Below are 568,410 nucleotides of genomic sequence, written 5' to 3'. Positions count from 1 at the left end.
CACCTAAGTATCATTCTTGCATTTTTGCTCATGTATTTTTTAATGGTGGCTTATTTTGATACCAGAAATCAGAAAAACTGTATTTTTCTCATCCTTATTAAGTTTCCTTATTAACCAGATCATGTGGCTGATTGTCTGCTTATGCAGCACACAAAGAAACTGAGTGTGACTTGGTGTTAATTGATATTGGTGCTACATGAATGACATGCAGCGTTGCTTGACTATGAAATAGGTTGTGAGGGTGTGGACAAAGTGACTAATGTGAGCTCTTGCTGTGAACATGATCAATATTCAGTTATCAGTATTAAGCATGTGAAGACATTGTTGTTGTGGGATAAACACAATTTAAGCTGCCTTCCTTCGTAGTATACAGATTTGTTTACTTGCTGGTTTAGCAGTTTAGAGCGATATAACCAGACTGTGGAGTGAAAATGTGCTCAAATAGGAAGTAAATAGTAAGTGATGAACATGTGCTAACTCTTGTATAACACTTCATTAGGCTGTATCACAATAAACACAAGTCGAACTGTTTGCAGTTTGTAGCTTAATTTTATCTGATAAAGCTGAATTGATCACAAGACCTTTTTCTTCCAAAACGATACGAACCAAGACATGGACGTAAACATCTGCATTGCACCACAGTGGTGCACATGCAGATGTGTGCGTTGGGTTGTCAGTGTCAAAACAGCGAAATATGATAGCCATCAGTTGATCCACTCCGAATCCATTAATACTCCCCAGTTGATCCTGGGTGAAGGGGAAGTTCTCCAATTCGGGCTCTGGTTTTGTCCGGAGTGATACCAGGCTCCACTGCTCCTCTCTAAAGCCACATCTGCTGCACCTTCCTCCTGACTCCTCATGCCAGCCCTCACCTGTCTGTGAGTAGGTATCACACAGAGGGATCTGTGTTGTGGAGCAGATGCCCAAAGTTTTTCTCAGCTATGTTCATTTTCTGCCTTAAAGAGCATTGTTGGCGTCTTTTTAACTTATGGTTGGTCTGTCTCAGGCTTTCAACTCATGAAGGGTGAAAAAGAGTATACTTCATGTTTTACATCACTTTATCTTTGGCTGAGCCCTTTTGGTATAAAATAATGCTCCTGAGTTCTGAAAAAAATGGCAAATTGGACGTTTCTTCATTAGCACTCCCAGAAATAAGGACTATTTACTTGTTCTTTATTAGCTAAAGGCTTTTATTTCAAGTGTGTTGAAGCCACTGCACTTAAATTCTCCAACGCAGCATAATTTGTATAACAATTATTAACTTCTTCACAAAAGCGGAGTAGTGTATTTTTTTTTTTTTTTTTTTTGCTGGAGTGATAACTGATTTGCTAGTGCAACAGAGCACATTGCTTGAGGGAGCAGGGAGATTAGATGTGAGAGAATTGTAGATTCACTGCATGTCTGTCAGACCTATGGGATCACTGTTTAAGCTCACAGAGAGCTGGAAACACCTTTTTTTAACAGACACTCATGTGCACATCACAGCAGCGCGGCCTTAGAGGTTCACTTCTTGGTAAGCTGTCATTCACATTCCACTCCAACCTGTTGCATTACTAATACGTTGGTGGAGCATTGCATTCATTACAACCAGTAGTTCAGTAATCAGCTAGATGAGTCATAGAAGCAGCAGTGAGGAGGTGTGGAAGGTGTGGTTGGGATGAGGAGGACTGCACTGACTGGACGTCCCGGGTCTCACATTTTTCTGTTACTACTAAGTCATCGAAATATACTGGAGATATGCGAAGTAAAACAGGACCGCTCACTACTTGCAGATGGTTTCCCCTTAAGGGAAGTGACAGAATTGGAGCAGCGATTGCTGATGTGCTTGGTCAGTGACAGATAGCAGTTTGTGCCGAGAAACACCACTCATCCAATAGGAGATGAAGAGTACGCTTCTTCTGCCTGTGTTTTCATTTGTGACCTCAACATTATACATCTTGTAAGTTCTTTTTATTGAATGATGAGATTAATGGAGAGACAGCCCATGGTAGAAGTAAAATAACCTACATTGATTAGAGATGAGAGCCATAAATCCTCCTTTGACTGTGCCATTGAAACCATTTTTCCTTCTCTCTACAAGAGAATTTGTCATTCATGGTATATTCTTATTGGCTTGCTGAGGTCAGCTTCTGTTTGTTGAAAATAAAAGAAAAAGTTGTATTCCCATGCTCTGTCAGCACTGACTTTATTAGAAATATGTGTTGGTCATGCTAAAAAATTGTTAGCACTGAATTTCTAATTAATTCCCTGCTAATAGTATGTGGGAGTTAAACTTTTCTTTTTCTTGGAAAATTGTCTACCAGGTGTGAATTAGACAACACTTAGTTTGCTGTTTGTAAAAAAAGAAAATTGTGACCACCACCATCTCAATCCTTTAAAGGAAGAACCAACATTGTTTTGAGCAGATGTTTGAGGACGCTGTTTTGCTAAGCAGGGTTTCATGAATTGCTGGAATCATAAATGTGCTGCAAAAGAATATTTTTATGAATTATAAATCATGATTCGGAATAGTGCAGTTTGTACCCAAGTTCTTTTTTGGGGAAGTAATTTGAAGATGTAACAGCTGCTTTGTCTCTTCTTCCATTTCCATGTCCCTCAGTTGCTCAGTCTGCTTCTCTTATGTGTGTGTGCAGCATGTGGGTGTGGGGTTTATGCACATGTAGATATGTTCACACACAGCTTGAGGATGACACTGGAGAGAAAGAAAAGCTGTGGTGAATCCCAGCTGAGAGCTACATGCCGGATGTAAAGTTTAGTGTTTCTCACCCCTCACTGTGCCACTGCTCCCAGTGGGCACCCAAGGGTGCGGTCTCCATGGAAGGGCGGGCAGCTGAGGCGCACAGCAGGTGGCATTGCTCACACAGACAGACCCAGCCCTTGTCCCACATCAACACCATATAACCCTACTACCCTTGTAGAACTTTAGATATATGATGGGTCTTGAACAGGTGAAATGAATATGGAGGAAACTCCCAACGAGCCAATCAGAGTGTGACACGGAGTGAGCTGGGGGCCGTAATGCTTGCACACAGCCAATCCTACTCGAGCGGGTCGAGTGCTAGGGATCGAGGCTCTTGAAGAGGCTCTGTGACATTGGCTTAGAGCCTCGAGCTGGGAATGCTGTTTGTCTGAAGCTTTACCCAGGTCAAATGGTCTTCTTAATCTCTTCTATCGGACCTTTTCCCCTCGGAAATTTCTCAGTCTCTTACCTCGATTTAAAAAGGCAGAGGCGTGGCCAGACGAGTAGCCATGGGTGTCACAGGCCCTTGCTCCAATCTGATTGGCCCCTTTGATGCCCTGACTACCAGAGTCAGAGGTAGTTGACTTATTAGTGTCATAGATGGATTGGTGGACAGGCCTACTGGGTTCAGGTCCAGGACATCCTGGACCGAACCTCTGTATGAAGTGACTCTTAACATTTCTTGTTGGAAAGTCAATCAAATGACCAAAAAAAAAAAAGACACAGAACAACCACAAAAAGATGCAAAATGACCACAAAGAGACAAAAAAACACAACAAAGAAGAAAAAAAAAGGACCACAAAGAAGTCACAAAAAAAGAGGCACAAAATGACTACAAACAAACGAGGTGCATTACTCCTGTGCAGGAGGGGTGGGGGGCCTTTTACATGTCTGTGTCTCATAATCTGTCAGTGCCTGTATGCAGTTTGGTGTTACAGAAAGCAGCTATTTAATAATATGAATTCATATTTGAATATTTTTTATTTAGAATTAATTTAGTACAATGAATAAACAAAGTAACTATTAATAATGTACCATTTATTACAGCCAAATACCAAGGATTTAAATGTGAGTCTTAACAGATTTTTACTCATTTTACAAATGTGCCCCCCTTCTTTGAAACTGTGCCCCAGTCTGGCCCCCATTCAAAAGTTCCTAAACCCACCCCTGTTTTCAGGAACATCCAGATAAATAAAGAAATATGCAACTGTTTTTATACAACACTTCTCCCAAGTAGCTGCAGGAATGTTTTTTTTTTAAATCTTTCTGTGAAGCAGCAGATGTCAAAAGATACAGTGTAGTGACATTTACAGCATCTTACGTGGGAGCAGAACTATGCCATTGTGCTCGTGAATGTGTGTGTCCATGCGTGTTTACAGGTCGCACTGTATTCAATTCTAATGGCTCCAGGTTAGGGTCTCCACGTTGCCATGGGAACCAGTTTTGAGTGTTTTGCTTAGTTATAGGAGTAGAGCTCAAATGATGAAGGCTTTCAGAAAATGAACCCAAAGTCCTCCAGCGTACAGAACACCACGCAAGCTAAAAAACCCCAAAACAATCAAGGTTGAGTATGGTGCATGCGACACCCTAAGATTCACCCCACAAGTAATCATTATAATACCTTTTGATATCAATGTCAGAATCCTATGATTGGAGCTTAAGTTTGTATGAGCTGCTGTCAGTGGGGGGACCTTGTAATTTCCATCCATTCCCAGGAGAGTGGAAACTGCTTACCGGTCATAGCTGCAAGCCCCACACTCTAGTCCAGCCGTGTGATGGCCGCTCATGCTATGCGTGGAGCAGTGGTCAGAGTCCTGATTTTATATGACAGTGAATACATAACCTAGTAAGGTGCCTCGATAAAAATGCCTGTGTGAAGCTATCGCTGCATTGAAATGTTCAAGTGCTCATTTTCTTTCCACAAGTGCAGCCGGGAAAACTGCGGAGTGGGCTGTCCATCTATGTCACAGTCGCAGCCCTTTTGTGACCTTTCTTATTCATAAACCCACTCGGAGTCATCATTTCCATCCTCTTCCATATGTATGCAACTGAAGCTGCAACAGAACAAGTAATCTACAGTAAGATCCTCGCACAGCTGAGCCTCCGACACAACCTGGAGCACAGTCTGACCATTGTGCTTCCTCTGTTTCACACTGTCTCTGACGGAAGAGGAAGACACGGAGAGGACTTCCGAATCAAAAACATGTACATGTCCCGTGCATGCTTATTGTTTCCTCTGAGTGTGTGTGCGTGTACGGGCTCCCGTGTGCCTCTGCTCCTGTGTGGGGAGAAATGAGCACTGCTGATAGAGGGCAGCATTTCTTCCCCCTCTCACTGAGGTTCGCTAACAGGATGTGAGAGGTTGCTGGTGGCTTTAAGTGCTTTACCCCTCTCTCAGCAGACTGTGACGGCCTTGCTCACAAACGGGAGGGGAGTTCTGGTTGCAGAAACGGAAATCTTGTATATTCTCATATCAACCCTTTATCCTACCTTCTGTTGACTTAACATCTGAATTTATTTCCTCACTGGGATCTTTCATCCTGACTTACAGTATGTTTAACCTCTCAACTGGTAGTTTGATATTAAAATATAACTTCTAACAGGGGGTTGGGGACACTTAAGTACTCAGTGGGGGAAAAAAAGCATTTTTTTAACAATAAATTTAAACTATATTCACAGTAAAGCTGAAAAATGTGCCTTTCCTTTATATCTCATCATACTGCTCTTACAGGTTAGTAAGATAATGCCTGTTGAGATTATACTCCTGGAAAAAGAAACTTTTTTTTTGCAGAAGAAAGCACATTCACATGAAACACCCTCACTTGTGACTGTCTGTCCTCCTGTTCAGCTTTTCTTTCAGTTCTGAAAAAGACATTTTTGATGTTAGGTGTCTTATGAAATGGTCTTGTGGGCGGGATCTGGGCCCGGGCTGGTTGTCTGGGAGCCCTGATCTAAAGCATGTGCATGATAAGTTACTTAAAGGGGCAATATGTAAGTATTTTAGTTTAGAACATTCAAAAATTAACGGAGATTATCACCAGAATGTGAACAAATAATAGTTTTGACATTATATCAAAGACATATATGTATTTTGTTGCAGAGCTATCTACTGAAGTTAGCATGCTAACCACATAGTCCCGTTCTGTCCTGTCTTGTAATACCACTTTGTACCTCAAGAGGCAATAGTGAATCACTGTAATGTCCAGTCTGCCCTATGTCCGAACACGAGAAGAAGCAGAAGTAATTCTTGCACGTTGCCCCATGAAAGGAATAGTTAAGAATTATGGGAAACATGCTTATTTGCTATCTTGCCGAAAGTTAGATGAGAAGACCAATACAACTCTCATATCTGTACAATAAATATGAATATATGCCATAAATATATGTCATTTTTAAAATTTGTTGATTAGATGTTCATCTGTTAGTCCACAAGATTATTGTTTAACCTTGTGCTTTACAGAACTGAGCTGTGTCAGTGTTTGCAGGCTGTCCTACAGTTTCAGCAGAAGTGTTTAGTATTTGGCAATAGTGATATGCCATAAAGCCTGCTGTTTTACACAGCTGTGCTTGATCCTGACTATGATTTGCTGAGCCCATAGATGAGTCGAGTAATGTGGGCCAGGCAGGTGCTAGAGAATAGGACAGCTCCATCTGCCTCTCTGCCAAGTGACCCACCACATGCCAATACCCAGTCAGTCGCAGTGTGAGAGACAGACAGAGCATGTATGTGAAAGAGAGAGAGAGAGAGAGAGAGAGCAACGGAAAGAAAGAGAATGAGAAGAACAGAAAGTGGCAGGGGCAAAGGGGGACCCTACGGGAGTCCTTTTGGTTTTATCACACCGCACGTCAGGGTGTCGTGAGAGATGCAGAGTATTTTCCTACGGCCGCTGCAGAGCTGTACACGTACAGCCATGAGCCGAAGGTGAAAAAAGCTGTTTGTAAATAGTTGTTGTCTTGCTGCCGCTTGGCTAATATTTCCCTGGAGGAGCAGAATATTTTATTGTGAAGTGTTCAATCTGTGCATGTTTCACTAAACAGTCTATAATCAGGGTTTTCCCATGGGTGCAGTAGCTGCTGTGGTGGCCGTGCACTATTGTGCATGAGGTGTACTATGTCAATTCTGAGATTTTTAAGCTATTATGCTCTTGTTTTTGAATATCTTCTATTTATGAATAAAACAGCACATATAAAGCGGCCAAAATGTATGTTGCAAGTTGCTAGGATACCAGCCGATTGTTTGATTGGGTGTGTGTGTTTAGCATGGAGTTCTTTATATTTCTTTTTGCCATCCATCTTCAGCAGTTGCCAACACGCTGGTTGCCCAGCCAGCAATGCCGCACCTCTGTCTCATGCATGCAAACAACATTATGACACTGACTGATGAATTGCCTGTCCCTGTCAAGTCAAATGATGCACACACCGACACATTTCCAATTAAAATTGAAGCGTGTGCCAATAGCAGATAGCATGATCTTGTTAAAAAAACCTAAAGGCAAAAAAAACATGGATCATGACATCTTCAGCTCACCAGGTTAGTAAATATTTGATGCTGAAGCAGCCGTGCAAGTGCTCTTTGTTGGAGGTTTGCAAAAGTTAATGGGGTCTGTGCCTGTTAAGCCAAGTAAGACCAAAGCTGGTCTTTTTTTTTTTTTTTTTCAACATTTTCTGAACATCAGCACACTCGCTGTCTGCACGTTCCGGTGATTTTCATTTTTACTAATGGTGAATTCCACGAGATGCAGCTTCAGTTCACCTCCTCGCTCCAGGGAAATTCACACTCTCTTTCCACTGCAGCAATTGCTGCTTGTCTCCCCTCCTTCCTTCCATCCATCTCCTCCTCCTCCTCCTCCTCCTCTCATGTGCATGCGTTGTGTCAGCATACCATGTCCTGTGTACCACCTAGATTGCGTGCATTGTCTCTCGCTGCCTCCCTGCAGCTCATGATGTCACTGCTCCCTTGGCTCAGTGTGGCGGTGCAGAATGAAGCCGGCTATGTGTTAGCAGGAATGGGTGTAAAGAGCGTACAACTGTATGTTATGTACTGTAAGCTGAATGTGAGCCACCCTATCAGATAGTGTAAGAGAGACAGGCATTTTATTCTAAGTAGAGTTGTGGTTACCGCTATTGGAATTCTTCGACAACAGAGGACCTCTGTGTGAGCATGTGTCCATATCATTGCATGTGTGTGTGTGTGTGTGTGTGTGTGTGTGTACAGTGCTTCTGTCTGCCTGCCATTCCCCAAGTGAGAGGCAACAGTTCATTTCGGAGATGGTTGCTACGATGGTTTTGTTTTAAGTGGTGTGAGAAGTGACTCCAGGCAGCCCGGTTTCCGATCGCTTGACGTTGCGGGAGAATAAATTACAGAGATATAGAATGACAAGCTTCAAAGGCAAGTTTGATGTCAAAGAGAGTGGCGTAGATGTGGAGCCGCTGATGATGATGAATCAAATTTGCTGCAGTTGAAGAAAGGTATAATTTAACAGGACCAGTGTGTGTTATTCCTTTAGTCGAGTGTAATTGTTGCACCCTTTGATGGATACATGGCCACCTCAGGCATTCATAGAGCATTTACAGTATTGCTGCTTCCTCCCCAGTACTGCCTATCACCAAAACTAGCGTATCACGGCGCATGATTCACATCCTAGGTCCACATGCACACACACACACATGCAGACGCACACACACACACACACACACACACACACACACACACACACACACACACAGATGGGCCCTCATTTGATCAAACGTCAGTGAAAATAACAGAAATGCCACCAGACTCCGTGCAACTCTGATTTGCTTTTCCTGACACTGGCTAGTTTTTGCTTGTATAAATAAAATGCAATCCGCCACTACAGATGTTAACCTTTTCCACACTGAGGTCTGATCATGATGAATAATATTACCGTTTTGTGTGCGCCACATGCTCAAATCTGCCAGGCCGTCACACTGACTCAGTGCTTTTCAGAGCAGTTGTTGTGGCTGTCTTAAAGAATGAGGGTTAGGTTTTTAGATCAACCCTCATTCCTAATAACCGCTTCAACTTAGACAGGGTGTTTGTTAAAGAGGGGAACCAGCCTTGTGTGTTTTCTGCCAGGAATGATGAAAGCAGCCGGCCTGTAAATGCTTGCAGATTTGTTTTGGTGTTTCTGTGTGGAGGAGAGTCGTAAGGTTGAGTCGGTTGGAAATAGTTGTTAAATTAGTGGACTGCACCCATGAATATCATGTCTTACAAAACAGAGACCATGTCTCATTGGTATTAATCTTTTGATATCTTCTGTTTCTCCTTCAGCAAAATTACAAAATAGATTTGGAAGAAGTTTAGTTCATAGATTTTGGTGGGGATAAGGATTTGAGATTTCCACCCTGACATGTTTTTTTTTTTTAAAGCCAACTACTGTGTTTGTTGGCTGTTGCATTCACATCCTGCAGCATTTTGTCAGAAAATCAAATGTGGAGGACAAACAATAAACAAACATAAAGGCTTCAGCTTTTGCGAGTGTAGGAATCGCTCCAGCTTGGCAGACGTTTGGGCTCTACTGAGTGCCTTCTAGTCACATATATAAGAGGCATCAACAACAAACCTTTCCCTCAGGCTTTTCCACAATCACCAATAATTCTCTCTCGCCTTCTCTGTCTCACTTTAAATGCTGCCCACACAACAGGCATTTTCCACCCTCTCCCCTCTGCTGTGGAGCTCCGGCTCCCTAACTTGAGATATCGACGTCAACTCAGGATATTTACTAAAGTATTTATCGCATATTGATCGGGGCTGACATCCCTGTGAACGTCCCCGATAATTGAATTAGTTTGCACGTTACATTCTCAAACAGCATACAGGCATCCTCCAATCTAATGCTACCGCTTTCCTTATCCACAGTTTCCCACTCCCAGCGCCCTCCTCCCAATGAAACACACACACACACACACACACACACACACACACACACACACACACACACATAGCTCAAGCACATACGCACAGCTCTGAACCATAACCATCTCCAGTCCACTTCCTCTCAAGCCCCCCTGCTTCATTTCGCAGAGTAGGGCGGGATTTGGAGCTGTTTTAGCCACAGGATTAAAGTCTGACAGGGATTATACCACTTCAGCCACTTGTGGGTCATGTGACACGAGATGATCTAAGGTTTTGGGAAGAGCGCTGTAATATAATTAATGTATTGGAGGCTCATTTCCATTTGACTCCACCCATTGTAGAGCTGGACACCCAAAACCATTAAAAACTGCACTTTGCCAGGCGACAGTAAAGAAAACAGTGATGCTGATTAGTTGTTTGCTACCCACACTTTTTTGCCCCTCTATGCTCATCCCCTGCGGACAGTAGATAGAATCCAGTCTTTCTTTTGCTCAGACCTGCCTGTTGGATGTAATTTTAACCTTAAACCCGTTTGAACTGTCCCCCCAACCCCATATAGTCCTTTATAGATAATCCCACCGCCTTGTTAATCTCTTGATGGGTTACTGCACTTCGTTTACTTCCCTCACTTGTAGTAAAATTTAAATCTCTTTATCTGTTCTTATCTCTCGCTGATTCTTCCTTCACTTGTATTATTTTTTAGAAGAGTTTATTATTTGTGATGCTTAAATCATTTTATGTGAAGTGTCTAAGTGCAATCAAAATGTTATGCTTACAACTAAATAAATAATCGATGATTTGTGGTTGATTTATATTGTTTTCCACATTAATTACTATCGACCACACATCATTCAAAAGTGCTGAGATATTTAAATAAATTGTTACAGGGCTGCAACTCGCAATTATTTTCATTATCAGTTTATCAGCTCATTAATTCATAATTTGGTGTATAAAATGTTAGAAAACACTGAAAAATACTCATCTCAATTTCCCAGAGCCCACGGTGATGTCTTCAGATGGTTTATTTTGTTTGACCAACAGCAGAATCCCCAAAATATTCAATTTACAAATACATACTACAAAAAACACTGCAAACCTTCACATTATTAGAACCATAACCAGACAATTCTTTGCTTGAAAAATGACTTAAAGAATTTATCGATTATCAGAATTGTTGGCAATTAATTTTCAGATAATTTGTTTCATCTCTAAAATACTTTATAATTGTAATAATTACATAATGGTTATTATTTATACTCGTGCCTTTTGAACTAATACTTCAATAAATATTTGTTGAAAATTCAGGCAAAGCTACCTTATTTTTCATTCATTTAATTTTTCTTTTATTTAATCAGGTAAAAGTCATGTCATTTTCAAGAAAGACATGATCAAGAGTGCAGCATTAAAACATTGTCTCAACAGTAAATACAAACAAGGCAATCAGGCTAAGACAACTGTCACACATTACAAAAGAATACAGACAAAATCCAGTTAAGATGTATGAACAGGTAGGATTTACCAAAACTATCTAAAATAAAGTAAAAACTACATTTCAAAGCAAACACATTAACCTAGACTGCTATTTTTCAGACCCTTTAAAACTGACTTGAACTCACCAGCAGCCATTTTAAGAGGCACCATAATTAAAGGCAAACACACAGCTTTAATTAAACTTTTTCTTAACCGCATGCATGTGTCAGGCAGAGTCTCCCGGCCTGGCACCGGTTCTCGACCCTGTGTTTGAGAAACGTAGTGTGTGTTTTACTGTTTCCAAAAGCTTTCTTCTGCCGCTGTTTGGAGAGCGAGGGCTCCTCAGTGACAGCAGCTGTGACTGGCAGGGGTGTTTTGAAATATGCTGCTTATTGACCGGGCTTGCCAGTGTCCCTCTTTCTCGGAGGATGAATCCTCACTCACCTCCTGCTAGTTTCTGTACGTGTTTTCTCTCTCTGGTCGGAACTTCCCTGCAGACAGGGGGAGGGGAAAGAGAAGAGGTAGTGCGTTCATGTGTGTGTGAACAAGTAAAGCTCGCTCTCCAGAGGGAGCTGGAGGGAGAAGTGAGACTGGCAGAGAGAGGGGCGATGAGAGACAGACAGCAGAGGAGCAGGAGACACATAGAGAGGGAAGCAGGCAGGCAAACAGTCAGCGGGTTTGCGTAATGTTGAGTGATGTGTGTGCGGCATTGATCCAGGTTAACCCTGCCAGGACCTACCCCCATGGCAGGTGGGCTCAGCCTTCTAGCCTCAGTATAATACCTTATGGTTGGCAGATTTAAGGATGAGACCTAAGGAACAAGATGCACAACTCAACGTAAAGCAACAGAAGCAGCCATGAGGAGCAGCGAACAGCGGACCCACACTGCAACACCGCAATATGAGCTGGTATCCACTTGGCAGTAGCTCGTAGCACTGAGGTGTGTGAGAGCAAGAAAGAGAGAAACCATATCAGTGTGATTGTGTAGAGAAGAGTAGGCACACCAGTTGGCTATACATTAGTGTGTCTGTACATGTGTGTGTGTGTGTGTGTGTGTGTGTGTGTGTGTGTGTGTGTGTGTGTGTGTGTGTGTGTGTGTGTGTGTGTGTGTGTGTGTGTGTGTGTGTGTGTGTGTGTGTGTGTGTGATTGCGTGTCAGTTGTGTCCCTGTAGGCCCGCTGCGTGCCTGTCAGTGACAGTGCTGACTATGTGCTTTGTGACGGGGACTCAGAGGAGTCCTCAGTAGCACCGTGGAGGAGCAAGCAGGCGTTTGATGTGCACACGACAGGACAGAACAGCATAGCACATGACTCTGCAAGTCCTCTTGAGTCATCTTTCTGTTTATTTTTTATTTTTTATTTCTTTGTTTTTGTTTTGTTTTTGTTTTTGTTTTTTTCGTGTAATGGTTGTGGCCTAGTGTATTAAAATGAAAATGCTTTCATTGCACCTGATTGAATGTTGCAGAAATTTCTTTTGCACAGGATTGTACATAATGCTCCCTGCCCACACTACAAAAGATTAATTAGTCTAATAAAGTTTATTTATTCGGTTTTAGCTGCTGGGTAAATGCTACTTGTGTTTGAGGCTGTTGGCAGGTCTTATAGACCCCATCCACTCAAATGTCTTTCGCTCATTGTTAATTCACTTGGATGTCTGTGCAGAATGATGTATGTGAAGTTTGAAACTTTTCACATTCATCTGGTGAAGCCGGAAAGCACGTTTCTCTGTGCTCACCTTAAACCTCAGTTGAACATGTGTAACTAACTATCAGCATGATTTATGACGTCACACCTAGTTTAGGGGGCCAGTAGGGATCCAATTCGCAATTTACACCTGTGGTGTGGAAATGTGAAAAATCCAGTGCACATACACAAAGAATGGACTTTCCTGTAAAGTCATGTTGTTTTTCAGCATTTGCATATTCATAGATTCTGGATTTTTCAGAAGGAGTAGATTTAATTTTAAGAATTTTTCAACTTTTTAACTTTTTAGTGGAAAAACAATATCATGCACATATCATTATACAAAGCAGGGTATTTTTACATGACTTAAAAATGTCTGAAGGGGATCTTTAAATCTTTAGCACTGGACAAATATCCGCAGTAGATTGAAATGTTGTCTATTTAAATAAATATGTGGTTTGGTGTCCGTGTGCAGGGGTTACTCTTTTCATCGACGGGTCTTTGGAGGCTCTCTGTTAAGATGTTTCAGTGAAGTTTCAGTGACATTTAATACTGAAAGAACCTTCTTCCCGTTGTAAACAGCCATGCTTCATTGTTGTGGCCGTAGTATCAGATTAGCGTACTTATTTCTCCCAGTGCAGTTCTGACTTGAGGTTTCCACTTATGAGCTCCCTGCATCATAATCAACTGTTTCCTGCTGCTGTGGTCACCAACTACACTGGCTGGAAGAAGGTTTAGCAAAACATGCATTTAGATAGATGTGGGGCACGAAAACGTAAATGTCTGGATTTGGTTTGAAATATGTGATTGCATGTTTAGCATCACACCGAGGGGCTCAGTCACTGTGTTATCACTGTGTTAGAGATCCATTATACCGCAGTGATGGGAAAATGGAACATTTTAAAATACTCATTTCACTGGCTTAGTGGGCATGACGGGAGAAAATTTGTCTTGTGTCAGCCGGGCACCCTGTGGCATTTTAGCACTAACTGAAAATTAAATTGATGATTACACCTGAAAACAGAATTCATTTTATATTCACAACAGTTGTCAAATAGCTTTGGACATGCGAGGGGAGCTGCATGTGTCTTATCTCACTGTTTATAGTAATGAATGTTTTGGTGTAATTTTTTAATTTCTTGGTGGTGTTACTGTATGCAAAGCTTTGAGCTGAGACGGAGTGAAAATAATAACACCCTCTATAAATGCTTCCGTGGATGCAGTTGATCTTGACAGAGGGCCGTCTGAATAATTAAGCCTATTATGTGTTACTGAATCATGATATTAATCTGATTTAAATTTCTCTGTGTACCAATAGACCTCTTCAATGAACTTTGTACTACACGTAATGGATGAAGAAACAACTTGCACTGTTTCCTCATTTACATCTTTCTGTTAACCAGCTGAGTGAGTGTTGACAGTGAGGAGCAGACAAACGTCAACAGGAAGGCTGTGGCTTCCATTAGAGCTGCGTGTGTCTCCCTGCCTCGGTGCCACATTGAAAACCAATGCGTGAAGAGAAACAGGCAGGCAGGTAAGCCTGCTGAATTCTGATGAGTTCTCCCCCGCGGAGTGCTGGGAGGGAAAACTGAAGCAGGCACCTGAGCCCTACACACCGAGATGAGATGGTTAGTAGCACCATGGAGCCGCAGCTTTGTTCACTCTGCAGTATTGGTGTAAAAAATATGTGGTTAGGGAGCAATGGAGCACAGCAGATACAATGCCTGTTTTCTTACTCAGGATGATGGGGATTAGATTTTTGATGAATGCAAATTAATGCCCAGAGGAATAAAAGGATTTAATGAAACTGAAAGTGAAGGAAACTGTAGCTAGTACCAATTACTAACCATGGAAATCTCAGTACTTTCATTTAGATAGACGTGTCTCAGAGGTATCTGCTTTGCTTTTTTTTTTTTTACAACTTAAGGAGGAGAAGTTTCCCACATTGTCTCTGAAGGTTCTCCCTCGCCATAAAAATAAAAAAAAACAAAACAAAAATTGATAATGTGTTTAGATTGTTACACCCATCGGTGTAGGGAGAATAGTAGTTCATTAAATAAAAGCTGCCATATTTGATAATATTACATTAACAATGGAACAAATAACTACGCAGAATTTGAAAGGGGTCTCTCATAGAGACAAACCGAATGAGATTTATCCTCCTAATCTGCAGGTCCCCTCAGCTATACATAGCATTTTTAGCATTTTAGCATTTTTCAGCTCATTGTTTTGGTTTAATAGCCCACAACTTCTCTGCTTTAGCCGCTAAAAAGCCAGATATTTCCTTCAGGAGTTGGTAGAGACCTAAAACAGAGCTAAAAGAGAGAGAACATGGGATTTACATTCACCATGTGGCAAACACACAACTCCAAATAAATGATAATGTTGCTCCATGTCTGCAGGATGTGACAATAAGCAACTGTTTGCTAACATGTTAGCCACATCAACTTAAAAGGTGATAATAAGACAGTTTTGTGTCTATAGCTTGTTTCCGTTGCCCCCAAGTGGCCAAAAATCAGTCAGTGCAGGTTGAATTAAAGAGGAAAAATTGATAAATTGAGAGGATAGATTCATTAATTGCATTTCCAACAGGAAACAATCAACAACTTTGTCACTGAGAAGTCTTTTGTCCAGCTTCAGAAACTTCCATCTCAAAAAGGCACCCTTAATGTCCACCTCGTTATTCTGTCTTCACTGGTTGTGTTTCTTTTTTTTATGTGTTTCTTTTTTTCCCTAAAATAAACCTCCCAGTCAGACTGTGTATTGCCCACAACGATTTCTCTATCATGCTTCCTGATGCTAATGTTGAATAAAGTAAGCTGCAGAACAGTTTGAGTCTCAGACGCTGAGATTGTTTTGTCTGTTTCCAAGCTTGAAGGTGAACTTTCCATCTCAATTTTCATTTTTTTCCATTTTTTCTAGCTTCTGTGGGCATACATTATTTGAAACATATTTAATAAACCATCTATATCCATCGACATAACACTTTATTTTCAGGTTCATTTACTTGTGAATAACCCCTTATAATTTCCAAGACATTTCCTGGAAAGATTTAGATAATTTGCTATTACTTAGAAGAAAAAGAGGAATTTTCTTGAAAGAAAAGCTCCATTTAAACCCAAGTAACTGTTATTATCCAATTATTATTTGAAATTTTGCTCTTCATATACATTGAATTGTTTGCTTGCCTAAGAGCAAATTTCCCCTTTTTGTATGCAGACCTGCTGTAACTGAACTGACTAAAAAACAATCAAAATTAGACTAGCAACTAATGTGAATCAATTAATCAGAAGTGTACAAATTGAACACCATCTCTTTTCCCCTCGCATTAGTACAAATTTACATACTTCTTTGCGGGAAACTCTGTGGAAAATAATGATTTGAAATGATCCGGAAATGTCAGACAAGTATAATAAAGCATTACCATAATCTATAATACAATCATAAATATGTTTTTTGGCTTGGTTGAGCCATTGTCTACACTAGATTGCATTTCTCCTGTGCTCTCAGATGTATTCTGCTCACAGCCCAGTTCACAATCACATTTTCACACATGTAGTGGAAAAAAGTTAAATTAAGTCTAACACGATGTTGCGGGTTGCAGTATATATTATATATGAGGAACTGCTTCAGGGTTTGTTTGTCCTTCTGGAGCAAAAACAGCAACAAATCTCAGTGGCTGAAGGACAATAACAATGCATACTCACTTCTGTCATACAAATCTATTTATCTCTGCTCCACAACAATTGGATGGGTCTTAGAGAAGTGCTTAGGAGCACCACACAGAAATGGTCTGAGCTCCGTCTTAATCCAGCAACAGAGAGTGGGACACAGTGGGAGCACCGCCAGAGATTGAAAAGAAGAGCAGGTGGACATCTTGCACACAGTCGGGTCCACTGAATATTGTTGACTTGTTGCTTCCTCTCTGAGATTGCAGGGCATTTAGGCGCTTAAGAGCTTAAGGGTCAAAGCTAGAAACTGGGTTAATTCAGATTAGACAAGTTTGTGTTTTGTGTATAAGGACCACCAGCCTATTTGACCAACCCACCCAGACTGACCCATACAGTTTAATAAAGTACTGTTTCACTTCTACACTGGATGTAAATTGGAGGTTTGTCTTTGTTAGTTTCAGCTGGTATAAAGCAATAAAAAAAGTGTGGAAATGGTGTTAGTTTGGAGCTTTGCAGTCCATACTGATGACGTTTGTTCCATAGGACCTCACATGCATGCACACGTAGCTGTAAATGTAGCTGATCGTCAGATGATCACATTATACTCCACTCAGCACTGAAGCGTCAGACTACTACTACACATAAAAGTAGCAGAGGCATTAGTGCTGCTTAGGCAGTCTGTATCACTGGATTTGTAATATGATCACGTAATAGGTGCATAATCACACGTCTCCAGTATGATTTATGACCGCAGTGGTTTTCATTTCCTATTTTATCTGCATGGTATGGCTGGGTTGAAGGCCAGAGCACCTTTCATTTTGAAAGTCATCAATTATATGCTAAGCAAGGAAGTCCTTCGTTGGACTGTTTCTGTACTAAAGTGGACTTCCCTTCCTGTGTCTGTTGTGTCATTAAGCGCGGCCTTCAGCGGAAACAAAGCGCTTTGTCAGGCAGATACACAGACAGGGGATGGAGGGGTGACAAAAAAAGATTTCTGTTTTTTTGACATAAGACTGATTCAATGATATTGCTGACATCACAGGGAATGAATAATATATTCTAGCATTATATTGTATGTGCCAATATTGGTGTGACACAAAGGTGAGGTGGTTATAATTGGAGAGTTTTGCAATGAGAATGAGTCTGCGTAAGTGTTGACAGCTCAATCGGCACAGAAGAGAGGGGAATGGCAGTAAAATGGAGAAAGGAGAACTTAATCAGTCAAGAGAATTTTGCAAACAATTAAGTGTGAGGTCTCTAGAAGAGGGGTAACTGTGTGTACAGAAGGGTTTGTGGGAGTTATGTGAGGCAAAGGGCCTCGGACAGGCCCGGTGGGCTGAAAGGCTATTTGGGATGTCTTTTTATTCGTGCAGAGAGAGCCTCCCCGCTGGGCACAGCTCATAGCCTTGTGAGTGGTCGCTGACAGCACGGGTATCCGCACAGAACAGGGAAAGAAAGGTAAACAAGGCTTTTAAAGGCCTCATTAGACAGAATCCTTGAGCGTAGAAGGAAACATTTAATCATTCACAACTGTGAGTTTCTGTAAAAAAAAAAAAAGAAAAGAAAAGAAAAAAAAAGGTTAGTCTAGGAAGTCTAGAAGATGCCTGTACAAAAATACTCTGACTTTTTTTGTGTTATAGTGTGATACTTTGATTTTTGTGGGGGTGTTTTAAGAACAAAGTACACAAAGTTTATGACAAATCAAATAACCGTTATGCCCTGTTCAGAATGACTGAATAGTGCAAGAGATATTCGGTATTGTAGATCGAAAGGTAAAACATAGGTTTCATAGGTTCATCTTTAGGAACACCACAAACTAATGGCAAGGGGTGAATACCCTCTTTCTCACCCCTCTGCCCTCTCAGAGGTTAAAATTCCTTCGACTGCTCTGCGTGCATGACCGTATTAGTATGCACGCGTGTGCACAGACACGGTTTCTTACCTCGTGCAGGTGGGTGCAGTAAATATTAGCTTTTCAAATTAACATGGCCACCCTCAGATATTTAAAGGCCGAAATTGAGAGGTTTTCTTTTTTCTCTTGGCAGGTCGCTCCAAACCAACAGCAGACAGCTTGGTTACATTCAACAAACATTAAGTAACCATTGATTTGAGTCAGTATCTTCTACTGTAGTCCCTTTTGGACTTTGGGAAAGGAGGAGCTGAGAAAGGGCGTTGAGTTCACCTTGAATGCAAACAAACAGGAGATATTAGCAGAGGCTTGCTGCTTCATATAATACCACTGGGTTACTCCCTGGTTATAAAACAACACATATAACCTGAGGATTTACAGCTGATGTCTGCAGCTAGACCTAAACATTGTAGACAGAACAATGGAATATGTTGCAGGGTGGCATGTGTATTGTGGGCCTCTCCCTGCACTGGACACAGACAGACAGACAGAGAGCAGTGATCTTATGGTCAGCTAGCGGCCACAGGCATGCTGAAAATGAGACCTTGAAAACTGTCGGGAGGCAGGATCACTTTTTCCAAGAGATGTCCATCCAGGAAGCTTCCTTTGCATATTTCACAGTGACAGACAAGCAAGTGGCCTTTAGAACGTGTGCAAGCTTCAGAGAGGAAAACAAAGAAATAGAAGTGAATGTGTAGCTTGAATAGGAAGAATGTGTTGAATTGATGTAGTCTCATTCAGACACCATCCTCTAGGAGTCTGCCTCACCTGACGGTGGATCTGCTAAGGTGCCTATTGACATTTAAGAGTACAGAGGACGGCAGTACTGTGCTGCAGTTCAGCGTCATGTGGTCTAACATTACATCAAGGTTACAGTTGGCAAATCAATTAACAGAAACACAATAGAGAACTGGGCCCCCAGAACTCATGGGTTATTTAAGCAGAAGACGCTGAATGAAAGGAGCTTTTAGTTTCCATATTCAGCAGCTCATGGATGCCAGCATTTGGGGCTGTTTTGAGGCTTTGAGTTGGCCTTAAACGCATTTCAGCTACTAGCTGCTTTTGGGTTGCAGGAGGTTGTTTACGACATTGAAAAAGGTGATGTGTTTGAGTGGCACAGGCACATTTTTATCGGTTTACCCTTGTTTGGATACCAGATGCCAAGAGAGAGATGTTTCATCGAGCCACTCGCTTTAAACCACCATCAGTGACAGAAAGCTCGTAGGCCACCATGTGGTAAGACACACTGGGAATCATCAGTTTTTTGATTTTTTTTTTCTTTTTTTTCTGGGCTTTTGTGTCCGCTGTTTGTTTCTGTTGGAGGATGCACATGGCAGAGGATAAACCAGACTTCACTCATTTTTCGTGTTATTCTATTTATGAAAGTGCCTTTTAAGCTGATGTTGTCACTGACATTGTGTCTTGTTGCTATTTTGTGATTGCTTGCCTCATAACCAATATTAGTAGTCTGTTTATTTACTCCTTTAACAATACTGCTTAAAGTACAGATAGATGGATGAATGAGAAGAGGAGAGTCATCCCAAATCCATGTGACGCAGTGTTTCTCCTCTCTGAGTTTTTTTTCCTTGTGCGGCACAATCAGAAAGAGTCATTCATTCATGTCCAGCTGCCAGCTCGGTCCTCTCATCCTCTCCTCACTGCTGATAGGAAATTCTGACCTGCAGTCTTTTTCACCCAGACTTGTTTGGAGAAAAAGATGCAAAACCTAGATGGAGAAATGTGTGTTAGTGTGTGAGCACATCTACGTATGTAGGAAAATAGTTTCGTGTGTGTTTGTTTGTGTTTCCTGTGGAGAGTCCTCCTGAACTGAGATCCACCTCTCATTATAGGTTATTACTGTTCCTCCTCCACTTCATCTACAGTCAAGTACATAAGTGTTTGGACAGTGACACCGAATTTTTCCTCTGTAGCCACCACAAGGGGTTTGAAACAAACCCATCAAGATGTGATTTGAAGTACAGACTTTCAGCTTTAATTCAAGGGGGATTAACAAAAATATCACGTTAACCGTTTAGGAATTACAGCCATTTTTATACATAGTCCCTCATTTTCAGAGGCATAAAAGTAATTGGACAAACCAACACAATTATAAATATAAGGATTAGTTTTAATACTCGGATGAAAATCCTTTGCAGTCGATGACTGCCTGAAGTCTGGAACCCATAGACATCACCAAATGCTGAGTTTCCTGCCTTGAGACGCTTTGCCAGGACTTTACTGCAGCTGCCTTCAGTTGCTGCTTGTTTTTGGGTCTTTCTGCCCTCAGTTTTGTCGTCTGTAAGTTAAAAGCAGAGGTCAGGTGACTGACTGGGCCATTGAAAAATATTCAATTTGTTTGCCTTGAATAGCTCTTGGGTTCCTTTTGCAGTATGTTTTGGGTCATTATTCACCTGTACTGTGAAGCGCCGTCCTATCAGTTTTGCAACGTTTGGCTGATACATCTAACTCCTCCACAGTGCTCTTGACTTGACTAGATGTTGTGAAGTGTTTTTCTTCACCAAGGAAAAAATTCTGCGATCATCCTCTTTAGTTTTCTTCCATTGTCTTCCAGGCCATTTGGTGTTGCTGACTTCGCCAGTGCATTCCTTCTTTTTAGGAATGCACCAAATTGTTGATTTGGCCACTTTTAAAGTTTTCTGCTATCTGTCTGAAAGGTTTGTTTTGTTTTTTCAGCCTAATGATGGCTGATGAATATTGAGAGTTCCCATGAACAGCTGCCAAATGCAAATTCAACTCCAGATCGTTTGCCTGCTTAATTTTTCATGAAATAATGAGGGATGTAAACGACTGTCAGTCAATTGTCCAGTTATTTTTGAGCCTCTGAATATGATGGACTATGTATAAAAATGGCTGTAATTCCTTAACGGTTTGTGTGATATTTTTTCAAAAACCCCTTGAATTAAAGCTGAAAGTCTAAACTTCTGTCACATTTTGATGGCTTGGTTTCCAACCCATTGTGGTGGTTTACAGAGGCAAAATTATGAAAACTGTGTCACTGTCTAAATACTTATGTATCTGACTGTATCTACCTCAATCCCTCAGTCACGCTCTTGTAATGCCTCCTAATTGTGCACTGAAATGCTTCTGAAATGGTTTTTTGGGATATGGTAGCTCAGCTGTGTGGCTTTTTCTCCACCAGCCTCTCTGCTTTTTAAATCAGCAGCTCTCATTGCGGAGCTGGACTCTCTCACGTTAATGTAGTTGTTAACAGCTTGTGGTCACCAGGCGGTTTGTGTGGCTTTGCTGTTTAAGCTGACACGCTCACTGGAGGCAGAGAGAGGCTGTGTGGAAGCTCTGGATCCCAAAACAACCAGGCACAGAGGGGCACTGTCCCATTTGTCTATCTCTGTCTTACAGACTGACATATTTTGATTAAAAAGCTAAAAGCTTGTTCAGATCTTTATGATTTTGACAACTCAGGTTTTGAACATCTTTGTTGTTGTCCACAAATCAAATAAACAAAGGTGCAAACAGCTGCGAAGCTGCCAAGCGGAAAAAAAAAGGACAACATTGAAATGCATATGAATTAGAAACAACACTGATAAATTGTCAAGGGATATATGAATAATTTTTTTTTTTGTGTTCTCTTATCTAAAATCCAAACCAAAAACACACCTTCTGAGGCTCACATTGCTTCCTTCAGGATGAAGGAAGCCCGTCTTTGTAGTCAGAGAAACGTCTTTGGTTTTCCCAGACGATGTTTCATCACCCTACTACGGCCATTTTTTAAATTAAAATCTCTGTTTTCCTGTCGTTTGCATCACTTTCTCACAACTCGTAGTGAGAGTAACAGCGAGAGTAAGAATAACACTCGTAGGAGGGTGTTACTGAGAGTCAGTAGCTGCTGTCTAATAAATGTCCTTACCTACACACCTAGATCTCCTTCTGCGCTTCTGTGACAGTTCTCTGATTGGCGATACTGTCTCATGAACTGTGGGTGTTGAAAGTAAGATTACATTGAGTGTTGAATTACATACAGTGTAATACAGCTCTGACTCTACCCTTCTGCCCGCATCGCAGAAATAGCTGCTGATAGTTGCCGATATGGCGAATGTGAATGGATATGAGTGAAGATTGGCTTTGCTGTAAACACAACAGATGACTGTAACTATAAGTGTGTGTGTGTTTGTGTCTGAGTGAGTTTGCGGTTCAGGTCTGTTAAATCCACCTTCTCTGTGTGTCTCGTCTCTGCAGGAGTCGGAAGATCCAGATCCGGAACATTCCCCCTCATCTACAGTGGGAGGTCAGTTGTTTGTCTGTGAATGTGTGTGTGTGTGTGTGTGTGTGTGTGTGTGTGTGTGTGTGTGTGTGTGTGTGTGTGTGTGTGTGTGTGTGTGACAGTGAGGCCCAGCTGAATAGCACCAGGTAGCACATAAACCAGTTTCCCGGACAATGAGTCACCAGCCTTTATACTGTATTTCTCAGTAGACTGAAATGTGTGTGTGTGTGTGAGTGTTTATGTCTGCATCTGTGCATATATTTACGTCTACGTGGTTGTTACCGTGTGTCAACATAACCTTGCTGGGGTCCAAGGTGTTTATCTATCTGTCTTCATGTCTGCCAACTCTCTCATTTCTTTGTGGGTTGCTACCGTTCCCGTGGGTCATCTCCACGCTACACTTGCTTTTTCTTTCCCTCATAAAACTCACAAAACTTCAGAGACCATTAAATGAATTAGAAATATCAACCACAGGACAAATCAGTCTCATGCAAAGTTGATTTCTGATACTTACCAAACCAAATCATTTGCTGGTTTCACCTGTGGTCGTGGTGGTCATGTTCTTGCTGTCCATTTTGTCACCTACCCACATTGACAATTCTTTATTAGTCAGGAGTCTTTATTCTATATCATCGTTTGTAGTTTAACAGAACAACAAAACTGGTGGATGGGGAATTAATTTGTATAAACCTAAACCTAAATATTTTTTGATACAGTACAGTTACTAATTGAACAGTTTGATTTATATTAAAAAAAAATCAACATTTTGTGTGTTTCGAAACTGTGTGCCAATTTTACAGCTGTGCTTACTAACATCCCTGATGTACACAGCCCTTTAGCAGCATTAGAAAACATTAATAATTTAGGTATAGAGTTAAAGCATCTGTCAGTCATTTTGGGAATATTGTTAGTTAGGTTCCAATTTAGTGCTTTGACCTTTACATTTGGATTGTGCCTTTAAAACCATTTACAAGAACTGGGTTGCTGATATCCCAAAACCCATTAGTTTACTTGGGTGTAAAGTCCTTTATAAGCTTTTATTAAGTCTTGGCTTGTTTCAGACCAGTGATGTACTCAGTCACGTTGCACCTTTAAAACTTAAGGAATGTTTCAATAAGTAAAAACTTTATTAATGTGTAAATTAGTTGCTAGAAAACATGAAGTCATCAACTATGTCAACAGGAAATCTTTGCAGAGGCCAAGCGATACCTTGCCCGACAGTCCTTTGCAGACATAGGTAATAGTTTGTTTTATTTAATAATGCAAATATAGAAAAATATTTATGTTTCATAATCAGTAGATTGAGAGAGAAGTGTATGATCATACATTTCTGTTTGTGTATGGGCGAAAAAAAAGAAATACAGCATGTTAATAAAAGAGCTGTACGGGTGCTGGTAGGTGTATTTTTTCACTTTAGACAGAGCCAAGCCAGCTGTTTCCCCCTGCATCCAGTCTTGAAGCTAAAATAAGCCAAACACCTCGCAAATCCAGTTCCATATTTAACACACAGGCATGAGAAACAAGCAAATAAGTGCATTTCTCAAAATTCTGAACTGTTCTTTTAAATTATCCAAATCAAGGCAGCAACAAGCCAGATATTAATACTGATAATGATATAAAAAACAAAAACAAAATCAAGCCTAATTTCAGAACTGACAGATTCCTGCATACTTTTATCTTCTATTTGATAGATTTCCATCTCAGTCAGGCATAAAAACCTTTTCTGTAATATTTTGGCTTTTTTTTCTTTTTAATGGCCATATTAAAAATGTGCATAAAAACAGGTGAATTGAAATGCACTTACTGGCATCTTCTGTCAAGCTGGTGATGTTTACCCTGAAGGGTCTCCTGCTGAATGGTTTATTAAATGACCAATTATTTCACTTTTTTTTTTTCTTTTTAAACTTTTCTACCTCTGTCCAAGCAAATCAAGTAAATCACACAATATACTGTTTGGCAAGGTTATGTTCCAGGGCTGGATCTCTAATAATTTGCTTTTAAAGGTCAATGGGATTTTGAACGAGGTTCTGAAGTTGTGGTTTCACTCTGGCTCTCTGTTATGCTTCCACATGCTACATTGTTACTTGAACACTAGCCCACATAACCTCTAGTGGTATCGGACCTGTGTGTGTGTGTGTGTGTGTGTGTGTGTGTGTGTGTGTGTGTGTGTGTGTGTGTGTGTGTGTGTGTGTGTGTGTCAAAGTGCCTGTGTGTTTTTGCATCAGTGGCTGTACTTGTGTCTCTAACTCCCACACTCTTGTTTCTCCCCCTCAGGTTTTGGATGGCCTTCTAGCTCAGTATGGTACTGTAGAAAACGTGGAACAAGGTACAGAACTCTTTGCCCTGTTTGCTGCTCATCTCATCATCATCTGGCTCCAACTGTTCAATGCACACGTGTCTGTTTAGCAACACACACATGTACACACACACACACACACACACACACACACACACACACACACACACACACACACACACACACACACACACACACACACACACACACACTCAGACCTCCCAGTGAGTCAAGTCTCCCTGTGTGACTTAACTTCCTCGTTACCATCATCCCACACACCCATTATCTAAACATAACCCATCTCTGCATATAAATCTGCCTTTATCATCTTGTCTGTCTGCGTGCGTGTGTGTCTTATAAGTCAGACCCAGGGAGAGGAGCGTTTGAATTACATGCAGCCCCTATAATAAGCACTGTGTATTGCCACGGGTCCCTTTGGCCTCAGCATATGGATTGAAGTGGGCAGACATGGCAGATTTCCATTACTAATGTGTCCGTGTGTGTGTGTGTGTGTGCATGTGTATGCCTGTACGTGTTTGCGTGTCATCTGTTTTGGGGAGGTGCATCGTGGTAATGGGTGAAGAAACTGAAGGCGCCTGTGGTAAAGCTTTTGCACTGTCTGAAGTAGTGTGTGTGTTTGTGTCTGTGTGTGTGTGTGTGTGTGTGTGTGTGTTTATGCGTGTGTGTCTGTGCAGAGTAGTCAGCAGTAGAGCTATCCCTGAGAACTTTTCGCTGTTTACACACACACACACACACACACACACACACACACACGCATGAATAGTAGACGCGTATGGGGAGAAACAAACACCCACAAACACACACATACACAAATACTCACACACACACATGCACTCAGTTTCTCTAAAAACCACCGTCAAACCAGCCAAGACCAACTACCACCCACTGCAGTCATGACAGGTGCTAAAAGAGAACCCAGCAGAGAAATTACTCCACTCAGAGTTTCCCAGATGCTGCCTCAAAACAGCCTACTTCATCTGTACCGTCCCAGACAGCAGCGCAGCATTACCTCTTCTTCTTCTTCCTTCTTTATCCATCAGTGTAGCTATCCAAAACTTCCAGAGAGCCATTTCGCTTGTGTGTCTGTCCCCGTCTTTTAGTTGCTGTCTCAACTTCCCTCTGCCCACCTCCTGTCGTGCCACATTTCTCTGCTTTGCATCCGTGTGCTCCGGTTATGGTGGTGGTGGTGGGGGGGGGTTTGGAGGAGTCCCATGTTCTTGTGTGGCATGGTGAAGGCTGCCGGTGGTGGGGCAGGGTGAGCTGGGGCGGGGCAGAGCTGGCTGTGAGCGCTGGGGCCTGGCACCGTGCCAGGCTCTGCCCACTCACCCTCTATGAGCCAGCTGCGCGCTCTCACTAGTTTTAACCCTTCTAAACCTGATGTCCACTGTGCACCAGCAGGTTTGGAAGTTTTTGTTTTAGCTGACAGAAAGAGACGCTCGGATGGCGATTTTTACTTGATTTAAAAAACAGACAAACAAAAAAGCTCCCAGGGAGAAAAGTCCAACACTTTTTCACTCTTTAGATGACATTGGCAATGTACCTCACATCTCCCTATTTTGGTGATCATCTCTTTTTTGTTCTTGTGGGTAACTTGCCAAACATTGCACATTCTTTAAGTTCTCTCAAGCATGTACAGTATCAAAACTACTTCGGAAGACCGTTTAATATGATAGACAGCTGATATCATTTTTCATTGTTCTCACTGACAACAGGAGGAAAGAAAAGTTTTTGCAGTTCAGCCTCAGTACTCAGGGTCCAGTAGTAAGGATTTTTTATGCAACTTGTTCGTCACTTTAGGGGTGCAACTAACAATTATTTTCATTATTGATTAATCCGCTATTTGCTTGAGCTCAAGCTGATATCGAGTATCTAACGAGTAACTAAAACTAGGAAATGTTTAGCATTTTTTGCTTGAAAAATGATCAACCCATTGTCCAAATAGTTGCCAATTTATTTTCTGTTGATCGACTAATCGTGAGTTTGTCTCGTCATTGCATGTGCCGCACATTGGACACTTCAATCAAAGTCACCTTACAGTTCAATGTTTTAAAGCATGTGTGGTCCCAGTGGGAGTCAAACCCCTGACTGTGGCAGAGTTAGTGCTGTTCTCTCCTCACTGAACGGTACAGGAGCACAAGTCGTCCCAAGGTGTGTCTCTGTTGCGTATTTCATTTCACTTTCACTATCACAGATTACTTGCTGTGTTTAAGGCTGCCATGAGAAACTTATATCTGTTATTGTGCAAGTGGCAAAGAGTCTATTGTGTTAAGCAGTTCCTTACTGTAGAGGCAGCAGCACGGTCTGGAGGGAAGCCAGTGTGGTGATCACTGTAATGGTTTAACACAGACAAGTGGCTCTCTGGGTCACCATGGGAACCTGGACGCGTATCTGACTCACCTACAGAAACAACAAGGACCTGCTTCTATGTACATGTGTAAATGTGGCCTTATCTCATGTTTTTGCCTTTTCCTCTCTCTCTCTCTCTGTCTCTTGTTTCACAGTGAACACTGACACAGAAACAGCAGTGGTAAATGTTACGTACGCAACCAAGGAGGAAGCTAAAGTGTAAGCAGCACAAATAATGACTCTGATTCAGCCAAGGTGCAAGTGTAAGGCTTGAGATATACTTGCTTTTTTACCAGCGTGTATGCACAGACAAGCAGCTGCAACATGAGCGGCATAGTTCGCATACTTGTCCGCGTACTTAGTGTGTACCTGGAGGATTAAAAACTATATCCACTAAGGTCAGAGCAGGGCCAAACCGACCCTGGGCAAAACTGGAACAGAACTTTCGATTTTGTGTATGTAATTAAACATAGTGACACCCAAGGAGGGTGCTATATTGTTAACGTGATGATGGTGGCAGAAAAAAAAGCAGCAGCGGCAACAGCTTCAGTTACAGTACATCCACATGAAGCTGGCTAAATTTAAAAATGCATCCTTTTCTTTCCATTTCAGCCCATCTGTCCGCCTTTGCCGGCATTTTTTTTTTTTTTTCTTACCCAGACACCGAGCCTTTTAAAAAATGGTCTCAAATGGGTTTTTTAGTGTCTACAGGGAAAATTGAGCTTTTGGAAAATGATGATGTAAATCTGCCCAGCCCCTGTTGCTGAGTGTGAAGCAGCAGAGTGAAGAAGACACCCTCTAACTTTCTCTGTGATCTCTCATTGTAAATGTTAGTACTTCCAATCACATAACACAGGGGTTGAATTAAAATATATAAATGGGAAAAAAAACTAGATTGTTTCTTGAATTTTTGTTTCCACTCTTTACCAGATGTTAGGTGGGATGTGCAGTTTTGATGTTGAAAAAGAGATTCAGCATTCCAGTGTGGACAGAAATCTTTCCAAAAATGACCTTGAAACGCTGGTGTTTTTTTTAAAAATGAGTAGGCCTAGTGTGGACAGTCTTAGTTTTCTCTTTAAAAATTTGTTTTTGTTTGTTCAGTGTGCTGCTAACCTAACTTCATATCCTTAAACACTGCATCCCCTGTTCATTTGCTTAGATGCATCTATCAGAAATTTAGTCTTTATTTCTTAGGACATACACACGTGAGGTAGCGTCATGTGCACACACACACACATAGTTAAAAGCAAGTATATCAGAGTCTTAAAAAGTCAGTTTCTTGAAGAAGGTTGAAGTCATAGCAGTTTGAAGATTCTCAAATTGAACCTTAAACCTCTGTAGTGATATGCCACTGCTTCCTAGTATTCATGTATTTTGGCAAAAAAATCTTATTATTTCTGTACCTTATACTACTTATTCATCTTTTCCTCTCCTCTTCCTCTTCCTTTTTATATCTCCCTTCTATTCTTCTTCCTTTTTTCTCTCCTCCTGTCACCACCTGCTCCCCCCTTTCCTCTCCAGAGCCATTGAGAAGTTGACAGGACAAAAGTTCGACGACTGCTCTTTTAAGGTGTCATATATTATGGACATGGATGCTGCTCCGCCTGTCCAGGCTACCCGCACGCGACGCGGAGGCCGATCGTCCCGGGACCAGGGCGCCTCTCAGCCCGGGCCCTCGGGAGGCTTCGGCACTCCACGCCCCCGGTCACACGATTTCCCCCTGCGCATGCTCGTGCCTACTCAGTTTGTGGGAGCCATCATCGGCAAGGAGGGCCTCACCATCAAGAATGTCACCAAACAGACACAGTCCAAGTAAGCTACTCCGATGAAGATGATGACTCTTGCAATCAGTCTCCGCCTGGTTCCTGCTGGTTTTTGTCCTGACATTTTTATTAACTGGTTTTATGAACTTCTCAGATTTTGTTGTTGAATTAATTAAGCATTCTGGCGCCGTATGCAGGTTTGCATTTTTCAGACCAACTGTCCGAGATATAATGCAAAATAGCTTATAATAAAAGCTTTAGGTTGTCAAATTATTGGAAATGAGTATCCAGGTCATTCATGCGTAGAGGATGGCACGTTTACCGTTAACGAATATTTTTTTCTTCTCTTTTTAATTCCTTATTTTTGTCTTTGTTATATTCAGTATCATATTTTTCTGTCTTTATGCTCCTTCAGCACTTGGAAAAACTCAATTTTCCAATAATTAATTTGATTTTGTCTCTCTCTCTCTCTCTGTCTCTCTGGCTCTTCCTCCTTTAGGGTGGACATTCATCGGAAGGAAAATGCAGGGGCAGCAGAGAAGCCCATCACCATCCACTCAACACCCGAGGGCTGCTCCTCCGCCTGTCGCATGATCCTGGACATCATGCAGAAGGAGGCCAACGAGACCAAGACGTGAGTCTGCACTTCAACAGACACAAACATTCAAAAGCGTGCACATAAATACACTCAGATGTGCTTATGCAGAGTATGTCTACACTCCAACAGGGAGATTAGCCATAGTGTCTGCAGGGCTATAATCTCATCCTTTAACCTGCCTGCACACCTTTTAATCTCACTGTGCATTCTCTCACTTGGACCACTAACACAGTGAAAACAGTGCACACGACACTCATAGGCTAACACGTGATCGCAGATTAGCAATAAAGAAATGAGGCCAACGTGTCAAATTAGGCTTGCAACTTTTAACAAGACACTGCAGCTTTTTAACTGTTCAAACTTCTTCTATTCGATCTGAGGGGGAGGAAGAGGGGGTCTTAAAACGTATATGCCACATCTGAGTGGTCATCTTCGTTCGTTTGCTGGGAGGACATACAAGCAAAGACGGGAAAAATCGGGGAAACAGTAAATGTTGATATTCTAATGAACCCATTTAGAGAAATGTAAACCAGATAGCAGAAAGTCGGCTGTAGCTCTTAAAAACACAAGAAGTCATTTGGCTGGTCTTATCCACCTCAGTCTGTCAAATCATTAATCCTACTCTCAAAAGTCACAGAAACACCACACCTCTGATGTGTGTCGAATAAATCACTAAATTTATAATAAACCCTGCCAGGGCGCCACGCCCGCAGAAATGAACCTGTTGCCCTGCACCCTGTAATTTCACACAGTCTGAGGAGGCCCAGCACCCAGCGAAACTTGAAACACTAAACTTGGCCTTTAAACTCACAACACCATGATCTCACCTTACTTGCCCCACAGCTAAACCCAAACTAATTTCCCCCTACAGCACAGATCTATACATCCATAGCATGCCCTGACCTGTCAACCCCTCCCCTACACAAAAAACACCAAGTCTGTGACCCAGACCCAGCCCCCCCCCCAAGCATCTGGTTACCCTCCACCACACCCCACCATAAACACTTGCACCCCACAATTGTCCTGCAGAGCGGGAATATAGATTTTACATAAATTATACTCCTCCTATTTAAATGACCTATTACCACCCCATCTACACATGTTCATACATACACCTGGGGCTTGTTGTTTTTGTGTAATTTGCCACTAATTTTAGGGAAAATAAGGACAAAGTTTGATAACTATTTGAGTTACTTTAGTCAGTTGCACTGAGCATAAAATTATTGATTTCCTGGAAAATGCCTTCGAAAAAGGGAATTAAATAATTATCATTACAGTATTATTACTGAATAGATGAATAGAGACATTAGTTAAATGGTTCGTCTTGCCTCCTTTCCCAGGCTTCTGGCAAAGCTAGAGACTTAAACATCAAAATTAAACAGCCATTCCAATTTTTGCCCATCTGTACGCCAGAATATGTCTGGGTTTTGTGAAGCCATTTCATGGAAAATTAACCCTCTTAAATCATCAGAATTTTGTACAGTACAACACTTCACGCAAACTACACAGCTTTCACGGTCTTTTTTCCCTCTTCAGTATTTTTAAATATGCCAACATCAACAGCCAGAGAAGAACAGTTGTCAATTGTCTAACTGAAGATCTCTGGCGTCCAGATAAATGAGATGCAACATGTGATTAAGGGTCATGTTTGATATGTATATATGTCCCTAATTTTGGCTTTAACAAGAGACATTATTATTAGAAACTGTATTCTTCATATATGTTAGATATTATGCTAGTTTTACAATTAATCAGAATCAATTCATCAGAAGTTTACCAATTGAACAGTGTCTCCATTTTACCTATAATTACTGCCAAATGACATGGTTCTTTCCAGGAAACATAAACAGGAAATTATGAGGAATTAAACTTAAATGTATCACCTTTTATTTTAAGTATGAAAAAACAGATAAAAATATGTTTAAAAAAAAACAAAAAACAGAATAATGCAAAAATCCAGAAGAAAATCTATAGTTTCACTGTTGTCGCTTGCTTAGAGGGACAGTGTTGCTTGTTGCAAGAGCAGCGAGTTTATTGCAAAGGGCTGTGATCAGTGTGTTCTGTGAAATCTGTAAAAACAAGAAAGGATGAATGTTACACTGTGGTTAGGCTCGTGTCTTAACATGGTTGCATTGTGCCTACAGCAGCACTTCCAGCTGGGCAGCTATCCACATTCCTGTTCATCCCCATCACAGCATCACATTCCTCACACCACATCAGTGACACTCAGCAGAACTTATCCTCTATCATCTCGCCTAACCTGTGTGTGTGTGTGTGTGTGTGTGTGTGTGTGTGTGTGTGTGTGTGTGTGTGTGTGTGTGTGTGTGTGTGTGTGTGTTTTTATACGTGTATAGGACGGAGGACATCCCTCTGAAAATCCTAGCCCACAACAGCCTGGTCGGTCGGCTGATTGGGAAGGAGGGCCGTAACCTGAAGAAAATCGAAGAGGAGACAGGGACCAAGATAACCATCTCCTCGTAAGTCGCCTGTCCCGCTGCCTCCGCCTTCCTCTTTCACACACGCCCACAGGGCTCTGCGGCCACACTCCTAGCCGCACTGGCACCCTCAGGAAAACAAACACACTCACTGGAGTATTTGAACACTTTGACGTGAGTGCTTTTGGAGTAGCAGCAGTGACACTCAAAACGATTTCAAAGACAAAGTTTTGACTATTACCTTTTTAACCAGTGCACAAATAACATGCAGTGATTTCAGCCTCTTGTTGCCCCACCTTTCTCCCTCTGTGCTCATTATCCCTTTAGCATGTGGTTTCACTCAACTCCGTTGTTACAGAACAAATCTGAAGAGTTGATTACAGCTCCTTCACTCCAGAACATGGTATTAGAGAGTTGGCGATTACACGTCACTTAACGGACTGTGCTCATCAAACTTCATGTTCATTTAGGGCTAATGAATTGCTGCGTCTCCGTGAGCTCTGAGGGCGTAATGAGCCTTGAGAAGGAGACAGAGAGGAGTAGAGAGACAAAGAGAGAAGGAGAGGGTCCTTTGATAAGAAGCAAACAGTACATTGAATATCGACGGTTCTGTGGAATCCTTTCAGAGTGTCCTCCATATCCTCCGACACCGAGGATAGAAGAAATTGGTTTTGCTTCAAAGGCCCACAAGTATCATTTTTGCATTGTCCAAGCTAACTGCTTTATGGAGCGAATGCTTTTTTACATTCATGTAAAAGACTGAAATATTTTTCAGACCCGTTAAAAAAGTTTTAGTTTCAGTATGACTACTGTGCTGTTTTCTCAGTAACACTGGGGTCTAGATGTTGTTACAAGATCCAGGAAAGCATCATAGTTGCTGAGCTGCAAAATCTGTGTTTTGCAAAACATCAGCTTTCGAGGCACAGGATTTTGATTTTTTCACTCAAACGTTTTTTCACCTAAAAGAGGTTAACATTGGTTATATTCAGAAACATTGAGTCATGATTTTCCTGTTGCACAAAATAAAACGATCAAACAAAACGCGTTTTTACACTATTTGTTTTTGTGCTATGTTTTTTTTCTCTTTGTGTAATAATAACAAGGATGGATTATTCAATTTAAACTGTATATGGATGTAACTGTGCTGATATTCAAATCCTGACCTCATGAAAGACAACACAGTTGATCAAAGCGGCAATCCAAATACTCTTCATGAAGAGCACTGAGCCCGTTAAGAGAGCTGTTTTACGTCTTTTGTGTCTCTGTAGGAGCTTTGAAAAGAAAATTACCTCGAAGATGTCATCAGAGTTATCTTAGTTTGGGCTAGGAGACTGCATATTTATAATTCAAAATCTAAGTTGCAAACTTGGGATGTGGAATTTCAAAGATGTGGCAGGAAGGGTCTACATTTTATATGGGAGTTTCTGAGCGTTTACAAATTAAGTATAACGGACTTGGAGTTTAATAACACGGAATTGCTTTGAAAACCAATCAAATATGTATGTCAGCCACACTTTATTGTTTGGTGCAATTAAACCAATTTTCAGTAGATACACTCTTATGTTTTTAACGCGAACAACCAGCTCTGCCATCATCTCGAACTGTCCGATGATAATGCTCAAAAGTCATTAACATGGGAATTTTTTACCAATCTACCATCCATCCCATATGACGTGAGTGCATCGTGTTGCATGATGGGAAGTATAGGATCCAGTGTTTTGGGAGCTTGACCCAAACTAGGGAACTTAAAATCATAGTATCTCGGCATCTACTGCTTTAGTTTTGACCAATCCTTTTTTTAAAATGTGCGTTTGTGAGTCCTCCAACAACTAAATTGCTTGTTTGCTAAGCGAGAAATTTTGATTCCAGTTTGGATGTGGATGATATAGCCTTCAGGAACGTTTAAGTTAGATAAACACACAGATAGGAAATCCAATTCAAAAACAGCTCAGTCTCCTCCACCTTCTGAAAAAATATGTGAGCAGAATATGAGCGTGTCTGTTCTCTTAATTTGTATTTACATATGCATGTACTCATTTGTGTGTGTGTGTGTGTGTGTGTTTTTGGTGTGTGCATATGTGTGTGTGTGTGTGTGTGTGTGTGTGTGTGTGTGTGTGTGTGTGTGTGTGTGTGTGTGTGTGTGTGTGATCTCCCTTGCAGATTACAAGACTTAACCATTTACAACCCTGAGAGGACCATCACGGTGAAGGGCAGCCTGGAGGCGTGTTGTAAAGCCGAGGTGGAGATCATGAAGAAACTAAGGGAAGCCTACGAGAATGACATTGCTGCTATAAACGTAAGCTCATCCCCAGTGTGTGTGTGTTTGTGTCTCGTGATCTCAGGTTGACTCATATAGACTAAACAGGTGAACAACGGAGAGGACTGGTACACCAGGATAACCCCCCCCCTACATGTTACCGCACAGATTGTGTTGCGCTTGGTAAATAGTTAAGCGTAAACGATCATCAGAGCTCCTCATTGACTCGAGTGTTTGTCTGTGGCCATGTGCTATGTGTGTGTGTGTGTGTGTGTGTGTTCTTGAGTGTGTCTGTTCCACGCAGCCTCTGACTCACGCTCAATTCCCCGCTGTGTGTGTCTGTGTTCCTGCTGCAACACACTGCGTTTCCCAGCATCCAACACTGTCTGTAGGCCGCTCTCTCGCACTGCTCCTCTTTCACACTGCCCTGATGACATCACCAGTGCTGCAGCCAGAGAGGTCAGCCACAGAGGAAGAGAGATAGTGATGCTATCACACACTGCATTCACAACACAGAGATGAAAGCTGGCAATGTGATTGTATTAACAGTCATGATGCTGTTTATGATGGGTGGCAGGGACTTGTGGAGAGACTCAGAATTTGTATCCCAGTATTGTGCTTCATTTTTATTGTCCAAATATTGGCTCAGAAATAATCATCAAGAAGTAACACGCAGCATGCGGTTAAATTGTTCTGGCTGGTGTGAGCAGTTGTAGCACCTGCCAGGCTGAGCGGCCGCTACAGTAAGCGGTGAGGGCCATCTAGCGTGACACTGCGGGCATTACACAAAGCTCTCTGGGAACAAGGAAGTGAAAGGAGACCGCGTGTCTTGTCACGGCCATGAAACCAGAATAGCTGACTTGACTTTGAGGGAAGCATATTTTTGTCATGCCGTTACAACAGCAAACTGTCGGGTGAAAAACATCTACCTCCAAAACATCAACTTTTCATGAGCTAAGAAAAACAGTCGGGTTTTCAGTACTATGACTATGCATTTTTCAGTTAGTCCAGTGGGGTTTTGAATTGTTTATTTAGATTAACAAGTAGAAGGTTTTTTTTCTATCCGAAACATTCAAAATCACCAAAATAGAAATACAAATAAAGGTAACCCTTTTATGTGATGGAGTTAGTGGTAGTGAAGGAACACTTCAAACAACAAAGGCTCCAACTACTATTTTCAATCTGCCAATAATTTCTCACTAAATGGACTATAACTTGGCAAAAGATACAGCGGAAAATGCATGTTAAAATTTTCCAGAACAGAAGTTGACATATTCAGATTCCAAAACCTAAATATATTCAATTTAGTATAACAGAAAACCGGTAGAAGGAGCAGATACGTATATTTGAGAAAGTGTATCCAGAAATTGTTCGGCATTTTTGCAGGATAAATGGTCATCCAAACTGTTGCTGACTACTTCCCTCTGCTCTAGCCCTCGCATTTGTCAGGTCATATTTAACTCTCGTACCTTCAGGGTGATGTAAGGGGAGAACATTAAAGACAACATTTTGGTTCTTTTCTGTGACCCCAGATTAAATATAGGGCTTAAAAACAATTTGGGAAATTATTGGTGTTTATCGTTTTTTATTTTTTTTAAAAAGGTTTAAAAAAAATTACTTACTTAGAAGGACCCATTTGGGTTTTCTCCTTCTTGTTAGCTGCACATTTCCTAAATGGTGTTTTTTTTTTTTGCTTTCTATACTGGTCAGTGTCCTCTTGCAGCAGGAAACCTTTCGACGTCTAGGCGTGTAAAATCCATTGTAACATCTGTTTAAACGGATCTGCTCCTTTAAAAAAAAAAAGTAAAAAACAACAAAAGAAAAACGAGGAGCCTTGATTGAATCCTAATGTATCATCATCTTTCATATAACTCGTGACTAGAATCCGCCTCTGCCTTACTTTTTTTCTCTGAACAGCAACAGGCCAACCTGATCCCAGGCTTGAACCTGAACGCTCTGGGCATCTTCTCCTCTGGTCTCCCGGTGCTGCCCCCTGCTGCCGGACCACGCGGTGCAGTGCCCCCTGTGGCACCAGCAGGATACAACCCATTCTTAGTGAGTATGCCCTTTTTCTACACACAACAATAAAAGTTGGAGCAAAAAAAAACAATGCTTCTTTTAGAATGACTTGGTTTTTCCCGCCCATCGAAAAGATGCACAGCTCCTGTAGGGATTAGCTTTGACTTGATAAAGCAATTTTTTTCCAACACATGGTAAACCAGGTTCCCCCTGAAGTGTTTTTAAAAAAAACAATTCCGTGTTGACTCAGGTCCTCCTGCATGATTTTGTACACAGTTTGAAACAACCAGAATTCCCCCATCTTCTCCAGAGATGAGTCAGTTTGTCTGTAAAACAAAGTCTCCACTCATTGCCTGATGAGGGCGAGCCAAAGTGGTGTGAGACAGTGTGTGAGAATGCTTCATAGTCAAGAAAGTTGGTGTGTGATTCACTGTGAGTTCACGCCCTGAAATTCCCCCTAGTGAGAGCCTGAGTTGTCCACATGCATGTGTCTTTTACCGTCTGCGTTTGCGTGTGTTAATTTGCCATCTGATCGGTCTGCTTGTCACTTCACTTTCAGAGTCACTCTTCACATCTCAGTGGCCTGTACGGGGTTCCTCCAGCAAGTGCCATCCCCCACCAGCACTCAGTATGTTCCCTAAAAATCTGCACCACAGTCAGTGTTGGCTAGGTGATCAGAGACTTTCCAGTCATTTCTTGTTTTTTTGTGCTACTAGATAATTATTTTAATAGCTGATGGCAGTTTAAAACCATGTTATTTTACACACAAGAAGCTTTAGAAAAGCCTCACGCTTAGGATGTAAGTTTTTTTCTCTTGTGTCGAGAAAAAAAGTTTCATTCTGCAAGTGACTTAGGCAGAAATCCACCCACTTCCTTTAAACCCGCTACAGAATAGATAAATAAAGGAAGATATAAGACTAATCGAGAGGGAGACATAAATAACAGACTATTACAACCTCTCAGTCAGTGTCTGTGTTGGACAGTGGGTCTGGCATTCCTGCGTACCAGTCACCCAAACACCATAAATATTTCTAGAAGGGGACTTTTCAGCTCAGAGTTGTGGCTCGTAAAAATTCACTTTATAAACCTCAAGTACATGAGTGCTACCATGCTAAGAAAAACAAAAACATAGGGCAACCATCTGCCCTAATAGGAAATATTCCATTCAGACTGGGCCAGAGCGGGATGTTTACCCAGAGAGAAAACCCTCATAGAGAGCTCAATTTAGCTTTCCTAGCATGAGGTGTCATCGTTTTCAGCTGCTCTTCAAGTATCTGACTAGTTAAAGCAAACTTTTTGTAACTCCTTAAAGTAGTTTTAAATGTTTTTCTCTGCCGCCATCAGCTGGAGAGCTTAGTAAAAAGTGTACCAAAATATTTTTTTTCTGTGTTCCCCCTTTTTTTGTTTTGTTTTCCAGCAACAGGCTCCAGAACAGGAGGTTGTCTACCTCTTTATTCCAACTCAGGCAGTCGGGGCCCTGATCGGCAAGAAGGGCCAGCACATCAAACAACTCGCCCACTTCGCTGGAGCCTCCATCAAGGTGGGTTTGTCAGTGTCAGCAGAGTCCTGCCTTCAAGGAGAAGGTCAGACCATCTCTTGTCAACATGACAATGTTGAGCTGGGTCCACAAGCAAAGGTTAAACGTGCGTCACATTTTTCACAGCTTCACGTCGAGCATTAAGGTTAGTAAGCAGGAAGTGAGTTCTGGCTTAGTCAGCAGTGCTTCATGGACCACAGCTGAGGATGTTAGTTAATAATGGTCAAAAACAGAGACAAGAAGGGGATGACTAGTGGACTGAGCAATTCAGAAAGCCCCTCAAGCCGCATCTGGAGAGGTGGGACAGCTGGTCAGTGAACCCTCATAACGTAATCACAGGCAAAATCTTTTTTTTTTTTTTTTTGAGGAATTTGTCGGCTTCTCAAATGATTCAGTGGCTTGCATTGAACGACCACAGAGCAAGAGCACCAGCTTTTAGCCATGTTTTCTCCTTATTTGTCTCTATAACTCGTCTCTGTGTGTATGTCAGATTGCCCCAGCTGAGAGCCCAGATGTTACTGAGAGGATGGTTATCATTACTGGAACACCAGAGGCTCAGTTTAAGGTAAAAACACTATTAGTGTGTGCAGGAATATTCATAAAAAATTGGAATTGTTTAATTCTGAAATTTTGGATGAGACTGCTACTTAAAGTTCACAAAAACATTTTTCAAAAATCATTCATTTGTCCTGTGCAGTATTATAGTAAACAGCAGTGGATCACTGTGTGTCCCCATTTTCCCCAGTCTCTCCTTGCCTCATACCCTCCTCTGTATTCCAGGCCCAAGGTCGGATATTTGGGAAGCTGAAAGAGGAGAACTTCTTCTCAGCAAAGGAGGAGGTCAAACTGGAGACGCACATCAAGGTTCCCTCAACTGCAGCTGGCAGGGTCATCGGTAAAGGAGGAAAGACGGTGAGTTGATGCCTGATTTGAACTACATTATGTGCAAGGTGGGAAAAAAATGTTGCATTAATTTAACTGTGTAAATTATATACTGCACTTGGTCTTTTTTTGGGTACGTCCGTTATTTTACAATTAGCAAAGAAGAGAAAGCTGTTCTTTATTTTTCATGTCCAGTTCCCATGTACACAACTGTAGTTTAAACTCTGCCTGGGAAAAGAAATCAACTTTAACAACAATCTCTTTACTCAAAAGTCACTCAACAACTTTTTATAGAAATGAGCTACTATTTTGTATTTACATAAGAACAAGTGCATTTACTTAAATAAAGTAACAGCAAGGGTGCTCCAGACCAATGATTACAGTATATAAAGTACCGCGTGTGCTTGGTTTCATCAAAGATTGTTACAGTTTACCATAATTTGACACCTTGTCTCTCAGTGAGTGATGCCAGTGTGTTTTGTAAGTGAGGCTGCAGGTGACGTTCAGAGTAAGATGATGCCCTCTGAGGTCTGTGTCCTTGTTTCAGGTAAACGAACTACAAAACCTTACAAGTGCAGAGGTCATCGTACCGCGGGACCAAACTCCAGATGAGAACGATGAGGTCTTTGTGAAAATCAGTGGGCATTTCTTTGCCAGCCAGGTACCAAAAAAAAAAAGGTTATAGCCCTGAAAAGTGTTGTCAGTTATTTGGGCTGATTAGTTTGTTGATGTCAAATACATGTACTAAAAGAATGGCTGCACTTGTGGCAAATGGGTGTGCAAAAGGCAGTGGTGGAGAATCACATGTATATACTAATAAAACTTAGGATATGGTCATTATGATTATTGCTCAAGAACCTGAGGTTAGCTTGAATTTTTCACAACAAACCCCATTTGAGCAGTCATGTGTTGTATAACCACAAAAATGCCGAAGTAAGTTTTCTCCGTGGAACCATCTTTGTCCTCACCTGTCGTTGTTCCGCATCATTTTTTTGTTTTGTTTCAGTGGTCAGCTTTGCGGCCCAGGTGAATTATCATTAGTAATTATCAAGTACAGTTGACACTGTAACTTGTTTCACTGTACACCACTTGGAATTAAAAGTTTTCCAACAGTCGGGACCAGAGAAGAGGTCTTATCATCCAAAAACTCAGAGCACCCAGAACGTGTGTAGGGAGTCTAATATTTGTAACGTAAAACCACATCTAACTTTGCGTAACTATGTAACTCTAAGTGCGACAATAATCAACTGAAATGGAAATAAAGAAGTAGAACAAACAAGAAAAGAACAAAATAAGTAAACTAAGTAAAACTATAATGTCTTACATGTAATTGTTTGAGTTCACTGTGTTAAAATCGCTTCACACACTTTACAGGTGTTTTCAGTTAATCTGGCTAATTAGACCTCTGCTAAGGTTGAAGGTGGGTGGATCTATGTTGGAAACGACTGTACACTGCGGCACCGCACTTCGAGTACCTAAAACAGTGAAAAGGGTGTAAAATTGTCCACCCTGAAAAAGCTGCAACAAAGCTAACAGGAGCGTGAGTGAGCTATCTGTCAGTCTGCACACACACACACACACATATGCAAACACACACACACACACACACACACACACACACACACACACACACACACACACACACACACACACACACACACACACACACACACAAAGACACACACACAGTCATGAGAGGAGCTCTAATCAAAACACTCGTGTGGATGTACCTTCTGTCTTTATGAAAAACGAAATCATGATACAAAGGTTTTCTATTCGTGTTGAGTATTTACTACTGCACTGGCTGGTATGTTGTCACGTTAACAAAGATGGAGGCTAACAACAGATATTTTCTGACAATCCCAACTCAAGAACGCTTACTAACTTTTTCCAGAGTTGAAGACCATATCACATGGTCTTCATCTGCAGATGGAGGCTGCTCAGTTGTCATGGAGATGGATCTGTGCGGGAAATCATCCCGGCTACTCAACTTTCAGAGCTGTCTCCATGGCAACTGGGAACCCTCTATCTACTGATGAAGACGGTGTTGTACGGTTGAACATTCCAGAGACTGTAAGTAAGCGGACCTTGAGTTTGGATTGTTTTGTGAAACTACTATTTCAAGAATGAAGAATGAAGTTATTCTGTTAGCAGACAACAATTACAAATCCCAGTAATCTTACACTTACAGAAGGTGCATTGTCAAAATCTTAAAAAAAACAAAAAACAGATTAGATTTAAATTTTTTTTAACTTGTGACCAGAATCTTTTTTACAAAAATTTTCACTCTGTTCACGCAGAACAGCAAAAGCATATATTAATAAAACATGTGAAAAGGAAAGAAAAAACAAACATACAGTTCGTCTACACACACACACACACACACACACACACACACACACATACACACACACACTCCAACCCATCCCTCTTGCTACTTTGCAGTTCATAGAAACTTGACAATTATCTATACATCAGAAGTTACGGTCTATCTTTCAGATACTTTTTACATATAGGGTCAACTAAATGGATTTACACATTGGATTTAATTAATCAGGCTTTTTTATTTTTCATATTTTTTTGAAATTGTGGTGGTTCTTCTCTTTACATTGTCTATTATTTTCATATGGACACCTTGCAATGTATCATCCCGCAATTAACACCTCGTCCTACATGTGATGTCTTTGCAACAGACTGCACAGAGGAAGATCCGGGAGATCATACAGCAGGTCAAACAGCAGGAACAGAAACACCAGCAGGGCGGCGCTGTGTCACCGCACCACTCCAAGTGACCAGCAGGGCGGCTTCAGCGGTCGCCAGCCAATGAATGTAGCCCTCCCAAATGGACAGAGACCTACCCAGACAAAGGCCAAGGCCAAGGGGGACATGCAGGGCAGACCAGCAGCACCGGGATCAAAACCAAAGAACTATACTAGGGGGGAAACAAGTGAGAGCCAAAGGCTGAGGGCATTGTGTGCACTGCCAGCCCTTTGAGAGCAGATAGAGTGGGAGAAACCGTACTGATATAACACGATAAAAAAGACCAAAAAAATCTACAAGAAAGATGGAAATGGCAGAGAATTGGGAACTGTTGTCTTTACAGTCAAAAAAGGTTAACAGGATATAGTATGTCGCCCTGCATAACGTTATCTCTTTAGTTGGACTAACATAGGCCTAACAAACGGTTAAAGCAACTGTATTAACACGAGCATATATGAGGCATTGTGATTGATATTTTGGGTGGAAATGTGAGCACGCGACAATGGACCTTCTCTTACAAGAGTTTGAGATATTCAGATTACAAGATTAAATATCCTTAGCAGTATTAATACAGAGTAGAAAAGTATATTGATACACACTGAGAGTATGCACTGTTGTTTTTCTACCAAAATGACAGTACAACTCGGCGTACTTTTTAATATTTTGCTTGTTCCAGATATTGATTGGGTTGTGGCAGCCACAAAAAAGCAGTTTCCCTTGTTTCTTCACACTTTAGGCCACCGAAATAAGAAAGAAAACACCTATAAGTAAATATAGTGAATGGTTCTGAGTCTTTGTAACAAGCCTGTGTGTGTGCCAACGCAAAAGATAGCGTCCCTTTGAAATGTCTCTCACCATTCATATCTGATGCTACACTTATCTCCTTTTATTTCTTGCTTTTCTGCTAATTTCTGCTTCACTTTCTCATCACTCTCTCTCATCTGGCATCATGTTTTGTTTTTAATAGGATAAAAATATTTGTTGTCAAGAAACACTTTTTTTCCGTAGCCTTTTGATAACATTGAACTGACTGCCACTTTCGCTCAACAGAGGTTAAATGCCACCAAGGGATTTCTTTTAACCAGTAAACTGGTATCACTCTCCCATACTGTACAGTCGTAGACTATATCTATATTCATGCTTGTTGTCCAGATATATATATATAAAAAAAAAAAAAATCAAAAGGATGTCTCTAAAGGCATTCTCCTTGACGATCAGAGCAAAAATTGACGTCTTAAAAAAAAAAAAGGTGCACCTTTGCTTGTTAACAGGCAACCAGTTGTTTTGAATGTGCACTGCCACACGCTTGGCCTTATGAGGACGTCACAAGGGCCAGCACAAAATGTGAGCTGAGGGCCCAGAAGGGGGATGAGGGTTAAAGGAGGAGGGGTGGGGTGGGGTGGGGTGGGGGGGTGCAGACTTGTGGTGTGTGGAGTGGCAGTGAGGAAAAGTTTTGGGTTTAGAGGGCGTGGGGTGGGGGGATGTGGGGTGGGGGGTTATAGGGAGGCACTGTATGAACTGTGGTACACACACAACCGCAAACGTGACCGCAGCCGCGTTTGGCTTTAACCCTCTCTAGTCAGGGAGCTTTCTAAAACGGCATGACAGCTGTGAATGTACAATATGCAGCCTTTTTAGAAAATATCACCCCTGCCGTGTCCAGCAGGCCAGGCCAGAGGCACAGACACACAGATTGTCACTCTCACTCTCGCTCTTTTCTTTTAACTTCACTTTTGTTGTTTTATTTTGGCGAGCTGGCCGACTGCTCTGCGAGCATGCTGGACACGCAGGTCCTGGTGTCCCTTTGTGCTTTACGTTGGAGACCATGGAAGCTTGTTGCCTTATTTTGTCACCTTTCAGACATCGCCCATCAGCTTCATCTTCCAGACACAAGGTTATCGCCAATACGCACAGCTTCCTCCGTGTGTGTGTATGTGTGTGTGCGTGTGCGCATGTGTGTGTGTATATATATATAAAAAGAGAGAGTAATATTTATGAATCTATTTTTTTCCTATTTTGTGATGAGAGCTATTGATAAGAAACAAAAAGAAAACAAAGTCCTTTTCTTTTTTTCCTCAGTGGGACACTGCCATATTATTTTGAAGGGAAGTGTTTATTTTCTTGAAAACTAGACTATGAATAATAATATAAATAAAAACCTGAAAAAATAGGAGAACAGTAAAGTGACCGACCGTGCTAACTTTGGTCAGGATGTGAACAGTGCGCATGTCAGTATTGTGATCTACCTCAGGCTTCAGGGTACCTCAGTCCAATCTTTCATTTCCCCTTTTTCCACATTTTATATGCCTTGTTAACCTTGTTAATCATTTTGAGCGTTTTTAATTTTCTTTTTTAATGAAAAACAAAAAGATCAAGAGAAAAGATCTACAGTAATCTCTAAGCTCTTCAGGTCCAGCTGACTAGTGAAACTTTGTAAACTGTAGTCAACTCTGTTGGACTGTCTTTGCCTGGACGCCAAACAACCTCTTAATGATACACGTCAAAGGATTTCCAAGTCGATTTTTGCTAGAAAGGAATGAAGAGCAGGATCTAAGGGGTACATACCTGCCCGAAGTGGTTCTGAATGTGGATGTTGTGTACTGATTTCACCATCAAAGAAAGAAAAAAAAAAAAAAACATACAAATTGGTTGATAGAAACAGAAACTAACCAACTGTACCTCCTGTTTTTCCCAACTTTACCTCCAGGTTTTTTGAGACTTAAAAAAAAACAATGAAGTTTATTCAATTGTGAAAAAAAAAAAAAGGAATTTTATAACAACCCAAACCGATCTTACCAGCTCTATTTGATAACAGCATACTCTGGGGTTGATTTGAGAAAACACGAAGCTGCAAAAATACACTGACAGGACTCTTGAACATGGTGTAAAACCCTAGTCTTCTGTGTAGAATGTAGAACAACTCTAGTCGTGAAATGTCACTGTGTACGACAAGATAACTGTATATCTGTAAACATGTACAATAGAGTCACACATAAATGCATCGTTTTCTGTCTCTCTATAACACATACCAGTCTGCACCTGCATTATGAGAGATGGTGGGAGAAGTTTAGAGCGTCACAGCTTCCCTCAAAACTGACCTCTAAATGGTTTTCTCATCAATCTACCGATATTATTATTATTATTTTTTTTTTTTGTGCTGTACATTTCAGAATTACCTCTCAGAATCCAAGGCTGACTTTACTTACTAAAACCGATGTAGGGCAAAAGAATTAAATAAATGAATGATATAGTGAAAGTTAGTGTTTGTCTTTGGAGTTCTTTTAACTGTTGAGAACTGATTTTTACTTTCAGTGGGCAGACTTTTGTCATCAGATAAGGATAAGGTGGATCCTTTTTGTCCCAGTGAACACGGACTAGCAGTGCTAAAATAAAACATAAAGGTCTATCAAACTCACACAATGCCTGAGGCTGTTTCAGCAAGCCTCCCCACAGCCGGTACAGTACCTCATACTGATGACGATAGCTCACCAGACCTGATTGAAATACCCTGACCTTACCCACACGAATGCAGTACAGTGCTTCTACTCGAACGCATGACTCCTGTGGTGGTCTGCGTCACCGTAGTAGGGCATGTTGAGGAGAAAGCGGCTTTTCACAGTAGCACTGGAAATTGTAGTTTGTCAGTCACGGCTTGTTTGACCGTCAGGAGTAGCTCTTTTTAGTGCAGTTTTGAAGTTGAGGCTCTTTTCTTGCGTTGCGGAGGGCTCTTCAGACCTCTGTCTCTCTTGTGTTTCTTGGCTCTTTATAAGCACAGGTTTCCCTCTAGCTGGTTCAGTTCCGCAGTGGTGTTGTGAGCATCCTGGTTGTTGAGACATCTGTGAGGCAACCACACTCTGAGGCGAAACTTGTCGAGATGGTAGTAAACTTGTTTTTTTGTTTGTTTAACTTCCAAGGATAGTTGTTTCTAGGTTTTGTGAGGTGTTGCTAGGCATTAATATTCAGTACCAGAAAACCATAATTACTCACATCACTGAGGATGTACAGTGTTGTTTGTCATATCACATGGTGGTTGGATAGTTTAGGCTTTATTTTGTTTTCTGTTGACATGGTTTTCTCGTCATTTACACTGATTTAATAATGCAGTATGTCTGGAGCAGTAGTTGGGATTCTGTGCTTTAATATTCATTCCTGTTAGATCACTACCAGTAATACTTAGCTGTTAAAACGTGGTTGAAAAATATCCTCGCTAGGGTTTTCAACATATTTGGGAAAGAGAATGATAAAAAAAATTGCAAGTAGATATGACTGACAAGCAGGAGGGTGGACAGAGTATCCAGGTCTGAAAATAAAAAGTTGATTAAACTTGTTCTGCCTTTGGGACTGAACAATAAACAGGGCATATAGCAGCCATCCAAACAAATATGGATTAGCTGAGGAAGGATTTAGTAAAGTCTGGTCAGATGTTAGCAGAACCACAGCAGTGTTTTTTTTTTTTTGTCCCATCTTCGTGTTCAATGAGAAAACACAAAGCATTGCATGAGACTGTTGTAGGCGATCCAGTATGTACTACACTTCATATAGCACTAGACTTTCAGTAGTGGTTTTACATGGATCCATTTCTTAACTACATTTCACCATTTGGGAGATTCCTTTTGTTTCCTCAGTAGGTCAAAACCCTCAAGTCCTACATTTCCCACGGGCCAAAAGGTCCCAAACACCTCAAGGTAATTTGTGACTGTGCGCTGGACAGACATATGATCCATTTTTAATACATCTCATGGATCCATGCCTTTCTGGTAACAGTCATGCTGTTGTTTTGAGTTGTGAGTGAACTGTATTGCTGAGCAACCTGGATCTGAGCAATAAAGAATATCTGAAAGAAAGTGTTTTTCCACATTTACTGTTGTATTATTTCAAAGTTTTTTTTCACCTCTGAAATAAATGTGTCCCAATATGTGTGATCTGATATTCCATAAATGTCACAGCAAAACTGAATTATATTATTTTTTAAAATAATGTACATCTCTGATGAAACAACATTGCAGACACAACATTTTACACCTTAACCTAAATGATGAGAGTTTTAAAATAACCCTAAGCAGCACAGACGCTGTAGGAGCAGGATACTGTTCAAAAGACACATGGACATAAGAGACAGCAATGAAGGATTTTGAAGCAATATTAAGGCTTGATTTAACAGAGGTCTCACTGCCTGAATTAACTGCGCATTCACTTTCAAATAAGAATCCAGCTGATTAATATCAAGACACATTAAATCAGGGCTGTACATTTAGTTGCAAAAATAAACATGTACTTCAAATAGTTCCTCAAAATGACTCATGAAAATGGCACTCTGGTCTTTCTGAGGCCAAATTCTGGTCTCTACATTGAACTGTACAATCTGAAAAACTTTCACTTCAGAATTGAAAAATAATAAAAGTTGCCCTCTATACTTTATCACAATTCATACTGAAATTGCAAAATGTGATTGTCGAACAAGTAAAATACAACCTCAAGTTGTATAGTATACTGCATGCTGCAAACGTAATCAGTATTTCAGTTACAAAGAAAATAACTTACATAAACCCAACAAAACAATCATATGAACAATCTAGCCTCTACAAACATGGGTCGGCCTTTGACATTACATTATTTCTTTCCACTTGCCCATGCTGGAGGTAGCAGTTTGAGTCCATAATTGCATGACAGGCACTTTGAACACTAGCTGTTTCAACTGAAGCAGTAGTCACACTGTACAACAAGAGTGTAAGAGCAAAATTCCCTTAAAATCCTTCTCTCTCTCCATATGATTACTGTACATTAATACAACTATATACATATGCTGTGTATGCTGTTCCCACAGAAGTTGTGGTAGAGAATCAACAACATTCGGTAACATAGCATACTAGGCTTCAAATCCCAATGTGACAGTCTCATCATTTTTTAAAAGTTACAATCCCTTTTCCACGTCCAGGCAGCTCCAGAGAAATAAAGCACTCCAGATATAAGAGGCTGTCACAAGCGTGTGTCTCCACTTTAAAAACATTCACTCTTGATGGCAGAACGCATCAAAAGACCAAGGAATAAACTGATTTCCAGATCAAATCACTGGACCTTCTTTTCTGTGAAGAGTCCGTTCTGTGACTGGACATCCAGTTTGAGACGCTTCTGACTGTAGCGGTGGATGAGAGCACCGGGCAGCAGAGCCATGCAGGCGATGGCCAGCAGCTGCAGCAGCCGCTCCCAGGAGAACAAGTCATCCAGTGACAATACTTCAGACAGCATGACGCCCGTCTGGACACAGATGAAGTTGTATGGCAGGAGACCTGTGAATGCAGATCAAAACCAAACTGCAGTGAGACATGATATGAAAGTGTATTTACAGCACTGAGAGAAATACCTTGCTATTCCTGTTTGAATTGATGCACTCCTGACTGACTCTTTAAGATAAACTAAACTGAATAAATAAATAAACTAAACTATGAATAAAAAAATTGACATCAGATCTTGTGGGAGGAATCACACTGCTACAAAGCGACTCTGTATTTGGTTGTATTTGCATTTGTCAGCTATATAAGAGGTCTGGCAATCAGCACTTTGATATGCCAGTTTCAAAGCAACAGGTAACAACTAACAAAGCTGCAGAGTCCATACAATCTTTGCCCAAATTTCAGGTGTTCTTTTCAAAAAACACTAAATTACTTTGAATGACAAGAAGTTAAAAATCCCGTTAAAAATTGCCAAACCAATCAACAAATGTCAGGCACATGATGAAAATAGCAGGAATATGATAGATGCAGTTAGTTACTTCAAATGTGAAGTGCTTTTTCTTTTTTTTTGTCTGACGGGGAAGCAAAGCCTGAAAAACAGTCTTATTTTGATTTATGAATACATAAGAGAGCACATTAATATTGTGGAGAAATGTGTCATCGCATCATTTACTGACAGTTTTAACAAGCCCTCAATTAGGTGATCCATGTGTGCTTACCAATGAAGACTGAGCAGAAGAAGAAGGTGATGGGAATGTTTACAATTGGAGCAGACATGTTCAGAAACCAGTTGGGTGTCATGGGAAAGAATCTCAGGAAGAGCAGAAAGAAGAACAGACAGTCCTGGTTCTCCTCAACCTGGGAGAATGACACTAGGTGTTAAACAAGAATCTATGAAGGGACGGCAGAAGCATTATTTCTTTTTTGTAATTCTTCTTTTGGCTTTTAATGTTATGTCAGATTGTTTCTGATACAGTAAACACTATAACAAGCCGTGCAGCTTATCAAAAGGAACGTGAAAAGAATCATCATTTGACTGCTCTAGAGTGGAATCATATCCATTTTGGTGAATAACAACAACAACAAAAAAAATCTGTTGTCAGTTGTTGCATAACTTTGCATATTTACTTAGACATAATAAGTACATGTGTATTTAGAGCTCTCAGGTCAGGAAAATAGAACTCAATGTACTGAGTGGAAGCATATAGCATAAACTCTGATTTATAGTACGGAGCATCACCTCCTGTTGACAGAGGCGTCCTAATTTCTACAAAATCATGAGATATTTATTAGTACATAACACATCCTCGGGGGGTTGATAAAAACCTGTGAAGGCTTATGCCCATATCCTGAGAGATTTTACAGAAAGAATGGCAACAGTAGGTTTTCACTGAGACCCTTACAAATGAGAGTTGAAAATTCCATAAACATTACACATGCAATCATTTTGTATGTGACCTATAATTGTGGCTGTTGACACAGGGGATTTTCTTTAGATATATTGTCTCTATGTTCTGTTCTGTAACTGGATGTATTTTACAGTGTTGTGGATCAGGTTCAATTTGTTTTGTTGACATGTACAGGCAAGTGAGGTGAATCTGAGATCAGTATGTTCTATGTCTCACTGATGATGGCTGTCACATTTGTGTTTTCACTCTTTTACTTGAGCAATTGTTTCACATTGTAAGCATCATTTGTGAGTAAAGTGAAGACATGTAGGCGTCTTGGCAGTGCATATAAATGCACTGCCAGCAATGTGCAGATTTTTTTCTCTCTATGTAGAACATCAACACACCTGGAAGAACAGTTAATTGTTGAGATTTAAAATTGGTGCATCAGTGCTTTACAAGTTTGCATGTTGTCAAAACAATTCTACACTAACAGTTTCAATATTTGTAGCCTTGAATTAGTTCTTTACACGTTGTTATAGATATACCTTCCTCTGTAGCATGGAGACTTTATCAGGGAAAAGATTCACAATGTAGCGTTTTCCGAAGGCTTGAGACAGGAGGTAGCACATGGTGGAGCCGACAGTGGTGAGCACACAGGCTAGAAACAGCCCTTGATATGATCCAAATATAGCTCCTGCAAGAATGTTCTGCACAAAGACAAGTGGAGACCAAAATCCTGTGTTACTACACACCATCAATATGTGTGTGATGATCAGCTCTGACACACTTTGTGATCTAATAGTTGTTTGAAGTGTAAGACACTAGGTGAGGGACACTTTAACCTGCATCTGGTTTGTGGTTTTGGCCTTTTCTCTCTCAGCAAATCTGACATCCCTTTGTTGTTTGCACTAGATTAGTATTTTTATCCTCTGCAGTGTGTCTTCTTTAAAGAAGAAACCCAAGCCACACACCAGACGCAGGTTAAGTGCCTTTTCAGTTTTCCTTTAAGTACGTCTCTCATGTAAGCCTAAATTCTTTTACACCTACGAAATATGACAGTATTTGGCAAATTTCAATCCATGTTTCATATTTTTCTGTCAAACATATTCAATATTCTTGTCATCCAGCATCAGTACAAAGAACATCTGAGAATATTTTTACCTTACCAGGAACGAGGATCCAGGAATGGCAAAGGACTGCTTGTACAGATATGCACTACAGAACAGTAGCAGGACATATCCAGTGTGCTCTTTCTTGTAAAACTGCAGGAGCTCAGCCAGTTCCCTCAGCTCCTCCAAGTCTGAAGGAAACTTCAACCTGCAGGAACATGAACACTGAAGTTAGTCACATCATCCAGCCATCCATGTGAAGAAAGGTTTGGAAAATATAGACAAAAGATTTTATTGTAATCAAAAACATCTCAATATTTGACAGAGTATATCTCCTAACAAATACAAAATCATGTATTACAGTAAATAGTCAGCATTTTAAATTGCACTGGAAATTAAAGGAAGATCATAATTGGAGTTCCAAAGTACTTTTGCCATATTTCTTTAGATCTAATTGTTTATTAGACATAACAATTAGTTGTTTAATCAATCAGTCAATCAACAGAAAATGAATCTGCAGTTTATCAGTAATTTAATTAATTAATCATTTACATACATTGTTAAAGTAAAATACAAATAATTCCCTAGTTCCATGTGACTGTAAACTGTTTAACTTTATGTTCTGGAAAAAACAACCAAATTGTAGGCTTTATGAAATTTTGATGGGCATTTTTCACCATTTTCTGTCAGTTTATTGAATTAATGCTTAGTTAACAATTTAAAGTAATGGTAGATTAAGCCCTAATGTAATTGTTAGTGGCAGCCCTATCTTCTTCTATATAATACATGTTACTTGTGGTTAATTCTGACCAGTAAAACAATTGGTAAATTCACAAAAAACGAAAAGAATTGACTACCCTTTTTGTTGAGCAATGATTTCGTATCTGAAAGGGCTCATTGTACCCTATTACCCCAGTAGAACACTGCACTCCCGGAACACCGGCTTGCCTGTGGAAGGATCTGGGAGGAAGACAACCTCTCCACATTTCAGAGTTGGCTTAAAACCTTCCTTTTTGATAAAGCTTATAGTTAGGGGTAGCTCAAGCTTGTCTTGAACTATCCCCTGCTTATGCTGCTATGGGCCTCGACTGCCAGGTGACTTCCCATGATGCACCAAGCTCCTCTCCCCTCCATCTACAGGCATTCATATGGCACCAATGCTCGTTACTAACTTGACTTCTTCTCTCTCCCGCCGTTTTGTGCTTTCTCGTCTCCCTCCTCTCTCCTCCTGTTGCTTTCTGCAGGTATTTCTGCCCCTGGTGCTAGAGAGTCTGAATCTGTGACTGCAAACCACCTTCTGCCCCCATGATCCCGCTCAACACCAACTGCCTCAAATATTATGATTATCATCTATTATTATATTTAGTTTTATTAGTACTATTATTCACCTTATTATTATTAGTTTTATGATTAGTCTCATTATTGTTACACATCTTTATGTTATACGTCTACTGTGCTATGCTCTTAAAAAAAAGAATTGTTTTTTTTTTTTAATTGACAGAAGCTAAAAAAATCGTGTAGCATAAAGTACAGAATACATGGGAATATTTAACTACATCATGACATGCTGAATTATTGCCCGGTTGGCCTATCACTATACCTGGTGTTTGTGAGAGAGGGGGTGGGGTGGGAGCATGCTAACGTTAGCTAGCTAGTGACAGTAACGTTATATACTGTAGCTAGAAACACTTATATGTATCAAGCCCAGAGAAATACTCCATCCTCTCCTGCTAACGGCTAACGGCTAACGGCAGTCACCTGCTGGCTTCCTCGGCGCTGTCAGGGGCTCGCTCGGACTCTGCTGCGTCCACGTGCTCTCTTTTGGTAGCTGAATGAAGACGTCGTCGGGGTCCCGCGGGCAGGTACAGGGACAGTGAATACAGGTAGAAGCTGGCTGCGGCAACTACAGCGACTAGTCCGACGAGTGAGCGCATATTTCCTCACTTCGCTAGCCGGCAAAACGGCCGCCTGCTTCAGCTCCCGGCTGTCAGCGAGAGCAGCGGAAACAAACAACAGCCGCAGTGACGTCAGATCCCCGTATCAACGGACTTCAAGTTATTGTAATATTTGAGTTCAAATATAGCACATTATTGATCGGTAATTACACGCTACATTAAGATAAGTCTTCTTAACAGCATATTAACATAAGAAGGGGAAAACAAATAGTCAGAATGGATTTTTCTGATTGGTTCCAGGCCAGGTGGGGGCGGTAGTGCTCTGAGATGCTGCCATCAACCGTCGTTCGAAAACAAAACAAAACAGAAGACTAGAAGACGAAGAAGAAGAGCGTCTGCAAACGTGTATGGCTACGCGGAGTAGAAGTGTGTTAAAGGTGATGTCGCCCTGCCGGCAGGAGTGAAGTTACAAAGTTCAGCCTGCATACCAAAAAGCAGCGCGACAACTCGCAGTGTCTGATCGACATCATGGCTCAATATAGTCGTGTTTCTGGGGCCATCGGCTTGATTACTCTCCAAAATCCGCCTGTCAACGCGCTCAGGTGAGCTGAAGTCACAAACAAGGCTGCAGAGCGTCTTTAATACAAGATGCCAGTCTTGTGGGAAGACAGTTTTTACTGCAACGTCATATGTTGTCGGTGCTTTTTCTTGTGGGGAAGCATTAGAGGTACAGTAGCCTTACCCGCACAGGCGAAGGTGGACACAAGATGACTTTGAGCGCAAAAGAGAGTAACGATTTGTGAGCTCAAGTTTAAAAAAAAAAAAAAAAAAAGTGTGGCGGGTAAGAGGAAAGGCTTTTATTAGATAAATCCGTTTTAGAATGTAACTAATTACATTTACCCAAATACTGTACTAAAGTATACTTTGTACTTGAGTATTTGCATGTTATGCTACTTTATACTTACTGTATATGTATACTTATACTTTTCCGATGCGAACACTTTCTACTCTACTTTGCACATATACAGCTCTGGAAAAAATTAAGAGACCACTGCAAAATTTTGATGATGATTTTACTATTTATAGTTGTGTTTGAGTGAAATGAACATTTGTTTTATTCTATAAACCACTGACATTTCTCCCAGATTCCACATAAAAATATTGTCCCTTAGAGCATTTATTTGCAGAAAATGACAAATGGTCAAAATAAACAGATGCAGTGTTTTCAGACCTCAAATAATACAAAGTAAACAAGTTCATATTCATTTTTAAACAACAGAATACTAATGTTTTAACTAAGGAAGAGTTCAGAAATCAATATTTGGTGAATTAATCCTGAGTTTCAATCACAACTTTCATGCGTCTCCACCAGTCTGTCACATTGCTGCTGGGTGACTTTATGCCACTCCGGGCGCAAAAATTCAAGCAGCTCAGCTTTGTTTGATGGCTTGTGACCATCCATCTTCCTCTTGATCACATTCCAGAGGTTTTCAATGGGGTTCAGGTCTGGAGATTGGGCTGGCCATGACAGGGTCTCGATCTGGTGGTCCTTCATCCACACCTTGATTGACCTAGCTGTGTGGCATGGAGCATTGTCCTGCTGGAAAAACCAGCAGAGCAGAAGCAAGCAAGTTTTCTTCCAGGATAACCTTGTACGTGGCTTGATTCATGCACCCTTCGCAGAGATGCGTCTGCCCGATTCCAGCCTTGCTGAAGCACCCCCAGATCATCACTGATCGTCCATCAAATGTAACAGTGGGTGCGAGACACTGTGGCTTGTAGGCCTCTCCAGGTCTCCGTCTAACCATTAGATGACCAGGTGTTGGGCAAAGCTGAAAATTAGACTCCTCAGAGAAGATGACCTTACTCCAGTCCTCTATTGGCCAATCCTTGGCCAATCCATGGTCTTTTACCAACCTCAGCCTGGCCCTTTGCTTCTCATTGATTAAAGGCTTTTTTCTAGCTTTACACGACTTGAGCCCTGCCCCTAGGGGTCTGATTCGAACCGTTCTCGTTGTGCACTTCACCCCAGCTGCCCTTTGCCATTCTTTTTGTAGGTCACTTGATGTCATCCTACTGTTGCTAAATGATATTCAAATGAGTTCACGGTCATCCCGGTTAGTTTTGTGATTCCATTTACTTTTGAGGTACTACTAGCACTGTTTTTGCCATCCAGCTGGTCCTATTTCAAGAGGCTAGTGATGACCACAGCAGTGGTTTTTATACTTTTCCTCGTTAAATAAGATTTGGTTCAGGTGATCCCCTTATCAGTACCTCATCAAGTAGAATGAGGTGTGCTTGTGTTGGAATTCAACAGACACTGGTATGGAATGGCTGTCATACATGTAGAGATGCTGATTTCAGAAAAATTTGCAGTGGTCTCTTAATTTTTTCCATATATATATATGTGTGTATATATATATCTATATATAGGTATAAAGATATATATATATATATCTATATATCTATATATAGATATATATCTATATATCTATATATAGAGAAATGAGATATATACATACATACATATACATACACCAATATTGTTAACCCAGTATCATGTAAAACCGTGTCTTATTTTTTACAGTGCAGCGGTGAGGCAGGGCATCGTTGACACGGTGAAGAGAGCACTCAGTGACCCAAAGGTGAATTCAGTGGTTATCTGTGGCCAGAATGGAATATTCTGTGGGGGTATGGATGTTTTTTGTTTCATCTTTAAAAATGGTAGCACTAATGTACAATAGAGTCCCTCTGGTCCTCAACAAGGGAACAATGGCAACTGCAGCTGTATTCAAATAGTGTTCACAAGCAATAAAAGAAATGAGTGCTATACCAGTTGAAAATCAGATTGTACTTGATGTCAGTGTTGAGTACATTTGAAGTACGTCATTATTTTTGGGTTTTAATTTCGCTATTTTCAATTATTATATACAAAACTTTCCCTAATTAAAAGAATAAAAATGCTTTAGGACATTTCCCTTTGACTAAAATTGGCCCACAGTGACAGATTGTGAATGAAAGCAGATTTCATAAATTTTTAAATTTATAATTTGTAATCACGATGTGGTGTTTTGTGGGATATGCTTATTGCAGAAAGCAGTCATGGAGGGAGGAAATAGGTAAGAAAAAGAGATGATATTACAATTATATTACAGCATCCACAAGAACACCTTCACTGGTGCTGATGGAAACATATGACGACGGAACCAAAAGTGAATAATTGCACTAGGAGGCTCAGATAAATGTTCCAGAATAGGCCTTGTTTATTAGTTAAGTGTAAGTGTTATTAACGAAACGTAAACTGTGGAAGAATATTTAAAAGTGAATCCGCACCAGTGCTGCAACTAACGGTTATTTTCATCATAGATTAATCTGCAGATTATTTTCTTGATTCGTTGATGAATCTTTCAAAACATGTATTTTGAAAAAATGTTTGCTACAGTTTCCCGAAGCCCAAGGTGATATCTTCAAATGTCTCGTTTTGTCCAACAGCTTTGAAACTAAAGATATTTATCACATAAGACAAAGAAAAGTAGAAAATATTCACTCTCGAGAAGCTGACATCAGTGAATGTTTGCTATTTTTTCAAGGAAAAACAATTGACATGACCAACTGATTTATCAAAATAGTTGGCGATTAATTTTGTTCAGTAAATTGTTTTGGCTCTAATCAGCTGTGTGTGAATTTTAAAACCAAAACTGGGTATGTTGTGTGATCTCCATTCAAAGACGACATCTAGAAGGATGTGGAACCAGATGCACCTTACAACACCACTGATAAAACATCATCAGTTTCATTTGCATAACAGGGGCGGACATCAAAGAGTTTGGGAAGAACATGTCCGGTCCTCCGCTGGTACCGATGATCCATGCCATTGAGGCTGCAAACAAACCGGTGGTGGCAGCCATAGAGGGGAGCGCTTTAGGCGGAGGCCTTGAGTTGGCACTTGGCTGTCATTATCGAATCGCACACTCCAAAGTTAGTTCATGCTTCAGATCTCTCTGTGTCTCTGTCTGTCAGTGTCTCTCCATTGTCGGTGCCGAGCTGCATCAGTGTCTGACTGACAGTGTTGAATTACATGTTACAGAGTGACTTGTCATTGAATTGTTATTGAATTGCCTTGTCTCCAGAGGCATTAAAAGTACGACTGGTTCATTTTTGTTTGGTCAGTTTAGAAAAAAAGAAAAGGTAATTCATACTAAATAACCAGTACTTTTCCGGAGGTAAGAAAGAATGTCATATTCTTGAGATGATCTAATTCTTTGATTTAAAACAAGATATTTATTTCTACCCTTCTAAGCCATGAAATCAGTGTAATGTATTTACTTGCCAGAGACAGCTGTGTCTGTGATTGTCATGCAGACCCACTGTTCAGTACCCTCCATTCATCATACTTTGTGCCTTTGTGTCCTTTCAGGCCAGACTGGGACTTCCGGAGGTGAGTCTGGGTCTGCTGCCAGCTGCAGGGGGAACCCAGCGTCTGCCAAGGCTCATCGGGGTCCCAGCTGCCTTAGAGCTCATCACCACAGGTAGCAAAGGCAGCTTAACCTTGCTTCATTTTTATAGCGTTATTGTTACAAGTTTAGGGAGTTTTTAGAGTACTAAACCAAGAATAGGAATGCGTCAATAAATATGAAGAAATCAAGATACACAATAGTCTATTTTTCTTACAGTGTTCTGTTTGTCCACCCACTCTTTGTGCATTTTACTTGGGGTTCAAATTGAGTGCAACATGCAAATGCTCCTGCATATTATAGTTATGAGAGTCAGTTATTAACATTGGCTTGGCAGAGCTGTAGATAAACCCCATACAGAAGAGTACAGCTGCTGTTAACGCTAGGTTGGTAGTTTACTCTGATGACCAGCAGATGTCACCATGTGTTTGGTTTTCTCATCATCACTACCAGTGAAACCTGTCATTATCTGAAACTTTCTTAACAAATCACTTTAGGCAAACTGTAATTCTTTATTTTTTTCGTCTTTAAGACTAATTTTGTGGCATTTTGCCTTTATTTGATAAAAGCCAGAATCAAACAAGGAGATGCAGTTATAAGGTGCATGTCTTGATCACAAGGCCACCAGGACGCTCTTATATTATTGCTTATCTTATAATTTGAAATGTCACATGTCACATATAGACCCTTGATGACTGTCATGTCTCCCACAGGCCGCCATGTCACTGCTGCCGAGGCACTGCAACTTGGAGTAGTGGATATGGTTACTGATCACAGCACTGTGGATGCAGCTATAAAGTTTGCCCTGAATGTTGCAGGTGAGACACAGGAAAAAAAACAACCTAAGAGCACAAGTTACCTACTAGTATGAAATCCCCCCGCTCTTCACTGGTTTTAAAATTAACTCAGTAGAAGGAACAGAAATTCCTCCTAGAGCAGTTATTTTTGGGCAAGTCTGACCTCAAGAAGTGTCGACATGTAGATTGTGGAAGTCAAAGGAAGCAGAGAACACGTCAGGCAGATCCTCCACCACAGAAGTCATGAATGTTTCATGGCTCTGTCAGATGTGCTCTGATGTCTTCACTGCTTTTGCTGTATTATTCAGAGGAGCGAAAAGGAACAAACTTTCGTAGAATATTAAAAATGGGCCCTCACCACTCATTTAGGAGGATGAGGATTGCCCTGCGCTTGTGAATCAGACTCATTTACCCACTGAATGGATTGCTAAAGTGTGCCACATCCCTGCAGTTCAAGAGGAATGATTTCTCAGTCTGTGTAGAGGATAACCCACTGAGATTCGCTACATGGTGATAATACTGACAGATCCACACTAGTAGGCTCAGATTGAAAAATAAATGAGAAATAAAAGAATATTTAAGACTGATTTTATTGTGCCCTTAAAAAAAACCTTGATCCTTTTTGACATGTTTGTTTTTCCACTACTCCTCTTTTGCAGAGGATGATCGTATTTTTCAAAACAAATCAACAGCAGCTATATTAATATGCATTTTATTGTTATTTTGAAGTAGTACTTAATATGCTTATTTACTTTTCTTGCTTACAGTTAGATAAGTTAGGTCATATTTAATATGCAGACATGAAAGCGGTATCTATCTTCTCATCTGAGTCTCAGCAAGAAAGAGAATAATCGTTTTTCCCAAAATTTCAAACTAATTCTTTAAGCATTTAAGAATGTTATATCTCCTTTGGTATTGTGAACCAGTACACAAACCAACAACTCTGGTGTGTACTTGTACTTGAGGGGAGGATGTATTTTGTTCAGGTTTGCCTCAGCGGAGCCCTAGTTGTACAAGAGCCTTTGATTCTCCTGCATGAAATGAAGATGAGACGATGTTTTCATGATTGTAGGTAGTGAGTTACTTGCTTCGGAGATGTCATCTTAAACAGCTCATTTCTAAGACATTGAAGTTAACATGAAACTTGTGAGTTTGTACTTAATACTGTGCCTTTAGCAAACAATCTCGCTACATCTGACATCTGTGCAAAATGTCAACAGCAAGTCTCGAGGATTGAATGTAAAAAAAAAAAAAAAAAAATTACAATCAAAGGATGAGTGCAGTCTTTGTAGAAATGCTTTTTTTTCCCCCACACAACACTGCCAAAATGACTTTGAGTGGGTGAGAAAGTGAGTGTTGTTAGTAAAGCTGAGGCTCTGACTGAGTCAGACAGAAAAGCCAACAGCACACAAGATAGGAGATTTGGGGAGATAAAGCAAAATCTGTGAAGATTTTGACGGCTACGCCAGTCTCGAGTTGATTAGCAGGGGTGTTAAATGGGGACAGGAAATGTGTGTCTAAATTTACAAATCAGCTGTAAGTGTTTGTGACATGGAGATGCACGGTTGGTGAGTCAACCAGCACAGAACAGATTTAGTCTTTCACATCCATAAACGCAAACAGAAGACACTACAGTTCTGTAAAGCTGGCACATAGATATTTATTTATGCAAAAAGCAGTTTGTGCACTGAAATTGATGCATGTGTGGGCTCAAGCACACACGCATACATTCCCCGCATGCACAGATTCGAGTCTCTCGCTGGTGACAAGATTAACTTTTTTTTTTTACCCCAGTAGTTGCAACATCTGCCCGCTACATCTGTCAGGACTACCAGGCTTCCCACTCGCTGCACAACAAATCCACAGCTCAACCATTTACAGATTAACTGCTGCAATAATGCCCTCCTAAAGTACATTGGATTCACATTGCACCGCCACACAGCATCTCATTGACATTTCACTGTGGACAGAGTGTCCATTTAACTAGCCTGAAATGACCTTCAGCCTTCATTCCTCATCTCTGATATATTGATACTGACAGTTGTATCAGACAAAATTATTTGTTAGTAGACAAAGTGGATACCATAAATCAGATGCGGCTGCTGTCTCTTTAAGCTTTGCCATGGTGACCCAGTTTCTGGCCCAGACCCACAGCTGAGTGTAATTCAGTGGAGCTGTGAAGGATTCTGACTACTGTCTCATGTAATCATGTCAGAGGAGACGGGAATGGGAATTAAGATGCTTTTAAAAAGGTTTTAGCAGAGTGGCTTTCCTCTTCGCTCTCATTGTTCTCAGGCTTAAATGACCGAAGACAGGAAGTCTTGTGTTGTAAAGTTTTTAAGCTCTAATATTAAATCTCCTCATGTGGTTTCACCTGGAGAATTGCTCTGGTATTGTTCCATTGGTCACAGACCAACTTTTGAGACCTCCCCTTTGCTCTCAGATCTGGGAATTTGTCAACTATTTCACCCAGAACCTAATTGTTGCTTTCCGTTTAGTTTCAGATCGGTCTTATTCAAGGTGAACTGTAACAGTGCACTGGCAGAGTCCCTCCGATTATCTTGGAAATGGTCTGTTAAATCACTCCGCTCCTGGAAGCTGCTGGGGCGTCTAGTGATTGAGTGGATGAATGTGCCTTAAAGTAATTATACCCAGACTGAGTGCTGTCTGACAAACTGGAGAAAGTGGAAACAATCAGTACCAATGAAAAACTAGGAGGCATTTTACAGTTTATAAAATAAAATTATGCAGGTGTACATTTTGATTTGCTTCAGACTTTTAACTGGCAGCAAAAGTCACAGAACTACAAGTAAAAAAAACAATTCCTCCGGAGTCTCTTTTATTCCATGTTTCTGTTTTAGGAAAACCACTGGATGGCCGTCGTATAAGCACCTATCCGTGTCCACGGCAATCTGATTTGGATTCTCTGTTTGAGGAGGTGATGCAGAAAGTGCGAAAAAGTGCCCGAGGAGCCATAGCACCAGTTGCGTGCGTCCAGGCAGTCCGGGCAGCTGCCACCCAGCCCTACCTTCAGGGCATGGAGCGAGAGAAAGAGCTGATGGCCACTCTCTTCACCTCAGGCCAGGCCCGCGCCCTGCAGTACTGTTTCTTTGCTCAGAGAGCCGTCGGCAGGTGGAGCATGCCCAGTGGAGCCCGCTGGGACACAAGCAAGGCTAGGCCTGTACATAAAGCAGCTGTCATCGGTAAGAGCTTTGGGCTTTTAATTTCTATTTGTCTGCGCTTTCAATGAGCACAACCACACTGACTCATCGAGCTATCTGTGTGGCATCCCCAAATTCACGTTGCCTATGGAAACTAAGCCCTCATTTACAGTTCAGCAGAGTTAAAATGGATGAACTCGCTCTTCCCTGCAGGGAGGATTGGATGTATGACAATTTGGATATGTGAAGCTCAGCAGCTTGTGCATAAAAATTGCAAGCTTTGGAAAAACTTTATGCTGCCAGGCCAAAACTATTTAAAGTCTAGGATTTTTAATTTTTTCTGTAGTCACCATGTGATTTTGTCATCTAAGGTCTTGGCACCATGGGGAGAGGCATAACAGTGGCCCTGGCTCAAACGGGGTTGTCTGTGGTGGCCGTGGAGACCCAAGAGAAGCAGTTTATGGAGGCAAAGCAGGCAGTGTCAGGCATGTTGGAGCGAGGGGCTAAGAGACGTGGCGTGGCCCCCGCACTTGATAAGATCAGTTACAGCCGTGACATCCAGGCTGTAGCAGACGTTGACCTGGTCATTGAAGCTGTGTTTGAGGACATGGCTCTGAAGAAGACAGTCTTTCAGCAGCTGTCTGCTGTCTGTAAACCAGGCACTTTCCTGTGCACCAACACGTCTGGGCTAGATGTGGACCACCTGGCCTCACAAACCCGCAACCCGGAATTGGTGGTCGGGATGCACTTCTTTGCCCCAGCCCATGTCATGAAGCTGTTAGAGGTGGTGTATGGACCACAGTCCTCTCCTCAAGCTGTGGCCACTGCCATGCAACTTGGAAAGAAAATGGGCAAAGTCAGTGTGGCTGTTGGAAACTGCCAGGGCTTTGTGGGGAACCGCATGCTGAAGCCATACCTTGAGCAAGCCCTCTTCCTGTTAGAAGAGGGAGCCACGCCTGAGTTGGTAGATCGAGCACTGGAGGAGTTTGGGTTTCCCATGGGTGTGTTCAGAATGTCAGACCTCTCTGGGCTCGACGTGGGCTGGAGGGTCAGGAAGGGGGATGGGCTGGTGGAGCCTGGATCAGGGCAGCCAGCTAGAATCCGAAAAGGCCGCCGGTACAGCCCCCTGGGAGACCTGCTCTGTGAGCAGGGACGGTTTGGTCAGAAAACAGGCCGGGGATGGTACCAGTACGACAAACCTGGCAGTCGGGTAGCCAAGTCTGATCCTTGGCTTCACAACTTTCTGGAGGAGTACCGGGCCCGGCACGGCCTGGTAGCACACCGCATAGACCACCAGGAGGTGCTGGAGCGCTGCCTCTATGCCCTGATCAACGAGGGATTCCGCATCCTGGAGGATGGAATAGCTGCAGGACCTGAAGACATAGATATCATCTATGTCTTTGGCTACGGCTGGCCCAGGCACCGCGGAGGCCCCATGTTCTACGCCGGCATGGTGGGGCTGGCGAAGGTCCTGGAGAGGCTGGAGCACTACCACCACGCTCACCCTGATGTACCCTACCTGCAGCCCTGCAGCCTGCTCAGGAGGCTGGTGGCCAGTGGCAGCCCACCTGTCCACAGTTGGAGGGAAGTCATCAAGAAACTCCACAGCCAGCTTTAAACACTACATTTCAGCTTTAACATCTTAGTACGCTTGGATAAAGATGATCTCACATTGTGATAAACACTATGGACTGCACTTACATTCTTTCTACGTAATACTAATAACGCAGATTGATTTCTTATATATTATGGTTACGAGTGATATTATAGGAGGCACCTGTGCTTTCTGTGATTAAAAATCTTAATATCTCTGACTGGCCAGTAACCTTGTGAGTCTACACTGAGTTACCAGTATATTCGGTTCACCTGTTCAATCTAACGTACAACCTAAAACCTACCAAAATCCTATCTTTGTGAAGCTTATAGAGTTTCTGTTGACGCTGTATCAGAGATGTCTTTTCAACTTGCAATAAATTGATTGTATTATTGTTCCTAATATTTTGTCTACCTCATGTATGGAAACAGGGGTGGACAAAAGACTATAAACAGTTTTCCATTCACTGCAACTGCTGCAAAAGTTATACTAGAGCTGAATGGAACACCTCTCCAACAGTGTCAACAGAACTGAACAGAAGTTGTATGATTGGAGGTATTGGGGGGCTGGTGTATTAATAAACTGGTAATTCACTGTATAGTGGAATTTGAAAAAAATTACTGAGATACAATGATGTAAATAACTTATTTAACTCTGATCTTTAATGACAGATTTCTATTAGGATCTCAATCTGCATTTAAATTAAAAAAAAAATGTTTGGTTATGAATTAATCATGTATAATACATTTGGGTACACTTTTTACTGTATGTACAATATGTAATATTACGAATCACTTCTGCATCTATCATCTGATGCCTCAATAAAGAAATGTCACATACTCATCTATTAGTTTTGAGTGAAGCATTATGTACAGTATTAATGTATTCATTTTAGCTATTGTTTGGGATTTTATTGCCTCTGTTATTCAGAAGCCAGATCCAGGTAACTGCTAGTTTAATCAGGCAAAGATTCATTTCCGGAGGAGAAAAGTGAAAATGTTGTTCTTCTTGTGGTGTGTGTGTGTGTGTGTGTGTGTGTGTGTGTGTGTGTGTGTGTGTGTGTGTGTGTGTGTGTGTGTGTGTGTGTGTGTGTGTGTGTGTGTCTATGTCTGTCTGTCTGTTTGAGGTTTCTGTTTTCTGCTGACTCAGCTCCGGCGGTGACAGAGGAGAGCTGAGGCACACGATTCTCAACTGCTTTTTATATAAATCAGTGGCTCGTTCCCGAGTAGGTCTCACGTCCAGCAGTGAGCAGATGTCAGGGACGCCACCTAGGGGCTGAAGGCTCCAGTCTGAGCAGCTGGATTACACTGGAATATAGCCGTGCTTCATTTTTTTTCCCCTGTAAACTAGATTTCTTAAACCTCTCACTGAAAGGCTAATGCATGACCAAAATTAGGATTTAAGAATCTTTATGGCTGTAAATTATTCCCAAGATGTTACAAGTTTCCACATAATCCGAAAATACTAGCCCATGAGCGAATACGTGCGGGTCAGTCGGAGGATGCATTCATTTTGGATCCAGACCCTGGTGTTTTGAAATTCGTAGAGGGACAGATGAAAGCCTGGGTGTGTGTTTGAAGTGCGCAGAGCAGCTGGCTTTGTGTTAGCGGACTCCTCCCGTTGTGTGATGAAGTTCAGATGCGCGCCGTTGTTCCGTACGCGCGTCACCGGCGCACAGAGGAGCTTCCCCGACGCGAGCGGAGGATGGAGAGATGTGTGGATCACGACCACGGGAGGCTCTGAATATGACACTGCACCTCGCTTTCTTCGTATGAGCACTAACCCAGCTGCTCTGGATTCAGAGATCCGGCACCGTCTTTCGCGTCCCCCTGTTCGCTTCCTGGGTTGCGTGGACCGTTAAACGTCGGCTCGGTCCCTCACGGTTATGTTGTAGTTTACCGGGACGAGGCTGCGTGAGTTTTGTGCTTCTTGTGCGGTTTTTCCTTTTTTTTTTTTTTTCTTTTTCTTTTTCTTTTTTATTCTTTTGATCCGGGAAATGTTGGCATGGCCGCCTCGGGAGCACAGAAGTGTCCGAAGAGTGAGAAGTTGGACGAGGCGCAGGCTTTGGCCAAGAGCTGCGCAGGGAGACCAGACTTCCTGCCTTGTGATGGACTCTCCATCTGCGCTACGCACAGCCACGGGAAGTGCTTCAAGCTGCACTGGTGCTGCCACTTGGGCTGGTGTCACTGTAAGTTTGTTTTACATGGTTTAATGGCTCTCTTGTTTAACCAGAAATCTAAATCACTGTCACTGTAATGGCCAAACATGCTGTGTATTTGGTACTCTAGTTCATGTTAGGAATGTAAAAGCATCAGTTCACTATAAGACCATACTGATACTGCTCATCGACTACAAAAAAGGAAAAATGTTGCAGATATTGATAAGCTATTGAAAAAGGTATAATGTGAGTCATTATGATAGGTTATGTAAAGGCTGGCTATCTCCTCAGAGGGAACATCTGCTGCCCCAGTGGTGTTACTTCGTTTTCCCCTAAAACTTCAAAATACATTTTACAGTCTTGTTTGTCTTCATTGCAATGATATCGAGGTCAAACTTCACAGTAAGATATATTCTTAATCAGAATCAACCCTTCAAATAAGACGCCCTTATATGAATAGTTTATGTGGTCTAAACAATGGAGGCTGAAAAATTCATGAGCAGGGATATGAATGTTTCAGATCATGGTTCGTGGATTTGGCACAATTTATCTGGTTTTGTTTTTACTTGTTTTGTAGACTGTGCTAAATGTTGATATGCAGCCCAGACCATCAGTATATACTGTACATTAACTTTAGGGCAGGTCTCGAAAATTTGAATCAATACAGTGCTCCAATATTCATATTGTGCATTTTTCGGTGTCAGTCTTAATGATGTGTTAAAAGTAAAAAGCAGAAATAATTGTAATTATATTGATTTTAAAATATTTTTTCTGTAAATCCACACATTTAAATTACTACTTAATATTTAAAGGCATTTAAGAGTGGAAAACATAAAAATAACACACTTAATCTTTATTTTTGATGTTCCCGTGTCTCCAGGTAGGAATGGGACTTATAGCCTATATGCATTCCTGGTTATAATCTGTCTGCTTTACATTATCAAGACTGTGTCCTTCAAAAGATAGTCTACACACATCGTGCCCATCCTAAATATGAGAGCACAGGTTCATATTTTCCAAAACATCAAAAAAAGTGCGCGCGCACACACATACACACACGCACAGACACACACGCACAGACACACACACACACACACACACACACACACACACACACACACACACACACACACACAAAAAAACACTGACTGAATCCACCATCACTCTTCCTTTACGTCACTGTTATTGGAAATACTTCATGACGTGTGTGTTGCCATCACACACTTAAATCATCATTTTCATTTCTGCTTTTAAAGTCTTGTGATGTTCTCTATTTTTCTTACTGTCACCATATCCCATAAAAAGACAAAAAAAAAACAGTGATGAACTGATACTGCTAACAAGTAAAGCATTGTCCATGTAGCTAAACCCTGATGTAGCTTATTCCTCTGTGCGGCAGCCCTTCATTGTTCAAAAACTATAAAAAACACATCATTCCTTCTTTACGATGAGCACGGGCACTCTTGTTTATTTTGACTCAATCCCACAGACATCGTCCTGGGTGCTGTAAACACTCTCTTGGGCAGTAATTGTGTACCAATCCACAACCGAAAATAGTTCCCAAAAGTGCGCTATTTATTCCTTAATGAGTAACATTTACCGAAAAAATACAGTGCCCAGCTGTTTTAGGAAATTACTGAGCCTTTTTCTAAAAATGAAACTATACATCTGTGACCCAAATTTAAAGGCTTACTTCCTCAGTTTTGGTCTTTTCATGGGATTTGTTGACATTAAGAAAAATGTAGAACAATGCCAGCATTGTCATCTAACGTATGTTTTCTACTTTTGGCCACAATAACAAAACATGTTTGGATGATGTCAAGTAGCCAGACAAAATTCGCTGCTATGCTTCGGTCACAGGCCTAATTTTTGGAGATATAAACTGAACTCTATTGCGTTATGGAGTAATATAATTTGTACTGACTGTTAAGTTGACTGCGTTGGTAGAGCACAGGGCTGCAGCTCCGCTGAAACGTGGACAATTTTCTTATCACTTTGAGAAGTGTCAGGGGAATTTTCAACCCCCGTGTACCTCAGACATTTTCTCTCCATTTGAACATTCTCAACCTGACACTTTGACACCACCACAGAATCCCAATAGCTGTGCTTGAACCTGACAGGATCTCCATCTCTTTGTGTTGCCCTAAGTTACCGCCATCGCTGGCTACCCTGGAAATCCTGAGATAAGTGTAAAACACAATCACCACCCACTCCGCACCAGTCAGTAGGGGCTTATAGTGTGCAACTGCAGAAGTCACATGGTAATCTTTGCCATGTAATCATTGGATTTAGATGGCTGCCTCCGTTCAGAGTGAGCCAAGTGATTTGAAATATCTGATGTGGCAGAGAAATGATGAATTCCGTCCAGTGTTTGTTATGAGCCACATCCGGGATTTGTGATTCTGGGCAAAGTCTGCTCAGTGTTACATCATTTGTAAACATTTAGACTCGCTCCTCCTTTCTGCTTTGAGATATTCATCACTCTTACTTAAAAGGTGCTGTGCAATGGACATGGAGTCCTTTGTACCCATGTTATTTAATTAAGGCTTTTTATCCTACAGAAGAAAGCCACGTCACAATGGAGCTTCGCACCTTCACATCTCTTTCCAGTGTAATTCACAGGTTCCTCTTGCACGCACCACAGTGGGAGTAAACCAGCCTAGACTGCTGAATCCGGCAGAACCAGGACACCCAGTGAGAAAAGTATAGCAGCGTGCTTCTGCATGCAATGTCCGCCTGCTCTCTTCGGCTCACACCTTTCTTTCTAGAGATGCATAATAACGCTGGATTCAAAACACTGACATGTTGTTACGCCCCTATCTCGTCCAGTTTTCATTTTGAACGTGCTTATGACAGTCGCCTGGAGTATAAACATGTTCCGAAGCTGATAATTGTGCATTCACCACAGGGAACCTTGCTAGACTGCCTTTTTAATTACATTTTTAATAGGTTTCCAGGGAAACAAACACAAAAGGTGACTTGGTTCAGCATATAAATTCTCAAACACAAATTATTTCTCTTTCCTTACCTTTAGAGCAGTATGGGGTAATTTACCTGCGACTTAATTCCTGGCTTCTAATGTTTCCTACATGCCGTTGCAAAATGAACAGCTTCAGGATGCTGGCTTCTGTACTCAGAGGTCACAAATCATCTTTGCCGGCTAAAGAATGGAGATTATGTTGCTTTGATGGCCTACCAGTAATTTTTACTATAGCTGTAACTTTGTTGATACCTTTGGCAGAGAAAATGGGGAAAAACTGGAATTGAATGTAGGCGGAGGCAGTGATCCCAGCTGGTGACAACATCAGTCCAAGCCTCTCATTAGTGGTAATTAGCTGTGTTTAGTGTCACCGCCAATATGTCATGTCTGACGAGAGTTTTTGCTCACAGCAGCAATGGAACCACCTGGTTGGAATGTTTTTTCTGTCTCCTTTGCCTCTACTTACTGATTACAGCTACCAGGCAGAGTGGTGAATTACTCGTTTACAAAATCTAACAAAGTCTAATGACTGCTGAACATTCTTGTCAGTCTGTTTGTACTCTTGTCAGCTCTAATTTTGTACGTTGGAACTTGTACTTCTGTCATTGACACAAGAAAGTGAGATCTGTCTGTCAGAGTTCGTCTGCAGTCTCGTTTGTCACACCGCGCAGCTGTAGTTTGCAGATCTTTTTAAAGGGAAATATGTTGGCTTATTGGATAAAGCTCTGACCTTTATTGATTGATTCACCTATTATTAAAGGATCGATATAGTGTTGGCACAGGCCTGAGGGGATGTTTTTTGATCGATCCTTTATGTTTGGGAACCGCAGCGCTTCGACCAGTTTAACTGCTGGTCTCTCAAAAATGGAAGCAGACTAACACCAAAACAAAAGTTCAACAAGTTTGCTCTTATATTTTAAAGGATATGTTTGGATTTTCTCAAGTCTCCCCTATTGCAATATCAGATTCCCTGTTTTTGTTACTATCCTCCCCTCATCGCAGCTCACGAAGTGGATGAGGAATTTGGTATTAAAAAGACTGTACCCTTGTAATATGCTCACTTGGTTTTGCTTCCTCAGACAGCTGAAGCCACATATAAACTCTCGGCTGAATTTTACAACGCATATTTGCACAGAGAAAGGTCACCTTCTCAAAGAAAGGGAGTTTAAATGAATGACAACTATCATGTAGTAAGTTCAAATGAAACCCACGTAGCCTAATTGTTATTTCGTTCACCCATGACAAGCTAGCAGGCGAGTTGCTCTGGTCATGCACTTTGAAAAGGTAGCATCACCCTCAGCTTTTATCCACTATTTTTCAGTGTATGGTGTTGAATCCAAATTTCACTTCTCAGATGGCTTGTTGTCATAATTACATGTTCAGAGCAGCTCGCTAGCTTCTTATGCATTAACAGAGACCAACAATTTTCACAGAACACATTTTGACATGTCACAGTGTAAATGAAAAAATTAACGATGGCTGAAATCCATTTAGCTGCTTCAGTTTCAGGGTCCTGGTATTCTTTATGCTCCCTCACTGGGAACACTTGAACAGAACAGAGCCGTTGTTAGTGTTATTAGTAACCCCTGTGCTTTTCTTACTATGACAAGTCAAAATGTCTGTTGTGAAAAAGACCCCATTAGCTAGTTAACTGATACTGTAGGTCGTGAAAGCACTGGAGTACGCGGCACAGCCTGTTATGCTTGTACAGTGAATTTTGAATTTGGTATGATAGTTACAGAATGAAATTTAAGGGTTTTTTTTCTACTGTCAAACAGTTAATTGAGGCCTGTGGATTTTGTCCCCCATCTCCAAGAAGGTAGTTGCATTAGGAAGGGATCACTTCACAGCCAGTATTGGTAGGGGGGATGATTACAGTGATAAGTAACAGTTTAAAAGTATACATGGTCATGTTAGTGTTGTGTTAGGATACACTCGAAGAAATCTGATCCTTTTCCTTTAAGGCCTTTACGGGAGTTTAAGTTTAATGTTTGCAATGGAAAATCTGTCCAGAGGCTTGCATTTTTTCACTACGACGGCAGACTAAACACTGGATTTCAAACTGGCTGTAAGTCAGGAGCAGCCTGTGCCTCTGGAGGCATGAAGCAGGAAACAGGAAAGGAGTTTCACATGATGCTGGGTCAGACCGTCCCCTTCGCTGAAACCTGAAACTTATGTTGTTGCCCCAGCTGCAGCCCCTTTGTTGGACAGATTTAAACACAAAGGGCAGCGGATGTGTGACCAGACAGTATCCTCCAGCCAAATGGGTACAGCAGCTGTTATGAAGAATGATAACAATCTGCTAAGATCATTTATTTTGTTCACCCAGTTTTGCCAACATGCTGCTGTGAACTGATATGTTGCATTTAGAGTACCGTCTGCACATAAAAACTGCTGGTTTTTGAGTTTTATCTCTTCTATGCAAAACCAGTCATTGGTAATTCCTTCATTATCATCCTTAGAAGAAATTATTACCAAAAATTGCAATAGTAATGGTTTGAATTCATTAATATACAATTGGCTTGCATCTCGGTCTAATGAAACCTCAGTATCCAAACTTGATGCAAGGGTGGCAGATTTAAAAGAGGACAATTCAAATAATAATTGGAACATAGCCTGTGAGGAGGCTCAGACACAAACAGCAAGCACAAATTTAAAGCCACTGCAATATAATTGGTTGATGCTGACTTAAAGTATGTAACCCCTGTCAAATTGAATGAATTTAATGTAATGTAATGAGTCTCAAGAATGAGTCACACATTGTATTTGGGCGAGTGTCAAAATGAAGAAATTCCAGAGGTAGGTGATCAGTCATGATCATTTTGTCCGTGAATATTTCAATAGACTCCAAGATGATGTTGCTACACTTGTATCCAACAGATTTCAATTTGACAACCAAAAGGTAAAAATGTATTGATTATGTATAAAATATGTTTCAGGCAAAAGGAATGATATCTTTTAACTGTAACAAAACTGTAGCACCAACAATTGGTGCTTGGATCAAGAATGTGGCGCAATGTATGTCAATGGAGAGAATAACATATACCTTGAAAAACCCCTTGAGGGACGTTGTGTTTGCTGAAGTAAAGACTTGCAGTGTAATATATTGCATAACAATGCTGATGTCTGAAAAGTCAATAAAGACATTGTTAAAGAGGGAAAAAAAGACTGCTGGTTTTGGCTCAAACATAGAAAATCAAACTGAGCAGGTTGTTAATGACTCAGTCTGTAGTGAGGCTTTGATATAAGCCGATATTAAAATAACATAATCCGTGAGAGCCGTGGTGCTCGTTCATCTTGACTACACGTTAAGCTTGTCAACAACGAACCTCTGTCTCCGAGTGTTTTCCTTCCAGTTGCAGTCTGAACGGTGAGAAGCCGAGCTGAAATTTGAACAGAGGGATGTTGAAACTCTCTGAGAGAGAGTGAAAGACTGATGGTCTACATCCTGCATTATTCAGAGAGACTATCCCCAGTATTAAACCAGACTGTGCAGTTGCTGGCCCGCCACAGGCCCAGGAGAGAGCAGAGGAGACCTGCAAGATGGAGAGGGGTTTTAGCAGAGGAGCCGGGGCTCCTCATTCCTCCTCCAGAGAGCAATCTGTAACTTCCTAGGAATGAGTTGGCTGTTCTCCCGCTTTCTCATTAACCTCTTGCACTCTTGATTTTCACAATAAATGTCTTAAAAACATCTTTTGACTGTATATAACATTCTCTATCTCTATATCCCAACTCTTTGATGAAGGCCCATGATTCTTACACTGCCTAAAATAATTAATCCCAAGTCTCCCTTATATATATTGTAGATATTTTGCGATGTTCTCTTATCTCTAGGCACCCTTCTTTGCATTTCCACGAGCAGAGTTCGTTTCCCTAACTGTAAAGTAGCGGAGAGAGTCACCTTCACGGCTTTTAACTGCAGAAAACACGCATTCATAATTACATTTTTGTTGTGAAGAGCTGTTATTTCCTTTTTGAAGTATCCAACAGCCTCATTTACATTGCCTTTAGTTAGTGATCTCCCACACGTCTCCGTGAACTTGTTACTTTAGTAGCATTTAATGGTAACATAATGAAAGCCTTTCCAGTGAAGAAAAAAGTAGGAGTCATTCTCCTTAGTCAAAGTGCAACATGTCCTGTGGCTGTTATTGTTCTGGTCTATTGAGGCTGCAGTCATTTGAAAACATTGTGTCTGTGTTTCCTGTGCTGTTGATTTGTCTCTGAATGATTATAGGTGTAAAGTGGTAGGTCTACAGAGGAGCTCCTAGTGTGCGATTCTGTAGCACTGACTTACATTTACTGTTGCTGCTTCAGACGGCTAAGTGTTATTCCATCAATTATCATTGTGACAGGGCTAGAAATGTCTTGTGACATCTTGCTGCCAGTTATCTCGAGGAACAAGAAATACAATGCAAAACAACAAAAAGGAAGAGAAATGTCAGATACATCACCAGTAGCTGTTATTTTACCATTTTAAGGTGGATTTGTTTTTTTTAACCCTCACTATTAAGGGATAATCTGGTGATACTCATTTTTTCTTATTGTCAACAAATCCTTCAGGAAGACCAAAAACCCACAACCAACTTTTGTCTGTGTGGACATTTCCTGATAAAGATTACTCTGTTGTTTAATGTTGTCCAAAAACCATTAAGTATAGCAATGAGCCCCACTGTTTGGACTGGGTGACATGTCATGCTTCTCATACCATGAACACACACACTATAGTTTATGTAGATACAATCCCCCCACACACACACACACACACACACACACACACACACACACACACACACACACACACACACCTTCCTTGTGCTGTAAACCTGGTTTTTCAGTTAGAAATAATGGGCTAGGGTCTGAGTGGTACAGACGGGACCACGCCCTTTCTGGGATATGTTGACAAAAAGAAAAATATAGAATTTTTTCAGCATTGTCCTTCAATGGAAATCTTCCTAACCCTAGACGAAGAACTGAGAATTGGCTAAATGTCTTTAGCATGGTGAATTTTTCTATTTTTTTCTTTCTTTGTCTGGGCCTTGTTAGTATAGAAATACAAACACACATACCCAGCTCACACACAGGGCAGAGGGCGAGCGACCAACGACCGCCTTACAACTGACATTGTCATGCGACGGCTTCAGCACTGGGCAACGCAGAAGGGTAGAGTACAACTGAATATCAATAAAGCTGCGCAGACAGTGTTCACTGGCTGTCAGTTGCTGTTGGTTTCAGTGCTTGGTGAACAACCTGAACAGTATAGTATTCAGTTCTCCGTCGTGCTCTGTTGAGATTTTTGTCATGTCATTCACTGAGTCCATTTAAGTTGTACATTGTTAGTCCTGGCTGATATATATATCTATATATATATGCAGTATGAGACATTTGCAGAAGCCAACATTTTGATACAAGAATTTTAAATTAAAAGTCCCCTGTAGAGTTTTATGTAAACAAACAAATGTTATGTGTGAATTCAGTGATACTCACCAAAACCCATTGTCCGTCCTTGAGGTCTAAACATTGAACGTATTTCCCTTGTCATAAAACATTTGCAAAGACAATTTTTAATGTATTTTAAATCCTGCATCCTTTATCTCCATGTTTACTGGCTTGCAGTCTCCCTCTCTGTCTTTCTTGGTGCATTGCTACAGTTCTCTGACGTTACCGCTCCCAGCTGTTGATAGAGGAGAGAATGTAAATGGTGTCACCTGCATGCTTGTGCATGAGCAAGGTACAAACCAAACAGGGACCCAGTTGTGAAAACGTAGCACCATAGCTCCACTAGTGGTCAAAACCTCCACAGGTAACCTTTAAAGGATCATAGTCAAAGTATGTGAAATATTATGTAAGTATATAGTATGCAGTAATACTACTATTTGTAACAGAGCTGCATTTGTAACCTTAATAATAAATGGAGAAATCAATGTCTGTCTGTCTGTCCTTCGATTTTCTCCACTCCTCCGATCAACTCCAAACCTCACGTGTATTTTTGAGGACCCAAGGAAGTGCGGTGTCGACTGTGAAGTTTTTTGAATTAGCAGTTCTCAGGAAACATAAAAAGAGGAACATTAAACAACAGTCGGTAAGGGCTGGGGTGACTCATTCATGCAGCCAACGTCATCGATTAGCTACGCCCGGTCAAAGCATGGATTCCCTGGAAAACAAACTGTGGCTACAAAACCTCACATGGGATCATCTATAGTGTGGGACTATTTTAGACAGAGACCCAAGCTCTGCAAATTGGAAATGGCTTATCACAGCAGTACAACTGCTATGCACCTTCACTTGAAGCAAAAGCATCCCAGGGGGCTTTGTTTAAGATGCAGCAACAGCAAGACGGCGCCATTTTGTTTACTTTTAACTTTTATCCCCCCCCAAACATGATGTATTAAAATTATTAACAGATGGCATGACAATTTATGAACTGCTTCTGTTATGGTAACGTAATGTTACACCATGTGTTGTCTAACGTTATTCGGCCGTATTTTCTGTTTCCTTTAACAGCCATGTATTAGTGAGAAAATGGCTTAAACCAATGTAAAACTGTTTCAAATATTTTACTTGCTGAGGCAAAAATGCATTTGCCAGTGATTTTACTTACTCCAATGTTGAAATAAATACATTTTACAGTCATTTAAAGTTTTAAGTCAGGTTCTTCAGTAAAAGCACTGATTCTCAGGTTCAGGAAGCAGGTTGCTATGACACAAATTGATTAAATTAATCTACACTCACTTGCCAGTTTATTAAGTACACCTAGATAAAGCTAATGCAGTATAATACAACAGGCCTGCAATACATCTTCCCTTCATGAGGATTATAATGTATTAACATTTTTTTTACTGAATCTGAGGTGTTGATTTATTTTAATGGTCGTTTTGGAGGCTGTGATTTGTGGTGCTGTTGAACTGTTCTGGGTTATACTGAGAGGTGTTCCTAATATTTCGTTAACCGTAATTCATATAAATGGAATGCCCAGAGGGACGGAGTATCTTAGAGCATCCAGTCCAGGTATTAGAAAACAGAAAGTTGTGTTTTGCTTCACATGAAGATTCTCATCTCTTCCTTTTGCCAGCCTGAGTGAGATTAATCTCACACATAACGCACTATCCTCTGGGGCTCAGAGAAACAGTGATATTTCGTACTGAGCGCAAACTAATTCTACATTCTGCAGATACCTTTTAAATCTACAGAGAGTCTCTGCAAGGCTGTTGAGGACAACCGGTGTTAGTATGTTGTTAGCGCCATATGCCTGCCTGTCTTGTTGCCTGTCTATGCATCTGTCTGAGCCCTAGTATTGTTCTTGGTATTTGAAACTCCAGATGGATGAATGCACTTTGATGTAATACTAAAAACTAAATGTCAACACATTGCCCTTTACAGCTTTAGATCTCATCTGTTGCCACTATCTCGTCTGCCTGAATAGGCTCGTCTCAGTCTGAACATGGACCATTGAGTTTCTCTCATCAAACAGAGAATGGCTGCTATTCCCCCTTTTGTCTGTCCCAACATTAGCTCCTGTTTTTTGTGTTAACAATGTTTACAAGGTATACGGAAATCAAGCTTCAGTCACAGCCTCTTTTGATCTCTTCACACTGGGGGATAATAATTTTTGTGGATTCAATAATGAAGTAGTCGCAGTGGATTTTGTTAAAACTATTCCAGCACTGTGTCACTGAATAAGTTCAAATAGATGTCTTTTGTGTGCTGAAAAAAAAAATCTCATCAGCATTACAAACTCTCTTTGTCCATTCAGCAATGTACAACAGAGCCACTTCCCTACTTTGAAGTACTTTGATTTTTTTCACTGGAACCTGGGAAAAGAGTTTGATTGAATGGGTCCCCCAGCCAGTGAAACAAAAGACAAGGACACAGAGTGAGAGGAAGCGATGCATAGGACTGTCATTTTCTTTAGTTTCTCCCTCTCCAGGGAGCCAGTTAAACACACATCTGAGCTACACTATTCAGACAGCGCAGCTTGGAGTTGGAGGCAGTGGGCTGCAAACAATGAGTAACATTTGGGAGCAGTCATTTTGCACACCATCAGTACATCGGTCGCCAAAATGGGAGACATAACTCACATGGAAGGCGCTGCAAATTTTTATTTGAATACAGGCTTTCTTCACAACAAATGTATTTATTTGAGGTTTAATGTGACACTAAACAGTACATCATTCTAATCCACTGTGTTATTAATCCAGATGTAAATCAGCACCACAGAATGATTTCTGAGCTGTAAACGTTGTTGTATGGCCCTACTTCCATATGCCACGTCATCCTTTTTGAATGGAGTCTTGCATCAGTTTTTAAGGGTCAAAAATGATTGATGGACTGCTCCGGGTGTCCTGGAAATTATGTTTCACTCTGGTAGCAGCGCCACCTCAGATGGCAGTGGCAAGAGAGGTACTTTTGCCTTTTGCAGCACAAAACGCTCTGTGATTTTTCATCAAATACACTACAGGAGAAGAAAAGGGAGGGATTTTGATATGTAAATGCTCAAAGAAAAACACACAACACTGAAATTTTGTCACCTTTTAAGTTAATATGGTGAACATATTTGCAAACACTGGAGTAAATGGGGGGCAGTGTTAACATTCATTAAGAATCGTGTTTCTCTCCACCTGATGAATGCAATAAGTCTAATATTCTCTCTCCTTTTAACCCTGTGTTGTTCTCCACCAACTCCTGAGGGTAATATGCGGCTCTTTCCATTGGCAATATAACAATATTGAGTACAGCAGCTTTCAAATCAAAAACTATGATCTGTGATTGTCTACAGCCTAGTGTTTTGTCATGAAGTAAAATCCAAACGATGAAAAGTATTTTCTGTTTTTTTTCTCCCCCCCCCTCCTTTAGGCAAATACGTGTACCAACCCATGACCAATGTGTGCCACCTGCCTAGCACAACCGTGCCACCTGTCGGCTCAGAGTACAGTAACACCATTGACCTGTCCGTCTCTCTGGCTGAGCGTTTCCTGAAGCTTGCCCCCTGCTTCCAGTCCCCGCCTCACTTGGAGTCGCCCAAATACTGCGTCATCGCGGACCTGTTTGTGGACGACTACATTGTCAAACGCATCAGTGGGAAGATGTGCTACGTGCAGCGCCCCCCCCCTCCCTTACCAGAACCGCCTCATCCTCCCACCCCTCCTCCACCTGCTCCAGCTACACCTCAGATGCCCCAAAATCCTGCTCAGCCTCGGCAACCAGTCAAGCCCACGCTGCCCACCCAACACACAGCTGCACCTGCGCCTGTGCAGCTAGTCCAGCAGGTGTACAGTGAACACAAACACCCCTCCCCTTTGGATAAGATAAAAGGCCCCAAAATGGACCACTGCTCCTCTCCATCCAGCTCCGAGGACTCCGGCATCAACGCGCTGGGCCTGCACTACCTGGAGTCCTGCGAGGAGGAGAGCGAGGAAGAGGAGGACGACGAGTTGAGCACAGATGGAAACTCCAGCCCCGGCAGCCTCTGGGATCAAGACGACTGTTCTGTGCTCTCTCCCTCCAAGTCTATGATAGAGATCATTGAAAAGATCGAAACAACTGTGTAAGTGACATGGCATCGACCTGGACACCAGCTGAGAGGGAGCGACGCGTTTAATGAGAATAACACTCAAGGATTTATTTTACGTGGACCAGTAGAAAACAAATCCCCCTCTCCAAGGCTTCAGCAGGGCTTCCGGGTTGCTCTGAGTTGAATTTATTTTTCCTGCAGGTGGCCGAGGACTGCACGTCTGCATTCACACATAGCCTCTGCTCTGACCACTTCCCCTGCATGGAATGAATTCCTAGAACTTATTACAGTAAAGAAGAAAAGGAAGCACAAGAGTATCAAGCACATGCATGGTGGACCTGGTAATCATACAGTGAGAAATCTGAAAATACAAAAGAATATATGGTAGTTGTGCTTCCTTCTGAGGAAAGTAGAAAAAGTGAGACATTTTTCTGAAATTTCTTTTTAGGCATGTATTACTGGAGCTAAATTATGTATAAACATAGGTGGTATAAGTAGGTTATATGATGATGATAATAAGCAGTGAAGTAATTCTTAGTGTTCTGGCAGTCGGATTTTATTCTAATTCAGCATTTAAGTGGCAGATAAGCGTGCCATTTCTTGTTCTGTGTGTTCTTGTTCAGTGGCCCCACCCACACGTTAGTAATTCTGACTCTTCAGCGTAATAACCAGGAGGCCGGCTACCTCTCGTGGGCCTAAAGCACATCAGCCTTTTAACCCGTTAATTACTAAGCTCCGAGCTGCGGGCGGGGACGACCCTGATTTTATCACGTTAATTAAAAAATGAAGAATCAAAAAATTGCCAGCCCACAGTTTGTCTGCACTTTACTGACACCAACACAAGCAGTAGTTAGGTAGGTCAGTGTTCGACAATCAAAGATTACACACAAGCACATTCCTATAATGTACCTGCCAGTGAGGACCAAGGATACTCTTGTACCTCTTAAAACCATTTAGTTCACACATTGTTCTGACCACCTTTTTTCTGGTCAAGCTGACTTGAACTGTAGCGCTGTTCAAGGTTGAATGGGGCGATAAGCAAAACATGACTTGTACTGACCTCTATTAGCAGCCAAGAAATTAAATAGCATGGACGTGTCTCTGGCACAGCTACAGTGACAACAGAAGGAGTCACATTGTCACAGCAGAGACTAGTAGGACACCGAGTGAAGAGGGATTTTATCTAATATATACATATAAACTTATACAATAATAAACTGCATTTTTATTTGCTTCCTGGGCTTGAGAGTGAAATGTCTTGTGATGCTGGCTGAAAAGGGGATTCTGGGAAAGGTGTTCAGACTAGGTTAGAGCTTATGTCACCGTTATTTCTTGCTACGGGGAAGGAAAATTCATGAACCTCTAAAAGAAGATTACAGTAGGTATCGAATAGGATGCTGAATCGTTTTTTTGATGTTGTGATGGACATAATACTATAAGTAATACACTCAAATATGAAATTAGAGAGATAGCCCATCATCAGTCAGTTAGTAAAATGAAGCTGGGCTGGGTCCTTTTTTTTTTTTTGCTTTTCTTTCAATGTTTAAAGAGTTATTTCCCAGAGGGTTATCAGCAAAAGTCACTAAAATGTTCACAGATATGTATTGCTGCAATGCTACAAACACTAGATGTGAAAAAAAAAAAGAAGAAATTTTGCATGACTGCGTTCATTTTCAGAAGTTTCTCATGTCAAAAATCAATTTAACAAATTTGTGATTCAGAGTGTTCAAAGAGCACAAATCCTGTATTTGTTCAAATTCAAATAACAGCCCTTGCCATTACCCTGAACACAGACCCTCCCCAAATGCAGTTTAAAACATGTCTTATGTTCTTATTGTTATATTATTTTCATTTGAATAAATCTTAATGAAACTCTCTTTTCCTCCCTTTGTTTGAAATGTGTTAACATTTTCTGCAAAAGAAAGTTCAGATCTTCTTTGAAATGTATTCAAATTTTCCTCCACCTGAAAGAGATGACTAATACTCTCCAGAGATTTGGTGGAAGAGCAAAGAAAAGTGAGAGCTGCACTAAAATTGTGTCATTACTTTAGCTGTGGTTGTTTGTCTCCCCCCTGAAATGTCTTGAGGAATGTTCCTTGTTTTTGCTTCTTACATGCCCTCCTTTGTAACCGTTACTCACTAGCATAGAGAAATTACTTCAAAGAGAAAACCAAAACCAAAAAAGTGGGCAGCTTGCATTGGAAGAGTTAGGATTGGAGTCCATTAAAAGATGACCCGTGCCTCAATATTAGTATTGCATACAATACTAAAAAAAGAAATAAAATAAGAAGTAAAATATCGGCTGGAGTTACACTTCTCCATCTTTTTACACTCGTGTTTCCTCTTATTGATCCACACCAATGACAGTGGGAGAGACCTGTCATGTCTTCTGGGCCTTTTGTCCCAGACAGTCTTCACCACATTTTGTCTGGTAGCTTATGTTATACGAGACCATGCAAGCGCCACTCTCACCTTGACTTGGAGCCCAGATTGATTTCTCAACGCTTCTCTTTCCCCCCTGCATTGTGTCTATCGATTCTTTGTACTCCGCTAGTGCAAAGAGAAAAGCAAGGCCGGGGATGAAATGCTAATCAGTTTATATAAACGTACATCACCTACTCTGGTTAGCAATGAAGAGGAGGAGTGTGCAGCTGACTGCTGGAGAGCCTGGATGACAGCACGGAGTGGGAGAAGAGAAGAGAAGAGAGGAGAGGAGAGGAGAAAAAATGGGAGAGAGTGCACTGAGGGAGTGCAGCGACAGGAACAGGAAAGGAAGCTCAATTGGATGGAAGGATGATGATGATGCAAGCACATGTAAAGTCTGAGGATGGACAATCTGTGTGTGTGTGTGTGTGTGTGTGTGTGTGTGTGTGTGTGTGTGTGTGTGTGTGTGTGTGTGTGTGTGTGTGTGTGTGTGTGAGAGTGTGTTTGTGTGTGTGTGTGTGTGTGTGTGTGTGTGTGTGTGTGTGTGAGTGAGTGTAGGCAGGCACACATGGTTGCGCCTACTTTGACATTTTGAAAGAATTTCCATTTTTTCAGAAGCTACAGACAGATTTCATGAAGAGATAAATCGCTATTACTGTTAACACCTCGCAGCAAAGTCATTCAGTTGGCAGGCACCTTGAGCAATGTAGAGCTCACAAACGCACACAGGCGACCAGACACACGCACCGAATCAAAAAACGCCCTTGTTCAAGGACTGCTTCACAAGCGGGGCTGGCAAAGCGCGAGTCACACAAGCTGCAGAGAGATGTTGTCCGTTCCACTTTTTTTTTCCCTTTAATGTGCGTACAAACATGCTACCCATCAAAGGAGGTTTCCTTTTAATTTCATACAAATACCTTTTCTCTCCAGAGGCCAGTTATTTGACGACCAACCCAAAAACTCATAGGAGATTTTAAGAGGCAAACTGAAAGCGTGGAGCGCCAGCACTGCTTCACCTGAGTAAGGGGAGAAGCATTAGGAGGATTTGGGATTAGTGTCTTTCGCAGACTTGTCTCCCAAATATATGTCCTCAACCTTAACCTTAACACCTACACTTTGGGTCTTTAGAGACCATATTTCACCTTGTCTGATTCAATAATTTATTCAATAAAGTACCTAAGCACTTTCCATTCTTCAAACTTTTTGTTTTTAACAGTTTTATTGAGTCAAAAGGATTAATACTAATAATTAATTTTCTAAGGATTTTCTTAAAAGCTTTTTGGGTTTTTAGAGACCAGAGTATGTAACAGTATGGTACAGTGTTGTATGCGGGTAGCAAGTAATGTTGTGTTTTCCTGTTTCGGCTCATTTGGCCAAGTGGTGCACACAACCATGCCGCAAATACCTCGAGCCAGTGACAGTGATTTGTGACTACCGTGCTGAGTAATTGTGTTATGGGTAAGCGCCATTTATTAGGCAGTTAGATTAGCCTGTGTGTAAAGCAGTGCAATTTGAGAAAAAAAAAATTAAAATATCATAGCCTGTATTAAAAGTGATTTGTATGTTTTTAAATACATTTGTGCATCTGTAAGTGCCAAAAATAACACATAAATGGAAAAAAATACATGCTTTTTGTTATCAGAAAATTTTAAAGATACAAGAAACTGGTTTCAAATATATACACAAAGTGTGATTCTTTTAGATGGACTGGAATGAGTTGTTTCTTTGGTTGTTTGTTTGTTTGTTTGTTTTTACTTAAAGCCACTTGTGGGAAAATGTATGGAGAAAACATGGAGGTTAAGGAGTTAATGTAATTTATAATTTGACAGTCCACATCATAGAAATCCACATCAACTCCCTACAGGGGACCAGCGCCATATTGCAGGTATACAGCTTCCTCTTATGGCCCGTCTCTAATCCGGTACGTTTAGAGCCAGTTTTCAAAAGCAGCACTGCATTTCAACAGGGGCATTCAAAATGTCCAATTTACAGCATAATGCCCCTGTAATTGGCCTGATGCAGGTGCTGTGCAGGTAACAGGGAAGCCCACCAGCAGGCTGCTGATAAACAATCAGACTCATGGCTTTCCCTTGGCCGTCCTTGATGGCTGATAGGTTTCCTGATAAACTCTATAAACGCGAGAGTGTCACCTGGAGTGCAGCTCCACACTCCCTGCCTGTAAAATATTCATTACTTTTTTTCCGTCACTGTCTGCCCTCGTCTTTGAAATGGATTTAGAGCACTTTTTCCTTTCAGACAGAGCGTGACTTTCTCCCTGCACACTCCAGACAACAGCTTCAAGCTTTAGTGTCGATAGGAGGGGCTGTGTTTGAAAGTATTCCCCTTCTGTTGCCTAAAGCTAAGTGGTGATTCATCATTTCACTACTTCTGGTGAAAAGCTTTTGAGTGCCTCTGTCTGCAATGGCAGAATGACTCACAGTTGTATATCTTAATATGATTACTTGGCTTTGTTGCTTTGGATTAGTCTGTATTAGTGGATGATTCTCTAGTTGGAGAAAGTATGGGATTAATGATCACGATTTGCACATGAAATTTTCAAAACCTTCTGAATGTTTAAAATATCCTACTTTCCACTTCTCACTCTTGGAAGGTTTCTGATGAAAAAGATCGTTCACAATGATCCTGAACTACATTAGGTAACATGTTCACAATATTTCTCGGCTGAAACAAATCTATTGTCTTTTCACTTCTCTGCCATTTTCAGGGTTTCGATGGTAGCCATTAGCAGAACAACTGGGTGGTTTTTAGCACTTAGTGAAAGTCTGAATCCGTCTTAATCACATCAAAGAGACAGAGGATGAGGGGGATGCTCACTCTGTCTTTCAACTTTGAAAGCCAATGAAGTCATTATGTTTGCCTTCTCCAGTGTCTGCTTGTCTGTTTGTTAAATCTTCTCTCCCATAAATTAGATTTTCTTTTCCCCCCTCCCTTTTGATTTTTAGAAACAGGACAAAGGGAACATTAATTACTTTCATTAGGAGTGGGCAGATGTACAGTATCTACTTTTGGAGGTTTGGGCAAAAAACAGAATAAATGTTGTAGTTCTCTCATACCTAAATCTTTTTTGGAAGGCATGATTTATTTGGAAAGGAGTGAGTAGTGGAAATCTAGTTTGATATCAAAGGGATATGTTCTTGTGTTGCCACTTTAAATACTGAACGTTTTAATTGGAATATTAAATATGATGAAAAGGGAGTCATTTTTGTTCTTTTCATCCACACATGTCACTGAAAAAGCCACAAAGCACCTATCGAGAGACCGTTTCCCTGCTTTAAAGGTTCGTCCAGTGAAAACCACTTGAGGAATTAATCAAGAGCTGGTGGCCAAAGGGTCCAGTGGGGGTTTACAATCACTTGAACTCTGGTGACTCACAGGCTGCAGTTTAAATCATGCCAATTCAAGTACCCAGCTCTCATGATGGACAATAATGGAATTACAGAGAAATTACAGATGTGACATTAAGAGGCTGGAACATCATAAAACTGTTTTTCCTCTCTGCCTGAAGCGGTTGAGGGCTGATTAGTATCACAAACTACATTCACATGATTGATGTCGCTCCAGCCCTCTCCCTGATCACTTTGGACAGATGTGGCTGTCATCTGCGAGAGTATTTCATAATGCTGCCACTCTAAAATTGCATTGTTCTCCTCTGTTTAATACCTTCTACAGGGTTGCCCAAAATAGAGGGGCAGAACTAGGCCAGCGCTGGACCCAGATTGCTTCTGGCAGATATGACTGAAAAAATATGGGACGTAAGCTCTCTCAATCTAAATGCCTGCTCCCTGTCAACCATTAAAAAAAAAAAAAACTGGCTTAGGGGGAATTATTGCATTATGAGATCTTAGCCATGATGGCGCCCCAGGAAGAGCTTTGTGGATCCATTAATGGGTGTGGAGATCTTGAAGGAAAATGTTGTCCTTAAAAACCCATCAGGCTTTGATTCAATTATGAAAAGCAATAATAAAAGTTTTAGAAACTTGTACAGGCTCTTTGTACTTTCCTTATGCCAAGTTTCTAAAATGTCACTGTGTTTAGCATTCCACCTAACTGCACACAATAATTGGTTGTTTCACAGCTAATTGGAGCTGTTATTTCAATCATGGCTCTTTGAGGCTTTTCTTGGGCTTTTCGTTTTTTTGGATGGCTAAAGTTACACCCACATCGACCTTTGAACTCTATCTAAATAGAGGACATTACACCTACACCAAACAGTGAGAGTGTGGAAGAGAAAGGAAGGTTGCTTATGTTCTAGCCTTGAATTCTGCTCTCAGTAACACGTGTTAACAAGTACATTATGATCTGCAAAATACAATACAAAATCTCAGTATTTCAACTCATAACACACAGATGTCCACAAACAACAGCTGCAGCTCAACCTAATGCCAACAATGAAAACAAACAAACCAAAACTCTAAACGATGAGACATTAAATGTCGACCAAAACCAGGTGCACAAGATCACCAGCTCAGCTGTAGGAAATCAGACAGAATAATTTGTGTTTGAAAGGAGGCCTGGCAGTGTGTGGGTGTGTGTGTGTGTGTGTGTGTGTGTGTGTGTGTGTGTGTGTGTGTGTGTGTGTGTGTGTGTGTGTGTGTGTGATAAATGTAGGAGGAGCGCCCAACAGACACGTCTGATTAAGCAGTGTGTAAATGGACCTGCTGGCTGGACCAGATGAGGACCAACTGATGGTTTTCCACACCGCAGCGTTGTGTGTGCTGCGCTGTGCCACGCCATGCCCCCCCCCAGAAAAAAACTCCTCAACCGGCAACACAGCATGGCCCCCTGCCCCGGCCCCATTCTCATCGCCTCCACTAACACTATTAGCATGTAAATGACAGCTGAGCCCCTTCGCCTTTGGATGCCGATTGGCTGCAGCAGACCTCCAGCTTCTCGGTGCATTGATATAATTTTCTTCATTGTTGTGGGATTATGTGGGGGTGGGTGCTGAATGTGGAGAGGTCAGCTTGGCTTGAGTCATGGTATGAATATCAAAGGTCCTTATGTTGTAGAGATTTACACCACTTCTAGTGGAGACAGAGGCAGTGGTGAATGAGGAGCTGCTGCCTCAAGGACAGAATTTTTGGTTTGTTCCTGCGACAGATGATTACACGGGAGAGATAACATAGAGACATAAGAGTTTCTGTTTGCTCTATTGTTTCATTTTTTTTCCTCCACACTTATTCAATGTCAAGCAGGAGTTTATACAATAATGCATTCTACATAAATAAACAAAACCCTGAACCAAGCTAGGACAGGCACATTAATCAACATGCACCACTATGTTGCAGCTGAGTCCATTTGCTTTTTGATACAAATCAGTAAAGGGACCTCAGATTTTAATAGATTCTTCCACTTGTTTTACATAAACACCTTATACATACAATATTTCAGCCAGGTTAAGGAGTAGGTTTATGCTGTGAGCACATTTCATATCAGTCTCCAGTCATAAATCTTCACCTGCAAACAACAGCATCATATTGTTCTGCATGCAGCTGTTGTTGAGTCCACCGCCTCTCGACGCTGCTAGTTTGTCTTTATTTCCCACTCCATTTCTTGGCTCTTGGCCCTTTCGTGCAGCACACTGACGCTTGTGTGCACAATTACATGGAATTCGATTAATTGCTGAATATTAAGCTGGAATTTTCAGCCAAATGCTGCAATGCTCTCTTAACCAAAACAACAGGCATATTGCTACTGAGTCATAAACAAATACATAAACAAGCATAAAGAAAAACCTAATGGATGTGACATCCTGCACCCACCGGCCCCCACGCTGCACTATATGAAACTGCAGGCACAGATATGAAGTTACCTGGGTAAAGTAAGGTATATCTCACCTGAGAGAACCTTCACTGTACTTTCATTTGGTATGATGTCTGCAACTTTGAAAGTAGTTTCTTCAGCACACACACACAAACACCTCTTCCTTGCAATAACTACACAGGACACTGGAGAGAGACAGAAGGTCAGTGAGTTTAGATAGCTGGTAGATACAGTGCCTTAAGTCTTGCTCAGTAAGTGCCTCTGTCCTTTACTGCTCTGAGCTTTCTGTGGCTGCACTAAATTATTTAAGAGACAGCAGTTATCTCTGAGGAAACCCAACAGATTCTCTTCTGTGTCCCATGAGCGCAAGGGGAGGCATAGAAATCTGCCTTTAGTAGCTTTAGTGCAAGGCTGGTATCTGGCTCAAAGACCTCTGCTGCAAATGAACCAGGGGAAAGCAGAAGAGTCGAGTCAAGGTTTCCAAGCAGGTGTGCTGCTGCCAAGCAGGAACAAAGGCCTCTTCTCTGGGATGGCGCAGGATCACAGCTTAGCGGACAGCTGTGTATCTAAAGAGCGTTCCAGAATGGTGGAAGCGGCCAGGTCCAAACCAAAGAGGCTCAGTCTTCGTCTCAACCTCTGTTGCCTTTTGGGTCGCTGCCGACCCCCCCCCTCCGCACATGCCTCTCCTCTGTGGAAAGTGACAGTTCATCTTTTTTCTCATCCTCAGACATGACCAATTAACCGTGAGTGATGGATGACTACTGAGTCCTCTTACTCCTGCTCCCAGCACCTCACCATTTCAATCTTTTGCTATCCACCGGTCACCCTGCAAATCCATGTGTGTAGAACTGCTTTTTCCTCCGGCACCTACCTGAGGAAATACCGCAACGCATATATTTGCACTTAAAATTGCTCAACGCACGCCCCCACACACAAACAGACAAGTGGCAAAGTTATGCTTCTGCAGGGTGATCAATAGATTCAGAGAAATGCTCGCTTAGTAAAAAAAAAACTGCATTTCGACCTGGGTGCTGTTCATTTTCTAATTCACAAAACTGCAATTTCTAACTAAAGTGCAACAAGGTCTAGAGGAAGCTCTTACCTCTACTTTGCTTTAGCCACCAGACAAAACAGGTACACAAACTGCTTGGTGGTCTGTCAAAGTTTAATAAAAACTTCAGCCTTCAGAGGTGTGTCTGGGCTTGCATGCCCAACTGTGTCTGAGGCAAAGGCAGACAAGCACCCATGAATTATTTGGTGTAATTAGATTCAAATGCAGAACAACGGGACACCAAGTTTGACGGGACACGTGGAGTCACACCTCCACGTGCACACATACAGACAAAGTGTTGGTAGTGTGTCATTTCAAACTGAGAGAATTCCAAGTCAAGAGATGTCTGGTGACCGTCTGGGGCCTGCTGTCATCCTTCTTAATCCATATAATCATCACCCATCCTCTCCCTCTCGGTTCGGATCCATCCTGTCAAATCTCCCCCGTCTGCACTCACCACAACAGGCTGAATCAACGTATCTCGCAAAGGTTCCTGTGGCACAGTAATGTTAAGCAGTGGATATTGACTCTGAATTGCCTCTGGCAGAAAAATCACACACTTAACGAAGACTAAACTGTTTCAGTCTGTCTCTCTCGGATGTCTCCATAATGCAGAGGATGTTTTTTCATCCCTCTCTGCTTCCTCACATGGCCCAAGACACAGCTGCATCGGGAAGGAAACCTGTCAGGCGCTTTCATTTCCCTCCTTTAATTACAACCACAGTGGGCCATTATGTACATGCTGGTGTATTGTGTAATTTCTTGAATAAGTCCTGGAGAGTTGCTCCAAGTGGGGATAGGGATAGCAGTGAGGCTATTTTTTCTATTGAGATATCAGGCTGATTTTGTTCTGTGGATAAGATCGTGCATTGCCTGCGCTCATTGTGGAGAACAGACACATGGGACCATTGTTAGTGGCTGTCTAAATTTGTCTCTGAAATCATTAAAAGGCAGGCTGGAGCTGCAAATGCACAACTAAATAAAAACAGTCAGGGCTAGGGAGCCATACAGAAGTGTTAAGTGTACAAAGCCTGGAACTCTTCACACCTAGTCGAAACAGGTGCTGAATAGACCTTATTTCTAGTGGAAAAATAAAAGGCCTCTTTTATCTTTTTTGACAAGTGAGGCATCTATTTCCAAGGCAGTTGAAGGAAGTAGTTAACACAAAATTTCAAACCAGACAAAGCAGTGCAAATGAAATCCTTTAACCCCATGCCCTGCCTTGTAATCAAAAGACAAGGCAGGAGACTCACAGGAACATTTCAGCCTCACAGCAGGACTTCTGTAGTTGCTGTCAATAGTTCTGCCTGCATGGTGAAATCAGACGCAAACTTTCCCCCAGTTTATCCCCACACTCCATTACCCAATTTAATTTCCCACTGTCTTTATCTGGATGTCTCTTTGATTTACTCTCCATTCCGCACCATCATGCATCATTACAGATGTTGTAATATACCTCCCCGCATCTCTCTGACTTACTCACCCATGGCTTGTAAAAATAGGAGTTTTTCTATGTTGTGCTGCTGACATTTTGGGCAAAACCAGGCGTATGAGTTTTTAAAAAAAAAAGATTAGGCTCCAGCTGTTTTTTTCCCCTTTCCCCTGCCACCCACAACCGTTTTAGGTGCACACTAATGAAAGAAAGAAAAGAATCAGAAATTCAGTAAATGAGGAGAGATTCTCAAAGAAATGAGTCCCTGGGCTACTGTACATTACAATTAAACCTCTGTAATCTTGACATCTGTACATGTGTGGGTGTGTCTTTATATACTCTATATTTATACATTAACGTTAGGTTTATCACTCTGCTGTACATCATGCCATAATAAAACAAAAAAAAAACAAAAAAAAATTGCCTGTGATCCTGTAATTCTTTATTTTAGGATAATTGCTAAAGTATAATTGTTTTTTTTTTTTTTCATAGTTTCGGCCATTGTTTCTATCTGTTATGATAATACTGTTCTCACCAAGATAATTGCTGAGATCTGGAAATGCTGCCACGTCACTACAATTAAAGTTAATGGGGCAAGAAGCATGAGCAGTCATCTGATCAGACAACCTCTAAACTAGCCAACACTTTATCCAGATTATCAGATTATCAGATTATCTAAACCACTGTATTTGGAAGTAAAATGGAAAGTGACCAGACCCGTAACGTCGCTAATAATCCCTAATCGCACGGGGAAACTATGCCATTGCACAAATATGGTAAGTATAGTAGGTCAAAGATGAGAAAGGAGGTCAATCTATAAAATGTGATGGATGTTAGCAAATATCTTTTATAAGAAACGTAATGCCTCCTAGATTGAGTTTTTCTTATCAACACAATGACGAAATGTGAATTAACATATCTGCCGAGTTACAAAACGTTGATACTGATTATATCCCAAAATGTTCCCTGACAACATTTTTAATTTCTCCAGTATCATCATTTAGTTTCCACCTATGGAAACTAAATGATGTTTAACATTTTTATGGTTATGTTTAGTCACTGAAAGCTCTTGATTAATGTGAGGAAAAGAATGTGGTCTTTGTTCAATATTTTAAAAGTCAACAGGATGTGTTCACCTTTTTAACATTTAACTGAAGCCACCATCTTTCCATATCTAAATCTAACCACAAGTGGATCTCCGCTGTCAGTCCTGACTTAAGTGCAGTACTAACACGTAGCACTTGAAGAGAAAAAATGTTACCATTGCACATGATCTTGAGATCAATTACTTTTCCCTTTCAAACTTGGCAAAACAAATTATATGTAGTAAAAGAATGTTATTTCTGGGAAATATGCTTGCTTCTGAATATGATTCTCTAACCTGGGGAGTTTGTTTAAGACCAGTATGATTGTATGACTATAAATCTTGCCTTTTCTGCCGTCTTTTTAGCAATGTTGGCATGAACCCAAATCAAGATAATCGCTATTATTTAGGCAGATTATATATTATTATTAGTAATAGAAAAAAATAAATAAATTACAACAAATAACAAACAATGAAGACGGGTAACCTGTCATATCCAAAATGTATGAATAACTGTTAAGAGGAAGAGTCCCCACCAATTCAATATCTGGGGTCGCAAATTCTTAAAAGTAATAACCTTAACACCCAGGTTCAGGTACGAACTGTGTCTTTCTTTGTTCCTAGCAAGCAAGGCATTCAGTTTATGTTACACCCTGTTAGTAGCTGGTACAGGCTCAGTGGTAATGAAATCCTATAGACGTAAGAACAAATCATTTTATTAGTACTGCCTGAGCTGTGACAATGTCAGCATGTACAGCCTGTTAAAACAGTGAATGGGTAGATGACTCTGGACTCCAAATAGTAAGGTTTTTTGTACTGTTAACATTTTTCAGCGTTTGATCCTTGTTTAAAGTTGCTGGTGTAAAGTTCCTGAGCACTGTCACGGCTACAGTTTTCATGCTGTAACCTTCCTAATTCCTCTCTTGGGGAGCTGTAAATCAGCATGTCATTACAGCTTGGGTGTCAGGACAGGAGTTCCTCTATCTTGCTATAGGGGATTCAGGTGCAAAAGGCTACATACAAAGACAGACTGAGCTGTCCTTGGGCAGTGGAATGACACATTTTTATTGCTGAAGCTCTGCACTCTGCTACTTTTAAAGTTGTAGGTGACTAATCTTCACCTGTCAAACAGATAGCTTGTCTTTTTTTTTAAATTTTTTTTTTTAAAGTGACACTTTGAAGGTTTTAGCTTATTCCTCTGACTTTTTTTTTTCCTGCAGAGCTCAGATGTTGCTGATTTATCATGTCCCCTGTGGAGAAAATAACTATAGTATGACACTCGAACTTGCAAAGCAGGGCAAGGAACAGAGTCTCTGAGTCATGGCTTAGTAAAAGTCTTGGAAGGCTGTGATTAGCTGCTGCTGCAAATGCCATGCCAATGAAAATGAAAATAGACATTATAAGAAAAAACAGGAGAAGTAGTTGTACCAGTATTATGTGCTGTGTTCAGGGTATGCACTGTAAATACTAAGAGTATGCAGGACCACACGTTGTTGCAAAATAATGAAAGCTTTATCAGTTACTCACGTACTCTCGGTACAAAAGTCATGCGATCAGATTTACCCCGCTAACCTTTTCGCCCTCACACCTTTCCTTCATTAAATCACCGAGCAGTACAAACACAAGGCTGACTCTTAGGGGTGAAAGAGGAAGGAGTGGAGAGAAGAACTGAAGAATGCAGATGAATTGGCAGCAGAACTAAAGGCACAGAGGAACAGCAGGTCCCACACGCCCCAGCCCCCTCAGCTGGCTTTGTTCCTGCATCTTCTTTGCAACAATTCAAAAGCAGCTTGCACAAATTAGACCCATGGGGAGAGAGAACAGACCAACGTGCAGCAAACTACTGTCACTCACAACGCCTTCTGCTGAAGAGAGGGAGGAAGGGGACACTGAATACGCAAGGTGCTCAAGCAGACGAATTGGCCACGAGGGACCAGATGTTCCTCTACTGTGTAGCCTCTTCTCGCTAATAATTGCATTGCAGCATAAACCTACATTCTCTTGTGTTTGCTTGCATTTTTATCAATTTCAGAGCAAAGGAACTATTTATACGGGTATTGTACCGATGCATTGTTTTCTGTTATTTGCAGCCACTAAACACAAGTGATAGAGTTGCTCTCAGTGTCACACTTTGCACACATACCTGGTGCATATGGTGATGAGAGGTGTCAAAGAAAAAGAGACAACAAGAAAGAGGGAAAGACAGACGAGAGAGAAACACGGGAGGAACTTGGCAGCTTCCTCAAGTATGTAGATCGCAGGTGTTGTGTTCACGATCGTGATCGAGCTAGGAATGCCACACATCAGTGCAGGCTGGCAGGATGAGCTGGCAGGTGTTGCCTATTGGGAGATGCAGTGGCAAGCATGAGGTGTCATATGTGGAGTGGATCGGAGAAAATGAACAAACCCTTATTCCGTCAAAGCCCGGCTTGTGATATTCATCGTTGTTAGATCTACAATACTGAACTGAAAATATGCAGACAAAGCTATACAGAGCACCAGAGGACTGTGTGTGTACTTTGGTATGTAGCTGAGTAGTGTGGCACTTCAGCATGTCACTGCTGAAACTGGATTTTCCACACTTATTAGTTACACATTGTATTTATCCAATAGAGGGAATTAAACAGACTTGAACAGTAATGCCCGACATTATGAAGGGACCTGAAAGTACACGAATCATCAACATAAAAAACAGCCTTTAAAAGGAACAAAAAGGTTTATGAACCATTTGGTAGGCGACATTTTTACCCAACAATTAAGTGCAAATAAAACCGCTTTACAGAACAGCAGATAAAGGTAATTAGACACTAACAGAAATGTTGCATTTGAACAACAAACTGAGGGCAATGCCCGAACAGAAACATTCATAGTTCTTATTTAAACAACAGTGAACTTGTTTTCAAAAGATGATAGTGGGAACATGTTTCTTTTCTTTCTTTTCACAGCCATTGTCAGGGATGGCGTACAGTTTGTAATGGCAACCAATTACAAAGGCTTTTCATCCAGGAGGCAGCATCAACGGTTCGACTGTCAGCGTTTGTTGCCGGAGGCAGACAGGCGGACCAGCCTGGGGACAGACTGGTTTGCACAGCGCCCTTTTCTATGTGATAAACGGCCTTCAGAGTGACCAGTCAAAAACACCGCTGCAATAGTGATCTACTTCAGGTGAAAAAGCATTAGAACCAATAGGCATATGTGACTATTGATTCAAGAGGTTCTTGCTTAACCTTACCTATTCGTCAGGCTGCTGTATGATCCTGTTGCCACCTGAAAGGACTTTCCTGAGCACTGTAGCTGTCCTCCCCCAGGGATTTGATAGATAAAACAGATGCAGCATCAGAGCAATGAAAAAGCCCTCAACTCACACACACACACACACACACACACACACACACACACACACACACACACACACACACACACAAACATACATGTACACAATGTATGCATACACACACAAACACAGAACGCAGACATAAAGTCAGCAAGGGACAAACAGTTCCTGCCTGGGAGGGGGTATATTTAGAGTCTTGCGTAATGTGCTTTTAACAGAACATAGAGTGGATGAATTTTTAATGCCAGGCAAAAGAGAGGGCGGGAGAAAGAAAAAAATGAACAAAGTTAAGTATTTAATCTGTGCTGTTGCTTAGGGGAGAGACAGAGATCTGGAAGCCGCCTATGAGCATCAGGCATGGCGCACAGGATAGCCACCGATGTACTAGCCATGGATGAATGGGTCTGCAAGAGAGGGAATGGAAAGAAGGAGAGAGAGCAAGTTATGGAGGCAGAGAGAGGAGTAGTGGGAGATATGAAAGGCATGAGAGTGAGGAGGAGAGAGTCTGCATGAATGAGCGAGCAGGAATAACTACGAGCCATGTCAACACTGCTGGGGAACCCGGGGGAAACAAAGAAGCGCACAGTTTCTCTGGCAAAGCCCTCACACTCTGATGTGAATGTTCACAATGGAAAGACATGTACATACATGTCTACGACACTGTTTGGGTGCGAGGAATGTGACTCGGCATAATCAAATATGACAAATTCATTAGCAAATAAAATTGCATTTCCTCAGCTCCTTTCTCCTTTAATGTCACATTCATGAAGCTCTTTTAAATGTGGAGAAAAACAAGAAATCTGCATGAGATAATTGAAAAAAGTGTATTAGAAACAGCTACAGATAGTGGTAGTGATCACCTTTTCCAATATTACAAAAAGGCATTAGAACAAGATACTGGAGGTGACATTTTTGGGACCGTATGCTTAAAGGGCAGTGATAAGGTGGAGTGCAATGAAGTTCACTTCTTCACTGAGAGAAGGTTTCACATACTGACTGCAAAATAATTAAAATGAGATTTATTGTTTTGTGGATTTTAGGTTCATACTCAGTTGTATTCACTCCGAGGGGTGTTTCCTTACCATAGTTTTATTCAAAGTAAACACAATACTCAGAAGGCACAAGACCAGGGCACAAATCTATTTGATTAACCACTAAACATATACAGAATACTACACACCTGTTCAGTCATGCTCATGTGTTTTACAAATACAGAATCATTTTCAGTGTGGAACCGAGTTTGTTTTGATGTCAGGCAGACAGCGAATTTTTCAGAAAGGCTTCCTTTCATTAGGTTTTCCTAAAGTAAAGGCTGGTGTTGTTCTGTGTTTTTCTTATTGTCAACAAATCCCATGAAAACACCAAAACCAGCAATGCATTAGTCCGTCTTTCAATACATTCTGACTTTTCCCTGTTTGTGGCACTCATCCCCAAGCCCATTCACTCCTGCTGAAGATGTGGAAATTTAAACATGGCTTACAAATATATAGCTTCATATTTAAAAAAAGGCTCAGTTATTTACTAACAACTGTAGGTTTATAGTAAAATTAATCGTAGATGAATACACACTTGGTGTGTGCAACTTGTGCATTGTTGGTTGATCAATTCATCGTTGGTTTTGGTGCTTTCAGATTAATCTTTTAAAAGCTGAAGTGTGTAGGAGTTTTCTCTCAATATTCAAGATTAGTTGTTGCTGAATGCCAACAACACAATCTGTCCTTTTCTTTAAAATGTTTTTGTTGAAAGCTTTACTGTCTAGTACAGCGGTTGATGCACATTTATCTTGTGAAGATGGACAGAAATCTCCGGTAAATGCATTCACCTTTGGGATCAATGAAATAAACAGATTCAAAAATTGAATCCCTCTATGTATAAATACATTAAAATTGAAAACTCATGGAACACATGTGATTGTGCTCCGAGCTCCAGGGACAGAGTGCGCAATCACATGATGGCGTGCCAGCAAAAGCGTAGGCAACAACACCCCATCAGGGTTAGACTGCATGACCAACTTGCAGACTCACTGACATACAGTACAAGTACTTCATACTCTGAAACTTGTGCAAAGACCAAAATAGACAAATGTGTGAATTAGCAACACACTTCCCTGCTGCTAGCTTGACAACAAAAACAAAAACAAAAAAGGGAATAAAGCGTGCATAGAACATCTCGAGATGATAGAAACACCTGCCTATAAAACGGGCAGGCTGGGCGAATCCCACCGGGAGCTTTATCGCCTACTGTATGACTCACTACATGGTTTTCCTCTCAGCCCTACTGCTTTCTTCACCAGAGTAATACCCGAGGGAGAACAGGATGACAGAAAACATACCACAAAGGCTGTTTGGCCTTATCCTACTGTTTGCCTGAAAACATTATGACCGTCAATGTCACTGAAATTCATTTGATACAATGTCCATAGTCATAGTTAGCCCAGAGTTATTGGTGCTGAGGGAACCTGGAAATGACAGATGGATGACCAGGAGCTGACCATCTATCTTCTCACATGGATTTACTGTACATGGGAAACTTTAGGATCAGAGGATTTGAAAAATGATCAGGATCGCTGATCAGCAGATGCTAAAGGCTCACTGCTGCTAATCCTACCCTTATGCTCAAATCTCCCAAAAGAGGGACAACAGTGACATGACAGCGAGTGAGAGTCAGACTGCATCAGTTGTGGGTGACATGGAAATAACTTCAGCAGAGGCAGCAGCAGTGAAAGGGGAGAAGTCAAATGAGGTGCCGCACATTCAATAGTAGTCACTCTGACAACTCTGAAAGCACTTTATGACCCTTTATTCACTGTCTGTTTGTAAGGTGAAGGAATGTCATCTCTTCCATCCAATTTCTCTCTCAATAACAGTATTTACCTGCAACTCAACAGCTTAAAAACATCCTTTTAAACAGCTTTCACCCAGTGGAAAAATAATGGTCTTCATTTATTGATCATATCATAGAAAATCAGACAGCGGGTCTTTTGGTGCCGAATTGATACTTAGCTTGTCGTCCTAAGTAGTATTTTAGTCAACATTCAATTGTGCCTGACACCGAACTCTTGAAATCAGGTTTTTTCTGGATGTGTAGTCCTTAAAGTGCTAAAAAAAACAAAAAAAAACAAAAAAACATCTACAATTCCACAATACTGGGCAAACTTCAATTGCCAGTGAAGATCATGTGATATGATCAAAAGAACCAGAACAGCTTCTCAATGGACCTTATGGTGACATTGTTTCTGAGCTGCTGTTTCTAAGGTCAAGAATTACCTTGGAGTTTTAAAGGGACAATAAATCTTTTAAGTGCTCAAAAAAATAAAGGGAAATTTGAACATCTGCAATTCATTGATAAATAGGAAAACCCCCATGTGCTGATGAAGACCATGTGATATGATCAAAAGCTCAAGAACAGCTACTAAATTGACCTGAGACTGTGTTTGGGGTTTATGAAATTAGAGAAAATAGTGAAAAAGAGCCCAAGGACTCTCCAAATGTTGTGTTTTGTTCAACCAACAAAAACATTAAATATATTGTGACTGAAACCAGATAAATAATTGAAATAACGATCAATTATCAAAATTGTCAATGATTTATTTCATGTTGATTAGCTATTATAACTCCACTTTTTAGTAAATGGAAAAAGGAGCTTAATAAAATATTTGTACCCTACTTTCCTGTATTGTTTTGTTTATTTCTATCATCCTTTTTTTTTTTTTTTTTTTTGCTCTTTCTTTTCATCTGAAGAGTGGCAGCAGTATCCTGGGGCATCAAACATGTTTGTATAAACACTCAGGGAGCATCTCTTCATGCTGACTTTGCTGGTAGCAGAAATAAATTCAGAGGCCCATCAGTCAGAGAGGTAGGAGTGATCTTTCTTCCTCCACAGTTTCACGCTGAGACTATACTGAAAAACTGATCTCTGCCACAAGATGAACAAAGCAGACTTACCAGACAGTACGCATCCAGCTGCAGCCTACAGGAGCAACATTACTGCCAGAGTCGAGCTTTCTTTTTGGATATTATACTGTCTGTACTTGAAGCTGAGGCACCAGATGTGCTGGTTGTGAGGTGGCGAAACAGAGAAGAAAAGGGTTTGCCATATTCGTGTGGAGAGAACCAGGATTTGATATTTGAGAAGAAGCTCACATCTCACAACACAGCATCAGCACATACAGTAGTTAACTCTTGCCATACAACAAATTTAGAGCTGTATTTTTCTGTCACACACACAGATTGACCTACCATGTTGTTAAGTAGAAAAATCAAAGTCATCGTCAAACGCCGGCAGCTCCTTCACCTTCTCTTTCTTACAGATAAGCTGTGACTGATGGAACCCAGAGGTGTGTGAGCTGCCATCCAAGGCTCATCTGGCCCATGACGGCCCTGAGGCGGTGGCTGTCACCAGCAGAGCAGACCTCCTGCTCCCGCCTGTTGTTTCCATTGGGCCGAGGCCAGCTAATGAGGACATTATCAGATCAGTGTCTTCAGCCTGACACAAGCCTAGCCGCCAGCACATCTGATTTGACCTCTTTCCACCTGCTCTCAAGATGAACGACCAGGAGCTTCACACAATATAGTCACAGGAGAAAGGAGGACTTGGATATTGTATATTATTTCCAGGAAGTGAATAACTTCAAGGTGAATAAGGGAAGGGAATGTGATTTATGTGACACAATTTAATTTCAAAAGTACGTGGGTTATACGGTACGGACGTCGGTTTTAGTTGACTTATTGCTGACTTTTGTACGGCGGAGCTCACTGGATTATATCAATCATTTAAATGAAGAACTCCGCTTTTGTTATTATATCATTATTTTCATATTATATGTAGATGTAGTATTTATTTTAACAGCAATTCACAGATTGATATTTGGGAAATTGGCTTTCTGGCAAAAATTTGACCTGATGATGGCGCTAGAGGAAAAGTTAAAGGGCCACCAAGGTGAATACACTTCATCCTGAGGGGGACATGAATGTGTTTACCAGTGTCCATGAAAATCCACCCAGCAGTGGTAGAGAGATTTCACTAAGACAACAAATGTCAACCTGCATGTGTCACTGGAGGAAAAGTCAGGTGATCAACAAAGTCAGTAAGATTCTTCCTTAGGGACGCATGGATGTCAGAATTTCATGGTAATACATCTCACAGTTTGTGTGATATTTACATCTGGACCAAAGTGGTGGACCACCGACCATTCCCTAAACCCAAGTCATGTGAGCGTCTGCAGCTTGTGATGAAGGTTTTGTCAGCTTTGATTATTAATGAGCTCTTTCTTTGATTAAAAAGTGCTACTATGACACCAAGTGTGAAGCGCTGCTGTTATTTAAAAGAAAAAGTGTTCAATCAGTGACAGAGCCACTTAGGTAGTGCCCTCAGCGCGCTTTCGTGGTGATGGGTAATTGGCGTTTTTGTATGTGCTAGGCTCCATCACAACGCTGAATGGTGTAATTAGCAAAACCATGCACCAGCTACAGAGAAAACAGCAGCCAGCTATCACAGTGTCACACACTCATCTTCACACAACAGTTTAAAAGCTAAAAAACAGTGATGGTGTTGCCTTTAGAATTCTTCAACGGGGCAGAAGCCAAGTGTGAAAGCCAACTTTGCATGCACTGCTGAACATTTGCTTGACAGGGTAACGTTGCAACAGATGAGGACGGAGAAACAGCGGAAAGTCAGTTTTACCTTTACTCCTGAGACAACAGTAAACATCTCAGCGCCACTCACTGTGACTCAGATTATGAGGAGCTTAATAGTAGCATTTCTTCTGCTGTTTCAGAGCGAAAACTTTTGCAGTAAAACATGAACATCCATCGCGATCTCTGCAGCAAGAAAAGCATCATTTTCCGACACCGGAGAGACCCAAGAGCAAATTAGCTTTGTTTGCTGTTTTGCACTAATATATCAACATAATTATCACCATTATGATTGAAGAGAGGTGTCTATAAGCTGAAACCAATTTGAACTTTCAATTGTCATCTCCAAAACAGAGCCATTCTATTTTGAAAGCCTTATGTGGGCCATTAGTATGCACAATGAGGTGCACTTCATCTTTGCACACAGGGAGCAAATTAACTTCAAGCACTGCCACAGTAGTGGTGTTGTGTAATGATGGACTCTGAGGGTAGGTGTTGTTTTTTGCAGTTGGTTGCACACTCAGATAGGCACAGTAGGGCTGTAAACATCAGGTGACATTTTATTTATGTATTTACCCTTCTATCCAGTCTGGGCAGAGAGGCACCATACTATCCTTTACACATCCATTTCCAAAATGCCATCTTAGGCCACAGCATTCACAGAGCATCTATATGCTGGAAACATGTATGAGAGGAACCTCAGAAGATGACAGCTTAATGTCCTTGGTGACAGCTAATTTGGCTGTGTGGGAGTGAGAGGGAGCCGCCAGAGTGTTTATTTCCCTCAGAAAAATCAACATATCTGATCTTGGGTGGGAGGGAGAGTCATTTTCCAGAGTGTATTTTTTTCCTCCCTGAGAGTAACGGCTGTTAGAGGCTGCACAAGATCAGTGCCTCCTATTTTCTGAGGATGCATCTCTAAATTGAGATTAGTCACATAGGTTGTGCTGTTACCTAATACATGCATTCAGCAGCGTTTTGCAGGAACCTTAATGAACCTTGCATCCTCGTATGAATATGTATGCAAGAACAAAAACAAAGCAAGAAATAATCAAAAAGATAGAGAGAAAGTCCAACGTCATTAAAGTTGGTAGCCTCGCCAGTATGGTCTATCCTTTATCTTAGGTACCAGTGCTATTTCCAGTATACCAGATGTTATATATGTTTTTCTACAGTCCAGGGAAGTTGTTTAAGAAAATGTGACATTTATGGGCTTGAGTTTAAAAGCGCTCTAAGATTGTTAAATTACTTAAATTTTTCTTAATAGCTTTAGTTGAGAGAATCAACAAGCAAATGCCAAAGCTGTATATCAACACATTCTCGTCTCTTTATAACATTTTTGATAATTACCAAGCAATTCGATAAGACACGCTTCCCTTTAATTCAGTCCAGTTATTCAGTCTAAATGAACTGTGTTAAGATTGGTTTCCTTTATTAGAGAAAATGTGAGAGCTTGCTGCTCCAATACAAGTACTTCCATTGGCAAATCTTTTCATGCTGGTTAATGTAAGGCTGTGATAACAGTTCCTGTCAGAGTTGTGGATATCTCATGTCCCTTTATCTTATGCTGTGACAACAAAAATGTACCGTATATACTGTGAGGGATTTTAAATTGTTCTTTAACTAGTTAAAGCGCTGTGAGATGGTTTTAAATAAGGAAGGCTGTTTTCATTGTCTTTCGTATCAAGTGCAGCATTGATGTACGAGAAATGGAAAGCTTATTATTAACAGAACATACAGTACAATGCTTTCTGAGGCTGATGCCCAAAAAATTAAGAAACATAGACTCACCTCAAATTATCCCTGTTATTTCTATATATAATGAACATCTCCTGTGTGTGTGACAAGCTGAGATGTTTAACAGGTTTCAAATGCATTATGATCCAGTATCATTAATGTAATATTAATCGCAGTAACCTTCAACATGAGCCTGTCCCTGCGCCCAGAGGTAATATATAAGTTAACTGCCACATTATTGTACTTGCTTGAATCACACAGTGTCCCCTGACCGTTTGAGTGGCTGTCGCATTTATCAACACTTCACACAAAGCCAAGTGTCGCTGTTTTTTCCTCAGGGGAAAGTAACTGGCCGTATGAAAAGCAGTGAAAGCCTTGGGGCCGATCTGAAAGGGGGAACAAGTCGAAGATGGCCAACAGAGCCGAGAAAACACATTTCTTTGACCATGGAAACAAGTTTCACATTCAAGTGTAATTTACAGTGTTCTGTGACATATGTACGGTCTCAGTAAAGGGACTAAAGCCAAGAATGTAATTACTCAATTCTTTTGGTAGGTGCAAGAAGGCATGAATTTGAGACTGAAAGACTTAAAGCTGCATTAATCAAAATTTGGATATGAACCATAGGTGAAACCATTGCATGTAATGTGAAAGGGGTCGCTCGTAGTGATTCTGACTCTGCGGCTCCAATCAGCTGTTTAGAGTCTTTCAGCTCATTTTTTTTTGTTTTTCGACCACTTAGTAGTTAGTTGGTGAGCATAGTGGAGCATTCATCAGCTAAGGGGACAGATATTTCCTCCAAGAATTTGTGGAGACCAAAACTGAGAAGAGACTCCAATTGAATGCTATTGCACCCAAAAAAAAATCAATTAAAACAGGTTTAAAGAAATAGTAATTATATAATTACAAATACGTATAGAGAGTGTTTTCAGAGTTCATTGCAGTTGAAAAAAAACAGTTCAGCTCAACCTGTCTTTCACAGCACGTTCAATTTAACAATCAATGACCAAAACTGATGAAGTCAAAGATAATCGGCTCCGCAGCAGCTCTGACTGTCACAGTTTTCACACCACTGGTTCAAACCTCTCCAGCTTCAGGAAGAGGCTAAGGACAGTGTGAAGGTGATGAGAGGAGAGCGCCTGATTCACCATGCAGCCTTTCCCTCTGTCTCCGTGAACAGATGGTGAGTTGGATCAATGCCTTCAGATTGGCTGCTATCTTTTCATCTGTGGCCTGTCTCTGCCCATCAACAGTTGCCTCTCAGGGAGTAAACGTACTGATTACAGGTGGCATCTCTGAACAGGTAAGCTCTGGCATCTGGGGCTCAGTGGGAGGAAGCAAGAAAACAAGAGGAAGCACAGTGAAATTCTTCAAGTAGCAGTGTGGAACAATAACGTCCAGATTTATCACAAGTGATTCTTTAACAGCGCTGAGGAAGCTAATGACAGTCAAACCTTCAGCTTCTGCCGTTGCCTTTACTGTAGCAAAGGTGTGAAGATGATGTCAGTGCTGCAAGGCTTGCTAAATACAGCATATTAATTGGCCCGGAAACCAGGCCCAACCATCCTTAGCTATACGGCTTTTCCTTTGAGGGTTGTGGGGTGCTGGAGCCAATCCCAGCTGACGTATAGAGACGAACAATCGTCACGCTCACATTCACGCCTACGGGCAATTTAGAGTCGCCAATCAACCTGACCTGCATGTCTTTGGACTGCGGGAGGAAGCCAGAGTACCCACGCAGGCACAGGGGGAACATGGAAACTCTACAGAGACGCTCGGGCCGAACCAGGGTTCGAATCCAGAACCTTCTCGCTGTGAGGCAACCACTGCAGCCCTCTGCCGCCCTGGTACCCAGGTAACAAGTTTAATTAATGTCAGACATGCACACACCCACACACACGCACACAATTAGTGACAGTGTACTTCCTGATGAATAAATACTGTACGGTGGGGTTCATGGTGGTCAACTCTATAGGAGTGACTGAATCCACAGGTGCTCTCTTTCCAATCCTACACTGTGTGGGAAACTGTCTGCTTGAACCCTCATTACAACCCTGGGTGGCCTCATTACTACACCTATCACAGTGCCTGCATGGATTTACATTATCTTTCATATTCTGATGAATAATTAACAGTTGTGTGGTTCATAGTGCTCATTTTTTCCCTCTGGATCAAACTTACATCTGGAAAATGCCCGAGGCTGCCAAAATAATATACATACACAGAACATACAAACATCACATATATACAGTATTTGACTTACAAAATATATAGAACTGCACCAAAGATATAGATAAGTGCATTGTGAAGAACCTTTTGTCAGCAATGTACAATATCTTACAGTTTCAAAATATTTATGATATCGTTGAATTGTTAGATGTTTTCATGTCAGAGTCAGTTCAATTATTCATATGAAGGCAATGGGGAGTTGTGAGGGATGCACCGTTCCAACTTTCACAGTACTACTTCCAATACCTGAACTCAGGGTACTGTATGTACTGACACTGAGTACCAATCTGAAATTTGGGATTAGAAATTGTGGCACTAAATAATTATGAATGCCCTGATTGAATGAATGTAACTATTAGCAGAAAGAGCAGATACCAGATTTGGTGATCTCTAGAAAATATCATGCTCTTTCAGCAAACATATATCAGATAACAGATCTCTCTAGACTGGTCTTAAATAATTATAGGAAATGCGCCTATTCGTTTTCTTGCCCAGAGTTAGATGAGAAGATCAATACTACTCTCTGAATAGTAAATATGAAGCTACAGACAGCAATCTGGAAAAGGCAACCAAAAAGGTGTCCAAAGGAAACAAAATCTGCCTTCCAGCACCTCTCACTAATTAACATGTTATATCTTCCTTGATTAATCCATACTAACACCAAAGTGTGAAGACATTGCGTTGTGGTTTTAAGGGAAGCGGGTTATGTGTTGGGCTATTTCTAGCCTGGTTGCAATGACTTTCCAGGGGTCTAGGCTGGTTGCCTTGCAACAACAACGCCCAAGGATCTCAGTGCTCCTGCCAAAGAAATAGCCACCATAAAATCACAACTTGTCATTTTTTACACTTTTGTATGGCTTAAACACACAAGATAGAATGTGTTAATTAGTGAGCTATACAGAGGCTTTTTAACCTTATACATAACAAGACTACCTGTTTCCCCCTTTTTCCAGGCTGCTGGTGTAGCTTTATATTGAACTGACAGACATGAGAGCTCCTCCTCTAACTTTTGGCAAGAAAGCAAAAAAGGATATTTTCCAAAATCTTGGTCTATTCCTTTAAGAAATTGACAATCTAAAGCCCCCAGAGTGTTAAGAGATGGTAACTGGAAATTACTGCAGGTTTTGGTTAATATTCTGGAATAACAACACCTACACTTCCCACCTTGAGAAATGTGGCCTCAGAGTGTTTGCATTTTCCGTGACTATGCTGGTATATTAATGACAAAATCCAGGATTAGAACACATAGACCAGTGGGGCCTTGTCCCTGGACAACACGGCCAACATGTTTTGTATACTATAGTCACTCTCATGTGAGGTTCACTGTGTGCAAGCCAGCATGTAAACACACTGTACCCTGGAGCTAAAGAGAACAAAGGAGCTATAGACAACAAGGCTACTCCTAATAAGAATGACGTTTAGCTTTCAAAATGTCACAGCGTACACCAAGGTAAAATGTATCCAGACCCCTCCCTCTAAAATAGGCCTATTTACCCAGGCCCATAGAGGAGTGCTTAAGAACATTGGAAGGTATTTCTCCAAGGCTGAAATAATAAGGTTAGGGCCTGGTGGAGCAGTTTTTAATTACTTAGTCATGGCCAGAGTCCTGCAAGAAGTGTTTTACCTCGCTCTCAACCTTCCCAGCAGAGGCAGCAAGGTCAAACACTTAAAGAAATTAACAGACTTAAAAAACCAAAATCAAAGCGTCCCCACAGGTACTTTCTTTTAATTAGTAAACTTTCACCTAATGTGTTCCACTTTGAAGCAGTTAGGGAGGATGCAGAGCAGGGGTAAATATGAATATCTAAATGAGAATAACACTGTGTAATCCTGCACAGCACATTAAACTCATTTAAACGGCGTGTTACAGCATCCTTATGAGCCTGATATTGTTGCTAAATGTCATGGTAACTGCCTTGCCAAGCAGGGTGCAGTCTCCCTCTGACACAGCCTCCTCCCTGACTTTCATCATTAAACTGCACACATGGGCAAGAGGCTTTGAAAAGGCTGCCACTATTGAGCGCTTTTGAAAGGAAGGCTCTTTTCGTTTAGTGATCTACTGAAGATGATTAGCATTCAGGGTTTCTACTTGTGCTGTGTGATGTTCAACAGGCTAAGCTGCTCGAGAGAGCTTGCTCTTCTCATCTGCATTACTGATTGATGGCGGCTGATTTTCCCTTGAACTGCCAGGGCTGTAGAGTTCAAAACGCTACGGGGTGATGTGCTGTTTTGGGGGCTCAAGGACGACAAGCTCTTTAGTCAGTCCATATTCATAGATAATCAGACAATCAGCCAGAGATGCCCCTTGAAAAGGCTTGATTGGAGATCTCTGTGATAGCAGTCATCCAGCAGTCTTCAACATAGGACCTTTAGCTGTCACTCCACAAACACAAAACAGATAAATTATCATTAAATTCACAGTGAAACAGCACTTTGAGAGTGTCTTGCATAACTTGTCCTATGATTTGTTGAACCGAGATGTGTAGTAAGACACACTCTTACATGCGGGAAATTGTTCAGGGGACAAAGGGGAGCAATTTTATAAAGCGTGGCAACCCTGTGTATAAAATGACCTTTATACACTAATTTGCAACAGCAAATATGCTTCATAAGAAACGTAATTCCACACAAAATATGTTTTTAAGGAAATGCCGTTAAAGCTACCCTGTGGAGTTCTGCTCACTAGTGGTGCGATGGAGAAGTGTTAATAAATGTTTGTCCCCTGTGCACATTTACGCGCACAAGCACACTGCGGTACTCATTCCTACCAATGGTTTCATGCTATACAGCTGACAGACAGTTGGTGGTGGTGGTGGTACTATGATTTGTAAAGAAACGTAGCAGAGCCCCAAGAGACACTACAGGACACCTTTGGTTAACATACTGTATGTGTCAAACTGCTAACACTGAACACATCTGCAAAATGTTCACTGACAAAGTATTTAATTTGCTTTCCTACATTATCCACTTGTAGAAACTGAAGAATTATTGTTTGGTTGGTTTACACATTCACAGCACTTGGTTGAGGTTAGGAAAAAGTGTGCCCTTTAATATTGAGCAAGAGAGAGGGCGTTTACTCTATGAACATCTTAATGAAAACCATGATCTTTGCCAAATTATAAGCAAAGTGCTCTTTGTTTCCTAAACTTAATCTGGGGTACATGAATAGCACCTGCTACCCTAGAAAAATGTTGCCAGGGAACATAATCAAGGCAGCAATCACAATCCCTCACCAAATGTAACTGTCTAAGCAAATTAGTAATATGTAAACATTTCTCAGAGGCAGGAGGGACCTATTGACAGAACAACAGACAAACCTGTGAAACATGATGTGGTTCAAACAGTCCTGCAATATTCTTCGGTTCTGATGCTTTCAAAGTTAAACACTTGTTGTTACTGTCATAGGGAGGTGTTGGTACAGCTGGTGTTGTCTCTCTCTCAACTAAGCCTACTCGTTTGTCCTTGAGCTTTTGACCATATCGCATGGTCTTCATCAGTGGATGATGTACAGAGCTTAGCTGTAGAGTGGTTGTGGAACTGTTGAACCTTTCCATGATACAGGTTAGATCATTTTCGATCAGATTAGTTTAGAAATCACTGTTTTTTTCACAAACATACATTTTATATAAAAGGGAACAAATATTTTAATACATTTAAAAACAACGACAATATTCTTCAGTGATATTATAAAGTTCCTCAGCGTTTGATTTTAATTGTTTTAGCATTTGGCATAAAGCTTCTTCTGTTCACTGGAGTACTAAACCAGTAAACCATCTCTAAATCTGTTTTAACATTATGTTCTATTTCCTGGCCTTCTGTGAGCCCATTGTCTTGTTTGACAGTTTAATGGATTGAAGAATGAATGAGCTCTGCAACATGTTCAGTCCTAGACTGTCTATTAGACAGCGATGAGACTGATAATATCTAAATAAACATGCAAAGAATCCAATCATCTTTTTTTTTTTATGTGCAGCTTGACGTAATGTTTAGTTTTTATATACTTGCTCCTGTACAAAACCTTAAAGCTGCTCCAGTCAATATTTGTATATGTGAACGGTTTCACTAGTAGTGATGAACCCACAGAGAAATATCACATATTTCTGCAGTTCCCCTCAGCTCTATAGAACACAGAGTTTTACAGCCTACAACTTTACTGTTTTGCCTCATTCTCACAGTACTAACCAACCTCATCTCCAGCCGCAGCAGGTAGTTGTATGAACAAGAAAGCTTTGAGAAACCTGATGTACGCTACCTACTAATATTTAAATACTGTTGAAAGGATTACATTTTACTAAAGACTGCAACTTTTCAACCAACTGTAGCCCAGTTTTAACTTGGATGTCTAGACATCTTATAACATGCAAATTGCCAGTCAGCGGTTACTGCTAGTGATTATTCACTGTCTCTCCCAATCTGGCTGTGGTGTTTCCTCTCTCCGACAGCACAATATGAAACAACACACAGAGATATGCTGGCAGGCACGCCAAACATTTTGTATTTACGATGAGCAGCACCTGTCAGGCAGCTTGTTTACCTAAAGCATTCATGGCTTTAGAGAAGCATCTAGCTTTATGAGTCTCTTCAGGCAGAGTCTGCCATTAGATTCTATCTGACATGGGGAGGGACCTCAATAACCCTGTCATTAAACTTTTTTTGTTGTGTACAATTTTGGAATTTCACACTATTTGCATTACAAGTAAACCACTACTGTTGGCTGAAGAAATCTGACAGACTATTTCTTGTATCTAAAACAATATAAGAGCCTCTCCTCTATAATTTCTAAGTCAGTTGGTTTTATCATGAAATATAGCCATACGGTAATCCTTTCTCAGTGTAGGGGCCAGAACAAGATGGCTTTCTACCATTATCTTACATTCAGGATGTAATGAAGACCGAAAAACTTTGACAGAAAGAATTATCTACAATGTTGTAAAACCTCATGGTGAAAGCTTCTCACCTCAGATTCAGTATGTTGCAAAAAAAAAAGGGTTGAAATATGATGATTTCATATTGTGCAGATTATTTAAAATGTGTTGTAAACATTCATTTCTGATTGTCCCAAAACTACTACAGATGCATGTTCTAATTCTTGTATGTGTACAGGCGTGACAATGGATGTATTAAATTGAGGATGAATATGTACGTAGCCCAGATTTTTGTGCTACGCCACTGATTTGGGGCTCGTTGTAGCCAGATACAAAAACAGGAATCATGGGGCCATTCAGCCATAGCTTATCCACCAAGCCAGTTCCTCCACTTCCAGATGTCACAATTTAAACGATTACACATTGTGAGTGCAGTACCATGGCGTGGAGGACAACTTTCAGTGCTGAAGCGCAGAAGATTAGCTCAGCCTTCAGGCGCTTGGTGTGCAACTAACACTACTTGATAATAAATGCACACCCGCCAGAATGAAAGTGTATGTGACAATCACTTCCAATTCACTTTACAGACAAGGCTAATTCAATTAACCTTCATTTTCCACATATACACCCTAAATAGTAGCGGACATCTACTGCAAAGAGAGAGAGAATAGATCCTCTCTGTTGTAAACTTTAAAAAAAAAACCAAGCTACATTGCTATTCTACTATCTATGGCAAGAAATCATAGCTTCACAAAGATTGTTTGGCTGCATGTTTGTTTGGCTGAAAGGTTTCTGTTGATATCTTTTTAGGAAATACCCTTTTACAGGTGCTTTTGGGATTTAGTTGGACAAATAATACTAATGCCTTATATGAAAGCTTCCTTTTCGTGGACTAGGGAGGGCATCTGAGCAGTATTGAGGGAAACATCTGACTATGAGGGCTCACGGTGGAAGTCCATCCTCCAGTGTGAGTCAGGCACATCATCTTTACTGCATTCAGTCTTTGAATAATGCATGCCAGCTAGCCGCATGCATCAGCAGTGGATGCACAAGCCTCTATGGCATTTCTTCTCCTCACAGCCAGACTGCAGGCACCCCATCTGCACCCATTGACACTTTAAAAAAAAAAAATCAGCCACGAGGAGCAGTTTTTTCTACAGCATCCCAAAAAAGTTGAGCCTTGAATAGCCCACTTGCAGAAAGCGAACACTACCTTCCAAACACTCCGGTTTTGGAGGATTTTGTCAGCAACAGATGTCATGGCAAGATAGCTGCTATACACTACTCCCCCACTGTTATAGCATAAGCAGCCAACAGATATGTGAAAATATGAGAGATGAAAGACAGAGGCAGAGCTGGTAGCTGAGCACCTCGGCTCTCTCTGCATTTGGATGCCACAGATCACAGCTCCACGCTCCATTTTCATAGCTCATTTTGTGCCATCTGCAGTATTCTCAGGATACAGAGCTCATGTGATGTGCCTTACTATGAGGTTACATGACCTCAGAGAAATCCCTCTGCGCGTCTTCAACTGCATGGCGTCAGTCATTACCGAAAGGATTACGGAGCTGTGGTTTCCTTTGGTTTGACAATGTAAGACACAGGCACAGAACTTCTCACAATCTCCACAGATGTTCTGTTTGTTTCAAAACTCACAATTGCTGAGTTGTTGTTGAGAAAGATTTCAGGATTATGAGCTTTGAGTTTTAGACAGAGGCATTTTGCATCTTTTATTCTTTTGCACCGGTTTTGGCCAAATAGGTCCGGCGGTTGTATATCAACTGCTGCCACGCAGAACCTGTATGCCAACAATCTGAGGACTTGGCAGCCACATTAGAGTCTGGAGTCTCTGTTCTCTGTATGAACGTACACAGTTCTTTTTCAAACACTGTAGCTGCATCAAGACAACTCTCAAACAACAGACAGAACAACTGAAAGAAATGTAAGTATTCATCAACCTCCAAATTTCACAAAAAGCCCTCAAGAAATAGATTGGAGGGACCACAGTGTTTGCTTGTTTTGCTTCATGACTCACAGTGGCCTGAAACAGATTGCTTTTGTCAAATATATAAGAGCTCCGCGACTGTAAGAAGTCTGCAGAACAATAAAAAATGCAAATGCGTACAATCATACAAATAAAATCTTAAAATCAGAATAAAACATATTATTGCCACAACATTGAGTGCTATTCTCACAAGACTTGCAGGCAAAGACAAATTAAATCAGCAGAAAACTGGCCGGGGAATTACATCTGAGAGAACTGAAAGCTTCAGTAGAAGCAGTCTATTATCTATAATCATTTGGGAGGCTATCCGAAACAAGACCTTTAAGCCACAACCCAACCCTCTGAGGACTGTCTACCCACTAATAAACTGGATTTTCAATTAGCACCTATCTGACCCTACAAAGATAACACAAAACCAATTACACGCTGTTCTGCAGATAACTCGTAATCCACTTAATAGGTCTGATTTGACTTCTTTTTTTCTTCCCCCCTTTCACCACTGCTGCCCTGGGGCTTTTTGTTCTCCAACTAGAACAAGGTATCACTTTGAATTATCAGTATCGAAGGCACGTGATGGCAGGCCAACCAGTCTCTTGGAGGTCCCGATGGTGGTCTTTTATGTCTGTGTAGGGAGTGTTGATGACAGCTTTGGAGGTGAGGTGAGCAAAGCTAAGTTTTCATCTGTGGCCTCAGATTCTAACACATTAATTAATTGTTCAGCATCACGCCTTCAATACGCTTAGATAATGTTGTTAATTAGCTCTAACCTCAACCCCAAGTGTACAGGAACAATTTTTCTGTGTCTTATCTTTGTATATTTTACAAAGGATATATTGATTTTTAAATCCTCTGTTTGAGATTGCAAATGACAGTAATTTTCAGTCTTTAAAACAGCTGAAAACAGTGAAAAATGCCCATGACAATTTTCCAGACCCCAAGGCAAAGTTATAAAATTTCTTGTTTTGCCTGAGCAGCTGTCCAAAACCCAAAAATATTCAGTTTACTATAATGTAAAACAAAGGAAAACAAGGTTAGATCCATCAACTGTTTGGCATTTTTGCCTGGAAATGGCTTAAGCCATTTCCAAAACATCTGTCGATTAATTTTTCTCTAATCAGCCAATTAATTTCTTGAGTAATCGTTTCAGTTCTAATTTTGTTACTGTTTTATCTTATAAAACACTTTGTCACAGTGTTTTTGAAAAGTGCTACAAAATAAAAAATTATTATTAATAATTTGAAAACATCAGAAATTGTGAGGTATACAGAGAGGTAAAAGCTTTTCAGTCTAACCAAACACGGTATGCTGGAGAATGAGAGGAAGTGAGCTTCAGTGCTGGGAAATGAGGCTTTCTTGAAGCAGCAGAGCTGAATAAGTAGACTGAGTGCCTGCAGCTATTAACCTGGAGCTGCTTCAGCTTTGACAGATAACAGAGACCTGCCTCTAATGATGCCATAGAGTAACAGTAACAATTTCGCACTTTAACTGAGAGAAGAAAATCAAAAATTAGCTGCCTTGTTTAAAGAAGACCGATATTCAAACTGCAATGTGGAGCAATCAGCTACAACTTTGCATCCATGCAAAAATAAATTTCCAAATTTCAATTAAAACAGGTCTTTAAAGCCCCGAGTGATGTTCTTTCATTGTACACCTAATGTGAGGCAATTCATCTCTTACATCGTACAATGCACAAATCATTCATAATTTGCATCAAAATGATATTTCAATGGAATCTATTCTCACGTCTCACTGCATGTTCTCCCTGTTTAGGAAAGCAAACAAAAGCCAAGCCATTTTTGCTTCAGGCTGATTTGTACGAATGGGTGGAAAAAAAAAAAAAGGGATGGTAGATGCATTTATCAAATATGGCAATTTGCTTAATGGACTCTGACAGAGCCATTGGCGGTCTTTATTTAGATGCAGATGACTTCCTCCGTGCTGGCTTCCTCTGTCGCTCTTACAGGCGCCTGTCAGGGAAAAGAGAAGAAAGCTCTCTCCTCTTTCGACAGACTGACAATCACTACTGCTATCTGTCTGTATAAGAGACCGACTGCCTGCCTGTCTCCAGTCCCTCTCAACCCCCCTTGGCTCACACTGTTTCCCCTTCACTCTGTATAAATTCTCCATTAATGCAGCAAAAAGAGAACAAACCATCTCTCAGCTGGATTGCTCCATGTGTATAAAGGCACACGGTCATGGTTGTCATGATGTCTTAGATAAAGGAGAGACAGTTGACACATCAAAAAATGTGTCTACAGTATGTTTCTGGGGCCATTTCATTCAAAAGAATAGCTGCCACACCTAAACACAGCCTGGTGAAATACTGAGATGAAATAGTGTTTGTCCTCGACATTATACACCATGGCTTTAAACAAATATACCAGCAGAAATTAAGCTATTCTGTATTCAACTGCTGTATTGCTTATGGGATAAGTTTTATGCCTGGAAAAGCTGATAAGCATGCAACCAGCATTATGAAAGCACAGGGGTTTCCTGATATTAAAAAAGTCACAGAGCATGTGTGTGTGTGTGTGTGTGTGTGTGTGTGTGTGTGTGTGTGTGTGTGTATTTGTGTTTGTGGTGGTGGTGGGGGGGGGTTAATGTTGAGGCAACAGTGCCCTCTTGGAAAAAAAAGCATCTGCCTCTGTTAGTGGATATTATCTGACTTATGACACAATTTTGTGGTTTGATGCACCAAAGATCTTTAATACACAATTTGGGCATAAAAATATCAAATGTGTCGAGTATAAAATATTTCATCTCACTGGTGTCACAAGTGAAATTAAATATATGTATGAAAACTTTTATCACAAATATGGACAATCTGACATTTTCTTCTTCAACTCCTCTTGTTGCATTCAAACATCTTATGAGATTTATGCACTTGTGTACTTCCATTTCACTTCCTTTAGCTTTTACACATTTAGACATCTGCATTTTGAACCTGTCTGTTTTCATTTTGCTTTACACTGCAGCAACCTAGAGCAGCAACGATTAGTCGATTCACAGAAAAATGATATGAAACTATTTTGATATTCTGAATATCCTGGACCTTTATCAAACAAAACAAGACGTCTGAAGATGTCGCCTTTGGTACTGAGATAGGTATTTTTTCACAAATTTTTATGTTTCAAAGAGTAAAAGATTAATGTATAATGAAAATGAGCCCTACAGCACTCTTAGTTGACTGTAAAAATGAATTACAAAAAAAAAAATCAGACAATGAGAAGAAAACAAACTGATATTTTCTTTGTTTTGAACAATTCCTCAAAGGCACAATGCTACAGATCAATTGGGATTTCTTCACCGTTTGTTTCTGAATAATTAGACTGAAGTCCTTTGGGCCTTAGCTTTGAGGATGGTAGGATAACGTCTTTTGCAAGAATAAACATGACAAATGGAGTTGTTCTTTAATGAGGCTTAAATATGACTTCTGTGCTTAAGATGTGCTAACAGAAATTAATCTGCAGCACTGTCACAGCTTCAAATCCTCTGTGTCTCTCGTTGCGGAGGGGAGATTAACAGCAATCCACTAGGGAAGATGATAAGTGGTTCTGCAAGTCTACATTGGGACTGAAGGCCTGCTGAGAGATTAGGAAATTACCTACTGTACCACAGAAACCTCTAACATTAGTGTGGTAACCAAACCCCTATAACCATCCAGGGGGACGAAATATAGATGGTGGACTCGCACAGGTTCCTGAGAGTGCATATAAACAGTAAACTGGACTGGACAGACAACACCAAGGCCCTCTATAGAAAAGGACAGAATAGGCTGTTCTTTCTTAGGAGTCTCAGGTCCTTTGATGTGTGCGTCAGACTACTACAAATGTTCTACCGGTCTTTGGTAGCCAACGATCTAGTCTTTGCCGTGGTGTGCTGGGGAAGCAGCGTCAAGGCCCAGCGAGATGGCCAGCTCAGTTGTTGGTATAAAACTGGACAGTCTGGAAGCAGTGGTGGAGAGGAAGATGAGGGATGAAATAAGGACCATACTGGGCAGCCCCTTCCATTCCGTCTATGATGAGCTTTGGCAGATGGAGAGCATCTTCAGCGACAGGCTCATCTTTCCCAAGTGCAAGACAGAGCAATTAAGGCGCTCCTTTGTGTTGAAACCATCAGGCTGTACAACAGTGCCTGAGACCTCAGTCAATGTTTTTTTCCCTGGTTGTCAGTTGGTGTGTATTTGGATACTGTTAAAATCATATCTTTCTGGCACTACGTGTACTATTGTTTCCACATTGGTCATTCTATACAGTTGTTTGCCCATTTGCTGTTCTTATTGTATCGTATACTTATTGCATTTGTATCTATGCTTCTTCAACTTTCTTTTTATGCTGCTGTTAACGCCCAGATTTCCCCACCTGGGGATCAATAAAGTATAATCTTATCTTAACTAACCATCTTTAAGCAAAGACCTTCAAACTCTGTTGATCAAATGGCCCGTTTCAGAGACTCTCACATCCTGAGTTTCTCTAAATTCAGTTGAGGCTCAGCGGTGAAATACTGATGGATCTACACGTCTTTTATTTTAATTTTTTTCGGTTGGATGGTTATGAAACACAATGTTTCAAGGCCAAAATATTAAAAAAAAAAACCCAAAAAAACCATAATATTGAGACATCATTTAAGCAGACAAATACACTAGTTACTGACAAGTTTGTCAGTAACTGCATGAGGAACATAAATGAGTATGACGTAATTTTAAAAGCACCTGCCTTCTTCATTTTGTTGATGCATCCAGATTTTGAGAATATTTGTAACATAAATGAGAACTCTGAGGATATGATTTCTCACCACTTATCTAGATATAGACAGTACAACATGTTAATTTAAAGTGTTTACATCCATTCCTTGTCTGATTTATGAGATCAATTCAGCTTCATGGGCTTGAATGAGATAGTAACATCTCATCTAAATACCTCCAAACAATCTTCTCTCAGTTCGTTCCCCTGGGACAAAACAATCACATTTCAGTTCACAGGAGTATATCTGTTCAGCGTAAAGTCAGCTACAGGCAGGCAGCAGCAGTCATTACTGATGACATTTGATGACACAAAGGCCAATATTTGAACTGGGCATATCTGACAAAAGCATCACATCAATGTTTCCCATTGAATTAATAGAACAAAATCAATTACTTCCATGCCTCTCACTAATGAAAAGTAGCACAAAAACACAAATTCCCACAGTATGAATCTTATTTCTGTGGGCAAGGGTTGTGTCAGGACCTTGTCACGGCAGCCATGACAGAGGGGAAGCGATGGTTGTTCCCATCTGGCTGCATAATGAGCTTGAAGCGAGACACAGGGTTACTAATAGATACATGTCATACGGTACATACAGCACAGTGGGATCAAAACAAACTGTGCGGCTGCTGTCTATAAAGAACCCTGCCATTTCTTTTTGAGTGTCTCATTTTATAATTCTCTTTCTCACTCACTGTCACAGTGCACTGTGATTTGTCCTTTTACAAAATTGCTCTAATTGTGCGACTTGTTTGTCTAGGCCCACTTTTTGACGGAGGGTGCTGTGGAGCTGAACCACTTATGTGCAGCGGTTCATTGATATTCATGTGGGAAGGGCATGCAAAAGTGGTCTGATCTCTTTAGAGGGCCTATTTCACTATTAAATGAAATGTTACAGTTGGAAGGAAGCCTCTTCGAGGTCTCAGCATAGCGTCGAGTAAGTAAACCATGAGATACAACACCAGAGAGAAGACATAGGCCACTATCTATAGGAAACACCCGATTCAATACACTACAGCTGCATTTCTAGCAACACAAACTACCACACATCACACACACATTAGTATTTTCTTTAGTAGGTAAAGAGGCGCGAGATTATAATGGCAACTGACTCTGTTGCTTTGTTCTTTCACTCCTCACAAACACATAAGAACTGGGCGGAGATTAGGGCGTCAGTCACAGCAAAGACTGTAAAAATTAGCTCATATTTTGGATTAAAGCCTACTGTACAATTACAGGGACATTTTGTTGTACATAAGGAGTAAGAATAAAATACTATTATCGACAACTACAAAAGTGTAAGTACAAGGAAGTAGCCAAGGCTCTGTCTTTGTAGGGGTTTCAAAAGCTCATTTAATATCTGTATTATTTCAGTTGTATATTGAACAAACAGTGAACATTACTAAATAAAATTGTGTTTAAAGGGCTACTCCTGTGATTTAGTGTTGCACTTCCATAAAGTTTTAGGTGTTTGTGCGAGACAGATTAAAAAGGAATGGACAAAATGAATACAGCAGAGTATGATATATCCTGACTTTTAGTCCCGAGGGTCCAACTCCAAAAACACTAGCTCCTACACTTCCCATAATGCAATTTTGTAGGATCTTTTACTTGTGCCTCCCGCCTGGTAAAGGCCCACGTCTTTCCAATTCCCCACCCCCATTTTGCAATGCAGCATTTCTGGTCCGAATTTGTAATCAGGGTTATTTTATCAATTAAAGGGTTTCAACTAATGATTATTTTCATTTTATATTAATCTGTACAATCGCATCGGTAAAATCACATCTAAAACAGAGTGGGATGAAGGGGGAGTCTCTTACATATTTTTCGTCCAGTGCCTTGATCCTCTCCGCATTACAGGAGGAAGTTTTTTGTTTTGTTTTTTTTTCTCCACAAGCTGTATCTGCGGGGTCAAGGTCATCTTAATCCTCCACATGCTGCAGTAAAATCCTCTGGCTGTTGAATACACACTTGATTCATGAAGGATAGCCGCACTCAGTGGTGGACGAAGCAATCCAATCATTCACTTCCAGGCACTGCAAATATATTTTCAGCTTCCTACTCTGAGCCATTTGGTCCTACTCACGTTCTGTCACGTAGAACAGAAAGGTTATTTCTGTGTTTGCTGTTTTGACTGAGCTCATCTCACTGGTTTGATTTTGGCAGGGCTTACTTAGAAAATGGTGATCAGATCTGAATCAGAATCCAATGACTGTTGTAGTTTGTCTGCTTATGTTGCCAGGCCAATGTCAAACCAAACCTACACAGAGCTCTTCTGTGTTAAACTCTTAATTAATAATAACTAAAGATGTTTTCTATGAACTTTAACTTTTAATTGTCCTTTAATTACTCTCTGATATTTAATGTTATAAATATTTTGAATATTTTCAGTAAAAGCATAAATACCACAATAAAAAAAATACTGTACTCCCTTACAAGTAAGTCCAACATTTAAAATTTTATTGAAGGAAAAGTACAGAATAATTATCTGTAATGTAATCTACTTTAAGTATCAAAAGTAAAAGTAGTTATTATACAGAATGGCCCCTGACAGCCTTAAATTATAATATTATTGAACCATTTCTATTGATTCATTAACATGTAAGCATCCCTTTAATGTTGTAGTTGATTGACATGGAGCTATTTGTAACTGCTTCACACTGTTGGTTAGTTTATTCTATAACAATGCATTTTATTTCATAAACTGATTTATGTAAAATCGTAATCTGAAATATCACTAGTAACTATAGCTATTAAATAAACATGCAGTTATACAATACAAAAAGTAAAATACATTCCTCTTGTACATAGTGGATTAAAAGTAAAATCTATTGGAAACACTCAAAGTCAGTTATGGAGGCTTGTAAGGGACTAAATTAAAATGATAATGTAAACTTGAAAATGAAAGTGCAGTTCCATAATAGCATCATCATTTTCCAAATATGCCTGTGTTGAGTATAAATTAAAATGAAAATCCAATAACACAACTTAGATTTTCATTTTCACATACTCATATAAGCGCGATCAAATTAAAATTAAAATCGGAAAGCAGTTTGACATTTAATTTTTAAAGTCGTACCCCACTGTACAGTGGACAATATTCAAATGTTAATTCAAATTTGGCAGATGCTTTGATCCAAAGCTACTTACAAGTGAGGGACAACACTAAAGCTTCAGTCCTTGAAGTAAGTTCTAAATACTAAATCTGTTCAATTAGACACAGTGGAAGGAGATCAGGTAAATAAGTGCCCCGAAAGTGCACAATAAGTGTTGGTTAGGCATGTTAGGGTGTTAGAGGTGTCAGGAGAGGAGTTACTCTCGGAAGAGATGAGTCAAGAAATTCTTGAAGAGAGAGAGAGATGACCCTGCTCTGATAACATTGGGTATCTTGTTCCACAATCAGGGAACCACAAATGAGAAAAGTCTGGACTGTGATTGCCTTCTGCCCTTGTCCCTTTATGCTATAAGGGAAAACACAAAATTCAGTTACCAGGTGATTCAGGATTCATTTTGTTTTTAAACAAAGTAACTGCAATTGAAAATTACTTTTTTATTCCGAGTTTGATCTACTATGGACATGTATGCCCTTTTCTATTTATACCATCCCCAGGCCTTTTTAAAATGTCAAGCCGTTTCCATGACCATGGGAATCCTGACTATAGTGTATGAACTCTTACCATTTTGTCTTCCTCTGCTTCTTTCCCTCTCTGCTTCAGTGACTTGTACTTTCTGCATGAAATTCACATTTTTGCAAGATTTAAACGCCATTATTCATATGGTAATTTTATTCCTGAGTAACTACTAACCATAGTAACCTATGCACAAATCAAATGAGAGAGAGAGAATTCTGTTAATAGTTTCATTCGCTTCAATTGCACTATCCCTGCCTCCTATGGTATCCTGAAGGAAGGAATTATGAATTTCCAAGCAAATAACTACAATTAGATCTCTATCGATTTATCACTTTTGGTCAGACTAATCTGAATAAACGCATTCCATAGCTGCAGGCCTAACTCACAAACTTTCCCTTACTGCCTAAAAACGTTATCTAATCTCAGATTGCACCAAAATGCCTCATGTTAATGTTGGAAAACATCTATTATTTAACACTGTCGTATGAATATAAAATGTAAGTAAAATCCCAGTTGATGAAATTCAAATGTCCCACGCTGTCAACAAATCGCATGCTGTTCCTTTAAGTGTCTTTGGACAGCTGCTGCATCTTATGCTAGATTAGCTTGTCTGCTGCTATCATAGCTAGCTAGCGAGCTCTTATGGGCGGAAAACACTACATTCGACTAATTAGCATATTAGCAAACGACACTTCTAGAAGTAAACTCGAAAAAACACCGCCTAGTGGCTCACAATAATTGATAAAAAAAAACCACTGACGAAAGACTCAGTGGTTGTCAAAGGTTTGCTAGTAAAAAAAAAAGGCCCAGTGTTGAGGAAAAAAGACCAGCCACTATCTGAGGCATTATGGCATTTTTCAGAATAAAAGTCCTCTGCTTCTTTCATGTAAATACATACATAAATAAATGCAAGAATACCAGTCTGAGTCGAACAGGTGCAGGTAACTCACAGGTAAAGTTTTGTTTCCTGTACAGATGTTGCAGTAGGGATCCATGGGGGGCAGCTGACAGAGAGAGTAGAAAAAGAGTTGTGTGGCGCCCGGTCTTAGCTAATTACCTCCGTCAACGACGTTATGTCTACGTTTGTTTGTCAGCAGGATTGCGCAAAAAGTACTGTACCGATTTGCCCCAAACTTGGTGGAGGGATGGGGCATGGGCCAGGGAAGAGCCCATTACATTTTAGATGGCGTCACCCGTCACCATCATATAAACTCATGCCGGAATGGCTCCAGAAAGCGGAAGGCGCCGTTGCTTCGCAACCAGGGGGCCAAACAAGCGCAGGCAGCATCTGAGGGGTTCTGTAACGTAACATATTAGCAACTCGGAATATTAGCATTTCAGCTAATTAAATTTATACATACGTACATCGCTTGATAGCCCTTGTAGATATACGGCATCTGTTTAATTTGACAAACTAATCAAATGGCAAGCAAGAAGAAAGAAGCGAGTCTGCAGGTTTGGACAGCACACGCAGCATGGTTTCTGCACTGTTGACAACAGTCTTCCACTGCCCGTATGCTTTAAGCTGCCTTTCCGAAGCCCTAAATTAACATATATTCGGATTTTTTTGTCCAGGCGTCTGTCGCAAACCAAGAACAGTGGGAGGAGATGCTTGCAATCAAAGGTTTAACAGGTAAGATCTCCAGCAGTAAAAGAGTTCTTGTTATGGCCTATTAAAAGTGAATACTTAGCATCACAACAATAAGCACCTGTCCTGTACTGTTGTAACAGTTGAATTGTCTCTGTGTATGTGCGCTGACATTGTGATTGTAATTTATTGTATGCTGCTGCCCCATTGTGTTCACTGGGATAACTGCAGATTGAATGCTTGTACCAGCCCTCCATTCTTCCTCTCTCTTCCTTTCTCTTCTCTCTCTCACACACACACACACACACACACACACACACACACACACACACACACACACACACACTCTGTCTCTCTCATTCTAGTTGTAGATGTAAACCAGCAATGGTGTGGTCCCTGTCGAGCTGTGGTTAGTCTTCTACGGAAAATAAAGAACGAGTTGGGTGATGACCTATTACATTTCGCCACAGTAAGCCCCCAGTGAATTTAAACTCGAATAACTTAAATTGAAACCCAAATTTTTGAGGAAGCATCCCTAAACTCTTATGTGTGTGTTCGTGTGTGGCGCAGGCTGAGGCAGACAGCATCGATGCTTTGGAGAAGTATCGAGGGAAATGTGAGCCCACCTTCCTCTTCTATGGGGTGAGTGTGTGCGTAAATGCTGTATGGGCATGCGTGTTTGTACAGTAAATGTGCGGTCAAGGTCCAGCATATATGAGCCATCAGCTCTTTGTTTTGCCTTTTTGTCCTTTGTACACAAATTCTGTCTTAAACATTTCCTTCTCTAGTTATTTCTACTGTTTCAGTAACACTTTATGATACAGCCCACAATGAACTGTGTAATTTTGTTGTATGAATCAGGTACCAATGAAATACTTTCTGGCTCCTACTAACAACTGGGCATTTCAGAGAGAAGTATTTTTTGTAAATACTGCGTACCTATGGGGTACAGTACTGGGAAACAGAACTCAAGTCAGGAAAAAATGGTGTTATAACACATTATATTAGAGCCCACATACCTTATTCTTACCATGTAATGTAAAATACATGTTGTATCAGTCATTAACAAACATTGTTGTGGTGCAATATTCTGCACATTATTTTATTTTTATTATTAAATCTAATAGAAGAATTGTGCTTATTCCTGAGCCTGTACTCATATCTTTGTTGTTGGTGACTTGTTGGGTTTTCTGTCTGGGTAGATTGCTTAATTGCGCCTCTGTAGTCAAAGCATCTCCGTATCTCACTGCTTGTGAAATAAAATTGAATTACAAAATGGTTACAGAAACATAAGAAGGTCTTGGTGTTGAATGAACAGGGTGGGGAGCTGGTGGCTGTGCTGCGAGGGGCCAACGCTCCTCTGCTTCAGAAGATGATTGTTGAGGAACTGGCCAAGGAGAAGTTGGTCCTGGAACAAGATGTTGAACGCAAAGTGGTGGGCACGAAGGCACACACACATTCACATATAGTTATCCACTCACACATATGTCCATTGCAGAGATGAAACAATAGACTGTTTTAACTCAGCATATATTTTGCCTTGTCATAGTACTGTAAGAAAAGCACAGCTGTTAATGATAACATTAACATAACTCTGTTCTATTCAAGTATCCCAGTAAACCATGACAGTGTGACAGTGAACCAGTAAACACAATACCAGGACCCTGAAACTGAAGTAGCTACATGTAAATCAGCATCATTATTTTCATTATTAAGACCTGTGGTTTTTCTACTGTGACATGTCAAAATATCTTGTCCTGTGAAAAGGGCCCTATTAGTCAATTAATCAGTTAGCTAACTGACCAAAAATGAATGACTAACTATTGTTCAAGTATTTTTTTATTTTATTTTATTTTGAACTTTTACAACAAATGTAATATAAGACACCTCAACACAGCTCAGAAACCCCCCATCCCGAGACACCTGCTGACATACAATGAGACAAAGAAAAAGGAAAAATAAAAGGTTGTCGAAGCAGCGAATAGTTGTCCATGTGTCCATATGTCTGAAATTTTCCAATGAGTATAATTTTTTAAAAATTACATAACTTATGTAGTTTAAATAAACTAGACAGACAGCCAAACTCAGGGGGGAACATAAATCAGTCAACTCCACTAAGCTCCAGCAGAATCCGTTCGCTTTCTGATATAATAAATAAAGTAAAGGGACCCCATATTTAAGTAATTTTTCAATCAAAAAACGCCAGACGTCTCTGGTTCCAGCTACTCAAATGTGCAAACATTTGCTGCTTTTCTTTGCACGTACGTGATGGTAAACTGAATATCACATCAATATGGATTTTGGATTGTTGGTCGGACAAAAGATGCAATTTGTAGGTGTCACCTTGAGATGCCGGGATGACCATTTTTCACATTTTTCGGGTTGTTTTTACACCAAAAAATGACAGATCAATCATGAAAATAATCAGCTGATTAGTTGATATTAAAAATGATCAGTAGCTGTAGCTGTAGTCCATTCATACAAGAGAGTATTTATGCAAGTGTTTAGCCATGTTTAGAGATTGAGGGTTTTTATTTGGTTTTGTTGTGTCTGTCAGGTTAAAGACAATGGTCTAGTAAATGATGAGAAGAAAGAAGAGGAGGAGGCACCTCAGCAGTCAGAAAAGGAAGAGAGCATAATTGGTACTATGGAAACAATATAATCATATTTGCAGTGAATTTTTTTTATTTTCATTGGCGTTATTATGGTTGTTACTACGATTACCATTGTTTACTGGTGATTCTGTGTACCATTTTGAATTTTATCAGCATCCCTGATCATCGCTCAAGCTGCTCTCTTTTCCTGTAGTTCCTGCTAGTAAATCCTACACAGTTGCCATCATCAAACCCGATGCTGTCGCTCACAGCAAGGCAAATGAGATCATTATGAAGGTACACAGAGACTAATACTGCTCACATTCTGAGAGGACAAGATTGTCTCAAGCCTTCCTGCTGACAGTATTTCATTATGCTGACATTACTCCCCTGGCCAGATTCAAGATGCTGGGTTTGAGATCCTGGCGCATGAGGAACGCACGCTGACCGAGGTTGAGGCTCAAGATTTTTACCAGCACAAAGCCGCAGAGGTATAGTATAGTGAGTTGAATGAAACAGAAAGGAATATTAAAGAATAATAGCAAAAGGCACATATAGCACTGATATATGTGATATATCTGCACTAATATATATATAATTTAGATATGTCAAGACAGCATATCTGACAGATACAGACACTTGTGGTTGTAGCTCATTGCAGAGATCGACATACCAGTCTTACTGCTGAGGGGTTCAGTGTATGTTTGTGAAGTCAGTCTGGGTAATTTGAATTCTGAGTCAACATCCTAATGGGAGAGCCGTCATGACCAGTGCAAAAATCATTTCATTTAGTTTGCAATACATCACGCTTCCATCTGCATCTCTGTACAGGCTTCAAATTAAAGCTTGTGTAAGCATTTTTTTTTTTTTTTTGCTTATTGCGCTGTTTGTGATGAGACTACATGATTAGGGATTCTGGAATACAAAATATGTGTGGCTAGGTAAAACAGTTATGTTCATGAAATTAAAAAAATGTATATGGCTTGTACTTTAGAATATTTGTTGTATCTGCCTTTTACAAAATAATTAATACTCATTTTCTTATCTCTTTCTCACTTTGTAAATGTACAGCATCAACCAAGGTTTACTGAATTATCTGCATAACTTTACTGAGTAAAACCCAGAACTCAAATCAAAGCACTGACTGACATAAAAGGACCTGTTCCAAGTTCTGTGTCTTCCTTACATTAACATTCTGTATCTGTCTGCTCTTGTCTCTGTATGTGTGTTATGTGATGGTGGTTCGTAGGCTTGCTTTAAGGACTTGGTGCAGTTTATGTCCAGTGGTCCCTCCCACATTCTGGTACTGTCTCAGGTAGAGGGCTCTGCCAATGTTGTACCAGCATGGCGTGAGTTCATTGGCCCAGCAGACATAGTGGAAGCGAGGAGAGAAAAGCCAGAAAGGTTAGTGACGGGAGATTTTACATATGCTCCATTTCGAAAAAGAGTTGAGAAAAGATCTAAATCATTATAAACTGTAAGATGTGGTATTATCATTCCTGTGTTTTTGTGAAAACAAACTTTTTTTGCATAGATGTATTCGTTCACCGTTGATTGCATTGAAACAATCTCAGTCTAAAGTCTGGAAAAGAGAAAGAATAGCACATTCTCGCCTGCTCCATCAGACACACCCAAACATTATGCTTCTGTCTGGTTGAGCACCAGCAGCGCAACCATCTGCTCTCCTCTCCTTTCTCCCCCCTGGCTTCCTGCAGTTTGCGGGCACAATACGGCACACAGACACTGTTCAACGCAGTGCACGGTAGTGAGGACAGCGACCAGGCCAGCAGGGAGCTCGCCTTCTTCTTCCCCAACTTTAGGACGGCCTCCGTAACCGAGCAGGATGGGGAGGAAGAGCATGTGGAGAGGACACTGGCTCTTATCCGGCCTGACGTTGCCAGAGAGAACAGAGGTGGGGCCTGTGCCAGACACACAAGCACAAGTGCATATGTGTGCGAGTACAGCTACACACTAAGGTGGTTCATATTACCATAGAGGGCTGCTCCTTGATTCCTTCAGCAAAGGTGTTGAACGACAGGTGCAGTTGCATATTTGTTAACGAATCACTGCAAAAAACACTGCATCGCACTTTTATAACAGAATATGGCAACTATCTATATTAATACTGTAAATTACATAGTTCATATCTGTGGTTCTGCAGAAGACATCCTGGCCCAAATCCACCGGTCAGGTTTCACAGTGGCCCTCCAAAGAGAGGTGATGTTGACGGAGGAGCAGGTCAGACAGTTTTACTTCCAGCATGCTGAGGAGGACTACTTCCCTGCAATGCTAAGAAGCATGACCAGGTCAATTACACATGCTCTAAAAAAAATCTAAAGAGTAGCATGCTACTGCAAAAGTTTATTCAACATGTGTGTGTGTTTACAGCGGGCCAGTGCTGGCTTTGGCTCTAGCCAGAACAGCAGCTGTCCAACATTGGAAGAACATCCTCGGTCCTTCTGATGTTAATAAAGCCAAAGAGGAGAGTCCTGACTGGTGAGTGATGTGTGGTTCTATTCATTCGCACGCTGAAATGAGTCCAGAGAAGTCATTGTGGTGTAGTTACCGATAGAAAAGCATGAAAGTTTTCACTGCTAATCCATCTCACAGCTTTTTAGAAAGAACTGTCATACTCCTCTTTTGAGCTTTTTTTAATCATTTTTTTATTATTAGATCCCTTCTAATACTGGATACTGTCCGATGCCGATACCGATTGTAGTGATTAAAAACATTTTTATATATATATATATACACACACACACACACACACACACACACACACACACATATAGTGAGACAGAGAGAGAAAGAGATAGGTTTTGCTATGTGTTTTATTGTTTCTTTTCATCTGCCCAGGGATGAAAATGAGCTAGTAGCTGCAAAGTTGAATTTTTATTGTAGTGTCTCTCCACCTTCAATGCACCATGTTCACTCTAGTGTCTGGGGTTTATCTTAAAAATGTGAAAACCGTAATCATACCCGTATTTCTGGCTTCTCTAACCCTCATTACTCAGTTTAAGGGCCCAGTTTGCTGTGGAGAATGAGCCCATCAACCAGCTACATGGCAGTGCAACACATGAAGAGGCAGAACGAGAGATCAACTTCTTCTTCCCTAAACAGCGGACGCTGGCTGTGATCAAACCTGATGCCATGGGGCAACACAGAGGTCCTTTCTGGTCATTTAGAACAATATGGAAATGTTCAAATGTACTTTTGTCGGTATAGATGCACAGAAAAAGATATTATCTTATAACATTTCTTCTATTCCCACTATCAGAGAAGATTTTAGAGGAAATCCACGCCAGCGGTTTCTCTGTAACACGGCTGAAGGAGACGGTACTGTCGAGGGAAATGGCGGAGGAGTTTTACAAAGAGCACAGGGAGAAGCCTTTCTTCAGCCAGCTGGTGGAATTCATGTGTCGGTTAGTCTGTCCCCGCACACAGCCACAGGAGTAGGGTAAAGTGATCACAGCAGACCAGCCCCTCATCCCTGTTTCCGCTGCACTTTTAACGGTAATATTGGCATCTCAGAATCAAGGCAGCCTTAGGCATGTGTCTGGGAAGTCCATCTCAGTTTTATTCTTTGTTCCACTGCACATGTAGATTTTAGAGTCATCTTCCGCTCCGATTAGCCCCTTCACTTGGTGGTTGCATAACTGCTCGGACACAGTGTGTAGAAAGATGAGTGCAGCTGGACACTTCAGTCTGGGAAACTACCTTTACTGTCACTATGTCTCAATGTCAGCTCAGATGTAGACTCAATTGAACTTTTGGATTATTTTTTAAGTATTTTTTGGTCATTTTCTGCCTGTGTCAGAGAGTAAGAGACGACAGGAAATGAGAGGAGAGAGACGGGGAGTGACATGCAACAAAGGTCCCCAGCCAGATGCAGACCACGGACATTGCAGTTAGTGGTTGACCTTAACTGCTGGGTAGTTGTATATCCTGACCATTGTAGAATATTTTTTAAGTTTGTTTTCTTAACTAAGGACACACTTTATCTCACAATGTATTTAAAGCAAAAATTAATGCTTACTGGGTATGTGTAGTCAAAAGCTGCTTATTATAATAATAAAAGGTGTACCGTTGTGGCTATGGACAATTTAACTGCATTATTCTGTGGGTTAATGGTCTTTTATCCTGTTTGGTATTATGTTGCTAAATTTATATCCATAGCAACAAAGGAGGCCACACTGTAGTGCATGGCTGAACTTCAGTAGGTTTAGTCAATATTGCAGGTAAACAAAAAGAATAAGGAGGTTGGCAGGTGCATCAGTCTTTCACTCTGTGTCGGAAAGTTATCAAAGGCACTGAGAGTGAAAGGGTAAGGTTCATCAGCCACATGTGGCGGGCAATCATTGGTCATACAGGCAAACACATATCAGTCATCTCATAATCCAACAAGATATCTTGACAGTAGCACACTCCTCTGACTGCATGTCAGGCTTTACCAGAAATTGGCTAAAGTGACATTCCTATTACTCAAAATTCTGTCTGTTATATGAACGTGCCGTCATTGTTTGTTTCAGGGGGCCCTGTTTGATGATTGTCCTGACTAAGGAAAATGCAGTGGAGGAGTGGAGGGCCATGATGGGTCCCACAGACCCTGACCGAGCTAAGGTGACATCCCCAAAGTCTCTGAGGGCCCGCTTTGCCTCCGACATCCTTAAAAACTCGGTCCACGGTGCCTCAAATGAGCAGCACGCAGAGGAGAAGATCCGTTTTATCTTCGGTGACATCTGCTCAGATGCAGAGACAGACAGGACCATTGCAGGTAATCGTATGATGTGTGTGACATTCATTTCCATCTGTCACACCATCTGGTTTCATATAAATAATAATTTCATTCTGATCTTTTTTTTATGTTTTTGTCGGTTTTTATAGCCGTAAAAAGAAAGTGTTTCACTGATGTATTAGCTGTCCAAATTAAGGGCCACGATCCTTCAAAGTCTGCATTTCAAGACTGATATAGTCAGGTTCCTATTCGATGATGCATGAAGACTTACACAACCAATATATGCCTTTGCCCCCCCCCGCTATCCCACAATCCATTGTGAACCAGTCAGTTTTAACACAGGCAATCCTCATTAGGTTTGTAAGGTACTCATCACTAGTAAATATATCACATTAATATGACCCAAAAAAAAGCCTCTGCAAGTTGAGAGTAATGGAAACCAGGCATAAATTCTGCCACTGGATATGTTGTTAATCACAGGACATTACAGAATAAGAAAAGTTAACTATATGGATATCTTCACCGTTAATCTGGTCCTGTTTGCCATTTTTCCCTCTGTGTTTAAGTTAAATGTCAGAAATCTTACCGAATCTTGTCCCAGGCTACCACTGATACTTAAACAGCTGTTTGGGGATGTTGTTCTACTTTTGATGGGGAACGCCTAAAAACACCACTACTTTTAGTCTTTAGCACACTAAATTTTGTTTGGTGAGGAGACGCGGGTTTGGCCAGACCTTCTCTGTGTGGGCTGCATCTTTCAGGGGATTCATCAGCTGAACAAGGATAGAGCAATTACTGCTTTATGTCCTGGGAATTGAGAGTAGCTAGCAAGTAGATACGTCTCTTAATACAATTCGGCCTCAATGAGCAAGAAGAGTAGTCTCTCCTGACTCAGAGAAAACTGGTGTCACTTATCTTCATAATGTCACCAACAGCAGCTGGAATGGAAATGTAACCTGCTCCTACAGCCTCATGGTCTAGAGTGGAGTATATCTTGAACAGCTGCACTGTGGCTGTGGTGGACAAATTCAATGCAAACGTGCAATTACTTCTCCTGATCCCATTTGGTGAAGTATAAATAGGTTTGGGAGACAAAAGGCTGCACCTGTGCAAGTTATTTGGCTGATGAATTTCACCCGTTCAACAAAAGTAATACGTCTATTGGTAGCAGGATCTGTGGGAGCTGTCTTTGTTGTCATTCAGAAGAGTTGATCTAATCATCCCCCTTTATTTTGCAGGTGACCCACATATTTTGAGTCCTTGCAGCCCACAGGCAGGAGAGAGTGATGATCCTGAGAACTCAAACTGAATCAGCACACCTTGTATCTTCTCTTTTATTATTAGCTTTTCGTGCAACCTTACGGGTACAAAACAATGTAATTCTATGCATCGTGAAATAAGACTATCTGACATTTCCACCTTTTATTGGTGGTATTTTGAGACCATATAATCCTCAGCCAGTGAAAAGGTGTACCTGTAGACGGGGGGTTGAGTTCTCTTAATACTGCTGACGGTAGTTAATGCTATAAAGGCTTTGCTCGACTCGCAACAGCAGGTGCAGGGTACATGACTAAGAACGGGATCATACAGTCACCACAAAACAGCTGATAATTTCTGTGTTCAGAGAAGACTTTGCTGAAACCAGAGACCAAAGTGTCACTGTGTTTTCAGTCTATCTTGGCATGCCTACAATAAATTGTTGATATCAAATTTAACTACTACCATGTTGTGACAATGTGTGTGTGTGTAAGAGCGGTTACGCTCAAGTATTCTTGGATATTTTCCCTGTTAGCATAATAATGACAGTGTGTCTGTCTGAGAATGCTTATAAGAAAGCTTATAAAAGCTTCACCACAATGTTCTTGGCATTATTAGCTGGCTCCTGGGGGATCAATTTAACAGGGATTTATGAATTAAACTAAGAAACTGTTTTCTTTTTGTCTTTTTACAGGTAAAACCGGGGTAACGGATTTAGCAAACTTGAAAAATGACATCCAGTCATCACAGTGAGCAGTCAGGTTCAAGTTTCAGAAGGATTCTTAAAAACAGCCTTGAGTCACATTTATTTATTTTCCCCTATTAGCAAAAAAACTCAAACATTTAAAGCATTTGTCAATCTTTAAAAAACAGAACAAGTTCACATCAGTCATGATAGGCTGAAAAGTTTGAAATAGGATTTCTTCCAATAAGAAAAACAAAATGATGTTAAAATAATTTGCCAAAGTAAAATTTTCCAAGTCATCTGCTGAAATAGTCTTTGATGCTCTTTCTGCTGGGGCTCCGTCCGACCATGCCGTGGTGCTGACCAGAACTGTTTTCAGGTGGAGTGTCCTCCCAGTCGTTTGCGGCCTCCAGTAATATGGCTTCATCTATGTTGTCATCCGCTGTGAAAGATCTCTGGAACATCTCCATGATGCTCCTCTGGTTAGGGTCCTGAACAAATCCAAATAATCAGCTTAAGACTGAATCTGCAGACATACGTTTGGTTGAGCTATGTAAACTCTGTTGTCCTGGGTAGTCTCATGTAAATGTATTTCTTCCATGTACATGTGTAAACGCTATTTAACAGCATTATATATCATTTATTTATGTACATATGCATAATGTACCTTAGAGTGGAAGCTGGCATTCACTGCATTGTCTGAGAGGTTTGACTCAGACAGACCCACTTGTTCCAAGACATTCATTTTATCCTGGATCATTGGCCTGGATCAATACATAAATCAATTATTATAAGACAGCAGACACAATTTAATTAGTGAATTACATTGCGTCAGCCCAAATTAACTTGACCCCCTTCTTTTTCAGTTTTGGCTCAGTGGCCAGCAATAGCGGAAGATTGATGAATATGGGAGGAAACAGTTTGAATACTCCCTGTGATAATCCCTGTATCTGGGTCATGTCGGGATTGAGACATACCACAGGTGATCATCAGCTGTTCCCCTGGCAACCAGGTAGTGAATGTTAACATTGCTGGTTTGTCCAATACGGTGCACCCTATCCTCTGCCTGAATGAGAACCTGCAGGGGAAAAAAAAAAATCGTTAAAGCAATGCAAAAAATGAACATTTGAGGTTTTTTGTTATCACCAAATGTTACCTGCCTTCATTCAGCTGCAGTGACCCCCTAAAGGTCGACGACTGCTCGAGAAAAATGTCAATAAAATTAAAAGTCATTATTCAGGCTTATAATTCAGGTGCTGACAGTTGAAATTAACACACCATTAAGATTCTTCTTAACTTCTGAATATGTCCCCTATTACTCCTCAGTTTTAGAACGCCCAGGTTGCCTGTATTTTGATACATGCCACAACTGCATATCAATACTGACTCCACTTTTGGCCTGGAGAGAGCGTAGAGGTGTGGACAACCTCCCCTGACAGACAGATGTGGACTTATTTTCCCATGTGAAATGGCTGTTTCTGGGTGATGTTGTGGGGAGAGTCCCTATAATGCTTAAAAGGAAAATGGCCGCCGAAAACAGTGAAATTCTGTTCCATTTTACAGTACGTACTGAATATGACATAAGGATGGTACTATCCTCCTTGGTTCCCTCTCTTTCTCCCTTCTAGCAGGAATACAGAGTTTCCCACATTTTACTGCCAAACAATGTCACACAGGACAGAAGCTGCAGATACGCAGCCTCTGTGTTGATTTTTAAAGCCTTAAGATGGCAGAAAAACATCAAAATAAATGGAAAGATACAATAATACATCATATTACTGGGTTTTAAAGATATAATGGCTAACATGCTGGCAAAACATTACTAACTTGTGTAACCAGAAGACACAGAACAACAGTAGAATTCATCTGGAATTACGTTTGGGGCCACCTGAAGAACATAAGTCCTCTTCACTTTTATTTAAGTTTAGTTTATGTCTCATTCAACTCCAGAGAAAAGTACTTGTGTCTTTAGCTGCTAAATGTTTTACTTTCCTCACCAGCCACTCTGTAATGTTCTCTGTCTGTCATTTGACAGTGGCTGGTAGCTTAAAACATGTTTACCAGAGCTTCCTACGAGGTTCAAATGAAGAGTGTCTGACTCGACCTTATTTTAAATATATAGACCTTAAAACCAAAAGGGGCTAAAAGAGATGGGTTGGGCTGGATTCCAAACTGAGTCCTAAATAGTAATAAATTGTGTTCCTAATGAAATGGTTACAATGAACATGCAGTATTTTGTCATGATATCTTGTCATTGCTTACGCCGGGGTTCCAGAACAGCTCAGCAAAGATCACCAGGTCTGCAGAGTGCAGGGTCAGACCCATGTTAGCTGCAGTGATGGACAGTACAGCCACACAGGTCTTGGTCGAGTACTGAAACTTCTCACACAGCTGCTGTCGCTCAGCTGATGGGGTGGTCCCGTCAATACGGATGAAACAGACATTCTGTTGAGGAAATGAAGGGACAATTTAATTTCTTCAGCCATTTCCAACACAACTAGCCAAAAAATATCCCTTAAAATACCTACCCAGCCGAACGGTTTTAAGCGGTGGCCAGTGCAAATCAACAAACTAATTTAACAACCCTACCCTCACAAAACTTAGAATAATGGTTAATCGTATTACTGCTACTCAAATGTGCTCAGACTTGCACACACTTGTTCCCATCAGCTACTGATGGAGCTGACTTCGCACAAAAGATCTCATCTGAGTTACAGGCAAATGTTGATATGAACTGTTTTGTGTCAGAATTGTATTCCTTTGCATATGTAGTCATTTGTAAAGTGTAACATCTGTATGTCTTACTCACCTTTTTCCCCAGTTCGGTGGTGATATGATCCAGAACTAGCTTATGATGGGCGAACACTAGAAACTTCTCCCTCCCACACTCCAGCATGTCTGTGATGTACTCACTGGCAGTGACAGAAACAATCCAGCTCTACACTATTTCATAGTAGCACATTACAATTTTCAGTCTTTACGTGAACTCTTCACATTATCTCGATTCCAATTCAATGAAAATGGCCTGACAAAAGATTCTGAGTCATATTACATTTTAATCTCACTACTCACCAAATCTAAGATGCTTCGACTTAACTGATCCCCACCATTAAGGGGTCTGTACTTACGTGATAGCTTGTAGCTTGGCCTCAGCTGTGTGGTTATAAAAGATGAGGAGGGCTTCCTTCTCTTCTGTTTTCTGAAAAGAGATAAGGAATGACATAAGATCTGACAGAGACTGACAGGAGATCTGTTTGATGATTTGATAAGACTGCCATTACTCTGAGGAGCAGCGTGATTATGCACATTCAAGCTCAGCAACTCATTCCCATCGGAGTGTATAAACATAAATCACAATAAGGCGCACTGGAGTATTCTTGGTCAGTGTTAAAGCACTTTAGTGAGTTTGAAGCCTGAAAGGAGTCTCTTGAAAAAGGACTGAACCAATACATCTGACCTCCTTCGGCTCAACAAGGGTTCCTCAACCTTTTCTTAACTGTGATGCCTTTTTAATCACAAAGACTCTATTTGAAGTAGAAAATACTATTGTATTTTATTTGCAGGAAATAGGAGAACTTATGTAATGTTGAGGGATATATACTTAGATTAAGTGATACACCTGAAAGCTATTGAATTCATTTAAAACACTATATCAGTATGATAGTATTTTGCATACATGTAATTGATCTGAAATATCAATGCATGAGTCTTTGAAATCTTCTGTGATTTCACATAGAGATCCCCTCTCACTAGGTATCTACGTACTATGGCCTATAATGTACTATGAACAGGTACTATGTTGCTGTGTTTTTATGGACCAAGTCTGATTTGTTAGTCATCTCAAGTTTGTCTTTTGAATACATTTTATCAGTAAGTTTGGGTGTTAAATAACTCAAAAGTAAGAATGTGCCATTTTGAGCCAATTCTGGTGTTTAACAATTATTTGGTAGAGATGGCTTATAAAAAAACATTTATGACATCTCTCAGTGAAACAGGATCTTACTGTTTTCTCTAACTATTGCAACAGAATTGAAATTAGCTTTTCTGAAAAACTTTGATGCAATCGGCTGCATCTTTTATCTATTTTACTTCTTCAAATGTGCGATTTCTTCAAATTTCACCATTTTATGGTGAAATATTTAGAAAAACTAGGACTTTTTTTTACATCAGTTCCTACAACTGCAACATTGTAAATACCCACAGAGAGTGGGTCTGTTTAGGTTTTTGTGAATATTCATTTTTCAAAAACTTCATTTCACGAATGTTTCCAGTTTTTCTTACATTGCGGTGTCCCTTGGCCAACTTCTTGGCAGCAGCTGACAGAGCGGCTTTTGTGCGGGTGTTGATTCCATCTATAGTCACCGTGACAACCTTCCGCTGTTTAGCAGGAAGCTGGGACAAGACGTCAGACTTGAGACGGCGCAACATTAGACATTCCTCCAGCAACAGCTTCAACTCCCCAAGATTAGAAGAGCCTGAGTAGTCCCAGCCCCAAGTCATCTAGAGGAGATTGGAAGGAGAAAGATGCAGAAGAAAGGTATTAAGAAAATAACTGATAACAGTGGGAATGCGTAATGGAGAGACCGGAGGTAAAGTTGACATGGCAGGTAGCTAGGCCACTGAAGCTGGAAGTGTTATATTTAGTAAAAGTTTAATATACATGAAGGTTCTTTTTATCTTATACTGGATTTTGTTTTCATAAAAGACCCACTAGAGACTAGGGATAGAGACTGAGAAGCCCAGATTTTAGACACAGAAATTAAACACGTTCTGTGATAAGATTTTTTACAGAGCAATGCAAAATCTCCACAATCTTCAAAATTACTCATCATGGCCAAATTTAGGACGTAACTGACCTATAAATCATGTAGCATGTTCACTGTTGAGCTCGCTAAAATCAATTAAAAGGTACCATGTGTAAGAATGTGAAGCAATTTACATGTATTAATAGCCTTTTTATTGCCAATGTGTGAACAGATTGTAAAGCAACTTAAACAATTAGACCTTCCCCAACTTTCTCTGTCGCTTATAACAGCCTGTTGACTGATTTCTATGTAAAATGACTCGGGAAGAATTTTCCAAAAAAATCCAAAGGATGCGACATTTATGCTCGCTCCTCTCTTCCAAACCCTACGGCGCGCAGCAATAGCAAACGTTAACTTGGAATGGCGTTCGCTGATGTCAATCTCGTGTAAATCATGTCACTGTTTTGGCCGATGCCCAGGATGCTTGCTCGTGCCTACCTATGGGGGTGCGAGCGCGACCAACAGGATTCTGACTGCAGCTCACTTACCGGCTACCTGTGTGATTAATAATGAAGGTTTTCTGAATGTTACATACAGTATAATACCTTTAATAAGATGTAAGTGGCAACTGTGGAGAATGAAGGAATGAATGAATAAATAAATAAGAGGATAAATTTATCCAGTATTATTGTGACACCTAAAAACCCAGTTTAAAATGAGTTTTAATGTATTCAATGTTCACTGACATACACCGGCTTTAAAGTTCACTAATTTACCTTTATAATCCTATTGTTCTGTACTTGTCAGCAGACGTCAATTTTTTTCCCAACCTGGTGCACCCGGTGCACATATTACCTTCAAGGAAATGCAGACTATACAATGTAAGCAAGGCACGTAAATAAATATTTGCTAATCCCTCATCTGAAGTCTTCTCTGTTCTCGGAGGTGTCCTGGAATTACAGCCAATTACAGCTCAACGGCATTAAGCGTCATACTTGGAACAAGTGAGTACTCTTCAGACTTAAGGTACCTGTTTGGCATCGCAGTACCGGATCCCGAACTCGTGGAAGCGAGGGAAGAGTGCAGGTCTGACGGCCAGAATCTGGGTGTAGAGCTCAGAGGGTCTAGACATGGCAGGGGTTCCAGACAGAAGAATAACTCTCTTTGCTGCCTGAGGATGGAAAAACAACTCTGATCAGACCACTGCTGAGAGAGTCTAGCTGACAGAGCAAGAAACTAAACCGAACCCAGAGAAATTAAACCAAACCATGACTAAATGCCGCAATGTTTTGGCTTCTGGCTTGTTTGTGGTGCTGTACCCAGCCAGTATTCAAATACACAACATATACAAAACGATGTTTTTCTTGATACAGCGACACAGAGATAACTGTGCAATAGTACAGTGATCGGCATCCCATCTGCATCTGTGGCGGGCCTACAAATTTCAGAAAGATCTGCTGGAAATAAAATGGTATTAATACATCTCTAGAAAAATGTATAATGCAACAACTGTCTTACAGGATTTTAAATGTTTGAATTCAAATTCTAAACACTTCAGAGTGCACCCCCTGTGCCTCTGCCAACACTGAACTATTCTAACTCTTCTACCACAATACAGTACTCCAGGCCTGTCACTCATAGGCCCAAATTTATTTAAATCTGGAGCTTGTTATGAAAAGTTTAATGAATTATCTGAATAATTTTGCTTGCAAGAACTGAAACACCCTGATATCTGATTTGTGACATAATGTAAAGGAAATTTTTCCAGGCAACTTTTCCTTATCAAAGTTACACCTCAATACCAAATGAATCTGTTTCTGTGAACTTATTCACCTAGGTATTCTGTGATTTACCTCTTGGTTATTTTTTAGATATCCTGCTGGGAGTCAGTTAATGCCATTTACAAGTATAAATATTACTTATTTGGGTAAGGCTGTAAAATTATGAATCCAAATAAAAATTTAGATGGAAGGGAAGAGAAAGAAAAGCACCTTCAGCAGGGGCAATGCTGCTTTACAACGAGCAGTCTTTATGTTCTTCAGAAAATGGGACTCATCCTGCACAGAATGACAAAAACACACTTTTTAGAACATAATTGCTTCAAAGGGCAAAATTATTTCTAATATCAACCATTTAGTCAACTGAATGAAGAGAATAAGAATTCAGGAAACATTTCTAAATAGTACACAGTCCAACCACACAGCTGACCATGATGAGAACACTGAAAGGGTTTCCTGGCTGCTGTTTGTCCATCCTGCTGAGCAGGTCGTAGCTGATGATGTTGACCAAACCAGACCGCAGATTGTCCTTGGCCTTCACCACCACATTGATCCTGTCAGGACTCAGCGAGGGGAGCCAGCGTCTGAAGGCCTACATACATAGATGATACCAATGTCAGAGATGCAGAGTGAAACAGAACTCCCCAGACTAATCTCTGAAACTTGTAATGAACATAACAGAGAATTATTTTATGACTGACAGCTGGTTTGACTGTCACTTGTCACTAATAATTCATCCTAACTACTACCACAGTGTTTCTATTTACAGTGGCATGGAAAATTTTGGGCACCCCTGCTCAAAATTTCTGTTACTGTGAATAGCCCAGCAAGTAAAAGATGACCTGATTTCCAAAATGTATTAAGTTAAAGGTATGGTATTAAGTTAAAGGTATGGTATATTACTTAACAAAAATCAAAAGTTTGGGCACCCAGCATGGTCAGTACTTAGGGACACATCCTTTGGCAAGTATCACAGCTTGTAAACACTTTTTGTAGGAGCTAAGAGTCTTTCAGTTCCTGTTTGGGGGATTTTCGCCCATTTTTCCTTGCAAAGGTCTTCCAGATCTGTGAGATTCTTTGGCTGTCTTGCATGCACTGCTCTATTGATATCTATCCACAGAAAATTTCAATGATGTTTAGTTTGGGTGACTGTGAGGGTCATGGCAAAACCTTTAGCTTGTGCCTCTTGAGGTAGTCTATTGTGGATTTTGAGGTGTTTTTGGGATTATTATCCTGTTGTAGAAGCCATCATCTTTTCAACCTCAGCTTTTTTACAGACAGTATGATGTTTGCTCCCAGAATATGCGGGTATTAAAGCAAATCCGTTCTTCCCTCTACCAGTGAAATGTTCCCTGTGCCACTGACTGCAACAAAAGCCCAAAGCATGATCAAGCCACCCCATGTTGGAGACAGTTGGAGAGGTGCTCTTTTCATGAAATTCCGCACCATTTTTTCTCCAAACTACCTTTGCTTACTGCAACCAAAAAGTTCTATTTTAAAGTCATGAGTCCACAGGAATTTTTTCCAAAAGGCATCAGGCTTGTTTAAATGCTCCTTTGCAAACTTCAGATGCTGAATTTTCTCTTCCATTAAGGTCATATTTGTGCAGGTGTTGCTGCCCAGTAGAACAATGCACCACCACTCAAGAGTCTGCTAAATATACTTTTGCAGCCAAATGTGGGTTTTGATTTTTCTTTCTAGTAATCCTATGAGCAGTTCTCTCTGATAGTTTGGTCTTCCAGACCTCAACTTGACCTCCACCTATTAACTGCCGTTTCTTAATTACATTACGAACTGAGGAAATGGCTACCTAAAAAAACGCTTTACTATCTTCTTATAGCCTTCTCCTGTTTTGTGGGCGTCAATTATTTTTTTTACTGATTGTTGGGACAAGGTTTGAGGAGTCGAGTATTTTATAAAGCTTTGAAATTCGCATCACTTGGCCTGTCCTAACGATAATATGAACAAGCCATAGCCCTTACAAGCTAAATAAGATCTTAGACCTTGGTAAAAGTTATTTGAGAGCTCAAATCTCTTGGGGTACCCAAACTTTTGAATGGTCCTCCTTGCTGTTGTTCACCCTAAAATTGTACAAAACAAAAATAATGCACTTTTCTTGCTTAAAATGTTGGAAAGAATATTTCATCTTTATTCCTTTTGGAGATCTATTCATCTTTTACTGGCTTAACGGCAACAGACATTTTGACCAGGGGTGCCCAAACTTTTTCATGCCACTGTATAAACAAGCAATCATGTGGTTTGGGAAAATTTTCCAATGTTGGCCAAATGTTTCTTACAATTGAAATACTTGCTTTCCATTTGCCTGTCAATCTGGCTTAAACTCATTAAGTTATAGCTCCCATGCTTTGCAGTCGACTTGGCCAAATGCTCAAGACTAACAGACAATAGCCAAGCCAGACAGGGCAAGTTTCCTTTCATGGGACAACAGCCTTTGACTAAACTCTACTCTGTGATTGCAACTCCCGATTGGGGGAGTATATTTGATCCAAGATATCTATTTAGAGAACAGACTGTCTGGTCTTGTCAATAGACAGAAGGCCAAGCAAAGCTCCTCTGAAAATACGCTGTTAGTGCAGTCTATTAATGCTGCTGCTGAGAATAGTTGCTACAGCATATGAGACACACTCTACAAAACCTGAGATGGACTCTGAAATTAGATGTATTGAAATTGTAGAAGGAAAAAAGGGACAAGGATGCACTAACATTTCAATGATCCCAAGAGTGGGTGCGCTACAGTGGCTTTGCAGTACAAGACAAACCTGTCTGCTTTCAAATAAAACCACAGAAAAGGTCTAAAAAAGTGATGCAACATGTAAACAATCGAGCTGAATAAACAGGGTGATAAATCTTTTAGTCAACTGACAAAAAATTAACCAGCAGCTATTTTGATAATTGATTTATCATGTCAGTTTTCAAGTAAACATGCCAAACATTTCCTTATTCTCCTTTTTCAAATATGATGATTTCCTGTTTTGTTTTTTTTTTGTCATACATGATAGTAAACTGAAAATTTTAAGTGGTGTGGACTACTGATAGGATTGAACGAGCACTCTCAATACAGCACCTTTGGTTCTCACCTTGCTCTTATAACGGGCATTTTTAATGCTGTGACATTTTTACAGACAAAACAGTTAAGAGATTTATTGAGAAAATAATCAGCAGATTAGTCATAATGAAAACAGTTGTTATTTGCAACAATAGTAAACAATATATTTCAAGCTTTATCATCAGGAAAAGCAGATATCAGTGAGAGAGAAAAGTCAACAAAGTCGCCTAATAAATAAGCTGTATTAACACCTCCATCATAAATCAGTGCTTCACAGTTCAAGTTATACGTCTGCACCTAGGAAACTGAGCAATGGAAGCAAGAAATTCAATGCTACCATCTTCCCTACTGAAGATAAAGCACCTAACAGAGTTCAAGTAGTCCTTGGGGAACAGTATTAACATTCCTCAAATGCAGAGAGCTTTAAACAGAAGCCAGCATTATAATGTGTAGGGACGAGCTTTTGTCAAAGGACACTGGAGGGATATCTTTAAGAGGGTGCCTGCTGACTTAATGCAGACTGATGACACCATTAAATGGAAACAAAGTGATAAACTCCAAGACCTACTAAGTAATGAGCTATTTTTCTTCTAGGCACAAAACTTGGAGTAACAGAGACAGTGTTGATTGTTATTACCTCAGCCCAGGTGAATCGCACAGAGGAGGGAGCCACCACCAGTAAGGGCCATTCATTCCTGTAGTAGGCTGCTATGCAAATGGCCTGAACTGTCTTTCCCAGGCCCATATCATCAGCCAGGAGAAGGCGGCCTTGTTTAAACACTGCAAAACTACAGGTACACAAACAATTGCAGAAATTAAAAGCTACAGCAGGACAATAAGTGGTAGTCACGCCAATCAAACCCTTTCAATTGGTGGATTTGATATCACACAGGAATGGCAAAAAAATATCATTATTACCTATTATGATAAGCATCTCTTCATTTGCACAAGACCGTGCAAATTATGGATAAATAGCTGTCTCCTACTATTGAGTTACTGGCTACACCATGCAGAAAGAGCACTAATGACACCTACTTGACTCCCTCCTTCTGGAAGGGCATAAGGCTGCGGGTGAGCGAGGGGTCGATGCTGGAAAGGTCTGCTTCAGGGACGTCTACAGACCTGGCTTCAGTCCCGTCAAACCTGGCAGAGAAAGCCTGGATTACTGCCCTGGGCAGAGGCTCCACCTCCACTGCTGCTATCCCACTGAGGAGATCCACTGGGTATGGAACACAGCACGGTCAGACAAGATGGCAAACATAACAGAGACAAACACAGAGATAAACCTGCTAAAAAAAAGCAAATGTTGTTACTCACTGAGTCTCTTGTAATCCTCTAGTGAAAAGCTCCACTTTCTTGTTTTCATGTCTGTCACACAAACAAAAAATAACAAAAAATTAAACATCGGAAGCCATACAATGTAAATACAACATGATAAAATATTGTCAAAGAGACAGAAAAAGGATATCAATCACATGAAATCACTGTTACCATAGTTCTTTGTTGGCATTTGCTTGAATGCTGCAATGACAGCGATATTATAACCAATGTCAACCTCGAACTTTGTCCGAGACACCAGGATGCATTGGCCCTGCAGACTGGCTCCAGGTTTCTGCCAGCCATTACACAGCTTCAGCAGCGCCCCAAGCGCTGCACCGTCACGAGCTCGGCTGGTGGCTGCTGCAACGTCCACTGCTTCCATTCCCTCCAGTGGCCTCAAAGACACAGAGGTTATAGATGCTGCCTCCTCCACTGAAACACAGGGTCAAGACAGGGGAGATCTAGCAGCAACCCAGACAAGATGAATACCATCATGCCTTTAAATTGAGGCTACTACTGAGAAAAATTAGTGCAGGTTTCCACGAATATTTCCCTAATGTACCCACTTAGCTGTTGATAGTCCTCCAGGCTGAAGTTCCACATCTTTGTGGCAGGGTCTAAAATAGAGAAGAATACTTTATAAACTTTATTTCCCCAGAAGGCAGTACAGAGATTGAGATGGACTTACAAAACCAGACATATGGTGCAGAATAACTACATTCTGGAATCTGGTATTCCTGTTTAGTAATAATACTTACACTGCTAAGGGTGAAGATCGGAGTTTATATAGCTTTGCAATAGTGTGTTGAGTAATTCAGTAATTGTTTGGCCTTGCAGGTTATCCTGATTATGTGTACAGAAGCACTGTGGCACTAAGACCTGGTATTATTTGGAAATTACAATACAAGCTGCTACGAAAAATAATAGAGTAAGTCGGTACTCAAAAACTATTGAGGTTTGATACAGACCTATGTGGCACGTAGTGCTGCAGAACCTCCTTGAGCTATTGACTCTTTTGTTAATTTGGTCTGAGCTGGAATTGTGAGTTAACCCGACTAGTTTTGACAGTTTTCGTTGCCTTGTCTGTCTTGAATATCGTGTTTCAATAGCAATGCAGTTTTAAATGTGTGATGCTGCCCAAGTACTTTTTTTGTGGCTGCAAAAAGCACTGACCATCAGGAGCCAGATGCAAGCAAACATAGTTACATTGGAAAATACTTACCATAGGTCTTGGAGGGGATAGATTTGAAAACAGCAATAAGCTCTGCATGGTAGCCCACTTCTACTCTGAAGCGGTCCTCTGTGTGAGGTAAACATTTTCCTCTCACAGAGATGGCAGGCTTTTTTGCAGGTACAGCACTCAAAGTTGAGGAGTTTGAGGGAAGCTGTGCCACAGGACTTCTGGCAGGTTTACTAGTCGCTTGCGTGTAGAATGAGCCAACTGCACCACCAGAGCTGCTGGAGGTGAGGTTAGGTTTGGGCTGAGCTGGGTTCACACCAACGCCTCCTCCACTAGACAAGATTGGGCTGCTCGCATGTTGACTTCTTGTCTGAGGAAGTGGGTCAATAACTTGTGTCTACAAGAAAAGATAGTAAAAGGCATTAGGAAAAACAATAAGCTGTATTTCAAACAAAGAATAAATGATTGAAAATTAAATCCCACCTGTCTTGAAGAAGCAGGGTTACAAAGCGGACTCTGGTTGATTTGGTTGCCACTATCTGATAACTGCTGATGCTTTGGAGCACCTTGTGTTTGGTTGTTGAAGCTCTGTGACTCTTTTCTGGGCAATGGAACAAACCGTTGTGGTGCAGAAGCTGGGCTAGATGTGTCTCTGTGATGGGCGAGGGCAGCAGGATCCGGAGCAACGCTCTGTTTAGAGGGCTGTATCTGTACTGAAGTACTGTTGAATCCTGCTGAGGTCTGCTTGACAGCCTGCCCAAGTCTTTGGGCTCGTCTTTCTAAAGCCCTGCGCCTGTTCTCCTCAATCTTTCGCTGCTGCTCTGCAGTCAACCGATTAGACATGTTGAGGGACTTTGCTGCCGTTTAACAGCTAAAGCTAACTAGCGCGAATTCAGATGACTACCAGTCACACGTCGAGCTAGCCAATACGTCTGGTTACCTGCAAACAAGTGACCCACGTAGACCCATGAGTGCTTTCAGAACAACTACGACGCTGACACTTTGCAAACGCAGCAGCTAAGTGCGCGGCTTCCTCCGCTGTTAATGGTAGCAGCTAACGAGGCAAGCCTGGTCATCAACGGTCGAACTTATCGACAAAACATATCGGCAGCGTCACATTGGTGGGCAGCCATTCGTGGAAGAGCAGATGGCCAGCAGTGTGATCTACAGACGGCAAATATTGTAGCGCTTGTACGAAGTAAACATCTAGCTGGTCCTAGTTTCCAACCTGCCGCCGTATTCTGTAGCTGCCGCGCAGGAAGTGACGTAGAAAAACAAGCAGGCACGTGGAGGTGGAAGTTGCCTGGTGATGCAGAGAGATGGTCAAAGAAGATAGACTAACCGTCCTTATGAGCAATAAATATTGAGAGATAAACCCATTTAATTTAAAACTTTAAATTCTACCGTGTTGCATTGGGAAATCTTTGGCGGATAAATCTGATGTGTTAGCTTGAAAGAAAGAGGAGGCAAACTAAAAGAAGGTAAGGTAACCGTATAGTTGGCTGGATTTAACCTAATGTCAAACATTTCCGGTAAAAGTGTAGGGTAGGTACTCTAAAGCCGCTAACCGTGGCTGAAAACGGACTATTCTTAGATTTTGCTCAACAGGATACACTGTTTGCAGTGGTGGGATGCAACAAATCTATATCTAACCCTTCTGAGGCAGGTAATGTACATTTGTGAAATGTAAGGTAAACTTTTAGGTAACCTAAGTGTTTCCATTTTTGCTACTTCATATCTCTACCCTACTACATTTTATAAGGAAATGTTGTACTTTTTACTCCACTACATTTATCTGACAGCTATACAGTTGTATGCAAAAGTTTGGCCACATATTTTGTTGTTATGTGAAGTTGAAAGAAGTAAATACAACCCCTGCAATAAACAGACGTTAAAAATGAACCCTTCTTCAAATGTTAATGTACTGTTTCCTTTTAATTCATGAACTTAAAAAAATAAAATAATTGTGGCTTGTACAGAAGTTTGGGTGACCTACTAAGACAGTACATTTAAAGGCCTATTTGAAGTGTCATATTGATTGATTGACCGTGCTTGTGGGCACGGTCTATTTATTATTATATATACCATTTTATGCCTTTACTCAATTTGCTGTGACCTGGAACAAATTAGAGATGTGAAACTTGGCACCATAACTAGAAATTTTGTGCAAATGGGTCACAAAAAATATAATAACAGCCAAAAAAGTAAAAACTTTGAAAGGCTGCCCCCCCCCACATCCTGAATACATATGGTTTGAAATTTGGCACAGATATGTACATCTCAATGTCTTCTACACAGAAGCCTCTTGGGCAATAAACGTATCATGATTGATTTTTTGTTAATTTGCAAAATGTGAAAAAAGTAATATGACATAGACTTTTTGGATTTCGAGTCTATCGGCACCAAATTTGGGATATAGTCTTGCGGGACTGAGATACAAAATTAAAAAAACATGGCCACCATTAATCAAAAAACTCCGCAAACGGTTAACAGGAAATTGGCCATAACTCAAGTTGTTTTAGAGCCATTCTGATTAAACTCAGTGGGGACAACATACACACCAATACGCTTAATACTTAAGTTCTACACTTGTAATAATAACAATAAATCCAACATATCAAACATAATGGATCAATTGTAGCTGAAACAGGGCAAAAAAACGGCTTAGTATTATAATGGCACCTTCCACTTCATTACCCTTTTTCTCTTTTCATAAGCCTGTCATTAAGTACTTACTTTTGCTGATTCTTTTTGGAGGAAAATATTAATAAATAGCACTGAAGTAGATTTTTTTCATCATTGAGCTCCACAATGTATTTGCTATATGTTAGACAAGATAAAATGTCATTTACTACATGGACACATTAACAATTTAGACAATTTAGAATTTTTCTCCATACATTGTGAGGATGAAACAAGTGTTTGACTGGTCCCGCTCCTTCTTTAAACAGAATTAAACTAATCCGCTCGTTGCTGCTCACAGCTTTAATTTGTGGCAATTGAGCTGCTTCCCTCTGTATAGCACAAAAAGTTTGCACCCGCAAATAGCTGCTTGCAGCTATATATTTTCAGTGGCTATTTAATCAGTCACTGCTTTACACCTGAGAGGGTATAAAAAAGCAATCACTGCCAGAACAGAAAACCAGCAGAAGTGAGAGCTACAAATTTAATCTGTCAGTTCACCATTGGCAGTCCATTAAATGCACACCCCATTGCCACTAGACTGACCAAAGTCTTATATAAATTCTGATTTAAAAAAAAAAGAAAAATATTTCTGCTGGCTGAGACAGTCCAGCCACAGGTTTGTTCATTTCAATCATTGAGTTAAGCTACACACAGCTGCCGTAACTAGCCTGTAAAGTGCTCTCTTCTTACTTTTCTTCTTATGTGCCACTTTATACTTTTACTCCACCACATTTCAGAGAGAAATATCTTCCTTTTTACTTCACTGCATTTATCTGAGAGCTATCTTTACTAATTCCTTTTCTCCATATTCAGGTTTTAAACATATGATCAGTTTATATAATATGATTTGTTGTTAATACTAAAACACTGCTTACATCTTAACAATAATAATTATAATAATAATACAATAAAATGATATAGCCTATATAGTGCTAAAGCACTCGGAAAGGGGTCATATTGCATTATGAGTACCTGTACTTTTGATACTTTAAGTACATATTCAAGTATTTGCTGGCGTTGGTAGTCTTTTATGTTATTAAACCCAGTAAACAAGCAATGTGAATCAGCCAACATGGGCTTTGGGAAGCCCTGCCACTTTTACTTACGGAATAAAAGAGTCTCAGTACTTCTTCACACACTAGGTTTGAACCCTGTTTTAATTTCATGTTCTTTTTGATGTTGACAAAAATGTGTTGAATTAAGTGATTTTGGTGGCTGCCTTATTTGAGTCTAGCCTGCATTTCCTCCTTTTACTTCTTCAGACGTGATCATTTTTAAGGTTTCAGCGGTCACCCTAACCGATATTTGTGTTGAGTAAAATGACACCATTTGGCTGAGCTGTTATGAATAATTTGTGTTTGCCTTGTGTTGCCTGATAGTTCAACTGTTTAATTATTGACAATTAATACAGTTAAATTTTCTGCCATCAGTTTGCATGATGAAAGGCAGTAAACATCTCCTCCTTTGGAAAAAAAAAGGGGGGAAAAACATTCATGTCACCTTTAACTTAATGTGTCCTTCTATAATGATGGATGTCTGACCTACAACAAGTAATTAACCGTCTTCCTTTGCATTAGTCTTAGTCCACAGTTGTAGTAATGAGTCGGCTGCTTGCATCACTGTGCGGTGATGACGTGTGGCGTCTGGGAGCTGTCCCAGGAATCATGGTGCTGAAGCTGCAGCACCAATTCGGCAGCCAATGATCGCAGGAGAATCCGGGGCTACGGATGCTTTCGTCCAGAGCAGGACAGTCCGACAATCGTGTTGGATTTTAACCGAGGGATGTAAACCCATCGGCTTGTTCCTCGGACATGGGAATTCCATAATTGGGGGATGTAAGCTTCACACAGACTTACCAGCGACCTGCAGTCTGGCTAGAGATCTATGAAAAAAAAAAAAAAAAAAAAAAAAAAAAATCCTGAAACTGAGTCGTATAGAAAACGGTGTAGCTCGCCAGGTAAGGCAGATTTCGCTTCCTAACATGGCACGCCATAGGCTGACTTGATTTGCTTTGAGAGCCTTACAAGACGTCGACAGTAATCTGAGCTCTGCTTATTTAAAATGTGGCTTTCGTTGTTGTTGGAAGATTTGAATTTTAAGATTGCGCGCTGACATTTTGTTTTGTAGTCTATTTCAATCGATTGTACCAAAGGCAGATTTGATTCCTGGTTTTTGCACTCGTGAATCTGGAGGGAGACGCTTGTCTAGATAGTTTATGTTGTAGAGAGCAGGCAGACTATTAAGGCCATGAAATGACAGTGGACACCGAGTGAACGGGCCATAGCCTTATTACTCGAATGCATATTCCTATCAATCTAACATTTGACTTTCCTCTTTTAGCTTTTCCATTTATTGAACTTAATGGCTTCAGACACTTGTTTGCATCGATGGGATTTATTTGCCTTTTGGATTTACATCCTCGTAGGAAGACAATAAAAGACATTCAATTAGAACATATGAAAACTAAAAGGGCGCTTTAAACCCCAACAAACGCCGGAAAACGCACCCCGCATCCACTATCCGATTCCCACAACATATGAAGAAGTGTTTGCTTATGACGGGGACACATACAGTACATACTGTCTTCTTCCAGCACCTTTGCATGGTGCTGTGAGTTTCTGGCCGGAGACAGCCTGATGCTGCGCAGCCAGGGCATGCTGAAAAGCCGCTGTTGCGTCCTGCTCGGTGACCTGAGGGTGCTCCTGCTCGGGCCACCGGCACCGCCGACACCGCTGCCACCGCTGACCTCCATGAGCGGCCAAGCTACGGAAAGCCATGAGACAGGCGTCACCGTCCCCGACAACAACAACACGCTAACGCGGAGCCACCAGCATGCAGAGGACCGGACCGCCTTACCTGCGGCGGGAGCCAATGGGCCACCGGGCGGAGAGCGACCGGTGGCGGGCTGGGTTGATGCTGCAGAGCTGTCGGCGGCCCTGCGCGGCTGCAGCAGCTCCTCTGATGAGTGCTCAAAGGGCAAACTGGAGGAGAGGTTCTCCCTGACCAGCTACACGGAAAGTGGCTTTAGGACGCCTGTGTGCAGGATCTGCTTCCAGGGACCAGAACATGTAAGTCAAGCTATGTTAAAATAAGATATTTATGTCATGTAGGAAGTAACCATTCCGACCCATTGATCAGTCACTGATCCAGGCTTTGTCTCTTAAGGTTAGAAAATGTGTGAAATCTGTTGGTGTTTAGTTTGGTTGGAATTAACTATCCCACCTATTTGCTCCCACAAAGACCATAGGTTAACTAAGAACCAGGTGATGGTAATGTTGCACATTTGAATCTAGTAATCATCCCTTCCCGCTAGAGCCTCTCTTATATGCAGGCTCTCTGTTATGAAGATTTACTGCTCAAGCTTATATTCCACTGAGAACATTCACTCCCAGTTTCTTGTTAAGGCGGCCACACAGCTGGAGAACTCTCTGAGCAGGGTTGCCACTGCATCCTGCACTCATCCCTTTGCATTGCTTGAAAAGACAGCCATAGCTAACAGCGGGAGGATAATGAAAGACCTTGTCCCCATGGTTGACAAGTGTGGAGGATAAACAGCGATGCAGTAACAACTCGTTATAGCCAAACACTATGAATTCATATTGAATCATTACATGCATGAAAAAAATCACATAATACCTCTCACTCTGCTGCTCACATGCAGCACCCGGAAAAAGCGAAAAAATAATAATTATGTGCAGAGAACAGAAGGGAAGAGTCTTCAAGTTAATCACACTACGTGCCTGTGGCTTTTGGGCCATATTGGTGATAATGTCACACTACATCAGTCAAGAGAGGAAAAATGTGAACAAGCATGACTAAGGTGCGCCAAAATAAATAATATTAAATTATAACAGAGAAGTGGGCACTTAACATTTGCAGACATTAGTTACACTGTTTGACAGATCCTTTAAGACCACATTGACAAATATGTCACGCCTCTCCAATTGTAATGGAGGTGGGGAGGTTATAAAAAAATGTGGAACTGAGTTGTAGAAACATAACTTTATATCCAGCAGTCTGTACTCACAGTTGCCTTTCCTTTACCCAAGCAGCAGATTTAGTGTATCATTTCATGGTCAATGCACTGTGTAAGGCCTATAATCTCTCTATGTTTCGTCAACTAATTACTCCATCAGCAATTCTGTGCATCATTCCACCTCTGAGCTCAGACTTTGTAATTATTACTGACATGGGGTCTAGTTATGAGATTGGAAGACATGCCCCATCCTTTTTTTTCAAAAAACCCCACAGATAGTCAGCACACTCTACAGTGCATACAAAGCACTGCTTTCAGAATTTGCAGTATTTCCCATGGTGTCCCTCCAGCTCATCTCATCAGGGCTTCCTGGAGACATTGCCACTAGTCAATAGCATGTGATTTCATGCCATCCTATCATTATGCAAGTTCTTATCTATCACTGGACTTCCTTTTCCTGTCGTCTCTTCTGTTGGTTTGGGTGAAGTCCAGATATGGATCTGCTGAGGTGTGTAAATGGGTACAACGAGAATGAGGCTCCATTTGAAAAGAGACATGAGTGGACTGTCTGTGTGTCACTGTGTGATACAGGCAGTGGGGACATTAGTTATCCTCTATACTCCCTTAGCCTACAGAATGTCATATAGACCAAGGTAGCCAGTATCTGATCTTACAATCCACCTTCAAAACACTTCCATCCCCAAGCCTTAAATACTCAAGACAGAGTACAGAAGGGAGCAAGAGACATAGCTTTCCTCAAGCATACCACTAGAAAAGGGCCTTGAATGTCTGACAAAGTCAACCATTTGGAAAACGATTGTACTCTGATTTAATATGACACCACACAATGTAATAAGTCTGTCTAATCAAATTCATGTCAGTGTTTTTGGCGCGATTTTCTTTGAGGTTCCCTTAGTGATTCATAACCGAAGTCCTGCTCTTTTTAAGGATAGGTTCACACATTTCTTTATTTCCAGATCTGTCTCAGTATAATACTCATATGCTCAAATGTACATTTTAAGAGTTATTGGTCGCTGTAACTATTCCGCTTCTCCTTACTTCCCATGAACCGATCTCTTCAGCAGTCTGTGTGCCATATCAAGTGGATGTCTTCTAAAGTTATTTTCTTTTTAGTGTGAAATTCCCTCTTACTGATACTATCCCTTCTCCACAACTCAACAAGTAGACACTGTACAAGGAAACACACATAGGGAATTTCATGCTAAAAAGATTGTAACTTTGGATAACACGTTTGATTGCACAAGATTGCACATCAAGAACTGTGGATTTTTCTCTCAATCTCATACATTAGAATCATATAGAAATAGATCTCTCCATGGCCAGTATGGACAGGATAATGATTACATTAACCAATAACTCTTTCAATTTATGTATGGGTATATGTATTTATGTTTTTACTGCGATAGACTTGAAAAAAAATCTTGACTAACCCTTTAACCCAGACTACTGTTGGAGTTAATTTACATCCCCAGACACATACAGTGTGAAGTAAAATGAACAACAGAGCCAATATCAGACGAAATATCATAAATTTGTGTCTTTTACCTCAAAACCTCAGGTTATTCATTATATTATTTTATATACAGCTAACTTGAGACATATTTCAATCAAAATATCAGTTCTATTTAGGTAAAGGTCAGCGAGAAGCTTTACAGAGGAGTGTGGCTTGCTTGCATGAGGCGTTTGCTTTATTCAAGCTCGCACTTTCAGACTGGATCTTAACCTTGGCGATCTTAACCTTGAAAAATAAGCAATTTCTCTGCTATATTTCAGATCAAAGAGATTTTCAGGAAATAGTCGTCTACTGCAAAAATTTATAAAAGAGATATTTAAAAAGTAATACACAAAGAAAAGTCAAGGAATATTTCTGCGTGTGAGGGATCTTTTCCTGAAGTGTCATGCACTATTACACTGAGGTGGCCTTTGGGGCTAATGCTGCTACTGCCCTGTCCTCACTTCAGCTGCACATTGAGAATATGGAAGTCCCTGCTGCGTAGAAAAAAAGTCGGCTTTCCCTCCCAAATCATAACACAGATAATGCACTTGCAGTGTATTTGTCTGTGGCACAATGAGAAGCCCCGAGGGGTCAAGTTGGCATCATTCTTTCGATATGGTTGCACAGTGGCGAGGCACTGTGCTTTCTGTATTCCATCATATGCAGGATGGCTCCTTCACCATTTGTTGGGAATTGAATATAAACAAGTTATATAAGCACATCAAACTTTTTGCCTTTGCGCAAGTCTGTGGACGAGCTGTGATTTCATAAACATAAATTATAAACTTAAGTTCTAAACCCTGGTTGGTCTTTATTCAGTTACTTTATAAGGTCCATTACCTGTGACTGTAGGTCCAACGGTTCCCCTAAAATAAGCAATAAGTGGAACGTCCCCCAACATATCGTTTATGAGCAGTCATTATACGTAAATAAATTTGAAATTATATGACCTTCAATTTCATTTTGTCAGTGATTTGACTTCTTTTCCGTCTAACTTGTTGAATATAGTTACATTTCTATATGAAGCTGTTATGAAGTATTGCAGATTCTCATTAAAGAAATGGTTGTGGTCTGAATGCCATTGGCTATTGTAAACATCACTTTCACTCAGTTTCTGTGGGAGCTAGTTTATTATCCCCCCATTTCCCTTTTCCTAGAGATAATGAAGTTCACTTGCATTGATTCCAGACCCTTAACAAATGTGAATAGCCATCTCTAATTTAGCATTATGTCCTTAGGGGAACCAGTTCCCCTAAGGACTTTTATAAGGAGAAAATTGGATGCACTGAGGTGTTTTTTTTTTTTAGGATAATTCAGCACAGAGATATGGAATAAAACAATCAAACCTATCAGATTTATAATCTTTTTAATACATATTATGTCAATGTGTTTGTGTTGTTTTTTTGTTTTTTTTTCAATAATCATAGCTGTTTGATCAACAAAAGGACATTTATTTATCACTTTCTCTATGAGTGGGCTGTAATGCCATGAATGTTATCAGTTTCTCTTGCTCCCTCTCCAGCCTCAGTTGTACTGGAGTGATCTAGGTTTCAGCTCTTGGCTACGACCAGGCCAGTCACAGTGAGAGGTCTGAGTCCCACTGGACACGGCAGAAGTGTTCTGGTGCTCCTGCCAATACACTCCCACCCTGGCCATCTGTAGACGGGCCTTTTCTCCTCTATCTCCCAGCATTTTTCTCGCTCGTCCATGATCAGGGTACTGCTCCGTCTGTCAGAGATGTCAGTAAAGTGACGGTGTGGAGAAATAATATGGAAAACTCACTACGTTTTGCGTTTCTTGCTACAGTCTCTTTGCCATGTTCATGGTAGACAGGGACAGGGAATACTGCATACTAAATTAACAATACATTGACTTAAAAATAGAATGCCTTAGCTCAGAGAGGTGGAGAGCTTTCTTGCAGCAGAAGGAATTGGCTAATTTATTTTTCCATTCACTACATGATTTTGTTCAGTCCCATTAAGATTGAAACATCTATACAATTTTATAGATCCAAGTTTAATAAACTGCAGATCAGGACCTAAAAAGGGTGGCAAGCCTACATCTTTTGTGTCATCATCTATATTCAATATGACAAGACTAATATATTTTAATGAGCTTGGGGCTCAGGGTGAGAGATTATAAATCTCTCATTCATACCTCAGGCTGAATGCAGTTAAAGAATAATGGCTGGTCATGAATATCACTGAGCACGTAATTACTGCTAAGTTAAAATCTTACGATGCCACATGTAGTGAATTTTGTATTTTCACTTTGGCTGATGGGTTTCAGAGTCTTTTGTAGGCTGAAAACATCCACTGATTTACATGGATCCCTGTCAAACCCTGCTGCATAAATTGAAAACAGATGTTGGTCAAGTTAAAAAATAAGGCTGTTAAATCTCAGCTCTTTTACCTATATATGTATATATGATAGCTCCATTCAGTGTAAGAGCTGCAGTAACAGTGCACTTCTAGTGCATTATTTTACATTTTTGTTGGGGTTTGCTCTTGGACAGAAGCTTCAGTGAATCATTTTTCACTTTTCAACTGTACTAGTAATCAAGTATTTTATCTGTCAAAGAGGTATAATGCAAAGCTTTCATTTCACACCTGAACTGTAGTTCTGCTATAATATGACGTGCAGTGGTATGTATAGTGTTACCTACAGTATATGCATTTGAAATGGTTATCTGTAGGGGGTAAATAATATAAGAAACCCAAGGTTTGTCAGACAGTATCCTGCTCTCAGGCTCATGATCAGGATTATAAAGCAGCACATTATAGCGATTTTTTTTTCTTTTTCTTTTTCTTTTCTTTTTTTTGTAGACTGCAGTATTTCGTTGAATTTTGTGTGCTTCTACTGAAAATGTAACTCAGGCTACATGAGTGCAGGACTTTATTTTTCTTTATATTTAGAGCAAAGCTCAACTCAGGTAGCAAGGTACATTCCTGTTTCACCAGCAGCAGCACGGAGCACTATCCACTGACAGTAAACACCTGAAAGACATAACATATTTATACGTTTAAATGAACTTAATTGTTTCAAATGCTTGTCCTGGATTGCTAGCACTGACTGACTCTGCATCTTTCCTGCAGGGGGAGCTCCTGAGTCCATGCCGGTGCAGTGGGTCAGTACGCTGCACCCACCAGCCCTGCCTCATCAAATGGATCAGTGAGAGAGGGTCCTGGGCCTGTGAGCTCTGTTACTACAAATATCAGGTCATTGCCATCAGCACCAAGAACCCACTACAGGTGAGCTCTGGATGTAAAGAACAGCACTGTAGAAATTGAAAAAGCAAAAGACCTAGATGAGAATTCAAGATTTTATCCCCATGTGTGAAAATATTTACAAGTTGGATTATAACCAAGTTATTGTACCTTCTTGAAACTAGGAGAAAGGGGCAAGTTAACAGTCAGATGAAAAACTCTGAGTACCGATTTGTATGTTATACATTTCTCATTTTCAATTAAACAGTTTTTTCCCTCTGGTCTCTATAACAGAAAGATTATAGAAGCAACTCTCTCAGTTTTAGACTTTGGTGATATGATAAGGTCTTTTGTGAGTGGACACATTACTCTGAGGTTCTCCCATTCAATACTGATGTGTGTGATGAGTGAAAGATTTTTAGCTTTTGATTTTGTGCTTAATATACTGTATCTATAGTCAGCTGTAGCCTTCCCTGAAATTGGATGCTTTCATTTTGGTGGAATAGTTCGGAAGTCTGAGCATCAGCCTGATTAACTTATAATTGCATGTCTTAATTAATTTGTTTAATTAGTGACTGTATTCAATGATTGTGTGTTGTTGGTTCCCATCTTTATCTTTATGTGTACTTCTAGCCCCTGCCCAAAAAGTGTTTTCCAAGTATTGAGTAAAGTTAAAAGTGAAATAAGGGTGAAATACAAAGAACTACGCATTACTGTGGTCTGTGTGTTCTTGCAGTGGCAGGCCATCTCCCTGACAGTAATAGAGAAAGTGCAGATAGCAGCAGCCATCTTAGGCTCCCTGTTCCTGATGGCAAGTATCTCCTGGCTGGTGTGGTCGTCTTTCAGCCCGTCAGCTCGCTGGCAGCGACAAGATCTGCTTTTCCAGATATGCTACGGCATGTACGGCTTCATGGATGTCGTCTGCATCGGTGAGGTTATACATTTAACACTGGTTTATTACTCTTTAATTTAATTTAAAGTTTATACTTCTCGGAATGAGTTTGTGCATTTTACCATTGAGAATGATATTGAGTGTGTCAACTCTGGTCACGTTATTCTGGGTACATTATGCATTCAACCGGTAAAAGCAAACAAAATGTTATAGCTGTTAAGTAAAGTCAATAATTATACCCATCTGCAAATCTTACAAATTATTGTAAATGCCATGAACACTTTACACTATTGACAATCAATACAATTAATCTATACCACATTGTCAACAACTTCAAATCAGTATTGAGTGTGTGGACACTTATATATCAGATCATTATTGATAATGCATGCATGATTGTTTGGCCAATTAAAATTTTTGTAATATTACAGTTACTATATTAAAGTTGATGAAATGCTGCGTCAAAGCTTACAGTATGTAATTAAAATTAAATATGAATGCTGAATGTTCAAAACTTTTGAAGTTTTGCAGCAACTGAAGTGTTTTTCACCACACACATTAAAATGCATTTCACTCTATAACTAGAAAATGTGCTCAGCAGAGCGCAGACCTCCACCAAGGCCAATTACAAACAACATACAACAGACTTCAGAGGAAAACATTCATATTCATAGTAAGTGATCCAGATCTGCCCCAAATTGTAACGGGTTCTTCCCTGGTCCATGCCCCATCCCTCCACCAAGTTCGGTACAAATTGGTTCAGTAGCTTTTGCGTAATCCTGCTGACAAAAAAGCAAACAAACAAACAGACATGGGTGATCACATAATCTCCTTGGCAGAGGAAACAAAAGCTGCAGCACCAAAGTCAGAAGAACTTTGACAACCACTGTGCACTGATAAGACACGAGGAAAAAAAAGTGCATTGAAGCGTTTTTAACCATCTTCTGAATTTGTATGGGTGTCCAAATTGAAATTTGTAGCATCCACTCCAGCGTCCTCCCCTGGAGCCTGAGGGCCCTCTGTGTAATGGCATCTCACATTAAGAAAACTAACTGCCTCTGCAGTAGACAGTAGGATGAGAGGAAGAGCAGATTGTTTGTCTCCAGGTTGGTGGATTGACCATGGAGTCATTAACTCTGCACTTTAAAGAGATTAACTTGTCACCTGGCGGATTTTAAGAGCAAAGGCCTGACTTTCACTTATCCACAAAGTTAAAGTGGAAGAGAAACAGAGCTAAGGAGGAGAGACAGGATTTTATCACTGTAGTTGTTGCAATATGTAAGCCTTATGTAAACTCTTATATCAGAGGACAATGTTATGCTATAACTGAAATGAAATACTTTATTAATTGTAATTTCTTGAATGTATACAGCTTCTATATACAGTGGTCAAACCTACTTTAACCCAATCTATTTAGCATTTATTGGAGTATATTTATTGCAGTATTTAAACATATCCTGAATTATTTATAAAATAGTTGTAAGCAGATATAGGGACATTAAGTGTGTATTAATGCACAGTGTTTTCAACGACTATAACTTCTCTTATGAGGACATATTTTATGCAATTACAACTTTTTTTTTTCCCAATATTGTCATTCATTTTCTGTTTGTATATAAACATCCAGTTATGGATGCATCACAGGATGATTTAAAGTTGTTGACAAATACATAGATAAAGAGTATGTATTATATGTTTGTGTACTACTTAAAGACGAAAAATTGGGGGGGTTAAAAAAAAGTTCTACAGATTATAAAATACAATATAAACCACACATTCTGTATTTCCCTCTACATGACTTTAATGTGAAAAAAAATACACAGTAAAATCTTGGGGTCCAAGCATCTATTGTTACAGATTGATTTCAATTTTTCTTATACACAGTTCAGTGAACACAAATCAATAAGTAATTTTAAACTGTGATAAAATATTATCGTACAAACCCAGAGAACAGATTCATCACTTTTGCAAACCTAAATCCAAAAATGGTGTCATATGTCATAAATTATGCCATATCTACAGTATAAGAAATAAAGATCTTGGGTTATGGTGCAATAATTATATATCTATACACTTATACATACATGTGTGTGTATAAACACACACACACACACACACAGACACACACACACACACACACACACACACACACACACACACACACACATATAAGAGTCCTGCCAGCAAGTGACATTGTCTGTTTGGTGCTCTTATCTCCACAGCACTAATTGTCCATGAGGGACCTTCTGTGTTTCGTATTTTCCACCGCTGGCAGGCCGTGAACCAGCAGTGGAAGGTCCTGAACTATGATAAGTCTATGGACAGCGATGACCTGAAGGATGCCACTGTGGACAGGACTCTGTCTCAACCCAGCCAGGGCTATCAGACTGGGGTAGGAGTGTCCACCTCCACCTCCTCGCTGGTGGTGGTAGCCTCCACAGCTGCCGGCTCCACTTCTACAACTGTGGTCATGGCCACAGGAGGACTGGGATCACATGTGGACCCCAACAGCGGCAGCGCAGTGCCAGACCAACACTGTCCCTACAACATCCTCCACCTCCTCAGCCACCTGAGGCAGCCAGAGACACGCAGCCAACCCAGCAATAGCACACGAGAGCTGGTCATGCGAGTCACTACGGTCTGAGGAGTAAGTTGAGGCCTTATCTCACATGTAGGGGAAACATTTATGAACCAGCTGACAGTTGAAAAAAAGTCTTATCTTAACTGCACTGGATTAATACCATGCTCTTGTTTGTTTTAAAATGCATCTCTGATGTCTATACATGGATTGAATAAAAATAAAAGTTGTTTGATTTTCAGAATTGGTTGGGAAATAGTTATTTTAAGTATACAGTAGTTTCTATGGTATGTGCATGGATGTTAGTTTTTGTTTCAACTTTTTACTGATATGATGTACAATGCACAGTCAATAGTCAGTACCTTTCCACAGTCAATAGTAGAAAGGTACATAACATCAGGGAATTTGAAGAATGATAAACAGAACAGAACAAACGGACCATAAAAGCACTATAAAACTGGTCAATCGCCAATATATATCTACAACAGTGAAAAATTCCAAAAGTCTAGGTTACAGACAAGTTCTGAAAATATGTCAAAAAACGGTTGACACCTCTTTTTCTCCAACTGGAAGAAGAACATGGTGTCACTAAGCCACGTAGAGTGTAGAAGGGGTGTGGGAGATTTCCAGGGTAAGAGTATCCTTTTTCTGGCCTGGAGCATTAGGAAAGCAATCATATCAGACACAGCAGCGCTACAGGGAAGTGGGACTCTAGACACATTGAAAATTGCTAGCAAAAGGCAATCATCAGTTCAAAAAATTAACCCCTCTGAGATAGTTCTAAAAAATATAGCTGACTAAAACCTTGTAAAAATTTGAGCCAGACAAGAACACATGCAAAAGGGTTGCAGAGCCAGTAGAGCAGTAGTTGTGCGCAAGAGGAAGAGTAATTGATGTACAACATGGGACCACCAATCATCATTCAGCTCCAGTCTGAGTTCTGACTCCCATTTAAACTTGTTCTTGGACACAGAATCCCTACCCACAGACATAACGTTAGTGCAGATGTTAGAGATTCATTTTTGAGAGGTGTGTGACAGTTTAAGGACACCTTTGCATACCGATTCAAGGGGACATCGTGGAAAGGAAGCAACCTGAGACATTAAAAAGTGACGAATCTGAAAGAAGCAGAAAAGGTCAGAGCAGCATAGGCAATATTTAGAACTTAGCTGGGAGAAACTACAGAGTGCTCCATCTTCAAAAATATCTTTAGAGGTATTGATTCCTAGCCTGCCCCACTTACCAAAAGTTGAGTCTGGTAAGGAAAGAGAAAACATAGGGTTGTTTCTTATGGGCCTTAGTAAGGAGTCTGAACAGAGATTGGTCAAACCTAAAGAGGTAGATTGGCTTCGTACATGGAGACCATTGAGCAAGTGACAAAAATACTGAGATATTTAATGCCAGGGGGGCTTAATTGAAAGGGGGCTTCTGATTGATTTATCTGAGAGGCTTGCTTGTTAATAAGAAGACATTCGCTTTTCAGGAAGTTCAGTTTATAGCCCAAGAATGAGCCGATACGACCCACAAAGTGTCCTTGTCTTTTTTCAAAGGAAGAGAGATGGTGGCCTGGGTACATGAGGGTGGAAGAGAACCTTGTCTAATGTATTCGGTAAACATGTTAAGAAGAAGGGGCGCTAATTTATTCACTTGTTTTTTTCTAAAGTTCTATACCCTAAACATCAGGGCCCAGAGTCTAACTGCTTTTCATAGAACTAATAATGGCTGTTATTTCTTCTAACGTAATTGACTTTTCTAGGTCTGTGGCAGTCTCCAAGTGCAAGAGAGGAAAATTTAGTTTGTATAAAAAGCGATGCATATTACTGTGATCAGTTGGGGCCTCCAAAGTAAACAAAGAAGATTAAAGGGTTATAAAGACTTTATTACTGTCCCTAGGATCTGAGACAAGATTATTGGAGCTGTCTTTGATCTGAGGGATCAGTCTAGAGGCTTCATGATGCTTTAATTGATGCACGAGCAGGCAGCTACATTTATCACCATGTTCATAGAAAAGGCTGCGGGTTTTAAGGAGCAAGTCTTCAGCCTTTTTGTAGAGAATAGATTAATTTTGGATTGTAAATTGAGTATTTTTTTTTTTTTTACAAAGCTCTGGGGAGGGATTTGAGGCTAACTGTTTATCTGTTTCCTTAATCAATTCTGTGAGGGTCTGTAATCTCGCCCACATGGTTTTGTTGTAGTGTAAGGTAAATGAGATAATTTCATCCCGAAGGAAAGTCTTTAAGGTCTCCCATGGCAATGAATCAAAAGTTAACTTGGTTTTGTAAGTGCTGAGAAATAAGTCGCTAAAATTTGATATTCTTTTGCAAAAGTCCTCGTCTGCAAACAGTGGGGCGTTGAACTACCAATGGGGGCTGACTTTGGAATATATGGATGTTCATTATTGATTTTTTGGGAACAGTATACAGTATGGTGAAGACAATATTACTCATAGGTCAATTTACTAATAATGTAATGCTTTTAACTGCATAATTAGTAAGTGGATCTTTGAGCATGCTGTAGATTCTCTTCATTCTTCTTGATAAATTGTTAAAAATTTTACCTGGACATCTTGCTGAAATAGAACTCCGAGAGCGCATACCAAAGTGTCACAATCCTCTAAATTTGATTTTACAATAGAATATGCATTCAACCCAGATTTAAATCAAAGTAATAATAAACAAATATGGGATACATTCAGATTTTTTACATTTAAGTAAGTGAAGTAATTAATAAGAAAAATGTGGGTAAAATGCCCTATCTATTAATGTTGTGATTATGTACTGCGTGTTTTTCTCCACTTGCTTAGGTGCATTATAGTGTTAAGACTGCATGTGCAGCAATGCAGTAATCAAAACTTCAAATGCATTTCTGGTTCTGTTTACACAGTTCTTTTTACGTAGAGCAGAGGCGGAGCAGAGGTACAGTAGTAGGAATTGCAGTTGTTGTATGTATGGTGAGGGAATTTATAATGGGGCAACAGTTGTTCAGCTTCATCATATTAGACGGTCTGAGGCTCCAACACACATAGGACAGCAGTTTAGGTGATACTCTAATTCCAAGCAAGAACTCAGAATACATTCAACCGGATTGATGCACTGTTTTTAAAAAGTAGGTTGTTTTTCTTCTGTTTTTCTTTTTCTCTCTTTGATGAGCACTTTTTTCAGACACCACTATGAGATTTTGTTGATTGTATGAAGAGTTTTGAGCATTATGAGAATGCATTTGCTCTTTTGGAACACTGTTTCTCTAAAAGAGGCTTTTTACAGTATTTCTAGCGATGCATCTTAACAATGGAGAAAAAAAAAATAATGACAGTCATCAGCCAAGCTTAATTGCTTCTAATAGTGTCTCCACACATGAAAACATCACTTGCGGTCCATTAGGCACATATTCCTGTTCACATTTGGCTCACAAAGCCAGTGATTTTCCCATCTTTTGGCTCTAAGATTCAGATATGCTCTTTGATATTTCTTCACAGCTCTTTTTTCACGTCCATGAAAGATCCTTTTTATCCCAGGGGAAACCAGATTTCTAAAGCATGTTGTGGGAGGGATGAAACACTGACCAAAAAAGCCCATAGCTGGGCAGGAAAGGGGGGAGGGGGGTTATTGATGTTGCCCTTTTTTTTTTCTCCATAATTTCAAAAGACTGACACTGTGATGCTGTGCAATGAGGACACTATGCATTATTCTACAGTTTCTCATTTGGACGCAATCTCCTGAAAAATATTTGAGATACTTTATTATCTTCCTATTGTTATCTTACTGCTAATATTACTACAAGCCAAAGCTGAACATAGCGGGAAATATTTTTCAGAAACTCTGCCTCAGATGCCTTTGAGCCTTTCCCAACAAGCCTTACATTAAACACATCATTAGTTTAAAAATGCATATGATATTAAAGATCTGCATTCGTTGAAGTGATGCTGGTGTGTAATGTCAAGGTTTATTCATTCCTGTAGGTTGTTGCAATGCAGCTTGTCTTATCAGTATAGCTCTGATGAGGAAATTTAATTGCTGTATTGAAGCATGACAAAGTATACCACATGTAGCAATTCAACTGTCAAAAAGCATAATCATGAAGTACAGTACCTGCTTTCTGTTTAGCCTTTGATAGCCTTTCTAATTAATCACCTCATTTACAGGTGGATGTGCTGCTTTGCCAACCCTTCTATTCCTCATCATGACCAAATGCCAGGAGTACAGTATCTGCAGAGATTAGGTAGCGCCATGATTTTCTGCTGAATTATTTAAGCCATGAAGTGCTGATATCAATGGGTGGGAGTTGCTGTATAGAACCGACTTGCAAAGAGCTGGGAGGTTGCAGAGAGTTCACCGTGAATCTGCTTGCCTCAGTTCTCTTCACACCTTCACTCTCTGAGTATGCCGGCACACACACCTAGCTCTGACAAAACTTAACTCGAAAAAACAACCAAATGGATAGGAATTTATTACCTGAATTTCCAATTTCAGGATTAATATGAGTCACAAGTCTCCAGCAGTTTAAACATTGAACAGTGTAGGACACATAATGCATGTTCACAGTCACTTCCCGCAGATGTTGCTGGCATAGGGAGCATGAGGTCTAGCAGTACTTTTGATGCAGTATTATGCATTTAAAGTTATCGTCTGTTCTCAAGATCATCTTTTAAAACAACGCACCAACCCCTACCAGGTGGGTTTTGACAGTCATTTCAATTCATTTATCATGTTTTCAAGGTTTAATTTCGTCTTTGAATAACCTCAACACTATTCTCCCATCAGAAATAATTATGTTTTTAGTATAAAGTGAGTCAATATTTAAACTAAAGCAGCGTTCGCTGTGGCAAATTTTGCACATTTTAGCTTGAAGGAATCATGAAAAAAAAAGAACCCTTTCAGGAAACTCATCAATATGATTTTCTATCCAATTTTAAAGCTTTTAGTATTTCTAATATTTCTGCTAAAGCAAATGAAATGAGGCACTTTGCAAAGCATAAATGTGTGAAATCCATATCAACTAGTGATTTCAGAAGGGTTGTCTTTCTACTAGTCTGTGTTCCGTGTAATAGAACCATTGTACACATTGCTTTCATCTGCAGAAAATTGACCCAAAAAGGATTTTTGCAGACTTTATAGAATCCTGAACCTTTGAAACTGAGTAAATTGCACGCAGGTAATATGCTTTTAAAGCAGGTCATCTGAAGTATGAATTACACTGGCAGAACACACCATATTCACTCCCTGCAACTTCTGCTAACCCTGAAAATGAAAAGGAGCATTTTGAAGAGCTGCTCTCTTTCTTTTTTTTTTTTAGGGGAGATGAAATTACAGCTATTATAGAGAAGCTAGAAGCATGGATGGTTGGTGAAAATGCTGGGAGAAATTGCAGGAGAGGTAGCCCTAACACCTTTGGGCAGATTCTCCTTTTTGAATGCAGTTCAGGGTCAAAGGCTGCTGAAGCCTGATGCTGCACTCAATGGATGATTCAATATAGAGAAAAACAGACATATAGGCAATTTAGAGGTTCCAGTTTAACCAATCAGCATGTTTTTGGACTGTGGGAGGAACCCCAAAACACACAGACACACACAGCAAGACACTCCAAACAGGAAATCTGGAGCTGAGATTCGCACCCAGGACCTTCTTGCTGTGGGATGACAGGATTAACTACTGAGCCGTCACCATGCCTCCATTTAGGGACTTGCACTCTCTGCAAAAAACACTCAGATCATTACTTTATCTGGGATCTTTCATTATGCTTAAATAGACTTTTACAAGAGTGGAACCAATTGAAAAGATGAAAGACATTATGTACTTCAATTGTCAAGCATGACCATCAATAATAGAAACGAATCTCACTGACATGGTTTTGCAGTTTGTGTTCTCCCCCTGCTGGCTCATTCATGTACTGCCCTTGAGGACTTGCTAAACGGTGGCTACACTGAGCAGAACTAGCTTGACCTTAAAGTGGCCACATTTGAGACATCGGCAGCAATTTAAAAGTCTGAAACCAGGCAACTGTGTATGCACTTTCAACAGTCGCTTTGATGCAGTTACAACTGTAAGTAAGCGTTTCGTGTCTTTCTCAAGGTTATTTCCGCATGACATATGACAGTTACAAGGATGAAACCTACCTTTCACCAGCAGGCATGGGAACGACTGCGCCTCTGTAAACAGTTAAGATGACTGCCAACTGTAATAGATTTTGCCTGTCTGTGTGAAACCATGGTAATACACAGTACGTGAAATCACTAAAGGTGGAGAGTAACTCAGCACATTTATGCAACCATTTTAACTTTAAAGGTGCTATATGTAAGTTTTTGCTATTACTACATGGCAAAAATTTGCTGTAACAGCTGTTTACTTAACAGTCTAGAGGCAAGGTTATGAGTTCAGTATCACACTTCATTTATTTCCTCGCCGAGAGCTGTCTCCGGCGGTGGAAAGCAACGCCAGTGTAAAGGCTTGTTTAGCTTGTATTCCTATCACTTCTTTTCCTCTACTGAAGTTAGCATGCTAACCAGCTGGCCCCCCGACTCATCTCCTAATACCACTTTCAGATAGTGTGTCATTGTAGCGTCCAGTCCGCCCTCAGTCCAACATGAGAGGATGAAGAAGGAGTGCTGCCAAAAGGACGAATTCTGATCTCTTGTCTTGTAAACACAATGATGGCTGAAGGTCTTGGCCAGCAACCATTATCACCACCACCACCTCCTCCCAGACAGAAACCACATTCGGCAACAACATTCAGTGAACTATCAGTCTATCAATTCATCTACCCAACAGTATATAAACTAGTTCCAATACAACCAGCTGTAGCATGAGGCAAATCTGCATATCTTCAGTACATTTTTGTGCTAATATCAAAGTATTTCTACTTAAAGCCTTTGTACTGTCTGAAGGATTTAAAAATTTTCTACTGTGGTGACACCCAGTAGTACGAATACACTTATTCCATCTGTATAATTTGAAAAAGAAAAACTCTTATATAGGCTCATAATGTGTGAATGTGAAACTGCAAAGTAACTAGTAAAACTGTTATCTTATATTATAAAAATCCAGGGACAGGGACTTTGTCAGGGATGGAACGATAAAAGTCCTGGACTCCACTGTTGTCTCTACTGGTGGTCTTGTTGCTTTTACTGAAGTAAAAAATCTGAACTGTGGTACATACTGTAGATGAGCTCTCTTAGTATATAGTATTAAACAATGGACTGGATGTTACCAAATGTACTGGTGATGACAACTGTTATCAACATACATATCCAAACACATAACAGTGTCATAAATAACGTAATTAATTTTTCATTGTACCTAATCTTGTAAACTTGTTCCTGGCCTCGTGATGCACAGCTTCCCTGCTGATGTTCATCTGGATGCAGCAGACGTCTAAAAAGAATGTTCCCAGATTGCCTGCCTCTCTCTTACTGGCTCACTTGCTCACTCAGCAGCTTTTCAGAAATGCACCTCCCCCCTTCACAACAACACACACACACACACACACACACACTTGGGTGCTCTATAAGCAGTGGCAGCACTTTGTGAGCAGGTCAATGGATGTATTGCTGCACTTTTTTAATTGAGCCCCTGATGAGGGACTCCCTGAGCTTGCTGCCTTTGAACGCAGATAAACAGCAGGCCGCATACACTAAAGCATTCCTGCTGATAGTCGCATAGTGTCAAAGACCACTACAATCTGTGTGACCTGATTAAAAGGCATCTCTCAAATTAGGGTACATGCCACTAAAAGTCCAATCCCAAAATATTCCCACATTTCCCCCTGTTGAACATCACTTCCTTGTTTTGTTTGCACTGTTGATGACTGGGAGCAGTTCAAAACGCCATAGCTTTACGTTATCTGGACAATTTTATCGAGTAAAATCTGGCTCAGATATACCATTATATCCTATCCAGATTTGACGGGGTCTAGCCTGTAATCCTGCGTGCTGAAAAATGTCTGTTTGCACAGCTTCTTTAAGTTTGTCAGGATATTTTTTCTAGAGTTTCTTTGTTTGCTTACGTGTTTGTTTCCTCTCTCCTGATTTCCACTGTATAAATTTTTATTTATTTATTTATTTTTGCCTTAATTGTATAAATTGCTGAGAATAAACTTAAAATATGTTTTTTCTTTACCTAATTCCTCACCAGGTTAGAGAACATGAACATACGTCTACAGTAGGTGGTGGTTACTCAAATATTGATTATAAACCTCTTCAGGAAAGTATTGCGTGACAAAAAGGCCTGGATAATTACAGTGACAAGCTGTGCCGCATACTAATGCATCCCAGTGTGAGAGCATAACTGATGCATCTTAATGGTGGGAGTCCTTGATCAGCTGTAGGAAAACTTACAGTGTAGTTATACACTCCACAGTCTGTAGGTGCCTCTCACAACGTTTTCACCAAAGCATGTCTGTACCTGCTTATAAATACTAAAGTTAAATGAAGCATAAATATCCCTTCATCGGGGCCACAGGGTGACCTCGGCAAAGCTACGGCAGAGAGGACACGTGTCTGCCCTTCGTTCGTTAAAAACTGAATAAAATCATAGAGGCATGAAAAGACAGGCAGGTCATCTGTAATAATTTACAGTGTCTGAAAGGGAAAATGTCCTTCAGGAGACGATGAAAAAAAATGGATTGACTGCGAGAACTAAGCTCGTGCTGCAGCATCTGTAGTGCCATCAATTGCAGAGGGCCTCTATGTGCTTTTTTCCCCTAAAAAATATTCCTTTGTAAGAAAGAAAGAAAATGAAGTTCAATTTAAATAAATGTGGGTTAACAAGTTCAATGCAAAAATGTAAAAATTATAGTGGTATCTGGAAGTTATAGGGTATCGCATGAGCCTCTCCAGGAGTTACAGGTTGAAAATAGTTGGGTCTTTTATGTAAAGGTAGTACTACAGAGCAGCCTCCTTAAGACTGTGCCCCGTTCTGTAAGTTCTCATGCACGACCACCCCGGTGACAAGATAAACATTATTCTGATATTCCAGCAGAGACAGTGATGAAGAAGACTGCAAGCATGGGAACATGGATGTAAAGAATGTAGGTTTAAAAGTTTTAAGAAAAACAAAAACAAAACTACCTTGCAGTTGTTGAATGAGCAAGGAAATGAATCTAACGTGTCTGTTAGACGTCAAAGATACACACATAGCACTCAGGTGAGAAACAATGACTGAAAACCGCACCTTTGTTCACAAAGTAAAAGCATTTAACATCTTTGTAAGTAAAACACAGAAGCATTAACAGCAAAATGTAGTAAAGGTGCTCATAACGCAAAGCATGGCCCCTGTGTGTGTTTTATCATATCATATGACTACATATTGATTTGGTTGAAATACTGATGCACGGATGTGTTGCATCCTACTGTTTCAGCCGGTCAAAGTTAGGTTACCTTCTTCTAGCCACTGCTGATGCCATCAAATACAGTGTGAAAATGCGCTGCAAAACATTTTTAAAAGGCCATCATAGGCTTTTTGTAAAATCTGGATCTTTGAAGTTACACAAAATGCCATTCCTCAAGATGTATAGTAGGAGTACAGTACTTTTAACCAACGTACTTGTCCTTGTGCATATACCGTCTACAAGCGCACACGCTCGCACACGCACGCACACATCTATACCACACATGCTCGAATCCGAGAAACTGGAGGCGGCAGATGTTTGGGATTTTTGCCTTTAAAAACTGACTAAGCTGATATATCATTTATCAAAATAGCAGCAGGCTAGTTTTTCTGACAAACGGCCAGTCCACTGTTTCGTTAGTCGCGTTACAGTCTAAACGCTGGACGGCTGCGGCGGTTAAATTCCAACGTGACATCTCGCCCGCTGCATGGCCCTGGAACGTAAACAGGCCGCTCGTGGGCGCAGCTCTCTCCATGTAAGGATGTGGAGCAGCGGGACTGATGGCGTCCGTGGAGCCGCTCGCGGGAGAGAAGCAGTCCGCCCCCCCCCTCGCGTTTGTTCTGTCAGATCAGGCGGATAAGCAGGCCGCCGCGGCGCGTCGTGCCTGTACAGAGCCACCACGGTGTCCAGAATCACGCCCTCGTTTGGGAGACGGTGCTTGTCCGGCCCCGTCCTGAGTCCAGCCGCGCGCGCTCGGACGCGCACGCACGCGCGCGCACGCGGACGCGCTCGCGCTCCGTCTGAGAATAAAACGGGCTGCCCCCTCGAACGCGAGCTGACCCCGACTGAGCGCGCTGATACGGGAGCTTCGTGACTGAGATGCTTCACGGGAATCTACGGTCTGCGGCGATTGCTTGAGTTTCCCGACAGCCTCACGTCGCGGCCCGCATTGTTCCACTCCCAGAGCCGTCGCCTCGGTGAGGACACTTTGTTTAAACTCGTACAAAAGCTTGGTGCAGTGTAGTGTGCAGCTTGAAATGCCAAAATCTCTCCTCGTGGCTTTAAAAGCTCATGTAGTTTCACCTGTAACAATGCATCATTTTTATAGGATGAGGCTCATAATGTGTGGATGTGAAACTGCAAAGTAACTAGTAAGACTGTTATCTGTTAAATAAAGTGGAGGGGAGGAAAAAGTACAACATTTCTCTCTGAAATGCAGTAGAGGGGACGTATGAAGTAACATAAAATGGAAATACTCAAGTAAAGTACAAGTACCTCAAAATATTACTTAAGTATAGAACTTGCCGACCACTGTACAACAGCACACTGGTACAAACCTAATGCATCTGTTGTCTTCTTTATGTTTTGATGTTCTTGACAGGAAATAGTTTGAGGTGTCGCTAAACAATCAGTTTAACTGTGTTTTATCCATCTGTTGTTTGCAGATGATGAGTTACGGGAATATTGTGCACTTCTAGTAGAAGTACTCCTCGCCTACAGCACCACGCCACTGCCCTGTCAGCTCACACCAAACGTGTGGGATGTAACTACCACATTTTTAGTTCAGCTACAATATAAATATTGACCTCTTTTCTCACGCAGTAGATGCCTCCTGTGAAGACTCACTTGTTTGACAGCTATTTCCTGCATTAAAAGAGAGCTTTGGGCTTAAAAACCTTCAAAACCTGTCCCAACCCCCCTCTGTCTTATTTTTTAGGGCTTGTAGGAAAAATGGGGATGATTTCAGGGTTCATTTTTCTGTGCATGCTCCAAGCTGCGATCCCTCAAGATCTGACCCCTCGTGGACCCAGGCCAATTCCTGGGCGAGGTGACAGTCCAGAACCGACTCAGCCTCCGCTCCCAATCGAGCCCACGACAAGACCCAAAGGTTGTGTGAGTGAGTTCCATTTATTACGTTAAAGCTCAATAAAATATAATTCTAATCTTATTATTGGTTTTGCCTCATAAGAACTGAGGCCTTTTTGTGTACTCAGTGGTGGTAGAAGTATTCCAATCCTTTGCTTAAGTAAAAGTAGAATTACCACATAGTAAAAATACTCCATTATAAGTAAAAGTCCGGTATTCAAATTATAACTTGTTTAAAAGTACAGAAGTATTCGTAACAAAGTGAACTTAAGTACCAAAAGTAAAAATACTCATTATGCAGAATGGTCCCAGTTAGTGTTACATTATCATATTATTGGATTATTATTACTGATGCATTAACACTAGCAGCACTTTAATAGTTGGTCAAGGTGGATCTTATTTTGATGGCTTTATATACTTTTTGGTTTTAATCTCTAAGAATGTATAAATAATGTATGAACTGATCATATGTTTTGTATGAAAAATATTAATCTGATGAGTAGTGAGTAACTAAAGCTTTGAGAAAAAAATGTAGTGAAGTAAAAAGTACAATATTTCCCTATGAAATGTAGTGGAGTTGAAGTGAACTGAATCAAGTAAATTAAAAGTATGTCAAAGCCATACATAAGTACCGGTGGTGGAAAAAGTATTTAGATCCTTTACAAAGTACAAACACCACATAGTAAAAATACTCAATTACAAACACTAAAAATGCAAAAAAGTATGTAAATGTAATCAAGAAAATGTATTTAAAGTATCAAAAGCAAAGTACTGTTATACTATTACATAGAATATAACTATCATTATAACTCGTGCATTATGTGGAAGCAATTTTAACTACTTTATATAGAGCTGCAACACCTTCACATTGCTTGCTTTATCCAACCAATACTCCAATCCTCGGATTTATTACAAGTAAAATTTAAATTACAAATCATAATATTTATTAAATCTATTAAAAATAATTAAAAGGATAAGCAGCAAAACTTCGGTTTTAAAGTTTGAACCATGAAAAGTTTGGCATTTTTGCTTGGAAAATGACAAGGAAACGTTCTGTCCATCATTTTAACAACTAAAAAGTTCAGCCCTACTTGTAAATGCTGTTGGGTAGTTTAATTTATAACAAAGCATAATATTTTATAAGCTCTTCATGTGTTTTGTATGCAAAAATCTTAATTTGTAAAGTAACAAAAAGCTATATAATAGTTGTGTTAGAATTAATAGTATAATATTTCCCTCTGAAATATAGTGAGTGGAAGTATAAAGTGGCATGAGAAGAATATACTCAAGTAAAGTGAGAGTACCTCAAATTTGTACTTAAGTACAGTCATTGAGTAAAACTACTTAGTTACATTGCACCTATGCATGCAATAGATTTGTAATTTGCGTCAAAGGCAACAAATTGTGCAGTAAAGATGTTTACACATGAATCACTCCTTTCTGCAGCCTGGAAAACCGAATGTCCCATCAAGCTGTATTTCACCATCGACACCTCAGAGACGGTCGCCTTACAGGAGTCCCCGTCTGGTGCCCTGGTGGACAGCGTCATAGAGTTTGCCAAGATCTTCGCCCAGAAGCTGGTTGATGAGGAGTACAAAGGCCAGATCCAGATCACCTGGTCCATAGGAGGCCTGCATTTCTCCCAGGATTATTTCGTGTTCAGCAACTTAACGACCAGGGAGAACTTCATCAAGAACCTCCAGAAAATCACATACATGGGCAAAGGCACCTACATCGACTGCGCCCTGGGAAACATGACCAAGCAAGTGACCACCCAATCCTCGGGGACGAAGGCAGTCCTCTTCTCTGTGGTCATCACTGATGGCCACGAGACAGGACATCCATGTGGAGGGATCAAAATGATGGCAGAGAGGGCCCGGGAGAAAGGGATCCACATTTTCTCAGTGGCAGCGTCTGCTTTGCTTGATGAATTAGTGATGACAGAGATAGCCGACTCGCCCTCTGAACTTTACCGTGACAACTACACAGCTGTGGACATCGTTCACGGGCGACCGGAAATAAATTCTAAATCTATCGATCGTATCATAAAAGCCATGGTGATCTAAATTTTTTTTCCCTTCTTGCCTCGAACGCTTATATTTTGATACTGATCTAATTACAGTATCACTATCAGGTGCTTTTCACTTACTGCTGTCTTTTCTTTGCAGAAATACCAAGCTTATTTGCAGGTAAGAAAGATTATGCATGTGCTATTAACAAGACTAGTATTTAAAAAAGGGTTTTGGATACATTTCTGCTGTTAGGATGCACCACATCTCTCGTTTCCTTTGTCTTCACGTATTACCACATTTAACATTGTTTTATTTTTCCATCCTTGACCTTGTAGTGTTACGACCATGACTGCACGACCATTCCTGGAATGCCTGGACCAAAAGGGTTTAAAGGTCCAAAAGTGAGTAATGAAAAACAAAATCAAAAGTATATAAATGATGTGTGTATATTTCTACTTGTACCAAAAATTGTTTTCTTAAAATGTCAATATTTCCTCTTATTTATAGGGTATAAAAGGAAACTCAGGTCATGCTGGGTCAAAAGGTGAAAAGGGTAAACAGGTAGGTAAAAATTATGTCTACGGGAACTTAATAAACAATGAATCATTATAACACTTAAAATTCTATTTAAAAATACTGTTTCGTCATTTTAATGCTGAATATAATTTACTATATTTCAGGGTGATCCTGGCATTGAAGGTCCAATCGGACAACCTGGTCAAAAGGTTTGCTCAGGCTGGAGATTTTTTGTGCTACTTTGTTATCTAATGCGTAATTTAAAAAAAAAAAAAATCTCAATAACATGTCCTGTGCTTTTGTATAGGGAGAGACTGGTTTGAAAGGTGACAAGGTGAGAGCTAAATATTTATATTCCTGCTTTTCTGTTCATCTGTCAAATTGAAAGAAGTTTTATTTGGACTAATGGGCCTGTTTTACCTCACCAGGGTACAGTCGGAGAATTTGGAGCAAAGGTAAGTAACATTTTTAACGTTAGACGTGTTTTCTTTTTACTTCCTACTACACCCAACAGCATCAGCTATAGTTAATTTTCTGTCTTCACTGACGTCCAAACGCTCAGGGTGCAGCAGGTGTACCTGGCAGGAATGGAACTGATGGCCAAAAGGTGAGTCTTCATATGACAAAGCAAAACATACATTACACTATGACTCTGATAATAATACTGATAATAAATGATTGTCTCTGTGAAATCTTCAGGGTAAATTTGGCCGAATTGGAGCTCCTGGTTGCAAGGGGGATCCAGGTGATAAGGTGAGTCGACTAGTTATACAAAATTATTTTTCGCATTACTTTCAAGGTGCTAGTATTCACTTACATGCAGAACAGCTGCTACAAATGTTAAATGTGGTATATTTTGGTCGAGGTGGGAAAGTTTATCTTTGGTAAGATAATTAACAGGTCCAATTCTGTTGTAAGCATTGTATTTAAAGAAATGCATTGTATTTAAATGAAAAAATGCATGTGGCTGGTTAATTTTACAATCCATCTGCCAGAGACCCGTAAAGATTAGTTTACTGGTTTACTGAACTACTGAATGATTTTGTTTTTGACTCTTAAAGGGACCAGATGGCTACAATGGAGAAGTTGGTGACAGCGGGCCACGTGGTGACCACGGAGAAAAGGTCTGTATTAAATTAAAACTAAGATCTTTTCGCTCTCTGAAGCAATCGAAAAAATAAAACATTCGGGCTCTAGAGTTGGCACACAGCTAATGGTGTTTTAGGGGGTTCGTCAGTTCGTCGGTCAGTCAGTCCAAAACTTTGGCCCAGAGGAAATATTGACAGTAATTGGATGGATTCCCGTGAAATTCAGTGGAAACAGTCATAGGGCTTTAGTTTTCCCAACGCATCCAAATCATGACTGGATACCACTGCATTAAAAAAGGCAACATTTTTGAAGGAAAATTTTAAGTGTGCTCATTTTAACTGATAGATAACATATCATAGGACCTTGAAGCTGAACAGCTGTTAGGAAAAAGTGCCAGGAACAGTTTTTCTGTGGACAGACCTCGGAATTGCCGCCCATCTCTAATGTTTTAAGCAATTCAAAAAAGTCTGTTTTCATGGTTGGAAAAGAACCACAAACCAAACCTTTTGAGGCAAAACTGGGAAATTATTTTCGTGTGTTAGAACCAGAAAAAAAAAAAAAAAAAAGTTTCTAGGCTCCAGTATGTTGGACTAGTTGAGATTAAGTGAGATTACCATGCTAACATTAACAATAGCTCAAATGCTGAAATCATGCATTCGTAAACAAGAAAAACTTCCCTCTATTCCAACGAGGCTATGTTCTGGCATTATTTCAAAATGTCATCCCCTGATAACTTGCTAAGTTACCTCTTTATTGTTTAAAAGGTAACTACAAACGGCGTATACCTACTTTTTACTCAGCTAAATTGGCAATTTGGGTTAATATTGGATGTTATTTGGATTAAAAATGTGAGCAAAGGAGGCTTTCTGGTCATTTACCCACTTATTAGAGGTCACTCTTCAGTAGCCCATATAATAAATCATAGATCTCACTTTGGACACCAAGTGGGAGATGTAGCTGTCAGACATTCCCATATCTCCGACCTGGAATTACAAACAGGAGGCTGACGTGAATGCTCTTTCCCACTCAACTGCCCATGATTACAACCTGAATGGTGTGACATGAATGTGGCCAAAGCAGCAGAGGCTGATAAATACAGCCTAGATTAACTCTGAGTGAACTCTGGCAAGATGAGGCTGGGGCCACTGAGGATAAGGAGATCTTATAGATACAGTGTTCCACAATGGTACCCAATTCATTTCAATCAGTTTTTCTTATCCAGGGTTTTTTAGTCTTTCAGATTCTTGGCATACACCCACATGTGCATTGAAGCCTGGTTGACTGCCCACACAGAATAACACAAAGTTTATATTTTGCTATGACTCCTTGCTGGCTTTTAAGTGTATATTCAACCATATGGGTCAAATTCAATTTCTAAAGAAATTATTTTGAAGAGATCCTTTTGATTTTTGACTTTTTGTCCACTAGTGGCAAAATTATAAGAATAGCAAAGTTTCTCTTTGCAATAGCGAAGTTTCTCTTTCCATCCATTGGGGCAGAAGACTTTTAGACTTAGATTTTAACTAATTGTACATTAGTTAATTTCTTCAGTAAAGTGATTTCATTTGTTGTTTAGGGTGACCATGGCCCCCCTGGGAAGCCGGGCCCCTCTGGTCCTGACGGTAAACGAGGACCAAAGGTAACCTTTAGATTAAAACATGACAGAAAACATCATCCAAAAATTAAACTTTTTCTTTACTTTAAGAGAGTTACTGACCTAAATCTTTGTTCTGTAGGGAGAAAGTGGAAATCCTGGAAATCCAGGGCTACCGGGAGAAAAGGGACCAAAGGTACAGAAGTTGTTTTGTTTTCATTATAATTACCTCTGCCAATGAGGTTATGTTTTCACCTGTGTTTGTTTGTTGGTTTGTCAGCAGGATTATGCAAAAAGTACTGAACCAATTTACACCAAACCTGTTGGAGGGATGGGGGATGGGCCAGGGAAGAACACTTTAAACTTTGGGGCAGATGTGCCTCATTTACTATGAATTTGAATTTTTTTTCCTCTGAATTCTGGTGTATTTTGTTTGACATTGGCCTTGGCGGTGGTATGCGCCTTACTGCTGGCCCTTCTGGTTACTTCTGTTTTACTATAAGTTGTAGTTACAAAGCTGGCTCTAAAATAAAACTATTAACTCTTGCAGGGGCATATAGGCTTACGTGGACCAAAGGGTGAAGAGGTATTTCAAACACTTATATTTTATGAAATAAAATATTCTCTGGTTGAGAATTTGCCAAAATTTGTTGTCAATTATTTGTAAATAAATGTTAACAGGGAAGGAGAGGAGACCCTGGAACAAAGGGAGCGGCAGGTTCTGATGGGCCAAAAGGAGACAAGGTAAGTTCAGCGCTGAGAGAAAGGTACATATATATATATATGTTTTGATTAATGTAATTTATATACATAATAATTATATTTCGAGTTATTTTTTTAGAGCAGGTTTTGTGGTATTGCAAATAGTTTCCTCACAAAGACCACCCTGGCAAATTTGCAGACAACACTACAGGGGCGTGTGGGAAGGAGAGCTGGTGCTGGTGGTCTGAAAGCCGAGTAACAACTTTTTTTGAAACTCTGAAAATCAGTGGATTCTGATTACTTTTACCAGAGATGTCATCAGAGTGAAAAAAAATCCTATGAGTTCCAGATCTCTCAAGAGAGTACTGCTCTTCCAGAGAAAGATAAAAATACATTTCCCAACCAGATTCTCAGGAAAATTGTCCTGACACAGAATTAATACCTCTCAGTTCCTGTTGTGTTTTGTATAGATTGCCTGAGGATAAATGTTTTGGTTCAACTCCTGACACATTCCTTTATTTTCAAGGGAGAACGAGGGCCACATGGACCCAGAGGTCAGCCTGGAGAAGATGGATTCAAGGGTTCAAAGGTGAGGGGGTTGTGCTGTGGGTGGATTTTGGCAGAGCGATGACTCAGGTTCCTAAGAAGTCTTCTTAGACCTCAAATACTGGTGTACTGCCTTCATGTACCGGTTATCCTGCCAAAAGCTGAGTCTGTTATCATTTAAACGCTTTAATCAAGGAAATTGTTCTACAAATATTTTTTCCAAAGCTATGCACTGCAAAGTTCACATAGCATGGGTAATTTTATGTGTAATGTCGTGATATAGAAATGTTTTGGTACCCTCTCTCTTCCAGGGAGACCAAGGACTACCAGGACCAAGGGGTCAGCCAGGAGAACCAGGGGGCCCTGGACCAAATGTTTGTTGTTTATCATATGTCATAATCATCAACACTAACTGACCATTGTTGGAGCTTATGTTTTGAGTGGATTATTAACAAAGTTTTTGTGTGAAATACACTCTGGATGATATACTTTTCATTGAATGTCATCTTCTGTGGTTGCAGGGCACCAAGGGAAATCCAGGAGATCCTGGACCAAGAGGAGACTCTGGATCCCCTGGACCAAAGGTGGGCAAAGAGTTCAACTTTTCTGATCATCAAATTCAGGAAAGAAATTGCAGCATTTGAACATCATTATTTTCTTTTTCCTCTAAAGGGAGACAAAGGAAGACCAGGATTTAGCTATACTGGACCGAGAGGACCCACTGTACGGCTTTCTGTTTACTTCATGAAATTCCTGCATGCCTTAAATGTCTTTATTTGAGTCTAAAGTAACTCTGTTCCAGGGAGACAGAGGTAATCCAGGCAGGAGAGGACCCAGAGGCGGCAGAGGTGAATGTGGTGCCAAAGGAGATCCTGGCAACAAAGGAAAACCAGGAGAGCCTGTAAGATTGATAAATCAACCAAACAAAAGTACAAGTAGATTAATAAAACCACTACAGAAGTTCATGTAGTGTTGGTGCAAAAGGGAATACCTCCTGACATGCAACCCTTAAATTGTGTGCCGTGCATACTTGTCAGCCTCAAAGATTTTAAATGGCAGATTCACCCAAATTATGAAAAACAGTATCACTGAAAGGTATCTACCTTGAGATATCTATCTGAAATTTCTGCCACCAATCCAATACAATCCATTTGAAAGGAATTTGGTGCTCACAGCACTGAATAATTCATTTTGAACGCACAACAGTACTGTGTCTTTTCAAAAACAGTGTCCGGGTACTCAGGATAAAGCACAGACCTCACTGTGACCACTTTTCCTCCGGAATCTTTCTTCAGTAGAAAGTAGTTCCAAAAAAAACCTCTTCAAGAGCTGGTATGTAGATTTTCCTGAGAAATATGGTCGTATTTTCTGGAAAGAGATGTTCCTGTTAAAGTTTTAGTCACCTATCACGTTTTGTATGAGGCAAAAAAATATCAAAACCTTAGCTGAAAAAGTGAAAATTTCTGCATGGCTATCACAAAAAACAGCATAACAGTCGCAAGAGATCATGTGACAAGAGCTGAACTGGTGGGGTGTGATGTGTCTTGCTGTCATATGTAACCCATCATCGACACTGAACTACTTAATTGCACAGTATAAGATGTTTTAGCTCATTCATAAAAGACAAAGTGAAAGAAATTAAAAATGTAGTTTGGCATGTTCTACTAAAGTATTCTGGAGAATAAGTGACATTTATGTAGTTTTGTGGTTAACCAGAGGCAGAAATCATAAAATCATAAAAACATGACTTTCAAAGAAATGCAATAATATGCAGCAAATTTAGTCACTTCCAGTGAAAAAAGGTTTTCTTTTTAGGGGGAATCAGGTCAGCCAGGTGAGCCAGGAGAGAGAGGACCCAGAGGACAACCTGGAATTGATGTAAGCAACAGCAGGATCACTTAAATTATGACTTGACTATGTGTGCAAATTTGAGACCAAACTGCATTGCTTTCTCTTGGTGTGCGCGCGCAGGGGGAACCTGGACCAACGGGCGATCCTGGGCTTACTGTGAGTAAACATTGCATTTTTTATGATTACTACATTATCTAAATTTCCTTGGTAGTATTAAATCTAACCTGTTTACCTCTCATTGCAGGAGTGTGATGTCATGACTTACGTCAGGGAGACGTGCGGTTGTTGTGGTAAGCAAATTTCATCACCATCATACAGACATGCAGGGTGAGTGCTAAGTTAATGAATGAATCATGGCTTTACTGTCAGTATGTTTCAACGTGGTGAATCCCGTTTGTGTCTTTTGTCTCAGACTGTGAGAAACACTGTGGAGCTCTGGACATTGTATTTATAATTGACAGCTCAGAGAGTGTTGGGCTGACAAACTTCACGCTGGAAAAGAACTTTGTTATCAACACGATCAACAGGCTGGGCTCTATGGCCAAAGACCCTGCGTCACCAACCGGTACAGTTGAGCAAAAAAACAGGGTCAGAAATGTCCCTGTAACTTCTTTTGCAGTCATAGTTTCAAGTGACAAGGAGTAGAGATTGACGTAACAGATAAACCATTTCCAGAGACTGAATCACTTAATCCACCACATAATATACAGCCAAAAATATTTGGAAAGGCCCCTGTGTTGGCCAAGTGCTCTTCATTAACGCTGACTGCACAGTAATGACAAAGTACAGATTGTCAGTGTGGCACATTTTCAGCCATCAAGTGTTACCAGTTAATATTTCAACTTCATACTGTAGACACTGTAAATTTACACTCAGACATATGTGAACACAAAGCCAAGACATCAAAAATTTTCTCCTAAAATTCATCTCTACCTGAACATTTCCACTAACGCAGCTTTGGTTTTGTTCTTTTTTTAGAATTTTTTGACAATCGGAAAAATTTAGGTGTATTCTTTTAAAACTGAACTCACCGATTTGGAAATGCGCTGCTTGACATGTCTGCCTCTTCTAGGTACAAGACTCGGAGTTGTACAGTACAGTCACAAAGGGACCTTTGAGGCCATTCATCTTGATGACCCGAACATAAACTCCATATCTGCCTTTACAACAGCAGTGAAGAATCTACAGTGGATTGCTGGGGGCACCTTCACACCATCGGCTCTCAAGTTTGCCTACGACACCCTCATCAGGGACAGAAAGCGAGCCAAAGCCAGAGTATCTGTGGTGGTGATCACAGATGGCCGCTTTGACCCAAATGATGAGGAGGATCTGCTCACGTACCTTTGTAACCGCGACAATGTGGTGGTGAATGCCATCGGGGTTAGCGATATGTTTAAAAGCGATCAAGATGATAACATCCTGGTGTCAATAGCATGCAACAAGACTGCTGTCGAAAAGCTGAAGCGTTACACTGACTTGGTGGCTGAGGACTTCATACAAAAAATGGAGACTAACCTCTGTCCGGGTAAGTACCAAAACACTCAACAGAATGACACTACTGGTCCTTCTGACCATTTTTTTATCATATGTCCATGCGATTTCCCTTCCAGAGCCAGTGATTGTGTGCCCTGATCTACCCTGCAAAAGTGGTAGGTATTAGTCATGACTACAATATATGTTCAGTTTCAATGGAGTGCAGCTCATTTAGTGATTTCTCTCTTTCCTTGCAGAACCTGATGTAGCTCCATGTGTCCAGCGACCAGTGGACCTGTTTTTTCTACTAGATGGCTCAGAGCGCCTTGGGAGAAAGAACTTCGTGTATGCCCTTGAATTTTTGCGTAAGGTGGCACACACGCTTGAACTGGCTCACCACAAAAATGATCATATGCGAGCCCGCATAGCACTAATGGAGTTCGGCAAGGAGAACGAGCATCACGTAGCCTTCAATCTCACACATGACCATACCCTCATCACCGAAGGCATAGAACACATGCATTATCTGGATTCTTCCTCAAGCGTGGGGCCTGCCATCATCCACACCATTGACAATATCTTGTTCAAAGGAAACGTTCGCACTACGAGACGCAACGCAGAGGTTTCATTTGTTATAATCACAGATGGCATCACCGACAGCAAAAACCTGGAGGCGGCAGTTAATGAGATGCGTGGGGCACAGGTTGTCTCCACAGTGATAGCCACCAGAAGTGACATTGACCAAGAAGTCCTATTGAAGCTGGCTATGGGTGACGAAAATGCCATCTTTAAAGCAAGCGACTTCTCTAACCTGTCCCATTCCAGTTTGTTTAACCGTTTCATCCAGTGGGTATGTTAAAGGGAGATCGTACTCATGTGGACGTGAATGTTTTATTGATGCTGCTGATGTTAATCTAGCATTTTAAGCATGAGATACTGGTTTACTATGATTCTACTATGCGCTGTACAGTTTTCCAATTATATCACTGCAACTGTATTCATCCTCGGTATTTTGTTATACAAAAACATAGTAGAAGTTGAGCATTTTTCAAACATTAAGCTTTACTGATCAAAGATAATAAATTTGCAGTTTGTTGGACGCTGATTTGCTTCCCAAAGGTTCCTAGTGCACATAAACCTTGACATTTAAAGTACTCACTGTATCCAACATTACAGCATATTACCATGAAATTGTAACGAGACATTCATAAAATTTACATTAAATTTGAGATTGACATTTCTCATTAACCACATCTAAAGCCATCAACATAGTTTTAGTAGATTCTAAAGACAAGAGTAGTCTTCTTATACAGTACTGGTGTAAATCAAACTGTTTTGTGCAGTACAGCATGCAGTTACTCATTGCCACCAGTTACAAAGTATAAGGGGTCACCAAGTGAGAGGCAGAACAATGGACGGCTGAATTGGTTTGGTCCGGTCGGGCTGAATGATTGCATTCTTATTTCTCTGCATGTCCACTGCAGACAATCCCATGGCATCCCCTCTTACATCATGTCCAGCTGCATAGGAAGAGGGGAAAAAATAGACTGGAGGGTTCATATAAGGTCTCAATAGGCCAGGCACATTATCAGACACACACTGCAAATAAACAGGAAATGGTTCAAACATGAGTTTGGGGCACATCAGTTAAATATTTAAGACCTGAAAAGGGCTGTCACAGGAACACTTACCAAGTCATCAACATCTCCTGTATCTTCAGTGTGTGTTGCAGCCGCTTCTTCTTCCTTCTCCTCAGCAACCAGAAACTTAGGACAAAGTAGGCTCCAGTCAGTAATATGGACAGACTCAGGATCACAGTAATTTAAAATATTCAGTCACTCGCTCCTCAATAATTCACACTGGTTAAAACAGGAGTTTTCCTTTAAGTTACCTGATTAGCTTCATTTTTTGGCACAGTGCTTCCGTCAACCTCGTCTTTGCTGATCAGAGTTATTGCATCTGTCAAACAGCAATAATTAAGTTGACAATCCTTTAGGATACTTGTGATTCAGGTCGCAGGGCATTTTTAACCATCAGTCAGCTCCTATTTTTGTGTTATTTACTTATTTTGCACTCAAACTATGTGAAAATTTCATCTCATCTCAAGGGAGGAATCATTTGAGAGAAATCCTATAGCCTCAAGTAAAGAGGCTTATCATACCTTGAACAAGCAGATCCCAGAAGACCTCTAGCCCTCTTTTTGGGATGCTCCTTTTCAGGGACTGGAGGTAGCTATTGTACAGATCAGCATTTCCCCGCTGAATTAGGAAAGAGATGAAACACTCAAAATCTGTTTATGAGTCTCCTAAAACCTCACATCTACTTGCAGACATAACCATAAGCCCAGTTGCACAAGAACTGGCCTTAAGTCAAATGAAATGAAACATACTCATTTTAATCTCAAAATTACTCAATCTCCATGCAGACTGATATTTTAAGATTATTACCCACAGACTCTTATAACAGAAACCCCACATCATCATGCATTTCCCAAATGGAAGATGGTGAATGTTTATTTACCTTAACAGACTGCTCTCTAAAAGCCTGGATACAGGTGATGCTTTTCATGTAGTAGTGTGTGTTCTTGTTGCTAAGCAATTGCTCTATCCTGTGAGTCAGTTGCTGACAGACTGGGAAGGACACAGGGGTCACAACAACCAAACAAAGAGATAAACAAAATTACAAGGGCTTAACATGAGTCCTGATGGTTTACAATAGAAATAGAAAAAAATGTAAACAGTCCAGCTCGCTGGAAAAAAGGACAGAAGACCTGGACCTCACTTTCTCCGAAAGGAAGACTCTTCAGCTTGATCAGAGTGCGGAAATCTCGGGCTGGATCCACGCTTCCCACCTGGTGGTAAGTGTTTAATATTAGTCAGGGCTGAAGTGAAAAGGACATTTTAAAGTATGCCTGTTCAAGCAAGTTGTGAAATACTTTATTTGAAATAGCTGATGTTTATAGGAGGTGGTTATCTCTCCCCTGATTCTCACCGAAGTAACAGAGCCTTCAGCAATGTCAGCAAGGTTATACTCCTCCTCCTCTTCGTTGTCATCTCCTTTTGCCTTCTTGGTATCTGGTTCCTCAGAGCTGTAAACCACAAGGGGTCAGTTAAAATCCTGGAAATGGTTTTTAAAAAAAAAAACCACCTTTTTTGTAATCAGTTAAACCACAGCCCCACACAATCATCTTTACGGTAACAATGACACACATGACAAACAGCCTTGTCCATGATGTTTAAAGACTCCCTCACCATAAATCAAACTTACTCTTTGCCAAATATCTGAGCACTAGTCTTTAGCTTCTTTTTCTTCCACGCTTCTGTGAGAGGAAACTTCCTCTTCAGCTCCTCTAGTGGAGCTTGGCAACGTTCACTAATGACCTCAGGGCTCTCAAGAGCAGCCTTCAGCCACGGTTCCATGGGGGGAAGAGGGGTACCAGGGCTTACTGCTCGATGATGCAGACACTGGGAGAAAGGAGGTGAGACAGACGGTGACTGAAAAAGAAGAAATTCTGGTTGCGTATCAACAGCTGCTAGCTGGTGAAGCTCTAGTCAGGCAGATGAAAGCTTTTTCCATCTGTCTGACTTTTGCCATCTGCCCCTACTCAGAATAGGAGGTTTTTATGTCAAAATACAAATACAAACTGTACTGCAGTACCTGGAAGTGCCTCTGGAAGGCAGGGTTGGGAATGTTGTGGACTTTGAACATGTCCTTTTGTTCTCCATTCTCATCTTCCTCTACCAACATCATGGAGTCAATGAGAGAGTCCACAGCGGACAGCTGAGTGTCTGAAGAAATCACATGTCACTCAACAGTCCATTCAAGTCTTTTGCCCCATCTCTCAGTGAAATCTTCTGGCTTATGTATCTCTTAACACAGATACGCACTCAGTGATGAATACCACCAAAAAGCCCATCAAATATTATCACTTTTCAGAGTTGCAGAGCCAGCCAGCAGTGGTGGTACAGTAAGTAGAATTCTGAGGTACTTTTACTTTACTTAGTATTTGCATTTTATTGCTATTTATGCTTCTACTCCACCACATTTCTGTGGGAAATACTATGCTTTTAACTCCACAACATTTATCCAACAACTATCATTACAAGTTACTTTTCATTTCAAGATTTTATATAGCAAACATGATCACTCTACAAAATATTATTATACTGTTATAGATTAAACAACCCAAAAGAATGTAAAATTAGCTCTACCTTCATCACATTACATGTACAAGTCAGTGAATCAGTACTATTCCAATACTATACATTCACATATGATCAATATAACACTCTGAATGGAGCCATTTTGCATATCTAGTACTTTAACTTTTGATACTTAACGTACATTTTCCTGCCAATACTTCTGTACTTTACTAGTAATGGACAATTTGTTTAATTGTGGTATTGGTACTTTTACTTAAGTAAAATATCTCATTAACTTCTTCCACCAGTGCCAACCAGTATCAGTCCTGCAGTTCTGAATGTGTGCCAGATGTGGACAAGCAAAGTAACAGCAGCTGCATGTCGACATGCCGATGTGTGCCATCTACAGGTACCAAAAGTGGTACAGTGTTAAAACTGCAGCAGCTTTTACTTTCTGTGCCTGTAGGAGGTAACGCGGACATGTCTACATCAGCAGGTCTTAACAGCTGTTGTGGAGGATTGGTCCGAGGGTGAAAAGATCCCTGTCGCGGAGAATTTGCTGCCTGTTGAACACGAATGTGCGAGTTTGTGAGTGAAATAACAAGCCATGAGGTGCCTCATATTTAGAAAGAGCTCACATAACATTACCTCCTGCGAGGATGACCAGGGGCTTCTACCATACATTAATGAAATTCTTTAAGTCCTCCATCAAGTGTAATTCTATCAGTGCTTTTGAAGCAACAAGAGTTACTACTTTGAATAAACATGACATGCAGAAACAGTACCTGATGCAGTGAACTTTTTGTTGTTTTCAAGAGAAGGAAACGTAAACTGTCGGAGGTCTTCTGTGAAGGGCAGCTGGATGTACATCAGACACTATGGAGGGCGAAAAGATGGATTGTTACCTCTGATATTTGACACATCTTGACTGAATTAACTTGAAAACAGCATGTTTAGGACTCTTTCAATCTCACCTCATATTCCGGCTTGATACAGGGGAAAGCTGCTCCTACTTGAGGGTTGCTGCTTCGGCCATAGGCGTAGCGCACAATGGCCACCATTTTGAGTTCATCCAGCGCCCGGATGACGGCCGACAACGCCACTCCTGCATGCTGCTCAGACACAGTGTAGAAATAGACACGAACAAGTCAGTGTCAACATGTAGACACAAGCAGTGTATCCAGTTTTCTCTATTCTCACCTCATCATCCTTGGGAGCAAACACCTTGATGACCTGATTTCCCATGAAGTGATGACGATGTACCTGCAAGCAGATGGCAAAAAGGACTGCATGTAAATAAAGTAACCGGCTCAATCACAAAGTTTTAGCTTTGAATTAGATTTGTTTTACTTGAGTTCTTTTTAGATGCCACATTCAATCACAATGTCATAAAAAGAACAATACCATGTTCTGTTTGGTAAAGCCTAGAACAGCAAAGCACTTCCCATCGTGCTTGTATTTCATTTGCTCTTGATCCACTTTGGAAAAGGGAACAATGTCACTTCCGTAACGGAAACCTGTGAACAGAAAAGAAGTGAACTTAAAAGATGAATGAATTCAGTGTGTGATTTCACTGGGTGTTGATGTGTAATAGGAACACTCAGCACTCTGATTTCAAACAACTTCCTCACCTTGAATGGTATCATCCTCTTGCACCTCTGTCTCGTTGTCATCGTTCAGACAGTAGACAGTCTCTCTCTTCACATCCTCTGGCTTGGTGGTTTGAGCATCAACTGTGATCCACATCTTCTTCAGCCTCTCTTCTGTCACCTGTTGGAAAGGATGGGAAGTATTTGTGGATGAGAAAAACTTTGGCTTCACTAGCAAGGCTATGTGACTACTACTGATGAGCAATCATCTGTATGTTTATAATGAACAGTAAGGTGAACTTTGAAAGTTCTTCCCTAAAAATGTCCGGCACAATTTGTAGTGATGGAGCAGCCTTTTTGCCACAAGGTGTCACTAACTGATCTGATTTTAAAGAAAAAACTATTAACCAGACTAGTGTTATGATCACTTGCGGATATGCAGTCCAATTTTCAGACACGACAGAACTTAACACTTGCTCACCAGGCAAAGAGAACTGAGCATTCAATAAAGCTATGTAATAAGCACGTGGTATATATTCATCCAGTGCCCTTCACAATCAACTCACTGCTTTGTAACCAACAATACGGATGGACAGGGAGCTGCCGATGGTCAGCTGACAGGGCCAAGCCATGGGTCTCTTCTCGATACGCTTGAACATGCACAACTGCTCGATTGCTTTCCTACAGCAGGAGAGAAGCACACAGAAAGCTAAGTCACATGACATCCTACAAAAAGAGCATTACCTACTTTTAATTGTAGATAAAACTGTGATTCGGAGAGAAACAACAAAAAAAAGTGGAAGACACGAAAATAATCATCCATTGTTTACTAAGAGTCCTCATACTTGAATGTATAAATTTCATCCAGGCCGTCTTCCTCATCCAGACTTAGCATGATGTGCTTCACCATGTCCAGGCTATTCTTCTGTTCCCTGGACAGACCTTTGCCCGTGCCCAGGTGACCAGGGCCTCTTCTGTCTGCATCTCCTGCGCCCTCCTCGTCGTCGTCCTCCGCAGGGAAAGGCAAACTGGCAATGCAAATGTTCATAGTCAAAGCCAGAGCAAATACAGCAGACGGCATAAGGGACCATAAAAGGGACCAAATGTCAGGAAACTAGCCTGAATGAACTAAAGAGATCAGTTTGACATCAAAAAAGCTTTGATGATAAACCAAATTTTATCCACCGTGACTTTTGATAACTGCACAATAAGTGTTAGCTGTATCAAGACAAGGGTGCCTATGTTTGAAGTAATGCAGAATAAAATGATATAATGTGTGCAGTATGCCATCTTAAAACACTTAACCAGTATATGTCAAAATATCAACTATAAGCAGAATGAAGTATCTCTCTCAAATAGCCTGATTTTGTTGCTGTATCACATATAGCAGTTAATATTAGTTTTGAAATTACACCTGGGTAATAAGTTTGAACCTTACAAGAACTGCAAGGTGATGCCAGCTTGTTTCAGGTTGTCGATAATAACATCCAGGTGGTCTGCACTAGCCTGGGTGTTGAGGTCAGTCAGGAGGGCAACGTTGAGACGATCGAACTTCTTCCCTTTCCCTCTGAAAAGAAATCCCAAACACAGTCTCAGTCACACTACTGGACAACTAGTAATTCATTCAGCACAGTGACGTCAGTTATGAGATACAGACAGCATCTTACTTAGTTTCTTTCTGAAGGTGATCCATGCAGACAACAAGAGCATCCAGCCCTGTTGAACAGTAGTTAAGGAGCTAACATTTTCTCACATATCTTCTGGGAACATGAGGGCTTAAAGTTATTTCACAGTACCAACTCTGAATATTGGATCTAAAGCAAACTTTTTTGGGGGGGTTCATCCACAAACAACATAGATCACATGTATTAAGACTCTCAGTTAAAAACGGCTGTCACAAATGCACTTCACATTTGTTGTGCGGTCAAATGTTTTTACGTTTGTTACGCAAAGCCCACTTTTTTAGGTATTCTCGGAGCTTTCAGCTGACATGACCCAAGTCCAGTACTTAGGTAAAATATAGTACTGACGCTCGAGCAAGGTGTATTTGCTGAGTAAGGCCGTGGGACAACTGGAAAAGCGGACCTTACATGTGAAATATTTACCACAGATATGTATAAATCCCCATTTTCAAGTTGTTTTTGATTGATGAATTCATAAGACATTAGAGCCCATGCACAGACTTGCTGTACCCACACAAACAATATGTTCCTGAGCATTAAAATTGTTATTTGTACCTTAATACCTATGTACCTGCGTTAACAATTCTTCCACGGCAACATCAGAAGTACCATTAGATGTCGACTTAATACCTATATACCTTAAAAATTAACAAAAAACCGGATTAAAATAAAAAAAAATAAAAAACAACAACACATAAAGCATAAGGATTCAATCCGCCTGCTGACTCTCTGGATGGATCTGATTCTCAATTTCCTCCAGAAGCTCAAAATCAGGCATCATGAGGTGGCGGTGGATGGTGACGTTCTGGTACTGGCCTTCACGGTACAGAGGGTTTCTGGTGGAATCTGTGCCAAACAGAACTAAAGCCAGTTCATCCTTAGACTCAGCAAAAACCTGTCAGGAGACATGAGACACGTCCAGTGCGTGCAAGAGATGCCAGAGACCTCTCATGATAGTAGTCTTGATTTGTTCCTTGTTTAATAAATGTGTAAATATACCTGGCGCTGGACAAACTTCTGGATGATTTTTTTGGCGAGTTCAAAGGGAGGCTCTTCACCGGGGGCTGAGTTGGCCATGGAGAACCCCACATCCATGCAGAGCACCAGTGCTGACTACGGAGAACAAACCAGTACATCAATACACTTCAGGTGTTATTTCAAGGGGACTTGTTTGGTTCAGCACACTAGAGGTGACGCAGACAAGATAACTTTTTTTAATTTTTTATTTTAAAGCCATTTGTTGTCACGTTGTTAACACTCGCACTAGCGTGAGTTAGTGTACACTCAAGACGGGGCGTGCCAGCGTTTGCCTCAGCTTCAACATGTCTCAACGTGACGCTTACTCGTCTGAAACTCAGTGGAGCTGCTTCTATCGACTGCAAACCGCCTATTAAACAAACGTTACTTCACAACGCTGTTTAAGGTGATAGGTCTCTCGATTTCTTTAACAAAAGTAAGAGAAAGTAACTCACTTTGGTCCCTGCCATCTTCTTCTTTCCCTCTCCCGAAGACTATGTGTCACTCTGTTATGGCTCCGGAGGGAAACTGTGGACGGCCCAAACGAGGTTCGCGTTCACAGCGAGATTTTTTTTTTCCGCAGTCGTCTCGGCGCGCTTCACGCGGATCCATACGGTCGGTTGCCCGCCGTAACTTACGCCATGCCCCGCCCAGCAAAACACGGTGGACCCGGGGCACGCTCTGATAATGTCACTCGCGGTGTTCGTGAGCTCCCGATATGCCATATTAAGATGTAGGTCAAACGCCCTCCAGCGTTTCCTACGGCACCGTGCACGGAGAGAAATTGGACACGGCGCAAATCGACTGGCCGCTCATTTCTCGGCCGCAGCAGGGATTTCAGAAATATTGAGGTCAAATAAAAATACAGATAAATAAATGAATGAAACTACAAAAATAAATGCGTAATAATAATGACATATTTTCAATAATATACATTGAAGAAAAGTAATAAATAAATGTATAAAAAATACTAAATATATAAAAAAGTAATAAAAATTAATGAAAAAATATATAAATAAACGTAGATTAGTGAATATACAAAATATTCAAAGCATACCTGACATACTCCCCCCAAAATGCAAAAATGTTGAATTAAATGGATTTCTCATTTATATGTATTAATTTTAATTCTATTTTCTTTAGGTTTTCTTTTCCTACATAAAAATAGGAAAATAAGGTATGTACATAAACATTCTTAATACTGCTAGGAATAAAAATATTTTGGAAAAAATACTGAAACCCTCAAAAACCCTCATAAATGGTATGAGGACATGGACCGGACCTCACTGTCCTCAATTACATAGTAGCCGTGGCCCTAGCTCATTTGTCCAGTTGTAACCCTCGGGCTATGTTCCTGCGTTTTAACTTCAAGGTGTTTTAAAGTTAGTTTAACAAAATGGGAGAGTAAACAGGACAGTACAAGCTGGTAAGCATGTATTCACCCTGGCAGTGCTTTTCTCTAACATACTGTATTTGGCACACTGCTGAGCTTGCATTGGGACATATGGATTTTCTTCAGTAAGCACCCCAATGTAACACCAGGGTGCCAGTAATCAGATCTCAAATCCCACCAAACTATGCATCTGTGTGCACCATGCAGGGATGTATGCGGACTTGTAAACAAGATGTTGTTTTCCACAATTTAAATTTTAAAGTTACCACATAATTGCAATGTAATGATACAACACTTTATTGAATTTGTGTGATTCTTCACTTTGCATATTGTGGATTCTCAACATGTAGCCTAATGTGGAATACAGATTCAATCCACAACCACTGATTCATGTCTTTGCCTGTAAGAAAGTAAAGTTAAATTAAGTCTAATTATAAACATTTGAATCAACAAATATTTAAACCGTCTGATCTATTTAAACCAACCCCCATGTGTGTGTGGGTATGTAGTGTTTCAATCTATGTTGAAACACTACATATGTGTTTCAATCAGTTCATGGTAGCAGTTTGCAATACATTTATGTCAAATTGCCAGAGTATAAAACACCTTGCTACAGGAATTTCAGAAAGTGTACTAGACTTCAATATTTAAAATAAATTAAAGCAACATCTAAAAGATGAATGTGTTGATATGTAACAGGAATTCTCAGATAGAAAATTACAGAGAACTTCATTTTACTCATGTGTGGACCAAACCTGTGAAGACAGCACAAGTAGTTTAAGATCACAAACATCTGTTTGATGGTGTCTTGAACGTATGAAAACATGACATTGAAAAAAACAAAAAACAAACACAAATTCACCATAGAAATACTTGATTTGTCAGCTTGCCCTGACTATGGCTTCAAATCATGGCTGAGTTAACTCCCTAGAGGGCCCTGTGGCAAAAATATCTCCTACTTCTCTTCCTCCTACTCTCTGTGCATTGTTTATGTACTCAGTAGACTCCAAGCACACTACACATGGCAGCTTAATTATAATTAGTTTAGAGGCCCAGAAACCAACAAGTACTAACATGTTAGGATACTTTCTACCCACAAGTTTTAATGTGTTTCAGAATGTTTGAGATGATTGGATGAAACACAAATCTGTTAATATGCACCGTTAGCATAATATCATAGGGAATAATACACGTTTTAAAGGATAGGGCTTGGAATAATCTATATTTTTTTCTTATTGTCAATAAATCCTATGAAAAGACTGATGTTGCTAATTCCTCTGTGTCATAGACTGTCATTGTTCTCCAAATTTTTATAAAACACAACAATGAGCCACACTGGTGCACTGGGTTCCTTCATTACCCTAAACACGCACTCTGTAGATTATTTTGAGATCTACATTCGTGGGTTTGGTTGACAGCAAGAAAAATACAGAGTAACAACAGCCTTGTCCTTTAAAAACTCGATGCTGACACAGAATCCCTCAACAAGGCATTTGACCATGTTCAGATGCTTATTGTTTTAATCAGTGTTGTGCTCAGTGGTGCATATTCCCAATTAAATTAGTAATTAATCAAATTCCCAAAGAAACTGACACACATTAAACCCGGATCTGTGGCACTGGAGCAGTTGCCCAATAATGTCCAATTTTCCAAGTTGGTACTCCAGCCTTGTTTCAAGTACAACTTCACATACAAAACGGAGTTTCCTTTGAAATGCATGCTGTTTTTGATGTCAGTGCACGGCACAGTGATCACATACATTTAATTACAGATATTTACAGATGAAGTGAAACTTGATTTAACTTGGAGGCCTCCAATAAAGCGTCTATCAGTGTCCACAGCCAGTTTATGAAAACTGTAGGATTCAAGGTCTATACTGAATGTATAAGAAGATCTTTGAGTCGCAGTGCTTTTCTATAATTACTGGAGGCAATTTAATGCTCTGATGGGAGCTGTGATGACCATAACAACCTGTAAGTAAAAAATTACCCATAATATCCACTCCCTGGCTCAGAGTTCAGTGCTTTACAACTTTGTAACAATAGTTCAGCCCCTTAGGACAGTTCAGGCAGTGTTTAATAAGTTATCCTTTACAGAAAAGCATAGTTGAGTAGTTTAAAAATACTTCTCTCTTATTTTGACAATAAATTCTTATCGAACGTTCCTTAGAATTTGTTTCTTCTGGAACTTTCAGCAAAATCTCAAGGCCTTCATCAGCAGATGGAGTTTGCTCAATTAGTCAAGTAAGTGGACCCTTCAATTAGTCGAGTAAGTGGCTTCTGTGGCCCAGCCAAAGAAGCCTTTCTCCAGGTCTCGCACTGCCTGCCACCACTCGCTGAAGGCCCAGGACACCTGCACCACAGCAGAGTAGATGGAGTTTTCATCAAACTATTTCCAAGGTCAGAAATGAACCTTTAAGCTCAGTTTTCTGTGATTAAATTGAACTTTCTGGCACTTGTTTGTCTTTTATGATGGACCCAAACTCGTGATGAATATCAATCAAATTATTAAAAGCACTTGCAACTTTGACGCCATCATCAATATGTGCCTTGGACCTCAGCGTCACCCTGTTTCACACTGATGATGTCTGGGCGAGTTCACTGGGCGCCTTGCTCTGCAGAGTGCCAGAAACAGTGTCAGAGTCGAGCAGCTCCACTATGCTGTAGGGGGAACAGTCCTCCAGTCCCAGCTTCCCACAGGCCCAGCCACAGAAGCCTTTCTCCAGGTCTCGCACTGCCTGCCACCACTCGCTGAAGGCCCAGGACACCTGCACCACAGCAGAGTAGAGAGCCAGAGACAGCGCCATGGGCATGATGAGCATGGGGTAGAAGATGATGAGGAAGGGGCATATTGTAATCTTGTGCCAGAATGTCCGCTCCTCATTGTACACCAGGAAGACATTGTACCAGGTGAGAGTGCCGTAGTAGAAGGAGGTGATGAAGGAGAGGAGGAAAATCACAGGGGCGCAGGAGATGCTCCACAGGACAACATGGGGTCCCTGGCACACACCTAAGCTGCAGGTGCCCTTAGAGCCTTCCCCCGCCTCACACTCTGCATCAAGACGTTCCTTTGACTTGGCCAGATCCCTGATTTCCTTCTCTGTCAAAGTGACATGTATGTCCACCACCTGACCCTTCTTCTTGCCCCGGGTGATGGTGCCTGTCAGGGTCACGTAACGGCTGTCTGGAGGAAGGCTCCAGCCTCCACCTGTTAAGAGATAATATGATATAAGACTTTTACCCATCTGACAGATAACACAAAATAAGGTTCCCTTCATTTGTGTGTCCTATTTATTGGGAACTAAACTAAGATAAACCAAAGTAGGACCATGGAGACTTATGTGTAGCAGAGTGAAACACTCTAAAAAGTCTATTTACTGTACCTTAACGTAGACATGCGGTTGACTGAGATTAATTCATGTTTTTTCTTTTCTAAATTTAGAAGTATTTAATGTGATGCCATCCCATCATTGTCATAGACTCACTTTAAGTACATCATTTCACAATAAACCTTCCTTAGTTTTTTTTACATATACCTGATTTGCAAGGTAAAAATTGCTTGGTACACTGTATGTCAAACACCAATGAATTGTTCAAATGAGAGATCCCTTCCTCCAGGAATAATAGGCTGGCACGTGGCTTCATGATGTTAACAGAATATTTCACCCCTCTCACCCTCGCCTGTAGGCGTGCAGAGGAATTTAGCTCCCTCCTCAGTGCTCCTCTCTGCTCCTTCCTCACCACCTTGGTCCTCTCCAGGTGCCTTCTCCATTTCAGAGCGGTAAACGATGATGGACTCTGGACGCAGGTCTTTCTTCTTCCTCCGCTTCCGCCTTAGAGAGGGTCCCACTTCTCCATCGTCCACATGGTTCCCTGAAATGTCTGATCTTAAGGAGATCATCTGGGGGCTGCCCTCTCCTTGGGTTTGAGGCTCCTCTACCTGTGCCATGCTCTCACCTGATCCAGCAAACTCTTTGACTCTTTTATATATGGTTATATATGGAGACTAGTGAAGTCTGGAGCAGCACAATGTCCACCCATTGTGTTTAAGTTTTCAGTCTAATGAATATTTCCAGCTGAATGCAAATTGATAAAAGCGCATACACGTAAACGAGAGAGAGAGAGAGAGAGAGAGAATGCAATTAAAAGCCGGTTTGATTTTTTTACAGTCACAATAACCCTGTATGTACAGTGATCCTGGTCTAGATCCTGCACAGTCGCCTATTCTATGATCATGACTAATAACATCTATCAAATGTCACTTGAGTATTGATCTAATGGCATCAAAGTACCTGAACAGAGAGAGACCAAATCGCACTAGAGAGATGACAAACAAAGCATGATGGATTTGCTCAAAACAGGGGGGGGGTTGTCCCTCTTTTGCATGACAGTGCACAGATACTCTCAGTGGAAATGCCCGGAGCTCGGTCTATGACCATCATCCTATCCTGCTCTTTACAAACATAATGACAGAAAAAAACTACACCATTCACAAACGGATTGCGGCACCCCCCCCCCCCCTCCAAAAGAATGCATAATATGATACCATAAGGGGGGGGTGATATCGACAAAAACAACCCATTCTTCATACAGCTGATCCCCTCCCATTTAAATCCCACCCATGTCCGCTCTTTGTCTGCAGACGCCAGCCGGCGAACAACATGTACGGTGACTAGAATTGCAACTAAAGAGTAACCTTACCCTGCACAGACTGGACGGGCATCGGGTGGATAAACAGCGCCGTGCGAGGAGAAATCGCCGAGTCTGTCTCGACGCTTGGCAGGAGCCCGTGCATCACAGCAATGTCTCTTCGCCGACACAGATGCGCTACGCAAAAAGTGATTTCGAGAATGGCACTAAGCCCGCCTCTCTAACCTCTGCCACACCAGTCGCGTGACCAAGCCCCACCGTCCGTGACCCCACCGCTGTCATGTGAACGTGCTGATAGGATTGTCTCAAGGAAAATGCCGACCACAGCAAACCATTCTTAAATTAAGAGCATAAATAAATGACAATCATATACGCAAAGATGAAGCGAGGCTACCGCATGAGCAGCAATTCCCTCAGTTGAATAGCCAATATGACAACTTCAAAACCCCTGAAATTTTATTTTAAGTAAGTTGTATCAACATCTATATGGGCTAGAAGCGCCACATGGTTTGAACACAGTTAAGTAAGTAAATAAACAAATACATAATTAGGCAATGTATAAAAAAATCAGTACAGGTTAAATATGTACAAGTATGAGAGGTCACTAGCTTTCATGTAAGACCAAATTATTAATCATTCAGTTCTTTCTTAATAAAGTCAGGGTCACTTTTATATGACCATCGACTATTCAGAATAGCTGACTGATTATAAAACGTCTGCCCAAATGTACAAATGGTTAGTTAAACCAAAAGTCAGTTTCAGTTGAAGTGAAAGATCCTCAAGTGAACCCTTACGGCATATCACGCCGACTTGAGACGAGGTTACTGATATAACACTAGTGGCTAATATCAGCATGGCACTTAAAAGCTCATGGTAAAACTTATATCGTGGTTCTCGTGATTGAAATAGGTCGCGACGTGAATTCCCTGGCCGGACTCATGAAAGTCATTTTTGCGTCAAAACTGCTTCTCCTAACGTCTGACACAGTTGACCCCAACGGCCTCCCGCTTGGCAGCTGAGACGGGGATCAGCTAACGTCGCTAACGCCGGTGTGAAAATGAACGACCAGTATTCACTTCGTAATGTCGACACCCTCCTCTTTCATATCGGTGTGTTCGGCTTTTGCGTTTATCGTATGTGAATGTTGTTCTTCTGTTGTAACTTGAGCTTTGTAAAGGTTTAACGTCAGCTAACGTTAGCTGCTTGGCTAAGGGGGGAGTAACTGACAGCCTAAGCTAATTCAAGTGAGCAACTTCATAAGATAATAGCACTTTAAAGATATAAGATAACTGTCATTTGTATTTTGTAGCTCTTCAAACTCGAGAGCTTTCTCAAAAGAAGAAAGAAATCACCCAACAAACTATAGGTATGCCAATAAAAAATTAAACGCCTGTATGAAAGACTGGCTATAACAAACTAGCCCAAAGGCACACATCATGGTTTGTTTTTTTTTGGTTTTTTTTAATGTCATAGCATTTTGTGCTGTGTTTATATATTTGTCAACAGTGTTCAGAGCTGACATTGCTGAGAGAAGGTCTTACATTGAAACAATTCACAGAAATATCAGGCAACTTGAGGAAGAAATCAGGGTGAAGCAGAGCTCTGTGATACATAATAAAGCAAATGCAAAAAGGTATGATGACTAGGCCAAGCCATTATGGATCAAGGTGACGCATAATCAAATGTACATTTTACTTAACATAAACAGTGCCGTATAGTATAGATATTCATATATTACCGCTTGTCATCTGTGTAACATCAGCATGAAGGCGACTAACAGCCTGCTTCTTCAGTATGAGCAGAGGCTGAAAGCAGACCTTGAGAGCAGAAAATCCAGCTACAACCATGACATGTGGGTTCACTTAGCTATGGTGTTGAATTATGTCTAATGCATCTTTTGTGTGCCCTTATTGACAAAGCTGAATTGCTCTTTATTTGTAACCCAACAAGGGAAGTCTACGAAGAGAGGATTGCAAGCTACAGAAAGATATTCCAGTCACATCAAGAATATTATTGCCAACATCCTCTGGCTCAGAAACTCCTCAAGCTGCAGGCTGAAAAAGATGAAGTTGAGTGTAGGATCAAGGCCTGTGATGAACAAATCACAATGAAACAGACAGAGCTGGACCATTTCACTGGTAATAAACTTCTTATCACATCACATCTTGCTCTGGTAGAGCTGAAATATTTACAGCTCTTAATGCAGTTGATCTTTTTTCTGTCTGACCAGGCCCAGCAGTCAATTCTACTTCCACTGAGAAATTATCAGAGAGGTATCTTTCTGTGAATCTTATAGATAATAAAGAATAATGCCACATAGCCTCTTGCAAAGCTTAGTTTTTCCTCCCATTGACTCAGTTTTTCTTTCTAGTGTCTCTGGCCAACTGCCCATAAAAGAACCAGAGAAACAATCAGATCCTCAGACAGAGGAGGAGAGTTATTCTGCTATTGACATCTCCTCTCTTCATCTCAACCAGACAAAGGTATTTGGATGTCATAAGTCAAAATTGATGACATTTTAAACCTGTCCAAATTCTAGAAAACGTGAAATACTTTTAAAATGCAGTTATAAGCCAATTGTAAACACTATTTATGCAAAATCTAAACTAAGTCAAAGCTGTTTGTTCTAAAAGAGCATCATATTATAAGTAGCCAAACTGTTAAACATGAACAGATGTCGCAGAATCGTCATAAAGTATCCGTAGAGGAAAATGCTGGAGATATTCACGAGGAACACAAGGTCCTGGATTCTACCGCCTGCAGCCCTTACCCAGAAGACGCGAGCAGTGAGCTGTGGTCATATAAACAGTTGGATGGTAAGTAGAGAAAAGTCTGATATGCATTTCAGTGAATGCCAACACCTTTACAGACGATGTTCTTTATTTTTTGGTGTTTATGTTACATAAAACCTCATCAGTAAAATACATATTTCTTCAGAGCAAAGTTGGCCAGATGAGATGCACATGGATAAGCAGGAAAAGGAAACCAGTATACAGGACCAAGTCTTGGTAAGACTGACCTTAAAATGGCTACTTTTCCCACTTTACCAAAAACATTTTCCCTCTTACTGCTGGTATCTTGCCTAAACTATCTTTAAGGTACTGGTTTTGATATCTAATATATTGAACTGTACTGTATCCACCGTGAAATAGTGGAGGTGATAGAACCTTTATTTACAGAGACACTCCACTTTTACATGTTACAATCAACTTAAAGTCAGTGTACTCATCACGAGGAGTACTACTCAGCCTGTGAAAACTTTTGTAATGTCATCTGTGGCTCTGGAGGGAGCTTTCTGTAGTCTGAGGAAGTAACCCTGATGACATCATCAGGGGTAATTTCGGCTCAGGTTTGTAGATAACCAATTTTTAACAAAAAAAAAACTGCATGACAAGCTATTTTTCAAGGTGTTTTCTGCACAGGAACAACAATCTACTGTGTCAGAGGTAGAGGAGGCAGTGGAGGACAAGATAGAGGAAAGAGTAGGTGCAGATGAAGATCAGACACCAAGCAAAAAGGACAATGAGGGACTCACTGCTGTTTCTCAGTCATCATCTCATGAAACTATTCCTCAGTCCTCACCATCAAAAAGGAGAGCTGCATCTTCCACCACAACATTCCCATTTCAGTAAGGTTTTGTCTAAGTTGTCCAGCACTTTAAATCGCTGCCAAGACAGCTATCGAGAGCTATGTGTCATGTGTTTACTTCAGCTTTAGCCCTGCCAGTTCCCCAAACCAAGGGGCCTCTGATACCAGATCTCCAACTTTCCTGTTCTCTCTGAACTCTGATCCCAGCACCCCAGGCTTCTCTGGATTTGGATTTGATGTGGGCACATCACAGGATGAGGTGAGGGGCGCGCGAAAGGAGTAAGCGATATGACAGAAATCAATGTTTCTTAGTTTTGGAATTACCTGCAGGTTTCTTTGCAGGACACATCTTTTGCTTTTACTGGCTCCTTTTTCAATGATAAGGTACTGCATTTTTTACTGGGACCCTTTTCATACAGTACTGCTAGAACAAAAATACCAAACACAGTTCATCTCTTTTCAGAAAACCACAGAATCAAGGTTTTCAACCTGTAAGTATCAAATCAAATCTCTTTTTTGTGATTTGTGTTACCTGCATTGAACTACACGTGTTTAAATGATTTTTCAGGCCCTGACTTCCTGTTTGACCAATCAGAGCAAAATGAAGAGTTTAAGTTTGCCTTCACCTTCGAGAGCCCTCAGCCAACAGACAAAGATAACACCAGGGATGCTTTTCCATTTTCATTCAACCTTTGAGTTATATGAAAAATATCTAAAATGGTTCATTTATTTGGTTCTAGGACCAGTTCCTGGCTTATTATCCTCAGTAATGTTCTCATTTAGTGGGCAATGAAAAATATTCAAGGTAAGAGCTCATGGTTTAACAGCATTATAAAATTTACAAGAGTTCAACAGCTAAAAATCTAAGTGATATTTTCCAGATGTGACTTTTCTAAGAGCATTTTTCATTTTTTATTCCGGTAAATGGTTGCTATTTGTCTGTTTTACTTAATAGCTTATTTGAAAAAACTATTCACATTACATTGAACAAATACGACATAGTTGAGTAATATTTTATTGAAGATAGAGATCTAGCGCTAGTAGCAAAATAATACACAAGTTCATATGTCTTTACAGATTTTCCTATTCAAGTACAGTAGTTGTAAAGTTTATTTCTACACACTATAATGAACAGCTTATTGATATTTTGTGATTTGCTGTTCAGTTGCATTAATGAATGACAGAAGCAGTGTTTCAGTCCTACACAGTGTGTAAATAACATGAAATGAACACATCGCTGGTCCCATGACTCACACAGTCACGCTGACATAAGTGGCTCAGTATTTTTTGTCAGTAAAGTTGGAATTTCTTTTGTATGTGATTTTGAAAGCAAAGCACATCACATACAATCTGCTTTATATAACATATTTAGGAGTAAATTAATAAAATTTTAGCTTGATGGCACACTTGGTTGTCTTTTTAATGGCAGTGATTTGACTATACAAAGGTCCGCTTGGCACAAGGAATAGCAAAATGTTATGTATTGAAATCCTCATTCAATAAATCAACTCTGTAAGTACACTTATATATTATTTACAATAATGTAGCTACTACGACATTGACAACAGCCTGAGAACAGTGCTGGCTTTGTAAGTCCTGCAAATGCACATTAGCAGATTGAAAATCATTCTTAAATTCTCTAATCTGTGTAGAAACAAAGGCTGGACAAATATGGGTTAAAAAAGTGCAGAGGGGATACTATAGTTTCAGTGAGCCTAGAACCCAGAATCAATGCTGATGGAGTGTCGAGTCACATGTTCAATCTCTCCTGGGACATATTCACAGAAGCTGGTTTGGTACTTGGCTAACATTTTTAGCATCGGCCGCAGATTAAACCACCACTGGACCTTGGGCATCCGGTGCCTGAAAACCAGTGAAAAACAGTATTCCACATATTAGTGAGACTAATTAATAATCAACACTTGTTATGTGACAAAAACACTGAATTTGCTTACTCAAAATCAGTCACCGCCTTCAGTTCAGTGACGGGGATGAATGAGATGACCTTCCTGTTGAGGCCAAGCACGCATGCTGTATCCGGTGAGTTAGCAAACACACGGCCTGGTGGGGGAATTGGTGGAATCATTACATCACTGCAGTTTGACTTTGGGTTTTCTGACAATTTATTAATAAACAAATGTGACTTTATACAGTGACTCCACCTTGTCGGAAGTTTCCTGTCATCCTGTCTGAAATCCACTGGATAGCCCTTACACCCAACTTCGTACCAAAATTTCTATCAAAGGGAGAAGGTGCCCCTCCCTAGAGCACAAAGACACAAAATGAGTACAAATATGTTGCAAGACTCAAGTCTCTTCACAGTATATGAGAGTCACTTATATTGTTACTGTAATTGATATAATTTGTAAGTTGCTAAACTGTGTTTTGCCAAAGTGGATGAATCTCATACGATGTCGCCACACCTGCTGAAGGTGTCCTAACACATTGACTCTGCAGTCAAAGATGCCCTTTCCCTCTGACGAATACAGCCTATGGATGAAATCTGTGGTGTAATTTTCATGGCATTTTTCATTCCTGTTAGAACAGAGAAAAGGATCAACAAAGCAAAAACTAAGTCTGACAACGTTTCATATATAAAGTGTGATTTTTTTTTTATTCCTAAAGATAGCAATGTCCTTCGGTCAGTCTCTCTGCCACTTTGCTCCGGACTGAAATATCTCAACGTTTTGATGCATGGCCATGAAATTTTGTAGAAGCAATCGTGCTCCAGATGATAAATCCTCCGGACTTTGGTGATCCTCAGAATTAACATAAACTAGCCAAAATGTAAAGTTTGTCCAAAAACTATGATTTATGACCAAATACCTGCAAACTAAAGTAATTCTCATCAGCCTCAGCTGTTCTTTGTATTTAGCAAAAGTTCACATGCTAACATGCTAAGCTAAGTTGGTGACCCTGATAAATATTACCCGTATAACATCAGAATGTTAGCATGGTCACTGTGGCCATGTTAACGTGCTGATGTTAGCATTTAACTTAAAACCCCTAACCTGAAGTACAGCCAACAGAGCTAGTCTCTTGTTTCAAAGATGGAGATATATGTACACACTTACACACCATTCAGTATGTCTACAGTATGTAACATGACAGCAAAAACACAGATGGAACAGAGATTAAAAGATGCAAAGACACTTTTTTTCATTAGCTTCAGCTACCAGCATTACATGAGAATCTGAATGGCTGACAGAGCATTATGTACCTCAGTATTAGACCACGCTGGATGTCCTTCTTCATCTTTTCAGTTAAATGCTCCACATTGGTCTGTCAAAAGGCCAGATAATTGAAGAAACAGAAAGCTTTGAACATTATAGATGAAAGAAACAGGACATGTTTTTCTTTTGGTCGTACCTTTAGGTCATGGATGTTGAAAGGTTCTTCAAAGATGTAGGCTGCATCAGCGCCCACAGCTATACCAGTTGAGGTTGCCAGATAGCCACAGTATCCACCCATAGTCTCCACCACAAACACTCTTCTTTTGGTCCCAGTGGCAGACTGCTTGATCTTGTCGCAACCCTGATGAGGAAATTGAAATGGCAATGTGAAAAGGAGACAATTGAAGGCACGGTCAAAGTGTGGGTGTGGAAGTCAAGGAAGAGTTAGCTTTAACTTACTCCTGATGAACCCTCAACTATACTGTGTATGTCAGTTTTGTAGACCACTATACAGCTTCTACATAAAGTAAAAGACCAGAATGGAGCAGCTTGAAGAGACATACGCTGTTCCTCACAGGAAGGTTTTTTTATTTTGGTTTATTTTTGGAGAAAGCACTACTGGTTACTTATTTATTCTCCTTTTCCAGGTGTGGCACTTAATATAGAATTACAGGGGTTAACCAGAGAACTGCTTGTCTCAGTCTCCTTCTTCTCAAAGTTTAAATTTAAAAACAAAATCTCTAAATGCTCCCCGTCACCTCTGTTTTGACACTGTATGAGGAGTTCAAAGTCTAGCTTAGTAATACAGCAGCTCATATTTGACATGATGTTTCCTGGCATGGTTCAGCCCCCATTTAATCCTGAAACATCAAAGTCACACAGTTAATGTGCCATCTGCTCAGTGTTACCTCCATGGCAGCATTGACAGCAGTGTCTGCTCCCAGGCTGAAGTCAGTTCCAGGGACGTTGTTGCTGATGGTGGCAGGAATTACACACATGGGGATGCAGAGCTCATCATAATGACTCCGGGCCTCAAACAGCTGCAGCACACCTTCATACCCCTTTGAACATCATCAAGGCGTATATTGAAAATCACTCTGATGTAACACTGACACTATGAATTAATACACTACCTATATATGACCAACACTCTACCTCAAACCCTCCAATTACAAGCAGAGCTGAGATGTTGAACTTTGCAATGGTTTCCACAATCTTCTCCATGTGTTTGTTTGGAAGAGTCCTGAAGAAGGACATGAAACAGACTTTAAAAATCACCTGCAGGGGCACTCCACCAATTTTACATGTCCAATGCAATTTGCTAGTCACAGAGTACTACACAGCCAGTGAAAACGGTTGTATAATTTCTCCTGTAGCTCTGGAGGATGCTTTATCAAGTCTAAGAAAATTACTCACCCTGGTGTCTTAGGTTTGGCCCGGAGACCAAATATTTTTACCAGAGAATCTGCATTACAAACTGGGGTCATTGCATTTGAAAGATGTAATTGGTCTAAGGTCTAACAAATAACAGCATTGAGTTGCTTTAGGGGAAGTGTGGTATCCAGTGATTTCGGAGAATGACATACAAGGGAATAAAGTCAGGATATTTCAGGCTTTGCTAGGTCTGGGCAATGTGGATAAAATCTCCTATTGCAGTATAGGTAATTGAGTAACTAAAAAGGTAGGTATTCTAAAATATCAACATATATTGTGAGGAACTCACAACAGTAAATGGATATTTTTAGCTAACCTAGCAAATTAAATACCTGACAAATCAAGTGACTCACTGACATGCCACATTGCCCACAATGGCCAATACACTCGGAGATATGACAGGGATCCTTCCGAGTGATACAGTATTGTTGGTATATGGCATCACCATATGCTCATAATGCATCTTTATGGAAGTACAGTACTAAACACTTGGAGTACTCTTAAGGAGTAGTTAAATCCATTAATTTTACTGAAATCAAAGGGTTCTGTTGCTCACCGCTTTGTCCCCAGCAGTGAGCCCCCTTGGCCCGTCCATCCCGCCACACTGTTCCAATCCATCTCAGAAACCTGCCGACAGACAGCTGTCAGTTTCCCCTCAGTCTCATACACTGCTAAAACCTACTGCAGGGTGGTAAAGATGCAGAGAGAGAAGGACTTACCGCTCCATTGGCAAGTCCTTGATATCCATCTTGGACAGCGTAGACCTTGTGTCCGTGAGCAAGTGCTAATCTTACAGCTGACCTCACAGCCGCATTCATCCCTGCAGCCGGAGCTCCCACATTCAGAATAGCCAAAGAAAAATTGCTCTGTGGGAACATGGGTCCGACATTATTAATAAGCACATTTTAGTTTCACATTTGTCATTCTTTTTCATGTGTAAAAGCTAATACCATACAGTAAGCATGTGTTGCACATGAGTGTCTAGTTAGTGAGAGACTTACCTCAGACTGGGCAGGTTTCTGGAAGGCAAGAACCTTGTAGATGTTCCAGTTGTTCTCAAAACTCCTGCGAGAACATCAATAGTTTTAGCTTTGTCTTGTTTTTATTTGCACAAAAAAAACAAAATAAAAATCGCTGGCTTGATTAAATGAATCTTAATGGACATTACAACAGACTTCGAAAAATTAGTTGACATTAATCAAGGCAGTTTTGGAAAATTAGATATGAATGATATAACTATTCAATATACATGAATAAATCTCAGCTCTCACCCTCCACGCAGTTTGACAGCCTCATCAAACCTCTTCTCATTCATGGCCTTCTGCACCAACTTAGTCTGCAAATGATGGTACAAAGTTGAAAAATACAGCAACCTCCCACTGTTTATGTTCATGTCCATTAAATATCAATTAGAGAAGAGAGGAGAGAGACTCACCATCTCCACACACTCCATCAGAGGAAGACGAACAGCATGGTTACCTGACAGGCCGATGACACAGGCTGGGGTGTCAGGAGACGCCTCCAACAGGGCAACCACTGCCTCCACACCCAACTTGCTGCTCTGAAAAAACAAGTGTGCACATGCGTGTCCACTTAAATACATAAGCTATGTATGTTGGAGATTATCACCCCCTACTTATGAGTAATGTTTTGTGCTGGTTATGTGGATAATGTGTCTAAATACACAAGCAGATTTGATCATGTTAAGTTTAGTTGCACATGAAACTGGGCAGTGTAAAATACATCATCAGTCACTTAACACTGTAATCGTATATATATATTTTGTTTTTTCAAGATTGGGATTCGTGACATGCAATGTTGTTTTCTCAATTAACACTACAAAGTCAGATATATCCCAGATAAACAGATAAACATCGGCTGAGTTTATAATGTCCTATAACAGGACATCCCATTGTGTATTACAGGACTAATACGCTGGCCACTTACCGAGAGCAAAAGGAGAAACTGCATAAAAACTGATGTGCACTTTTTGTAGTAAGGTTTTTGTCAGGTCCGATCCACCAGAGTTTGAGGTCAATATCAAGCAGAAGTATTGTTGCAATGATTACCAGCAGTTAACCTTGCACACTGATTTTGACCAGTGGTTAAACTGTTAACCAGATCTTTGTTTGTGGTGTCTTATTAAAACATCAATTTCAATGGAAACCTGGCAGCCAGTCAGAAACAAATATTTTTCATGGCAGCGGTAAAATGGTTATGTAAAGGCTATGTAAGGTATGTTCTGCTTTTTGGCTTTTCAGATCTGCAGGTCATGCAATTAACATTACCAGGGTTGTTAAAATGAACCATTTATAATCACCTCAACAATTTGTTCAGGCGTCAAAAATAACAAAATATAAAATATGTTGTTCAACTCACCAGTATTCTGTCAAACGCAGAGGGAGTTCCTCCGCGCTGAACATGGCCGAGTACTGTCACTCGGGTGTCATAACCCAGCCGCTTTACCACCAGCTTCAAACAGACATGGGAGCATGTCAGTGTATTATGGTTTTGTCATTCACTAGACAAACACGACAGACAGGCTGTGAGAGAAAAGTCCTTAACAAACATTTGAGAGGAAACTCTTGTAAAGCAGTTTGCAAGTCAAGTTTCAGGCTTGCCGTCCAACAAACAACAACCTGTCCTTGATATGCACCTTTTATGGATGGAACTAATAATCAACAAAGCATTATATTATATATCCTGGTATTACATTATCAATAAACTGGCACAAATATCACACATACATTCTATAATTTGCCTGTTAAACATCTGAATTATAATTAAACATCAAACTACCTCTTGGTTGGTGAGCAGTTTAGTATAGTCCTTAAATCTTTAAACTTACATCTTTTACATAAACCGAGGAGATGGGCTTGCCATTTATGTCGATGGCTCCTTCTGCAACGATTATAATGTTGAGTCTTGACCCTGTTATGCGGCTCTGGAGGTGAACAGACACACATGCCTTAGCCATTAATTCATTAAGCACAATCCTGCTTCTAAGTACTGTATTTTATCTCTAGACCTAACTTATATTGTCGTATAGTTTTTGTGTCTTACCCCCTCTAGACGGGCACACATTAGGTCCTCCCAGCCCTCCTGAGGAGGATCCTCTGGGATAAAGAGCCAGTCTGCCCCAGATGCCAGTGCTGACACCAAGGCCAGATACCTAGAGTAATAGCACAATACTTGAGGCTTTCTTCAGTGGTAGCATATAAAGCAAAAAGGGTCAAAGTGTTACTCACCCACAGTGTCGCCCCATGACTTCCAAAACAAAGGTGCGCTGGTGGCTGTAGGAGGTACACAACGGTTATATCGAAGCTATAGCAGCTACAGTATGTGAGCATACAAATAAGGGAGCAAGTCTGGCCGAGTTCATAGTACTTCTGTCAAAAAGGCTTGAATGGGGGGGGGCGTTGGTTAGTACAAAACTTGGCTTAAATCATTGCATTCCATTAACAACTAGAAAATGTGCTAAAATGATCTGGATCTGCCTCAGACTTTAATGGGTTCTTCCCATGCCCCATCCCTTCACTAAGTTCGGTGCAAATCGGTTCAGTAGATTTCTGTAATCCTGCTGACAAATAAACCAACAAACAGACCCCGGGTGATCACATGACGTCATTGGTGGAGGTCATGAATCATTACATTATGGCAGCATGAATAAACATTAAGCTGAGCCTGATATAGAGCTGCAAATAACGATCATTTTCATTATCAGTTTATCTGCGGATCATTTTTATGAATTGTTAATAAATCATTTAATGATAAAATTGTGAAATATTCCCACCGTCATCTTTCTGAGCCCAAGGTGACATCCTCAAATGTCATGTTTTGGCCAAAACAACAGTCCCAAACCCGAAAATACAGTTTACTATTATATATCAGCAAATCCTCACATTTAAGAGGCTGGAACCAGAGCGTTTAGCATTTTTTGATTACCAAAACAGCCCTTTAATTTTCTGTTTGATGATTGACTCATCAATTAATTGTTTCAGCTGAAGTCTGAGACCAGTATATCTATTACTGCTTTAAATATATCTATTTACATTTCATTTCCTCCATTAAATTTCCACTGTGTTCTTGTTATATGTTCATATTCTGTGACTAATTTAATAAGGATTACTGAACAAATGAATGATTACTTCCATCAGTGACCTAATGATAATCACTTTGATGACACAGCGGCTGCTTCAGTGCTGTCACTGTTCAACATCACCCAGTGTCTGACCTCTGCGCAGTGGTCATGATAGCATCAATTATCTCCATGATGCGCTGCAGCGCAGAGTCGGCTCCGATGGTCATGTCGGTGCCACAGAAGTCGTTGTCTATTGAGCCCACAAGCCCCACGATGTTCAGGTGATCATGCTGCTTGGCCAGAGTGTCTGTGATCCGTCCTGAAGTAGCACGCACGCACGCACGCACGCACGCCCACACACACAATGTTAGAAATGTCGTATTAGGGGCATACTATTATATAGACCGAAACAAAAGAATATAGTTATCATCATATTACTACAGAAAAGGCTAGAGAATGATTCATGAATATAAATGGTGGCTGGGTAGATGATACAGCTCTTTAACTGTGTAGAGTACCAATGCTGACATGGATGGAAGATGATTCCACAAGAAAGGACTATTTCACCATAGAATGCAAATTTATTTACCCTATGTTTCCAGTATGCAATATTAGCCCAAAATAACGGCTAACTGTTTTTTTTAAAGGTTTTGAAGAGTTGACAATAGTTTCTTAAGAGCACTTTACCTTTCTCTGCAAGCTCCGCCAGCAAACTGCTCCACTCGCTGCGGAAGATGTTGGCCCCGGTGAGGCTGCCGTCTCCACCACACACACACAGGTTGGTGATGCCTTTCTTCACCAGGTTGAAGGCGGCGGCAAGTCTGCCCTCGCGAGTTGTGAAGGCCTTGCATCGGGCACTGCCAATCACGGTCCCACCCTGCAGCAGAGACGAGTCACAATCCAGTTGAGCTAACGCAGACAGGACATCGTAATCTGTCATTGACAAACGTCATGCTAAAAGAAAGGAACATTTCTTTTTGCTCTGGCTCCTGTAGGGATTTTTACTGACCAGGTCACAAGCGGCCAATTGAGACACTTTTGTGATGCGCAGTAAGATGATGTGAGTCAAAACACAACAATACAAACACAACCATTACATTGGCTTTAGAAAGGGCAGCACATGCCTTTTGGCACAATAGCTACACAACTCCGAGACAACTCCTACTATTAGGCAGTTCAGAAAGTCTAGTGGGATTCCTTATAACTGTCTCTTGAATGGTGCAGCTTGATGCTTCTCCAGCTGATAAAGCTTAAACCACATGCAGCAAGACCCCTTACCAGGTTATTACCGGTATTAGACAGGCGGGGAGAGAACAGATGAGAGGAGCTGGACGAAATAATAAAATTCCTAATAAAACCATGAAAAGAGAAATCGAGAGAGATTTAAGACAGAAACAACGTGAATCCTAAATTATAATGCAATTACAGCACAAAAGGCTTTTTTTACAGAAGAGATGATGACATTTGACAGTAGGAAAAGTATAGGTATAAACAATAAAATTAATGATGGTCCTAATGTGCCTATAGCATAGCTTGTTACTGGGACACCTGAATATTAAAGAGTCATCACTAATGCTATAATAGCACCTGAGTTTTTTCTAATATGATGAGTCAAAACTGTGAAAAAGGCCCATCATAGCTTCCTTTACCACTGCTGTCAACAGTGACTAAAGATGATATTTTAACCTACCAGTTGGATGATGTTGGTCACACTGTGCCAGTGTGCCAGTTTGATGTTGTCTCCCCCATCCACCAGGCCTTGGTATCCCTGAAGAGCAAAAGTATGTAGGTCTAATCCCAGTCAACCAAGAATGATATTCAATAGGGTCGCAAACAGGATGAAACAGCTTGTTTACCTCATGAATAAGATAGACCTTGGCCCCCACATAAATGCCCATTCGGGTCACGGCTCGGACGGCAGCATTCATCCCTGGGTCAGGGACAGTTGCACAAAAATATTAGGATTCAACTCTGCCTCTTCAGTCATTACACACACGCGGTTGCAACATGGCTCTGATTGAAGAAGTCAAACACCGCGGTGGATATGACTTCATCATCATCAGTTATTGGGCAAAAGGTGCCATCCGCTCTGTGGAGACTTGACAGGTTTTACTTGAACAATTCCTGACACGTAGGCCACAAGCCTGTACGAGTTACCAGTGGTGGAAGAAGTGCTTGTATCTTACTGCGCTTATTTTAAAAAGGTACTCACAGTCTAAAAATACTCTGTTACAAGTAAAAGTCATGCATTCGAAATTTTACTTAAACTAAAGCATCAATTTAAAGTACCAAAAGTGAAACTACTCACAATGCACAACGGTTCATTTCAGAAAACTGTGTTGCTGGATTCTAATTATTGGTGCATTAATATGTGCATCACTATAATGCGGCGGCTGGCGAAGGTGGGGGTAACTATAATTACTTTATAGGCTGCTGGGTAGGGGAACTCTTTGGGTAGGGAAAGGTCTTATCTCTTCTTAGCCCACAGTGATACATCGTCATTTATTTGTTGATTATATTCCACATTCTGAATCCGAATAGTAAGTGTAGTACCGAAAGTTATTAAATAAATTTAGTGGAGTAAAAAGTGCAATTATTTGCCCCCGATTTGCGGTGGAGTAGAAGTAGAAAGTAACAGACAACGAAAATACCCACGTAAAGTACACGTAATACCTCAAATTGTACTTGAGTACAGAACTTGGGTGAATGTAGTTACTTTTCACCATTGTGAGTTAGATACTGTACAATAGCGGTAATGAGCGTTTGCGGCCAAACATGACCTTTGACCCATGAGCAGCCGGCCTGCAGTCAGCTCTCTCAAATCGGAAGGTTCGACAGCTGCGCCACGGCGTGTCGGGCCAGACTGTCAGCTCGCGTCCCCTCAACCGGACGGTCGTTTTCCTTCTCACGTTGAGCGTGCGCGGCAGTAAAACCCGCCTGGTGTCTGGACATGTACTCACAGGCCACAAAGTGTGTTATCAGGACAACTTGGCTGAGTTTTCGGGTCACCTTGTGCATCTCCGCCGCTGGTCAGCACTGCTATGGCCCGGCCGGCTCCCGTCATCTTCAGCTTCTCCAGGTCCATCGAGGACATTTTGACCTGTTCAACCTAAAACGGACAAACTGTACGAAATTTCTTTTTTAAAAAAAAAAAAAAAAAAAAAAAAACCCCGAAAAAAAAAGGTCCGTTAAAAGGCAAAAATAAAGAAGTGGCTGGTTCGGTCGCTTCCTCGTTGGCGGTAGGTTAACCCTCGGTACAAAAAAAAAAAAAAAAAAAACCCCAACGCAACGCAGGGGCACTTCTCCAGGGTTTGACTCCGCCCTGTCCAAATGAGAGCTCCCCCGAGGACGCTGTGCATTTATTTTATAACCCGGCACCGTCCGGCGGAAGGGCCCTTTTCCGCTACGAGTTCGTCCTTTCTCACTCCACCCCACTAGCCGAGGGCTGCGGGTTGGGGCAGGAGGAAGGCTCCGCAGCACGTAGCACTCGAACTTACTTCGGCAGTATTGACTGCGCCTGTCGTCCTGCCAGGGCCAAAAGCCCCACCCACGGGTGTCGACGCTTATTTAGATACACTTGGTGGAGCAGTGACGGTGAATAACTCAGTGCGTCTGTGCACTGGACTTCAGGGGTTTCCAGTTGGTGCCACTGTACACGTCTGCTCCACCACAACCGAGGGACGGATTTGACTCCACTGCATGTATTTGAAAGCTTCAGAAAGAATTAAAACAATATAGGATAAACAATAAAATGATGTACTGTAACCACAGATTTAGTTACCCAGCATTAGTTAGGATTAGCCCCACCTTTACCATAATATATATTATAATCCAGTCAAGTGAGAAAAAAATTTCTGAAATGATCCATTATCTTTATTCTTTATTTTGAATGGTTAATAATTAATACTTAATAATTATTATTCAATATGAATTTCTTTGAGTTTTGCTATTGTTTTTTTTCTCATTTACTACGACTGTTATCATTAATACACTTTATTTTGCTACTATATTATTGTAACTCATATCATTATTTCCTTTAAGTTTTTCTTATTTAGCAAAATGTAAAACTCAATAAAGATAAAGATCAATATTCTAAAATCCAACATTCTGCATAATGAGAAATTTTACTTGGGTATTTTGAGTATATTTTGTTGCTAATACTTGTGTACTTTTACTCAACTAAAATTCTGAATGAATGATTTTTACTTGTAATATATTATTTCTACATGGTGATATTCCTCCTTTTACTGAAGTAGAAGATCTGAGTACTTCTTTCACCGCTGTACTACAGCTATAGAAACATGTATCTGAAACGAGAAGAACTGTGCAGAACTTCAGAACTATAGCTAAGGATGTAAAAATAAGTTTATTACATTTTAGTTTAATACATTTTGCCTTAGCCTTAGGAATGTACGTGACAGCTGGTAGTTAATATTTGGGTATTCTCATTTCTTTATTTGGTTTACATTTGTCTTAATAATTATAATTAGGCCAGTGAAGTGACTATATTTGAGCTTATTGTAAGATGAGATAAGGTAGAACTTTACTCATCCCAAAGGTTGTTTTTGTACAAAAGATACTCAGTATACACAGTAAAATAAATGTATACATAAACTGGTAATATAAATTAATAGATTTTTTCACATATACATTAACAGCCTTGTAACTCAGAGTTTTCATGTCTAATTCTGATATTTTTAGAGAGAATATGTTAAAATGTGTCTGTTGTTGAAATGAAGGGTTTTTAGAGTTTCTCCACCAAATTCCTGACATTAAGAGCAGACAGATGTAGGCAGTTAACATTTGCTGAAAATATCACTGGACAGTTGAATGAATAAATATAATGTGGAAAAAAATTAGAGGTGTTTTTTTGTGTCTACTCATCCATCAATTAATATAAATTATGAGAAAAGCTGATAAAAACCAGCAATAATCTTCTTGGTCACAGAAGAGTGAGGCCACACTGCTTTTGGGTACAGTACATCAGCATTTATTCCATGCAGTTGTTTGCTCTGATTTTATTCTCCCAGATACCCACTGCACTGTACACTGGATAATACAGGAAAACTGACAGAATTGGTTGATCGTAATGCCATTCAACAGGAAAGGGAGTTGGAAATGAGAGTAACAAAGAAGCAAATGTTTGATACATGGGATGAGGCGACATGATGTCCACAGTTAGAGACGATTTCACTGAAATTCAGATGTAAGTAACTGGTATTGTGATTAAAAATGAGAGGAAGGGATCACTGCAGATGTACAGAAATCGGCATCACAACTGCCTCCAGGCTTAAAGTCTTAATTACCCTGTTGTGACAGTCACTTGACTGGCTTTTGGTTGGAAACAGGAGTGATTCCTTATAACCTATGTCGAGAAAAAAAAAAAAAAAAAAAAAAAAAAAGATTCAGGAACACTTGTTTCCAATTACTGATGCAAAGTCTGCAAAATCAATACTTCATCTGTAGTGATGATCTAAATGATGAATGGTCCCCTGCAGAGTCAATGATATGACAATGCTTTTGTTCTCACACACAAATACTGTCCTCTTCCCATACCATTTCATTGTGCTTCCTTCAAATAATACTTTTCAGGAGAAATCATAGGTAACAACATTTCTAAAGCTGCCTGAAATTAAAAAGAACACTGCACCTTACCAGTTATTCGTAATAAATTAATTCAGTAATCATGTAGGCCAGCTACAAAGAAAAAAAGAAAAAAAAGAATCACAATTAAATTAAACCTTTACAACAATCATACTTCACAGGATATATGCCAGAAAGACAATGTTATTAACAGCTTGATCGGATTACCCAGTCATGACAACACACTAGTTATTTCACACAAACGTAAACAGAGTGAAGAAGGTTGTAGTAGGAGGCTCGGGGAAAGGCAGCAGCCGTTTTTCAGTACCAGATTTGAGCCTTTCCAAAGCTTTCAAGCAAAAAAGGTAAATTATCCATCAATACACTTTTAGATTCACCTTGTGCTACTCGGTTTGCATGACTCACATCCTCCTGCAGTGTTCAATACTGATGTGATACAGATTAAAGAATTTCCTGCTCATTTTCAACCCCTTGGCTGGTCGTCAGTGACAGAGGCTCAAGGCTCTGTCAGAGCTGTGCGAGACGTTAAAGACAGAGGACAAAAACAGGTCACATTACATTTACAGATGTTTATATACAGGAGTAACTAACACTGAGATGAGGTTGTTGAAAACCAAGAGCAGCTTAATTGCTCTGTGGCCTTGTCTCTGGCTTGTATTCCTTATGTAGAATCTCAGCCGTCTGCATACACTTGAGCTGACATCTTGACATCATTATCGTTAAAATTCAACCCTGGCTGGCTATTTTTCAACCGCAAAAATAATTGACAAACACTCAAACATGGATAAAAATGAAGCCCCCACAGATGCAGTATCCCTTTTCAAAGATGACAGGACAAAAAAGTAATATTGCTGGCATTCTGGGATTTGGATGGTCACAGGAAACATGGGATAAATGACCTTGGGTAGACAAAAGGAATGGAGTCAGGACATTTACATAAGACAAGGCAAAGTAAGTCACTGTAAGTGTCGCCATCTAGTGGCTGTTGATGCATCACTCCTGCTCTCAATCACCGACATAAAACCTGAGCGCCGAGCCCTGGAAAGGCGAATTCACAAAAATGGGACAATTTAAAAATATAGCATCTATAATAAGCTGTTTGACACTTAATGCTCCCTTCTAGCCACCAGTCACTGTGTTGTGTCTAGCCAGCTAGACGCCCCAGATCCTGAGCAAGCAACTTCTTTCTCACCTGAGTGCCAACCTATGTTATTGCTGTTTTATTCACTACAGCACAAAAAATAATTAGAATTTTTGGACATTACATTTCAGACAGTATAAATTACCCTGCTAGAAAATGGTACATGGGAGATGCTGCACCTAGTGATTTCAAGAAATGGGATACTGCACCTGGATTGCAACTAAAACTCCCTACGTGTCTATATAACATTAATGTCCAGCAATAAAGGGTTGAACATCAAGGCTATCTGTAAGACCTTTTTAAATATTCCCGCATGGTCCATAACATGTGCCGCTCAAAGAACATTCCTACATACAATAATTGGTCACAGTCCTCAAACAATCCTGAGATGAGACTTGAAACTGTAATGTCTCATGGAGAGGAAAGGGCTTTGTGTTCACACACATACACACACTGATAACTCCCTCAGTTACTCTGGTCATGACATCTGATTGATGATGGCGATGACGTTGGCGTGTCTTAGAGAGAAGTACGAGCAGGGTCAGAGAGGAAGAGCCTCTTGTTTTGTTTTTTTTTTAAGTTTTCGTCAGCTGTCAGGTGAGTCTTCGTCTCTGTTGCTCTGCTAGCTTGTCCACCTCATGCAGTCTTCCGGCAGCTTTGGCATTTCGCGAGCTGCACAGACATGCTCGGACAGTTCGGTGGGGGAGGGGTCCCGATGACTAGACACGTGTGGTTTTAGGGAATGAGAAAGTCCGGTTGCGAGGCAGGTTGTTTCATGCTGGTGTTCACACTGTTTCCGTGAGCTCCCTGTTCCCCGTTGGGGGTGGGATGGAAGTGGAGGAGGCTGGGTACTGGGGCTCTGCACTGTAAATTCACGATAAAGCAGGTTGGTCCAACTGTAGTAAGAGAGAGAGGGCTTGTAGGTTTGGGTTTTGGGTCTAAAACAGTAAGATGCTGAGAGCGATTTCAGCCAGATCAAAAGGCTCGTAGTGACTCTCCTTGTCTGCATCAGTCACCTGAGAGACCAACTTCCCGCAGCTGTCAGCCCCAGATAGATCAGCACTTCAGCGCGGGATCCTTCTCATCATCATCATCATCGTCTGCATCTTCATCCAGTCACAGTCTCTCCCTAACACACAGTTAGCCCATGCTCAGTTTCAAAATGTCAGTTTTTTTCTCTGCTCGGATCAGAGAACATACAGAGGTCCTGAATTTTCCTTCAAAACTCAGACAAAAATAAATTATGAGTGTTACACTATCTACTGTACATTATCATTCAAAAGGGAATCCCTGCCATGGTTGCCTGGGTGCTGTGCTAGAAATGAGGGGGAGTGGGACTCATGAAGGGGAGGGTTGGGGGAGGCTCTGGGAGAGATTGCATGGGGCTTTGCTATAGGGAGCTATGTTTACAATGTTGTCCTCTTATTGCTGTATTTTCTGCAGGGCAGAGTGGGACGCAATGGCCTCCAGGCAAAAACAGAACTGAGCCCTGGGGCGGGCGGGATTTCACCACGATGAAGGTGCCCCGACTTTGTTGTTTCTAATGGTGGCATCGGAGCACTCTGCTTCTGACGATTCACAGTCCGAGTCTCCAAACTGTAGTGGATTCTGAGAGAAAAATGAGACACAAAAGACAGAGAAACACCATCACACATTGGCTTTAAAAGCTTGTTTTTATTTTTTGATCACAGACTTCCTGGATGTAAAATGAATCCCCTCACATCCACCCTACTGACCTCATAGCTGTGTTCATCGGAGCACAGTTTCCCCAAGGAGATCTGGGTCTTGACCCTGCGGACAGCGCACTCCTTGTCAGAGAGGCCGTCTGACTGGGTGGAGATGTCGATGGGGATGTCTGGTGTGTGCGACAGCAGCTCGTCCAGGTGCTCCTCCTGACTGGCGCTCAGCCTCTCCAGGGGTCCGCTGTGGGAATGGTCGCTGGTGTTTCCCTCCTCTCCGTCGGACACCGACAGGTTCTCTGAGCTGAAGGTGGAGTAGGACTGGAAGCTGCTCATACAGCGATGAGGTCTGTGAGGAAGCAAGGGAAGACAGTTTTGCTGTTTTCATTCAGCAGTTGCCTTTGAACCTGGTTCATACCTTGCTCAGTGTTTTTGGAACATCAAAAAACTATAATGATTATTTTTGTTATGTTGGAGTATATGGTCTGCAATTTGTTTGTTGTTGCACCACATGATGTAACAGTGTTACAACACAGTGAAGGTTAAGTTTGCAAACTAAATAACCAACTGCATTTTACCTCTGTCTCCTTGGAAACTCCACTTCACTATCCACTTCTCCCTCTTCTTCTTCAGATGACTCATCTCCACCCTGTAAGAGAAGCAATTAAACATCTTCTTTCACAGTTTCCTTTCTTCATCACAGATCCCTGATGTGCTTACCTTCCTGAGTGGTCTGATAGTGTGGGGCAGTGCAGTGGGCAGGGTGCGTGTGTGCTGGGATGCCTCCTGCTCCTGTGGCTCCGCCTTCTTTGTGGACTCTCCATCCGAGGTTGAATCTTTGCTGGACACCCCTAAAGAAGACTGGATCCCTTCTTGGGTACTGAGCAGCGAGTAGTGGGGTAGCTCTGGTTGGCTGGACGCAGGCAGGGTGTCTTGACAGTGTAGGCAACCAGGGAACGGGTGTGCCTGGCAGCAGGGGCACAAAGGACCAGCGGCAGCACCCGGGACAGGATTGGAGCTGGTGGATGAAGTCCGCTGTCGGGTGTCTGCATCCACTGCAGTGGAAATGAGGTCGGGGCTGGAGCCGGAAACGTGGCGCTGAAGGTGGTCTGTCTGAGGGCTACGGAGGGCAGCGGCGGGGCCAAAGTAGCGCAGGTTGTTGGCACAGTTGACAACGGCCTCCTCACGGCCCTTCAAGGGGAGAAAGGGCCCCTCATTTGGTAGGCGGTGGTGGTGGTGATGGTGATGGTGGTGGCTGTGGTGGAACGGCTGCTCCTGGAGAGACTGGGTGTCTTCTGGAGCCCCAGCAACAGGCTTCAGCACACCAGGGAACTCGCTGTGGCTTCCTTTGCTGTTTGCGCGGCGGTGACGAGGCTTGCTTCGGTAGCGGGCTTTACCAGGAGGCGTGGAGACCTTCGGGCTGGCAGATAGTGGTGAGGGGGAGAGGAGAGGGTCAACACTCGGGATGCCATCAGAGCGAAGCAAGTCTGGCCTGTAAGAAATGCATTCAGCAACATTAACATAATGTATTTAAGTGAATTTTATGCTCCACAACATATTTTCTGACATTTTTTACATACTTTTAGTTTTACCAGAACATATAGTAATTAATCTTACTTTACTGAGAACTGCCACAACAACATGCAAATGTTAATGGTTGTATAGCAGCCAAAACAGAATTATTGTCGTCTCTCTTACTATTGACGGTTCAATTAGCTATAGTTCAGACCTTTTGGTTTGGGGCATCCCAGGTTTGTGGGAAATGCTTCCTTTCTTCTTGATGAGCTTCTCTACAGCGTTGGACCTGACGATGGGTCGGACCAGGTGCCGCTTGTAGGTCCCAGGATATTTCTTTTCCACTGCCTGCTCTCTCCTGCAGGGATGGCAGAATTTCTTTGGAGTTGTATGACTGTGAACAGCATTAACATTCACTTCTAGACAGAGTTTTACTTTCATTACTCTAAAGTCAAGAAGGCAGAAATCAAGTAAGCTGTACAAATCTATATACAAGTCTTTAAAAACCAATCCAGATTATCTTACTCTTAATACAATGACCACACTTGTCTTTATTTTTGGGAAACACAGATGAGTACATACACGGCATTTATTCAGAGGAGGAAGGAAATATCGATAGGTGGGAAAAAAAAAAAAAAAGTTCAAGGAATTGGTAACAAGTCAAGGGAATCAAGAAACTCTCTGGGACTTTTACTTATTTGAGTGACACTCTAGTAAAAACAAAAAAGCCTAAGAAGCTGAGGCTGTAATTTGAAAAGATGTCTGAAAAAATTTAGTTCTTTTTACCTCTGACTAGCTGTACATACTTTCACTTGTCTTGCCAGGTCATTGCAATCATTTCAAATATTTGTCAATGGAAATGCCTTTGAGAGATGGGAAATGGTGGTATAATGACCAGTAAGGCCCGATAATGAGGAAATGAGCAGGACAGTGGTGAAGCTAACTGATGACTACAGTGATATAGGGTTTATTTACATACTTCATTAGTTCCTTCTCCCGGACCTCTAGCTGCAGCATGATGGCACTGAGCTCCATGTAGAGATTGTTGGCTCTCTCCAATTTCCTCTCATAGTGCTCCCGGATGTCCAGTGCATGCCTGAGGGAGTACAGGAAATGCAGCAAAATATTCATTTCCAACAACTTCTGCTTCAATTTCAAAACTACACAATTCACACTAAGTATTAAATCCCTGCAAAAGTAATTTAATTGCCATTAAAACAGACAAGTACTAAGGATAGTCTGTAGTCTGTCTTTTGGGTATTTCAGATGCATTTTACGGGAATGGAGGTGCGACAACGTTTGTTTACGTGTTACAGAATCCATGCTATCAACAGCTAACGTGTTTATTATCGCCTTATTTATCCCTGAACGCGGTCATCTCTCTCCCTAGCTCTCATTTTATAGACACCTGAGTTCATCTCTCCTGCGTCGGATCAGCTCCTCGTCCAGCCTGTGGATGCAGGTGCCTTCACTTTTGATCTTTTCAAAATGTTTCTTCACTTCCTCCCTCCATTCTGCCTGTAATATGAACGGACATAGTCAAAATGCTGTCAATCAACAATGCTATCAATGCTATGGCAGAGAAAATAATGTTTTCTTGGGTAAATAAATATCTAGGGCTTGCATAGAGTCCATACCAAATGTATCTTAAGAAGTCTATAAAATCCTGTGACCAATACAAAGTGAATGTAATAACATTTGTGTTTTTCAGCTGTAGTGCAGACCTGAGACTTGAAATAGGTCTCCTGAGGAGCTCCAAGGACATCTGCAGAGGCAATGTCAAGATGTAGGAGAATCTGACGAAACGAAGGCCTATTCCTGGGCTTGCCTTGCCTGGAATCAACAAAAAACAGGGAGAGGTGATGTGATTAAATGATGATCTGTACTTTTTAGCAGTTCTGTGTGGTGCATCATTTACGTGTTAATGCAGCCCTCAACTATTTTAACAGTACCATTTGGGGAGTGGATCAGAAGTGGTCGAAAAAAGATGCTACTGCACTTGATATATGGTCGATACTCACCAAGTTTGTTTCATGAGGATTTTGAAGCCATCTGGGCAGGTGGAGGGGACAGGAAGGTGAAGACTGTTGCTGCCCACACCCCAAATGATGGCTGAGGAGTCTACATCTTTGTAGGGAATCTCTCCAGTCAGTAGTTCCCACAACACAACTCCAAATGACCTGCAACACACAAGCAAAGACAGACAGTTTTCACCACAGCAACATCAACAGAATGGCAAATAACAATGGAATAATGCCCTAACTTCTCTCAAGCGTAATTAAGCATACAAGTCTCAAATTTAAACTGTATCAAGCTTCAGTGGTACGTATCCTGAATTTATACTTTACAATATTTCTTAAAATAATATATTAATTTAACCTTGGGGCATTTTGGTACTTACCAGATGTCTACCTTCTCAGACACAGGCTCATTTCTTATCACTTCTGGTGCCATCCAGGCCACCGTACCCGCAAATGACATCTTTGTACTTTTGTCACTGAGCTCTTTGGACGTTCCAAAGTCAGAGATTTTCACGGTGTCGTTGTGGGTGACCAAGACACTAAAACACACACAAACAGAAAGCACAAACATTTAGCAAAGGTCAGATTGTTTGATTAAAATAAACAAAAATAACCATCTTAATAAAAGTTTTCAGTGTTCACCCTTTCATGTTAAAGTAAGGCAGTTTCAGGCCAACATTAATCCAGGTCAGATGACCTAGGTTAAACCATTCAGAGTGACACAAAGTTTCCCCTATGACATTCCACTGGTTTTAAAGAGGTGTGAGTTTCTTCTGGTAGCATGAAAAAATCAATCAAAACAGAAGCACATTTCTGCATCCGATTCACCCCATTTAGCCAAATGACACTGACCTTTCCAGCACATTCAGCCTACAATCATTCTGCTGACTAATACAGTCTTCGGCACTGCTGCAGCATGATGATATTGATTACGGAAAAAGGGCTACAGTGCGCAGAGGACGAGACAGGAGGAGCAGGATGAGACAGGACACTGTGTCTTACTCTTACATTAAGGCGACCTGCTTTTATGAATTCTGAGATTGGCATTTGAGCTAATGTCTGACTGTTTGGAGCTGAAAGGCTGAATTGCTGTTGCTGCTTTGAGCTAAGAAATCTTAATCGAGACTGCTGGGCTGTTTTCCTGAGCTTTACAGATCAGTTTTAAGAATGTGTCCACAGCACCCACGGGCTGCTGTGTAATATCAAAAAACCAAGAAAAACCTACTGTACTTCCCTGTAGATCAGGAATAAACAACAACTTTTCTGCTTCACATACAGAAGCACTGTCATTGTAACTCATCACAATTGTAAGCAAGCCTCCTGCTTCAACTGTGTTTTGAGGTGAAACGAAGGTTCATCATTTTCATAGTAGCAGAGTACACAGGAGTGAGAATTAAAAAGAAATGAAGAAAGTCAATTATATTCTCATCTGACAACACATGCAAAACAAGAAACTCACTTGGGAGACTTAAGATCTCTGTGGATGATCTTGTGCAGGTGTAGGTAGTTCATGCCGCTGGCGATGCCTGAGGCCCAGTCCACCAGCAGCCTGGGGGTCACTTTCCTCCCCGCCCTCAGCACCTCGTACAGCTGGCCTTGGGCACAGTACTCCATGATGATGCAGTAGCACGGCGCCTGAGTGCACACGCCCCTAGGTTGGATAAAAACACCGGAAACACATTTATAGACCAATGGACAAACCCAATCACTAGGACTCGTTCAGAGCTGCAAACAACAGGACAGCAGCTAACAAACAAGGTCAAGTGTTGGTAGACTTACTTAAAGCTGATGATGTTGGGATGCTTTAGTTTTCGCAGGTGTTTAATGTCGGTCTCCTTCTGCTCGCGCACCTTCTTGATGGCCACCTCCTCGGAACGGAATTTGCCCAAGAACACAGCTCCCTGTGCACCGCTGCCCAGCCACTGAAGCTCCGAAATCTCCTCAAACGGAACCTCCCACATGTCTGGAAACAGGTATATTATATTTTGTCAATACGACAGCCACATAACGTTACTTTCTTAAGTGTATATGATTGTCTATGATTGTCTAATTGTCATTGTGTTTGTCTACTCTTCGTGCTGTCACATTTGCTCTTTAAAGGAATAGTTTAACATTTTGGGGAATAAGTGTATTCGCTTTCTTGATGAGCAGAAGATGTGTACCTTCATATCGTTCTCAAGCCTGTATGATAAATATATGAAGCTAAATATATGAAACTACAGCCAGTAGCTGTTTAGCTTACCTTAGCATAAAGACTGGAAAAAAGGGGAAACAGTTAGTCCGGCTCTGTCTGAAAGTAACAAAATCCACCTACAAACCCCCTTTTAAAGCTCATTCATTAACAGGTTTTATCTTGTTTGTTTGTTTAATCCAAAAACTGATGTATAAAAACAAAAAGTTGTCATTTCCCCTGAGGTGAAAAGGAAAATGTAAAAATATCAAACTATTCTTTAAGAAGTGAAATTCTTACTTGAGGAATAAAACCGTTACAAACCATAATACATTGAAACATTCAAAATAAATGTCATGTAGTTTAAGTCTCCTATTACCTTTCTCGTTGGAACATAGTAACTCAGAGGTGCGGCCCATCTCAGAGGTACTAATACAGTATGTGGCAAAACCAAAAAAACACAAACATAGTAAGCACTAGTTATTGTATTACTTAGTCATACTGAACAAAAATAAGCCTAAAGCCCTGTGCAAAATGCTGTAAATGTCTTATATATTCAAACAGTGAGCAATATACTGTTCCATCCTCGTTATGTGGTTTTGGAAACAGCATAGAGGAGAAGCTTTTTTGCCAAAATCTCTTGCTACATTTGAACATTAGCTGACCAACCACAAGGCCAAGCCCAGTTCTGTCTGACCTTGACTCATATTCCGTAGCCTGTGTGTCCAGCCTGTTCAGGCAGTCCTGCGGCAAGGTGAGTCTACCTTTACCATGACCTCAGATTTAAACTGACGGCTGTACAGCTTCACCACAAAAGCAATCACTCAAGCTATGGGGTGGCTACTGAGATGCGGTTTCAGACTACATTGGGAGAAACAAAAGGGAATCTGAAGTTTGTTTCTCAGAAGTTTTAAAGAGACAGGGACATTTGAATTAAACACAGAGCATTTAGTTTCCTAAACTGATGCCGTGCAGAAAAACAAAACCCAAGGGCTAACCTTGCTGTTGTAGCTTGTATTCTGTCGAGTATGTCTTCCCGATGATGTTCCAGACTGGCCGAAGACAGCCAAACAGCCCTTCTAAGAAGCCCCCCGACCCAGGCCCTGCTCTCTGGAAGTGCAGCTTGATGTCGTCAGGGTGATGTGGGTGGCTCTGTCTCCCCTCTCCACCATGGTCCATGGGACACTCCCCTTCTCCCATCTGCTCCTCCATTCCACTGCCACACCCGCCGTGCTCACAGGACGCCGGCGACCCAGCTTCTTCATGGTCCTGCTCCTGCAGCTGGAGCACGCTGTTGTCAAAGTGCCCACCCTCACTCCGCATCGAGTCCACGCTCAAGGCCGTGTTTGGGGGGCTTATACCCCCCAGCACTGAGTCCTCATCCTGGCCGGGTGTTTGCAGCGTCTGCAGGGGAACAGGCAAGTGTGTTGGCGGGGCCAGGTCTGTGATAATCTGAGGAGTTAAATTAGAAGGAGGAGCCTGAGGAGGCTGGGGTTGGGAGCTGGGTGAGTTTGATTTCTTCATTGCGTCCCCAACCACCGTGAGTTTGAGCTCCTCCTTCAGCTTGCCCACCAGCAGACTGGGGCAGGAAGTCCACGACAGCACTTCGGGGGAGCTACCCATGGTGTCGTGCATGTGCATGGGCCGCTCAGTGATGATGAGTGGAGTGTGTCCTAAGACACTGGTTTGTCTGAATGCTTAAAGTCACCTGCAGTGGAGAGACAAACAATGGGAAAGAGAGACAGGTTAACTAAATTATAAAATACATAGAATATAAAATGCAGATTAAAATAAAAGCTAAATTGAATTCATTTGGATGATTGTGGACACCTGACAACTGATACAACATAAACACGATTATAACTGTTGCCATCATATTTCTTCCACAAAGAGAAATGCAATCCTCTCACTTCCTCTCATTGATCTGGGATTGAGAGAGCTAACATAAATGACTGTTATTTTAACTGTGGAATGCAAACAATGCAGAGTGGAGCAAGTCAGATAAGCTTTAAATCAGTGCATAAGAGACAGAGTTGCTAAATGAAAGATATTGCAGAATAGATATAATCAATGCATTTCTGGCAAACTTCTGGGAAACAGTTGGACGAACAGATCACTCACAGAACTGCAGCTTTACTATGATCTCTATCTAGTGGGGATTAAAAGATCTCGTTATGTATAAAGGAATACTAAGAGCAAAAATCTGGCACACAGCCCATCCTCACCTATTAACCAGCTGGACAAACAGGTAATGGTTCTGCCACAGACCCTGCTGCACAGCAAACAGACTAGTTTTTCTTTACATTTACTATATTTACATTTTATTATTTGGCAGATTTACAAGTGTCCTGCCCAAGGACACTTCGTCACACGGCACACGAGGGGCTGGGGATTGAATCGCCAACCCCACAATGAGTAAACAACCCGCACTACCACCTTAGCCAAAGCCTTCCCAATCACAACACCCAATTTAGTCACTCAACCAGAGAATCTATACCATCTCAATCTGTCTGTTAGTGTTACATAGGACACCGCTGAAATAGGGTCAAAGAAGGGACACATGTTTCTAAAAGGGACTAGTCTAATCATAGAGGTCATGGAAAAACCTCTATCTGATATTAATATATATTGTGATACAGTAAAGTTTCTGGAAAACGAATCAAGAAACTATTTATGGATTTAATAACCAGACAGGAGTGTCTGTGTTTGGATAATCCACCAAATTAAAGAAAAACTGAACCAAGACACCATCAAAACAAATCATCACACAAATAAAAAAATCGGACCTCAATTGCCCACAATGGCCAAAAACACCCAAAGATATTAAGGGATAGCTTCAGTGGTATGGCAAAATCTTTAATAAATTTAATTTAAGTTCATATCGTCATATTATGCAAACCTAGTTGTCACCACTGTCTACCAAAGTGTGAGGCAAAAAAACACTGATTTCTCAAACATGGCAAATGTGCAAAACATTCACTGCTGTAAAAAATCCAACAGTTTAAAGGATAATGGGGTGTGACAAATTACTCAACTCATGGTCCACTAACAAGCTTTTTCTGAGCTATCAATCACATCTCACAGTCTTCATCATTGTCATCACGTGACCTAAGTGTGGTAATATGATTAACAAGTGGTCCACCTGCAGCTGTTAACAAAAAAACCATACAAAGTGGTTAACAGCTCAGAAAAATTTAGGACTTGAGCTAAGATCATTCTGTCATGCATACTGATCCCAAAGTCAAGCATGAACTTCCATAACACTGTCAGTAATGTAGTAAGAAGTCTCACTTTTTGGCTATACCTGTTAAAAATCATCACCAATTTGCAGTGCATGAACAACAGAGTAAGAGACATGAAGAAGTTAAGAACTGAAAAACAACACAACACAACAATATATCAACATTCAAAGGGATAAGGTTAGGACTATTCTGTATTTGCCTTACAAATCTAATTAAAAAGACCAAAACTAACAACACATTTGGTACAAATTTGTATGCACTGCAGGTTTTAACAGGTTTCAGACATTAATTAATACAAATTTGGTGCTATAGTGAGTATTTACAGCAGCAGGATGTTGTATGTGGGACTGAGTCAAAATAAACTACAGTGGCTTGTTTGTCATATAAAAGAAACACGTTTATCCCCGTTTGTTCTGCGAATCGGATGGCTGGATTAACCTCTTTTTGAAAAACAATTGTTGTTTGGCTGATATGAACCCCCACATTCATTATTTCCACAGGCACAAACCAGTGTTCTTGATTAATCAATTAGCTGACTGACAAAAAGTAACGGGCAAAAATTTTGATTTGAAGTCTTTTTTTTTTTAAAAATTTTTATAGCAAAAAATGCCAAACAAAAATTACTCACACCAGATTCTTAAACGTGAATATTTCCTAGTTTCCTAGTTTTTCTATGATAGCAAATGCAACATCTCTGGGTTTTTGACTGCTGGTCAGACAAAAAAAAAAAAAAGCTATTTGAATGTGCAACCTTTTACTTGTCGATATACTGAACTCCAATAATAATTAAGAGGCACTCATTTAGTATTTTCTTGCACGAATATAACATCTTACATCATTTTTTTGTGGCAGCATAAGTACATTACTAAAGTAGACAATCTGTAGTAAATTATCAGAGGCTGCAGTTTAGCATACATCCACAGTCTGACTGTGCTCCTTTACCAATTTTGGTAAAAAAGCAGCACAAAGTAGTGAATTAATCGCTGTGTAAATGACATTTGAGTTTTTTCCCCCTTTAAACCCATGAGGATATGGCCTCAGAAATCCAATTAAATTTTAAGGAGCAGTAGAAAATAAAGAGTGCAGGACACAGTGAGAGGGAGATAGTGAGAGGCTGTACAGTGTGTTCAGTCGAGAACAGGAGATCAAAGTCCAGGAGGGAGGAGACAGAGACGCAGAGCAGTGAGTTGGCTCTGTGTTACGTGGAAGTTTCCTGACGGGGAGAGGATAGTCATGAAGTCCAGTCAAAGCACACTTCGTTTAGGTTGCCCTCTGCAGGGAGTGCTGGCATGAATGCACAGCTCTTCCACTTGGCACAGGTCAAAGTACATTCAAGCCCTGATCTCTCTGACGCAGATAAATTTGCTGCTGATATTCTGCAAAGCTACGACACTTGAACAGGGTTTCAGACCCCAAAATGTGTTTTTAATTATGCATTTGTTATTCGGCATTTTGCTTTTTTTCCGACTTGACAACAGAGTGAAGAACATAAAAAGAGGGGGAAAGAGAGAGGCAGATAACGTTCATTAAAGATTCCTGATGAGACTCAAATTGGAGATGTTCACAGTTTCATGTTCACAGTTACATGCGTCCAAGTCTGCTGGCCCACACAAATGCTGCTTCCATGTTTGTGCGAAATGCATGTACTGTTTCTGTGTGTATCTACTGGGGGTAACCTGAGTGCTATGAGAGTGTGGTGGCTGCCAGGAGCTCATCTATAATGCATGCCTGTCTCTAAGCAGGTTGCTGAGAGTGCAGGGGAAGGAGAGAATGCTCTCTCAGGTATCCAATAAATCCTTCCTTCCACAGCTGAGACAATCGAGCTGTGTGAGTATGGCCCGCGCTGTAATTCCACCCCCTGGACGATTCTCAGAGCTCGGCTTCTGACGTGGATCGCAGTGGGCGGATGTGGTCGGCTGGATAGAAAAACACACATGAAGACATAAACCTGCATGCACAGTAACTTCTATAAACCAACTAAAATGCCGTAATTATCTTGCCTGAATAATGGCCACAGAGCATAGCGTGACAGAAAATCTGATGCCTTTCAACCTTGTATAATTTTTACCTGTTTGTAATCTCTCTGCCCACTGTCTTTCCTAACAGGCAGAATCTGGAATGTGTCTATGCATCTACATCTGACACCAAACATGGGAAACAGACCTCTCGCTCTCTCCCATCAATCTCTAATGCAAGATCTCTATGTGCATAGAATCCCATGAATAATGTCTGCGCCTGATCAAGAAGGGTTAAAGGTTTCATTTATGCAATCATTTTTTTTACAGGACTTTCCAAAAGTAACCATGACTGGGCAAAAGCATGCATTGCACCGATCTGATTTTAACAAGACTAGGTCAACACCTAGTATATGGCTAGAGTGTGTATGGTCAATGTGAAAAACTGAGGACGAGTTGAAAACTGTTGTGGAACCGCTGTAAACAACTACTTTTAAATGGGAAGTAACTAAAGCCTCCTCGAAAAGACAGTAAATGTCATTAGATGAAGTAATATGCAAATTAGCACATTCATGACGTCATTGCACATCGTATTTGCATTCTGCCTTGTGTCAGGTGGTTTCAGCCCTTTATCAGTTTGCTTCCTTCCTACTCTCTGTGCTCACATATACAGAAATTTAATACAGCCGAATTCCCAATAAAGCTCTTCTCATTTACACGTTTTTATGTTGCAGATGTCAGACAATGGAACAAGTATGAAATAGTGACTGAAACGTGGCCCATTACGACGACATGTTAACCAAAAATCGCTTACGAGCCATTTCCAAGCTGCTGCTCTGCACTGCTAAAATTCTGATTTTATAACCGTGATTTCATCTGACAAAATCACCATACACATTACATAGAGAACATAGATTTGTCATTAGGTGCTTTTTTAACAGCCACTAAAGGGATCAGAAAAAGCCGGTAAATCTAGCAACAAAGGCGCTAAGTTGGCCACACTGCCTGTAAACGACCCCCTGACGATGCAATAGAAACTCTTGGCACCAATTCATTTTGAAAGAGCAATGGCCTATGGAGAAACTCCAACACTCGGCCAACCGAGCAGTGATGTAACTTCATCATGCAGTCTTTCAGTCAGTGATGGACAGTCGTGTTTATAGGGTGGTCCTGCTGTTGCAGTCCAGCCAAAAAAAACACTGTTACGTTATTGTATAACGTAGATATCTTTTCAGAGAAGGACACAATGCAGATATTTAGCAGAATGGATAAATTGAGGAAAGAAAATGAAGAAAGAGGGGGAGAGAGACAGAGAGAGAGAAAGAGAGAGAGAGAGAGAGAGAGAAAGAGACAAATTATCAGGGGCTGATCCTTTAATCCCTCTACAGGGCTCTAGAGACAAGCTTGTACAAACACAGACCCTATTCAGCCATCCCCCTCCATATATCCTCTACACACTTCTTTCCATTTCTTGCCACTCTAAAGGCGATCTCATTTCAATGGACAATGGCACAATGCATTTTGGTAAGTACATTTATAGTATATGAACACACTTACGTGCAGGGTAGGATTGTCAGAGGAAGACCTGACTGGTATTGTTACTGTATCAGTCTGTATGTGTGTGTGTGTGTACATGGCAGCTGGTGGTGCAGGGGGATCAGATTCAGAGAACACACGTGTTTGAATGCACGCACACACACACGCACGCACACACGCGCGCATGCACACACACACACACACACACACACACACACACACACACACACACACACACACACACACACACACACGTGCGCCTGGGGCGTGTCTGGCAGGATCCAATAATCCCACTACTCCCAGGAATCCACTGGGGAAGGCAGTTTTTCTGGCACTCAGCAAACGCCAATATGGTTTTTTAGATTGTGTTTTTCAATATACTGTACCTTCATAAAAGGAGGTGGACCTTCTGCAGTGTATTAAGGTAGCAACAGACAGACCTTCAACATATACAGACGTGCACATTGAATTCATGCTCGCACTCACAAACACAGCACCACCAGCGGCATCTGTGTCTCCATCACTCTGCTCCTCATTAAGGGAAGCCCTGCTGGGCCCCATAGGGGGAGCCTCCCTTTAGGTGACAGCTGCACCACCATCAAAGAACCAATTTAGCCCCTATCCCACCTCATCATTCACACGTTACCATGTCAACACAGCATCCATTCTGACCTTCTGCTACCAGTCACACTCACTCTCATCCAACACTCAGGTTTGGAGAGGCCAAAAGCCCACAGGCTCGCTGTTGTATCCACCAAGCCTGTCACACAGGGACAGCAGAATAACATGGTGGCTTAAATGACAGCAACAGAGTGGTCTTCACTATTTTTAAAATGAAGAGTGAGTAAGCCAGCCACAATAGTAAAATATATTTTCCTTTTTTGGCCAAAGTGCATGTTATAGCTCTTAACCTACCTATGAGATGGGTACAAATCTCAGCCTCGTGAGCTACCAGATACTCAACACCTGTCGGCCACTTGAAGAAAAAAATCTTTCATATCCTCAGATGGCTAAGGCACGTAGAGATACATGACTCCCGCACAGTAAGCCACAGTGAAACCTTTTCACAATTACTGTCTAGATCCATTAGAATAGTCTACTCCATCACTTTATCCTGCAGAGCTCATTGCTGGGTGGGAAGATAAATACCTGTTCCAGACCATTTACCTCTCTCCTGACCTCCTTTCTCAAAACAAACGGAGCAAAAAAATGAATGATGAGAGCAGCGCTTGTCACCGCTGAGCACCTCAAAGAAGCAATAAAGGAAGTTTAGAGTATCAAATCCAAATAGCCTAGATGAAAACAAGGGCCTCTTGTCATCAGTAGCTCAGGAGTCTCTGTGGTCTGAATTACAAATGTGACCGTCTGTTATTCTGGGTCACAGCTGAACAGTTGCACTCTGATATCTGTACTTGTTTCCCCAGTCAGTGCAGACTATGGACTTTCATGCCCAGTGTTCACTGTGTGAGTAAACATTGTTATGAAACAGAAATCTGGAAACACACTGCTCGTATATTTCTTTCTGGTCATTGAAGCAGATAAACTTATGACGTATTTAGCAATATGAACATCAAATACAGAGACCTCGGAAATATGACTCTGCCAACAGAGCCGCCCAGTCCTGATTTGATTGTCGGGATGTGGGCCGATGTCTAAATCAGCTTTCCCTTGCTACCATGGCCGTGAGTCCTGCCAGAGGGGATTGGACAGCCTGCTGTAGGTGGGTGAAAGTAATAATCTGCTGGTGCGAGCACAGCGGTGGAGGGGAAAATAAACAAATTCTGGCACAGCGTTCAGGCATCTGCCGTCACATGGCTGACATTTTGTTATAATCCTTCTTTCTTCATATTCTGACTCCCTCTGGTGACTCACCTGGCCTGACTTAAATACCTGGTGGTGGTTAGAGGGAAAAGCAGGCCACAGAAAAATAATCCCTGCCTACCTACCTGCCTTCTCGGGGTTTAACTGGTGTTGCTGGGCAAATAGGTACAAGGTCACAGCTGCTGCTGAAGCCAAAGGGAAAATGCCAGGTGGGATGATGTGGAATATGAATGGTTTGTTGTGAAGCTTGGATTTCACAGGGGGAAGAGGAGTGTGGTCAGGTGGATGAACTAAGCTGCCAGAGAGAGCTGACTGATAGGAGGATGAAAGGGTGCCTTAAAACAAAAAACAGCTATGCCACGGCTTCCTTTTCTTCTGAAGTCCAAAACAGCAATGGCTGACTGTGTGGTTTCCTAGTTTGTCAGTGAGTTCATCAAACCAAATTCATACCAGCGGATTACAGCTGACCAACACATTCTTTAAGAACACATTCAAATTCAGATATATGGTTGACATGGCTGACAGTCATTAGCACTCCAACCACACACACATAACTTGCGCCTCAAATAGCCTCAGCCGGTACTAGCCAGAACTGGAGAAAATAAATAACTGAAGAAAAGAGTGTGCGCCATCGACACGTCATACACTCTCCCTCCAGCTTCAGTCTCCGAGCCTCTCAGTGAGCCTGGAGCCAGCACTGCAGCCAGGACACACAGCCTCCTAAAATCTGCAACTATCACCCCCCCCCCCACACACATACACACACCCCACCCCCCCCCACCCCCCCTTCCGAGAGCTCAAAAAGTTTTCATATTGGCCTTTTTCAGTCAAGCAGACTCTTTACCCCCAGTAATACTTGACGATAAAGCTTTACAGAGCTCTATTTATAAATACTAACCAGATCCATAGATGATGAATGTAAAACAGTCAGAAAGGGATGTAGAGGCCAAGGAGACAGTGGAGGGAACGAATGGCTCAAAGAAAAGTAGAGGAAGAAAAGCAGATTAGGGAGTCAGAAAGGGGACATGGAGGGGTGTGAATGAGGGGAGATATGGAGGAAAATTTGTAGCAGAGAAAAATGAATCAGACACATACAAAAAAGAGAAAGAGAAGCTGCGATTCTGCTGCTGCGGCGGCTGCTTGCGGCATGATACTGTACCCACCACGCTCCAATGGGAAAGACTCCCAGAGCGACAACAAAGGACACAAGAGGAGCCGGCTCCATGTGAACTGGGCTTGAGACAGCAGCACACACACACACACACACACACACACACACACACACACACACACACACACACACACACACACACACACACACACACACACACACACACACACACACTAAACATTGCACACCAGAGCAGCTGCTGCCACAACAATCCCCCTTGTGCTCTTTTAATAGGGACGGCCTGCTTGGTCTGCCAACAACAAGGACTGAGGAGAGAGACAGATACACAAGAAGTGACAACAGACAAACATGCATATGTCAGGAGACTGGCTGTGACTGACACCATTTTAACGGCTGCGATATGAAAGTGCACAAATCTACAGAGCAAAGAAAATGTGCATGAGCATGTGAGAGGAAGTGGGTGTTATACTACATTTCTTCTGCCTGAAGATAAGACTCTGAGTAAATCAATACACATTAGTGTTCCTATTAGCTCCTAGGTTCATACTAACCCTGCTTGCTCTTAAAATAACCACAACACGCACCTCATGTACATCTAAATTATTGTGTTATTAAATCTTGTACCGCAAGCAGCTGAAGTCAGACACTCTAGAGGAAACTCAACTGGCAAACTCTTCTTGGAGATGAATATACAGCCATTATTTTAAACACTCTGTGGAATAAGGATGGATGGAGCTCTCCCCTCCTCCCCCTCCTCTCCTATAAAGCCGGGCTGCCGTCTACTCATCCTGTGTAGTTACATAAACATGCTTAGTAGCAGAGGACAGAGGTGGGCACACACAGCTCTTTCCTGCTGCCAAGCTGAGTAAATAAAGAGATGGATGAGGATGCAAAGTGGGGGAGCAAAGTCAAAGATGGTGAGGGAATATGGAAAATGAGAGAGGCAGAGTTAAGTAAGAGAAAATGAGAGACTGTGAAAGGAAAGTGAATGTGATTTGTGTTTGTGCACATACAGAACTGCCCGTGACTGTGCTCAACACACGTGTGCCCCAGAAAGTCTGTCATCTCTGACCACCAGCATTGTAATGCCTCAGAGGTTGTATTTACTTCATTTTGTTGCAAAATGATGAAGTGGAGGGTGGGTTCTACTAGTCTATATCTTCTCCTACATATCAACCTGTCCTTCAGAGGGCACAGAGAAGTACTGCATCAGAAAGCAGCAGCAGCATCACCGCTGAGCCTAAAATAGCTCCTGCACGCACCGACGCACGACCTCTCAACACAATCCTGCAGCACTGCTACTGAACAAACACTGACAGCTGATCCACATGCAAATAGCACACACATACAGATAGGTGAATGTCCCCTTGCAGACATATACACAGGTACAATAAACGAAAAAGCCAGAGAGAAATATACACACAAACAGGAGAAGGAGGAGTACCTCCACATCACACTGCTTCCACTCAAATATACAACTAAGACACAGCATCAGCAGATTACTCACAGCAGACAGAGCTCAGATTCATGGTTCTCTCTCAGCCCTAAGGGAAGGATGGGGGAAGAAGAAGAAGAAAAAAAAAAGCCAGTGGAGAAAGACTGAACTGACGGTCGGGATTCAAGAAAAAAAACAGCAAGAAAACCATGAAGAGAGGGAGAGAGAGGCTGGAGACTGACAGACATTCCTCTAACACCCGCAGCACCTGTAAAGTGAATGGGTGGGCGGCAGCGTCACTGGGTCGCTGAAAACCTGCTCACGTCACACTTTTCATGAATGGAACTGTCTGACGCAGAGAGGACACGACTCAAAGAGCGGAGGAGGGGAGGGAAGGTGGGAGGGGGTGGAGCTTTCTGCACAGACTCAGAGAGGAGGAGCAAAGAGAGATGAAGAGGAGAGGGGAGAAGAGAAGAGAAGAAGAAGAGGGTTGGGAGGGGGGGTTTCAAAGCAAAACCAGCTGGGAACAGCAGGTTAGGCTGCAGTGGCGTCTCTGTAAGTAGGACAGTCGGTTTCTGCACAAGAGAAAATCCCTTTGTTCCAAATCAGTGATCAGTTCTCTCTATGCCGATTGTATCAGTATCCCTCATGTAACTGCCCACTGTATCCTGTATCCTTGCATGGGTTTTCTGATTTGTGACAAAACATTTCATATTTGCATGTGGACTATGTTACACTGTTAGTCTCTGCTTTCTTTAAAACACTTTACCAAACATATTAGAAAAATGTCTTGCTTTATAGTCTTGTGTAGTGGCAACACAAGAAAAAAATGCATCCTTTGTAGTCCAATGAATATATGATGCTAAAGAATTACTTATACCACAATAAGACACTGATACTGTTTATAGGTTGTAACTAATGGCTTTATTAATGGTTAATAGATTATTTACTATCGCTTGATAGATAACCTATAAGCCAATATAGTGACAAAGAAGTGTTTCCTCCTTCATCCTCCTGAGGATATTTTTGGCAACAAAAAACGGTTCTTATTAATTAATGACTGAAAACTGATCTAAAAAGCATTAGTAAATAATTTATTAACTGAATTGAATTAAATCATTATTTGCAATTAATAAATCCAATATATAAATTGTGTCTTATTAGAAAGTCAAAAACCAAAATGAATAACTTTTCAGAAGGTAAAATCTTTCCGATTAAATTAATGATTGATGTTTCCACTCTGCGCAAGTGTTTTATTAGGCATGCCAACTGTTTAGCAAATTATAGATTCATCTGAGGTGAGTGACATAAAAACAATGTAACCCAAAACCTTCTTTGTGATTTTTTTTCCTGTAAATTATTTTTTTTTAAATCTTGAGTTAATTGATGTTATATCCTGATCCAAATACACACATACATTGCATGGCCACACTACATACATATACAGGTACTCCCACAGTTCAGACCTGCTCCTGTAGTTAAATACACTAAGGACATGTGAGTATAGTCTTCAATTTATTATAATTGACCTACATTTTCACCACAGGGTGTAAATGGTTTGCACTCACAGTGTTCAGCCTCTAGTGTTTCTGCAGCGCATGAAAACCGCATTTGAGCATACGTATTCTCCATGTTTGTGTGTAACTTTGTCATCAGCTGAATTGGAAAATTAGCTAATTTTCTCTTTATGCCCCACTCTCAGATCTCAAATCAAACCACCGGACAGGAATCCATACTCAGGGGGACCAAGAAAGTTCAAGCTCCAGGGCTGAAGAGCTAGGACATGTCAGAGAAAAATTGAAAAGTCGGCGCAAGAATGTCTCGTGACGCGTTCTTTTCTCTCCCCAATAGGTCAATTAATTTCTCTCACAATATCTCACATTTGCACTCGATATGCTGAAGTATCACCTCTTCATTCAGCCATTCAACTCCTCAGCACCTTTGTGTTTGTTTGCGTGCTATTGTGTGCATGTACTGACCTGTCAGGTTGTTTCTGAGCATCTCATTAGCTTGCTGAGTGCGATGTGGGCTCAGGTTTGGCTTTGTCTTGCTTTTAACCTGCACACACACACAAAAACAGAGTAGGGAAAGGAGTTCATAATGGGTAAATGACATGTTAAACATTGCACAGATTGAAGACTTACATGAATGAAGATGATGCATTATAACCGTAATGCACAACTGGAGCACTAGCAAAGGTACTGCCGTCTGCAACATTTCCAGGGTGACATTAAAAAATTGACTGAATGGTCAAAAGACAATCAAAAAACCTATGAGGAAAGGGGGTGCAACACGGATGGATGGAGGCAGTGGTGGTTGATCTGTTTGTAGTCTATGGTATACAGTATGTGTGTGTGCATGAGTGGTAAAGGCAGAGATTGAGACTGATTACGACCAGAGGGGGTATCAAAAAAGACTGATTGAAAGGGAGGGTGAAAGGAAAGGCTTGGAGAACAGATGCTCCACCCCGTCCCCTCGTTTCAGGCCCAAACCTCTGGGGAAAATGATGGGAGGGGGGCAGTGGGAGTAGTAGGAATGTAATGATGCATGGAGAGTAAGGGGGTTGGGATATTGGAGCAGCATTGTCCAATCTCTGTCCTCAAGCCGCACCCCAGCAAGGGACACTGCCAGAGGAAGAGGTCTGGCATCCCGGGGCGCGGCTGAGGCGGAGGTGTCCAAACACTGCCTATAAATGGCATGAAATGACAGTCAAATGAGTCACGGTGCAGATGGCCGGGGACGCAGGCTCTAATGGGATTGACAGTAGGGAATGGCGAGTGTGCTGGCTGATTGTTGGATCTGTTAAAACTACACTTTTGTTATGCAAAGTCCCAAATTAACACAATGTCAAGCATTCTTTTGGACCTGAAGAGAACAAGAGTGGGTGTAAAGTTGTTATTCTTGCCATGTTTCTGAAGACACACTCCTGTAAAAAAGTTCACTTTATACACAAAAACACAGCAAGGGAATTCCCCAAAACAGAGCTCTGGTTAAATATTGACAAAGACAGAGAGAGAGATATTAGATATCCATAGGAGCAGGGAATTCAAATTCCTGACATGTTTGCTTAGCAAGAACATCAAGCTCTGCTCTATGGCCCAAATTCCAAAGGTCAGCAGATCACTAGTCTGTGTGCTCATGTGGAAACTAGCACAGCCACATTGCACTACGAAAACAAACCAGAAACATCTCCGACCAAGTTTTCTTAAATAGAAAAAAAAAGAAACTCACATGTGGTGGTACAGTTTAAGGATTTCATAAGACACGGCAAAAGGACACCTCTGCAAACCCCCTGTCACCTCAAACATCACACAAGTTTAAAAAAAATAAAAGCACAAGACATATTATAAAGATGTTTTTAAACAGGCAGCTTTTACTTTATTAAGATCTCTCCAGCAGTTAATCGTTTTCTACAGATAATTTTCATCCAAATAATAGGTACATTGTCTAAGGCACATAAATGCCCCACTCGCTAAATTTGGAGCTTTTACTTCCCATTAATAAATACTGATTGCATTTGTACTTTAAACTCATTAAAGCAGTATTGATTTGTGAGGACTATAATTAAATGCGTTAATAAAATAAGCTTCTATAAAACAGAATTTTCATTAACAAAAAACACTTAAAACACTTCAGATATAGTGAGCTAGATCAAACCTGACCTTTTAATTTAAAATTTGATGCAATTTTCTCATTGTATTTTCTCCATCTTCCAGGTTTGATGAGAATAATTTAATTCATTTAACTTTAATTAAAAGTTTCAAATAACTTTGGAGAGTGACAAGCAGAGCAGCTGAAATCTGAGCTTATTTGTTTCTACTTTGATCACAGCTTCCTCAGGTAGAAACTGCCTTCCAGTACAGCATGTCTGCTGATAAGTGATGGTCATACTGGAGTCTTCACATGAAATTAATTGAGGGAAAAAAAGAGACAATTTTCTTTGCATCACAGCACGAGTAACAAAATAAAAACAAGGTTCATCATCACTGAACATTTATTTTGTGACTGTGAGAAAACGAACAGAAATCACTCAGGGCATCTCAGGCCCTCCAATAAACCTCTGCAGAGCCAACCATCTGCCATGTATACTTTCCTGGAATTACATGGACAAGCCACATGGCCGCCTGCTTGAAGTGATGCTGGGCTGTACCTCAGTTTCCTCCAAATTGTGTCAGTTTTGCAGTGTAAATGCCATAGCTTGTCATGCCACAGAGATGCTGAAAGTCTTGAAAGTGATCAACAATCACTAGCCAATAACAATTTTGTCAAGCTATAACATAAAATGATGTTATCATAACTCTGTCTGCACCATACACTAAGCTGTTAAGGTGTTATTCTTACTAGAAAGTGTATGAAACTGAAATAATAAATTGCATCTGTCATCCAAGCATAGGGAGAAGACTTTTCTGTCAAATAAATCAAAATCATTAGGTGAAGTTGTCTAGTAGCTTTGATGGTCCACACGTCAGGAAAGGCCAACAATAACTTCAAAATATGAAACCAAAACTCATGTCCATGCAAGGACTGTATATAACAATCATTTACATACTCGATTAATCTGACAATTATTTTCTTGAAAGGTGCTAAAGGTACTATTTGTAAGTTTTCTCTGCCACCTAACATGGTTTCTTGCCAGTTCCTTGCTTGATGAAGGTCACTATCCAAAAGTTTGAGCCATCATTGCATTTACAATACCAGAGGTTAGAATACACCCTCTGAGCAGTGCTACTTCTTCAGGGTAACATGGACGCTACAGTAACTCACTATCAGAAAGTCACAAGATGGGCCGGCTAGGGTTAGCTGATTAGCATGCTAACTTCAATAGAAGCAAAGAAGTGATACAAATAGAAGCAAAACAAGAGTTAACATTGACGTTGCTTTCCACCGCTGGAGACAGCTCTTGGTGAGTAAAGGAATGAAGGTTGATGCTGAACTCACAACGTTACAGACTGGTAAGTAAACAGCTGTTAATGCTAACATTGGCTGTGTAGCGATAGCAAAACTTACAAATAGCTCGCAATGTCTTTGAGGTCGGTGTCAAGTCCATGGTCATTCTCAAAATATTCCTATATTATGAGTTTTAAGTTGATCCAAAAGTTTCAATTTCTCACATGCACTACTTTTCCATGAATAAGAGTCTCAAAGTTTTGAATTCAGACGAATAGTTTAGACATGTACCTTTTTCAAGCCCCCAAACTGACGGTCTGTTCATTAGCCATTAAGAAACATGATAATAAACTCTTTCACATCCTTTCTTTCTTATTTTCAGAGGGTTTAGATGACTTGCGCGGTCAAATAAATTCCAGACATTTCCAAACAAAAGATATAAAAAGAGTCTGACCTCAGTACCTCAATTAGTTTTATTCCAGCGGTGGTCAAAGCCTCCTGTTCTGTCTCCATTACTGGCACACAGACCAGATGTACAGCCAGTCAGTGCTCCATGTGCCCTGGCTTCACCTCCAAGTGCAACACAGCCGTAAACCACACTGGCTCAGCTCTGTTATACACACTCATTACTATTTCACCAGCAGCGGAACAGCAGCACTGACAGCTCCTGTGTTACAGTGGTTTACCTTTCCAATCTGCCATTGCATGCAGCGGCTATGGACGGAGAAGCCGGCCCACACACACAGCTATGATTACTGACAAAAAAATAAGACTTCCATGGAGGCCTGCTCAGTCCTCCAGTATGCTGACTTCACATATGTGACTATCATACAAAGCCCTATGAATGATGATACAGTCACTGCAATGCCACTACAAAAACCTCTACCATACAAGATCCAAATATGACTTCAAAAAAAAGGATCTGCCATAAAATCAGTATCAAAGATAAATTTACAGTGAAGAAATATATAGTTCACTTTCACTGTCGGATGAAATCCTTTTACTTCAAATTTGGAGGATTTTCATGCTTTCAGGTCAGATGAAGGATTAAACGCTTTTTGTTTTTGGACACATAATAGGTTGGTTTTTTTTTTAAATCTTGTATATGTATGTCCAATTTGGGGGATTTTTATGCTTTAATTTGAAATGAAGATTGGAAAATTTGCTAAAACTTTTAAGATATTGTCTAAAATGCATTTCGTTATTGACTTGAAACCAAGGCTGTTTTTTTCAATAGTTTCTGAAAAAGATACAGCTATATATTATGAGTTACCAGCTGTAACGTTTCCTTCGCTTATCAAAATCTGTTAAGTGCAGAAAGTTGGCACTTTCTGTATGCCTGGTCAGATATTGGCAATACTTGAATCAGTGTAGTTAGTTACAATATACTGATTAGGCATGTGTATCTTGTGTGACTGCAGTCTACACAGGGCAGAGAGAGCCTGAACTAGCAACTTATAACAATCAATGTGATAAACTTGAAGATAGTGTGCTAAGCCACCAAACTGTCAATAAAAAGCCTTTCTCAGCCACTGTGATTGGTTCAAGGTCTATTGTTGGCACTGCAACAGTCTGTTTTGCTCTACAGAGCAGATGCTACCAGAAGAGATTTCACTTTAAAAAAATAAGAAAAGAAAAAAAAGTTAACTTTAATGCAGTTGGGCATGGCTGTTCACATTTATGTGAGTGAGCATATAATGAAGATATTACCATTATAATATGTTCAGTATACTGCAGACTTCGCCTCACGATAGGTTACATATTTGGTAAAAATTGAGTTAAGACTAGAACCTAACGTTTAACATTTATTATACTATATAAAAAAAATATTATGTAAAAGAAATGTAGAATTTCAAAGAAAAAGGCGAAAAAACAAACAAACAAACCAAACAGTCATCTAGACAGCTAATGCTTAAGTAAGAGAGAGGGAAAAAGGTAAACAAACTGCCGAGATAGCCACAGCAATGCTAAAATTTTTTGTACCAGTTTTAAAGAACTAACATCTTGGTATGGTAGTTTGTTAGCCCAAATAAATAAGAGCTAACTGCAATTACAGAAATGAGTGATGCCAGCTAAATTAGTCCTGCTAAACGGTAGCTAACCTAGCATTGGCTTAGTAGAGTAACAGTACTGTAACTGCCATCTCAGGCCCTTTTAGGCTATAACTGATTCGATGTGGATTTTTTTTTTTTAAATAACATATTTAAATGGATTAAATTGTATATTAATTTATTATATCAGTTTCAAAGCAATTATTAAGAAATGGCGGATAGAAAGCAGCGAAAACACCTTGTTTGTCAGTACTTTTTTCCTCTCAATAGGGTGCCAATTTAGATATTATATGCACTAGGAGTGAAATACAGTAATCAGCCTAAAAGTCCATTAAGATGTACGGTTACATCTTATATATCTGTTATACAGTTTGCTGGTCAGCTGCTGAACTTTAAATCCTCTCTTTTTGTCAACTTGATCTTTTCTGCAGTTACCGCTCTCTGTAGGGCAGTATAGCTGAGCTTTATTTGTTTGTTCTTGGGGGCAAGTGTTCCCTACATGATGCCTCCTTTACTTGACAAAACTTGAAATTGCTTACAATTTTTTATTTTTATTCCACAAACATAATTGTGATTAGGTGGTGTTGTGACGGTGTGTTGTAAGCACCATTTCAAGACTTTCACCAAATGCTTTTTTGGCATCACCTGCAATCCTATAAATCATACAGCCCAGAGTTGGCCTGCCAGCATTTAGATAAAATGGTGCAATTGGGAGGAGGAAGTCAGATGAGTCAGGGAAATACCTAAACTAATGAGAAAGGACTGGTCCTGAGTATGTTGATTTCATGCACAAAGACAAACCTGTTTGGCTAAGCTGGATGACAGAAACAGGCTGGCCTGGCTGATTGGTTGGTTTTACAAAAGGCAGGCATGGATGAGTGAGCCCTGAACACAACAACCACTGATTCTGAGAGATAGATAATGCTTGTGAGATTACCATGCTGAGCCCACCAACAACCAACAGCCTGACCAATCCACGCTGAGAGGAAATTACATAACAATGACTGTTCAACGCTCCCGGAGGATTCTGCCCGCACCACAACAACAAACCATCCATCCCAATTCCCTCTCTATCGTGAGTTCAGAGGCGACTGCAGGAGCAAACAGATGATGAGCAGCAGACAGAGAGCCAGGCTGTGCTGTCCTCCCTCCTAACTGTATGCACCTGGTAATCCCAAGTGTGATTTATGGGATTGCGTGCAGAGCTATAATTTAGAACACAGGAGCCAGTCTTAGATAACATAAAATATTAGGACGGCTCTCCAGCCTTCTTGTTTCTAATTATTTCACTAAATAGAATTACAGAGGTGGGAGGAAATGAATACATGCTGGGATGTCAAGTTCACATACACTCCACATCTTCCTTCTACATCCCTAGAAGAAGGATATAAGAAAGTGTGTGGGGCTGCAGTGGGTGGTGGAAGTGGTGGTCTGCCTGAGATTACAGCTGTGTAGCTGGGGTGTATGGTGCTGTTGCTGCTGCCTGCTGCCTGCTGCCTGCTGGGGGGGTGAAAGGTCAGATGAATACGTGAGGTCACAGCTGTACAAAGACAAGAGGAGACTGCAGCGCAGAGCACACACTGTACATATGCGCTGTATACAGCTGCATTATTGCATTATTGTTTGGTTCGACCAGTTGAATTTAAAAAAAAAATCTGTATCAGTCGGACTACAGTCTTTATACAGTGTGTCTCTTATTTAAGCTCGCTGCTCCAGTTTAACATTTGTTTTGCACAAGTGGTGCACGCTGCATGCTCACACCTTGTGATTGATTTAGGGAAATTAACCCCATGGCATTAGACAAACATTACTCATGGATACATAAAAACACATTATGCCATGATCTACGATTAACAATGCATCACTGTTATTTGTATAATATTCTACAGATTGCACACATCAGAGGTCGAAGATAATGCAAACACACTCAAGCAAGTATAGCCACACACACACACACACACACACACACACACACACACACACACACACACACACACACACACACACACACACACACACACACACACACACACACACACACACACACACAGTCTCTATATGACTTTTGCATGTGCTCTGGTTCTTGCTCCTCCACTCGTGTGTGTTAATATGCTCCCCATGAGGCGCTGCAGGCTGTGGTAATTATAGAAGCTCGGCTAGCAGACACATCACACGAGAGAAGTACATTAAAAGCCATGTGCAATTGCGTAAATACAGTACATGCATACATGCACACAAACCAAAGTGCACACACTACCAAAACACCGCAGATAGTTGTATTGAAAATAAGCATCCATTTAAAATGCATTTCGATCAAACTTTCTCATGTAAATGGGTTTCCTATGAGGGTTATTCATGGTGTGTGGCTTAAAAGCTTAAATAGTGCAGATAAATTTATCATTTTTCTAAATATGAATGTCGACTTAAAATAACCAGCAGATGCCAACTGCTCTGCCAGTTCACCCACCATTGCGTCAAGGAAGTAAAGCCTGCATAATATTAGCAACAAAGCCCAGGCACACTTAGGGTTCAACAATGCTGGCTTAATCTAACCCCTTCGCAGTCACAACGGTAATACCCCTGCCCAAATATAAAGAGATGTGGGGCTTAACCCACTTCTCAACAGAATCCCAAACCTCAAACAGGCTGACCGTCAGAGTGTCTGCAAGTGTCCAATAAACCCTTTGGCAAGCGACAACTCTATCTGTATGGGGAGCCAAAAGAACACAGGAGACCGCAAGATGGAGGACGCTTACTTTCTTAACCAAGCTGACTTGTCATAATTGGCATTTAGTGGTCTGATATAGATGTGAGGTGTGCCGGGCGGGCTCTCTGTGTGACAAGCTGACCCTGCGTGTTGCGCACAGCAAGCTAAGGATGAGATGGAGCCAGGGCCTGTGGAGCTCAGACAGTGATAAGTCATAAGGAAGAAAAGGAGGAGAAGGCCCGAGGGAGGAAAGGGCAGGAGAAGAAGAGGGAGGGCGCGCAAGAAAGAGGATACAGACAGAGAGGGAGAGGGGAGAGAGAAGGAGGGGGGCAACACTTTCATGTTCCCATCCCTCCTTTAGCCAAACATTTGTTGTTTGGCTTTTTCCACTTAACTGCCCTTCAATGGTTGCGCTGTACGCAGCGTCAGCATTCAGCACATAAACCTATGGGATGTCTATTTCTAGACACTAGCTGGTAGGCATTCATTAATGTCAACTAAGCACACCCAAAAAACAAAAGACACATATATATTTGATTTTTTTCCCTCGCTTAAGCCGAGGGAGACGTGTCTTTTTTCAAAAACCTCTTTTGGGGCATGTTATGCCTTTGTTAGGCAACGCCAGTAGAACAGTGACAGGAACTGAGGGGACAGAGTTGGGACTCTGGTACACAGTCAGTGCTTTAACCCCTAGACCACCAGGACAACCCAAGACTTGATTTTTTTCGACCCAGACATTTTAATAATATGCTTTTTAAGGTACAAATAGCTTTCAGTTATGGTCCATGAGAGGTTGCAACTGTATGTTGGGTGTAGTGCTGCAACTAACAATTAATCTGATGATTTTTTTTTTCAATTAACCATTTGTTTTGATAATGACAAGTCAAATAAGAATGTGAAAAATCTATACTGTCAAATCACTTTTTTTTGTCCAACCAACAGTTTAAAACCCAAAGCTATCCAATTTAAGGAGAAGAAACATATTGTCACATTTAAGAAGCTGAAACCAGAGAATGATTACCATTTTTGCTTGATAACTGACTTCAACAACCACCGATTATCAAAATTGTTGAGAATGACTAAAATGAAAACAATTGTCTCTAGATAGACAAATCAAATTAAGAGCTGCAACTGACAATTATTTTCATTACCAATTAATCTCCTGATTAGTTTCTCTATCAATCATTGGGTCTACAAAATGTCAGAAAATAGTGAAAGATCCTCTTCATAATTTCCCAGACCCAAAACTGACATCTTCCAATTGTATATATAACTATAACTATCATAGAAAACTAAGAAGAGCATAAAATGCAGACAGTTGTGGAGCTGGAACAAGTGAATTGTTTTCATTTTAGTTTAAAACATAACTAATATGTTTGATCAATTATCAGGATTGTTCCTGAACATTTTGTCCATTGACAGTCATGTATCTCTTCTCTAACTTCCTGTAATGGATCTTCATCAGTGGCAGCATACCAATTAGGACACATGGAAATTTTACTTTTCATCTTATGAAACACAGCAACAAGCTTATTCATTAAGCCTGATAGGACAGGACACTGACTGTAGCCACCACTATATAAATGTAACCCTAAACAAACAAGCTGAGTCCCCAGGGCTGGGATTAGAGAGATCAGACCAGCTGCAAGGCTACACTGCTGCTGTTGTTTTACACATGTCAATTATATAAATACGGTTTCCTGTCTCTACCCCATCATCAGGACCACCAGCCCTCCCTATGCCTTTGCTGACGCTCTACTCAACCCGAAAGCCCAGATGTGCAGGTGCTCTTGACACCTGTACAAACACCAGGTTGCCATGCAACAGCAACACCAGAGTGACCCACTTTTTCAAGAGGATGGGATTTGAAGGTTGAACTACTGAAAGGATAAGCTGCTGTTACTCTTTATTTTTCTTTTGTCAACAAATCCCAAAGGCCAAAAAGGCCAAAACTAACAATGTTTTAGTCCATCTTTCAATATTTTCCAATATCCCTACCATGTGTGTGGCACTCAGCCCCATGCCCATTTATTTCAACTGAAGACGTAAATATTTGGATCAAAAATTTAGTCATTTTTTAAACCACCGTGGATGAAAAGTCTCTTAAAGGGCTCAAAAACTGTTACTTGAACGTCATGACGGTTGGGCAAAGTTCATCTGCTGATGCAGGTCGAGTGATATGATTGAAAGCCCCAGAATAACTACTAAGTGCACTTTGTGGTGAAATTGTATTTTCTACTGATGTTTCCAAAGTCAAGAATGAGCTTTCAATCTCAACAAAAACAGATTTTTTATTTTTTAAAAAGGTTTAGTAATTTCCTAAAACAGCTGGGCGCTGTGGTTTTTAGCGAACGTTCATCAAGCAACAGAAAATAGCGGATTTGTAGGGGCCTACTTTCAGCTGTGGAAGAATGAACATATGGTTCTCTAGTGAGTGTTTACTGCTCTAGGATTGTGTATGTGGGGACTCAGCCAAAATAAACAGAGCCCATGTTTGTGGTTATGAAGGAACATATCACCCAGTGCAAGAGTGTGGCTCATTGGAGTGTTTTTAATAGTGTTTGGACAACAATAAAGCTCTGTGGCACAGAGGGATATGCTTTATAATATACTGTTCTGTAATGTTGGTTTTGGTGTTTTTGTGGGATTTGTTGACAATAAGAAAAATACCAAATGAATGCTGCAACGAACGATCATCTTCAGTATCAAATTGCGCTTGATGTAGACCCGGTGTTAGGTGTCTTTGTGCTGTAGTTAAGAACACCGAAAACACCGGAGAGGTGCAGCCTTCAACAGCGTTAGTGGGGGGGGACTACATTTGGCTGATTGGTGCCGAGTGTGACCTGTAACTGCACCACAACTGCACACAGGCAAAGCCATTAGTGACACATGTGGACACTTACTGGAAATGTCCCACTCAGCACAATGAGAGTGGAACACAATGCTGCTGCCATGACAGCACACAGCATCCACCAATCACACGTGTGACGCTTTCCACCCGTGGCTGACTGTCAAAGTAAGTGGGACAGAAATGAAAAGCAACCCAACCAGAAAACTGTTGTGACATCAAGTCTTCATGAGAGACGGATGAATGATCGCCTCTGATTTGTGTCGGATGGCCACTGCTGCACTGCTCACTGAGCGCACGCAGGGTGAAATGTTACCAGTCCCACATCTGACAGAGGACGCTGGGACTGGTCACCGCTGCACGTCACCTCCGACCCTAAACACACAGCCACACACCGGATGTTTATTTATTAGGTACACCTAGCTAAAACGAATGCAGTCTAATTCAACAGTTCTGCAAAAAATGACGCTTTCATGACGGTTTTATTGTTCGGCTTTTGCTGAAACTGTTTAAGGGATGTGTTGATTCGATTTACGGTCATTTTGGAGGCTTTTGTCTGTGACAGAGGTGTCACTAACTGCAGCCTCCGACGAGTCATGAACGTTAGCGTGTTTTTCTTGGCAAGGTTGGATAACCCCCCCTAGCCAAAAGAATAAATTTGTGTAATAAGGTGTGCAGCAAATCAACCTTCCATTTTTATTACACACATATTGTGTGAGTTGAAGGGTAAGGTTCATTTGGCGAGTATCACATTTGGATGTAAAGACGATGCCGTGCTGTATTGCATTTATTTGAAAGTAATAATAATATTACATTATATTACAATACAGTTTCTCAGTTTAAACATTTTTATAGTATTAAAAAAATTTTTTTACAGCGTGCATAATGACTTGTTTAGGACTCGGATTAAGATACGACTCAGGACTTCATTAGGACTTCAACTAACTTTCATTTTCACTGATTAATCTTCTCGATTAATCAATCCATTGTTTTCTCTATAAATTGTCAGACAATATGAAAAACTCTATTTAATTTCCCACAGTCAAAGGTGACGTGTTTACATACTTTTTTAACCGACCAGCAGTCAGTTTACCATCATGTACAACAAAGACCATAAATTTTCTGTCCATCAACTAATTGTTGCAGCTTTAGACTTCATAAAGCCTCGCTTGACTTACTTGTGTCTTTGTCTCAATTCTAGTGTACATCTGTTGAATGGTGTTGCACTGTACCGAGAGGAGTTTCTGATATTTAGTGTGCCCTTACTGAGATCAATGGGGCAGGGAAAACATTAGAGACACCTCACAGTATAATGGAACTGAATCCAACAGCACCACAAACTACAGCCAAAAAAAAAAAAAAAAAAGACCATAATGTTGAATCAACACATCTCTTAAATAAAACTTAACACTGTAACCTTCATGGAGATATGATTGATCGCAGGACGGTTGTATTAGACTGCATTAGTTTAAAAAACGGAGTGTGTACACCATACAGTATCCTCAATACAAAAAGAAACGGCACCACGGAATATTAAATCAGAGCCAACCTGTCCCAGCCACGTAGTCAAATACGAAACAAAAAGTACATTCTGAGTATCTACCTCAAAAACAAAAACAATTCCTCACCACCCACTATAATTTAGCCTCCTCTCCTGCAGCAGCACGGAGCAGTCTATAATTTTCTCCCTCCCCTGGTCAAACACACGAGACAAGAGTCTTTTCTCTGGATCCCAACGGTCCAGTGTTCAACGGGACTGTCCCCCTTCAGTTACATAAGAACACATAACCTCCCGATACTCTGTGTCTGCCGGCTGAAGCCGGTGGTTGCGGGCTTGTCGAGGCTGACTCCGGCTGAGAGTCGGTGTTGACTCGTGGCGGAGAACTCACTCGCGGACGGTGTTAACGGTCGGTGTAACAGTCCGTCGTCGTGCTAACGCCGACGGACCGCGGTACTCACTGACAGCTGCCCCGGGCCGGCACGTTCAGCCTCGTCCCACCGGCGAACCAGGTCGCTCCTCGTCAAAACTATGCAAACTTGGGGGTATAAATGTCATTACACACGCTGCGCCTTTCGATAAAGGTCGCGCAGGGCGGAGAATATTACCGTCTAGCTCGGTCGAGTCCCCCAGAGATGTCCGGCTGCTTTCTCCTGCTTTCTCCTGCTTTCTCCTTCTCCTTCTCTCTCTCTCTCTCTCTCTCTCGCTCTCTCGCTCTCTCTCTCCCTCTCTCGGCGTATCTATTTACTGTCCGGTGTAATGGCTTAGTCTTGTGAGCGTCACGCGTCACTTCCGGGCACCCCGGCCCGTTCACCTGTAAACCTTTGGCGTCCTCAGAGATCGTCTACGGCGGCGACGACGACCGCGACAGCTGCTGGAAAAGCGGCCCCGCTTTCCGTCCGGGAAAAAAAAGTGGCTGCAGGGCGGAAGTACCGCTCTAAGCAGGTAGCTAGTGTGTGTTCGATCAGGCTGAAAATATAACTAAAACACAATATAGCTAAGTACATTTACTCAAGCACTGCCCTTAAGTACAACATGTATACTACTTTACTCGAGTATTTCCATTTTGCTTCCACTTTATATTTCTACTCCATTACATTGCAGAGGGAAATATTGTACTTTTTACTCCACAACATTTTTTACAACAATAAATTACTACTTTTCAGATTAAGATTTTACTTAAAAAAAACAACAACAGATGATCAGTTTAAAACATATATTGCATTCTCATTAATTAAACTACATAACTGCATATTAAGTTGTTAAAATTAGCTCTTGCTTAAAAGTATTAAAAAGCTTCTAACATGTAAATGCATCAATAATATAGCAATATATTGTAATGTGCATACTTTTTAGGCACTTCAGCTGTTTAGATTCTTATCCATGATGCAATACCATCAGGGAGGCACCTGATCTAAGCCAAATTCACTCTGTAGCATGACAATGACCCCAACACAAGGCCAGAGTCATAAAGCACTGTCTTCGGCAACAAGAAGAACAAGGAGTCCTGCAGCAGACAGTCTGGCCCCCACAGAGTCCTGATCCTCAGCATCACCTGGTCAGTCTGGGATCACATGAGGAGTCAGAAGACACTGAGACAGACTGAATCCACAGAAGAACTGAGGCAAGTTCTCCGCGACGCTTGGAACAGCCTCCCTGCCGAGTAGCCTGAAAAGCTGTGTTCACGTGTACCAAAGAGAACTGGTGCTGTTTTAAAGGCAAAGGGAGGTCACACAAAATACTGATTGCACTTCTGTTTACTGAACACTTTATGAAGTGAGATGTGTTTCAACCTCCCATGAGGTTTTGACTTTGCATCCAAGATTCATGGGAGCTGCAGTATCTTAACCCATAGGGAATGACAGTTGGAGCTCCTACTACACGGCTGCAGCGTCCACGGTTCAACTCCTGGCCCGGGGACCTGTGTTGCGTGTCTCGCCCCTCTCTTTCCCCATGTCTCCTGTCCGTCACTACACTGACCATTAAACAAAGTTAAAAATGCCAAAAAAATCTTTCAAAGGAGAAAAAAAGTCAGAGGAAATGACTGGCCTTCATGCAGGTTGAATGCTCTCTCAGCACCTTATCATGGTAGAATGAATCTTTTAGGTGGCCCCAGGCCTCTAAAACTCTTACTTTTGTTTGAATTTTTGTTTTTTTGTTTGTTTGTTTGTTAATTTGTTTCTTTTTGTGCTGTTTTTTGTTTGTTCGGTTTTTTAGTTTTCGCTGTATGCCATACAGGTTTTTATAGACCTCTGAGACAAATTCTGGGTCACTCACTGTATAGAAATTTTACTTTGCCAATGCGTGTTTGATTTCCCTACTGCATTACACTTAGACTATCAATGGCCGCTACTGTCCATGTGTTGCACCAACTGGCAGTTGAAATCCACGTGTCCAAACTGATGCAGGGGCCATAGTTGCTTCTCTGGTCTCACCACATTTTCCTGAGCATGTAATGTGTTCACAGTGGAGAACTGAACAAAACACTATGTATTCTAATAAATGCCAGCATGCATACTAAAGCCACTTAATTATTCGTAGACAGTACAACGATCCGAAGCACAACACGAATGGAGAAGTTGCTTACAGCACTTAAATAAATAAAAAATAATATCAAGTATGAATGGGTGGTGTGACAGCTCCAGGGACCACTCAACTGACAACCGGACAAACAACAAATACATCGAAAGCAGCGTACCACTGTTGTTTATTGGTCAGCTTCGCTTTGTAATATCATGAAATAGGAGCAGAGTGGGAGCTCTTCCTTTAGCTCCTCTCTGACGCTGTGGTTAAAAATAGTATCTCTTCAATGGCGCTGCGAGCCGGGGATTTACAGGACTAATAATAATAATAATAATAATAATAATAATAATAATAATGGTGATATTGATAATGATGATGATGATGATGATAATAATAATAGTAACGAAAGAGACATCATGAAAATTCTCTGCGCACAGAGAATACTGAGTTTAAACTCCGACATTAAACGTCTTCATTCAACAGACTACACGAACTCTGCAGTCAGTTCATCAAAGTCGCCGCTTTTCTGGCGTAGGAACGATTGATTCGTCTGAAGGAAGCGAAGACGGGCGGGGAGTGAGGAGGGTGTGAAACCGATACTGCGCTGTGTTGGCCGCCGCTGCCTGAACCACGGCGCGCTACGGCGAGGCTGCGTGCTCGGCGCGTGGAGAACGCCCCCGTCGAAAAAGGAGACCAGGAAACAGGCCCACGAATGAGTCCACTGCGCGGAGATAAATCCCAAAGTGCCCAGCCCGAGTCCAATTCCTCCGCAGAACAGGGCGAGGGAACGCAGGCGGTGAAGAGAGTTAAATGTGGAGTAGGTAACTCTTTAATAATTATAAAGGCCAAGGGTGCTCGGTAATGCAAAGGTCACACCTGACATAAACTGCAGCTTGCACCAATACATGGAGGGAAGAGCAAGTAAAGTGCAGCAGTACCACAAGTTAAAAATATTCTATTACAAGGTAAATTCCTGCATTCAAACTTTTACTCAAGTAAAAGTATACAAGTATGAGCAGAGCAGAAAAATATATCAAAAATAAATGCTCATTGTGCAGTATGGTCCTTTTCAGACCTGCAAGTCATATTATTTCATTATTATCATTGATACATCACCTTGTAAGTAGCATTTTAATATTGCAGCTGCTCCAGCTGTAGCTTTTTAACTACTTTATATGGTGTTTTCGTCTGTAACGATACATAATTCTATACAAGATAATGATTTTCATTTGCATGTTTTGTTATTAATTCACTGAGTGAGCATGTAATGGCACATTTCACTATCTGTATCGATAATGGATAATGATTTGCATTTGTTTTGTACGTGAATATGGTTAAGTCAAATTACAATATTCCCTCTGAAATGTAGAAGTAGCACAAAATGAAACTACTCAAGTGAAGTGCAACTACTAGAAAATTATACTGAAGTACAATTTGAACTATTCATTCTCATTGTACACATGTGAATTCTTACACGTGTATTAAGTGAACAACACAGTGTGTAGGCTAAACATTCAGTTTGCTGTCCTATGACGTTTGTGCAAAATGTTGAAAAATCACCCACAGCCTCACAGATTATTTACAGTGACTTGTCTTTTTTCACAAGTGCTTTCAGTGCAACTAAATTCATCTATGTCAACTTTTTTTTTAAAGAAAAAAAAAGGCCACATTTAACAGGCAGAAGAAAACATCAGGGTGAAGAGGCACATTTACAGCTGAAGCAGCGTGAAAATCAGAACTTCCTGTTGTGCAGCTCAGCAACCTGCCGCAGAGAGTCTCTTTGGTTTGAGCTAAGTCTTGTTTTGCCGCTCACCTCCTGCCACTGAAGAGCACTGTGGCTGCTCACCACCTGAGAAGAAGGAGATGATCAAAGAACAATAATAAATGAACATATATTTACTGTGGGGAGAATCATGACCTGAATTTTGTCCCTAAATATCAAACAAATGCAGAGGAAACTAATTGTGCATTTTAAAAACAATAAAATAATAATGTTCTCACCATATTATTGATATCTACCATCACCTGGCTTGTTCTGTCCAGGTGAATGTTTAGGACAGTGGTTTCCACCCAGGCATTATCTGTGTTCCTGCAGTCATCCACATAGCCCTCAAAGACCTGAAACAGAGTAACACAGCAACTGCAAGTCCGAATAAACAAGTTCATCAATTTCGGTGTCAAGCTAAGTATTTTCAAATTAATGATTATTCATCTCATTCATATAATTCTTAAACATTAATCAAATAAAGTATGGTGGATCACAATTTTGAGTCAACACCTCTCTTAAAATGGTTTCAGCAAAAACTGAACATTCTAACCTTCATGAAGGGAGGATTTATTGCAGGGCTGTTGTATTAGAGTGCATTAGTTGTAGCTAGGTGTGCCTAATAAACTGACATCTGAGTTTAAATTCCCTGGCTACAAGCTCAAAGTTGGTTTCTTTAAACCTAGTGGACAATTTCAATTCCTGATCCCATATAGTAATTCCACAAGATTTCAGATCATCAGGAAGGGCTCCTGTAAACTTGTCCCTTCTAGTTTTACTATTAAAAGGGAAACCAAAGTGCTGAAAAGACCCACCTTTGTTCCCTCTGATACTTTTGCATTTAGTTTTTCATACAGCGTCTTTCCCATGGTTCTCTTAAGCGTCACTGGCAGGTCATTGGCGGATTGCGCAGATCCCTGAGGGTTTAATTTGGAATCTTTTTTATTCAACTTTTCCAACATACACATTTACTTGTCACAACATGACACGAATCACAACAATTAACATCACAGCTCAACCAAATACATTAGGCCCAATACGTAAGTAGACGTTCATACCCACACAAGAACAGAACAAAACAACAGGAAAAAAGACAAGAAAAAAGAACCGGCAAACACTCTGAGGGTGGGGGTATAGGTTCAGGGAATCTAAACTTAATGTTTAGATACAAAATTTTGTTCAACGTAGGAGAGGAAAGGCTTCCTTACTTTAAAAAAAATCCTTACCGAACCCCTTGCGGAGTGTTTAAGTTATTTAAGCTTGAGATGTGCCGTAACACTTTCCACCCATTTACAGTGTAACGGTGGCTTGGCAGATTTCCAGTGACTCAACACTAACCATCGTACGACATGTGCCAATAATGAGGGAAAGGCTGTAAGTGCAAACATACTCAAAATAATGCGAATCCTGGGTTTGGTGGTATCTCCCTACTACAGATATTAGAGAATGTTTCAATGTGTCAAACACAATGGGGTTTGTCAGGTTTTTCTTGCTGAGAGTTAGTGGTGCACAGAGCATAGACATTAAAGACACCGGATTTCACAAAGCCTGCCAACTCAGCCCATACTGGTCCATTATTGCGGTAAAATTGTGATACTCAGTAAACCACCTTGTTAATACTGGAAGCTCAATAATAGTGAAAAAAGCCTGGCAATACCAAACCCCCTCTGCCTTCTTGTTTCTCCAGATATGATTTCCCAACCCTTCGGATGGATTTGTTCCAGATAAAACATGAGTTGCTTTTTTCCAGTTCTGACCAGCTTCAGAGATAGGGAGAGATGACCATCGTTTTGGATCCTGTTTGGCTGTCTCCAACGCCTGTTTCAGATTGTATTTAAATGAATCTTTAAATTTGGGTGTTACTGAGACCCCCAGGTACGTAAAGCTGTCATGGGTTTTTTAAATGGAAACCTGTCAAGGTCAATGCAGCGTTCCCTGAGGGTTTAAAATCACAATATGTATATATATATATATATATATATATATATCTGAAGTGAACAAACAGCAGGACTCACCGCAGGTAAAGTCAAGATTCCTTGGCGCTCATCCCAAACCGCCAGGTACTCCAAAACAGATCTCTCGCTGTCTCGCCAGCTAAAAATCAATTTTCAAAATCAATGCCATGCAACACAGTGGATGGGAAACAACCATTTTTAAAAGCACTGTAAGGATATGGGATGACCTACCGTGTGACGACAAGATCTACGTTCAGATTTGGACCCAGTTGGCTGAGTGTACCTCGTCCCCTGATGCCAGTCCTCCCTCCTGGGTTTCTAATGACAGAGAAGATACATATCAGACATCAAAACATGCTTGATAGGTTGCTGTAAGTGCCATTTGATCCCTTGTGTATATTATCTCTTATCATACCTGTAATTATCTAAGGCCTCTGATTCTGATCTGTGGTGAGAAAAAGGAAATTAAATTTAAGAGATAAGGAGATGGGAGGAGGCCGCCTTGTAATTAGAGAGTGGACGTTAGTGGACGTTAGGTCAGAAAGCTTAGTTACTGTAGTTATTCAAGATATTTAACTATAAATCCTAAAGCAGGTATTCATGGGTCATTGGGGAGCATGCATTATCTGCCATTTGATTTGAGATTGGTTGAATAAATCATTATTTTGATAGAAAAATCTTTGTTTTTCATGATAAAAACACTAATTATGAACCGGCTTAGCTGCAAATATCTCCCCACACCTAGCCGTATAGGAACAAAACATTAGGTGTCGTCATCTCATAGTCAGTGCATACCCATCCACGTGGTCCCCACTGTCTTCAGAGGCATAATAAGTCGGCATGTATGAGCTGAAGCTCACCTGAAAACAAAAGAGGACATGAAAAACAAACTGGATCCAATAAACCCAAACCACCTTTTCATGCAGCTGGTGATTTCGTGGTGGAAATATATGTGAAATACCTCCCATGGCACTTTCTCCTCGGGCACAGGGAAGCGTGTGAGCTTGCTGTTCGGATAGTGAAACTGACGGGCGTTCACATGGAACCCGTCCTCGTTCTCTGACATGTTTCTCGAAGTGTCAGGGGTCTCGTCTGATGTAGTTGATGCTGCAGGGTAGAATTAAAATAGAGTGCAAACAAGAGGAGATTTGACACATAATACATGACACATATTTGCAAAATAAAGGCAACAATATGTAAGTTGACAGTAATAGTGAATGTGGAATTTGGTTCCCTACTCTGTGATTGTGCTTCTTTTGTGGCAAGACCCTGAGATTTCAGGTTTTCCATAATCCACTGCAGGGCTCTGTTTGAATGGACGACCTGATGAAACAAAATAAAAGTGGGTCAAATACTTTTGATATCTGCTTATATAATTTTGAAGATGACGGATTTTTCACAGGGGACATCTGGATATAATATTCTTCTCTGCAGCGTGTTTTGTTCCAACGGCATAATGTAAAATCTTACAGACACAGGTGCGACATAAGTGATAACAAAAACACAACCTGCTCCTCTAGTCGGGCCAGTCTTTTCACCATGGCGACAGAGCTCGACTCCTCTTCCCTCACCAACCGATCAGTTATGGTAGTAACCCTCAGGAAACAAACAATAATAGTATTTGTCTGAATATCAATCCCAGACTGTTTGATGTTATATACTCGCTATGTTTAGTCAAAGTAGAATATGAACCTCATCAAACCTTAAAAACATAGACTATGTTGCTGCATTAAAGGAATAGTTTAGATAAGAATATTGATACCACTCTCATGTCCGCCCATCCACAGCTTAGTTTAGGGGGAAACAGCTAGCTTGGCTCTGTGAAAAGGTAACAAAATCCCTGGTTTGATGCTAAAATAATCTCGTCTCCTAGCTCTAGGTTCATATTTAACGGACAGACACGAAAGTGACATCAATCTTCGCACCTAACTCTTGGCAAGTAGGCGAATAAGTGTATTTCTCAAAATGACAAGCTATACCTTTAAAACTGAACTGATTGATTTTTGTGACCACCAGCAGGTATGCCAACAAGCTGTAAACACAACATTGACATATTATCACATTTTAAGTGGATATGGTGAACTTGTTAGCTAACAGATGGCTATTTCCTCATCCAGCAGAGAGCAACACTATAATTTAAGTCCAGCATCCTCTCTCCTTTTAGCTCTGTTTTGGTCCCCACACACTCCTGAAGGAAATAACCTTAAATACCTGCCTGCTGCTCCTGGTAGCAATGCTAACAAGAGCGATAAGAGTGAACCAAAAAAGTAAAGTTTCAGGCCTAAAAACTAAAACAATGAGCTGCAATCTTTTAACATTACACATAGTCATTTGACCCATTATTAATACAAAAATATTGATTAGGGGTTTGGCTGGAAATAAACCATAACGTTTTAAAGTTTATTTTCAACCAAACTTCATAGAGCTGTGGGATCAGTCCCCCCAAGAAGGGATGTAAGACACAGTCCGTGGCATAACATGATATATATATATGTTATATGTGCTATAAAATTTATCTTTTTTTGTTGCAAAATACTGGATAGTTTTGTCCCTACCAGACTCTAAAAGTTCAAATGAAACAATTGAGAAGGTAAAATCACACTTTGTTTAAACAGTTTGCAACTGCTCAAAGACATTTCAAAGGTGTGATGAGGGGTCTCACATAGACAGCAGTACCCTAGAGGATTGTTATGCAGCTACACTACACTACATTCCTGTGGGATTTTACTTTTGGGCTGTGTCCAGGATGCGTCGCTCCATGCTCTGGCTCTGCTCCTGCTGTGTGGACAGCAGGTATTTGTCCTTCATCAATGCCTCCCAGGACAACAGCTCATCTTCCTCTATCTGAGGAAGCTCATTTTCTGGAAAAACAGTGTCACATGCTTAGCGTCACTTCCTTACCTAATACTGTACATATACATATACACATAGACACAGAGACTTCCATTTCAGACAAACTACGATTTAGTTAAACCAGAAAGGGGATATTTCAACATTTTAAATTCTCTACTGGTACACCCTGAAGAAAACTGGAGTGGTATATGAACACAAAAAAATGTCTTTGAACTTCAGACTAAAAACTGTTCATAGCATTGACTGTGAAGGCGTCAAAGGTGATCGACCGGGTATCAGTGGACGGCCGGAGAATCATCAAGAAGAACATTAACATCCAACATATGAACTTTTCAGGTTCAGAAAATGACTTGACTATAATAACAATACTTTGGCTCATGAATGCACCATTGTTGTCTAAAATCAGTAAGAATGACAATGTATGAAAAGTAAAATTTTTGACGGGGTGATAAAGCTAAAATGAGAGGAAGTCAAGAATATCATCATGAAAAGTCAACTTTCAGCAAAGGCAGAAATAAATAATGCAGTACTTACTGAACTCCTTGCTTATGATGGGTGGCTTGCACAGCAACATTTTCCTGATGAAGAGGTAAAGATGGCTGAGGATGATAAAAGGAGGAGGGGCAACTGGGCGGCTGTGGTACTCCCTGATTAGCTCATATCTTTGAAACTTCCATATTCTGTCTGTGTTGTCCTGCACTTCCTGGAACGTAAAGCTGTGGAAGAAAGCAGAGGGACACAGAGGATAAAGTGGGGACAACGGCAAAACGTCGTCATCTAAGCTGCTTTTAGGACTTGCAGTGAAAAGCTCACACAGCTCTAAAATGACTGAATCAAAACACAGAGGTTGTTGAGAAGAACTCACTTGAAGATAGCTATGAGCAGGTTGAGCAGCAGTATGTTGGCAAAGAGCAAGTAAACACAAAGCATGATGATGGTAAGCCACTCAGGGAAGGCTGGTGTTTGGTTTTCATTCAGCACAGGACACTTGGGCTTCAGAGGATCGGTGCCATTCATGGTGCAGGAGTTTATGTCAAATGCAGTATCTGCAGAAGGCAAAGAGATTGTTTTCTTAGTGGTAATATCCTAAATAAATATCTTCAATGGTAAAAGGGTGAAGAGTGTATCTCCGGCAAACTGAAACTAAAACATTTTTTCTGTAAAACTAGACCCACATACACAGAAATCATTAAAACTACACAATGCTTCAACGACAAAGAAAGCAATACTGGTGTCCATCTCCACTCACTATCAATATTTTTGGGGAAATCCCCAAATATGATGAGGTACGGCTCGTAAACTGCCCCGCGGACAATCCAGTCCAGCCGACTGTCATTGTGGATGAGAATGCCCTGTTTGGCCACACCGTACGCCACCACCCAGATACTGAGCAGGAACATGAAGAAGAACATATCCATCATCTGGAGGACAAACGGACAACAGTCACAAGCTAGAAACTCTGAAGAAACAGACACATCTGAATACTGTGAACGGGGACATGTCAAGCAGTGACAAGTAGTGACTTTAATGTCTGGTGGGTGACATTTACTGAGCCTCAAACTTTTTTATGTAAAACTTCGGAAAATTGTTTTTGTCAGTCTGCGTGGTGCCAAAAGCAACAGCTCTATGACAGATTATACACTTTTCAGTGATTTATTTAACACAAAGAGCACATCTCATCTCCAGACACCAGATGGAGATAAAAGGTATTTGTATTAGATAAAAGGTGCTTTGGAACATTGCATTTTGTGTCCAGCAGTCACTCTCGCATTGCATCAGGTCGGAATTCATTATCTTCTCAGGTAACCCTCTCACCATCCTCCTGACGATGATGATTTTGGGTCCCAGAGTTCGACTGATAGTGAAGATGGCCATGAGACGGAGGCAGAAGACCACGAAATCGACGCAGAGGAGGATTTTACCCGGATAGAACAGCTCAGATGTCAGCCTGAAATAGAAAACCTTGGTAATTCACAGATAACCCACTGGTGGAGAGTGCTTCCATGGCCTAAAGTGTTTGTCTGGGAGGAAGGACGCTTACCTAAATACAAGGCCGATAATAAACAGGAGGATGGACAGAACATCTAAAATATTCCACAGGTCGTGGATGTACATCCTGGCTTTCTTACGAAACCCAAAGCCATCAGGATCGTGAAACAGCTGAGACGAGAGAGAAGAGAACTTATTATTAGGAAGATTAGGATTTCAGTAACGTAGAGACATACAGGCTGTATTTTTTAGAATAAGGCCTACTCTGGACGACAATAACCTAGGTGGCCTTACGGTTAAGATGCATATCACATAACCGCAGCGTCCACAGTTCAACTCCCGGCTGGGGGACCCTTGCATGTAACATCCCTCTCTCTGTGCCCTCATCTCCTGTCTCTCTCTAGACTGTCAACTGTGAATTAAAGGCAGAATGCCAAATAGATAAATAAAAATAAACAAAGATTGCCATCATGCACTCCAAAACAGTGGATCTTTCCATCCAATCATTTCCATCCCCAGAGCAGATCTGCTTCTTAGACATATTAGTTACATTTGTTAGTTAATCATATTTATCTTTTCAAATTTGCTTGAGACTGTCAATAAACCATGGTGTTATTTTGCTGTGATAAAAGAACCAATACAGTAAATTGACACTAGATCATATACAAGACAAAAAACTGTCCTGGACTGTTACTTCAAATTTTGAAAAGGAGTTTCACTCCTGGCCACACCACAATCAGTGTAGGTGTTCAACCCACAGACAAAGACACTGCGACAGTTTCAGACCAACGCGTGATGATTTATCTTTTAACATTTGAACACGCGTGTTGTCCCACTTGCAGTCTCTCACCTGTCTGACCTCCTCACACACCAGAGAGAGCAGCCAGATGTAGAGCAGCGTCTCCCCCGCAGAGGGCGCAGCCTGGAAGTCCATCATCAGCACCACAGCAAACAGGAAGAGGAAGGCGAAGTAAGACACAATATTCAAGTAAAACTTGACCTGCGGAGAGCTGTACAGGCAGACTAGTTTGGACCAGCTGCCCAGAGGCTTCGGGTGCTGTAGGCTGGGGGGGTCACTGTGGACAGAAAGGTCAGAATGTTTTCATGTTAAATTTTTTTTTTTTTTTTTTCTTTTATACCCACGTGACATTTCTTGCTTGCCCCTAACTGACCTGCTAGTGAAGCCTGAACTGAAACCCCTACTCTGAGAATGACCAAAATGTAAAATATTAAGGTGTCAATAAACTCTTATACAGTCTCATGTGAGAAGTGATCACACAGAAACAATCCAGGTTTTTCATTTTTTTTTTTTTTTTTTTTTAAATCAGTGTGTGAGATGACTACTTACAGGCCAGGTGTATTTGTTCTAAGTGTACTTCCTGTCACAGTCTCTACCGTCTTGATCTCTTCGCTCCTCTCAGTTTCTCTCTGGATGACTTCGTCACGTCTGGGGAGAATAATAACAACACTGCTGACCATCACTACAGAAGTAGTACAAGCAGATACGTTCAGACAGAAAACACTTCAAATTCAAATCACTTTCAGCTTTGATAAATGAATTACAAACTTGAATTAGTTGTGGTTGGCAAAGGGGACAGTGAAAGAGGTCTTGCTGGCACCAGGTGGTGTGTGCAAATCAAATACATTTTTATTTTTTTTAATTATTTAAACCTCCTTGACATGCTACCATATATAAGCCCAAAACAGCACAGTGAAGTAAAAGATTTGCAGACTGTTCCTTAAGAGGGGACGCCAATGCACAGGGTTTTCGTCCCTGTTCATTGGTTTATCAACTTTATTGGTTCAGTTTAACAGGTGAAGTTTTTCTTGTGTTTGGAATTTATTGTAAAGACTTGTTCTCTTGCAGTTTTCTCGCAGTTTTTTGTGTCTTTCAGACAAAAAAATATATGGCTCTTATGGAACTCTATATGCGGTCTCAATTGTCTTTGGAAACCCATCAAGTGTGTGTTTGTCTGACCTCTTTTAAAGCTTCCAAATTGGCATTGAACTTCATATGATTAAGCTCTGAATAAGACTGACCTGAACACCAGAAAGCCAGTGTAGATAAGAGGGAAAAAGACCATGCAGATCATCACCCTCCACACAGGGTTGTCCACTGCAAGCTCACCACACCAGATCTGAGTCAGAAGAGCCTGGAAGACAAAGTGTATCTGCAGCAATTAATGTTGCTTAGGTTAAATATCCACTGGCACAAAATATCAGTTTTATCAATCTAAATAAACCCCTGGAGATTGCTCTACCTGAACACCTGACTGAGCTACGAAGCTTTTATCATCAGCCTCCAGTGCCAGCCTCAGGCATGTCGTCCTCCCCCAAAACGGTGACACACGAACCAACAGCTTCTCAGCCCGCTCTTCATCACTGTTGTGGCACTTGCTGAACACACCTGACACACACACACACACACAAACACTCGATGAAGATGCTAACCTTGTAAAATTACTGTATTTTACATCAGTAAAGCCACTCATTATGTGTGTGTGGTATTGTACCAATGGCATGTTTCTCATAGTGATTGGCAAGGTCTTGCATGACCTCTGCCTCATCTGCATCACTTCCTTCCTCTGCCATTTTCTTCAGGATCTTACTGGCGGCAAGAGCAGCAGAAATGCAGTCTCTACACTGTACAGACACAGGTACAGATGCAGATGCAGAGAGAAACGAATATTTTCAAACTATGTCTGTAAAAGTGTAGAGAGTTTTCATCACCTGCTCCCAGGCAATTTCCGCCAGCTCCTTATTGTTCTGGACGACAGCCCAAAGGAAAAGGTCTTTGCTTGGGTCCCTCTGTGCTTCAGCATTGTCCTCCCTGATTGGAGCTTGGGATCCTGCCTGACTTTTTGACAGCTAGAGGAGAAGTGAAGGAATGGGTTGCATTAATTGTATGGTTGACTGTAGCCAGGGTTTCAGAAATACTGATGGCATCCGTCCAAATCATACAAAGGCATGCCCCACCCAATTTGGACCCATTTTTTTTAGCCAACTGTTCAGTTCTACATCCTGTAAATTATATTTCCCATCGTGAAGGTATAAATACCTTCTCCGTACTGCGAGGAATAAAATTCTGGTGGGAAGATACTGAATCTTTTACCTGTATATTTATTTGTAGGACAAAAAGGTGTCAAAATATTGGATTAAACCCAACATCTTAAATGCCATAACCCTGATTTGATGAGAAAGTACAGTATGTATAGTATGAAGAATTTTTTAGTTTTGGCTGTCAAACTACATTCATTCAATCATAGTGTTTTTTGTGTTTTTTTCCACAGAATGGTGGCCAGATTGATTGTTTTAAGTAAAGCCTAATAGGTGATGGGTAAACATACTCACTGATAAAGATGTATCCTCTATAGTCATGTTAAATTGGTATGTCATGGTGGAGGGAGGGTAGAGGGGCTTGGTGAAACTGCCCAGCAGGTGGCGCACCTCATCACATACATGAGCCATGGAGATCATTTCGCCTTGCCTTGAGTGAGCTCGAGCCCTGAACGCTTGCCTCCTGCTGGGGCGAGAACTGTGGACCCGCTTGGCCAGCTTGCGGAGGAAGAGGCAGCTGGGAAGCTGTTTGTAGAGATTGCACAGAGTTTCCTCGTCGTGCAGGAAATCCCTGAGACTCACACCGTTTTCCAACAGCAGACTCACAAACTGAGGCTTGTTACCAACCAGAGCTGAGAACATGGCCCAATGGAGGTCACTGGACTAAAGCACGATAACAAGGCAGGAGGACAAGACACAGTCAGCATCCCAGCACTCTTTTTGACTGTTTCTTGTAATTCACTGTTTTTGTCATGCAAGACCTTTGATGTGATGGCTTGTTTTTCATAAATGAAGCGACTCATTTATGTTAGGCTGACCAACATAGCAGTGTAGGGAGAGAAGATTTTACCCTTTATGATATAATTTATAATATTTTATTTTAAAGTTGTTCTCTGCTCCTTGTATCATAAAGCCTTTATGATATGAGGTATTATCGTTTAAAAGCCTATGGTGATATGCTGGTGGTTGAAAATTTTAATGGAGAAATACACAACATTTTAATATGAAAATAGATACAAATTCTGTCATTGTTTTGCTTGTATTGTTAAACCTCCATTTGGTATGAAAAAGTAAATGTTTTAACAAAGTGAGAAGTTACATTTTCCTTTTGACCCAGTCCCCACTTTCTCTCACAGCCACGTAAAAAATAAACATATTCATGTATTGTATCTGCTGTAAACCTACTCAGCAGACTGCTACCGCTTTCATTTTCGCTGCTGCTGTGTAATTGTGTAACATTTGGAGAAATTGAGTTTTGAGCTAGGCAAATCCAATCTACGGCTAAAAATAAAATGAACGGCTATGTTGATTAATGTGGAGATTAAAATATGTCGGTTGTTGTTTGCCACGTATCCTCGATGATCTGTCATGTTAGCCCAGCACCTGAGACGGTCACTTTCCATGTTTCCCCAGTCAGTCTATAGTTGTCTATCTTATCTTAATAACGATGAGAAGGATTGCAACACAGGGCCAAGTTCAGAGGATGGCCATGTCTGGTGTTGCTTTTATGTTGTGTAATCAGCAGACCCACCTTCCACTGGCTCTCCTCAGTGAAAATCTCAGTCTCAGCTATATCCACTCGGTTCCAGGCTATTGCCAGCTCCAGCTGCCTCTTCCAGCACTCGATTCCCAGTGACTCGCTGGCCCTCGAAGCTGAGCAGAGAATAAATCGTGACACCATTTTAGCTGTACAGTGACAAATTCTATTTACATTCAGTCAAAAGACTGACTGACTGCTAAAGGGCTCAAACCTGTCTGTTAGACAGTCTCTCTACACAGCTCAATCAAGGCATTTTTTTTAGTATATACTGATGCAACTAGCAGCTATTATCATTTTCCACTTTTCTGATCATTGTTATTTATTGACTGATAAGTCATTTACTCATAAAATTCAGTTCAAAACCCAGAGATATTCAATTTGAAGTGATGTAAAATGGAGAAAAGCAGCAATTCCTCACATCTGAGAAAATTGCGGCTTGTGTTTGATAATTGACTAAAATAATTATTCAGCTTTAAAATTTGCTGATTAATTTTCTCTCAAATGACAAATCGATTAATTGACTAGTGATCTATACTATAAGATGCTATCTGCTACACAGCTACACAGCATGGTCAGTCAGCAAGGAGCAAGGCTTTACTCAGACTACCACAGTGACTATGAACTTTTACAGAGGGGAAAGGACTGTGGATGTCCTAAAGTAGCTGAGTTAGCAGGACCACTGCCTAGAAACACATTTTAAAATACCAATGGAGCTCAGTGATGGTTTTAGCTAGAATAATGACTCGTCTTGATCAATATCTTGAGTAGTGGGCTCAGTTCTTCCTTTTAGTACACTTTGGCTCAGTTTTCTTTAATAACAACATCCATTAAGCTTGGTCTAATGGGTTTCATAAATCTTGAGGCGGAATAAATTTGCGAGTGACACTGAATCTTTCTAAGTAGATCAAGTGTGGCCGTCAATGTCTCTCTGTAAAGTAAAGCAAAGCTGAAAGTATCTGCAAGAATATCTGTGTTGGTTTTCGGTCTTTTCGGTTCTCTTTGTGAAAACCATATTCCTACCTTTGAGTAGTGCTTGAAGAATAGCCACATCCACATCCCCGTGACTGTCCTCGCTTACTCTGAATACTGTCAGCAAGTGTGGTATCCTGATGATGTCCTGGATCTGTAACAGAAAAACAAACAGGGTCTGGGCATGGGTTCACATCAAACTTTGTGCCAAGTAGCAATTACAGAGATTCAGTAATAACTTTATTTGTATAGCACTTTTTCATTAAGAAGAAATATGTCTTAAAACGGGACTTGAGGGTTGACACAAAATTAGCAACCCTAATTTACTCCGGAAAAGAATTACAAAGCAGGCTCTGTCACCTCTAGTTACAAACCTTGACTTAGAACCAGCCAGGGGACCCTAAGGCTGTCATTCAGTACATATGGGTTCAGGAGTTCACAGATGTATTTGGTAGCTAAACCTAATTTAGCCTTGAATGTAAGTTTTTGAATTTTGAGTTTTGAAATCAATTCTGAAATCAACTGGCAGCCTGTAAAGTAAGACTAAGATAGGGGTGATATGATTGCGCCTCCTTGAACTAGTTAACATCCTCGCTGCCGCATTTTGGACTAATGGCAATTAAGAAAGAAAGCTTTGACTTAAAATAAAGGTTTGAGATTTTGAGAAATATGCTTATTCACTTTCGGGATGAGAGTTAGATGAGAAGATCGACAGTTTAGCAGAAAGACTGGAAATGGGGAAACAGCGAGCATGGCTTTGTCCAAAGGGAACAAAATCTAGCTATCAGCATCTCAAAAGCTTACTCATTAACACACTGTATCTTTTGTTTAATCCATTCAAAAAATGGAGTATGAAAATGGCAATTTGCCTTTTCTTTTTTTTTGGCAGACTTTGTTACCCTTGGACATAACCAGAATACGCTGTTTCCAGTATTTATGCTAAGCTAAGCTAACTAGCTTCTGGCCATAGCTTCATATTTTTAGCTGCAGGACATTGTTGGACATCCAGCAATTAATGTCTGTAATTCAGTTATTGAGTATAACAAGATTGCTATTACCACCATGTGTTGTTGGTACATACAGCTTAATGTTGTCAGCACAAAAATGAAAATGTATATACTTTACAATAATGTCTCCAAGAGGAAGCACACAAGCAGAAAACATTAGTGGACCTAAAACTGAGCCTTGGGGCACAGCAGTAGTGAGATGGGCAGTAGAGGACCTCTACTGCGGTGGTCCACTCTATCAAATGTAGCCCTAAGATCAAGTAATGCCCACATCAGATACAACCAGGAGACTCTCGTAACCCTCAGGAGGTTAGTTTCTGTGCTATGATCAGTTCTAAATCCAGTTTGAAATTTATCAAAAAATGTTATTGAATTCATTGATGATATTAACTGAGATTATAGCATTTTTTGTAAGACTATGGAAATTAACAGTAGTTTGGAAATAGGTCTCTAATTGTTTAGGTCATCCATCTGTTCACATACCATCTTGGTCCATTTTATGATCTTGAGTCCAGAAAAGGTTTCATACTCTTGGCCAAAAAACTTCTTCATCAACTGGTGAATGAGGGCAATAGTGACCCGGGTCACTGGCAGTCCTGCGACGTGGGCAATCACATCTGCTATTCTCCCAGAGCCCTCCAAGACCACGCACGGTGTACCATTCAGCATGGCATTATAGATGGTCTGAGAGGAGACACACATAAGAGTCAGACAAGACAGATGTGATTTGTCACAAAAAGAAGGGAAGAGGCTTAAAACTGATGACTCACATTCAGAGTGCCTGGACCTCCATCCAAAACCACACACACCACAGGGATGGTCACACCGCTCTCTGGTGGTTGCACAATAAAAAATCAATATCAAAACTAGGGCAGATAGGTAGAAACAGATTTGAGGTGTTATCTGTAATGGCTTGCTGCATTTGTAAACACTGCATCAGTTGTTTTCAACCTTTGTTTCCAAGAAGCTTTCCAGAGATGCATTTCTCCAGGCGGCTACGCAGTTCAATCTCCGCGCCGTAGTTTCCGTGGGTCCCATCGTCCACCAGCAGAAAGTGGGTGTGGTTGTTATCGAGGCAGGACAGCCGGCCCTGGCCCTTGATGTCCATCAAATAATGGGCTGGGAAACAACCCTGCAGAGAAGGAGGTGGCGGAAGAAGAGTGAAAGGAGATCACAAGAAAACTCTGTGCTTTCCAGATGATGAATTTTGCCACAAGAAAGAGACAAGCCATGTGTAAATGTGTTCACCGTACCTCGGAATACACTAAAGCATCCCTGTTGTGTATTATTCCCCATGTTGCCAGTCCGATAGCCACGATCTGACCCTGTATGGAGCTGCTGCTTAGGGCGTAGTCCCTCACAGCCTGGCCTACATGCCTCATCACACCTGTGTGGGTACCGCCGGTGATGATCCACGCACCTGTGTGCACCAAAGCATGTGTACAAATATGAAACTACTAGCAGCAGCCGTTTAGATTAGCTTAGCGCAAAGACTATTAAAAAAATCTGAAATCTATAAAGATAAATTATGATTTCATGGGGGGAAATGTGTCAGACCATTTTTTTGGCGGTGTGCAGTGACTTCCTGAGTTTCCGGTCTTTTTGCTAAGTCTACCACCTTTTCATCTAACTCTCGGCACTCGTGATAAGCCTTCCCACCAATTCACCCCAAAGGTGTCGGTTGGGGCTGAATACGAGGTTCTTCCACACCAAACTGGTCAAACAGTTACTTCAGGGACCCTGCTGTGTGAATGAGGGCTCTGTCATGTTGGAACAGGAGATGGCACCCACGCTCAATAACTACACATGCACTCATAAAACACATGCCTTCCCAGACTGCCTGGTTAATCCTTGGTACACCTTGACACTTCACACACACACACACACACACACACACATTTCTGTCTCTTGCTCTCTCTGGCTGGCTGACCTGTTGTCTGTGCCACTTTGATCAGACCTCTGTGGAACATGTTCTTGAGATGACCCTTCAGATAGAAGTTCTTGGCTCCTCCGGTCACTGAGATCAGCAGGTTGGGAGTGGAAAGTTTCCACTGTTCAGTCAGCAAGTGGTACAGGACTTCAGGGCTGGTGTCTGCGGACACTCGCACATACTGAGAGTGGATAAATGTAGAAAGACGGGTGCAGATTTTAGGGATAAAGACATGCAGGCATACATTGAAAGCACATGCACTCAACTTACGTTGTTATAGTGGAGAGAAAAGATTGGTTCACCTTGCCTGTCTTTTGTCCCAAACCACCAAAGCTGATGTCTCCAAAAGCATCCGTGGGCACTTCGCGAACATGTCTGTGTCTGTCCCATGACTCCCCAGTGAAGTCGTCTGGCTTAATGGCTTCATCCACATGATCAGTTTTTGGGTAACCGCACTTACATACATCCTCTCTGGTGGGGAAACAGAGGCTTATACCTGTAATGTTTCCATGTCCCGAAGTGGCACATACCATACACATAACAGGCAGTATTACTATGTATATACTGTACATGATTCCTCAGCAGAAAGACAACTACTGGAAACAACTAATATATTCATTCATTATGTAACTGTCCTCACAGCAGTTTGAGGCAATGTCTCCTCTTGCATCAACACAGCAGTATCTCTGTGTTATTGTGCAGCAACAGCAGCCACAAGGTCGCTTCAGAGACTTTCATCATCAAACCAAAACGGTACAGAGCAGCTCGGCCTACCTGGTATCTTTTTCAAAGAAGCAACATTCCTTCTTGCGGATGTTCTCCCTGATCCAAGAGCCAAACGCCCAACGCTGGAAAGAAGGAGAGAGAGAAAGGTGCTTAGAGGGTCTCGCTGTGCTGATTGCCAGAGTGTGAACCATCTGGGAGTCCACCTCAGCTTCCCACATCCTGGAAGCAACATGGGAGAGGGGAGGTTACGCTGCACCGATCTGCCCGAGGCTGAGAGCTGACAGCATGGCAGGAGAGAGGAGCCTCTGCAGTCGGTGCTGTGGGTGGTGGCTTGCGCTCAGCACTGCATCAGTGATGTCAGAGCAGAGCTACAGCAGCAGGAAACCTGACCGAACCTCCTCCTTATGGGGCAGAAAAGTAGGCACCAATTCTGGATCTTTAGATTACTGCATTACAGAGAGTGGGATTACCTAAACGCCACAGCCGTATGAAACATCCAACTTTTTTGTTCTTTTAAAAGAGAATACACAGCTGATAGTTTGCAGTTTGCAAATGACTGACCACGTAAAATCAAAACAATTTTTTTTTACTTTAAGGGATATAGTACAAGTTTTTCACAAAATGACAAATGTTATCAGTGGTGAAAAGGAGCTACATACAACAAGTATGTTCTGCACCTAAGTGCAGTTTTGAGGTGCTTTAATTGAGTATCTCTATTTTATACTGGTACTTTATGCTTCTACTCCACTACATTTATTTCAGGGTGGTTGTTACTTTGCAGAATAATATTTCAAATACAAAACATATGGTCAGTTTATAAAATACCAACCAGTATATGAAGTAGTTAATATTAGCTCCACTTTCACCAACTACAACATTAAAATACTGCTTTACGTATTAATACATCAGTAATTAAAATACAGTGATATAATAATATGAGACTCACAGTGGCCATTTTTCATTACGAGTGCTTTTACTTTTGATTCATGAAGGAAATTTTGTTGCTAGTTCAGTACTTTCGCTTGAGTAAACTTGTGAATGCAGGACTTTTGCTTGTAATGGCGTGGCATCACTTATTTTATTTGAGTAAATTATTTCAATATGAGTAGAAGCATCAGACACTAGATGCAAGATTTCTTCATGCAAAATGAAATGCTGGTCACATCTTTCCCACAAAATGGTTTTATTACATTTTCCGAGGTGCGTCTGCAGCTGTTATATTCTCCAAAGGTACTTAGAAATAAACCACACCTTTGTCTTTGGTTCGTCCATATCACATCATTATCAGGCAGGTGAATACTTATTTTCTGTATCTACAGTGACCATTGGAATATAGTTTGTAGTTGTTAGTAGTACAACTGATGAAATGTTGAGCCCTCTCAATTCTCACACCGGTAATCCTTTAATAATAATCACTGTTTGATGACAAGTTAAAAAAAGAAAATGGAACGGGCAACCACTAACCTTTTTAAAACAAGAAGCCACTCGATCTAGTCCAAGTTTGTTCTGCTGCAGCTGCTCGATCATTTCATGCGGGTGAACCTTATTCTCACACTGAGGCAGCATTTCTGAGAAAGAAAAAAAAGAGTCTAATATCGGTTGCAAGCCCCTGCTCTGAACAAGTACTCTGAGATTATTTCTTGTGAAGGAAGGGGCCGGGTGTGCATCTTGTCAGTTATGGACTCCTAATCTATAATACTTGCAAAACCTGTGATTGAAGTATTCTGACATATGCCATTATGTTGCTGACACGTGACCACTACTGCATTATCTCCAGTTCCTCAACTGAGGTCCCTGGAAGAGCAAGAAACTCACACCTCCAACAAATTGATTTTTCTACAGTAGCTAGAAGTCAACACTGACCCACTGGTTCAGGCATCGTGTCCTGCTTTGGCAGCAGATCCTTCGTGATTACCCAGCTGGACAGTGAGGCTGTAATTTCCCTGTTATGATGCACATTTAAATGGCTCCACCCTCGCTAAACAGTGTTAACCTTCTTCCTGTGAAACTCTCGGCCAGAATATATCATGTGCCCTCCGCCTGGCCTCACATTACCACCAAACCAAAAAGACTGAGATGCATTTTTACAAATGTTATCTTAATGCATGCAAGAGGGTGACTCAGCAAAACATACTTTTAATCCTTTTATGTCCAGTTTTTTTTTTTGATTTCCAGGTGGAAGACTAGAAAGCTCACTTATTTTGCGCACGGTAGTTAAAAAGAAGAGAGGCAACATTTAAGATACACAACATTAACATTTTTACCGTCCGTAGATCCTCCTTTCACTCGGATAAGCGACAGCAACAACATGAAGCCGTTTCTGGTGTCTGGCGTGAACAACACATACTTTCAGGTGTGTGGACGTTACAACACTTGTTGCCAGGTGACACCTCCAGAGTATTCAACTAGAGGGATCTAGTTAAATGAATGGAGCACTGGTTGCCTTTCAGGAGCTGATATAATGTTATGAAAAACATTTTTGTCAATCAAACTGTCAGAGTTTTTGTATTGAATCTATCTATCCATCTATCTATCAATCTATCTACCTATCTCTAATGCAACAATTCCTTTCATTTCCTTTAGGTTCAACTGCTTTTCTAACAAGTAAAACTCATTAAAAGTAATATAAAGAAAAAGAAAGAAAAAAGAATGAACTTTGAATGTCATCTTTTAAGCCAACATGAATGAGAAGTCCTAAAAGAGCTCACAGAAAAAATGGGAATTTGAACATTATGATAAGTGGGCGACTCAATCTGTGGATGAAGATGGTTTGATACAATCAAAAGCTGCTAAATGGACCTTGCGATGGGAAAGTCAACTATTATTAAGATGCAATTTTAGAGATACCAGCAACATTTCTGAAAAACCTCTCCCAGAAATTTATGCCGAAGTTTCCTTTAGCCCCCCCAGTCTATGAACATTTTTTATACAAACATTCATGGTTCCCCAGAGGTTGTATCCTACTACTCTGGTGATCCCCTGACTCTTCATCTAGCGCCACCATAAGGCTCACATTTGTGGTTTTGAGTGAAATGTCTCAACAACTATTGGACGGATTCCCATTAAATTTGGATCAGTCATTAATTTTCCCTTCAGGATGAATTATAATAACTTTGGTGATCCCCTGACTTTCAATCCAGCCCCACTATCAGGTCAAGCTTTTGATTTGTAATGTTAGCATGCTAGCACACTACATTAAGATGGTGAACATGGTACACTGTACAATCCCAACTGCACTGCACTAATTAAATTAGTCTACATTTGAATTTGTAGTTAAAGGGGTCAGTATCCGGGGCCCACCATGCTGTGGAGGTCAGAGGTGTAGGAGGGGAGTTTGCTCAGGGGAAACTGGAGGCAAAGTTCAGCGTTCAAGTTTTTGAGCTCATATCTATGTGGCAAAGGACAAATCAAGCGATGTAATGGAAAGGAAATTCCAATATCAGTTCCTGCAATCATGGAAATGATTCAAATACATGACTTTTTTTCTGTCAGAAACCAACTTTTAGTGGAGTGCAGTAAAATCAGATCGCTAATGAAGAACTGAATTACAGTAGAGATATGTATAGAATATGATTTGTTGTTGGTATGGAGCAGAAGTGTACGTCATGTTCAGGTGTAATCTGGTGAGTTGTTCTGTTGTACACCACCACCAGATGTCAGCGCACCACCACTGATCAAAGCCTGGAGCTAGCTGTATGGGTATTTGTGCAATGAAGTATTTCAGTTGGTCCTGCTCAGATTTGACATCTTATTACGAGATAATGTTTAAACCTGTTGCTCAAATATTACGGTGAACATTTTGATGTCATTTGATGTCAAGTATCATGTGATGTATGATGCTTATTATACTCACTAATGATCCCAGTAAGCAATACTATTACTACAAACTATCTGCACCAAACTAAAAAGTCGTGGACCGTTAGTTTGTTCAACTAACGGTCCAAAACCCAAAGATATTTAGTTTACCGTCAAAGCTTAGAAACAAATCATCATAGTGGACAAGATGGAACCAGACAATGTTTGGCATTGCAATCTGTTATTCAAATCTAAAAAAATTTAGCTGTTGTTGGTTCTAATCATAACATCAGAAGTAAAAAAAAACAAACAAAAAAAACACAACCCTAGTGAAATCATAATGCCTTGTAAGTATTCAGTAACCGTATCATGTCAGTCAACATTTATTGTATTATCAGCCAGTGTATGGTCTTTTCGGAGAAGCTTTATGAAATTGTACAGGAGAAATCTACTGTTAGAAAAAAAATTGTAGTAAAACTAAACTGTGCAGTGGATATTGGTATATATGATATTAAACTTAAACTTAGAGCAGTATCATACTGAACCACTTCCACACACAAAGAAGACAGACGCTCAGATCCCTTACGGCACAATATTTATTCAACAATATACAGATTAATTTCTCTCTACATATCAGAATGATCTTCAGTTTTTTTATATTTATCTTGCTCTCACCTTTGTACATTTGTTATTTACAAGATTTAAAATAAGTCTTTCTCTCCATTTATACAACATCAATAATACAGTGTTATCACATCTTACAGCAGCTTCCCTCGAAGCATCTATATTAGATCCATCACTGATAATCTTCTTAATATTTCATACACCAGCTGACGTCTTTGAGCCACAGAGCAGCAAACTGACAGAAGGGCTCAACATGCACCAAAAGTCCAGTTGTGGCTTTCTCTCTGTGAGGGTGGTCAGATGACAAATGGATGGTCCTCTTATTTCACCCACATGAGAGAGGCCTCTCACTCTGTAGCACCACAACAGGGTGTATAAACAGAATAGTTGAAGGGGCATACTGTTGAGGACTCTCACCTTAAAAAAAAATAATAAAACAAAATCAGCTTAAATACATCTGCCCCATCCCACCCGACAAGGATCAATGAAAGCCCGTATACCAAAAAAAAAAAAAAAAAAAAAAAAAAGGATAAAAGGAGATCAAAGATAAGAGGAGAAAAAAAAAATGTTGCATAGAATCAATTCTGACCTCAAGAACAGAAATTTTGGTGCTGCCATTTTTAAAATGTGGCATTTTGATAAACTCCTGAGACCTTCCAGACCCCGTAACTTCTTTTTTTTTTTGGTTTTGAAAAGAAAAAAATAAATAGCTGTACCCTAAGACTAACAAAAATAGCATTGTGTTGGGTGTGACATCACGAAGAAGTACTATTTTAAAGAGACTAAAACCCTGCATTGAGTGTATACACATTTGCACATCTATATATATATCATTTCAATAGCTATCTTGAGGAGAGAGGTGGATGGCTTAAAGTGCATTATACTGTATGAAAACAAAGCCCACAGTTATCACATGCAGGACAGGAAATGAACTTTGTCCACCAGCACCAGTGGCTGACCAAGTACAAATTTAACGAGACATTTTCACCGCCTAAAGGAGATTTGGTGTTTTTTTGAAATGTAGCTGGACCTTGTGAGGATTTCTGAGCCTATAAATCTGCCAAAAATAAATGGAAGATAAAATAATCAGCCACAGCCAAGTTTGATTGACATTTGCTGGCTGGTGTTCATTTCCTGCCCTGATCACATGCAAGTAACACCAGACACTGAGGGATTACTCTAAGTCAACATACAGTACCAACATGGCTGCTGGTAATCTCTGTCAGGGGCACTCATATTAATGACATAAACACGTCACCAGTTTTAAAACAGCAAAGGGTGCCACTCAACTCACAGCAAAATACAGCTAATGGGAACACGGCTCGTTGAGAGACACACAGCACGAGGATGACAGCAGACAGACCAGGTGAGAGTGTGAACTGTAGCTACGCTCCTCTCTTCTACTTCTTCTTCCACAGCCCGGTCCAGCAGGAGGAAGAAGAGGAGGAGGAGCATCTTGAGGCCAAACAACCGGCAAACGAGGCCTTTTGGCCTGAAATGTTTTAAGGCTAAAGCGCACACAGGACTCAGTCGGGACCAAGAGCAGCAGCTGTGAAGGTTTCCAGCGCAGCGGGAGCGTGAGCGGGTGAGATTTTCACTGCAGACTGACCTAACTTTTATATACATGAATCATTCATCCTTGTTTACAACAAGCACGTGAGCAAGACCTGGGCAATGCAATACAAGAGCTGACATCTACAGCACACAGACGCATAATATACTACAGCAAAGCTTAGTAATGATTGTGAAAGTACAGTGTGTTGCATACACCTGTGATGAATGAAAAGAAAATTCGTGGCAGAAAAGGTGAAGCTGCATCTAAGGGCACACTGAGCCATACGTCCAAAAATCCCTTTTATTGTGCCTTAACTTTAAAATAAGACAAGTAAACTGAAAAAAGAGGCATTTTAACTTAAGACACCCAAGCAGAAAAAAAATTATTTTCTTTAAGGAGAGGATGTGTATTGGCACATCTGGCAAATACGAGACTTGGGTTTGGCTTGTTGGCTGTTTCACGCATCTGAAACAGCAGTGCTTTGCAGGGCACTAAACATGCAGACAAGCACGCCATGTTAAAATCAGTCAGTCTGGGCAGGGACCACTACAGAAGGCTAGCTAGCACTGTGTGCAGATGCAGGCATTTAACAGCAGAGAAGATCCAACTCCATGCACGTTACGATAAAGAAAATTGCACTTTGAAAATCATTACATAAAAACAAAAACAAAAACAAAAGATGAGCAGGATATTTCTAGGGAACTAAAAGAATCAGGTTAATCCCAGTGTGGTTGTTTGATATATGACAGAAAATATGAAAACCTGAAGACAGTCGTGTTCTTGTTTTGCAGCTAGATTTTGTGCATGATGTGACTGAGCTGAAATGCAAGGCCCAGATATTCAGTCACAACTCCTCACTTGAATGCACACAGACTTTACAGTGTCATTAAAGTTGCAGTGTGAAACCATTTTGGTGCCCACTATATAATCCCCCGACTGCTCGAGCCCTCGAGTTTCAAACCTAATCGGGTCTTTTAAATCCTGCATCTGATTGGGAGACAGGTGTCTGAGTAGCAGGTGAACACACAATGAGGTAGAACTAAATGTTTCATGAGCATCCAAGCAGAGCACAAAACATGAGACGACCATCATGGTGACTGCTGACACGCAGTGACTAGCACAAGCCTCCAGGAAGCAGAAATTCCCCGGCTCAGAAATGACACCACACACAGGACTCAACACAGACTGACAAACACCAACGAGTGCTTTCAGATGGAGGACCCATTACATGGTTTAAACCAGAATAACAATCCAGTATAAAAGACGGTCATTGCCTTTAGCTTCAGAGACAAACCTGCACTGTCTGAAATGTTTTAATCCAGTTCTTCCACAAGATTCAGCTCCAGATTTTAAATCAAGTCACAAGACGAATTCTTGTAGCTGTAATGTAGTGATTTCTTCAGATTTGTCTGGGTAAAAGCCTGAGGCAAGATAAACCCTTACCACATTCCAGTTTGGTGTTACAACAATCTTAAAAATGGGATTTTACAGATTAAATCAGATTATTATCATTCTTACAGAATGAAATGAAGGTCATGGGCTGAAAACTAGAGAATTACTTGGGTTTGACTGATTTCTACAAAATCATTATCAAAGTGAAGAAAAACAAAACAAATGCTACCTTCTTTGGATTGTGATAAAAACAAAAAAATGAAAGATTTTTTTTTTCATAAAACCATTTCTGCCTAATTAAAAAACAGCAATTAACAAGGAAGATAATCAGCAAGAACGATTGCACGAGCCCGGGAATGACAGGGAAGGAATGAAGAGAAAGAGCAAGAATCCCCTCTCTTCTCCACATGAGCGGCAGTAAGTGTTATTGCTGATTCATGTTGACTGATTCAGTCAGGAACTCAAATAAATCTGAAATGTCATATATCCTCTACAGCCTGCGAGGCATCCTTACGACTTTTCTCGTGACGTTTCCTCCTTTTGAGGAGAGTTTCTGTGTGGAATGCTCAGACGGGAGGATGCAGTGACGTGCTGGACTCGTTTACACTCGACTGTAGTTACTCTACTGGGCAGTCATGATTTACTACTTTTCTCTTTTTGCATTCTTAGTAACTGCAGTTCATGATTGTAATTTTAATGGATGTTGAAAGGGTGGAGACACAACTCTTGAGATCTGAAAATGTGTTCCTACACACCCACACACACGCACAAACACACACCAACAAAGACAGGTAGACAGTAGTTGTCGTAGTAGGGCTGTAAAGAGTCGCAGAGAAAAACTGCATGAAGATGTGTGTTATGAGCAAGTATTTTGTGTGTGTGTGTGTGTGTGTGTGTGTGTCTACCATGCCCTGCACTGCATGTTAGACCTGTGATATGATCTGCATGTTGAAGCTCGGGGAGCGGGACTGCTTGGTGAGGGGAGCCCCAGGAGACAGGAGGTCCTGGGCATCCTCTGGCCTGATGAGGTGCTCCTCCTGCAGACTAATGGTGGAGTGGCGGTGGGAGCCGCCAGCTGGAAGCCCCCCTTCCCTTTCGGAGCCTCCCGATGCCTCCTCTCGATCGTCCTTGCCTCCGTTCAGGTTGAAATTCATGCAGTCAAAGGACTTGCTGGAGGAGGTGCTGCCAGTCCGCACCAGCGTGGGCCCCACAGGGAAGCTCAGGTGCTTCTTTATGGGGCTCAGCTGGATGGCATCCAAGGTGACGCTGGCTGGAGGCGACTGCTGCCTCTGGTGATGCCTCCTCACAGCAGCCTGGTGATCCGCGGACAATTCTGCCTGTTTTTCCAGCACCCTCTCCCGCTCCCTCTCCCTCTCCCGTTCTCTCTCCCTCTCCTTGTCCCGAGAGAGCCGGGCCGTGATGGCTTTCTTGATGCTGCTGCTGCTGCTGTTCAGGCTGCCGCCCCTCGGCCCCACGCTGCTGCCCATCTTGGTGCCGCTGGGCTGGCTGCTGTTGGACGCCCCGGAGGAGAAACCCTCGTCTGGATCGTTGACGTTGAAGGAATCCTCCCCGCCACTCATACCATCAGCATCTGAACATGAACATGCACAGACGTACAGAGAAAGGAAGCATGATAGACAAACAGTAAAGTGAGCGAGGCAGACAACTGAGGTTACGATGACAAATATAAGTCTAATCTGACTGTGATGGAAATTTAACGCAATTGCTACAATTCCTGTATAGCATCTTCAGGTTTTTTTTTTTTTTTTTTTTTAAGAAAACAACTTCTAAAGTACTTATAGGCCAACTGCTATTAAAAGTAAAGTAACAACATTCAGAATCTTGACAACATTTCACCATAATCCAGAGAACGGGCAAAACCTTTGCTACTGTCTCTTGTTAACAGTGATGGCAACTGGCCTGCAAAATACTCAGATTAATCACTAAGAATAATAACATTTGGAGTGTTTAAAAATAATGCAGAAGAGGAGGCTAAATTACTAGCCTTCTAGCAGGCCAGCACTAACACTCACACTCGACAAAGCGTGCTGCTTCATTAGCGCTCTCATTATGCACCAGTCAGGGGAACAATTCAATACAGTACACATTGACCTTGAGCTCTGATGATCTGATGTCAGATTGACTAAAATCTGACTAGCTGGTTGGTTAGGGAAAGTGTGAGTTCAATAACCTGCCTGATATGAGAACAGAGCATTATTAGCAAAGTTGCTGTATCCAATATATACAGTATTAAACAAAAACAGCTAATATCTGGTGATAACTTAGTAGAATTTCTACAGGCACAAAAAGGGCATGAAGAAATCTAATCAATAAAACATTTTTAGTCAATTTATGACTTCACTGTTGGAAAACTGGAAGGCAAAAAGATGATAAATTGAGTTAGGGAAAAAAGCATGTTATTGACATACAGTATGCAGGGTAAGGCCTGTTAAAAGAAGAGACAGAGAATAAACTGTCTGTCTCTGTCATGCATTGTTGGGACAAGCAGAATTGGACAACAGGGAACCACAGGCAGCAGCAGAAAAAAAAAAAAAAGAGAAATTGAGAAGAAAAGGTCTGGACTGACATGCACATAACATAAAGAGAAGACACATGCTCTCCTTCCACATCCCTCGTTTCTCCTGCAACACTGGACCAGTGGTCACATGGTTGGCCAGCTGAGACGAGCATGCCAATCTGTGTAGACCACTAAGGCGAGTCCGTACACCTCATCAGATCAATAGCTCTCCAGTTAGAGCTGACAGCCCCACAAGGCATTTGGGGCCAGTCTGCAAGCCTTCACAGGCCAACCTAATCCCACATGAAGAGCTAAAAGCTCTGAAGTCGAAAAGTTACAACCATAGCTGCAATTAAAGGACTGTACCAGTGTTTTTGCATGTTTTAGGCTTTTGACTACAGTTTGCTTACGTAATGCATTTATATATGCTTTCTATTGGCTTCTAGTCAGTTCAGTATTCTATGAAAAAAAATCAGCCTGCATAGGTCAGTCAACATTTCTTTGAAGTATTTTTGTAATCTTTTTTTACGCAGCTGTCAAGCAGTGACCATTTTAAAAACCTCTTCCTTAATGGTGCATTCACGGAAACCCTGACAGGAAAAATCTTAGTTGAAAATCACTTAATATATGAGATAATGTTTCAAGGAAAAAAAATGCTGAATACATACATATGGACTTTGTGTAAAGATAAGGTGAGTTTTGTACTAAAAAAACAAGGGAGGAAGTAGTACTTGGTTCCGGCAGCAATGTAACACAAGGTGCTCCTGATGTACGGGGTACGTAAACAGTGTCCTCCCTGAAAACCCAAGGCACACGATCTTGTTAAAATATGATTATGAAAGATTAAAAGACTTTATTACTGCGGCAACGTTATTAAAAACAAGACCAATGTGTACTGATCACACACCATTCTTCTCCAGGTTAAAAAAAAGTTTCTAAGCATCCTTAAACAGACCAACAGTGAGAGGTTTTAAAACTAGCCCTCTTCTTGACAGCTGAACAAAAATAATATTTAATAATATTCACTACTAGAGTAGCTAAGTCAAGGAATCTGCATGTTTATGAAAGTAAATCAACTGCTTCCTACAAGTAAGGAAAAAAAAAATCATTAAAAAACACATATGGTATATTTTGAAAATGGTTGTGAAACAAAGTAAATTCTATCTATGTTTAACAGGATTAAACATGCAAAACCACCAGTATTTTAATTTCTAATATCACTGCAATGAAGCTCCAAACTAAAGGACATCACAGTCATTCTTTCTGCAACAAAATGTCCAGTGACTGTACACAGAAACTGATTGATCCGTCTTCTCTAAAATAATCACGGTTCTCCCTTAACTGGGTGGCAGATTTCTATCAATGAAACAATTTTAAGGATTCTTACTCCTCAGCTGCACTGAGTTTAATGAAAGACCATGGGAAGAAGACGGGATGGCACTTAGACAAACACTGACCGTAAAGCCAGGCAGTGTGCTGATCTTCAGTCATTTCAAAGCATCTGAATGATGTTTCAAGACCACACATGGAAATGGACACACGCTCAACAGGAAAAAATGGGCCATGTGATAGGTCCTGGCAGTGGAATAGCTTTTGTTGTACCAACAATCTGGTTTTGTTAACTATTACAATATTCAGTCTGTCCATTTGGCCTTGACATTTGAAATGTTAGTATTCCAGGGTTTCCATGTTCTAGCAGAAATGATTGAAGCTTGCTGTAAAGTGCGCATGCATGATGGAGGGCTCGTTCCCACTCACTGAGCTCAGGACAAAGAAACGTACTATGGCAAAACACAAAATTAGTACACAATAAAACTGCTGGAATAAATAAGAAAATGGAAGGCCTCTTTGTGCAGAATGGTGGCAGAAGATGGGTGCTGCTCGCCTGAGTGACCCAAAACTTATGGTGCTGTCAAACACCGCAAGGGGCAGTATGAGATCAAGATGTTGGGTACTCTGTGCCAGCTCTGTAAAACGGATGTATTTTTCTTCACAACACTATGGAAAAAATAAATCCATAAAACCAATTATCAGACGTGGAGGGTTGAGAAAGCCCAGAGTAAAAGGTCAAGCTGGGCTTTGAACATGCTCAGTGAGTGACAAGGGCAGCAGTCTAAAGTAGGCTGGAGTAGGCATGATGAGGATAAAGAGAGGATATGACATGATGACAGGCCCATGCAAAATGGCCTCGAGCCACACTTCCTTCAAACCCAGAATAGGCGACTCTTCCACTCTTCTGTGAGATGAAAAATAGCAGTGGTCTGGTAGTAGACGGGTTGTTGGCTGAGGTTCTTATAGATTGGGTGAGTTAGTATACTCTGGGGAAGTGAAGAGGAAGCCAAAATGAGAACGGCAGAATTAAGCCCCTCAAGTTGAGGAGGGGTAGGAGGAGGAGGAGGAGGAGGGTTGGGAGGACACAGATCGAAGGGGCGCCTCCTCCTGAGACCCTCCCTGCTCTGAGTGTCCGCCCCTGTCCCCTACCCTCAAGTGTGATGGGGGGAATGATGCTGCTGCTGCTGCTGCTGTGGGTGCTGTGAGCCCGCCCTCCTCTCTCCTCCTTGGCTGCCGCATCCCAGGGAGTTTGGTGGTGGTGGTGGTGCTGGGCGAGGCTAGGAGGATTGACGGTGAGGCTCAACTCTGCATCGGTTGAGTAGTCAAAACAATCTGGGAGTCAACAACACAGATGGGGAAATGTGTTTCTTTAGTGGCAGCAAGCCTCAACTGATTCGGGTCTCATCATGGGCACAGCAGGCCTAACAGTGGTCTGTAAATTCATGTGCAGATTATAAAATATCGAAAAAACGAATACCGTGATATTTGAAAAATTAACAGCCCCATTAATCGCCCATCTACTGGGGAAAATGGAGTCAGTATCATCTACAGGCACCGTTTTGTTGCGAGCTTCTCTTAAACCACAAACCTTCATTTTAACTGGTGACACAAAGCACAGCACACACTTAATAGACAAAACAAGCAACAAAAGAGCAGTAAAGAGCAGTGAGTGGCACAGGCACTGCAACACAGAGGCTATATGACCACAATTACATACAATAACTGACATGAAACACCATTTGAATGATGCTAATGGTGTGACTGGGTTACACAGGAAACAGTTTTCCTTCTCACTGCTAAGGACAAACAGCAGAAAAGTCATTTTCTCACCATATAGATCCCTCTTGTGGCCTTTCACAGAGCGAAAAAAACAAAAAGTAACAGCTCGTAAGGTTAACTGAACAACGGTCCCTTTCCTTTCATAACTTTCTTTTTCCAACCTACCCTGGAGTGCTCAATTAATAAAGAGGACGACAAAAAAATAAAGTATTGTAAAGTATCTACTGTGCCGTCACATTGACTGAGATCTCTCCTGCACTGAGGCCTGGTTCACTTCGCTGTGTGTTGTAGCCAAGTGCTGCTCCAAGGGCTTCGGTCTTACCCTCTCTCTTCCAGCGGTGGCGCCGTATGGAGGCGGTGGTGATGGCTGAGATGGAGATGCGGCTAATGGTGGGTGTCACCTCCACCTGGAGCACCTTGCGCCCCCGCGGGTCATCGGGAGCACTTTCTGGCAGCGAGTTCTTCATGGCGTTCCCGAGCTGGAGGTGACACATGCACAGATGCAGATCAATATGCAGTTAAATGACTAAAGTGGGAAGGTATCACAATATTTTAAAATCTGATGACTGATTGTTTCAACACTAAAAACATGGCAGATCATTATTTTTACTCAGTATTTTTATTTGACTCAGGCTCCACAGTTACTGTGCTGCGTGTAAAGGCATGCACGCAATGCTGCTGGTCTTACCAGGAGAGGCTGGGAGTAAAGCTCCAGCTGAGCTCTGTACAGAATGTCCTCCAGAGCTTCCCGCCCCATCTCCCACTCTCCATTGTATCTATGTATCACAACACCAAACACAAATGCACACACATCGGCATTTAACGACATCTTGTTGTGAGCTAATCAAGTAAACAGGAGCGTCTGAAAAGATGCCTTGATGTCTGAGTCACATCCCCCTGAACTATTAGTTATTTAGTAATGAGGGAGGGAAGGAGAAGTTGGGCAGCGTTTTGAAATACATTAGAAAAAACTTTTTGTCACACCCTGCATATTTGTGGGCTGTGTAATTAATGATGTACAGAAGCACACAAGTTTTTGTTTTCACAGTTAATGATGAAAAAAATATTGACATATTGGCACTAACTGAACTAGAAAGATCTAATTTGTATAAAGCAAGTGCATTCAAGTAATATGCAAAAGGAAATTAAATAAGATCAATTATTCAAGACTAAGATTAATTAAGACTAATAAAAATCTAAAGACAATTTAAAACACTGCTAAAGGATGCAAGTGGTCCTTAGCTTTGCATAAGATGATGATGCCACATCCCCACATTAAGTCAAGAGGGATGAAATAAACAGCAACAATAAATAAACAGATTACATTAAAAAAAAAAAAAAAAGGACTGTGCGGGTGAACTCTCTTTGATCCCGTCCTGCGCATGCATCAATCACACAGCCAAAGACAAATGCCTGGGCTTCCTTTTAGACTCTAGATGAAAAGAATGGGATGAAAGGGCAGGTAAACACAGACTCTCTGATGCTGTGAAGGCTGAAAATAAAATACACAAATAAAAATCGCTCTAGAACACATTTCAAACCTGATACAGACTAAAAAATCCCAAATTGGGCGTGTCTCTCTCTACAGTACTTGTTCTGATATGCTGCTTGTCTCTCCCTCTCTGTCTTCATGTGGCACTACAGCGCTGTAGCATTAGCTAACATATTAACCTAAATCCCAGGGTGTCCTCTGTGCCGAGGTCCCTCTGCATGTGTGGAGCTGTGGATTCAAGTTTATCTGCCCTGCACGTGTGCTTGCTCGAGCCAAGGGTGAATATGAGAGCTCCGGTTGGCACTGAGGCGACCTATGGTAGGGATTACTAAAAAGGCTATAATACTCTCACTCACGCGCAAACGCACGCACAGTCTGGGTTTTTTTTCCAGTGGCACTGACTGGTACAATATCCTGATTGCTGCTGTGTACCCTCGTGGGGGCGATGAGGCAGAATGCATACTCATTCTCTCCCACTCTCCATGCTACACCATCCTTAACGGTGGTGATTCCAGTCACTACCATATCAGGGGATCCATCTCTGAGGACGAGCCGTCATCCAGGAGCCATAATCAGCTTTGCTACGACTGTCCTCATGGGGGATGAAATCACCTGCTCCCACAATGCACTGCTGATGTAATCGGTCTGTACAGTGGGGAGCCTCTGTCCTTGGTAGAGTGCTAACATATGCTGTTAGGAGATTTTCTGCAGTAGATCACAGCTAACGAGAATTGAGACTGCCATCATTGAAGATGTTCCGCAGAGGCAAACAACATGAATGTGGGATGTTGTGTTATCTAGCTCATAAAGGAACTTATATCTGTTAAGGAGAGTAACAAACATGAGACCACCTTCCTCCCAATTACCTGATATGTTTTGCACAATGTCACTCTCCTAAATGATGAGTGTTTTAAAGAGTGGTAATGTGAAATGACATGGAAATCGCTTAAAGTGGTTATAATTGATATATTTATAACAATGTAGAAAATGTGAAATGCGAAGAGTGTCACTTGTACTGATGGACCTACAGATATTTATCGCCTGAGTCTGCAGCTCCAATCCGCGTTATAGCGAGTTTCAGCTCTGTCCGGCACATAACTTTACCGTTTTGTTTCACACTCACCACTCTTATAGTGTTGTTTTCCAGCTGCAGCAGGCAGCAATTCTAAAAACCCACTGTCCACTACCTACTTAGCGCCGAGCTTGGCACGTAAAATTAGCGACTAGCTGGTGAACATTGAGCATTCAGCTACTAAAAAGCCACATATTTCACGCAGGAGTTGGTAGAAGACAAATACATAGCTAAAAAAGAGTGAATATTGGACTTTCGCCAAGTGGCCAGAAACATGACTCCAAAACAATGGTAATGTTGCTGCGTAAGTGCCGGATCTGTAAATAAGCTAAAGTTAAAAAGTTCATGATATCAACTTAAAAGGCATATATCAGCTTGTCATTTCGGCTTTAAAGATACATACATGGCGTGATAAACAGCAGTCAGCATTTGCACCATGAACTCAGGGTCCAGCAGCACGCGGTTGCACGGTTCCCTCCAAAGCTTCTGCTGCTGCCGGGGGAAACCACATACACACAACCTGAGGAGGGAAAACACACACACACACACACAGGCAATGAGTGAGGTGAGTAAAGTCATCCTGAATCAGGGACCAACAAAGGGAGGTGGTTTAGGAGGAATAAAAAGACAAAGGTTTAGAGATACTTTGCTGTTTAAATTGCAAATGCCCTCTAACCACTGCAGGAAGTAGCAGAGATCTGACAAGCCTAGATGAAGTAAAGGGAAGGTCAGTTGCTACCTGAGTAAACTAAACATAGAGGAAACAAATTAAACAGTGAGCAAGGGGAGCCAAATTTTAGGAGGTTGGGCAAGGTTAGACGACGAGGTGTTCAAGGTCTACGCTGTGAGGCTGAGCTCAAAGAGGGAGCATTGTTCTCGTACTCTGAAATCTTCACAGTCAATTTGCCGTCTGTCTAGACTGAGCTTGCTTCAGGCGTTGTCTGCTCGCTCGCAGTAGGGAAGTCTTCATATCCTGAGCCGTCTGCCTGCTGCAGTGAAATCACTGGGCGGCTGATCCAGTACAGAGCCCCATATTGTGAATTCCACATTGATCTTTTCTCCTAACTCCAGGGCATCTCAGAGGTTCCAAGACAGACAGACTCAGACAGGTATCCAGCAGTGATTCTTTCATTTTGCCAATCACAGACAACTGAGCTTTAATGAAATCGCACTTATCAAATCCTCCTGCAAAGGAGGACAGTCAGTATCAAGGTTCGCGTATGGCAACAGGGTAGAGGAGATGATTTAATTCTTGTTAAAGGAGAGCAAGTGGAAGAGGGGAGAGGAAGGTCACTAATTGGGCACAGAAAGGACAAAACTGTGGGCGAAAAAAATAAAAAGACAAACTTAAAAAAAACCATATGCTTTACACATGTTTTCTCACCGTGAGCTCATTCTGCAGACTGACTGATAGGAAGAAAGGGGCATGTAGACAACGGCAGAGTTGTAGCAGAGCATGAGGAAACACAGCACTTCAAACCTGCAACCACAAAAGACAGTGAGAAACAAGCACAGTAATACAGACTCTTATTAGGGTTTAAATAACTTGGTTAAGAAAAAGGAGTTGAAGAAGTCAAGACAATATCAGTTTTATTCTGATATCAGTTCAACCTCAGCTTGTCTATTAAGCATTTTCTTTGTGACACCTTTATTGTAAACAATTATGTAGAGGTGCTAAAGCAATTTATCAACGTTATGAACTGTTAAATAGTCTACCAAGCAAACTGCTTACCTAGGCTTTGTTCATTGTGAGCTACTGTACCGTACGTAGATGCACAGCCTAATATACTGCAGTAATCATCTTCACACTCTCCACACACACCTCGGTGCTGTACAATCACCTCAGTACAGAAGGTGTGAGACTAAAGATTCAAGTCTGACAGCTGAAACTGTACTTGGTACAAGGGCTTAACAATGTATTTGTTAATTTGTTTGACATTGTACAGGTACAATATTTTGAAATCTTTTTTTAAAACAAATACAAGATATTAATATATATATTAATATATACGCACACACGCACACACACATATATAATATATACAACTGGGGTGCCCTTGTGGCCTATGTCTGGAATTATGTTGAATTTTGTTTGGAGTGCGTGTGCTGGCTCCTCTGTGAACCTCTGTGACCTATGGTTACGCATAACACCATTCTCTGCCTAGGTTCGCAGAGACTTTTACATGTATCTTTGGTTTTGGTTGGAGTCCAGTCAGGGACCTTTGTTCACAAAATGCCTAAAGTGTCTACCAAATGAATTTAATGTAACGTAATGAATTGACATCAGAATTACTGTATGATTTACTTACAGTATTACGCCAATTTATGTGTATGATTCACCTGTTAATTAAAGTGCAAAAGTGTGCCTTTTTTAAAAATCATCATAATAGGCCATTTCTGTTTAAATGTGACAGTTACTGGCGGACTTGTCATTTTCACTTGAAGCAGAAATGTCACAGTGATATCATTTATAACACTGGTGAAAATGCTGAAAAGACAATTGTGGAGATGAGATGAAATGAGGGGGAAAAAAAACAACAAAACTATCCATTTGAAGTGATCGGTTTTCAGATGTCAGTACAAGCTCAATATTGTTCATCTCTCTTTGGAGCATGTGTGTTTTGGGAGTGTGTGTGTATGTGTGTGTGTGTGTGTGTGTGTGTGTGTGCGCTGATGGAGGACAATCAGCAGGAGGACCTTGAGTTTAAGGGCCATAATTGACTCTGCGCAGGAAGAGGTAAATGTCTGGCCAGGCCTGGCTGTAAGTCTGAGAGAGCCGGCACCTTTGAGGAGCTTTGGGCTTTGTTCTCATAAGCACAATCTCTGGCCCAGCCACACATCTGGATTTCCAGATAAACTATGAGGCCTGGCCCTACAGAAATCCATTCAATATATTTATTACGCTCTATGTTCATCGTAGTTGAGGGGCTTCACTGCTCCGGACATCACACAGGATGACCAATGTTATCTGTGCTGTCCTTACGTTATCAGCTCTGATAGTTCAGATGTGTGTCTGTGTCTGCATATGCGTCATTGCAAAAAAAATAAAGTACAAAGTGCAACTGTGCTCATTTTAGTGCAACAGAAAAAAAAAAAAAAAAAAAAACACTTTCTGGCAGGATTCCAGCATGCTTCATTACTAAGCTGAGACAGTCATTCATCCACGGCAGCAGAGAAGATGTGAGAGCCAAAAAAGCTTTCAGGCCTGCTGAGTTTGGCCAGAGGGGGCAGAATGAGAGTCGATGGTTTTGCTCTTTTCATCTTAAAAGGTCTTTTTAATCTTACAGGCAGGGTTTGGATGTAAGGTAAAAAAACAATAAGAGAGAACGATGACATGTGCGAGGCAAAAGTTGGATTCAGTCTGTTGATGCCACACGTGTTTACTGAAGTTGAATGGCCTACAGCGCCTTCTGTGTCCAAAAAGCAAGCAAGGTTTCACTTGCTGCTAACTCATTCAGTATGCTGGAGTTAGCAAATGTCTCTAAACTGCTGCAATTTTATCTCCGCTGTGACACTGGTACCAAGTCTCAAATTATTCCCTCTCTGTTGATTCAGAGTCGTACCTGTTCTGAGCTGTGAAGGTCTCTCTCTGAGGGTGGAGGCCACTGTACACCACTCTGATCAGGTCATGTTGACAGAGAGCCCCCTCTGTCAATGCTATGGAACCCAGACTAGAAGGCTACATGCACGCACGCACAGGCACAGACACACACAGACACAGACACAGACACAGAAACACACACAAAAGAAAAAGAGTTAATTAAACACTTGCTCACCATGTTGGCCTTTACAACATCTCAGTAAATTGGCAGTGAAGATATATTACCAGGTGCAAACAAGCTGATGTGCCCTCCAAATTGTTAACTGACAAACAGGTGCCTTTGCTGTGCGCAGATGGAAAACTGCTGTGATTAGTGTTTAATTTTTATTGCATTGGAATTAGATTACTGCTGGACATCTGCTCAACTCTCACCTTTGACTGGGTAACTGTTGCTGGCAGCACTTTACTTCTTTCTGTTAGGCTCATTTATCCATTTCCAAACTTGGGAACAGACACATATTAGTTGATAGGTTGCTGACTGTACAACTTTTCCACTAAAATCTACATGTTGCAATTTTCCCTGTATCTTCTACAAATTCCTTTCATGTAACATCAAGATCAGAATTTATGCACTACTCTCTTTCAACTACTTGATCCATGTTTCTATTTGAGTCTCTCCACTTTCTTAATAGGCTCCTGCACATCTTTACTGACAGACCAGGGATTCCTGTTGTGTTTTATAGTGGAAGTGGGCCACCTTGCCTGCATAAAGATCCCCTCCACTAACATTATAAAAAGTAATACACTTTTATGAACTAAAACATTAATTTTTGGGGAAAAAGTCAAGGTGTTATTTTACACAACAAACGACATTATGTAGGCCATCATCCACGACCTAAACTGATCATGACACGAGATGCATAATGATTTGGCCTACCACTTCTGCTAAACAGTTTTCTGAGGGAAATTCATAGATGCCTTACCCACCGCCCGGATTACAAAAAAATTTATTTGTCAGTCATTTGGACTTCATCATAGTAATATACACACAATATCTGATCTTGTTAATCAGTGCTTCATTTGAATTCTTTTGCTAATTGTTTTTTATTACAAAACTTCATATTGCAATAAGCAAATTTCTTTCGTTCCTGAGTAAAATAGAAAGAGGAAGAGGAACAGGTAATTTCTGAGCGGAATCTAAATTTAACTCCATGTGAGAATATGTCACAAGGCCACTTCATTCTGATGATTCTGAAATTGAATTGATATTCTGTCCTAAGTATCTTGGGCCGCTCTGAGCAGAGAAGGAGGGGAGCATGGATTAATTCGAAAAGAGAGACTGGAGTGTATGCTAATGCTGGAGGCCTGGGGATAAGGCCATGTGATGTGCAGAGCCGTACTACAGCCTGGGAAGCTTGTTGTGATTCATGCGCACGCACGCGCACACACACACACGCACACGCAAGCACACACACACACACACACACACACACACACACACACACACACACACACACACACACACACACACACACACACACACACGCACACACACAAACACACACAGGTACACGTACGCACATGCACGCACACGAACACACGCCCCCATGCTTTCTTCATTCTCTCAGCATGAAGGGAAGAGTCTCTCAAGCTTGTAATTACAGTGATAAATCGCCCACAGCACACGCCACACATTGTAGTCTCATCAACACTCACCGACACACACACACACACACACACACACACACACACACACACACACACACACACACACACACACACACACACACACACACACACACACACACACACACACAGAGGCACACTCTTTGCTCTACTTTGGGTAGCCAGATTGAAAAAAAAAAAGAAAAAAACAAACCCTATAAAAATAGCTTACAAGAATGGTCCTAGGGCAGCATTCCCCGTTAAACACCCTTAATGAATTCCAGCTGAACACAATAGTCAATACGCTGTCCTGTTTTAGCAAACCCGGGTGGGGGGGGGGGGGTGAACTCAGTGACTAAAACAGAATGAAAAAAGGAGTGAACACCAAAGTTAAGCGTTACATGTGGAAAACACAGAATAAGAAAAATGGACCTGGCAGTGAGACACTTAAGGCGCTAGTATAATCAAAAGAAAATGGCAACAGTCAAAGGTGGGGTGAAAAGCTGGCCATCATAGAGGGGTGTGCAAACTTTCCTCAAAGACATCCATAGTGTAGCTTTTTGGTTGTACACCCCCCATCCCCTCCCCCGGTTCCAACGTTGGAAGCATATTGACACCTTAACACTCTGGAGGTGGGATTAACAAAATTAGACCTCCCAAACTGTTGGACCCTGAGGAGATGTCATCCTCCAGGCAGACACTTAAATACCTCTCTACTCTCCCAAAGTCAGAAGAGAGGAGGCATAGAAAGAGATGAGGAGACAGAAGCAGCAAAAGAGATAAAAAAAAGGCAGGAAGAAGAAATAGTAGAGTACAAGGAGGAGAGACGTGATGTGAAGACATTGATCGCTAGGAAAGACAGGTGTCCTACCTCATGATATATTGATGGTTTGGATAGGGATGGGATTGTGAAGGACAGGAGCTTGCTGTTGCCGTCTTTGTCCACGATCTCCTGCAAAACCAAAGAGGGAGGACGAGACAGAAAAGCTGTCACTGAGGGAATGGAAAAGAGCCTGCTACACAATGCTCATTTATACTAGGAGTTAGTAAATGTCTAATTTGAATTAAGATTTCTACCTGAACCCTGTTCAGCTCTTTTCTGGGGACTAGGTGAAAACCTTTAGAAGCATACAGGTAACAAGTGCTGTACAATCTGCTGTGCCTCTCACTGCTGGTACATGTCACTGCCAGCTCCTTCACCACTCAATTCCAATTTCACACTGCGATACATAACGAAGATGCATGCTCCCCTGAAAACGATGCCATTTCTAAAAGTAATGCCTGATTATCTCCACCAGTCACAATTGCAGTCAAAATGATAATCAAGTGCTTTCACAGAGATATACAGCTCAGCATTTTTCATTTGGCAGAAGGCACTTGTTATTCCTACTTTGCTTTGTAAACCAATTATTTGCAGCTGAGTCAAAGCAATTGCTCGTACTACATGTGAGGATGGCAGACATTGTTAACTGACTGAGAGACACAGAAATAATCATGTTTTCTCTGAGTGTATAACATTCTTCAGTTTTATCTCTATAACTTATGGCACATGTAGAAGGTGGGGGAGTTTTTGTTATATCATTAAATAGAGATAAATACTTTTGTTTTTTGTTTTTTTCAAATGTGCAGGGGTCACAGCAAGTAAATGAATGCAAAAAATCAGTTTATCCATTCCCCGTTCCTGGCATCCATAATGTTGGTCTTGAAATGTGGTATCAAAAAGGCTTTTATCCCTTTTATCTCCCATTCTCCCTGACATTCAGCGTCCTGTTGGTTCAGGCCTTGTCCCGCCCTTCAGTGGCTAGCAGTATATCTCTGAATATCTGATGGGACTGCTAAGAGCAAAGCTGTTTATCAGAGTTCAGTTGGCAATGACCAACGACATGAGAGGGCTATGAGCATGTATTGTGTGTGTGTGTGTGTGTGTGTGTGGGGGGGGGAGTGGTATAGACATAGAAAATTATGCATGGATATACCTTTAGCTGCGCCAGCTGACATGGAGCTCTTTCTATTGATATCTCTAGCTCTTAGCCCATTTCCCCAAGGGTGTTTCCTGGTGATGCAGTCTATCCTGGATCTATCCATTAACTGGGCTTTTCCCAGCAGATTGTCTTTCTTGTAAATAGACAAGCAGCCTCACTAATGCTCCACCTGTGTTAGCTCTAAAGATATAACCAATGATTTGCATATCAACGTTCTGGTCTATTCCGAATTAACAGTTTAAAACTGGAAGAGCCACTCATAGCCATGTTCATGGTTGTAAAAACAAATGCCATCAGGTATGTTCCTAAGAAAAGTACTGCTTTCACTCTTAAAACATAATATCTACCTATATTCATTCATACTGACCAATAACCAATTACATCATGTAAACTTTTAAACAATTCTTAATCTATGATATCAATGCACCTAATGAATAGTAGAAGCGGAATGAGTCGGGGACAGTCGAGCATTTGGACAAAAAGAGGCTTTCTTTGTCAACTGACAGCAATTAAACAGCCACACCATCCCAGTTAGCCGATAGTCGGATCATGTGTTTTAAGAGTTAAGCTCAGCTGCAGGAATGTTGACACTGTTCACCCCTGCTTCTCATTTATGACCTTTATGATAGTAGCAACAGCAGCAGCATTGCTCAAGCTGTAGATATACGAGTTTCTCTAAAGGACACCGAATGATGCTCCTAATCATTGTTTCTCTGTAGGACAACTGTCCATTAGAATAGGGGAGACAAAACTAATTTCCTTATTGTTTACTATTCCTTTGCTCTGTTTTATTACACAGCTCCTTTACTGCAGCCCCTTTGCGGTTGCTATTTTGCCTCCCTATTGGTAACCACATGGATACCTTAAAATAGGGATGCAAATTGGCACACAAAAATATATCTCATAGCTAGTATATTTAGAATTCACAGGGCGAAACCTATCTCTTCTAAAAGTTGACACCCACCAGGTTATAGATGCCCAAGAGGAGCGCCTCAATGCAGCCATTGCTCTGGCGATCCCTGCTGGCCGTGATACGCAGATATACCCACACCAGCTCAGGCAGGAACTGCAGGGTGAAACGTCGCAGGCGGTCTTCAGAGCTCCGGTACAGCTCGAACAGCTGGTGGCACACAGGCTCCAGCAACTGGATTGGAGGAGGAAATGAGTAAATGCAAGTTTGACACCTTATTAGAATATGCACCATGGCTGTTAGGTTGTTCAAATAAGGTTATAATCAAAACTTGATATGGAATTTGAAAGATAATTTCTCTATATTCAATGTTAAAATGGTCTTAGTCATTCATATTGTCATTTTACGAGGCTAATTTGGACCTACGTCACTAAAAACTGCCATCTGCGCCTAATTTAAAAAAAAATCTCAGATATCACCTTAAGTGGAGTGAGCTGCTTTATTTCAAATTCATCAGATGAACATGAATATATGACTATGGTGATGAAAAAAAATCCAAAACCACAAAGTACAGGATGAGAAGATATGATACTTATAAAATCCTGTTTTCTCTCATATGCAAAATTCTCAGTCTCAGCAGCAACCTTTCATCAGGAGGACATTAAGATAGTATCTCTGCTTCACAGTTCTTCTTTCAAAACATGAAAGGATGTCATCTTGACTATAATAGGAAGGAATGGACAGCTGGAAGGAAAGGTTTGCTGCCGGGGAGGACTGGGAGGTGCACAGGAGCAGAAGGGATAAATCACTACAATGAAAGTCTGGTCAGATGTAGTCTCAGGGGAGCCGGCTGAACCAATGTGTTTATACTGTTCAGGAGTCAGTGAAGTGAGTGCCCGCACAGCACTACTCTTACGAGTGTGTTGTACTGTGGCTGACACTGAAATAAGCGGCAACACATAAATGAACTTGGAAAGTGATTTGGCACTCTATGTCATTGGCAAAAAAAACAAAACAACACACACACACACACACACACACACACAAAAAAAAAAAACAACAACACCCTAACATGCAACAGTCAACTATGCCTTAAAATCTCTCTCTCTCTCCCTCCCTCCCTCTCAATCACTCACACAGACACACACGTGCACGCCCATGCGCACGCACCCCTCTCCTGGATCACTTGTTCAGTCATTAATGGGATTGTATAGCCAGATTGACAACACTAATGGAATTTAGATCTCTGGTTGCTTCACACCCAAATTTGACCATGAAAGAGCGAGAAAAAGAGGGGGAAAGAGAATTGGAGCCACCAACTGTATCATTAGAGTGAAATTAAAGTCCCGTCTCATTGAGCACCTCAGGCCTTTGCTCAAAAATTGTGTCATTAGGTCCTTTAAAGGGAAAATACTGGTTTAGTGCTGCTGGTATTGTGGTGCTTGTGTGTTGCAGTACGCCTAATAATAACCTGAATTTGTGACCAAGTCTGTGTATATATACAGTACAGTACAGTATCTGTGTTTGAATCTCTGACTATGCGCCGAGCTTTACCTGTGTGGGAAGCAGATGTTCCAGTCTATCAGAGTGCTGTGTGTGTGTGTGTATGTGTGTGTGTGTGTGTGAGTATAAGGAAAACTGTTTGCTAGCCCACACGTAATGTGGCTGCCACTGCCACTGTGCCAGTCCATCCAACTCTCCCAGAGCACTACATGCTTGTGTTTTTGTGTGCACATGTACCTTGCAGGCAGAGCTGTGTGGCGGTTTCTTGCTTGTTGCCAACTGAGATTACATCATGTGAGTCACAAGCAAAACATTTCTTCAAGCTAAAAACAGCCATGCCTGGGACTCTCTGTATGTGTGTGCGCCCTCTGAGTATCACCTCATTGTTGGGGTCCTGGATGACTCTGTAGAGTGCTGGAACCAGGGACTTCTTTAGATGAAGGCTGCCGGCATAGCTGGGGATGTGGGTTTCTGGTAAGGACTGGAGCAAGGAGAAAGAAAGGTTGGCTGAGAAGTTTGACACGAGGTCTATGCATCATTTTCTCCTTGCATCCCTCCAAATAGTAACGGGAAAACTAAGACTGGCTCTGTTCTATTCAAGTATCCCATTAGCCACGACAGTGTGACAGTGAACCAGCGTGAACAATTGCAGGATCCTGGAGCTGAAGCAACGAAATGGAATTCTGCCATCATTAATTTTATTATTTATACCTGTGCTTTTCCTACTGTGACAAGCCAAACTACCAGTAAAAAGGCCTCTTCTCTTGAGCAGAGTCAAAAGCATTCTGGGAAATGTGGAGAAATCACTGATTGGGAAAGTCAGTAAGGCGGGTTATGTGAAAGTGGATACACATAAAAAAAAGAATCACAAAATAACTTTTTGAAGGCACTGAACATCACAGAGTGATGAGCTCTAACTGTCTCAAATATCATGGGGTGAAATTCTTTCAATGGTAAAAACTGTGTGTTTGTCTGAAAATGATATATACTCTCAGCACAGCCTCTTTATGGTCATTTTGAGAACAGAACACACTGTGCCTGGTCTGCACCACTCACACTATGAGTCATACCAATTTATTTCCCTCACTATTCATCATACTCCCTCCTTTCTCTCTTTCACAATGTTGTGCTATCCACTACCACCCATCCTTACGCACTACGGACTTATTTCCTCTCTTTGGCTTGTCTTGTCTTACTTACTTACTTTATGTACAGTGGAAATTTCCGGACATCTCAGACACTAGGCTCACATCAGCTTCCATTAGTCTGACCTGTATGTTGTCATGTTTACCCCTGATGTCCACTGGATGCAGATGCTTTAGGTCCGGTGTCCAGTGTCCGCATTTCAGAAAAGGAGCATCTTCAAGCAGCCACATTTCCAATATTTCTCAAAGCTTTTTGTGTTTTCAAAGCAGGCTGTATACACTTTTGCACCTGACTTATGATTGGTAAGGTAACAGATGGTTTGTTTGTACTTCTCCTACAATTAATGTACAGAGCACACTACCTAAAGGAAAACAATAGTATTCCTACTCTTCCTTCACAGTATTAGAGGGAAAAGTGACATAAACAATAATAACTAGCTAAGTACTGAAAAAGTGAGTCAAAAACAAATGAAAAAATATATCACTGAATATTAACTTTGTGTCAGTTTACAAGAAACATCATTTATTTACACTCACAGGTGAATTTTATGTTTCAGAGATGCTGTGTCAGTCACCTGGAATTACCGCCTCAAAGTTGCAGTTTAAATCCATGTCTGTCCATCCTCATAATATATTCAGTGAATACTTTGAAGGATTTTATTAAAAGGCATTAAGTGTATTTTATCATAATTAGTGTATGAATTCTTAATTGATGGCCAAATACATGTTTTGTGAGGTCACAGTGAACTTGACCTTTGACCACCAAAACCTAATCAGGTCATCTTACGGATGGACGGACGACCTGTAAACATGAAGTAAAGACTTTGAAGGAATATTATAAAAGGTATTGAGTGTATTTTGTCATAATTAGTGTAAAGAAAAAGTGTTTTCTGAGGTCACAGTGACTGTGACCTTTGACCTCCAAACTCTAATCAGTTCATCCTAGACTCCAAGTGAACGTTTGTGCCAAATTTGAAGAAATTCCTTAGAGGCATTGCTGTGATATTGCATTCAAGAGAATGGGACAGACAGACTGACGGACAACATAATGCCTCTGGCCATAGTTGTTATAGGTATAAAAACAGACCCAGTGCGTAAAGATTGTGCAGCGGAAAAAAGAGCTGTAAACACATTCATTGGACATTGGAGGTAAGGCCAGTCAGTGCGGTACTTCCAGATGTTCGGATAAACTTGTCAGGTTTGCCTGTACTTTAGCATAAGTGAAATGTATGGAAGGGCATTAAACAAGATTGTGTCTTTGAATTACATCTTAAATAAATGTACCAGAATTAGGAACAAACTGCTGTTACTACTGTTTATTTTGTTGATTTAAGTTTTTGTGACGAGGAACTGTCAATATTTGTAATATTAATGTCTATCATAATGCATTTAAGAGGAAAACTCAGCAAAACTCATAACTCAACTTTCAGATTCAACCTACATTTCCTGGACATTATTGTGCGTTTCATGTCTTTATACAGAGCTCGGGTAACTCACTTAAGGCTTTGAGTTATGAAAACGTGCATCTTAATCAAAAGAGTACGTCAGTAGACTGTTAAAATTAGCATGCTGCCACTAATAGCAGTTACTTGGAAGTGCAGCTGGCCTTGAATCTGTGTTGGAATTCATAAATCAGCCTTGCATAATTCATTTAGGATTTATTTCACATTCAGACACTGTACTCAGTAAACCAAAACAAAACCAAATAGGAAAACAGTCATCATTTCACCATGTCTCAGTTTCAGTAATGAGTAAGTGACATTGACTTAACATTACTTTTTTTTTTTTTTTTCACTTTCATCAGTGATTAGCGCTTGAGAATTAGACGGCAGTAATGAATTTAGTAGCATGACTTCCACAGTGTTTAACTAAGGGATTACTTCAATTGGAATACCTGCCTCTGTGTAAAGCCTGTTCATACTTTACCTGCCTGCAAGCAAAAACAAGTTTCAGTTAAAGCACGATGGAGTTTGATACTGATGATTGTAAGACGTGTTTCACAGATAAAATCAAAGTGTATCTGCTTGTGAGACGGAAGACAAAAAAAATGCTTTAGCCTGAGCTTGAAGAGGACAAATTACAAACAACTTACACTGATGAAAGCAGAGCTGACCCCGATTCTTAACTGTCCTAAAATGGCCACAGTTCTTGCTTGCATTCACTAAATCTAATTATGATTTACAAAGGACTGAAATATTAAAGAGTTGACATGCACAAACTGGCACGCTCCACACTCTTTTTCATCACAGTTGTTAAACCCACAGGGTGTGGTTTCTCTGGAAAAATGCCTCATAAGATGACCTCTAGGAGCACATTTCACTGAAAAGTGTCATGATGGAGAACAGAGGAGAGCCTTTACCTTGAATTCTGAGAGCCATTCTTCAACAACACCACGCTCTGAGCCCAGCATCTTCCTCAGAGACCCCCCACCTCGGCTGCCTGGTGAACAAGGAGAGTCGGAAGACAGAGGGAGAGCGGAGATGGAGATGTAGTGAAAGAAGAAATGGGAGCCATGAGAACTTGCAATGACATGATGAAGAACTATACTAGTGATTTTCCATGTTTGAGCCTATTTACTTCACAGCACATGAAAGTCACTTAACATTACTACCAACCATATTCCAAAAATGCTTGTGTGTGTGTTTTGTTTTTTTAAACTTCATAATGAATTTTCCCAACTAAAAAGTCAACCCTTTTTTCTCTTCAGTTCATCGTGGTATGCAAATCAACTTGCAGGGTCTTGAAACTTGCTTGAAATGGCTAATACATCACAGTGAACAGTCAGTTCACTTTTTAAATGTATGTTATCACTGATAATGCAGGTCAAACCGCAGTCTGAGATCCACAACTGTGCTGCAAGACTAAAGCCAAACGTGTAACAACTGATAATAGAGACGGCAGAGATGGCCCTCCACAACATCCACGTTTCATGTCATGTGTCTTTCAGGCTTGAATTTTTGACAACATGAACACAATTCTGTTCGGCAGGTAACTATCAGTCTGACAAGGTTACAACTGCCACCGAGCACATGAACACACCACCCCAGAAAAACCTATTATAGACAATAATGTTAATTGTACACAATTTGCAGTAAATGAGATGCAACATGCAGCAACACCAGTATGGTCCTTTAATGCCTTCGAGTGTGGAAGCCAGCCACAATGTTGCATGACAGTTCACCTCAGTGACCGTACCACCTATCACCGCGGAGAAGATGAACCACCACAGGCATTCATTTTGGCTTTCGCTTGACAATTCAAATCTTAGATGGCAAAATGAAATCACACACAAAACCACATAAGGCAGCTAAACATCGATCTTACGAGAGACGATGTTAAAAACTAAACCTTACAAAAACCCAATAAATACCCTCATTAAATTAAAAATGAACTTGAGAATGAGTGTTCTTATATTTTTTTTATGCTTTGCAATGATAGAAAGCTCAGATCTGAATTACCTAAGTTTAAATACACAGTTTTCATATTCATAATATATTAAGAGAGATGAGATATGAGATATAAAAAGACAGTCTTTAGTTTGTTCAAACATATTCTGAACTCGGGCTCCGGGCACACTGTTATCCCTGGTCCTGTTCTCTGTATCCAGCAGCTAAAATTAACTTAAACTGCCCAAAATAACAAGTCATTTCTCCTCATCCCACGGAAAATATAGTCTCATTAATTATCCCATGGAAGGTTTGCTATGAACAAGACATGTGTCTCAGTATGAAAGAGCAAGTGTGTGTGTGTGTGTGTGTGTGTGTGTGTTTCGTTTGATGGAGCGAGAGCAGTCACAGGCTCCAGTGACAGTTTGGATACAGACTGTAGGTGATATTATGAGAGAGCGAGTGTGCCAAGTTGCCAAAATGAGAGAGACAAACAATTCTTATGTAATGGCAGATGTATGCTATAACTCACCATAGCAGACCATGCTTTCTCACTATTTGACACTGACACCCTTCACCAAAGACTATCATGAGCTACTATTATTAACCTTTAGGAAAAACGAAAGGAGAGGATGAAAGCGACAACCAGCTCCATGCAGGCCACGGTGCTGAGTAAAATCTGTAATCATCCACTCTGACTCTATGAAAAACTTCAACATGAAAAAAAAATATGGAATGGCAAGGCAACCAACCCCAGGCTAGAATTTACAACCTGAAAGCTGCTATTGACTTCTTTAATAGCAACTACACACAACTGGTTTATACATCCTTTCAGATGAACAGAATCCCTGTGTCAAACCTCAGTTCAACACCATGTGGTGAATGAGTCGTGGTCACAATGGAGTCTTTCTGACAGCAAAAGCCAATAATTAACATAACATCCATCCCCAACATGTTCCATGTCTTATCTAAGGAAATGCTTGAAGTTTGCGTCACTGCCAATGACGTTCTCATTCAAAGGACATTGTGCCATTGTAAAAACACTTTGAAAGTGTGTTTGTCAGACATGAGTTTGGTGTCTTATTTCAATCACCTGTGTTCAAAAACAGCAGCACTGGGGCCTTTGGCTTAGGAAAAAAAAAAAAGTGTGGCTCATACGATTGTTGTGGTTTTGATTTAATGGGATTATGGATTAGGACTAACTCAATATACTCAAAGTGGGAAGATCCCACTTAACATTTCAGGCTACAGCCTCTGCTGCCTGATTGTAAGGTATTCTCCTGCAGCCAGTACACTGATTCTGTTATCCGCATGCTTAAACACATTGAATCAAATATTGTGGATGTGACGGCGATGTTCAATTGTCGTAAATGAAGGGACTATTAGATATATTACATACTTGCTGGTGTACCAGTATGCCATGATAGTTAATCATGATAACACATATTGTTAATAATATATTTTTTAATTAGATGCAACATCAGGTGCCACAGTTAAGACAAACAATATCTAAAGAGCTGTTTGCGGTGAGCTATTTCATCACCGTATGCCCTCACACTGTAATTATAAAGGAGTCATCATGTTTATGTCACAATCCAAGATCAGACCAATTCACTCCTCACCCTGTCTTGTGTTCCTCTCCTTGGCACAAAAATATACTCCCACAGCACGCGATGCGACAGAGTGTTGTAAATAAACTCATTGAAGCTGTATCTGGGTCAGTGTCCTGGGTTAACTTTCTGACACATGCAAGTTAACGGATTCAAAAGTAAAAAGCTGTGTGTGTGCAAAATTGGGAACATGCACACACAGACTGTGTCAGATTTAGCAACCACTGCTTATAAGATGTTCGCACACTGTTCCTTTTTGTAAGCCCCAAACAGTGTCAAACTGTTTGCATGTGCACAATCCAAATGCTCTCTCCCACAGTAAGTGATAATGTTGTCACGCCCCTATTTAATCTTATTAGGTACACCCACATTGCAGGCCAGGAAATTAGCACAAGCACTAGGGCCTTTCTGGATTAACATGTCTGTTTTTTAATCTTTCTCACAGTTAACATAAAATGCAACACTGAAGTGTAAAAAAATAAATAAATGACTGGTAGAAAAAGATGCAAATCACACATAAAGCCATAATGAAAACTGTATTTAAGGCCTGAACATAAATTTCATATGTACTTAGAAGACAGGTCCATTAAAAAAAACAATTTAAATTCTCTGACATTAACCTTTTATATATTCTTACTTATGCTATATATAAAAAAACAGCTTTTCATATCTCAACTGCTATAGTGACAGGCAAAATTATTCATCTGACTTCTGTTTTGAAATTTAAAAGTGGAAAATTTAAGCACTGATAACTAGTAAATCTGAATGGCCTTTCCTCAACCTACTTTCTATACAAATTTAGATTAGTAAGTAAGCTTTGAATTTTACATTATTAAATCGTACTTAACTGCTTTTTAGCCTCTCAGTCTCGTCTTTGACCTTTCTTCTAAAAATCAAGGTAAGACTAAATGTAAACACAACACATCTACTTCATTCAGAGACAAAATTTATACTTGGACTCCCTACTGTACCCTGCAGCAGTTCAGAGGCACTCCAGTATTTCCCACCAGTATTTAGAGGTTACCATCAGACACAAATCCAAAATAAAACGATGCATGACTCCCTGAATGGTGCAGATAAGCCTCAAAATGTTATAAAACAGGCTTAGAGGAGCAAGATATCCGATATGCTGTTGGGTAAGAGGAGGCAGAGATCATATTCATTGCTCAGAGCAGATGATGATCTGAACGAGTGAAATCTTCTTGTGTGAGCACACTCTTTCAATCTGTGTGACTGAAAAAGTAAGCTTGTTCAGCTCTTCAAGAAAGGCTGACTCATTCATTTCCTCTGGCTTGCCAAACTGTCAAAGACTCACTGAAGTCAAATGCACCGTCGGCAGGGCAGGCTTATCAGTTACTATGGGAACTGTAGTCAAGTGACTCTCAGGCAATAGCAAATATTCACAAACAAGGTGGGTCTGTTTTGTATAAACAATTTGCATTATATTACTCTCAGAAAAGATGTTAAAATTGATTGTTATCCTCTATTAGTCAATAGTACCATAGCACTTTATGGGAGAGCTCATGTGTTTTGTTTTGGTTGCTTTTTTGGATTAATTGCATAAATTAGATATATAAAAGTGAAAAAATAAAACCGGAGGAAAAAACATAACCAATGGGAGCTGGATGAGACAAACCCTTAAAAGCGCTTAACCTTAATAAAAAAAAAAACAAAAAAAAAACATCTGTAATTGCAACATTGAAGAAAAAAATAAACCATCAATAAGAACATTAGGGAAAGAATTGTCAAGAATTGTCAACAGCTCACATTTAAATTCCATGTGCAATTTCTGGCATTAAAGTCAAGTTAATAAATGGAAATTTCCAGAATAATATTTTGCAGTTAGGTACATAAGTATTTGGACAGTGACACAATTTTCGGAAATTTGCCCCTGAAAATGAGGGACTATGTTTAAAAATGGCTGTAATTCCTAAACGGGTAATACAACATTTTTGTTGAACCCCTTGAATTAAAGCTTAAAGTCTACACTTCAATTAAATCTTGATGCCTTCACTTCAAATCCATTGTGATGGTGTACAGAGGCAAAATTATGAAAATTGTGTCACTGTCACATACTTATGGACCTAACTGTATACTGAAATAATTTGCACCAGTAAGACTTCCACATAAAGAAGACTTATTAGTCCATTAGTATAAATGTTCCGAACATTTTGACAAACATGTAGGTAAAAGAATCAGAAATCAGTGGTATTTGCCTCACTAGTTCATATGTATGTCACTGAAAATGTGCTGTATACTTTCTTCCCCAATATGTCTTGTAGTGATAGTGTAAAGTCCATGTCTGACTCAACTTTCCAGCGTCCACCTTTGTGATACCAACCTGAACTGAACTGAAAAAAGGCATAAATACAACTTTCTTGCTGTTCAGTGTTGATAAAGAGAACAAAAAAGAAATGAATGACAGAATCTAAGTAAAGTATATTCTCATATAAAAGCTGCTATTCAATAATGGCAAATAATAATAGCAAATTAAGGCTTGTTGCTAAGAAAGGCTGGGTATAAACAAGGCTGGGTGAAATTCCCTGTATTCTGCTTGAGCAGCTCACATAGTGAATTTAGTATAATGTACATTTCCACCACACTAATTCCATCGGTACAAGAACAGAGTTGTGTTATGCTCACAACTCTGCTGCTCCTTTTAACAGATATAATATTTTCATACTCTTAATTAATTCCAGTCATTTCTTCTTCAGTGTACTCCCGTATGATGCTAAGTTGCTGTCAACAAAACTCAACACTTGTTTTTTTGACATTAAAAACCTACCTGTAAAAGGAAAGCTCTATGACTTTTAATGTGAAAATTCCGGAGGAACTGTTGAGTTTCCTTCAAGGTAACTTAACATCATTTGACGAAAAAGGCAAAGTGGAACACTTAATATGTACTGTTGCTGTACTGATGGAATTAGGGCTGTAGAAATGGACACGACAGAGACTTTATCAAGGACAAAAACGTAAACATGGAGGAGGTTTTGAGCGTGCATTAACTGGGGAACAGGGGAAATTTGAAATAAAAGCCTGTCTCTATGTAAACTATTTCAGAATTTTAAGGTAGGAAGAACAATATGTTTGAAACTATAAGAAATTGATTTCTTTGTAGGCAAAACATAAGAAACATAAAATGAGAACTTCACAATGCAGCTGTTCATGGGTACCAATAAAATACAAAATATGAGGCAGTTTGAGAGGGACGTTGTTAACCCTCTGTACTTACCTCAGTGTCCCAGAACTCAGATCTCCACTGGGAGAGGCAAATGGTTCTCCGCAGGGTCGCACATCTGTCACTCACTGGAGGGTCACCTGCAAGAACAGGGAAAAAAATGATCGATCAATCAGATCATCATGGGAAGAACTGTCATAAGAAAAATGTTTTAAAATTCCAGTCCATGAAGTAAGCATTTACCAGGTTTGTGTTTAATTTCTGACCAGGTAAACATCTATAGTTATCCACCATGCAGTCAGACAAACCAGTATGACCACGAGAGACAAAACTCACATCAGTCTTGGGGCGAGGCTTATTTCAAACAAGAATTTTAAAGTGACTTTGTATAACGAATTGATGTAATAAGGGATATAACTAAATTTGCCAGTAGGCTTTTAACAAGAAAAGACTTCTGACACTTCAGTTATATCACTTCTGTCTGTTAGTAATGGACACCTGTGGATGATGTCACACACGAGTCCATTAATAACAGACCAAAGTGATATAACTGAAGTGCCAGAATCATTTTAAAGAGAAAATATCCTGATGTGTTGTGATGCAAGATAGATTAGATTACATTAAGTGGCATTATCATGTGTAATATCATAAATTAGTAGACAAAATATTTTGCCTAAAATATGTTTTTTTCCCCAGAGTGAATCAAAATGATACATGTCTTTAAAATGAATTACAAATATACTTAAAATTCGGGATGCATCAAACAATAACTTTCATCACTGACTAATCTGCCAGTTTCTTCTTGATTAATCCTTTGGTCTATAAAGCATAATCACTGAAAATCACTGAAAAATAGCCATCACAATGTCCTAGAGCACAAGGAGATGTTATTAAATGTCTTGCTTTGTCCACAAACACAACCATTCACAACCCAAAGTATTCCAATTTACTATTATGTAAAACCAAGGAAAAAAGAAAATTTTCACATTTTAAAATCTGGAACCATCAAATATTTGGCTTTTTTTTCTTAAAAGTGACTTAAATGATGAATTGATTATCAAAATAGTTGCCGATTAATTTTCTTTTGATCGGCTAATTGATTAATCGACTAACTGTCGCAGGTCTGAAGATAGATGACTTTGAAAAGAATCACAAATAACTCCAAACAGTGTTTCAAAGAATGGTTTTGAATCAATCTTATTTTGTTGAGAAAGGAAATTCTTCTGGACGGAAAAACAACATACATAACAAATAATCAGTCAAGACAATGAACAAAGCAGCTGACAACATGGAAACTCAGAAACCAACAGACAGTTGCTCCAAGAGCATGACCCTCCACTAAAGGTGCACAGTTTCAGCATTAAAAAACATTGCTATGATGTAGAGAAACCTTACCGATAGGCATACAACACACAAACAACTAACTTCCAGTGTTTTGAATCATAATGGAAACTGCTTTTTTTTTTTTTTTAAATTGGCACAAGGAGTACATTTTCAAGTTCCCTGGTGTTGCATAGCAACAGTCAGCTGACCAACTTGTTGTCCTCGCCTGCTAAAAATGCATCTTGAGGATCCACACCCAAAGTATTTCCTGTATTTGGCAGAATGAATCAAGGCCTCAGTGACACAGAAGACGACGCTGTGGAGAGGCCGCTCTGCACTGCTGTGTGTCCCTAAGAAGCAGACAGTGCCACATCACTGAGCACTGCATCTGATGTTAAGTATTCCCTACACAGTCTTGTGTTTATCTGAAGGACCCTTACATTAGCAATTCATCACAAGGAGTCAAGGAAATTACCATGCAGGAGTCCCATCTGCCTAGAATGATGTGTGTACCCTCTCTATCTATTGAAAGCTGTGAAGAAGCTATTTATTTTCCTTTGCCAGATAAAGCGTACGCATTGTGTGACTCAAAGCCGAGGGTAACAGTGGCTCCAGGGTGAGCGAAAACAGCAAGGGGAGGGACAAGGAATAAGTAAACACAACACAAACAAAATCTGCAACATGAATAAATTGCATGCAGATGACAGAGTCATGTAAGATAAAAATTAGGTGTGAAAGGGAAATATTTGGAATTCTTTAGAACAATATAGTACGACGAGCCCCAATGAGATTTGATCAACCTCATTTCAGTATCCACTGTATCTCATTCACTCTACATGGTAGAAATTTTAATATATCTCAAGAGGGGGGTGGGCCCATGATACATACAGTTAGGCAATATAAATGGGGATATTTTTCCATGCAGTTTATACCTTTGGTAGCTCTCCCTTTAATGTCTCTGGGTACACTAGGCCATTGTGGGCAACGCTGCATGTCAATGAGCAGGGCTGTCTCATGGCAAAATTGGATTTTCATATGATTTTTGCATCATTGTATTGAAGTACTGTTGGATTAGCCGAAAACAGACATTCCATTTGGTTATTTTATTATTAACACTACATTAACAATTCCTCAATTGATTTCCCAGAAAATCTATTATATTGTGATATATCGATATTGCGATATACAGTTACACATTTGGGATAGAGGATGAACTCCATAACGACGACACTAGCACAAGCAATTTTACTGAAGTGATTTTCTAAATCAGGTTTTGTTTTCAACAGATGTATTTTCTAAAGTACTGTGGTCTGTTTCACAGATCTAAACTTTCAACTTTTTCCCATGTCCATGAAATGTGTATTAGACTACCAATTTACAATATCAAACTACTGCAAGAACAAGACATTAAACATCTAACTACGGTCAGTCAACAGGTATACAAATGGAATAACAGAAATGACAATCCAGTGGGATTACAACAATGCATAATTAGCTGGAACTGTACTTCAGGACCACAGTTTAGTTCCTCCCCACTCTGCACCCATTTCATCCCAGTCGGTAGTAACAACAGTGCTCTCCAGTCAGCCGTCACTATTATATATGTCACACACCTAATGAGGCCTGGCGAATGACAATAAGCAAAGTTTCCTTCAAGGCCCGCTCTTCCTCTATGCAGGACCTACTCATTGTCCTGTGGCATGGCTCACAAGGGAATAGAAGAGTGCCAACCCATCCTGTTTACGGCACTTCAAACCCCAAATCACAATGACATTGGTAGACACCCTGCTAAACGGTGCACTAGGCTGAAACAACAAGTTTATTTGTGTATTGACCTTTCATGAATGTAAGATGACTTGTGGGACTGCCGGATTAAGACTTTGTTAGTTTTAGCTAGGCACACCTAATAAACTGGTAACTGAGTGTATTTGTGTTTTATAACAGAGCCAGATAGTGTGCCACTTGTCTTGACGTTTTTCTGTACAACAAATATCGCAGTATTGTCTTACTGTTTATCCAATCTACATCCTGGACTGAGCAAAGGACAGTGAAACAAGACTGCAGCCATGCTTGCGGCCCTGTGAGGCTTTACTTAGATACAGCACTGCTTTGAGCTAAATGTTAACGTCAGCATGCTAACATGAGTCAACTGAGTCAGAGGGAAAGTCAGGGGATTGCAAAAACTATTAGGATTTATCCTTTGGGCAACATGGATATTAAAATTCAAGTATCAAATTGCATGTAAATCCATTCCATAGTTGTTAAAATATTTCACTAAAACATGTCAACTTCATGGTGACACTAGAGGAAAAGTCAGGGGATCACTAAAGTCATTAGGACTGACGTAGTGGACCGACCGATTGACAGACTGACCGATCAGCCGACATTGCCATTCCTTGAGCCATGCCTATAGCGTGGCTAGAAAAACAATCTAGCTCATCAAACAATCACATCAAGGTGGTTAATATCTACAGTTATAAACTACTGTAGTAGTTCTTCTTTTATTTTAATCTGTGTTCAATTTGATTTGAAAATTTTAACAAACAGGGCAAGGAAAAAAAAGAAGTAAATACTCAATCCATGAGGTTGTAAACATTTTCCTTTCTCAGTCTCTTTCTTCATATGTTGATCTTGTCGTGCTAAAAGAGTGGAGCCTTTCACACCATCACTGATTAATACATAACTGAGAAAAGGGCCAGTGAACCACACAGTCATGCAGATGCTGAGTGCTTAATGTTGTTCTGACTTCACTTAAGAGGGAGGGGAAGAAACTGCTCACTATCCACACTCTGACTGACTGTTTTCATATTGGAGCCTGGAACCTCAGCAGTCTCATGACTCATAAAGTACTGTATTTGTTAGCTAAGTTGGTCACTGAGAAATCCCTTCATTCAATCAGTCAAGTCAGAGCTAAAATCCAAAACAACAACATAAGATTAACATCTCGAATGCCGGGGTAAGACCGCTGTGTGTGCTGGTGGCTGTGTGTGCCATTACTCCACTCTCACCCACAGACAGGCAGCCATAGCCGGTCCTCTCCTCTGCTAACAGCTGCCAGGACATACAAGGCCAACAACAGCTGCAGCATGCTAATCGTCATGCTGTGCATCTCTTCAAACAAACACTACAAGCATGCTAATTAAGTCAGTTCTACCATGCTAATCCCACACTGTTCTTCTGTGTACTGTATGGGTGTTTACCTTACTGTCAGCGTAAACTAGCCTCTTAAAGTGGGGCTTGGCTGTAGATTACATTAGGTGGCAAGGAGCAGTACAACTGATGATTATGCCATTTTTAAAAAGTATTTCCACCAGGTGACACATTATTAGCAACGATGCTCGACATAAAACCAAGAAATTAAAACCTACAATCTATCCCCTTTATCCCTTCTAGCTGCAGTCTTATTTCTACTGAGTACTGAATGGAGGGCTCCCCCTAACAATACTCATCTTTCAGGCAGATGAATCATTTGAGTTTCTGTGACTAAGTGACTCATTAAACCACTGTAAACAAACACAAGGTTAAAGCCCTGGAAAGTACAGAGAACCACTCTTAACCACTGCTACACCCAGAGCAAGGGAGAGGTGATAGCCCTTTAGACTTAAATAGTTAATCTGTTCCTGTTATTAGTTAATCTGTTCCTGTCATTAGCTACAGTAGAAACCACCCTTACTTGTGTTAGCCAAGACAAACCAATAAACACTGAGCTTATATTAGTTCTTTTTTGGGACTCAATTTCACAATTCCCCTGCCAGTGTGGGCAGTTTCATTGTTTTGGCTTCTGAATGAATCACTGTTGAGTAGCAGCCATGAACTGCCTTAAACCCCATGGAAATATCCCACACAATCAACACTTGTTATCATTTGGACATCACACACACCGACAGTCTCTCTCATCAGCACCACTGCTGAAATGTCACTTTATATTTTCATTTTGTTTAAGTTCAAATCCAAATGGCAACTCCACATGAACCAGCAGTTGCGATCAAAACTGATAACTACACACAGTGATTTGCGAGTGAAATTATCAGACTGAATTTTGGAAAACTGTCAAGACTTGAGGTTAGTGACAGGTTTTGGCAGCGTAGGAGTGAGGGGAGTCAAAACAAATCCGATTTCATTCCTAGTTACTTCAGCAAAGCATGGGGGGGCTTGCCTGTGCTGCCTTACAAAGGCAGACAGTTGTGAAGTTGAGAAAAACGGGTTTAAATTTTGAAAGCTACTTCGCTTTTATCTTAGGTGTGTATCAGCTAAACAAAAGGTCCGTCTGAAAACTATTTGCAATATTAAGGACTTTTAGCAGAGCTTCTAGCAGGGCGAGATCATCTGGTGTCACTTTTTTCTCCATTATGATTAGATCTAGCCTCTGAATTTTGTGGTATGCCGAAAACAATACAGGAAAACTGTCAAACAATAAAAAACATTACTCAAGATAGTCGGTGGGTATATGTTAGGTTTTTGGTAGTTGTTTCACCAGCTGATATAGATGTCTCTTTTTTTTTTATGCTTACAGCTGTAAATCACAGTAGTGGAACAATTTTTTCTTACACATGTAAACTCAAACAGAGTAAAACTACCAAATATAATTGAAGTCAAAGAAAAAGCACAAGTGAACTACAGCGATGAAATACAAAGTTAATGCTCTTTGTGATATTGACAAATGCCAAAGAGGGCATAATACTTTGTTACCTTGCATCAAGGAATGAAAGATATAAAGTAAAAAGGAACCAAAAGGCAGAGTGCACATGGACTGTATATGTGTGTTTGTGTCTGTTTGTCTCAACTTCTCCTCTCTGCCCTAAACGAGCAGTGCCAGGTTTCAACAGTCCAACACTGGGGATTTTTCAAGGTCAGCTTAGCTCACTCAGCCATGAATAATTGAGCTTTAGCGAGTTCTGTCCCTATTCTGTTTGCGCCACTTCTGATGCTGTCCTTCTTCCTTCAAGTTCGGTTGCTGTGGACAAACTGAATATCCAGCGATAATGGCGTGACAATTTATTGTTTAATTTATTTGCTTTTAACCTCGTCAAACAGGAAGGTCAGAGCACATGGTCAAATACAGACCAGGTGGGATTCAGTGTTTTGCTCAAAGACACACAACAAACACAATTATTGTGCAATTTAAATACGCTGTACTTTCTTAATTGGCGCCGTTTAAGTTAAGACTATATGATTGAACAAAGATTTTACACCAGTTTGCCGCAGGTTCAATACCATTTTGAGGTTTGTTTCAGTCTGCTGATTTCCACATAAAAACGTAGCAAAGCCCAAGTGCATGCAAGTAAGCAAAAAACACCACATGTGCGGGCGTTAATTTCGTTTCCTAGCTGCCCAAGTATTCCTCTAACTCATTTGACAAAGTCATGAAGGAAAGTTCATTCATCCTCTTAGTATATGTGTGTTTGCAGGTGGCCACTCTTCATGGAACATACACACAATCATGACAGACACATACACATACACACTTTATCCCGACACTTTCCCTTGGTAGAAGGATTAACTCTAATACCTGATCACAGTGAAGCAGTCTGCTGTAATCTCCATCCCTGTGCCTTTCTCAATTGTAAAACGAACCAGCCACTCACCAGTGGAGTAGGCAGTCTGCACAGGAATAGAGGCTTTCTACACAAAAAAACACGCATTTACACACTTACAGGTCTAGAGACAGAAAGGCAGACAGGTACACAGACACACCTCAGCGAGACGCCAACTGACAGCGAGGACTTGGGTGAGTAAAGGTCACAAACAGGCAGGCAACGGTGACTGAAGTCAATATGTTCCTGTGTGAATCAATAGTACCCGTAGGACACGTGGACAGAAACACACACACAAAAAAAAAAAAAAACACTCCGGTCACACAAAAATGTATACTACATGTAATAATACAGAAAGAAAGAAAGGGATATAGGTGCACAGAATGGAAGAGAGAAAGAGAGTGAAAAATTGGCTTCTCTCTCTCTCTCCCTCATCCTCTCCTCATCTCTCACAAGCCAGGCTAGGGGAACTGAGGCGTACGCACATCCTGGGCTAAAATTAGCTCGGCTGCAGCTGCAGGGCCAGACGTGTTGGGATGGGCCCGTGTTGCAACTAAGTACTGCACGCGCACACACACGCACACACACACTCACAGAGTGAGCCACAACAAACAACAGCACAGGTGAATGCCAACAGCACCGCGCCTCCTTCCTTTCTGCTCTTCAAACTGAGGCATGCAGATGCTATCAATGCAAATGTAGTGTGTACTCAAATCCATGTACAGGATGAGCACACACATGCTGTCTGTATTGAGTCCCTCCAGAAAGCCCGACAGTAACCTCACCTAGACATATTAGCATCGGGATCAAGGACGAACAACTTGACTTACAAATGCTAATGGAATTTCAAGCATTTGGTTTGTGATCTTATCAACAATGACTTACGGTGAATTTTTGTGTACAATGCCCTATCATTTTCAGACAAGTATCATAAGCACACACTTGTATAGACTTTTTTTTTTTTTTTTTGGGGGGGGTCTAAACATTTCTCATTCTAGAGAAATGGAGGTAAATGCTGTACTGCCATATACTCCAATCAGCAATCTTCTAACAATGGGCAACCTTGGATCAGCGAAGGGAAAAAAAAAAAAAAAAAAAAAAAGAGGAGATGGGGTGCATTACTACACATCCACCTTAGTTGCTGAGGGGCCTGCAAAACTGCTGAAAACCAAGAATATCAAGCCATAGAGCCTGGTCTCTAAACTTCCTCCCAAAGAGACACATAATAATTATTAAATAAAATTGTTTCCCACAACATAGAAAAGAACAATAATGTGGGCTACATTGTAGCTCAATCCATCGCACTGCAGCAGACGCAAAGACATTACACTAGGTGGACAATGACAGAGTTCTGATAGCAGCGGTAGCCAAGTTAATAAGCATTAGCTATGGAGCCCTGGCCAGACTTTCCGATGCCTATGAAACACTCAGTCACGCTAAGTAATTTTAGCGATAGACACCTAATAAATTTAATTATGCAATGCAAACTGTTCCTTTTAGGCTTTTTACTGGATTTTATGTCTATATTTGATTGGCTAGGTTGCATTTTTAAAAAGAAAAATCCTCCTTCCTCTTGTTCCCAAACAATGCTCAGAACACAGCATTAGCAACTGGGCCTCAATAAATGTAAGGGAACATGTTTTGTTAACAGGAGCCTCACTCTCCAGTGAACATTTCTCACAGCTTGCTCCAGCCAAACCCTCCACTTTCCTTCCCTGTATTTTCTACCATATCACAACAACAAATATCTGGCAATAAGTTAAAGACTCCTGTAATCAACAAGGCTTTGACATCTGTTCAACTTAAGACAAGCGCTGAGTCGTGACCAGCTAGCTGAGCAGGAGAGCAGAGAGCTGACTGACGGGAAGGTAAAGCAGAGAACAGGGGCTGTGAAAGGATGATGAGCTAATATCTTGACTTTAACACACTGACCATTCTGCTATATTAATGATACAGAGCTTATGTTTCCCTCCAAACATACATACACTCTCACGCCCAGTTCAAGTCCAGGTGCCTTTCAGTCTAATGTAAACTGTGTTGAGGTCAACAGCAGGATGTGTCATTTCCTTCTGTGTGTTACAGTTGCAGCGTGTCATATGAGCCTATCTTGTCAAACTTCTCAACGCAGCTGAGTTTTTATAGGGAACAGTCTTAAATAACAACATAACTGGTATTAGACTTTAAAAGCATACTTTATGTGGTGCAAACAGAAAGATGACTATTAATTCTTTGTAGAAGTTATTGTTTAAAAAAAAAAAAAAAAAAAAAAAGATCACTGTGTGAACCTACATATATTTCTGTTCAACTATCATAGCCATCTAGACCTCTGGGCCTACTAGTACAAAACAGTGGGGTTGGTCATTTATTAAGCAAAAATGTCAAACATTTGCAGGCTTCAGCCTCTCAAGTGAGGATTTGCTGCTTGAATACTTTGGGTTTTTGTACTTGTGATCAGAAATATGGCTGGAACATATATCAAATGAATTGAATTCATCTGATTTTCTGTTTTTGCACCATGTACTAAATGTCTACATTGTGAATATGGATTTATTAAAAGATGCACAAAAAGATTACTTTTAGTCAGAAAGTATTGTTGATGATAGCTGGCAAAATCAGCGAGACTGTTGTGACTCCAGGTGGCTTTCCGGCTCTGACTATCTCAAAACAAAAATTTATCTCTATGTCGCATTTGAATAAGGACACTGATTTGAGCTCTTGATTTTTGTTTGTCGACTAAGTATTATCAGGTTGTGAGAGGTGAACCCACTGGAGACGACTGAAAAGTGTGCACATTGTACCTTATTCAGTCTCTCCCTGCCTGATGGGTAACTAATTCTAGCTAGCTGTCTGCAGATATCACATTAATGTCTTCTCAAGAAACAGTAAGAGAAGAAGATGAATTAGTGGGAAAAGTTTTTTTCTTAATCCCTGCTGACACTGATTATTACACTGCTATACCTAGTTAAAGCATCTACTGATTGTCTGTAGCTGTATATATTTTTAAATATACGTAATTATGAGACTGTGCATCATGATATGTTCATTTCTGTAGTATGTATAATATCAATTTAATTACTTTCAACAAAAGAAAAATGATAGCCTCAAGTATATATTTATGGCTTTCTTTCTTATCTCCGTTTATTATCAAAAATGTATTGGACAGGTTTAAATTTGGCTTAAATACCTGCAATAAGTTGTCTACTCACTTTGTCCAGTGCAGAAAGGAGGATTAAAGGTTAACTACTTGATCTGCCAACACAGCACTGTATCAATAGTGGAGGGTGGCAAACAGAGCACTCTCTGAAATGAAGTGAAGGAGGTGAAAGTCTGTGGCACACTGAAATCAACCAGTCATACTCTACAGCAGAACAAAGACAAAGCATTTCACCACTTCCATGGGAACAAGCCATTTCCCCGTAGGGATAATACAGTTAATCTAACCTAATCAAAACATTCACACACATCCAGCAAACCAACACTCTGATGATGGCAGCAGAGTTCAGCAGCAAAGGCCAATTCCCAAATATGATCTGAGATTGTTTTCAAAGCTAACATTGCAAGCACATGTAATCGACATGTGAAATGTCAACCACTGTCAAACCAAAACAACAAAAAAAAAAGTTTGAATTATGAATTTGATAAATAACTGGTATAGTAATGCACTGTGATAGGCCCTCCACTGTTACTGATACGCTGGCCTTTTACTAAATAGAAATAATGGACTTAATTATTTGTTTTGTTTTTTTAAACTTCAGTGGTCTGTCAGTTCTGCCTTATACCAATTTAAATTTGTGTTACATTTGAATAATATGATATGATAGTGCACATGCATATGTTGCTGTATGTTTTTTAAAGGCTAACGCCATGCAGTTTGTTACACACTTATACACACTTTTCTAAAATTCTGAGTGTAGTACAATTGGCTGCTACTTTTTCTAAACAGGTATCCTATAACTTAAATAACACACCTAGAGCTTTTTTTTTTTTTTTTTCTCATTTTCCAGGCAAACAACACCAAACATTTGCTGGTTCCATCTTCTCAAATCTGAGGTTGTGATACATGTCTTCATCATATGTGATGTAAACTGATTATATTTGGGTTTTGTACATTTGGTCGTACCAAACACGCAATTTGAATACATCACTTTTGGAAGTGGGGAGTTATTTCACTATTTCCTATTTTATAGACAAATCGATTAATTGAGAAAACAATCTGTAGATTAAACAATAAAGAACATAGCTGCCACCCTAAACAAGACTATAGTTATGAAACCTCATCTACCCTCCTGCCTCGCATTGCATGTTGCAGAATTTCCTGTATTTGAATACCATCTTCAGCTTGGGAAACATAACATGTGATTCCCAAACCTTTTTGCAATCAGTTTTGAAAGCACTGATTCATTTACAAACAAGAGAGTACACGCATCATGCTGCTCCACCTCTTTGGAGCCCCCAGAGGAACAGTATGAACTCTTGTTTGGCTGACAAAGAGACAAGGCACTCAGCGTGTGGGGGGTAGAGAGACGTACTGTACATCATGGAGACTGCCAACACACAGAAAGACGTCATACCTGGCAGTGCAGTGAGTCAGCAGCACCACAGCTCTCTCTACATGCCAACCACATATCCAGCTGACTCTCAAGACTGTCTGCACGCAACAGGACTAAAATGACTCCACTTGTGGTGGCTTTTAAGTACATCAAGAAACCAATTTGGATGCTGGATGATAACAAAGCAAAATACCATAATCAGTTTCAGAGATGCTGTGTGTCCAAACCCTCCTGGCAGAATTTTGAGGTTTCTCATTTGGTTGACCTGGAGGGGACAACAACAAACATGGCAATTCGGATTTTTCTATTGGAAGAAGAGGAAGGGGAGGGGGCTGGCTGCTTGTGTGATCCTCTGGCTCTGTGGGAGCGAGTACAGTGGAAAATAGTCCCTACTGCTAATCCATGGCAGGCTAATTAAAGCTTTGATCCCCTTGGCTTGTGCATCACCATAGGTGGGAGGGAGGCAACAAACTCTCGGGCTCAATACAGTTATGGTTAGATTTGTTTTGGTTTAAAGCTGCCTTACTAAGCTCACAGCTGCTGCAGATGTGTGACCAACTAATGACAATATTGTACCTTATTAGTTGGCTCAGATACTGGCACAAAGCTTACAAGAGTTAACCTCTGCTTCTAGTGAAACCCCTTTAAAACCATTAGGCAAAGCTAAAGAGTTGTTTTTGTTTTTTTTCCGCCCATACTTCCTTAACTACATTATACTGCTTGAAAAGCGATTACACCAACTCAACAAAATAACCTGATAGATTTCAGGGCCTTCTACTCATCAAAGAAGTTGGGCTGGATAAGCTATCGTTTCTTACACAATTGAAGAAACTCAACTCCTTTAGACAGAGGCATAGATTAAGTGGGTAAATGGAGTTTCTGTCTAAAATAGACCACAGCTCTGATGATAGCTTAGTCCCAAAACACACAGTGGCAGAGATAGAGCAAGGGAGGAGGAGAGGGGAGGAATGACGATTGAGGATGAGCAGCAGATGGCATGGAATTATCTGGATCTTCAGCACTACATCTTTGACCATGACGCCAGTATACGAGGGGTGGTTTACTTATCATGACCAATATCAATCCACACAGCATTCTTTTAATTTACTGATGTCAGTTTTATAAACTGCAGAATATCTTTGGATTTTTAGACTATTGGTCAGACAAAACAAGACAACTGAAGATGCCATGTTGGGCTTTTGGGAAATGTGATTGTGAGAATTTGGAATTTTTGCCTTCAGCCAAACGGTGCAGGTATAGGCACTTTGCTTGAACAGCTACCCAGATGTAATGTTTCTCGGTGAAAAGCTTAAGCAACACCGGGCTCCTGACTGGATGCTTCTAAGCTGACCATGCATCCTTCTTTACTGAGACAACTGAGAGCTGGATTAACAGAGTATAGCACAAGTTATATGTTCGTAAGTAACACAACTTGGCCACTGACACATGCACATACTTATATGCATGCCCATACATATGTGGTGGTTATTTAAATCACTATGGTACAGCTGCAAACGTACAGACATGATGGTGTGATAACTACTTACTAACCAGCTAGAAAAACAAAACCAAACATACAAGCCACTGACTGGCCACCCAGGCTAGCTGACAATATAGCAAAGGCTATTCAGAAACATCAGCTCATCTGCTGTACATGACACACATTTACTCTACAGCAACTCCTTATACAAAACTAATGTTACTTTACAGAATTAGAACCAATCCTTAAACTTTACTTTGTACTACATGAACATTAGTTTTGCTTTTGGCACAAAAAAAGTTATATATCAAGCCTGCAAGGGTACAAAATTTAAACTTCCGCTCTTAATTTTCAAAATAAAACAATTTTTAAACAAACAAGCTGCAGCGTTTTTGGTGTTCAACTATAAAGTGTCACAGTGCAAATACTGTCTATGTTGGATATGGACGAAATGTGTAGATGTTGAGGTTGAGTGACATCAACACTGCTGTTTTATCTTAAACACGGAAACTAGCTAACGTGTTATGTGGATGTTTCTACGCAGCCCTGTTAGCCAGTTAGTTAACCGTTAGCTAACGTCTGTAAAAATACTGCCACGAAAGCTGAACCTGGACGTCAACGTTAGCTACCTTAGCTCGGCTTGCATGCCGTTTGCGTGTCTGCTCTAGTCAGCAGCTGGTGGACATCCTCATCCTCCTCATTTTTCACCAGTCGTGACTAGGCCGAAACGACTGACTACTGGCTGCTTGGCTTCATCGAAGCCGAAGCATCAACTGTGTGGTCCCCTGTGTTAAGACACTTGTGTCGGCACTGGCCAGCCCGCTAATGCTGAAGCCTCCTCGCCGCGGGTTTACATCCACATCAACACAACAGTGCTGATGATGTTCCAACTCACCAGCCCTTGACTGCGACCACCTGGAAAATCCTGAATGTTTTGCCAGCTGCCAGGTAAAGATATACTCACCCAGACCGAAGCCGGTGATGGCAATGTCACCCGGTGACTATTTCGGGGAAGCAGGGGTGGCGTTTGTCCAGAGCGGTCGCCCAGGTCGAGTCTCTTTCCTCCTAATGCTCACTCTTTTAGCGAGCGGCACCTCCGTACGTTCGCTCCACACTGCAATGGTGCTGCTGAACCACAGCGCGACGCGATTGGCCAGGCTGAGCGGAACTCAGTGTGATTTGGTAAGCAAAGCGCATCAGAGACCTGCAGGGGTCTCTGAGCGGTGATACCTTCAGGACTACCGGAAAACTCAGAATCATGGCGTGAGCGCACCGGTACGTTAACCTACAGCTACCCATGCTAGTAAAGAAAGCTCATCAAATCCACTTTCCCTGTGCATGTGTACGATGCGTCAGTTCACAGCAGTATACTATCCTGAAGCAAGTCAGATTCATTAGAAAATATGAAAAAAGGGCCAATTGTATGATAAATTAACGCAGTCTAGCATTACCTGAGGCAAAATAGTCATCTTTTATTTTCATATAGCCTGTTGTTATGTTGTCTTGGTGTTGAAAAGATATAGAACAAAAAGTAGACCTAACATTACCTTATGATGCTACAATATTTGCACAGTGAATAACTCATATTTCCCCCTCTCCCATGTAGCCGCCAAACATAATTTGATGACAGAGCGCATTTTGATTGGTTAATAAAGACTAAAACGAATGTCAAACATGAACCCAGTTTACTCCAGTGTGTTTAAATATGATTCATTTTCATGTTAATAATTCCTGTTGCATTTTATATTTTGTTCATGGGCTAATGATTTTCAATGTTGATCAATCTGTCGATTATTTTCTTCATGAAACAGTGCAAAATGTAATGAGCAATTAAAGTTGCTCAGAGCCCAAAGTGATGTCTTCAGTTTGCTTTTTTTGACCGACCAACAGTAAGAAACCCAAAGGGACTCAATTTACCTTAATACGATAAAAGAAAAGCAGCACATCCTCACATTTAAGACGCTGAAGCCAGACTTTTATTTATTTATTTAGGCTTTTTTTTTTGTTTGAAAAAAATACCTGAAACGATTAATCCATTCTCAAAATGGAAGGGGCTCGTTGTAAATAATGCCTTTATTTATTGTTTAAATGCATCAAGTCGGCAGTTGCAAGTGTTAATAAGTAGTCCTCACGGAGTTTGATCCAGATCACGTACTGCCACGGATTGTATCTTTAAGTTCTTCGTGCTAATAGCGCCTGCCGCCCTTTTGCTTTCGCTTTCGCTTAAGTTTTTTCGCAGCCCGTTGTTTTATAAAACTAAGAGGAGTTCGGATACTGCCACGCGCTCGCGCCACAAAGAAGAGTCCTGCTTGACGACTTCTTCTCCGGAACCTCGGCGGGCAGGGGAAAAGGGCTTGTTTCAGTCTACATGAAAGAGCTACTTCCCCAAAAGCCTTTTTTTTTTTTTAGTCGTGCGTCATCCGAGTCTGCTTTCTTCCCACTTCGGGCCGACTCTCCGTCGCTTTACAACGCTCTACGGTAAGTTGTTTCTGTAATTCTGTCACCGACTACAAACGTCGTGTTTTCATGCTGGTTTAAGGGTACGGTCCCGATGGGCAAATTGCTAGCTTCGTCGACCATCAAATGGCGGGTCTCCATTGCCGTGAAACACTGTCACCTTCCGTGTCGCTCCTCTCCCACCAGAGGCCATGGCGCTCGCCGACCAACATGAGCTTCAGGCAATTAATCATGTAGCGGAGGCTCTCAGCAGCAATGAGCGCAGGAGCCTCCTCTACCTGTGTGAAAGCTCGGACGCGGACGACAGCATGGCTTTTGCGAAGGAGACGCTGAAATCCAAAGTGATGTGCCAGGAGAGGGGCTACCTGTTTCTGGGAGAGCTCTTGATACAGTTGAGACGTTTCGACATCCTGAGGAAGGTGTGTGGAACCAGCAGAGATGAGTTGGAGAGGGCGCTTAAATACCGGAAGGTTCTGCCAAGATTCAGGTAAGATGTGTTTTATGATCTCTAATGCGTCATAATCGTTTTAACAATCCAAGTTCACACACTGGTCCTTTGAGTAACCGTGGTTTCCTTTTTTGCAGAGTATTGGTGGTTAATGTAAGTGAGGATATGGCCTATGAAGATCTGAACAGTTTGAAATTCTTGTTAAGCAGCACTTTACCTCGTGAAACGATGGAAAAAGCAAAGGTGAAAGGAATGAATGTTCTCACGTACTGAATTCCTGTTCGTGCGTGCGTGGGAGGGGAGTTTTTTTTTTTTTTTTTTGCATACCGGAACATTTTTAACTTCCACTCTGAAGAAAAAAAAACAACTGACCCCTCTCTCCTCTCTGACAGAATTTCCTGGATCTGATCATTGAACTTGAGAAAGTGGATTTAGTTTCACCTGAAAGAGTGGACTTAGTAGAGGAATGTTTCATAAACATTGGCAGGGTTGACCTGGCCAAAAAAGTGGCTGCTTTCAAGATGTCAGGTGAGACTGTTTTTTATGTACAACTTTTAACACTTTGAGCTGTAACATTTATCCTGAACGTACAGTGCATGTGACGTGTGAAATGTTTAAATACGTGAAATGCCGAAAACAGTAACTGAAACTGAATGAAGTCATATTTTTTTTTTGTGTCACACCACTGAAGTGGTCAATGATGCGTAGTAATACCACATATCCACACGTAGACTTCTGGCAGTTTCAATTTCCAAAGAAACACATCATCGCTGCATCAATACCTCAGTCTGCTCATACAAACTGCCCGGTTTTCTTCACAAGGTTCCCAGCCCATGTCTCCTGTCACAGCTGTTTGCTCTGAGCAAATTGGTTTAATCCCAGAAAATACTCCCATTGCGTTATTTTGGACCCGTGCATATCCCTTATAAGCTTTAAAGCCCCATACCCCAGCAGCGTAGCCCAATGAAGGGCTGACACAGGCTTGATATAGATTAGTGTAAGTTGAGAAACCAACATCTGTACATTTATTTAGATGTTGAAAAAAAAAAATACAGTAGTGTAATTTAGAATACAATGCCACAATGGCAAAGGAAACACAGGATTAGGTATTGACCAAGTAACGTGACATGTACAGTACAAAACTTAATTTATTTTTGATAAATAAGAGTAGAAAAGTAATTACAAAGTACTGTTAATTATACCTCATTTAATCATATTTACTTAAATTTCTGTCTGTGTACACCTTTTACAGTTGCCACCCCTGAACAGCATCCATCTCAACAGCAAAGATGGAGAGCCCCTGTGAGTATGGAACTGTGCAAAAGTTAACATTTATTATTCTTCTCCTCTCTCACAAAACTAATACTTCTGAAAAACAACTTCTCTTTAGGTCCCACCCCCCACTCCTAATAGTTCCCATTCTCTACAGCGAAGAAGACGAGGACAGTCCCTCCATATCGGTAAGACGGGCCTCATCCTAGCAAATTATAGCAATTTCACAGATATGTATTCCCCAGAGACAGTCAGTCAAAACAGCCCTTTAAACCAGTGGAACGCGTACTGACAAACATAATTTCACATGGGGCTTACCAGAGCTACCCAGTAAAAACAGATGGAAAACACCTGGTCACTCAATGTATTTCACTTTGATATTCATATTACCGTATAATCTTTGTCATCAGCCACAGAGAACATATCAGTGCCAGTACACACAGAGCAGAACTGTCAGGTAAGGTTTGCACTCATTATTGGAGCTTGTATTTTTCAGGTTGTTTAATTAGAAAAAGTGTATTTATGAAAATGTTTTGCTTGCTCCTTTGCATTTCAGCTTCCCCTCGATACGTACAAATTTAACAGTAATCCCAGAGGAATTTGTGTTATCATAGACTGCGTGGGTAATGACGGAGGTGAGATACTAAACACTTTGTACCTACAGTCTAGTGGTGGAAGAAGTATTCAGAGTAGAAGTACCAGTACCACAATGTGAAAATACTCCATTAAAAGTCCTGCATTTAAAATCCTACTTTAGTAAAAGTACAAAAGAATCATCAGTAAAAGGCACTTAATTAAAAATGGGCCTTGACTGGCATATTATTATATCTGATGTTATTAGATTGTTAATACTAATGCCTCAATGTGTAAGCCACATTTTACTGTTGTAGCTGGTTGAGGTGGAAACTACCTAGCTTCAACTACTTTTATATAGTTAGGTACTTTAGTCTAGTGGTTTTCAACCTAGGGGCCAGTCCCCTCCAAAGGGTTACAAGATAAATCTGAGAGGTTGTGAGATGATTCATGGGAAAAGACCGAATAAAAAACAAAGTTTTGCCACCAAAATGAATTGTTTGAATAATAGATAAATCTACTTAATTTGGCCTCACACAGTTATTTAAATGTAACCATGAGAGAAGTTTAGAGGGGAATTGTCTTTTTGGTAGAACTAACAACTCACAGACATCTGAAACATGGCAAAGGGCCCAAACTAGACACTGATTTTTTTGTAAGAGGTAGTGCCAAAAATGTTGGCAACCACTTGTTCAATCTTTAATGTTGCATTGTATTTTATAAGCATCTCAACTGTACTGTACTGAACTATAGCCATCAAAGAAATGTAGTTTAGTAACGGGTACAATATTCCCTCTGAAATGAAACAGAAGTTCCAAGTGGCAGAAAATGGAAATACTCAAGTAAGGTACAAGTCAAAATTGCACCTAGTACTATAGTATATGTATTTAGTAGCATGTACGACTGAAATATAATGTTTGATTGAATTATAGCTGAAATAATTAGTAAATTAAGCGACTAGTCCATCAATAGAAAATTAATCTACAATTACTTTGATAGTTAATTCATTGATAATTGTTTTATTGGTAAAACTTAAAATCTGGTTTAATCTTTCCTTACTCCCTCAGACATGTTGGAACAAACATTTAAGGCTCTTCACTTCAATGTGGCCCTCTACAAGTGGCTGAGTGTGGATGAAAGTCTCTCAGTTCTCAGAGGGATATTCAAACAGAGACAGAACCTCAAAGGTGATGGCTTTGTCTGTTGCATCATTAGCCGTGGTATGGCAAATCACCTCCTGGGTACAGACACGTACAGCCTAGGTCTACATCTGGACAGAGTCAGACGTCTTTTCACCGCTGATGCATGCCCCATGATGGCCAGCAAGCCCAAACTGTTCTTCATCCAGAGCTACAGTGTCCCTGAGTTCCAGCCCTGTGCCAGGATGAACAATCGGGATGAGGATCTGGAGACAGACGGGTGTGATGGGCTGTCCAGATATGATTACATCCCTACTGATGCAGATGTGTTCTGGAGTCACTGCTCGACGGATGAATGTCAGCTAGAGCAAGGACATCATCGCTCCATTTACTTGAAGGCTCTGACAGATGCCTTACTCAAAGGCCAAAAGAGGTACATGCAAACGCTCAACAGCAAATTCAGCTTTTGTTTGGCACCGGGCAGTTTCCATATAAGCTATAGATTATAGCTGCTATACTAACAGTTGTCTTGTTTGTGTTCTGACAGGAAAACTAACCTTGTTGATATTCATACCGAGGTGAATGGGGCCATCTTTGAACATAACAGGAGGAATCCTGGAGTAAGCTACCACATTGATCTGAAACATACTCTGAGGAAAGATCTTTACTTACAATAGATGATTTTGTATAATCACGTTGACTGAACCCTCAATAACGTAAGATACATTACCAACATGATATACTCCCTGCCTTACTAGAAGCTTTTTTTTTTACTGTGTATACAGAGACACCTACTGGTTGTATTTATTCAAAACAAATACTTTTACACATGACAGGAAAACTTATTTAACTGGTTGTTTTAATGTGTATTTATTTAATATTTGAAAAATATTCAATGTTTTTAGTACATATATATATGAATAATTTCCCAATGGACAAATGTACTCACAGGACAAAAGACTAATGATGACAATAAGACGCCCTACACTCAACCCCGACCCCCATTACCAAATGTCAATTCACGCCAGACAAAAAAACATTTGAGTTATATAAAGCACAATAACGACTCAGTATACTTAAATCCTACACAACATACTGACACATAATCACAGCAAGTCTTTTGTAACATTTTCTTTGAGGCATTAATGTGAATTGCTTTTTCTTGCCTTCTATAGTGCAGCTAAACAAGATACGCAGACATACAAAGTTGAATGGTTCTACACTCAACCTGCACAGAAATGTGAAAATAATTTCTATCTATCTGTCTATCTATATATCTATGTCTGTCTGTCTGTTATATTGCATTTGTACTTTTATTATTTGTATGTGATTTATTAATTTTCAAGGTTTTGCCTTGTTATGTAAAGTAAATTCTGTATTGTAACTTGTTTTGTAATAAGTGCCATATGAATTAAAGTACTCTAATATTATCATATATGAGATGTTAGTTTTGAAATTCTGAACACAGTCTAGGCACTAATAAATTAATTTCTTTTTTAGGCTGAGAAAATGATCTATTTAAGAAAGATAAGCTATCTTTCGATATTACAAAAAACTCAACAATATATTCGGTGCTATTTGTAGCTCAGTTAATCCAAAAACAATGGAATGTATGCATGCATTTATTACCTTCAATATGTATGATAACCCTTCTGTTTGACCAGGCTTTGTCTCTTTCCCTTTAAATATTTCTATCAAATACTGATAATTATATTTGCTACATTACAATAAAGTTAAAGCAAAACAATTTAAATATAATGACCAATTTGTTGATGTGGATCACGATGTCCAGTGTCCGCAGCATTGCGTTCAGGAGGCAGGGCCACATCTGACAACAGGGCGCTGACCCCTCACAGCCCGGGGTCATGACTTTGACAGGATCTGTTCCCACTGATAAGTCCATGTTAGTTTTCAGGTGGGGTATCAACCCAGACCCCAGCCAAACTACTGCTGACAGTGATGAACGATATCTGTCCTGCGTACCCACCAACCCATGTCATGCAACCATTTTTGAGTTCAAATTTCAAACATTTGAAGACCTAATCATTATGTTGATTGAATATTTACATGCAAGTTTGTTGCATTTAATAGCAACTTTACGTATAATTCTAATAATTTATTTCACATCAAGCACTTTGACATTGTCACTTTAAAATATGTAAATAATTTGGTAATGTGTCTAGTTTGAGTTCCTTTTAAAGTAAAATTGTATGTCAAGCACTTTGAGAATGCCTCAGTATGAATTGTGCGATAATCTTGCCTTGCTTTACGCTGACCTTATACACTCATATACAGTGATTACACTTCAGCTGACATTGTCTTTCGGTTGATGCGTTGGAACCGGCACTTATTTCTGTCAGGACCTCCACTTCAACTGACACTTACAACTCATTTTATCACCTACACTTGGTCTGACATTTCAACCTCTGTCAGCACGTGAATTTAAACTTAATTCTCAACTCCTTTCAGTCCTTTGATTTCAGTTGATATTAATATTACATTTCAGCTTCATTCAGTAATCACACTTAGATTTACACTTCAGTAGGGCTGAAACAATTAGTCGATTAATTGACAGAAAAAAAAATTGCAGCTATTTTGATAATTGATGGAGTGAAAATAATTAAACATTTACTAGTTCCACCCTCTCAAATGGGAGAATTTTATGCATTTCTTTGTCACACATCATGGTAAACTGAATATGTTTGGGTTTTTAGACCGTTGGTCAGACATTTACCTGGTCACTTTGGTCTCTACGATGGGCACCCCCCCTATTTTTGACATTTAATAGAATAACGAATAACTAATCAGCAGATTAACTGACAATGACAATAACCGTTAGTCGCAGCCTTACACTTCAACTTCGCTCAGTGCTCACACTTAAACTGAAACTTCAACTCCTTTCAGCACCTCTTTTTTAACCGCTATTTCAACTTCTTCCAGTATTCCTCTTGTAACTATTTCAAATGTTTCAAATTAAAAATTTCATTTCATTTAACGTCTTCAAAAAAAAAATGGCCTTTGTCTGATTTTTTTTTTTTTTTTAAAGACAGGAGCTTTACAGGGAGTTTTGGATACGATCTGGTACACTACCTGGCCACGCTGCTTTTGGAGTGCCATTAGCCAGCCGATGACGTAATTATATCCATACATTTATTTACAGTTCTCCGTAGATCTATTTTGAGATCACAATGACTTACAGTGAACCATGAAACAGTTATTAATAATTTTTTTTTAATTTTTTTTTTGGTGTGACATCCACGAAACACCAAAAATCTTCAATAGTACGTTAGTGTCCCCCCCGGGTCGCTGCATGTGCCCCTGCGCCAAGCAGCAGCAGCAGCAGCAGCAGCACTGTAACTGTGACAGTAGGAGGCAGGCGCGTTGTGTGTGGGGCAGCAGGAGGCAGCGCGCACCGCTCAAGCGCTCACACGAACACACGAGTGGGCCTCGCGAGCGCGCACGGCGGGGGCTGCTGTTGCTATGATGCAATGGCGACTGCGCCGTGGGAAGCGAGCGAGGAGTTGAATGAGTTCTCGCCACAGTTGAGGGGAAGCAGCCGCCGACGGTCAGGACGCCGACAGTGCCGAGGGACGGACGGCAGGCACGGACACACAGGCAGGGCCCTGTCCTACCAAACTACATGGAAACGCGCAGTCAGGTGTGTCCGCTAGCCTCGCAGCTAGCCGTGTCATGACGGTTGGAGAGATTTATCACACATCTGTACGACGTTGCAGTGAGACGGGAGACGCACCAACACCCTATTTGCCCTCTTTAGCCGAAACCAAGTGAAGAGGGGTTGTTGTTTTTCATCCCCCCTCTGGTGGCATTGTCCTCCTCACCGGTGACTCAGTGGACCTATTCTCGCTTCGTGCTGGACCACCATGGCAGAGAGAACCTCAACCGGGTTGCTAACGATGATGTTGGAGCCCACGCCGGCTGTCGCTATGACTCTGCCGGCGGAGGTCCGGGAGAAGCTGGCGGAGCTGGAACTGGAGCTGTCTGAAGGTAAGTTGACAACAACATGTACACAAACTACCGCACCGTGAGGCCAAAGCATGGTGTCTCTTCGGTTTGTGGCGCTTTAAACAGTGTTCATGTGTGTGACAGCTATCAGAACCACCGCCCTTTATCTTGCCATGTTTGAAAACATGCCAGCATCATCGAAGCCCCTCTGCTACTACTAGAGAGTCCTTCCCAAAGCTGAACTTCTGCTGTAGTTTTCTCCCCATGTCTCTAAACTACTGCAGCACAGGCACTTACTAAACTAAACTAAACTAAACTAGACTGGTTAATAGGTTGCACTGATTTATTCCATGTCTAATGAAGGCAAGCTGTTCCCATTGGCCTGAAGTTTTAAATACCACACGTACAGACTCCAAATACCATACTTAATCAGATGGCTATCTGCCCTAACGTTAACAGCTGAGCTGACACACCCATACTGCTGTTATGTGGCTTTGTTTTTCACATAACCAGAGTGTCTGTGCTTTTTGAAGTTTATGAAAAGGGAAACTAAAGGACTAATACCTATCTACATTTTTTCCCCCACATAAACTGATTTTTTTTGCTATAAGACTATTAATACAAATGTCCATTCTTATCTTGTCTGACCAGAGGCCAGTTATAAAATAGAATATGACTGCAAAACTTTTCACTTTAATAAAGCCTGTTGTAACTGGTGGCCACTCCAGAAGCCATAACTTATGATTCAGAGGCTATCAGATGGATATCTTATTATTTCATGGAATTGTAAGGTCATGAGAAAAAGTTGAAATGGTGAAGAATGTCTCCACATTGCCTAACAAAGGCAACATAATCATTGTTTTAAAGTTAACCAATACCATTAGGATACATTATAAAGTATGTTTTACAGATGCACAATTAGGCTGATAATGCTAATCTGTACACTTGTGCAGGCATGTGTGTAGGTGCAAAGGTGTCTAACTTCGTGTACACCTTGCTTGTATCCTCTATTTGACCTTCCACATGTACTTTGATGAACTTCAGTGCAAAAAGGCAAAGAGAGGCTTTTGATTATGGATATCTTGCATCTCCAGGTCTATATAATCTATTAAAATTAAAATTTCTAAACATAAGGCTATAAATTAAGTCACTACATTATCTTAAATATTTTTTTAATTATATTATCCTTTAGGTTTTATTTTTCAGAATCAAACATTTACATCAGATTTTATGTATTTTCTCCTTTTTCAGACTGAGGTGTTTTGATGGTTTATGAAACCCAAAGCCAAACTACTGCGTACTTCTGTGATGATCAAAATATACAGTATTTATGTTATACTTGCCACACTTATTTATGTAAGAGAAGGTCGATTCTATATAAAATAATCCCTTATCACACTTACCTGCTGACAGAAACTCAAAGACATCATAGCATGTACCTGTACAAAGTCCTGTGCGATGAGAAAGCAACATTTATTGATTTATCAAGCTACCTTATCACGCTCCTTGAAACGTGTTCTGAAGGACAAATGTCAGTAAGTTTCACTAATATTGTGACGTAACATTTAGAGCTTGATATCCAAAAAAGTTATCTGAATATGTAAGCCTAGTTTTGCCTCCATGGAGCCCCATTTAAGAATCAGTAATTGAATTGCCCCTAATATGTGCTACCTGTCAACTGAAACCTGCATGATTTGTCCTAAAAAAAAGTCTTACATTTTTTTCATACTTGGTGCTCGGACTTTACATTGAACTGTGGTAAATCAGCACTACACAGAGTAAATAAAGCTTTGTTCATCCTCCGGTTGAGTAGACATCCTTAAATGCAGAGTTACAGTGCACTGTAAATAATGAAGAAGATGCATATTAAAAAAAACCCACACATTTATTTAGTTTTTTGTTTTTGTTTAGTGAGACTCATTGTTCACCTATGCTCCTATATTTGAGTGGTTCTCATGTGGTAAAATTATTCTAATAAAAATGAATGACCCACATTAGGCCTGATTAGATTTGGGATTTGACCCCAGGGTGTGATCCTATTTCTTGCCAACTCAAGACTAGAAAATGTCAACTATACAAGTGTAGTTCTAGAACTTGAAGTAATAGAAAACCCTCTGACACATAGTTAAATTCTGCACAGACTCTCTTCTTTCTCCATGTTAGCTTCCTGTGGTAGAACCGTAGCAGGGTTAGGAATAGACCAAAGGTGCACGCTTTGATAAGCACATTAACTGCAACTGAGGCCCCTAATGGGATAGACATGTTTTCAGGAGCAGCTACCAAACCAATCTATATCTGTCCGGTTTCCTCTTCCTGCTCTCCACATGTCACATCCTGCCATGTTGGAGCTCTGATAGCTGCAACTCCCTGACTCCATTGCCTTCTACTTCTCTTTCTGGCTTTTCTTCCACTGATATACTCTGCTGTCTATTTCCCACTGTCTCTCTTTTTCCATGCCCCTCTCCAGGCCTCCCCACCTCCATATTCCTCTATTTTCTTTCTAATCAAAGAAGATATTGCCATTCTCTTTTGGGTGAAAAAGATATCAACATCTTTTTTTCACCCTGAAATCCCATTCCTGTATGCTGCCATGAACTCTTCACCTCATGCTGATGCCCTTTGGTTGCTTCCCCACTGCATCCTGTCTCTGGATAGAATAGACAACTCATTTTATTGGAATGAGATGAGAGCCTGAGAATCCTGCAGGTTTTGTACCCTTCTCAATGAGCTCCTCGCACAGGGATTTAATGTTGAGCATGTCTGTGTCCCACAGAGACATATCTCGATTTTTAGTGTGCACGAGTGTGCCAGTAGGTGTTTGTGCGCTTGCGCTTGAGTGAACGTTGTATTATTCATGAAGTTGAATAGCTGTGTCATGTATGTTTTCTTAAGCCGTTTAGCCACACCAGCCATTGGAGGAATAACATGAGTTTGAGACAGTCCAGCAACTCAGCTAGATAATGTTCCAGCATCAGCATTTAGACCTGCTGATGTATGAAATAAACAATCTGTTCACTCTTATTGTGGTTATAATAAATCGTTTCCTCAAGAGATACATTTATTTTCAATTTCTCTTTATTTCTTAGTGACTATGTGTCCTAAAATGTTTCATTTACTTCACCCTGCTGTCCACGGATGAGTTTTCCCAACCACCCAGTCATTATTTATAACCTGTAAATGTAGGCCAAGTAATTCTTCCTATGTCACTTTGACTGTGCATTTTTTATTTTTGTTAACAATTTGGCTGTTCTTTTATTTAATGGGTCTATGGAGTTAAAACATTTGAAACCACATTCCTGTCTTGTGAAGGAGGATTACTAAATAATCTGGATACCTTTGCTGAGTAAAACCTGGAATTGCTTTAAATGTGGAAAATGGATATAAAGTAAGTGAAAGACCTGTTTCAGGTTTTAAAGCCCCCTAAAATCCGCTTTAAATCTTTGGTATTCCTTCATAACATTAAATATTCATGATAAATAAGTAACAATTAAATAAAGAAAAAAAACATCTTTAGGAATTATTTATTAAAGGACTGGTTTGAAATTATGAGTAAAACGCTAACTCAGTTTCTTCTGTTTACAGTACGGATTAAACAAGCGAAATATAAAATGTCAATATATGAGCTTTAAGGGTAGTCTTGTAGTCTGATTTTAATACTTTTTAGACAGAACCAAGCTAGCTGTGTCCCCTGTTTCCAGTCTTTGTGCTAAGCTAAGCTACATTTACCATATAAACATGAGAGTGGTATCGATGTTCTCGTCAAACTCTCTGCAAAAAAGCGAATAAACACATTTCCCAAAACATCAAACCAGTCCGACGGTCAAAAACTCTCCAGCGTCAGAAACGTGTGGGTATGGTTTGATTAGATTTGATTAACAATGACTGAAAAACCGAGTTTGAATCAAAATTTGGTGAATCCTGATGGGTGCATGGAAATATGTGACATCACCTTTTTTCAGCTGAGCCCCACCCATTCCAAACCAGGGAGAAGAGCTCAGAAAAGACACAAACACAAAAATCTAACATTTGAAGTAACCACAACTGTTCCAACTTTGGCATAAAATACTCTATACAAGTAGGACCCATCACTCAAAGTAAGAAGCTGACTGAGAATAGGTTTTAGGGCCTTTAATCAGTGCAATTGTCCAGCTAGCCTGGTAATACTGCCTTGTGAGACATGCTGCTATGGCTTTTCCCAACAATGCTTAGAGACTGAAATGTCCTCCTACCAAATTCTACGCATCATAGCTACTGGGAAGGCCCAGTGTTATTTCTTAGCTGACCTGGATGCAGATGAGTGGTCAAAAGATGGGGCGTAAAGGAGGGCAAGAAGATGGATGACCCCCATTATCTCCTGCAAAGAGGACAGAAGGGGAGACTTGTCTGCTGAGTAATTCATAGGCTCACTCTATCATTCCCTGGATTTCTTCCCTCCTTGTCTCTTTGCTCTCTAAACCCTCTGATTACAAAGTAATTTTTAGTCCAGTGCTGGTGTTTACTGGGAAACTGCCAAACCCCCGGTTGTTCAGTGAGCTTGTTTTGCCTGCTCCCATTCAGCAAACATTTACAGAGAAGCAAGGCAGGATTTTGGTAGTTTAAGTGCCGTCTCGCTTGTTTCTGGTTATTTGGATTCATTGAGAAAACGATTGTAGCAGGTTTGAGGTGTGTGTAAGGTGTTCGAAAGAAGAGCCAGCAGCAAAAATGTGGCTATGTTTTTTTTTATAAGCTCTGCAAATGCCTAGAGACAGTTGTTCTGTATGATAATTCAGAACATCCAGTCAGTTTATTGAGGCACTGTTTTCTTTTGTTCTTATTCTTATCTATGTCCTAGTATCTGCTGCTGCAGTGACCCAATTTCCCCAAGGAGATCATTGAAGTTTCACCTTATCTAAGTGATTAGATGAGGTGACACTTTACTCACTGTAGAACCTGTAGGTAAAGAGGCGACCAGGCAGCATGCTGGCAAGTGGTAACTGTGGTAATGAGATGGTGATCATTAAACTTACACATGCTTGTCAACCTCTGGCACTGATGGAGGCTTGATGATGTAATGATCAGTGGTGTGTATCTTATTGCTGTTAATGGGTGTAACCCCACTGTAATGCCAAATGTTTTTAAACTATGGCTGCACAATTAAAAATTATAGAATCACAATTTCAATGTCTGGCTCTATAAAATTTCTTACCTGATGATTCTGCAACAATCAGACCTTTTTCAATTTAACAGATGATGATAACATTCCAAAACACATATATTAACCCTGAATACCATTAATTCCTACTTTCCTGACACTCATTTTATAGATCAATTCCCAAAATGCATGTGTGCTAAAGAAATATTTTCCTCAGATATTTTTTGAGAGGTGTGACTTTTCATCCAACAGTAGCACCACTCAATAACGTGTTTTATAGGCCTATGATACGAGTAAGCCTTTATCATGGTGATGAGCCTGCATACTAGGTGGGATTAGTGGATAGCTTTGATGGCCAGTACTTTCATAAAACGTCTTTTTGGAAAGTATGAGTGTACAGGAAACCCCGGTCCTGGTCCTTACTCATTCCTCCCTGTGGTCACTTACTCCCACCACAAACCCATGAAGAAAGAACTTCCAGTGGGTTCATCCAGTGAGTTCAGCCTATTGTTGAGCAAAACCAAACATCTGATGAATGTAGAATAACATTCTGCATTAAAAGCTTTGAGAACATGTAGGATTTAGGGCGATTACTGCGGGGGACTTTGTACATGACTGCTAGTTAGCTCTGTAATAGGATCCAAAAGGGAAGAATGTTGAGCCTTGGAGTGAGCTAACTGGCCACTGTATTTGCTGTAAAGTCCAGTTCAGAGATAAAGAGGCAGCTATGCTATGCCCCTACCATAGTAGGGGATACAACGTGGAGGGTCATAAATATTTCAAGGGTGTGCCTCAGAGCAGAGGAGAGCCTCAGATTCTCGTGCTGCTCCTAATATGCTTCTGCCTGTATATGTGAGTCTGTACACATGTAAGTGTGTGCATGATTGATTGGCATTCCATTTACTTTTTGGTTGTGTCTCTGGGTGCTTTGTTGAGGTGCTCCTTTCCATTTTGTAAAGTACAAACCACAGAACTGTTTTTCATTTTAGTGACACTAATATCGAGAGTGCCTGTTATTGTCCTGGCGATCCACTCTGTCGCTCTGTACTGTAGGTTCTGGCTGTTTGTTTCCTTTATAGCACTCTTCAACATCCTGTCTCTGTTTTTATAGGAGCCATGAATTTTTAATGGATTGCAGTTTGGGAATGTAGTATCTAAAAAAATGTCTTTTCTTCCTTTGTTTATTCAAATGTGAATGAGTCTACACAGTAACATTTTCACCGATACGGTACTTTTGGTGTTCCTTTTTTTTCTGTGTTAGAATTGCTTATGTTTTCAGTATTGGTAGTCATTGTGACTGCAACTAATGATCATATCATTATTAATGGATCTATTTTTTTTAACTCATTAACTAATTAATAGATCTAGTGCAGTCTTTAAAATGGAAAAAACAATGATTCATGCAACAGTTGCATCTCATTTTAAAAGTTATTGGGTATGTTTTTATTTGACAAGTGACATCCAGGATCAGATGGTTATCGAAATAATAATTGATTAAGTTGTTTTCTATCCACTAATTGTTTAATCAGCCTATTTTTTTGCTATAGTAACATTTTTACAGAGGGATTTTCAAGATTGTTCTGAAACTTGAGATACACAGAGTTTTTTTCCCCTCTCTGCATGCATGCCACAAATATGCTAGCAAGACATTCACTCTCTTTCAATGGATTCAACCAAGTGATACTGACTTACTGGTGCTATTTCAGCAATGTTTTATCACATTGCTGTGGCTGTGGTTATGGCTGGGGTTACAACTGATGGCAGAAATTGTTGTTCATTTTGATTATACTGCCACACTCCTATAGTTCACATCTTGTGACAGACATCACTATTTTCCGATATACCTGGTAAGAGAGAAGAAAAGCTTAAAGTACCATTAAGTGAATATCTTACTCTTTGTAACAGTGAAGCCTGATTGACATGTACTACATTTCATTACTCTGGTCAGATGTGGACCCTTGTTAACCGTCCAAGACAGGTAGCTATAAAATTAATTTATTTTGAAACAAACACAGCCAAAGGTAAATCAACTCCACATCATTTGCTCCAATGTTTTTGCAATGTTAGATAAATGCAAGGCTGTAATTTTTCAGGGCATTAACCACTGAAAATTTCAACTAGTCCGTTAACGTGTTACTATCCTCGTTTATTTTGGGTATTGTCAATTAAATATTACTGCTGGCTAAATTAAATCAATGCGTCTGTCAGTTTCTTATGTGGGTAATAAATGTATTAAAGTCCCAGATCATGAACAAGGCCTTTGCATGGGCCTATGCTCAATCCTTTTAAAGTTTTCAGAAACGTTTGGAAAATGTTTCTTTCGTAACACATTTTGCTATAACTTTAGCTGAACTGGAATCTTAAACAGAGGACTGTGGATTCTGTTTCCTTACACTGAGAACTACTGGCAGCAAAATTGGCTTCTACTGTATATACCATATGTCTTTCTGCATTGTCCTGTTGTTCTGAAACTCCTGCAGTTGAGGTCCCTTATCTTTTTAAATCAAATTACTGTACGCATCCTGGAAGTTTGGCTTTTTTTCAAGTCCACCAGTGACTTGAATATCTGCTTAGATAACATTGGAAAGATGGATGATGGCCGAACTTCCAGCCTGGCCATCATCCTGACACATCCTGTCCATCGTGACACCGAGCTCTTTGGTTGGTCAGAAGCTTTGTTTGGTGGCACTTAACCAGTGGAATTTTTTAAGATGTGTGCACCACTTTGCACAAATTTTCAGTGTCTTAATTTTCACAGGTGCCAGGTCCTGTGACTTTTGTGCTAGTGGTTACACTGTTTGCGTCCTTGCTGCGACAGAGATGTCATGTGCAGTGGGGAGCAGGGCAGTGCAGCGGGCACTGGTGCCAGGGAGATCTGCTGACCAAACAAGCCACAAGCCCCTGTTCAAGGACACATTGCAGAGTTGACTCTGCTCTGTGCACCACATTCTTCTGCCCAGCAAGGCTTTTGTTCTGCCTCAATCAGCTTTCTGCTGTTAATTCTCTACTGCCCATTCACCTACCTGTATGTGTATCTTTGATTGCTCACCCTGTCTGTGCCCATCTGGTGGAGTCTAGGCACAGCATGAGAGTTGGATGGCAGCAAAGGACCCCATCCCCCCTCTCTCTGGTCCAATCACTGGAACAGTGGAAAAATCACACAGAGGGCTCTTTAGATAGCAGATTTCACTCAAATACGGGGAATTACAATTCCAGTAGATAAAGAATTTGATCTAAGAGCATGTTTTCTATTATTCATGTTTCCTGCTTAAGTACAGTATGCTCACAACATTTGTTGTGCAGTGTTTTCAAGGTACAGAGTGAATTTCTTACAGAGGATGGGAGGGGGTTGCAGGGCTGAGGTCACTGAGCTGTGCAGGGATCCGTTATACACAAAGTTTTTTAGAGCCCAAGGTAAAAATTCATCATTAGTCTTTTATAACATTTCTTTTAATCTTAATTCCTCTTGCTTAATATTTGACTTCTGCGTTTATAACTGAAACATAATACACACTTCCAGACAGCAGAGCTATACTAACAACTTACCCATTTACCCTTTCACACATTCATTTTGTAAGAATGTATGCAAGAAATTCGACACACCACCACCAGTACTGCATCTCAATAACTTACTCATCATCTCCTGAACACTTGATTAACATACAAGCAAAAGAATGTTATATCCGATCTAGTGTTATGCATGCCTATAGTGTTTTTGTGATATTTTTATTCACATAATCAAAAACAGTAGAACTTCAGAATTAATAATACAGCATTTTGAACCATCAAGCTGCTTTAACTGTTTTTACTGCCTTTGGTGTTTTGGCTCCCTATTCACATATCAGCCCCTAAGTGCTAAAAGCTGTCAGGTTGATGAGAAAGGCTGGAAATGTGGATACACATCAGTAGGTATCACAGAAGCTCCTGACTGTCTATCAAATCATCTGCTGGATCTTGTCAGAGAGTGTTGATTATAGTGCTGTTTGGAAGCCCAGTGAAGCAGCCAATGACAATTGTTGGCAGTGGCAAGTGTTTAATTAAAATGTGTGATGATAATTCATTCCAGAGAGGTGGTATAATGATGTACTGGTCAGTTCCATCAACACCTATTAGCTTCTCTTGACCTCCCCTCTAGCTGGGAGCTTGCAGAGGTCAGCCTGCACAGCATGACAGGACAGTGTAGTCTGCTAAACTTAGCTCTAACAGCAGCTGGCCATCATGCAGCCCTCAGTGAAAGTATGGAGGAAGCACTAACAGGGCAACTTTTTAAGAAACCCATATGGTTAATGGTGTTGAAAAAGCTAATATAGCAATACCTGCTTTGCTTAAAGTAGATAGGGTGGGCCAGAAAATGTATAGTTTTCATTGTGTCTCTTTGTTGCCAAGAGTCATGTCCAATTACCGTGCTGTGACTATAGTGTAACGTCACTAGAAAAAGCTTGGACTTTTTGAAACTTAAAAGTTAGAAAACAGACAGCAATGAGACCGAAGAGATGTGTGAGAAGACCAAAAACAAGTTTTGAATTTTTTGTTCATTCAGTCAATGTCTAGGCCGACACAGGTGTGATGTGCAGATCAAAGACAAACGTGGTGCTTTGTAGCAGCAGCAGGCTGCATTGTGAGCCTTCCTGGTGGAAAACAAACAGATAGGTCACGGCACATTCCAGACATTTTCTATCAACTTAACCGTGAGGAGAGGGGTTTCTAAATCCCCTCCACACTGCTGGAGGGCACGACTACATACAACAAACACGCAGATAGCATAGCAGGTTGTCTCAGCCTTTTAAGAGAACAAGGCCAAGTTGCCCCCCTCCCCTTTACCTCATTCCCTTAGGTGTCCCAATAGAATATTGGAGGGAAAGAACAGAGCAGAACTGAAACTTTGTTTGTTTGTTTTTTGTTTTGTTTTTTGTTTTGTTTTAATGTGGGGCTAAAGCCAGGCCTTTTGTAGATATAAAACCTAACTTGGCAGACTTGGCTCACATGCCAAAAAATTTGTTTTCAGCCCGTGTGCTCTGAGCAAGCAGACAGTTTTTTAAGTCAGCTCTGCTACTGTTGCTGTTGAGACTTTTCCCAGTGTGTTATTCAGCAGGTACTTGTATAGCCAGAAAGGAAAGAAAGGAGCGACACAAACCAAGGGCAAGTTAGGACTGAATTTAAAGCTCCCAAGGCATAACTGACAAATTGTGGAGACTCTTTCAGCATTTAACAATTACGAGCTAATGTCTGTAAGAGAAAAGTTGTAAATCATCTCAATGAAACATCCAAAATTATGAGACTGTTTTTATGAGACTGTTTGTTTTCTAAGTCAGTGCTTGGTGATGTATTTAAGGCAGTGCATATACACTGGAAACACCTTGGGTGAAAGACATACCATGGGTTCTAAAAAAATCCACCTCTTCCAACAAAGCCGGGTCAGCACCATACAAGTAGGAGATAAAGGTACAACTGAAGTGACTAGTAATTAATGTCACCAAAGCAGTTAAATGATAATTTTGCTCTGGTACAACTTAGGTCTAATTTTTGCTTTTTTGGCCATCTATTGATAAAAGAGACTTTGAACTCACTAATTTAATTGCTGAGACGTGAAAATGCAGTGAAATCACTGAAATGAAGTCGACTGTTGCAGGAAATACAAGCAGACAGATTATAATACAGGTTCAAAAAAACCCTGGTTTGAACAAGTTAATTTTGGAAGAGAAAGCGAAAATTATCACCCAAACCCTCATCGCAACTCAATGAATATCTGATTTAACTGTTTGCTTGTTTACGACCTGCCTGATCATCTGACTGCTCATGCACTATCATTACTAATAGAAATAATTGCCTCAGGTACTAACATGAGACCCAAGTTGTAATAAACTGAAAATATCCGTTAATGCTGAAGTTAGCTGATAGCAATCTAGATATTTTTCTGTCAGCTCAAAACAGGAGAAATCCTTACTGCTCCTTCTTCTTCTAACACAACCATCGATCGTTAACCATTCACATTCGAGAGAGAGCCTGACAAAGAGAGAGTTGTAACTGAACTGCCTGTCCGAGGTTATATTTGATAAATTGTGATTGAGAATCATTGAATATAGGCTTCCTTTGTTAAAATCACAGAGCTCCTCAGCCATGAAATAAAAACACAATAACAGATACAGTGGTCAATGAGAGATGGTTTCTTGATCAAAAGTTACACAGTTACAGGTTTTTACTGAGCAAATGAATGTTATTCCACCTGGCCTTACTTTCACTTATATTCTCTGTATTCCTCTGTAGCTATGAAAAGATAACTAAAACCACGTCTAATTTTTTGTAAATTTGCCATGCTTTCAGTGGCTTTTTATAGCAAGGTAGGAGTTACTATCTAAGGAGATTGCATCCATTCTCCATTCCTGAGTAATGATGTATGAATGTAGTTTCTCATACTATGTGAGTTCAAAGTCTAAAGTAACCACTGTAATGTTGTCTCTGGCACTACCACTAACACAGATGTTTTTACTGATAGGGAGTTCAGATTGGAGTGTGTGGTGTTGAAGTCTTTTACTCTGGAATGTAGCTGTAGAACTTTTCTGAACCAAGCCTCTTAGTTTAAATTGCATTTAACTGAACTTTTGAAGTAGCCCGGAGATGACAGCAACCAGTTTTTATACTCACAAATGATCTCCTCTAAAAGCAACACACTGGTAACCCTGATAATCTGCACTGATCTGTGTACAGTATGTGGCTTCTGAAAGCTTTGATGAAATACACCCCTTTCTCACTGCATTAAGCACAGTTTTGCCGCATGTCAGCACAGAGATTTTCAATAACCTTTCTACACAGTGTTACTTGTGGAATCCCAGGCACTTGGGGATGAACAATGACACAGATACGACCTTAGGATGACCTGTAATCTAATATAAAACACACACATGCACACGTCATGTCTCTGTGCTCCTGCTCACGACATTCTTGACATAGAGGTCCCAGGCCTCCACAGCTTGTGGTTGGTGGTGGTGTGGTCAACTCGCCCCATGATGACAGTTGTAGCTCAGTTGTCGAATCTCAGAGGTCTGTTCTCCATTCCTCACATCCCCTCTGTTTGTCTTTGCCCAAGTAACTCATTAGACAACCAATTATAAGAGCCCTACCTTTCACAAACTCATCAATTTGTACTTTACATGAAGAATTTCACATTTCAGGGAATTAAACAACATTTGTGTTTATGTGTGGATGTATTGGTCTGTGTGTGTGTGTTTCTCTAATGGTCATTGTGTGTGAGTCTGAATATGCAGACTTGTGTGCATTGTCTGTGTGATCTTCAGGAGTGGGTTTCTGGGTGGTGATTTTCACATCATCACATCAATACCAATATAATAGATTTACCATATTTCCACAAATAGTGACCTGGGCCTTTATTTAGCTCAACTGCAAAAGGTAACAGGCCTTTATTTGAAGAAGGCTTGTATTAGAGGCAGGCATTTATTTCTAATTCCCTCCATTTGATAAGTATAATTGGTCATATTTTATTACGAAACTTTGCTTCAATACTGCATTACGCTGTTAATAACAACTCAACACTTCCTGTAACCGTTTAAAATTAAAAGCCTTGTAGCATTTCAGTTTACAGACACCCTTAATTTCTTTACAGGGCTTTTATTGTGAAACATTGTACATTGTACGTTACTACAAACAACAGTTGGCTGAGATATTAACACACATGCACCCACAGTGACTGAAGTAGGACAATGATACTTTAGATTAGTAATCCAGAAAACAACTAATTGTTGAAAATAGCATGATTATATTGTTGAATTTTTTAAAATTAAGGCGGTAGAAATGTACATTATGCTTAACTGGTGTGCACATTATCTGACAGGCACCAGGAGTTTATCCACCCTTGCTTTTTTCCCGGCCTGTATTTAGGGGTCGGCTTTTATTAGTTTGTGTCGATCACGTCCCCAGCCATCATCGAATACCTGGCTTTTAATTGACTACCGATTTTTATTTGAGGAAATACAGTATACTTTTATTGTAGATTCTCTAACTATCTTGCTCTTTTTCATCCCTAGCATAACACAAGTTGGACAGTGTGAATGTTGTTACTTTGTCCTACAAGGAAGCATTCCCACATTTTGAAGTCCAGGTCTTTGTTTTAAAGTTGCTTGAGGGCTTGTCTTGCTAAACTTCTTTATCTCTCATCCATAATCAACAAAGCAAGATTGGGGGTATGTTCATGATTAAACACTGTCAATAATTGCAGTGAAGCCAAATATACTGTGCATGTTGACTGCACCCCGTCTGTCATTAGGAGTTAGAAGCAGTCAAGTCTGAAATGCCAACAAGTGGCAGATAAATGCTGGCAGGCTCTTCTAGTGTGTCATGCCCCTGATGACACACACACTTGAGTGCAGACTTTCTCATGAGGCTTACTACTGCAGCCTCCGGTTCTTATCCTAATTGGGAATTGTGTGTGTGTGTGTGTGTGTGTGTGTGTGTGTGTGTGTGTGTGTGTGTGTGTGTGTGTGTGTGTGTGTGAGCGAGTAAGCCATATGACCTGAAAATCAGAAAGCTAACCCATGACAGAGTTGCTGCTTCCTTGCCCCGTCCTTGTTATCTAATTTGATGAGTCAAACTGAATTTAATTTTACTGTTGTCATAGTCAAGCCAGGCCTATATTTAGCTATCAGGACATTAAATCACAGTACTCGGATGACCAGGTGGCACTACTTAATGCAGAAAGAGGAGAGTAGTAAGACGAAGATCATCTCCTGCACAACTGCCATGTTCAGTGAAGATCGGTAGGACTAAAATGGGAAGGATTTACGCAACACAGTCTTGCTTTCAATGCAGAGAACACAACACCCATATTACAACTGGATCCTGCAATCCATGCTTGTTTTCAACATGTACACATCCTTTTGTGCTACTCTTTTGACTGCTGAGCATTGTGCATTCTGAAACATATCATTTTTCTATATTTGCATTTTTGTGAATATTTGAATGAATGTAATGTTGATCATGACAATCAAGCAGTTGAACTGAAAAATGTACTGAAAAACAAAAAATGAAAGTTTTCAGAAATAACATGCTTTTCACGTCAACTCCAGGCTTGCAGTTTCGTCTGGTTTTCTGAGGTTAAAGCCAGTCATTCCAAGTCAGATCTATAAAGAGTTTTATTTTCATGTCTGTGTCCAAAGGGTCAACTGAAGGAGAAGAAAAATGGGTGGAGGAAGAAAGGAGGACTGGGAGGCCTGGATTTAGATGTTCCCTTACATAGAAACAGCTGTTGTATGTCAGACTTTGGGGAAATCAGCATTTGCCAATTATTCATATTGCTTGCTTTTAACCTGCTTGTACCAGATTTATATGCTTTATATGATTTGAATGCTTTGCCAAACAGCCACAGGGAATACAAGCCACAATCACAGGAAACTTTTTCAAGACTTTCTTTTTTTGGGATGCCTTATTCCTGATTATAGTTATCCTGATGCAGTAAATACTTAACAATGTTGAAGCAAATGCTAAGAATTAAGGCTGTGTATTCACAAACATTAGATCCGTAAATGGCGCATTCATCCATGTAAAACAGTCACCGTGTCTGCATCAAGATATGTGTATATCAGTCTATGTAGCATTTTTGAAAAGCAGTTTGCAATACTGTGTTTTTTGTAGTTGCATATTGATCTAGCCTTGCAGAGTAGTAGAAATGCATTATTTCTGGGTCATCATGGCAAGAGTAGAGCTGACAGACCTTATTCCATTTGACTACTGGAAATATTATGCTTTATTAAAAGCACGTGCTAGGTAGTGGCTTTTTTTGGCAGTGGATGCAACACTAAAAATAAAAGGCGTGTTTTACAGATTATATTGATTTGATCTTTTTGTTTTTATTCACTCCTAATGGAATTTGCAAAGAGCTATGCTAATAAAATTCATTAATAATAACTCCAACATCTGAATTGATTCCACGCATTGTCACTTTTGTCCTCTTGAAGAGTTGTGAAGATGAACTGTCTAAAGGCCTCAGCAGGGCCATCCTCAAGGCCTTGACCTCTGACTCACTGTTACTATTGCCGCATAATAATGAGTGCTGTATCCCCTGCAGGTCACAGGAGACAAATGATAGGCTAACGCAGGGCTTCAACAGGGCTGCCATCAATCTGCACTTTTTCTATAGGGCAAAAGGAATTAGCCGCTGGCTTGAGACCAAATGCTACTGCCTCTATCTGCCTATAGACGATCACCTGGGACCCCTGACTCTGCTCTGTATTTTTTGCCATCGGCAGGATTTATACATGTATGTGTATGCACATAAATACACACACAGATACTCCTTCCCCCCTTTCCTCGTGTCACAGCCTGTTTATTGAGTTAGGCTGTGGGTTTGGCCCCTGGCTTACATGTGTGTGAAGATAAGTGCAAAAGCAGACCCTGTGTGTCTCTTTCTGGAACTGACCATTTATTCTTGTTAACAGTCTTTTTTCTGTAAGCAGTGGTGGATGGTCTAGAGCACTGAATGCCTTGCTGAGTAAAAAATGCTATTTCAAGACTTAGCCAGGACGAGTGTTTGTTTTTGTCTTGGAATCAGCTCCACTTGTTTTTGAAGTATCAGCTCCCAAGTTAAACCCCACTCTTAGCAATCCAACACTGTTTCCATAAATAAGGGATATTTTGTCTGTTTTAATGGACTGGTATGTATTAATTGCATTTTTGTAGATGTTTATTTTAAAACAATATGTTACAGAGGTTCATGCATTCCTGTCCAGTGACTTCATGACAAACCTTTGGCAGGTTCCTCAAGAATGACTTTTCAGGTTTGAATTTAACCTATTTAGTTCACCACTTGCATTTTGTTTACTGCATGAGAAAAGTTCAGACAGTGTCAGTGTGTCAGTGACACTATAGTGTTACTTAATTGACTTTGAAATAGCCTATTTTCTGGCACTCATTAAGTTACTTATACAGAATGAGCTTTATCCATCTCTTGCTCCAAGCAGGTTGAAACTAATGCTAAGAATAATTTGCAAATATTTTACTCAGGTATGTTTATATGCAACTTTAATACTGAAATCCCAAGGGACCTGCTTGAAACTCTTTAATTTACCTAGCATGGCAGAAGCTTCACCACATTCGCTAATAGAAGCCGATTGGCCTGCAGTGTTTTTCGGCAGACAGTATCAGCTGGCTAGTATTACTGAGCAAAAGCCCTGTCAACAGTATCACCACAGCTGACTCCCTCTGTCTTATGTTCCACATGTCCAGGACGAACAGTGAACAGCCCTGCCGCTGCCTGGTCCGAGGGCTGCCTGACTTTGAATTGTGGGCTTATGTGGAATGTGGGGCTGGAAACAGGCCTGGGAGGGTTTTGAGAAATTTTAGAACAACCATATTGTTCAGTTGTTTTCCCCATGTATGGGGAAGCAGTGAGAGCTGGCAGAGTACCCCAGGAAGCTGGTGAAACGGACCCCAGGCTGTTGTCTGACAGACGTGAACAAACAATCCCCAGTGGTTACCACTGTTCTGTTTGTTTGTTTGTTTGGATTACATAGCACCCATCATCTATCATAGATCAGTGTGATTTTTCACCTGCAAAATGTAAATGCTGATTTATTTCTCTGAAGGTACACCCCAAGACTTTGAAGTAGCATGTTTGTCAGAATAAAGGTTTACGTACAGTTAAGCTTCAGGACATGTTTGGTTTCTCTGAGACACATTACTGCATGTTATTGCAGCAAAGATGTTCTGGTGCAGTCTGCATTGATCCCTTTCTTTCTCTCTGCACTCAAACTCATACTTAAAAGAGCGTGAGGCTAACCTCACATCACCTTAGGCTGGAATCTACCATATCTTTTCTGGGTTTGTTTCTTTTTGTCTGCCTGTCAGATTCCTCACTGAGAGGCTCACTCAGGGGTTTGACCACTTACAATAATGCTTGAGGTTTCAGTGGGGAGAATATGGATTGAGGAGCTGGAGGATGGAGAAGCAAATCGAGAGACCGAATGAGGGAGCCTGTGAAAAAGGGGGTAATGGCAGGCAGGAAGATAACTCCTGAGTGACAGAGTGATAAAGTACATACAGAACAAAGGATGAGAATGTGAAGGTTGGAATAATAAGAGAATATCTCTTCAGCTTGGTATGAAAAAAGCATGCTTCAAGAGGTTTACTATGACTATACAGAGAGACAATATAATTTTTTTCTCCAGAAAATTTTATATACCATGTTATACATCATTGTTGCAATATGAAATTTATATGCACTGATAAAGGATTTTATCCATGTTACTCATTCCTATGCTGCAGCTTCCACTGTAGCCTGTACTGTAAGCTCAGCCATTATGTTTGATCAAGCTGAATATTGTACTTTCAAAAGTGATAGGGTTTTATTGACAGGAAAACAATACCAAAATGTCTGTATAAAATCCATATAACACAAATCACTATATTACTAAACAAACCACTAAAACCTCACATGCCTGTCTTTGGCTATTAAAATCCTACTCCGGTGTAGCTCTCATTGGGTCACTGATGCTAAGTAGCAAGAGGGGTTATCATTGAATGACCATTCATGACTGACTAAACAAAAATTGCGACTGAAAGACTATGATGTCTTTGGCTCCCTGATTCATTATGCTGGCAGATAAAAACTAAACAAACAACAACTTATGTTTGAATCACTTACTGTGAATTTCATGATTTAAAATATGATTCATAGGTTCACATGCCCTAGAACCCTTTAAATCTGTATCTAAAATCTGGAAAAAGTTAATTGAACTGAAGGTTTCTACACACAATAGCGCAATACCTTATGGTGTCTCACAAGACTGGAAGACTTGTGAGAAAAAGGGTTGAATTCATTGTGTAAATGCCTTTGTAGTTCATCAATTACTGCTGTATATTGTGAATCACCTTATAGTAGATAGAGAGGTTTATGTTTTACAGACTAGGCCTTCAGGCCATGTCAGCTATTGGATAGGCCTTTCAGTCTCACTTTCATCTCATTAAAAAAAAAAAAAAAAAATCTCTCAGCTGGATGGTTAAGTTACCTCAGCCAGCAGGTGTTTGTGATAGTGTTAGTATGCACATGGTCACAGACGAGAAGATCCAATAAGGTTTTTTGACGCCGACATTATTAGGAGACTCAGATGTTAAACTGATACTTTGCCCTTGAAGCTTAAATTCAGTTAGTTAGATAGAGGGTTAAACTCTAACAGGGTTTCCTGGAGCATTTTATTTCAGAGGCGCCCCGTCTTGCCTGAAATAAATACCGTCTACACTAACGTCAGAAGAAGTTTCTACATTTTTAACAAACAAACATTATATTAGGCCTGTTAAAACAAGCGTGTAGTGATACATTATACAGAAAAAGCCACATATGTAATGAGCGTATGGATTGTTTAAATCACCATCTGGTAACTACATCAATAACAAGATGAGATGGGCCAGGATCTGTCTGATTCAGCTCAGCAGGTGAGTGATTCATCAATCACATCATTTTCTCACTTCTCAGTAATTAATCAGAGCCGCATGTTGCAATTTTAAGAAAAAATAAAGCCTTCTGAGTTTATTTGCAAATTGGGAAACGTAGAGACAAATAGCTTAATCAGTCATAATTAGAGAAAAAAAAAAAGTCACTACACTGTATGTCAGACTCCAGGTTGAATTTTGTTTGATAATCAGCAGTTGGAAACCGGAGTCTGCATTGAGTTGAAGTCAGTTTATAGTTTGTCTTGATCATCTGGACTTGTATAATCAATGATTTTGATCAACGGGGTTTCGGGGAGTGCTTACCAGCTCTGCTGACCGTTTCCAGGGAGAAATCCTGTCTGAATTGCTTGTCGGTTTGATTTTTACTGTAAAAGGTTCTCTATTTGTATGTATCAGCTGTGTAATAAGACTGTGGATAGTGGTCTAGGGTATAGACTTTGGGATTTTGGCCCTTTGGCTTTTCGCTCAATGCATTCTGGGATAGATTCCTGCCACCCATTACCCTGTGCTGGACAAATGGTTTACATAATGGATGGATGGATGGATGGATGGATGGAGTGTGTTGTGGTGTATTTACACAACATCTGACATGAACCCACCATCACAGAAAAGTGTGGTAAAAGTAAAATTTAAATTACAACGGGCCTCATGCAGCACCAGTCTCTTAAATTTCTCTTATATTTACTCTTAGTCCTTTTTTTTCTATGCAGAGAGAATTAAGTCAAAACCTAGTATGTGGCTGGACCACCCTTTATGTTTGCTTCTCTCCTGACGGACTCTGTGTTCACATATACAGTATTTTAAAACAGCCAAATTCCCAATAAAGCTGTTCTCAGTGTGAACGCGATGTCGTCTGACAAAATCACCATACACATAAGTTACAGACAACAGCTGTGCTGTGATTTTGGCTATATTTACTTGTAAAATGACCACTCACAAAAAAAGTTAGAATCTCATTCAGTCTAAGCAAGTTGCCGTGCAGTCAACTGAACATGAGGCATAAAGAGGTGTGCCTGTGGAGGGATAACCTGACCCCACGCTCATGGGCCATTACTAGCGACTCTTCTACGGAAAGTAGCTAAGGTTTATCCAAGAAGTTGCTAGATTTGTCGCTAGGTACTTTTGTGAGGAAAAGTTGCTAGAAGGGTGTGAAAAGTTGGTAAATCAAGTGACAAAGGCGCCAAGTTCGCAACACGGCCTGTAAACGCCTTCCTGATGACGCAATAGAAACTGTTTTTGCCAATTCATTTTGAAAGAGCAAAGGCCAATGTATGTGGCTGAAACTCCAACACTTGGCTTGCTGACCAATGTAACCTGTAACCTATAACCTCAGCACTTAGAAACGCAACATTCGGCTGACAAATGGTGTAACATTGTCAGTCAGTCAATCACAGACATTCAAGTCTGTGACTTATTGGCATGACTGCTGTTATGGTCCAGCCAATAAGAAGAGTCAACTCCAGACGCACCAAACATTCTTAACAATCCAAATCTGCTCTTACCCTTGTGTGCTCATGATGAATTCCACTTGATCTAAATGTGAGGCGTGTGGCTGATTGTTTTTTTTTTTATCAGCTTATGTAACGCTCCCTAACAGTATATAAGGGCAGGTGTTGTGCCGTGTGCAGAAACTCTGGCACATGCCCAAGAATTGGATAGATGCCACAAAAAAAAGGGTGTAAGAAGAGGAAGAACTTCAGCAGTAGTGAAATCAAAGTACTGCTAAATAAACTTGAACAAAATAAAAATGATTTTCCAGAGCATCAGTACTGGTGTTACAGGAAAATCAAAAACCCAGCAATGACAAAACATCTTTGATGCTGTAAATGCTGTGTCAGCAGAGGTATGCACAGTAACTGAAATTAAAAGAAAGTGGTGAAATTATGAAAATGGAAGAGAGGAGCAAATGTAAGAAAACATTGGTGATTCCCAGAAACAACAACAAATTGTGGGTACAAACAAAATAAGAGGAAATTTGTTCATGTACTGCTTCCTACATGAGGCCCAATGTGTGCAAAATTGTAAAGCCAAATACAGCTAGGTCCCATTGCACAGCACTTTAGTCACACAGTACTTGTTGACCACTAAATGTAACGAGCCGCCAGGTCACAGGGGACTACTGAAACTCTCCACTTTCACTGTTATTCTCTGGCCATTCAAGCAATTTGTGTGTTTCCTGTCTCCAGATAAGGCCCTCATAAATGGCTTTATCTCAGGGCTGGGATGTGTGACTGAGCAGCCAAGCATCCCTATCCTGGAACAAGCATTTTTCTTGTAAGAAGCAGTTCTTCTTCCCCTGCTTACCTCAGCCATGCTGCTAGTGAGTTACCACTCATAGAAAGTATTATCGTCCTATTTCATTAACTGTGGGTGTATGTGTGTATCCACTTTGCTTTCCATTAATCCCGTCTGGCTGTTGTTGCATATGGTATGCCTGCAAATGTTCCACAATAAAGCCCCCTTAAGAAATGAAGGATTTCTGTCCACTAAAACGCTAGAGGGCTTTTAATTTGAAATACTTACAGTAAGCATTGAGTTTGTATGAACAGTGTAATGCAGTAACTTTAACAGGGCAAACGGGAGTGGATCAAAACAAAGCTTCATAGAAATATGACCAATTGTACTTGTCAAACAGAAATTAGATTACAATTAGAAATAAAGGCGTGTTACATTCTGCAGTTGAGGTAAATAAAGGCTACGGTCACTGTTTGAGGAAATAGTAGGGTAGTAGGGTTGCAGTGAATAAACTTCCATTTATAAATATGCATGCATATTTGAGAGTTCAGCGGTGAAAAAACCATAGGCACTGGTCTACAGTGATGGGGGAAAAAAAGGGATATGGTCAGATGAGTTATCCTTTACCATATCCTCCACAAGTGGGTGAGTGCATGGTTGGCGTAAACCAATGCTTGAGGGGAGCCGGTGGCACTGTTATGCTTTGGGGGACATTTTGCTGGCATGGTTTTGGTCCAATTGTCCCTTTAGAGGGTTCTGAGTGATTACCTTTATCCTAGGATAACATTTCTATCCTGATGGGAATGGTCTCTTCCAGGATGAAAACGCCCCCATCCATAGGGCACAAGGTGTCACTGAATGGTTTGATAAGTATAAAATCATGTTAATCATATGCTATGGACTTTGCAGTCACCATATTTCAACCCAATTGAACACTTATGGAAGATTTGGAACTGGCCTGTTAGACAGCGGTCTCCACCTTCGCATGAAAAATCATCCAAACACCAAATGAGTGAATATCTTTTGGAAGAATGGTGTTCATCCCTCCAGTAGAGTTCAGAGACTGGTCGAATCAAGGCCAAGGCACATTGAAGCTGTTTTGGTGGCCCAACACATTACTAAGACACTCTATGTTAGCTTTTTCTTTAATGTTTCACCTGTCTGCATATGTGCCTGCTCAGGCACATGTTAAAGTGGATGATGTGTGTCCTGTGATTTCAGATTGGAATGTGTGGTGCGTTTGCATCTGCAAGCAAAGCACAGTCATGGGTGAGCATGTGCCTCAGTCAGTCACACATTTCCTTCATCCTTTTCCTTCTCTCACTCTCCAGGAACTGGGCAGCTTGCCTGCAGAGGGGAGTGGTACGGTTAACACCATCCTCCAAAGAACCATTGTACTCCTGTCCTTTAAGTTCTTCAATGTGTACCCTTCTGATTAGCTAATGAGTCAGTGTGTGGATGTCTCTTTTATAATGATTGTATGGTTTTGTCCTTATAATTGAATAGTCCAGCAAAAGTTGAGGCATTTAAAAGGTCTTTCCCCCCCTGGTTGACGGAAAGATTTTTTTCCCTTCTGGCACTGGATCTCTCTGAATCCTCCAAGCCCACCTCTAGGGAAGTTGAAATGTAAGAGTCCATGTTAGGTTACAACAAATAACAGTTGTTCTCCAAAGACAGCTGAGATATACAGAAGTGGTCGTAAGCTCTGCGTGAAGTTAAAATGTGATCACAGCTACAAGCAGCCAGAAAGATACTTCTTTGCACCGTGTCTAATCATAAGGCCTGTGGCAGGGTGAGACACTCAGTGATATGTACCACAGAAGATGTGTACCACACATTTGTAAAAGTTAATGTAAGTCAGACTATCAAACTGTTCGCTCATAGATGAATAGATGAGGTTCATTCCTAAAATAATAACATCAAGATTTGTACATTGAAGCTGTAACAATGATGTCTGGCTTTATGGACTTTGTGGTATTAACTGGCACTTTTATACCAATAAAAAATTGGTTTGATGGTATTGCAAGCGGTTCACCTCTTTCACAGTTATGTGTTGTAAGGGTACTCATCTGTGACAGCACAAGACCCTGGTTGTCATATAGTGTTTAGTTAACCAAAGGAGCAGTCCTGAGGCCCAAACAAAACACACAAGTTTCATTCCCAAATGAAATTGCACCTCTTGAAATTCTTGTTGTCTGTGGGTATGTGAGTAAAGCACATTATTAAACCCTTTGAACTGAGAAATTCAATGCCACTCTCCTTTGAGGTATTGTGGTGAAACCACAGGGCTTTGCTGCGACTGAATCTTTCTTAGGATATATTCAGCCCGCGCCTGTTGGGATGGTTGGAACTGCAGGAAAGTCTTTTTGGTTGAGGGGTTTACTGTGAGGTAACCAGTGTAAACAGTATTATCAGGCAGACTGCAGGAGGAAGTGTCCATCATCAGCTGAGCGATCAAACCTCAGCTCTCCGTCACGCTGGTATTTCCCCACTGCTGAATGCTGGACCATGTTGCCTTTTGTGAAATAAAAGGCAACATGGCCGGATATTAAGGAGGTCATGCACTGATGAGCATGTGTATTTGTACACGCACATTTAAATAATTTAATTGCTTTTAATGCCCAACTGACAAATAAAAACCCCATACTACCGCAGTTTACTTTTTGAGTTTTTTTAAATTTATTTTCAGTTTTAAATTGATTTTAAAAAATCTATTCTGTGTGGTTAAAAGGCATTTTGTTGGTGCTTTTCTCATTTTTCTGTAAAAAATGTATTAAATTGTAATGCCAAAGCAGTGCATCAAATCAAACTCAAATTAATTTTGTAATTCATTATACCCCCAGTCACTTATAAGCGCTTGCAGCCACTTGTTACTTAACCTTTGACCTTTTGAGTCAACTGGCTATGTTGAACTCAGATGTTTACTTTGTAGTCGGCTGGCTCTGTCCACGTTAAGGTCATACGTGACACATGTATGGGTTGCTGTAGGGCTTTTTATCCTAAGTCGGGGGGCCTTCAGCTTCAAAAGAGCATGTGGTCTGATGTTGCTTTTATGTCCTGCATACACAATTGTACCTCCAAGCTGGGAGCTGCATTAGTGTGTCTCTCTTCATAGGTGGAAAGGTAAAGGCCATCATAATCAAAGATGAGAAGTGGGAGCTTTGCAGTGCCAACAAATTATCCAAAGGTTAATGAGGTCACACTTGGCAGGCAGCCTAGCTTCATGACATCAGTTTTGTAGTGTATCAGTCTGTGCATGAAGCTGAAACAGAGAGAAACTGCTAGGGATTAAAGAATAATTCCGGTTTATATCAACCTGGTGTATTTCCCATAAATTTGGCAATTGGGGTTCTATGGGTCGCGCTAACTTTGCACTCGCAACCTTGTTGAACTGAAAGATGAGACAAAGCTATGAAACTTGCTTCAGGACACCATGAAACCTCATTTTCTAGAGCTCATCTGAGAAAGAATCAAAGCATAGACATGAAGACAGATGGAAAGAAGAAATACAAGAAGACAGGCAGAGTGGGAAACAGGGAGAAAGACAAGAAATAAAGATTGCTGTTCCTCCTCTATTGTTTGAAGCTATACATAGTGGATCTCCAGGCTGCTTTTACCCTGATGTCATCTGACATATCTCTGACCTCAGCCGGTATCGTGCTTAGCAGCATAGCACCAAATGGTATGGCAACCAGATGACTGATTTGCAAAACTATCCAGTGATGTAGTGGTTTTTTTTTTTTTGTGTGTGGAACCTTTCTCACCATACATGGTCACAGTAAATTATTTATGGCCTACAGATAATGAAGGAAAGAAGGAACAGAAAATCGTTGTGTGTGTAGTTTATTCCAGGCCCGCTGAGGTCAGAAAATATGATTCAATTTTTCATCCTGGGGGAAATTGAATTTACAAGGACATCTTAAAACAGCAGTGCACCTCATGTGCAAATGTGGGTAATGTTATGCACTTACAACGGTTAGCAACTTTCCACTCAATAGCATTTAGTTCAGTGGTATGACCTTAAAAACAAAGGAGTTGACAGTATATAGTGTAATACCAAGCACACAGATTGAACAAAAGTGTTTGATCTAATGCAACAAAGGATTTAGTGGATTGAAGCTGAGCCTGTGACAGCCAGACAAACCTCAATGTACATTTGAGAGAAAAGTCCACCACCAGGTACATTTAATAGCTGTTCTTGAGCTTTCACACGATCCTCAGATGCAGTTTACCCACATGTCCTGGAGTTGTATATGTTTAAAATTACATTTTTTCGGAGCACTTCATAGACTTGTCGTCTATGTCTGCTTAACATATATGATGATATTTGGTATCCTAGAAACAGCAATAAAATCCTTCTGCTGACGAAGATCATGTGATATGATCAAAAGCTCCAGCACAGCGACAAAATTGACCTTTTGGACCTTTGTACTGAGAGTTGAGTAAATGGCTGCAAATGCTGTTTTTGCCCCACTTATGTTTCTGGTCATACACTTTTACTCTGAAATCCTAATGTCTGTTGGTGAACAGAAACACCACAGCACTGTGTCTGTGTTTTGTGTTGTAAACAAGAGTGTGGTTAGTGGCAGTTACTTTATTTTGTGTCTGTGTCTCGTATGCACGTGCAGTAAAGTGTCTTTTCTGCCAGACTTTTGTCTTTGTATCTGAGTGTTTTGAATGGGGGCAGGCAGGCTGTTGGTGTGAGTTGTTTGAACTGATAGTGGTAGACTGACCATGACTTGTGTCCCTTGTTTCCTGTTGGAGGCCCACACACAAAACATACACATTCATGCACACACTTATCCTTTGCTATGTCTCCCGTCAGTGTGTGTTTATCTAGTGTAGCTGTTCTCTTGTTCTTTATGTCATTCTTTTTTCTCTCATCTCCCGCCTTTCCACATCTATCTCACAACCCTGTATTTTCCTTTTTCCTTTTCAGTGTTCCTTTTTTGTGTCCACACTTACCTCTCCTGTGTCTCTTCCTTCCGCCCTTTAACACACCCCTCAGTCTTCCTGCCTCCCGTCTATCCTGCTTTCTGTCCAGTCCTATTCAAGTCAAACTTCCCATTGTACTCGATGAAAAGCACCACAGTTTTTCTGTACCTACAGCAGACTGACTGTATCGCTGCATCACCAGCCCCTTGGTCCTTATAAGGAAATGATCCAAAGAGCTTTGGCTACCTCAGGGAGATGTTTAGCTGATGATTTATTATAATGCCTCCTCCTCTGTCTCATCTCTGGGCTTTGATTTGGCCAGAACATAGCACACCTTCATGATCTGAGTCAGCATCTTAGTTTATAAACTGTTATAGAGCTGTGCTAAAGAACCAGGGACAGGCTTACTATTATGCACTTATCAAACAATGGAGATCTTTGTAGAAAACTGGGAAATGTAGTTCCTCCTTTAAAAACCAAACAAAAGCCAAACAAGCAAACAAACAAAAACAAACAACAATAACATGGCTTTGTTAAAAAACCCAGACAGTCACAGTTTGGTAAAGACAGATGAAATAATTAAGTCTGTCAGTAAAGCTGCTAGACCGTGTCCTGAGTCAGAGGGTACATGTTTACATTAGTAATCCTTCTAGCACAATGGATCATGTCACTCATTAGACCTGGACAGTGTGCTGGAGAGGAGATAATACCAGCTGAGTGGCAACAACTCAGGTTTTAATAGGGACCTACACGAGGTAAGCTGCGCACTATTTAGGTTACGTCTGCATATCATGGGAATCTGGGTGGATTAGGATTTAGGATTAAACTATTGTATGTCAAATTAATCTTTATACAGTGGGTCTGTGCACTCATGTCTGTGTTATGGTATTTATTGAGTACATGGTGTGAGAGCAGGAGAATGACTCTGTGTGTGCTCATGTTTGTTCATGTATCAGCATGTGTCTACACTGTATGGATCTGTTGCTTTGCATGTGGAGCAGTTTATGTTCGCATGTATGTGTTTTAATTTCTTTGCCTACCAGCACATAAAACAATGATGACGTGACATCTGTTGGAAGCCTTGTAGCGAAGCGAGCAGTGAGCATTTATTCAACAGCAGATGGCTGTAAACTCAGTTAGGTAGTTTCCCTCTGTGCTAGGAGTGGAGATATGAGGACTTCAGGACAAACACCAAGCCAGGTTCACAGGGTCACAACCCACACTGATATCTGGAGTCAACGGATGGCAGTTAGGTGGGGGTTTATAAAAAGGCAGACAGCTCTCAAGTACACAGTACACAAAAACACACACATATATATATATAGATGTACTGTATGTGCACTTACAGAAAAAGGGGAAATGGTTTGTGAGTCTTAGGTCTACTTTAGGTTGAGTTCAGTATGGAAAGGAATCCAAGCTTGAAACAATGCATTAGGGCCGTGTGTGTGTGTGTGTGTGTGTGTGTGTGTGTGTGTGTGTGTGTGTGTGTGTGTGTGTGTGTGTGTGTCATTTTCTCTTCTGAAAGTATTAGCTTTATCATCATATCTATTTATCATCATATCTATTTTTCATGTTAAGTAGTATTTATATATTTATATATATAAATACTTGTGAACTGTATGAGATCCGGGTCTGTATACTGATCTGTATAATTACAGTTGCTTGTATGTCTGTGCAATGTGTGTGTGTGGTCCTGCTGTGCCTGAGCCATGAGTGTCAATGTTTCTCTGTAATGCTTGCCTCACATTCTACCTCTTTTTCTCCCTGTTAAATTAAGGTGTCGCTTAGTAAACAGCATGTGCAAACAGGCAGGTGGATTTACCTGTGTGTACATGTGTATTAACTGGTTTGTTTGCGTTTCCCACCGTGTGCTTAGTATGCCAGCATGCAGGTTGTCATATGGGAAGACATTTGCGAAGGCATTCTCTGCAACGTGTATGTGTGTTCGTGTGAGACATAGCCCGTGTGGCAGATGTCAGGTGGAAAGACGGTTAGCAGCTGGGAAATTTGAGGATTTCCTCTTTTAAGCAATGGCTGATTAACTCCCACTCCTCGCACTGTCCGTCCACACAAACTGTAGATTTCAAAACAGGGCTGGACAGTTACATTTGTTATGCTTTGAATTTACTGACTACAGTTAAAAATTATAAAGCAATTGGATCTCGTCAAGTTCAGAAGTTTTAAAGTCATTCATTTTGCTGGAACAACAATTAGAAAAACTCAGAAGTACTCAATTTAAAATTGTATGAAATGGAGAAAAGTAAGTTAAGGCCCACGTTTGATAGGCGGTAACCACAAATACGTAATCTAAAGGATTAATACGTGATCAACTTTGTCAGAAAATATTAATTTTCTGTTCATTCTATAATTGAATAAATGAAACATTAGTGCTGTTTGTTTCAGCACTAATTGCTATGTAGACTGGAAAGAAATTGAACTAAACAGGCAAAAGTAGTCTATAACAACAGACAACAAGTAAAAAATTTGACTACCTACAGTATATCCTTTCTGTGTGTCAGCATTTAGAGACAGAGGTCAAGTGACTAGAAGTGGAAGAAAAAAAAACACAATGAAGTAGAGGTGGAAGAAAGGTAATTAACGGTTAAAAATAAGCTTACAGAGAGAAGGAGGGAGGGGGCAAAGGCAATAGAGTTGTTTGTTTTGTCAGAGGGGATTGCCCCCGTGGGAAAAAGACTCCCATATCATCAAAGATCAGACAGGTACTGTACAACTACCACTGTGTCTCTGTTGTGTTATATCTCCACCTCTCCTATCCCCCTCTTTTTTTTTTTCTTTTTTCTTTTTTTTTTGCTCTTTTTTTTCTAAACTAATTCAGATGGTTGTCTGTCATTGTCAATAGTGTGTTGCTGCAGGGGTTAGCAATTCAGTTGCTCTTTTGATCTGATTCAGTTACAGATCAATTTCATCTCCTGGTGTGCTATTTGTAGAAAAAGCTTACCATTATTCTGTTCATCTTTCGGTGGTGTTTTTCAGGTCACATACACACAGGCTCTCTCCCTTTATTCTCTTCTTGTGTTTACCCTGAGTCAAACAGGGTCACCTGACCTCCCATCACCCCCTGAGATTAGTTGCCATTATTATCGCACTCCATTAAACTTCCATGAACAGTTGAGATGGCCAAGAAGTCAGGGGCCCAGCTGTCTCTTCTGTAGTATAATCTACAGATCCTCATCATTCTAGTGCTCGACCTCAGTTCACAATATGGGCACATACGCTAACCTGAATACACACACACACACGTATAGAAAGACAACACTCACAAGGTCATCTCGCTTCCAGCTCGGTGTTTGTTCTTGAAAGTAATACACACTTAGACACAATCTAGGCCTACTTGTGTGTAAAACTACAGGAGTGCACACTTTAACACAGAGCTGGACACAATGGGGATAAGTGTGCTTGAAGTGACTACAGTACTATCAGTGGATGGTTCATCTTGTTTGTTTTGCTTATTAATTTGCGCTGAGGGAGGACATGACCTGGCTACATGCGTGGTCACAACGTCAGGATTTGGGGTGGGAATGGACTGATGGGTGGTGGTCTGCTCAGTTGTAATTAGTTTGCATTAGGGTAGTTCATTGGGGCTGAGGCACATGTCACTGAAGTGTGGTGCTGGTTTGAGCTTCGAGTTTGATTTGTTCGATAATGGAGAAGATGCCCAATGATAACCTTGATGTTATTTTATTACAGAACCCAGTATTTGCTTGGGCTTGAGGAAACAGACAGAAAAATAGAGGAACCCGACAGAGAAGCCCCCTCTGGTCTAAAACTTGATTGGGTTCTCCCTCTGCATCCATCATTATTCTTATAGCTTCTCAGAGACTTGACAGATCTTCAAACCAGTGACATCTGACAGTACAACATACCAGCACCGGTTTACTCTCACTGCCTCTGACTTCCTCCTTTCTTTTTTATTTCTTTTTATTTCTTTCCTCAGAGAATTCACAATGCCGACAAACACACACCCTTACCCCGCTCTGCCAGCCTTGTGAAACAAGGGTCAGATTGGATGATGCTGGGCTGTCGTTACTCTGCTCTCCTTAAATCAATCTTTCCGACAGCTGCTTCTGCGCCTCCTTGCTCCTTTCCCACACCGTCTTCCTATCTCTCCTTTCCTTTCTTCTCTAACCTGTCTGTCCAGTGGAACTAGTTTCTCTGGGTTTTTGAAAGCAGCATGTTGATCTCTCTCTCTCTCTCTCTCTCTCTCTCTCTCTCTCTCTCTCTCTCTCTCTCTCTCTCTCTCTCTCTCTCTCTCTCTCTCTCTCTCTCTCTCTCTCTCTCTATGTAGAAAAAAAGGACCGTAGAGATTATGTCAGAAAACTTCAGTGCAAATTTGAATGTGACTCCTCAATGCAGAACTAAAACCAAAACTGCAACAGACATCTAAGGTGCACTCCTTGCAGTTGAGTGCAAAACATATCCCTAATAATTAAAATGAAAGTGGGTCATTGCAGTGAAGAAAAGGATGAACAAGAATACAGTTAATTCACTCCAGTTGTGGGGTGAATGTAACAGTAGAGCATAAATAAAATAATAGAGCAAATGAAGCGTTTAGTAAATGAAGGTATGATATATTTGCCTTGCAGCCTGTTGGGCTGAACAAGTGCTCACTTTGCTTATTGTTGACAGATTTACAGATAGACAAATTTACGAATCAGCACAACAGTGCCAGTGTAAAACTGAAATTACACTGAAATTGAACACATTCTTTGAACACAACGCTGTAGATTTCAGACTTCGAACTGTGTTTTGTGTTACCCATTTAAAACATTCTTTAAATGTGATGTGACAAAGAAATTTGAAAACCTGTGACTAATGTGGTGCATATGCAACAGACTGTTGAGTGAAACCTTGCGTGCTAACCCGATCTACTGGCAACCTTGCTTAGCCTCAGTGAAGAAAATAGTAGGTTTCTTCTTTGAGCTGAGCTTTATAGTGTGTTGTTACTGTGTTGTAATAACACAATGAAAGATTGGGGGCCTTATACTTAGCTTTTAATCTTTTTGATGGAGTGTTGTGATAAATTCCCTTTCTTCTCAGCTATCAGCCATGCAGAGTAGATTAAGTGGAGGATGGATGGGATATTTTGAGCCAAAAAGAGCTCCACATTTCCAGAGGCTATTGTGTAGCCGTGAATCAATAAAGAGTGGTAAATAGAGTTGGCTGACGTGACATATGTTGTAGCTGAGGGCCTGCCATTGATGATTTATTCTGCTCCCTGATGAGTCATGAAACTGATCAATTAATCAGCAAGGATCAGGTGTCTAATGAGATGAGATTTAATGTTTTGCATGTGGCTGTCTGCATGTGTGCCTGCATTTAAATGTCTGTATGTTAAGTATCTGATACTGTCCCATCTGTGCATCCACCAAATCACACCTCTTCCTGTTTGCATGCTACATGTTCTCTTTCTGTTTCGAGCACACCCCTACACTCTCCTGTTGTGTGTGTTTCCAAGTCCAAAGGTCTCCACCAGGAGCCCCTTCCTGGTTACTTGAGAACACAGCATGTGTTGTCCCTCCCTCCCAGTATCTACACACATTCATCTTTTCACTTTGCTCAACACCAACAGGAAGGAGAAAGGAAACAAAGAGCCCACTTCCTGTACTTACAGCCAACATTTTACACAATGGAACAGGAAGTGCCTGGCAACTATAAGGGAGGCCGTGGAGTGTGAAGGAAAGATAAAGCAGTCTCTCCGTCCTATAAACTGCTCTTTCTTTCCCTGCTCCTTCTCTCGTGTCTGTCATTTTCCATGACCTTATCTGTCAGGGCTTGACCTGCGTAATTTTCTCGATAAACCACATCCTATTTCTCTTATAGTCCGATTTCTCATGTTTCTAAGAGAAAGGAGAAGAGAGGTCTAGTTTTCTTTTTTCTTTTGGACAAATTACTTTGTTTTGGAGTTCAGTGATGCAGAGTGGAGTAAATTTATAGTGTGCAAAGGAGAAACTGTGTTTCTTTGGTCTGGTTTCTCTTAATTTGGTGTTATTCTGTCAGTGAAAGTTGAACTATCAATGTTTTTCAGTACATTCTCTCCCTGTGTCAGATGACCCTGGAGAGCCCTGCTGCTGTCACCATGGTGACCTTTGCTTGGGACAGACAATGGTGGATACCGGGAGATTCTAGACTAGTGCTGCAGATGCTGGAAGCCTTGCTTTAAATCACCAGTGCTGGACTGGCTGAATCAGACTAAGAGACTCACACGCTGCCAAAATCTTTAAAGATAAAAAAAAAAAAAAAAAAAAGCTGAGAGAAAGCAGCCTTAATGCAGATAGTCAAGCAACGGAATGGCTGTAAATACATCAAAGAGTGAGTGTGTTCAGGTTTTTTCTGTCCCTGCTCCCCTGTTTCATGTCATTTGATAGATAAAACACATAGCACAGAGACAAACAAAAAGATGGAGGTCAACTGTAGCTCTTATCCAGCCCATCATGATTCATCACCTTTCCCTTTCTTCCAACCATCCACTCTTTACAATTGCAGGCTCCAACCCTCCCCTGGTGGTACTCCAGAGAGGCAGGTCTTTGCTTGGCTTCAAAGTACATGCCCCCACCTCTTTTTCTCATCTACCCACTCAATCCCCATCTTCCTTTATTTGTATTCTCTCTCTCTCTCTTCTTTCCATTGTTCAATCAATATCTTTCCCCCTTTCTGCTCTTTTTCTATCTTTGTTTTCCACCATCTCTCAGCGCCTCTTCCTTTTCCTGCTCCCTTCCTCCTTTTTTTATCTCACCCTCATCTCTCTTCGAATCCCAACAGTCCAAAGACATCAAAGGCATGTCTCCCCCTCTTGTAGCAGTCATTTTCCCAACCGGGCGGGCAGGCAGGTTTCATGCCAAGGCCAGGTACCCTCAGGGGAGAGTAGCAGCGCGGAGAGACACTGCACCTTATCTGGTTAAGGGAGTGTGGAAACAGTAAAGGCCCATATAAGGAATTATGTCATACTTGGTGGAATGTATAGACAAATGGTGGTGAAATATGAGGCATTGTTTGGCTTCACTTTGCGAGCAATGAGAGAGTGAGAGGATGAAGAAAAGCTCTGCCTGAGAACTAGGCTTAAATCTAGAATGACAAACCTTACTTTTTTCTTTTTTCAACTATTTTTAGAGGAGCTTCCTATTTTCCAGGAAACAGCATAAAGCCTGTTGTCAAAGCACAAAATATAGTATTGCAACTATTTTAATAGCCACCAAACTTTGTACCACATAATATCTCCCTTCAGTTGGGATTGTATAGCAGGCTTAACCATGGGTCTTTACACTGACATGCCTCTATTATCAAATTTCCTGTCATGCTACTCTCTCCTCTATGGCATGCCTCACATGAGTGTAAGCAAGGGACAGTTTTGAAGTTTAAATAGCCTCCTTTTACAAATGTACACTTTTGAATTCAATATCTTTGAAGTACAGCATAAATTAGAGTGCAGCCTGTAACTGGCTAATCTGTTCTACTTGTTCTTTCATAGTAGTAGCATACTGTTTCATTTAAGATAATACCAGTGATGGGGGCAACTGCTCCTGAGAGGTCAGAGCTGCACACTTCTCTCTGCTGTATATAAAGAAAATATAGTCTTATTTATATATATCTATATCTATAGATATAGATATAGATATATATAGATATGTGTGTATATGTAGATATGTGTATGTATGTGTGTGTACGTATGCATGTGTATGTACGTACGTAGGTATGTATGCATGTGTATGTACGTATGTGTATGTATATATGTATATATGTGTATGCATGTATGTACGTATGTATACATACATATATATGCATATATACATGCTCCTTAACAGAGGTTGGCCTGCACTCACACACTCCTGCACTTTTGTCCCTGATCAGTCAGTGATGGCCTTCAGAGGGTGGTTGTCGCCCTCCCCGCATTGGCCCACATCTGCATTCTCAGCACTCTATTTGAGCATAAAGGGACATGGCTTATATCTAGGGAGGTGCTTTACTGCCTTTGAGATCAGTAGCTGCAGCAGATTACCCATAGATTAATAGATTATATCTCTTAAAATAATACATTATCATTTCAGCAGTCATAGTGCAGCCCCGCTGTAAACACGCTGGTGAAACCATAATCCCATATGGGAAGATGATGGCTACTACTTGCCTGGGCGGGTCAAGAGTCTGTTATTTTGTTTAAGCATAGCTCTTTGCTTGTGTTGCTAAAGTAAAGTGATTGCCTTTTTATAGCTTGGCCTTTGCTGAAGAGAGCTGATCACACAGAGCTCAGCCTCATTAAGAGCACACTCATTGGAAAACACGCAGCTACTGTGATAGATGGGCACAGGTTAAGTGCTGCCACTTCTCATGCATACACATTGTGAAGCCAGGGTTTACTTACACGCTGTGAACATAGCTCAGTCTGTCAATCCATGTATGACTGTATCTGGTTTTGTCTTCAAGCTGCTGGTCCTCAGGTAAAGTATGTCTCACAAACTTGTTACAGAGCCCAGAGCTGCCCCAGGTCACAGTGGAATTATGCTGTTAATAGTCCGAAATAGTGGTGTAATGAATTGTTATCCATAAGAGTTTTCATGGCTAAACTGCAGTTATTGAAAAATGATTCTTATTTTTAATACAAATAACTGGACTTAGATTTTTGCAAGACCAACTTCAGGATGAAGCAGGGAAAAGAGAAGGAGAGAAGAAGAGGAGGACAAGGATACCAGACAAGATGAGATGAAGGATAGGAGGAGATGGTCAGAGAAGTGATATGTGGGAGCCTTTAGGCTACATATCTCTCTAGCACCCTCTTTTGGACAGATTATACAAAAGCCCACCACTATTAAACTAGCAGTGTGGGACTGACGGGATGGGTGAGATGCTGTCGTGTAACACGATAAGCTTGTGTGACAGCAGCGCTATTACCTCTGTTATCCAGTTGTGTGGAGTATCAGTTTATCACAGTAAAATGAATTAGTTATGTTGACTCTAGCTGAAGGGGTAGAGGACGCCTTATTTTGTTAATAACATGTGAAACATGAATATATTTAAAAGTGTGTGTGCTTTTGCACATATATGTTTCTGTGTATGTTTGTGTGTCTGCCTGTGTGTGTGTGTGGTAGCAGTTACAGCTGCTGGGACACTGACTAATGGACTCATTAGAACAGGAGCTCTGCACATGTGTTCCAGCTGGACTGTCTCCTTGTGCTACCTTTGCTCTCATTAATGTACTGTGCACTTTGTGTGTCTGTGTTTGTGTGTATTTGTGTATGTTTCTGTATGTGCATGTGCATGTGTCTGCATGTACGTGTGAAGGTGAGTGGGTATCTGTCTGTATATAAAGTATGTAAGTCTAAATGTTTGTTTGGTTGATTGATGTGTGTGGCACATGTACGTGTGTGTGTGTGTGTGTGTGTGTGTGTGTGTGTGTGTGTGTGTGTGTGTGTGTGTGTGTGTGTGTGTGTGTGCGTGTGTGTCTTTGAGTTTAAGTGTTTGTCCTGTTAGCGGGTTTATCACAGCAGGAAAACCAGTCTAGTAATGTGTGTGTGGTGAGGGGGGGATCTCAGATGAGACTGACTTTAATGAGCTTTCTCTTTCTCACACACACACATAAAGTGCACGTGCAAACACACACTTTCCTTCCTTTCTAAGTTGTCCAATTGAAAAACCAAAAAACTTAGTAAGCCATTTCAGTCTGATCAAGGATGTTTGCACAAAAGTACAATGTCAAATTGGTAGAAAACACTACAAGAACCAAAATGACCTGTATATCTACTGGTGTTATTAAACTCAACTCTGCTGGCTGACAGTGTATGTACAGCATGTTTTGTTCTTCTCTTCGCCTCAAGTAATAAATATTTTGTCTGAGGGCAACCAGATGTTTCAGACAGCCCTGGACTTGTTAACAGGGACTGGGGCAGTGTTGAGCTGTGGTGTTAAAATTTAAAAGGCTTAAGTCTGGCCTTGAGAGTGCTATCACTGCTCCACTGAATTACTTGGGTGCAGCCAGAGGAGCACAGTTCAGGCACTTGTCTGGCACAGACAGTGAAAGTGCCATGCTACTGAATTATAGATGAACAATTACATGCACACATGAGCTAGAAAGTGTGTAAGTATGTGCCTATGCTTGTATGCACGCAGGCACACACATACACACACACTCATGCAAACAGGATCATATTTAGTGACAAAAGTTTTTACGGCGGTCACTACTGGTTTGGGTTGATAAAGAGGATGAAGAATGAAATTAAGCAGAACCAGAAGATAAGGACGAGGGCAGTAGGGAAGAAGGGGAAACAGTGAGAGGTGAGAGAAAAAAAGGAGTAGAAAAAGTAACCAGAAAAGATAGAGAGAAGTAAAAACAAAGCTTTGTTAAGTTTTTTTTACAATATAGATGTATTTGTGTAGACACAGATGTCATGGTAGTTTGAAAAAAATGTTTAAAAAAAAGTTTGGAGCAAGGTTGATGATGTTTGATTCCCAATGACAAAACTTTCAATGTAGTTCTAGAGATCCATAGTTCACATTTGTAGTGACTCACCAGGTTAGCAGTAATTTAAACCAGGACAAGTCTTGCAATTGTGCTTTCTGTCTGTCGCAGTGGGCTCAGCAGCTCCTGTGTGACCTCACTGAACTACTTCTCTCTCCACAGAAACCGTATTGTCTTTGCAAGCAAAGTTGAAAACACTCAGAAATTTGCAGGGAAATAGCTGCAAGTCTGCAAGCTCGAATATAAAAGCAAACATAGTGTGAAATGTGAATAGCAGATGATGCCTGCAGAACAGGAAAAGGGGTGTTAGTATCACATTTGTGTTTGTGTCACCTTGGCCATATATTTTTGGGTTTTGGAATGGTGGATTTATGATGAAGAGAGGACGGGAAAATGAAAGAGAGGAACAGATGGTGTTTGAGAGGAGGTGAGGCTTGTGGTCATCGTGTCCAACGCCTGGTGAGATCAGCCTGTTGTTCTGTTTGTGTATGTTGGAAAGAGAGAGAATGGTAGTTAACCAGTGACTGACTGCATAGTAGTATTTGAACATATTTGTTCTACATTGTGTGTCCACCTGCTTGATTTGTTGACCTGCACTGATGCTGTGTTGATCCTGTTTCACCTGGATAGCCCTGCTCTGCTTTCTGTAAAGAGCTGTGTATATTTGGAAACATACAATTCACATCAGCATTGATGACAAGAATTAATGGGCGTATGGTATGTTTTTGTGTTGAAAAGGCTAAACACAAACTCACACAAGCTTTCACACACTGATACTGGGCTCCGCTCCCAGACCTGGTCATGAATCACAGGCGAAGAACAAAAGACTTTGCCATACAGCTTGTTAGACATGGAGCAGCGCTAGTTAGCCCTGGCCCCCGACATATAGATATGGATACACAAACACACTCTCACAAACGCACAGTTGGGGGCAATAGCCTGCATCTCTAATACTACTAAGTGCATATGTATGTGCAACCTTTAATTGGATTGTCACACTGGCCATGTGTAGATGTTTAGCTGTTTTTTCGTGCCCATGCAAACCCCCCCAGCTCTCTCCAACCCCGCTATCCCTTACCATAGCAAAGGTGTGTGTGTGTGTGTGTGTGTGTGTGTGTGTGTGTGTGCGTGTGTGTGTGTGTGTGCGTGTGTGTGTGTGTGTGTGTGTGTGTGTGTGCGTGTGTGTGTGTGTGCGTGTGTGTGTGCGCGTGTGTGCGCGTGTGCGTGCAAGGAGCTTAATGGTTAAGCCTGTGTCAGGCTGGTGAAAACATGGTCATTCATATGGTAATAGGCAGGCAAAGAAGACAATAAATCTCTCTAGATCTTATGAGACCGTACAGAGAACTGAGTAGGATCCTCAGAGCTGGGAGCTTCAGATGGGACACCATCCAACTCGTATCTCAAACACTAGGGATGCAAAGTTTCTCTCCACAAAGGTAGATGCTGGAAGAGATGTCAGCTGCTTCTGCCAAATACATGGCAGCCTTAATCAGTCGCATTACCTCTTCATTGGGCAGTAGGTTTAAGTTATATTTGAAATTGTTGTCAATGTGTCTTTGTGGTTCACTTTGGAGGGCAAAAAGAAGCAAATGATCTGGCAGGTTTTTGGCTCGTATTTATCTTATGTAAATCACAGTGCAATTTATAATAAACTAAATTTTGCAAATAAGTGCAATTTTTCATCTTTATACTAATAAGAGCATTGGTCTGTAAAAACATTATTTTCTTGCTCAGGTGATTTATCAGGTCCCCTGAGGAATATAAAGTAATCAGACCGCATAGAGCATGTGTGGCTGAACACATTGAATAGCATCAGGACGGTGGCAGCAGATTTCCCATCAGGGTTGGCCGTTCTGTGTTTTAGACTTTTTTGAATTGAGACAAGTTAGATTGTTGAATTTGAGAATAGAGCTGTGATGCCCTGAATAGAGGGCATCATTGATACTGGCTTTGACTTTGATTGACTCGATTTCTTCCTTCTAAAAACTGCTCCTAATGAGGAACATCACAGCCTAGTACATGGTCTCATTTCAGTCACCTAATCATCCCTTTGCGGTAACAGTGGGGGTCGATCCGTGTGTGAAGGGCACTTCCAGCTGGATATTTCAGTCATTTTCTGTGAGCCCAGAACTGAACACAGACACACACAAGAGGCATTTTTTCCATGAGGACAAGTTGGATGAAGCTCCAATCTTAGATTTAGCTATTCATTAGCAGCTAGTTAGACACTGTTTATACTTTTTTTGCTGATCACTGCAGCTCTGCTCGCTCAGTAACTACACCATCAGCTTGGATATATAGCACACATGGTTTTCTGTAGCTCAAGAGAGATGTTGAAGCTGTCACCACCAGCAGCGTTGATTTATCTGCATGCCATCAAATAACTGAACCAGCAGGGAGCACAGTAAAGTTGGCACTCCTAAGTTAAACATGTAAAGTACGGTACTTAGTCCTTCAAATGTGGCCGGAGGTGGAGGGGGGCTTGTTGGCTGTGAACAGATCCTTGTGTTTGATGGCAGAGTCTTTACTCTGAGGGTCCCACACTGGTCACGCCTGTCACACAGATGTCTCGCTCCACAAATCACACACATAGAGACACACACACACTGGCAACATGAAAGCACGTAGACAATGAGAGAACGCAGTCTGAAATACAATTAATTTTTATTTTATCTTACAACACAGTTCTTGCATTTCTTTACTTTTTGCTCAAGCAGATCTAAACAGTAAAACAAATGTCAATGTGCAAGAGACAGTACCAAACTACACCCACTAACAGGAGGCCGTTTATATGATGAGGTCAACAGGATTAAAGAATAGGCATATTCTTTCCTAACCTTGGGCTCTTCATTGTCATTGCTCTATGTGGTTCTACTGAGGCATATGTAAAGCTGCACTGAGTGATGTTGGATAGGACAGTTTCTGCTGGTGTCCATGTGGATGGAGATGCATGTTTAGACATCATGAAACTCTGGCTGAGAGCCAGAATAGCAGCACATCGCTCAGTTACTGTGCAACTCAGCCCAGCCTGCATATCATATGTCTGAATGGACTGAGATGTTTGGACTGGAGCCAGGTCAGTCTCTCCCTTGCTCCCTCTCTTAGTCTCACACAAACACACGTGTTTGCATTTAGATACTTGTGAGGACACTCATTGACACAATGCGTTCCCTGGCCCATTATCCTAACCTTAACCATCATAATTAACAGCTCCAAATCCTGAGCTTGACCTAAACCCAGCCCATCCGAAAACCAAGCCCTAACCCTCAAACAGCCCTTTGATGAATCGAGGACTGCCTAGAACGGCCCCAGTTTTCAAAAATGTCATCATTCTAGGTCTAAAACTCAAACTGGACCTCACAGTGATAGACATACATGCCATGCACGCAGTACACACAGGTGACACTCTTAGGGCTCCACACTTTCACATTTCACACAACCAATGACTACAGTGTGTGCGGTTTGTACGTTTATGTTTGTGTGTGTTTGTGTGTTTGTGTGTGCAATGGCATGATCCATGATATAAGCTCTCTGCATTAGTATCTGTGCTTAAGTTGATCCGGATCTGTCTCTTTGTGAGAACTGGTGCAACCATTGCATGTGCGTGTGTATCCCTTTGATGTGTGTGCATAGGGTAGTTTTGTTTATTTGTGACTGTTAATTAAGGCCCCCCTCTTGTCTGCTCTCCAAATCAGTGCACAGCTGCAGGGCTCCCTGTGTAAGGCTGCACTGCATCTAATGTCTTATTATTCACACTGTCTCTGTCTACTCACCAGACACACAGAGATTGGGGGATGGAGGCGGATTTTGGACTCTCTGTGTGTGTGTGTGTGTGTGTGTGTGTGTGTGTGTATGCGTGTGTGTGCGCATGTGTGTGCGCATATGTGATGAGGGGGTTATGTATTAGCAAAGTGGTAATGGAGCATTCGTTCAGTATCCTAATTCGTTGGCCCTACTTAATTAAAAGTGATGCGGCAGTGTGATTGGAGCTGTTGATAGATTGAGAATGAGAGACGCCCAGGCGCTTTAGGATCAGGGATATCACTGTGTGTGTGTCAGCATGTGTCTGTGTGTCTAGTGAAAGGAAGAGGAAGTCATTACCTTTTAATCATATCCTCCTTTATTCCTTCTCCCTTTTTCCTCCTCTTTTTTTCTCTCCTCATTCCCCCCTTCTGTCTCTAAATTCTCCCTAAAGCCTCCTCCATTCGAGTCTGCCTCGACCCCCTCCGTTTCACCAGCTGGCTCTCAGTGTCAAGCTCCTTGTCATCTTCAATCAACCCTTCTTTTCTGCAACACTTACCCTTTTTCCTCCCCTCACTGACTGTCCTTAAACTACACTGTGCATTTATGTCATTCAGCATGACTCAAGCTGTATAAATCTTGAATCTTGAATAAATTTCTGTATATATTTGTTATAGCCTTGAGGTTACTCAACATCTTCTGGCTTTATTGAAAAGCACTGTACTGCTGTGTTCAGCTTGGAGCCTGGAAGCCTGGAATCAAATCGCAATGGAAAGAGGTCCAGGACTGCTATCATGCCATCTACTCTTTCACAAAACTATTTTCTTAAAACACACTGTATTCAAGAAAACATTTGCCACATTATTAATCGTTTGAAATTTTTTTTGAGGGACTAGGAAAAAAGGAAACCTTGATGGCCATGTGATTCAGAGAATGCTAGCGTTCACCTTCATAAGCTAAACACCTTTTGTAAAACTTAGATTTCAGTTTTTGTGTCATTTAACTAAATTGGGGGTGCCCAGGGACAAAATATGCCATCAATATAATGCAGTATTGCAGTCCAATACAACATCAAACTGCAGCCTCTAACATTAGGCACATTTATGGCACATTTTTTACACAGTTGCAGTTCAGAGTGCTTTACAAGTTGCATTATAAATTAAATAAGACAGGGAATAAAAAAACAACATTAATAGTAGATGATCAGTTAAGAGCCAAATTGCAAAAACCAAAACACAGGGTTAGGTCAAAAAATCATTTTAAATCATCATTACAATTGTTATAAGTAGGGATCCAACCAATGATTATTTTAATTTTTGATTATTTTCTTCATTAATCATACTATTGGAAAACAATAGTAAAAACAGTCCAAGATACAAAGATATTTAATACAATACAGTGACAAGAAAAAACACTGAATCCTCACCTTTGAGAAGCTGAAACACACAAATATTGAAAAATGAATGAAAAAATTAATACATTATCAAACTAGTTGCCAGTTAATTTTTTGTCCCCCGACTAATCCATTAATTGACTACTTGTTTCAGCCCTAATTATACTTAATACAGGGCTTTTCTATCAGATCACCTTGCATTGTACAGGAGTTTCTTTTTTCATTTATATATCTGGTGTTTAAAATGTAAAAACCTCTAATCATGTGAGTTTAAAACAACATGCAGAAGGTAACTGACCCGCTAGTCAAAGGTGACATGTAGTTCATGTCAGTCTATAGAAACAAAGGAGATGATGTATTGTGTGTGGGCGTTTTGCTGGAGTGTTTGTGCAGGTCCATTATCCATGTGCAGGTCCATGTGTGTGTTATTAAGGAATAATTGAGCCTAATTATATGCAGCTAATCATTGAAACTTACTGCCATAGGGTAAATAGGTCTCTAATTTCTAAAATGAAATACTAATGCACACACACACACACACACACACACACACACACACACACACACACACACACACACACACACACACACACACACACACACACACACACACACACACACACACACACACACACACACACACACACACACACGGTGATCAGCCTGCTGGGACTTCTGTAGTACTCCATCTCCAACCAGTCTAAACACAGGGCACATCAAAGGGATCCTCATCCCAATAAACCCAGTCTTACCCCCTCATAGTTTCTGCTTCATTCTAAAGTATAGCCTAAATTTTTCATTGAGGCGATTTCGAGCTGGAAATTACAGTAGAATACAACCATTAGAGACAGCGTACAGGTATATTTTAAGGTTTGATCTGGCTGTCCAGGTTGTTTTGTGGATACATGTACAATCAAGCCATATTATAAAAATGACCTTGTCTCTTTATTTCTCAGCCCTGGACTTTACTGTTGTAGCAACCATTAACTCTAATGGTGGGGTTGCCTGCATCAGTGTAGAAGCTTCTTCTTGACAGTGAAATAATGTGTGCATGTTCTGTAACTTGACCTGTATAAACGTGTTGTAACAGGCTAAGCCTCTTCTATAGTTCTTGTACAGTGTGTGTGTGGTGTGTGAGATCGGTATGTAGGAAGGTGGGGGGCAGGGGTCTGCTTTGACACCCTAATCCTGCAGCCTAGCCTGGCTTTGTGTGGAGACCTTAGCAGAGAGGAAGGGAGGGATGGAAAGAGTGAGAGAGGACAAATTGGAGAAGGGGGGGGGGGTCCAGAGTGCGGGGTTTGAGAGAGGGCGAGAGGGAGGGGAGTGATGGGAAGGCAGAATGAGGGAGATGGGGTTCATTCATTCTATTGGTGTCACTATGAAAGGAAACAAAGGATGCTGAAGAGCCTGACTTATGACAGCAGGATTTTGTAGGAGATTGCCCGTTAGCCTGTTAGCTGGTTAGCCTCTGCTGACCTGACTGCCTGAATTCTGCCACTGGCCTCTTCTTCTGCTGTCCCTCCCTCCATCCCTCTGTTCATCCCTCTCTCTCTGTCTGTGCTGAAGGGATCTCAGCGCTACTCTGCTTGCTCCTCTAGCTTCTGCACGTGAGTGATTCTGCATGTTTCTATGTGTGTTAAAACAGTTTAATAGGGGTCGGCTGTCGTCATTGCACATTATACTTTTACTATACTTTCCTGCAGCTTGCAGCCTCCTTACTGTTTTTTGTCAATTAGATAGACTAATAAGCTAGACATGTAGTTGCATCTGTGGTGTGGATCTGCTCTTTCTCCATCTAGCCCTTATTCTTTGCCCCTTTTTCATATCTCTGCTCCTTGTCATTTTCTCCATCGATCCGACACAAGCGAAGGGGAAGCTGTCATAAGCACAGGTATATGCCAATTTCCTATGGGCCAGACTTTGGGAATGAAAGGGGTAATGCTCAGAGCCCACTGTGCACACCTGGAATATTACACTTCTGGTCCTCAAATAAACTGTCCACTGTAAATATGCACTGGAAAAATTACAGGATTTCAGCGCCTGTCTAGATTAAAGTTTAATGCAAATGTGTAAAATCAACATTTGTATGCTGGAGAGCTAATGCTAAATGACAGCTGGCTATATCTGCCTTTGTTGGAATAAATACTCAAGCCTAGAGAGCAAATGCTTCCCAGCCTCAATATTTAGCTGTGGTTTTCTGTGATTGAAGGGCAGACGGCTTGGTTGCTGGCTTTGCAGCAGTGTTGGCACATTGTGGGTCAGCCTGGCACAGGAACTGACATTAAGGGTGGATGGGGGCCGCCTCTCTGGCTGTCTGTCACTTGGGAAGAGAGGGTGGCACTGTGGCACAGACTTGGGGGTTTTAGTTCAGGATAAAGAAGAATTTGGGACTATTGAGAGTTAGACAACATAGACAAAATTAGTATTACAATGATCATCCCAGCACTATCTCAACATGTTAATATTTTGATTCATGTCTTAAATGTACATATTGAAATTTCTGTTTAGAATCAGATCTGTAAGAGATTTTGGTAAACTTGAATTTGTTATCATTCATTTTCAAGCTGTAACGAATAGCTGATCGACAGAAAATAAATCGGCAACAATTTTGACATTCACTTAATTATTGAATTCATTTCCAAGCATAAATGCCTGAAATTTCCTCATTTTACCCTCTCAAATCTTAAGACTTGCTGGTTTTCTTTGTCTTCCATGATTCTAAGTTGAATATCTTTGAGTTTTACACTGTTCGTCAGACAAAACAAGCAATGTTATGATAAAACTTAAATGATAAAGATTTATGGGATAATGATGGGCATTTTATACAATTTTCTCTCATTTTATAGACGAAACAATTATTTGAGTAAATAAGTGGCAGATTAACTGATAATGAAAATATTTAATTAGTCGCCTCCTTTATGCTTGTAGAAATAACTGGGAAACATGATATCTCAATATGGGAATTTGAAACAATACAATTATATAAAGGGGCAATACATTATAACACAAAATTATCAGTGAGCCTTAGTGTTGATTATTGTAATAGACAGCCTGCCCTCATAACTCCACACAAATATTCACACACACGGATCTTGGTGTGTGTTTTGTTTTTTTAATTGGCAGCCAACAGCAGAGGAAAACACACATGAATGTGTTTTCTTCCATTTTCAAGACCTTACTGTTGCTGCTTCTGCTACTAGAGTGTGTGTGTCTGAGTGTGAGTATGCGTGATACCAAGGGAGATAGTTGAGAGCAAGAGTTGACATCCCTTGGCTTTCTGCATCTAAAAGAAGAGAGAAAATATGTGTGACCATGTGTGAGACAGTTGATGCATAAATATTTTCCTGTTACTAATTCACTTTACTTGTCTTATGAAGGCAAGCCTCACCTCTAGAGTAAAGCCAATCTTGCCATGTTCATTCAGAGCTTCATTATGAATCCTTATTGTGTTTGTGCAGGCTTGTAGAGGAATGTGCTGTTTCAGTATTTCCCTCCTTGTTGAAGAGCTCTGTCTGGGCAGATGCAAGGTAATTCGCTAATGGAGCCTCATTGGAGGAACAGCTCCAGTCGTTAGCCATCAGTCAATTATAGTCAATAAGGCAAAGCAGAAGACAGCGGGCTCTCTTGCTGTCACAGTTCAGAGTGTTACAAGATTGACCGTCTCTTTTTCTAAATTGGATTCAGGACCGTGTGAGAGGAATGTTTACGGTAACAGCATTCAGTGATGTGCCAGATCAAAAATATACTTCTGGTCTGTGGTAAATAACATTTTGTCACTTCAGACTAATGGAAACTAGTTTAACAGGACTGGCACTTAACAGCCCAAAAAATAAGGACGTTGGGCGTGTTTTTCTTCTATTCTTTTTATTTCTTTCCTCAGCAAGAATTAATGCAGGTAATTAAAAAGAGAGAGTGTTTGGAAGTCATAAGATGACAGGAATGCTTAGTATGTGTGGATAGGCATCCCTCAAGGGCTGGGATGAAGGTGAGGAGATCAGACTGGAGGGATGGCAGGAACAAAGGAGCTGGGTTTTGATGAAGGTGGATGCCGGCTGAGGAAAGAAAAACAATCTTCCAGCTGAGCCCCTGAGTTTCTCTAACCAGCACGACCTGAGAAATGCTTCCCCTCTCTCTCCCACCCCTCCCTCTTGTGCTTTCGTTTATATCCCTCTTTGACACATTTGTTCTCAGTTTTAATTTACCCTACCCACCTAATCACTCTCCTCCCAGGTGCTTGTTTGGAGATGTACCCTTTTCTTTACACCTCAGTTACATGGCAAAGCCTCTAGTCAGTGCGGCGGGTCGAAGGGGGTCAAATGAAGTGTTTCCCATTCTGCTGTAAATATACTGTAAGCTTCAATTCATCCCTTGTGTTGGTGTAATTTGGTATAGGTGCTAAGTCATTGCTTTCATCCTTCCATCCCTGCATCCCACTACCCTCTCCCCCCTCTGTTATTCCCCAGGGGGCAGGCCACATATTGACCTTTGAATCCTCCCATTTTTCTCTTATGGAGGCACTCTAAGCTCAGACACAGAAGGGAAATGGAGTGTTTGTCCAGAAATACATAAAAATGCATACACACACACATGCAGAAATATATGTGCAAGCATATACATACACACTCGTACATGCACACTTACAGTGGAAATATTGTGATGCTTTGTTGCCTCAGAATTTTTTGTTTTGCTGTTTAAGAGTCGGGGTGAGGGTCATTGTTTATCATTGATTGCTTGAGTCCATTCCTCCATATTTAATGACTAAGCTGTTTGTTCTCAGATCAAAAGATTAGCTTCAGTTAGACATAACTTGATGGATCAGTGTGTGCTAGGGGCTGCTCGGCCACAGAGGCTGCTAGTCAGAATTCGGAGCTGCCGTAAAGAATAGCCCTCTATTGTGTTGTTGTCAGGCTGATTGTCTGCTGTGGTGAACACACTCAGACACACTGGCATGCACGCAGACATATACTGATGTGTACACACACACACACACACACAGAAACACACACACACACACACACACACACACACACACACACACACACACACACACACACACACACACACACACACAGAAACACACACACACACACACAAACAGAGACACTTATCACCAGAAAGAGTCAGTGTCAGGTCAGCCGGCTTGGCCCGTGGACAGCGCTGTATTGTCGCTAGCCTCCAGCTCTCCTGGACATTTAACAGTGCAGGCATTCAGCTGTTACTGGTGACTCAGGACTAGCGAACGCACACCAACCAGTGTGACCACCAACACCTGCTTTCACACCAAATACTGTTGTCTTTAAGTGGCTTGAAGAGCAGAGAACCAGCAAAGATAAACATGAATATTTTGGAAGAACTTTCATAATCAGCAACCAAGTACTGTAACTAAAATTTTAAAAATCTATCAGTATGAAGGGCCATAAAATGGCCTCTATGACTGGGTGAAGGTAAATAGAGTGTTGAATACAAGACTGTGTGTGCATATTAAACCTTTCGTGAGCTAATATAGGTTAAAAACTTCAGTAAGGAGCAAGTAAAATAAAGTATTCCCCAAGGTAGGATGAAGAAATGGGATCACATAGGGAGGAATTTAATGAGGTTGTCTCATTCAGAGAGACCCACTGAACTCTTGCTTTTTCAGTTGACCTCCACCCTAATGACCCCCACTGAGAGCCTATACAGATTAATATAAAGAACACAGTGTGATCTCTATTGATTGTACTCAAGTGTCAACACCAGTGGAAAATCTGACCACTCAGTTCTTGCGTTGACTTCTGTGAACATTTCTAGCTTCCTGCCAAATCAATGTATATGTCACGTCGAGTGGCTCTTTCACTTTCACACCTCTAACAACCCAGCGGTTTGACTGGCATATTTTCCACAAGGCCCTTGTCTTCCACAGCTTTGTTGCCGGCTCCTAAATGGGATACTACTTGTTAGAAAGATCATATTTAGGAGCAAAGTTGTGTGCATACTCATGGTTTGTGTATCAGAGGTGCCGTTAGTCGGCCCTATGTGAGTGAATCAGTACGCCTTTTTGTTGACAAAAGAGTGAGCCTCCACCCCATCAGCCTGGCCCACAGCAGTATCTGATGTGCAGAAAAACAGTGACATTTTACAATCCCAAAATCATCCACGAGCAGCCAAAACACTCCAAACTCAGTGACCTAGTTCTCTGTCTTTTGAACAGGTCCCATGTGGTTGTGGTTGCGTTTTAATGTTCCTGGCATTTTGGTGACAGTTTCATTAGGGAAGAGTTCAGTTGTAATAAGCTTTTATATAACACTGCAAAGACACTGTATTTTGTTGGTTTCTCTCTTCTTGGAAGAAGACAATAAAGGCCATTAAACACTTTGTGTAGTTGGTGAAGCATTCCACCATGTGACAGCTGAAAATAAAGTGCAATGTACTATATTTCTGGCTTCTTCAAAATGATAAACAGGGTCAGATGGGATTGGGGATGAACACCAAAAAAGCACTGCCAAATGTGATGTACCTAACTAAATTTCTTTGCTACGATTTTGATGAAAATGACGTATTTTATGAATGTGTCATACATACAACTATGCCCAGTGTGCATAATAATGTAAACCAGATGACATTTTGCTGATTCTTTCTTGTCTTATTGTTTTGATATGGACATAACAGTGTGACTTCTTATATCACCAACAATGCAGGCAACCATTACAGAAGCAGTGCTGGGGTCCTGTTTTTTTTTTTTTTGTGTTGTTTTTTTGACTTATTGTCTTTGTTAGTTTAGGGAACTTTTGCTTATCCTTTTAATCATCATTTTAACCCACATGGTTATCCTTGCTAAATCTACTATACACCATGCCAAGTCTAGACAATTGGTGGACCTAAGCCATTGCTGAATCTACAGTGCGGTAATATTACTTAGCCTTAGACCTCCAGTCTGTCTCTCTGTGCATCTGTCTGCATCCGTACCTCTCTATCTTCCTTTGCCTTTGTTTTTCACTTCCATCATTTATTGTAGGTAAATTCCAGCCTTGGAAAAACTTGTACAATGATATTCCTTTCAAATAAGGCTATTAAAATAACATGTAGCCGGATCTTATTTAACATACCGACTTTTAATTATGTGTGGGGAGACAACTGAGGTGGATTCAGTTCATGCTGACATCAGCAGTAATTTTACTTCTCGTAAAAATACTGAGAGGGAAAAATGTTCCAGGCGCACCAGACAAACGATCTTTTAAATGCCCCTTGCCTAGCTGATGTTATCATTCAAGTATTCTGTGGAAATTCTCCACAATATCATATCTTTCACGTGTGATTTTTGTGCTAGTGTGGATGAACATTTGCAATGTCACTTCCTGTGTGTGTCTTTTGAGTGAGACATCCAGTTGGTAAGTGCTGGTCATCTGCTGCCACAGCCCTCCTCTGGTGCCCTGTGGTGCCAGTGTCATCCTAAGGCACTTGTGCACGCACACACACACACACACACACACACACACACACACACACAGACGACCAGGGCACGGCTGAGCTAATGACTCATCTCTCTGCCCCCCCCCCCCCCCTTCTCTCTCTGTCTGTCTGTTCCTCTGTATTTCTCTGTCTCTGTCTGTACAGGGGACATCACTCAGAAGGGCTATGAGAAGAAAAGAGGCAAGCTGTTGGCACCGTACATCCCACAGATACAAGGTAAGGCACAAAGGCCTGCAGGAAATTAACTGTCCAGGACAGGTTTTATCTTGGCTCTGTTAGCATTGCATTTAGCATAGTGTCCTTGCAAGAGCAAACAGAATAAGAAAAAGTATTTTATAATGTTAGTAATGATCATAGGAGTATCTTTATTTGCATATAGCATATTTTTCATTATATAATAAAACAAACCTTATTACAGCTTGGAGAGACAAGTAATAATAATAAAAAAAATCGTACAAGAACAGAAGGAAGAGAAATCAAAAATAAAATCACTGAACAAACAAATTGTAACAAAACAAAGCCAAAACAAGAATTTGCCTGCAGAAGCTGCATATTTTACATGGAGTAAATTGAGTATTCGGTGATGTAAAAAATACAAAATTGAACATCACATAGTCATAAAGTTGTCATGAGGGATACTGCAGAGGATTTTGACACATCTGTTTTTTTACTCACCTGGATAAAGATGTCCCTGCTGCTCTGTCCTTGATTCCTTGTGTCAGGACTGTGGTCCTGTCACCCTTGGATCTGTTATTAATGCCATAGCCCTTCATCAGCCATATATCATAACTTATGTAGTGATAATGAAAATAGGTGCTAACCAACCAAGGGAAGGAAGACATAATGGAGACTGTAAATATTAGGTGTCTCTGCTGGAATGATAACTGGTCTAGATTTGGACCATGCTAATTTCTTGATACTAAGTGATTATGCTTTCTAAGTAAATTACCTATTCTTACAGAATGCTAATTTTTTTGAGGAATGTTTTGTTTTGTTTTTTTAATTCCCATTGTGTGCGTATTTGTGCCTGCCATCCTGTGTTAGGTTGTGGGTGTTTTGAGAAGATAGGAATTAACTCGAAGAACAGGGAGGCGTGAAGTTTCCCAGTTGTATGTTACTACTTATTATCTGTCTATGGCCTTTGACTGTTTAGGGAACAACATGCATTTATATATCAATTCAGTATTTTTAGCCTCAGTCGCGCAGACAGTCTGTCCTACCCTTCTCAAGCAGACTATAAGGTCGAGGTGGTTTGTGGTGAATCCCAGAGAGGAGTTGCTGTCTGTATGCTTAATGCTTCTCCGTCCTTTATCCAGGGTCCATGGCAGTCTTTGGTTTGGCCTGCTCTCAGAACATCAAGCCTCAGTGGAAACCAGAGTCTGGTGTGGGCCGCTTGGTCAGGGCTTTCCACTGGAGTTAGCAGGCCTGTTATTTAGCTTGGGTGAATCAGCTCCTTCGTTCTTTGTCTTTCTCTTGCTCCTTCTCTCTCTTGTTATCATGGATTCATGTGTTTTCTTTCTGTCATTCATTTAAGCGATTCAGTCTGGATCCTAACACATAAAGAAGGGCATTGACAGGTATGGAGCATAAATGGACAGGCTTTGGAGTGGGTGAGATTCTTCATATACAACACATGCTTCCTGCAGGATGAATGGATGTGTTGGTGTTTAATGACACATCCATCCAGCACGATGAATCACTGGGTTAGGGTTTAACAGCTGCATGGTTAAAATAGGAGTCCAATAGACTGTAGGCTTCTGAGCTCCATACAGAATTCCATAAGCTGTTTTACTGACTTATATTTCACTGGTGTCATACGACTGTACATGTGCCAAGTGCAATAAAGTAATTATATAAAGCCAGATTGTAACATCTATGAGAGAGTAGATATATTTCCTTTATTTATATTTAGTGTTTGGGCACCATTTTGAACTTTGAGAATAAGTAATTGCATGGGGTGTTGACTATATTAGGAAGTTAAACATTTAGGAAAAGTCAAATTAAGCTTCTTGGAGTAATTTTTATACCTCTTTGGTGAAAAAGAGGTATTGTGCCCAATCTTATCTTACGTGATGGTTCCTTTTTAGACTTCTAGTTTTCATTTTTTGACTGTGAATGCATTCCCAGCTCTTTCAAAATGAATATGAAAGAAATTTTTATTAGGCACATATGTAATTTTTATCAACTGAATATACAACTGTGAACTTGATGCAAGTCATTAGCCCTGCGTATATGCTATCTGGGACTAAGACACAGCACACGTGTTATCAGCCGCCACACCGGTAAGTGTTGGCATAAGACAGGTGCTAAAAATTCATCAGGGTTTGCTGTTAACCAATAACAACATCTGCTGTGACAGAGCATGCCTCTCATTGGCTCAGAGTGGTGTGTCTCTGAAGTGTGTTCTGCCCAGCAACCGGGTCTGGTGTCCTGGCTTGTTTTATAGACCTGTTTCCTGCGGGAGCTGGGAAAAGGCCGTTGTGTGACAGGGCTGTCAGAGCAGTATAAGGGACCAGCATATATCGATGTGTCTATCCATTCACAGGGGATGCGATGTATGTGTGAGCATGTGTGTCAGACTCGAAGCATTATGTGTCCTTAAATATCCTTAGGCAATATTGGCTATATCGTTTAATATTTGAAACTCATGTTATTATATAGATTAAGTTAAAGTGTGTCTGAATGTTGCTCAGCATTGCAGTGTGTTGTGTGCTAGTGCTGTATGAGAGTTGCTGACAGTGTGGAGTTCACTGATCCCCTCTAAGCTGCCGCTGAAAAGCCGGGTGGGCTGATGGCTGGCTGGCAGGGGTATCTCACTGGCCCTCCAGCAAAGTGGTGAATCTAACTGGCTGAATGTGACGTTGGTAGAACTCTGTCCTCAAAAGGCTGTTTTCTAATGGTTATACCAGCAAGGGCAGGTCACCCTGTGTGGTTCACAGGTCAGCAAAGGTTGCAATACCCAAACAAAACTTCAAAACTGTCCAGTCTTTTAATTTTGTTTTTAGCTGCACTGTTGATTTTTGATTCCCATTTTTTGATATTTCGACCTTCTCTTAAGCCAAAATGTGACTACAGAGAGTTTCAGTTGCATTTTACTTTCACATATTACAACCGTTGAGCCGATCATTAATATGATTTGGGCATAAAAGCCGACACTGATGACGTGACTTGTGGTGGAAACAAACTTTGTGTGTGGTTTGTCCAGCATATGTAAATTCAGGTTTGTCCCAAACTTTAGTCCCTGTTCATCTTAGGCCACTTAGTTTGTATAAATTATTCATCTTGGTAGCCATCTAAATAAAAATGATGATTCCAACAATACCAGTGGCTTGATTTTGTGGCTCCAGTGACCACATTTGGCGGTTTGCACAAGTTGAAAGTTGGTGAGTGGTAATGTCTTTCTCACTGACTCTTACTGGTTGGTCAGAGAAAGGCCGAAGTTATGATTTAGTGGCTGTTAGTACTTATGTTAACAACGTTCTCTGAAACAAAATTATAGTTATTATATAAATGCTTTCACTTTTTTTGACTGACTACATTAATACTGCACCAGTGGTGATGAATTTCTCCAGGAATTAGAAGGATATGGACAAAAAGACAGAGTTCATTTGTTGACATTAATCAATGAAAATATCTTTCTGTTTTGCTTAGTTGTGTTTTCTGAGGAAAATCGGCAAGAGGAAGCGGAAAAACGGGCCTAGTTGGTATCGTTTATTGAAACAGAGCTACAGAACTACATGGGCATCCTTTTTAACTATAGTGTCCTCTTTACCCCCCTGCCAGGAAAATACAACTTATAAAACTGTCAGATATATTGCTAAGTTATAGTTTAGATGCTGTTGCTTTGATGGCTTTCTGTTCCATTGTGTCTGATGTTGTAATTCAAGTCTGCCTAAAATAACTGCCAAGGCCTTTTATGACTCAACAAAGAAATATAGGCAAGTTGTGGGAAGCATGAGGGGAAGAAGCAAGGCCAATAGCAGATGATTCTTAATAGAGCCCATACCATGACCTTCCTTCAAGTGGTAGTCTCAGGTTTCCCCTCTGATGCTAAGCACTAGTTCCTTAATTAAGCTCAAGTGAGAATTGCATAAGTGAAAGGATGTATCACTGCCTGCGTCATGTAGAGCACAGTGAGGCTGACAAGTTTGAGAGTTTGATCATTTTAGAATGCTCCACTTAGAAGATGTTGTCTTTTTGACATTCAGGGTGTTTAATCACCTCCTTTCTGTTATGGCTGTGTAATTTGCATTTGCTTCACTTGCAAAGCTTGGAGGCAGCTGGAAAGCTGCGAGACTGGCTGGATTAATTAAAGTGAATACTTTCCTAACTCCAAACTACTGTATTAGAAGAAAGCAGTCTAAATGGGGATTACCATTAAGCTTGTGGATACTTGATCTGGTCAAGCAATATTCATCAGCGTTGCACTATGTCCACAACACATTCTGCAAAGTTTGTGTTCATTCATACCTCTGCTATTAATATTTTTGCTTATGAGCAGTAGAGGAAGTTACACCTTTTGTTTCTGTCCTGTTATAAACTGTCCTCTCCCTGCTTTGGTCTTGTCTATCTGCAGGTGTAGATCCATCTTTGCAAATCGACAACAGGATCCAGGCCTCCTCCCAAGCTGTTCTTCCAGGTTCCAAACACAACAAGACCAGGGCTGCCAACACCCGGGATGAACGCTTCAGATCTGGTAATGGTGTGTCCATACTGACAAAAAGTTTTAAATGCCTGGTGCTCTTCTATAATGATGGATCTAAACTGTGTTGATTTGTTCTCTTAGATTTGCACACAGAAGCCGTCCAAGCAGCTCTGGCAAAGTACAAAGAGAGGAAGATGCCCATGCCCTCTAAGAGACGATCTGTGCTAGTTCAGTCATCTGTTGAGGCATGCACCCCGCCAGGTGAGACCTCTGTTCCTGAAGATCCGCTAGACTCTCTTCCCTGGACGGACAGCGGATGCACACACAGCCTAGGTTTACGTTCACACTGGGTGGTTTGCATGTGCTCCCATGATCAATTAGAGTACAGGATGCTGACACTCTGTTGTGTTCAGTGAAAAAAAAATAATGTTGCCATGCATTTGCTCCAGGAATGAAATGTGCAGTTTAATGAATGTGTTCATTCTTTGTGACTATAAAAGACTCAGTTCTCACCGTTGCGTTCCCAGGCATACCTTCCCACGTGAGTTGCATAATGGATGCATAATTAGATTTTTAGCATAGTCTCAAAATGTTGACCTTTCGCCTGCTTTTATAACAGTTTTTATTGTGAGCCAGTTCATTTGACTTTTTGTCATATTACTGCATTCTGTAGCTTTGTTTTGCGAGATGTCCAAGGCCCAAAAAACCCTTTTGTGTTGTCAGTTTTGCCAAAATGTTCCCAAAGAAATTATTTCATTTTTCAGTCATTCAGTAAGATATCTGTGTAATATTTGATGATAGAAAACTTTCCAGTCTCTCAAAACGCTGCAGTGGCTTTATCTGTGGTATATAAGAGTTAATTGTTGGGTGGCCTTAGAGCCTCATGTCTTGGGTAAAGAGAGGACACAGCGGTGGAGCAAGTAACCGGATTAAGAGCTCAGACATCAGGGTCTGGACAGGAGAAGGAGGGGGCCTTTTCATGGTTGTTTTGAGTCACTTTTAGTGATCTACTGTAATCTATTGGGATAAGGTGCACAGGTTTGGCTTCACAGACCAACAAAATCCTATACAGTACATACAAGATTATCATATCTTATCACATACAAGATGTTTTCTGGGGCTTTGTTACTTTTTCAGGCTAATGGCAGCCACAGGTGTCAGGATGTACACAGTGGCAACAGTTATGTTAGTTTTTTAACATTATGCCTGAGATTTGTAAATGGCTGACTAAACTTAAAGGTAAAGAGTTTATAGCCACTAATGGGGCTGTAGAGGGAAGAACCAGTAGTAATGAGAGCAAAATCTGATTTATATACTTGCAGACCTATCATTCAATACAGCATGGCATGATTGGATCATAAATGCTTTAATCAAACAACGGAAATGTTGCCAATATACAGACCAACAAATACAATATACACAACTATTGTAACGAATACATGGAAAACATGCAAAGACAACGCTAATCAATTCCTGATATTAAAGTTCCTCTCCAGTGTATTTTTAGCTGCGGTAGCAGCATGGCTCTAAGGATGTCAGTGTTGGTCTTTCAATCAGAAGGTCAATTTGTCAGTCCACCAGATTAATGTCTTTCAAATCTGGTACACCTATTCATTCCCCCTAAGATGAATTGGAGTAACTTTGGTGATCCCCTAAATTTTCCTCTAGCTCCACCATCAGGTCAACATTTCTATTTTTCCATTACTGTGGTTTCTGAACAAATACCTGCAAAACTAAAGACATTCCTATGAGCCTCAGCTATATTTTGTTATTAATGCAAATTAGCAAATGTTAGCATGCTATCACTCTAACGGGATTCAGTCAATGTTAAACTGCTCGGCTGAAAATTTATTAGTATATCTTTCTTTGTTTGCTACACCGTAATATTTCATTGATGCACAAGAATAACTTAGATCTCAGAATATCTGCTTCTGTATCTGCTTATGATTTCTTTCTTTTATATCCCTCTCTACCTTCAAATCCTCAATCACTTCCGGTTTTTCTCTGACTCAGTCTTCACTGTCTATTCCTGTTTTTGTCTATATAACTTTGACTAATAACCCCTTTTTCTCTCTTAGTTTATTTCCCATTCTTTCCACCTCTCTACTTCTACTTTGCTTTTGCTCTCTGACCCTTTCTTTCCCTCTTTCTCTGTGTTACCGTGTCAGGGTTACTGAGAGAGATGGGAAGGAGGCAGAGGAATATCAAACAGAATCATAAATGCGAGATAACCCCAATGAGTCCGCTTGTTGTAGAGACATTAAATTTTAGCTTGTTATAATCAAACCTCCTCTCGCTTTCCTCTGACAGCCTCTGCAGGGGCATGAGGAAGCTTGAGGAATAACAGGGATTTCAGGAGTCTCTCAATGGGTAGACTTTAGTTGTAACTTCATACTGCGAGTGATTAGTAGGCAGATTAATCACGTAAAGGCTCATTAGTTTAGAGAACATTTATCAGGCATGTGCTGATCACACACACAGGCTTAATCTCTTTTTTCTAAAAGTCTCCCTCTCAGTGGACTATGGATAGGTTTCAACATTACTAAAGCTTTTTTTTGGACAGTATGCTCAAAGACTGTAGTGTAATATTTTGAGATGTGTGAATGAGTTTTGTACTTTTCTCAGGGGCTGCAGAGCAAGCACTGCTGTTTACTTTGTTAATAATGAATATTGGGAGAAGTGTGACCTTTCTTGGTTATTTTGAAAACAGTTGTTTGTAACTGGAGAACTACATTTTCTCAAGTGGGGATATCTAAGCCCTTTTATCCATTTCATTGCACTCCCTGCAGAATGCAAATCTCTGGCCTGCTCTTGTGCAACTTAAATGATGCTGTTGAAAGAACTAACATTTTGGGGAGCTTGGCAGATGAAGTGGAATGAGTTCCTTTTGAAAGATCTTTACCTTACTTTAAGTTGCTGATGTTTGGGCTATTTTAGCTTAGACCAGCTACCAAGTTGCCTCAATGGAAAAACAGTAAAATCATCAGTGACTGTGGTTCTGTCCAAGTCATAATAACTTAAGCATACACTATTGTTAGCAAAGTTTTCTTTTACATCAACACTGGATATTTCTGTTTGTATTGTATGCAATTACTGTATTTATGTCTTGTTGCAATTTCTTTGAAGCAGCTCTGTTAAGCACAAATGCCAGTATCAGTTAGGTAATATGTAAATGCTCTGACATACTAAAATGAAAACTCAAATCTTTTTTTGTCTTGAAAATCTGTATTTTTTACGACTGTTATTCAACATACCTATGACATAAATTCTTATAGCTGCGTAGATTTTTATCAGTTCCTAAGACAGACATGTAACTTTGTATCATTTGTAACATAAATATTGAAAAAATAAGATATTTTTCTTGAAAAGCTGACTTTTAGTTGTATTCCCCAGACTTAATTAACTGTGGACTTTAAGCGTATAAAAACACAAACTCCAACCTCTTGTTTTCCCACAGCATCTAATTTGCTCTCACTTTTCTTGCCCTTTACTAATATTAATCACTCTGTTCTGTTTGTCGGAAAAATATATTACATTTTTAATTTATATGCAGTACACCTATAACTGCAGTGGGCCTGTGTGTTAGTGTGGCAGTTTTTACACGCAGTCAAATATCAAAGACATGCTCTACCAGTGAAGACATAAGACAAACATAAAGCAAGCATCCTTCAGCTTATCAACTTCCATCTCCATTGAAATCATCTGGCCATCCCACTGGCTTATATATACTTTGTCCTGTATGTATAAGTAGACTAGTGTATCATCAGCATATCATCTAAATCCTGCTGAAGAGTTCCATTGCCAGGTTTTTCAATTTTTTTTTTTTTTTTTTTTCATGGAGATACCCCCCTGTCCTTGTCCACTGTTGTGACACTGCCCTGTCTTAACCTGTCAAACACAGACACCTCCTCAGCGTCGGAAGACGAGGGTTCGCTGCGCCGGCAGGGACGTCTGGCCACCTCCACGCCCTACCAGGGCCACGGCCACCCAGCCGTTGAACACTGGTTTAACCGTGTCATCCAGGGTTCGTCCACCTCATCCTCCGCGTCATCCACCTCCTCCCACCCGGGAGGGAGATCCGTCACCACCACCAACACCGCTGCCCACGCAGCCCTCAACGCCAACGCCGCAGCTACTGCACTGGCCGACCTTATGGCACATACCCAGCTAGGTCAGTGGCACACGCAGTCTCACAAGCCATCACTTATCGACCGGCCCATCTGTATGTTCTTTCCCTTTTTAATTAATGCAGGGCTCTCAACCAGTTAGCAGACGTAAATATGTTTTGTTCAACGTTTATCAAATTCTTTTTCCCCCCTCATGCTATTTGCAAAACTGTAAAAATATGTGGTTGTGAGCTGAAGTAGGAAGGTATTTTAGAACTAGAATGAAATAATATGTCCATGTCAAGCATGAAAACACTATCAAGTGTTTTAAATGATTTCCCACATATAATATCCTCACTGTTCAAGTCTGCTGGTGAAAGAGTGATGATTTCACTTTCATTGGGGTAACCTTCACAGTAAAATTACATTCTAATACAGTCCTTAAACAAGCCTGCAGACCCCCATGCTTAGCTGTATGGTTTTAAATCCTTCCATCTATGTATATAAATGAATCAGAGGGCCTGCAGTCAGATTTTTATACTTTTCCAATGTCTCACATTTGCTGATTTCAGCACCTGAACCTGTACTATATTGCTCAGGCTGCTTCTGTATAACTTCAGCTTAATTGCAGACAGACAGTGGTGTCCTACACATCTGCTACAGCAGAGGCTCTATCTCCCTCCAGCTACACAAAAGCACTCAATGAGGCAAGACAAAGGGAACAAGCAACAGTTTTAATTTACGTCTGTCTAATTAGTCGTCTCGTCTGCCATCTCAATGTCATTCAGTCATGTGAAAGGGCTCACAGCCACTTCCCCGTCAAAGCTACTCGTTCCTCATTGCCATGCGAGTGTTGCAAGCTAGTTAATGAGAGTCAGTAGGTTTATCTCCATCCGTATCTCAGCAGCAGCAAATTGAGATGGTGTCTTGCTCGCCTGTGTGTGTGTGTGTGTGTGTGTGTGTGTGTGTGTGTGTGTGTGTGTGTGTGTGTGTGTGTGTGTGTGTGTGTGTCCGTACGTGTTACTAGCAGAACGATATCCTATTAGGATGGAGCTGTCTGATTTCTGTCCAGCTCGTCTCCCCTCAAGGTTGCTGTCATAAAGTAGCAGCAATGATTGCTGCTGAATAGAGCTGTAAATAAATCTCCCATATCACCCTCTTCCTCGGTCCCTCAAACTCTTGATTCTGGCTGTCATTCACTTCAACAACAGAACAATGACTTGTAGGCCATCATACGTGAGAAACATCTTGGGGTAATATGGATGGTAGTGACCAATCAAACATTACCTTTGGTTTTAAAATCACACATTTGTGTTGTGTGCATGTTATATCCAGTTAAAAGTGTGCATGTACTGGACATGTACAGAACCTTAGTTCTCAGGGTGCAATTCTCCATAACCATGATTTAAAGCAGTAGTTTTTGGTTCAAAAATCTAATGCAATCCAATACAACAGCTAAAAAATTAAACCATTACAAAGATAATAATGTTTTTGAGTTGTTAATTTAAATATATGTCATTATTAAGGTTGTAGTTGGCAGTGGTGTTGAACTGGAATGCATTATATCAAGAGGTCTTTCTAATGTTTTGCTGACCCCACACATCCATATAAGAAACATATTTGAAAATGATGCTGTCCAGTGCTCCACCTCCATTAACTCCTCTCTGACAGTGTAAACAAAAACTGGACATTATAATCTTTATAAATCTAGAAATTGTTACAGATATGTTGCACTGAGTTGCTTTCAGTTGTACAACTAGACTTGATAAAGTAGCCATAGTGTGTACGTAGTGCTAACACTTGCATTATGCAAAACTGTTTGATTTGATAATCTTAGTTACCTCAAAATATTACAAAACATTTATTTGCCTATGTAGCATTGCCAGGTGTTATTGTGAGACATCCTTTTTAGAGATGAACACACAAAGAGAGTACAAGTGGAAGCCATCACATTGTCTTCAGACTTGCCTGTTAATCATATTACACAGACATCTTGCTATCCGTGAAAACAGTACTCACTGAGGGGAATATATCTGCTGAAAGGAACCTTCATTCATTATCCTGGCAGGTAGTTAAACTGTAGGTAAAATTAGAATTGCTCGCTAAAATATCTTCTTCTGCAGTGAAAGACTTTTCACTTAAGGATGACAAAAACACTCCTAGCCTTTCAATCAAATTCTTAAACTGTCAGATCAGTCTGTCTGCTTACTTATGAAATACATTTTCATATAGTTGCAATGGCCCAAAGTAGGCCTGACGTTTGACCTTTTAACCCCCAACACCCCACTCATCACAGATAACCACTCAGCACCCCCCGATGTGACAGGGCTGTCGGAGCGCTCCTCGCTTCATGCGGAGCGGCCCCAGGTAGCCTCGGTGCGAGGCGGTTCCCGCGGCTGCAACCACCACACCAACGTCATGGAGACCGCAGATGGTGAGTTTCCTACTTACCAACACATTCAGAGACAAAGTCACTCCCTTTCCCTTTCTCCCCTGCTGTCTGTCCCTCTGTCTTAGTCGGACTGACACAAGCTGCTGACTGACCCTCTTATGTTGCCATGGTAACAGTGCACCTCTACTACCCCCTAAAAATCCACTATGTTTCCACCTCAATATTTTATCTCCTTAACTAATAAAAACGCAGATCATTATGATGATGAAACAGGAATATTTTTTCACTTGAGTCCTAAAACTGAAAAGTAAAATCTTTGAGACGTGGTTTTGTAAACCAAATTACTACAGGTGAGTCTAGTGTTGAGTTCAGTCCATATCAGTCCATAAAATTAACAGTCTGTCAACATCATTCATCATTCACCCAGCGTCTAGTCTAATATTCATGACAATGAATTCAATGACAAAGGATGCTGTGCACTGTAGATGGGTAACCAGTGAATTCCAACCAAGAGGATGGTATCATTACAGCGCATTAAATAACAATTTAACTGGTACTTTTTTCCTAATATTGGTCAACGTGTTTAAGGATTTCAATATCGCTAAACATTAATGATGTGTTAAGAAAGATGTTTTTACCTTAACTGCACCAAGTTTATTGTCGACAGAGAGTTGCCATAGATGACAATCAGGTTGACCAATCCATTAAAAGCATCACCGATGTATTTCTGTCACTCATCCATCTTCATTCATTCAACATCAGAGCTGAAATGCTTTGAATTATTGTGCAATGTCCACTGCTGCAGCAGAGCTATTACCTTCCTGACATTAATCCTCAGTCATTAAGAATATGTGTGCGCTGTCTGGGCTTTCACTGCTAACGAATGCTAAACCAGTCACCTGGCTGACACACAGAGGGGATGGAAGTTGTTAAATCTACGGATTTTTAAAGAAAGATGTAAACAGTATCATTTTTATCCCTTCTATTTTGCTGTGTGATATTCAAGATGTTTCAAACCCACATCTCCTATATATATACGTTTTCCCAGATGGGTTATTCAAAAAATTACAAAAATAACAAAAATAGTCTTATCGTTGTTGTTGTGATACAACAGCAACAGTTTGAACTCTTCATAAGCCCACTCTCACCTACGTCTGGCTGCTGATAGATTTCTTACACATTCATACACACACAAAGTTTGTAGGACTGTTTCATTGACATCCTGATGTGTCTCTCCTCCAGGCTGTGAATGGGGAGGTGAAGGATCCCTCAGTTTAATGGATGGTATTTATAACTGTTCCTCCAACTTTATGGCAGTCTGCTCTATGTGCACTCTGCTGCGTGTGCATTTGTGTTTGTGTGTGCCTGTTTTTCTGCCTTCGCCTATACTTTCAGGTGTAGCACTTGTCCGAACCGTGTGTGTTCTCCAAACATATATGCAAAGCTACAGTGAATTCAGTCATTACATTCCCGTGTGTGTGTATGTGTGTGTGTTTGCGTAGCTGGGTGTGTTGCAAATGCTTTAGCACTTATAGCATCTTCAAGCTATGTCTAACCCTAAATGCTCTTCACATTGATCACATTGATCACATTGAAGCAGATGGTGTGAAAAGATGACAACTATTCATTTGCAGTTGTAAATAATTAGCATGTTGACATCCTGGTTTCCTCTCTTACACTGAGACACTTAGACTTGCCAGTTTATGTTTTTCACTACTTTTACCAGCCTGTTAGCCCTTAGCAACACAGTGGGTTCTTTGACGGCAGTAGTCTAGCACTGCTGCAGATTTAACGTTGACACATAGTTGGTTGAAGGAAAAAATGCTACACAGTGACTTTGGTTCTGTCTGTAGTCAGATACTAATGCTGTATGTGTTGGTTTCTGATGGAGTGTCTACTATGTGCTTCCTGGTGATACTCTATATAATTCCTAGTACAAACAAAACCTACGAAAAGACCAAACCCCACAAAGAAATTGATCCTACTAACAAGTATTGACTGTGTATCCAAAGCCTGATATCTCTTATTCCTCTGTGCCATAGAGGGGTTTCCTGTTTACAAACAGTTGAGGATGTGCATGCAGCATTTGGGTAAAACATGTGTCCACAATGACTTGACAGCTTATATATAGACATTTGCACTATTGTGACTATTTACACTGTACGCCAGTTTAATTTTTTTCTCTGGAAAATTATAAGCATAACATTGTGACATATTTTCCATCCAAAGTCATCAGTCTGCTCCTCTATCAGCTGTCGCCGATTTCCAACTCTAAACACAGGTCAAACACAGATTATATAATGTTCACCAAACAGCTAAAAAAACAACACACTGTAACAGTGTGAGCTGTCTTACCTTAAAACTGGCATGTATTCCTGCAATTTCAGTGTAAAACCATCCACAGCCAGCATAAAATCCAGGGCACTGACCAGATCGCTGGTCAGTGCCCTGGATTTTATGCACTGGATTTTATGCACTCTGAGACAACAGGCATGTTTGCTTCTTGAGAATATGAACATTTCCACTCATTACTTCTGTGATTTGTGCAGTTTTAGGCACAGCAACAACTTTTCATGTTGATCTCCTCATAAACTCTCAGTCATTTTGGGTCGTTTTCAGCCCTGTGTCATTGAGCATCTCGCTGATGACATCACTCAGAAACCCTTCAGTCACACCACTGTTGTCCAAAAAACTACAATAAAAAAAGAGTCTCACTGTTGAACTGGGTGACATGTTCCTTCTTTATAATGAACATGGGCACTGTAGTTTATTTGAGTCAATTCCACATACATGTCCTACTGCTGTAAATGTAACTTAGCATACTAAATGTGTATTAATCCCCAGCTGAAAATAGTTCCTAACAAATGCACCATTTAACCCAGTTTGAGTAACGTTTGCTAAAAACTACAGTGGTTAGCTGTGTGTTACCAGTTTCTTAAAAATCTGTCTTGATTAGGACCAATTGGGCTTCAGGCTGAGTACCACAAAGAATGGTTGGGAAGTCAGGAAAAGTACTGTGAGATGGACTAAAACCTTATTATCTTTGGTCTTTACTTGGGATTTGTTTAAATTAAACAAAATATAGAATAACAACAGCATTATCTTTTATCTCTATCTGTGTTATGTCCTCAGTTTGTTGCTTTACACATATAATGTTACTGCGAAGACCTGGTGCAGTATTTTATGCAAGAATTAAACTAGACCCAGTGTTTGCTACAGTGATTCAATGCTGTGGGTGTGTAAATAAAGAAATCATGTAAACATTAATTATAGTCATCATCATAGGCAGGTCCTGATGGGCTGTGATATTACTGATCCCAGCCCTTGAGTGGGTGGGGTTCAGGGCCCTCAGATGTCATCCTGTGTGTCTGGGGCTCTCTAATTGTCCCATCAGGTGCTGCACTGACCCTCACACATCTACTCCCAGTACATCTGTCCCTACACGAGGAGGCAGAGTCTGTCTGAGCCAGGCTTATTATAGTAAGATAGATCAGGCAAGCTTCATGCAGCTGTGGCCTTCGTCTCCTGTGGCTGTCTGGAATGTCTGACACAGACCACCCCCTCCTGAACTAAGTATGAAATCATATGGAGGAAATGATGTCCAATGATGATTATAGTCTGCACATACCCATGTCCAAAATGTGAGGGAAATCTAACGGGCCACCTCCCCTCTTCTCTTATTTCAAGTCTGTTGTTTCTCTTGTTTTCTCTCCTTTCCCGTCATTCAAGTTATTATGTCTTTACTAAGGTCCTTGTCTCTGCAGTTAGGCTTTTTGAATATGTTCTGGTTGAGTTTTCTTGTGCACTGCAATGTAGGAAGCTTATTAAAGATCAGTTTTAACATACATGTCAGATGACATAAATATACTTTGACTTGACTGGGCTGCAGTAGATTTAAGCCTCCCGCATTATGATTTTGCAGAGCATATGTAAAACAGACTTCTTTTTAGACACCTCATGAATCACTTAGTGCAGAGAGGACATCTTTGTTGCTAGGCAGCAGGCAAGGCTGCTCCTCATTTTCTGGTTTATTCTGCCTGTGAGATGTTTCATTGATTCTAGAGCGTATCCTGACTGAAAGATTATAACCTTTGACCTACATGTGACTGTAGAGGACCTTGTGGTCCAATGTTTCGTTATTTTGCCACAGTGTGAGTGACAGGTCGTTGTCCTCTATGTCTCATTAGAACACCACACTGACCTTTTGTCTTTTCTTTTCTTATCTGTCCTCCCCTCATCCATTTTTTTCTCCTTACCTCATCAATCTCTCAATCTGTCTGTCTACATGTCTTTCTTGACTGTATCCCCTCCCACCTGTTCCATACATTATTTCCACCCCAATATTCTTCTTTTCCATGTCTGTATTTCTCTCCATACCTTTGTCTTGCCATGCCCCACCACCACCACCTTTTTCTTTTCAACCCCTCCAATCTCATTGTGTAGGTGTTCCAGTCAACAGTCGCGTCTCCTCCAAAATCCAGCAGCTGCTCAACACTCTGAAAAGACCAAAGCGACCGCCACTGCGAGAGTTCTTTGTGGATGACTTTGAGGAGCTTTTGGATGGTATGCTGGCCTGCGAATAATTACATTGCTTTTAGTTAAATCAATAAATCATGAAAAAAACATTCCTCTTTCTGTGGTGTGATGAGCATCTTTATTACAGCCTTCAGCAGTTGAATGCTGTATTTTACACAAACACCCCTGCTCTTTTGAGTGAGACAGGCACATCAGCTGACAATTTATTTGTAGCTTTCAGTGGAGTTTTCCAGTCTCAGTATTGGTTATTTATCAAATTCGTGTTGCAGCTGAGATAAAAATGTCACATTGACCTCACCACACCTCCCTAAACAACAGTCAAGGTACACTTTTAGATCAGTGGTTGTTATTTTGTCTCTTGTCGGAGCTGAGACCACCAGGTGTGCAAAGGGAGTGGTTAGGAAATACTGGCTACAGAAACACACACACGTGCATTGGACCAGCCCTGTCTAACTATTTCTTCTGTTCCAACCAGCCCACTGTGGGTTTTGGGTGGTGCTATGCCAGGCCGAATAAACACTGAAAATGAAAAGGCAGCAGGAATAGTAATACATCAGCAGGTAATTGTAAAGCCCCCTGACTCTGGCACTGAGGCTGTGGCATGGCAAGCCTCGGTGGTCTGATTGGTGCGAGCATAAAAACACACACAAAGCTGAAATGGAAGCGGGCCGAACACTATCTTTTCCTGATAGAGGTGTTTTATTTGGCTGAGAGCCATATTGCCAGCTCAGTTAAACGATTCTGAATCCCACTTATCAGAAAGTTCAGGAGAGTGTGAGGGGAAAAAAGTGACGGAGAGATGGAAGGCAAATCAAAGAGTGAGTAGGGTGCTTGAAGGAAGAGAGAAACCTGTGCCTTTTTAAGAAGCCATATCTCCAAGTTTCTCAGGAAGTGGTATCTTAGGCAACTGAGACTGATAACGAAAGACACAGCTCACCTTTAATCCCCCAGTTTTTCCTCTTCCATCACTTCCATCTCATTGCCTTTCAGGCCCACACTTCCTTTATTACCCTGCTTTCCTTTAAGAGAGTTGTATAATGCACAAATTTACCATTTCTATGTAAATCACTCAACCGAAACCAGACACACAGAGATTCTTTCTCAAATAGCTTGGATTATACCCATACACAAGGAGCTTATCCTGCTTTGTTTCACAAAATGTCCACTGAATTCACCATTAGACTGATGTTCCATTCTCTTTCCTCATGTATTTAGTCCAGCAGCCTGATCCCAACCAGCCAAAGCCAGAAGGTCAGCAGATGAGTCCCCTGGAAGGAGAGCCTCTGGGGGTGGTCACCAACTGGCCTCCATCCTTGCCAGCAGCCTTACAGCGGTGGGGTACAGCTCAGCCCAAGAGTCCCTGTCTGACAGCACTTGACAATGCTGGCAAGCCTGTCTACACACTCACCTATGGTAGGTATCAACCAGTGGTAATTGGTCCAGAATTAACAGTGGAGACAGAAAAGAGTATCACTTTTTCTCATCTATTCTTCGTGGTTTTCTCTGTATGAATGGTGGACAAGGAAGTGTCTGTCTCTGTTTAGCTTATTTTGTGATCTTTTGTGAAGTTATTTTGTGTTGAATGCTGATTTGAGGGGTTGTTAAATCAAAGGAAATATTTGACAGTGTGTGTTCACCTCTGCAGGTAAACTGTGGACCCGCAGTCAGAAACTGGCCTATACTCTTCTTAACAAGCTTAGCACCAGAAATGAGCCCTTGCTTATGCCTGGAGACAGAGTAAGTCATGAGATAAAACTGTGTGTTCAGTGGCGGTCAGTTGCATGTTATATTCTTTGTTGGTGTTGTTTAGGCATGTGGCCGAGGCTCCTAAAACAATATGTAGCAAGTGCAATAGTATAATAAACTAAATTTCCTCAATTACCTGCTGATACTGGTAATTGAGGAAATTTAGCTTATTCTGCTGTTGCACTTGTAGTAGTGAAAGAAGAGAAGTTGATCACTATTCCTTGTACTTAAACTACATATTACATATTAATAAAAAGTAAGCCTTCTTCAAATCTTGATATTTGTTATTGTTCCCTTCCACGTGGCTGCATTTCAGTGCTCTGTTTTCAATAAGTTATTATGTTCTTGATCTTTCTTAACAAATACAATATCGTCATCTCATTACTTGTAAGGAGAAACAAATGTTTGGTTTCTTGTCTTTGATACTTGCTACACATCCTGCCCTTGACTTTACATATCTTCACTTTATTCAGAAACTGCATAGCCTATCATATGACATGTCGTGTCTGTGATACACTGTAGGTTGCACTTGTTTTCCCCAACAATGATCCAGTGATGTTCATGGTGGCCTTCTACGGCTGTCTCCTGGCAGAGCTGGTACCTGTGCCTATCGAAGTGCCGCTGACCAGAAAGGTAAAACGCACAAACAAAATACTGTCTCCTGGGACTTTGACATTTTAGTGCTGATCAACACAACTAGTGAAGAGCAGTAGTGACCCCTGCTGGACATTTGACCCCCAAGTGATTGAAGAAGAGACATGACGTGCATATTCAGATAGTTATGTTGTTCCAATGTGGATATTCATGATTTATTCTTATATACTTGAACATCCGTTTGTCCCAAAGAACATCTAGTTTTTGGTTATTTGCTTTGCGACCATAATTGTTGCAGATTTATCTTTTAAATGTTCTAATTACAATGTGTTATAATGCATTGCATTTTCTAGCATATCTATCAACTCAAACCTTACAAATTCATCTACATTCGTTACACAGGCTGAATATTAATGCCTGTTCTTGATTGCCCTTTATAAGCATTTGTTGGCAGATGCTGTGCTGTAATTAATGAGATTAGAGTGAGGTGAAATGATGTGTAACTCTAGTCAAAATATTAGATCACAGGCCAACTGTTCTCAGGAGTCTGAAACTCATTCGCTTAATCTGCCAACCATGTTCTTTCTTTCTTTCTTTCTTTCTTTTTATATTTCTGTCCTCCCCTTCTACCTCTCTGTCTCTCTTCCTAATCCTCCCACACAGTATCTCCCACAATTCTTTGCCTTTCTGCACAGTACGGGTTGCTCAGCATGAGTCTAGCTGTAAGCTAATTTGCACAGCCAATCAAATATGAGAGAGTGTGCATCAGAACTTGGGTTTCATTCCTGCTACAATCGGACTTTGTTGCTCAGCAGTAGAGTTTTTAATAGTGATTGGCCATCGCTCTGCTTTCTCACCTGCTGCTACTTTGATGTAAGATGCAGTCATCATTCTTGTTTCTCGCCCTGTTACAATGGCCACATTCCCTCAGAGCATTTCTCAAAACTTTCATGTTCTAAATTGTATTGCTCTAAATAGTTGATCATTGTGTGACAGATACTATTTGCCTAAGTCTGTGAGTATGAACTTCAGTTTTTCCTTCTGTTTGGTCCCTTAGGATGCAGGAAGTCAACAGATTGGCTTTCTGTTGGGGAGCTGCGGTGTCACGTTGGCACTTACCACTGACGCTTGTCAGAAAGGCCTCCCCAAAGCACAAACCGGGGAGGTAGCCACTTTCAAAGGTACAGGCTGTTTTATTTTCATTTTGACGGTCTTTCTGTGTAGTTTCAGTTGGTTTGAACTTGTTTCATGTCTCTGTCTCTGCAGGCTGGCCGCGGTTGCTGTGGTTTGTGACAGATGGAAAACATGTTGTGAAGCCTCCGAAAGATTGGCATCCTCCAATACGTGAAGCCAGTAATGACATAGCCTACATAGAGGTAAATGTAGATTCATTGATATTACCAATAAAATAAAGATCACATTTTCATTTATATTTAATCTATTTTTAAAATTTATGAGCTACTACTCATTAGGTACTCATCTTTTTCATATAATCCATAATGTATCATTTTTTTGAATGAAACTATTCAAATGTTTTTCTATCTTTTTACATCCAGTATAAAACCAGCAAGGAAGGAAGTACCATGGGGATCACTGTGTCCCATTCAGCCATGTTGGCTCACTGTCACGTCCTCACACAGGCCTGCGGGTACACTGAAGGTGGGAGATCACTCTGCATTTACTTTTCAAATATATCAGAATTCATTGTGCCCTATGTTTTCTCCATCAATTATTCATTCCTCTGACATAGATTTTATAATCTTTAATATTGTAGAATTTTCCCTTCACATTGCTCACAGATTCTATCAAAGTCTAGTTTGATAAATGCAGCTGCTCAGGGTGTTATGTGTCTTCACGTCAGACCTGGGTCAGGTCTGTTTAAAAAGAAAGAGAACGTAAGGCCCCGCTTCTCCTCCAGTGTACCAGTTTTGCTCTAAATAACGTCTAACTGCACTAGTAGCCCCTAGAGAAACCCCAGGTCTGTTTCAGAAACATAGTTTGGTGCTTCACTCCAGCCAGTACTGCTGCAGTCAGGGTTTATTATGAAAATTGTGGTTATGTGGTTGTGTAGAATGATGTGTGATTGTGCAAGTGAGGAAAAGGAATGTTAGATTAAATATTTCAAACCCTTTATTCCCCCCCTAACCTTGGCAAATTCCCCTTTTTTATTTGCAGCTGAGACTATAACCAACGTCCTGGACTTCAAGAGGGAAGCAGGATTATGGCATGGTGTTCTAACTGTGAGTTGTCTTAAACCCTCTGGTAAAGCTAATAAGATGGCTATATAATTATAAATAGAGGGGATCTATGCTCAGTTTGCTAATAAAAGTCTTGATTTTTCTGACTGAATATTCCCCAATGAGAGTTTTATCAGTATGTAAATATATTCAAACTAATGAAGTCCTGATGGGCAGAAACATCTTGTCTCATAACTGAAGAGTTTTAAACCTGTGGAAAAAAATACAAAAATAATAATAAAATGTTTCTTTTAACACATAAGTCAACCCAGCTTTTATTAACTGGTTTCAAACATGCTGTGGAATTTACATAGAGTTCATAAATGACCTGCTATTACACGTTACATTCCTAAATTGGCACAGTAGTGGCACAAACATGCTTATTTGACACTCATAGCAGTAAGTGATAACATCTTGTCATGGCTTTCAGTTTATTTACAGTGACATCATGTAGCTGTAATGCACTGATATATTTGGTGCTTATCTGATGCTTGTCTGTTTTCATGGCAGAGCGTCATGAATAGGATGCATGTGATCAGCATTCCTTACTCCCTGATGAAAGTCAACCCCCTCTCCTGGATACAGAAGGTTCACACATACAAAGGTAAGTGTCAATCCACGTTGGCATTTGTCATTTATCACCATTACTTGCAGCATCTCAGCCCTTCGAGAGGGATTTAGTACAGGATAAAGCAACCTAATTTTACCTAAATTGTAGAGTAAACTCATTTGTTGTTGTTTTTTATTATGGAAAATCATAGCATTGGTAATATTGCATTGTACCATACTTACAAAGTAGCACACATACAGGACAGTATAAGATTGTCACAAGAAAGTACCTTAAGAAAAATGCATTGTTAGCTTGCTTGATGGTGATAGCTTACCCAGCATTTAGTTATTGTTTTAAATGTCTGTAATCCAGCATAAATTTAACTGTATTGTCGACCGATATACAGAAACTCTGTTTCTTGTGACAGTTTGGATTCTCACTGTACCTTTGACCGGGGTGGCTGGATTAAAATGGATCTATAGCTCAACTGTTTAGCCCAGTGGGGGTTGAGGACAACTTAGTGCTGAATAAAATTCAACTCCTTTCTTGTCTGAGCTCTGCCGAGTCACCTGTTGGTAACTGAGTCAGACCGTGCAGCTACGTTCTTTCAGGTTTTGTAATCTGTTATTGGCCGTCAAGATGGATGAAAGAGGTGTTGAATGGATGATTCCATTGTCAGCCTGTCTCTTTGTCTTTGTGTCGCCTGTACAGCACGGGTAGCAGTGGTGAAATCAAGGGACATGCACTGGTCTCTGCTGGCTCAGAGAGACCAGAGAGACATCAGCCTGAGCTCACTGCGCATGCTGATTGTAGCCGATGGAGCCAACCCATGTGAGTCCACCTGCAGATGCTAATTTAATAAAACCTTAAAGCACCTTATTAAAGTACCCAAAGCCAGAAAAAATTAAAACTGATTTTCTTTGTTTGTGTTTGCTTGTACATTCTATTTGACTGGATGTGTGTGTGTGTGTGTGTGTGTGTGTGTTACCACAGGGTCGATATCCTCCTGCGATGCCTTCCTTAATGTGTTCCAGGCACGTGGGCTGCGACCTGAGGTGATCTGTCCATGTGCCAGCTCTTCAGAAGCCATGACTGTCGCCATCCGCAGGTGAGTTGCCGTTACTGCATCTTATTAGAACAAAGCAACCTGCCACTGCTTTGCATTACTGAGCTGTTATATCACACTGCGTTTGCAACATCAGCTGGATCGTGCAGGGAGAGGAGGGAGATATGTGCTTCTTTATCATTGGGATGAACCATAGGATTTTACAGCTTTCTGCTGATCATGGGGTTCAGTTATGGAGGGGGATTATGATGACAGACTAAAAACACATGCTTCAAATAGAGAAGCCGACTCTGTTTTTAAAATGAGAAATCCCTTTTGTTTTCAGATATATATGAGAGTCTAGAAATTTTTGAGTCTGTATCTCACAGATTCACATGGTCGTCAGTTCTGCCAGAATCATATCTGTCTCCTTTTCAGATGTTAGTGCTGCTGTAATATGGACAATATAATGAGGCAGTAGATGCCTCAGTCTACTATTTTAAAAAAGAGATATGTTTTATGAACTAAGATAGAACTGGCATCATAACCATCCAAGCTGTGAGTCGCAAATTAGTAAGGTTTGTTTGCCATGAAAGGCAGAGGAAATGAATGACAATGACATTGTTGGTTTCTGACAACTGTGGATGCCTTTAACTGCAAGTCTTTTCATGTGAGTCATTGTGTTCCGTAGTAAAGGTGTACTTGTAACAATGTGTGTGTCCTGCAGACCTCCAGAAATGGGTGTTCCTCCTCCAGGGAAGGCGGTGCTGTCTATGGGTGGGCTGAGCCACAGTGTGATCCGTGTGGACACGGAGGAGAAACTCTCTGTCCTTACAGTGCAGGATGTGGGACAGGTCATGCCTGGAGGTATAGTGCACTGTGCTGCTTATTAACATTTTGATGCCATTAATGAGTAAAAAGCTAATGATGAAAATAATTGGTGAAATACAGTATTAGTATTTATAGCATAGAAAAAATGCACGATATGATCAGATTTTGTCGGATCTGGCTGAAAAGAAAACCTTAATTCCAGTTTACCAGTTCTGTCAAATCCAGAGTCCCTCTGTGTGTTATGTGAAGACAGGTACTGCATGGTACATTGAAATGTTTAGCAATAATGCTTCAGCTCTCTTCTCTTATTCTCTTTACTTTATAATGGTGTTTATGACAGTACATTAGGCACTTAAGGACCTTTTCTTTTATGCAATTTTAAACAGCACCTTTGTATGTTGACAAAAAATTATGGGAAGGAAAAACTGAAAAGAATAAAGCACTTCAAACAGGAACAAGTACACCAATTTAGTTGTTAAATTCTATTTCATTGACCTGATGTCGAATTCTCCTGTCATCGTTGTGTGTCATCAGCTCTGGTTTGTGTGGTGCGGGTGGAGGGGACACCTTATCTCTGTCAGACAGACGAGGTTGGAGAGATCTGCATTAGCTCAGGTAGCACTGGTGTAGCCTACTTTGGCCTCCCAGGCATGACCAAGAACATCTTTGAGGTGAGTATTTTATTTCTGGAACTGTTCAGATGCAACAAAGTATGCTGTTGGTCCCTCTAAATACTTTTTTTCTGTACTTCGTACATGCGCGTGTATTTCCTGTTGCAGACCATCCCAGTAACATCATCCGGGGTTCCGATCAGTGACAGACCCTTCACCAGGTCCTCACTGCTGGGCTTTGTGGGACCAGTAAGTTCTACCTTATTAATGCGCAGTCTTTTAACCTTCCTTTACTTACACGTCTGTCTTATAGTTGTGAAATAGCTCTTTCTTAAACACGTCAACATTTCACAATTTCCCAGTTGTACTTTTGGCAGCAGAGGCTTATGTTTTTAAATTACATGTCTGTACATCAATCTTTCTTTTGATGTAAACTTAGCATGCTTATAAAAGAGGGCTCTTGTGCCTCAATGTGTTATTTTGATTGTAAATAAAGATTTATGTAATCTGTATCTGTTTGATATGTAATATCGTCAGTTTTACCCAGCCTGCCCTGCCTACATCAGTTTGTAATTTTCCTGTATTTCCCAGAAGAACAACCTTCAAAGAACATGTCTGAATTTTGTGGTTCTAGTTCTTGGTGAAAAAGAATGGTGGCAGTAGCTTAGGAAGAACAAGAGTTGTATAAATATAAAGAGGAGTTTTACTCAGCAAATTTACCATCTAGAGACTTTTGTTAATCTTAACAAACCAGAGCGCAAAGGTCTGTTTGAACCCAGATAAAGGTTCAGTTCACTCAAATCACAAAAAAAAAGATTCCTCACTGACCTTTATGGGGATGTAGCCATGCAGATTATATCAGTTTTATGTGCCCAGGATGTGAGATTTATAAGCCTCTGAGGCTTCTTTTAGGACCCCACTACAATGGTGGTAAATGGAAATTCATTTTAGCCTGAAAAATAGCTTTAGAAAAATTCAACTTTTTGTGTCTTTCTAGAAACAGAATCCCAGCTACTCTTGATAATTCACAGACCTCTCTGAAGACAGTTTTCTTTGGTACTTTCTCTAATAGTATATACTGTAGTTGCAATGAAAACCACAATGAGTGAAACAAAAAATTATTAGTTGATTATCAGTCGACAAATGGTGATGGTTTTTATTCCTGAGCTGAAAGCAGACTTCTTTTTTCTTTAAGAACATGACAGCTCAAGGATATAAAGAGGTTGATGATAATTTGCAAGCCTTCAGTAAACCTTTTGAGGACAGTTTCCAATATGCCATTGCCTCACATGCTAGACTGCACATTGTATGGTTTCACACTGTACTTTAGATTTGAGTAAATGAATTTACCCATCTCACCGTATTTACTGTGTCTTGCCCGCCAGGACAGCCTTGTGTTTGTTGTAGGGAAGATGGATGGGCTGATGGTGGTCAGTGGGCGGAGACACAACGCTGACGACGTCGTTGCCACAGCACTGGCTGTGGAGCCCATGAAGTTTGTGTACAGGGGGAGGTAAAAGAAGAAGGAGTCTGACAAACATTCAGAATTCTAAAGCTCCACATTTCTCTACACATCAGTCTTATCTGCACTGTTGTCTCACTCTCTACTGACAGTGTAAAGGACGTCAGCAACTTAGCAGCTTGATTGAATGAGTAACAGTGTTGTTTTACGTCGTGTGTTCTAGGATAGCAGTGTTTTCTGTGTCTGTGCTGCATGACGAGAGGATTGTTGTTGTGGCAGAACAGAGGCCAGATGCCTCTGAGGAAGACAGTTTCCAATGGATGAGCCGTGTCCTTCAGGTACTCGCTGTGCTCTGTCTTTTTCACATATTATCGCTATGTTATACTACTATGTTATACCACATACTATAGCTGTGGTTTTGCATTTTTTCTTTTAGTGTCAAGTGTAAATCAGGTATACTTAGATAATATTACTTTTTACTGTTTTCTACGGTATGTCACAAGGTTTTAGCTTGATTTTCTACCTTCCAGGAAAACATTGGTTTCAGTACATGTCAGTTCAATTTGAAAACCAACTTGCAGAACCTTCAAACTTCCTTGAGATAATTTATTACAATATATAAAGGCAACCAGTGTGCTGCCTTTATTTTCTGCCTTTATTTTTTTTCGCCAAGTTACATTGTTGTTACATGCTATTAGAAACAGTTAATGACTGTTTTTACACCTTTCCTCGGTGATATGTTTAAGGACATTCCAGCATCTAAGATTTCACAGTCAGCCGCTTAAAAGACATTATATTAATGTTTTCATCCAATGTGCTGGAGTAGAATTAAAACAGTTAAAGCAAGTTTTAATCAACTGTCAGTATGTTGCCAGAAAATGAAACCGACAAAATAAACACTAAGCGAACATGGACATTGTGCCAGCTGTTTAGCAGCTTAATTCTCAAATTTGGTTTGAAGTTTCAAGGGAGGTGTGCATTACTAAAGTAGCTGGAGGGTACGAAATCAGTCAAGCCTTGCTGCATGCTTTGAAAAATTGTCATCAGAAAAGTGAAGTATTCATGGTTTGTAGTTAATTATATTTAAACTCTCAATTTTCTTGGTTTGGTTTATCTTGTAATCATATGCATATAGAAGTGATAAATATGACAAGAATAACTGCAAGTGAAAACATCCCCTAGTCTGCTTTCTAAAACTAAAACTGGACTGCAAAGAGCACAGAGCTCATATTATTTGTTTTTTGATATAGTAAAATTACAATAGCTTCTGATTTACTGGACAGCTTTGCTGATCTCCACTTCTCCTCTGTTTCTGCATGTATTATCTGTCTGTTTCCAGGCCATAGACAGCATCCACCAGGTCGGGGTGTACTGCCTGGCTCTGGTGCCTGCCAACACACTTCCGAAGGCTCCCCTGGGTGGCATCCATATATCTGAGACCAAACAGCGTTTCCTGGAGGGTGCCTTGCATCCCTGCAACGTCCTCATGTGCCCTCACACTTGTGTCACCAACCTGCCCAAGCCAAGACAAAAACAGCCAGGTAGACCACCAGACATCCCAGCATGGATCAGGTTTAGAAACAAATGTAGCACAAAGACTCGTTTAACTCCTTTCTTCATTTTTTTATGTCTTTCTTTATTTTCATCTTGATATGAATGTTGGTGCTAACTTCACTGACATGTGTGATGACATTGACGGTTTGGTTGTGCTCTACAGAGGTCGGTCCTGCTTCTATGATAGTGGGCAACCTGGTGGCAGGCAAGAGGATAGCACAAGCCTGTGGGAGAGACGTGGCACAACTAGAGGACAATGACCAGGCACGTAAGGTAGTCATCCTCATTTCATCCACTCATCACCTCCACACAAACACGGCAGACACAGGTAAGGATCCATACCCGGGGCTATGGAATCTGAAATGCATACAATTGATGGAGAGGACATAGGTTTGACTTCCTGCTGTGGCAGAAGCTAAATGAAAGAATTCAGGTTCAGTGTAAATCAGATTCCACTTCTATCATGCACTACATCCATTAGTGCTTTCAGCTTCACATATACTGTACCCCATCATATCTATCATTCATTTCAAAAAAACATCATGGGCCACCATGCTCCATCAGTTTTACACCATTTCACTAATTAGTCATCATTGTCTCAGTGTGTCTGTCTTTGCTCTGTGAAACTTTGATTCTTCTGTACTTAAACCTGTGTTTCTGTCTCTCTCCTATAGTTCCTTTACATACAGGATGTGCTACAATGGAGAGCTCAGGCTACTCCAGACCATCCTCTGTTCCTTGTTCTCAATGCTAAGGTACCGTTTATTTGTTCACCATCTCTTTACCATGAACTGAATTAAGAACGGTGATAAATATGAAATTTACTACCTTAGTAAATGAAATTTTGTCTTGAAATGGCAACATGTGTACGTTGTGATATGGTAAAGTTTGTGAAAAAGCAGTTGAGAATCCGTTTATAAATAAAGCTATTTGAAAGTAATGTCTGTTTTTGGCTAATACAGTTAATTTAATATCTGATAAATCTAGGTACTTGATTACAATCACACAAAGATCCTGCAACTCCAGTTTTTCAAAAAGACATCTTGCTTGGTTTGGTTTATGACATTGTCTGCAAGGTTAAAAAGTTAAAGGTACCTTGATAGAAATCTACAGATTTATGAATCCTACGGATGATAAAGACTACCCACCCTTGAGTTTATAACCTATATCCGTTAAATAAAAATAGCCGTGTAGTTAAATGTAATTTGTTTTTCTTACATTTTGCTTTTCAGGGCACAGTCGCTAGTACAGCTTCCTGTCTGCAGCTGCACAAGCGGGCGGAGCGTGTGGCTGCAGCTTTGATGGGACGCCTAAACACTGGAGACCATGTAGCTCTCGTCTACCCGCCAGGTAAGAGGTGCTACTGCAACTGTGCTACTTGACCTTTCAGTTCTGTCCTTTACATTACAGTGTTACAGGTATTTCTTCACTGTCCCTTCCTCCAGTTGTAAGTCTGCTTGTTAATCATAATCACACCACACCTCACACAGAGATCTGAGGTTCTCAATAAAGTTCTTAATATTATTGTAAAGTTCATTCTACTGTTATTCTATTGTTGAGTCATTTCGACAGCTGCAAGGTGTAAATTCCCTGTTAAATATAAACATTTCTCTGCAGGAATTGACCTGATTGCCACCTTCTACGGCTGCCTGTACGCTGGCTGTGTGCCAGTCACTGTCAGACCCCCGCACCCCCAGAACCTGGCCACCACGCTGCCCACTGTCAAGATGATTGTTGAGGTAACACAGAGTCCACTAATTTAACTCATCTCACAACAGTTATAACAATTATTAAGCCTGATGAATATATACAATTAAATATAATAAACTGAATTATATACAGAGTCAGCTGTACTCTGTGAGGGTTGCTTTTCTTAATAACGGCAAATTGTGTGAACAATTAAAGTAATATTCTGTATGCGTGTGTTAAAGGTCAGTAAGTCAGTGTGTATCCTGACCACCCAAGCAATAATGAAGCTGCTGAAATCCAAGGATGCAGCTGCTGCTGTGGACATCAAGAGTTGGCCCATGGTGCTGGACACAGGTGAATTTATGTACACATATGCAAACACACTAAGGTCTTCAGTTTATTTTCTCGTGTTACCGGTAAAGAGCAGATTTTTAAGTATAGAAAGGACATGATCTTTGATTTGCGCGACTGCAGTTAAAACTCTCCTCCTCTCCCTCTGTTTGTCTTCCAGATGACCTCCCCAGGAAGAAGAGCCCACAGATGTACAAGCCCCCGACCCCAGAGATGTTGGCCTACCTGGACTTCAGTGTGTCCACAACAGGCATCCTTGCAGGGGTCAAAGTATGTTGAAGGAGATGTACAGTTCAATAGATAGACATGGGCTTACTCATGAGTACTCAACAGGGTGCAGCGATCATGTCGGGATGTTACCAGCCTTTCTTTATTTCTGGTAGCACAACTTAAATAGATCTTACTATTTTACCTTTTACTCTCAGTTGATTAGAGAATGGAATGAAACGATGATATGGTTAGTAATGATACGGTGAAAGTGTTCAGATTGGGGAAAACAGCATTTTCAAGTCCAAAGTCACCAGTTGGAGCTTATCCATAGAGTGGTTTCTTTTACTGGGCAACAGTTTGACAGATATGGTATGGAGAAAGTTCTCAGCTTCAAGCAACCATCCACACACTGCTGAGGTGTCCATGTGTGAAGTAGTGGATCCATAAAAGGCCAAAGTGTTGTTTTAAGTTGAATTTTACTCCAATTTTGATACATAATTCATGTGTCTGTGTGTTATGTCATCTCCTCTAGATGTCTCACGCTGCCACCAGTGCCTTGTGTCGCTCCATCAAACTGCAGTGTGAGCTCTACCCTTCCCGGCAGATCGCCATCTGTCTGGACCCCTACTGCGGCCTGGGCTTTGCTCTGTGGTGCTTGTGCAGGTAAACCAGTAGCTCTGAACAAATGAATGATGATAAAACCAATAATAATATCATTAGAGTTAAAGAGATTGTGTTAGTGGCTGGAACACACTTTTTTTTTCCTGTGTATTTCTGCTCAGGATCTCTGTTAATATATCTGTCTCTGTTATAGTGTGTACTCTGGCCACCAGTCGATCCTGGTTCCCCCTCTGGAGCTGGAGAGCAATGCATCTCTCTGGCTTGCTGCAGTCAGCCAGTACAAAGTGCGAGTTACCTTCTGCTCGTATTCAGTCATGGAGATGTGCACCAAGGGCCTGGGTTCACAGACAGAAGCACTGCGGGTCAGTTTGTCTCCGTCAGCATTTTCTTCCACGAAATTTAAGGCTTTTTCAATTACTTCTTGTCCCTGTAGTTCTTTTGCCACAGCCTTATGAGTATCGAGACAAAACACATCATTCCTCTGCATCTATGTGCTGATTACTGTCTGCACAACTTGAGATTGGGATTTTTCTTTACAAATCATCTCTGTGGTTTAATGAGCAGAGTCTGTCTAATAAAAAAGTTCTATTTATATAAAAATTTAGCCATGAAATTTCTTTGGTGAGCTCCTAGTTTACATGTAACTCCCGCAATCGTCTTTGCAAATTCAGAAAGAATGTTCTTGTATTATAGTAATTGTGCTAATTGTGTTTTCACACAATTAAGTTTAACTGTGTTTAAATTTGTTTTTTTATTTTTTGTTGATACAACTCTTCTTTTTTCCATCTCTAGCTGCGAAATGTGAACCTGTCTTGTGTGCGTACCTGCATGGTGGTAGCGGAGGAGAGGCCCCGTATAGCACTCACTCAGTCCTTCTCAAAGATCTTCAAAGACTTGGGGCTTTCACCACGCGCCGTCAGCACCACCTTTGGTTGCAGGGTGAATGTAGCGATCTGTTTGCAGGTAAGCAGCTGTCAAAGGACAAACAGGAGGAGGAGGAGGAGAGGACGGTAGGTGGGTGGAGAGGTCCGGAGTCCAGGATGATCAGTGTTTTAGGGGCAAATCTATGCAACGATTAAGATAAACGTGTGAAAAACACAGTTTTCCGCGGCAGTGTACAAATAATGTAACAGAAGCTAAAGCAGTTTATCTGGCAAAAATGAGCCAGTAAAAAACTTAAAAAATGTATTTTATCCGCTGATTTGAGGTAAAGGGAAAAAACACAGGAAAGTTATTTTTTACCAACTAATTTAAGGTTAAAGGAATAAAGAATAAAACGTTGTTTCATTTTACATTGTATTTTAATTATTTAACTAACAGTATAATTTGATGTGATTATTTATATTTTTGTCTTTTACTTTGACTTTTTTAGATGTAAGATTTTGGGACGATGCACAGAGTTGCTCCCCAGTTTGACTGCTCATCCTTTTTTCTTTCCTCCTTTGGCCCTTCAGTGTTCAGTTTTGTTTCTTTTTTCCAATCCCTGGTGATTTTCGTGTATGTGAGTGTTTGTTGTGTGTGCATGTGTGTCCACGGATATAAATATATATATCTTTATTTATCTGTCCTGCCCTGTCCCATCAGCCCAACAGGTTAGGGAAACTGGCTGAGCAGGTACTGTGGGATAAAAGTGGCCGTTTGCTCATTGGGCTGCTGCTGGGTCTGTGTGTGTGTGTGTGTGTGTGTGTGTGTGTGTGTGTGTCTGTCTGTCTGTCTGTCTGTCTGTCTGTCTGTCTGTCTGTCTGTCTGTCTGTCTGTCTGTCTGTCTGTGTGTGTGTGTGTGTGTGTGTGTGTGTGTGTCTGTGTGTCTGTGTGCCTGTGTGTTCATGTGTGTTCATGTGTGTGTTCGTTGTTTTTATCTTGCATGATTTTTGAACATGCTTAACCTTAATTCAGTGTTTTTTTTCCTTTGTTTTCTTTTTCTCTGACAAGCTTCAGCTTCATGCTATTACAGTACATTCTACCATGAACGAGCAGCATGAACGGTGCTGTGATGCATTTATTTTGGGAAGATTTCTAAATTGAAGAGTACTATGTCAATTTTTTTGACAATCCCAATGTTATACCACATGTAGTTTTATGTGTTAGTTATAGTTGGTAGAATAATTAATAATTATTTAGGTATTAATGTAATGAATACTCTCATGATTGCCCTCTCTTCTAAAGCAGTAGTCTTTTAGTGAGAGAAATTATTTATTCTTTTCATTTGTTTTTCTCCTTTCAAATTGTTAATTTGTCGCTTTTTAGAATCAAACTCCTCATTAAGAAATATTACACACAGTTTTGTCAACATGTTGACAATAGTGATTGATGCCCTTACATTTAGGCCAATCAGACGGCCGGCTTTGGTTTTATAGCAAAGACTCGTTGATGTTTTCCAAAACATGCTCTGTTGCTGAAACCTCTGCTTGGCTTGATGTGCCCCCCCCCTTGGCCCAGTGAACTGAATCAGCCTGCTCTCTGGCTTTGACCTCACAGACGACCCTACAGCGACCGACACATTGCTAGCTTGTACTCTGGCTATTCACTGGCAAAAGAACGATGGAAAACATAATGTGTTGTGACTAGGCTTACAGCAGTAATGATGAGGGATAACAAAGCAGAAGGAAACAATATCTGACAACCAGAATCAGTAATTGAGAAATGGTTCAATTAGAATTCAACTGCATGGCAGAGTTATAGACATTATCAAAACAAACAATGCTCAGTTAGACGTTTTCTGACATTTGTTTGCATTTTTGTGTTACAGATGATAAACATTTGAAGTAAATAAATTACAGTTCATTTATAAATTATTTTTGGCTCGTAATAACTGGCACTGTAGCTTTTCCCAACTTTCTTACACTTGTATGAAAACAAACTGGCAGCAGTAGAGCAGGTGAATTTAACTCTGCAGGTACTTGTGTCTTTAGCTACATGGTTGAGTTTTGCCAAAGCCCTAACCATTGTAGCCTGGCTGGTTTGGCTTCTGGCTGCTCCCCTGCTTCGTCAACATTTGTATCATGAGCAGCTTCCACCTCCCCTTCACTCAGGCAACATACCAGATTTATTAATGTCAGGGCAGTACAAGTTACATAATTGACTCACGTCATGTTTGTTTTTCTTCAGGGTACATCTGGACCAGACCCCACCACTGTTTATGTGGACATGAGAGCTTTACGACATGATAGGTGGGGGGCATATGCAACACTCTCACCACAATATTTGTCTTTGAGATATAAAGGCATACATATGTGGACAGTCTGACGCATTGTGTGATTATAATGCTAGTTTATAATTTTATAGCATATGAATTTAAAAAAAAAAAAAAAAAATTTGTGTACCTTTGAATTTCATTATGATTTTAGAAGTTTACCCAAACAGACTTTTCAGCTTCTCAACTGAACAGTTTTGCCCACACTTTTTCTTCACATATGTTGAGAAGTGTAATGAAAATGGAGATTTGAAATTGCTCATTCTGTCCTTTTATTTGCTTCTTCAGGGTTCGCCTAGTGGAAAGAGGGTCACCACACAGCTTGCCACTGATGGAGTCTGGGAAGGTACGGCGCCATGTAAACATTCACTGAAATACTATTAACAGCTGTGACTTTACGCTGCTAAAGGGTTTGACATATGGCTTGTATATGGTTGTAGATCCTTCCAGGAGTGAAAGTGATCATTGCAAACACAGAGACTAAAGGACCCTTGGGAGACTCCCATCTAGGAGAGGTAAGTCAAGGCGTAATCTGAAGAGCCTTTCATAGCAGGCTTTCAGGTTAAAGTCAGACTTCTGCGGTAACCCGACATCTTAAATTTCATCTGAAGAAAAACCCAATTTCCATAGTTGGGGTAGGAGATTAGAGCAACCTGGTTTCCCCAGCCAGTTTATTTGCTATGTATACACAAAACCATGATTCTGGTCAGCCTTTACATTCCACATTTTTTTCACAGATGTACGACACAGACTTCAGACAAGGCGACTGGATTAAAGGAAAGACTTTTATATGTAGTAATGCAACCCCTTTTTAAAATAATTTAATTCAAAGTCTTTTAGAAATCTAAATGTGTCAATTCTTGATGCGGAACATTTAATTGGCTGTGCTCTGACTATAGAGCCAGTCCTCGCTCTGCGCTGCTAGACTTCCAACAAGCGAGAATACACACACACACACACACACACACACACACACACACACACACACACAAAACCGGAAAGCTGCGTATCACTAATAAAGTGATCAAACTACTATTTCGGTAACCCACAAGCACAGACACTGTGAGGAATGTGACATTTTATTAATAGTAGGTTGGTTAGAAATGAGCAGAAATAACACAACAACAGCCGAGATCAGCTTCGTTTGTAAATGCATTACCAATGAAGACCATTCAAACCATTTAATCTCTTTATTGTATACGTATACACTCACTGGCCATTTTATTAGATCACCTGTACAATCTAATGCAGTCCAATACAGCTGATCTGCCATAAAGTCTACTTTTATGATGCCTATGATATTCTGTTTTATTTGACACTGTGTTAAAATTATATTTTTTGGCATTTGAGGTCATAGTTAGTAGATGGGAAACTTTGACCAGGAGGGTGGTGGATGTGTGTGACCATCAGTGTAACAATTACCACTTGTCATTGTTCTGTTTGTAATAGATCTGGGTGAGCAGTCCTCACAATGCCACAGGCTACTACACAGTTTATGGGGAGGAGGCGCTGCATGCCGACCACTTCAACACCAAGCTCAGCTTCGGTGACACTCAGACTGTCTGGGCGAGGACGGGCTACCTGGGCTTCCTGCGGCGCACTGAGCTGACTGATGCCAGTGGAGGTGAGAGTCGTCACTGCCTACTCTAACTTACAGTCACTGCATAGCTTGCGGTGTAAGATGGACACACTTTATATTTTTTTCACAACAGAAAACTAAATTTATTTTCTACCACCTTTTTTTTCTAATATCACCTCAAAACCTGATTTCTTTAACTTATTAGATATACAGTAAACTGACCAATCTGTGACTGCATGTGTGTGTGTGTGTGTGTGTGTGTATTTCTCAGAGCGCCATGACGCCCTCTATGTGGTTGGCTCTCTTGATGAGACTCTGGAGCTGAGGGGAATGAGGTATCACCCAATTGACATTGAGACCTCTGTTATCCGTTCTCATAAGAGCATAGCAGAATGGTAAGAAATTTACATCAATTATAGATCACTTCTTTATTACCGATCAGTTTTAATTATTCGTTATGTAGTCAGATGTTTATCTATTTGACATTTGAAATGTAGTTGAGCAACATGAATTTTAACTTCTACCCAGTTCTGCATATAATTTCCAGCCATATTTCCTTCCTTTTTTCCTTCCCTCCATTCGTCCACCTCCTCCCCCCTCCCTCCAGTGCGGTGTTCACTTGGACTAACCTCCTGGTGGTGGTTGTGGAGTTGGAGGGATCTGAGCAGGAGGCCCTGGACCTGGTGGCCCTGGTCACCAATGTTGTCCTGGAGGAACACTACCTCATTGTAGGGGTGGTGGTGGTGGTGGACCCCGGTGTCATCCCCATCAACTCCCGAGGGGAGAAGCAACGCATGCACCTCAGAGACGGATTCCTGGCCGACCAGCTGGACCCCATATACGTGGCTTACAACATGTGAGGGCCCTGCTGCAGGAGGCTTACCCCTGCTTGTGGCTCGTCACACTACAGGACACGACATGACAGTAAATATTGAACTTGTAGCGGTCGTGGGCCCCATGTCAGTATGACGTCTGTTGAAAGAGAGCAAGCTGCCACCACAGAGGGGAAACACAATAGGAAAGAAACGTGGAGACAGAACTGTACAGCAAAACGGAGAGAAATTCCAAGATATATATAAGACTGAAACAAACCTTATGTTTGTTTCTTCCTGTGATTGTTTTTTGCCTAAAGCAATGTTTTAAAGGGCATTTTGGTTTTGGTAAAGTGAGTTTTGTATGTATGACAGAACCTCTGACTCCTTTGACCCAGGACCCCCGACAGCAGTACAGCAGGTGGTTAAGGTTTAATACTACACTGTGCCATTAACATAATACACTTTGTCAATCTCCAAAATAATGAATGTTAGTTCTGTTTGCCATACACTCGTGCCATAGAACAGCACTGACTCCAGTACCCAAACCCCGGTTCAAAAAAACCAGAGCATCCTGTGCTTTTCATAGAAAAACTCTACCCAACGAGCATTGTCATTTCATCTGTGGAGGGCAGCTCTTCGGATTACAGCTGCACCCTAAAGTGAACCCCGATTTTTGTGCTCCAGTTCAGTTCAGACCATGTTATTGCATCAACAAAGAAGCACACAGCAGTGGTGTTGGAGAAGGGGCAGTTATTGTTATATGTTGCTCATTCCAACAGTAGTGCTTTAGTTTGTAGTGTCAGTAACAAAACGCTTAGAAATAATGTTGTGGTTTGACTAAATCTTGTTCTTTTCTAAATCTAAAATGTGTAATATAGGTATTGTTTTATCAGAACAAAATGCAATATGAGTGATGTGAAAGATGTTGCTTTGAATGACTGCAGTCAGTGAGTACCAATCATTCGAAGTCGTGAGACAGTGAAGAATATAATCGTTGCTTACAATTAGCAGCGTGCCAAATGATATGAATTAAGCCTTAAGTGTTTTTTCAGACGCCTCTTCCTGTGCCAGCTCCGGTTGAACTTAATTTTGTGAAGTTTATCAGCTGTTGGATAGGAAAGGATTATGCAGAAGGAGTTTAGTATGGTAAATCCTGCTCTTATTGCACCCAAAGTCTTTCATCTTTTCGGCTAAGATGAATATACTTGATCCTAACATCAGCCATTACAAACACACAAATGACTCCATAAGTATTTTTAATAATGTCTGTCTATCGTCAGTTGTGTTGAATGTGAGTTTTATAGCAGAAGATTGGAAGAAATTGTAGTCGGTATGGGTTTGATGCAGAATGTCATTGCCTCATTGCAAGTTACATAAGGTTGAATGAGAGTTGAAAAATGTTGTGAGCTGCACGTAATTTATGAGGCAAGTGTCACGACATCCCATAACATCCCATCTCATTACTTTAACTTTGTAAAGATTCACTTCACTGTATGTTGCTTGTTTTTTCTATATGCACATCCCTTCAGAAACAGGCGCCAGCCTGCTGTAAGTATGTACAGGTTTTGTGTAAATTATTAACAGATGGAGGAGTCGACAGGAAGCATAACGCAAAGACTGAATCTGGTATGTATGTGAACTTCTCCCTCACAAACAAAAATAATTTGAAATGGATTCTCATGTGTGAGCATTGGGAAGAGAGACATGAAAAGCCTTGTAAACATTTTTATAGTGTGAAAGAACAGTGGGAACTGGCCACTTCCTGGATGAGACAAAGCACACTTCGAGCACAAGGAGAAGACAGTTATGCTCTGGTGACTGCTGAGATGTGACATCCTCCCAAGCAAACTTTTGTTGTTAACATGTGGAAAAGATACATTTGTCTGATATATGGTTAGTTGTCATTATTTTCATAACATGATTTCTTAATGAATAAAAAAGTGCTTTTAACTTGAAATGTTTGTCTTCAGTGGCAACGTTAGCAGTGCTTAATAGTGGTGAAACCTCCCTAAAACAATAGGTGGGTTGTAAAAAAAAAAGAAACAATGGATTAGGCTTTTTCTGTATACTGAGCAAGAATACTGTACACGATCACTATGACAAAATCAAAAATAGCATTGAGAAATGAAAAAACAAGTGAATCTAGAGATGGTGCAGAAGATATACACGCATGCTGTCTAAAACTTTGAAATGTCACATCAAACACATCACTATCAAATGCCTCAATTATCACAGTATTCTTACACTAGATTTCCTTTAAGAAGTCTTGAATACATCCTGTCATCGATAAAAGGACAGAGGAAGTAATAATTCCAAACTCACTAGTCACAGTAATACAGTGTCTACCCCTGGCCACACTTTTAGTATGGTATTTAAAAACAGGAAACAGGAAAAGCTGTTTCATCCTTTATTGAACATCATTATTTTCAATTTTTAACTTCAAAAGGTAAAAGGTAGTAAAAGTAACAAAAATGAATTAATAATGACAAAATTACACTGACGTTTTTAAATTTGCATTTTCATAACAAAGTTGTATAGTGATTATACGGGTCCTCCGTGAGTAGTCATAAATGTTTGCAATCTTGGAAAGAAAAAACCCACTGAGATTTGCACAGAGCACAACAGTCATACAATGATAATATTGGTTCTCAGTGAGTAGTTATAAATGTTTACGTAACTGAAAATGAAAAAATGATATTTGCACGTTCGTTACAGTCATACAATGATAATACTGGTTCTCAGTGAGTAGTTATAAATGTTTACGTAATTGAAAAAAAAAATGATATTTGCACTTTTGTAACAGTCATACAATGATAATATTTGTCCTCAATGAGTAGTTGTAAGTGTTTACAAAATTGCTAAAAACTCTTAGATATTTGCATTTTTATAACAAAGTCATACAGTGATTATATTGGTCCTCAGTGAGTAGTTAAAAATGTTTTCGTAATTGAAAAAAAAAAAAAATGATATCAGCACTTTCGTTACAGGCATACAATGATAATACTGGTTCTCAGCGAGTAGTTATAAATGTTTACGTAATTGAAAAAAAAAATTAAATTTGCACTTTCGTAACAGTCATACAATGATAATATTTGTCCTCAATGAGCAGTTCCTGCTAAAAACTCTTAGATATTTGCATTTTTATAACAAAGTATTATGGTGATTATATTGGTCCTCAGTGAGTAGTCATAAATAAACAACAAAGCACAAAATGCTTTGATATTTACATTTTCATAACAATTCATGCGGTGATTATATTGATCCTCAGTAATGAGTCATATATGAAACAAACTTGCTCAAGTTTCATTTCAGAATTTTCACAACAATAATATCATGCTTACATTTGTCCTGTTAAAAAAATGATATGGTTGTTTTGTTTATAGTAATGTTTCAATATCTCCATATGGCTAACGGTATTTTTAACATTAAAAAAAAAATCTTAAATTGACTCTGCCAGCATGACGTGTCTGCTTGTCTTGTATCCCTAATTAACATATGCCTCTATTATACTGAGAAGCTCAGATGCTTTACTCAGTGCCTGCATTTCGTTACTTGATTTGAACTGTCCGTTTGGAATGTGGGGATATGGATGGCAATTGGGATACTGAGTCTTTCTGGCGTCCACTCCCAGCGTCTTCAGACTTTGCACAATTTGAGGCAGAACTCTCAGTTGGACGTTGTATTGAGAAACTTGCACAGCTAGGACTGAAATGGAGCTGCTGCTTGGATGTTGACCATGTCTTTTATACTCTGCAGCTATCAGAGACTTTTCCACTGCTTGATGGACTTTGAACAGACACCATTCTGTGCTCCCTCCATCAGTGTCTTTGTATGCTGCATTGAGATCACAGCGAGCCTGTCTGCACCAGCGCTGGGCCTCTTCTCTGTTTGGCCTCGGGACATTTCCATTATGGGTCCAAAAGTTGTAGGAATGGGAGCCTCTAGAGAATCTATTTCTACCACTTCTGTGATGCCTGGCCTCCTGATTCCATTGTTGGTAAAAGTCACTGAAATTGGAGTTTCCCCTTGGACAGGACGAGCCTGCAGTTTTGCCTTTGCCTTGGCTGAGCTCATCGATTCGATTCTGCAAGTATTTGAATGCCTCAGTGGCGAGAAACTCGCAGTCAGGATTTTTGTCAGGATGCCATCTAAGGTACAGTCGCTTGATGGCTTTCTGCCTCTCCTCCTCAGGAAGAGTCCAGATCTCTGCCAAACATTTGTCAATTTCCATTTTAGCTTCGTCAACAGAGGCTGGTGAGGATCTCGTAGATGAGGAACTTGTAGTTGATGATTTGGAAGAATGTGGCACAGCTCCAGCTAGAATGTCTAGTTCCATGCATGTAGCTCCAGCAGATGTGCGAGTCCTCCTTTCAGGTTTTGGCTTCTTTTCTCGTTTAAACTGATACAGGTCAAGACAACTGACTTCAATTGGCTCATTTTGTCCAATATCTACTTTGTATCTCCGAGAATATTGTCCAGATTTCCCAGGCAGTTCTTCAACAATAACTGCATAAATATAATTGTTGTTAGTGCTATAGCCAACATATTCCCCCTCTTCAAAGTTATTGAGCATGTTCATGTCTAAGGAATCGTGCCATTCCTCTGGTATATCTGTCCCAGGGGCTGGTGGTTTGAAAAGGAAGCTTTTAGTTTCAGCACTGTCATGGATTTCATTCTTAGCCAGAGTTTTCTGTACATCCTGCAGACTGTCACACATGAGAAGTTGTCCGAGGACAGGGAGGTGAATTGATGCAATTCTGTGACCTAAAAGAGCATTAATCTCCTTTGTCAATGTCATATTGACTTCATTTATCACCTTAGGAACCATGTCATCATTGTGTTTTAAGTAAAATGTGCAACCTTGTTGCCCTCGTTTGACAAAAACATCAGCTTCTGTGGCAGTTTTGTGTAGTGGCTGTTTATTCAGCCAAAGCTCTGTTTCCAAGTTTTTGCAGCAGACAATCTGAATACTGCCAAAAGTCTTCTCACACATGTCAGCAGCATCTTCTTGTGTTATTTCTCCCTGAGACTGTTCTCTAATAAGACATATTAGTCCATGTCTGAACGCTACTGAGGACAGGTGTTTATCAAACCATCCACTAAATTCACAGTCAGTCTCAAGCTCACAAAACTGCATGTGTAATTCCACTACTTTCTCCTCAGTGAACTGAGACAGCATTTTAGGCTGAAGTTTCGGAGGCAGCAATTTCAGCAACCGATGATGCTCATAGATGTCACTGCCCAAATGACATTCACTGAGTTTCTCAAGCAACAGGAACTTATTCTTCAGCGCCTCTTCTAACCTCCTGGTCTCAAACACTGTGTCATTGTAATGCAGCGTGCATGATGTGTATAATTGACCATCTACTGCAGGGAGATGCAAAGTCTTTACGTCATCAACAAGGGACTGGTTTCCTTCAGCTTTGATTAACTGAAACAACTGCTCAACAGCTCGTTTCACAGTTTTCATTTGGTTTGGGTTTAGTTGTAGTTTGTCACAAGAATCAGAATAAACTGCTGCTAGAACATTACAATACTGCAATGCAGTAGGTTTCTCCTTTACACCAATTTTCTTGAAGAAATCTGCGAAAATGACATCCTGTGGAGGAATTTGGTACAAATATGGTCTGAACTCTAGGTCATCAGGGAGTGAAAGAGACGTATCATCAGTCCTCACAAGTTTTGTGTCTTTTTCAACCAACACAACAGGAAGACCATCCAATGGCTGTGCTTCAAACCCTTTTGCTTGCAGGTAGGCATAGGAACTTCGAAACACATTAGCACGGGTTTCAATCAACTCGTCAGTTTTACAGGGTGACTGACAGACGTTGCTCATGTTGCTGGTTACACACTGTGGAGGTGGTTGTTCATGAGCACCTGCATCTTTCATCATTTGCTGGAGCTTCTGTGACCGATAAACTGGTAAATGTATAATTGGCATTGAAGACCAAATGAAGTCTTGATGCTTGGGATCAATTTCCATCAAAGAGCCTCTGATTTGAACAGCAGTTCTCTCAGCGGCAAACGGTTGGTGATAGTTGCACAGTTCTTCTCGAATTGTGACAGGAAAAATGAACTTGATGTCGGCTATCCTCTCCAACAATTTCCTCTCTTTGTTTTCTTCATTACTCACTTTTTTCAAGGCTGTTTTGAAAAGTAACGATGATTTTTCTTTCAACTCTTGAAGTTGACCGTTTCCTTTTGCTTCTGATTCTAACTGGTATGCAAACTTTATTATATCATCTTTTGACACAACATGATTCATTCCAAGTTCTCTTAGCAGCTGTTTTGATTGTTCTGTTGTTGGTAGATTTTCTTCACCAAACTCGCTCCAAAATCTCTCAGGCACAAATCTCTCTTTGGGCAACATTTTCTTGTATAGCTCAACACTCTTATCAAAGTAGTATGATGCTGTCTCCAATCTGCCTTGAGAATTACGAATCAATTTCACGGTCTTCATTGAGGAGATGATTTTGTTCCTATACTGATGATAACTGTAATGACTTTGCAGTGACAGTAAGAGCTTGAAGCAGTGAAGCATCTGTCTTTCTGTGAGTGTGTGTACAACAGGCAAAATGAACTTCATGAAATACTCCATATCATCCAGGATTTGAATCTTCAGTGTTTGTGACAGACCGCAGTTCTCGAGGTTGTCTTTGAGGAAAATGCTGTTGCTGTTGGGCAGGATGAACAGATCTGGAAATGTCCTTGAATATGTGCTATTGAGGATAAATACCTCTTTAGGTCCATCAATCCTCACTCTTTCACCACATATTGTTTCAAATAATGGTAAGGACTTGAGCTTTCTCTGGTACTCTTGATTGTCTTTGGCCTTGGATACTCCAGACTGCAGGAAGCTCTGAAGTTCTCTCATCTCATCAGTGGAAAGCTGGGAGAAAACTGAGTGTTTAATGTTATAAACCTGGTCCAACACAGAGCTTTTATCATTCACATCCATAAGTTCAGTGTGTAGAAGTAAATGTAGCTGTCGTGCTACATGTTTCTCATAGAAGAATACACTGTCGAGCCTCATAAAACCAAGTTTGAAGAGGATGCCTGATATGTCCCTGTCCAAGGCAAACTGAATCACACTTGGCATGTCTTTCATTGTTTGCAGAAAGTGCTTGTTTTTTAACCTTGGACACACAACAGGTAAAATGTAGCAGTCACTGAAGAGCTGCCTCACATCACTTAATGTCAGACTTTTCTCATGATCACTAGATGTTGCAGGTTTAATTTGGCTTGCTATGAAATTCCAAAGTGAATTCAACCACTTCAAAATTGTCTTGTTTGGGACATGAAGACCACTGTGTGGATCAACTTCACAGCTCTGAAGTAGCTGCCGAATTAACGGCTTTAGATATTCCACTGCACAGGGAACTGTCAGACGTTTGACAAGGTTAAAAGATTGCAGAACATCCAGGTGGTCTTTGTTGATCTGAAAATCTGCAAATCGGTCCTCGTAGCCAGAGAACAGACTCTCATATTCTGATATCATCTTGCAAGATTTGGAGTTAAACACTGTCAAAATCTTATCTCTTGTGAGAAGAAGTGGAAGCCCATCGAGTGAACTGGAATTGTCCTTGGTGACCTTTTTCATGAAGAAATCTTTTAAACAGAAACTCAAGAGCATTGAACATCTTCTTTCATCTCTGATCAGAGTGGCAGTTATGGGCAGGGGTAACTCCCCATCTGTTTGGGTTGGGTCTCTGAGAGGTTTTTCTTTCAGGAAAGTCCGCACAGTTGAAGGATTCACATCTTTCAGTTCAACACCAGCGGATTTGAAACTGTTCCAAACTTTTTGCATTGCACTGGAAAAAGGAACCAATTTCATTCCAAGATCTTCCAAAATGGGATTAATGCTATCATTTTCTGAATGTGTCAGGTAAGGTACCTTCGTTGTTTCAGTTTCTCTGATGTCAGACCAGTCAAAAGAGTATTCTTTAAATTTTTTGCCAGCAACTATACGTGTTGATGTCTTCATCACTGGAATCACATTAAGGCCTCTTTCTTTGATTGATGTGTATACCTCATGTATCATTTCATACCAATCCTGATGAACATCTTTGGACACAGTTGGCCAAAAACACAAGTACGAGTTACTGAAGTAGAACTCAATTCGTGAAGGAGAAACTTTGTTCTCTGCAATACTGTGGCTGATGCAATGAAGGAGATCTGCATATAGTGGAGCAATTACACTCTGTTTCAATGATTCATTCCACTTAGTTTTCAGACTTTGTCCATCTTCTTTCCAAAGGCTTCTCCTGGAAGAGTCTACCTCAAAGTTTGCATTGATATGCACTGGTAGTCCAGTTTTCCCTGGCAAAGGAAGTGAACAAAAGGTTTGTCCACTAAAATCCATACAGCTCATTGAGCTCAGGCGTGCTGCTATTGCTGCTTGGGGAAGTTTGTCTGATATTGTTATTTCTCTTCCATCACTGTTTTTGAATGAGCCAAACTGTTCTGCAATGATCCATTTACTTTGTCTTTTATCTGAGGTTGAAATCATTGTTCCATAAATGGCCCTGTGTGGAGTTATTGGTTTGTCAGATTCTAGTGCATTTTGTTTAAGTTTTACAAAAGCATCTTTTTGTTCTCTGTTTGTCTTTGATAGACTTTTTTCAACCGCTAAGACGGTTTCGAGTTTTCCTGAATGCTCATTGATTTCATGGATTTTTATTTTGCAGATGTTTTTCAGAAACAGAATTAGTCCTTCAGGATCTTCAGAGAGGGCAGAGCACAGTTCATTCATGTCATGGTCAGTGACTCCCTGATGTGATATTTTAGAGCTGTTTGCCATGGTACCGATCCTCAGAGGTAATCTGAACATAGTGCCGTCTTTAAGCGGAAAGTTGTCTGGAAGAAAGGATTTGTAGACGTCCATGTACATGTTCTTGAAAATGTCATCCAGTTTATAGCCAATGCCAGCTGGTGGTTTGTCTGAATAATTTTGAATGTATTTTTGATTGGGATCTGAAATGCAAAGTAATTTATCTCCAGTGAGGATTGAGGGGCAGTCAGTCACATGGTAAACAGAGTTGAATCCAACTCCGTATTTTCCTGTTGTCCCTGGAGAGTTGTGTTTTCCTCCTTCTCCCAGCCGTTGAATGCCAACCAGGTCAGCATCAGAAAACACTTTGTTGTTGAACACACACAGTGCTGGACCCTGCAGAGGGTTCCATTTCTTCCCAAATGTTTTTTCTTTGCCATGCTGTCTTTTGTCCCAAACAAAGTGAATTTCTGTTGCCTCTGCATCATCAGCATTTTGGATTAACTCTTTAAGGATATCCTTCTTTGATGGATAGGCTGAAATAATGTTTTTAATTCGAACTGTTAGTTGCTCTTGCTGTTCAAACTGAAAAGCAAATGGTGAAATGCTCTCAGCTATGTGGCTTTGTAGAGTACGATGCCTGGTTGTTTTGATTCCAAAGTGGCGAGCCATAACCCGTGGGATTTTCTCGTGGCATAATGTGATACCTGAATCCACTGGCATCCATGGGCTGTCATTGTAAAACAGCTCATTTGCAGGTTGTAAAACTCCATGTTCATTGGGTATCAGGCAGTCACCTGTTGTTTTCTCTTTGGCCTCATATATCCCTTTGTCTAAAATTGTGAGGCACATTGACAGATCACTCTTTGGCAGGGGCTTGTTTCCATGTCGACGGTGCAAGTCTTGGAGCACAATTAGAAACTGAGTGATTGTAAATTTTTTTTCAACACCTACACTTTCCCAGAGCTTCCTAAAACTTGTAAAGACGGTTGGAAGTACATGGAGGTAGGGTTTTGCTTCAAATTGCTCATTTTCAGCTACACAGTTCACATTAATAAATGTACCGCCAACAAGGATGAAAGGGAATGAATTTGCCCTCTGTGAAATGAAAGTGGAATTCCCACAATCACTGAGCCAGTGATTTAGAAACTTATAGCATTCATATGCTATTTTGTGAAGCATGGGTCTGTCAGTGGATTGAGATTGCTTACATAATTCTTGCAGCTGCTGGAGAACTGTCTCAGGCATTGGATTGTCATGAACTCCCAACATTTGCAGGACTGGATCATTGCTCTGTATTTTCAGACCATTATGATCCAGCACAGATTGTGTCATGTTAACAATTAGGGAGCATTTGTCACTAAAAACATCAGTGGGCCTTCTAAGTGTTACATTTCTCTCCATTTTTGTATCTCCAGGTGAAAATGCTGGGAGAAATTCAGTCATCCTCAGTGTTTTCCAGTGGAGAGAGTCCTTATCATTCATGTGATGTTTCATAAGTTCAAGAAGGCATTTTAACTTCTCATATGCTTTCTTTCTGTCAGTGCTCCAGGTTTTGGTGATTGTTCCTGCTTTCTCTGTGATGTCCTCCAAATTGAGATGATCACTTGCCATTCCAAGTTCCCTCAAACGCTGAATCCTTTTGTGGGAGCAAAAGTCATTTTTGGTACCACCAAGCAAGCGTCCCTCTTCTGGTTCAAAAAGACAGGCCCCTCTCCCTGACGGATTCACAAGTTTCTTGATATACTGGAGCTGTCCACCTTTTGTTGGGATGCATGGATAGCAGACCAGTAGACTGTCAATTTCTTTGATGTGAAGGTCAATAGCATGCAGCACAAGAGTATCTCTACTCATAGGGTCCATGGTACCGAGGTTGTTAAAAACTGCTTCTTGGTAAAACTTCTCCCAGTTCCATGTTCTGTTCTGTAAAACCTTTTCTAGGCCTGCCTGTTTGAAGCTATTTCTCAGCCAATGTGGAAGAGGAACAATAAGGTTGGGTGGTTTTGCATATTGTTTGCACACCTGCATTGCAAGCGCACTGATGTCGTTATCCTCTTCAATGCTTTCATGTAGAAATATGGCACTGTTCATTGAGCACCATTGTTCTCCATCACTAAAGAGCTCTGGGCCAAAGGACTGCTTGGCAATGGCAGAGTAAAATGCATCCACCAAAGGCTTGAAAACTTCACTCACTTTCTCTCTATCAGGCCAAAAGGTGTGATAACAGTAAGTTTGCAGTTGCTTGTTTTTAGACATTTTCTTTAGTGCCAAGAGTGTAGTAACATATGCTGTGACTACAGGATCCTGAAGAAGAGCTTTGTTCCAGTCATGTTTCAGCCCACTCTCCCACAGGCCTTTTCGGTTGCTCGTCACAGCAAATGTTCCATTTACATTGACTGGAAGACCCGTGTGAATGGGAAGAGGAAGGAAGCAAAATGCCTGTCCAACAAGATCTGTTTGTAATGAGGCCGGTTTCCCAGTTTGTGGATCATTTTGCAAAGGCACAGCAACACCCCCGATGGGCAAAGAGAACTTGGCTTGCTTGTTTTCTTGAAGGGCCATTTTCAACGACTGATGTGTCCCAAAGCAGTTGTACAGGAGCCAGGACTGGACTTCAGTTAGACCAGATTGCTGACTGGTGATTTGGACAATATTGACTGTGCAGCAGTCAATTACCTCTTTGCATTTTCCATCAAGTTTCATCAGTGATTTCTGAACTTCACGCTGCTTTGACACACTGGCTTCATCAGGAACCGTCATTGAACTCACAGCGGTTTTGGAGACAGTGAAGATGGTTTCTATTTCGTTATCTCTTGGCGGAGTTGATACATTCTTTGAGATACTTTGTAGAGATAATGCATTGACGTTCTTCAGAAAAAGTAGGTGAGTTTGTGAATTCTTGGTCAAATGCTGTTGAAAAGTGATTATATTGTGTTTGTGATACACATTTGTGCTTATTTCTGACTGGAGAGCCTCTTCTTCAGTTCGGAAAGGTAGTTTGATCAGAGTACCCGGATAGGGTTCAGGAGGACTTTGTCTGGTGAAATTACAATCAAAAATGCATTCATATGGTCCAAACTGACCAGGAAAGCAACGAAAAAGTCGCTGCTGAGAGAGATCAAGCTTGATTCCAGGATTTGTTTTGTGTTTGATATGCTTTTTAAGGTGAGTTACATTCGGGTCAAGTATGAGAAGACTGTTGCCACTAAGGATGGAGGGAACATCTGTCACATGATACACGGTATTGAATCCAAGTCCAAACTTTCCAATTTTTTCCACCCTGTTTTCTTTTGAGGCTGAGCCAACTCTGACAATATTTGCCCAGTCCTCAGTCGTGAACTGCTCATTATTAAAAGCCCAAAGACAAGGTCCTTGACACAGGGCCATATCAGGGTCAATAAGACTTTCAGGGGCATCTTTGTGTACTCGGAAATCCACCAAGAATTTACAGGCCTTTGCCCCGGCATCTTCTGCATTTTGAATGAGCTCTTTGAAGATGTCACTTTCGTCATCATATTCTCTAAGAATGTTTTTAATACGTGTTGTTATTGGCTCAGACTGTCCACACTGTTCTATTCCCACTAACTCTGGATCGAGGATGCAGGTACTGAGAAATCGAATGTTCAACCATTCAGCTGTTGCTTTTGGGATTTCCTCATGTATTACATAAATTTCCTCCTGGCTGTATGTAAGCTCTTTCAACCCATTTTTACTTACATCACAGAATACTGCTGTTGACCGTGGTTTCAGCGTATATTCCTCACCCTCTATGATGACTGGCACTGGGATGTCATCCTCAACTGTCTTCTTCTCTCTCCACAGCCAGTTAAGAATTTCTACTGACACTTTCACCTCAGAGGAACTTGCAAATGGCTGTTGCCTTCCTTCAGTAGTTTGTTGGATAGATTGAAGAATACCAACAATTTCTTCATCTGAAAGACATGTTCTCAGGCCAAAATTCCTAAGCAACTTATTGTATGACCGAAATTCATTTGGCACCTTGTCAATGTAAGAGCTGAGGTCTAGATTGTGTGGGTAGTCAAGAACCAGATCCTTTGGTGAAACAAACTGGTTGTTGTTCCACACCCAGCATGTGTCCCTGTTTATCATTGTTGCAAAGTCAGAGATGTGGTCTTGCATGTGTCTGTAAATGCTATGCAGCTCCCTTTTGAAATCCACATCTGTCTCAGGATCATCCATTTCCTGTGCTTTTGATGTCAAGACTGACAAATTCTCTATCACTTTTTCAGGTGGGGGTTGGCATTTGAAACCAAGTTGGTCGCTAACTCTGTCACTGAGCTTTCCCACCAGAGGCATTACATGCCCAACAATGTCCTTGAACACAGAATGTCTTATTTCATCTGGGCAGAAGACACAACTTTCCTGAGATTTGTCATTGCATTGTTTTTTTTTGTTTCCAGGATTATCACATGGGACCCATTTTAGCATTTTTAGGCGTTGAAGCTGCTCATGCGTAAACTTTGACAGTAGATTATTAGCATCAATTATTTTCAAGAGCACCTGAGCTCTTTTGAGAGCTTCAGTTTGAGAGTCAACATGCAGTTTGTCAATCAAAGTGACGGCACGCAACAAATGCTGAGGTGACACATCTCCTTCTTTATTTAGCAATCCAAGATCTGTTAGGCTTTCAAGCATCTGCGAAGTGTGAGTGTATAGATGTGGGGGGAAAAAGTCTGACTCAAAAATGACTGTTAAAGTTTGAATTCTTGGATCAAAAAAGCTTGAGGCCTTTTTCAGCTCTCCATTCACTTCAATGAAGCTTAAGTCCTTACATCTGCATTTCAAGGTCGGATTCTGAGCGAAAAGTATATTACCGTGCTGTAAAATCCAAGTCATGATTTTCTCAGTGTCTTCTTTGCTGCAAGACCCCTTCTCAATACAGTCAATGAGGAGATTGGCTGCTCCAGCTGTGTCCAAGAGATTAACTTTGAGCAGCTGTAACAGTCTGCGATCAGCCTCAGTAGCACACTGCACAACTGAATCAGGCATAGGGAGCTCTGTTGGTACTGTTAGACCAGAAGATAGAAGCAAAGCCTGTTTTGATTGAGCTGCAGAACACAATCCTTTCATAGTCTGAAACAGAGGTAACTTTGAGAGTAAATCTTTCTCACACCTTGAGAGAGAATCCAGACGAGAGAGATAATCTTTCAGTTCTTCTCGTGTTCTTTGAGGGGCCGTCTTGAGTTCTCTGATGAGATGCTGATAATCTAAATTCAACAATATTTTCATGACGCTCCTCGGAGATGGGCACAGCACATAGGAGTCTAGGTCTACGTGCTTGAGCCACTTGTTTCCTCTCACCACTGTGCCACCAGCTTTGTTCAGCAACTGAGCTATTTGATCTGGCAAGCTAATCTGCTTGCTTTTCTGAAAAATGAGGGTTGTGTTCTGTTGTAGTTGTGCTAATGATACAGCCTGACTGACAGACAGGGGACTGATTGGTATTAATGGTATTCCATTGAAACGACTTAACTCTTTGAAGTGAGTGTTGAGAAATTTCCAGAATTCTTGGAGCCAGTCTAAAGGTGGATGTTGACTGCTTCTGAGGTTCCAGGTAAAAAGCCCTGCTCTTGTCTGCTTCCATTCCTGTGGCAAATACCTCTTTGTATAGTCAGCCACTTGGTCTGCATTAATGTTGATGACCTTGAATAAATCTGAAACATAGATTTTTGAAAAATATATGTAGATGTAGTGTGAAAACATGCAGATGACAAATGCAAATAACTTAAATCACTGTATTCTATAAAATGACATTCCTACCTTTTCTGGCCAGTTCTTTCAGGTGTTCGATGCAGGCTGGACTGAGGTCATTTGGGATAAAGAGGTGTTTGCAGCATGGCAGCAAGGCTCTGCAAAAAAGGATAAGTATGTTCATTGTTCATATAACAAAAAAATCGACATTTGCATATAATTTTACTGTACACTGAGTGAAAAATCTTTTTTCAGTCTAATAATGTACTGAAGCAAGTAAGGCTGACCCATCAGTATTATTTTCCTACGACTGGATTTGGAGAACAACTGCTATCATGTCAACTTAGAAGGGATATAATTGCTTAAATTTCAGTACATAATTATACATTGTATTAATCTATACTACATTACGTCAATAGTCTATATTATGCTGAGAGTAAATTTGAAGTAGAACATTCCTGGAGATAAAAAAAAAATATGATCATATTAACAAATCATATTAACAGTTTTGAATAAATGAAAGGTGACATTAATGTATAATCAACATATTTGAGATTGGGTGTGGGTCTAGAAACCATCACACCGGTGTCTTTTTTGCAAAAAAGCTCAGATAAACCCAATGTATGCTACCTAATTGCAGACAGAAAAGTTAGCAACATGCTGGATCGTTGTATGGATTTAAGCCCAAAATGGTCTTGACAGATACACTTTATTTCCAATTATAGACACACCTTTAGACACACACATATACACACACACACAGATACACATACACATATATATTTGTGTGTGTGTTTGTATGTATATATACACACAGTTAGTTTCACAGTTAGCTTACAAAAATATTGCATTAACTGTTTAGCCATTTTTATACATAGTCCCTCATTTGCAGAGGCTCAAAAGTAATTGGACAATTGACTAACAATCAGTTTAATGGCAAGGTGTGGCCTGTTCCCTCATTATTTCATGACAAATTAAGCAGATAAAAGGTCTGGAGTTGATTCCAAGTGTTGAATTTGCATTTGGCAGCTGTTCATGGGAACTCTCAATATGTGTTCCAAAGAGGTGTCGATGTAAATGAAGGAGGCCATCATTAGGCTGAAAAAACAAAACAAACCTTTCAGACAGATAGCAGAAATTTTAAAAGTGGCCAAATCAAAATTTTGGTACATTCCTAAAAAGAAGGAATGCACTGGCGAGGTCAGCAACACCAAAAGGCCTGGAAGACCACGGAAGACAACTTAAGTGGATGACTGCAGAATTCTTTCCTCAGTGAAGAAAACCCCTTCACAACATCTAGCCAGGTCAAGAACACTCTGGAGGAGGTAGATGTATCATTGTCATAGTCTATTATCAAGAGACACCTTCATGAATGTATAGAGGGTTTACCACAAGGTGCAAACCACTGGTAACACTCAAGAACAGAAAGGCCAGATAAGACTTTGCCAGGAACCATCAAAAAAAGCCAGCCCAGTTCTGAAACAAGATTCTTTGGACAGATGAATCCAACATCTGGAGAAGGAAAGGAACAGCTCATGATCCAAAGCATACCACATCATCTATCAAACATTGTGGAGGCAGTGTTATGGCCCTGGCAAGTATGGCTGCCAGTGTCACTGGGTCCCTGGTGTTTATTGACGTTGTGACTGCTGATTGAAGTAGCAGGATGAATTCGGAAGTGTACAGGGCTATACTATTTGCTCAGATTCAGCATTCAAAACTGACAGGACAGTGCTCGACAGTACAGATGGATCATGACCTAAAATATACTGCGAAAGCAACCCAAGGGCTTCTGAGGGCAAAGAAATGGAATATTCTTCAACGGCTGAGTCGATCACTTGACCTCATTCGAACTGATCATGCCTTTCACTTACTGAAGACAAAACTGAGGGCAAAAAGCCCCATAAACAAGCAGGAACTCAAGGCAACCACAGTCAAGGCTTGGCGAGTCATCTCAAGGAATAACACAGCATTTGGTGATGTCCATTTGTTCCAGACTTAAGGCAGTCATTGACTGCAAAGGATTTTCATTCAAGCATTAAAAATAATCCTTATAATTATGTTTGTGTCCAATTGTTTTTGAGCCTCTTAAAATGGAGGGACTATTTATAAAAATGGCTGTAATGCCATGGCTTTACCTAAATGTGTGTAGTGTGTGTGTGTGTATGTGTGTGCGTGTTTGTGTGTGCATACACACACACACACACACACACATATAATAAAGCCAAAAATTAAAAACCTACCTTGGAAATTCATTGCTGTCAATTAAAGCAGTGTCCTCCTCTCTGTCTGTGAAAGATCTGAAAGAGCCATCGCTGAGTGGGAGCAGCTGAAGACCCTTAAGTTCTCTGTATTTTCCATCACTTAAAATGTACTCTAAAAGACAGAGTCTGTCGTTTTTAGAGATGTTCTGCACGCCAGTCCTGTGGAGAATGTCCCTTAAGAATGTTGGAGTCACATGTTTTAAGGTGTTGAGGTATGGATAGACCTCATTTATAGCTCTTGCAACACTACCTGGTAACGTGACAAGGTTTTCTCCACAGGAAACCAGAGTCCTTTCAATGGCGGCCAATATGTCAGGGCTTGTTGGACCATTACAAGGGAAGACAGCTTCTAATGGAGTGATAAACCTTCTTTCATCTTTGGCAAGAGAGAGGACAGCCATATTCTGTTTGAATAAGTGACGAAGAACATCCAGAGCAATGGCATACCATTTGTCTTTGTGCTGTATCTGGACAATATCTGGCCACAGATCGTACACAGAAGGGGCAGGGAGAATAGACTGTTGGGCAAGTTTGATTGCATCTTGAATGATCATGAGGTATGCCTGTGGGAGCACCTCCTTCATCAGCAGTTCATTCCACACAGCATGTTCATCATGTTTCTGGTCTTCCTCTTGCCACTTGATGTGTCTTCTGTTGTCTGTGAGACCAAAGCACGCATTGACATGAACTGGGAGTCCTGTCTTGTTGGAGTCATTGTTTGGGAGGGGGAGAAAGCAGCTCAGTCTACTGTCACTACAGTCTCTCTTCTCACCACAAGGGAATGCTAAGTCAACCTGAGGGAAAAAGCTCAACTTTTTTGCGAGTGAATCAAGATTTTCTACATTTCCCTCTTTCATGGTACATGTTGTCACAAGCCACTTTGTTTCTTTATGGACATCTGAGTTGAGGGTTATCACTTTGAACCTGGTCGAACCCTCAGTGATTGGCTTGTCTTCTGACCTCAAAACAACATCTGTGGGGACTGAGGATTTCACCAAAAGTCTGGTGTTAACAGTTCCATGTATGTTAATATTTATCAATGACACAGAGGTCACATTTTTGAGGAACAGGAGACTTAAGTCTGCATCTGCAATGAAGCTATCAAAAAGCTCAACGACCTTATCAGAGTTATATAGATTATCTGAAATTTCTGATGCCTTGTTTCGCAAAGGGAATCTGAAAATTGTCCCGTCAAAGTGCTGATCCTCCATGACAACTTTTGACCACTGTTGTCCGCTTACAAGCGAAACTATATCCCGAAAGGGTTGGAACTGATCATGCATGGTCATCAGAGCTTCTCTGTGTTCTGCATCATCCAAAGACCACAGAAAACCTCCATTTCTTTCTCCAAATATTTTTTCTTGGGGGTCCATCAAGCCAAGGTGAACTGAACTGAATATACATGGCACATCTGTGAATAAAGTGAAACAGATATTATGCTGTTAATTTACGATGTATTTTCTCTTAAGACTAATACTTAAACTCAGACTATTAAGAATATGTGGGGTAGCTGTACATAGTTTCACCTGTTGTGTGGTAAACAGAGTTGAAGCCGATTCCAAACCTCCCAACTTTGTTTGGGTCATTGCGCTTGACACTCCTCCCTGCCATCTGAATTCCTTCCCAGTCATCATCAGAGAATGCAGCATTGTTGTAGGCATAGAGAGCAGGACCTTTGCGAAAACAACAACAACAAACAAAAAAAAAAGGTTCCAATGTGCTTATGACATTAAGTTAATGCATAAATGTGTTCATTAAATTTCCCCGGTCTCTCTCTAACTGCTTATTTTGAAGACCATCCCAGCATAAACTGAATGATGGTTAAAAATGCTTAAGAAGCTGAGATTGTAAATATAAAATCAGCAGACATAAGGCAATTTCTGCCAGAAGGTCTCAATATTGTAAACAGTTGACTAAAATGGGTGCATTTTAACTTCTTTTAGTAATATTATAGTAATGTTGGGGTCTTTTGTCTAATATTGTTTCCATGGTCTACTGTAAATGTAACCAGCAACATACAGTATATTGCAGAGGCTGCCTTAAATGATTAGCATATCAGACTGTAATACCATTTTATCAAGTGATCATTATGACCAAGTTTGTGCTGGGTTGACAGAAAACAGTCTGTTACTGTCAAGATCACAAAAATAAGAATTTTGTGGTAACAAGAAACAAAATAACGCACACATCCTCTTTTGAAAACCACACTGGACTATGGGAGGAAACTTACTTGAAAACAAGCAGAACATACAAACTCCAAAAATTAGGGGGCCAGGGCTGACATTTAAGTACTAGACCATTTGCTGGGAGATTAACAAGCTGTGTCATCAGGCTACCTCCCATTTTCTCTATTTATCATTTTGTTTTTATATATATGCAATATTTCTGTTGAATAATACATTGTGACTGATGTTGATGACTACCCAGAACACTGCTATTCTCTGACCATTGTACAGACCTTGGTATTTTCCCAGTTCATCAGTCCAAAGGCTCTTGGTCCCATAGCTTCTCTCATCATGGATGAAAACCACTTCTGTGGCTTGAGCATCATCTGCATTTTGAATCAGCTCCTGTTGACAAATGAAAACCATAACCATGAACAGAGCTTAGCAGACCAAAGCTAACAATTAAGGATTCCAATGTTCATCTGTGCTACCGCCACTGTAGCAAGCTCAAAATATGGGCTACGTGACTTAGTACAGTTACAGCTCTGCTGTAAGTCTTACGTTTATGTTGGTTATCAGTGTTCAGTTTTAGTGTATTGATTAAGCTCCATGGTAATTTTGGAGGCTATAGTTTCCTGTGTTGTTGAATTGCATTGCATTATATTTCTAATACTTTGTCTACCTCCATAGACTAAAATGGGGGTACCTAGTAAATTGGCAACTCAGTGTATTGTCAAATGCAAAGGAACACCTATGTATAACTAAATTAATCCTGATTTTCTTGTTTGCAATAAGACAGTGTGAGGATATAGCACCTGACCTTTTTAAAAAAGACACTTTGACACGTCACAGTCAGGAAAGGACGGGTCTTACTTATAACATTAATGATGGTTGAATTTGATTTAGCTTCTTCAGTTTCTGGGTCTCGGTATTGTTTGTGCACTGTCACATTGTCATGGTTTACTGGGACACTTTAAATAGTTGCAAAAATCACCAATATTATTAGTAAAACCTGTGCTGGAGTCAAAATGTCAGTGAAAATGCTCACAGGAGCATGCTTTGCACAAAATTATAATAACCAGTTTTATTTTATACCTTTTACCTTTCATACCTATGCTGGAGTACGTACTTAATTGATATTATATCTGTTTAAAAACTGAGAAAAAGGCTGTCCTTTCACAACAATTTAATCCAGCTAAGTGTCCCAGAAAAAGACCAAAATAGTTTGATAGTTAGATAGTCTGAGGATTCTATGGACATCCTACTACATAGCCAAAATCTAAATTTAGAAAGTGAATATGTAGCAGCAAGCTACGATTTTGACCATGAATTCAAATTGGTTGGAATACAAAAAAAGGTTTTTGGGCAGGGTCAACAAACCAAGTGCTATCACACAAACAGTAATTAAAGCAAAGCAAACAGATCTAACTTATTGCAAATGAAAACTTAAATTGTTGGGTGATTTAAGGCAGGTAATAATATTTGTCACTATTTTACCCCTGAAACCATGCATATTAAAGAAAATGTTACTAAACAATTGCCAAATTCCTGTGTGACCCTAATAATAGAAGTACCTTTGTTGAGCAGCAGGCTCCTACAGCTGGTGACAATGTTACATGTAATTATTTACCTCCAACAATATGGACTACTCCAATAACCTGTCCACCCAGTGACAATGACACTATAGCAACATTAAATAGTAACCGCCATAAGGTGTTTGTTTTTATTGTTTAACAGGGATCGTCAGTCCCCAGTCAAGGTTTTTATCACATCAAAACTAATGTGATCAATGGGTTCATTAAATGTAACACCTCTTTTCTTGTTTTATTGACAAGACAAAAAGAACCAGTTCAATTTGAATGTTTTTCATTATTTTTATCCAACATGTAAACCAAATAAATTCACCTGTTTTTAGGATTCAATACCAAAAGAAATAGACTTCCAATATCCAGGTATGTTTAAGCAAGATCTAAAGAATAATGCTATTAGAGGGTTATGTATCAGTTAAAAAAATATGAAATGTTATATATTATAACAAGTATTTGACAAATAAGCACTGTACCAACCTTCAAAATTTGTCCACCATCTGGATATCGACGTAGAATATCTTTCAGGTAGTCAATGAAAGGCGGTGCCGTTGCCCCGAAGGACGTTCTAAACAAAGCATTAGGATTATGGAGAAACTCAAGTTAAAATTCAAATCAACACAAGGTGAGTCCTCCTGAAGGACTTAGGGTTGGAAGAACCGGAATTAGAGTCAAGTTTGACCAGCACGCATACTGTATATTTTGCTTATATGTTTAGCCATTGAGTTGAAGTGCTTTACTTGAAATCAGATGATACCTAGTATTTCCTTGTTGGACGGAGAAGAACGGTTTGGTCAGTAAAATGGACTCAGAGTCATAATATTCACAAGTATATTGTATGTGACTTTGTACTCTTAGACACAAGGAATTTAAATTTAATTCAAAGAAAAAAGATAGGCACTGCACTCAACCCACAATCAGTATAAATATGAGCTTTATCTTAGTCTTCTCAGTTGTACTGACAATTGAGTTTTAAAAAAGGTTCAGAGGCAATGCCATGCCAGTTTTCATTGTGAATTCTGATGATTTAATGCTGCTTGGGCGATCAATAAGTATGTATAGGCCTGTTTGTAAAGTGTATAATTTAGCAACATTTTACAGCAAGAGTCTGCACTTCTTAATGCGACATACATAACATCCATCTGATTAACCAACCAGCAAGGTTTTCCAAAACTATGTATTCTAAGCAATAGACTCATTTTGAAAGAGCAATGGCCAATGGGGAAACTCCAAGACTTAGTCAGTTGGCTTTCGGCTGACCAATGGTATAACTTTATCACTCAGTCTGTCAGTCACTCAGTCATGGACGTTTGCCTTTATAGGGCTGGCCCTGCTATTGCGGTCCAGCCAAAATGAAACAAAAGGAGGTCCGCGTCTTACACCTCTTCCAAACATACAGGGAGCGAGCCAACTTTAGTAAATGGACATTAAATTGTCCAGATATACGAGTGATGCAGTGCAATGAAGGGATGCGAGATGAGGGGGTGATTTTTTTTTTTTTCATCGCTTGTGATTTCTCCCTCTGAAAATGAGCACATTGAAATCATTTCCTTAGCTAGAATAATTATTTTTTTGTGATTTGTACACTGTTTTATTTTGTATAGGGTCATTATATCGGCTATAATAAAGAGTGATGTTGATTAACAGACATTTACTGGAAGTTAGGCTACTGTCAGAATAAAGGAGTTATCTTAAAATCTAGCTAGCACCTATAGCTACGGGTCAGGTTTAACTTCACAGATTTAAACCTAAAACATTGTATGAAAATAGACTGGAGGTGGAGCAAGTGTGCAAAATTTTCGCAGAAATAGAGCCAGGGTGAAAAGTCGTTCTGCCTGTTCGCGGATGCACAGAGCAGGTTAGGACATCTTCATTGGGAAACACTGAAATAATCTGATGTTCGCTCTCTTGCTTGTCCGCATCGCATCCAGTTAGGAATTGGTTCTACTGTAATGTCAGTACGTAATTGTAATAAAAGATAAAGGTGAAACTCACCGAGCTTTTTTCTTCGTCTTCAGGCTCATCCTTCGTGGGATGGATGCTGTAAGGGAATCAGAGTATTGTGACAAATGCACCACCACATCAAACTCAAATGAAATCATCGTAGTCGCTAGCAATAATTGTGGGTTAAAACAAAGCTTTAAGGCCCAAGCACTTCAAACAGGAGACGTTGTTTATATAAAACACCTCATAAATACATCATGACCACTGAATATTTGTTTGAATGCTTTACAAAGCTTAAAAAAAACATACATAATCAGGCATCATTGTTTAATGTATATGAATCTGACTGCTTTATTGTAATTTTTTCAGATTTCTGCATCTTTAACTTCAAAATGTTTCTAACCATGTCAAAAAATCTAACCCTGTTTTAGCAACTCCATGTGCATGACATAATGAAAAGTATGAAAAAATAAATAATAATCAATAAATTGAAATTTAAAAAAAAGAATTTATGTCCTGTATTGATTTTTATCCTACTATTATAACTGGAGAGCAGTTTGTGTGTGTGTCTGTGTGTGTGTGTAACAGAGCATTTAATTTGAAAGTTACAAATGATCTATTAATTATATCAAAGGTCCAAAAAAAAAAAAAAAAAGATAAATTATATATATATATATATACCCCCAAAAGACTCTCTCTAAAGTGCCAGGTATGTAACTCTGGCAAAAATACTAAATCCCCTCTATTTTAATTTTATGTATTTATTTTTTATTTATTTGTCATAAAACTAATTTTGATGCTTGGTTTAAGAATATCAATATCTGCCTTGAAAAGACGTGCGTAATATATATGTAAACAAAGAATTTAAACTCCTCTTAAATTTTCCTAAAGCCATTGAATGCTCCAGAACTCCCAGAAATATTACCAAGGACATGTCCATGGTCCTGTCAGTGCACTTAAAGGTAGAACCCACTGAAAACCAATACTGTAAATACAACTTCTTTTTTTTTTGTTGCACATTTTTTATTTCATGGAAATACAACAACAATATCATAAACAAAGCCTCATGTCACAAATGGAGCCATTGATGACGATAAATTACACTTGCCACGCTAAGGTTTCAAGATGATACATTGGAACCTTCACTTTTACTAGATTTTTTTTTGGGGGGGGGTAGATTCATTTGTTTTCCTTCATATGGACAATTCTTGCAGATCTTAATAACACTGCTAAAGCTAAAGCAAAAATCCATCAATAGTAAATTCTGACTATATTTAGGAAACTGCCCTTTAGTTAGAACTGACATTGTAGTTATGATTTCTTCTGTTCCTTTATGTGCAGAGTTTATGCCTCGCAGGTCTGCTAGACCAACATCATCCACTCACACCCATAACAGGTTAATCTAGAATGTATTTATTTCCGCATGTATTATTTTCTGTATTTATCGTTACTTCCATATGTATTTACTTCTCTGTGCTCGTTTGGCCCTAGGCGTGTGGTTCAGGCTTGTACACCATCCAGCCACAACATTAAAGAGCAGTTACTGGTGTTAATGTATGCTCAGACCCCAGGCTGCAAACATGCTGGTGTGAACTGATTTATAGTCTTTTGTTAGAAATTAAATCATCAGACTGACTCTAGATAAGAACTAAGTTAATAATACGATGACATACGTAAAACCGATGATTTTTTTTTTTTTGGCGAAGCAGGTTTATGGTGCTTCCTGGAAAACCCGAAACAGGTCTTTCGCAACATCGACCCAGTTCTAGATTTGCGGTGGTTTCTGGTTTCATTTCCAGATCCTTTTGCTGAGTCAGCCTGCAGTATCATGCGAGAAACTGGCAGCTGCTCCTTCCATGAGCCCGTGGACCCAGTGGTCATCCAGTTTGATGAATCACCCGGTCAAAGCAGCTAAGCCGTTCCACGTCTAGCCTGACCCCGGATTTCCACCACTGAATGGTCTGACTTTGATTTGATCTGCCCCGCCTAAAGGGCTCTCGCAGCGCCCGTCCAAGCAGCTACTCTGAAGCGGTAGCGGTCTTATAACGGTGCAATCGGTCGGGCACACCGGGAAAAACTCTCTGTAACCGGGGGGGGGGGGGCTGCAGGTGCTGAGGCTGACCATGCCTCAGCACCTGCAGTTTGGGTTTTGAGTAAAGCCTCGGACCCAAGCAGGAAATAGACAAGTTACATGCAGCGGCAAAATACGCGGAAGAATACATTAATAAATACAGAGAGGAAAAGGAAAGGATAAGAATTAATACAAAAATAAGATTCGAGAAATTCAAAAACAAACTTTTTAAAAAAATAATTTTAAAAAAATCCATGAAATTTCCTGAGCTTTTTTCTAATACTGCATGCATTTTCCATAATATTCATAATATCCCATTATATTAAATACTTTCCACAATATTTCCGTCATATTCTATAAACATTCCCCACAATGACCTAAGCGAAGTGCAGGCTAATTTAGTCGGAGATGCAGACGTAAAAAACACAGTACCTCAGTCATATTAGTCGGAGGGGCCGCATCGGTTGATCTATTGCAGAGTTCAGAGAAACTAACGATGTTACAACAGTTCGGGTGTATATAAAGGCCGGCGAGGTCCAACCACAACACGGCACGTTGGTTCACCGCACACCCCTGTGCTTGTGTCTTTCGTTTCTCGCGAGTAGCAAGTGCCGTTTCGTGCCAAACGAAACTTAGCGGGGAGCGAGCCTGCCCCTGGTGTCCTCCGATCACCCCGCGGTAGCGAAACTCTCCGAAGCTCTCGGGAAGTTGTCGTTTCCGCTGAGGAGCCTCTGCGATGGCCCGTCCACGGCATTGCGCCGCAGGCCGTCACACCCTTGACGCCTACCTGCCCGCGCTGGTTTCACGTGTGACGGCCGAAGCGGCCCCTGCCTCGCGTGTTGCACCGGGCCGGTTATTCGGCTCATCGGCTCTCTGCACCCCCCCACACCCCCTCCCCTTGACGCGCGTCCGACGTTTACTCCGCCACTCGCTAGATGAGGCTGCAGCTCACTTCTTGAGCATGAAATCCGGGCACCTTCTTGCAGGAAAAGACGCGGGACACGAAACGCGATCCGGCGATACCCCGGTGGTTTCCTGGCTCCGTTATAGCGACCTTTAACTGCGCCCGCAAGATAATGGCTTTCCGTACGTGCACGGTTTCTTCAGGAGAATGACGGCGGTATGTAAAAGAAATAAATAAATGAATAAACTACTGATTTATCTGCTATTACTCGCATCCTCGAATAACCTCATTGTTTAGGGCGAAGCGGGGCCTACAATACAGCCGATGGCTGCACTAGCATGTCGATTGTGGTCTTTCTGTTTGGTCAGTTCGGGAGCCAACGTATTCAGATCGCTTTTGGTACAGTACTACCGTGCGCTGTTTGTCAACTGCTTGTTCCGTGACTTGCCCTTTATTTTCATAGTAATAGCGCTGATCGGCTAATGAGCAGAGGTGGACACGGACACGCGTTCGTACAGCGCGGGTCCCGCGTCGGCCGCACCACTGTAAACGATGTGTGTTTATCACTTTCAGGTGTCCCTGTGAGAATGAAAACCCCTCCTCAGCCACTATGGTTGTAGATAGCGCCATGCTGGACAAGACCAGTGACAAAGGCCAACAGACTGGGCACTGCTCAGACTGTGGGTGCAGTTTCAGCCTACCACAGCCTGACCCCGACCCCGACCCCGACCCAGCCAGCACTTCATCCCCTCCTACGCAGCAGCGTGTGCTCAAAGCAGACGATCCATCCAAATGTCCATCCTGCCGGGCGGGCAGCGGCCTCGCTAACGGTCGGCGGCCACACCGTCGCATCCGCCTGGAGCCCCACAGCTGCAGCCTGTGCAACAAAACCTTCATCTCCTCCGCCCACCTGACCCTTCACCTCGCCTCGCACAACAAGGAGAGGAAGTTCAGGTGCAGCACCTGCGGCAAGTACTTCCATCAGTCCTCCCACCTGATGGCGCACAAGATAATCCACAGCGGGGACAGGCCATTTAAATGCCCGGAGTGTGGAAAGACCTTCGGCCGTGCCTCGCATCTGAAGACCCACCGCCGGCTCCACACGGGCGAGAAGCCCTTCAAGTGCACCTACTGCGACAAGTCGTTCACCCAGAAGGCCGGGCTCCTGGCGCACGTTCGTCTGCACACAGGGGAGCGGCCCTACAAGTGCGAGCAGTGCGGCGAGGGTTTTCGCTCTCTGTCGCTCCTGCTCTCGCACAAGGCGGAGGAGTCCTCTGGGCAGGCCAAAGCAGCGTCCGCGCCGGCACCAGCCCAGCCCCAGAAAACTCATGGCAGCCCGGAGGATCTGAAGTGCGGCGTCTGCTGCCGCACCTTCGTTCGATCGTCATACATCCGGCTGCACATACGCCTCAAGAAGGGCCAGCGACCCTACCACTGCCGAGTGTGCAACAAGACCTTCGTCAAGCTGGACACGTTTGTGAACCACTGCGACAAACACTTGAGGCAGAAGAAGGATAAAAGCAAGGAAGTTAAAGTCAAAGTTGTTAAACCGCCCCTGTTTGTCCCCCTCTCCGGGCCCACTTCTCCTGAGCCCTCCCCTGCTCAGGCTTTATCCTCCGAGGTCAACACACGCTCCAGGTCAAAAGCAAAGAGTAAAACGGAGCAATGACCCAGAGGGGTGCATCCACTCACACGAACATGGTCTTTAAGTAAGAACTGTGTCGCAGCAGTTCTGCCACAGCACATGATAACACATGCAGGACGGTAGTTTCAAGTCGTCATAACAAAAAGAAAACAAAAAAACCCCACCTGAAACAGATGAAAAGTGACATTTCCAGATGATCAGACAAAGGGACAGAGACCAAATTTGTAGCTCAATAACTCCCAAAACACTATTTGATTTAAATCAACATGAGTTTACTAATTGTACAGTAATTTTATTTAGAATAATTAATTTTATTGTGAAGAATTATCTTTGTAAATACTACAGTTTTGTTGTTTTTAATGCATATTTTAACTCAAAAGGCTAACATTTGTAACAGTAACATTTCAGTGGCACACATCGCTCACTCTAATCTTTTAAGTGAGATAAAAACTATATCTCTAACCAATCTCATTTGTGGCTAATCAGTTTTTCTTAAATCCATGAAAGCCTATTGGCATGTATAGCACTTAAAAATGACAAACAATGCAAACTAAATGTCTATTGTGGAACAATATGCACGTAGAGTAAAAATAACATAAAAACATAGTGTGGAAGACTTAAACGTTTTTTTTTGTTGCATCTGAGACCACAAATATCTGTAAAAAAAAACCCTTTTTTTGTGTGTGTCAGTTGTCAAGCAGTCTCAACACAGCAGTCTTCTATAAAACCTATTTTCCCACTTAGCCCGATATGCATTTAAGCTGAAAATACAGCGATGCTCCACAGTTCATACTAAGCACGCAAGTTCTTCTCTGCTAACCTGCTCGTATTACATTAATCGTGGTGTGTTGAATCACCCGGGCCTATAGTTATCAGGCGTACCACAGTACAACTACATGTCCTGCCAGATGAGGCTCCTTTGACCCGTCACGCTCATTGTAGTATGAAAGTCACACTTCATTACAGGTCACTAGCAGCTCACAGCTGATACCTTGCTGACCCTAAACGTAACAGAGGATGTATTAGACTAGTTTTCTGTGGATCTCTGCCGCTGATGGACACGGTATGAGTTTGTCACCTCCACATTGGGAAACTCTTTGCTCCATCCTATGGAAACAGACGGGGGGGGACAAAAAACACAAGAGAAAAACTCAAAGGACACCAAAGATAAAGTTAGGACTCTTGGGAGGCTAATGTATTTAACTAAGTCACACTGCATGGAAAAATGTAAACAAAATGCTAGAAAAGATAATAAAACAATCTACAACCAATTTATGGACAATAGTCAATGCATCACTCAAATGTGGTGAATAAAGTGAAGATTTTTTAGTTTGCCTGGCAGCTGTCTGTTTCCTCTGTGCTGCTGTTCACGTTCCAGTGCAGCGTAACGGTCATGTGGCGTCTCCACACGGGGTTCCTGCGCAGGACAATGGTTCCACTGATCGAGTCTCCTGCATACACACGGACCGGCCTGTCAAGCATGAACAGAGTCTGCTTCCAGTGTGTCGGCCTGAGGAGAAAAGAGTCTACTTCATATGATCGTGCATTACAGTTTTTGACTTAGTTACTTACTGAGTATTACAATTGTGTTTGCAGCCTGTGACACACAGAGATGTATTCAGACAGTGGTTATAAAGTCCAAAGTATTAGTATGTTTACCACTAACTAATTTTGATAATATTTGAATTATGTGTGTTGGCTGTTAAACCTGCAGTAAGGGCTCATGAGCACTGCCGTTAGTGAATAAACCATTCGTCTCCATGTTATAACCGCAGAACAGAGTGAATAGGTGTTGGAGAAAGTTTTTGTGTTTTATGTTTTATACTCAGAGTTAGGTCCGGTGTGTAGCTCCACTGTTGCGCCTCCCGTCTCCAGGCTCTCAAAATGAACAGTGAACCAGGCAGTGAATCCATGGAATACACCAGACTTTTCCACACAAAAATGAAACTGACCCTTGATTTCCTGAGAAACAAAACCACATTCCTTTAGTTGCAAAATCCAGCTTGTACGGGGTTGGAGGAGTTTCTAATAATGAAACACACACACACACACACACAGTACCTCCAGGTCTTCAACCTGCAGAGTGTACATGTCCAGGTGGATGACATCACAGGGAGCGGTGAGGCAGTCACTGGGCTCAATGAGGTGGCTGAACTTGGGTTTGGTGAAGAACTCCTGCTGTGCCAACGGCCTGCAGAGACGAAATGTCATTCAGCGCCATGCTGCCACAGACCATATCTAACACGACCCAATGGGGAAAAGGACAAATAGAATTTTAGCACACATAAGAAAAAAAGAGCAGTAGAACAGATCTTAAACAGTTATGGGTTTCTTGAGTTTATGCCAAAGTAAATGTGAACATATGTAATGTAGTCTGTACTGGATTAGAAGTATTGGTGAGCAGCATGGACTGCGAACCTGCATGAGTTTAGACAGAGCTGATTTAAGTCAATGTTAATCACCGAGGCTATAATTTGAAGTGTCCTAGCAAATATCACTATCTTCGCCAGTGTCTTATGACCACTGTTCCTCTTCACTAGGGTGGTTTCCTCGTGCTAGGTATGTATATATTGTCATATACTGTACGTCACAATTCCAGTGTTTTTGTCTGATTCAGCAGAAATTAAAAATTGCAACTTTCTGGTCTTTTCTCTTTTGTTAATGCCAACAACTTCTAAGCAAGTTGTATCCACCTATAGTGAAGGCCATGAGATGCGGCTGAAAACTCCAGAAAACATCAGCAGTACAACACTGAGATAAGATTATCTTGCCAATTTACTACTTCCAAGTTTAAAAAAAATAAAAAAAATTAGCATCAAAGGTCAATTATTATTATTACTATTGACTTACAGAAATACATAGACGCCAGGCAGTTGCTGCCTTAGGTGTGGGTAGATCAGTCACACTGGATCTATTTTGAAATCACAATTATTATGTGCATAATGATTGGTGTATATTTAAAAATTAAAGGGGTGGGTTTGATTTTGGAGCCATGTACATTGTGTGGAAAAAAAATATTTGCATTAATGAGTCAACAGATCACCATATGTTTCGCATACAGTAAAGTATTATGGCATGAAGAGTCATTACATGCAAAGTTTATTCTCATAAAATGAAGTACTTTTGAGACTGATATAAACTTAGAAATGTGTTGTTCACAGTGACTTTTATTGTACTTCAGGTTAATTGTGGTTGCCATACTTCTGGCTTGAACTGTAGATCTTTAAAATTAAGGCTGCAAATGATGTTCAAACTCTGACTTAGTCAGTTACAAAATCAGGGTAGATGCAAAAAAAATATGAGTGAGACAGGAAAATGTTCGCTTAAAACAGGTGACTAATGGCTCGTACTGAAGAGGAGTGAAGTCCAGGCCATAAGGCCGTTCCCAGAAGGCCATTTTCTCTGCGTAATAGCTGTTGGCCTGACATGGCACCAGGGTGAGAGCCGCAGATGAGGGCCACATCACGCCGCCTTCCCTCAGCCAGCGGTCCCGGGCCAGCAGGACTGACTCCACCATGAACTCAAACTACACCAGATGGAAGGGACAAAGACACAGTGCAGTATATTCAAGCCTCCACACAGCTGAGAGTGGAAGAGCAGAAATGGGATCAGATAAAACTAATGATACTGACGTAAAACATCCACGATACAAAAACCTTCACACAGTGACTTATTAGTGGTAGTAAAAGTATCGGCAGTGGCCTGATTACCAGCAGGCAATTACCCATCCACTCGGACACCAGGACGTCCACCTGCTCAGGCAACTCAATCTCCTCAGCTCGCCCCTGGAGCACCGTAACCACCTCCTCACAGTCGTTCTGCTTCACCAGCTGTCTGGTGTACTCTGCCATGGAGCTGGCCTCCACGGCATACACCTACAATACCACAGGTTAACTTAAACACTGTGAACACCATGCTGTTTATACCATGTAGCAACAATCGGTTGTCCAGCAGATGGGAGTATAGGTTCAGTAATGTTCAATAAGCTTTACACCTATGAGTAAACTGAGTAATTTGGTATATTATGCGGAGATTCTGTTCCTCTTACCAATTTTCTCTGGATTTCCTTTCTATCATATCTCAAAATTATGTTGTCATTTTGGAATACTTGGAAGCTTAGAATACTACCTATTAATTTTTGGCATAAACTGATTGACATATGCATATTTTCATGATATTTGGGTGTTAATTTACTGAATGGGTCAACTGGGCAGAGTCGCAGGGGCTCAAGGGGTCAGGAAGCCCCGGGTTTGAAGTGATTGTTAACATTTCTTTTTGGATAGTCTATCAAACGACTTTCAAAGGGACTCAAAATGACTACAAAAGGATGCAAAATAACCTGAAAAGGACATAAAAGCTGCCACAAACACACAAAACAACAACGAAAAAGAGACTTAAAACAACCTAAAACATGTCTCTTTGAATCTGTAGCTCTTGCTTCCATGATTGATTGGATGGGGGGCCTTTTACATGTTTGTGCCCAGGGACATGTTTTTTATTCAAAAAATTAACTTAAGCCAACAGGTGACTCTCTGACCTGCCTATACACTGTGTCCTACCTAACCAACGACCTGTGTGTGTGTGTGTGTGTGTCTAAGAGTCTGAGTGTTTGAGTAACCTCCCAAGCAGCCACACTGTTGACATTACCACTGAGGGTTGTGCAAGCTGAGCGCAGAACAGGCTGATGATGCCAGTACCACAGCCGAGGTCCATCACCACCTTATTCTTCAGAGAAGCACTGTTGCTGAGAATAACCTGCCGGTACGCCTCGGTGCGACTCTTGTCTGACAACATCTCCAAGTGAAGTCTCTGCATCGTTTGACAAAATGAAATAAAATATGATAAGCGGTATAATTTGTTGAGGACAGTTCAACATGCGACACATATTTTCGTCCTTATTGACCATATCGGCAGTTTTGCAGGTTCTTTTATAGAGACCCAATCCGTCATATATTGAATAAAGATGACATTATGAAATGAATAACCTTACAAATAAATACAGGCTAAATATATCACCTTGAAATTTGGAAATAATCAAAAAATGGTTTCAAACTGCGATTTGGTGTCTCCTCATTCAGACCAAAGCCAACAACAATCACGTAACTATGTCTGTACCGGGTTTGCCTTGAATGACAGAGAAAGACTGTGGTGGAGAGTGGCATTATAAAATAATGGTCATTGGGAAAAAAGTGTGATGAAATCAATCAGAAATAAAAACCTATTTAAAGAACTACATAAAACGTAGGGGAAAAATAGATTGTCATGGTTATAATATACACTGTATTTTCCTTGCATTTATTCAAATGGTTATCTAATTCATAATGTCTTGTATATGTAATATTTCACAGTTTGGGTCTTCATAGTTTTTGCCCATCAACTCATTAATTGTACATACTCTACAATAACTGACAAATATTTTCCGAACCATACTTAATTTTTTTTTAGTTTAATTTCCTTCCCTCCTGCAGCCAAAATGTTTACTTTATTCCAGTATAGGATGACAGTCACTACGCTGAGGCTGCAAATCAAAATAAAATATTTAGTGTGTGCAACTTGTTGATAGCTCAACTGAGACATGCAGAGGAAGAGGGTTCCTTAAAGTTTCTAACCAGCGTCCCATAACTGCCGAAGTATTCTTCGTCCTGCCATGGGTCCTCCAGGGAGGTGTCCTCCTCCTCCTCCTCCTCCTCCTCCTCCTCCTCAGCAGCAGCACCCGGGCGCAGGTAGCTGGCAGGGACATAACCTCTGACCCCCTGCAGCTCTGCCCACCACCAGTCTGACGAAGTCTTGGCGTGCACAAGCAGTTTGTCCCCGCTGCTGAAACTAAGCTGCGGGACAAAGGCGACACAGCTAGTGTTACTAACCCGAGTGTAACCTTTCTGGTGTAAAGAGTGCAGTTGTTATCCTGCCGGAGGTCTGTGCGGGTCCCCAACCTGGTCGCTGCCACTTCCAGTGAAACTGGACAGCGCAACGCACTCTTCAGGACTTGTATCGTCCTCATCCTCCTTCTCTGCCTGCATGTCCGACGGCGGTTTGCTTTCCTTTGAGGACCAGGTTGAACCTACTCACGACATAACACGGTGTAACTTCGGATGTGAAATGAGCGGTAAAAACCTCAGCACAACACTTCGACTGGCCTGGGCACTGCAAACACTTCCTGATGTGACGTCAGATTAAGTTTCTGTGCCTTCACGTGCTGTCGGAAAGAACAAACATTTTAAGCAGTTTCTGTACGGGTTGGAGATCATGTCAAAAACTTATTGCAATTGTGCTATATTTTGTATATTGAATGTGTTTTTATTTTTATGTTTTACATCCCACATAAGTTTAATATTATTCATCCACTTTGGAGTTCGGTAAGTCCTGCACATGAGGTCTCTTCATTTTGCCACTATTTTCGCAGTGATAACTTCATTATTACAGCCTACTTCTTATTTCTATTCAAAGCTCTCAAAGTAAAGTTGACTTTCCGAACGTGGAGAAGGAAATCTCGGAGGAACACCTAAATTTTTGGATCCTAAATTATTTGGCACATTTAAGAGTAAATTTGCACCAAAAAATTAAGTATTACCCCTTTTTGAGTAATCTTACTGCTCTTCTTTATATTCAGATTGGTATGTCATTTGTCATTCAAATACAGATGTATACTTGAGTATTTATACAGTAGACCAATAATCCAGATCTGTAACATATTGATTGGCCGAAGGTATGATATCCACCACCCTCCACCCTCTCTCTCACTCATCAAAAAAAGCTCAGTTTCAATGTTCAAGTTTCATGTATTTTAAAAATATTCTTTTGAAATTATCCTTTGTTTCTGTTAATTGAAAAGATCTTCAAGCAGTCTCTGGTTGTTTTGTGTTGGGTAAATTAAATAAATGAAGTTCGAAAGAATTAAGGAATATAATACAGCAAAAAATATTATAAAATATTTATTTTCATAAAAAATTAATTCAACAATAAACAAATTATATTCTCAGTCTGAAAGCAGTCACATTACACATTTCTGTCTTTGACTCGGCATAGAAAGAGTGTTTGTAGTATTCAGTACAGTCCTCATGTGCCTGTTCAACGTGATGACCAACTTTATAAAGTTCTTTTCAGAATCATGTCACACATCGCTGGTCAGAAGTTTCAGCTGTCTTTTGTTTTTGACTTGAGGAAGGGCTTGTGCAGCACCTCGTAGAGTCGTCTCGCCTGCAAGCACATAATGTCAACATAGTAATTCAACAAAAGTTCCAACTACCCTCTGTACATTCGTATCCTACATATGTGTTTTAACTTACTTTTTGTGGTCCAAGGCCTGGACAGAGAACCAGGTCTTCCTTAGAGGCACTGATGACTCCTTCTATAGACTGTATTTAAAAAACAAAAACAAATTAAAAAAAACAAACAAACCCGGAATTCATCCTCTCAGTGTATTGACCAGATCATTCCCTTTGAGAACATCGCTAAATGAACTAAGTACAATGAAATGATGAACTCAGAGTACACCATCAAATCGCTCCGTGAATATACACCAATAATAGGATGACAACAATCAGAGGATGAGTCTTTGCTGTTCTGAGCAGCTAATCGACCGAAAATACTGTTCTATGTTCAGTGGTACTCACCGAGAAAGTGGACAGCAAGGTAATGGCGTCAGTCTTGTTTATAGACTTAACAGTGGTCAGGCAGTCTGTAACCTTGAAACAAACATCAAAATCCAATCAGCGTTGCATTGTTCAAAGACTAAAAACCACCGCAAGACTTTGGCAGATTAAAATGTCTCGCATGTTTTTGGAAATTGGAAAGACTGTCACAATAAAAAAAATAGCAACAGACATTAAAATCTTTAAATAGAAAAGGATGAATCCACCCACCTTTGACAGATAGTCTTTTTCAACTTGCTCCTTCAGTAGGTCTGCTGGTTTCTTTTCATATGACTTATATGTTTCCAGGTAACGCCCTGCCTCCTCTGGACTGTCAAATCAACATAATGAAAACATAAGGAATGTTTCATTTATTCAATTTATTTTAATAGTTTATTTGCGAAGCACAATGCTAGCTTACCAACAGAAAAAAAAGAAAATGAGCTAGAGTTATGCTAGGTAGTATTTTTCCATCTGTTGATCCTGGCCAGAATAAACCACCATATTTCATGAATGACTGTTGCAGTATGAAAGACTTAAACTACCCATTACAAACCTAAAAATGCATCACACAACAAATTCAAAAAATAGAAATGTCTGATTTTATCGTCCAGAATCATTTTTAAATCAGGAAGTTAATGTATTTAAAACAGTTTCCCAGTACACTCTCCTTTATGTCTGTGTCCTTTAACAAACTGCTGTATCTTCTTGGCAACCTGTTGCAGGTCTTACCTCCAAGCCAAGATGAGAGTGCAGTCAGCCATGATGCAGATGCGAGCCAGCTCCTTCAATGCATGATGAGGATCCTTCTGTGATGAAAAACCAATGTCAGTGAGAAAAACTACATTAATTCTTAAAGCTTTATAAATGGAACTTGGAGCTTTAGATTTGTTGCAAAGAAGAGATTTCCTGAAAAAGTGTTTTTGAACCAAATCTTTTTCATACAGTACGTATACAGTATACATATCTGTCAATTCTATATTTTCCTACATAAAGACCTGTAATAGCCTCCAGCTGCAAGTCACACTTCAATTACACCACTATTAATGAAACTGATTCAATTTAGGCAAGATATATTTGACAAACTAATGGGTAGCTTACATTACAGCTCTCTTTCAATGTTTCCTGGTTTTGCAGAGGCTGTTCCATTTAGTAAAATATAACATTACTGAACATCCCAATCCTTGTCAAAACTTGCTGTAGTGAAAAAACATTACCTATCAGACAAAGAGCTACAGTAGTTAACAATGTAGCCTACAGAAATGTAAAGGTATTTGTGTTTTTTGTTTGTTTTTTGTTTTTGCTATTTGAATTAACAGCTGACCGGATGTGTCCAAAGGTTTTTATGTCTCCTTCAAAAAGAAAACTGTTGAGAGGAAACCAAAGTGAACAAGGAGAAACAGAGAATCAATGTAACAAAGAGCTTTGAACAGCACCACTTCATTCATGGAGGAAAAAAAAACAAAAAAACAAAAATTATGTCAAATGAAGTTTTCTTAACTGCAGCACTGCAAGTGCTGTAGATCGAGTCTGAAGTGTACCACCAGCATAATTACAGACTTTTTCACCGTAAATGTTAAAGCAGGAGATGAGAAAACATATGCAGAAAATAAGTGGAATAAGAACACAGATTTCAATGACAATTTTTATAATTTGAGCTTTTTAATTTATCAATTTGTTGTAATTGATAAAATATCAGACTTTTAACAGTTTAGATATGCAGCAACCAATGAATTAAAACATGTCTTGATCTGCCCAAATAGTGAAAAAATCAAAGTTTAATGAATCCCAACAACCAGAATATTACCTTAAGGAATTAAAACTCTACTGTTTGTAAAACATAACACATTCTTAAATTTTGATCGAATTAATATGACTCATCAATGTCAAGATTGGTGTTACAAAACATTTTTACTTACCACATCTACTTGAACCAGTAACACTCGCAGCGTGAATGTCTTTCCAAGCTGTTTCAAACGGTCGTGGATATAGTCTGGGTTGAGGTTGTGATACCTCAGACTTAAAGCCAGGCCAAAAACCAATATGAAAACAAAACAAAACACACAAGAAAGAGAAAACATATGAAAAAAAAAGTGCATAGCCACTTTTGCTGATCAAATATTAATAAAACGCACTCCTCTGTGTGCACATGCAAACAACTGTTCTTGATCTCACACACATGTACACACTATTCTTAAGGCACAAAAACCCACCTGAGGAACAGAGCACATGTCGTCTGTCCCAAGACATAGTCTGGTACAACATCCCCAAACTCCCATGGAACACTCCTCACAAACTTCAGAATGGGATTTCCCCTCTGAATAAGTAAAAACAAACATGTGATGAGATACCTATCACTGTGCAAACCAACTAAGAAACCTGAAAACACTTATTTCTCTCTAGTTACGACATAAGAGCCTGACTCTCCATGGCAAGTAGCTAAGAACTGAATGACCTGGACCTGAATTGAAATAAGCAAGTATGGAGAATAAATAGTTCCATAAATAGTTCTCGTAAACTCTACACCTGCTGTTGCCTGAGTGAAAAAAAACATACTTTCTGGGGCATACCTGTCGAGGACTGACAATAATGCTGCTCCCAGACCCCACCGGTTTAGGACCCAGGGTGAGGCTTGCATCTGACCTTTGACAATTACCATTACCAAGTTTTTGGTCTGTGTCAGCCACCTGTCTCTCCTCACTCTCCTGGATCCCTTCAGATCCACCCTCAGTCCCTTTAGCACAGTCCTGAACTGTTTCGCCCCCTCCTATGGCAGATGATAATGAACCGGGCTCGGTTTGTTTCAGACTGGTAACCCCAGCCTCCTCGGTCCTGGGCAGTTTGAGGGGAGCCACTCTCTGAGGAGCAGCAGCCACATTGCTTTTACTCTTTACGACATATTCTGCATAGGACAAGGGCTGGTCCACCGGCTCAGGAGCAGGCTTTGCTGAAGATGCAGACGAGATTGAGGTGATTTGTCCTCCTCTGGATGAAGATAGAAACTGCGGCTTTGGCTGGAATACAATTACATGAAAAGCTTGTCAGATAGTCGAGAATTATGAATGAAATCATGTAAATCAAGCACTCGCGTTTTTAGCAAGATATCCTGACCAAAACTTTGTGTTGCTATGTTGGTAAGCTATTTAAAAAAAAAAAGAATTTGAAAACTGTAGTTTGCAGCTGGAGAGGTGTTGTTATTGTGCCAGCTAATTCCTAGCCGTAAGATGTTAGCGTTAAATTCTGGCAAACTACCGACCGGTGTCCTTTCTTTGGTGAAAGCAGAATCATCCAGGTTGATGTTAAACCTCTTCTTCATGTCTCTTAACTAATAAAAATACTTCTCGAGTAACCACAGGACACTGACTAGTGGGACTTCTGCTCACTATCGTCTCGTTTTGACAGCAACTCGCAGACAGAGCAACAACAGGAACACTTCCGGCGCACATCCTTCAGAATAAAAGCGCAATCAGGACCAATATTAACCGACAAGAAAACTTTAAGATCGCCTCCACGCATGTTTTAAGACGGATAAAATACTCTGTATGTTTGATATGTCTTTACAAAAAAAAGTAGAAATACCTTGTTAAAAACTTTTAAAATTACATCTACAGCTTCTCCCTCACAGAAAAACCCAGAAGCTATGGATATGCAAATGTTTTTATACTGCTGGACACAAGATGTCTCCTGCTTCAAAGTATAGCCCATTCTCAGTGTTTGTGCACTGGAGACTTTAAGTTTCCACGTCAAACTTGTGTAAGTCGCGACGTGGACCATAATTTTCTCAAATCAGGCTCATAGTTACATGTGTAAAACTCAGATTTTAGGTGAACACAGAGAAACTGTTTCCCCCTTCACCAGACGAATGCGAAAACATTGTTATAGTTTCAAACTCTGCATATACTTCATTCTGCACAGTGAGGGTCAAACATCCAAATACAGTTAAAATAAGTAAAACACATTTTTGAGTGGTGGAGGACTTTAAATTTGGCACAAATTATACTGTATATCCCTCTGATTATTTACTTTATTCCCATGCAGCCATTTAATCTGTTTTCAAATAAAAGCACTAAATACTGTCTGAACATACTTCATTTTTCATGCAGATACACAACTCTATAATTAACACTAAATAAACTTCAAGTTATATCACATTGTTCAATTTAAATTGGATTTAAAGGATTGGCTTTATGTCAAAAGCGTCACACATTACGAGAAAATCTGCAATCCACGCAACCTTCCAGAAGTCAGGGTAAATTTGTCCCCCCAGAAATCTTATTAGGGTTTACAGGAAATAATGCTGAGAACCATTATATGGTCCGTGTCTCATATTAAAGAACTGTCAATGTATCAGATATCCAAAACAGACGTTAAAGCCAAGTATATTAAGAGCACAGAATATTGTTTACATGTGCACAGTTATTTTAACATTAGCCCTAGATGATCTTTAATACCACTTTAGTGACTTTTAAACTCTTCAACTGTGATCACTTAAGGCAAAGACCAAAAAAAGTCAGTGCTGCCTGGTTTAGAATCAGTGAGACACACATGTCAGATTATGTGGCAAGGTTGTAAACTGTGCACGTGAGATGGATGTCATTCCATCCACTGCTGTTAAAATGATGAGTTAAACCGGAAAAGGTAAAAGAGAGAAATTGGCTGTGTCAGATAAAACATATTTCATTTTAATAGTCCATGGGAAATGTTTTGTCAAGTGTGAGCACTGAGAGAAAAAGCTTTGTCAATTTAGTGACCAAGTGGAATACAATTAACAACTAGGGCAGTTAAGATTGTTAAAGATTTCTTTTTATCCACTTATTTATACAAACTGATGTCATGTTTATGTTTAATTTTGTAATTTCAACTATAAAAATATTGGTCAATGAAAAAAATGATTTTTTTTCTGTCTGGACCAGGGTATAAACCCAGCAAAACACAAAGAAAAAAAAGGATATGGCTGTATCAAAAAGCCGAGTGCAACTAAAGGTCTGATTTTGAATTCGAGTAAAGTGAGTAAAAAGACACATGCTACATATAAAGTCATTGTACTGTATATTTTTATACGCAGGGCCATGTACATAACTTGTAGTTATGACAAGGTCCCTTTTTTGACATCGTTCACTCCATCAAATAATACATAAGATAATGTACACCAAGACAAAAACAAGTAGTAAAGCTGATCAGCCATTTTCTCATGTTACACAGTCCTGAAATTTTCCTCCGTTCGCTACCATGGCGTGGAGTTGCCTGGGAGACCGTGACGCCGCCATTCAAACCGCGCAGCATGGCATGTTGGGATACCTCTTCCCATCATGGCGGATCAGTTAGTTGGTTAACGTTAACGGTTAGCATATTCAGCGATTGTTTGGTCCCGCACATTTTAGGACCGCAGCCATCTGGCATTTTCTACACAGGAATTGCAGCCATCGAACATAAACTGGGTAAGTATATGCTACAGATCGGCAGCCTTAATGAGCGAACGAGCCTGCGTTGATGGAAAAAGTAGCAGCTAAATGTCTTAGCAAACTAGCTATTTAAATAGCTACGAGCGTGCTAACTGAGCTAGCGGTAATGTCCTAGCTGAACGAGTTGGCAGTGAAGCGCCGCTTAGGCCGCGGCCTGGAGGCAGCAGGTTTGGGTCTTACATCCTATACGTTGTCTAACTGGTAAGCGTGCAGAACAGTTTGTGTTTAATGGAACAATTTTATCAAAACCGCAAAGTCATCGTTATTTTTAACTTAAGCTAACGTTAGCTCGCTAATGCACGCTGCAGTGATCTGTGAATGGCTGTTAGCGCTAGCTGAGGCAATGCAGGCCCGACAGTGTTTGGCGTTATCTAACGTGTTAACGAAGGGTCTTCGGTTGCCTAAAACGTTTTTCTCTATTTCTTCTTTTATCCATGCAACTTCTGCCTAACATAAATAATTGCATTTTTTGTGTAATTTATCCGTATGTCATAATGTATCGGGAACATAAGGGCTAACTTTATGAACGTTACATGAATTCTAAAATAACGTGTTGGCAGCCATATCTTTGATGGTTAGCTTTAGCATTAACTGAAGCGACAATGATCACAAGATGCGTTGGCTTCCGCTACATATTCTCGAATGTTGGTATCAATTTTAGTATTGTTGATTTACGGATAATAATAAATAATGAAAAAATAGTTTCGGTTTCGGTTAAAGCTGTAAGATTGTAGAACGAATACTTTCAGTCCAGCGCAGGGTTTGGTAACACTTTTTTTTGTCTTGATGCAAATGAATCAAATTAAATCCTTATGTACGCGCTGTTTTGCCAGCCAAACAGTCAAGTTGTTGTTGAGCAGAAAATATAAGTTCCTGTGGTGAGACTACAATATGTGATGGGAAAATTAAATGTCACAATGGCCAGAAGGTTTTCTTCTGATATCAGCATTTATCACACTACCTGTTTTTGAATGGAGAGTGGTGTGACCTGGTTTGCCAGGTGCACACTGTACAGAGTACACAGATGATACCATGTTTGGTCAAACCTTTTTATTTTCATTGTATTTTTATTTTTCTTCACCTTGTTACTGCAAAGAATTGGAAATGGATCAGCGCCAATCCTGATTCTGTAGATCTTCTTGGGACATTTTTAGTCTGTACTGTTGGTTTTAATCACAGAAGTCTCATACAACATACTTGAAATAGATCCTACCTTCATTAAGGTTTTAAAGATCACTTTTGTACTAAGAAGTGTTTCTAATATTTTGTCCGCCCTATGTATATAGTTTAGGACAGACAGTCAACTATTAAATAAATGGCATTCAGATACTCATAGAAGCATGACTGCCCAGGTATTTTTGCTCCAGACCAAAGGGGCGTTACTTACATTTTGCTGTTGCATAGCTATGAAATGTATATCACTTCATTTGTTGGTGCTACATTCTTTGTTGCTTGAGTTACAGTACCTTTGTTTCCCTCCCCAGTATTGAGTGAGGGAGCAGCACACCAGTGACATTAAGGGGGCCTTTTATAAAATCAGGGACATCGGCACAATGGAATGTGCAGTGGACATCCCGTCAGGTGAGTGATGGATGGTACACAAAGAAATCTGTATCATTTAAATGTTTTTATCTAATTTGATTTAGTTTATTTTACTGCAGTTTCCCTCTAGATTTCAGGTATAACATTCTTGTTTATGCCACTGTATCATACAATAATATTGTTGTCCAGAAACAATTTTAAACCATGACAGTTACACTTGAATAACTTGGCAAGTGATGTTTTTTTTTCTCCAAACAACTCTCCAGCTGTATTTTTTTTATCTTACGCTCCATGTTGGACAGATGTCAGATGCTCTTGGATGAGCTTACGTCTATACTTACAGGAATAGCCTACATTTGCCATTTTCATCACTATAAACAAAGAAGTCACCCAAATATACTAGTACGGTTGCTTGTGGCATGGCTTGTTATGGGTATTCAATTTTTTATGGAAAAAACAGTGTGCCAAATGTCCCTTAGCTACACATCACCCCACCCTTTGTGTACCTTAAACCGTTTACACGGGATTCCTTGGAACAGTTCACAGTAAAAGAATAAGATAATCAACACAAGCCTTCAGATTAGCAAAAATAAATTTAGTAAATTTACCTTAAGTGCAGCACTAATCAAATCATTTGAGAAATAACTTGCGTTAGGTTTTGTACATATTATGAACTTGCCAAATACTTGTGTAATCTGAAATACTAACTGCCCTGTGCAGGTGAGGATGAGGCACCAGAGAAAGATGACATGAACGCCAAGGAAGGGAACGAGCCGCCCCATAAGAAAAACAAGAAGCACAGAAAACACAAGAGCAAGAAGAAGAAGAGGAGGAGGAAGGGTGAAAAGGAAAGCAGTTCAGAATCTGGCGCGGAGTCCGATGTAGAACTACCACCCCCACCAAGACCTGTCCGGACCACCAGGGCCAGGTCAGAAAAACTTAAAATTTCATTACCAGTGTCATGAGTAAACCAAACATACTATTGTCTGAGCCCCGATAGATGAAGTCATTCAAAATTAAGCATCTTGCTTACATTTTATAAGAGTCAATCTATCTAACAAAGTGAGAGATAGATAGATAGATATATATATATATAAATAAATAACAGTAAGCACATTTTTGCATCAGTGTGTTTTAAAGTCTGGTTTCTAGTCTATTCTTAGTGAAAATTCCATATCTCTTGTCCTTAAGATCTCATATTTAAGCTGTGTTCATAATCTTTGGACATAAATAACATTACAATATTCATTTTTTCGTTCTTTCGTTTTTTCATTCGAGGTGTGGCGGGGGGCACTAGGCACAAAGCGACATTTTCACAGAGATGTAATTTTCTAGAATATGGTTCCCATATTAGTGGATTTTTATCCTTACCATAACAAATATCTGTACTTTACCCAAAGTGTGTTTTGTTTGTATTGGGATTAAATTTTACACACAAATAAGGACATTTTGTAAACTGTGTACTCTTCCTTGTATTTGTAGTGCCAGACTGGCAGCAGCTGCAGGAGCTGGAGACCATGCTGGGTTGAAGGAGGAAGGTAAAAGGGATGTAATTACAGGTAGGAGATCCTCACACACAAACATAATTCATTTTCCTTAGAAAGGAAAGGTGTTAATTCCCCTGTTATTTGATTTAAAATAAATAATTAAAACATTTCTCCTCAGATCGTGTGGACACGGAGGGAGATGCAAAATCCAAAAAACACAAAAGACATGCTGCCAAGAAGAAGAAAAAGAAGAGGAAGAAAGATGAAAAGCAGGAAAAGAAATCCCCATCTCACTCCCCAACTGAAAGCAGCTCCGCTTCAGGTTCTGAGTCTGAAGGTGAAGGAGGTAAAGGAGCTGGTGATGGCAAATACTCTCCAGCTGCAGCATCTGACCTGCAAGAACCAGTATCCAAACTGGGTTCAAAAGGAAAACGAGGGGAGGAGAAGGGGGTTCCCATCCTCATTAAGAAACCTGAATTGCTTGGAGTGAAGAAAGAGGAGATTTCAAATATAGATGTGTCCCCAACTGGAGGGAAGGGCAGTAACACCAACGGATCAGAAAAGGATATGAGACTGCCCTCTGCAGGCCAGGATGAGATAACACAGACAGCCACAGTTAGGGTTAAGACAGAGGGCAGTCATGGAGATGGTGCATTCAGCCATGCCCAGGAACTGCCTGACATCATCCCTAAACAGGAAGGTGCAACCCCAAGAGATGACCCAGACCTGAAAGATCAGGCCAATTCAGTTCAGAGAGCAAATGTAAAGGAACGCGAAACATCCAGGTCATCGTCTCCTTCTCCTTCCAGGAGCCTAGACATTAAGAGGTCTGGGTCAAGTCATAGTCATTCACCAACACCTAGTCCAAATAGGCAGCAGTCTGGTGCTCAGACAGCAACAGCAATGAAAGAACGGTCAAGAACTCATTCCAGATCAGCCTCAAAGGGAAAACGGTCTACAACTCCTCTGAAGAGTCAGCACCTGTCCCGCTCTAAGTCCCGCTCTCAGTCCCCTAAACCCTGGAGGAAGTCGCTCTCCCCATCGCCCAAGTCACCCAAGAGAGCTAGCTGTCATTCCCGGTCCACGTCTCGCTCCCTCACCCCCAAGAAGAAGGTGTCAAAGTCTCCAAGGAAGTCCAAGTCTCCTAAACGGCGGAGAAATTCCTTGTCTATTTCCCCAAAGCGACGCCGGAGTTCCCCCTCTCCTAAAAGAAAGGTTTCACGATCCCCTAAACGTGGTGGGCGCAGATCTCCCTCTCTGTCTCGGTCTCCAAGGAGAGGTCGAAGGTCAGAGTCGCGTTCCCGTGGAGGCACAAGGCGCTCGAGGACCCGATCACCCAGACGAGGTGGTGCAGTTGGCAGGCGTTCACCGTCACGATCCATCACTAGAATGCGCCGCTCCTGCTCTAGATCCAGACGCCCTGTTCGTCGCTCCAGGTCACGAACACCGGCAAGACGTGCAGGAGGCAGGCGCTCCAGGAGTCGATCCTTGTCTCGACGTAGGAGGTCACCACCCCCCAGAGCCCGCCGCTCACGCTCCCGGTCGATCCGCAGGAACAGGCGGACTCGATCCCGTTCCATTGTAGTCCTCAAGCGCAGCCGTCGCTCCAGATCCAGGAGTCCCCGCAAACGGACCAAATCCAGAACCCCTCCCTCCCGACGGCGGTCTAAATCCAGGTCACCAGTCAGAAGACGCTCTCGGTCCCCTGCCAGGAGAAGTCGTTCTCCACCAAGGTCTGGCAAACGCTCCAAATCCCGCTCGTTGACTCGAAGGCACCGGTCAAAGTCACACTCACCTGTACCTGGCAAGAGGAGGTCCAAATCTCCCAAGAAGACTGGAAGAAGGTCAAAATCTAAATCAGTCTCTGTGGGCTTGAACAGATCTAAGTCCAGGTCCAGGTCTGAGTCAAGTGATGGGCAGTCTGACAGCTCCTCCCCAGGCAGATCCACATCTTCCTCTCCTGTAAAAACAAAGAAGCTTTTGTCTCCTAAGGCAGAGCAGACAGCTGGAGAAAGTGAAGGAATTTCGGCTGCAGCAGGTCAGACTTTTTTCATTCCTTCGTTTTAGGCAAACTATAACTCAAATTGATTTTGCTCCTATAATTGCTGTATCTGCACAGTTACTAAAAGTGTCTGACTATCATTGCAAAAACCAAAGTGAATCCTGTCTCATATATCACCCCCACTCATCACTAGATTCCAGTGAGAAGTCACAATCAAGTCATTCTCGTCCCCTCATTCCTTCGAACGTATCAGAATTGCTAGTTAACATCTTGCTGAATTCTTGTGGATAAATTCAAGTATTTTGTTCCTTTTAAAGTGTCCTAACATTATTTATGCCATGTCATTTAACATGTACCATCAGTTGGTTGGAAACCCATGCCCTCGGCAGATGCCTCCAGCCCCCAAGCTGGGAGCTCCTCAGAAAAACTGCAAGAGCAGATTGCTCCCAACCATGACAAGGAGCGGAGGGAGCGTACCAGCTCATCCACTGAACGAGATGTTTCCAGGTCCAGGTCTGCTTCCCAAGAGCCTAACCCAGATGGGTCAAATTGTTCCGAAGGTTCAGATGAAGAAGAGGATTCTTCTTCTCCAGTTAAAATGATATCTAAACGCCAGAGAAGCTCCTCATTTTCAGCATCTCCAGAAGTTCAGAAGAAGCAGCTGTCCAAGTCCCAGTCACCTATGGATCGCAGGAAACTTTCACGCTCAACTTCATCGCCTCGACGATCAACATCCAAGTCTACATCAAGAAGGAAGAAATCCAGGTTTGTGGTGTTAGTGTGTGTATGCATCCATCCTTCATCATGAATCAGGGTTTCTATGGATCAACTCCCAACATATAAGGAAGTCTGATTGTTCTTTAATTGCTGTCCCACTGTAGTAAGTTGCAGTGTTGTGTACAAGTATTCATCAGTCTTATCATTCACCTTTCCTCAGGTCCAAGTCTCCAGTAAGGAAAAAAGAATCTGTCTCTCCATTAGAAAGGAAAAAGCGACGGTCTAAATCTCCTGCCAGGCGGCGGCGCTCCCGTTCAGCCACACGGCGTAAGCGTTCATCCTCAAAATCACGAACCAGAACCCGCCGGTCCAAGTCTCGCACTCCAATTCGCAAGAGGCGATCCCGGACCCGTTCACCCAATGCCAGAGGGAGGAGGAGATCCAAGTCTACAGACAGGAGCAAGCGATCCAAGAGCCGCTCCACAGGCCGAAAGAAAAGGTCCAGGTCAGGAGACAGAAGCAGGCGATCTAGGTCTCGTTCCTCTGATCGTAGACGCAGGTCTAGATCAAGGGGTCGAGGGAGACGCCCGGTATTTCGCAGTCGTTCGTTCGATAGACGGGACAGGTGGAAGAGGGAACCTAGCCACTCTCCAGTTCTCATCCTGCGCAAACAGCGCCGCTCAGGGTCCCGGACACGACGCAGCACCAGCAAGACTCCTCCACGGCTCACTGAACTGGGTAAAACAATTACATAGAAACCATTGACAATCACTTTCAAGTCAGTTAACATTTACATTGGTGATCAAATATTTATGAACTTTCATGTAACAATTCTACATGGTTTTGTTCTTAGATTTTTATACTTTGTTTTACACTGCTCTTATTTTTTATTTCCCTCTCCATCCACCCTCCCTATCCTTTTTGCATTACCCCTCCCTTATGTCTCTCTTCCTCCCTCCCTTTCCTCAGATAAGGACCAGCTGCTGGAGATAGCAAAGGCTAACGCTGCTGCCATGTGTGCAAAGGCGGGGGTTCCCATTCCTGAGAGTCTTCGGCCAAAAGCCATCCTCCAGCTCCCCCTACCCACTCCATCTCCTGCCCCCCTCTCTTTACCTCTACCTTTACCTCTCCCAATGGGCATGGGGATGCCCAACATGCCGAATATGCCCAACATGGGTCCAATGGGTATACCCAATATTCCAGGAATGCCCAGCATGTCAAACATCACCATGAGTGCCGCTATGGCAAGTATGACAGCAGCTACTATGACAGCTGCCTTGACCAACATGGGTGCCCTGGCGGCCATGCCTCCCCTTGCCCCACTTCCTACCATAACTAACAAGCCTCCCCCGTGCCTCGCCCCCCCTACACCAACTCTTAACCTGGACCACATCGAGGAAGCAAAAAGGAAGGTCACTCAGCAGGCTAACATACACACCATCAAGGAGCTTACTGAGGTAAATGGGGGGTAAATCGGTCTGTGTCAAAGAGTGTTATTGGTTGAGAGTGATTATAGGGTGAATGTACATGTTCAATAGAAACAATGTTGAATGAAAAATTGTTGAAGATTGAGAAATGTGCTTGTGTTTTTCAGAATGTATATGTACATACAGTACCTGTGCCAGTACAAAGTAAAGGATGTGTTTTTCTCTGTGTTTTTGTAGAAGTGTAAGATGATTGCAAATAGCAAGGAGGAGATGGCCATTGCTAAACCCCACGTCTCAGATGATGAAAGCTAAAACCGCCAAGCCCTCACGGTAAAATTTCCAAACATTATTCATCCATTTTTTTGACAGTCTTTAAATAAGTGTTTTATTAATTTCACTTCATTCTATTGTGGACATTGGATTTTTTTTTTTTTTAAACATTACTGATATTAAAAAGCAGTTGACATGCCTCAGTTCTCTTTTCCATACCTGATATACTAGCAACTGAATTATGCTTTTTAGGAACTGAATTAAACTTTTCTATATACATTTTTAAGCTTATTAAACTAATTTCAACCTTGTCCAGTCGATACTTGATTCAGTAGCAACATACTCATTGCCCATCTCAATTTGGAATCAACTTCTTTATTCTGCAACACTATGAATTAAATGCTTGTTGTTCCACTTTTGTCTTCCAGTTCCTATTTAAAGCATTGTAAAACAGGTCATACTTGCATATGAAATATTCTTTCTTTTCCTTTATAGACTTTCCCTTTGGCTTAGCACTCCCACTGTGTCCCTACATCCTTCATTAGTTATACTTATGATTAATTAAGTCATTTATCCTAAACTCATTCAAATACAATCAACCTATTCACTATTTAAGATGTTTTTATTTTTTTTTTTACCCAGCCAAGTTTTCTCATACATTTTCATCTGTTAAAAGACCCACTCTGCTGTTTTGGCCCCCTAGTTATTTTACTTGATACTTGACCATAAGCTTTGTACGAAAATTATTTATATGTCATATTAGTTTGGCAAGTTTAATACTACACTTTGGCATCCATCAATTCAAGGGCTGCACGTTGTGATTGTTATCTTTATAACAATTCCCCTCAACAATTTCAGTAGTTTTATCATGCTCATGAATTATGCGTGTACTGAAACACATGATTTTGGTGCCAGCTTTTGCTAAGATACTGGCTAAATTAAACAATTTGCCAAGCCCCCTAAACCGTAGTTCATTTTCTTCACAGAAGATTAACCCTTGCTTCATGTTTTCTAACAAAGGAAATGCTATCAACCTTTCACCACCACACTAAATAGTTCATCTGGATATTATGTAGACCAGCTGTAGTTAATATGAAGCCTAATGTTGTTTTCTGTACACATTAATTGATGATTTTGTCTCTAATTGATACAAACTAATTACACAGACTGTTCGAACGTTGACCTTTTCTCCCCCTTTCTCTGCACACAGCCACTCCCATCAAAGGACTGAAGGAAATTGTAAAAAATACTTTACAAGAGGACCTACCTTTCCACAGTTCCCTTTGGCAGCCAGATAACCTGACTGAGCCTCATAAACCACAAAGAAGAAGAGCACCCTAGTTGTCACAGTTACAATATAGGAGAACCGGCACCAGCCACTGCCCCACTCAGCTCCCCAGTTTGTTTCTGTTTGTGTGAGAGAGCGAGAGACTGGCAGACTGTCACCTGTGATACCACTGAGAAAAACTGGACACACCGACGTGTGTACAGTTGTATGACTGTATAGTGAGTCTGTATGTGAAGTGTGTGTTTGTGTATGTGTGTATATAGTGATTTTCACCACCAACCCCTCAGTGTTGCTGCTTGTTCAAGCAGTCACTGTCGTAAAGACTGAAGAGGAAACAAACCAAACTAACTAGTGGCGCGAGTGTTTTGTAAAAGATTAGTTTCTCTAAATTTGTTTTACTTTTATGCTTTCTTAAACGATTGTGTTGAGTGGAGATTGCCTCATTGTTCTGCTGTATTCCCTTGGTTACCTCTAGTCCCTGGTTTTATAAACAAATATTGCAGACAAAGTTTTGGTAGAACCTCACATGTGATTTGTAGAGTGTCAACATGTTGTGAATCCTTGAACAGGGTTCCAGATCTGATTTATTTTCAAGGAAGGGAATAAATGAATATATTGGCTATAAGAAGGTTTGAGTTTTGGCTATGAGAAAGATGATCATCTCCGTTCACAAAACAAAAATAATTCAGTTAGTACTGCCCTGGGTGTGAATTTCTTTACCTATATTTTAAATGACACCAAGCTAATCTTTGACCCTAACCTGGTCTTTCATTTAGGGCTTTGTTGGGATTTCCTCTAACTAGGAACCATGTTTGCTGTAGATTTGAATGGACATTTCATCTTGCAAAGTTTTAATACCAACATCCTAACATGAGTTGTTCAGTGTTTTGCAAAAGACCATACGATATAATTTAAGATGCATAGAAAGCATCTTGTATATTATTATTTGCAGGGAATTGCAATGATGACAATTTAAAAGTAGGACAAACATTTGAAAGGTCTGTGTTTCTATCATTTGTCATCTGGATTTGACTTTTGGAGCAAGTGTCATTTGAAAGCAGTGGTGGTTGTTGGCTGTCTTGGATGTCCTAGATGTTTGGACATCAGCACAGTACCTAACATAACACTCGACACTAGTGTTAAAAATCCAGATTCAGATCACAACTAAGATCTGGTTGACTTCAGCTATATCAGTCTAACAATTTATTAGGGGTGAAAATGCAAATTCTCTTAAACTTCATTCTGTAAATTGAGGTAATTATTGCTTGTTTAGGAGAACGTTTCTGTTTCACTGTTTGACAGAATACATGATTAAAAACTGTTTTTGAATACACTTAAGAGAGACTATTGTCTTTCTGTTAGGCTGTTTACGTTATTCATAAATTTCATTTATTCAATTTTTTTAGAGGCACACATGAAGAACATTGTTCATGTTGTTACACCGGGGATTAACAAATGGCTTGTAGTGGTTATAGGGCTTAATGTATAAGTTGAGTATTTCCCGAGCTGTGACGCTGTTAAATGTTTTCGTGTGTTAGACAATCAGCTTCTTGGTCTCAAGTTGCTTTTTTTTTTTTTTTTTTTTTCCTTTTTAAAAAAAAATAAGAATTATAACCACTTGAAATTTGATCATCTTATTGCAGCATTGTATTCAGTTGGCAAATAGAGAATTGTTATAGCGAAAAGATTGTGTAGTAATGTTCAAACCCATGAAAAACCCAACAAGCCCTTTTCATTTAATCCACTAACATGATTAATCTCTTCTTTACCTGTAGATACTGTTACCTGGCCTGTATTTGGTCCTTTGTGTGAGCTGAGTAAACAGGGTCCATGTTTCACTGTAAGCATTTGTCCCATCGGATAACTGAAGAACAAAGACAAACTTGGTGCTTTTGGGGAAACTGGCAGGGATCAGGGTTTTCTGGTTTTTAGGGAATCTTGCACTCATAACTCCCATTTATTTTCACCTGGGAAATAATTCTGGATCAGTCCTCCCATGTCATTTTTCTTCTATACCCAGGGCTGTTTAACTGTGGAAGATAATCTGTGACAGTTTTGTCCAACTGTAACTATACTGACTGTACCAAAAGTGTTGGACTGTTGAATTGATTCCCTGGGGTAATCTTTAACTGTTTTAATGACAAAAAAAATAAGAAAATGCATTTTAGGATTAAATTTTTTTTGGTCACATTTGAATATGACATCGCTTGCTTTGTACATAAACGTGTTGATGATTATTAAAAACCTCAATGATCTGTATTTATCCTTGTCCTTGTGTGCCATGTTCACTTTAGTCAGGTTAATCAGGTATCACTTTACTTTTAAAAATATATATTGAATGCCTTCTAGAAAAGTGAAGGGGAATAAAGATGAGTTCAGGTTGGTTGACCTAAGATGATCGGATTTGATAACAAGCAGTTGTACAGGACTGCATATCCTACTTGTTTATTATGCTAATTAACTCATACATAATATATATAGATATAGATAGATGTGGATATATAGCTATAAATATGTGTATATGTATATGTGAATATACATTAACACTTCACAAACTAGTTCTCTGACATTATACGAAACAAAATGTAAGAAGTAGACTACATTGGTTTGTTAATCGCTTGGGCTTTTATGCAGTATATTGAGACAGATAATTATCTTAAATGAATTCAATTTTCCAAACCATGAGTAAGAAATGAAAAACACATTGCTCAGTGTTCAATCAGATGTCCTCTGGTTCCACCCTGTGGAGTTCATGATTAGCTGGATAGGCTGGGGCTCATTTTAAATTATACCAAATTTGTGGAACAGCATTTCTTTTAAAAGCAATGGTGGAGTGTCATTTCAAAAATGTCACTGGAGTCAGTTAAACCGAAACAGTGAATTTCCGCAGATGAGTCATGACATGAGTAATGTCAGATGAGTGAGTTTAAATGTTATACAGTACTATCAAGCTGTGAATACTTACGTTTTAAAGCCAAAATGGGTGTCAAAGTCTACATTCTGACCCTACTTTGGGTATGAGCTCCTAATGACCAACAGAAAGCACAGAAACATAATGTTGGTAAAGATTTGGATTTGAATGGACCCAGTTGCCGATGTTTTGGTTCTTATTGATGCTTTTATTTTGTTGCACTCTGCTAAATGGGTCAGTATCCTGCTCTGATCTCAGCAGATTATTTTAGATCAGACTCTTACCGAGTTATTACAATTATTACAAAACTAGTACTAAGATGACGACACACTAGTTCCCTGCTCCAAACAGTCACCATGTCACGCAGCCTATTTCATGATTAAACGTGTAATTACTCTAATTTGACAAATGGAAGGAATGCAATTGTAGTAGCCTATGTGCAGGGCTGCATGGCATACCCCATGACAAAACACTATTAGCAAACATAAAGTGATTAAAAACAAGTGTGGAGAAAACTGGTTAGCACAGCGTTGAAATCTTCCTGAGAGTTTCCTTTGTTTAAAATCAGCACAAGGCACTGCTAGGTGTGAATGGGGTCATGGAATAAATTTTAAGTGACACTGACATATTTGTGGACCGCTCAGCAGCGAGTGACCAGCTTTCACATCTATAATGAAAGCCTTCACAGCAGAGATGGACCCCACCAGCACAAACTGACTGTTCGGATTATTGATTTGCAAGGCTGTGCACTTGTGTGTGGGCAGACGGTTTGTATGTTTGTCTGTGTAAGACGAAGATAAAGTTAGATAAAAGTAGATATGTATTTATGAGAATGCTGTTTAGGAAATGCAGTCTGGGAGGCTGGTGTCACCGTGTCATTTCCTGGGGGCTTTGATTCTTAAATACAGTTTCAGAAAAAAATGTATATAACACCTGTAGTTATGAAATCCTCCTACAAGTGGTGCACTTTCTCTCTCTACTGTATTTTTATCATGGAGGTCAGTGAGTAAATACACTTCCAAAGACTAATCAAGAAATATTAACTGTGAAATCACAAACAGGCAATTTCAGACCTTCTCTTTCACCAAACGAGCATTAAAACACTTGCTGTAAAGCTCTAACAGACTGTGTAGGAACAGTAGAAAGTAAGTTACTGAAAGTAGGTTAGGGGCTTTGACATATCTAACACTTTATTTTCAGTTTGCAAGTTTTCTTATTTACTCAGGTGTTGAGTAAAGAGGAGCGACCCATGGCAATATTCATTAGGAAACCTTAAAAGGCTCTAATCTGTGGATGTGCTCAGTGAAATGGGAAAAAAGGTTAAAAACTCCACAGTGAGAGTTTCTGTCTTTAGCCCTAGTCTTCATCATCGGGTTTAAATTACAAATCACCATGGCATACACTGAGATGAAGCATGCAATCATTACCATAGTCACGGATTAAAGATTTTGGACTGAATAGTGTCATGGCTCGTTTTCCTCTTCAAATGAAACAAACACCAAATAAAAGGGAAAAAAATGCCTTCCACTGAGTCATTTCTTTACTTCAGTCTTTCATGAGTGAAGTAACTTGTTGTGAGGGCGATTGACAAATTTAAGCTTATTCTTTTCTTTGTCTTCAGGAGTTGAGTTTGGAGACCGTGTAAATTGTTTTTATGGATGGCAAGAGCAGGGAAGTGAATGCAAATCCATTTATGCAACATAGTTGTTCATTCACAATAATATTTAAGATGAGTAAATGAACGCACACTTTCGTGCAAGACTGGCACTGTGCATTCAATGCATAGTTGGTTTACCTCAAAAATGTAATCTAGTATTACACTATTATCCTGTTGTGGAGAAAAGTAAGAGACTGTACAAAAGTATTGAATCTTGAACGAGACCCTCCTCAGCATTATAAATATTTTGTTTGACCCTCCCCGTGAAAATTCCTGTTGCAATACCCTCCCTCCAGGATCTCAAAACAATATATTCATCGTAAACATAACGTAATGGGGAAAAAAGTTATTACGGCCACCAAATGAGTAAAGTCGGAACAGGCTGCTGAAAAATGAAGCCCTAATTCATATTTCCAAGAGCATTTTTATTACTCATGATACACACAGAAGCTATCTTTTTGATATGATTGTTTATTTTATCATTTATTTTCATATGGTTAATGTCACAAGGGAAGGGTGCACTAAAATTTTAGTCTGGGATGAGGAAAAGTCAAAAGACCCTCCCCTGCCCTCCAAAAAAAAAATCAGACTACCCTCGGTTCAGCGAAAAAAAAGTACATAACCCCATACTCCCCCTTTTCAGACCCCTCCTCACCCCTAATTAATTTTATACAGTCACTAAAGAAAAAAAAAATGCAACCAGTAGGGTACTCAGTGGAGCGCAGACCTCCGCCGAGGCCAGTGTCAAACAACATACACCAAACTTCAGAGGAAAAAAATTCAAATTCATAGTAAATGATCCAGATCTGCCCCAAAATTTAATCGGTTCAGTACTTCTTGTGTAATCCTGCTGACAAACAAACCAACGAACAAACCAGCAAAGAAACCAGCAAATAGACATTTGCTGGTGAAAACATAACCTCCTTGGTGGAGGCAACAAAAACGCAGAGCCAGTATTTTAATTCCGCTTTTAATTCCGACGTTTGTTTTCATAATTACTATGTGTGGGTTAGTGTTAGTAGTCTTTATTAACTGTGATCTCTGAGAGAGTAGCTGAGTTTAATAGTCTTGGCCAATTATACCCATTTAATAAATGGACTGTAATTACATTAATCAGTAATTACAGTTACAGGCCTTTCTGTCAGCGTCTGCATGTGCGCTTGTTTACACATAGCAGATGCATTTGCATGTACAGTATGTGGGTTGCATACTAAGCAGCTAGTGAGTCATTGGAATTTGGCAGATCAATGGCTGCCGGTCGATGGACGGCTGAGTGCTTTGCAACGACCACCCAGTCCAAGCACTCTACCCATTCTATCAGGCAGCCAGCAAAGGAGGTCACGTACACAAATTTCCTCTCCCTCCCTCTTGCTTTCCATTTTCAAAGCACACTTTTCCCCCACAACATTGCTTCACACTCCACTCACACACACGCTCGTGCACACATACACACACTGGATAAGCCGATGAATTCAGCCCGTGGTGGAGCTCTGGATAAGACTGGGACTTGTTTCACTACAATGTGAGACAGACTAACGAAGACAACAGAGACAGCAGATAGAAAAGAGGAAAAGAGGATTTGAAGGAAATGAGAGGCTCGACGAGATAAAAGCTGACAAGAGTGAAGAGAAGGGGGTAACCGAGAACAAAAGAGAAAATAAGATGCCTAATTTTACTGAGGAGGATTTGGAGCACTGCCTACAGAAGCAAGTCTGCTGTGTCTGTAACTATGAGGGTCTGTGCACTGGTCAGAGGAGTAAAATAAAGGTTGTGACTTTGACTGTACTTATCGGTTCATTGTACTGTCAAAACTGTGTGTGTGCACATTTCAGTTCAAGTGTGCGTGTCAATGTCCCCGACAGGACAGAAACCAAAACTGTGCAAAAGCTGGAGATGCTGCTGCAACACTAGTATGTGAATATCCCTGTCTACATGACGAAAACACACATGTTGCATGCATGCCTGAATATTTTATGAGGGTACTATGACGGAGCAACTATAGATCCTAATTTATGGATGAGTGAAGTTAACCCAATTAAAATATTCATGTGAACTCTCAAAATATATCCTTTTCATTTTACATTTCATCACTCGATATTTGGGTCAAATACAAAATTTAAATATGTATAAGTTTGCACATAAGAATGTTAAAATGATAGAAGGAAATTCTTCAAAGACATCTCCACATTTGTGGTCAATATTCTTATGAGAAGAAATATTTGAAAGCTCAAATGCTATACAGCACTTGCAATAGTACAATACACAACATCTGAAAACTTGCGAAGTTAAATCTGATTGTGCTATTGCGTACCTATATGTATATCAGATTAACGGCACGTTTCCATATGACCTGTTTGTATATACAGGTAGACTTGAATTAGATTTTCAACCAGTCATTAGGATCTCTGAAGTCATCTGGGTCTCAGACACCAGACGATAGCGATTCTCCTCAGGAAAGGTTCCCCATCTGACCTTTACTTGAAGCAAGATCTCTCAGAGAGAATAACCAAAAATAAGCCACTAGCAGCAGACCCAACTGTGTACAAGTTAGTTTATCAACTGCAAATTTGTAGACCTGCAGATATACCCAGTATACCCAGCATCCAGGTATGAGGGTGTGGCAGAGACAGTCGTTGACTGCATGCCTCGAAACTATGTGAACATTTTATGTGATGTATTTGAAATGTGGCATTCAGTCATCCTAAGTGGACTTGGGTCATTGAACTCTATCCATGAGGGCAGAGGAGATGCTGGCCACTGACACAGAGTTGACCTATGAAGTCAGCCACAGAGACGGATGCTTCCTGACTGTAGCACGTGTTGGTGTGAATGATGAGAACAGCAAGGTAGCGCAGTGTCGTTTGTGTGCATGAACGTGTGCGTGTCTGGCTGCATAGATGTAAGACTCCAAGTGATACATTTCTATGGGGGGGGGGGGGGTGTTTGTGTGAGTCAGAGATCACAGAGTGTGTGCGTGAAGTTGTGTCTGAGCGTTCACAGCAGCAAGGTTGTGTGCATATGTGTGATCAAGTGTCCTCTTTGTCTCTCTCCCTCTGTTAGTGTGAGACAGCCGCAGGAATGTGTATGTTACTTCCAGTCCATCGCTTGAGAATGAGAGCAGAGGAAGCACTCTGTGTACATGTGTGTGTGTATGTGTGTGTTGTTTGTTTGTTTGGAATAGAGGGAGAATCCATGATGACGTCAACGAAGATCAAGGTAGATCACGGGTAATATGTGTGTGTGTGTGTGTGTGTGTGTGTGTGCGCATGTGTGTTAGCTGCAGGGAAGCAAAGTTCCTCTTGTGTCTACAATGATAAGCATAAGTTGTGTTCGAACATTTGAGGTGAGCCTCAGTATTAAAGCCTCAGTGGGAAGACGTTCAAATTTAACTGATGGCTGGCAGGAAAATTTAGTTTTCTTCATACGCATTCCCTAAAATCTGTAATAATCTGAATTATGCAGACTTTCAACATAAGGTAATTTGAATTAAGTGCCTTAAATCCTCCGAATGTCACCTGAACCATCATCCTACATCTGCAGCCACACACAACTCAGACAGTTATATGTGTGTCTGTGTTTGTTTGCACTGTGTGTATGTTGTATGAATAGGAGGTTTCAGTCCAGTGCTCACACAAGCCCCATAACCCGAATGTTGAGACGTGCGTATTATAGAGTCATGGAAGCTCCAGTCCATCGCCCATGGAGCCCCCATGTTAGGGCTCACAGTGACAACATCAAGAGTGTGTCACAGTGACAAAACGATGTAAGGTCATAACACAACAAGGTAGAGTCGTGCAGCTGTGTGCGTGTGTGTGTGTGTGTGTGTGTGTGTGTGTGTGTGTGTGCACTTAACACTTTCACCGAAGCAAGATCTAATTAATCGCTCTTGCTGATGTGTACAACGGAAGCATCAAGGTAGAGTGGTGTTGGCGTGTGTTTGTGTGTGAGCATGCACGTGCTTCAGCAGGAACAACCCAACAACCTACACAGCAACAAATACACAAAACATATGGGTAACTGCCATTCCATGTTGGTGCTTTGACAGTGTGTCAAAGCACAGTTTGACGGTTCTTTGAATACACCTGCGTGTGTTTTTCTCCCAGGACTAGAATATTCAGTGTTACACATACATATCAAACAGGCTGGTAATGTACTCTGATCAGCTGCTGACTCATGAAATACTCACAGGGGCCAACAAATCACCTGTTGTGAATAAAAAACAAGCTATATTTATAAGTGTTGGTCGGACATTTGGTAAGCAGCATGGTAAGCCGACAGGCTGCTAGAAAACCATATGACAATATAAGCTTTAATGACACATGGGCACTCCCACATCCTGTTTCTGACAAAAAATATGAGTGTTTCACACCTTACCCACCTGCAACAGGCTATTTAAATATTGAAATCTCCAACTGGCTGATCAAATATTCATCCTTGCCACAGGGCAGTAAAGTACTCACATTAGTTAGTTGAGTGGTCTCCCAGGCTTACTGAGAGATCACAAGTTCTATTCCCGGAAAAGCTAGTGTAATCTTTAATTATAAACTGAATCCTTTCGGCTTACTCATTCATTAGTCGTCCCTCACAGTGATAGTAAAATGCATCTTTTTTAAAAATCAATTTCAATCCATTATTTTTCATTTCATCAAAAAAAAAGAAAAATAAACATCCATTTCTAAGTTTCTCAGTTGAAATGATTGTCAGAGTATTGATCACCATCATTTTCTTGTTTTTCTTTAAATGGCATTAATGAAATCATGAAAAGTCACAGGAAAGATGGGAAGAGGGACAGCTGATGGTTATTTCTTTGTACCTCTGCATTATTTAATATTTTACATCAGGGAGAAATAATGAAGGTGTGAAATAAAGAGGGGATTACACGACTAAGGTAATGAGCCAGGCTTGAATCTACCTAATGGTCCATAGGGACTGACTTCACATGCTGACTTATAGCATGGTCTTATTATTTGAGCTTCATATCATATAAAGTAAATTCTATCCTATCCTATGCTATCCTATTTGGTCCATATCATATCACGTCATTTCCTGTCCCATCCTATCTTGTTTTAGTTCATTGTACCATTTCATATTGTATCATGTCGTATCATAATCTCCTGATCCTGTCGTATCCTATCTCGCCCTATTTCATCTTATTGTATCGTATAGTATCGTATCCTATACTATCTCGTTGTTACGTAACCTAACGTAACGTAACCTAACGTAACGTAAAACCTATTAACCTTGTTCACAGGAGGTAGGTTTATTAACAGTGTTACAGTCATAATGCCACATTTGCTCTTTCACAGTAACAGTAACTAAGAATCTTTTGCTCAGATCAGCCATATGAGTAGTTTTCAGCACAAGTAGTCGTCTTCTACTTCAGCACTACTTTGTTGTAAGAGTGGAGGACCTTACATATGGTGTCACTCACAAAGTGGGAAAGGAAATAAAGACGTCGTTGACTGTTGACTAAATTTTGACCATACTTTTTTCCCTTTTTTTATTATGGCACACTGTACCTAAAGGACTTAACATATTCTGTTCCTTCCAGTTATTTAAACGTGTACTGGATGCCTCTTGAAAGAGCTCTTTGATTTGTGGTTACGAAAAGTAACATCCTACTTTTGTACAGGCAACCACCAAAAAGCACCCATCCTTTTTCAAGTTTCTGGGTGTTGTTTGTTGCAGGCTGCCTGAAAAGCTTTGTTGCAATTTGACATACAACACTGATTCCATCCATGTTGTTCTTGCTATAAATGTTAAAAGAATACAGTTGGTGGCAAAGGTACTAAAATGTTCTTTGTGTAGCAAAAATGGCAAATGTCTCTTCAGTATGCGGCTGCTTTTCTCAGTGGACTGCATTTTGTGCAAGGTGTTAAACTCTGACTTGCTTTCACCAACAGCAACAAACATTTTCACTCTCCTGCCACCCCAAGACTTTTTCCTCTGACTGTACTTGTACACATTTTTATACAAGGCAGCTCTTTTAAAGTTAACTCACTGTTCCCTGACATACCAAGACAGACAAGAAATGTGCTGTATGTTTTTGCCTGCTGCTGCATGCATTAATTATGGCTTCCATGCAAAATAGATTAGATCTGCAACTTCATTGGGTGGAAGAGGCAGTTGTGAAGTTCGTGGCTCACATGCTTCTGCCTCCCACTCCAGTCCAACTAAATGGAGCCACTGCCAATATAAACAATTAAAAAATCAGACAATTTATGGTATCATTTCAATTGTTTTGTTAGGTGGATATTAGATTCCTTATCAGAAAGTGACAAACTTCCTCTTAAATTCAGGCAAATGAAGTGAAGTATGCAATTTTTTTTTAAATTTTTACTCTTGGTATGAGCCATTAGTTCCAGGAGCACGGTTCGTGTGTATGTATTTAAGTGTATGCCGTATAAACTAAGAAGTAGCGGATACACTCAGGATATGACCCATACTGTTCATTATTGTTTATAGAGCATGTAATAATTTAACATAGACAACAGTTCCTAAATTTATTTTCACAAAGCTTAAATCCTTTTTCAGTGCGTTACTGTTTCCAGCAACATAGCGCCATTTTACAGAGAGGACAGAAAGTCTGATGTGTCATTGTTTTGGTTATTCTTATATTTTTCTCCGGGACTTGTTTGACTTTGAGAATACAAGGGGCTGTCTGTTAGCTTGTCTCCTGTTGTCTCCCAGTGTTTACCACTTTTGAATGCTTGTACGACAGCACTGACCCATATTTGTTGTCCTTGCTGGAAATTCACAGAAAGTCTTACCTCTGTGTCGTCTTTACAGTTATATGCCAGAGAAGATGCGTTAGTATGCATCACTAATGAAGTATCCAGAGAAGACACACTTGATTCACTGCACCAGACACACTGCAGAAAGATCTGATGGATTCAATGCTTTCATTTTCATTGGGTGCCAACTTGGACGGTGGATACAAAATTATCCCCTTGTCTCGTTGCTGATGCAAATTCATGGGGAATCTGTTCATTTTTAATCCTAATCATGTTTTATACAGTAGAATAGACCAAAGCCTTCCAAAACATATCCAAATCTACCTCAGTAAGAATAGGGAAGCATGTATAAATATGTCAGTTCCTCTGATGTGGTACAAAATTTTTTGGTCACTGGGGGTTATCCACAAGTGAGGAAGTTTAGTCTCAGGGTTTTAATTTGACAGCTCTTATCTGTATCTGTGGAAAGAGTGCTTTACTTTAGAGGCTGGTACTGACCCTCTTAACTGACAAACAATCAATGGCAAACGGGCTCAGTGAGGTGCAGCACATACAGTACCAGCAGGAACACTTGTCTCTCATTTTGGATTAAAAAAAAAAATTCAGTTCTTCATATCCTCCTGTGCTTCTCCTCGTCTTCCTCTCTCAAGTGATCACACTTGTGTGTTTGCCTTTTTAGTATTCGTCCATTTCCCCATTACTTCCAGTCTCTAGCTAATCTAAACCCATCCCTTATCTGTCACTGTTTTATATCAATTGTCTCATCTTATGCTTGGTAAGACCAACCAGTACTCATATGTGCATGACAAAAAAGATCTTTTGTAAGTGTTCCAAAAAGACTCATGAGTTTTTTCTTACCTGTCACCCCTTTAGAAACTATTTGGTGAAGGTTGAGGCAAAATCAACTTAATGGATGAAAAAAAACAAAAAACAAAACTATTTTGAATGTTGGTTGTTATTAGAAGACATAACACAAATACCAAATCCATGCACTTTGTACTTCCGTGAGGACCATCATTATTTGCATGATTATTTGCATGGTGTCTGCACAAATAACCAGTGCTGTAAATTCCTGGTGCAGACAGTCTCGTAAGAGAGCAGACAGTCATATTCACCCAAAATGATGCGAGTTTCCTTTATTCACAGACCAAGTCCAAAATTATTAATGATTCTAAAACTCGTGACTCAGCATAATGTCAATTTTTGATCTATGTTCTCATTGCTCACATTGTTTGGGATCTGCGACGTAAATTGACATGCGTATTTTTATGAAGTAATCAATGCTGAGAGACCTTCACCTTCTCTCCCCTGTTAGTGACCTGGTCTCCACCATTTGCTTGACATTGATAGTGTCACCTTCCCCTGCTAGGTTTTGACAAATAATAGAATAAAAAGCTGTTAACAGTTTATTCATCTTTAAATTATAATAATTCCATTTGGTTCTTCTTGTTTTTTCTTATCACATGTCATTTCCATTATAATAATCCATGTGTGGAAGGAGGATATCTTTCTAGTTAAGCTTAGTGGCCTGTTTAGGGAATGTTTCTGGAAAAAAATTGCCATCAAGCGCTGCAGCCTCAAAGGTAATAGTTCAGTTGGGCCGGTGACTCCGTTTGTAATGGAAATAAGGGAATGGCCAGAATAGTAGTCCAGTAGTACAGCTATGTTGGTGGAAATCAATTTTGCTGTACTTGATGCATGTGATGCATAACTTGTGTGGAAAATCTAAAATCAGAGTTTCACAGTAAACTGCAGTGACCATTTTAAACTCCTCCATGTAAAACTTATGTGAATAATGTTTTACCATCATGTTTCATTGTTAACTTAGCTGCTGTTCCTGGTGATTAATGTATCTACCTGCCAGAAATGGTCTTTCTATTTGCAGTATTGATTACTGCACAAACTAACACCAATCCACGGTAATGCATATTTATTGTTAGTTTATTTATTTATTTTTTCTCCCTGCAAATATCCTGTGTCTAAAAATATCTGTACTTCCGTTTGTATCTTTAGACATGGGCTTTCTTTCCTTCACATGGCGGCAGAAGAACAGAACATGTAACATGCAAAGAGCCATTTAGCACATTACGTGCAGATACATATTGCATATTTTAAATCTGGTTTCCGTGTAGACACGCTCTTTCGAATTTGTGTGTCTGTGTGTGACAGTGCGCTTGTGTGTTGTGCTCCTGCTTATGTTTGTGTGTTGGAGGAAAAGGTAGGCCTCCGACAGGAGTGCTGGTTACCGTAGAAACATAAGAGGGTGTGAAAGAGGGAGAGCTCAAGGCTACATCGGAGATGATCAACTATTGGTCAAAAAAAGGCCTGCCAGCTTTGTCTACTTCTGTGCTAGCTATGCTCAAGCTTCAAGGCTTGTCTACACAATCACACAATCACACACACAAACAAATACATTAAACCAAGGTCAGCTGCCAGCAGCATCGATCACTTGGCTTCCCTTCCTCAGAACGGTCCTGAACATGAACCTGGTGCTCAGTATCACCGTTTAAACAAGCATTTCTCCCTTTTTTAAATGATTTTTGAATTACGAGTTTGCATGCTTTAAATCTCTAAAGTGCACAATTAAATACAAAGTTTTTTTATTGCTTCATTTTATTTTACATTACCTTGCAATATGAAAAATGCTTGAGGGGATGACAGGTAATAAGTCAGTTATTAATAGGATCTGAGGTACGTGTATGTGAATTATGTATTAATGTGATGCTTGGTGTGCGGATGATACATTGTGTGACCTCCCGGACGTTCAGAAGACCTCAGCAAGGTCCCATCCTCCTGGTTGAGAACCACTGAAGGAATGTTTACTGTCACACTATTAGAATCAAAATAATAACAGCAATTCTGTTGGAACACTGCTTAAGTAAACACAGCGTGAGGTGTGTAGCTTGTGCATAAATTCACACGGATTTCACAAATTGAAGTTGATGCACAGTTTTCTTCGCAGGGGAATTTGAACAAAAACTCATGCGTACTCACAACTCAAAGCTGACAGAGAGATGACAGAGACAGGCAGTCGAGAATGGAGGGATCTTCAAGTTAAGCAACGGGATTTCTGTGGCACTCTAGGATGCTTCGTCGCCTAGCCGTGCCTATAGATCTCTTGATTGAACAGCTGCTGTATCAATTCAGAGGCCAGTGCCGTGGCTATTTTGTAGCTCAGCGGTACCTTTGGCCCTAAATCTCCTGGGACAGATAAAGAGGGAACACATGACGCAGTTCCTCACATTGCTTGCTCTGTTTCAATCCAGTATTGTTGATGAACTGGAGCTTTGCCTCATACACACATGTGATCCACACAGATTTTGAAATAGAGAAGCTCCGGTCCTTGAGCAATGAGAGCTTAGTTTTCTATTCGATGTGACATGACAGCAGGAAGCCCCTTTAGGGCTGCGATATATGGACATCAATTTCAGGCACTATGGGTTTACATGGGCAGTTCTTCCTGCAAAATGCTGAGACAAAAGCAAAATGATTATCATCGGGTTATGAGGTACAAACACAACATGAAAAAATGCGATACGTCGCAGGTGTACCAGAATTATTCAAAAAGTTTTAATATGGCATTTAGACCAAGAACATGTACTTTTAGGGTACAGTCACACGCTACACAACATAGTGATTCTGTGTTTCAGATAAAAGCCTAATTTGGTGAATGTGGTGCAAAAAAAATCTCATCTGACATCTTCCTCCTACCTGCCTCCCAATTTCAGACCACTGAGCAAGACACCAAAGAGCCAGCCCAGTCAGCGAGTCCATTAATCAATCAATACACTGATCATGGAGCCAGAATTCTGGAACTACAATTAATGACAGCCTGAAGGGAAAACAAATGTAAATTACATCTGATTATGAGGGTAAGTTGCAATGATTACAATTAGCTTCTGCTTACCCCGTGTTTACATCGTAACAGTTTAGAAGAAGATATATTCTTGTCTCTGTTGCTGCCATGAACAATCAATTTCAACATCCAGCTGCCTGGTGCTTTTTATTTACTCTAACCTCTGCCCAAACCAGTCCGCAGAGAATGAACAATTATAGGGCTTTTATTTTCACACCACACGAGTATGGCCCACACATGTCAATTTCCTCACAGCCTCTGGATATACATACACCCTGGTGCAGTGAATCAATCAATATCACACCCTCACCTTTGTAATATTCACATCCCTTTAACTGTGAGCACAGGAGATTCACAAAACTGTAATTTAAAAGACTGTTATTTTTTCTATCTCTGCATTGCTCTCATCTCTTCTAATTGCTTTTCACATTTTTTTTCACACCATCTCCCCCCTCTTTTAGTTCGCCTTCCCTCCATCTTTTCCCCTCTCTCCCATCCTCCTTTGTCTCTCACCTGCACCAATTTTCCTATTTTCACTTGTTTCCTAATATCCTCTTTTCTCGACCTCTTTCTTCACGACTCCCTCTACTCTTTTCATCCTCATTTCCATCTCACTCACCCCTTCATTACTTGCTGCTTTTCCCTCTGTCGCCATCTGACATATGTCTTTTACCTCCCAATCTCCGTCCTCCCCTTCCCATCTAACGTCATGAGAAATACCGATACACTACGCACACTCCTGCACTCCTGCGTGCGCTCCCAAAGTTCCATAAGTGTGTCTGCCAGTGCTAAATGCACAATTACTACATACACTCCTGCAACCCGCAAGAATGCAGCAACACGACTGAGCTTGACTGCACTGCACAGAAAATCAGTAACTTCATAAATGCACACACACCACAATAGGGTGGGTATGTGTAGCTGGGATTTTGAAAAACAGATCAAAAACCCAAAATAAATCTTATTTTAGACATATAAAAGCCTGCCAGTGGGAGCCAAAAAACAAAGGCTTTAGTTAAAGGGAAGAGTTTTCACTTGGATCATGAATCACATGTGAGTGATGTAAACATCTAGTGTTTGCTGTATATGAAATTTGTAGTAAATGACATTAAGTAAGGCTGGTATACTTTGTATCCATAGACACCACTCGGTATTAACCTGTATTTTCCAGTGACAGTCCAACACGGCTGACAAAAGCCGTAAATACTTAAGAGTCCATAACTTCGGAGCCGAGAGCGAATTTGAGACCCCATTGTTTTAACTTACATAACAGACTTTTCAATAACAATTACAGCGGATTTAATGTTATTGTTACTTAGGACAGATCTACCATTAATACATAATCACAACACAGAGTTCACAGATTCTATAGAGTATAAATACCTAATGTTTTTTTTTTTTTTTGTGAGACCACTTTTAGCCATTTGTTGATATCCAGTGACTAAACTGATTACATGTATGTGGGTGTCTGTTAATGTGTGCTTGAGAGAGAGTGAATGTATAATGCATTTGCCGTATATGTAGTCTGAATGCAGAAGTTAGTTATAATGTTTTTCAGCTTCTCTATTCTCTTTCCTCTCTATTGCTATAACTTCAAGATGTTTTATGATCCATTACCGTGCAGTAATTTCCTCTCCCAGTATGCAGTTCTCCATGCCAATCCAGGCACTTCGCTCCAGACTACAAGCCCATTAAGTAGTAGAAACTTCCTACATGACGACCAGCCATTGTTCCTCTGTGGCTGCTTTCTGTGTAAGTCTCCTGAGGACTCTGTTTACTTTTATATGTTCTTCTACACATGCTGACCAGCACATTTCTACACATGCAAACTTTGGTGTCTGTGTGTGCTCTTGGTTTTGTCTTTTATTGGCCCTTGTTTTAATGTCTGTTTGTGTGTCCTTTGTTTTCTTTGAAGCACTTTGTGACAAAGCACACTGTGACAAGTGTTTAATAAATAAATCTGACTTGATTTGACTGTCCAGCCATATAATATGATGGGAGGGATAAAAATACATCTCAAAGCATAGCTACACCAGTGAACCATGGTCTGAGAAATGGGCAGGAGGAGAGAGGCTCTCAGACAATATTATGCAGGTTGACTGAAATTTAATTGGAACAGTCATGACTTGAATGTGACCTCATGTCAAGAGGGTAGGTAGGAAAATGCAGAGACCAGTGGTGGAGCACATTTGTTTTTATTCTAACTATGGTGTCTAAAGAAGAGAAAATGACTAATGAAGACGGATACATGTGCAAAATCTGTTTGTGTGTCTGTATGCTTTACTGTACACAGCAGACAGCAGTAAGAAAAGGTTTTCTCTGTGACCGTTAGCTTTGATAACAGTAATAAGTCCCATAGACTGAAAACAGGATTAAAATGTGGTTTAAAGCAACAATTTTATGAGATAAACAACACGTTGTAGTAACCAAATGACAGGGGAAAATGCATTTTGGTAACTGTGAATTCTCGAGTTCAGTCAGTCATTTATTTTTCATTATTTTTCAGATGCGGTATAAGACCATTTCCAGCATTTCGGCTTTCCCCTGCTGCACAATTTTGATGTGGTTCTATTGGGATTACAGCACTACAAACACCCACTTGGATTTATGATTTTGCTTTACTGATTTTAAAATAAATTGAATCAAACCCCAGTGGTTCCAGTATCAGTGTCTCTGTAGAAAATTACCATACTGTTGCAAAAACCATCAAACTAGAAAGTGTTTTCGAAATAATAAATTCCATATAAATGAGGAATTATGTGTATATGCATATGTGAATTAATGTAAATAAATTGTCCTTGTTCATGTGCCTATAAAAATATGTGTGGTTATTTAATGTATGAGGATTGAAACAGAGCAATGAAAGAGTTAAGGTTAGGTGGTGTGTGTCAAGGAGACAGAAAAGTGTTTAAGACATCAATGAATATTTTAGGAGAGAATGGGAGCTGTGGGAGGGATTGGTGAATTGAAAGAGAGTTGGGCTGTGAGAGACGGAGAGATAATTTAATAGATGGGCAGAGCAAATGTGTTGGAGGAGAGACAGAAAAGCTGGAGGGATGGGAAATGAATGAATGGTGCACTAATCTGGACTAAGCGATGGAGAGAAGAACCAACATTAATTTAATAAGATGGATGAATGGACAAATAGATGCATTGTGCAATGTTCAAAAAAAATCAAAAAACCTGGTCTGCCTTGTGAGAAATATAAGGTGTGTTTGTGTGTGTTTAGTTGCACAGATGAAGTTAAATATTTTAGAAAAAAGCACACTTGTAGGAACCTGAGCTGACCAGAGGGGCAGTCGGGGCGCTCAGAATCCCCGCTGGTGTGGCATTCGGGCACAAAGTAAAAAAGGATGGGAGCGGTTAGTGAGATGCGGAAATGCTTGGTCTGTCAGCTACTCTGGTTTCAACTCATTTCGAGCCTGACACGCTTCCTCGGGAAGCATGAAGATGTTACATTCAGGCGAAAATGAAGCATAGGAGTGTCCTATTAGGGTACAAATGTAGCAAAAATGGCCCTCTGCATGCCAGTGGCTGTGATGACGTTGTGGACTGACATCTCTGAAATGATTTGTCTTAGTGGCTAAATAAAAATGTTCTTCTTTCAATTAGTGTCTGTTTGTACTTGATTACTTTAGATCATTGTTGTGTACCTCAGCGTTCAATTTTAGGTGGTTTTATCCCTGCTATATGCTACCTGCTTGGCTGCCTCATGTGGCAGACAATACTGAACTGCACTGCTATGCGGATGACCACTCTTGTCTTGTCCACTCTATCTGTTACATCGTGCTCTATCTGAGCAATTTAAGACTGGCAGATACTGGCAGTCATTTAAAACCAGCGATTAACTGGACTGAAGATTGTCAGAGATGAGCTGAGCTCTGCTTGTCTACATCCAATTTACTTCCTGCTGCAGCTCAGCTCCAGCTTCTGGTTATAATGACATAATGAATCAAACAGGAATTGTCTCTCCAAAAGACATAAATAAAAGTGGCACCCTCTACAGGAGTGTGGAATTCATGTAAATCCACAGCATTAAACATGGCATTTAAAATTTCCTGTATTTTTATAATCTACATGAGCCCTGTTTGCTCATTTTGCATATTTGTGGCATTTCCATCCGTTAAAAAAGAAAATATACACACTGAACCACCTTATCTGACTCACTGAATCATTCAGAAGATCAGACTGTTTTGAGAGTCAACAAGTAGTTTCACCCAGGGGTGAAAATCTGGGCTCCGTGCTTACGTAGTCTCCGTGAGCAATAATAGTAACAACAGTAATGTATTTTTGATGCCAGCAATGTTAAATATTAAAACTTCAGATAAAAACAGACTTTAATTCCAGGCTTTTTGAGGGCCCTGGATAATTATTACCACACACTAGGATGCAGCTTTCACCTCCCACACCACTGCCGGTGGGTTTTTCCCTCATAGTGCATTTCAGCCTTTCACTACTTTCCTTGCCTACTAGGAATATGAAAAATAATTTATAAAAACATCAGGAAATCCTGAACAATTGCCCAATTCAACACTTAAGAATTTTGTAATCTTGGTAAAGGGGCGATTAAATGCAAAATATAGTCCATGCTATTACAACTTCTTTATCTTCTTTGCCACTAATCTACATAATGCCACAGAGCTTCATTGTTGGTTTATGTATCTGGTTTAATTACAGAAAAAAAAAAATAATAAATGAAATGACAAAATACCATAGAACCGGAGATACAGACCGGGGGGGGGGGTCACTGCAAATCATTTCAGAGTCTTAGCCCAACTGAACACCAATGGAAAATTTTGGGGGCCGATGTGTCGGACAGTGCTCTCCATCACCACCATCAAAGCACCAAGAGAGGGAAAGTCTTTTGGAAAAATGGTGCTCACCTCTGTATTAGAGTTCGAGCTGGTTACGCCTTACTGAGACACTGTTTGCTGTTTTTTTTTAATTTGTCACCAATCTAAATCTATTATTAATTTTACTACTTAATTATTAATGACAGTGAAAAGTGATGACAAACACAGTGACACTATGTTCCATGAAGTCCCAACGGCCAAGTGCCAGGGCTTGCTGTCCTAACAGATCCAAAAGTATTATCTTTTTAAAACTGACAGCTTGCTAGTAAACAGCTTGGGTCCGGGTTCACATCCTGTCAGGTGCTCACATTAGCAAACACTGCAGCAGGAAATAAACTCTCAATACTCTGACAAAAAAGAAGCATTGGTTTTGTTGCTTGCACCTTGCTATTGGCTCTGCATCAATTTCAAATCAAACTCAGCGGTCTGTTTTCATCCTTGATCCAGATAAAAGACTTTTGGTATCATCTATTATCCAAACTCGATCTTTCAACAACTCTCCCAAACCATCATGTTTACCTCAGTTGGGTAATATTTCCAGCGTAATTCATGATCTCGAGATAGTGCAAATTGCTGTAGCTTATATCTACACCCTTACAACCATAGCTTGGCAGTTTTAGGGTTATTCCTTGGATTTTATTGACAACTTCTTTGGGTTGTACGGGCCTAACCTGTGGCTACAACTATTTTACTACCTTGAAATTGAATATGAGCCTGAGCACAGCTTTAGATACTCATGCAGAGCTTTTTTGGCAGTCTTCGTTAAAAAGAATGAGTGACAGGGCTCTTGCTGTTTGGGGCCCTATGGTTTGAAAAGCGGAGACTATAAATCAATCCCCTTCTTCTAAATCACCTCTAAGAACCCATCTGCACAAATAAAGTCCACAAATTGATTTGCAATGGCTTGTTTTCTTTTGCCCTATTAAAAAAAGATACTTAGACGGTGTGTTTTAAAAGAAGGGGAGGACTGGAAAGACATAAGTAGAGGGCAACACAGAGAAATAAGCAAACAAGTGCATGGGCAGACTGAAAGGCAGACAAAGAGATGGATGGATGGATAGAGGACTGTTGAGGAGAGAAATAGAAAGTCCTGAATGCTTCTGCGGCAGGCTGTGCTGACGTGAGGAGTGTTCCCAAACACAGTTTGTAGCAACTGCAGACCCACTGCATTACCATACTCACACACACACACACACACACACACACACACACACACACACACACACACACACACACACACACACACACACACAGTGCCTCAGGGAGAAAGCTGCTTGCAGGCAGAGCTGAATAGAATGGGGACAGAATCTCCTATTCTGGTCCTGAAGAGGTCACTGTGCACTCCAGCACCATTTGTAAACGTGTTAAGAGAAAGTGCAGGTGTGTCTACAGGTTTGCATGAAAATGTAGTGTTTCCTTCAGGTGTCTTCTCTGTCTGTGCATATATCTTTTTTTCATGTGTGATTGCACCTTCTACAGGTGTGTTTAAATTGTGTGGGGCCGTGCATTTTTATGCACCAATGTGCTGTGTATAATGGTGTGGACTTGTGCGAGTGTGCGTGTGTGTGTGTGTGTTTCCCTGCACAGGTCGGTCCTCTCTCCTCCATTCTCGCCTCCTCTCTCCAGTCTGCGCCTCCTCACGGAGCTAGGTGCGTATCATTGGATCAGTAGCTGCTGCCTGCCACACTGTCCAATCGCATCTAGGGAGAAAAAAGAGAGAAAGAGACACGGGGAGAGGGAGAGAGAGGCAGCGAGAGAGAGAGAGATGGGGGAGGGAGGAGAAAGAAAGGAAAAGAGGGAGAAAGGGAGATTGATCATTTGAACGTCCTGGGCCTTGGATTCCTTGGAGAAACACTTAAATTTCCACTTCATCCAAAACGTCATTCCCCCCCTCTCATTTCCATATTTCTCGGACTGAAGGCTTGGGGGTTGTTTTTTTTTTCTTTTTTCTTTTTTTTCTTTCTTGTCTCTTTTTTGGGTTATTCCCACCCAGGAGACGTGCCACCACCACCAGCAGCAACAGCAGGGGCAGCGGGAGCAGCGGCAGAGGAATATCTCCCAATATCCCATCCCGGGCACGTCGGATAAGCTGCAGCAGCGAAAACACGAGGCGAACATTGCGGTGGACGGGAACGGAAACATGGTCTGTGGGATTTCACCCCTCTCATCCAGACTGGGTACGGTATATCCTACATTTTGTTCATTTGAGGGTTTATTTTACAATTTTTTTTTTACTGCAGCGAGGATGCAGGTTTTGAATTTGAGTGTGTGTGTGTGTGTGTGTGTGTGTGTGTGTGTGTGTGTGTGTGTGTTTTGTCGTAGTCAGCTTCAGTGCCGATAGAGATCTAGACAGGATATTCTACCTCACAAGCAAGCATTTCCCCCCCCCCACTTGCTCTTCTCTTTCCTTTTGCTCTCTTCTTCTTTCTTGGCAGTTTTAATAAGAAAGCAGCGCGTATTTATTCATCTGTTGTTTCTGTATAAAAATATACACGGGGAGTGTGTCAGGCGGGTTTGCCTTGATAAATGGAGCGTTATTCATCAGCGTGTGTGTGATCACCACTGGAATGTTAACTAGCACCTTGGACAGCCGACACCAATACAGCACCAATACAAACATGGGAGGAGAGATAGCACTGGTCATTTTTGATATTTTTGCTGCATAGAGTGGACATGTTTGTGTGTGTGCGTGTGTGTGTGTGTGTGTTTGTGTGTGTGTGTGTGTGTGTGTGTGTGATTACACGAAGATTGATGTTGCTCTCTCTGGGCGTGTGTGTGTATGTGTTAATATTCTGCCCTGAGGCCCTCAGAGAGATATATCAGTGTCGGCTGGGGAGCAGCTGTGTGCGTGTGTGTGTGTGTGTGTGTGTGTGTGTGTTTGAGATAGCGAGAGGGAGAGCGAGAGAGAGAGAGAGAGTGTGTGTGTGTGAGCATGTAGAGAGATCAAGAAAGTGTGTCTGTGTGCATCTTTGGAAGATAGAAAAACCCCTTTAAGTGTGTGTCTATTATTGAGAGATAAAGAAGGTGTGTGTGCATACGTCTGTGGGAGTGAGATAGAGAACAGTGTGTGTGTGTGTGTGTCAAAGACTTCCTACCTTAGGCTATATGCAGGTCAGGAGCCCCGCAGTGTATTCAAGGTTTAATTAAGCATGTGACATGACTCTCCAACCCCCCACCCCCCAACCTGTGATCTGTGTGGTACTGTGATCTGTGAAACGGTGTTTAGTGAGGATGTGACATGGGTCTGCAGCTCATACCGGATACACACACACACACACACACACACACACACACACACACACACACACACACACACACACACATTCTTGTGTGACACAGCAGCCCTGACTGTGTAATACCAAGTTAAGCTGAGCGGACAACATCTCGTTTGCCCTATCTATCGCACTCATATCTATTTTTAACGTGAGCAGCAGTGAGGTAGCACAGTCTATCCTTCTGATATCATTTGTCTCCCATGTGTGTATGTGTGTGTGACATTTTAATTTATTTTACACTGTGGTTATTCTTATGAAGACTAATTAAATCTTCCTCTCCTTTTCTTTCTATCTCCCTGCCTCTTTTTCTCTTTTCTAGGAGGCAGTTTGGGCTTGTTATGGGGGTGACCGGAAGGAGAGAGTGACAGAGGAACAGTGATGCTACTGTTTACATAACGAGAGACTCTCTCACACACACACACACACACACACACACACACACACACACACACACACACACACACACACACCTACACACACACACCTACACACACATACAAACACACACTCACTCACACACACACACACACACACACACACACACACACACACACACACACACACACACGCACATACATGCACACATGCTCAAATCCCCTGTCCAGGACACACACACTCACTTAAACACTTCCACACAAACATACACATACAGACACGTATTCAAAGGACTCACTGACTGAGTCACCACACACTCAGAGGCACTTAATCACTGACTCACAGACAGGAACACACATACTCATAGACAGACACATACACAAGGGGAAAAAGTTGTTTGCAAGAGCCGGGACTGTGTGCTGTGTGTGCTATGGGCCAAACTGAGCGGCAGCTGTGTGCAAGTGTTGGATACCTCTGAAGGGTCAGCACAGCCGTAACCCTTGCCATCTCCCGGTCCCATCCGGTCCCTCGTCCTCCCAGCTACCGCTAAACACACCATCATGTGTGAGCTGAGGACCAGGAGAACTCCCTCTGCCTCATCTCCTTTCCCACCCTTCTCCTCCCCCTTTGGGTTCCCATCCCTTTTCCTCTCCCTCTGCCTCTCCCTTTCTTTCTGTCCGGCGTCGGTTTTGGCGCAGCAGACCGTGCCTGTCATCTCCACGGTGCAGGGCCGCATCCGTGGCATCCTGACCCCACTGCCCTCAGACCTTCTTGGCCCCGTCATCCAGTATCTGGGAGTACCATACGCAAGGCCTCCAACGGGGGACCGGCGATTCCAGCCTCCTGAGCCGCCTTTACCCTGGCCAGGAATACGAAATGTGACACAGTTTGCACCCGTGTGCCCACAGTCGCTGGATGAGAGGAGCATGCTGGGAGATATGATGCCGTCCTGGCTCACAGCTAACCTGGATATAGCGGCGACGTACCTCACTCACCAGAGCGAGGATTGTCTCTACCTCAATATCTACGTGCCCACTGAGGAAGGTGAGTCAACCCAGTGTTGTGCACTCTCTCTGTCAGGGGCAGTAGTTAATAAAAAATACATACATCTTTGGGCTTAAGGTTTTACGTTTATGTTCATTTTGGCCTACGATCAAAACAAAGTGGCACTTTCTAACCAGAGAGGTACTTGTGGGTACTTTCAAGGGCATTCGGGCTGTGACAAATGAATGAAAAATTAAAGTGTCATGTCAGGGCACAGACATACCCTTGTTAAATAAATAAATAAATAAATAAAGTTTTACCCCCCCCCCCTTCACAGCCTGTGCACGGCGTTGGTTGAACCAACACTTAATATGCAGACACCTGCGTCAGTCGCCAAGGGGTTTACGCCTTTACTTGTGGAGGAAAGTGGGAGGACACATACTCAGTCATGCATACATATTGGTTCATAAACATGCATGTGACCCTGCACACAGACACACACACATTGACAAACAATGGCAAGCATAAACACTCCCACAGCCTCAATTTAAATCCACCCGCTGAGAAATGAAGGTAGGGTGATATGAAGCTTAGGGAAGCAAGGGAGGCAGAGATTATTTCTGCTTTTGTATGTATAAGACCACATGGCGATCATATACCGAGATACATACAAATGGACATGTGGACAGACAGACACAAACGCATGCAGTCAGCAGGAACATTTATTCAAACAGCAGACAGAGCGGGGGCATTAGGAAGGTGGGTGGATCTGTGCACACATTCATGCACAAAAACTGATTATGTGTTGCATTGGCATCAGGTGCTTCAATTATGTTTCCTTGATGGTTTGGACACATCAGGCCATATGATGATATGATGAGGCCTTGTGATTATACTGCAAACCAATTTTCCCACAGAGAAAAAAAAAGTATCTATCTATCCATTTTTTATCTATCTATCTATCTATCTATCTATCTATCTATCTATCTATCTATCTATCTATCTATCTATCTATCTATCTATCTATCTATCTCTCTCTTTCCCAGACATCCATGAGGAGGGGGGTCAGCGGCCAGTGATGGTCTATGTCCACGGTGGCTCGTACACAGAAGGCACTGGTAACATGATGGATGGCAGTGTGCTGGCAAGCTACGGCAATGTTATTGTCATAACCCTCAACTACCGCCTAGGAGTATTGGGTAAAATTCTATATCTTCTATATCTAATGTATCTTCTGTATGTCTTGTAGTGCCAGTTGGACTTTATGGGACAGCCCCAAACACAGGCATTTAGGCAGCAATCTATAGTAAAACAATCCAGGTTTAAAATGGCTGTAGTTGTGCTTCAACAGCACGCTCCACTCGATGAGCAAGAACAATAGAGGCGCAATTACTGCCAAGGTGCTCTGGGTATTCTGATAATATCACTGCAATATGATACGCCTACTGTATAGAAATTACTAAATGAAAGGGGCTAGAGGGGTAATGAAAGGATCATAATTTGAAATGCAATGTGTGCATTTCACATGGATTTAGGTTGGGAATTTTGCTGTTAAAAAAGGAAAGGGATAGATGGATCGGACAGTAGTCAATCACCAAATCTGGGCAAAACATCAACAATGGATAAACATTCAAACTCTAGTAATCACATCATTAAAAACCAAAATAATGTTTTCATATAAAACCACATTCAGTGTTGTGATTTTGATTCCGTTGTATTTCCCTTTGCTATGGGTTGTCAGATTTGTATTGGATGACATGTATTTATTACTAAAGTAAATACAATTTCTTTTAACTAAAAATTAAAAAAAACATTTTTCCTCACTTTCAATTTCATAGTTTATTATGGCTCAGGTATCTTTTTCCTCATTGTATGATTTCTCTGGGGATACAAGCATTTTCTTGCCATAAACTGAGATATTTTTTTTTATGTATCAACACAAGATTTTCATTTTTGTGATCACATTTATATTAAATTCACCATCTGGATTGTTTAATCCTTCAACGAGCTATAAAATGTGAAAACCATAAGAGAGTTGTTTTTACCCAGAGCGTTTTTTTTGTTTTTTTTCTGGAGCGAAAACATGTTCAGGATTGGGTTTCCCTAGTGGAAATAAACCCCCTGAAACCATTTCTTTCCACTACTAGCATCAACTCAAATCCGATCCCTTTTACCGCCATGACTCTCTTACTCATTGCTCTCTGAACAGGGAAAATCTGATTCCCATGGTTTTTCTAATTTTAGTTATGCAAAGCTCACAGGCTAAATAAATAGACTATCTTAGAATCCTAGAATTGGATCTTTTTGTGGCTTTAATTATAAAAAATTACCAAGCCTGGTTGGAGCCACAGGAGGGTTAAAAAATACTTTGAAGGCATAATTTACTGTACTACACTGGGAGCAAGAGTATTGATGCATGAGTAGTATGTGTGAGCAGTATGCCTTCATACCGTATTGATTACAGTATGTCAAAGGTATTAGATGGACATCATTCCATAGGCTTGGTTAAATCATGCCCTCACTTTAATTAATTGGTGCCCACTATTTACTAATTCATTTAAAGAAATTAATTAAAATGTGCCAGCAGGTCAACAAAAACTGTCCATACAGTATGTTTTATAATTAGGTATCTGATTTAGCTTATACAGCTATGTTAAAACTGATGTAACCCACAAGCCATAATCACTTAGTATATTTGATTAGGTGGATTTATGTTACAGAAAGTGAGTGATATTTTGTAAAAAAAAAAAAAAAAAAAAAAAATATATATATATATATATATATATATTTATATAAATGTATTTGGCTTTTAGATAAATTTTACAGAGATCAATCCAAGTTTAGTTATTATAAGAGAGCAAAAGTAAAATAATTCTTATGGCATTTGGCTGCTCGTTCTCTTTAAATTATTTAGTGCAAATATTTTGTTTTCTATCTTTTTATGCAATTTTAACACATTTTATAGTACATATAACATAACACAAAGCACGTTAATACTGTATGAATGAAATTTCTATTCCAGAAGGAAGGCCAGTTCTGGTTCTCGTTTAATTAAATGGAGATTGTTTTTGAACATGGACTGGAGCAGAGTTGAATACATGTTAAAAGGTTAAAAGATTCAACAACGAAAAATATTTATTGGCATTTATGAGATCTATGCTGTCTTTTCTGTTTTTTTTTAGAAGCTTTTTAAGGCTTTCATTATATATTGATTTTATAAGCTGGCATAAATATGCCTCTGCTTGGTGGGTGAAACAAAACTCTATTAAATTTTGACCTTGAGGGAAAAAATAGTTGCCAGAGCCATAATCACCATACTGACCCAAACAAATCCTACATGCTTCACCTTGTCTTTATCTCCATTGTCTGTGTTTACACCACCTCCAATATGATGATGATCATCATCACCATCATCGTCCATCATCCATCATCCATCATCCATCATCCATCATCACAAATAGCGGTGTCTTCCTTGTCTTCCTCTTCTTGCTTTTCATCATAAGTTGGATGCATGAGGTGAGCCCATACATGCAACAAAATGTACAATTATGCACACTGTTATTTTTTGCTAATCTTACTGTAATCAGCTGAAATTGGAGCGTGTTTCCACAGAAATGTAAATACCATAATTAAATTGTATGATTGACCCAAATCTTACCACAGTGTACAAGCACATCTCCAAGTATATATGAAGCCATTCTGAAACTGAAACTACAGTCAAATGAATATAATATCCTTATAATATCCTTTTGCATGAGATACATTTCAAAAATGCACATAAGTGATGAAATGCATTATTTTAACAGCACTGCTTCTCTTGCTCATTACACTGGTATGTGTTCAGGGCCAGCTTGAGGTTGAGTGAAATGAGCTTCTGCAGTAATGAGATATACTGTAGTGGGGTGAGCCATTAGGATCCTTTGCGTTTACTTAATACAGTCAGCAGTAAAGGGAATAAGGGATAGCTGCATTTGTAACTGTGTATGTGTGTAGGTTTATGCGCGTGTGTGTGTGTGTAAGCTGACATCCACTCACATGAATATGGATGTACCTTGTTGTTTTGATTCAATTTCCAAGGGACTGCAGGAGAGACACACAATTTTTCATGAAATTTCTCTTTAAATTTATGTTGAAAGAGACTTGTACATAATTGATCTTAATAGTGGGGATGTCAGGGTCCAACCCCCTCTGTGTACGCCCATGTGTTTGCACATATCATAATTGTAAAATGTAGATGCTATATCCATAAAAAATCTGCAGGAATATCATCCTGTGATCGACTCATTATTTTTTACATTGTTGTCCATAAGCTTTTTCAGCTTTGATTTCATACAAATCTTTAAACTTAAGTGCTGTATGTTCTGCCATATGTAATAACAACATCACTCTCTCTGTCTGCCTGTAGGGTTTCTTAGTACCGGTGACCAGGCAGCAAAAGGGAACTACGGCTTGCTGGATCAGATCCAGGCTCTGCGCTGGGTGAAGGAGAACATTGCAGCCTTCGGGGGAGACCCAAACAGGGTCACTGTGTTTGGATCCGGGGCCGGCGCCTCCTGTGTCAGCCTCCTCACCTTGTCTCATTACTCTGAGGGTAAGGGGGAAGGGGGAATCATGGACAAAAAGCCTGCTCACCTAGTTGATTTTATTCTGCTTACTGTACGTAGCACCGGTGGGGAAAGGATTTTAAACTTTTTACACTTTAAAATACATAAAGAATACAGGCAGATGGACAGGTAGGCACCTATGATTGTTGATGGGTGTTGCTGTGAAAGCTTTGACATTTCGGGTTATGAAGCTTTTCAAGGTCTCCAGTGGATTGATACATCATTTACTGTTATAAATGCCTGAATAAGCCTTTGAATCCTCTGCATAATACAGTACAGCCTTCCTGTGACCCATATAGTTAAGATCTGTACTAATTTAAACTTTTAATGCTTACCTACTTGAGCCAGGTGTTCTAACCATGACCCGTCATCCTTTTGAGTAATGCATGTCTGTGATTTTCAGTGTTTTTCTTGCTGAGGGATTGCTTGTTCTGCATCTGTTTATAAATGTGTTGTTTAACCCTTGAAGTGTGCAATCATATGTTCATGCATTCATGCATACGTGTGTGGGTGCATTTGCATCCATAAATGTATACATTTATAAATGTATGTGTGTGCCTCAGTGTGTATGCCTTATACATCCGTTTGTATTCATGTTTGTGTTCTCATGTGTATCTCAGACCTGTTCCATAGAGCCATCATCCAGAGCGGCAGTGCTTTAGCCAGTTGGGCTGTCAACTACCAGCCCAGCAAGTATGCCCGGCAGCTTGGTGAGAGGGTGGGCTGTGGCATCGACGACAGCACCCAACTGGTCGCCTGCCTCCAGGGCCGGAGTTACCGGGAACTTGTGGAGCAGAACATAACGCCGGCCAAATATCACACGGCTTTTGCCCCGGTGATTGATGGTGATGTTATACCAGATGACCCCCAGATTCTGATGGAGCAGGGAGAATTTCTGAACTATGACGTGATGCTGGGGGTTAATCAGGGCGAAGGCGTGAAGTTTGTGGAGGGCATTGTGGACTCAGAGGACGGTGTCACGGCTGAGGACTTTGACTTTGCTGTGTCAGACTTTGTGGATAGTTTATATGGATACCCAGAAGGCCGAGACACGCTGAGAGAGAGCATAAGGTGAGTGAGTCTGTGCATGTCTGATTATATTTGAGGAATAGTTTGACACTCTGAGAAATACATGTATTTGCTGTTTTGCTGAGAGTTAGAAGAGAAGATTGGTACCACTGTTGTGTCTGTCCTTTAAATATGAAGCTACTGTCAGGAGATGATTAGTGTAGTGTAAAGACTGGAAACAGGTGGAAACAGCTAGCCTGGCTGTGTCCTAAAGTAAAAAACAAAACAAAACATCCACCTACCAGCACTTAAAGCTCGGTAATTAACACAATATATATCACATTTATTTAATCTGTACAAAAACCAAAGTATAAAAAAACTATTGATTGGTTCTTGCGTGGGCGTTGTGTTTTGCTGGAGTCCAGGCAACCAGGAGAGAATAAAGAAATAGTTACAACTCCTTTCAAAAAATCACAACTTGTCATTGTTACATTTCTTTTTGCATTTGGATCAATCAAACAAGATATAACATGTTAATTATTGAGTTTTAGAGGTGCTGGTAGGCAGATATTTTGAACTTTGGACAGAGCCAGGCTAGCTGATTCCTCCTGCTTCCACCCTTTATGCTAAGCTAAGCTAACTGTTGCCTTGCTGTAGCTCAATATTTACCGTACAGTTATAAGAATGGTATCAATCTTCTCCTCTCACTCTTGCCAAGTAAGTGAATAAATGTATTTCCTAAAATGTGGAACTATTGTATCTAAAAGGATGCCCATTAATGCATTTGACTATGAAATATATTTCTTAAATACATACACTGTATAGAGTGTAATACCTTTAATTTGTAGTGTTGCATACTGTAACAACAACAATAGATTTCTTGAAAGATGAACTGATAGAGAGATGGACTTGATCTTAATTGATTAATTGGTTGACTAATTAGCTTATTTTAAATGTATTTATTAAAGGTTCATGTACACGGACTGGGCTGACCGCGACAATGCCGAAACCCGACGAAAGACTCTGGTAGCGCTATTTACAGACCACCAATGGGTGGCACCAGCAATTGCCACAGCTGACCTCCATGCTCAGTATGGATCTCCCACCTACTTCTACTCCTTTTACCACCACTGCCAGAGTGATGCCACTCCGCCCTGGGCTGACTCCGCCCACGGTGACGAGGTAAGATGATGTCACAACGTTGTATTGCTTTACAGAAATAACATTAGTGACAGCTGTAGTTGAGTTGAAAGAAGTGTTTTGTAAGTAGTGGCACAAGGATATTAGATATCAAAGAGAGGAGTAAAGATTTCACAAAAGGTAGAGTGACTGGGTTGGGTACTCAACTCTAAAGCAGATCGAGGCACAAATGTAGGTGACTAAGGTCTCAAAGATTTTTGATATGGTCATACAATGAATCAGGAGCTCTTGGTTTAGATACCCTTGAGGTGTTGCTTTACACTGATCTGTTCAAAGTGCTTAATAAGTTGAATCAAGCAGTTCTAAACAGCATGAAATATTTGAAATGGTCATGGGATTTATTTTCCTGCAGGTCTGATTTTGAAGCTGTCTTATTTACCTGTATATTTACTGCTACAATGATTAAAGTTGATTATGGCAGTCTTCTCTTCAAGATTTATAAAGTAGTACACTGTTAATTTCCAAGTTTTTTTGTGTTTTTTGTTCAAGTGCACACTTGATTGCCTTATGTTCAGCGTACTGTGTGTGTGTGTGTACGTGTATTTGTGTTTGGTGTGTGCGGGGAAGGATTTTCGGTCCAGGTGATTAGGGACGACTTGTCAAACTGAAAATGAGTATAGTGACCTGAGTTTAAGTTCACTGCAGTTACATATGAAGCGGTTTCCGTCTTCACTAGGATGAGGTTAGAGTTTGACATGATGCAGATATGGTTAGAGTTACTGTCGAGAGAATGAATGTAATCTGTTGGCTCCAACACAAAGCTATTTTAATGTGTGTGCTCGTGTGTGTGTGTATAGGTGCCCTATGTATTCGGTGTGCCCATGGTGGGACCCACTGATCTGTTCAACTGTAACTTCTCCAAGAACGATGTGATGCTGAGCGCAGTAGTCATGACTTACTGGACCAACTTTGCCAAGACTGGGTGAGCTATTAAATGTACACTGCTGTGAGATGTGGATTTTCTTTTGCCTGACTACAATTTACAGCAAAACAATATAAAACAAAAAAGAGCTTGAGCATGATTCAGTTCTCTTTATTTCTCCCTTCCTAGACACAGAAATCTGTTTAGAATTTCTGCTATTAATATCTAGTCCCCACACACATGTAGAAAATGTCTCATGATTATGAATTAAAACCAGGCCATTTAATCACATTTTAATATGTAAAAGAAAACGCGCAGCTGTCAGCTTAGCTGAGAGAAGCTAAGTTTCAATGCAGCTTTAGAGGAAACCAGTTGAGTTTTAAAGCAACAAAAATAATGAGCTCACAGGCAAAGGATATGTTATTATAATGTCTTTTCCTTCAAAAGGCCTCTGATTTCTGACAAGAGGACAGTACTTTAGATACAATCATGAAAGCAGCACTGCAGACTAATATTGGCAGAGGGTTCACACAGGTTCTCTGTCATGTCAAAATCTTGAAAAGGCTTTACTTCTCTGGACCTTGGCTGAGAAAGTTAAAGAACCCCTGCTGTAGAAAAAAGTCCTCGAGGGAAGCCAAGGTAATGTCCTAAAAGAAGAATGAGAGGTTGTCCACTGTTTGATGAATCTATTCTTCTTTTCTCTTCCTCCTTCACTCGTTTACAGTCAAATCTGGTGCAATGAGAGAGAGCCTATTCAGTAAGCTTAATTAAAATTAAAATGATCTGCCAGTAGTTAAGAAAAATACAGTTATAGAAAGAATCCACATTAAAAGTTCTAAAAACCCAACAATCAACAGTGATAAGAGTACATTTTATCTCGCCACTCTGACATGATATGCAAGATAAAAGTAATTGTTGAGGATGGACCCTCTTTCTGCTGTGCTTGAAGAGAGTAATTAGGAGTAATTAATCCAATCGAGGCTCACTCCACTGAGACCTCTTCAGATTTACAAAGACATCTTCAGTCTAGACCTTAATCTAAATCACCACAGAGCCTTGCTGTCTCACAATGTACAGAATCCGGACAGTGCTCGCACATATTTTGACTGTGGCCTGAAAAAAAACTGCGGGTGCATTAGGCCATCACATCGCATCAAGTTAGCAGTCTCTAGCCCATTGTCTGTATTGTCATAACCACCGCAGCAGGCCACAGAGCAAATTCACCAAGGAGGGATGTGAAGATTTCTGTGTGCACTTCAATTATCAATGGGGAACTTTCGCTGAAGGAAGATTTCACTCGGCTGAGAGTGCCTCAGCTGGTGATGGAACTCTGCGACAGCTCAATTTAGCGGGGAGGATGTGATGCTCCCTGATGTATATTTTGTAAGCCTCTGAGTGGGCGTATAAATCCTCAGCTTGTGTGTGCTTGTGCGCCGGTAGGTCTTCACGCTAGCTGCGTTTTTGTGTCACTCATAAGGTGATGATTGACAAGTGAGCACATAGTGCGTAGCTGGCAAGTCTGTGAAGACGTGCTGCTTGTTTCATTTACGACATTTCAGCTGCTGACACAGGTAAGTTGGTAAATCGACATATAAACGTCTGTCCGTGAGCGTCAGAGAAGTGATTTTTCAGGATATGTTCACTGCAGCACAAACACACATTCATATCTAATGTAGATATCTGACACTTTTATTATTTCTTTCTTCTTATTATTATTGTTGTTAACTAGAGGGGCAAATATCAGCATACGGTAAAAATGCAGGAGTCTGAACTGTGTATTAACTGTCAGTGAGGCATTTAAAGTAGACTAAAATCAGTGCTCTGCACCTACCATCTTTGAGCTACGTGTACAGGAAAATATAACTTGTTTTACTTTGTAGAAGTATTCTTTGTTTTGTACCGGTGCTGGTGAGACTGGCCAGCAAGAGAGAAACTCAGCCTCCTCAGAGGACGGAAGCCAGGAGAGAAAAAGTACTCATCAGCTCTTTTAGGAGTCTCTGACATGTGAAAAGCTGAAAAGCATGTGAAATATTGATATTTATACTTTTGATGAATATTTGGGATCCACGTAGTAGATATGTTGGTGGAAACCGTTTGTTCTTGGTTGCACCTCATTTTTGTGGCTTATTTAAGCCTTTGTTGATCATGGACTGTTGTGGGAGGCTGTAGTTATTAGCAGGTATGTCACCATGTCAAGATGCACTGTTATTTTGTTGATTTAATTTAGATTTTCACATGGTGTTTTCATCTGTGAAAATGAGCTGACAGGTATTTAACTATTGCTGAGATAATTTTGTTTGTTATATATTTTTCTCTGTATCCTTCTGTATATGATTACAGCTAAAAATTTTTTGTTACCTCTAAATTATAAAAAACAAATAACTTTCAAAACTACCAACCCATCTATAAAAAGACGCTGTCTTTCACTCTTTCTAGTGATCCAAACCAGCCGGTTCCTCAAGATACCAAGTTTATCCACACGAAACCTAACCGCTTTGAAGAAGTGGCCTGGTCTAAGTATACCCCTAAAGAGCAGCTGTACCTCCACATCGGCCTCAAGCCCCGTGTCAGAGACCACTACCGGGCCACCAAAATCTCCTTCTGGCTCCAGCTGGTACCTCACTTACATCACGTCAATGAGCTCCTCCAATCGGTGTCCTCCTTCACACACAGTCCCTCTCCACAGGATGACACCCCTTATTCTTACACGAAGCGCCTATCCAAAGGTTGGCCTCCTAGCAGTACACGTCACCCAGGCTCACAAGGGGGTACCCCACAGCCCCCAGAGTCTGCTTTAGGTGAAGACAGAGAGGAAAACGGGGTCCGTGTCCCTAATGAGGACTACTCCACTGAACTCTCTGTGACGATTGCTGTGGGAGCGTCACTGTTGTTTCTTAACATCCTTGCGTTCGCGGCTCTGCTTTACAAGAAAGACAAGAGGCGCCTGGAGCATCGCAGGCCCCGTCCACTTCCTCCCCCGAGACGAGATATCACACCTGCAGATGTTGCCGCCCACCTACAGGGGGAAGGACTAATGTCTTTACAGGTGACTAATGTGTTATTGCATTTTTATTTGCATATGTTTGCACTGGGTTTACCATAGCTGAAGCCAGTGTAGATTGTGTGGAGTGTCTGTATGCTTCTGTAGCCACAGGTTATATTGAAAATAATCATGCCTATTGCTTATATTAGCATATCATTTCAATATGCAATATTATTTCAAGTTTAAGTGACATTAAGCCAGATGAGTTGGTGTGTGACTATCTGAATCAACTCCTTTATTGCCAGTGGAGCACTCCTGCAAAACACAGCCTGTCATCAGCAGACATTATCAGTGTCAGAATGTTTGTGTGTAAATCTGTGAGTGTGCTTTGATGCATTTGCATGTGTGAGTTGTGTCCAGTTGTCTGAATTGCTTACAACTGCTTCCAGTTCATCCACTGACGATATGGCCTCTTTTGAGCTCTCTTAGTTGCTATGAAATCTCTAACTGGCAATTGAACTACACTAATGTGGCCCAACACTGCAGCTGCTTTAGTAATTGAAATGATATTCCTTTCCATGTGGTGTTTTGTGCTATTATTGCTGTTGTGATGATGTCTGATAGTTTATTGCGTTGAACATTCGGATATTTCGTAAATAATTATGCATACATCTGAAACTTATCATAACATATATAAATATTTAAAAAAAACATCTCAATAATATTGTGATGCTGATTTCAACCATACCACCCAGCCATAATAATATGGAATTTGATTAAAGCTGAAATGATTAGTTGATTAATCGACTGCTAAAATAACTGAAAGTAACAGCTATTTTGTCAGATTAATTGTGTTGGTAACTTCAAGCATAAATGCCAAACCATTCTGTGGCTCCAGCTTCTCAATTGTAAGGATTTGCTGATTTCTCTGCTTTTAATCACTGTAAATGGAATATCTTTGGGGTTTAAATGATTGGTTGAACAAAATAAGACATCTGAAGACAACACCTTGGGCTTTAGGAAATTTTGATGAGCATTTTTCACAATTTTCTAAATTCTTTTTTTTTTTTTTAGCATAAAACAGTAATGATTAATCAATTAATCAAGAAAATAATTGGTAGATCAAAGATAGTGAAAATAATCCTCAGTTGCAGCCCTAGATGTGATTACATGTATTCAGTCTGTATCTGCCCTCATTGCTTTCATTCCTTATCGTCATCTCATCGCCTATCCAACCCTTCATATTTTTAGGTGAAGCAGCTGGAGTGTGATGCAGCATCCGCAGACGAGAGGAACAACACTCACCACCATCACACTCTGGATACACTGGATGCTCTGGACGGCTTGGACACCCAGGACATCTACAGTACACTGGACACCGTGCGCCTAACCTGCCCGCCTGATTACACCCTCACCTTGCGCCGCTCACCCGATGACGTCCCCCTCATGACGTCTCTGACCCCAGGATCACTGCCTGTGACCCCTGGGTCACACCCTGTTACCCCGGCGACGCCAATGACCCCCATGACACCTGGATCAGTGGTGGGGATGAGGATGGGGCACCCTCACCAGGGATACACACACCATAGCCCATATAGTAATACGCACTTGCCACACACACACATCTCCACGCACACACACTCCACCACGCGTGTATAACCGCAGCAAGATACTCGCACATACAGGGACATAATTACAACACTCACTCATACTAACACACACACACACACACACACACACACACACACACACACACACACACACACACACACACACACACACACACACACAGAGGCACACACACACAAACATACATACAACGAAAGACTTAAATACCTCTACTAATTACCCTGCAGGATTGTTACAGATGGAGTGACAGAGAGACATTTTCCGTCGCAGGATGAAAAGACAGACAGCTGTGTGTTGCATGTCGGGGAACTGAAGACAGACTGGATCCCAGGAGATGCAGTTCTATGCATCATTCACTCATAACCTGGAACTTGACGAGCCAAGACATCAATCAAATGTCTCAAAACCCGGTTTTGATATTAAGTCTTCTGCTTTTTCTACACCTGAAGAGGAAGAGGAGCTCTGTGGCGAAAGGGTCAGTTATGGATCAATTTACATCTTCCACTGCACCTGTGTTGCACAGTGAAGCAATGTCGGGAACTGAGCAGAGCAGATGCAGAACTGAACTAAGAAGTACCACACACAGACTGCTGATGTCAACTTGAACAACCTGTGAAATGTGAATGTAGCATTTTTTTTTTCCATTAAAAGATCAAAGGCCCTATCTGCCAAGGATCAAACTAAGCTGAGGAGAAAATAACGAATCTCAGCGAGAGATGGATGTAAAAACCGACAGGGAGGAAGAGGGGGATTAAAAAAACAACATTAGCTGAAGGAAAAGTTAGTCAGATGGTGGGAAAGAGATTAAGATTTCATTGAGAGGGATTTAACAGCTGTGAGAGTGAGAAAAACGAAGTGAGATAGAGTGATATGGAAAATACGGGAATGGAAACTGTGCCAGGAGACAGAAATTAGCTTCAGAAGAAGAAAGGGCCTCTGAGGAGTTGCCAGACTTACTGAAGAATCACTCTAACCAGCTATGTGTTAAACTCTTGTAAATAGAATGGAAAGATACAGATGATATATTATGATTTATAGCATTTACCTGCTCTTGCATTAAAACATGACTTATTTAACCACATTATTGCTTTCATTTCAGATATTAATATATTATTGTATAGATGTTCTGAAGCAAGGCTGGTTGTCTTTCTATCTCACCCACTGTAGTATGTACACAGTACCTTTATTTAAAGGCTATATTTGCTATGCACAGTCATTTCAATAATTCTTAACTATGTAAGCATCTAGATACTAGTTCAGTAGTTGAAGCATAGGACATTTTTCACACCATCCTGTCTATTTGTTTGACCATCGGATGAGGAACTAGTACTGTGTAGATAATGCAATATTGGTTTGATGATTGAGCACCAGCCAAAAACCATGACCTTTAACCCTTTGTACCTAACCCCCCCCCACCACCCCTTATTCCTAAAATTCTTCTTAAAGGCCTTACCCTCACTACCTAATAAAGCCAACCTTAAGTCATTTCTACCTAGACAGACAGACAGGTGGTGATGATTCAGGGGGTCCCAGGTCACAGTGTGTCCCAAAAAGTCAAGAATGCTTTCTTGTACTTGACCTTTACACCTTACCGGGGCCCCAGTATTTCTTGAGGAACCCCTGCTTGAACTACCTAATGCTGACTGAAACATTGTCCCTCTCAAAGCCTCGGACTGAAAGAAGAATTGGCAAAGTTGTATTTCATCTATAATGACACTTCCCTTTCTTTAAAACTAACAATAGTTGTAGCTTAACATCTCTCCTGTCCCATACTCTCCCACATTTTAAACTCTGGAGTTTGGTTTACTACGTGCCACCATGTTGTTAATTATTTGGAGCTAAATTTGATGACTGAGGTAATAATGTGAATAACTTGATGTTGAAGGCAAACACACCTCTAAACAAACCGCTTTTTAAGCCTTAATATCCTTTTAATGGAGCATGACTTTTTTCAAATTTCCAACAAGACACACTTCAAAAGATGTGAAATGAATTATTAAAACACCAAACCAATATTTTGTGGAAATAATGATTGACTTTATTTCAGAAAGAACTTGAAGGTTTTCCTGCTGACTTCGCGACAGTGAATGCTCAAGAACTGTGGTGGTTTCTCCTTTGTGTGACTAAAATCATAAAATCAGTTCCAAACAGTTCCATCATATTGATAAGTATTGTAGGAGAGATATGGTGCTGTCATGGCAGCCACTAAAAACGACAAATGGACAAACTGTGTCTATCTGGTTGCTACTGAGAAGCTTAAAACGTTTGCCAACCAACCAACCGACCCCAAACTCCCAAACCTTGATCCCAGCCAGTAACCTAACCAAAGGCCCTAACTCTGACGCTGTGACTTTCCTGTTTTATCCTCTTTTTCTTGTTACTTTCCTTACCCTAACCTGTGTCCCTTCCAAACCTGTCCTTCCCCTCTCCCAGCCTCATCTGTGCAACTACATGCAGCTTTGTAACAGTGAGGCCTATTTAACCTCCTTTCATCCTAAGTAACTTCTTCATGAGAGATTTTAGTTTTAATTGTCAACAGAATACATGAAAAATGAAAGATGAAAAATTTGTGGATGGCAAGCAAAGAAATTTTACAAAATGATATAAAAGTAACATTTAATGGATGTTTGAATATTTTTTTCAAATGGGTTTATTGACTCAGTGGATGGCTGGATTGTGTCAAGCATAAAACATTTCTGCTGCATTTTTGAAAAATAAAAATATCAGTATTTTACAATTTATCAGCATTTTAAATATCTTGTATGTCTTAATTCTGAGAATTTATGTTAGAATTTTTGAGGGAATTTAGGGGGCCTTTCCAATGACCCTCAGTTTTTAGTGTATAAAGTTCTTTACACTAGAATTTGCAAGTAATGCACAGTACACGTGGAATTAGCAATGACAATGTCACTGACAACAGTACATCCAATGTCTTGTGTTCTTTCATCGTTTCAACTGCTTGGTAATTGGGTTTGGTTACTGAAAAATCACAATCATTTTCAACAGTGGTAGAATTTACATTGACACATAAAGGAATAGTTTGACATTTTTGAAAAATACACATATTTGCTTTCCTGCAGGGATATAGATGAGATTTGTATTGTGTGTGTCTAATCTTAGCACAAAGACTGGATACAGGAAGAAACAGCTGACCTGGGTCTGTCCAACGGTTTTAAAAATCTGCCTATACCACCAGATTTATACCAGTCACTTTAGACGTGCTGGTATAGGCCGTGTTAAAGTTTGTTTGTGTAAAAACAAACATTTGTGACTTTACAGTGGTTTCTGCTGGACTATTTCTTGGCCAGAACCACAAGACTCGTGGAAATCATTGCGCCCAACCAAGAAATTGTTTCAGCCCAAAATCCCCCATAAAACCACAACTTGTGTATTATACACTTTGGATTTTGTTTAAACAAAATAAACAAATAAACTTAATAGTCATACTGAACTTTAGAGGTGCTGGTAGGTTGACTTTTTTTTTTTTTTTACCCCTGTTTACCCCATAGGTTTACCCCTACTTCCAGTCTTTGTGCTAAGCTAAGCTAACTGGCTGATGTCTGTAGCCTTATATAAGATATAGAGTGACATTAATCTTCTCATCCAACTCTCTGCAAGAAGGCAAATAAACTAAAATGTCAAACTAATCATTTTAAGTTTCGCAAAACCCATGTAAAAAGAATTTTATACAGATTATCTTTTAGCTTTGCTCTTTACTGCATATGTTGTACAATTACTGAAGTCGCTGCTGCAGCAAAATAGGGAGACATTACTGTAAATCATCATGGACCGGCAGCCCCTGCCAACTGGCCAAGGAGACCCTGTGAGATGTGAAAGAACTAAATCCATGGCCGACTTCCAGACCAGATTGATGTCTCCTACATTGTGTCCCTGCTCTAATCCCATTAACTAGATATAACTGCAGTTAATTTGATTTATGGAAAGCAACACATTAGAAAGCATGAGTTCAAGTCATGACCAGGTGTTTTTTTGTTTGACATCAACGTGCGCTCAGAGGGCCCTGAGAAACCAGGAAAAATTGCTCCGAACTGAAAAATCACTCTAGCAATGCCTTTGCAATTTGACAGTTGAGAACCACTGCATGATGGGCTACTTCTTACTGAATCAGAAGTCACTTGGACACAGAAACACTTTTCCTTTTTCTTTTTTAAATGAACTTCTCGTATTTTGTATCTTGGCTTTTTCTTGAATGAGAGGAACTTGATTACAGGTTATTACATCAGGATATTTTAAACACATGCAGCCCAGAAATGATGTGTTTAATCTGTACAGATGGTGGGCAGGATTGGAACACTCTCACAGATACCTGACTGCTATGTAGAAACTCAATCTGAAGCATCTGGAGACTGTTTCAAGGTAATATTTGGCTGATTGTAGTTGACAAGAGGTAGCTTCTGCATTTGATAACCTATAAGGGTTGATAACCTACCTGTAAGGGATATAAATTACTCACTGAAGTGTTTTTTCCAAAATGTTTTCATGCTGTTTAATCTAAATACTTATCTTCAGTGGAAAGTTCACTGTCTTACGTGTGATATGCTGTAAACATGGTCAGTGAATCCATGCTCCATGACCATTGTGATTATTTGCCTGTGTTGTGCTGTAGTGTATATGTCACTTAGTGGAGTTGAAATTAGCTTGAGGGAGAGATAAGAGTCACGGCACATTCTGAATACTATATTTTACCCACTTGATTTAACCAGTACGAACACAGGCATTGTTTAAATAAGTCATAGATGCTGCAAATTTCATGGCAATCCATCCCGTAGTTTCACTAAAAATAAAAAATGTAGAGGAAAAGGCTAGAGCTGCAACAATTAGTGGTTTAATTGATTAGTTGATCAACAGAAAATTAACCAGACTCTATTTTGATAATTGAATAATCGTTTTAGTCATTTTTAAAGCAAAATGTCGCATATGTATTTCATTATTCTAACTTCTCCCATGTGAGGATTTAATTATTTTCTTTGTCACACATGATGGTGACCTAAATATGTTTAGGTTTTGGACTGTTGGTCAAGCAAAATGACATTTGAAGATGTCAGCTTGGTCTGAAATTATTACTTCGTCTTTTTATAGATAAACTGATTAATTGATTAGCTGAAAAAATAAAAAGCAGATTAATCGATAATGAAAATAATTGTTAGTTGCAGCCCTAGAAAAGTCTTCCTCTGGAGACCATGAATGTCTGTACAACATTTCCACGACAATCCATCGAACAGTAATTTCAGTCTGGAGCAAGGCGGTGGACTGAACGACCGACACTGCCATCCCCGCAGAGCCACGCTGCTCACAATTATCAAACATACGGTAATGTGTTGCATTACAGAATATAATCAAATGGCACTAAGATATTTTTGCAAATCAGACTTCTGATTTGAGCAAATTATCCCTGCTTGTGTTACATCCCCACAGTCTGAAAGATTGTGACAAAGTCACCTCCTCCTGCTTTTTCTTTCCTTTTGCAGGAATCAAGGGAGTATGGAGGAAAGGGGGGGCGGGAGGGGGATTAAGCTAGAAAATTAGTTGAGCAAGGAAATATTAAAAGAGGAGTAGAAGTGGAGGATGCAAGATGAATGATAATGGGACATGGGGAGGGAGAGTGGATGAGATAATGTAGGAGAGTAAATAAAGGATGCATGGAAGGAGGAGAGGAGAGAAGGGTGACAGATAAGGGGAACTCATTAAGGAATGGAATACAGCCTGCCTGGTTGTTTATTGGCTGGCAGGCTCATTGTACTTAATCACTCCTGCCAAGATGTACACACACACACACACACACACACACATGCACGCACATTCGGACGTGCCTGCCTGCATGCACACTCACGCATTTTTACATGTCTGCCAATACTGATACATAAACACTGTTCACATGCTCATGCATGCCTGCCTAGTACCCATCACACTAGCCTACTACACACACGCACACACAAACAGGCACGCACACTACTGCATTCCTCATAGCAACTTGAGTCACTGAATCATTTTCTCTGCAGCCTTCATCACTCGCTTTCTCTCTCACTATTACACTATCCTCTTCTTATATCCTCACAGTTCCTTTTGCCTCACTCTCATCCTCCTCTCCTGAGTTTTTTTTTTGGATTTATATATGTTGTCCTTCTTTCCCTGACAATTCCTGTTGGTCCTCTCCCCATCACAATTTTACCATTATTTGAGCTTCCCCCACCCCCCTCCGCTCCTCTGTGTGGACGAGTTCCCTCTTATCTAACAACCTTGAGGTGATCTTCAAATTGCAGCATAGCATGTGAGGTCACAGTGTCTTCAGTCTCACTTCTCGTCTGCCAGCATCTCTCTCCTTTCCACTCCTCCCCACTGCACTTCACTACTCTTATTATTTCTCCTCCTCCTCCACTCTTTCTCCCTCTGCATCCTTCTCTTTTTTTGTCTCACCTTTTTCTGCTGCTATCTATCTCTACCTCATCTGGCCTCATCTCCTCTCATCTAATTTTTGCTCCATCTCTGCTTCATGCCTCCCTCTCTTCCCCCTTCCCCCTCACATTTCTCCTCTCTTCTTCCCAATTTTCCTCTCTATTTCTCTCTTCCCCACCCCCCTTCCTCATTCCCCCATTGTCTCTCCTCCTCTAGCCCAACTCATTTACTTCCCTCCTAGCTCACTGTTTTCTCCATTCTCTCTTCATTTAGAAAGCTGTGAAAAGAGGTATTATGAGGTTCTTTCGTCGTGTATGTGGTTACATGCTTGTTTTTGCACGTGTCTGGGTCTTTGAGTGTGGGTGTGTTGTTGCGGGGATGTTCCATGCCTAACTGTTTTTCAAGCAGCCAAGAGCCCTGCAGTGTTTTCGCTCCCTAATTAATCAAGCGTGGGATGCTTTAGTCTGTCTTTTGCTTGTCGCTCTTCCTTGCTTTTTCTCTGTTGACAATCTCTCTATCTCTCACCTCTCTATCGCCATTATGGATCACTCTACCTACTTGTTTATACATCTTCTCCAACTGTCTGTCTCGCTGTCTGTTGTCTCGCCTGTCTTATGCTTCCTTTTTATTTCTGTACATCTGGATCCATCTGATTGTACACTCCGTCAGACTTCTCTCAGGGAGAACTGCTACATAATTCAGTCTTCTCTGATGCCCTCTGGTTTTCATAAAGGAGTGTAAACAACAGCAGTAACTCACTTGGTCCAGCTGAGGTCAGCATTGTTCCTGATAAATTAAAAGCAAGACAGAATGCCTGGAGGAGAGAGTTCAGGGCAAAGTTCCACTTTTTAAAACCCTTAATGTGCTGTAATAATAATTATTTTGGACCATAAGGGTGCTGATCCTAAGAAGACAGGGAAAATAATAGTTCTATACCAAGCATTTTGGGCATTTTAGTGAGACATGACCGCCCTTGCTTTGTGTGTCACCTGCCTCCAGTGGTACATAAAGGAACAATTTTAGCAGAGTAGCAAAAGATTTTTTGTGAAGCTATCACAAATGCTGGTAAAAATATTACAGGATTACAGGAATGAATAGTACCACTAATAACAATCATAGATTTCTACAACATCAACAATTAATAAAGCAGGGGAAAGGAACATATGTAGACACATTTACACATAACATCGGGGTATATAGTGATATACACTTAACAAAGAAAGAAAAATTGTACTTTCCTATTTCCTATCAATATTCTTTCTTGTCCGAAGGACGGAGAGCATGTGTACCATTCCCAGGCTGTCCTGCGGCTAGAAGATTGTGTGCGATTGTTTGCGTGGGTGTGCACCATTCACTCAAACCATGCCTGTCTGATCTGCGTGCACTGCCCTCAAGTAGTGAGAGAGAGAGATAGATGAAAATAGAGAGAATGTGTGTGTGTGTTATTGTTGGCCAATGATATCCCTCAGACAGGAAGGAAGTTTGGCTTTGCAGCATTGACTTTCCTCACTGCAAAAACTCTCTTTTTCCAAACACACACATACAGTACACACACACATTCACACATAGACACTCACACATGTAGTAGGCCCATTACCAGCGTGTGAACTGTCTGTGACTCTGTGAGAATAAAATGTGATCATCTCACACCCTGCAGCCCCTCTGGTTGGTCCTTTGCAGGCAGAAAACTAAAGTAATTTCTATTCACTTCCAAATTCCTTACAAGTTCTCCTGCTGGTGCTTTATGCCACAGTGTCACCCCAAAACAGGCTAGAAACCCATCTAATTGGTACTGCAAAGCGAACTCCTGTGTCACACTGTGCTGTAAATTTGTCTGGCTGCTTGGGTTTCTTTAAGAATGCAGGGGATCTCTGTATTCCCACTGGTCCTCATTTATTAATTTTTCAATATTTTTACTTTGCAGGAAACCTCTCATTGTTACGGTCCAAGTTATTGCAATTATTTTTATTTTTTAATCCTGCCATATACCTCTGCCACAGCCATGGGATATGTGGCTAGCTCCATCAAAACCTTGTGCTAAAGGGATAAATGCGCGGTGGTGGAGTACTTAGCACTGTCGCTTCACAGCAAGAAGGTTCGACCAAGGCCTTACTGTATGGAGTTTGCATGCCAGAGTACCTGGTTTCCTCTGGGTACTTTGGCTTCCTCCCACAGTCCAGAGAAGTGCAGGTTAGGTTAACTGGTGACTTTAAATAGCCCATAGGTGTGAATGGGAATGTGACTGGTTGTTTGCCTATATATGTCAGCCCTATGATAGACTGGCACCCAGTGCAGGGTGTACTCCCTTGCCAAAAGTCAGCTGGGATTGGGTCCAGCCCCCCCACGACCCTCAATGGTTAAGTGGTGTAGCTAAAGGATGGATGGTAAATGAATGGATGAATTTACTGGACACTCTGCAGACTGTACAAAGGAATGCTTGTCAACCTTTGCCAGTTCCTTTCTGAATGTACAGTGCCACATCAGTCTCTGCCACACACAAATAAGCTTTTTCAAAAGCATTATAGCCTAAACTGACTCGATGAATTGTTTTGGATTATTGTGTTAGTTTGTTCAAATTCCGTGTTCTTAATTGAAGATGTGCTGCTCATCATAATCTAATCTGCCTTCAGATGAATGAAGTATATATTCTCATTCTGTGAATGTCAGACGTAGTATTACATCAGATTTATATTTGTTATCACAAGCTTTGCATTAAAAAAAATGTTCTACTTCTGCCTTCAAACATCTCCCGCAAATTAGGCTTTTTATGCCCTTAACACAGGGAGTTAGCATTGTTCATTAACAATGAACAATGCTAACTTCTTTCTCATTCTCACAGAACTATTAATCAGCTCTCACTCACTGGAGCTGTGTTTGTCACCTAACAGCATTTGCTCATTATCCATCCAGGATGAAGAACTGCTCTGGCCTCAGTTGTTTCGATGACATGACTCTTTTAGACAACTGGCTCTGCTTATCCAGTCTGGTCATGTAGAGACAGATGAGACAAACAGAATTACTTAGCCAGCTAGCCAGGTATTGTACTGTCTGTGTGCTGATTCACTCGACAGATGCACAACCACAGTCCCCTGAGACTCACGTATCCCTAATTCTGCCTAGCCCGCTCCAGGCCTGCACACAAGCATCTACATTGTTGTGTATGGCATGTGTGTGTAGCTGTGTGCATGAGATTATTCAGTTTTTGTACATATGTGCCTGCGTATGTTTTTGTGTGTTTCTCTGTTTGTGTGTGTGTGTGTGTGTGTGTGTGTGTGTGTGTGTGTGTGTGTGTGTGTGTGTGTTATGTAAAGTATGCCCAGGTGTCTCTCTGAGCTGTGATGTAACTCAGGTTAGTAGGCTCACAGCTGGGAGGGCTATATTACTACCCAGAAATGTGTGTGTGTGTGTGTGTGTGTGTGTGTGTGTGTGTGTGTGTGTGTTTGTGTGTGTGTTTGTGTGTGTGTCTGTCTGTGTATGTGTCTCAATATTCTCTGCAGTCTGGATGTGCTCATAGATAAGCTGATTATAAATGAACAGAATTCCCATTTGACCTTGTGATGGTGCAAAGTTTTCTCAAGAAAACTGACCAAAAAGCTGCTGGTACTAGAAGCACGACACGTTTCCACACCATTAGCTGTCTGGTCACAGGCCAATCCACAAAATGCCCCAAAACCAAAGCAAAAGTCAGTTAACATTTATTCATGTAGCACCTTTCAAGAACAGAATGTTACGTGCCTCATGATAAAAAATAAAGCAACAGACATAAAGTGCATAATTAAAACTATTACTTAGCGGTGTTGCAGATGTGTGTGGGCTGATGGCCAAATATTTTTTGGTTTTGTTTAGGAAGGTTCCTAGCTGAGTTAATTAGCCTGGAAGTATCTATGGTGCACTCATGATAATAAACTGATAAAATTCACTTACTGCTTAATAATTTATTTAATCCCACTCCCACTGGTATGACAGTCAGTACAAAGTTATGCTGTGCAGACCCACAGAACTTTCAAACCCAAATGTGTATATAATAGTGCACAATACAAATGCATCACTACATTTGATGTAATGATGCAGCTATAAAAACACGTGGTAATGGGCTTGAATATTTCACTTGTACAACTGTTATAATAATTGTATATACTATGCTGGATAAAATGATTTTTTTTAACCTTAAAGCCAAGGGAAATTAGAAAGTATTCTCTGACTGAGTTATCTTTTCTTCATTCCTAACAAATGCTCCTGCCAGTTTCCTTGACCTCATGATGTTTTCAATTAAGGTCAAGCTGGTTTAAAAAAAAAAAAAACCAAATAGGAGATAATTTGTTTAGACTAATAAGATACAGTGAGTGTTTCTTGATTAAATTTTGTATTTTTGGCAACTTCAGAAGGCAGAAAATGTTTAGAATTTAGTGGACTTAATTATTCAGATATAATAAATGACCACATTAGTGAGTGTACTCCTCAGACTTTAATATCTTCTGCTTGGTGTCAGGAGGAAATGAGAAAAATGTTTTATTTTTTTTCCGGCAGCGCCAGCCACCGGTGCTGCCTGCAGCTTTGTTGATGCTGTTAGGAGCAATTTTGTATTCTGCTCTTCAGTTTTGATGGTTATGCCGATATGACTTCCTACCAGTGAACATACTCGGCACCAGAATACTAATAATCTGAACAAATAGGGTGGAGCTGCAATTTCTCTATTAGAGAGTGGAGCTGCACTTGTCTCAGGTTTAGCTCCACTTTGGGATTTTCGGTAGTGTATTATTGTGTACTTGTGTCATCCTAAACCTCTGCAATATTTAAATCTCTTTCAGAACATACCAGTGCATGCTTATGTGCTCTTCAGGGTAAAAAAGGACACAGTCAAACAGTTTTTATAATATTTACTGTGTAGGCTGGTGGATATATGTGTTTGGGTAAGACAGAGGAGAGATAAAGATATAGAGCAAGCCATGCAGAACAGAAAGAAAAGGACTTTCTCAGTGTTTGTTCCACTTTGTGTGCAAGTGTGTGTGTGTGTGTGTGTGTGTGTGTGTGTGTGTGTGTGTGTGTGTGTGTGTGTGTGTGTGTGTGTGTGTGTGTGTGTGTGTGTGTGTGTGTGTGTGTTTATTAAAGATGTTTTGGAGTAACTGTATCTTTATAGATGTCAGGGGTTAAACCCTGTTGGCCTCTTCTGCAGAGGTCAAACTCATATTCCCCTTCTTCTTCTTTGATGTTAAGGTGCCCTCAGTCTCCTTCTCTCCTCCCCCTCCTCCCCCTGCTTCACGTCCTCCTGTTTCCTCTACCACAGCACACGAGGAGAATGGCAATTTTTCATCTCCCATCCTACTGTCTTCCTTGCTCCCCGTGACTGCTCTCTTCTTTCTTCTAATTTCTTTCTATCTGGCTTGCCCGCTTTATTGTCTGCTTTCTCCCTCTCCCCTTAACTTTCCCCTCCTCTCCCTTTAACCAGACGGTTTCACTAGACCAATAGTTTCAGCTTTGAATGTGCATCAGTCATTGTCCAGGTTTGCTCAGAAGGAATGTCGGTCTGTTCCTCTGTTCCTTCGTGACGTTCTGTCTGTCTGTGAGTATTGAATAGGCAGAATAGCTACTTTTGTAGAACTTGTAGAAAACTCAGATCTCTGTTGTACAAACAGTCTGCAGGAGTTCAATATCTGCTTTCTGCCCAACAACAAATCCACTTCTTTGTTTCTCTCAGGAGAAACAGACTGTTTTGACGTTGCACAGCAGAGGTCATCTCCCCATGGCCAATTGTTTTACAAATTCCCAAAGTCAAATTCACTTCAAACAACTTCCCCGCTCTGTTATCTTGTTTTATCACTTTCTCTCTCTTTCGCTTTCTCTCTCTCCCCCTCTCAGACACACACACAAACACATATAGACCCATGCTGCGAAACCTGATGGATTCCCACTTAAAACTCCATCTGAGCAGACAAATACAATACATGTGTGTCAAGGCAAGCCAGAGACAAAGCCATGGGTGTTGAAACAGGTGTGTGTGTGTAAGCAAGAAAGTTTATTTGTAAGTGTGTAACTGTGTGTTTGTGTGTGTGTGTGTGTGTGTGTGTGTGTGTGTGTGTGTGTGTGTGTGTGTGTGTGTGTGTGTGTGTGTGTGTGTGTGTGTGCGTGTGTGTATTTGTGTGTGCGTGTGTGCGCGTGTGTGTGCGTGAGTATGTGTCACAGTCAGTCTGGGGGCGTCTTTGACCGGAGGCTGTGTTTTAGTTTTAGCTCTGACATTACTGACTCTCAGAGTGCACCTCAAAGTACAAACTACTACCTCTGTTCCCAGTAAATCCCTACCTATGCTTCTCTGTGCACAGCCTGTGTGTCCCTGCATGCATCTGGCTTTCTGCAACCAGTCTGTATGTGTGTTTGCATGAAAGTTTGTCTTTCAGCATATTTCAGTCAAACTAATAAAAAAGAGACTTTAAATAATCCGTTTTTCGGTGTGTGTGTGTGTGTGTGTGTGTTTGTGTATTTGTGAGTGTGCAATGGAATAGCCATGAGTCTGGGAATATAGTTCTTCCTTCAGCAAAAGAGCATCCTGCAACTCCAGTATTTTACTCCTCAGACTGAAACAGTTGTCTCGTTTTGCATGTAGGTCTACATTCAGACTCATGGGCGGTATGGTATCCGCTGGCTGGAGAAACACTTAGACAAACAACACTCTCTGCAGGGAAGGTTTGTCTCTTACAGGAGTCAATGGCCTGCTTAGAATAACCATCTTTCATCTGGGTTTCATCTTCAGCATTGCAAAATTTAAACCCAACTTGCAATCTCCTCTGTCAAGAAAAAATATAACTGCAATATTTTTGCTTGAAGAGACAAAAATTACTTTTGGAAACAGACACACATACACCCACACACACTCACTGAAATAGATCAAAATTATCACAGTGTGTACCATAGTAAACATTACTGCAGACGAACGTCTCCTCCTCCTCCTCTTAGCGACACAGGCATGAATTATAAATAGGATCAGTAACTTAGGGTAATATTAAGGATCATGTGCTGTTGAGTTATGAGTGAAAATCATAATAGACATCAGTTGAAAGTAATTACAAGTAGATAAAATGCCTCTATTGAAATCATACCCCAGCATCTCTTGTAACAATTAAAAAAAAAAACCTCACCACTTTGTTTCACTGCTTCTGTCACACTTCAGAAAGCAGTTTTCATTTTTATTTTTATCACATCTTTCTGACTTGTGATTAATGGAATCACTGGGACTGTAACCTTGGCCTGTTTCATTGCACTGTATATCACCTTTTCTCCAGATGTCTTCCCCCACCATACGACCTTCCAGGAGCAGAGAGAATCTGTAACTGAGAATGATTCTTGAAAGTGCAATTTAACGATTCAAATTTGAACGATAGCTAAGATGTAGTCTACCATACAGGCATACATCTAATAAAGGGTAGCTGACGTAGCACTATTGCTAATGATCACAAAGTTATCTAATAGACTACCCAGACTGTGGGTTTGATTATGTTGTTTTACGTGTTTTTATTTGAAAGAATGGTATAATTGATATTTCAGTAGGAACTGATTATTGAAAATGACGTTTGTTGTCTAATAATTACAATGGCATTGAGCTGTGCCTTCTTCATTATCTGATATTTCATTAAATAATTTAAGACAAAATTTTATAATACAGAAATTGAAAAATAACTTTGAAGGAATCCTTGAATGTGGCTTTTCAAAATCTAATTAATTACAAGTTATATTTGCATGAATATTCATAATGGATATAATGTAATATTTTAGAGGGAGCTGAGCTTGCTACCACTTTTTAGTTTGTCTCTGTCATGACCATCATATGACATCAGATCTTCATCTAAACTGATATGAAAGAAAAAAGAACCATGGCAGGTAGATTACAGAAACAAATTTTACTGCATTTTTCCTGAATTTTCTTCTCTCCTGTTTACCATGCTATCAAGACTACCAAAAACTAACCTACTGACACCTTCGACTGTCACTGTCATGTGATCCTTGCTTGCAGGTCATAGTTGTCTTTCAAGACTCTCCTGCATTTACATATTGTGTCCAACAGCTACTACCCCGCCCTCCCTGTTCCCTTCAGCCAAACACCACGCCTGGTTCACAATGGCCCAGCGGAACTGTAGCCAGGTGGTTAACCCGTGTCCACGCAGGATGTTAGCGGAGCAGCAGCAGCATCTTCAGTGCTCCATCTGTGTCTACACAGAACGTGTTCACACACAGTACTGAGCATAGGGCCCCTTGCATTTTGGCAGTGCTAAGAATTCAACACACACGACACTGTAGTGTGTGTGTAGAAGAAAGACAGAGGAAACAGAAGAAAATAGGCCTCAAGTTGTGTTTACACTGATTCAATAAAATATCATAATCTAATAATAACATATTCATCTTATTATTTAAAAACAGCTTTTGTATGCATCTCCTCATTATTGTTTATGTGGTGCATTGCGATGTAGAGTGTTGATTTGACCCAAGCTTTGTGGACATAACCAGTCACTGTTGAAAACCAATTAATTTTTTTTCTGAATTTCTAGAACTGTACAATGACGCACTGGGCTCTTATTGAGACCAGAGAAATGTCACCATGCAAATGTATCTACCAGTTTCTTACAAATAAGAGTACCTGACACTTAGTGATCTCCTGCTGGCCTTATTAGCCTCAAAGCTTAGGCGGCGGTGTTTAGTCCAGAACCACTGGGATCTCTTGCATCGAACATATTGCGCTGACCAAAGCTAGTTTCTCCTAGTTTTTCCGCTGTAATGTGAGCACTTCTTTACACAGACAGACTGTTCAGACATGTTTGAATGAGCTAGTTTCTGTGTAGGCAAGCCATTAGATGCACTTTGGAGGTATGCAGGTAGTTTGGCTGGGTGCGTTTGTTACTGCTAGCCTTTGCCATAATGGATATTTTGTTTTAGAAAAGACTGTGTGCACATGCAAGGTAGTAGAATAAACTTTAAAATACGTCAAATACTTCAAACATATTTTTACATGATTCTTTTAATCATTATTGTAACATTAGTTTGCCCTTCTTCCTTTTTGTTTAATGTTGTGGTGCCATCTATTTGACTGGTTTTATAATATTTTACTGATTAGATATTTTCTAGTTTTTCTATTGGCTTTTTTAAAACACCAAACAAACAAAGTTTACTACTACTAGTAAATTTTTTGGATGTGCACCAAATAAAAAAGAAATGGTTCAGATTCAGACATTATAAATATAAAAAATGTGCAGAATATTATGTCTTTGCAATAATAATAAAAAGAAAAAAGAAAGTTTTTAGATATTTAAAAGTGGCTCACACAGCTTATATCTGCTGTCCTATCTACTCATGAAATATGAACTACCTTTGGCCTAGACACTTCGGAAGGTGTGATGGACTTCAGATCGGCGGCTTCAGGTCAAAGATTAGATTTTCACAGTGAAAGATGATGCCTAAAGAAAGGCAGACTGTGGAAGTTAACTCTTCCCGTCTGTCTGTCTGACTCTCCATCTTGCCTGACTCTCTGACCGTCTGTCAATCAATCTGAATGCTTTCCACCTGACTGAGTCTCTGTCTGTCTCTGTGACAGTATATGTTGACATGCCCCACAGCTCATGTCTGTTCTCGTGGGTCTCCAGAGAAACTGAAGGAACCACTGATTCAATTTTCCATCAGCAGAGTGGTATCATACTTCACCCGTACTTTGTTGAGAGCATTACTGATAATTAAAAATAAATTGGCCAGTGTGCTCTGGCCCTGAATTTAATGTGACAAGCAAGTGGGTATTGGATCAGAAGTTGGCTTTCAACAGTATTCCATCATGAGATGTAATATCTTTAATGACTGTATTTCCACACAACTGTTACACTGAACATAAACAGCAGGAAACCTTTAACCTTTTTCACAAATTATAAAAAAGCAACAGACGGGGATAGCAAGACTAGAAATATTCATTAAATTTGGATTTGGTGTCAGTTGGTGGACGCACCCGTGCATTTATGTGTGTTGGAGCGAGATGGATACTGGATACTCGGCTTTCTCTCTCCCTGGAGCTCAGGCGTCACTCCAGAATAACTCGGGGTCTAACAAATATATGCTGTGATTTTATTCACATTCATTCACATGGCACAGGGTGTGTCCCCTGTTCTCCAGTGTGAGAGGCAAAAGATGAAACTTTGTCTAAATTTTCTTTATTCAGTTTTTTCTGTAAAATAAATATCCAAAAGGAAACTATAATTTAGAATATGTGCCCAATCAGCTCATAACATTTAATCATAACTAACACAAATGGCTCTCAAAATTGGCAGCAAATTACACAACTGTAGGTGGTGGGCATCAGTGTGATTAAACCATTTTATATGGTACTTTATTCAAGAGATGAGATTGAAGAGAAAAACAACATTTCTTTTTCCCCTCTGGACGGAATGTGCTTGTTGTTTGGAGACAAAGGATACAACCAAACCCAACAGGTCAATCAAGTCAGGCCACACCAGGAGAAAGAAAACAGACTGGATTAAGCAGGAGGGTTGTGTTTGTGTGTGTTGGTATGTGGATATTTTGTGTGCAGGAAATGCAGAAAGATTAGTATGTGTGACCCAAATATACGCAAAAGTGTTTGCATATGTACATTTGTATGTGTTTGCCATGTCTGTACAGATGCATGTGTGTTTGTGTTTGTGTGCGTGCATATACTGTAGGGCCTGACTCTTTTAGTCTGAAAGTGTTTCCGTGTGTCAGTAATTATTGACAAAGAGGATGTTTAATACCTGTATGGCAGTGTATGTGAGTGTGTCTGTGTGTGTGTGTGTGTGTGTGTGTGTGTGTGTATTGCCTTGGGGGGGGGGGTCAGTTGGTCAAGGTTTTATGTGAATGAGTTTGTATCATTTATCATGCTGTAACTTTTTATTTTTCATGCATTTCTTAATTATAATTTTGTGTTTTTCTTGTTTTTTTTCTGGGTGTTTGCTTCAGTATTAGAACCTAGTGTATTTGTGTGTGACCTAACACAACGGGTGTTTGTGTGTGTGTGTGTGTGTGTGTGTGTGTGTGTGTGTGTGTGTGTGTGTGTGTGTGTGTGTGTGTGTTTCCAGGCCAGTGAATGGTCTATTGGTACCTGGGGATCAGTGGTCAGTGTTATTGCTACCAGCAGCCACAGACAAACAGCCGAACACTAGACTCATTCATACTGAACAAGAGGTCTATACGTAAGAGAGGTGCGATTTCACATACTAACACCTTTTCTCACACTTTTCAGGCCAGAAGTAAAATAAAGTCTCATTACAACTGATCAGGTGTCATAGATTACATTTCTATAAAGACCAGACTTTATTTCAAAGCTTTGGATTTGGGTGCCTTTGGGAAATGGCATGTGGTGTTATATCAATATTACTCAATTTTCATCCTCAATGTACATTTGTTCATTTTCTGCTCTCTTTTATTTTTTTTTTCGTCATTTCACTCTCTCTTCTTCTGACAGCCACTGCAACAAAACCTCATGTCTGATTTCAGGACTGTAGCAGCAGTGATCTGATCTTTCCTCGGTTGTCTAAACAGACACAAACTGGTTTCCTCCAGTTTAAAAAGCCAGAAGATTATCTCATCTGTGTCACACCGTCACTTTGCGTTGATCAACACTGAAGAGAAATACTGATTTTATCAGCATATCCATACATGGTGGCAATTGAAAGCTGGTCAGAATTTAAGCAGGTTGAGCAGCTGATGTTAGTTACATCCCCACAACCAAAGTCCAGACTTTTACACATCCTCTTCTTGGCGGTCGTCATAGCAACATGGATTTAGATAGGGACAGGCCGTCGCATTTTCAATGATTTTACCATCCTAGGAGCGTTTGTGTATTTGTGTGTCAGCTGGATTGATGATCCTCTGGTTTTCTTTCAGACAACAGGTGTGTTGCTGCTTAAACTCCCTCGACAGCTGGAAATCTTCTCTGTTCCCTCAGTGATTAATGTTTCATGTGTATTTAATGTTTATTCAATCAACAAAATGCTGTTAATGTTTATTTATCGCTACTATTTTTCTTTCCTTTTCCCAGTTCTCTTCTTCTCCTGGTCATGTTTAGAGCTCACTAATGCCTCTGCATAAGTGAGCTCTAAACATGCTCTTGCCACGGGGAGTTTTCCGCTACTTTCTCAAAGGTCATTCTTTGAGAACAGATTGGAGGGAAGTGTGCTCTTTATCAGAGGGACAGGAGACTGTGAGTCAGTGGATGCGGAGCTCTGATGATCTCATAAAACCAAGAGCAAAATCTTCTGAAGATTACTCAGATGTGTTTGGTTTAATTAATCTCTTTGGGTCACATCTTAGATTTGGGTCCAAATCCCACTGGCCACCCAAAGTGAAAGTGTGCACACTCTCTACATTAATATATTTTTTACATTATAGCGCTCAGAATGTCCCATCAGAGATCAGTAGAAATTTCTTTTGGTATTTTTGTTTCGTTTGAACATTTGGTTTGAAAAAGTAGAGATTTTTTGCTCAGAAACCTGAGCTCTGTTCCGGAGGCGAGACACTTCTCTTTTAAGCATCTCAAGAACTTTTTAAATTGCAACGTCCTCAGTTATACTGTTCATATGATTTTTGTAAAATATGAATCAGCTTAAGGATTTCATGTAGCACATAGGTGTCCTCATCTTCATCACTGCTTTTGTTCTATAGCCTGGTTACTAGCAGCAAGGTTTTGTCTTGTCATATATATAAAGGGATTTGGTTTGTATATTGCGGGATCAAACTAGACTTTGTGTCATTGTTCTTGTCAATAAAACTGTGCTGGCTTCGCGGGAATTTATTGTTGCATTTTGATACTTCTTAACTACTGTAGCTATAAATATGAGTCACTTTCAGAAGCCTTACTAATTTTCAATATCCCTGTACATTTTTTTCATGATACGATACTACCACCCCCTGACGTGGGGTAGTCCACAGATTAAGAACAGTGTTGTGATTGAACATGTGATTTCTTACATTTTGTTTCCCGAGTTTAAAAAATAATCATCAGCTCAAGTCTGATACAGATCCTGTGTTCCACCAACAAAACAACCCTTCTCTGCTGATTTACATGTTTGTGGCTCAGCCTAAGCTACCAGATATCCACCACATAAAGAGAGAGGGGATCTGAGGGAAATCCTGGAGAATTTCCTGTTTGTGCTGTTTCCTTTGCAGTACCAACACATCAGCAGCCTGGCCGTCTGTCTTGCGAAGGCCTTCGTGTACGTTCAGCGGGTGCTCAATACAGTATGTGTATGTCTGTGTCTCACATGTGCACACTCTCATTATCTATATGTTTGTGTGTGCGTTTGTACGCTGGTGGATATAAGAGTGCTTGTGTGTGTGTATTTTATGGAGGTTTCTGGGTTTACTCTGCCCCTCATTTAGTGTTTGACTGTTTCTCTCCCATTGTAAAATGTATGCAGTAACGGGATACACATGTTTTCGCAACTTTCTATAGGCTAAAAGAAAGCTGGAGAGAGAGAGAGAGCTAGAAAGTGAGAGAGAGAGAGAGAGAGAGAGTACCCTCAGTGCCTTAGATCATTCTTTACACAAAAAGAAAAAGCAAAGTAGAAAAGTGGACTGGACATCTACTAAAAAAATCTAAGTAATCTTTAAAGCTATTTAAAAATGAACAATCAAAGCTATGTGCTAAACTGCATGAAGACACAAGAACCTACTTGCTTACCAAAATAAAATCCAAACACCAAACCTTCAACACACTCTAAACAGAATCCAACAGTTAATTGGGAAAAACTGACTTTTTCACAGAGGCAGCAAAATATGTCAGAGCATGTCACAACCTGAAGGAAAACCAGTGGAACAACACAATACCATTACATTAAACTGTTAAACTATATCTCTTCTTATCATGTAGTGTATTTCAGTGAGGAACTGACAGTTTATAGCAAATGATCGTAACAGTAGCTTTAGTGGAAAAGGTTCATGAGCATATCGGCAGAGTAATATTTAGGTTAGGTTATAATGGCTGCGCTTTATATGACCTGATGTTTCTGACTACAGCTGCTGCGAATGAGCCAGTGACAGTGAAGCATGAATGAAACAGCTCATGTTAATCAGAAGCAACAACATGCTTCGTTATGTTATTTTCTATTTTCTATTACTTTCTATTAATTCGGTGTTCCTACACAGCCTTGGCTCTGTAAATGGGAAACAAACAAAGCGGCTCGGACGGAGCCACAAGACACTATTCCAGCCAATCAGCAACAGTAGGTGTTCGAGGCTTGTGCACAGGGCAGGCTACTGGAACCAGTTGTAATGCGACCTGTGCCTCTTCCTCTGCTAGCTACTCTACCTCTTCCATGTCCTCACCCATTAGGAAAAGAGCTACACCATGATAGTAATGAATGTAAATAACATTGGAGATATTAACCAACTTGGTATGAAAATATTTTACTTTTTACGGTAGGCTTCACATTATTTCCCTTGGAATTACACGTCTTCGCCAGTGTACGTATGAAAATAAAAAGGAGGGCAAAAAAAAAGAGACAAAATATAACCTGGAAGTTACATTCTTTCCCTGCTAAATCTCCTCTCTCTTCATTTTTAATCACTTCATCTCTTTTAGGCTACCCATTACCTCCCCCCTCCCCCCGTACTAGACTTGGGGAGCATTACATTGTCCTTAAATTTTGTGAAAAAGAAGGAGGGGAGGAAGGATGAAAGAGAGAAGATGTTCCATTCCTTTAGGATTAGGCTGCTTTATCTCACAGCAGACACATATGCTCACACACACACACACACACACACACACACACACACACACACACACACACACACACACACACACACACACACACACACACACACACACACACACACACACACACACACACAGACAGACACGCATGTATGTATGCATGTTGCCAGAAGTCATGAACAGAGCATCAGATGTGATGTGATTATTACTGGATAGGGATAATCCTGCATGTGTATGTGCGTGTGTGTGTGTGTGTGTGTGTGTGTGTGTGTGTGTGTGTCTGTGTGTTTGTGTGTGTGTGCTGATCCATGTGTAAATGTCCAAAACCATGTGGAGGATAGCGCTAATCCCTCTAAAGCATTACGCTGACCTTACTTTTCATCCTTCTTTTAAAGATCCTCATTCTTTCAACTCTCTATCTTGCTCTCTGTCTCCACTAAATCTCTGTCCGTGTCCTGCTTCCAGTTCTTGGGCATTCTCTTTCACGTCGCCCAAATGTACTTCTCTCTCAATAGCTTGCCAACATCAGTCGATCTCAGGATCGCTGTGGGCTCTGGCTGCAAAATCTCCCTGTCACATTTGATGATTCGAAACAGCATATTACCCTATCCAGAATACCCCAAAGCAAGAGAAGCCCTTCAAAAATGGTCCGAAGACACTCCATCTGAACTCAGATTATGGATACATCTATGTATTATTAACTTTTGCTATGTTTTATCTCCTTTTGTCTGTCCCTCTCCTTCTCATGCTCTCTGGTTGGTTGTCTGAATGTCGCCCCAAAAAGAGTATATTAATATTTAACTGAACTCAAATTCAGTTTAACTGTTGTCTCTACATCAGCAATCTGTCGGCTTGCCATTTGTGCATGCTCAGTTGTCCCTTGGGATTTATTTTGCACTCAATTGAAGAGGATATAATCACAAGATTTTCAGTGTTTTTCTCCAAATTTTCAGAAGATTCAGGCCAAGTACAATGAATTTGCTCATTCTCATTCAAGAAACCTGTTTGTGCCTCCAGCCCTGAAGCAACTTTTGTTGTTTTGCCAAAATGTGCGTCAGCACCAAAAATACTGAGAGCCACTGGTTTGGAATTGGCTTGTATTACAATTTCTACCACTCTTCAATCTCTATATTTGTCTGTTTGGTTAATGCTTTGGCTGGTAGGTCATACAGAGAAAGTGCAGCGTGAATGAAGTCTGTCTGTGTGTGTGTGTGTTTGTGTGTGTGTATGTGTGTTTGTGTGTATGCATGTGTGCCACCGATCACTTCACACCTCAGTGCTGAAGCAGGCCTCTCTTCACTCCAGCTGGTCAAAGATTACAGAGCATGCCCTCCATCAAAACACACACACACACACACACACACACACACACACACACACACACACACATACACACACATATACCCACACACACAGACCCACTATGCCCACTGACATTTTGACACTCACTCACTTCACATTCTGCCTTTAAATGCATCTTTAAGAGTCAAGACTTTATTATTTAGCTTGCAGGAGAGACCTGAGGACCAAAAGGTAGAGACGATCAGTGATGATCAAAGGTCCTGGGACAGCAGGCAGAATGTTTTAAAAGAGTCAATGAAAAATTAATTTTGGAAGGTTGAACTACAAAGCAATGATTCTCCATCTTGACTTACTCAGATATGCACGTTGTAACATTACTACTGTGAAATGTCTGACAAAAACACTGTCATGTATAGAATAAGTCTCTTAGGAAAGTCTGTGGGGCAGGGTTCTGAGTAAGACTATGTCATGCTAAAAAAGTGCTGTTTGCATGTTAAAAATATTTCAAATCATATATTTTAATCTTTCTCTAAAGGTTTGCCACCTAAACCGAAATGCGAGAATTATAGAGAACTCAAGGCACCGCAATTTACGTGAAAAAACAAAAGCAAACAGAAACAAGACTATGGAGTCTACAGCCATGCTAGTTGTTCTGTGAGGTTGTACCTAGGAACAACGGTACTTTAAGCTAAATGCTAAGATCAGCATGCTAATACACTCACAACGGCAGTGCAAACATGCCGGTTTTTTCAGCATTTATACTCCACTGCTAACATTTGCTAATTAGCACTTAACAAAAGGTACAGCGGAGACTGATGGGAATGTCATTAGTTTAGCAGGTATTTGGTTATTAGTTATTGAAACATTTTATAACCACAACTGTGAGCACCATTGTGGTGCTAGAGGAAAAGCCAGGGGATCACCAAAGTAAGTAGGATCCAGCTTCTGGGGACCATTAATTTCTCTATAGAATTTCATGTTTAGCCAATATTTGTTGCGATATTTCAGTGTGGGCCAAAGCAGTGGACTGCTGTACCATCTTTGCCACCTGTAGAGCCATGCAATTGCATGACTGAAAACACAATCAAATTACAGAATACACACCTCCTTGAAAACATGTAAGGAAATTAAGAAACACATTCAACAATTTGGCACCTCATATGCAACATAAAGAAATACACTGCAAATACAGAAACACAACCTATGTTACAAACTCTTTCTGGCCTCCACTCAGAACTGTAGAAAAACACTTCATATCTGCCACCTCCCTCTGGTCATGTGAAACCAGTGTTTTCAAATGTATCCACTTTGGAGGGTATTTTCAAAAATATGACTTTTTTGTAGTTTGCAGTAAAAACATTTTTTCCTTCTTCATTACAAAATACCCCAATGGGTCCAAGTGTGTTAAATGAGTACTGTGAACCAGACCAGCAGCACTTCAAAATGCAGCCTGTTCTTTATTTATGAGGTTTCATCCATGCAGTGGGCTTCGAGAGTTGTTATTTGTATGTGCACGATTGCTTTCCGTGTCATAGAGGTGCCATTGCCTCATTTAAAAATAAAATTGTTTTTGTTGGCTTGTTCTCATTTTACAAAAGGGCCAGTTGTCTTGTTACTGTGTTGTGAGTATATTTAAGTGTGTTAATGAGGCAGCCTTCCTGTGTTGTTGGCCTGATGATAAGCTAAACTATAGGTTAACAGCTTTTACCATGTGTTTTACCATGGTGTTTAGGTGTGTGTGAGCATGTATGTGTGCACTTGTATGTATGTCTGGAGCCAAGGAAAGCTTCCCTGAGGCGTCAGACTCCTCATTAACCTTCTCTTCATCTTCCCGTTCCTCTCTTTTCTCTTTCTACCCAATCCAGCACCACTCAGTGCCTCCTCCTCTCCCAACTGCAACATTCACATCAAAGAATATTCTCTATGGTAATTTACTCATTCATTAAAGCTTTCTGTTTGTTATATAGAGATTTTTTTGTATTATATAACCTTCATCTGTGCTCAAGGACATTTCTCTCATTAAAAATGCCTCATATGGTTAGACCACATTTACAGATAGATAGAGCAGCCAAAAATCTGAAAAAAACAAAACACATTTGTCAAGTAATTTTGCATCCAGACTGACTAATTTCTTCTTCACATTAAAAATTTTGGAGTTGGAGTTTTAATATACAATAAAGAGCAATATGAGTTCTGCCTGTGAGAAAAGCAGTGTTAACTGTCCAAAGCAGGGTGACAAGTGTAAAAACTAATTCCTGATGTGATTTTACTCCATCAGCATCCCTGTACAGAATTTCCCCTTAAGTGTAGTGGAGTTTGTGTTGTGTTTTGTACATTTTCACGTAGGGAGGCAAGCACTGTCATTAAAATGGCTAATTCCCCGCCCGGCATACGCTGCAGCTACCCCCTTGACTGCAGGGTTTTCACCTGGTCCATTATTGCGACCAAGAGGGACACTATACAAACCATGGCATTTTCTTGCCATCCCTCTGTTTTTACCCTCTCTACTTCACTGCAGATAATAGGCCATTCTTAGAAAGTGAATTTTTTTCCATAACTGGTGGGCAAATACGCTAGAATGTTCCTCTTAGAAAGCAAATATCGTTAACATATTCTTTGTATTTCTTACGACCATTCACTAAAAGAACCAAGCGGGCCTGCCATATTGCACGATCCAAACCTTTGTCAAAACTTCACCGCTATCAGCATTTAGGTCGCTAGCTCAGAGTTGTTGTTTCCTGTAGTGAATGGGATTTTGAAAATGATAACATGCAGATAGCGGAAGGGGGAGGAGAATGTAATGTGAAATACGTGGACAGTGGCCACCTTTTATTCACAGTCTATATCCAATGAGTCATACTAGGACAAGAGAAGCCTCTTCACTGTGTATCTCCTTTTGTACCAAACACGCTCCATTTCTCTTCTCTTTCTCTCTCGCTCTCTCTCTCTCAATCTCTCTTTTCCTGTCGCTGTCAGAGGGGAATGATGACCATCTGCAGCCCTCCTGCCCCCTGACATCTGGAGATGGGCTGAGACACAACAACAAGAGCACACACGCACGTGCACGCACACACACACACACAAACACAGACACACACACACACACACACACACACACACACACACAGACACACACACTGTCGTCACTGTAATGAAAACTGTGCAGCAGAAAGAAGAAGAGACGAGAAATGCGATATAGGGTGGAGTAGAAGGAAAGAAAGGGGGATCAGAGAGGAGCACAGGGATATGGTCAATGGCAATAACACATCATGCTACTGTTGGACTGTTATCATTCAGAATATGTTTTATTCTTCTCAGGACTGATAATAATGTGAGTTATTAAGGCAGAGTAGATGAAGCTGTGTTAATGAGGACTCATTTCTCTGTGGTCCTCTCCTCAGAATCTTACTTGCAGAACTACCTGTACATCTGTCAAAGAGGCCACCTTATTATTTATTTATCTTTTCATAATTACATGTTGTATCTTCAATATTTAATTATTGGTTTATTAAACAGGACATAGCAGAGAGGGAGTAATTATTCCTGAAAAACATCCGTAGTCCTTGGACAGATGCTACTTAGTCAACCTAAAAGAGAATCCAAAATTAAAATGATTATCAAAAAAAAATAAGACATAATTTTTTTTGGCCCTGGGATACATTACAGTTGTTTCTGTTTTCAATTTTGATATGTTTATCCTCAATTTTGAAGGTGAACATAATGATTTCCAGCACTGTATCTTGGCAAAAAGTATCAAGCCTACGTTTAGATCTTTTCTTTCATCTCAAAAGCGTTTTTAAAGCAAAGATGATATCATGATGATGTCATATTTAAAACCTTTCAAGTCACATATTCACATGCAGTCACTGAATACTTCCGGGACACTCCTACAGTGTACTTTCATTTATCAGAACTGTTCTGGTAGAAAACCCTGCTGAATTGCTTTGTGGCTGCAAGGTGATGTGTGTTTAGCTTTGTTGCTTCAAAGAAATGTGCAGAGGAACAATTCCTGTGGACCCCTTCAGACTGAATTTATTGTGTATATCTGAGATAGCTATTATTCTATGGATTACTAGTGTCTTAGATATATAGGCTGGAATGTATTGGGGTTTTTTTGTAATTGAGGAACATGTAGGCCATTTTATTTAATCAGTGACAATGAAATTACCAAGCAGAACTCACCACCCCATTGCCTCTGATACTGACTGTATAGCTATGAAGCTGTCCAATGAGAAGACAACATTTTTGAGGTTGAAGAGAGAAACACAAAGTGATGTCTGAGGAATAGTACCTGCCAAACATGCTTTCTCTAGCCAGGACCAATATGTCAAATTAAAGTTCTTGTTGTGGAAAACCAAGACCCCAAAAAGCCTCTTATATCTTTTCATGTTGGAAACCACACCTAGAAGGTCTACATTCCCCTGTAGTTCCTTATCTGTAAAACTTAAACCTGCATTAAATGATTATGTGGCCACCTAGGGGCAGTGGAAACAAGCTGCTAGTCTTTTAAAAGCTGCTAATTATACAGCCTGCAGAAACAGAGCAACATTAACAACTATTTGGAGTTGTTTTTCCGGCCACCCAGTAAATGTAAATTCACTTTCCTTTTTGCTCTGTTTTTGGTTCCCACCAACTCTGGAGGCGAATATCTGGCTCTCTAGCTCCTAAATGCTCCATTGTGTTCACCAGGTAGTCGCTAACTTTGTCTGTCTGCTGTTTGGCGCTGGGCAGGTAGTTTATGATGGGGTTGAAAACGGGACTGATGAGAGCAGTGAGACTGAACAAAAGCCGTAAAGTTACGGGCAGGCAGGGTTCATCACTATGAGCGACACTTTTCACATACAAATTGTCATTTGATCTATTGTTATTATAAAATTATTGATTATCACAGCCTTAATGCCATCTAAACTAAGTGCATTAGAAGTGAAGAACATCTCATCACTGTAACAAAGCTGACAAAGCTACATAACTTTTAGTGTATTTAGAAACAACGCCATTTCCTAAAACGGTAATTTGATCATGTGGGACATGTGTCACACGCTTCACTCAAGCAAAGTAACTTTCTTACAGGAGGGGTCACTTTCCTGCCTTGAACTTAGCCCAAGTGCAGCACCTGCCAGAATGATAGATGACCAACTTATTGTCTGAGCTAATTAGAAATACAAGCTCTTGAAGTGTATAAAGAATAGTATTTCCAACACAGGGAGCTTAATCAGCTTCCTTCATCTCAGTCACACTTAGAGCTAATTCAAAGGACAAGCTCTTGTAGGAGCTGAAGGATCATATTTCTAACAGAGCAAAATTAAGTTGACTTCTACAGCTCCCTAATGGCCATGCTAGTGCTGTGCCTCTAGTCATGGCAGTGTCTGGTGGTTAGTTGGTCCACCATTTTGGTTCAGACTGAAATATCTCAGCAATTATTGGATTTCCAAGAAATGTTGTGCACACAGTCATGGTGCCCAGAAGAGCACTGCCACTGACTTTGGTAATGCCTTAATTTTCCTTCAGAATTCCGTTTGTTGTTTTCTGTGAAATGTTTCTGCAACAACTTGACTGGATGGATTTCCATGATAACTGGTACATTCATGTCCTCTTAAAAAGGGATTGTAAAGGATTTGGTGACCCTTAACCTTTCCACTTGCACCACCATCAGGTCAAAATTTCAGTTAGTCCATAACTTTGTTTATGACAAATGCAAAAGTAATGACGTTTCCATCGGTGTTCAGTGCTAATTAGCAAGTATTAGCATGCTAAACTGAGATGGTGAGGACAGCCTCACAGAGCCAATAGCATGGCTGTAGATTCTTAGTCTTCATGCACCTGATGTAAATGAACTGACCAGTTTCTCCTGATTGAATGTTTTTATCCTGCTTATGTTGTGCAAATATGGATAACAGAAGTGTGACATACATGACTGCTGACCACAAGAGTAATCCTGCCACCACTATGTAACTGTCTGAATGTGTGGAAAAATATGAGTAATTTTACGACATGAAGCAGACGGTCAGCTGGATCAATGTGCTGACCATTAGGCAGGATGTAGACCAAGCATAATATATGTTGTTACTCAGTATGGTATCTCATTTGCCTCTTTACAATACAGGATAAATACTGTAGTGTAGACACTCCAATTCCAGCCATATATTATGCAATAAAACTAGTCAGGAGACTAATAGGTGAGCTACATCTGTGTGACTCTCAGAAACGAGTTTAATTAGTGTTTTCAACATGTTACAGAGCAAGACTAGCCATTACATAAGAAGGTCTAGATTCTTGTGTGAAGGTTCAGTGCAAAAGTCAGTGTTCCACTGAGATAATTACAGATTCTGTCAGTCTGACCTGCAGGGCAGAAAATGTGTCTACTCTGGTGCCTTTGTACATGTCCGCAAGTGCTGATGTGCCTTTGAGTCCATTATTAGGTCTACTGTATGTGTGAGAGAGAAAATAAAAAAAAAAATTAAAAAAATAAAAAGTGTGTCCAAACAGGGAAGGTCTTCTGGTATGTGTATGAGTTTGAGCCAGTGCTTCAGCCGGTATCATTGTTGTTGTGTGTTTTTGTGTGTAAATGTGAACTGGTGGCAAGAGCAGTTATTATCATAAAACCATTTGTGACACTGAGAAACCACTATAGTTCAAATTAGAGTCCTGGTCATTCTCTCGAGGACACGTTTTCTCAGCCTGCAGTCTGACACTAATGTCCCTGAAGTGCTTGATTTATCTTATATTTTATTATTATGTTATTTGTAACACCTTCTTTCTATTCCAGCTGTCTGTATCTGTCAGACAGTACAATGGAACAGCTCTGAGACACTGTGCTCATATATAACCTGGCTGAGCCTATCCAAATCCTTTCTCTGGGCTAGTCGGCTGGCTGCCACTTTTAGCACTCTTAGGTAAACCAATTAAATTACTGTGGCAAGCTGTGAAATGCCATTTCTCTCCTATTCAAGACAGGTGTTTGCAACTCAGCCTTAAATTGTTCTTGTGTTTCAAGGCTGGAAAAGCAATGACCTATGAATTTAGAGAATTAGTTTAAAATACATTAAACTTTAAACATTCTGATAACATGTCACTGTTGTGACAAACCATTCTGTGTCCTACATACAGGCTTTAAGTTAGTCAGTTCAACATCTCATACACATTCTTAAAAATGTAATGCTAGAAGTTAGAGTCTGTGTAGAGTACATTTTAATACTCTTCACAGAATCTAACAGATGACCTGGGTTTTATACCCCATGTTGGCAAAAATCCACCCTGGTGGCAATATTTGGCACTAAATGCTACACTGTTTGCACAGGAGGGGCTGTAGTGCCACAAACAGAATTTTCCTGGGAGCATCAACAAAGTACCACACTGTGTTCAGCAATTAAAATTGAGAAAATGAACTCTTATTGAGCAAAAATAATTCAATGTTGGATGACTTCAACCAGATTAGGCCCAGTTATGCCATGTCGGTGTCAATTACAGTCTAAGTGAAAATTCTCTCAAAATTCTTTTCCTGAGTCCTGAATGTAAGCTTTCAAGCTAAATTAATTCAAAGAGCATTGCAGTTTACTTTCAGCCTCAGGCCATGAGTACTATGGGCAACAAGGCCCGAGGGACTCAAGAGAGCCGAGAAAACCTCTAAAAAGCCTCAAGTGTTTGAGCTAGTTAGCAAGACAGCTTACTCACACCTCTATGTGAATGGACTTTATGGACCTTGAACGCTGAACTGCACCAATTGGAGTAAGTGACTGTCTAAATAGCTACAGGCAAGATAGAGTCCCTACAAAGTATAAGATCATTAAAAAGACACAGTTTAGTCTTTGTTGGTTTAGACTGGGGGTTCCTCAACTGTTTCAAGGCAAACTGGGGAAATTTGTAGTCTTGCCATGGGATGCGAAAAGTACTGCTGTACTTCTCTGTGAGGGGCAAAAGCGGAAACAGGTGAAACAGGCCCCTGAGGAATTTCTCTAATTAAGAAACACTTATGGAGACAATGGTATGAGTACTAGATGTAGGGCTCAATTCATAATTTTTTAAGGCTTATTTATCCACATGTTTTTGGACTGAAGTTTCAAAGTGTGCATTTTTGCAAACTACATAATTTAAGTATTAAAAAACATAACTGAACATTTAAAACAATAAAATTTTATTCAACATTTGATAGAATTTGGTAGTAATGGAGATATATTCATCATATAACAGATGGAAAATGTGATTGGTTGATATTTTTTAAGTATTATGATAGGACAATAAACATTTGAGTCTAACTTTGAGTCCATTTCTAGATGGCTCATGCTGATTTGCCTATTTACTTTCTATGTATGGAAACATGAAAATACAGTGTGGAATTTAATCATCTCTCATGAAGTGGCCTTAAATAATGTATGGATGTAATTAGAGTAAGCTAATACAGTAGTAAGTTATTTATGTTGTCTGTTACTGTTAGAGAGGCTAATGAAATCACGTGTCATCCTGCTAATGAGCGGTTGTCGCAGTTATGGAGAAAAGAAAAGAAACAGAGAGGGATACATGGAGAAAAAATAGTGCAGCAATTGAACGAGAGCTGTGATGGAGAGGAGGAAATGTCCCGCCAGAGCCTTTGTTATGGGCTTTTTCTAAGTCACACTTTGTGTGTTGGTGTTTCATGCTGATTTAAAAGCCCCTGTTATGGGGCGCATATGTAAAGGACCACAGGCCACCAGACGTCATGCCTCCAGGATCAACACACAGCAGCCCCCACCTCCTTTGACCACACTCCTTTCTTACTGAAATCCACAACGCTTGTCGACACCCTCTCACCCCCATCCTTGCTCTGCGTTAGCTCTCTTCTTCCTTTACTCTACCTTTACTCTAACAAGACCTGGACCTGGTAGACATCTCTCTTCTCTCTCTCCCCTTGCCCCATGTTACCTCCCTAACACCCTTGTCATATCCATATTTCTACCCATATCTATGTGTTCAGTCCCACTTAATCCCTTTTGTTGTCTCTTCATCTTAAGATCCTCTCTTTCAATCACCCCTCTGTTCTCACTTAAGTCAAAGCCAATGTAAGGCTCCAAGGACATGACCTCAACCATAAAGATTAAGAGTCTAAGGTCTAAACAGGTTGCCAGATTCTTCCTTGTGTTCTCAGTAGTTTCAAAATGTACAAAACTCAAATCTTTTTAAATACTTCATCCTGAGGGTGTAGCGGTAACGCAACAGTAGTTTGCCATTGCCTTCTGGTGATAATATAATGGCTGCATTTGCAGAAAATAGACCTCCAGTTCACTGATGGACCCCTCTGGACCTTCTCCCCTCCATTTTTCTTCAATTTTCAGTCTATTGCATCCTAAGACTCCCCCATCCTTCTCTGCTCTGGCCTGAGGGTAAAATGCCTAGGGGCTCTGAGTTATGACGTCTTCTCTGCTGTCTATGTGTGAGATTTACTCAACTAAGCTCTGCATATCATTCAAGGAAACATACAACTGGTACTTTTCGGCTATCTCTGGGTATCTCATAAGTGAAACTTCTCTCCTTAAAGCTGTCAGTCAGGACAAATTTTAACCGCTACAATTTCCTTAATTTTGAAGTGATTTTTCCACCCTTTAATCTTCTGGTTGTAACTGTTCTCTCTAACTGCTAAGCCACCCTGCCAGCTATATGTAGACTTAGAGCAGAGGATAGTTCTTTGCGTTGGGTTATGGGTAACAGCACGACACCAGGTCTTCTTAGGTTGTTCCATGTGTCCTTTGTCTATTGATAAATGCATTAAAACTATGTGAAGGTGATTTAAGTTTCTCCAGAAAACAAATCACCTGCTACATGGCTATACAGAACAGAGAGGATCAAACCTGAAACTTTTCACTGACACAAATATAACCCCAACAATCATACTTAATGGAGGGCCAGCGTCCTGTATGCAACTCAAGACAATATGGCGGGTCATCTCATATAGTACATTTCTCCACAGTATCTATCAAAAATCTTACTGTTGTTTTTTCCCAGAATTGTTCATCACAGATTTTGTCTCACTCACAGAAGTCCACGGTGACCCCTCAGACCATGAACACAGATCTAACTCTTTGTATAGCTGCAGTGCAGCAGATGGACTCTACACTGCTCGTCTGTGTCCAGTTACAAATGAGTGTCCGATACTCACATAAATGTATTGTATATGGTTTTAGATTTGTTCACGTTGTCACGTTCCCTATACATTCATCTAAGAATGTACTTATCAAGTATAAATATTAATTTTACATTTTATTGTATTAATATCACAGAACAGTGCAGAACTAAGGCGAAAAGGAAGGTTCTGTTTGCTCAGCATGATTGCTACAATGAGAACACATAACCCACTCCCAGCTAGCAATCTCAAATAATTTTCCAATAGAGAATAAAGCTAGCACACCGTAAAAGTAAGTCCTTGTGATCATCCAACCATCAGCCCATGGATCCCTGCCATGGGCACTCACTCGGCTGCTAAGCATCAGGCTCTCACTTGGCCAGATAAGCTTTAAACCCATGGATTCTCAAATCAATAATAGACCACATGGTCCTGGTGCCATAGCTCGCCCTCAGGCTCTGAAACAACAGTCCAGTTTCAAAGTGTGACTTCAGGAAGTTTAGTTTTCATTTGAATTGGTAAAATTAAAAAGAGTTAAATTACGCAATATATTAAATTCTAAAACTATTGAATGAAAGTGTAATTAATGCCCTGTACAGTATATTTATAGCAACAATATTTTTAATAGTGGTCCAGCTTAAAGCAATGGAGAACACGGGGACCTTACAAATTTTCATGGCATGGCTTTTCACAGTTCAGCAACTCTGGCTGGAAATAAAAAGGGGGATTTTATGGAAAAATACTGTTGGTGCTTTAGCTGGACAAGAGCTAGTTGTATGAGATATGAAAAACAGTACACTTGTAATCATGAATGGTGCTATATCACAACTCACTGATATATCAGCACACACCATGTGACTTCATATGGCATCAATCTAATAATGAAAAACATTAATCACATTTTGTAAATATTTTGCATGTGCAATAGCAGCTAGCTGACAATTCAAGAAGGCTGATTTCCAAGAGAGTGCTTGATCTACCCATGAGTGTCTGTGCTGGGCAGCCTGACCCTGCCCTTAACCACCACTTTATGAGCTCACAGACTCAACCTGCTCAGAGCCCTGAGGTCATGAAGAACGTAATTGAAGGTCTTGGTTCTTCTAAGGATAGCTCTTGGCTTCCTGCCCTTTCTGATGCCTCTATTCTTGTTTTCACTTTTTGAAGTGACCTTGACAGAGAGGGGGGCTTGTGTGGGACTGCTTGTAATTATTATTTTTCTTTTCTCATATTATTATTATTTTTTCTGTTTTCAATGGTGTACCATATATGAACTCCAAAATACACACATTAAGTAATACACTGATGACAAAATTATTATGTGTTCATGACAGTAATGCAGTTAAATGTACCCAGAGATGATGTAGTGCCTCTGTACAAATACCTTTGTAGCTTGTAACTTCCCGGCTCTCCCTCCACTAATTTGTATCACTCTCAGTTTTAATTACACAAGAAGAATGGATACAAAATGTACTTACTTGCACATTGGTGTCAAGTTCAATAATGCAAAGACCAGAGCTGGAAGATGAACACAAGCTAATGGAATGCACTGATTTTTACCCAGGACTTTCACAGAGTTTATTCATACATCAAAGCCAGATCAAAAAGAATACATAATGCACATGATTTTGAAATTATGTATCAGCAAGCTTGTCTCATCCCAGCACTAAATTGTTTACATCCTGGATTCATGATTCAGCACTAGTAGTAGTAGTAGTTGACCTAGATAACACCAAACCCCAGAGACAAAAAGATAGAGAGCACTGATTACCAGTGTGCTTTTAAAAACATCAATGGGAGAGCCTTGTTGGTAGTCCGGGCTGGAACTTCACTTGTTGTAGACTGCAGGTTACAGTAAGTCGTGACTGTAAGTGAGACTAAGTGTAGTGACAGTAAGTCAGCAAGTCAGCCAATCACTCATTGATTCATTGATTGACTCATTCATTTATTCATTTAGCTGGTCTCTGCCCAAAAGATAGGTCAAAAGCATAATGCCTTTTACCCTCACCCTCCTTCCTTTCTCCTCTCTTCATTCAGTCATTCACTGACCTCCCCCAAAGGGCTATTGATATTACATTATGTCTTAGTTCCTTCCTTCCTTCCAGTCAGACAGTGATTCATTTATTATGGTACAAAACATTCCAATACAGTGAAGAATATTGTAATGAAATGAATTGGGATTCAGCCTAATGTTTTTTGCAGTCATATCACAGCTACATGGAATCAGTGCAGCATGAGAACAGTTAAGCCCTCACAGACCAACATCGCCTGCAGAGACATGGGTTATAAGGTGGTGAAGGCTGGGTCATCTGTTGAAAATCATCAGAGAGAAATTTGCGGGTAAATTATATAGCGTCAAATCACATCTTTAGCGATGTTTATGGATGTTCACTTGTCAACTGTCAAGCTAGGTGGATAAACAGTCATTCACGATTAATTTTACAATCCATTATTCAGGCAGCTAATCTGAGAATTCAAAACTCTTCAGTGGTGACCTTATTCTCACATACTGCTGCTCTCTAGCACAGCTGCACCCGCAGTGCGTAGAAGAACAACTGAAAAACATTGTTTCAATTTTACTGGGACAGTTGGCTCATGTGTGAAGAGACTCAAGATTTTCCAATATTCCAAACTTCAGTTTAAATGTTAGAAAATCCCACCTTCATGAACCACATTTATTTGAAAGGGTTCCATTGACTTGCCCACTCACTTGTCAGACACACATACACACATACATACATACAAAGGCCCTTAAATGATTCGGGTGGGGGGTTAGTGTGCTTGCAGGAGACAACAGCTGAGAAGCATCGGTCTATTTTTGTTCTCCCCTCATTTAAGTCTCTCAGAAGGAGGTGTGATCATTATGGGGTGCCTGAGAATCTGAGATCACATGAAAGAGAGGACAATCCCTTATTTAGTTGCCCTAACCCACATTTCAGGAGAACTGTCTGGGACAACACAGGATGAATCGACTGACACACAAAGCCCGAGTCCAATATTCGTTCAGTCTGGGCTTCTGCAAGACTTCGCAACCCGGGACCAACCTTTGCAACCTAGTTATCATTGAAGGTGCAATGGTCATTTTCTCTGTGTTATATACACACAAATGACACATGATGGATTTTGAAGGCTAAATCTGATATCCTTTAGACTAAACATCTTCCAAATTTAGTTAGGAAATATTAAATTAAAATAATATAGACTGAATTGTTATTGTTGTTATTGTTTGTTAAGAATTATATCCTGGTAAGTGTGGAGGGGGCTTTGAAACATCATTTAGATCTTTATGTAAGGTGATTCAATTTACAGAAAATATAACCAAACTGGTAAATGAATTGATTACTGAGAAAAAAATTTAAATGATCATAATTTTTTGTAGGATTTTTTTTTTTTTTTTGATGGCTGGCTTTAAAATTCCTGGAGGGGTGGAGTGAGGGTTCTTGGGGATTTCATAATCTCAGTATTGCAAAAATCATTATTCAGGCCCTGCTGCAACTTCAAGCCAATGTGAAAGAAAGCTGAAAAAAAAAACCCCATTACAATAGTATTTATGAAGGTACACTGATGAGGGGAATATAGATACTGAATCACAAAATAGATGGAGACAAAGTGAGCAGAGAAGTTACAAAATGAGTTTTGCAACAATAGAGACAGACGGTGTAAAATGAGAAGATTTCTGGGGCCTGCATGCAGTGTGTAAGGATACGACAAGAGCAGCCTGAAGCGCAGGAGCTTGTTACCCCTGCGTTTCCAGAAAGCCCCTCCTTGGACAGACCCCTCCGCAGGAGCGTCACTCTAAGTTCACTTCAGCCCAGTCCCCTTTCCTCTGCTCAAATACACACTCACACACATCCACTGTCATCCGCACAAACGCGCGCACACACATTCACACAGCTTGCAGCGGTACTTTTCACTTCACGAGACGCACAAGAAAACCTGCTGGGAGTTACCAAAAGCATTTTTGTTGTTTTTGCATTTTTTGTTGTAGGAAGTTGAAAAAGTGTTGCGACTTTTCACGTTTCCCCTCGCTCTCTCCAGTGGCATCTGAGGTGACAACTTTTTTGGGGGGAGATCTCCTTCTCAGTTCAGCAATCTCGGATCCAATGAGCGAATAAGCTGCTTAATTGCATATCAGATTTTCGAACCGCGCGATTGGATTCTAATCGGCATTTGACGGACAAAATGAATAATTCCGTGAAATAACTCACTCTTCCGTACCAAAGGATTTCAAGGTATGCTCTTATCAGCCACGACTATATGCATTAGAATAATCTATTCATCTCGGAAGCTTCTTGCTACAGTGCGTAATTTACTTTAACTTCAGCTTCAGGTTGAAAAGCCTCTCGCAGCTATCGCTCCACAGTTGGTTTGATGAATTTGAATGGTTTAAGTACATCTGTGCGCTAGTATGAGATTAGATAAGGGGAGGGAGAGAGAGAAAGAGCAGAAGAGTTTCTGTGGGGTCTAATTGTACGTCTCTCCTTTATTCTCCCTTTGTTATTGAATCCTTCTGCGCTTTTTGATTTATATTGTGATATATCTGTCATTCAGTCAATAGCCCAAAGGTCTGTTTTGTTTGAGACAGGTGCAGTGTGTCAGTATGGCTCTAGTCTATGTCTAGGGATAGAGGGTGTCATATGTTGTACAGATTGCAAATCCCATTGAGTAAAAATGCGTGATTTTGGGCTTATAAATAAAACAGACTTGAGAGAGAGAGAAAGAGAGACATACCTATCTGGATTTTGGGACATGTCACTGTGTCGCACTTTCTCCGACTCCTTAATTCCTAACTTCTTTTTTCTCTTTGGCAGTGAGAATCTCAGAGTAGCTGCTCGTCTTGTGGAGTGAAGATGTATCGGAGTGTGTGTGTGCCTGCGGCACTGTTGGCTCTCCTGGTGCTGACACTTACAGTGCCTGGGGGCCAGTCCTGTCCCAGGAGCTGTAACTGCTACCAGGCCAGCGAAGTCCACTGTACCTTTCGCTCTCTTCTCACTATACCTCCAGGCCTGCCTGCACACACACGACGAATAAACTTAGGGTAGGAAAGACACACACACACGTTTGAAAGCATGAAAGTATGCATCTAAGTACATACACATACACAAATAAGAATCCAAGCTAAAGTGCTTTATTTGCAGTGCAAACACAATGAGATAACCTTGAAATGATAATATATTGACTTGTTGACTTAATAATGTCTTAGGTGGGTGATGCTGTTTGTGTTTCTACTCCTGTAGGTTCAACAGTATCAGCAGGATCCCTGACAGTTCACTGGCTGGGCTGAAGAGGGTGGAACTTCTCATGCTCCACAGCAATGACCTCCACCATCTTCCAGATGCAGTATTCAAAGATATGAAATCACTGCAGGTAAATTGGAAAAGGAGCAACAACAACGTGAATTATACCTGTGGTCCTCTATATATAGTGGAGTTACAGAATCTGAATGAAAACCAAAACCAGTGGATGATCAACAATTTTTTTGGCGGTGGAGATCCTACAGAAACCTCTGCTTGTTCTTATTTTACTGTTCCGCTTTATGGAACTACAGTAAACATGTCTTTCAGGCAGCTAAAAGCAGCCAACATTTAAAAGTATCCTGAACTGTCCTTTGCCAAGCCAAACTATTGATGCTGGATTATAAAATAAATGGCTGTTAATGGGGAAAATAAACCAGTGTTTCCTCGCATACTTAACCTTTGAGTCTTTGGAGATGAAGGTTTTTGTGGGACACAGATGTGAAAAGAAAACCTGGAGCAAGTCTTCACAAAATTTACATTAATCTTTCTCCAGGCTCAGGCAGGGAGTACCATGCAGGGGCTCCTGTAGTATTTCAAATGTGGTTTGCTGCAGAAAGCCCAGCTCTTAAACTTTCTACATGTGGACTACTTGCAGTTTCCAGTCTGCATAGCTCCCTGACAATGACAGATGAATATACTTAAACTGTTTGACAGAACAGATATCACTTTTAACATCATGAGTAATGTAGGGATTATCAGTATATTTAAAAGGGTTTGGTAAAATTGAGAGAGATGCTTCATTGATAAATGTACCTAAATCTTGCAGTCACAACAACTGGATTCAAAAAAGGATCAATTTCACATTTGATCTGTGAAACTAGTTTGCAAAAATTAGTATAACAGTTTACAAGACTCTGCTCACATTTTCAGCACATTTTTTCTCATTTCTGTACAACTAATGCATAATTTATGTCCCATCATTCTTTTCACTGCTCAGTGACAAGGAAACACACTGGACATTTTAGCAGCAACCTAAGGGCAGAGTTAGCAGTTAGTGGGGAAGTGATATTACTCAGCAAGCAATTGTCCCCTTCATCCCCCAGGCAGATGCTGATATATTTGCCATTGTGTGATAATAGGATCCATATTTCCATGTGCTGACATCGTCATGTGCTAGATCTGTCAGCAGCTGGAACTCTTCCAGCTAAGTAGCCTCCCTGGAGAGCAGATTTATCATAAGCCTCACAGACACACAATTCCACAACCTGGTTTTCATGGTGTACCTTCTAAAATTTTTGGTGGGTTCTCCGCACATGACTAGAATAGCAATAGGTCCCCTGGAGTCTTCTGCTGAGGATAAAGGGCTAAAATTCATATTTGAAAAGTTGAAGACCCCCAGTGCAAGAATATCCTTTTAGTTTTCCTTGCTTTGACCCCGTAAACCCTCTCCATGAATATATTGCCTCATTATATGCCGTGGGCTATTTTCTCTGAATATACATGTGAGATGGTGAGCAGCAAATATTTCCTCATATAGTTTCAATTTACACAGGCTGCATTCAGTCATTTTTGCTTGCAAATAGTTTTTCCACCCAACTCTTCATCCTCATTCCATTCTCCTCACATCATTTGTCAGAAATTCAATTTACAAGCATGTGGTGTCCAGTGACAGACTTCTGATCATAGAATAGCCTTGGTTTCATTGTCAGCCTTGATGTCTGTTATTTGATTGTTCTTCTTATCCTTCATTTCTTGCGCTTACTTCATTTCATCCACCCCCACAGATACTAAAGCTGAGCTACAACAAGCTGAGAGAGATCTCTTCATCTATGACCTTTTCTGGCCTTACCTCACTACTGCGTCTGTACTTGGATCACAACCTTCTCCAACATATCCATCCCCGAGCCTTGCTCCAGCTGCCTAGCCTCAGGCTGCTACGTCTGCAAGGGAACAGGCTGCATCAGCTGCACCCTCACACTCTGTGCACACTGTCCCTCCTGAATACATATTACTTCTCTACGCTCAGGTGAGCTTTAGCACTTAAAGCCCATAATGTAACAATCAGTGTTGGGTAAGTTACTATATATTTGAATGTTAGTTTTAAAAGTGCGCATATATCCATCCTGATAGCTCTGAGAGTGAGGACAACAATAAATGTAAAATTCTGTTGTCTGTAAGGTCTGTTACTGCTAGATTGGACTCAAAACCAAACCAATCAACATTCTCTACTCAAAAATGGGGAGAGCACATCACTTTTGAGTGTTATGATCATGTCAATCAAAAATCATAAAAAACACATCTGAATTGAGCTGATTTACGACCAAGCGATTGCAAAATGTAGTTAAACTGGTGAAAATACTCCCCATATCTGGAAATAATGTAACACTGGATAGTCTGATGGAAAGGTTAAATTTTGACCACTGGTTATTGGTATTTAAAGCCCTTTCTCTGTTTCACTCATACTACTGCTGCTGAATATAAACATAACTTGAACATCAAGGTGATGATGAAAATGATAGAAATGATGAATGATTTTCTTACCTCTAACCTGTCACCTCTCACTGAACCCTCCCACATCCTTTCCTCCTTTCCTCTATGACTTTGATTCAACCTCTATGTTCTCAATCCCGCTCTTCATCTCAATCTTTTCTTGCTCTCTCTTTCCCCCTTTAGACACCTAGACCTGTCCAACAACAGTTTCACCACACTGCCTAAAGACACCTTAGCAACAGCACCTCTGCTTGAGACTCTTGTGCTGCAGGGTAATCCATGGAGCTGCGACTGTAAGATGAACTGGTTTCTCACTTGGAGTCTGGCTCACCCAGGTGACTGTCATGCCTGAAATATCATTTCTTTTCAATGGTCTCACATGGCAGCCATTTTATTATTATGCCTTTGAGCCAGTTTAACTTAATCAGAGATGCAAAAAGGCAACTAAAAACAACTAGACCTATTTTATATATTTTGTTGAGTTGTGTACTTACATTATGCCAAATGTTCGAACAGAGAATTACAGAGACGCTGTAATTTTAATCAAGTTAACCGTCCGTTTCATTTGGTTGCTCGTCAAAGGTGTCATAACCCCTTGCACATGGGTCAGTGTTGTGGTTGTCTGCCAAATGCGGTCAAACGTTTTTAACTATATATTTTTAACGAATTAAGGATTTTAGTCATTGGACGTATGGATCATAAGTTATCAAAGAAACATACTGAGAAGACAATAACGGCAACTAGGATTGTGGCTCCTCTGTCCTGAGACATCCTGTGACGGCCCAACAACATCAGAGAAACACTGATTTTTAACATAAAACCGCTTTATTCAATGTTTTTACTGGATTCAATTACAGTTGGAGAGGAGGAGACCTCTGTGGATAATTCAGCTCGATAAAAACCTCCTGAACGTCTGGATGATAAGTTATCACAGAAACAAGCTGAACAAATGTTAGCAGCGGCTCTGCTTGCAGCTCCTGTGGGACAATTTTTAACATGAAACTTGTTTATTCAGTGTTTTTACCGGTTTTAATCACCTGGTCCATTTGTTTGAGAGGAGAAGACCTCTGCGGATAATTTGGCTCAGAGTAAAAGTCTCCTGAACAATTAACACTGAAGGAATCCTAACTGGGAGAAGCTGATGGCAATGGTGGTGAAAAAAGCAACTCCCATGATCCCACACAAATTCACAACGTCAACAAATCCGTCTTTTGTTACCGTTTTGATTGAGAGACCTGTAGCGGCAGAAAATTACATATTGTTCATTTAAAGTGACATGTAGGTTGCATCAGTCAGTGACGGATAGAAAAGAGATAAGAAGCAAAGGTGAAAAGTACCATTGGGGAATGGCTTTAGAAACAGAACACTAATTTGTTGATAAATTCACTCCAAAAGCAATCTAATAACTAAAATAAGATATGTCAAACCCAGCCAGATGATAGAAAGATTGGATAACTTTACTTTCAAATACATCTGGTTTTGTTATATTGATACTTTTGACATCTGTCCACCTGCTTTTCTTCATCACAGCCTCTTGTATGTTTCATCCCATTTTCTGCATCTCAGCCAGTCTGTCTTGTGGCTGTTATTGAGATGTGCAAGAAGGCTGGACCGTGAAATGTGTCTCATTGATATGCCATGGCTAATCCACAATGACAGCATTGATATGTGCAGTCAGCTGAAATACAGGGATAATGATTGCCGTGTTATGATGCATATTTCTGATTTATGAGTAGATGAAGTAACCATACCTAATTAGTAAGAGATATATAGGGTTGTGAATACTTAAAAAGGGCTGGGATGACTAATATATGACAGCAGTAATATGTGTAGATGGCTAAAATGTGCACTAATATGTTGGTATAGTTGCTATGATGTTATACACATTTGATACACCAGAGATTGTTAGGCAGGACTTTAATGACATAATTTTCTCTGTCTCTCTCTCTCAATTAGGCTTAATGAAATGTCCCAGTGGCCCTCAGTGTCCAACCTGCGCATCACCCAATTCCCTTCAAGGGCAGGGCTTACTTGATCAGTCTGAACTATCGTGCACCTCACCTGTCATCCCTTCCCCAGGAAGAAACACACCTTTGGAGACAGAACTCAGTGAAATCCAACCAAGGGAAACCTTCAGAGAGCCTTTAGGTAGTGCCTCCTTGGGTCTATCTGACCAACAAGGGAACAGTGTTGATCTGACCTGCAACATCACTCACTCTTCCAACTCTCAGGATATTGCTCCTCCTCCAGATCTCTCCCTTTCCTCCTCTTCTCCTCTCCCTCTCGCTCTGTCAGTCTCCCTGGAGTGTCCTGTAGAGAGACAGAGCTATGAGAAACTTTGGAGGATCCTGGCTTACTACAGTGAGACTGCGGTTCGCCTTGAGAGGGAAATCATGCTGAGTAAGGCCCCGGTGCTGGCCTACCGCTACAGGCAGGCAGGAGAGACAGACGGATATTATCACACTGGAGTTAAAGCTTCTGTTAGAGTGAGACCACAGTGGTTACTACAGCCAGCTGTTAGCATCCAGCTAAACAGAGTGCAGTCTAACAGACACAAAGTTCATCTTATATACTCAACAAGAGTTTCTGCTCATCCTGGCCCTACATCTTATCCCTCAACATCCTCCACTGCATCTCACCCATGGGTTCTGATTTCAACTAATCATACCACCACAGCGATAGCCGCAGTATCAGGCAGTACGGTGGAGCTTTCCTGCCCTCTTATAAGTTCTGGTAACCCCACCATACAGTGGATTCTCCCAGATGGAATCAAGCTCATGTCCACCTCCAACAGCCTGGATGGTAGGCTCCGGGCCTCAGTCTCTGGTTTACTTCTACAAAAAGTACAGCTCTCAGATACTGGGCTTTACTACTGTGTAGCCCAGGCTGGCAGGGACGTAGATGTTCTCCCCGTGCGCCTGGCAGTGGAGGAGTCCTCTGTTGCCCCCTCAGGAGAGAAATTGGGAAATACTATCACCGGAAAAATTGGGCGGCCTATAAGTCTGTCCTGCAATGCATCTGGTTCACCAGCACCTCATATGAGTTGGGTGTTGCCAGATGGAAATGTAATATGGTCTGGATTAACTGTATCAGGTGGACTCACTATACAGCTGAATGGGAGTCTCTCTCTGCCTAACCCTTCTCTGAGGGATGCTGGTCATTACCGGTGCATTGCGGTCAACCATTATGGTAGTGACTCTCTGTCCATGCAGTTGGAATTAAAACCGCAACATCCCCCTCCACTTAGGACTTCATTCCCAAGAGGTCCACAGTCAGCTGCTGGCCGGTCAACCAAGATACGAGCCCCTTTACTACGTCAGATGGAAGAAGGCTCAGGGGATGAAGAGGAAGAAGAAGAGAAAACTATTTTTGGCAATAGGATGCGACCGAGACCTCGCCAACCTCCCCCTAACAGAAGTTATCCAATTGGAAAACCCAGAAGACGTGGGCCTGTGAGAAGAGGCCCCCTGAGAAGAGGAGGAGGGCCTGTATCATCCAATGACCAGAGAAGACACCGCTTTGACAACAGACATAGAGTCACCACAAACAAACAAAGGATAGACCCCCAGAAATGGGCTGACCTACTGGCTAAGATACGTCAAAAGACTGCTCACACTAACAACAGCCAACCCTTCACAGCAGGAAAGCCCACAGCTGAACCAGTAGGAAGAGGCAAAGACAGAGACACAGCAAGAGATGAGGGAGCGGATGATACAGATAGAGATAGAGCTGATGGAGCAGGGGTGGAAGCAGAAACTGAAGGGTCATCTGTTGATGACACTGTTCTACAAGAGGAAGGTCTACAGCCCATCCATCCTGCTCTCACAGAAACACAGATTCAAGCAGAGACAAAAACAGATGCAGAGATAGAGAGAGGGAGAGAAACGGCAACAGAAACACAGATGGACAAAGAGACCAAGACACATATACAGACTCAGAACTCAGGTCAACAGATAGAGACAGTGACAAAACCAGAGAGACAGAAAGCACTAGTCTCATCTAAGCCAATCTCAGGAACTAATGAAATTTTCCCAGAATCTGCTGGAGGAGCAAACCCCAAACCATCTAGAACCAGAGCTCAGAACCCCTTGCAGGGAGTCTTACCTAATTTGGTTCCAAACTCTCGACCTCAAAGCCCTTGGAACTCTCACAGGAGGCTAGGACAACAAAGACGAATCATCAACAGGCCGAGGGTCCAACCTTTGACCCCACCCCAACCTCTCCCTGACCCTACAAACCAGAGGTCACAAACCACAACACCTGACACTACCACAGATAAAATTGATGTGTTGTTGCTGGCGTCAACAACCAAATCTTCAGCTATTTTGTTGACAGGGAATGACCATATTAAGACTGCTCCGAGTGGTGTGGCACTGAACCCTCAGTCTGCCCCTGTTTCTTACACTCTTGGTATCTCCACCTTAGAATCTGCCTCCCCCTCACTGACTCCCTCCGTCACCTCCTTCACCTCATTTTCCCCCTCTCACACAAAGACAATAGTAGACACGATGACTCACTCAGCCGACATCCCAGACACTGCAGAGTCCACTTTCTCCAACACAGCGACACCAGCAACCACTCACTCTAATGTTGTGATATCACAGACACTTGTGCCAGATGCACACACCAGGACACTTATGCATGGCATACAGAATCACACAAAAACACATACAGCCTTAGGCAAACTTGTTGAAAGACCCCCAAGCAAACACAGTGAGGAGCAGGACAGGAATTTGCTGGGTGTACCATATGAAGCTCACTCCACCATTCTCTCTTCCACTCATTCCCCTGTTGTTTCTTTCTCAGCCCCCAGTAGCGCTTCAGCTACTACTGCAAAAATCACAACAACTCCTTCAACCAATCTCAAGAGTATTAATTTTACTAATTCTCCTGGAACCACTACAAAAAAATCTACTATTACAACTAGTGAAGAAAAACTTCCCACAACAACTACTCCTATGACAACTAATCCAATCACATCTACTACAACTACCATTATTATTCCAACATCTAGCAATACTAGAAGTACTACAACTACTCGTAACCCTACTACTACTACCACAACTCCTGTTCTTACATCTGCTACTCCCACTACCACTACCACTACTACTTCTTCAACTACCTCTTCTACTACTACTTTTACCACTACTACTACTGCTACTAGTACTAAAATCTTATTCAAAGTTATTCCCCCAGCCCCAAACCCCACTACTACAACTACTGCTACAACTACTACTCCTACTACTAGTACTAGAATGACCACCTCAGGCAAAACTTCTCCAACCACTACTAGGGCATCTACTTCTACTAAACCTACTACTACTACCACAACAATGACATCAACAAGTACCAGAGCATCTTCCAGAGAGAGGCCAAGCATCAGCCAAGTTGATCCAAGAGGGAGACTTACCTCTGGGGCTCCAAACCAGAGTCGATCATCCCCTGACTGGAAAAACCCTGGAGCTAATTTTATTCCTCATTCACACAGCAGCAGGCCACATGGGTCCCCCTCCTCTTCACTCCCTGCTGTCCCTGGGGTGAGTTCAGAATGATTCAAATAACATAATATTGATATTTTGTGGATACTTTCCCCAAAATGCGTCCTAAAGTAAGCAGATACATTACAACAAGAGCCAAGGTAGGACCACTGTTTGTTGTATCTATTTATTGTTTTCATTTGTTTATTTAATTGCTACTTCATCTAATGTTTCCCCATTCATTTATTCCCTGCTTCAGTCATTCATTCAATTAATCATTTCTTTAAGTGCACTTTTCAGTGTAGTTTGCAGTTCATGTATAAACAGCTATTCTTCATTGTTGTCAGCTAAGTGAAACTAAAATGAACACTTCCTTTTTAAGTGAGTGCTGGCCCAGAAACACACACAGACACACACACACACACACACACACACACACACACACACACACACACACACACACACACACACACACACACACACACTACACTTGACTATGCAAGCCCTTGGGCAAAAGCTTAGCAGAAAAAGCACTGCAGATCTGAAAATAGTCTAATCTGCATTCACATGACCTGCTATTAAACCTGAGGGATGTTTATGACAATTCCTCAGTTTCATGGATTTTCTAGAGCTCTGCTAGAGTCCCAGTAAGATTTAACAGAGAAATAAAAAACATATGTTTGATAATCAACAACATTTTCTGTTTTTAGAGCCTAATCCCAAGGATTTTAAAATGATCAAATGTTAATTAATTTCCAGAGCTGTGTTTGCAAGTGGCTACAGAACAAAGCACTGTTTCCAACACCAATCAATCATTTTAAAACTGGAATCACAATAATGCTGTATTGAATTTGTGATCCTATTCCACAATCATGCTTAAAATGTTAAAATACAAGTAATTTAAAACTTTTACAAAATGTTTTACTGAAGAATTTACATATTCATGTCAGCATTTGTCAGTTTTTAAGTTGGGGAAATTTTTTGAATAAAGCTCTTTGTATTGATGTATAATGGTCTTTATCCTTAACTCCAAAACTAAGTTTTGATTCATCTATTTAGTGGTTTTGTTTCGGCTGGGTAATTTTTTTTTTGTCCTATAAAATTCTCATACATATAGAACTTGGCAAAATTATCAGTTTATTACATTTTGGTGATAAAAAAATGTTGGATTTTTCACTATTAGACAATTCTCATTTTTTCTTCATTGAAGCTATGCTGCACTTAGGCTGAGGTTCACTTGTAAGTCCTCCAATCACATGCTGTTTAGTTGAAAAATTAAAACTCTCAAGACCAGCACAGGGCTGATGCTTTGTCATAAGTAGAGGCCTGATCTCAGATGTCTTCTAATTATACAATTTTTTAAAAGGAGTCATTATTTCTATTATTCATCAGTTTACTTGTGGGAATAATCTGTTTACTAAATCTTTTCATAGGCCCCAGTTGTGAGATCCAGACCAAGAATTGCAGACCCACACATCAGGACAGTGTCGTTCCCAGCAGAAAGCACTGCCAGGCTGGCTTGTGAAGCTCGAGGAGAGCCGAAACCTTCCATCACATGGACCAAGGTTGCCACAGGTACACACAGTACAGTACCACACAAATTTATTTGAGCATAGGCATATATTCACATTTTCAAAAGACATATTAAATGTGTAAGTCAGAATTCAGTTTTATCTTCAGCTTATGTTTGTGCAAAATATCTACCTGGAGCCCCATCAAATCTGATTAAGCGACTGATGTAAAAACTGTAGTTTGCAGGTTGCCAGATTACTCAGTAAACCTGCTCTCTGGAGCAGGCTCCAGGCATACAGTTTTAATTATGCCAGGAAACACAATAATGCTTAGTTTTCATCCAGAAGTCAGTTAGGCATGTTTATATACCTGTCATTTATATGGTTAAAAACTACAGGTTGTACATTTAAAATGGAATAAATAAAGGTTTGTATTTATAATCTGTTCTCACAGATTTAAAAGTAAATCACTCTCAGCTTTAATATGTACTATAAATGAATGAATATGAGCACATTTTACACGAAATGATGATGAAATAACCCATTTACACCCAACATCACACACTGGCATGCATACAATAAGCTTTTCTCTAGCTAGCCATGTTGGAAAGGCATATCGAAAAGAAAGTAATGGAACATTTTGTGCACTGCATCATTAGCTTTACTTTAAGCTATGCCACTCGGCGTGTCCCTGAAAAGACTCTCTAACTTTTTTTCCCAATTTGTCTCAATTTCCCTCCACTCTGTCTGCTCACTGCTGCTCTCGCTTGCTGTCTGTCTGTCTCTCTCTTGCTCTTTTTCTCTCTCTCAGGAGCGGTGATGTCAATCTACTCCAAGGCTCAGCGTTTTGAGGTCTTGCCAAATGGCACACTTGTTATCCAGAATGTTCAGCTGCAGGACAGAGGCACATACATCTGCAGCGCACACAGCTTCCTTGGTCGTGACAGGTGAGGTTACTGATTCCAGTTGTTAATATTAATGCACTTTATACCATTTAGTTATAATGAACATAGGATACAGCATTTTTTGTATCAATAACATAGACATAAGGCAAGATGCAGTTTAATTATTAGGTATTATGTAGCTTGTGTTGGTATTTTTTCTAACTGAATTGGCAAAAAAATTCAACTTGTCAGGTGCAAACACAGCAGCCTCAAGACATATGCAAATCTCTGTTTGAAATCTGTCTATGAGATTTGTGTTTGAAATGTGTGTCCCAATATGTGAGTGTAAATTAATTATAATGTTTCTTGTGTCCATGTTTCTATCAGGATGGGTGTTTCCGTAATGTATTACATGACATTTCTGGTTTGTTTTCATTTAAAGTGTAGATTTGAAATCCTTAACATTATTCAAACATATGTTTCTGTATTGAGTGTTTGGCTTTGCTTTTCCATGACAGGTTGCTAACTACACTGGAAGTGTGGACCCGCCCGCCTCGGATGCAGCTGGCGAGTTACAGAGAAGCCACCATTCATCAGGGTGGAGAGCTGCTCTTGGAGTGCCAGGCGAATGGTGTTCCTGCCCCTCTGCTGTCTTGGGTTCTGCCTGATCGTTCTGTCCTGACGTCCTCTACCCCCTCCACCAGTCGCATCTATATAGACACAAATGGAACCCTCCATATCTCAGTAACTTTACCTAATGACAGAGGAGTGTATCGTTGTGTGGCCTCCAACTCAGCAGGTGCTGCCAGTGCCTCTGTGCGTGTACATGTGTCCTCGTTGCCCCCGATGATACAGCAAACCAGAGAGGAACACCTGCTCCTTTCTCCAGGGAGGCCTGTTTATGCTCACTGCTCTGCCCGAGGTGCCCCAACACCAACTCTGCGCTGGCGAATCCCAGATGGGACTGTGGTTCGCCCATCCCAGTTTCTCCATGGCAACCTCTTTGTCTTGCCAAATGGGACACTGCATATTCGAAGAGTTGGGCCAAAGGATTCAGGGAGTTATGATTGCACAGCAAGTAATGCTGTTGGAGCCGATAGGAGAACAGTGAGAGTAGAAATTGAAGGGGGAGCAGAAGGAGGAAGAGGAGAAGAAGGAGCAGGAAAAGAAGCGGCAATAGCATTTACTACTGAAAAACCTTCTCATTCAACTTCACTCAATAAAGACAGAACTTTGTCCATCCCTAGCAAACCTGAAAATCCATTAAACTCCCCTAAACTTTCCCCTCCATTGCTCTCTGATAGATCCAGGATCTTGCCGCTCACCCCGAGCTCTTCTCGCTCCTCTTCTTACCATCACCAACCCAATTCCCCTAACTCACCTACTAAAATCAATAAAACAGTCACTGCTTCTTCCACACACTTTACCAAGGTCAGCAAAACAAAACTTTCCTATCTCCCCCTACCCTCCACAGTGCCTACATACAACACCAAAGTCTTACCCAGTATTGTAAACAACACAATAGTTACTTCTTCCCCCTCGGATAAAAGCAGAGCTTCAGCCATTTTGCATTCCTCGCCCATCTCCCCCTTCAGTAAAGCCCGTATTGTGTCAACATCACCCTCCATTACTACTGTCCACTATGGGGGGACTTTGCAGCTCCACTGCTCTGTAACTGGCAACCCATCCCCCATCATCATTTGGAGAACCCCTAACAGAAAACTTGTGGACATGCACTTCAGGTAAAGGGGATGTGGGTTTGTGTGAGAAAAAGAGATCACTTAAATTTTGTCGATTGTATAATCATATGTTGTGGTAATTTTGTTGGTACCGTGTCTAATCCAATGCGCCTTTCTTTTTGTTGTTTGCGTTTACATTTGAATTGAAGTTTTGACCGTCGTCTGAAGGTGCATCCCAATGGCACCTTGTCAGCCCAGGCAGTAACGGAGAAGGACGCTGGAGACTACCTCTGTATCACTCGCAACAAGGTCGCAGATGATTATCGCATCCTCCGTGTCTCTGTGGCTACCAAACCTGCCAAGATTGAGCCAAAACAAACACTCAATCAGATGGTTTCGTTTGGCAAGCCGCTTAAAGTAAGCTCAATATAATTAATAGTAATTGCATCTCTGCCTTGCTCGTAATAATGATGTTTTTCTCAAACAACACATTCCAGAAATTATTGGGGAAATTTAGTATGATAATTTTAATGACAATTGTTCTTTTCACTAATTTCATATGCATGAAATGCTTTTGATCAATTCTGAATTGTTCGTGACATTTTTTGATACTTCTTCCCAATTTTATGGGCATTTTGGTTGTTTATGAACACATTGGCATCACACAATTTCAAATAAACATCAAATTTGTGCCACGAAGATTTGGTTTACTGTTGATCATATACAATATCACACGCACACATATGTCTGTCCCATTGTCGGAAAATTGCACAAAACTTGGCAGAGGCAGAGCTTTAACCAATCTCTGTACCCAAACAGTCTATTTTCCAAACCTTCACTGCTTATGCTTTGTTTGATCAGGCAGTGGTATGTGTTGGGTATGTTTTAAGCTGGATGTGGTGACAAAAACGTCCACAGCTTCAAGCTGTGTCTTTGGGTGTTTTTGATTAAAAAGTGTTTCATATTTACCAACTCAAAAAGAAAAGAAAGACCTGCCAGGTCATAGACTGTTATGAATCAACAACCGTGGCCTTCAGGGGATAGTACTTCACACATGAATATTTAGCAGCTCAATGAAAAGCAATGTCAAGCAGGATGAAATGCAATACAGAAGACAACGTATTATTGTGGGAATTTGTAGCCCTTCATTTTTTATTTCATTTAAACATTTATGAGTTTTAGTATTTTTGAATGCTTCTAAATTTCTGGTTGCTTAGTTGTAAGCAACCAGAAAGGACCTAAATATAGCCTTAGTATGTATTACTCATTACAAACAGGCAAAGTTATTGCCCAACACTTCTCAGAATTTCAGCTTTCACCACAATAAAAGGCACAAAGACATTTACAAAATAGCATCATTAGAACATTGATCCTGTTCCTTGCAGGTGGACTGCCAGGCATCAGGACTGCCTGACCCAGCCGTTCATTGGAGTCTACCCGATGGGACCATGGTGAACAGTGTGTTGCAGGGGGAGGACAGGGGAGGGCGAGCACGGAGGCTTACTGTGTTTGACAATGGAACGTTACTGGTTCCAGCAGTGGGTATGGGAGAAGAAGGGGAATATACGTGTTATGCAGAAAATCAAGGAGGTCAAGACACCATGAAGGTAAGAAAAACATTTCCACCTGGAGATTACTTCAGAATTCATTTTTTTATCGTCTTATTTTAGGTTTTCATGTATGGCTTCATTAAAAAATGTTGTTATATTAATCTATTAATTTAATTATACTTTAATTTACTTATTCAATTGATTTATTACTATTTTTGTTTACTAGCTTTGTCAGTATGAATGTTTTAAAACCAAACTCTTAATGATTTCCTGTTATTGAAATAAAAATGCTAATTAATTCTGTCATTTATTCATTCCTTCAAGGTCAAAGTGAAGATCATGATGACATCTCCACCAACCTTCACAGATGACAGAAGCTACCATGTCATCAAAGTATTTAACGGGGAAACCGCCACAATTCGCTGCCAGGCCACAGGAGATCCAGCCCCAACAGTGACGTGGTTTTCCCCAGCGCACCGTGTCATCCCACGAAGTTTGGGCTCTGGTTATTATTCTGAGAGGGTATTAGTGGTTTTGGATGGAACTCTGGAGGTGCGTCAGGCCCAAAAGGTTGACAGAGGAAATTATACCTGCAGAGCAAGCAACTCAGCTGGGGAGAGGAGTATGGTGGTGGGCCTGGAGGTGGAGACTTCTAATAATGGAATGAATAGCAAGGTGGGAGGAAGAAGTTCTAGCAATTGGCCCGGTAGTAGATCAGGGGACAACATTAATAATGTAGGAATAATCCAGTATGGATTTATCACCGGAGCCTCAAGCAAACTGGGTAACAATCATAGTGGCAATAATGGCTATAGTGATAATAATGGCAGTATAAGAAACACTGAGCCAAGCACTGGCATTAACACAGCAACCAGTGGCTCTAATCCTGCCCTTAGGAGTAATGGTCACAATGGATTCAACAGACCTGTCAGTGGGATTACGACACAAAATGATAGCAGTATAATCATTGTCGGCCTGAGTGGGGTGAGGAATATAGGCATTAAAGCAGATAACACTGGAATAAATAGAAATGGACCTGGCATTGTGAGTAGTGGCAGTACTAGTGTGGTCAACAGTCACAATAAAGTTAGCGGAGAAAGTGTAAAAAAGAATCCTGGGACTAATAATAATGAAGTAATTGCAGGAAGGGCTGGTAATGATGCTAATACCAGTAGAGATACCGGCAGGATAACTGGTATTTCTAGAAATGTTGGCGCTAGCAACAGTGTGTCTAATAGTGGCACACTCAGAGGAAATTGGTTCACTCGAAGTAGCAATATAAGTGTGACCAATGCTGGCAGCGGAAATAGTGGTGGTATAGTTGCTAGTAATGCAGGTACTATAAACTCTACTAACAAGGTTGTGGGTGTGGTAACGACAGTGAAGCAGCGAGCAGTGAAAGGCCAAACTGTTCTTTTGCCATGCCCCTCCCAAGGCTCCCCTCCCCCTCGTCTGGCCTGGCTTCTGCCTGGTAATGGTGTGCTGCCATCTCCTTACTATGGCAGTCGACTCACTGTGCACCGAAACGGCTCCTTGGAGCTGCGGGGTGTGAGGGTGAGTGATGCTGGGACCTTGGTTTGTGAAGTGAGAGGTAAAAGAGGAGAGGCGAGGATACAGGTTGAGCTGGAGGTCTCTGAGGCACAGGAGGAGGCCAGATCTCCACACAGGGGACCACCTGTGGAAGAACCCGTGCAGAAAAGTGCTGGTTTAATAGAGGCATCTCGATCAGGAGTCTCAATGGATTCAGCTCAGTCCTTAAGCTCAGTGTTGTCTGAGAAGCTTCATCCAAGAATCCCAGTTACTCAAAAGCCTCTGCAGAGGGGCCTGAGTTTACCTGCTGCACCTCGTCCGATTGGCCCTCCACCCAGTTCAACTGGCCCTGCCTCAGAGCCAGTAATGAGCATCAGAACAGCCTCCTTGGTGAGCATCATCAATGGAGAGACCCTTCGCCTGCCTTGCCCTGCTCCTCAAACCCCAGGATACCCCCATGGCACTCTGTCGTGGACCACGCCCAGCGGCAAAGTGCTGTCCCGGGGTGAGAGTGGTGACTTGGGCCAATACTTAGTCCAAGAGGATGGAACACTAATAGTTCAACAGACCTCCGTGTTCGACCGAGGCACCTACACCTGCAGATCCACCAGTTACGACTCCTCATCAGTTTCAGTCATCACAGTTCCTGTCATCGTCATCGCTTACCCCCCACGTATCACAACAGGCCCCTCCCCCGTGACCTACACGCGGCCGGGGGTTGCTGTGGAGCTGCCCTGTCTGACCATAGCAACACCCCGGGCGACAGTGACCTGGGAAACACCAGAACTGACACAGCTGAGGGTGATGGGTCAGGGTCGTATCTATGGCAACCGCTACCTTAGTCCTCAGGGTTCCTTGGTGATACAGAACCCCACAAGTAGGGATACTGGGTTTTACAGATGCACTGCCAAAAATGTAATAGGAGTGGACACCAAGGTGACCTATCTCCATGTTATATAATGTGGTAAAGCAAACACACACAGGCACACACACACACACACACACACACACACATACACACAAACAAACACACATACATGCAGTAGAAAGACAGATACCCAACCAGTCTTCTATAGTGGTGAATGAATTCCTCTGCTGTTAACACAATGTGTCCCTCATGCCCAAAGGAACTGCAAGGCTTCGTGCAGGAGATACTGTTGAATCTCAGAAAAGACACTGCTAATATACAGCATGTGTCTCATGTATGTATTTTTTTAAGGTATGACTGTCCAGGACTGTATTGCTTTTATACCAGGAGTTGCGAGATTCTCTGCAGATTTACAACCAGTGTGCTCTTCTTGTCTCTTCTTGTTTTAAATCAAGTTACACGCGCAGTTGAAGTTAAATAAAATGCACAGAAAAAAATGTAAATGCCCATATCTGTACATTGGACTTTTTAAATGGGAAAAATTTACTTCACCTAACTTCAATATTTTTTTGCAACACCGTTTTTTTTTCAATTTTTTTTTTTGTGTTCAAATTTAGGAGCAGGCAATGTGGACAAAATTAATATCTCAACAATTGAAAAAAATATGTATATTCTAATAACATTTTCATCGTGTCAAAACCCTGTAGCTTTAGAGGTATTAAGCCATGTGAAGGATTATGTGATCATACTTCCATTTTGTACAGCCTCAAACTCAATAATCTCTACACTCAATAATACAAAACCCTAAAAACAAAGGTGATTTACTGGCTTTATTACTTTACCGTGCTTTTGTGCGCTAATATTGAACTACAGTGTAATATACAATACGGTATGCCATTGAGTCGCTGAATAATATTGACGCGACATATCATCACACAAAGAGGCTGTTTGTATACATAATATCACATAATATAATCCTCTTTAATCTTGGTGTACATTAATAAAATATGAGGTTTTTTTTTAAAATTTTGCAAATTGGAACTTCATTCACAAAAAACACAATTGGATTAATATTTGAGCTTTATATTAACCTTATTAAATATTGAAATACTGTTTGCATTTTTTATTCATATACAACATATTACAAAAAGGTCAAATTTGTTGTTGTGTTGCATGGCCACCTTATTTGCATTGTACGTTAAATTAAATCTATGACAGACATGATGACGGAGGATTTCAGCATTATGATCCACCCAAACAGCAGCTTCTTCAGGACTTTGCAAACCTTTTCACTCTTCTCTTCACTTATTTTTAGGTTTCAAACCTTGAAAAAAATTGTTCTACCACCATCGACTCTAACTCACATTCTGAGAGCATTAATGGGGCAGAATGAGATTCAGCACAAAGCATTCATGTTAACACAATAGCCAGTTATTTGAAGTAGTATCTTCATGATTGTTTGATTTAAAGATTGTATAAATTTGTGTGTAATTCAAGAGCCTGCCCTAAGTTTGTGCACAAAGCAATCAGCTCATATTTATCAGTCTTTTTAATCTTTTCTTTGATGTTTTCATTTTGTCTTTAAATTATTTGTCTTGTAAAGACTCTGTTGTAAGACACCAGTGTTTTGTCATAAAAGGAGAAATTATTAAATAGCATTATACATGTCTGATGTCTCACTAGCCATGATGAATGCTTGCTATATTTTTAACTGCTTCATTTTATAAATAAAAATGGAAAAGAACTGAAACTTTAAAATGTTGACATTTCAAAATGTCAAGAGCTGACACACAGTTTTCTTTTTTTTTTAGAAATATGGTACAGATTGAGTGTGTGCTTGTGTGAGTGTGTGTAAAGTCAGAGTGAGAAAAGAAAACACCTAGTGGGAGTGCCTTTCCTTGAGTATATTATGAGAACAGAATCTCTTTATCCCCAGCTAAGCTGTCAAACCAGGAAATGGGGACTTAACTGTAGATGGGACACATGTTGATGACATCATATTCCTCTCCCTGGGAAACGCAATAAAACTCACAGCAGCCTGCAGAGCATCTCTTCGCACCATCCTGTGCTCGCACCTGCCAAGTGCCGTTCACACCATATGTAGGAGCAGTGCACTTTTAATGGGGCACTACTTAGCCATTAGTATGACAGAAAATGAAGTTAGATTTCAGGTACAAGGTGCGCACTGACGGATGACGAGCAAAATACTGCCGTGGAACTGGCAATGCCAAAGCATCAAAAATAGCTGGCAAACAAGCTGCACCGAAGATTTATTACTGAAGGTTTTAGTTTTCTGAACTGCCAGTGGACCCATCACACTGTGCATACTCTAAACCACAATTTAAAGACTGTTGTCACCTTTACCTGCTGTGAACCACTTCTGCATGTCCATTTTGCATTGCACTGAGGCAACTGTGTCAATCAACACCAAACTCAAAACTCAAGACATTTTTTGTCTGCATGTTGGCATTTTTATTTACTTTATTTAGTTATTTTTTGGTGTGACCATACAGTACTGCACACCCAGAACAAAGTTAGAATAAGAGTACAAACATGCAACTAGGACACAGCCCAGGACTATATCCTCAGACCCTGAAGCTAAACCCACTCACTTGGCTAATTTAACACTCCCCCATGGTCCACATTTGGCCTAGGGCTAATTTTTATCATCTTATTGTTCATGGTACAAAGTTGTTAAGTTGTGGTGAGTTCTGGCCTAAAATCAGGTCCAGCAATACTTGGAAGGAGATAGTGTACAGCTCCAAATGTTTTTAGCTCTGGACCAGATGTTCTGTGATCAGATTACTTAATCCAAATGAACAGAGACAGTCTAAACCTGTTGATGTCATGAGTCAAACCTTGTGGAAGATGAGAGCATTTCTGAAATGTTAAAAAAGAAAAAAAAAACCCCAAAAATTTAAGAGCTGAAGCATCTTGATGTCTAGTTGTTCACAGAAAAAAACAGCCCTTGTTGAAATCATTGCTGTGCACCACCCAGTAATTTGGGCAGTTTGGGCTGGAAATATAGTGCAGGGGAGCAACATTAGAATTCTGTTTTGTGCTTGACTATTGATGAGGCCTGTTGTTTTATGTGAAGGATTTCTGTGTTTTAAATTATCCCGTTTATAGTGTTGGAGAATTTCCATCCATTGTGGCACATATATTTCCATGTTTGTGATCCTTTCAGCAAATGAATTATTGCTAATCCTTCTTTTTTGTGCTATTGCAAACATCCAAGCATATAACAAACTAATAAAGAACTTCACACAGGCATTTTATTTTATATCTATTTCACTTTCACTTTAAATTTTGACATGAAGAGTTTACAAGATGGTTAAAATGCTGATGACTGGATTTGATTGGCTGCAAATATGGAGTAAAAGCCTTTATGTCATACTGACATGCATAACCTCCTGCAGTAGCAACCACAATGTCATCATTACTAAAACTGTGTGCACAATCTTCATACAAATCTGATAAAGTAAATGAACTATAATTACATTTGATGACCACATGTCATCAAGGCTTTAAATTTACACCAATGATCCACGATCCAGCAATAGTGCATCAGTCTTATCAACGTCAGTATTAATAGTAATAACATCATTTATGTTATAATACATTGGAACATTGGAAAAAGCAAAAAAAAAAAATTACATGAAAAGTACTCCAGACACATGCCTCAGGGACATTATAAATAAATGATTCCCACTCTACCTGGAAACTCAAGAATACACGGAACACTTTCTAATACAAAACACACATTGCTGCTACATCTGCACATATTTTGCATGTTCACATCAATGGTGTCATCACTGATTAGTCATGCCATCTAAATCTGACATATCAACAAGACACATGTCATGGTCAACCCAGCTTTCATGTTTGTATCACAGTAAAAAGACAGACACCAGCTAGTCATCTGTTTCTTTGTGCTCTGATTTTTCTGAGTGTGTGTCTAAATAGAAAACAGGCAGTGCAACTTCTTTCATTTTACCAAGTAAAAGTCTTTTTAGGCCGGCAAAGGAACTTTATTTTACTTTGCAGTGAAACCAAATGCACTGCAAGATTTATTTCAAAATGTAGTCTGCTACTGATTATCTGCAAAAATTGTAATCAGTAATGAATCGTTGTATTACTCAGGTTCAGTCATGTAATTTATACAATGAAAGTATTCCACCGCCCACTGAGAGGCCTCAGGTAGTTTCATCACTTCAGTGGTGCTTTAGAACAACAATACACTTTGGAGTGAACACAGGCATTTTGTCTTGATGCTTTGCTTCGTTCTCCCATCATGAATGTGTTTCGCCAATGTAATTTTGCTACCCTAAAGAAAATATTAAGGATATGAAAACATGAAAAGGTTCTTAAGTTTTTCATTTCACATTAATAATGATAATATAACTGGAAATAATTGGAATTATTCCTACATGGAAGAACGCTTGGGAAAAGCACTGCTTTGCACATGACATCTTCACCCTATGGTTTCAGATACATGTATGAATTATTTTTTACATTAAATCAACTCTAATACATCAACTCCTAGTAATGTAATGATAAAGGGGCATATGGTACAAACAGATTTCACTTTATCTACACATATTATCTATTAAATATTATTTCTTTTGTGCAAATTAGTATCTGTTTACCTATATCTCACATTCCAGTATAGGTTTGGCCTTATAGGTATGACCCTTTCCACCTCATCAAGACATCCTTAGATGCATATTACTTAAGATCAACCTGTGCAGTAATTAGCAAATGGAAAAAGACAAGTTGAGCTGCAGTGTGTGAGAAGAGACATACTTTAGCAATTATGTGGATCTCTACTTCTATGTCATAACAGAGACTTCAGTCAACTGTTGTCATGTAGATTTCATAGACATGACATAATGGGAACACAGATGGTGGCTTGAAAGATGAGGTTTATGACAAGATCCAACGTGAACCTGCAACATGAACCAGATGTGCGTACACATATAAAGTACACAGACTAAAAAACATGTGCAAATACCCAAGCCAAGTAATATACAGACAATCACACAGACACCATCATTGCTCTATGGCTGTATAGAGCTTACATTAATACAATTTCACTAGCAGTTCAAAATTGTTTTTAAAGGAAGAAAAGCCCAACACAAAACATCTCTGTCAGCATCATACACTCAAAACACTTCTCATTGCACATACTTCACGCAGTGATATCACCTCTCACAACAGGCTGTGTTTACACTAGCGCTTAAACCCATTAACAGCTCATGTTAGCATTGAAAAGTGTTTCACTCAAATCCACAGTTTCAGAGGGGATGTGTGTTTTTGATGAGTCAAAATAAAATCATAAGGAAGACCAGCCCAAAAGCTGAAAAAAGACGGGCTGTGTATTGTGTATTTGACCTATTTTAACTATTTTTGCAATGATTTTAGTATGGGGTTGTAGAAAATTATGATTGAGACTCTGATAGAGACTTGTTGAATGTTTTGACTGGCTGACATTATTTACATTGTAGTCACGAAAATTAATCTTAAATTAATTTTAATAGCACTGGCATGTGCTGTTATTAAAAAACGTAAATTGCAGTGCACTGACACGTGGGTTTATCTGGATCCAGCTGAGGAATAATTCATCCTCCACAGCCCATAAGCGGTCTACAACAACAGCTTAGCAAGAACCAAGGCCACTTATTCTCAGTGTTTCTCAGATCAATCCCATTTAATCCACACAAAGGCAAAATAGTGTTTGAATACATTTTAAACACACACTGAAGTATGTTAAATGTTTGATGAGCTTGCCTCTGCTTCTTAAGTGTTCTATCTTGATTCTTCTGTTATGAAACTGGGGCATTGCATCTGTATTGATTCACAGTCCCAGTTTCTTCACTGGTAATGCATAAATTTCACCTCATCTTTAAGAGTAATCTGTCAATATTTTTGCTCAATCATGTCCGGCAGATGTTACTATTTGAAATCATTCTCAGAGATTTTTTCCCCTTGCCCTTTGAAATGAAACAAACAAAAAAATGAAACAAATAGGATTTAAATTCTGTTATGGTCAAATTGTGTATTTATGGTAAAAGACTGTAAATGTATACATTATGCCAAAACCAGAAAAAGTGTGAGTAAAAAACAAACCAAAAAGAGAAATAGGCCAGTCAAAACCAGAGCTAAGCTCAGTTCAGTAACGCTGAGTTCAACACGGTTCATGTCATGAATTAATTTGAAATCAGCAGAGAGTCAGTGACCTCAGCATCGAATTTTTACACCAGGGGAGACAAACGTTTACAGTATCCATCAAGAAATACTGCCAAGGTCTGACTTTGGGTGTGTTTCAGCACATGCAGCGGGTCAGCTGTGTGTGTGTTTGTGTGGATTTATGCATTTATGTGTGACAGTGCTTACATATGTAAGTTAAAACAAAGATGTGTGTGTATGTGTCCGCCTGGTAGGGTGTGTTGGTCAGCCGTTAATGATGCTGTCAAGTCAGGGAGTCTCCCAGCTAGTCTTCCCTCCCTTCTCTGGAGAAAAGGCTGACTCATGGGCTCACTGGATGGCCTACTTTTACTGGGGCTGGAAAGTGTATCAATGCAGGACGCAAACGCTAAAACATGCGCACAAGCACATATGCAGGGGCCCAGTTACTTTGCAATACTTTGCACTAAGACATGCAAACATTGGTCAGGTGCAGAGAACAAAAGTCATAGTTAAGCCAAAGATGACAGATGAATATTCTCTGTGGAGCTGCGGTTAGACAGCTGGTTTGAACAAAGCCTGTGCTGTGAGGTTTGTGAGCAGCCCATATGAGAGGACACACTGTGTCTGACTCTACTTAGATACAAAGCTACAAAAGAGCCTTTTCCGCTCAGTCTATATTTTTGACCAAGAAATCCCAAGGTAGCCGGAGTTTAGATTCACTCAATCACCAAGCTTGAAATGGTTTGCTTTATTTATTCTTTTAATTAATTATTGCTTTATTGCTTTGTTTATGCATCTCAGTCCGGACTCCCAAAGGGCCCATGGATAAATTAAATCCTGACAAAAATTTCAGAGCTCTACAGAGAGCTACAGACTGTTTTCAGCCCTCAAAACTAATTCTGTAATATGACCATCAGTGTTAAGTTTTGGCTCCAGAGAGGAACTCAGACTTACCTACATTTTTAATTGTCTCCAAACTTTAAAGTTTACTTTTAATGCTAAAATTCGACACTGTAGCAAAGCTAAAAAGGAAATAAACATTCAAAATATATTTTTCTAAGGAAAAAAAGACATAATCAAGGAACTTTTACATTTTTCATTAAAATGTGCACTATCACGACCTTCAATTGGCATTCCTTCAATGCATTATTGCACAATACATGCAGTAACTCAAAGGAAAATGTGTGATGTGATGCCATTAAGTGTGCAGTGTGTGAACTACTTCTTACACTGTAGCTTAACATGTCATGAAAAAAATGTTTCTCTGGTGAAATGCTTAGTTGAATCTATAGTATGTTTGCTGAATTTTAAACAATATTTGATCATGCTATGTTGTATCATCAATGATAAAATCACCATAATAGGCCAAAACAACACCCAGTTAGATAAACATATTAAAAAGGAAGGCATTGGGAAATACAGGTCAATGAGATGTTCCAAAGCATTTACATCATTTATAGAAAGCATAATTTATGGTTTCTTATAAACAAAGACTATTTTTCTGTAAAATGATGATGAAGACAATCTGGTAACAAGGTGCGAATCGATGAGGGCAATTAGTGTTGATGCTTTGCACGGTGAGTTATGTCAGGGTGGATTTGGGAAATCCCAGCCCCATGAAAGACCTCAACAAAGTTCCTCTGCAATAAACTTAACTGAATGAGGCAGATAGGAAGTCGTGGATTTATGGAGGGAAGGTTGCCTAGGAATGTTGCAGAGGGGAGTGTTTCTATTATTATTATAACCCAGTGAATTAGAGGAGAAACCCTTAAACTTTCACCAGATTGAATACATTTAAGTGTCACACTGGGACCTGGGCCTATTTAAAACAAACAATTGTTCCTGTGTTGTGGTAAAACAAGAAACAAGCCTACAACACACTTTTGGGTTGGTTCATGGCTGAAGAACCACTGATTTATAATGGAAATTGTCATATTTTGAAAATGTGTCCAACATCATGGATAGCAAAAATGTTCATACGCACACACACAAACACTCACATGGATAATACTCTGGGTTAGTGAATCGTGTTTTCCTACATGTACCCTGTAATTATAGACATAGATTGCAGAGCAGTGGTGAGATGACTTTTTTTGGGGATGACAAGTGGAACATGCTGACACAAACAGACACACACTTTCACACAGTATGCATCTTCCCACCCAAAAACCCTAGGGTGCAGCAACAAATAGACACAGAACTGCCCACACACGCATACACACTAACGCACCCTCATCAGGTGGCAGAGATAATGAGACTCTCTTTTCTTTTGCCGGTGAGCTCGCCTTAGCTGATCTGGGATGGAAAAGATTAGCGGAAGATAACGGGATCGAAAAAGACTGAATAAAGGAATGCTTGAAAACAGACAAGTATGAGGAGGAATTAAGAAAGCAATAAATATGCAGATGTACAGTGCAGTCAGAAAGTATTCAGACCCCTTCACATTTTCCACATTTTGTTATGTTGCAGCCTTAATCCGAAAATCCTTAAAATTCATTTTCCCCTCATCAAACTACACTCACTCCCCCTAATTAGAATTTTTGAATTTTTGAAAATTTATTCAAAAGGTCAAAAACTGAAATATCACATTGATATAAGTATTCAGACCCTTTACTCAGTACTTAGCTGAAGCACCTTTGGCAGCGATAACAGCCTCGAGTCTTCCTGGGTATAATGCAACAAGCTTTGCACACCTGGATTTTGGGATATTCTCCCATTCTTCTCTGCAGATCCTCTCAAGCTCTGTCCGGTTGGATGGGGCCCATTGATGGACAGCCATTTTCAGGTCTCTCCAGAGATATATTCGTTTGGGTTCAAGTCAGGGATCTGGCTGGGCTCATTCAAGGACATTCACAGTGTTGTGCCTAAGCCACTCCTGTGTTGTCATGGCTGTGTGCTTAGGGTCATTGTCCTGTTAGAAGGTGATCCCTCAGCCCAGTTTGAGGTCCTGAGCTCTCTGGACCAGGTTTTCATTAAGGATATCTCTGTACTTTGCTCCGTTCTGCTTTCCCTCAACCTTAACCAGCTTCCCTGTCCCTACTGCGGAAAAACACCCCGACAGCATGATGCTGCCACCATCATGCTTCATGAGGGATGCCTGGTTTCCTCCAGACATGAAGCTTAGAATTGCGGCCAAACAGTTAAATCTTGGTTTAATCAGAGCAGATAATCTTGTTTCTCACAGTCTGACAGTCCTTTAGGTGCTTTCTTAAAAACTTCAATCAGGCTTTCATGTGTCTTTCACCGAGGAGAGGCGTCCATTTGGCAACTCTGCCATAAAGCCCAGATCAGTGGAGTGTTGCAGTGATGGTTGTCCTTCTTGAAGTTTCTCCCATCTCCACACAGGATCTCCGGAGCTCACCCAGATCGGATTCTTGGTCACCTCTCCCCCTATTGCTCAATTTTGCCAGGTGGCCAGCTCTAGGAAGAGTCCTGGTTGTTCCAGACTTGTTCCATTGAAGAATTATGGAGGCCACTGTGCTCTTGGGAACCTTCAATGCAGCAGACTTATTTTTTTAGCCTTCCCCAGAACCTGGCCTTAACACAATCCTGTCTCTGAGCTCTGCAGACAGTTCCTTGGACCGGTCCGACTCCAAATAAGGTGTAGAAACATCTCAAAGATGATCAAGAGAAATGGGAAACACCTGATATGAATTTCACATGTCACTTATGTCAATGTGATATTTCAGTTTTTCCTTTTTTAATAAATTGGCAAGGAAATTCTAAGATTCTGTTTTCATTTTGTAATTATGGGATATTGTGTGTAAATTGATGAGGGAAAATATGAATTTAAATGATTTAGCATAAGGCAGCAAGATAACACAATATGGAAAAAGTGAAGGGGTCTGAATACTTTCTGAATGCAGTGTAAATTTACTATATGTGAAACAGACACAGTTGATCTATGAGATTCTTTGAAGGGTGGTCAGAGGTTGCTTCAGAGCAGAAAACAATCTGAATGAATGGAAGGATGGTGGATTTGGACAGATGGTTGTATGTACATTGGATAAATGATAGATATTGTGATGAGTTGATGTATATGCTCATCTCTGTAGAGCAAAGAAACAGAAAAGGAAAGGTAAAGTATTCTATAATGTAACTGAATCTCTGATCAACTCAGTTAGCATTTGAATGAATGAAAAACAAACTCAAAGAGAGAAAAAAGAAAATGGAGAAGGCTCAAGATAAATATAGAGTGAAGAACCACAGTTACAACAATGACTTTAAATGGCAAACTAACAGCATTTACGAGAGTGTTTGTTTATGAACGACGCTGCTAACAAAGCAAGTCAAACAGTACTTGTTTGAGCACTTTGTCCCCTGAAAATCATAACACGCCATAGGTTGTCCTTTCAAACAAAGATAGAGAAAGAGTGAGAATGTAGACTGTGAAACATAAAAAAGACAAAATCAGATTGGAAGATCAAAAAGGAGTACAGGGTGAAAAGGGCAGAGACAGAAAATATAGTGCTGAGAACTGAAGGTGGGTGAAAATGAAGTGAAATATAGAGAGGTAGAGGAGCAGGAAGAGATAGAGGGAGGAAGGAGGGGATAGAGAGACATCTGTTTTGTGTCAGAGACAGGTTACAGGCTGATAGTGGGGTTTAGAGAGAGAGAATGAATGAGACCGAATAGAGAGAAGCAATCACAGAGGGGGGAAAAAGGGACAGACTAAAGAGGAAAGAGAGTGCGAGTAGTGTGGAAAACATTACAGAGAAAGAAGTCTCTAATTGGAAGAAACAGACATTATCATAAGATACAGAACTATAAGGGCATGTCTCATACTGTGTGTGTGTGTGTGTGTGTGTGTGTGCATGGGTGTGTCTATCCTGTAAGTGTAGGGGTTTGTGGATGTGTGTGTTGTTATGTGTTTGAGCTGGTTCTAGATATTGCTGTATCTCATTAGGGAGGATATTTCTGAACCCAATATGTTTTATGTTTATGTGTGTGTCTCTCTGTGTGTGTGTGTTTGTGTGTGTGTGTTTGTGAGAGAGAGATAAAGAGAGAGAGAGAGAGAGAGAGAGAGAGAGAGAGAGAGAGAGAGAGAGAGAGAGATGGAAAGAGTTAAAGATAAAGAAAGACAGATAAGAGAAAGACTAAGAAAAGAATATCTATGAGGAGAAGAAACCATAATAAAAGATGAAAGCGAAAGCACAGAGTGGGAGCAATGAAATTCACCATGACACAAAGAGAGCTGGTTAGTATCAGGAAGCCATAATAATACACTGTCTGAGGGAGGCAGGAGGCTTGTATCAGAGACTGTGTTTGCGGTTCTACTGTCCCATGTCTCTGCTGCCTTGCAGAACCCTCCTGTCTCCAGTTCTGTCTATCACATTTTCCCGCTTAAAGACAAACATCGGACTTTGTTTTAAAAAAGGGCAAAACGTTTTTCCAAGTAAATAGGTAACAATTTGTTTTAAATGTTACAGTTTACTTCTTGAAACTTCTTCAGAGAGCTGTGCCTTTTATAAGGACAGTCAGGTATCTTTATATCCCACTGCTGTTAAAACAAGACAAACTCTTGTTCTATAATGCCTTCTATAAATTGACTTTATAAGATTTTGTGAAAATTAACTGTACCATTTTCATTATTTAACTAAAGTGCGGCGACGCAGCTCTGAAAACTAGGTTTCTTAAAACACAATAAGAGCCGAGGGACTTTGGCGAAGGCCAAGACTCAGTAATTAAGCTCTTCTCCACTGAGAGACAAGAAAAGAAGTCTTGCTAATGTAATCTCAATTTTATGGGTGGGAGGCAAGGTGGGAGAGTGAATAAAAGGTAGAGAAACAGAAGAAGGGAATACAAAAAAGAGAAAGAGTAGTGACAAGAGGAAATGAAAAGTTAGGATAGGTTATGTGTTTTTATTCCCTAAACTCTGTCCCAGCCTACATTTATATTTAAGTCACTGAAGTGATTCTCCTGCACAATAACTTATAGAGCGAGCATCAGATATACTAAATATACCCTTATCCCCTTGTGTCCCTTCTATCTTAAATGTTACAATACCTTTACGCCTTGGCACTGCGCAGTCAATCTCTTCTGCAGTGACTTGCAAAAAAGCAATGACTTATGTATCTTATGGTACATAGAATATGCTAAAGGCAGCTGAAGCCAAACTATGATTTGCAGTGTACCATCTATCTGCACTGTACGTTGCTGAAGAAGATGAAATGCAAATACGAATATCTTTGCCAAAAAATGTAATTGGTGCTATACTGCTAGATGAAGGATGAGTTAAAAAAGGTTGAAAGTGGCCTCCTGTTAGTTATATTTTCTGGACTTGATTAAAAATGCACATTACGTGTTTGTGTTTGTGTGTATGCATGTGAATCTGTGTATGAGCGCAATGTGACATGAGGAGCAGCAGTCAGGGTCCTCCCATGTCTATGTCCCATCCTTTATTGAATCTGTGATCTTTGCTTTGGTTATCTGTGATTCGTTAGCGTATATTTTAACAAGTGTGTTATGTGTATATTATTATATGGTTTAAAACCAAACCAAAACAGTTTTTAGCTGTACATATGGTCCTGGTTTTGTCCAAAGGAATTTAAAATCTCACACAAAAACAGCGCTGCCATCACCACAGAACGCATTCAAATTCAGTTCATAGACCGTATACAATTTTAGAGTGCTCCAACCTGTTGCTTACCAGGTCCCATGGCTTTCTCTTCACAAAGTCCCACTGAAGAGCTCCCGAAGTGTTCCCTTGTGTGACAGGACGTTTTGAATGACTTAGCTGTTCGGAGGTGCCAGGTTCCACAACAGTTCAGTTAAGCTTGATAATCAGTTGACAGATTTAAAACTATTGAATGCAGGCAATTAATGTACAAAACAACAATTTAACAGCAACACGTGTAAATAAAGTTTGTTTTGTAAATGTTGTAAGTCACAAACTGCCACGTTGACTTTGAGACCTGTGTATCCATGGCGACAAAATTATCCACTATTTAAGCTGTTGTGCATATTTAGCAAGACTTTAGCTGAAAGGCCTGATGATTATAAACCTTAAAGTTATTTCTCCCCTAGTGTGCTAGCTAAGTTTAATCTCTGTAGTGTAACAAGACTATAAGTCTTCCCTCGAGCTATAGATGCATAACAGCAATTAGAAGCATGTTTTTAAGCTTCAAGTCTATTTTGTTGAGTATTATGTGTTTAACTACAATGATTATGTGTTGGGCTCTGAGTGCCTGAATGCATCATGAATGTAGACCCAGATGCAGTTCTGAAGCTGCTACTGTGCTGCTAACATGCTGCTTTCACTGAGCAGGCTTTGTAGACATTGTGTTAGGCATAGTGGTGATTCGAGCTAAATGTTAATATCAACATGCTGACATGCTCACAGTGACAAAGCTAACATGCTGATGTTTAGCAGGTATAATGTTCACCATGTTCACAATCTTATTTTAGCATGTTAGCATGCTAACATTTGCTAATTACCACTAAACACAAAGTACAACTCTGGCAGATGGTAATATTATTAGCTTTTCAGGTATATGGTCATGAACCGAAGTATTGGACAAATTGAAATTTTAAACTGCTGGTGGTGCTGGGGGAAAAGTTAAGGTCATAACAAATTTAATAAAGTTCATCCCGAGGGAGACATGGATGTCTGAACCAGATTTTGTGACTATCCATCCAATAGCTTATCGAGACATTTCACTAAAAAAAAAAAAAAAATGTCAACCTCATGGTAGCGCTAAAGGAAAAGTCAGGATGTCACCAAAGTGAGAGGGATTGATTGTCTGGGAATCATCAATGTCTGTGCAAATGCCATTACAATCCATCCAGGGCTGTAGTTTTTGAAATATTTCAGTCTCGGCCTAAGTGCTGGACCAACAAACTGGTTTAGTGAAAATCTCATGTCTGACTGCGCTGGGGCAAAGACATGATCATATTAATGTGTTTTTCTGCATTGTTTGGGTGTGTATGCATGTATTTTTGTTCATGCATGAATTTGTGTATGTTTGCGTGTATGGCAATGTGTGTGTGCTTAACACATATGAGTGAGGATGTATTCAAGCATACTTAATTGTAGTAAGCATACTTAAGGGGAGGTTTCTGAATCAGCAAACCTGAGGGGCTCTGACTCAGCTCACTACTGGTGGGTGGTGTCTGTGTTTGTGTGTTTGTGTTCGATGTTTATGTGCGTGTGTACAATCGGGGAGATGTCGTGAGTGAAAGTGGAACATGTTTGTGTCCAACATGTGAATACGTGAAAGGGCAAAGGATGATCATCGTGTGCAAGTGGATGTGTTAAATGACCAACAGAATTTCTAACGCTTCCCACTCTAGACAGACCCATTTACTGTTAGCCCTAACCCTAATCTGAGTTATATAAATAAAACTATAATTCAGATAATTTTATACAAAATTGATATGAACCATTATGTATTCAAAGGTATAGCTCATGATGACGATTTGCTGCCAAACTGTAATCAAGAGCTAAACCTTCGAAAAATATAAACTAAATAAATCACCCTAATCCAAACTAAAAGAAAATTGTGTTATGTTACAAATGAGATTGTCATTTCATGTCAAGATTCTTTTGCAGGTCATCATACAAAAAGCTGCTTTTTGTAGAAAATCACGCGAACATCACATGAACGTCCCAGACGAGAGATTAAGGACAGATGTGATGAGAAAAGGTAAAAAGACAGAGAAGCTATGGAACTAAAGGAAGAATCAAGAACCACTGAAGAAAGAAAGCAGGAAAGTTATAGAGAGGGACAGGGATGAAAGAGGGGATACAGACAGTGAGACCCAAAAAAACCAAGGAAGTGGAGGAGAGAGGAGAAGACATATCCCCTGAAGCACTCGGCTCATATTTAGACAGATAGTCAAGCAGAGGAGTCAGCCTGCCAACTCTACTTACTAAACTGATTCAGATTCACGGGCTGCTGCTGACTTCAGTATGCTGCACAGACCAAGCATTCCTAAACATTTCAAGTTGGGAAACTTCAAAATGTTTACTTTTTCCTTATGATCTTCTGTGGCACAGTTATCTTATCATCTGATTGAGGACCAGAATCTACCCTTTAACCTTTGAATGCTGTTCTGAACACAGAAACTCACTTCATCTGTTTTTTAGTCCTACGGGCAGAATTTTTGGTCTAGAAATATGGCCGATTAAACTTTTAGTGTAAGGAAAGTTTGAATTTATATTGGACCTGTCATTGTGATATATATTGTATTTGATGCAGCTGTTGTAATAATAAGTTACTATTACACTTACAGTGAGAAACAGAGAGAGAACGATTAATTTTTTCGGAGTTATGTTACACCTCTTAGTTGCAACAGCTCTATTGTTCAAATATTCCAAAGGCTGTTTCTGGAATCTGTGGTTGTGACAACTGAACAATGGCAAAAAAGGCCTTGCGTCCTCACCTGTCTTATGGCCTTTTTAGGTGAAAAATGAAATGTAAAATTAAGACAAAAATCAATTCATGCATTTTCCATATTCTTACTCATTTGTGAAACGCACTAAAGTGAGTGGGACTGTGTGCTAAGATGATTTGAAATTTTAAATTTAAGATGACTCTGTAATTTATTGGGTGACTTCATATGAGGTGAAAAATAAAAATAAAGGAGGGGAACACAATCACTGCTTCCCCTGGCTGTAAACCAAACCTCAGGGCCAATAAAATTACATTTAATATCACTAACATTTCATGACAGAAAAGAGGTCCACAAAGAAATGCACTTGCTAATACTCCCAGTTGCTGGGTACTACACACCTATAGCTAAAACTATAGCTAATGCAGTCTACTACAATAGACCTGCAATAAACCCTAACTTTATTGTACTTAATCCATAATATGTTCAGTAGAGAGACAAACATTAGCGTTTCTGACTTTAAACCATAACTCAAGAGGTATTTTGGCACCAATTTTAAACCCCCAGGTTTAAGAGATACTGTTATCTGACACCAAGTCAATAGGACCTCATCCACTGTAAACCACAGCAGTTTTCTGCCCAATGTGTCACTGATGGATTACTTACTACCAGTGTGTAATATATGCAAAACATTTACTTGTTCTTACAGCTGACAGCATTTCATTATAACTTAGCTTGGGTACCAAATATAGTTGACATAGCATTAGCTGGTCCAGAGGGAGATGTTTTGTTTTTTTTTGTTTTTTTTTAAAATCATGGGTATCTATCTTCCTTCTTTTTTCCAGAACACTGGAAATCACAGAGGTGGAGGTATTTTAATGTCAGAAGGCAAACATGTACAAAATTTTGTGTAAATAAAAGATTTCTGAAAATCCAGTACCTTCAAATTTTGAGTGTTTTATGGTATGTTTAGGATTGATTGTTGTATTCTTACTGCAAGAAGTTTTTTTTGTTTGTTTGTTTTTTTCTAGCTCACTGCCAGCTCACTAGCAGCTAAATGTGTGAGCACCATTGCCACACTCCACCCCAGGGCCGGTTCCGGCTATTTTGGTATTTTTTAATCATGAAATAAATTGAGCTAATGATAATTTAAGAGTCCCTCCAGAGGATCCAGTCTGGCATTTGCCATCACTCAGTCAGTGTTACGTCCTGGACTTGGGCTGAGAGATGAACAATTGCACATCAAATGGTACCCCTCATCCCCCAATTTCAGTGTGCAGTGTACACAGTACAAGTGCAGAAGTGTTTATTCCATCACGCTGTCAACTTGTGACTGAGAGTTCAGGGGGTGCAGTATGTTTATTATTGTAATTTTAAAAAAGGCTGTTTTTATTGTTAATATTGTTATTATAACAATGACTAATAAAATTATGTTAGCGGCACCCCCCTTACATTCTGAGCCCTCAGCAACCGCCTATGTCGCCTATGCCACGAGCCAACCCTGCTCCACCCTAAAATTGTTTGCAGGGAACTCTACACTGAGGTCATAGTCGATTTTTCTCTCTTTATTCAGTGACACACCTTCTCTGTAGTAGCTTTCTGAAACAAACACACATAAAGACACTCTTCGTTTTGGTGCTTTTCCTTTATCTCTCACGCCTACGTGCACACTCTACCTACAAAGCCAGCCCTTTCTCTCTATCTTCTGATCTGGGCAACAGATCATAAAACATGCATATGGGTCATTATGAAGGAAATGACAATCCAACTAAACAGCAGTTGTTTGGAGGTGTTTGCTCTCTCTGTCTCTCTCTCTCCAACACACACACACACAGACACACACACACACACACACACACACACACACACACACACACACACACACACACACACACACACACACACACACACACACACACACACACACACACCAGTGACCCAAAAATAATCTTTTTCCAAATTGGGGACAAATTGTCCCCAGTTGGACAAGCTGTCCTCAATTAACTGGTCTTAGTCTGAAATTTGTCCACATAAAGTAGCCTATGACAGATGCACACACATACCTTTTTGACATAATAAATTCCCCAGCCCGTTACACTAACCCTAACCTAAACCTGACTCTAACCGGAACCCTGAAACCAAGTCTTAATCCTCAAACAGCCACTTAATCTTGCGGGGTCCAGAATTTTTGGTCCCGCCCCCCAACCCACACACACACACAGACAATGCAGGCAGATTCCAATGTGTTGTCATTATCAGTAAAAACAGGTGCACTTGAAGCCTAAATCATCTGAGAAGTAGAGGGATGACCTACATATGTATAATGATAGTAAAAGTATGACCTCACTCCCACCACTCCCTTTATCCCTCTATTCTCCTTTTCTTTTTCCCTCATGTCTCTCTCCTTGCATCTCTCCCCTCTCCCTTTCTCTCTCTGGCTCAGTTGTTCCACTCGTTCCACCCTTTGTCCCCTTTATCACTTCTCACCCACTCCTGGCTTCCTCACCCTTGTTCATTACCACCATTTTCCTCCCAACGGAGTGACTCAGCACTTTCTCCAATGTTGTCTCCCTCACTCATCTGTCTCTCACTCGGGCAATCACTCTCTCTCTGCAGGGAAGAAGTCGCCTCTCTGACACATTGGGTCCCCCTCTTTTTTTTTTATTCGCCCCATAATCAAACTTGTTTTATTACCATGAGCAAAGTTAAGTACAGTATTACCAAGTATGTTGTACAAGGTTTACAATGTATATAAATAATTCACAATGTAAGAAAAGAAACAAGTTATTAAATGTTACTACACCATACATTATACACAATACAACACTATCTAAAAAAAGACAACAGAAACAACTACATTATTATGCTACATAGTATACTGTAATGAAAGTATAATAAATCAATGCAAACAACTAAAATGAAATAATACTAAAAGAATATATAGGATAAAATTAGATATGGCCTATTGACTGTAATGGTGAGAATCACAGAATGAAAGAGACAAGTGTTTTTTTCGCCATGTATTGAATTTTGTTTTGGTCTAAGAGTGTGTTAAATTCTTAGAGTTTTATTTTTGTAAAGAACTTGTTGCTCATCTCTCCATATAGGCTGCAGTGTAGCAGGAAATGTCCCTTTTGTCTCTATCTCGCGTTGAACTGACACAGTCACAGTTTTTCTCTGGATTACCAGGTTTGTCTGTGTCCAGACAATAATGTCAGTTTATGGCCCCTCATGTTTCACACTTGGTACGGTGTGTTTAGTTCTACATACTGTTGAAGTTTACTTAACATTTTTGTAGTGGTTTGATGTACTTTTCATTTGACTATAATTTGGTTGGTCCAGACTGATTGAGGGCTGTGCTGAAGCTGTGCACTGTTAGAGGAGCTGAGCCATCGTGACCGGCTCTTTTCCTCGTGGCAACACACACCTGGTAGCAGCTGTGCTCAATGCCCTTAAGCTGTTTGTATAATTTTATTGTTCTTTTTGGATCATGATTAATGGTGGACATTGGCCCATATCAGCTCAGCTGCTATGGTTTGTTATTTTTTGGACTCCAAGGATAGTTTACTCCATAGTTTGACTCCATAGTTTACTCATAATCTTGTTTTTTTTGTTTTTTTTTGGGGGGGGGGTTGTCTTCAGTCCCTTCTCATTTGCAACCATTTGCAGCCAGTCCTAAATATCTATAATTATTTGTTTCATTCAGTCTATGTAAATGAAGCCGCGTGAAAACCTGTTATGGATTTCCCTGACTTCTTCTGGAAAATCATGAACTTGGTCTTGATCTGATGATCTGATCTCTTCATCTCTCTTTTCTGAACCCTGGACAGAGCTTTCTCAAACTTTGTAACCATCTCTCTCCTTCTGTCTGTACCTCCCCCTTCTAGCAAACAGATAAATCACCCATGTCTCTCAGTCTCTTCTTTCACTCCCTCTAGACTTCCTCATCTGGATAAAAAAATACCGTGTTGGCTGCATACTGAATCCCTCATGTTTCCTGCATCTTTCCAAAAAATCAAAGAACTGCCTCTGTGCTGTGACTCCATCTTTTCACAGGATTTCAGCTTCTCTCTCTCTTTCCTCTCCTCCCTTCGTCTCTACCTACTCGGACTGCCGACCCCCTCAGCCTCTCAACATTTCTGTCCCTCCTTTGCTTCATCATTCCTTTTGCTTTTCATGGCCAGAGGCCCTCTCTCCAACCCAAGCTGTTTTTCTTCATCTCTCTCCTCCCTCCTCACATCAGTATCCCGCCATCTCTCCTTCTTCCCATAAACAGAGTGACCCCTTCAGTCTGCTTTCACCTATCCGCCGCCAGACTCTTCGCCATCTCTCTCACTCTCCCGCTCCCGTAGTTAAACATGACCCATGCTTCGATCATCCTCCTGTCATTTTGTCATTATTATGCTCCCTGAACCCCTCTCCATCTCTCGTTATGTCCCTTCTCCTCTCTCTTTCACTCTGCCTCTCTCAATCTCATCCCTCAGTTCATCTTACTCTCCTCATCTCATCTCTCCGGTGATGACAAATACTTCTATCAGTCTTCAGCCATCTCTCAAAAACGTTGCCTCTCCTTCTTGCTGCTTCAGTCTTTGTCGTCCCTCTTTCTCATTCATGATGAGATGTCCCTCTCCAAACATCCATCTCTTCTCTCTGTCCTTTCATTTCCCCTAGACAGACTGACCTACACATCTACAGTATATGGCCAAGTAAATGGACGTCCAATCATTACTCCCATACAGTGTATGTGTTTTGAACATCTGATTCACAAAACATGTGCATGGATATACTACTATATCAGCATCCACTTCTCTAGGAAGGCTTTCCGTTTTTAAAGCCTGGCTGCAGGGATTTGCTCCCATTCAGCTACAAGAGCTTTAATGAGGTCGGGCACATAAGGGCTAAATCAGAGTTGGTGCTTCAGTTAATCCCAAAGGTCTTCAAAAACGTTGAGATCAAGGCTCTGTGCAGGCCAAACAAGTGCTTCCACACCAAAATAGAAAAAAGATTTCTTTATGTACCTAGCTGTGCACACAGGGGTATTATAATACTGAAACAAGAGAGCGTCTTGTCAAACCTTTGCCACAAAGTTGCACTATTGCACACTGTAATACCATTGTATGCTGAATGTTAAGATTTCCCTTTGTTGGAAACAAAAGACCTAGCTCAAACTCATGGTGGAATAAGAACTCAGATATTTTACTTAAGATTTGAGACCTGCCTGTGCCTCTCTCCCCTCATCCTTACTTCTTGCATCCCTTTATGCTTCTATCTCTTCATTGTTCCTTTTTTTGTGGGATCTCTTAAGTTTCTCTCTACTTCTGGAGCTCAGTCTCTCTCTCCAACAGCAATGCCTTCTCCCTGCTATCATGGTACTTTCTATTCAGACTTTCTATTCCCCACCCCTAGAGTGAGATCCTTCAGGTTTTGATCAATGTCTCGCAATGATTTTCTTTCACTCATTCCTACTTCAAACCGTTTCCTCTGATTTCTTTCCCCAATCATTAGAGTACGAGTGTTTTTCTCAGTTCCACTACCTGTTCATCTCTTTTTCAAGCTCTCTCTCATATGAAACAGTATGAAAGAGGCTGGTCTCATTCTTCGAGAATAATTTGGTTCTCTCTTTTCCTCCCCCCTGCTCTCTCTCTCTCTCCTTTAACCCTTCTATGAGAGAAAAAACAGTTTTTGTTCAATTTGTCATCAGCCAGTATGTATCTTGTTGGTCACACCTCAAGCACTACTCTTATTGCTGCGCCACCCTCCATTCTCCCTCCTCTATTCCCACTATCCTTCATTCCATCACACATCAGCCCTCTCTCCTTCACTGACCATCACACCACTTTTCCATTATTCATTCCTGCCCTGTGTCCTATTCCCTCTGCTCTTCACCAGCCTAGACCCTGTCATGATGAGTTATAGGGGGAATATTTGGTCATAGGATATAAATGCTTTAAACTGGTTTCAGTTCTAGGCACCAAAAGTCTAAATTAAACGTTTTATCAGAAATTGGATTGTTTTCTTTTCTTATAAAGAATAAGTTTTTTGATTGTTTTTTGTTTCCTGTCATGTTGATTTGAACTGCTGGCCTGTTTGTTTACTACCCTAAATATAACATCTAATAGGTTCTTATATTGGTTTATTTTGAAATGCTAATATTTGCTTTCTTTTCTCTTCTGCGGCCACTTCCTCCTATTTGTGTAATTTCCATTATTAAAATTAATTCCGTCTTCCTTAAGTGAGCATGTGTGCCGTAAGTGTTAACTGAATTTCCTTAATAATTAGTGTCACACACTGTAGAGTATTACTATACATATTTCCTGGGGTGAAATTCCCAAAGTTGGTCAGTAATTTCATTCGACTTCTTCCATTGCTCTGCCATATGTTTAAACACGGAGCGGGCATGTGAATTTTGTTTTTTATCCAGTTTATAAAACAAAGAAAAGAGATGTTCATTGCTAGGTAGTGTAAAAGTGAAGGATTTTTGTGTTTTTATGTTCAAACTTTTGGCTAAAAATAAGAACATGATGGCACTCAGTGATACTGAGAGTGCCACCAATCATCTGGTTTCTGACCTAATTTATGTCAGACTAAACTGAATGACTTGCCTCAACAAGTCTAGGAAGTCAATAAAATGAAAATACTAAAAACTGTTGCATCCTCCTCAGTGGTTTTGCAGCCACTAAGTGGAATGAGTGAACACATGCAGGCCGTGCATGTAGTTTTCAGGAAGTCCATCACACACAGTGACATCTGCAGTCTGAGTTGAAACAGACTGATGCCGTATGTGTGTGTTGGTGTGTGTAAGTGGGTTGAGGTGTCAGATGTGGGAGCGGGTCGTGCTTTGAAAACCTGTAATTCTCCCAAATTACTCACATCGCTCTGCCGTGTACTACTAACCGGGGGTAATTTAGCATTTGGCTGCAGTTTTTCTTTTTGTTGCCCCTCTGCAACAAAATACCTGAGACGTGATGCTCTGGATTACTAAACTGGAAAACAGATGAGATTGTTGGAACCAGTGAGTTTAAGAGCCATAAGGACAGGGAAAGAGGCTAAGCGCAGTGTGTGTTTGTGTTTGTATGTGTGTGTGTGTGTGAGTTTGCTTGCGTGTGTGTATGTGTGTGTGAGAAGGGCTACAATTGTCCCATTAGCCTGGTTATTTAGCTATCTGTTCCTCATCAAACCCCACCTCCCTAAACACTTCCTGTCACTCACCAAACAGGGGCTGAATGTTAAAACTTGCAGGGGGTAGTGTGTCAGTTTGTGACTGTGCAAGAGTGTATTTGCTTGGGAGTATTAATGACTGAAAGTGTTTTGTTTGTCACTAATAGGTTTACATTAGTGAGAAATTGTGTGTGAAGGGCATGTGTGTACTTGTGCAAGTTTTGTAGTTTGATTATGTGTGCACATAAATGTACGTGTGTGTGTGAGTGCCGACACCCCAGTTCAAATTCCCTGTTCTTTGCCTGGAGCCTTGTCCCCTTGAGGGGTAATTTTGACCATATGGCGCACAACATGACACATAATCAAGCCACATACACTGTGCCACACTAAACACACACATACACGAAAATCCAACATGGTCTGGTAGAGTACCAATCCCCCACGGGTCTCTGGGATCAGAAAAAGATCTACATTTAGATACACGGGCAGAGTACAGACATGCAGAGATTTAGAAAGGCTTAGAGTCAGTTAGAGTTAGTGTGTGTGTGTGTATGTGAGTGTAGTTAAAGTACCCCAGTAGAGACAGCATCTCATCCCCTGGAGCCTATCTCACACTGTAACAATTCTGCCCAGTGCTGCTAAAAACACGCACACCTATATTCTCACAATACACAATACAATACATACGTGCATCAAAATCTGCCTCTGCGGCACTGCACATTTATCATATAAACAAGCATTCAGCTACGAATGCAAATACATTCCCCTATTCTCTGTACTCTGTCCTTACACATAAAGACATATACTGTATGCACACAATCCAGTCTGGGCTAAAAGCACTTTAAACACCTCGACTCTCTGAAAAGCCTCATTCGTTGACAAACTTGACACAGACTCTCTCTCTCTTTCTCAACATCACACACATTTTCCATGCTTCCTAATGTAGTGAGACCACATCTGAACAGAACAGAACAGAGCAGCAAGCAGCTGATGAACCGAAGAGATTTTCTGTTTTTTTCCTTTTTCCCTAAATAAATACATAGATTAACCAAAAGGAGAAACAAATAGTTTGTCAGCAATGACTGATGGAGCACTATTGATCTTCTATTTGAAACTGGTTGGTGAGAAAAGTTGGAGAATTTAATAGTGGTCAGATGTGGAATGAACTGTGCTCTGCAGAAACTTTGCATCTGTGAATTCTAAAATTTTCCCCAGATTTCTCATTAGTGCATCTTTTTAAGATAGTGCTGTGAATGTTTTATTTAGTTCCCTGGTCATGTGGCCCCGGGCCTTTCAACCCACTGCAGATAATGTTCGCTTTAATTTTGAGGAAATAATAAAAGACTGAGAAAAAACTGAGATAGGAGGGCAAAGAGTGCATGCTGCGTTGGGCATCTGCTGTAGATTGTAATGGTATGTGACAGCTTTTCAACAGAGGTCAGTTGTGGTTTTAACAAAACCTCAGCTGAACAGAACAGTAATATGGCTACTGACTGGACACATAGATGCTGCCCTGATTTTCATGTATATAAATAGATTTTCTTCTTCTTTCCTTCCTTAAGTTCACAGCCAACAAACAGCTACTCACACTGAGACTGTTGTGGAGAAAACAGGCACAGGATGTGATCCTGAGGTGGGCTGTTAGGTGTGTTTATAGGGATATTTCACCATTTAAGTTTTCTTAGTTAAGATCAAATGCAAAAAGCAAAAATTATTTTGTTTCAGTGGACAAACTCTTCGATAATGTGAATGTAGATACAGTATAATTTATATGGTCAAAAATCAGGTTTTATACATTTAAATGAAGCCGCTTACATTAACTAAAGATGATTGGTGACCTAACTATGAAAACTAGTGCTCAACATTTTTGGAAATACACTTATTCTCTTTCTTATGGAGAGTTAGATGAAAGATCAATATCACTTTCATGTCTGTGCGTTACGTACCCCATGTACCCTATGGAGCTGGACCCAGGAGATCTTTAGCCTCGCTTAAACTGAAAATGAGGAAACAGCTAGCTTGGGTATATCTGAAGTTCAGTAATTAACATGTTACATGTATTCCTATGATATATCTAAAAACTAGATACATAGTGTTGGTAGGAGTATTTTCTAACTTAGGCTAGCTGCTTAGCGTCTGCTTCCAGTTTTTACACTAAGCTAGGCTAATTGCCTCCCAGTTGTAACTCCATACTTAATGCGCAGATATGAAAGTGTTATCCTCTCATCTAACTCTCATATCCAATAAGTGCATTTCCTTAAATATTAAACTATTACCTTAATAATTTACCAGAAGGTGACAATGCAGTCCTTCAGAAATGGTCAAGAATTTAAGTGACAGAACAATTGTAGTGTGTGTTTCAAATGTTGAACACATTTTCTAGGTCTGTAAATTTCAAAGGCTGTGTAAGCAAATTGCAAAGATGCAAAACAGATTTTCCACAACAAAGATATTCTGCCACAGTTGGCTGACAATGATTTTAAGAATGTTCTCTCGTCTAAAATAACCTCTATTCTTAGCATCATCCAAGCTATAGGCACAACCCCACAACTAAATAAATACATAAATAAACCCAAAAAACCAAAACCATGCAACAGCCCCTTTGCTATTAGTGTTTTTGTATATAAAATGCTTAATGCAGGAGAACTACTTCTAGTGTGTTTAAGTCTCCATGCAATATTCCCATCTTTTCAAGCTGTATGTGTGTTTATGTGTGTCAAACAGAGGGTTATAAAATTGCTTTATGGTGTCTCCTGAAACACTGACCTTTACAGAAAACCACTGATCTGTTCAAAACAGCATGATATACAGTGTGCATGTGTATATAAAAACATGTGCGTGCATTTTTGCTCGTGCACACGTATGTTTCTGTGTGGTTATGTGCGCACATGGTTACGTGTGTGTGACATGATGTACAGCCAGTAACATTCTATCCCACCAGCCATCATTAACTCTGATGTGCAGCCAAATGTCGTTATGTATGGTCGACTGCATGATTTACTCGTAGAGATATAATGGAGTGGCTACTGTAATGAACTTGCTGAGTGTTTGATGTACAGGTCTCTGCTGCAGGGAGAGTAAATACTACGACTGTGATGGCAAAGAGCACAGTGATGATGATGAAATTTCCTTCCTCACTTGCAGATGAGAGTGGAGTTTTCTGGAGGATGAGGAAGAAGAGAGGACAACAAAGAGAAGGAGATGAAGAAGGCAGTTTGAGGAGATGGAGGAAGAGGAAACAGAGAGGAGGGGAAGGAAGGAGAGCAATTATAGCCTGCTGCTGAAGCAAACTTTGATGTGTTGACAGCCAGCCACTGCTGGAGGGAGACAGTGTAAGTGCTGGTGATGATGATAATAATGAATGATGATGACACGGATGATGTAGAAGTTCACACAGTCTTTAAAGTCTTAAATTATTGAAGATCTGAAAGTCAAAGTCAAAGTCAGACACCCTGCTGGCCAACATCCAGCCTGCCTTAGTGTCCTTGAGCCATGCTGTTGTGCATCTGACCGTGTGCTTTGATCTCCCTGAAGGCGAGGAATTGAAAAGAAAATTCCTTTTGCCAGACCAAAAAGC

At 40.7% G+C, this 568,410-nt stretch overlaps 24 protein-coding genes and 1 long non-coding RNA gene across 63 annotated transcripts in view; 14 read left to right on the top strand and 11 right to left on the bottom strand.

Moving 5' to 3' along the window:
• Positions 1-42,862, top strand: part of igf2bp2a (insulin-like growth factor 2 mRNA binding protein 2a) — a 47,665-nt gene extending 4,803 nt beyond the window's left edge. For 3 of the 4 annotated variants that reach the window (XM_040147569.1, XM_040147570.1, XM_040147571.1), the window contains 14 exons: positions 22,564-22,612; positions 24,863-24,914; positions 27,407-27,470; positions 28,773-29,063; positions 29,514-29,648; positions 31,967-32,089; positions 34,208-34,343; positions 36,222-36,359; positions 36,883-36,951; positions 37,741-37,863; positions 38,351-38,425; positions 38,641-38,772; positions 39,290-39,403; positions 41,436-42,862. In XM_040147569.1, coding sequence (XP_040003503.1) covers positions 22,564-22,612; positions 24,863-24,914; positions 27,407-27,470; positions 28,773-29,063; positions 29,514-29,648; positions 31,967-32,089; positions 34,208-34,343; positions 36,222-36,359; positions 36,883-36,951; positions 37,741-37,863; positions 38,351-38,425; positions 38,641-38,772; positions 39,290-39,403; positions 41,436-41,534 — 1,600 coding nt within the window. In that variant the 3' untranslated portion in view covers positions 41,535-42,862. Of the gene's footprint in view, positions 1-22,563; positions 22,613-24,862; positions 24,915-27,406; positions 27,471-28,772; positions 29,064-29,513; positions 29,649-31,966; positions 32,090-34,207; positions 34,344-36,221; positions 36,360-36,882; positions 36,952-37,740; positions 37,864-38,350; positions 38,426-38,640; positions 38,773-39,289; positions 39,404-40,116; positions 40,283-41,435 lie in introns of all 4 variants that reach the window. The other variant, XR_005709049.1, reaches the window with a different exon arrangement.
• Positions 42,863-46,261: 3,399 nt separating this feature from the next.
• tmem41aa (transmembrane protein 41aa) lies at positions 46,262-52,275 on the bottom strand. Its single transcript, XM_040149413.1, has 5 exons — positions 51,991-52,275; positions 50,290-50,440; positions 49,669-49,830; positions 48,452-48,590; positions 46,262-47,789 (listed from the first exon to the last, which is right to left on the bottom strand). The coding sequence occupies exons 1-5, from the start codon at positions 52,164-52,166 to the stop codon at positions 47,569-47,571; spliced, it is 849 nt and encodes a 282-aa protein (XP_040005347.1). The 5' UTR covers positions 52,167-52,275; the 3' UTR covers positions 46,262-47,568.
• Positions 52,276-52,427: 152 nt separating this feature from the next.
• Positions 52,428-62,963, top strand: ehhadh (enoyl-CoA, hydratase/3-hydroxyacyl CoA dehydrogenase). Of its 6 annotated transcripts, none has more exons than XM_040149406.1 (7): positions 52,428-52,729; positions 54,715-54,818; positions 55,936-56,105; positions 56,545-56,656; positions 57,295-57,399; positions 60,240-60,581; positions 60,911-62,963. In XM_040149406.1, exons 1-7 carry the CDS (start codon positions 52,656-52,658, stop codon positions 62,155-62,157), a joined length of 2,154 nt encoding a protein of 717 aa, XP_040005340.1. In that variant the 5' UTR covers positions 52,428-52,655; the 3' UTR covers positions 62,158-62,963. The 6 variants fall into 6 exon arrangements, with proteins under 6 accessions (XP_040005340.1, XP_040005343.1, XP_040005341.1 ...); XM_040149407.1 differs by lacking the exon at positions 52,428-52,729 and adding an exon at positions 54,405-54,450 and having other exon boundaries at positions 54,715-54,772; XM_040149411.1 differs by lacking the exon at positions 52,428-52,729 and adding an exon at positions 54,442-54,450.
• An 855-nt stretch (positions 62,964-63,818) lies between these two features.
• On the top strand, positions 63,819-78,840 carry zgc:162707 (UPF0524 protein C3orf70 homolog B). The gene is made up of 2 exons (XM_040149412.1): positions 63,819-64,321; positions 76,122-78,840. Exons 1-2 carry the CDS (start codon positions 64,138-64,140, stop codon positions 76,814-76,816), a joined length of 879 nt encoding a protein of 292 aa, XP_040005346.1. The 5' UTR covers positions 63,819-64,137; the 3' UTR covers positions 76,817-78,840.
• A 38,551-nt stretch (positions 78,841-117,391) lies between these two features.
• On the top strand, positions 117,392-127,356 carry nme9 (NME/NM23 family member 9). Of its 2 annotated transcripts, none has more exons than XM_040147601.1 (16): positions 117,392-117,686; positions 118,310-118,367; positions 118,688-118,791; positions 118,893-118,964; positions 119,641-119,757; positions 120,880-120,964; positions 121,131-121,213; positions 121,315-121,407; positions 122,166-122,320; positions 122,632-122,828; positions 123,078-123,222; positions 123,305-123,412; positions 123,931-124,082; positions 124,194-124,338; positions 125,446-125,690; positions 126,890-127,356. In XM_040147601.1, exons 1-16 carry the CDS (start codon positions 117,582-117,584, stop codon positions 126,958-126,960), a joined length of 1,935 nt encoding a protein of 644 aa, XP_040003535.1. In that variant the 5' UTR covers positions 117,392-117,581; the 3' UTR covers positions 126,961-127,356. The 2 variants fall into 2 exon arrangements, with proteins under 2 accessions (XP_040003535.1, XP_040003537.1); XM_040147603.1 differs by lacking the exon at positions 117,392-117,686 and adding an exon at positions 117,880-118,189.
• Positions 127,357-127,702: 346 nt separating this feature from the next.
• Positions 127,703-140,841, bottom strand: smarcal1 (SWI/SNF related, matrix associated, actin dependent regulator of chromatin, subfamily a-like 1). Its single transcript, XM_040148633.1, has 17 exons — positions 140,167-140,841; positions 139,726-140,080; positions 139,070-139,120; positions 138,675-138,935; positions 138,501-138,551; positions 138,219-138,402; positions 137,821-137,971; positions 134,547-134,708; positions 134,330-134,395; positions 133,369-133,509; positions 131,875-132,093; positions 130,722-130,792; positions 130,403-130,505; positions 129,856-130,038; positions 128,571-128,671; positions 128,261-128,357; positions 127,703-128,084 (listed from the first exon to the last, which is right to left on the bottom strand). Exons 1-17 carry the CDS (start codon positions 140,524-140,526, stop codon positions 127,890-127,892), a joined length of 2,751 nt encoding a protein of 916 aa, XP_040004567.1. The 5' UTR covers positions 140,527-140,841; the 3' UTR covers positions 127,703-127,889.
• Positions 140,842-140,934: 93 nt separating this feature from the next.
• marchf4 (membrane associated ring-CH-type finger 4) lies at positions 140,935-154,739 on the top strand. Of its 2 annotated transcripts, none has more exons than XM_040148634.1 (5): positions 140,935-141,164; positions 144,709-145,436; positions 150,956-151,111; positions 151,803-151,995; positions 154,181-154,739. In XM_040148634.1, exons 2-5 carry the CDS (start codon positions 145,005-145,007, stop codon positions 154,600-154,602), a joined length of 1,203 nt encoding a protein of 400 aa, XP_040004568.1. In that variant the 5' UTR covers positions 140,935-141,164; positions 144,709-145,004; the 3' UTR covers positions 154,603-154,739. The 2 variants fall into 2 exon arrangements, with proteins under 2 accessions (XP_040004568.1, XP_040004569.1); XM_040148635.1 differs by lacking the exon at positions 140,935-141,164 and adding an exon at positions 141,188-141,349.
• Positions 154,740-164,685: 9,946 nt separating this feature from the next.
• Positions 164,686-176,503, top strand: LOC120801289 (collagen alpha-2(VI) chain-like). Of its 5 annotated transcripts, none has more exons than XM_040148085.1 (28): positions 164,686-164,834; positions 165,575-165,754; positions 167,170-167,780; positions 167,892-167,912; positions 168,071-168,136; positions 168,243-168,296; positions 168,416-168,460; positions 168,559-168,585; positions 168,680-168,706; positions 168,814-168,858; positions 168,951-169,004; positions 169,313-169,375; positions 170,917-170,979; positions 171,077-171,130; positions 171,485-171,520; positions 171,616-171,678; positions 172,163-172,225; positions 172,494-172,556; positions 172,704-172,766; positions 172,855-172,905; positions 172,985-173,083; positions 173,998-174,060; positions 174,154-174,189; positions 174,278-174,323; positions 174,446-174,598; positions 175,106-175,558; positions 175,644-175,682; positions 175,764-176,503. In XM_040148085.1, the coding sequence occupies exons 2-28, from the start codon at positions 165,589-165,591 to the stop codon at positions 176,363-176,365; spliced, it is 3,126 nt and encodes a 1,041-aa protein (XP_040004019.1). In that variant the 5' UTR covers positions 164,686-164,834; positions 165,575-165,588; the 3' UTR covers positions 176,366-176,503. The 5 variants fall into 5 exon arrangements, with proteins under 5 accessions (XP_040004019.1, XP_040004020.1, XP_040004021.1 ...); XM_040148086.1 differs by having other exon boundaries at positions 165,303-165,754; XM_040148087.1 differs by lacking the exon at positions 164,686-164,834 and adding an exon at positions 164,844-165,400.
• Positions 176,504-176,548: 45 nt separating this feature from the next.
• On the bottom strand, positions 176,549-184,637 carry xrcc5 (X-ray repair complementing defective repair in Chinese hamster cells 5). Its single transcript, XM_040148090.1, has 21 exons — positions 184,392-184,637; positions 183,919-184,032; positions 183,631-183,814; positions 182,905-182,953; positions 182,676-182,804; positions 182,083-182,265; positions 181,804-181,918; positions 181,280-181,418; positions 181,053-181,165; positions 180,849-180,911; positions 180,623-180,760; positions 180,434-180,524; positions 179,164-179,294; positions 178,774-178,970; positions 178,498-178,594; positions 178,288-178,357; positions 178,027-178,136; positions 177,668-177,764; positions 177,398-177,465; positions 177,198-177,272; positions 176,549-177,026 (listed from the first exon to the last, which is right to left on the bottom strand). The coding sequence occupies exons 1-21, from the start codon at positions 184,404-184,406 to the stop codon at positions 177,012-177,014; spliced, it is 2,193 nt and encodes a 730-aa protein (XP_040004024.1). The 5' UTR covers positions 184,407-184,637; the 3' UTR covers positions 176,549-177,011.
• A 1,005-nt stretch (positions 184,638-185,642) lies between these two features.
• Positions 185,643-190,273, bottom strand: tmem169b (transmembrane protein 169b). 3 transcript variants are annotated; one of them, XM_040147692.1, is made up of 5 exons: positions 190,030-190,142; positions 189,361-189,404; positions 189,004-189,320; positions 188,045-188,536; positions 185,643-187,629 (listed from the first exon to the last, which is right to left on the bottom strand). In XM_040147692.1, exons 3-5 carry the CDS (start codon positions 189,275-189,277, stop codon positions 187,586-187,588), a joined length of 810 nt encoding a protein of 269 aa, XP_040003626.1. In that variant the 5' UTR covers positions 189,278-189,320; positions 189,361-189,404; positions 190,030-190,142; the 3' UTR covers positions 185,643-187,585. The 3 variants fall into 3 exon arrangements, with proteins under 3 accessions (XP_040003626.1, XP_040003625.1, XP_040003627.1); XM_040147691.1 differs by having other exon boundaries at positions 185,643-188,536; XM_040147693.1 differs by lacking the exons at positions 189,004-189,320; positions 189,361-189,404 and having other exon boundaries at positions 185,643-188,536; positions 190,030-190,273.
• Positions 190,274-190,787: 514 nt separating this feature from the next.
• LOC120801129 lies at positions 190,788-194,566 on the top strand. 2 transcript variants are annotated; one of them, XM_040147689.1, is made up of 14 exons: positions 190,788-191,087; positions 191,288-191,344; positions 191,485-191,611; positions 191,741-191,830; positions 191,929-192,116; positions 192,209-192,251; positions 192,350-192,461; positions 192,653-192,794; positions 192,916-192,986; positions 193,401-193,606; positions 193,690-193,825; positions 193,909-193,950; positions 194,030-194,057; positions 194,135-194,566. In XM_040147689.1, the coding sequence occupies exons 1-14, from the start codon at positions 191,036-191,038 to the stop codon at positions 194,260-194,262; spliced, it is 1,422 nt and encodes a 473-aa protein (XP_040003623.1). In that variant the 5' UTR covers positions 190,788-191,035; the 3' UTR covers positions 194,263-194,566. The 2 variants fall into 2 exon arrangements, with proteins under 2 accessions (XP_040003623.1, XP_040003624.1); XM_040147690.1 differs by lacking the exon at positions 193,909-193,950.
• A 461-nt stretch (positions 194,567-195,027) lies between these two features.
• On the bottom strand, positions 195,028-205,419 carry pfkla (phosphofructokinase, liver a). Its single transcript, XM_040147688.1, has 22 exons — positions 205,264-205,419; positions 204,111-204,184; positions 203,945-204,022; positions 202,942-203,131; positions 202,408-202,573; positions 201,422-201,466; positions 201,237-201,345; positions 201,022-201,117; positions 200,553-200,645; positions 199,609-199,734; positions 199,445-199,509; positions 199,175-199,238; positions 198,893-199,039; positions 198,730-198,800; positions 197,895-197,982; positions 197,648-197,800; positions 196,936-197,100; positions 196,787-196,848; positions 195,990-196,101; positions 195,729-195,828; positions 195,522-195,627; positions 195,028-195,429 (listed from the first exon to the last, which is right to left on the bottom strand). Exons 1-22 carry the CDS (start codon positions 205,346-205,348, stop codon positions 195,282-195,284), a joined length of 2,343 nt encoding a protein of 780 aa, XP_040003622.1. The 5' UTR covers positions 205,349-205,419; the 3' UTR covers positions 195,028-195,281.
• A 1,244-nt stretch (positions 205,420-206,663) lies between these two features.
• Positions 206,664-242,207, bottom strand: si:ch211-45c16.2 (mitogen-activated protein kinase kinase kinase 13). Of its 10 annotated transcripts, none has more exons than XM_040148463.1 (15): positions 242,105-242,207; positions 229,485-229,563; positions 217,383-218,092; positions 215,994-216,177; positions 215,674-215,865; positions 214,595-214,753; positions 214,215-214,373; positions 213,918-214,026; positions 213,602-213,711; positions 213,173-213,289; positions 212,408-212,587; positions 211,399-212,170; positions 211,257-211,327; positions 210,736-211,027; positions 206,664-210,607 (listed from the first exon to the last, which is right to left on the bottom strand). In XM_040148463.1, the coding sequence occupies exons 3-15, from the start codon at positions 218,023-218,025 to the stop codon at positions 210,506-210,508; spliced, it is 3,090 nt and encodes a 1,029-aa protein (XP_040004397.1). In that variant the 5' UTR covers positions 218,026-218,092; positions 229,485-229,563; positions 242,105-242,207; the 3' UTR covers positions 206,664-210,505. The 10 variants fall into 10 exon arrangements, with proteins under 10 accessions (XP_040004397.1, XP_040004405.1, XP_040004406.1 ...); XM_040148471.1 differs by having other exon boundaries at positions 212,408-212,551; XM_040148472.1 differs by having other exon boundaries at positions 217,383-217,788.
• Positions 242,208-245,592: 3,385 nt separating this feature from the next.
• Positions 245,593-262,028, bottom strand: trpm2 (transient receptor potential cation channel, subfamily M, member 2). Its single transcript, XM_040148622.1, is given in 33 exon segments — positions 245,593-245,868; positions 246,021-246,137; positions 246,600-246,701; positions 247,800-247,878; positions 247,971-248,057; positions 248,155-248,184; positions 248,535-248,599; positions 248,701-248,846; positions 248,978-249,062; positions 249,248-249,269; positions 249,315-249,335; positions 250,468-250,600; positions 251,127-251,308; positions 251,458-251,638; positions 251,842-252,013; positions 252,408-252,540; positions 252,634-252,752; positions 253,432-253,638; positions 253,923-254,028; positions 254,622-254,734; positions 254,843-254,988; positions 255,095-255,224; positions 255,312-255,449; positions 255,933-256,301; positions 257,170-257,291; positions 258,199-258,301; positions 259,638-259,838; positions 259,925-259,986; positions 260,106-260,286; positions 260,408-260,574; positions 261,085-261,265; positions 261,387-261,539; positions 261,837-262,028. Coding segments are annotated over 33 exon segments (4,362 nt in total). The 3' UTR covers positions 245,593-245,751.
• Positions 253,561-256,395, top strand: LOC120801518. The gene is made up of 3 exons (XR_005709108.1): positions 253,561-253,671; positions 255,183-255,238; positions 255,872-256,395. It is a non-coding gene; the product is annotated as an uncharacterized LOC120801518 (long non-coding RNA).
• A 4,720-nt stretch (positions 262,029-266,748) lies between the features above and the next one.
• On the bottom strand, positions 266,749-310,302 carry LOC120801160 (protein FAM126B-like). Of its 3 annotated transcripts, none has more exons than XM_040147748.1 (13): positions 310,141-310,302; positions 296,344-296,429; positions 290,475-290,554; positions 287,350-287,451; positions 285,522-285,701; positions 283,447-283,527; positions 280,933-281,048; positions 278,754-278,849; positions 277,773-277,889; positions 275,494-275,581; positions 275,128-275,284; positions 274,176-274,358; positions 266,749-270,767 (listed from the first exon to the last, which is right to left on the bottom strand). In XM_040147748.1, the coding sequence occupies exons 3-13, from the start codon at positions 290,523-290,525 to the stop codon at positions 270,100-270,102; spliced, it is 1,839 nt and encodes a 612-aa protein (XP_040003682.1). In that variant the 5' UTR covers positions 290,526-290,554; positions 296,344-296,429; positions 310,141-310,302; the 3' UTR covers positions 266,749-270,099. The 3 variants fall into 3 exon arrangements, with proteins under 3 accessions (XP_040003682.1, XP_040003683.1, XP_040003686.1); XM_040147749.1 differs by lacking the exon at positions 310,141-310,302 and adding an exon at positions 303,267-303,352; XM_040147752.1 differs by lacking the exon at positions 274,176-274,358.
• Positions 310,303-311,283: 981 nt separating this feature from the next.
• Positions 311,284-317,990, top strand: LOC120801162 (CASP8 and FADD-like apoptosis regulator). Its single transcript, XM_040147753.1, has 10 exons — positions 311,284-311,654; positions 311,820-312,120; positions 312,219-312,324; positions 312,474-312,609; positions 313,334-313,383; positions 313,472-313,541; positions 313,764-313,810; positions 313,910-313,988; positions 314,994-315,498; positions 315,613-317,990. Exons 2-10 carry the CDS (start codon positions 311,825-311,827, stop codon positions 315,740-315,742), a joined length of 1,419 nt encoding a protein of 472 aa, XP_040003687.1. The 5' UTR covers positions 311,284-311,654; positions 311,820-311,824; the 3' UTR covers positions 315,743-317,990.
• A 482-nt stretch (positions 317,991-318,472) lies between these two features.
• Positions 318,473-404,540, top strand: dip2a (disco-interacting protein 2 homolog A). Of its 9 annotated transcripts, none has more exons than XR_005709058.1 (41): positions 318,473-319,070; positions 367,974-368,045; positions 372,406-372,525; positions 372,616-372,735; positions 376,376-376,645; positions 378,877-379,014; positions 380,215-380,256; positions 383,416-383,535; positions 384,724-384,921; positions 385,154-385,245; positions 385,777-385,887; positions 386,906-387,029; positions 387,115-387,224; positions 387,405-387,507; positions 388,024-388,088; positions 388,596-388,689; positions 389,347-389,466; positions 389,629-389,743; positions 390,408-390,547; positions 391,046-391,182; positions 391,291-391,371; positions 392,508-392,635; positions 392,808-392,922; positions 393,924-394,125; positions 394,302-394,411; positions 394,813-394,893; positions 395,371-395,488; positions 395,756-395,877; positions 396,070-396,181; positions 396,339-396,448; positions 396,921-397,051; positions 397,203-397,371; positions 397,802-397,972; positions 398,594-398,623; positions 400,118-400,179; positions 400,491-400,548; positions 400,643-400,717; positions 401,652-401,826; positions 402,053-402,176; positions 402,389-404,222; positions 404,329-404,540. XR_005709058.1 is itself a non-coding variant. In XM_040147714.1 (41 exons), exons 2-41 carry the CDS (start codon positions 318,947-318,949, stop codon positions 402,639-402,641), a joined length of 4,842 nt encoding a protein of 1,613 aa, XP_040003648.1. In that variant the 5' UTR covers positions 318,473-318,723; positions 318,841-318,946; the 3' UTR covers positions 402,642-404,540. The 9 variants fall into 9 exon arrangements, 8 of the variants coding, with proteins under 8 accessions (XP_040003648.1, XP_040003649.1, XP_040003652.1 ...); XM_040147714.1 differs by having other exon boundaries at positions 318,473-318,723; positions 318,841-319,070; positions 402,389-404,540; XM_040147715.1 differs by having other exon boundaries at positions 394,302-394,402; positions 402,389-404,540.
• A 44-nt stretch (positions 404,541-404,584) lies between these two features.
• si:dkeyp-118h9.7 (sacsin) lies at positions 404,585-427,846 on the bottom strand. The gene is made up of 8 exons (XM_040147713.1): positions 427,541-427,846; positions 425,089-425,134; positions 423,574-423,661; positions 421,801-421,912; positions 420,869-421,015; positions 419,322-420,753; positions 417,148-417,236; positions 404,585-417,041 (listed from the first exon to the last, which is right to left on the bottom strand). The coding sequence occupies exons 2-8, from the start codon at positions 425,115-425,117 to the stop codon at positions 406,081-406,083; spliced, it is 12,858 nt and encodes a 4,285-aa protein (XP_040003647.1). The 5' UTR covers positions 425,118-425,134; positions 427,541-427,846; the 3' UTR covers positions 404,585-406,080.
• Positions 427,847-427,998: 152 nt separating this feature from the next.
• LOC120801146 (zinc finger protein 501-like) lies at positions 427,999-429,844 on the top strand. The gene is made up of 2 exons (XM_040147725.1): positions 427,999-428,228; positions 428,586-429,844. Exon 2 carries the CDS (start codon positions 428,623-428,625, stop codon positions 429,679-429,681), a length of 1,059 nt encoding a protein of 352 aa, XP_040003659.1. The 5' UTR covers positions 427,999-428,228; positions 428,586-428,622; the 3' UTR covers positions 429,682-429,844.
• An 813-nt stretch (positions 429,845-430,657) lies between these two features.
• Positions 430,658-435,861, bottom strand: prmt2 (protein arginine methyltransferase 2). Of its 2 annotated transcripts, XM_040147723.1 has the most exons (9): positions 435,591-435,861; positions 435,267-435,485; positions 434,305-434,466; positions 433,368-433,532; positions 433,008-433,183; positions 431,719-431,848; positions 431,483-431,619; positions 430,993-431,167; positions 430,658-430,764 (listed from the first exon to the last, which is right to left on the bottom strand). In XM_040147723.1, the coding sequence occupies exons 1-9, from the start codon at positions 435,675-435,677 to the stop codon at positions 430,732-430,734; spliced, it is 1,284 nt and encodes a 427-aa protein (XP_040003657.1). In that variant the 5' UTR covers positions 435,678-435,861; the 3' UTR covers positions 430,658-430,731. The 2 variants fall into 2 exon arrangements, with proteins under 2 accessions (XP_040003657.1, XP_040003658.1); XM_040147724.1 differs by lacking the exon at positions 433,368-433,532.
• A 715-nt stretch (positions 435,862-436,576) lies between these two features.
• ercc1 (excision repair cross-complementation group 1) lies at positions 436,577-440,724 on the bottom strand. Its single transcript, XM_040147726.1, has 9 exons — positions 440,545-440,724; positions 439,859-440,302; positions 439,502-439,605; positions 439,208-439,307; positions 438,021-438,097; positions 437,520-437,619; positions 437,271-437,342; positions 436,944-437,012; positions 436,577-436,854 (listed from the first exon to the last, which is right to left on the bottom strand). Exons 1-9 carry the CDS (start codon positions 440,602-440,604, stop codon positions 436,792-436,794), a joined length of 1,089 nt encoding a protein of 362 aa, XP_040003660.1. The 5' UTR covers positions 440,605-440,724; the 3' UTR covers positions 436,577-436,791.
• Positions 440,725-442,522: 1,798 nt separating this feature from the next.
• On the top strand, positions 442,523-452,821 carry si:dkey-67c22.2 (uncharacterized protein LOC792544 homolog). Of its 2 annotated transcripts, none has more exons than XM_040148534.1 (10): positions 442,523-442,726; positions 444,235-444,331; positions 445,013-445,220; positions 445,775-445,851; positions 445,958-447,817; positions 448,144-448,546; positions 448,719-449,236; positions 449,468-449,955; positions 450,163-450,255; positions 451,406-452,821. In XM_040148534.1, exons 2-9 carry the CDS (start codon positions 444,304-444,306, stop codon positions 450,235-450,237), a joined length of 3,657 nt encoding a protein of 1,218 aa, XP_040004468.1. In that variant the 5' UTR covers positions 442,523-442,726; positions 444,235-444,303; the 3' UTR covers positions 450,238-450,255; positions 451,406-452,821. The 2 variants fall into 2 exon arrangements, with proteins under 2 accessions (XP_040004468.1, XP_040004469.1); XM_040148535.1 differs by lacking the exon at positions 442,523-442,726 and adding an exon at positions 442,827-442,951.
• Positions 452,822-475,356: 22,535 nt separating this feature from the next.
• LOC120801978 (neuroligin-4, X-linked-like) lies at positions 475,357-488,534 on the top strand. Its single transcript, XM_040149375.1, has 8 exons — positions 475,357-476,188; positions 477,175-477,327; positions 480,534-480,719; positions 481,353-481,803; positions 482,709-482,922; positions 483,738-483,862; positions 486,239-486,848; positions 488,037-488,534. Exons 1-8 carry the CDS (start codon positions 475,705-475,707, stop codon positions 488,442-488,444), a joined length of 2,631 nt encoding a protein of 876 aa, XP_040005309.1. The 5' UTR covers positions 475,357-475,704; the 3' UTR covers positions 488,445-488,534.
• Positions 488,535-525,777: 37,243 nt separating this feature from the next.
• On the top strand, positions 525,778-542,560 carry LOC120801061 (matrix-remodeling-associated protein 5-like). The gene is made up of 11 exons (XM_040147568.1): positions 525,778-525,965; positions 526,165-526,294; positions 527,949-528,190; positions 528,838-528,989; positions 530,611-534,191; positions 535,565-535,706; positions 536,454-536,589; positions 537,045-538,268; positions 538,415-538,622; positions 539,591-539,812; positions 540,080-542,560. Exons 1-11 carry the CDS (start codon positions 525,778-525,780, stop codon positions 542,243-542,245), a joined length of 8,391 nt encoding a protein of 2,796 aa, XP_040003502.1. The 3' UTR covers positions 542,246-542,560.
• The last annotated feature ends 25,850 nt before the right edge of the window (positions 542,561-568,410 follow it).

Source organism: Xiphias gladius, chromosome 16 (genome assembly GCF_016859285.1).
Source record: "Xiphias gladius isolate SHS-SW01 ecotype Sanya breed wild chromosome 16, ASM1685928v1, whole genome shotgun sequence".
NCBI lineage: Eukaryota > Metazoa > Chordata > Actinopteri > Istiophoriformes > Xiphiidae > Xiphias > Xiphias gladius.
The sequence above is the reverse complement of the archived record's forward strand: the minus strand, read 5'-3'. Positions and strand labels throughout refer to the sequence as shown.

Coding starts and splice junctions, on each gene's coding strand:
- tmem41aa (XM_040149413.1), bottom strand. CDS start 52,166: ATGCGCTCACTCGTCGGACTAGTCGCTGTAGTTGCCGCAGCCAGCTTC. Junction 50,441..51,990: donor AGCGCCGAGGAAGCCAGCAG/GTGACTGCCGTT, acceptor ATGTTCCTGCAG/GTTGAAGTTTCCTTCAGACT. Junction 47,790..48,451: donor CTTCTGCTCAGTCTTCATTG/GTAAGCACACAT, acceptor CTGCATTCACAG/GTCTCCTGCCATACAACTTC.
- ehhadh (XM_040149406.1), top strand. CDS start 52,656: ATGGCTCAATATAGTCGTGTTTCTGGGGCCATCGGCTTGATTACTCTC. Junction 56,657..57,294: donor CTTAGAGCTCATCACCACAG/GTAGCAAAGGCA, acceptor TGTCTCCCACAG/GCCGCCATGTCACTGCTGCC. Junction 57,400..60,239: donor GTTTGCCCTGAATGTTGCAG/GTGAGACACAGG, acceptor TTTCTGTTTTAG/GAAAACCACTGGATGGCCGT.
- zgc:162707 (XM_040149412.1), top strand. CDS start 64,138: ATGGCCGCCTCGGGAGCACAGAAGTGTCCGAAGAGTGAGAAGTTGGAC. Junction 64,322..76,121: donor CCACTTGGGCTGGTGTCACT/GTAAGTTTGTTT, acceptor CCCCTCCTTTAG/GCAAATACGTGTACCAACCC.
- nme9 (XM_040147601.1), top strand. CDS start 117,582: ATGGCATTTTTCAGAATAAAAGTCCTCTGCTTCTTTCATGTAAATACA. Junction 120,965..121,130: donor AAAGGAAGAGAGCATAATTG/GTACTATGGAAA, acceptor CTTTTCCTGTAG/TTCCTGCTAGTAAATCCTAC. Junction 122,829..123,077: donor CGTTGCCAGAGAGAACAGAG/GTGGGGCCTGTG, acceptor GTGGTTCTGCAG/AAGACATCCTGGCCCAAATC.
- smarcal1 (XM_040148633.1), bottom strand. CDS start 140,526: ATGTCTAATCGGTTGACTGCAGAGCAGCAGCGAAAGATTGAGGAGAAC. Junction 140,081..140,166: donor ACCCTGCTTCTTCAAGACAG/GTGGGATTTAAT, acceptor CTTTTCTTGTAG/ACACAAGTTATTGACCCACT. Junction 128,672..129,855: donor AGCTGTTCTGGAACCCCGGC/GTAAGCAATGAC, acceptor TTTCCCCTGCAG/GTTCTCATTCAGGCAGAGGA.
- marchf4 (XM_040148634.1), top strand. CDS start 145,005: ATGCTGCGCAGCCAGGGCATGCTGAAAAGCCGCTGTTGCGTCCTGCTC. Junction 151,112..151,802: donor GCACCAAGAACCCACTACAG/GTGAGCTCTGGA, acceptor GTGTTCTTGCAG/TGGCAGGCCATCTCCCTGAC. Junction 151,996..154,180: donor CATGGATGTCGTCTGCATCG/GTGAGGTTATAC, acceptor TTATCTCCACAG/CACTAATTGTCCATGAGGGA.
- LOC120801289 (XM_040148085.1), top strand. CDS start 165,589: ATGGGGATGATTTCAGGGTTCATTTTTCTGTGCATGCTCCAAGCTGCG. Junction 167,781..167,891: donor ATCGTATCATAAAAGCCATG/GTGATCTAAATT, acceptor TTTTCTTTGCAG/AAATACCAAGCTTATTTGCA. Junction 173,084..173,997: donor AAGGAAAACCAGGAGAGCCT/GTAAGATTGATA, acceptor TTTTCTTTTTAG/GGGGAATCAGGTCAGCCAGG.
- xrcc5 (XM_040148090.1), bottom strand. Junction 178,358..178,497: donor CTGAAGGCTCTGTTACTTCG/GTGAGAATCAGG, acceptor ACTTACCACCAG/GTGGGAAGCGTGGATCCAGC. Junction 177,765..178,026: donor TTAGAGAGCAGTCTGTTAAG/GTAAATAAACAT, acceptor TTCCTAATTCAG/CGGGGAAATGCTGATCTGTA.
- tmem169b (XM_040147691.1), bottom strand. CDS start 189,277: ATGGCACAGGTAGAGGAGCCTCAAACCCAAGGAGAGGGCAGCCCCCAG. Junction 188,537..189,003: donor CTGCACGCCTACAGGCGAGG/GTGAGAGGGGTG, acceptor ATCTCTTAACAG/GTGGAGGCTGGAGCCTTCCT.
- LOC120801129 (XM_040147689.1), top strand. CDS start 191,036: ATGAACGACCAGTATTCACTTCGTAATGTCGACACCCTCCTCTTTCAT. Junction 191,831..191,928: donor TCCAGCTACAACCATGACAT/GTGGGTTCACTT, acceptor TAACCCAACAAG/GGAAGTCTACGAAGAGAGGA. Junction 193,607..193,689: donor ACCACAACATTCCCATTTCA/GTAAGGTTTTGT, acceptor TGTTTACTTCAG/CTTTAGCCCTGCCAGTTCCC.
- pfkla (XM_040147688.1), bottom strand. CDS start 205,348: ATGTCCTCGATGGACCTGGAGAAGCTGAAGATGACGGGAGCCGGCCGG. Junction 197,101..197,647: donor CTGTCAATGCTGCCATGGAG/GTAACACTGAGC, acceptor TTTCCTCATCAG/GGTTGCGACAAGATCAAGCA. Junction 196,102..196,786: donor CAGCGTGGTCTAATACTGAG/GTACATAATGCT, acceptor CTGTTCTAACAG/GAATGAAAAATGCCATGAAA.
- si:ch211-45c16.2 (XM_040148463.1), bottom strand. CDS start 218,025: ATGCACATGCACGACACCATGGGTAGCTCCCCCGAAGTGCTGTCGTGG. Junction 215,866..215,993: donor CCCAACATCATCAGCTTTAA/GTAAGTCTACCA, acceptor TATCCAACCTAG/GGGCGTGTGCACTCAGGCGC. Junction 212,588..213,172: donor CGGGAGAAGGAACTAATGAA/GTATGTAAATAA, acceptor TGCTGTTCACAG/TCATACAACTCCAAAGAAAT.
- LOC120801160 (XM_040147748.1), bottom strand. CDS start 290,525: ATGCTGGGCTCAGAGCGTGGTGTTGTTGAAGAATGGCTCTCAGAATTC. Junction 287,452..290,474: donor AATGGCTCTCAGAATTCAAG/GTAAAGGCTCTC, acceptor TCCTTGCTCCAG/TCCTTACCAGAAACCCACAT. Junction 277,890..278,753: donor GTCTGCAGAATGAGCTCACG/GTGAGAAAACAT, acceptor TTCCCTCCTCAG/GTTGTGTGTATGTGGTTTCC.
- LOC120801162 (XM_040147753.1), top strand. CDS start 311,825: ATGGCGCTCGCCGACCAACATGAGCTTCAGGCAATTAATCATGTAGCG. Junction 313,384..313,471: donor AGCAAAGATGGAGAGCCCCT/GTGAGTATGGAA, acceptor ACTTCTCTTTAG/GTCCCACCCCCCACTCCTAA. Junction 313,989..314,993: donor CTGCGTGGGTAATGACGGAG/GTGAGATACTAA, acceptor TTACTCCCTCAG/ACATGTTGGAACAAACATTT.
- dip2a (XM_040147714.1), top strand. CDS start 318,947: ATGGCAGAGAGAACCTCAACCGGGTTGCTAACGATGATGTTGGAGCCC. Junction 379,015..380,214: donor CGTCATGGAGACCGCAGATG/GTGAGTTTCCTA, acceptor TCTCTCCTCCAG/GCTGTGAATGGGGAGGTGAA. Junction 394,412..394,812: donor ACAATGACCAGGCACGTAAG/GTAGTCATCCTC, acceptor TCTCTCCTATAG/TTCCTTTACATACAGGATGT.
- si:dkeyp-118h9.7 (XM_040147713.1), bottom strand. CDS start 425,117: ATGAGCCTGAAGACGAAGAAAAAAGCTCG. Junction 421,913..423,573: donor ATGGTGGACAAATTTTGAAG/GTTGGTACAGTG, acceptor ATTTGTCAACAG/GAGCTGATTCAAAATGCAGA. Junction 420,754..420,868: donor CTCTGTTTACCACACAACAG/GTGAAACTATGT, acceptor CTTTATTCACAG/ATGTGCCATGTATATTCAGT.
- LOC120801146 (XM_040147725.1), top strand. CDS start 428,623: ATGGTTGTAGATAGCGCCATGCTGGACAAGACCAGTGACAAAGGCCAA.
- prmt2 (XM_040147723.1), bottom strand. CDS start 435,677: ATGCAGGCAGAGAAGGAGGATGAGGACGATACAAGTCCTGAAGAGTGC. Junction 433,533..434,304: donor AGCTTGCACAACCCTCAGTG/GTAATGTCAACA, acceptor GTGGTATTGTAG/GTGTATGCCGTGGAGGCCAG. Junction 433,184..433,367: donor GGATGGGTAATTGCCTGCTG/GTAATCAGGCCA, acceptor CATCTGGTGTAG/TTTGAGTTCATGGTGGAGTC.
- ercc1 (XM_040147726.1), bottom strand. CDS start 440,604: ATGAAGAAGAGGTTTAACATCAACCTGGATGATTCTGCTTTCACCAAA. Junction 438,098..439,207: donor TACTGGTTCAAGTAGATGTG/GTAAGTAAAAAT, acceptor TTTTCATCACAG/AAGGATCCTCATCATGCATT. Junction 436,855..436,943: donor CAGGCCTTGGACCACAAAAA/GTAAGTTAAAAC, acceptor ATGTGCTTGCAG/GCGAGACGACTCTACGAGGT.
- si:dkey-67c22.2 (XM_040148534.1), top strand. CDS start 444,304: ATGGAATGTGCAGTGGACATCCCGTCAG. Junction 445,221..445,774: donor GTCCGGACCACCAGGGCCAG/GTCAGAAAAACT, acceptor TTGTATTTGTAG/TGCCAGACTGGCAGCAGCTG. Junction 448,547..448,718: donor TCAAGAAGGAAGAAATCCAG/GTTTGTGGTGTT, acceptor ACCTTTCCTCAG/GTCCAAGTCTCCAGTAAGGA.
- LOC120801978 (XM_040149375.1), top strand. CDS start 475,705: ATGTGTGAGCTGAGGACCAGGAGAACTCCCTCTGCCTCATCTCCTTTC. Junction 480,720..481,352: donor CTTGTCTCATTACTCTGAGG/GTAAGGGGGAAG, acceptor TGTGTATCTCAG/ACCTGTTCCATAGAGCCATC. Junction 486,849..488,036: donor AAGGACTAATGTCTTTACAG/GTGACTAATGTG, acceptor TCATATTTTTAG/GTGAAGCAGCTGGAGTGTGA.
- LOC120801061 (XM_040147568.1), top strand. CDS start 525,778: ATGTATCGGAGTGTGTGTGTGCCTGCGGCACTGTTGGCTCTCCTGGTG. Junction 528,191..528,837: donor TATTACTTCTCTACGCTCAG/GTGAGCTTTAGC, acceptor TTCCCCCTTTAG/ACACCTAGACCTGTCCAACA. Junction 528,990..530,610: donor TTGGAGTCTGGCTCACCCAG/GTGACTGTCATG, acceptor TCTCTCAATTAG/GCTTAATGAAATGTCCCAGT.